Source organism: Lithobates pipiens, unplaced genomic scaffold (assembly GCF_037356315.1).
Source record: "Lithobates pipiens isolate NorthernLeopardFrog02 unplaced genomic scaffold, aLitPip1_a1.2 Scaffold_19, whole genome shotgun sequence".
NCBI classification, from domain to species: domain Eukaryota; kingdom Metazoa; phylum Chordata; class Amphibia; order Anura; family Ranidae; genus Lithobates; species Lithobates pipiens.
The window spans coordinates 205,100,160-205,676,875 of record NW_027507764.1 but is presented as its reverse complement, the minus strand read 5'-3'; the positions used below and the strand labels follow the sequence as shown (position 1 = coordinate 205,676,875).

Sequence of the window (576,716 nt, the reverse complement as noted above, 5' to 3'; positions counted from 1 at the left end):
CCTTCTCATATTAAGAGCACATTCATCCAGGGCGATTAGTGCCTCTTGGGTGGTGCATCATCAGGCCTCTATGGCTCAGATCTGTAAGACCGCAACTTGGTCTTCGGTGCAGACGTTTGTTTTTTTTTCAAATCGATATTAAAGGTCATGAGGAGATTGCCTTTGGGCACAGAATACACTGCAGGCTGCAGTATGAGTCCTCTGGCCTCCTGTTTCCTTGATTCTGTCTCCCCCCTTTAGTTGCCATTGCTATGGGACATCCCACATAGTTATTACTATGGCTCTGTGTCCCCTGATGTAAGAAAAGAAAATAGGATTTTTAAAACAGCTTACCTGTAAAATCCTTTTCTTTGATGTACATCAGGGGACACAAAGGTCCCTCCCTTCTTCTTATATACTTTGGTTGCTTGGCTACAAAACTGAGGACTCCCAGTGATGGCAGGGGTTATATGGGGGAAGTTCCTTAAGGGGTGTGCCAGTGTCCAGCACCTCATATGCCAATATAACCCACATAATTATTACTATGGCTCTGTGTCCCCTGATGCACATAAAAGAAAAGGATTTTACAGGTAAGCTGTTTTAAAAATCCTGTTTTACCCACAAAAAAACAGGGTGCTCCTCAACTGGGAGTCACTACCTCCAAACCGCATCAGAACTGCGGTAACAAATGCAACAGTGCATTTACTCAAAAGGTACTGTGTTTTTACCAAAAGAACAGGAAAAAATGTAAGGGCAATTATACGGCTGCCTGCAAAACTTTGCAGACAAAACAGGCATCACCCGATGCACTGACATCTACCTTGTAGAATTTTGTAAAGGTGTGAACAGACGACCAAGTCGCCGCTTTACACAAATCGACAGACGCTTGATGTCGGAAGGCCCAAGACGTTCCGATTGCCCTTGTGGAGTGGGCCGTAACTGGAAAGGGGGGGCTCCTGCCCCTTCAAGGCGCAGGCCTGTACTACAATCTGTCTGATCAACCTGGAAATGGTGGCTGACAAGATCACAGTGCCTTTTTTCAGACCAGCCACCGAAACAAACAAGGAGACTGACTTCCGAAAGGGAGCCATAGCAGACAAATACAGTCTAAGAGCCCGAATCATGTCCAGGGAATGAAGGGCCAACACCTTAGGATGTGTCGGCTTAGGACACAGAGATGGTAGCACAATGTCTTAGTTGATGTGGAACGCCAAAACCACCTTCGGCAGAAAAGAAGGTTGCGGATGCAACACCACCTTATCCTTATGGATAACCAAATAGGGCGACTTGCAAGACAAGGCCGTCAGTTCCGAAACCCTCCTGGCTGAAGTAATGGCCACTAGAAAGACCACTTTCTGGGAAAGAGTCAACAGAGAGATCTCTTTGATATTTTCAAATGGCGGTTTTTGAAGCACTGATAACACCAGGTTCAGATGCCACAGGGGTAATGGTGGACGCACTGGAGGAACTACTAGACATGTGCATTCGTTTTCGTCCGAACGCATTTTCGTCCGAATTTCAGCTATTTTCGTTTTCACAAACGATAACGAAAGCACAAAATCCGAAAAACGAAAGATCCGACATAAATAAATGCTTTATTTTTGTTCGTTTTCGTTGTTACAACAGTTCGATATAGAATAGGAGATTGGGTCCTGCCCCAGGGGACATGTATCAATGCAAAAAAAAGTTTTAAAAACGGCCGTTTTTTCGGGAGCAGTGATTTTAATAATGATTAAAGTGAAACAATAAAAGTGTAATATTCCTTTAAATTTCGTAGGGGGGGGTTGTCTATAGTATGCCTGTGAAGGGGCGCATGTTTCCCGTGCTTAGAATTGTCCCTGCACAAAGTGTCATTTATGCAGGAAAAAAAGTCCTTTAAAATCACTCGCAGCTATAATGAATTGTCGGCTCCGTAATACAGAGAACACTCATTGAAAGTCATTGATAAAAAAATAAATAAATAAATTAAAAAAAAAGCGTGGGGGTCCCCCAAATTCAATTACCAGGCCCTTCAGGTCTGGTATGGATATTAAGGAGAACCCTGCCTCAAATTTAAGAAAAAATTTGACGTGGGGTTCCCCCTAAATATCCATAACCAGACCCTTCAGGTCTGGTATGGATATTAAGGGGAACCCCGCATTAAATTAAAAAAAAAATTGACGTGGGGTTCCCCCTAAAAATCCATACCAGACCCTTTATCCGAGCACGCAACCTGGCAGGCCGCAGGAAAAGAGGGGGGGACGAGAGAGCGGCTCCCCTCCCTCCTGAACCGTACCAGGCCACATGCCCTCAACATTGGGAGGATGCTTTGGGGGTCTGTGACCCCTCAAAGCACCTTGTCCCCATGTTGATGAGGACAAGGGCCTCATCCCCACAACCCTGGCCGGTGGTTGTGGAGGTCTGCGGGCGGGGGGCTTATCAGAATCTGGAAGCCCCCTTTAACAAGGGGACCCCCAGATCCCGGCCCCCCCCTGTTTGAAATGGTAAGGGGGTACAAAAGTACCCCTACCATTTCACAAAGAAAGTGTAAAAAATGGTTAAATAAAACAAACACACTTTTGAAAAATTCCTTTATTAAAAATAAAAAAATAAAAAAAAGATTCCAGCGGCGGTAATCCACTCTTGCTATCCAGCGACGGACGGTCATCTCTCCAGCGATGTCTCATCTCATCCAGCGCAGCGAATACATCCTTCTTCTGTCTCCTCCACGGAGACACTGCAGGCATTCCGGCGGCTGACGTTTCTTATATACGGAGGGCGGGGCCACCCGTCACCTGACCCCGCCCCCCTCTGACGCAAGGGGAAACCCGGGGTTCCCTGTGACGTAGGGGTGACCCGCACCCCTCTGATGTAACACAGGCAGGTTTCCGTTACATCAGAGGGGGGGCGGGGTCACCCATACGTCACAGGGAACCCCGGGTTTCCCCTTGCGTCAGAGGGGGGCGGGGTCAGGTGACAGGTGGCCCCGCCCTCCGTATATAAGAAACGTCAGCCGCCGGAATGCCTGTAGTGTCTCCGTGGAGGAGACAGAAGAAGGATGGATCGCTGCGCTGGATGAGATGAGACATCGCTGGAGAGATGACCGTCTGTCGCTGGATAGCAAGAGTGGATTACCGCCGCTGGAATCTTTTTTTTATTTTTTTATTTTTAATAAAGGAATTTTTCAAAAGTGTGTTTGTTTTATTTAAGCATTTTTTACATTTTCTTTGTGAAATGGTAGGGGTACTTTTGTACCCCCTTACCATTTCAAACAGGGGGGGGGGCGGGATCTGGGGGTCCCCTTGTTAAAGGGGGCTTCCAGATTCTGATAAGCCCCCCGCCCGCAGACCTCCACAACCACCGGCCAGGGTTGTGGGGATGAGGCCCTTGTCCTCATCAACATGGGGACAAGGTGCTTTGAGGGGTCACAGACCCCCAAAGCATCCTCCCAATGTTGAGGGCATGTGGCCTGGTACGGTTCAGGAGGGAGGGGGGGCCGCTCTCTCGTCCCCCCCTCTTTTCCTGCGGCCTGCCAGGTTGCGTGCTCGGATAAAGGGTCTGGTATGGATTTTTAGGGGGAACCCCACGTCAATTTTTTTTTTAATTTGACGCGGGGTTCCCCTTAATATCCATACCAGACCTGAAGGGTCTGGTTATGGATATTTAGGGGGAACCCCACGTCAAATTTTTTCTTAAATTTGAGGCAGGGTTCCCCTTAATATCCATACCAGACCTGAAGGGCCTGGTAATTGAATTTGGGGGACCCCCACGATTTTTTTTTAATTTATTTATTTATTTTTTTATCAATGACTTTCAATGAGTGTTCTCTGTATTACGGAGCCGACAATTCATTATAGCTGCGAGTGATTTTAAAGGACTTTTTTTCCTGCATAAATGACACTTTGTGCAGGGACAATTCTAAGCACGGGAAACATGCGCCCCTTCACAGGCATACTATAGACAACCCCCCCTACGAAATTTAAAGGAATATTACACTTTTATTGTTTCACTTTAATCATTATTAAAATCACTGCTCCCGAAAAAACGGCCGTTTTTAAAACTTTTTTTTGCATTGATACATGTCCCCTGGGGCAGGACCCGGGTCCCCAAACACTTTTTAGGACAGTAACTTGCAAATTAGCCTTTAAAATTAGCACTTTAGATTTTGAACGTTGGAGTCCCATAGACTTTAATAGGGTTCTAAAGTATGCTATATAGTTAGCTCCGTCAAATCTTCTTTATACATTGACAGACACCATAAGCCTTCCAAGACAGATTCGAACGTAATTCATGTGGATTTTCAGACGAATGCAATTTTTCAACGAAAACGAAATAAATAAAAACGACTTTCGGGAGTAACTAAATAAATTAAGTTTTCGGACGAAAACGAAATTCCGAAACGAAATATTTTACTCTGCACATGTCTAGGAACTACATGTTGGACTCCTTGAACAAAAGTGCGCACCAGAGAGTGAAATGCCAGGGGTCACTGAAAAAACACAGCCAAAGCTGATATTTGTCCCTTAATGGTGCTTAAAGCCAATTTCTGGTCTACTCCTTGCTGTAGAAACAGCAGGATCCTGGATATAGAAAAAGAGCACGGACGCCAACCTTTCTCCTCACACATGGAGATGTAGGCCTTCCAGGTACGATGATATATCTTCTGAGAAGAAGATTTCCGTGCTCTCAACATAGTTGGAATCACCGAATCCGAAAGACCCCGGTTCCGCAACACCTGGCTCTCAATAGCCATGCCGTTAAAACCAGCGATGGTAAAGCAGGCTGGAGAATCGGAACTTGAGACAGAAGGTCCTCTCGTAACGGGTGCACTAGGTCTGCGTAACCGGGACGCTCGGGCCAATCTGGGGCAATCAGTATTAGTGGAATCCCCTCGGCCTCCACTCTGGTAACTCGTGGTAACAGTTTTAGCAGAGCAAAGGCATAGATCAGCTGGTACTGATCCCACGGAGCCACCAGCCCATCTGACGCATCTGCCCAAGGATCTCTTGTCCTGGATATGAATCTCAGCACCTTCTGATTGAGATGGGAGGCCAGAAGATCCACGTCTGGTGTGCCCCATCGCAGGCACAGTAGCCTGAACACCTCCGGATGCAACGCCCATTCTCCTGGGTCCAGCATCTGGTGACTTAGGTAGTCCACCTGCCAGTTCTGCACTTCCGGGAAGTAAATGGCCGATAGGGCCGGTACATGTCGCTCTGCCCACTGAAGGATGTGAGCGACCTCCCGTGTGGTGGCCGAGATTCTTGTTCCTCCTTGGTGATTGACGTATGCCACCGCTGTGGCATTGTCTGACTGGATCCTGATCGGACGCCCTCGAAGTCTTATGAACCATGTGGAGAGGCATAGCCTGTTCGCTCTCAGCTCAAGCAGATTGATCAACAATTTGGATTCCTCCACTGACCAGAGGCCCTGGGTCAGTTGGACTCCCATTACTCCACCCCAGCCAGTCAGGCTGGCGTCCGTTGTGATCACTGTCCATTTCAGAGGTAGCAACGACTTCCTGGAACGAAGTGCCGGGGACCTCAGCCACCAGAGCAGGGAATCCCTGACTAACTGGCTCACCTGAATCTGCCGATCCAGGGACAATGGAGATTTGTCCCACTTTGTCAAAATCTCTTTCTACAAGACTCTGGTGTGAAACTGGGCATATGGTACTGCCTCGAAGGAGGACAGCATGAGTCCCAGGACTCGCATGCAGAAGCGTAGCATCGACCACCTGTGGTTCATCAGCAGTTTTACCGCAGCCCTGAGAGTCAGCAGCTTGTCTGAAGGAAGTAACACTCTCGTGGGGTCCAGCAGTAAGCCTTGTTGAGTTGGTACAATCACCAACTTCTTTAGGTTCAACAGCCACCCAAATTCCTGCAGAGTCTGCATGGTGATCGCCACATCCTCCTCTAACTCTGAGGCAGAAGATGCTCACAGGAGGAGATCGTCTAGATAACCCACGATCGCGATCCCACGTTGCCGTAGCAATGCCAAAACAGGAACCAATACCTTGGTAAAGACTTGGGGGGCTAATGCCAAGCCAAAAGGGAGAGACACAAACTGGTAGTGGGCTTCCACAACTGCAAATCACAGAAACCTCTGATGCCAAAGGCATATGGGTATGTGCAGGTACGCATCCTGGATGTCCAAAGATGCCAGGGAGTCCCCTTGATGTAGTGCAGCGACTACTGAGCGAACTGATTCCATTCTGAACCTTTGTACTTTTACAAAGTAATTGAGGGCTTTTAGGTCCAAGATTGGATGTACCCCTTCTTTTTTGGGGACTACAAACAGGTTTGAGTAGAACCCCTGGAAACATTCCGATTCCGGAACAGGTACTATCACCCCGCGACGAGTATGCTGGAGGGGAAGAATCTGTTTTTCGGCCAAGAGATTAACTCTATCTTGTAGCCTGAGGAAATAAGATCGCAGACCCATTGGTCGGACAGCCAAGAGGCCCACCAGGCTGCAAACTTCCAAAGACGACACCCCTACCCGTGTTGCAGGCGGGGGCAAACTTTCATGCGGTAGCACTTTTTCTCGCAGGCTTATTAGGCTTGCGGTTCCAGGGACGCTTTTATCCTTCAGAGGTCATCCTGTTGGGCTGGGGATGCTTACCCGAAGCCCCAGGCGGACGAAAAAGCCGTTTGTGAGCGGAAAAGGAGGGCCCTTGCCTACGGAGTAGCTCCTAAGCCTTCCTGGCCTGTGGGACTAGTGTACTTACCACCTGTGGCATTTTTAATAATGTCATCTAATGAGGCTCCAAAGAGCCGGATGCCAAGGAAGGGAAGATCTGTCAGGGCTTTTTTAGATGCCTGGTCAGCTGACCAGCATTTTAGCCAAATCAGGCGCCTCAGCAACACTGCTGACACTGAAGCCCTGGATAACAGAGGGAGAGTATCCAGGGCCATATCACAAATGTACTTAACGCCTTGCACTAATTGGTCTGCTAGTTCCATGCGGACAGGAGAAGTCTGATGCTCTCCCAATTTGCGGGGCAAAAGTTTTGCCCACTCATTCAGTTCCTGAGACACAAGTAAGTATGCCAGTACTGGTCGCATAGTGGACCCCACAACTGTGAACAAGGAAAGAGCCACTGCCTCGGCCTTCCTGTCCGTGGGATCCTTAAAGACAGGAATCCTCTCTACCGGAATCGTCGCTACTTTGTTTAACCTGGATACTGGGGGGTCCATGACCGGAGGAGCCTACCACTTTTTGAGAAGGCTCTCCTCAAAGGGGTAACACACCGCCATGTATTTGGGGACCGAAAAGGTCTGTTGCAGTCGACCCGATTCCTTGAACCAAAAGGGAACGCTACATCAGCAGAGGGATCGGCTGGCTCCTGAATTTTCAGGGTATCACGCAAAGCTGTCATAAGTGCTCCAACAAGCGATTTCTCGCACACAGACCCGGACGGGACTCATCTGTACTGTCCGATCGGTCCTGGTCAGCTTCATCTGAAATGACAGAACAGGGGTCAACAGCCTCAGCAGGGCCCGAGTCTGCGTCAGAGCTCTCCCCGGAGGGCGGGGTGGCAGGGGCCATTTTTTACCAACTTTTTGCGCCCACGCACCACCTCCATCTTGGCACCGAATGAATTGAGGACCGCCGACAAAGCGTCCAGAGGCACTGCACTGTCTGCAGGCGAACCGGTTGCAATTGCCTGGATTTTTGGGGAAGAAACAACAGTTTCTGAAGCCTTGCTGACCCTACTCTGTCTGCCACCTGTTGGGGACTTAGGAGGGTGGGACCATCACTGTCCTAACTGCTGCTGGCTGAGGGGCTCTTCCCGCAGGACTCACCACCCTGACTGAGTTCTGTGCCCTCCAGCTAAGAGCACCTGTGTCAGCTCCCAGATGAATAGGAGACCACACCGCGCTGTGCAGAGCTGCTCTGAATGGCGCTGAAACTGAAAAAACATGTTCAGGCTTCAAGAAAATGGCCGCTGAGCGTCCAGTATAAAGGACATAATCACAGGGAAAATCCCCAGTCGAACTACAGGAAGATGGAGACAGAGCATGCTGCTCCCTGGTCACACCAAAAATAGCAGCCGAGCACTGTATACCATGAGGGACAGTGAAAAAACAGGCAGAGAAATGGCTGTGAAACAGCCCTACAGCGATCAACAGACACAGCCTCCAGACACCTTCAGGGAGAGACCTACACACATCCAGGGCACAGCTATCCAGCGCAGTCCCCCTCAGGTGAGAGCCCCCCGAAAAGCCCCTGTCTTTGGCACACACACCGCTTAGCAGCCCATGCAGCATCCCCCACAGGGAAGGGGGGAGGGAAGATAGGGACAGGGTGAGAAGAGAGGGAGGAGAGGTACCCCGAATTGACCTCCCAGGGAATGCCCAGCTGCTCAGCCCCACCGAGGCAGGGAGAACTGTAATTACAAGTCCTGAAGAGCTGGGAGACATTCCATCACAGACCCACTCTCTGATCAGTATGGGGTGGCTGCTGGCCCGGCACACTCTGACGGTCATATGTGTGCCCCGGAGCATTTACGCTCATCGACCACCCCTGAAGCTGGGGCATGCCGCGGCCGACCCAGCACGGAGCTCTGGTCTGCACACGCTCGCTGGCCAGGCTGGGGAGACTACAAGGATAAGAGTATCCAGCCTGTCACCCAGCCGGCTGTTAATAGCAGATCACAGGATCTTTAATCTTGCGCAAAAAGAAAAGCTTCTGCAGAAAAATCCATGGACCGATGGGCCCGCAGGGTTCCTAAGTCCTTCTTCTTCACTAGGCAGAAAAAACTGAAGCTGCAGTAGCAGACTGAGGGGTTGTTACCTAAGGGACCGCCCCTTGGGCGGAACTAGAAAGTTCTAGTTTTATTATCACATGTTAACATGTTATGCTTAGTCCTCTCCTGAAGGTGGTGTAATAACCCAATGGTCTTAGAAAGGAGCTGTGTCAGTCAGTGAATGTAAGAGAAATGTCATTTACCCACTTTCAGACCGAACCATTTTGCTGGCTTAAGACCAGACTACTTTTTGCGATTCGGCACTGTGTCGCTTTAACTGACAATTGCACGGTCGTACGACATCACTTCCAAACAAAATTGACGTTTTTTTCCCACAATTAAAGATTTATTTTGGTGATATTTTATCACACCTGCGGTTTTTATTTTTTGCGCTATAAACAAAAATAAAGCGACAATTTTGAAAAAAACGCATTATTTTTTACTTTTTGCTATAATAAATATCCCTCAAAAATATAAAAAAATATTTTTTTTCCCTCAGTTTAGGCTGATACATATTCTTCTACATATTTTTGGTAAAAAAAATCGCAATAAGCGGTTATTGATTGGTTTGCACAAAATTTATAGCGTTTACAAAATAAGGGATAGTTTTATGTCATTTTTATTAATTTTTTTATTTTTTTTTACTAGTAATGTCGGCGATCAGCGAAATTTTATTGTGACTGTGACATTATGGCAGACACATCAGACATTTTTGACACATTTTTGGGACCATTGTCATTTATACAGAAATCAGTGCTATACAAATGCACTGATTCCTGTGTAAATTACACTGGCAGTGAAGGGGTTAACCAGGGGGTGGCAGTGTAGGGGTTAAGTGTGTCCTAGGGGCTTGTTACTAACTGTGGGGGGCAGGGCTGTGTGTTAGTGAACACTGATCTCTGCTCCAATCACATGGCAGGGCCGCAAATACAAATGGACGTACCTGTACGCCAATTTGCCTGCCCGTGCCATTCTGCCGGCATACATCGTTGATGCGTCGGTCGGGAAGTGGTTAAACTGCACGCGGCTGTAATGTATTGTCGGATCCTGGCAATACAGATAAAAATCATTTAATAAATGAGTTCCTGCCCCCCAGTCCATTACCAGGCCCTTCAGGTCAGATTTATGCAGATCCTTTGCCTATTGCTTCTTTTTAAACCTATAAAAATTCAAAACATGTTGCCCATCACCAATAAAAACCTACTGGGATTGGAATTCATACAATAACTAGATGATCAGCAAGGGTGCAGGATTTATTCTTAGTTGACATCAGCCTATTTGTCAGTTAAATAGTGACTTTGTGGGGCTCTCCACTAGTGATGGACGAACTTCTGGCGGGACGTTTCGTGAACGTGGCCAAAAGTTCACGAACCGCAAAGTTCACAGCGGTTAGATAGAGAGCACTGACACCAGCACCGTGATAGAGAGCACTGACACCAGCACCGAGATAGGGAGCACTGACACCAGCACCGAGATAGAGAGCACTGACACCAGCACCATGATAGAGAGCACTGACACCAGCACCGTGATAGAGAGCACTGACACCAGCAGCGTGATAGAAAGCACTGACACCAGCACCATGATAGAGAGCACTGACACCAGCACCGTGATAGAAAGCACTGACACCAGCAGCGTGATAGAGAGCACTGACACCAGCACCGAGATAGAGAGCACTGACACCAGCACCGTGGTAGAGAGCACTGACACCAGCACCATGATAGAGGGCACTGACACCAGCACTGTGATAGAAAGCACTGACACCAGCACCATGATAGAGGGCAATGACACCAGCACCATGATAGAGAGCACTGACACCAGCACCGAGATAGAGAGCACTGACACCAGCACTGTGATAGAGAGCACTGACACCACACCAGCACCGAGATAGACAGAGAGCACTGACACCAGCACCGAGATAGAGAGAGCACTGACACCAGCACCGTGATAGAGAGCACTGACACCAGCACCATGATATAGAGCACTGACACCAGCACCAAGATAGGGAGCACTGACACTAGCATCGGGATAGAGAGCACTGACACCATCACCGTGATAGAGAGCACTGACACCAGCACCATGATAGAGGGCACTGACACCAGCACTGTGATAGAGAGCACTGACACCAGCACCATGATAGAGAGCACTGACACCAGCACCGTGATAGAGAGCACTGACACCAGCACCGAGATAGAGAGCACTGACACCAGCACTGTGATAGAGAGCACTGACACCACACCAGCGCCGAGATAGAGAGCACTGACACCACACCAGCACTGAGATAGAGAGAGAGCACTGACACCAGCACCAAGATAGAGAGAGAGCACTGACACCAGCACCGTGATAGAGAGCACTGACACCAGCACCGAGATAGAGAGCACTGACACCAGCACCGTGATAGAGAGCACTGAGACCACACCAGCACCGAGATAAAGAGCACTGACACCACACCAGCACGGAGATAGAGAGCGAGCACTCACACCAGCACCGAGATGGAGAGCACTGACAGCAGCACTGATACCAGCAACTCGCTGTGGGACCCAAAAATATGACACCGCTCAACCTCTTCAAACAGGAGGGTATGGGCATATAGTACGGTGTGTTTTTTTTGTACAAGGAAGTGAGCCAAAGGTAGAAAAAAGGTCCATGTGCTCGACTAAATAAATCGTTTATAGAGTTATGCATATACATGGTCTACTGGTCACAAATGTTGAATTCCTCCGAGATCCATGCCTCATTCATTTTTATAAATGTAAGGTAGTCACCACAGTCGTGAGCTAGGCGAGTGCGCTTATCGGTCACGATCCCACCTGCTGCGCTCAACGTCCTTTCAGACAGGACACTGGACGAGGGGCAAGCCAAAAGTTTCATTGCAAATTGGGCAAGCTCTGGCTAGAGGTCAAGCCTGCTCACCCAGTAGTCCAGGAGTTCATCACTCCTCAGAGCGTCCACATCGGCCATTAACCAGATGTAGTTGGACACCTATCGGTCTAGGCGTTCCCTGATGCTGGATCCGGATGAGACCTGTCGATGGGTCGGCTGAAAGAATGACCTCATATCAAAAGTCACCAACACAGCTTCAAACCGCCCTCTTCTTGCAGGCGCTGTTGGATTGGTACCCGCAACTCTTTCTCTGGGAGTGGGAATTCCTCCTCTGCCAGTGCAGGCAAAAGCAGAATGCAGCATTTCTCGAAGCAAGGCCTGGAAGTGCTCCATTCTAACAGCCCTCTGTGATGTTGGTAACATTTCTACCATTTTGTGTTTGTACCGGGGGTCTAAGTACATTGCGACCCAGTACTGGTCCTTGACCTTTATGCTTTTTATACGGGGGTCCCTGTTAAAACACTGGAGCATGAAGGCCCCCATTTGCACTAAATAGGGAGCGGTGTGGTGGCCTGGCTCCTGCTCATCATCCAGGATAATGTCGTCCTCCTCATTCTCCTCTCCCCATCCACGCATAACAGGGATCCCAGAAAGGTTTAAAGCATGCTCTTCATGCTCCTCCTCATCCGCCCCGGCACCATCCTCCTCTGACTCCTCTTCAGACTCCTGTTGTTGACTTGTCTCAGATAGAGTAGCCTCCCCTGGGAATTCATCCAGCATTGTTACTTCCTCATCTTCCTGCTCCTCCATGGCTTGATCAATGACACGACGCAATGCACACTCCATAAAGAAGGCATAAGGTACCATGTCACTGATGGCGCCATGGCTGTGACTGACCAATTTGGTGATCTCATCAAATGGCCGCAGAAGTCTGCATGCGTCGCGCATGAGCAGCCACTAGCGCGGTGAAAAAAAAACAAGCTCCCCAGAACCTGTAGTCGTTAACTGCACGTTTCTGCTGGAGCAGCCTATCAAATATATAGAAGGTTGAGTTCCATTGCATCGAGCAATCGCAAATAAGACGTCCGACCGGCCAATTGTGTCACCGCTGAATGTCAGTAAGGCGAGTCATGGCCGTGTAAGATCTTCTGAAATGGGCCGAGATTTTCCTTGACTGCCGCAAGATGTCATGGACCCCAGGGTATTTGACAATGAATTGCTGCACGACCAAGTTTAAGACATGTGCCATGCATGGCACGTGTGTAATTTTGCCCTGTTTCAATGCGCTAAGCAGATTGGCACCGTTGTCACACACCACTTTACCAACTGTCAAATTGAGCGGTGTTAGCCACTGATCTGCCTGTGAACGCAAAGCTGAAAGGAGTGCAGGGCCAGTGTGGCTCTTGGCTTCCAGGCACAACAGATGCAGCACAGCATGGCAACGTCTCACCTGGCATGTCAAATAGGTTCTGGGGAGCTTGGGCGGTGCAGCGGAAGAGACGCTAGCAGCGGAAAAGGAGGAGTCAGCTGAGGAGGAGAGGGAGGAATATGGAGTAGGAGGAGGTGAAGAAGAGGCAGGCATGCATGCAATCCGTGGCAGAAAAACCAAATCTACACGGGTTACATGCTTGACGCCCGTCAGAAGGTTCACCCAGTGGGCAGTAAAAGTTATATACCTTCCCTGCCCGTGTTTGCTAGACCATGTGTCTGTGGTCAGATGTATCTTGGCACCGACACTGTGTGCCAGAGATGCATTCACTTGCTGCTGAACATGGCCATATAGCTCTGGGATGCCCTTCTGTGAGAAATACTTCCTTCCTGGGACCTTCCATTGTGGTGTTCCAATGGCCACAAATTTTTGAAAGGCCTCCGAATCCACCAGTTTATATGGCAGTAGTTGGCGGGCTATCAGTTCTGACAAGCCAGCGGTCAACCGTTGGGCAAGAGGGTTATACGGCATCATCATTTTTTTACACTCGAACATTTGGCCCATGGAAGCCTGCCTTTTTCCAGAAAACCGTGAGGTTGGCATGATGGAAGGTGGAGTGAAGAATAATTGTGAGGAGAGAGGAGAAGGAGAAGTAGAAGATGAGGCTGGACAGTGAGAGCCTGGAGTGTGGCTTTGTGGGTTCCATTGCTCCCACTGGGCTCGGTAATGGCAGCTCATGTGCCTTCTTAAGGCGGTCGTCCCTAGGTGAGTGTTGGGCTTACCGCGACTTATGCGTTGACTGCAAAAGCTTAAGATGGCAACACTATTGTCAGCAGTGGACACGTTAAAAAAAGCCCACACTGCGGAGCCATGTGCCAGCATCCTGGGAGCGCCAGGTGTGACCGTACATGGTTGATGCCTCGCTCCCGATACATTAGCAGTCTGCTTTGTCCCTCCTGTGCAATGTAAGTTCGGCCTGCTTCTCCTCCCTATCTGCTGGTCCATATCTCCCTCTGAAATCCCCTCCTCTTCCTCTCTTGTGGGCACCCACGTGAAATCACTAGACACGTCATCGACGTCACCTTCCTCACCGCTATAATTAGAGATCTCGGAGTAGGCAGCAACACCGGGGACCAACCTTCTCCTTGGGCTGATCTGTGTACTGTCATCAGACTGCTGAGTGGCGGTTGTATCCCAGGGGGATATAAAAAAAAAAGAAAGTTGGCCTTTCTGACTGGATATATACAGGCTGATTTGTCCTTTCAAGAGACCTTTTAAATTCCCAGGAAAATAATACTTTAGTTTGGTTTTTCTGAGGTATTGTATTGGGTTGCTCAGGTGCACTGGATTCGACCGATTTTGCAAAATTCTATTTTACTTGAGTTCCTTATATAACATATATATATATGCTAAAGAAATACATTTTTATGCATTTTTTGTAAATCAACTTACAGTATATTTCATCAATTATTGTCTGGATGTTCACTCTGGCTTACTGCAAAAATAACTATTATCCTGCACATCCAGGGTTCTAATAAAAAATCTTTATTTAGTAAATATGCTTACCTTGATTGTACTCATTTCCTGATACAGATATATTCTTCCAGCCTTCCTTGGTTGTCCTCTGATTGTACTTGCATGTAAATGTCTTTCTCAGGTCATATTTTGGCACTTTTATTGAGCTGCTCGTTGAAAACGTGTTGTTGTCAGTATTGTGCTTAATTTCCCCTCGCTGTGATTTCACCTCTTGCTCACTGTCACCTTCACTCCAGACCACCCTGATTGCTGCAGGGAAAAAATGTTGCAGGCTGCATGTATAAATTGCAAACCCTTCTCTAGCCACCTCTATCGTGCTAGATTTAAAGATGGTCACTTCTGGTTCCTTCACAGGTTGATCTAGAAATAAAAATTACAAGTAGGATATAAATAATCGCTGGGTTATTCTGATTAGGGACCCCCAGCTTTTATTACATCTTGGATAAAAGAAGAAGAGGGTATACTTCTGTAGGAGAGGGGGACAGTAGAAATAAGAGAAAATCTCCTTTGCAGGGACATAGCAATGAAACCCTAAGCCCTTGTACACACGGTCGGACATTCCGACAACAAAATCCGTTGGATTTTGTCCGACGGATTTTGTCCGAAACTTGTGTTGCAGACACACGGTCGGACAAAGTTGTCGGAAAATCCGATCGTTCGTAACGTGATGACGTTATTTTGTTATGATGGGACTACGTACAGGCTAGTAGCCAATAGCTTTGGTCTAGGAATTTGATCTGAGCATGCGTGGTACTTTGTCTGATCGGAATTCTCTACAAACGATCGGACAAAGTCCGATCTGACCATGTTGTCAGAAAGTTTTATAGCCCAGCTCTATAACTTTGTCGGTCGGATATTCCAACGGAAACAGTCCGATGGAGCCCACACACAGTCGGATTATCTGACAACATGATCGGATCGGACATTTTCCGTCGGAATGTCCGACCGTGTGTACAAGGGCTAAAAGAGGTTCTAATCCTGAACATTCTGTCTGAACCAAAACAAGAATATACAAATAATACAAAACTAAAACATGATTTTAATGCCAATATGATCCATTTAATCAGAAATGTATTTATACATACTTTAATCTGTCACATGTAGGGCACGATTTAGGCATACATTGCTTTTACTTTTTACATTTATGTTTCAATCTATAACATTTGTGTGCATAGTAGATTTATATATGGTTAGTAAAATTAATCCAGATATAAAACATGCACTCTTTTGGGACATATAATAGTAATGACATCTGTAACCTGTGCTGTATTCACTTATAACCATGAATCTGCATTGATTATTCAAACTCCCACTTTTTGGATTTAAGTTTACCTAAATCAATTAGTGCTTACATACTAATGTATTCATATTGCATGGAAATATAAATGTTATTTCTAATTATGTTCCTCCAATCAAGAGCCATTCTGGATTCAGGAAGCTAGGATATGCATCACCTGATCTCTGGAAATTCCCAGAAGGTCACGTGATGCATTGGGAAAGTTCTGGAAGCAGGGGCTTATTATAAATAGGAGCCCGCTCTGAGGTAACCATCAGTGGGTCTGTTGAGCTCCCCAGTCCCCCTTGTCGCAAGGCACATTTTTGTGGTTCATCAGTCATCACCCTATTTATTGAATGGGTGGACTGGTATTTATGTTTTATGATATTTTTGCTCGAGTCGTGTCATGGCTGAGCAAAGTTATATTTTGCAGATTAATAAAAAAATAATTATTCATAAATAATATGTTTGTTTTTATTGCAAATATCTTTTTATTGATTTTTCAAAACATATATATATACAAAGTCAGGCATTAAAGGTTGGGCCCACATGCGGGGTTTCAGTAAGTCTGGTTACATCACCATACAGATATAGAAAATACATCTTCCCCAGGATATCACCCGCTATCAGTTCAACTGACTGGAAAACAGTGGCATGTTAATATTACTGTCTACAGACCACCGCCCGTGACCTAGCATATCGTGACACACTCATCCTCGTCTGTCCACTGCCATCCACACAGAATCAGCAGCCTGTGGGTCCGACAGAGAGGGAGAAAGCAAGAACAAGAGGAGCACGCAACAAACAAAGAAAGGTGAAAAAGGAGATAAAGATAAAAGAGAGGGAGAGCGCAAGGAAGAGGGGTGAAATGGTGGGGGGGGGGGTGTGGGATGGGATGACTGAGGGGAAAGGGGGGGGGTGGGAGACGACCAGCGACATGACACAGAAAGTTCTCAGCTATACGGTATGAGGGCATACCTTTCCCTAGTTTTTTGATATGCCTCCCGTCTGTTGTTCGCGGTCATGATCAAATCTTTCATTCTATTAATCTCCTCTACTTTTTTCAACCAGAGTGCTATGGTTGGGGGGTTTTGCTGTTTCCAGAGTAAGGGAATACAGGACTTGGCGGCATTCACTAAGTGACGTAGAATGGCTTTTTTGTATGTTTTGACCGACATGTTAGAGACATGCAGCAGGAAAAAAGCTGGGTCATCTGGGATTATAAGCTCTGTAAAGTTTTGAGATATAGTACGGACTGCCATCCAGAAGGGAGTTAATTTGGGACACGCCCAGAAAATATGTAGGATCGTTCCCGTGCTCGTTCCACATCTTCAGCATCTATCCAATGTCTCAGGGAAAATAGAGTGGAGTCAGCTGGGTGTCAGGTACCACCTTGTCAAAACCTTATAATTATTTTACTGTGTCTTGGTACAAATTGAGGTTTTAAGGGATAAGTGAATCATATTCTGTATCTGTACTGCGGTGAATGTTCGCTGCATATCTCTTGCCCATTTCCTTATGCTGGGTAGTCCTGGAGGGGTTCTACTCCAGAGCAGTAGTCCTCAAAAGTAATGAGGTGCCTAGCGTATACTCGTGGCTCTGTCAGGGTTTGAAGGAAGTGGTGTAATTGTAAGGTCGGCCAGAATGTAAGATGGAAATGTCCTAAGGGGTCTGTGAGCTCTGCTATGGTGGGCCATCACCTATCACAAACTTAGACGCGATGATATTGCCAAAGTCACCTAAAGTCTGGAAGTGTGCGGGCGCGAGACCTGGACGGAAACTAGAGTTCCCTAAGATAGGGGTTAAAGGTGATGTCCTGGTCGTTTGTTGTATCCGCAGAGTGGCTTTTGAGCAGTGTTTCAGGGTGTTTCCAATCAAGGGATGTACCTTAAGGGCGGGCGGTATTGCATCCCAGCACCAAAGCGCTTCTATTTAATTTCCCTAAAATCCGGGAATGCGATCCCACCACAGTGCTTAGGTATAGTTAATTGTGTATGCGGAATTCAAGGCTTTCTGTGTGCCCAGACAAAACCTATGAACAGAGATTGCACTCGTATGAAGAACGCTTTTGGTATATGAACTGGTAGGGCCTGAAATAGGTACAGATATTTTGGGAGTATGCACATCTTCAGTAGATTACATCTCCCAAACCAGGAGTGTAAGTTTGTTTGCCATTTAGTCAGCAATGCTTTAGTTGTTGTAAGCAAGGGCGGGAAGTTTAGTTCATATATTTGAGATAGATTGGCTGGGATTTTCGTACCCAGGTATGTCAGTGCAGTCGACGTCCACTTAAACCGAAATTCTGTTTTCATCCGCTTCCAATTTTGTGAAATTAATCTTTAGATTAGATAAATTTCCATAAATCTCAAATTGTTTGAGCAAAATGGGATGGATATGATCGGGTTCCTCAATGAGAATAAGAGGTCATCGCCGTACGCCGAAATTTTGTGTTGTGTTTTTCCCACCTGTACGCCCTGGATGTCGGAGTTCAGTCTGATCGTGGACAGAAAGGGTACCAGGGAGATGGCAAACAGTAAGGGGGATAAGGGGCATCCCTGTCTCGTTCCATTCCTAATCTGGAAGGGCTCAGATAATATCCCATTTGCCTTAGCCTGTGCTGAGGGATTCGAGTAAATACTCGCCACCCGACGCATCATGACCTCTCCCAGACCCACGTGTCTTAAAACGTAAATAATATGTTTGTATGAAGTTAATTATGGATAATTTATTTACGCCAATAAACGTGCCACGGCCATAATTTTGCCACTCAATGGTGTCAGTGTTATTTATTATAAAAATTTAAAGGGGTTGCAAAGGTTTGTGTTTTTTTTTGAAAAAACACCTGGCAATGATGGCCTCCCCAGACCCCTGTTTACTTACCGGAGCCTGTTCACCTGCTGTGTGCGTCCCCTGGCATCCTCTTCTCCACGGAGTCTGGCCATTGATTGGATAGATAGGATAGATTGATAGCAGTGCAGCCATTGGCTCCCGCTGCTGTCAATCACATCCAATGACGCAGCCCACCAGGGGGCCACCGGGGGGGCAGGACCGAGTCATACACTCTGTGTCTATTGTGGGGAAGAGCCGAGACAGCCACCGAGGGACCCCAGAACAGAAGGACCGGGGCCACTCTGTGCAAAACCAACTGCACAGTGGAGGTAAGTATAACATGTTTTTTTTTTGTTTTTTTAAATAACAAACCCATACAATCCATTTAAGATAGATCATAGGCAATGGAAAAGGTGCAATCTACATTCTCATGAGAGGTTAGCAATAGCTGCATACAGTATGTAAACTGCCATTGCTGACCTCTCTGGTAAATGTAAGTTCCCTGTCATACCGATACCTTAGCTTCTGCACCTTCTGAGTCAACTTCACTTGCATGATTTTTCCAGATCAGCGGCTCAAAGTATTTAGGTCAGAGACAGACAGGGGACTAGGATTTTATAAGAAGACCCACATTGACAACTTACATATTTCTCTCTCAGTTTAGGCATATCTCCCAACTGTCTCAAACTCCGCGGGACAGTCCCAAGACTTAAAATAAGTCTCAGGGTCCCACGGTTCTGCGCTGGAGTCCTGGAATCCCAGCTCCTCACAACTCCGACCGCCCACATCTGGCTCTAGTGAAGGACAGCTCCATCCCTCCTTCCTGTCCAGCTCCGCCACCCCACCAATGGGGAAAGACTGCTCCGCCACCCCACCAAGGGGGAAAGACTGCTCCGCCACCCCACCACCTGGGAAAGACTGCTCCGCCACCCCACCACTGGAGAAAGACTGCTCCACCACCCCACTACCGGGGAAAGACTGCGCCGCCTCTCCACCACCGGGGGGGAAAGACTGCTCCGCCCCACCACCGGGGAAAGACTGCTCCGCCCCCCATCACCGGGGAAAGACTGCACCGCCCCCCACCATTGGGGAAAGACTGCACCGCCCCCACCATCGGGGAAAGACAGCTCCATCCCCAATGCCAGGGAAAGACAGCTCCATCCCCCACCTCCGAGGAAAGACAGCTCCATCCCCCACCTCTGGGGAAAGACAGCTCCATCCCCCACCTCAGAGGAAAGACAGCTCCGCCCCCTGCCTCCAGCTTCCTACCTGTCAGTGGCTTGCACCTGGTAAGACCCTTGGTAAACAATGCAGGACAGCGATGAGGAGGCACAGTGATGGGGGCAGAGTGACAGGGGAGCAGAGTAAGCGGGGACACATTGGCAAGGGAGAGCACAATGACAGGGGTCACACTGATGGGGGGTGCAGTGACAGTGGGAACAGAGTGGGGGTGGGGGAGAGTATTTTTACTAGAAATGAGATGAGGGAATTGTGCTTTGAAGGGGGAGAGAGAAAGTAGCTTGGAAGGGGGACTGGAGGAAAGGAGGATTTGTGCTAGGGGACTTTTTTTTGGGGGGGGGGGGGGGTTACTGGAAGGGGGGTTATACTGTGGGGGCGGATTTCTGGGGTAGAAGAGGATTTGTGTGAGGGGGGAATTGGGGGGGAGGATTTGTTCTGGGAGAAATGAGGTGGGTGGGGATTTGTGCTGAGATGGGGAAGAAAGGTAAATTGTGCTTGGAGGGGGGATTTGGGGGTGGTGGCAGAAAATCTATCCTGGGTAAGGGGAAGAAGATTTGCGATGGAAGGGGGGATTTTGGGGTGGTGGAGGAAAATCTATACTGGGGAAGAGGAAGATTTGTGCTGGGGGGGTTGTGATAGAACTGGGAGAGGACTTGCGCAGGTGTGTGGGATTTGAGGTAGAGAGAATTTGTGCTAGAGAGGATGGGAGGGACCTGTGATTAAGCCTGGGTTCACACGGATGAGAAGCGGGAACCAGCACGATTCCAGTGGCAGTTCCCGCATCGCATTTCTCCCGCAGGCAATTTACACTGCCCTCTGCGAACCACTGCGGGTGTCATTACAATTGTAATGACACCCCCAGATCGTTTCACAGATCGCAGATCGCAGTGCAAACTGTGAACTCGCACAGGAATCAGATCACATAGGTGAGAACACCAATGCGATCCGATTTTCCTGCAAAACGAATGCGAGTTTAGCCATACAACTGTATGGCTGAACTCATATCTCACAGACATTACATGTGATCTGCACTGCAGGTGCGAATCACATGCGATGTTTGTGGTCGCAGTAGTGTGAACCTGGGAAAAAAAGAAAAACCTGCAAACCTGATAATTAGGGGTGCCGTCGATAAATACGGGCAGGGTGTGTAAGCACAGCATATACCATATAAAAACTAAATAATGCACACACCCAAAGGCTAATAAAAGAGGTGGTAGAGGTAATTTTAGAGGTAACTAACGTGACTCTAAACCCCATCACCAGAAAGAACAGGAATATTATTCATAATATAATTCCCCCTCTCAATGTAATGATTTTCCTACCCCCGACAATTCTCAAATGCGACCTCTGAACCACCCTTATACTACTACTCATAATAGATCTCCACCCCTACAGGATACCTACAGTATAATGATGACTATCGTCACTATATGGAGGATACCTATGAACAGCCTCCGTATAGACATAACCAATATGATCATTATTCATATGCTAATCAGGTTTTTCAACAGGACGTGCAGAGACGAAAAAGGGCTCCAGACCCAAAAAGAGGTTGCAGAGGGGGGCGGAGAGTTCAAAGAAAAAAAGAGGAGAAGAACTTAGCTGGTCAAGGAGTTTTTAATTTGAGTTCTAAGACATTATTGAAAGAGGAATTATCCATTTTGGATAAGGGCCTTAAGTTTGCCACTCCAAAACGTTTAGATAAGTTCCACACTTTTATTGATGTACATAAATTTATTAGGAAAATTAACATACAGAGATACCTTGTGTCTAATCCCTGTGAGAGATCTACAAGAGCTGCGACTTCAGGCAAGGTGCATTCGGGATTGATGAACCCCTCTTTGTTCAATCCCCTGTCCCCGTTGCCCCAGCGGTTAATATTTTCAAAGATCTCGTTCTCAGAGATTTGACCCAATTACCTATTAAGAAATCCTGTAGCCATCCAGCCTTTCAAGCTGGTATGAAATCACTTAGTGAAAAGAAATAAAGATATTGTCATACGCCCGTCGGACAAAGGTGGAGGCCTTGTGGTTTTAGATAGGATTGACTATAGATGTATAGGATTCTTGGGGACACTGAAACATACAAAGAGATTACTATTAAACCTACGAATCACTATACACCTAGATTCCTCAGACTTTGGGCAATGAAGCTGTCACACACTTTTTGAGTAAAGATGCGTCCATCACAACAGTTCAGTGTGACTATATTATTGAACTGCTTGAGTCTGCGATGGAACGTAACTATTTCTGGTTTGACCGACGATTCTATATTCAACAGAGAGGTGTGGCTATGAGGGCCAAGTTTGCCCCCAGCCTCGCTAATCTGTTTATGGCCAAGTGGGAGGAGGATGTCGTCTATCAAGAGGGTGGTCCCTCTCTGGTCCTACAGGCCAGGTACATAGACGACATCCTCCTCCTATGGGACAGCAGCCCTGATTCTCTAAGGTCCTTTCTTTCCACTCTGAATTCTAACGATCAAAGAATTTCCTTGACCTATGAATTTAGTTTTTGGACTTGAAGATCAGGATTAATTTGGGACGTTTCACGTTTCAAATGTTTTTTAAGCCAACCGACAGAAATTGATTTATTCCCATAGATAGCTGTCACCATCAATCTTGGCTTAAAGCCATCCCAAGAAGAATATTCTTAAGACTCCGCAGGAATTGTACAGACACAGATATTTAAAAAACAGGCCTCTATTTTGACCAAAAATTCTTTAGATAAGGGGTATGACCCAATATCTGTATACTCACAATATTAGGAAGTTTTAGAGACAGATAGGAGTGCTTTTTTGTTGAAGTGCCCACCAAGAGACCATTTCTCCTATTACCCAGCTGACCAGGCAGGGGATTCGTTTCCACTGGACTCCCAAAGCCCAAACCGCTTTTGACACCCTCAAAATACTTTTTAATTCCGCTTCTGTACTGAAACACCCCGATCCAGCTCTCCCGTTTGTCTTAGAGGTCGATGCATCTTAAGTCGCTGTCGGGGCAGTACTCTCACTGTTGGCTTTTCCAGCAAGTTAACTGCTCCTGAAAGTAATTACGATGTGGGAGATTGGGAATTATTAGTAATAAAGGCAGCTTTGGAGGAGTGGCGGTAGCTCCTGGAGGGAGCAACTCACCGGATTTTGATATGTATGGGCCATAAGAACCTGGAATACCTGAAGTCTGCAAGAAGGTTGAAACCGCGCCAGGCCAGGTGGGCACTGTTCTTTTCCAGGTTTGCCTTTCATGTCACCTACAGGCCAGGGTCTAAAAACACCAAACCAGACGCTTTGTCCCAGATGTTTAATCACCCCAAGGTGCCTACCTCTCCAGACACCATCCTGTCAGCAGACAACTTTTTCCTACTATAAGAAGATCTGTTAAGTCGGATTAAGCAAGCCTCCATTGAAAGCCCTCCTCGTGCAAAAGCAGGGCTGTTAGCAAAGGATGGTCTGTTCTGGTTTAATGACAAGATCTTCATTCCAGAAAATCTCCGGGTTACTATACTCGAGCTCTGCCATAATCATGTATTAGCCAGGCACTTTGGCATTTCCAAAACTTCTGATCTTGAGTAATGTACATTCTGGTGGGCGCAACTTGCAAAGGACTGCAAAAGACATGTGGTGGAGTCATGTACCATCTGGACTTGCAACAAAGGCAGTAAGACCAGGGCTTGGGGCTTGCTCAAACCTTTGCCGGCTCCAGAGAGACCTTGGAAATTAATGTCCATGGACTTTATTGTTGAACTTCCTCCCTCAGAAGGCCATAAGGCCATCTAGGTTGTAGTGAACCGGCTATCCAAAATGGCACACTTCATACCCCTGAAAGGAACACCCTCAGCACCAGAGACTGCACGAGTCTTTATCAAGGAAACTGTCAGACTTCATGGAGTACCAGCCAAAATCATTTTGAATAGGGGAGTTCAGTTCTCTTCGCGGTTCTGGAGGGCACTTTTCTGGTCCCTTGATATTGAATTATCTTTGTCTTCGGCATACCACCCTCAGACAAATGGGCAAACAGAGAGAACGAACCAGACTCTCGAGCAGTACCTGCGCTGTTTCTCATCCTTCTTTCAGCACGACTAGTTCTCTCTGTTGCCATTGGCTGAATTTGCATATAATAATTCTCCTCACTCTACCATCAAGCAGACTCAGTTTTTGCCAATTGTGGCTACCACCCATCATTCCTGCCTAACTCTGTTCCCGAATGTTCAGTACCTGCTGTTCTTGAAACTGTGGATTTTTTTCACTGTCAATAATAAACTGTTGCAGGAAACCATGACCAGGGCACAAGGACTTAACAAAGAGACCTTTGATAAAAAGAGACCGGGGGAGTTGATTCTGGAACCTGGGGACAAGGTTTGGCTGTCTACAATTAAGCTCTGACTTGCTTGCCTTTCAAGGAAACTGGGCCCTAGGTTCTTGGGTCCTTTCTCAGTTAAGAGGAGAATCAATGAGGTGGCATACGAACTGGAACTACCAGAAGCACTTCGGGTACACCCTGTTTTTCACATTTCTCTCCTGAAACCTGCTATCTTTAAACCCTTCTCAGGATGAGCTACAGGTCCCACTGCTCCTATAATGGTCAATGGCAAAGAGGAGTTCGAAGTGGAGGCAATAATGGATTGCAGGAAGAGAAATAGCCGTCTTCAATACCTCATTAAATGGAAGGTGTACGGTTCTGAGGAAAACTCATGGAAGCCTGATAATAACATACATGCCAAGCATCTGATCTAATCCTTCAAGAGAGCCCACCCTGAAAAAATGGCCCAGTTGGGCATCCAGAGGCTGCCCCTTGGGGGGAGCAATGTAAGGAAAGGCTGGCTGGGAACAGTGGTTCCTCATCGGTGCATGTGCACCTGTGTACGGGTGCGCATGCGCAGTTACGGGTGCCAGGTGGGCTTTTTAACCACTTTCAGACCGGACCATTTTGCTGGCTTAAGACCAGACCACTTTTTGCGATTCGGAACTGCGTCACTTTTTATTTTTTGCGCTATAAACAAAAATAGAGCGACAATTTTGAAAAAAACGCATTATTTTTTACTTTTTGTTATAATAAATATCCCCCAAAAATATATTAAAAAAAAAATTTTTTCCCTCAGTTTAGGCCAATACGGATTCTTCTACATATTTTTGGTAAAAAAAGAAAAAAAAAATCGCAATAAGCGATTATTGATTGGTTTGTGCAAAATTTATAGCGTTTATAAAATAGGGGATAGTTTTATGGCATTTTAATTAATAATTTTTTTTTCTTAGTAATGGCGGCGATCAGCGATTTTTATTGTGACTGCGACATTATGGCGGACACATCGGATATTTTTGACACATTTTTGAGACCATTGTCATATATACAGCAATCACTGCTATACAAATGCAGTGATTCCTGTGTAAATGACACTGGCAGTGAAGGAGTTAACCAGTGAGTGGCAGTGTAGGGGTTACGTGTTCTTAGGGGCATGTTACTAACTGTGGGGGGCTGGGCTTTGTTTTAGTGAACACTGATCTCTGCTCCAATCACATGGAGCAGAGATCAGCGTCACTTGTTGCTAGGCAGAACGGGGAGATGCTGTTTACAATGACATCTCTTCGTTCAGCCACCCCGTGAGACGATCGCGGGTATGCCCGCGGCGATCGAGTCTGCGGGACCGGCAACCGGACTCACGGGGGTCCCAACCGGCACGCGAGCTGGTCGGGCGGCATTTAAAACTGAACGTACCTGTACGCCAATATGCCTGCCCGTGCCATTCTGCTGACGTACATCGGCGTGCGCCGGTCGGGAAGTGGTTAAACATGGTTCTCCCCTCAGCTCTTGCTGCTTGATCTACAGCGTTCCCGTGATTACCTTCTGACCTGATCTGATCGTGTGTGTTTTTTACTCAGCCTTCCCTGCCCTCTGGCTGCCTCTGACCTCCGGCTTGTCCACTACTCTGCCTCTGCCTCATCCTCTGGTCCATCCGTGATTATCTGCTACCGACCCCGGCTTGCTCCATGACCCTGTCTCTGCCTCCTGCATCTGTTCCTGTAACGATCATCTGGTTTGACCCGGCTTGCCTGACTTCCCTGTGGGCCTGTTCCCGAGGGACTTATCGCTTCCTGTGTGCCTTACTACCTGCTGGTTCCTGTCTCCTGCCGCCAAGTCCTGCTGATCCTGACACAGCTTCCTAAGAGCCACCTAGATACATCCTTCAGCTGTTGATCCTGCCAGGCACTCGTGCTACCTTTTGACTCCTGCGCCTCCTGTCTCCTCTACCAGGGGCCGCGCATCTGGGATGCAAGAGAGGTCTCCTTCTGCAATCTGGACTCATCACTAGGTACGTGACAGAATTATACATCAAAGTGAGGCTTGAAGTGCAAGCCATGGGCACCATCTTTACAAACAGAAAGTGATTTATTTATGATTGTTTGGTGGTCATAGAGCTGTCCTTCATTTGGAGTGATCATTTACCTTATAAATACACAGTGGCTGCAGTGGACCAGCATGCCAGATTATGCCTTATTAGGACAAAACATCGGGACGGGCTCTGCTGATGCCACTGCGTTACTTGGTTTTATCCATATGCTTTTAATGTCTTCTCAAATGCGAGTGACCAATTTATCAATAAATGTTTTACATTTAAAATGGAATCACACTATGTGGCCCCATTTCTCCTTTTGCCATATGTCATATTGAGAGGAACGGTCTATATTGGAAGTCATGGTTGCTGTACCTTTCCTTGGGTGTGTTTGGTAAGCCTCTTTCCTTACAGTGGTAGATTATCTACAGACAGCCATTTCATCCAGATTCACAGTCACATTATTCTTTGCCACATTATATGGACTATATGCACTTTATATGCACTAACACTGTTGGTTTGCTTACATTTTTCATTATTGTTGGGCAATCTTAATTTCTTGTGTATTTATCTGCACATTTATATATTGTATCAATTTTTTGGAAATAATCTCATTGTTTATTTCATTTTTCATCAGCGCTGCACTATATTACTTTATTCGTTCACTTATTTACAGATTATCTGATGTGCTGGCAGCTATCGCTATTTGTATAAAACAGTGTGTTTTTTTCCACATATTTTTTATGCACACCCAAAGGCTACCTCCTAATGTAGTTTATTATAAAAGGGGTATAACAGCACATGACCAAATTCCCTTAACTCCTAATCCTATGGACCAACTTAACAGGACCTTCCCGAGGAGCTGAGACAGTGCGGCTGCAACCCCTACCACTTCCCCCCGAAAATGATGGATCCCCTGGTGACTGCACCTGCAAGATGAATGTTGTACAAGAATGCGGGGACTCAGAAGACCACACAAGAACCAGAGTGGGAAGCACTACACTTTAGAGCCACAGTGGGCAAATGCAGTGCAACCCATCGTCAGGTAATCCTGGGTAAAGTCCATATGAATTTGGAGCCCCGCTATTTGATCCTGTAATTTCACAATACAACATAACCAGTCCAGAGTCTCAGGTAATGGTAGGTGCCTGTGAAAAGGTGGATAATACTGAGAAAAATATATACAGTATCTCACAAATGTGAGTACACCCCTCACATTTTTGTAAATATTTTATTATATCTTTTCATGTGACAACACTGAAGAAATTACACTTTGCTAAAGTAGTGAGTGTACAGCTTGTATAACGATGGAAATTTGCTGTCCACACAAAATAACTCAACACACAGCCATTAATGTCCAAACCCCTGGCAACAAAGGTGAGCACATCCCTAAGTGAAAATGTCCAAATTGGGTCCAATTAGCCATTTTCCTTCCCCGGTGTCATGTGACTCGTTTTACAAGGTCTCAGGTGGGGATAAAGAGCAGGTGTGTTTAAATTTGGTGTTATTGCTCTCACTCTCTCATACTGGTTCTGGAATTTCAACATGGCACCTCATGGCAAAGGACTCTCTGAGGATATGAAAAAAATTATTATTGCTCTACATAAAGATGGCCTAAGCTATAAGAAGATTACCAAGACCCTGAAACTGAGCTGCAGCACGGTGGCCAAGACCATACAGCAGTTTAACAGGACAGGTTCCACTCAGAACAGGCTTCCTCATGGTCGACCAAAGAATTTGAGTGCACATGCTTAGCATCATATCCAGATGTTGTCTTTGGCAAATAGATGTATGAGCGCTGCCAGCATTGCTGCAGAGGTTGAAGGGGTGGGGGGTCATTCTGTCAGTGCTTAGACCATACGCCGCACACTGCATCAAATTGGTCTGCAGGGCTGTTGTCCCAGAAGGAAGCCTCTTAAGATGATGCACAAGAAAGCCTGCAAACAGTTTGCTGAAGACAAGCAGATTAAGGACATGGATTACTGAACTATGTCCTGTGGTCTGATGAGACGATGTCAAGTGTGTGTGGTGGCAACCAGGTGAGGAGTACAAAGACAAGTGTGTCTTGCCTACAGTCAAACATGGTGGTGGGAGTGCCATGGTCTGGGGCTGCATGAGTGCTGCCAGCACTGGGACGCTACAGTTCATTGAGGGAAGCATGAATGCCAACATGTACTGTGGCTTACTGAAGCAGAGCATAATCCCCCTCCCTTCGGTGACTGGGCCGCAGGGCAGTATTCCAACATGATAATGACCCCAAACACACCTCGAAGATGACCACTGCCTTTCTAAAGAAGCTGAGGGTAAAGGTGATGGACTGTCTCCAGACTTAAACCCTATTAAGCATCTGTGGGACATCCTCAAACGGAAGGTGGAGGAGCGCAAGGTCTCCAACATCCACCAGCTCTGTGATGTCATCATGAAGGAGTGGAAGAGGACTCCAGTGGCAACCTGTGAAGCTCTAGTGAACTCCATGCCCAAGAGGGTTAAGGCAGTGCTGAAAAATAATGGTGGCCGCACAAAATATTGATACTTTGGGCCCAATTTGGACATTTTCACTTAGGGGTGTGCTCAATTTTGTTGCCAGCGGTTTAGACATCAATGGCTGCGTGTTGAGTTATTTTGAGGGGGCAGCAAATTTACAATGTTATACAAGCTGTACACTTACTACTTTACATTGTAGCAAAGTGTAATTTCTTCAGTGTCACATGAAAATATATAATAAAATATTTACAAAAATGTGAAGGGTGTACTCACTTTTGTGAGATACTGTATGTCCAGCAATCTGCTATGATTTTGAATGTGTGTATACACTGCATAAGGGATCAAAGTTTCCATTGCTTACTCCACTAATTGTGCGGTGGTATAGTGAGAAAGGAATATGCGTGCTTCAGTCAAATCTAGACATATCCTTAAACAGTGTGAGCTGTAATATATTCAGAAAGCACACTAAACATCCGATCCGGCCGGGGTAAATTGAGTCCCATATATTCTGGGTAACCCCATGAATGCTGCCGATGTTTGCTGGGAAAAGAAATTTGGAAGGATTTGTTGTGCTGGGAAGGGGGATTGGTGGGGGAAAGAAGATTTGTGCTGGGGCATTTGGAAAGGGGGAATTTTGTGGGAAAGAATTTCTTTATTCTGAGAGGGGTACTGAGGGGGAACTTTGTGTTGTGAGAGGGGATTTTCACTGGGAGGGGGAGAAAGGATTTGTACTTGGGGGGGGGGGGTTATCATGCAAATTAGTACTTTTTTGTGTTGGAGAGGAGGGAGTGGTAAAGTGGAGGAGAGTATTGCTTCTGGGGGGGATTGTGCACTCTCCTTACCCCTACACTGTGCATTACACACCCCTGACTCCTGCACTCTGTTTTGTACACCTGACTCTTACTGTGCATTACACACTCCTGTCCCCTGCATTCTGTACATTACCCACTCCCAGTTCCCTGCATTCTGTACAATATACACTCCTGTCCCCTGCATTCTGTACATTATACACTCCTGTCCCCTGCATTCTGAACATTACACACTCCTGGACACTCTGTGTGTCATGCACCCATAATCTCATCACTGACTACAGCCCTCAGTGCGTTACATACTCCTGATCCTTAAACACATTGCATTACACACCCTGGACCCCTGCAGTTAGCATTGTGCATCTTAAACCCGACACTAGCTGCATCACTCACAACCCCTGTGCGCTGCATTACACACTCTTGTACTATATACACAGTGCTGTGCATTATATACTTCTAACCAAAGTCTTCATTGTCTCAACAGTTGCTGGTTGCTATGCAGCCTCTGACTATTTTAATGAAGTTCTTCTTTAAGGTAGGCTAAAAAAAAGGCATATTTTTAGGTACAATGAAGCCTGGGCTTTGTTTAACCACACCCCTAAAGTTCCTCCCACTGGTAAGACTTTGACAACACCTACACTTTGCCATAGCATGCGTAGCGGCAGAGGCGGCTCTTTAATTAGGCAAATTAGGCGATTGCCTTAGGCCTCGCCCACAGGAAGGGCCTCGCCATCGAGCGATTGCCTAATTTGTCTCTGAGGTGTTGTGCTGCACTGTCTGCTGCTGTGTGGAGTGTCTCTCAAACGGCGGGGTGAGCGAGCGGCGGGCGCGCTGCACACAGCTGCAGACAGAGTGAGCTCCGCGGCGGTGGATGAGGGGGGTGATAAGAGTATGTCCGACTGTCTAATATGCATGGCTTAGGCTGCCTGTGTGTCCAATAGCAGCAGCGCTGTCCTCCGAGTCCTAGCCCTTCCTTCCCCTAACGGCGGCCCCATTGCATGCCGGGAATTGTAGTTCTCCCACAGAGCACAGGCACATAGACTTTAACATGGCCGTCTGGTGCCTGTGCTCTGCAGAGACTACAACTCCCAGATTGCACTGCAGGGCAGAGCTAGAACATCATGTGTTGCTTCTCCAACTGAGTCCTGCTGCCTTTACCAATTTGTCACCAAGGCGAGGAGCAGGATCATCAGGTACAGTTTATATATAGGTTTTTCATATATATATATATATATATATATATATATATATATATATATATATATATATATATATATATATATATATATATATATATATATATATATATATGAAAAACCTAACAACAATGCACCCCCACCAAATCTAAGAGTCCAAAGGCCATATTAACTCTGCATTGACAAGACAGTTTTATTTTCACACATTCTAAAAATAACTTTTCATCTGCTTTACTGAGGATGCTTTACAGTGGCTGTGTTTGATGGCATGGTGGCTGCAATTGATGGCACAGTGGCTGGGTTTAATGGCACAGTGGCTGCAATTATTGAGCACAGTGGCTGCGTTTGATGGCACAGTGGCTGCATTTGATGGGCACGGTGGCTGTGTTTGATGGCACAGTGGCTGCGTTTGATGGCACAGTGGCTGAGTTTGATGGGCACAGTGGCTGCGTTTGATGGCACAGTGGCTGCGTTTGATGGGCACAGTGGCTGCGTTTGCTGGCACAGTGGCTGCATTTGATGGCGCAGTGACTGCATTTGATGGGCACAGTGGCTGAGTTTGATGGCACGGTGGCTGCAATTGATGGCACAGTGGCTGCATTTGATGGGCACAGTGGCTGAGTTTGATGACACGGTGGCTGCATTTGATGGGCACGGTGGCTGTGTTTGATGGCACAGTGGCTGCAATTGATGGGCACAGTGGCTGCGTTTGATGGCACAGTGGCGGCGTTTGATGGCACAGTGGCTGCGTTTGATGGCGCAATGACTGCATTTGATGGGTACAGTGGCTGAGTTTGATGGCACGGTGGCTGCAATTGATGGGCACAGTGGCTGAGTTTGATGGCACGGTGGCTGCAATTGATGGGCACAGTGGCTGAGTTTGATGGCACGGTGGCTGCAATTGATGGGCACGGTGGCTGCAATTGATGGGCACAGTGGCTGCATTTGATGGGCACGGTGGCTGTGTTTGATGGCACAGTGGCTGCGTTTGATGGCACAGTGGCTGCATTTGATGGCACAGTGGCTGCGTTTGATGGGCACAGTGGCTACGTTTGATGGCGCAGTGACTGCATTTGATGGGCACAGTGGCTGAGTTTGATGGCACGGTGGCTGCAATTGATGGCGCAGTGGCTGCATTTGATGGGCACGGTGGCTGCATTTGATGGGCACAGTGGCTGAGTTTGATGGCACAGTGGCTGCAATTGATGGGCACAGTGGCTGTGTTTGATGGCACGGTGGCTGCTTTTGTTGGCACGGTGGCTGCGTTTGATGTCGCAGTGGCTGCGTTTGATGGGCACAGTGGCTGCGTTTGATGGCACAGTGGATGCGTTTGATGGCACAGTGGCTGTGTTTGATGGCGCAGTGGCTGCATTTGATGGGCACAGTGGCTGCAATTGATGAGCACAGTGGCTGCGTTTGAGGGCACAGTCGCTGCGTTTGAGGGCACAGTGGCTGCGTTTGAGGGCACAGTGGCTGCGTTTGATGGCACAGTGGTTGCGTTTGATGGCACAGTGGCTGCGTTTGATGGCGCAGTGGCTGCATTTGATGGGCACAGTGGCTGAGTTTGATGGGCACAGTGGCTGCAATTGATGGGCACAGTGGCTGCGTTTTGGCACAGTGGCTGCGTTTGAGGGCACAGTGGCTGCGTTTGATGACACAGTGGCTGTGTTTGATGACACAGTGGCTGCGATTACTGGCACGGTGGCTGCTTTTGATGGCACAGTGGCTCCTGTATCATTGTCCGCCCACAGTCTCTGACCATTTCCTGTATCATTATCTGCGCACAGTATCTGACCATCTCCTGCATCTTTGTGGCATGATTGTCTGTCAGCACCCTGTCAGTGGCTCCAACTTTTCATACCGTGTTAGCCAGGTAAGAGTTTGCTTGTTATTACCATAATAAAACCGTCTCCTGTATCATTGTCTCTGCAAGTCTCTGACCGTCTCCTGTATCCTTGTCCACACACAGTCTCTGACCGTCTCCTGTATCCTTGTCCACACACAGTCTCTGACCGTCTCCTGTATCATTGTCCACACACAGTCTCTGACCGTCTCCTGTATCATTGTCCACACACAGTCTCTGACCGTCTCCTGTATCATTGTCCACACACAGTCTCTGACCGTCTCCTGTATCATTGTCCACACACAGTCTCTGGCCATCTCCTTATTCATTGTCCACACACAGTCTCTGACCATCTCCTGATTCATTGTCCACACACAGTCTCTGACCATCTCCTGTATAATTTTCCGCAGTCTATGACCATCTCCTGCATGATTGTCTGTCAGCACCCTGTCAGTGGCTCCAACGTTTGATACCATGTTAGCCAGGTAAGAGTTTGCTTGTCATTACCATAATAAAACCATCTCCTGTATCATTGTCCACAGTCTCTGACCCTTGCCTGTATCATTGTCTGCACAGTCTCTGACCGTCTCCTGTATAATTGTCTGCATAGACTCTGACCATCTCCTGTATCATTGTCCACACACAGTCTCTGACCATCTCCTGTATCATTGTCCACACACAGTCTCTGACCATCTCCTGTATTATTGCCCGTACACAGTCTCTGACCATCTCTTGTATCATGGATGTGAGGTCGGTGACTGTCCTTTAGCTGGATTGGACTGTCTCTTAGCTGGGCTGTCTCTTATCTGGGACTGTCCCTTAGCTGGATTGGATGGGTCGGACTATGTCTATCAGCTGGGTTGGACTATGACTATATCCCTCAGCTGGGACTGCTCCTTAGCTGGATTGGACTTGTTGCATTAAACAGGTTATGTTTTAGAATATGTTGTAAAATTACTTTTTTTTTTGTTTTATACTTTGTTGACAAATTAATTTCACATTTATGAGACAGCACAAAGGATAATGAGTAGGCAGCTGCACAATTTGATCTATATCTGTGTGCGTGTAACATATATACCCACCCACCCTATGTTTAATGATATTTGATTAAAGAATAATTGGCTAGAGAAATTTATAGAAACGGTGAATTCATAGTTCATAGGAATTAAGTTAATATATGCATTCATACAGTTAATTTTTATCATTTTTATAATATTTTTCCCATTATGGGCGTGAGTGGGGCCTCATGTCTAAGTTTTGCCTAAGGCCTCAGAAAGTCTAGAGCCGCCTCTGCGTAGCGGGTCACTCCTTCCCTCAAGTGTCCCTCATTCTGAAGTTCAAATGTTGGGAGGTATGGTTTAGGTTTCCTCTAAATCCAGTGTTACTATATTCTTGCAATTATTATGTTGCAATTTCATTTCAAGGATTCACATATACAATATGTAGATATACGCACCTTGAAGGTACTCAAATCCCGATACAACTTTATTTTTCCAGCCATCTCCATTTTTTTCATGTTTGTACTTGCATGTAAACATCTTTCCTAGGTCAGAGTTCATCACTTTTATCCAGCTGTTCAGTGAGTATGTGTTGCTATCTGTGTTGTGGTCAATCACATCTTGTTCTGACTCCACATCTTTCCCGCTGTCAACTTCATTCCAGACAACTCTGATCACACCAGGGAAAAAATTCTGCAGGCTACACATATAAATTGCAAACCCTTCTCTAATCACATCTTCAATGCTAGATTTTAAGATGGTCACTTCTGGTTCTTTCACTGGTTGGTCTAGAAAAGACAATAAGTGAAAAATTAGTAAATGCAATGGAACCAATATTATTTTTGGATAAATCGTAGAAGGATGAGAACCTTCATTTTTTTGTGGGGTCTCATTTGATTCAATTTGATTAATAGCAGTTTTAAATAAAGAGTACCAAACTGATTTTTTTTTCCACGGCTTCTTATTTGGCAACAGTAGTGTGGATTTTTAAATTAAATATGATCTCTCCATATACCAGTCTACTCTGCAACAGTAATAATGTTTTCCATTAGATTTACAGATTTTGTTTGTAGGAAAAACAAGGAGATTGTTTTAGACTTTATTTTGATTACAAATTGCTGCCCTCTCACAGTAGATTTACTGCAAGCCAGGTACCGAGACATACCCATACGGGGGTACTTCCTGGTTTAGCGGTGCGCATGCAATGATTATGGCTGTACACCTGCTAATTGGCTGTGGCCAATCACAGCACAGAGTTAAAGGAGAAAAGCAGCAAGATCTGTGAGTAAAAGCAGCACACATTACAGTGTCTATTAGCACTAGATTGCCCACAACGCTATCACAGTCACACTATAAGTCACCATTACTAGTATAGAGTCTATAGCTGCACAAATTCCAGTATTTACCATAGTTTGTAGATGCTATAACTTTCACTCAAACCAATTAATAACCACTTATTTGGATTTTTTTTTACCAAAGACATGCAGCAGAATAAATTTTGGCCTAAATTTATGAAGAAATTTGATTTTGATTTTATTGGATGTGTTTTATAACAGAGAGAAAATATTTTTTTTTTCTATTTTTTTTGTCTTTTTTCATTTATATATGTAGCACTGACCCCCGAAGGAGCTGCTTGTTTTATTTGGGCTTACCGTTACCTCACTTGTTTTGCTTCTCCATCTTGGGTTTCCCGTGGTAGATGGCCCAAAGAATGTGGAAACTGACACTGAATCCTCTTTTGGGTTATTTATTTAGAACAGAACAGAGTCTCTTAATAAAGGGTAGAGGGTTAGGAATGAGTTCAGGCACTTAGATTTCAAAATGAAAGTCTTTAGAGAAAATCCAGAGAATAGAAACCGTTTCACAACTGGATTTAACAACCCCTGGATACCTCTCTCATTAGGCCTAGCAGCCGGCGGGATGCTAGACAAAGCCTCTGCCACAGACTTGTGAGATACACTTGAGAGTTACTGAGGGTTGTAGATAAATTTAAAGAACTGACATACGGTACCAGTTTCTCTCAGCCGATCCGGCGATACCGTATGAGTGTTGATCCAGGTTGCATCCTTCAACTAAGCCTCCAGGCTCTTTCAGAGAAACCAGCCTTGCGCACTGTCTTCTCCTGAAAGAGTCCTCCCCTGGGGTTCTTCAGTTGCTGGGCCTCTCCCTTCAGATGAGACGGCACCGGACCATCTTTGGATCAGTAGGCCCCGAAATTTACTCTGTCCCTGCAGTTGTGTCGCCTCGGACCAGCTGGCCCCGAGACTCAGGATGAAGGGCCATGGGGGCTAGGTCAGGAGTACCACCAGAACCGAACAGACAGAAAAAAATAAGACCCCGCAAACGTGGCATCGGTACCTTAAATACCACCCCCCCAGAATGCACAGCAGGGAAACACTCCCACTGGGCTGGTTCCGAGAGAATAGTGGCATTCAATGCACCCAGCTAGATTGCGTTTCTACTCTTGCCAGTGGTGACATCGACACCTGCGGTCAAGGAGAAGCCAGTGAATCCCAGCTGGACTGGTACTGAGTCCAGAAATTTGGAGAAATAGTCCCGAAACCCAACTGTGGCTTGAAGCAAATTAACTTTTCAAAAATCCAACGGATTTTGTCCGAAACTTGTGTTGCATACACACGGTCGGACAAAGTTGTCGGAAAATCCGATCATACGTTATTTCATTACGACGGGACTACGTTCAGGCTAGTAGCCAATAGCTTTGGTCTAGGAGCTGCTTGTTTTATTGGGCTTACCGTTACCTTCTTGACATCATCTGTCTAGGGTTTCCCGTGGTAAATGGCCCAAAGAAATGTAGAAACTGACACTGGATCTTCTTTTGGGTTATTTATTTGAAACAGAAACAAGATCTCTCAGTTTAGGGTAGAGGGTTAGGAGGCAGTTCAGGTACTTTTGGACTGCAAAAATAGAAAGTCTCTCACAGAAGAAATCCAGATAATAACCATTTCACAGCTGGATTCTCACAACCTCCGGATAGACCTCCTCTCACTAGGCCTAGCAGCCGATATGGTGTCAAGTAAAGTAAAGTTTCTGCCACAGACTTGAATGTGAAATACTTGAGAAAAGTCTCTGCCACAGACTTGAGCATAACCAAGGGATATAGACAAATTTAGAGAACTATCATACGGCACCCTATGAATGTAGATCCATGAAATGTCCTTCAACTGAGCCTCCAGGCTCCTTCAGAGAAACCAACCTTGTGCATGGCCTTCTCCTGAAGACTCCTCCCCTGGATGCTTCTCCAGTTGCTGGGCCTCTCCTTAGATGAGATGGCACCGGACCACCCTTAAATCCTCAGGCCTCAATATCCATTCAGGCCCGTCCCTGCAGTTACTTCGCCTTGGCTATCCAGCCCCGAGACTTGGAATTGCATGGATCCGCATCCCAGGCCAGGAGGGCCATGGGGGCTGGTCAGGAGGACCAGGACCAAACAGACAGAAAATTTCGGAACCCCGAAGCACGTGATATCAGTACCTTAAATACCACCTCTCAGAGTGCACAGCAGGAGAACACTCCCACTGGGCTGGTTCAGAGAAAACATGGCACTCAATACACCACTGGTTTTTAAACCACTGGTCCCCCAAAGTCCTTCATATCTTAAGGATAGTAGAGATTTGATAATCTCTCTACAAGGATTGGTTGCTGTAAAGGACATCATTATGATAACAGTGGATATTGAGTCCCTTTATACAAATATACAACATAATGATGCATTGGATACACTTAGATGGGCATTGAATAAGGAGTCTAAATTTAAAAAAGTGCAAATAAATTTCCTAATTAAAGGTCTGAAGTTAGCTATGAACAATAACTTCTTCTGGGCGAATAATGAATATTATAACCAGATAGGAGGAGTAGCCATGGGGGCACGCTACTCTCCGAGTGCAGCAAATATTGTACTTAATAAGTGGGAATCTGAGAAAATTTTCCATAACAGGAGTGGATCGTTGGTGTGCTACAAAAGATACATCGATGATGTAATTCTGTTTTGGCAAGGTGATAAGACTAGCTTTGCTTCATTCCTGGGAACAATGAAAAGGAACAAATATGGTCTAAAGTTCACAGTGGAATTGAGCACTGAAGAAGTAAACTATTTGGACCTCACTATCATGAAAAAAGATGGGGGGTACAAAATAAAACATATTTTAAGGCCACTGACAGAAATGTACTGACATACAGTTGCCATCATCCCCAGTGGATTACAGCAGTCCCTAAAGGGCAATATATGAGACTCAAGCAAAATTGTGCCAATGAAGCCGATTTCCATACACAGGCGGGAATGTTGACAGAGAGATTTTTGGAAAAAGGCTATAGTTCAGAGACATTAAGTAGGGATCTAAATAAGGTGGACAAGATGGAGAGACAAACTTTATTTGTTTCCAAGCCCAAATCCAAATTCAAGGGTGAACTAGCCTTTGTAACAGGGTTTAATAGACAATTTAGACAAGTAGAAGATATTTTCAAAAAGTATTGGCTTATCTTACTAAAAGATAAAGACCTTGCACCCACAATTCCCCATAAACACAGATTTATCTATAGGAGGGCCCCAGGCTTGAGAAACCAAATAGCTCGGAATGTACCAGACCCCCCTGAAGAAGTTGACCACTTTCTTGGATGGATACGGTTTCCACTTTTGCACCAGATGTCGTGCTTGCAGATTGACTAGAGGAGCGGGGACACCCAAGAAAGTGAGCAATTTTCGTTCATGTGTGACAAAAGATGAATATAAGATCAAACCTCTCATCACTTGCAATTCAGATCATGTGACGTATGTGTTAGAATGTCCGTGCTCTATGCAATATGTAGGTCGTACAACTAGACAATTGAAAATTAGAATTAACGAACACTTGGCAAATACTAAAAAAGGATTTCCTAATCATAGTGTGTCGAGACATTTTAAACAATACCATGATAGTGATCCCTCACTGTGTAGGTTTTATGGGATTGATAAAGTCACGAAACATTGGAGAGGGAGACACACATGAGAAGAGAAATCTCTAAAAACGAAACAAAATGGACTCAGGTGTGGATTTATGTGGGAGGAGCAGATCTCTCAGCTCCTTGATTTCTTTGTCTATATTAGAGAATCTTTCCCTTTTCTTATCCACAAGGAAGCCTAGAAAACTGATACCCGCCTCGTTAAAATACCAAAACCATGTCTCAGTTTCCAAGTTTCCATGTTTAGAATATAAGCAAGTAAAAGCTATAGTGGCAGCAACAATCAAAATCAGACATGATAACAAAAAAAAAAAAAAAAAAAAATATATATATATATATATATATATATATATATATATATATATATATATATATATATATATATATATGGAAAAAAATTGAGCTACTAATAACACAAAGAAAAAAAAAGAAAAAAGAAAAAATCAGCAGCCAGCATCAACAATGTGACAAATTGTATGTGCAATAAATAATAAAATATACAGCGCTAAGAGGATATAGCACCCCCAAGAACCACCTTTGGGGTGGATATTTCACTGGTGAATAGTAAATGATGCTACAAATATACACAAATGAAATACAATGAAAGTGTTCGGTGCATAAAAAATGGATGAGATCACGTGTACATGGCACAAATGAGTACATATAGCACATATAGTGATTGCATAAGAATTGTCATCTGACAAAGGCTGATCAATGTTCCAATAAGCCTATAATAAACATTAAGGAGTCCATAAACACCTTTAATTAAAAAATATATAGTAAATGGTGCTACAAATATACACAAATGAAATACAATGAAAGTGTTCAGTGCGTAAAAAATGATGGGTGAGATCATGTGTACATGGCACAAAAGAGTATGTAGCACTATCCTGTGTATCCATGTCAACATTCATGTGAACAGGCACTTACCTGTGCAGGCGTTGTTTGACTTACTTTTTAATTAAAGTGGTCAAACAAATCTGGTAAGCAGATTGTATTTGCATATCACGATTGGGTGTCGTTGTGCCTCGGTGGAGGTATATGCAAGCTCTTTGGATTTGCTGTTTTATCATAGTTTACAAGACTTTCTGCACTTGGTGGATTTGGGATCACTTATCAAAGAAGTTGGAGCGACATATTTATGGGACTCTGTTTGATTGAATTTTAGTTAATTTGTGAAGAGATTTTTTATGATCACTTGATTACGAGTGGTAACTTATCATCGGTGTCACATATACTGTTTATTAATTTTGAACAATGAGGTTGTTTTTGAGATAATTTATATTAGTACATTAAATAATTAGGAGCGCCCCTAAATTATTATTATCACTATTGAGGAGGTTGTGTTTTTTCACCTCACGTATATAGGGTGCAGCTTTTTTTTTTTTTTTACATGGCGCAGAGTTTGCACAATTGAGCCTTAATTGATTTTTAACTCAATAAACCCAGCTAAACTGCGTTCTACCACTTGCTGGCGGTGAAAGCGACACCTGCAGTCAAGGAGAACTCAGTGCAATCCAGCCAAACTGGTTCTGAAAGCATAATTTACCAAAATTAGTCCTAAAACCCAACTGTGGTTTCAGGAATATTAATTTTCAAAAACATATAGTGCATGCTCGTCAGGAGCCAGCGCTACAAGTACATATAACACATATAGTGACTGCATAAGAATCGTCATCTGACAAAGGCTAATCAATGTTCCAATAAGCCTATAATAAACATAAAGGAGTCCATAAACACCTCTAACAAAAAATATATAGGGGGTTATTTACGAAAGGCAAATTCGCTTTGCACTGCAAGTGTACTTGAAAATGAACTGAAAGTGCACTTGGAAGTGCAGTCGCTCTAAATCTAAGGGGTAGATCTGAAATGAGTAGAAGCTCTGCTGATTTTATCATCCAATCATGTGCAAGCTAAAATGCTGTTTTTTATTTTCCTTGCATGTCCCCCCTCAGATCTACAGCGACATTACTTCCAAGTGCACTTTCAAGTAAATAACCGCCATAGTCTCTTATAAATAACAAACTGTAATCATTCCTGTGAAGAGAAATAGAAGGTATGCATTATAGGAAGTGACTTCCCCACATGGCAATCTGGGATGTGCATCCAACACCAGGGGAAGGGGATGGGTACTCTTACCCCAAAATGTGGACACACACGACAGCGATCAAGCATAAAAACGATCGTCTCAAACTGACTCTCCAACCAGGACTGCTGCAGTTAAGATGATGTGTACCTGCATAGACGTCCAAGGGGCGCTTTTCTTACCCAATTTCTTGTGATCACGCTATGTATGCATCTTGAATGATGTTTTGTACGTTTTTTATCTTAAAAAAATATTTACCCCGGAATCATCTGCACTATGTGGAGGCCTTTTTTTAAATCTTTTTTTCCCATGATTTATGCTGTCAGTTGGATAACAAGAAACACCTGTCGACTGGAGCCCCTACTGTGATTATCTATCACCGACCCCTTGGATGTCGATGCAGGTACACATCATCTTACAGTAACTGCAGCAGTTCTGGTTGGAGAGTCCGTTTGAGACTATCGTTTTTATGCTTGATAGACCCACCACCGTTGGTGGGTGTGTCCATGTTTTGAGGTAAGAGTAGTCACCCCCCTTCCCTGGTGTTGGATGCATATCCCAGATTGTCGTGTGTGGAAGTCACTTCCTATAATTCATACCTTCTATTTCTCTTCACAAGAATGATTACAGTTTACTGTTATTTATAAGAGACTATATCTTTTTTAATTAACCACTTGCCGACCGCCGCACGACGATGTACGTCGACAGAATGGCACGGGCAGGCATATGGGCGTACATGTACGTCCCTGCCTTCCCGCGGGTGGGGGGCCCGATCGGGCCCCCCCCCGGTGCCAGCGGCGGTTGGTATCCGTGCAGGAGCGATCCGGGATGAGGGGGCGGCCATTCATTCATGGCCACCCCCTCGCGATCGCTCCTGACGAATGGGAGTGAAGCATTGCATCACTTCCTCTCCTGTAATGTAAACACAGGAGAGGAAGTGATGTAATCTCTCCTTCGTGTCGGTATTTTTCGTTCCGGCACCGAGGAGAGAGGATCGGTGAGTTGCACCAACACGACACTTCACAGTAGAACATGCCAGGCACACTCACACCCCCCCTTTACCCCCCCCCCCCCCCGATCACCCCCCAATTACCCCTGCCCCCCCAGTCACAGTGACACCAATTGCATTTTTTTTTTTTGCATTGGTGTCATTTGTGACTGTAATAACTGTTGGGGCAGTTAGGGTTAGCCCCCTTTAGTTCTAATGTACCCCCCTAACCCCCCCAATAAAGGTTTAACCCCGTGATCACCCCCCGTCGCCAGTGTCACTAAGGCTGGGTTCACATTGCAGCGGTTTATGAGAACGGATGTGATTCGCACCGCACTGCAGTGCAAATCACATCCGATCTCTGTGCGATTCGAGTTCAGCCATTCGCCGCACCCGCCGCACCCGCCGCAAATTCGCACGGGACCCTTTTTTTGGTCCGCAGCAGAATCAGATCGCATGGGTGTTCACACCATGCGATCCGAGTTTGCAGATCGCACTGCGATATGCGAACTGATCTGGGGGTGTCATTAACATTTCACTGACACTCCCAGCAGTTCGCATAGGGCAGTGTGAACTGCCGCCGGGAGGCATGCGATGCGGGAACCCGCCGCGGATTCGTGGCGTTCCCGCATCACTCCAGTGTGAACCCAGCCTAATAAGCAATCGTTTTTCTGATCGCTGTATTAGTGTCACAGGTGACGCTAGTTAGGCAGGTAGGTATTTAGGTTCGCCGCAGCTTTTTATAGCGCCAGGGACCCCCATATACTACCGCATAAAGCCCCCTGATTGCCCCCTAGTTAACCCTTTCACCAGTGATCACCATATAACTGTTACAGGTGACGCTGGTTGGTTAGTTATTTTTTTATAGTTTCAGGGCACCCGCCATTTATTACCTAATAAAGGTTTAACCCCCTGATCACCCGGCGGGTGTCATTTGTGACTGTAATAACTGTTAGGGCAGTTAGGGTTAGCCCCCTTTAGTTCTAAGGTACCCCCCTAACCCCCCCAATAAAGGTTTAACCCCGTGATCACCCCCCGTCGCCAGTGTCACTAAGGCTGGGTTCACATTGCAGCGGTTTATGAGAACGGATGTGATTCGCACCGCACTGCAGTGCAAATCACATCCGATCTCTGTGCGATTCGAGTTCAGCCATACAGATAGTATGGCTGAATTTGCGTCGCACCCGCCGCACCCGCCGCAAACTCGCACGGGACCCTTTTTGTGGTCCGCAGCAGAATCGGATCGCATGGGTGTTCACACCATGCGATCCGAGTTTGCAGATCGCACTGCGATATGCGAACTGATCTGGGGGTGTCATTAACATTTCACTGACACTCCCAGCAGTTCGCATAGGGCAGTGTGAACTGCCGCCGGGAGGCATGCGATGCGGGAACCCGCCGCGGATTCGTGGCGTTCCTGCATCGCTCCAGTGTGAACCCAGCCTAATAAGCGATCGTTTTTCTGATCGCTGTATTAGTGTCACAGGTGACGCTAGTGAGGCAGGTAGGTATTTAGGTTTGCCGCAGCTTTTTATAGCGCCAGGGACCCCCATATACTACCGCATAAAGCCCCTTGATTGCCCCCTAGTTAACCCTTTCACCAGTGATCACCATATAACTGTTACAGGTGACGCTGGTTGGTTAGTTATTTTTTTATAGTTTCAGGGCACCGCCATTTATTACCTAGTCTCACTAGTGTACCCCTAAATTTAGGGGTGTCTACTTTCCAAAATGGGGTCATTTGGGGGGGTTTGTGCCATCTTGGCATTTTATGGCCTTCAAAACTGTAACGCCCTTAGAAAGCCTGAAGGCGGTGCTTGGTTTTCGGGGCCCCGTACGCGGCTAGGCTCCCAAAAAGTCCCACATATGTGGTATCCCCGTACTCAGGAGAAGCAGCAGAATTTATTTTGGGGTGTCATTTCACATATGCCCATAGCATGTGTGAGCAATATATCATTTAGTGACAACTTTGTGTAAAAAAAAAAAAAAAAAAAAAAGTTTGTAATTTTCCCGCAACTTGTGGCAAAATATAAAATATTCCATGGACTCAACATACCTCTCAGCAAATAGCTTGGGGTGTCTACTTTCTAAAATGGGGTCATTTGTGGGGGTTTTGTGCCATCTTGGCATTTTATGGCCTTCAAAACTGTAATAGGTAGTGAGAAGTGAAATCAAAAATTTACGCCCTTAGAAAGCCTGAAGGCGGTGCTTGGTTTTCGGGGCCCCGTACGCGGCTAGGCTCCCAAAAAGTACCACATATGTGGTATCCCCGTACTCAGGAGAAGCAGCAGAATTTATTTTGGGGTGTCATTTCACATATGCCCATAGCATGTGTGAGCAATATATCATTTAGTGACAACTTTGTGTAAAAAAAAATAAAAAAATTTTTTTTGTCATTATTCAATCGCTTGAGGCAAAAAAATAAAATATTCAATGGGCTCAACATGCCACTTATCAATTTCCTTAGGGGGTCTACTTTCCAAAATGGGGTCATTTGGGGGGGTTTTGTACTGCCCTGCCATTTTAGCACCTCAAGAAATGAGATAGGCAGTCGTAAACTAAAAGCTGCGTAAATTCCAGAAAACGTACCTTAGTTTGTAGATGTGACAACTTTTGCGCAAACCAATAAATATACAGTTATTGACTTTTTTTTTTACCAAAGACATGTGGCTGAATACATTTTGGCCTAAATGTATGACTAAAATTGAGTTTATTGGATTTTTCTAATAACAAAAAGTAGAAAATATCATTTTTTTTCAAAATTTGCGGTCTTTTTACGTTTATATCGCAAAAAATAAAAATCGCAGAGGCAATCAAATACCATCAAAAGAAAGCTCTATTTGTGGGAAGAAAAGGACGCAAATTTTGTTTGGGTACAACATTGCATGACCACGCAATTACCAGTTAAAGCAGCGCAGTGCCAAATTGTAAAAAGACCTCTGGTCATTGACCAGCAAAATGGTCCGGTCTGAAAGTGGTTAAAGGTGTTTATGGACTCCTTAATGTTTATTATAGGCTTATTGGAACATTGATCAGCCTTTGTCAGATGACAATTCTTATGCAATCACTATATGTGCTATATGTACTCATTTGTGCCATGTACACGTGATCTCATCCATTTTTTATGCGCCGAACACTTTCATTGTATTTCATTTGTGTATATTTGTAGCATCATTTACTATTCACCAGTGAAATATCCACCCCAAAGGTGATTCTTGGGGGTGCTATATTCTCTTAGCGCTGCATTTTTTTATTATTTATTGCACATACAATTTGTCACATTGTTGATGCCGGCTGCTGATTTTTTTATATATTTTTTTTGTGTTATTAGTAGCGCAACTTTTTTCATTATATATTTTATCTTGTCCTGATTTTGATTGTTGCTGCCTCTATTGCTTTTTCTTACTTATATTCTTAACATGGATGTGTTGGAATATAGAACTGCCCGTTACTTCAATACGGAAGGGGTTTTTGTCACTTTATTTTGAAAATTTTTATTTTGAAAAAATAGCACATGTTAATACAAAGAAATTGCAATATCAAATATAGAATGACATCAAATCAACAAATGAAGTGATACATACATAGGCAGGTTGTAGGTAGAGAGCCGGCGGCTGCAGAAGCCATTGGTTGTAGTTCTAGTGGATGTGAATAATAACTACCACATAAGCCATCTAGCGACATCGAGTGGATGTCTATCAAATTGCAGTTAACAAAGATGTAAGGTAATCTATGCACACAAGGAACAGGATCCATAGCAGAAACTCCATTTGATGGTCAGCTTTGTAATGATTCTTTTTCGGACTAATAAATAGGACATCTAATGGTTAAATTAGATACTGACAAGTGATAACTCGTAAGCATTAACATGTGTATATTCACAATAAGGACCTAATCTAAAATAAATGCTGCCATACCTGTCAATAAAATGCATGGTGCATCTATCCATATTTTAAAATGAATAATATAACATCTCAAGAGAATAAAAATCAATAATTAGATACAAAACGATTCAGATCGAATTCTACATTATATCTTAGCGGTACTAAAGTGAGGCGCTAATGTCGGGATTCAGCCTGACTTAATTTTATAATTTTATTGTCCCCCCTCCAATGATGTATTTTTCAATCCCCTATACTAGTAAAGAGGAGGGGTCTCTCTTGTGGTACTGGTCATAATGTCTATAAAGACTGTGCTTTGGAAATACATTTTTTATATTTTGCGTATGTTCTCTCAGTCTTTTCAAGAGCTCCCTCTTAGTTCTTCCAACATACTGGATCCTGACACGGACACTCTAGGAGATAGACCACTCTAGGAGATAGACCACCGGTGACTGCTGATTTAAAACTTGTTTTTTTCTTCTTACTCTTTCGTGTGTCTACAGGTATAACACGTTTTGCAGGGGTAGTATACTTTTCCTTCAAAAAATGTAAAATTCCTTTGGGCAGGTGGATCCAACACATTTTTCGCAATGTGCAGATCTCTGAGGGTTAAGGCCCTCCAATAAATAAATTTTGCCTTTTCGGGTAACACAGCTTCCAGACGTCTGTCAGCTTTTATTTTATTTTTTACATATTGTTTCGATCTGTTTGTGCTGGATATTATAATACATAACGAATGGTACGCCATTCATACATTCTTTATTTTTGATCGAATTTTGGATTAATTCTTCCCTATCCAAAGCAGACACATCCTCTATTTTTTCTTTGATAAAGCTTTGTTGATACCCTTTTTTGGACTAATCTTTCTCCAACAAATTCTGCTTGTTTAACCACTTAAGGACCACCGTATTGCCAATGTACATCATCGCAATGGCACAGGCAGGCACAAGCACGTACATGTACGTGCCTTCCTTCCAGCGGGTGGGGGGTCCGATCGGACCCCCTCCCGCTGGATACGGCGGTCCGGTTCGCTTCAGGAGCGATCCGAGATGAGGGGATGGCCGTTGGTTTCTGGCCACCCCCTCTCGATCGCTCCTGGCGAATGAGAAGCTTCCTCCCACTGTGTATTGTATACACAGGCAGGGAGGAAGTGATGTCATTCTCCTCGGGGCGGTCTTTTTGACCGGACTACGAGGAGAAGACAAAGTAAGTGTGCACCAACACTACACTGACATGTAGGCACACACAGGCACACAAACCCCCCCGATCCCCCCCGATCGCCCCCCGATCCCCTCCCCCCCAGTCACAGTGTCACTGATTACAGTGATCATTTATTTACTGATCACTGCATTCAGTGTCAGTTGTAACAGTAAAAAAAATTACAGGGCAGTTAGTGTTAGGTCCAGGGTAGCCCCCTACCACCCCCCAACAAAGGTTTAACCCCCTGATTGCCCCTAGAGTTAACCCTTTCAACCCTTTTTGCCAGTGTCACTAAGCGATCATTTTTCTGATTGCTGCATTAGTGTCGCTAGTGTCGCTAGGTAGCTAGTTATTTTTTTAGGTTCACCGCCAGGTTTTTATATCGCTAGGTACCCCGATATACTACCCAATAATGGTTTTAACCCCCTGATTGCCCCTAGTTAACCCTTTCACCAGCGATCACAGTATAAGTGTCACTGGTGACGCTGGTTAGCCAGTTAGTTATTTAGGTTCCCCGTCAGGTTTTTATATAGCGCCAGGGACCCCCATATACTACCTAATAAAAATTTGAACCCCCTGATTGCCCCTAGTTAACCCTTTCACCAGTGATCACCGTATAAGTGTTACGGGTGACTCTGGTTAGTTTGCTTTTTTATAGCATCAGGGCACCCACCATTTATTACCCAATAAAGGTTTAACCCCCTGATCACCCGGCGGGTGATATCAATTAGGTTTTAGCGTCAGGGTCTGCGTCGCCCCAGGCAGCGCTAGGTTAGTGCCAGTACCGCTAACACCCACACGCAAAGCATAAACCTCCCGTAGTGGTATAGAATCTGAACAGATCAATATCTGATCTGATCAGATCTATACTAGCATCCCCAGCAGTTAAGGGTTCCAAAAAAAACGCATTGTTAGCGGGATCAGCCCAGATACCTGCTAGCACCTGCGTTTTGCCCCTCTGCCCAGCCCACCCAAGTGCAGTATTGATCGATCACTGTCACTTACAAAACACTAAACACATAACTGCAGCGATCGCAGAGTCAGGCCTGATCCCTGCGATCGCTAACAGTTTTTTTGTTAGCATTTTATATTTAAATCCGGAAGGCAGTGCTTGGTTTTCGGGGTCCCGTACGTAGCTAGGCTCCCAAAAAGTCCCCCACATGTGGTATCCCCGTACTCTGGAGAAGCAGCAGAATTTATTTTGGGGTGTAATTTGACTTATGCCCATAGCATGTGTGAGCAATATATCATTTAGTGACAACTTTGTACAAAAACAAAAATTGTAAAATTCCTGCAACTATGGCAAAATATAAAATATTTCATGGACTCAACATGCCTCTCAGTAAATGGCTTGGGGTGTCTACTTTCCAAAATGGGGTCATTTGGAGGGGTTTTGTGTTACTTTGGCATTTTATGGCCTTTGAAACTGTGATAGGTAGTGAGGAGTGAAATCAAAAATTTGCACCCTTAGAAACCCTGAAGGCAGTGATTGGTTTTCGGGGTGCCGTACACAGCTAGACTCCCAAAAAGTCCCACATATGTGGTATCCCCGTACTCAAAAGAAGCAGCAGAATATATTTTGGGGTGCAATTCCACATAGAACTATGGCATGTGTGAGCAATATATCATTTAGTGACAACTTTTTGTAAACCTTTTTATTTTTTTGTGTCATTATTCAATCACTTGGGACAAAAAAAAATATTCAATTGGCTCAACATGCCTCTCCACAACTTCCTTGGGGTGTCTACTTTCCAAAATGGGGTCATTTGGGGGGGTTTTGTGTTATTTTGGCATTTTATGGCCTTCGAAACTGTGATAGGTAGTGAGGAGTGAAATCAAAAATTTGCACCCTTAGAAATCCTGAAGGCAGTGATTGGTTTTCGGGGTGCCGTACGCAGCTAGACTCCCAAAAAGTCCCACATATGTGGTATCCCCGTACTCAGGAGAAGCAGCAGAATATATTTTGGGGTGCAATTCCACATATAACTATGGCATGTGTGAGCAATATATCATTTAGTGACAACTTTTTGTAAACTTTTTTTTTTTTTGTGTCATTATTCAATCACTTGGGACAAAAAAAAATATTCAATGGGCTCAACATGCCTCTCCACAACTTCCTTGGGGTGTCTACTTTCCAAAATGGGGTCATTTGGGGGGGTTTGTACTGCCCTGCCATTTTAGCACCTCAAGAAATGAGATAGGCAGTCGTAAATTAAAAGCTGTGTAAATTCCAGAAAATGTACTCTAGTTTGTAGACGCTATAACTTTTGCGCAAACCAATAAATATATGCTTATTGACATTTTTTTTACTAAAGACATGTGGCTGAATAAATTTTGCCCTAAATGTTTGACTAAAATTGAGTTTATTCGATTTTTCTTATAACAAAAAGTAGAAAATATCATTTTTTCTCAAAATTTTCGGTCTTTTTCCATTTATATCGCAAAAAATAAAAATCGCAGATGCAATCAAATACCATCAAAAGAAAGCTCTATTTGTGGAAAGAAAAGAACGCAAATTTTGTTTGGGTACAACATTGCATGACCGCACAATTACCAGTTAAAGCAGTGCAGTGCGAAATTGTAAAAAGACCTCTGGTCCTTAGGCTGTTTATTGGTCCGGGGCTGAAGTGGTTAAGAAACACTTCCTTTTTCGTACAGTTTCTCCTTAGTGTTCAAGTGTGGCTCATTTACTCAATTTATGAGAGAGGCGGGGGGAAATTGTATCACTCGCACTGGATGGCGGAAGCTAGTTACATTGTGGCACATGCACTTTATAGTGGATGGAATATTCTGCATGTTTCAATTTAGCACCTGATTTGGAGTTGATTGCACTTTATAAAGAGACTTTGTTTACACATTGGACTTGATACATTACATTTTTTGCACAAATAACTTGTTTTGCACCATTGAAATTTCTGTACTTTATGTCATATGTTTGCACAATTATTGCATTATTGATATTTGCACATATTGTTTGCCAGATTGGAGCACCATTTTTGCACTTTATTTGTATAATTGCTATTTGTTGCATATTTTTTTTTGCACAATCACTTTTTAGTGGTTATATATTATTACACTTGTAGATTTTTATTGTTATTATTTATTTAGTTTTAGCTTAGTAAGCGCCACAGTCCTATTTATTTTATTTATGCTTAGTGTGTGAGCGCTTTTTTCTGTTGGCAGATACTGTAATTAGTTTTTGTTATCATCCCATGTGGTTTGCACATTAGTAATCCTTATAATACACATGTGCCCATCATATGTAGCCTGTGTGCCCATCAATTGCAGCGCGGGTGCCCTCATATGCAGCCTATGTGCCCATCATATCAGTGGCGTAACTAGAACCTTCAGGGCCCCGATGCAGGAAATCTTGGCGCCCCCCCCCCCCCGACCTCCAGACAGGGCTCTTTTCTCCGAGCCCGATGGTGGAACACCAGGGCCCAGTCCCAAGTGGGTGGCCACGTATAAAGGAATCGATTTAAAAAACATCAATTACAGCCGCTGTGCCCATCAAACTCCGCCGCTGTGCCCATCAAACTCCGCCGCTGTGCCCATCAAACTCCGCCGCTGTGCCCATCAAATGCCACCGCTGTGCCCATCAAATGCCGCCAGTGTACCCATCAAATGCTGCCAGTGTACCCATCAAATGCCGCCACTGTGCACATCAAATGCTGTTGGTGTGCCCATCAAATGCTGCCACTGTGAATCCCCACCACCCGCTCGCTGTCTGCCCACCACTTACCCTGTCTTGGTGGGGCAGCAGGTAACAGCCATGAGCGGGGTCCTCCATGCATCTCCTGCCATCCTCATCTCCCGTCCTCTCCTCCTGATAGGCGTCCAATAGCTGCGCCTATCGTTTCAGCCAATCAGGTGATGGGTAACAGACCCACACACCTGATTGGTGGAGAGGCGGTTCAGTGTTAGGAAAGTGAATATTAATTCACTTTTCTAACACACCTGGGTAGACTGTGAGCGTCAAGCATGGCGCTCGTAGTTCACCTATTTTGAAGCCTATTAGAGCCCATGGCTCTAATCAGGTGCTGCAAAAACACCCCCTGCCACTGTAATTCAGGCGCCTGGCACCCCAAAAGGGACCAGACACCTAAATATGGGGGTGGCAGCGGTGGCCATGGATAGATTCATGCTATGCTATGCATGAATCTATCCATTGGTCATAGAGGGTGTGGCTGGAGAGAGGGGGCGGCACCTGTGCACCCTTTTGGATGCACCGCCACTGATAAATACATGCACATTCACATACATACATATGCATACATGCACACTCACATACATGCGCACACAAACATGCATACATACACATACATATATGAACACACACACACATACATGCATACTCACACACACGCACATACAAGCATGCTCACATACACACATACAAGCATGCTCACACACGCACATACAAGCATGCTCACACACACACATGCATGCTCACACACACACATACATGCATGTTCACACACACACACACACATACATGCATGCTCACACACACACACATACATGCTCACACACACACACATACAAGCATGCTCACACACGCACACATACAAGCATGCTCACACACTCACGCACATACAAGCATGCTCACACACACACATATACATACAAGCATGCTCACACACACACACACACACATACAAGCATGCTCACACACACACATACAAGCATGCTGACACACACACACACATACAAGCATGCTCACACACACACACATATAAACACAAATGCAGTAGCTAGTCTTATAAAAAAAAAACGGCAGACATTTACAGTACCTTGGCTCTTCCTGCCGGGTACTGCACTGTAGGGGGAGACAAAGAGCGCACACTTTACTCTAATGTGAAGAGCTCTCGCACAGTGCCGATTTCAGTTTGGCTGATGATCGAGGAGCTCCTCTCAGCCTCCCCTCCTATGGAAGAGTACAGGGGGCCCTCAAGGGCCCCCTGCAGCAAGGGGCCCAGTCGCCATGGCGATCTTGGCGACCCCTATAATTCCGCCACTGCATCATATGCAGCCTGTGTGCCCATCATATGTAACCTTTCTGACCCATCATATGTAGCTTGTGTGTCCATCATATGTAGCCTGTGTGCCCATCATTTGCAGCTTCTGTGATCCCCCTGCTCACCGTCTGATTGGCACACACGTACCCCATCCTGGTGGCGGGTGATGGCGGTGAGCTGTGAGACATGCAGCAGGTGACGGCGGTGAGCTCCTGTGTCCTTCATGGCTCTCTATCCTCTACCGTTCTGTTCCTCTGCTCTCTTCCGTTCCATCAGGACGCCTGTGACTTCAGCCATTAGATCCACGCTTCCTGATTGGCTGAGAGGCAGTTCATTGTTAGCAAAGCAAATATTCATTTGCTTTGTTAACCCACCTTGCTAAATTTCACCTTTTTTGAAGCCTATTAGAGCCTATGGCTCTAATCAGGTGCATCAAAAACACACCCCGCCGCTATAATTCAGGCGCCTGGTGACTGAAAAGGGGCCAGACACCTGAATAGGGGGTGTCCAAAGCGGCCATGGATAGAGTCATGCAATGCATGACACTATCCGTTTTACACAGACCTGGTGGCTGGAGAGAGGGGGTGGCACACGTGTGCCCTTATGGATGCACCGCCACTGAGTGTACAGCTTGCATAACAGTGTAAATTTGCTGTCTTCTCAAAATAATTCAACACACAGCCATTTAATGTCTAAACCATTGGCAACAAAAGTGAGTACACCCCTAAGTGAAAATGTCCAAATTGGGCCCAAAGTGTCAATATCTTGTGTCGCCACCATTATTTTCCAGCACTCCCTTAACCCTCATGGGAATGGAGTTCACCGGAGCTTCACAGGTTGCCACTGGAGTCCTCTTCCACTCCTCCATGACGACATCACAGAGCCGGTGGATGTTAGAGACCTTGCGCTTTTCCACCAACCGTTTGAGGATGCCCCACAGATGCTCAATAGGGTTTAGGTCTGGAGACATGCTTGGTCAGTCCATCACCTTTACCCTCAGCTTCTTAAGCAGGGCAGTGGTCATCTTGGAGGTGTGTTTTGGGTCGTTGTGTTGGAATATTGCCCTGCGGCCTAGTCTCCGAAGGGAGGGGATCATATTCTGCTTCAGTATGTCACAGTACATGTTGGCATGCATGGTTCCCTCAATGAACTGTAGCTCACCAGTGCTGGCAGCACTCATGCAGCCCCAGATCATGACACTCCCACCACCATGCTTGACTGTAGGCAAGACACACTTGTCTTTGTAGAAATAGAAATAACTTGTCTCTGTACTCCTCACCTAGTTGCTGCCCCCATGCTTGACACCATCTTAACCAAATAAGTTTATCTTGGTCTCATCAGACCACAGAACATGGTTCCAGTAATCCATGCCCTTAGTCTGCTTGTCTTCAGCAAACTAACCCCTTGAAAATCTACCCGTTGGGACTTCCAGGCTTGGGCAATGGTCCGCTTGGCCGCTATAAATAAATAAGTAGCCAGCTTCTGTTGAGGGCCTCGTAAACCAGGTACCGGGCAATGTAGAAGAGCTAGCTTAGCATCCCTTCGGATCGTAAGGTGGAAGAGTGTCTGCAGCAAACCAAAAATCCTAGACCAGAACCCCACCAGCCTTGGGCAAGCCCACCATGTGTGCATAACATCACCTCGCTGTCCACAGTTGCGGAAGCATCTGTAAGTACTCCCAGGGAAAGCCCGAGCTGTGCGGGCAGGTACCCAATACCATCGGAACATTACTTTATATGCAGCCTCTAGGGTATTTGTGTTGAACGAGCATTTGGCAACCATTTTCCAGGCCCTGCTCCAGTCCTCTGGGTCTACTGGGGCCTGAAGGTCCTTTTCCATTGAGTCATATAAGAGGGGGGTGCTGATGGCGGGCGTCCATTCAGAGAGGCATAAATGGCCGAAATAAGACCTGGGGACCCTGGGGCGTGCTGGCATGCATGTGCAAAAAAAGTTTTTTGGAAGGGGTAGGTGGACATGTGGCGCAACGTTGCAATCCAGTGCTTTAATTGGATAAAGTGATAATGCTCGTTAGCCGGCGCCCCTTGTGCTTCCCAGATACTCTCCCAGGAGGGGAGTAAGCGTGAGGAAAGAAAAATTTGGACTCGTGGGTAGCCATGTGAGGACCACCAGGAGAATGCCTGGGGCTCCTCCAGACCCGGGGGGAAAAGAGGGTTATGAGTGATGGGGAGTAGGGGTAGAAAGGGGGACATCAGATTACTGGAAAAGCGAACTGAGTCCCACACCTGCAGACCATGTAGCAGCATGGGGCTTAGGGAGGGAGGGCGCAGATTCCTGGGGAGCCAGAGGAGTGCCTGAAGTGCACAAGGGTCACAGCCAGGCACCTCCAGGAGCACCCACAGAGGGACATCCGCGTTTGCATGGAGCATAGTCAACGGAGAGATCTGGGCTGCTGTGTAATATTTAGAGATATTGGGGACCCCCAAGCCTCCCCGGAGCCTATGGGTATAAAGGGTTGCTCTAGGTACCCTGGGGCATTTGCGCCCATATAAATTGGAGGATTTTATTCTGCAAGAGTCTAAGGAAAAAAGTGGGTACCCGGACAGGCAAAGTACGAAAATAATAAAGGACTTTAGGAAGAATCGTCATCTTCACCGCCGAGATCTTGCCTACCCATGAGAGAGTGGAGAATTGCCAGGCTTGCATAAGAGTGGACACCGTTAAACCGGATAAGGAGAGTGGACACCGCAACAGGTGATAATAATTGGCAGAGAAAAGGGGAGAATAAGACGACGTTAATTTGTCACCTAAATAATCAATCGAGTGAGATGCCCAACAGTATGGAAAATGGTCCTGGAGACGCTGCACCAGTTCCAGTTCAGCGCTGTGGTCTTGGAGGGGTTAATTTGAAGACCCGAGAAGGCTGAAAATCGGTCTAATACTAGTTGCAGGTTGGGCAGGGAGATAAGCGGGTTTGATATGGTCAAAAGGGCGTCGTCCGCAAAGAGGTTCACTTTGTATTGAGTGCCCGCGTAAGGGATTCCCGAGATATCGCTATTGCCCCTGATCGTCGCCGCCAGCGGCTCCAATGCCAGGATAAATAGTGCCGGGGACAGGGGGCATCCCTGTCTAGTCCCCCGGAGTATCGGGAAAGGGTCAGAAAGGAAGTCCGCATATTTTACCGACGCCGACGGTGCAGAATAGAGGGCCTGGATCCATTGCAGAAAATGTGGTCCAAATCCCCATTTGGTTAGAACAAAGTAAAGGTAGTCCCAGGAGAGCGAATCAAACGCTTTTTAAATATCTAGAGAGAGCAAAAGTCCTGGTATTTTATGCTGACAAAGTATATGAAGGAGATGGACCACCTTGCGGACATTGTCCCCCGCCTGGCGACCAGGCACAAAGCCCACCTGATCCCTGTGAATGAGGGCCTTAACATATCTGTTGACTTGTGTGCTCAGAACCTTTCCCAGAACCTTCAGGTCAACATTCAACAAGGATATGGGACGAAAGGACTGCGGGTCTGTGGCTTCCTCGAGGGTCTCGCACCTTCCCGCCAGGCGTTGAAATAAGACGTTAGATGGGGTGTGAGCAGGGACGCAAATGTCCTATAGTATAGACTGGTTAAGCCGTCCGGGCCCGGGGCTTTGGATGGCTTAAGGGACTTTAGGGCTTGGGCGACCTCCATTTCCATTATAGGAGCATTCAAATTGGCCTGCGCCGCCGAGGATAATAAAGGAAGACTAATCGATTGGAAAAATCTCTCGGCCTTGTCTCGGTCGAAGGCAGCTGGCCCACTATAGAGGGAGAAGAGGAAGGAGGCAAAGCCAACCGCTACCTTGGATGGATTTGACGTGAATCCCCCACCTGTCACCTGTTATCGAACCGGCCTGCCCGAACGTCCCGCTGAATTAAGTTTCCTAGCTAACATAGGACCAGGTTTGTTCGAGCAACTGTAGAATTTATACTTGGACCAGCTCCGCTTTCTCCGCCTGAGCAGAGGCGAGCAGGTCCAGCTCAGTGTCCAAGTTGTCACGTGTCCGCCTATGGGCTACCGTAGGACGCGCCTTCCACGTCACATCTGCCACTTCTAACAAGGAAGTCAACTCCCGTATCCGCTGCTCCCTGGCCCGCTTTGTACGGGAAGCGATCTGGATTAGATGTCCCCTGACCGTTGCCTTGTGGGCTTCCCACAAGGCAACTGGAGAATCAACTGAGCCTACATTTTCTGTGAAATAGGTTTGTATATGTGTTTCTATCTGAGAGGATGTTGCTTGCGTACTCAGGAGGGATTCATTAAGCCACCAGAGAAAGGCCGGGCGGGAGAATCTCACCAAGGAGATTCCGAGGATCAGGGGATAGCGCTGTCGCATTTTGAATGACAATTGCGCGTTCATGCTACATTGTACCCAAACTAAATTTTTATCATTTTTTTCCCACAAATAGAGCTTATTTTTGGTGGTATTTGATCACCTCTGGGATTTTTATTTTCTGCTAAACAAATAAAAAAAGACCGAAAATCTTGAAAAAAAAAAACATGTTTTTTTTTTTCAGTTACAAAACTTTGTAAATAAGTAAGTTTACTCCTTCACTGATGGGCACTGACGGGGCTGCAGTGACGGGCACTGATAAGGCGGCACTGATGGGCACCAATGAGGTGGCACCAATTAAGTGGCATTGATAGGCGGCACTGATAGGTGGCACTGATATGCGACACAGACACTAATAGGTGGCACAAATAGGCACTGATAGGTGGCACGGATTGTCATGGATAGGTGGCACGGATTGGCATGGATGGGTGGCATGGATAGGTGGCACAAATGGGCATGGATAGGCGGCACGGATTGGCATGGATAGGCAGTACGGATGGGCGGCACGGGTGGGCATGGATAGGCAGCATGGATGGGCATGGATGGGCACTGATATACGGCATGGATGGGCACTGATAGGTGGCATTGTAATTTAAAGTATTGTAGGGATGGATGCCAATCAGTGCCAAACAATAATGCATGCCAATCAGTGGTGCCCATTGTGGGCACTGATTGGCATCCATTATGGGAACTGATTGGCATTCATTATGGGCACTGGCTGGCATCCCTGGTGGTCTAGGGGGGCATACCTGGTGCTGGGCATCCCCTGGTGGTCTGGTGGCATCCCTGGTGGTCCAGTGTGGGCATCCTCGGGGGGGCTGTGCTGATAATCGATCAGCACAGACCCCCCCTGTCAGAGAAGCAGCCGTCTGACAGACGCGAGTGAGGAAAAGCCGATCACCGGCTCTTCCTATTTACACTGTGATCAGCGTGATTGGACACGGCTGATCACGTGGTAAGACTCTTTACCGAGATCGTAGTTGCAAGGTGTCAGACTGAAACCCCGCAACAACGATCGCCGCAATGTGTGCCCCCGGGGGCGCGCAGCGGCTTAATATCCTGATCATGTCATATGACGTCCGGTCAGGATATTAAAACCCCTTTGCCACCATCATTTTGCTATATGGCGGGCGGCAAGTGGTTAAATATCACCGAAAGAAAGCTCTAGTTGTGTGAACAAAATGATAACAATTTACTTTGGGTACAGTGTCGCATGACCACACAATTGTCATTCAAAGTGTGACAGCGCTAAAAGCGCTGGTCAGCTCAGTAGATTACAGTATTTAAAAAAACAACTGGATCCATTCTAAATGCACAAAATATAATTGAATACTAACATTTATAGGTAAAAACGCCAGGGATAGTTGATCTGGGTAATATCCAATTGCCTCCTGGAAGATCGGGAACAGTTTTTTTTTCCCTCACAGGATCAAATGGATCATTCTTTATTGTTTTTTTTTTCCTTCTTTTGAATCAACTGTGGGTAAAGGATTACCGGTATGTGAATTGAGGTTTTCTATTGTTTTTTTCAACCTAACTATGTAACACTGAATTAGTTGTCATTGGCAAGAAAAAAAGCAATGGATAATTAGAGGCATTGTCACCCCTTTTTGACATCTTTGCCACTATCACAGAGGGCTGCCTATAACTTCTAGGTTAATTAAAATGGCTGTGTACAGGCTATATTATGTATTAAAAAGTACCTTTCTCCCAAATATAATTAAACTCATTGGAGACATGTCTTGGTGACACACTCCCTTTATATAAGACCATATACTGTAGCTATAGGTGGCAAAAAGCTGGTGGCAAAATAATCTGCTGGCATGCGCTCAGACAAGTGTAGCTGCAGAATACTTGCATACATGAAATGTACAGCATTTTCTACACTAGCTAGTGTGCCACTGGCATCATTCCAATACTTCTGTTCAAACAGAAGTTTAGAAAACCCTAATAACACATAGTTTTGATAATTCTTGGTATAAGGTTAGAGGGTAGAAATGTGTGCAAGGGTAAAAAGGTGTAGCGGATAGGGGAAACACTGCACTGCACTGAAACCTATAATCTATAACCTATAAATCCCATAGACTTGAAATGTAAATAATAGTACTATACAAACTGGAATATCAAAGTTTTAACATTTCAGTGAGCCTGCATCAATTTGTGTGTAAAGATATGTATGGAAGTATTGAGTGACTATTACTGTATACTTTGAACACTGTATACTGTAGTTTGAAATAATGAAAACAATATTTCAAATTTTTGTGAGGGACACAGGATTTTATAATTGATATTATAGTTATGTACATTTGTATGTTTGTTGGTTAAAGAACATTTTTCTTAGCTAAATCTTTACTCTAAAAAATAGTTTGTTGTATTTAGTTCTGAAATTGTTACACCCATATTTAGAGATCTGTGAATGAATGAACTACAAGCCATCTTCCACAGTGGTAGACACGGGTGCAATATTTTGTAGACTTTTGTGTAAAAAAATAATAAATGCTAATTTTTTTACCTGCACAATCATGTGCATTTATTCTTTTTTTTTTTTTTTATAGGTAAGGTGAACTAAGCCATTAAGGAAACATTTTGCATTCAATACATTAATATAACAATACAGACATTAGCATAACAAAAATGAATACTTGACAAATCAATCCCAAAAAATTATTGTAAGCTATTCTAACTTAACATTCTGTGTTTTCCAAGTTAAAGCTATTTAGTTCTGAAAACAATAACTAAGTGACTTAATTTTTGTCATGTTAGGGAAATGTAGCCTTATTTGTTAAAGGCATTAATACAGTGCTGAAGTGCTTACACAATCCTTACATACCTTCATCTTAGTCCCTGCCCTTAGTGCCAGTTCACACCAGATGCAGTTCTGTGCAATTTTTTTTCTGCACTAAAAAAAAAACAAAAAAAACAAAGTCTTTGGAACGTGGGAAGAAACCCATGCAAGCATAAAGATAACATGGAAACTCTATATAGATAGCATTCTGGCCAGGATTCAAACTGAGGTCCCCTTTGTTGCAAGACAGAAGTACGAACCACTAAGCCTTCATTTTAGTTCTAGCACTTCTACTGTGTAATGTAATGTGGATATAGGAAAATGTTTTTTGACAGAATTGTATTGCTAAATGAAAAAAGCTATTCCTTTATTACCATATATAGTCAAATGTTACTTAACAATAAAAATGCATCACTATCAAATGTTGCTTTGCAATAGTGGAGTCCTCAATTTAATCATGGCCAGGACACTATCTGCATAGAGTTTGCATATTCCCACTATGCTTGTGGGGGGTTCCTGCCACACTGCAAAAACTTTGTTGGTAGGTTAATTGACATAGGTATGTGAACCAGGAAACGTTGCTTTTAAGTACCACGAGACACCAATGTGAAAGTATGTAGGGAGCAGCTCAAACTTTTCAGCACTATATACATATCTGTAAATAAGGCAATGGGGTTGATTTACTAAAACTGAAGAGTGCACAATCTGGTGCAGCTGTGCATGGTAGCCAATCAGCTTCTAACTTTAGCTTGTTCAATTGAGCTTCGACAAATTACCTGGAAGCTGATTGGTTTCTTTGCAGAGCTACACCAGATTTTGCACTCTCTAGTTTTAGTAAATCAACCCCAATGTGTTGCTAACACAATATGTTCTAAATTCACATGAATCACTTAATTTAAGCATTCCTAACTAAAAATCTTTCATTGGGGGAACACAGATTCTTAAATTAGAATATCTTACAATAAAGGTTGGTGTTAGTTATTTGCTAGTACTATATCTTGACTTAAAACAGAAATGTTCTAGAGTGCGCATGCGTGAGGGTTCCAATATGGCCGCGTAAGCCGGGAGCTCCGCACCACGCCGCCTCTCCAGCACTGCTAGCAGGCCACCTAGCCAAGATACCGCTTTTGCGCACCGCTCATTGGATTCCCCACACATCAGGGATCATCCGGAGACCGCCCCGACGACCCGGGACGATCGTAGGCCTCGTGGAGGTCGAGTTTCATTCCGCGGGTGTACCAAGATGGCCGTCGGACTTTAAGCACTTGTGAGGAGAAGTTTCCACCGCTCCGGAGGCCCGACCGACTGCATCTAGAGGTACCCCTCGATCCCCTACACAATAAGTATCCCTTGTATGCTCAGAACGGAGGCCAGGAGGAACTTGCAAGGGGAGTTCAACTCCACCACACCATCCGGGAGTCACAAGATGGCCACCGCAGCGGCCACAGCCACTCAGCCCTCCCCACAGCATCTAGAGCTGACTCCAGATCACAAATCGGTCATAGCTCCGGCTATCCTCCACTTCACATTAGGGCCTCACAGCCTGGGGACTCCCTCCCCCACCTCTACAGAATCACTACTCAACCAAGCATTTGGAGACCAGGCCCTATCCCCAACGGGCCCCCCTGCCTTAACCACCCCTGGTCCTCAGGGTCCAGCCACACTAATGAATCAGTGATCCATGGAAGAACTGTTTCTCAAGTTCTCAACACTCCTAGATAGGGGTCTTGCGGCTAACGCAGCAGCCATAACGGGGGAAATCAGGGCAGATCTGCAAAACATAGGATCCAGGATGGATGCTATGGAAGACAAAATTGAACAAACAGCAGCTATCTCCCATCAAAACACCGGGCTCATTCAAACTTTGCAAGATCAATTGGATACAGCGTTCTCACGCATTGACGACCTGGAAAATAGGTCCAGGAGACTGAACTTTAGAATTAGAGGCCTGACAGAATCTATTACAGATGTTTCAACGGCAACACAAGATTTAATGCGAGCTCTGGTCCCCAATATCCCAGCAGCTCGCCTGGAACTGGACAGAGTCCACAGAGCTATGGGACCCCCCAGGAAGGACGGGTCTCCCAGGGACGTCATTGCTAAACCTCTATATTACGCTGTGAAGGAGGCGGTGATGAAACAAGCCAGAACCTTACCGCAAATCTCATGCCAAGGGCACCCAGTGCAAATATTTGCGGACATCTCCCCAGCTACCAGCCAAAGGAGAAGAGCCTTGAAGCTGCTCCTGATAGCCATGGCCCAAAAAGACATCAAATATAAATGGGCCTTCCCATTTGCTGTGCGATTTACACTCAAGGACCGGTCATACTCCTTTTCCACATTTGAATCCGGAGAAAAGTTACTTCTGAAATTAAATGTTATTGCCCAAGAAATGGAAATGGAAACTGCTGCTCCAACCTCTACTTCCAACAAACGCCCTCCACCAACCGGATCCCCAAATCCACTCTGGAGTAAAACCAAATCCAGGAGATCATCCAACCACGGACCCCCCTGATCCATCTAGGCTCCTATGTGCTGTTTCTCCATAGTGATTCCACACCTGGAAGTAATTTTTCTTGGACCTTGAGGACCGAAAGGTCTCCCAGTCCTCCCTCAATGGGGGCACTGATGCCATTTTGTTCCCCATAAACTAAGGGACCACTTTTTTCCCCTACACCCAGCTATTCCCCCAACGGGACTTGTTATAACTTTATCTCCTCCCTACCCACCCCCCTCCCCCCCTTTTTTTTTTAAGCACGCTGTCGTTATATACCTGACTATAGAAATTGAGGCTTGACGCCTCTTGGGTGGCACTCTTTCTGTTATTTTTTATACACCTGTTGGCAAGCGCATGGTTATCTTGTTACTTGTTTCATTCCAGCGGGTTAAGAAGTGCTGGGGCGCGGCGTGAGCCACATGCGCCTCATCCTACCCTTTCGACTACCTAAGTTGTCGGAGGGGTCGGAAGACCAACCCCAGGGTTGGCATTATTTCTCTTTTTACCATATCTCACAATTGTCTGTGAGATGTCCTTAGTTCTTCTACCTCCCCTCCTGGTCTCATTTCTACCAGAGGGGGACACTTCCTTCTCGTCTTGCTTCTTCTCTACTCCTACTTTTCTTCCCCCGCCTGTTCTGGAGCATCACTTACTCAATTTTTCTTTTTCAGACTTGATGGAGTTCGGCTATATCACAAGGGTTCTCACAATCAACGAACGAACTCAATCTGCTAGGCTAATGCTATCTACATGGCTCCTCGGGAGGGTAAGTGATGTGTCGATAAGTAGTTCCCCCCACTTCAAGGTACATGGCTGACCAAACAAAACATACCTGGAGGGTAGCTTCACACAATGTGCAAGGCATAAACTCTCCCCTAAAACGTAAAAAAATCTTTAACTCATATAAATCTTCCAAAATAGATGTCCTGCTGATACAGGAAACACACTTTCATATTAAGTATAATCCCACTTTCTTAGGCCGCGTACACACGCGCGGACTGTTCGCCCAACTTTGTCCGTCCAACAGTTTCGGCAAACAGTCCGCTCAAACTTAGCATGGACGGACATGGCCACACATGACGGACGAACAGTTTGCTGAAACCGTGCGCGATGACGTGAACGGCACGTACGACGGGACGAAAAATACGACGTCCTATACACTGCATTATAGCTTTCGGCGTGAAAATCCTTTCTGAGCATGCGCGCAACTTTGTTTGACGAACAAGTCTACACACGGGCGGACTGTTCGCTGAAACAAGGTTTCAGCGGACAGTTTTTCGGAAATTCCGAAAAACCTTGTCCGTCCAACTGTCCGCTGAAACTGTCCGCTGAAAGCCCACACACGAGCGGACTGTCCGCCCAAACACTGTTCAGCGGACAAAGTTGGGCGAACAGTCCGCCCGTGTGTACGCGGCCTCACACTCTCACTATAATAAATTCTACCTTGCAAATGCAGTTACAAGACCAAGGAGGTAGCAATAGTGTTTTCTAAATCCTGTAACTTTCAATATGTTTGGAGAGAACTAAACCCCACCAAAAGAGATTACACCCACTTTTCACACCCCCACAATTTTTACGCCAGGATTGACCACCTGTTAGTAAAATCCTCAACTATCCCTACCATACTTCAATCAAAAATTATTGACTCCTCCCTATCTGATCACTCGTTAGTGGTCATGACCATCCGTTCACAATACGATAGATCGGGCCAGAAACAATGGAGGCTTAACGAGTCCATCCTATCAGATCCTGTTCGAGTCTCAATGCTAGCTGACTCCCTTAAGGAATATTTTAAATTAAATGACGGTGAAGAGGTTTCGGCGGAAACACTCTGGGCGGCTCATAAAGCCTTCATAAGGGGGGAACTCATCAGATTATCATCTGTCATTAAAAAAGAACGAGAGGCTTCAATTAAAAAACTAGAAAACGAATACGTGTCCCTGAAGACTCGGCATATAAACAAGACCCGACCCACGATTTACTCCCTCAACTGGACAGGATCAGGCTGGAACTGAACCTAGCCCTAACGGCTAAAGCCGAAAAACAAATACGATGGTCGCAAAACAGATTCTATACACACGGTGATAAAATGGACTCTATGTTGGCCAATAAATTGTCTCCAAGACTCAAAACACAGGCTTTACTAAAGATTCTAATCCCTGGACAGGGCCCCACAGCTAACCCTACGAAGATACTGGACTCATTCGCAGAGTTCTACAATAAACTATACTCACCAACCCCGGCCCCTACCGATCACTCCATAGACGCTTTTCTAAACGGCCTTCCTATCCCACAACTTTCTTCAGACCATAGAGACAGTCTGAAAGCTCCTTTCACAACGGCGGAAGTCTTAGCAGCAATTAAAACCTTAAAATTCTTTAACCATGCCTCGAAGGGAAACCCACTTGATCCCCAGCTAAACGCAGCGCTTATAACTGTCATCCCAAAACCTGATAAGAACCCGGAAGAGGTCGGGAATTATCGCCCGATATCTTTGATTAACTGTGACATTAAAATACTAACCAAAATCCTCGCCACCCGGTTGGCAGACTTCATTAATGCATATGTGCACAGGGATCAGGTGGGTTTCATTTCGGGCAGACAGGGCCCGGATCAGATAAGGAGAACCATAGATATTATGTCAATTCTCCAAACGAATTGGGATGGGGGACCTAAACAATCGGGCATGCTCCTCTCGCTTGACCTACAGAAGGCCTTCGATTCGGTCTCCTGGCCATATATCTTTGCTATCCTCCGCAAATGGGGCTTCGGACAACGCTTTATAGGCCTAATACAGGCTCTCTACTCTACTCCTACAGCGAGGATCCGAATCCAAGGCTTCTATTCCAAACCCATAGACATAAGACAAGGGACCAGGCAAGGATGCCCATTGTCCCCATTAATTTTTGCAATGGCGATCAAGACTCTTGCTATTGCTATAAGACAAAACCAAGACATAAAAACGGTCGAATGCGGATCCCGTGTTCACAAATGTGCCCTATTTGCGGACGATATCATGCTATACATCACTTCGCCCATAACTTCCTTGCCCAATCTAAACGCCCTGCTAGATTCCTTCTCCAAGATGTCAGGTCTCAAAGTGAACTACAGTAAATCCCAAGCTCTCAACATCTCTCTAACTTCCTCCACTGTTGAACTTTTAAAGTAGAACTTCAATTTCCAATGGAACGATTCCTCCATTAGATACCTAGGTATAAATCTCACAGCTAAGATAGAGACTTTATACAGTCATAACTATCCCCCGATGTACCGTAATCTAGAAACAGATCTTCAGACTTGGTCCCAACTTCCCATATCATGGCTAGGCAGGATACACGCTGCTAAAATGACACTATTGCCCAGATTACTTTATCTGTTTAGATCCCTACCAATCCCCATTTGTAAGGATCATCTCTCAACCTTCCAAAACAAAATCCTAAAGTTCATCTGGGGTAAGAAAGGTTATAGACTAGCTCGCAATATCCTTTTTGCCCACAGGAAGAAAGGTGGATTAGGCCTGCCACATCTGTTCCGATACTACCAAGCAGCCAGACTAACACAGTTATCCGTAATCTACTCCAAATATGGGAAGCCAGACTGGATCCATATTGAGAATCAGGCAGTCCCCACTTTTACCCTAGACTTCTTACTGTGGACCCCCCACAAAAACAGACCAGCTATCCTGTCCCCAACCCTCTCTCATTAATTTAAACTGTGGGATTCCCTGCGCTACTCTGCCTCCTTGGTCTCAACAATTAAACCTGTAACTCAAATTTTTAACAACCCTCGCTTCCCTCCAGGGTACAATGTATTAGCCTTCAAATGGTGGGTCGATAAGGGCCTTTATAGGATAGGACACTTCTTCACAGCAACAGGACCAATCACCTTACAATTTTGTATCAAGAAACTAAGCCTACCTAAGACCGAAATTTTTTGGTTTCATCAGATTCAACATTTTCTACACTCCCTTTGCAAAGGGGACTCAAACCCCCCGACCTTTACAGAATAGGAACTTTGGTGCGGTCAAGCCATGGACCAAAAGGGGGGGATCTCCTTGGTGTACACATCTCTCACCACTCCCAAAACAAAGGCGCCCTATATGGTTGCTTGGGAAACTGACTTATCTTTTCAATGGCCATTGGACAAATGGCACTCAATGGGGGCTAAATCCTTACGGGGTCTGCTCAACACAAACCTTATGGAAGCAGGGACTAAAGTACTAACCAGATGGTATTACACGCCAGCCAGAATCGCATACATGTTCTCAACAGCCAGTCCTCTCTGCTTCAGGGGCTGCCTGCTTACAGGAACAATGTCGCATATTTGGTGGGAATGTCCAAGAATTCGCCCCTTTTGGAAGAAAGTTTTCAATCTGATTGACAGGCTGATTGGTTCCAAGGTCCCCAGGTCTCCCACGGTGGCTCTTCTTAATGATCCCATTCCCCATCTTTCTAAACCCTCCAGCAGATTAGCCAAATTTGTACTTCTGGGAGCCAAAATTTCCATAGCCAGGAATTGGAAGGAACCAGGGGTTTCTTTTACAACAGCCAAGAGAAAGATTTCCTGGATTATGTCTCAGGAGAGGCTGGCCAGTCTGCTGGAGGATACATCTGATAGATTCATAGCCACCTGGGAGCCCTGGGCCCGATTAATGGGCCTAACCAACTTTCCATATGTATGAACTTCTCATATTGAACCCGGTCCGAGCAGTGACGCTCTTCCCACCCCTACCCCCTCTCTGTCTCCCCCCTCTTTCTCTTTCTTTTTCTTTTCTTGCCTTTTGTTCTCACATTTCCTCTTGGTATCTATACTTTGGACTAAGGTTAGTCCGGAAAGGTATATAAGTATCTGTAAACGTCTCTTAGGCAATGTTTGATGGTTAGCATAAAGAGTCATCCGTGACTTGCTTTAGTTTGTTCCACCCAGCAGAGGAGCTGCAGATCATCTCATGGGCTGATAAGCTGACAGATCAGAAGTGCTCTGGTACGAGATAGACAATTTCCTTTTATTTATCTCTTTCTATATTTATAATTTGTGGGCGCCAGCCTACCCCGACACAGTGTGATCCCATTTGGGGTGTCGGGGGTTCTAGGCGGTGACCCGTTTCTCTCTTTTCCATAACTCCTAATAGTCATGTCAGTCCATACCAGACATAGATGATTTTTCTTGTATTTTTTTTTAACAACACAGCTACCATACAGTCCTCGATCTGACCTCACCGGTTTATACTGTTTGCCTGTATTTTATGACATGTTTACCACGTTTTTCATGTATAAATGAGACTACATGTTGTCGCTGTCTATTGTCTGGACTTTATTCTGTAACAAATAAAAACCTTTTGAAAGTAAAACAGAAATGTCCTCAAAAACCACAGATGCAAAGATGTTGAAATATAATCTATTGGTAATACCTGATCCATCAGAAAATCCCTTTCTATTATGCCAAATTGAGGCCAATAAATGGACAACTTGCCCATCCTGGCAACTTGCTCACATGCATGCATCTGTAAAGCAACTTTAGCCTCCTATAAGATGCCAAGGAATCAGTTCCCACTTAGATTTTTTGCCAGCCTTGGGAGCAATAGTTCATCTGTCAATTTTTGGGCACATTGACAGGCCAAGCAAGCTACTCTATTTGCTGATGTGCAGACGTTTCCTGATGGCTAGGTGGCAAGCATTGAATGTGGAAACAAGACTAAGTGACTCAACTATGCATGAAAACATAGGAACTGGGGTGCAGAAAAATGGCAGCAGGTGCTCGGGACTGATGAGTCAAAATCTGAAATATTTGACTGCAGCAAAAGGTAGTTTGTTGGCGAAGGGCTGGAGAGTGGTACAATGATGAGTGTCTGCAAGCAAGAGTGAAGTGGGCACTTCCGGTTCCGGCGCCGCATGAGCTAGCTGCGCTCCCGCCTAGCTCCCGCTGCAGAGTCCCTCAAATCGGCCTAAAAGATCTGCCACAGCGGCCTCAGTGCCCCACTTTGGATCCGGGTACCCCCTCGCGATCCCCGCTCCTATGGATCGTTTCGTGGAGAAAACGGGAGCCCGTTCGTACGCGGCCACGGTGGCGCCCGCCGAACGGCCGCAAATTGAGCCCCCGGCTTCGGCCTACTCCGCTCCAGCTTTGCAGGCCTCTGCCGCGGATCATCCGGAAGCGGCTATGGAGGTAAGCGGGGTCGCCTCGTCAGCATCCCCAGTGCATTCCAGACCCCCCCCACCCCCGTGGGCACGCTATAACCGCCCCTCACAACCAGACTGGGGATATTCACCAGCCATCCCTTGGGGATGATGGACACACAGACCGCATAGCACAAGCGGTGGCAGCCCTGCTATCTCCCATGATCACAGCCTCTGTGGAGAAAGCCATACAGGCCGGGATGAAACAAATTAAGACCCAACTTACAGAGCATGCTACAAGGCTCAATGATCTGGAACACAGAGTCTCTGAGGTGGAAGATGATCTCTATCAGTCTCAAGCCACAGAGCAGTCCCAGGAAAAAATGCTTCAATATGCTCTCCAAAAGTTAGATGATTTGGAGAACAGATCCAGACGCTCCAACCTGCGATTCGTCGGTGTTAGAAAAGTTTTAAATGTTTATTGTGTGACTATTAGAAAAACAATAGTCCTGAGACTGATTTGTTAAAAAACTTACTTCTGAGCACATTATTGTATTAACTCATTGTATTGTTTTGTCCTAATTAACTCCATAGTAAGTAGGATGATTAGATTTAACTAAATATGATAGCCTAAGAATGTACGGAACATGAATAGCTAATAAAGTGCCATTCTGTGCCATGACAACGTTATTTATGTTCCCTCAGCCAATAGAAGCATAGAGATGTTATTCTTATGGGGTATGTGAAGGCGGGACACAGTCTTTTGGCAGACATTTTTCTTCAGCTTTCGTCCTGTAAGCATGTCTCTCTGTTGTGGGCCACATCAGAAATACATTTTCCTGCTTCTCAGAACACCTGAAGTTTTTACTGATCACAAGGGAAATTCCTAACATTTTTGGTCTTTCGAGCCGGAAGCAACACGCTGGTTTTCAGATCAGACGGCCCCGACAAAACTTCGGTGAGTATTGGACTTTGAAGCTCACCGAACGCTTAAAAGTCCCCCCAATCAATGTTATTTGGTGAAAAAGGGGCGGGGGCAAAAAGATCTGGATTCCACTGTCTGTTTCCGAACCTTGTGTGATCCAGTCCAGGTGTTTGAGAGGTAAGATAATTTAAATTTTCTTAATTCTTTCTAAGAGTCTTTTCTTCTCTTTCTCTTTGCTTCTGGTTTAATGTGTTGTAATTGCCGACATTGGTATTGATCCTATAATATTCTAGGTGGTCCAATGCTCGTAGAGACACTTGGGGACGTTGTCTAAGGTAAAAAATTACGTCGCCCGCTGTCCGGACAGATAACAAAAAGATTTGAGGTATACCGAATGTCAGAGGTTGAATGCCTGACTGTTTAAGCGCTGTTTAGTTAAGTGATCTAAAAAGATCGCAAGGCTAACTTTCTTCTGTGTGTGTTTACTTTATCTTTGTTCATGTTTAACCCTTTTTGATTCTCTCGATAGTGTGGGGAGTGCTGATGTTTTTTCTCTTGTATTGCTTTGTTCATTTACATGTTTTTGTGCTGCGTATTTCTAAGAAGATAAGAAGGCACTGAACTCTCTCCCCCTCCCCCTCCCCTCATGTAAGGAATGAGGATTTGCTCCTGCCAGAATTTGTAAAAGTTAACCCTTGATTAGCTGTATGACAATACAGAAGGGTTATATTGTAAATATTGAAACTTAGCATAAAAGAAAAAGAAGGTAGATTGCACTTTGGAGTAAATAGAATGTTGTAGAATTATTATCAGGTGGCTTGATGAATGTGAAAAGAAAAGAAAAAAAAAAGGCTGAGGATGTTTTCATTACTATGATGGTCAAGAAGCTGTTTCTCGGAAACAAGATAATGCAGATTGCCTGACAGAGGTCAATTTGTGCATCTGTGAAAATATTAGGACTTTTGGTGGAAAAAAAGTCTGAATAATAGTCTTAAAGTAAATATTTATATTGGATTGGAGTTATTTTTAGAATTCATAGACTTTCAACTGTGAAGTGTTAATGATGCAATGCTGTTTATATTTGGGTACATTTATAAGTCAAAAGGCTAAGTTCTGAATCAGAATACTAAAAAAAAAAAAAAAATTTAAAAAGAAAGAAAGTTCTATTTTGGGGCCCTGTGGATAAGCTTAAAATGTCAGGACCCAAAGTTCAAAAAAGGTATGGGTTGGAAATGGCGGAGTATTGGCTTCAGCATGCTAGAATTAGGGTAGAAGGAAGAACAAAGGAAAAATGCCAAGTCCAATTGCCCCTAGTGGACAAAGAGGATGATCTCATCTGCTACACCCAGAGACCACCTCCCTATAATGGTCCTCCCCCTCAGGTGCAAGTAACTGCCCAGAGTAACACCTTCCCTGTGACATCCACCCCTGTCAAAGGAACCGCCTCTGAACAAAACCCCAACTCCACTTCCTCAATCTCTCCAGACAGTAGTTCAGTCCTGGAGATGAACAGATCGATCCTTGAAACATTAACTGACGCCATAACTCATGCACTAGGTGCCCCAGCAGGAGCCAAGAGACTAAGTAAACCTCCTATTAGGTATGGTGTGGAGGACGGTGAGGAATACCCCTGCGCCCCAGAAAATGCACAGGGACGGGGGGATCCATTGCCTCCAGAAAGCCCAGACTTAGGGAACAGGTTGACTGCCTTATTGAACAGATGCCATCTTAGATGGAGTGATTGGCAAAAAATAAATATGACAGTACAAGAAGACAAAGAAAGTGTCAGTGACTACCTAAATAAATTACGAGAGATTTTTAGAGTGTTCTCCGGGCTCCCCGAAGCTGAGGATGTGTATAGTGCATATTAACAACAGCTAAAGATTGTTTTTTTTTTTAAATGGATTGAAACAGGATCATAAGGATTACATTGTTAAAAACATGGTTACTTACCGAACTGCATCAGTTTTAGATGTTTTACAATATGCTAAGCATTCTGAGAAGTGTTTGAACGCAAATGCAAAAAAGAATGTGAAAGTAAAGGTTCTTATGCAAGGTGATGAAGGAGAGGAGGATACAGAAGAGTACACTGCTGAGGCAGAACCAGAGGGGTCCCATAGAGGAAGAGGCACAGGTGGTTTTAGAGGAAGGATTACTCTACAGAAATAGACAGTGCAACGAGAGTACTTCCACCCTGTGTACAAGCACTGGTAGCATCAGCGGTGTAGTGGTTAGCACTCTCGCCTAGCAGTGAAGGGGGTCACTGGTTCGAATCCCAATCATGGCGCTGCCTGCCTGGAGTTTGCATGTACTCCCTGTGCCTGGGTAGATTTCCTCTGGGTGCTCTGGTTTCCTCCCGCACTCCGGGGACATGCAGGTGGGTTGATTGGCTTCTGTCCCGGTTTGGCCTTGGTATATGAATGGGGACGTTGGATCCTTGGGGGGGAGAACGATGTGGGTGTACAGGGGTAGGGGCTAGACACTCACTCAGGCTGAACTGGATGGACTGGTGTCTTTATTCAACTTTACTAACTGAAAAGGCACCACATGCAGTGTCTGTTATCCTGTTACAACAAAAGATATCACATTTCCTGTATGACAATACTCTTGACACAACCTCACTTAACAATACAGAGGTGTACTACATTAAACCCATCCACGCTACTACCACTTCCCACTGACGGGTATAAACATGACTGCACTGTTGCCATCGCTGAAAAGGTACTGCCACGAAGTGATCTGAAAGATGTACCATTATCTAACCCTGACATGATACTTTTTGTTGATGGTTCTAGTAAGAAAAATCCAGATGGCACAAATGCAACAGGATATGCAGTAGTGACACAGGATGAGATTTTGGAAGCGGGGCCACTACCAAAACATTATTCAGCACAAGTTGCAGAACTTGTAGCACTGACAAGAGCATGTATACTGTCAGAAGGAAAATCTGTAACCATATACACTGACAGTCAATATGCCTTTTCAACAGTACATGTTTTCGCACAACAATGGAAAAACAGGGGGATGGTCACCTCCAGTGGTAAACCAATTTCACATACGGACTTCATTTTAGAACTCCTAGATGCAATACAGTTACCAAAAAAGCTTGCAATCTGTAAATGTCAAGCACACACAAAATATACGGACCCTATCTCAAAGGGAAATAAAAGGGCAGATGAAGCTGCCAAAATAGCGGCACAAGACACACATAAAATAATGACAGAACAGGAAATCATAGTGATAGATCATACAGTCCTTACTGATATGCAGCAAAATGCCCCCCCTGGGGAAAAACAATATTGGAAAACAAAGGGTTGCACAATAATTGATGACATTTACACATCACCTGAAGGGAAACCGGTATTACCAAAATCTTTATTTAGGTATGCAGCAGTATTGACACATGGAGTAACGCATGTGTCAAACAGGGGGATGACTGAGATGTTAAATAAAGTATGTACAGCCTATGGATTCACAAACTACTCAAAAACTTTTTGCTCTCAATATTCTTATATGTGCAAGGCACAATGCTCAGGGAGGTATAAGACCACAGAAAGGGAAGTTCCCTACACCGCAATATCCATTCCAACACATTTGCATGGATTTTATTGAATTAGACAAATGTGAAGGGAAGAAATATTGTTTGGTACCCAGGCACCCTGACCAAATGGGTGGAGATATTCCCGACAGGAAGTGCAGATGCACAGACTGTAGCCAAAGCATTACTAAGAGATATTATTCCTAGATTTGGAATCCCTGAAAGGATTTACAGTGATAATGGACCCCATTTTGTAATTAACAAATATACAACATTTGACAGAAGTGATGAGAATTAAAGGGAAATACCATTGTGCCTATCATTCCCAATCAGCTGGATTGGTAGAAAGACATAATGGCATTCTAAAAAGCAAACTGAGAAAAGCTATGGAAGAAATAGGTAAAAATAATTGGATGTATTGCCTACTAGTAGCTGTGACCAGTATGTATATCACACCCCCAAAAGAAGATGAAAAAGGTGCATGTGGGAGATTGGGTCTCAATAAAAAGTAATAAGAAAAAAGCAGTGGTACTCCCCAAGGTGGGATGGTCCTTTCAAAGTCCTTTTAACTACCCCTACTGTGATAAGGATTGCAGAGAGGTCTACCTGGATTCACCAGTCCCATTGTAAAAAGGTTTTACAGGCAGAGTAGGGCCAGATGGCTACCAGAGGTTCAGAAAATCCGGTTACAAAGGGAGGTCTCACACAAGGTGGGACTTGTCTCAAACCGGTGAAGTCTCCCTCCCCTTCCAACTCCCCTATCCTATCCGCTGGAACTCTGTAGCTGGTTAGGATGAAAGGGACAGTAATTATCCTTGGGTTACTGGTGACTCTAGGAGAGGCATCCATAAGAGGGGTTATACATTATGGAAGAGTAGAGGAACCTTTGGATTGGGAAAGAACAGGAAAAGCATTAAATCTAACCTTTATAGAGGGAATAACTAGCACTATACTGGTAGACTTCTGTCAGATTGCAGATTGTGGGGATACAACTGGGGCTAGAGGACTTCTATGGGCAGATAAATATATCTGCTGGCTCTGGAATAAGGCAGGATGTCAAGCATGGGATCAGGCCCTGTGGACTACAGCGCATCAAGATTGGGGGTATAATCAACCAGGAGCTAAAAAGAGTGGTATAAAGGAGAGACTCATAATCACAAAAGCGGCCAACTCCCCCTGCACAAATAGTAAGAACTGTAACCAAATATTAATAACATTAAAGGAGCCGAGGAAGAAAGATCAGCGGTTGTATTCCATGGGAGCATGGGTGTCAGGAACTGATCCCTCAGGAACATTTTTCCTTGAGGTATTACCACCAAATAAAACTAGACAACAGGAAAAGGTAGACTCAGAAGGGAAAGAAGATGCCATAGCTTTGGAGATGGGCTACCAAGAAAAAAAAATGAGTGGTTAGAATGGTTGAGGTACACGGTTAGAACTCTGAAAAAGGAAAACTGTTTAGTTTGTGCCGGAGCCAGACCACATTTAGCAACAGTTCCTTTTCCTCTAGATCACAATACAGATCCAGAAGGTTTAAAATGTATGTTGCAATTGTATAATAAGAGCTATAAACCTGAAACCAATTCTACTTGTCACACATTGAGTTTGTTGTTTCCCCCAGTACAGAGACCTCAGATACCTCCAGCGGTTACCGCTTATCCGGGCAACTTTACTTGTTCTGCACTCCCAGGGAACCGTAGCGCGGTGGATCTTGGGTCACTACCTGATGACTACTGTGTGGAGAGGATTAACACGGACAATGGTGACTGGGTTGAACATGACATTCAGAGAGCTGATGTCTGGTTTATGTGTGGGGATGAGAAACTGCGAGCTAGACTACCGGCCAATGCCCAAGGGGATTGCGCTATGGTCCAGCTGGCTATGCCCCTGAGAATCCTGTCAGAATACCCGTGGACTAAGAGTCACCGACAGTATCGTAGGGACACCTCTCCCTTGGGGTCATTTGACTCTCAGATCTACATAGATGAGATTGGGGTTCCTTGCGGGGTGCCGGACGAGTTTAAAGCCAGGAATCAGGTGACAGCTGGGTTTGCGTCTCTTCTCTGGTGGGTGACTATAAATAAAAATGTTGACTGGATTAATTATATATATATTATAACCAACAACGATTTGTAAACTATACTAGGGATGCTGTGAAGGGCCTAGCAGAATAGTTAGCCCCCACATCTCTAATGGCCTGGCAGAACCGAATGGCTTTAGATATGGTCTTAGCTGAAAGAGGAGGGTATGCAAAATGTTTGGTAGCATGTGTTGTACCTTTATCCCCAACAATACAGCTCCTGGAGGGACAGTGACCAGAGCCTTGGAAGGACTGACTGCGCTATCGAATGAATTGGCGGAAAACTCAGGTATTAATGATCCATTCACAACTTGGCTTGAAGGATGGTTCGGTAAATGGACTGGATTTATCACATCATGTTTGATCTCAATCGCTGTGGCTTTGGCTGTTTTGGCCACTTGCGGATGCTGCTGCATTCCCTGTATTCGAGGACTTTCACAAAAACTCATTGAAACTGCAGTCTCAAGAACAATGTATCAAACCCTCTCTACCTCTGAGGATACCTATGTGGACATTGAAGCTCAACTTAATGACATACAGTCCAAAAGTGTATAACACAGGGACTTTCATCGAAATGTGTTGAGATAAAATAGTCACACAAAGAGGAGGGAATGTTAGAAAAGTTTTAAATGTTTATTGTGTGACTATTAGAAAAACAATAGTCCTGAGACTGATTTGTTAAAAAGCTTACTTCTGAGCACATTATTGTATTAACTCATTGTATTGTTTTGTCCTAATTAACTCCATAGTAAGTAGGATGATTAGATTTAACTAAATATGATAGCCTAAGAATGTACGGAACATGAATAGCTAATAAAGTGCCATTCTGTGCCATGACAACGTTATTTATGTTCCCTCAGCCAATAGAAGCATAGAGATGTTATTCTTATGGGGTATGTGAAGGCGGGACACAGTCTTTTGGCAGACATTTTTCTTCAGCTTTCGTCCTGTAAGCATGTCTCTCTGTTGTGGGCCACATCATAAATAAATTGTCCTGCTTCTCAGAACACCTGAAGTTTTTACTGATCACAAGGGAAATTCCTAACAGTCGGTGTCCCCGAATCGCTACCCAATGCTAATTTGAGTGACTTCTGCGCAAAAACGCATCCCGGAAGCCCTGGGACTCACTGGCCCCTTCACAGTGGAAAGGGCCCACCGCATAGGATTATTCAACTCAGACCGCCCCATCATTGCCAAATATCTTAACTATGCGGAAAAAGCTGCTATCCTACAAGCATTCCGGCAGTCTCCCCCTGTGCAAGTTGATGGGGTCAAGATTTTAATCTTCACGGACTACTCTATTGAGGTTTCAAAAAAACGTAAAGCCTTTCAACCGATATGCTCGGAACTGTTTAAACTACAGATCAAGTTTTCACTAGCTTTTCCCGCCGTGCTTCGTCTTAAATCCCCCAAAGGGGAACAACTCTCCTTCCAAGACCCATCTGAAGCGGAAGCATTCTTACGCTCTCTCCGATCGGACTCTTCACCGGCTACACCATCCAAATCTGCCTCTACCCTTTGAGCCCTGGATCAAAGGAGCCCTAGGAAAGACTCCCCCAAATGCTTCCGAGCTTCGGATCCAGACCACAGGCACCGTACCTTTCCTCACTGAGATCTCTACTGTCTCCTTATGACGGTTCTGTTTTTTTTCTTTTTTGCCCCCTCCTTCCACCCGGTTTGCAAGCTAGGTTGTGCCGAGTAGTGGCTCTCCGCTGCCATTACACCCTTGGTTATTCACCTCATCTCTCCCTCCCATCCATACCGGCTGCTCAGTTCGCCACCAGCTAGTACCGGGAGCTGCTACTCTACCGGACTCGGAGGTTCTGGACTACAGATGCCGTAAGCCTTCAGTATTTGTCTATCTTCTTTCAGGTTATACGCCTGTGTCCACAGACAAGTGTTCAGGTTTCTTTTTTTTATTATACTGTGTTTGTTACATAGGCTCGGCACAATGTTCTGAGTTAATGTTCACAATCTTATTGCCTTACCATGCTTTTTCTTTGTTCCTACATTTTTTGTCAGGTCTCAGCATGACTCCACTGTATACTTTACTCCCCTTCTGCTGACTAATCGTTGCGCTGTGACGCATATCCTAGCCCGGCGGGCCCTATAGGGTCTCACAGCACTACCCGCTATTTACTCCATCCCTCGCGGGGCTCTGCTGGGGAGCTCCCCCCTTTACACAGTGAACTCATGCGGAAAAAAGAGAAGTACATGCTGTTGTTTCTTTGTTTGGTTATTCTTCCTCTATTTTCATTTACCCCCCATGCCCCCCCTTTCCTTGCCCCTCCTTGGCCCCCCTCCCATGTTCCCCGGGGTTCTCCCCTTTGTAAGTCAAGGATTCCTGGACTGAACCCCATACCTTATACCTCTATTGAGCTCGGTCTAAGCTACCTAAAAACTCACGCCCTTATACGTCTCTCACCCAGTCATTTACACCCACAGATTCCGCCCCTCTTAGAGTAATCTCCTGGAATGTCAAGGGTCTTCGCTCTCCTCAAAAGAGAGTGAAGATCCTTCGCCATCTTAAAAGGCTCAAGGCTGACATTGCTCTATTGCAGGAGACCCACCTACATGCATCCGATTTTCCGCGCATGCAAAAACTGTGGGTGGGATCGGTACATGGAGCAGAATCAGTGGGTCGAAAAGCAGGGGTAATACTCCTAATTCACAAAAATCTTCCCTGTACGGTTTTATCCACCCTCTCAGATAATATGGGTCGTTTTTTCACCGCAACGGTATGGATAGGCACTAAAGAAATTTATATCTCCAACATTTATGCCCCTAATAACCCCACTAAGCAATTTTACTCTGAACTTTCATCGTGGCTGCTTTAATCCACCCACTTGCCTCACTTGGTAGGGGGGGATTTTAATGACGTTATGCATCCCTCGGTTGATAGATCCTCCCCCAACAAACATTCGCACAGCGCCACCACTCCGAGCCCTACTATATTTGCCTCCACCATGGACTCCCTGCATATGACGGATCTATGGCGTCTCGCTCATCCTTCAGACAGAGAATTCACATTCTATTCCAACCCCCATAGATCCCTGGCCAGACTTGACCATTTTTTTGGTTCGGATGATTGTATACCCATGGTCTCTGATTCTGAGATACATGATATAGCGGTCTCAGATCATGCCCCAGTAGCTATCGCCTTGGACAGACTTGATCTCCCCCCTCACCCCAACCTTTGGCGCTTTCCAGCCTTTTTGGCTAATAACTCGGATTTTATTACATACATGGAAAAAGCCTGGGCGGAGTACACCTCCACGAATGCCATCCATGCAACAGAACCTAACCTATTCTGGGATGCAGGGAAAGCGTACCTTAGAGGTCGCATTATCTGCTATGCCACATCATTTAAACGTAATGCTCTCAAGCATTACAAATCCGCTAGCGCCAGACTACATGCAGCCCAACGGCAGCTCTCACTATCCGACTCCTCCATTCATCATGATGAATGGGTTTCAGCCAAGGCAACTTTCGACACTTGGGCCGACACCCTTGAACGTACGAAAAAGGCTTACTTGGATGCTACCCTTCACAAGTACGGCAATAAAGCCGGAAAAATTCTCTCCAGACTGCGTAAAGGGGGACATCGCCCCACTCACATCACCTCCCTCTGTGATCACATGGGCCACACACACTCTTCTCCGCAAGCCATTAATGAGATTATGTTGAAGTATTACACAGATCTCTACGCACCAGACCCCATCATACGAGAAAAAGCTCGGTCCTTCTTAGACAAAGTGTCCCTTCCCACCCTTTCAGCGCAGCAATTAGAGTCCCTCAATGCACCCATTTCTCTAGCTGAAATTGAAACTGCCATTCGCCATCTGCACCCTCACAAAGCGCCGGGCCCCGACGGCTTTACTATCGATTTTTATAAAAACCTCATTCACCTCACAGCACCCACACTCCTCTCAGTCTACTCCTCTATTTGGGCGGGGGGCCCTTATCTTCCTTCTGGGAATCAAGCTGTCATTAAGCTTCTTTCTAAAAAAGGGAAAGACCCGTTACAACCCGGTTCGTATAGACCTATCTCCCTCCTTAATCTAGATGTGAAAATCCTCTCAAAGATTGTGGCCACGAGACTAGCCGATATCCTTCCCCACCTAATCCATCCAGCCCAATCGGGATTTGTCAAAGGTCGGACAGCCACACTGAACATCCGCAAAGTTCTACTAGCTCTCGAATCTGCCAAACAGAACCCCAAGGGTACCTATGCCATCATCACCTTAGACGCTGAAAAGGCTTTTGACAACGTCAGTTTCGACTGGCTGTCCATGACCCTCTCCAAGTTAGGATTCTCAGGCCCATTTAGCCACCTCGTATCCTCGATGTATGCCTCCCCCACCGCCCGTCTAATAGCGGCAGGCCTTCTCTCACCCAATTTCCCCCTACATAAAGGTACCAGACAGGGTTGTCCCCTTTCCCCCCTCCTCTTTAACATAGCCTTGGAACCCCTCTCCAGATACCTATCCCACTCGGCTCCCCTCCAGGGTATAGAAATAGGAGGCGTGGAACTCCGCACATCCCTATTCGCAGACGATATCCTTATATTCTCCTCAAACCCCCCATCTGACATTCTCACCATTAAAAATACTTTCGATGAGTTTAGGTTGTGCTCAGGGCTACGCATAAATTACTCTAAAAGTGAAATTTTACCTATTGGCTCTCACTCCTCCCCTTCATGGATTGGTGACTCCCTATTCTCTGTAGCCCCCTCATACATCACCTACCTGGGAATTAAAATTGGGAAACTGCCTTCTTCTTTGTATCAGCTGAACTATCCCCCTTTGTTGACTAAGATATCTCAAGAATTGACCAACTGGATGGATCTGCCCCTCTCGCTCCTGGGAAGGTGCCACCTTATAAAAATGGTCAGCTTTGCCAGACTTCTATATCCTATGCAAACTCTCCCACTCTTGCTCAAGCACAAAGATGTTACTTCATTAGAATCTGCTATCTCCAAATTTTTATGGCACGGCAAACGACCACATATTGCTCTTAAAAAATTGCACCTTCCTAGGGGCGACGGTGGCATCAGTCTACCTAATATTAGGTTATATAATTTAGCTTGTTTACTTAGAACCAGCCTTGACTGGATCACCCACTCGTCCAGGTACTCTAATTTTGATTTGGAATCTGCTATGGCCCACCCCTTTTCTTTGTCTGCTCTGCTGCATTCCCGCTGGAAATCGGTACCCCCCCCCCCCCCACCAACACAATCTTGTCTTCAGAGACACAGCAATAGCGTGGAGAGAGTCCAGAAAACTGGCCGGACTTACGCCCTTTTTATCCGTTCATCTACCTATCCAAGGAAATCCCTGTTTCATTCCAGGTCTTCACTGTAAAGCCTTCTCTGTTTGGTCGGCACGGGGCCTGTCCCTTTTCTCCTCCCTATGCGACCCGCTCACTGGCAAACCGCTTCCCTTTCAAAAAGTGATGGACTCATTCTCAATCCCCTCCTCTCACTTTTTTCATTACCAACAGTGCATCAGTTATATCACCCAAACTTGCAAGGAGGACTCCCGGCGATTTCAAACCAGCTTCATGGATCAGCTGATTTGCGATGAAGGCTTCAAGATCTCAGATATCTATAAACCTCTTCTGCAACGGTCAAAGACATCTGCTTCCTCTACCTCCATTGCAAACTGGTCCTCAGCCTTCCCGGACACCGATCTTGTCTATAAGATTCTGCACGGTCTCAACAAGGTTCTACGCCTGACGCCTAACGAAACTTGGAGGGAAACTCAGCTTAAGATTGCCCACAGGGCCTACATTCCTTTCCTTTCTCCTAAATCCAAGTGTGATGGAGCCTCCTGCCCTCACTGTCATCACTCAAAGCCGCCCCTCTCTCATCGATTATGGTCCTGCCCTATAATATCCACCTTCTGGGACCAAGTCTTGGCCTTCATTTTCGACATCACCTTGCTGAAATTACCTAAGGAACCTCTACTCCTCATTTTTGGTTATTGGGACCCCATTCTGTTACCATGGTCTATCTCTACAGGCGCTGGACCCTCTCCAGGGTCACCTCCAAGGCGAGCTACAGTGTACTGGATCCTGTTATGTTTACTTGTGGCCCGTCGCCTCATACTACGATTCTGGCTACAGCCGTCTGGCCCTCCAGCCTCCCAACTACACAAGGATCTTCTATCCCTTCTACACACGGAGAGACTCACGACAGATTTCTCCCATGCTAAACAAAAAGCAGCTTTCCTCGCCAGGTGGCAGATGTTCATGAACACTACCATGTCATTCCAGGATCAACGCGCTTTGGACCAACTCTCTTTCATCTACGATGATTCGCTCCACTCCTGATACCACTTCGTGACTTTTCTACATAGGCCGACTCTCCTCAACTCTCCTCCTCACCAGGATCCTTTTATGTGGACAATACCATTGAACCCCCCCCTCCCATGTCCCTCCCTGTTTTTTGCTTACCCCCCCTTCTTCTTTTTCTTTTTTTCTTTTATTATTATTATTATATTATTATACTGCTTTGTAAGTTACAGCTAGGCATTTGGCCCTTAGAGAGCCGGATTTATCGTCTGTTCTATCTGAGGTTCAAAACAGTCGCTGATCCATCCAGTCTGGTCATTATTACCCTCGGTTTCCATAATTTTACTGTCTTTGTACGTTCCTATGTCTTGCGGTTCTCATTTACCCCAGGGATTTACCTGGATATATACCTCTTCTGTACTGAATGTGCCTTATCACGAGTCTATGTATTTTTCTTTTTCCTAATAAAAATTATTTAAAAAAAAAAAGAAAAAAAAGTGAAGTGGGGTGGAGGTTCCTTGCAAGTTTGGAGTTACATATCTGCAAATGGAGTTGAGATTTGGTCAGGATCAATGGTGTCCTCAATTCTGAGAAATACAGGCAGATACTTATCCAACATGCCATACCATCAAAACCAGCCAACATCAAGGAGGCGTGTGATTGGCCCCAAATGTATTCTGCAGCAGGACAATGACCCCAAATATATCTTCAGCGTAAAGAAAAACGAGTCTTAGAAGTGATGGTTTGGTGCCCACAGAGCCCTGATTTCAATATAATCGAGTCTCTCTGGGATTACATAAAGAGACAGAATAATTTGAGGCAAGCTACAGCCACAGAAGATATGTGGTTAGTTCCCTGAGATGTTTGGAATAACCTGCCTGCTGGGATCCTTCAAAAACTGCTTTCAAGTATACCTAGAAGAATTGAAAAATTTATGCTGTTTTGAAGTCAAAGGGCGGTCACTAGAGATGGGTCCGATGTTCCAGTCAGACGCAAGTCTGACAGGAACATTGGGTGTTCATTTTTTTAATCACATGATGCTTTTCACATATTTCTTTGTAAAAAAAAATTGAAAACAATTTATCCTTTTCCTTCCACTTCACAATTATGTGCCACTTTGTGTTGGTCTATCACAAAAAATCCCAATAAAATACATTTATATTTTTGGTTGTAACTTGAAAAAATTTGGAAATTTCAAGGGGTATGAATACTTTTTCAAGGCACTGTGTGTGTATTATATATGTATATAATAGTTTTTTTTCTATAACTGTAGCATAAGAATAGTTTTTAAAAAACATTTCTACAAGGTACAAAATAAAATCTAGTGCTAGCACTCACAGCATACTCTAACTTTCAAGAGTTGACCAGTAACCATGAAAAGTACAGTTATATTAGACTGAGGTTGGGTTTACACTTTTGCGAATTGGATGCGGGTTTCTCCATATCCAATTCGCAGAGCGGGAGATTGTGACTGGCTCTCTATAGAGCCAGTTCAAACATCTCTGTAGCAGCTCTGGTGTGAATTGCACAGGAGCCCTGTGTGTCTTTTGGTCCACCTCAGGTCTGAATTCATCCCAAAATTCGGGCTGAAATTAGACCTGAAATGGTGAATGGAGATGCAATGGACTCCTGCTGTGAGCCAGTCTGCGGTGAAGTCCGGCATACATGTAAAAATATCATAAAGTAAATATACTTTCCAATTTTAGTGACAAAATGAGAGTTAGGACCACACTTTACAGAGAAGTCTTGGCGAGGCAGTGTGCCTTCCACATTTCGCCTTCCATATTTGCAAATGTGTGCAACAAAAATTTCTGTTTTCAATGTAAATGATCAAACAGTTTTATTTGTAGGCTAACCATTTGCTTTATTTGCAGGCTAATTGGTAAGTGTGCTGGGAAAGCTTTTGCTTGTTTGTGCTGTGCAGTACCCTTCAATGCACACATTACTACAAAAGTTAATTATAAATTGAAGTTATGTAAATACATTTGACAATTTAAAATTGATTAATGTAATCTATCAATACAACTATAATATATTATATTTAATATAATATACAAGGGGTCTTCAAAAAATGTCAGCACTTTTATACTTTCTTTGGAAACAGTGAGGGAGGGAGGAGGAGTTTTCCTAATGGCATTAAAAAGTTGGTATGACGCTGGAAAAAATGCATCACAAAGGAAGGTGACTATGTAGAAAAGTAATTAATTTGTTTTTTAAATTCTTAATAAAAAGAGTTTAAAAAAAGTGTGCAAACTTTTTTGAAGAACCCTTGTATAGAAGGTAAACCTAAATTATTTTGAACGGTAAAATAATAAAATATTAAATACCACAGCAAACTGATTAAATTTATCAAATGGTTTAAAACAAACTTGAATTCTATCCACAATTTCAGAATCTGAAAATATAATTGAAAAATATAAATGAAAAAAATGTAAATTGTGAAACTTACTTGAAATGATCAGTTGTGTCCCTTCCCCAAAGATTTTCCTTCTGTATGCACTATGATTCATAGCTTACTTAAAAGTAACAGTTGTGTAGATGTAGAATTTAACATAAGAGAGAACATAGGGTATCTGGCTTTTGATTTCTCTAACTATTGGAACTTGCAACATTTATTTATTCAGTTAGTTATTCAGTTAGTTAACTGAACACATCACTATATAGAAGCGATATTTCCCACTAAGTTGGTGTACAGTCCCTTTAAGGTGCTATTCATACAAATGTAGATACAACAACAATGTATTACTAATAAGGTTAGGGCAAAAATATGAAAAATTAAGAATAAAAACAATCAAAGATCAGTAAAAAGTCCATATACTGTATGTGAAAGAGAGTGCAAAAAGCCCACGTTGACGATATCAAGCTATGAGTCAATCCAAATGATAAGTGTTCTCCAAGTGCGTGACACCAGTACTCTCACACTCCTTACCAGATGGAGAGAACTTAATAAACAGAGATCAATTGTACTTTGCTGTGATACAACCACAACCACAACAGCAATTCAGGTTTGATATGGCTCCAGACATATGGAAAAACCGTAACATATAGAGATCAAATTCGCTTTGTGGTGACCCAGCCACAATATCTCCAACAGCTACTCAGGTCTACTATGGCTCCATTCATTTGGCAATTAAGGTAAAGGCAGAAAAAAGGTCAAGCTCATAGTGCAATGCTTCAATACTGAGCACTTTTACCCTCCTTCCTGCCTAGGCCAATTTTCAGCTTTCAGAGCTGTCACAATTTGAATGACAATTGCACGGCCATGCAACACTGTACCCAAATAAACTTTTTGTCATTTTTTTCACACAAGTAGAGCTTTCTTTTGGTGGTATTTAATTACCACTGGAATTTTTTATTTTTTTGCTAAAAAAAGGGAAAAAAATCCAGAAAAAAAAAAAAAGGTTTTCTTAGTTTCTGTCAGAAAATGTTGTAAATATGTAATTTTTCTCCTTTGCTGATGTGCGCTGATGAGACGGCACTGATAGGATACATTGATAGGCACTGATGAGACAGCACTGAAGGGCACTGATTAGGTGGCACTGATGAGGAGGCACTAATATGCTGAACTGATGGTCACTGATAGGTGGCACCGATATGTGGCACTGATGAGCACTGAAATGCAGTACTGACTGCTATCACTGATGGGCACAAATTTGCATCACTGATGGGCACTGATTGCGTCACTAATGGGCACAGATCTGTATCACTCATGGGCACTGCTAGGGCTGCACTGATTATCAGGGCACTGATGATCAGTGCCCTGATTACCTGTACTGTTCTCCCCTGCGAGGAGAGACGATAAAATGCACTTCTGTATTTACATGGGATTGGCTGTGATTGGACACAGATGATCACATGGGTAAAGAGCTGCGTCATCAGCTCTTTACCGAGTTCAGGGTCGCTCCATGTGTCCCCGTGGGCATACGAAAGTGGTAACACTGGGGCGACATCATATGATGTTGTCCCAGAATGAGAGAGGATCCCACCTCTGTTATTTTACTATACGGCATGCGGGAGGAGGTTAAAATCATAAAACATTATTGCAGTTATCCACTCACATGAGATAAATGGGAAAATTGCAGTATGCAGAAAAAAAGATGACATCACAGGCCTAGACTCCACCTAAAGCATTACCACTACACGGTCATCATCAGGGAAGGAGAATGGCTGGCGACATCAACAGCACTATTTAAATACTTAACAGGGTAATGAATACAGCCGTACACACTGTTAATGGTAGAAAAAAAAGACTCCTCAATTCCATGTATAAAATTATCAGTATGCAAATTATGCTAATTAAGTGTGTATTCATGTAGTTGGATGCTCAATTTACATAAGCACCTAGTGGCAACAACACCACATAAGCTTTATTATAAATACATGTACACACATATGTATATGTTTTAAAGCAAGTGGACTATCACCCACTAGTGCAGGGGTCTCCAAACGTTCTAAACAAAGGGCCAGTTTACTGTCCCTCAGACTTTGGGGGACCGGACTGTGGCCATTGGTAGTGGAAATTGTCCTGTGGCATTGGGAGAAAAAATGCATGTTCGGTATCAGTGGGAGGAATAGTGCCCCATCATTGCTATCAGTGGGAGGAATAGTACCCCATTCATTGCTATCAGTGGGAGAAGTAGTGCCCCATCATTGCTATACATGGGAGGAATAATGCACCATCATTGTTATCAGTGGGAAGAATAGTGCCCCTTCATTGTTGTCATTGGGAGAAATAGTATCCCATAAGTCTCATTGGGAGGAATAGTGCCCCATCATTGGTATCATTGGGATAAATAGTGCCCCGTCATTGGTATCAGTGGAAGGAATAGTGCTCCATCATTGGTGTCAGTGGGAGGAATAGTGCCCCCTCATTGGCGTCAGTGGGAGAAATAGTGTCTCATAATTGGTCTCAGTGGGAGGAATAGCGCTTCATCATTGGTATCAGTGGGAGAAATAGTGCCCCATCATTGCTATCCGTAGGAGGAATAATGCACCATCATTGTTATCAGTGGGAAGAATAGTGCCCCTTCATTGGTGTCAGTGGGAGAAATAGTGTCCCATAATTGGTCTCGGTGGGAGGAATAGTGCCCCATCATTGGTATCATTGGGATAAATAGTGCCCCATCATTGGGATAAATAGTGCTCCATCATTGGTGTCATTGGGAGTAATAGTGCCCCATCTTTGGTATCAGTGGGAGTAATAGTGCCCCATCATTGGTGTCAGTGGGATGAATAGTACCCCATCATTGGTGTCAATAGGAGGAATAGTGCCCCATCATTGGTATCAGTGGGAGGAATAGTGCCTGATCATTGGTATCAGTGGGAGGAATAGTGCCCCATCATTGATGTCAGGGGAGAAGTAGTGCCCCATCATTGCTATCTGTGGGAGGAATAGTGCCCCATCATTGGTATCAGTGGGAAGAATAGTGCTCCCGCATTGGTGTCAGTGGGAGAAATAGTGTCCCATAATTGGTCTCAGTGGGAGGAATAGCGCTTCATCATTGGTATCAGTGGGAGAAATAGTGCCCCATCATTGCTATCCGTGGGAGGAATAATGCACCATCATTGTTACCAGTGGGAAGAATAGTGTCCCTTCATTGGTGTCAGTGGGAGAAATAGTGTCCCATAATTGGTCTCAGTGGGAGGAATAGTGCCCCATCATTGGTATCATTGGGATAAATAGTGCCCCATCATTGGGATAAATAGTGCTCCATCATTGGTGTCAGTGGGAGTAATAGTGCCCCATCTTTGGTATCAGTGGGAGTAATAGTGCCCCATCATTGGTATCAGTGGGAGGAATAGTGCCTGATCATTGGTATCAGTGGGAGGAATAGTGCTCCATCATTGGTGTCAGGGGAAAAGTAGTGCCCCATCATTGCTATCTGTGGGAGGAATAGTGCCCCATCATTGGTATCAGTGGGAAGAATAGTGCTCCCGCATTGGTGTCAGTGGGAGAAATAGTGTCCCATAATTGGTCTCAGTGGGAGGAATAGCGCTTCATCATTGGTATCAGTGGGAGAAATAGTGCCCCATCATTGCTATCCGTGGGAGGAATAATGCACCATCATTGTTACCAGTGGGAAGAATAGTGCCCCTTCATTGGTGTCAGTGGGAAAAATAGTGTCCCATAATTGGTCTCAGTGGGAGGAATAGTTCCCCATCATTGGTATCATTGGGATAAATAGTGCCCCATCATTGGTGTCAGTGGGAGTAATAGTGCCCCATCTTTGGTATCAGTGGGAGTAATAGTGCCCCATCATTTGTTTCAGTGGGAGGAATAGTACCCGGTCATTGGTGTCAATAGGAGGAATAGTGCCTGATCATTGGTATCAGTGGGAGGAATAGTGCCCCATCATTGGTATCAGTGGGGGGGAACAGTGCCCCATCATTAGTGTCAGTGGGAGAAATTGTGTCCCATCATTGGTGTCAGTGGGAGGAATACCTCCTTATTATTGGTATCAGTTTAAGATATAGTGCCCCATCGTTGGTGTCAATGGGACAAATATTGCCCCATCGTTTGTGTCAATGGGACAAATGTTGCCCCATTGTTGATGTCAGTAGCAAGAATTGTGCCCCATTGTTGGTGTCAGTAGAAGTAACAATGTCTTGTGTCAGTGGGAGAAAAAGTGCCCCAAGGGCTGGATAACGGCAAGCAAAGGGACACATCTGGCCATCAGGCCACAGTTTGGAGACCACTGCACTAGTGGTCAAAAAATATAATAATGTGTTCTTAAAAAAGCAGACCACCACTTCAAACCTGAATTGCCAAATATTGTGGCTGAATCACAGCATAGTGCAATTGATCTCTGTTTATTTAGATCTCTCCATCTGGTAAGGAGTGTGTGAGCACTTGTGGCATTCACTTGGAGGGCACTTATCATTCGGATGGATTCACGGGTATTGCCAACTTTAGGACATTTTGCACTCTTTTTCACATACACGAACTTTTTATTGGTCTTTGATTGTTTTTACTCTTAATTTTTTCATATTTCTGCAGTTATTTTAGTAATAATAAAAAAGTAAATCTTGTAAATTTAGGGTCCTAATAAGCTTCCCGTCCTCCCATTTGGTTACTTTAAAACATGTAATATATAAGACTCACCAAAGATTACTCGTGTATGGTGTTGTTAAACAATATTTCTGGATATGAGAGCAGTCCACGCAGGTGCCTATTCTCTTTCTACTTGATAGAACTGGTTTGATAGAAGGAGTGGCCACCATATTGTGGTGAGTAAGGATGAGCCGAACACCCCCCTGTTCGGTTCGCACCAGAACCTGCGAACAGACCTAAACTTTGTGTGAACTTTAGAACCCTATTAAAGTCTATGGGACTCGAACCTTCAAAATCTAAAGTGCTAATTTTAAAGGCTAAAATCCAAGTTACTGTCCTAAAAAGTGTTTGGGGACCTGGGTCCTGCCCCAGGGGACATGGGTCAATGAAAAAAAAGTTTTAAAAACTGCAGTTTTTTCAGGAGCAGTGATTTTAATAATGATTAAAGTGAAAAAATAAAAGTGTAATATACCTTTAAATTTCGTACCGGGGGGTGTCTATAGTATGCATGTAAAGGGGCGCATGTTTCCCATGCTTAGAACTGTCCCTGCACAAAGTGTAATTTTGCAAGGAAAAAAAGTCTGCGGGCGGGGGGCTAATCAGAATCTGGAAGCCCCCTTTAACAAGGGGACCCCAAGATCCCGGCCCCCCTCTGTTTGAAATGGTAAGGGGGTACAAAAGTACCCCTACCATTTCACAAAGAAAGTGTAAAAAATAGTTAAATAAGACAAACACACTTTTGAAAAATTCCTTTATCAAAAAAAAAAAAAAAAAGAGTCCAGCGGTGGTAATCCACTCTTGCTATCCAGCGATGGATGATCATCTCTCCGGGGGGTCCAGCGATGGCTGATCTGATCCACCGACGGGTGATTTTCAGTCCATCCATGCATCCAACTTCTGTCTCCACTGAGGAGACACTGCGGGGATCCCAGGGCTGACGTTTCTTATATTAGGAGGGCAGGGACACCCGTCACCTGACCCCGCCCCGTCTGATGCTGGTGAGGGAAGCCAGAGGTTCCCAAATGACGTATGGGTGACCCCGCTCCCTCTGATGTAACGGAAACCTGCGTTACAACAGAGGGGGGCGGGGTCACCCATACATCATTAGGGAACCCCTGGCTTCCCTCACCAGCGTCAGAGGGGGCGGGGCCAGGTGACGGGTGGCCCAGGCCCTCCTAATATAAGAAACACCAGCGCTGGGATCCCCGCAGTGTCTCCTCAGTGGAGACAGAAGACGGATGCATGGATGGACTGCGCTGGACTGAAAATCACCCGTCGCTGGATCAGATCAGCCATCGCTGGACCCCCCCGGAGAGATGATCATCCATCGCTGGATAGCAAGAGTGGATTAGCACCGCTGGAATCTTTTTTTTTTTTTTTTTTTTTAATAAAGGAATTTTTCAAAAGTGTGTTTGTCTTATTTAACCATTTTTTACACTTTCTTTGTGAAATGGTAGGGGTACCCCCTTACCATTTCAAACAGGGGGGGCCGGGATCTGGGGGTCCCCTTGTTAAAGGGGGCTTCCAGATTCTGATAAGCCCCCCACCCGCAGACCCCCACAACCACCGGCCAGGGTTGTGGGGATGAGGCCCTTGTCCCCATCAACATAGGGACATGGTGCTTTGAGGGGTCACAGACCCCCAAAGCATCCTCCCAATGTTGAGGGCATGTGGCCTGGTACGGTTCAGGAGGGGGGGCGCTCTCTTGTCCCCCCTCTTTTCCTGAGGCCTGCCAGGTTGCGTGCTTGGATAAAGGGTCTGGTATGGATTTTTAGAGGGGCCCCCACATCAATTTTTTTTTTAATTTGATGCGGGGATTCCCTTAATATCTATACCAGACCTGAAGGGTCTGGTATGGATGTTTAGGGGGACCCCCACGTCAATTTTTTTAAATTTGACACGGGGCTCCCCTTAATATCCATACCAGAACTGAAGGGAACCCCACGCTTTTTAAAAAAATTTTTTATCAATGAATGAATTGTCGGCTCCGTAATACAGAGAACAATCATTGAGTGTTCTCTGTATTACGGGAGCCAAAAATTCAAAGTGATTTTAAAAGACTTTTTTTCCTTGCGAAATGAAACTTTGTGCAGGGACAGTTCTAAGCACAGGAAACATGCGCCCCTTCACAGGCATACTATAGACACCCCCCAGGTACGAAATTTAAAGGAATATTACACTTTTATTGTTTCACTCTAATCATTATTAAAATCACTGCTCCTGAAAAAACTGAGTTTTTAAAACTTTTTTTTGCATTGATCCATGTCCCCTGGGGCAGGACCCAGGTCCCCAAACACTTTTTAGGACAGTAACTTGCATATTAGCCTTTAAAATTAGCACTTTAGATTTCTCCCATAGACTTGTACAGGGTGTTCCGGCTTTTCGAATTTGCCGCGAACAGCCCAAATTGTTCACTGTTCGCTGAACAGGCGAACAGGCAATGTTCGAGTTGAACATGAGTTCGACTCAAACTCGAAGCTCATCCCTACTCCTGACTGTGGTGTGCCAACTCCTGCAGCTAGGAGGCTAGAGGGACAAATACAACCTGGAGCAGTGTATGGTTTGTTTGTAGAACACCATACACCACCATGTGCCACACAGTTAAAAACAAAACAATACATATTGTTTCTGAAGCTATATCTTTATTAAAATCTCTCCATACCTGACAATACCTACATATGGTATTTTTTCTGAAACTATATATGTATTTGTTTTCATCATGGAAATATTCATAAATTTACTACATACTTGTGGTAAAGAAAATTATATATTTGAATTCCTATCCAAACAATTATATTTGGCTAAATTAAGTGGTGATCAAATAAAAGAGATGGATGCTAAAGATGAAATGCTAGGAACCCATTGAAGCCACTAAGGCCCCTTTCACACGGATGGATAGAATGGTGCTTTTAGCTGCGGATTTTCTAGTTTTCCGCAGCTAAAAGCACACAATGCTTTCCTATGGCCCCATTCACACACAGCATTTAGCTGTGATTTCGTTACATGCGGTTCGGTGTGACTAGAAAAAATAGAATTGAATGCGTCCAGGTGCGATGTAGTGCAGCTATATGCACATAACCACAGGTAATCGCAGTCTTTTGTGTCAACTGCGAAAAGCAGCGTGAGAAGGGATTCAAGGGACCAAAAAAAGGGTTGCTATGGGAACGACTATATTAGATAACTGCAGCTGAACGCAACTGCACAGAAACACACATAAACGCAGGTAATTGCACTGTAGTCTTGAATTTCACAGAAAAAAAAAACATGCTAAACTGCGGCAGAACAGCCATCCATGTGAAAGGGGCCTAATAACTCGACTACTTCTTAATAAATGTAATGCTTCACCCTGAACTGACATCTCTTTCATTGTCTTTCACCATTCAGTCACAATATCAAACATGGGGAGAAAACGACTTCCAAAGTCCATGTCATAAGAGAATTTCTCCAAAAATAAACATGTTTAGTTGTTTACCACATCTCTACTGTAAAATCATTCATTAAACACTTCAATATCGGATACTTTCACCCCCTGCCAGCGCAAACCAATTTTCACATTTCAGCACTGTCACACTTTGATTCACAATTACTCAGTCATACAACACTGTACCCAAAATAAATTTTAATAATTTTTTGAGACAGAAAAAGCTTGAATCACCACTGTTTTTTTTTTTTTTTTTTTTACATTTTCTGTTATTACATTTTTCGAATAAATAAGAAAACATGTATAATGTGGTGCTAGCTAAAGCTGATGTTTAAAATAAAGTGCATAAACAATTGAATAATACAATTCACAAAAAGTCAGTGATCAAAAATGGGGTAACCCTGGTGGACAGTGATACCAGATCATGTGCTGCAAGAAAATTAAAATACGATTCAAGTGATGAATGAAACTTCCCTTAATTGTGAGATCCATACATTACTTGCGTGATAAAAAACATAATGAAACGTAAAGAAATGTCCGTAAATATAATGAGATATAAAAGAGTCCATCAGTAGACAACATAAAAAGTCCATTCCAATTGCTAGTGTAAACAAGTTAAATAATAATTTGATAGAAGATTGTGGAATAGAAGAAAAAATCCCTGGTGCAAATAAACGTCAGTTCTTAAAATAGTGTGGCCATACTTCTTTTCACCATCCAGAGTATTATGTCACCAACCAAACAAACACCCAGTGTGTCCTAGCAGCTCACGTCACATGAAGACCACAAGGGTCTAACAGCGCCGCTAGTAAAAAGCTCCTTGTGACAGGTCACACTCTATTCCCCTCTCTTCAGATCACAGATCAGGAATAGGATTACCTGAGGACCAACTTTTGGGCTTTTAACCACTTCAATACCAGGCACTTAGACACCTTCCTGCCCAGGCCAATTTTCAGCTTTCAGCACCATAGCAATTTGAATGACATTAGTGTGGGGATACAACACTGCACCCAAACACATTTTTTTTAAATTTTGTTCCCACAGAGGCCCCTTTCACACTGGGGCGGTACGGGCGTCGGTGTGGACATAGGTGCAGGCGTCGTTTTAGCGGCGGTCTTCAGCCGAAAAAGGGTTAAAACCTTCCGCAAAGCGCCACTGCAGCGGCGCTTTGCCGGCAGTATAGCCGCGCTGTCCCATTGATTTCAATGGGTAGGAGTGGTTTAGGAGCGGTGAATACACCGCTCCTTTCACCGCTCCAATGATGCGGCTAGCAGGACTTTTTTCACCGTCCTGCTAGCGCACCGCTTGTGGAGTGAAAGGGGCTGGTTTTAGCGCTGTAGTGCCTGAAAACCGCCCCAGTGTGAAAGGGACCAAATAGAGTTTTCTTTTGGTTGCATTTGATCAGCTCTGTGATTATTATTTTTTGTGCAACAAATAAAAAAAGACTGAAATGTTTTGTTTCTGTTAAAATTTTTGTAAATAAGTATGTTTTCTTCTTCAATGACGGGCACTGATATGGCTGCACTGATGGGCACCGATGAGGTGGCACTGATGATGGGCACTGATAGGCACTGATAGGCAGCACTGATAGGGGGCACTGATGGCCACTGATAGGTGGCACTGGAATGCAGCACTGATGGGCACTCATAGGTGGCACTGATGGGCACTCGTAGGCCGCACTGATGTGTACTTATGGGTGACACTGATGGGTACTTATGGGTGGCCCTGATAGATGGCACGAATGGGCACTGATGGACACTGATAGGTGGGCACTGATGGACATGGGTGGGCACTGATAGGTAGCACTGATGGACACTGATGGGTGGCACTGCTGGGTATCACTGATGTAATGTGTTACATAATGGTGCCAGTCAGTGCCCATTTGTGGGCACTGATTGGGCATTCATTTGCACATGTGGATAGCCATGGGGTACATACCTGGCCATCCACATGTTGCCCCCTTTCCTGGTGGTCCTGGAGGTTTCCCTGGTGATCCAGTGTGGGCATCCGGGGGAGGCTGCACTGATAAACAATCAGCGCAGACCCCCCTGTCAGGAGAGCCACCGATGGGCTCTCCTCTACTCGCATCTGTCAGACATGAGTGAGGAAAAGCCGATCAAGGGCTTTTCCTGTTTACATCGTGATCAGCCGTGATTGGACACAGCTGATCACGTGGTAAAGTGCCTCCGTCGGAAGCTCTTTACCGAGATCGGTGTAGCGGTGTGTCAGACTGACACACCGTACCACCGATCGCCGTGATGTGCCCCCCATGGCCACACCTGAAGGACGTCATATAAGTCAGTCAGGATAACTGAACCACCACCCAGCCGTCATTTTGCTATAGGCCGGGCAGTAAGTGGATAAAGAGCATTACTTACAGTGGGTATTTAAAATAATAACATTTTGCTGCTTGTTTTTTCCAGTTGTAATTACTAGTACAACTTATAACATCCAAATAAAAGATATAACACCGACATGTCAGAAAAAATATTTCAGAATCACTGAGTTGAAAAAAGACCACCCCCTTTTGTCAGTATTTTTTGGACCCACCTTTGATTAACATTTACTGTAAGCTCATAGGCTCTACATGTTTCGCACATTTTAAATAAAATATTATTGTTTATTTTTCTATGATTGGTGCCTGGAAAGTCCATTTTTTCTACTTCCTTTTTTATTCAATTTAAATTTAGGATGTGGCTCTGTGCTACCTTAGGCCGCGTACACACGGGCGGATTGTCTGTCCAACTTAGTCCGCTGAACCGTGTTTCAGCGGACAATCCGCTCGTGTGTGGGCTTCAGCGGACTTTTTCAGCGGACTGTCTGACGAACAAAGTCTTACGGAATTTCCGTAATTTTGTCCGTTCAAACTTGGTTTTGTCCGTCCAAACTTGGTTTCAGCGGACAGTCCGCTCGTGTGTAGGCAAGTTGGACGGACTAAGTATGGCGCATGCTCAGAAAGGATTTACACGGCCGAAGGTTGCATTGCAGTGTATAGGACGTCGTTTTTCTAGTCCCGTCGTACGTGCTGTACACGTCATCCCGCACGCTTTCAGCGGACTGTCTGCTCATCGTGTGTGGTCAAGTCCGTTCATTCAAATTTTGAACGGACTGTCTGTCGGATTGTCTGACGAACTTAGTTGGGCAGACAATCCGCCCATGTGTACGCGGCATTAGGCTCCCACAGTTCCATCCTGTGTTGGTGCCTTTTGCAACTTTTTAATCCACATTAGCAGTTTTGTTTAACTAACTAAACAGGGCTAATGTGCAAAATGTATAACTATCCAGGAGTTCTTCTTTAAAATCAACTTTCTCTTGTAAGAGATACAAAGTTTTTATGGACATTTGATTTTTAACCACCTCAATACCAGGCACTTAAACACTTTCCTGCCCAGACCAATTTTGAGCTTTCAGCGCTGTCGCAATTTGAATGACAATTGTGCAGTCATTCTACACTGTACCCAAATTTTTATCATTTGTTTCCCACAAATAGAGCTTTCTTTTGGTGGTATTTGATCACCTCTACTATTTTTTGCTAAACAAATAAAAAAATACCGAAAATTTTGAAAAAAAATATGTTTTTTTTTTTCAGTTTCAAAACATTGTAAATAAGTACGTTTTCTCCTTCACTGATGGGCATTGGTGGGGCGGCACTGTCGGGCACTGATAAGGCGGCACAGATGAGGTGGCAACAATGAAGTGGCACTTATGAGGTGGCATTGATGGGCACTGATATGTGGCACTGATGGGTACTGATAGGTGGCACTGATGGGCGACACGGATGGACACTGATAGGTGGCACAAATTGGCACTGATAGCTGGGACGGATTGGCATGGATAGGCGGCACGAATGGGCATGGATAGGCGGCACAGATGGGCATGGCTAGGTGGCACAGATGGGCATGGATGGGCACTGGTAGGTGGCATGGATTGGCACTGATAGTTGGCATGGATGGGCACTGATAGTTGGCACGGACGGGCACTGATAGGCGGCATTGTATTGTACTGATGGATGCCAATCAGTGCCAAACAATAATGCATGCCAATCAGTGATGCCCATTGTGGGCACTGATTGGCATCCATTGTGGGCACTGATTGGCATCCATTGTGGGCACTGACTGGCATCCCTGGTGGTCTAGGGTGGCATACCTGGTTCTGGGCATCCCTGGTGGTCTGGTGGCATCCCTGGTGGTCTAGTGTGGGCATCCTGGGGAGGGGGGCTGCATTGATAATCGATCAGCACAGACCCCCCGTCAGAGGAGCAGCCGATCGGCTCTCCTATACTCGCGTCTGACAGACGCGAGTGAGGAAAAGCCGATCACCAGCTCTTCCTATTTACACTGTGATCAGCCGTGATTGGACACGGCTGATCACGTGGTAAAGAGTTTCTGACAGAGACTCTTTACCGAGATCGTAGTTGCGGGGTGTCAGATTGACACCCCGCAACAACGATCGCCGCGATGCGCGCCCCCGGGGGTGCGCAGTGGCTCAAAATCCTGAGGACGTCCTATGACGTCCAGTCAGGATTTTGAAACCACTTTGCTGCCGTCATTTGACTACTGGCGGGCGGCAAGTGGTTAATGGATAAATAAAATTGAAGACAATTTTAAGTGCATTATAATAATTTCCCCTTTGCTGATATTTAAAAATGGTGTCTATACAGTCCCTTTTAAAACAAATACTTCAACTAGCTATTTTACCACAAAACATAATGTGGGCCCTCTATTTGGATGTTACTTGAAAATTTTCAGGCAAGGCAATAACTGCCTTTTTTTCAGAAGAAAAAAAGAATCCGCAGACATACTTTAGACAAACTGATTGTTGCATATGTTGTATGATCCTATAGAGTTACTCTAAAGTTTAATAAATATTGCAGAAAATTTATCTGAGACACTCAGCAGGTGCATGTGTTTTTATGCCGTTGTTAATTGTACATTGATGTGGTCTGTTATACATCTGGTAATCTGACTGCTTTTTTTGTATGTTCTTTGTGTTGTTTTGTATCAATGTGAATATAATAATACCATTGTGCACAGTAGTAGATCCCAGCATCTTCATCAGATATCTTTTTGATGGTCAGCTTATCTGAATTCCACGCAGTCATATATTTATCCTGAGTAGCTCCATTATCATAAACAGGGCCATCATCTTTTCTCACAAACAGAATTCTTTTTAACTCTCCATTCCTCTTCTGCACATACCAGTGAATATTCCAATAGTCGTATTCCAGGATATGGCATGTAATATCAACTGTTGACCGTCCATCTCCAGGCACAGTAACAGAAATTTGACTTTGTTCTATTGTCACAACTGCCTGTGTAACTGAACAAATGAAAACAGAAGGAATAAAGAATGATTAATACAACTCTAAGTAAAATAAATCTCAGTGGCTTTTAACCACCTCCTGTTTTCATAATAATTCTGTATTTTGTTATACAGTTGACAGCTTCACATTTCCATATTATTGTAGCTGTGAATTTATTTACAATTATTAATTATTAAATTAGAAAAAGCAGGATAATACTAAAGGAGAAATAATTCAATACATACTTGGTGCCATGAAAGTAAGGGTTAAAAAACACAGATACAGCATTGCTGTATCCTGTATTGCTGGATGATTTATACGGACTGTAAAGATTATTAGACTTCTAATGTATTTTACAAGCAGTACCATACAGTAATACCACATCCTGTTTTAAAATGTTACCCTTGAATTAGAATGAACTTCCTTGGTGCAAAGGAAATACAACAAAATGTAAACTTATACTGTTAAAATAAGTTTTTCATCTCTCTAATTAGTGTACAATCTACATTTATTTGAATATGCCCAAATAAAGCCACTTACAGGAAAAAACAAAAACAAAATTGAGCAGACATAAAGTAGCCTCAGTTACACTGTTGAATATTAAAGCCCAACTCCATTTTAAAGTGCCCACATGTTGCCAGGGGCAGGAAGTAAATAGCTGGTACCAAATCCAGAGAAAGATCAGGAGGGGGTACAGTAATCTTTCTCCTAATTACACCACATCTGGTTTACATATCTCTGATTTTCAGTGTTACATTAGAGATCAGTGGCGACTGGTGCTCAAAAATTTTTTAGGGTGCGCAAACAAACCGAAAAATATGCAGCAGAGGAGATACAGCGCGCCAGCGGAGAGGTGGGACTCGGAAACAAGCGGCACCAACTGCGATCTTCACTCACAGGCTAGCTTTGCCCCGCGGCCACACGTGACAATTTAAGCCAATCACAAGGCACTCATGTCCGCGGTCCATCCATCACAGAGCGGCTGCCAGAGTACAGTCATAGTAGAGAAAAGTCTTGCACATTCCCCACTGTAGTTTTTAGTAAATTGAGCTCTTGATGCAGTGGGTGGACAAAATTGAGCGGCCATAAAGTAGCCTCAGATACTCTGTTAAATATTAAAGCCCAACTCCACTTTAAAGTGCCCACATGTTACCTGGGGCAGGAAGTAAATAGCTGGCACCAAATCCAGAGAAATATCAGGAGAAGGTACAGTAGTCCTCCTAATTACACCACATCTGGTTTACATATCTCTGATTTTCAGTGTTACATTAGAGATTAGTGGTGGCTGGTGCCCTAATTTTTTTTTTGGGGAGGGGGGCAGCAAACAAACTGATAAACAAAAAAAAAAATCTATTGCAGCCACCGTGCCCATCAAATGCAGCCACCGTGCCATCAAATGCAGCAACTGTGCCCATCAAATGCTGCCACTGTGCCCATCAATTGCAGCCACTGTGCCCATCAAAGGCAGCCACTGTGCCCATCAAAGGCAGCCACTGTGCCATCAAATGCAGCAACTGTGCCCATCAAATGCCACCACTATACCCATCAATTACAGCCACTATGCCCATTAATTGCAGCCACTGTGCCTATTAAAGGCTGCTACTGTGCCATCAAACGCTGCCACTGTGCCCATCAAATGGCAATTACCCTGTCTCGGTGGGGCAGCGGGTGACGGCAGTGAGCGGTGTCCTCCATTAGTCTCCTCCCGTCCTCTCCTGCCAGGCGTCCAATCACAGCGCAACAAACCTGAGCACTTGATTGGTGGAGAGGCAGTTCAGTGTTAGGACAGCGAATATTCATTCACTGTTATAATACACCTGGGTGAACTTATAGGTCGCCTTTTTTTGATGCCTTGATGCCCCTTACTTAGGGCCTGTGGCTGTAATCTAGTGCTTCACAACCCCCCCCCAGCCCCCCCCCCCCCCCGCTTGGATAGATTCATGCAATGCATGAATCTATTCATTGGTCATAGAGGGAGTAGCTGCATTACCAATTCTTACCAATTCTTAGATGTGATGGCTGCATTTGTTTTCTTTTTTAGGCTTTTTTTCTTCTATTTTCATCTAGTGATCTAGCCAGTAAGTCTAAAGAAATGCAAGAAAAAATAAAAAATCCCCATGCTATCATAAAATAAATAAATCACAAATATATAAACTAATATAGAGCTGCTACCACTGAGCTGCTACCACTGAACAGTGCACTCATCACACTAATTACACCTGATTCCTACACTGACCTACCTGTCCCTACACTGACCTACCTGACCCCTATACTGACCTACCTGGTTTCTACACTGACCTACCTGACCACTACACTGACCCACCTAATTCCTACACTGACCTACCTGACACCTAGACTGAACTACCTGATTACTACACTGACCTACCTGACCACTACACTGACCTACCTGACCCTTACACAAAAACCTACACTGACCTACCTGACCACTACACTGACCTACCTGACTACTATACTGACACCCACACTGACCTACCTAACCACTACACTGACCTACCTGACCCCTACACTGACCTACCTGATGCCCATACTGACCTACCTGACCACTACACGGAGCTAACTGGTTCCTACACTAACCTACCTGACCACTACAATGACCTACCTGACAACTAAACTGACATCTACACTGACCTACCTGACACCTAGACTGAACTACCTGATTACTACACTGACCTACCTGACCACTACACTGACCTACCTGACCCCTACACAAAAACCTACACTGACCTACCTGACTACTATACTGACACCCACACTGACCTACCTAACCACTACACTGACCTACCTGACCCCTACACTGACCTATCTGACGCCCATACTGACCTTCCTGACCACTACACGGAGCTAACTGGTTCCTACACTAACCTACCTGACCACTACAATGACCTACCTGACAACTAAACTGACATCTACATTGACCTACATGATACAGAAACTGAGCTACCTAAGCACTGCACTGTTACCTACACTGACCTACCTGACCACTACACTGACCTACTCTGACCTACCTGACATCTACACTGATACCTACACTGGCCTACCTGATAACTACACTGAACGGCCGTACCAATACACTGACCTATCTCCCCCCTCCCTGGACCATGTCTACTTCCCTGGGCCCAGCAACTTATCATTCACTGACTCACTCACCTCTTTCTGTCTCCCATCTTCTATCATGTGGTGGCCTCTGTCAGACACTTCCACAATAAGGATTCAAGGAGGAGATCCGAAGCAGAGGAAATACAGCGTGCCAGTGGAGAGGTGGCCAGACATCGAGGTGGGACTCGGAAACAAGCGGCGCTGCGCATGCACCAACTGTGATCTTCGCCCACATGCTAGCTTTGCCCTGTCGCCACATGTGACAATTTCAGCCAATCACAGGGCACTAATATCACCCGCCCGTCCATCATAGAGCAGCCGCCAGAGTGCAGTCACAGTAGAGAAACTGGGCAGGCCACCAGAAGGGACGGTGTATAAATAAAGAAGGGTGGACGGAAGGCCTGGACTGGGACAAAAATAGGCCCAGATAATTTAAACTGGGGTGGGGGACATTCATGGGGTGGTTAGTAATGGAATATACGTCCAAAGAGACAGCCCCATATTGCAAAGAGACATCTCCAATCCAGCTCCAGCAGAGTGACATCCCCAGTCCAACAAAGAGACATCCCCAGTCCAACAAAGAGACATCCCCAGTCCAGTAAAGAGACATCCCCAATCCAGCAAAGAAACATCTTCAATCCAGCAAAGAGACATCTCCAATCCAGAAAAGAGACATACCCAGTCCAGCAAACAGACATCCCCAATCCAGCAAAGAGACATCCCCAATCTAGCAAAGAGACATCTCCAATACAGCAAACAGACAGCCCCAGATCAACAAATAGACAGCCCCAGATCAGCAAAGAGACAGCCACAGACCAGCAAAGAGACAGCCACAGACCAGCAAATAGACATCCTCAGACCAGCAAAGAGACTGCCACAGACCAGCAAGGAGACATCGCCAGACCAGGAAAGAGACAGCCACAGACCAGCAAGGAGACATCCCAAAAAGCGGTCGCAGCTTACCTCCCGCTATGCGGCCCAGTCATCAAGAGGCCACTCTTCCTGTAACATACAGCCTGGGAGGCCGAAGATAGAAAAGTGTGAACGATTTACTCAAACATGTAATTCCATACTGACTAAATGATGTTGAGATCAGGGCTCTGTGGGGTCCAAACCATCCCTTCCAGGATTCCTTGCTCTTCTTTAAACTGAAGATCGTTCTTAATGATCTTGGCTGTATGTCTGGGGGTCGTTGTTCTGCTGCAGAATAAATCTGGGGCCAATCACACACCTTGCTGATGATATGGCATGCTGGATAAGTACAGTATCTGCAAGTATTTATCAGCAATGAGGACACCATTGACCCTGACCAAATTTCCAACTCCATTTGCAGAAATACAGCCCTAAACTTGCAAGGAACCTCCACCATGCTTCATTGTTGCCTGCTGACACTCATTATTGTACCACTCTCCAGCTGTTAGGGTCCAGGTGTGGAAGCCCGACTTGTAGGAGGAGACCTCTCTTACAACGCTGGTTCAGGAGCCGCTGGAATGGAGACAGCGGTCTCGAGAGCACAGTGGGTAGGAGTGCCTGCTGGATAGGACCGCTGGAGCTGGTAGCAGAGCGGTGGTTCCTCTGGAAGGCTGAGCGACTGGAGGTTGCTGGAAGGCTGAGAAATGCAGACAGTAGCTTCAGAAGCCGAGGACTGAACAGGCAGCAGGCTGGAGCAGAGTCAGACGGTCCGGGTCAAGGTAAGTAGGCAGGTGGTAACAGGAGGCAAAGAGGTGTCGGTAAAACTGGCAGAGGTCGGCAACGGAATCGTAGGCAGGAGAGGTAGCGAGGTCAGGCGGGCCGGGTCGGGTTTGGAGAAGGCAGAGAAGTCAAGCAAGCCGGGTCGGTAACGGTAGCAGGTAATCAGGTTCAGAATCAGGTATTCAGGCACACAGGAGCTGAGACGAAACAGCGCCGCACCGGCGCACTTGAGGAACCTTTAAAAGTTCAGTGGCGGGAAGTAGCGCACGAACGCCAGTCACGACCACGCGAACGAGCGCGCGCACGAACGCCACTCACGAACGTGCATACTAACGTGTAAACGAACGCGCACGCGAACGCGTACACGAACGCGCAGGAAACACGCGCCGACGCCTGTGTGAACGCAGCTGTGCCTGTCCATTGCTGGTAAGTTCCTGACATTGCCCCCTCCCAAGGGGCAGCCTCCGGATGCCCAACAGGTCCCTCTTTTCTGGATGGGCAGACAAGTATGCACGAATTAACCGCCTGGCATGGATATTGCTGTCAGGCTCCCAGGAATTGTTCTCCGGACCAAACCCCTTCCATTTGATCAAAAACTGAATACGTCCCTGTCTTCTTCTGCAATCGAGGATGGCCTCCACCTCGTATTCCTCATTTCCATCCACTAGGATGGGCTCTGGAGGTCTAGTTCCTCTATCAGGAAAAGGATCAGGGACGGCAGGTTTCAGCAGTGACACGTGAAACACAGGGTGAATCCTAAGCGACTCGGGCAGGGTTAACTCATAGGAAACTTCATTAATTTTCCTCTTTACCGGAAATGGTCCCATAAATTTAGGTGCAAGTTTCCTGGAAGGACAAGCCATTTTAATGTTATTGGTAGAAAGCCATACCTGGTCGCCAGGTTGTAGGGTCAGTTCCCCTCTTCTTCTCCGGTCAAAGGCTCTCTTACTGTCTGCCTGGGCCTTAGCCACTGCCTCCTGCAACACCCGGTTATTGTGGCTGAGGAAGTCCACTGTCTCCTGGACCGCTGGAACTGAGGTTTCTGAAAAAAAGTCAGGCAAAAAGGTTAAATGGAAGCCATAATTGGCGAAAAAAGGGGACTGACCGGTGGCCGAATGACAAGCATTGTTGTAGGCAAATTCTGCCAAAGGCAGCAGGGACACCCAATCATTCTGTACGAATGATGTGAAGCACCTAATGTACTGTTCAAGAGTCTGGTTGGTCCTTTCTGTCTGCCCATTAGTTTGGGGATGATAGGCCGAGGACAGGGCCAGCTCAATTTTCAGGATTTCACACAGGGCCCTCCAGAAACGTGAGGTGAACTGCACTCCTCTGTCGGAGACTATATTTGCTGGAATTCCGTGTAACCTCACAATCTCCTTAATGAATACGTGGGCAGTCTCCACAGCAGATGGGGTCCCTTTTAGGGGTAAGAAATGGGCCATTTTGGATAGCCGGTCTACAACCACAAAGATAGTCGAGCACCCCTCAGAACATGGGAGCTCGACAATGAAGTCCATGCTAATCATTTTCCAGGGTCTGTCGGGCACAGGTAAGGGTTTTAGCAGTCCCCAAGCCTGATTCCTTGGCGTCTTGTTCTGAATACAAACGGGACAGGAGCTGACGTACTTTTCGCAAAAGTCCTTCAGATTGGGCCACCAGAACGTGCGTTGTACGAGCTCAAGGGTCTTACGGACCCCAAAGTGGCCTGCCAGCGGGTGGTCATGAAGAAGGGACAACACTTTGACTCGAACATCCTTGGGGACAAAGACTTGACTTCCCCTCCAGAACAGGCCGTCTCTGGACACTAAGGTGATTCCGGGGGGTTTTGAGGAGTCAGAGGATGCTTCCTTGATCAGAGAGAGTAGGTCTGACTGTAAAAGTAAAAAATTTCCGGCAGGCAGGATTGTATCAGGAACAGATGAGTCCTTTGGGTTGTCATACATTCGTGACAGCGCATCTGTTTTCACGTTCTCCGATCCGGGCCGGTACGTGATATGAAAGGAGAAACGTGAGAAGAACAGGGCCCAGCGGGCTTGTCGGGGTCTTAGTCGCTTGGCATACCTTAGGTACTCTAAGTTCTTATGATCTGTATATATTAGTACCGGGTGAGCACCGCCCTCCAATAGATATCTCCATTCCTCCAAGGCAGCTTTAATAGCAAGCAATTCTCGGTCGCCCACGTCGTAATTTCTCTCTGCAGAAGAGAGTTTCCTGGAGAAGAACCCCACAGGGTGCATTAGGTCCTTGTTGCCTCGACGTTGGGAGATGACCGCTCCTACAGCCACTTCAGAAGCGTCTACTTCGAGGATGAAGGGTAGAGACGGGTCCGGGTGACTGAGAATTGGGGCAGACGTGAAAAGTCTTTTAAGTTCTTCAAAGGCACTCTGGGCCTCCTGAGTCCAGCAGAAGCGAGAGTTTTGTTTGGTCAGTTGCGTGATGGGCGCAATTATAGCTGAAAAGCCTCTTATGAATTTTCTATAGAAATTTGCGAAGCCGATGAAGCGTTGTACGCCCTTCTTATCCGGAGGCGCTGGCCAGTCTAGCACAGCAGACACTTTCTGGGGATCCATCTTGATGCCCGTTGGGGAAATCACTAGTCCCAGGAATCGGATGCTCTGTAACTCGAATTCGCATTTCTCAGCCTTTGCGTAGAGTCGATGTTGGCGAAGACGGTTTAGGACCTTGCGGACATGTTCCCGATGCTGATCGAGAGAGCTGGAAAATATTAAGATGTCGTCCAGGTAGACAATCACAAATACATCAAGAAAATCCCTGAATATGTCATTAATTAGGTGTTGGAACGTGGCCGGGGCGTTGCAGAGCCCGAAGGGCATTACTAGGTATTCATAATGCCCAAATCGGGTCCGGAAGGCTGTCTTCCATTCATGCCCGGCCTGAATGCGAACTAGGTTATACGCTCCTCTTAGGTCAAGCTTGGTGAATATGATAGCGGACCTCAGTCTCTGGAAGAGTTCGGGTATCAAAGGTAAGGGGTAGCGGTTCTTAACCGTAATCTTGTTTAACTCTCTATAGTCCACACATGGTCGGAAGGTCTGATCTTTTTTAGTGACGAAAAAGATTCCAGCTCCTGCTGGGGAAGTTGAAGGACGAATGAACCCCTTCTCTAGGTTCTCGTCCAAGTAGGTCTTAAGTGCCCCCTGCTCCTTTTCTGATAGAGGGAAAATGCGTCCGAAAGGGATCTCGGCCCCAGGGAGTAGTTCAATCGGACAATCATAGGGGCGGTGAGGAGGTAGAGTGTCTGCTCCCTTCTTACTGAAAACATCAATAAAGTCGTGGTAATGCTTGGGTACAGTCTGAAGTAGATCTTGATCAGAGTCTACGCATAAAAGGGTGGCAGAAGGTTTGGTGGAGTCTGTTAGGCAGTGCTTCAAACAATAGGAAGAAGGAAACGTGACTTCTCTAGTAACCCAATTGATGTAGGGGTTATGGGCTTGGAGCCAGGGTATGCCCAGAATGATCGGGAACATTGGAGAGGAGATCACATCAAGGGTCAGGAATTCCTTGTGCAGAGAGGAGATGGTGACAGGCAGTGGAAGAGTCTCTTGGATTACCTTCCCAGAACTGATGCTAGACCCATCGGCCAGGAAAACTGAAAGTTCATGAGCCTTGCCTCGTAACAGGATGCCCTGTTGGCCAGCAAAGGTGGAATCAATAAAGCAGCTGCACGCCCCGGAGTCAATGATAGCGTTGACTGTCACCGTCCTTCCTTGGAGCTGTAGTAAAAGAGGAACAGCAAGGGGGGTTGAATTGGCAGACAATGCAGAGAGACTGGCAGAAGCAGAAGATAGACACTTACTTGTCTTGACAGGGCAGTTAAAGACATAGTGGCCCGAACCACCACAGTAGAGGCAGAGATTCTGCTGCCGACGACGTGCGCGTTCTTCTGGGAGTAAAGCAGAGCGCATTAGTCCCAATTGCATTGGCTCAGAGGTGTCAGGAGTCGTACAGGGCGGAATGGAGCTGGTCGGAGGTACATAACGGGAAGCAGGCATTGGGGCTTTCGCTGTCATCCAAACTGGGCGGCCTTGCTGGGCGGAGCGCTCTGATCTTCGCTCCCGGAGACGACGGTCAATCTGGATTGCCAAGGAGATCAGGGCCTCCAGAGTTTCTGGTATGCCGACTCGAGCAAGTTCATCCTTAAGCCCCTCGGATAACCCCATGCGAAATTGATGTCTCAAAGCCGCATCATTCCACTCCGTGTCTGCGCTCCAGCGTCGAAAGTCCATAACGTAATCCTCGGCCGGTCTGCGGCCCTGCTGGAGCGCAAACAGGGCAGACTCAGCTGTGGCAGTCCTTTGGGGGTCCTCGTAAAGCTGGGCCATGGCCTCAAAAAAGGATTGCAGAGAGAAGGTCGAGACTGAATCTCCTTCAAGTAAGCGGTGGGCCCAGGTCTGGGGTTCTCCTTGCAGGAGGGAGATTACAAATCCTACTTTAGTGATTTCTAGGGAGAAAGTCCGTGGTTGTAGGGCGAAATACAGTTGACAAGCGTTCCGAAAGGCCCGAAATTTGGTTCGATCCCCAGAGAACCTCTCTGGGATGGGTACCCTTGGTTCAGGTGGAAGCATGACAACGGATGGTGAGGCGGCAGGCTGTACTGGTGGGGAGGAAGGAGCAGGAGCCGCGTGACCAGTATCAGTAAGGTTCTGGACCTGTCCTTCAAGTCTGGCGTAGCCATCCTGCAGCGATTTTACGGCTTGGGTAAGGGCCGACAGATGCGTGCAGATCTCCTTCATGGGAGAGGTCTCTCCTGCGGGCTCAGTCATGGCTGTTTCGTACTGTTAGGGTCCAGGTGTGGAAGCCCGACTTGTAGGAGGAGACCTCTCTTACAACGCTGGTTCAGGAGCCGCTGGAATGGAGACAGCGGTCTCGAGAGCACAGTGGGTAGGAGTGCCTGCTGGATAGGACCGCTGGAGCTGGTAGCAGAGCGGAGGTTCCTCTGGAAGGCTGAGCGACTGGAGGTTGCTGGAAGGCTAAGAAATGCAGACAGTAGCTTCAGAAGCCGAGGACTGAACAGGCAGCAGGCTGGAGCAGAGTCAGACGGTCCGGGTCAAGGTAAGTAGGCAGGTGGTAACAGGAGGCAAAGAGGTGTCGGTAAAACTGGCAGAGGTCGGCAACAGAATCGTAGGCAGGAGAGGTAGGGAGGTCAGGTGGGCCGGGTCGGGTTTGGAGAAGGCAGAGAAGTCAAGCAAGCCGGGTCGGTAACGGTAGCAGGTAATCAGGTTCAGAATCAGGTATTCAGGCACACAGGAGCTGAGACGAAACAGCGCCGCACCGGCGCACTTGAGGAACCTTTAAACGTTCAGTGGCGGGAAGTAGCGCACGAATGCCAGTCACGACCACGCGAACGAGCGCGCGCACGAACGCCACTCACGAACGTGCATACTAACGTGTAAACGAACGCGCACGCGAACGCGTACACGAACGCGCAGGAAACACGCGCCGACGCCTGTGTGAACGCAGCTGTGCCTGTCCATTGCTGGTAAGTTCCTGACACCAGCCCTTCAGCAAACAAACTGCCTTCTGCTACAGCCACAAACAGTATTAAAAATTTTGACTCATTAGTCCAGAGCATCTTCTGCCATTCTTCAGACTCAGCTAGGAGTCCTGGAAGTGATTATATGGCCCCCACAGAGCCCTGATCTCAATATCATTGACTCTGTCTGTGATTACATGAAGAAATAGAAGAATTTGAGGCAGCCTACATCCACAGAAAATATGTGGTTAGTTTTCCAAGATGTTTGGCACAACCTACCTGCCAAGTTCCTTAAAAAACTGTGTGCAAGTGTACCTAGAAGAATAAATGCTGTTTTGAAGGCAAAGGGTGGTCACTAGTGTTAACTTTGTCAATGAAAACATTTTTGTCATGATTTTTGTTAGCTGCATTTTTACTAGGGATGCACCGATACCACTTTTTTTATAACGAGGACAAGTACAATACTTTTTTTAAAGTGCTCCAATTACCAATTACCAATACCTATTTCCGGCATTTAGGGAGATCAAGATGAGGAGGAGCAGGTAGGGGGTCTCCAGCATTTATCAGTGTGCTGCAGGAGCGTAACTATAGGGGGTGCAGCAGTCGCGAGCGCAACTGGGCCCTGTGCTGCAGGGGGCCCATGCAGCCCCCTCTACATATGGTCAGCAGCAGCATAGGCAGCTAGGGGTACCAGTGCACCATGCACACGGTGGCTGGAGGTGGAGGGTGACTAGATGCTCGATTATCGCACTGGCTGCTCTTTAGTTGTGCATTCCCCGCATGACCTGTGTCCTTGGCTGGCTCCTCAGAGTATCCCTCTCCTGCTCCATGCATTGCCGCTCAGTGCGATGTCTGTTCTCCCCAGCCAGAGTCCCACCCCCCCGGAGTCCGGCCCACACTGCACTGCTTACTTCTCCCAGGTAAACAAACTTTAAGCATACAGATGCAGTGCAGCCCTATGAGAGCCGGTGTTCTGGCAGATAGTGTAATGCCATCATATAGTGTCCGTTCCGCACTGCACATGTGCAGTACGGGGCAGAAGAAGCTTCAGAAAATCTCAGAAGATAAACGGCGCCTGCGCCGTGAGTGGAGGTGGTAGCCCCACCATCCAAGCGGACCTAGGGTTGGGAAAATTAGAGGGCCCCTCGCGGGCGAGATTTGCTCGCCACGCTTAGGGCTCGGCCTCGCTGTGCTCGGCTCTTTTATATTCCTACTCTATGTCCACTTGGATGGTGGGGATAGAACCTGGACTCACGGCGCAGGCGCCGTTCATCCTCGGCTATTTTCGGAATCTGTGTGTGCTGTGTACTGTGCATGCGTAGTACACAGCGGACACTATCCGATGGGGGACCATACATGATAGGACACTGGCTCCCCGGAGGACACTGCAGGCTTGTCTGTCAGCCCCCTCTTCCCCCGTCATACACAGATGATGAAAGGTCTTTCTGGGAGATATGCTGATCACCCGTCCAGCACACTGGATGGAGCCCAGGCCAACACTGATGGGTGCGCGGCCTGCAGCTTGGTCATGGTGAGTGAGAGGACCCCATCCCCCATATATATGCCCTGGGCTGCACAGCTTTAACAATTGGGTCCTGATTTTAGTACAGCTGCATTTTAGGTTAAACCAACAGGTTTGGCTCCTCCACACACACTAATAGCTAGCGGCAGCTGCATCTGGTTGTGTTTACATTCATCAGTAAGCAGGGAACCCCACTGACAGATGAATTAGTCATCAGTTGTTAAGGATATGGCAGCCCCCTCCTTAGCAACCAATAATTGCTGCATTCTTTTGAATACATTTCAGTTGTCGGCAGGATAATCCTGCTGACAACTGAGTCAGAAGGTACCGTCAAAACTAATACTGGTTTTAAGGCACCGATACTGATACTGGTATCGGTGCAACCCTAATTTTTACAGTAATGAAAACTAAATGAAAAGTACACCACATTTTTGTCCACTGGTGAAAACTATGACCAAAATCAATTCCGTTTTCGTTAACAAACGAAACCTAAACCAAAATGTAAGGCAGGGACATTTGCCCTCAGACGTTCTGGCTTCCACAGAGCTCCTGCTTCCTCTGGATGGAACCCGGCATTTGTAGATAGGAGGCTGTCTGTAGAAGACTATCAATGTCTGTTATCTGCAACCTGAAGGGGGATGTTTTATTAGGATGGTGGGGCCCTGGCTATGTAGTAATCCCTCACACACACTGTCACACACTCACACTTCACACTGATGTATAGAGGCCCCCTGAAGGAGACCTGCTCCTTGTCAATAGACTTCACAGCTTGTCTACCTTGGGAGAGCAGTACACTGTCTTATCTGTGCAGGATTGATTAACCCTTTTGCTCCCAGAGCTGTTTTTGCACCCACAAAAATCTATTTAGGCCTGAAGTTTACATAAACACCCCCCCCCCCCCACCCAAACATTATATATTTTCCTAAAGCAGACAAGTTCATTTAAATGTGCACTGCATGGTAGCATGAAGAGTTTTTATTTATTTATTTTAGTTTATGGTCATACTTCTGTCAAAAAAGCAATATTCTTGTAACGTAACATGGTTTGCCTTAACCACTTGCTGACCAGCCACCGTCATTATACTGCAGCATGTCGGCACGTTCCCACAAACCATCGTAGCTGTATGTCGGCCCTTTAAGTGGGGATAGCAGGCACATGCGCCCGCTGCACTACAGGGATGCCGATGCACGTGGCCGGCGGCCACCGGCCACATCCGATCACAGGTGCGAGAGCCAGAACAGGGATGTGTGTGTAAACACACACAGATCCCTGTTCTGTGAGGAGAGGAGAGACAGCTAGGAACAACAATCTGTCATCTCCTCTAGTCAGTCCCATCCCCCTACAGTTAGAACACACATGAGGGAACACAGTTAACCCCTTGATCACCCCCTAGTGTTAACCCCTTCCCTGTCAGTGACATTTACACAGTAATCAGTGCATTTTTATAGCACTGATCGCTGTATAATTGTCAATGGTCCCAAAAATATATCAGAAGTGTCCGATCTGTCTGCCATAATGTCTCAGACCCAATAAAAATCACTGATCACCGCCATTACTAGTAAAAAAAAATGCCATAAATCTTTCCCAGATTCTGTATAACTTTTGCGCAAACCAATCAACATATGCTTATAGCGATTTTTATTAACAAAAATATAAAAATATGTAGAAGAATACATTTTGGCTTAAACTGTGGAAAAAATTAGCTTTTTTAAAAAAAAAAAAATTGGGGATATTTATTATAGCAAAAAGTACAAAATGTGTTTTTTTCAAAATTGACGCTCTTTTTTTTTTATAGTGCAAAAAATAAAAAACGCAGAGATGATCAAATACCACCAAAAGAAAGCTCTATTTGTGTTAAAAAAGGACCTCAATTTTGTTTGGGTACAGCGTCACATGATCGTGCAATTGTCAGTTAAAGCGACGCAGTGCCGTATCGCAAAATATGGCCTGGTCATTGAGCAGCCAAATCTTCTGGGGCTGAAGTGGTTAAAGACCTTATATAATGACAAATATAATTGATGAAATGTTGAAAAGTTGCAGGAGCACTGCAAAGGCCAGAAGGCACAACCAAGGATTTGAAATGCCGATATTTGGTTATAAAGGTGGCTTTCCATTCAATTCCTTGACGAATGCGGTGAAGGTTATATGCTCCTGTAAATCTAATTTTGTAAAGACGGCAGAACAGAGTCTTTCGAACAATTCAGAAATTAAGTGTAGTGGATATTGGCTTTTATAAGTGATTTTATTCAAATAAATGCATGGATGCAAGGTGAAGTCTTTTTTTTTCAACAAAGAATAGGGCTTCCCCTGCAGGAGATGTTGAGGGTCTAATAATGCGCTCCTCTAAATGTTCATCAAGCCATTTCCTGAGCATCTTTAATTCAGTTTCAGACAAACTGAAAAGGTGGCCAAAAGGTATTTCTGTTCCTGGGATCAGTTCAATAGGACAATCATATGGATGATGAGGAGGCAATTGATCCATGTTCTTTTTCATAACAGACATCCCAGAACTCAGTGTATTATGGAGGCAGATTGTCATATGATAGTTACTACATTAACAAGATTTCTTGGTCGGTGGAGAACTTGTTCAGCAACAAGGTTCTCTACAATGTTCCTTGCAATGGGGGGGGGGGGGGGGGGGTATCTAAAATGTATAGTCCATGCTCCCCAGTTGACAGAAGGATTATGGGTAGGAAGCCAACGAATGCCTAGGATGGCATTACATTTTGGTAGCATAATCAGCTAAAAGCTGATAGGGTTACAGTGCTCAGACTCAAATTGGAGTACCAGAGGGGTCATTTCATGGGTAACAAGTCCTGACAATAAAGGTGAACCATCAACCATCTCCATATCAATAATGGCAGAATTATTTCTTGTTTGAGTATCATTGCTGTGGCTGAATTCCACACTTATAAAATTCCCCTTGGCCCCGGAGTCCAGCATTACAGGGCAAGGAATTTCATGGCCTCCTGATAAAACTGATAAGGACTAAAAAATTACAGAGAGAATCAACTTTATTTTCTATATAGATCAATGGGAGGATAGACTGGGTAATGGAGTTTATTTGTTCAGGAGCTATAACATCAGTTGCAGCAATGGTTCTTTTAACTTTGTTGGGACAATTAACTGCATAGAGCCTGGAGTCCCCACAATAGAATCATAAGTTCTCTGAATGTCTTCTTTCCTGAGTAGACATGGATCTGTTAATAGCATCAGCTTGCATAGGTTCAGGAGTGTTAGAATCTGGAGAAACTCTTGAATCCTTCTGGACAAACTGACTAGCAGAGAAATGCATTCCACCATTACTTCCAAAAAAATCCAGTCTCTCCTTTCTCCTTTCTGTAAGTCTCTGATCAATTTGGATACATATTGGATGAAAGCCTCAAGATCAATAGGATCAATATGAATCTTTACTCTGGCAAGCTCCTCTTTTACCTGATGAGAGAGCCTTTGGTGGAACTGACTCTCTTGCGCTGCTGGGTTCAAGGTGATGTCTGCGATTCAATGTCGGAATTCAGCTAATTAGCAACAGAGTGTCTTCCCTGCTGCAAACTATGTAACTTTGGGTTGGCAGTAGAGCAGCGGTTGGGATCACCAAAAATCTAATTTATCGTGGTCACAAAAGTCTCAAAATTACACAGGCAGCCCTGTCTGTGAGTACATTTTAATCCTTTATATTTTAATAAAATGTGTGAAATGGAAAGAACTATGAGGATTTCTTTTGCTTGATTGTTGAAGTCTTTGGAATATTTCCTATCGGACCATTTTGTCGGATATTCTGACTGTGTGTGGTCTGCATCGGACTGTTTCCGTCGGAATATCTGACGGACTAATTTTTCCAACTTGCCTGTAAAATTTTCCGACAAAATACTCCGATCGGACATACTCCGATCATGTGTAGCCTACTCCGATGGACAAGGTGCCACGCATGCTCACAATCAAATTCGGACACGGAAGCGCTCCCTCAGGTAAAACTACTGCTCGTAATCGATATAGCACATTCAACACGCTGCAATGTTAAAAATTATTTCATGAAGCGCATTCTCTTGTTCTTTACAATGCTGCAAGAATGAACTTCTTTTGATGCTCATATTCACACACACTTCTCCCGAACGTATTTCTTCAGTCTTTTTTACTCATTTCAGCAATACAATATTTTAAATCGTCACATCTACACATTATTTTTTATTTTTTATTTTTTTTGGTGGAATTTTGTGTTTGTTTTTTTCATAAACATCTCCTTTTTTGACAGTTTGCTCATCTTTGCAGTTTTTGGGGTGTGTTTTGTGTGTCAACTTACCACAACACCATTATTATCTTTTTTGTATTTTCTTTTTCTTTTTTAATCTACAGGAGGTTGTTTGGTGTTGGTGCCCCTTGTTATTCATGTCACTTTGTATTTTTGAAATGTACCTGCCTGCTCACAAATAAACTGGCCTTTTTGAAGTAAAACACATACACAAGTATTTCTTCAAACAAAAAAAACCTTTATTTAGGTGTCAGTAACAAATAAAGAGGGAGGCAGCGATGGAGAAACTGGGGAGATTAGCGAAGCCTTTGGCCCCCAGAGCACACATCAACTATTTAAATGCAAAAATTGGTGGCCTGAGGAGTACATGTCTGAGGGAGAGAAGCCTGGTCCTGAAGTCCAAGAAACCCGGAACAGCAGCAGATGACATCTATGTTCCCAGGCTGTGGTACTACAAGAGGCTGCATCTTCGGCCAGACCAGACTGAACCCAGGTAATCACACTCTGGTCTTCCTTCCACGGTTCCTTCCGGGCTGTGGCTATGGTGCTGGAGGTGTGGCAGAAGGAGGAGGAGGGGCATGGGCCAAATCACACAAGTGTGTTGCCTGTGTGATTTGGCCCAACAGACCCTTGTTGAGGGTGTGTATAATTATCTCCTCACACAAGAGCTGTTGCCCCTCCTCCATTTTCTCCAGTTTGCACGCAGCCAAGGCGGCAAAGGCCTCTTGACAGGTGGGGGTGGCTTGGAGGGCCGCTGAAGCCTCCCCAATCAGCCTCAGAGCCGACTCCTCCACATCCCCCCCCCCTTTCTCGCCCTTTTGCTTGGAAGGCGGAGGGGAGGGACCTGACATTCAGTCAGGCTCCTCCGCCCGCCCACCGCCTGGCTGCTGCTTACCCCTGCCTCCTCCTGGCTGCCACTTTCCACAGCCACCTCCTGGCTGCTGCATTCCACACTCTCCTCCTGGCTGATGTCTTCCTGTGTATGAAAAAGGGCATAGTTTTAGTTTTTGGTTCATCAAACACACACACGATTTTCACATCAAGACTGTTGCAAACTGTTAACCAATAGAAAAGACTATCATTCTAAACCCAGCATTTTTCATTCTTGTCGCAAAGGTTTTGGCCACTACTGTCTATTGATATGTGAAACACTTTCTAAAATCAGCAATTAGTGAGCAAAAATCAAGTTAACATCATTCATTTTTACTCCCAAAATATGTACAACAATACTATACCCGGCTCAAGCTGGGCTCCCCCAATTCTTCCTGAGTGGAAGGCCGAGGTTGGGCATCGGAAGACTCAGCAGGTGTGGAATGTAGCATAGGACATGTGGAAGGAAGAGTAGAGAGGGATTCTCTGACCTCAGCCTGGTCTGACAGAAAATGCATCCTGTTATAATACCAAAGCCTGGGTACATAACGTCATCTGCTGAAGCTCCAGATTGCATGGACTTCAGCACCTTCTTCCTCTCCTTCAGATATGTACTCCTCAGGCCACCGATTTTAACTTTTAAATAGTGGATGTCTGCCCTGGGGACCACCGGCTTCACAAACTCAACCAGTTTCTCCATTGCTGCCTGCCTCTTTAGTTTGTTACTATAATGAGGGTGCATCATTTGCCACAGGCAGGGCAGCTCCCTGTATTTATCAATGAACAGAGGGGGAAATTATGATCATTGAAACTGTCCATAATGTCTGCAAGACACAACACAAGACAAACCCTAATGGCAGGCTAAACTCCACTAATGCAGGCCTCAATCTAGAAGCATTATAGGCTAGTGATGTACCAAGTTCAAAATGTTACCTTTGTTTGCACGATCGTTGCCTCAGCTTCACAGATCGAACGTACGACACACACGTGTTGATTTTTATATACAGTGCGCATGCGTGAAACTTCACCCGCCCCTGGCGTTCTTTCTACACTATTCCCCGCCTCTTCGCTTTCGGCGCAGTGCACATGGTGGATACAACGCAGGTGCGCAATCAGAGTTCCACTAACGAGGAGGAGGATGAGGAAAGCCCGAAGCCTGAAACTTCCCGATACAGGAAGAGAAGATTTAAGGCCTCAAATATGTCTTTTGTAGAGATGTTGGAGATGGTGGACATATTGAACAGGACCGACTATGATGGGAAGTATGGACCTTACCCAAACCCAAATATCAGAAAGGCCAAGATCATAACTAAAGTTGTGAAGATTCTTCAGAAGAATTTTGGGGTACGACGATCCAAGGATCAACTGAGAAAACGCTGGTCAGACCTGAAACTGAGGGAGCACGATCAGTACAGAAGGATCAAACGTGTTCTTCAAAAAAGTAAGTAGTTGTCGTATGTTCATATGATTATTCTTGCTTGCATACTGCTCCATGTGCTTTGATTTCATGTTGTGCAGTTTAAAATGGCCACTTTCAAGTTCATGGTTTCATTTGTTCGTAAGAAACATCGTTCTGCAGGTAAGTATTCCAGCTTTAGAAAGTGTCCACAATAAAGTGTCCTCAATAATGTTCTCACCTTTGAACTCGGCCAAAAACACAATTGTACAACACTTCCAAGCAATGTTTCATATTCCTATATCTGCCCTCTGTGTGCTAAGTATTCCTTTTTTACATCTCATAGGGGAGAGAAGACTCTGGAAGTCTGAAGACACCAGGGACCCCATCCCTCACAAAGAAGGAAAAATTCCAACACCAGAAGCAGGAAAGAGAGATTGTTGAAGTTGGACAAATTGTCACCACAACAGGTGAGTGTTGGAGACCACAGTGTCAGGACCTGGACTTGAACCCGGGACCTCAGCTGTGTCTGGCAATGAATCTTCTCTCTGAGCTATCGGAGATGCTGGACAGTTCCTTGTCAGATCCTTTTGACAACCCTGCCTTGTACCTTGATTTCAGCTAAACCTTGAACTCTTTGCTCCTCCCATGAACTTCCTGATATAAGCCATGTCTCTGCACTTCCTCCTTGCCAGAATATTGTGCTATCTCCAGCCTGTATCTCGCTCCCGTCTTCTCTGCTGCTGTTTATATTTGCTACTGCTCGTTATCGACTCCTTGGCTTGTTCCACGACTACGCTTCTGCCTGATCCCAATCTGCAACAACTCCTTACCGACCTTTTGGCTTGCTTTCTGACCACGCTTCTGTTTGATCCTTACCTGCTCATCCGCTACTGAACTCCGGCTTGCTCACCTCCTGGTGGGGCGATCCTGAGGACCGCGACCTGATACTAACATGTAGCTAAATCCATCTCTACCATCTGGAGCTCTGGTGAAAACCGGTTAGTACTTAGACTCCGCACCTCAGGTGAGCCTGTGTCTTCTGCCAGGTTGACGGCCTGTGTTCCTATCCTGCTGGTTAGTGGTAATCCTGCAACTGCTATAGCAATTGGTCTTCGAGCCTGACCCCTGATCGTGACAGAATATTCTGGCCCAAAACATGGAGGCCGCTATAGCAAATGCCGTGGCTCCGTTCAGGCAGCAAATTGCAGAGCTGCAGGAGTTCGGTGTCACGTACCAAGAAAAATTATCCGTACTGGAAGGTGTGGTGAAGGAGCAGCATGAAGAGATTCGTGCTCTGACAAAACAATTGCTGGATCTACGTTTCCGAGATGATACTAACGCACATATGCCTCACCCACCCAAGTTTAATGGCGACCGCCACCATTACAGAGGTTTTCTTAACCAGTGTCGCATCTATTTCCAAATGCGACCCACTGCATTAATTTCTGAAAGACAGAAGGTAATGTTTGTTATCAACCTCCTGACTGGGGAAGCTCTAGCCTGGGCCTCCCCCTACATCGAACAAGACAGTGCCATGCTGAATAATTTCCAGACTTTCGAGGATGCAATAAATCAAGTTTTTGATGATCCCAACCGCTGCGCTACGGCTGAAGCAAAGTTGCATAGTTTACGACAGGGTAAACGCTCTGTTGCTGAATACACAGCTGAATTCAGACGCTGGATGGCAGATACCACTTGGAACCCAGCAGCGCAAAAAAGTCAGTTCCGCCAAGGCCTTTCTGAACAGGTAAAAGATGAGCTTGCCAGAGTAGAGACTCCTAATGATCTTGAAGCCTTCATCCAACTATGTATCCGAGTTGATCAGAGGCTTACAGAAAGGAGGAAGGAGAGGCTGGGAATGTTTGGAAGTAATGGTGGCATGCGTTTCCCTGCTGGTCAATTTTTTCAGAAGGATCTAAGGCCGCGTACACACGCGGGGACTGTTCGCCCAACTTTGTCCGTCAAACAGTTTCGGCAAACAGTCCGCTCAAAATTAGCATGGACGGACATGGCCACACACGACGGACGAACAGTTTGCTGAAACCGTGCGCGATGACGTGAACGGCACGTACGACGGGACGAAAAACACGACGTCCTATACACTGCATTATAACTTTCGGTGTGTAAATCCTTTCTGAGCATGCGCGGAACTTAGTTTGACGAACAAGCCTACACACGAGGGGACTGTTCGCTGAAACAAGGTTTCAGCGGACAGTTTTTCGGAATTTCCGAAAAACCTTGTTCAGCGGACTGTTCGCTGAAACTGTCCGCTGAAAGCCCACACACGAGCGGACTGTTTGCCGAAACACTGTTCAGCGGACAAAGTTGGGCGAACAGTCCCCGCGTGTGTACGCGGCCTTAGAGTTTCTCCAGATTCTGACAAAGCTGAACCTATGCAGGTTGATGCAATTAAGAGATCCATTTCTTTTCAGGAGAAAGAAAGAAGACGTTCGGAGAATCTCTATATTGTGGAGACTCTGGGCATTACGCAGTTAACTGTCCTAACAAGGTTAGAAGAACAATTGCGGCAACTGATGTGATCCTGTCTGAACAAATCAACTCTATTACCCAGTCTATCTCCCCATTAATTCTTGAAGAAAATAAAGTAAATTCTCCACTGTCTCATTTTGTCATCCCTATTAAGCTTATTTCTGAGGGCCGTGAAATCCCCTGCTCTGCTATGCTGGACTCTGGGGCTGGAGGAAACTTTATGGACATAGAGTTTGCCCACCGCAATAACATTCCAGCCAGAAATACATCTGCTCCTATTGAGATGGAGACGGTTGATGGTTCACCCTTATCCTCAGGACCTGTTACCCATAAGACAGTTCCTCTGGTAACCCAGTTTGAGGCTGATCATCGTGAGACCATCAGCTTTCAGTTGATTACATCACCCAAATTTCCCGTCATTTTGGGCATTCCTTGGTTCTCCACTCACAATCCCTCTATCAACTGGGGAACACGGACCATAGATTTCACATCTTCCCACTGCAAGGAACACTGTAGGGAATCTTACCAAACAAGTTCTCCGCTGGTCAAGGAATTGCAAGTTGGTGTGGTAACTACCCAGTCATATCACAACTTGTCTCCACAATACCATGCGTTCGGGGATGTCTGTGATAAGAAAAATGCAGATAAATTACCTCCTCACCGCCCATACGATTGCCCCATTGAGCTGCTCCCAGGGGCTGAAATACCTTTCAGCCGCCTTTTTAATCTGTCGGAACCTGAATTAAAAGTGCTCAGGGAGTGGCTTGATGAAAATTTAGAGAAGGGTTATATTAGACACTCAACATCTCCTGCAGGAGCAGCCCTATTCTTTGTTGAAAAGAAAGACTCCACTTTGCGTCCATGCATTGATTACAGGCACATAAATAAGGTCACTATTAAAAACCGTTATCCACTCCCCTTGATCTCGGAAATGTTAGAAAGACTTCGTTCTGCCAAAGTGTTTACAAAACTTGACCTATGGGGGGCATATAACCTGGTCCGTATTCGTCCAGGAGACTAATGAAAAAACCGCCTTTAGAACCAGATATGGACATTTTGAGTCCTTGGTCATGCCTTTTGGTCTCTGCAATGCCCCTGCGACCTTTCAACACTTCATAAATGATGTTTTTCGAGATCTGTTGGACCAATTTGTCATTGCTTATCTGGATGACATCCTTATCTTTTCCGATAACCTGGAAGAGCACCGCAGGCATGTTTGCACTGTCTTCGAAAGATTAAGGCAGAATCGACTTTACATCAAACTGGAGAAGTGTGAGTTTGAACAAGCTCAGATCCAGTTCTTAGGGTATAATATTTCTCCAGATGGAGTGAGCATGGACCCCGAGAAGATTAAAGCAGTGGTAGAGTGGCCTGCCCCTGGAAACATTAAGGAAATCCAACGATCTGTTGGGTTTGCCAACTTTTACAGAAAATTCATAAGGAACTTCTCTAAGGTGATAGCTCCAATTACCCAACTAACAAAGAAAGGGGTACCCTTTGTGTGGTCATCTGAGGCACAGGCTGCTTTTGTAAAGTTAAAAACTCTTTTTACTTCTTCACCAGTATTGGTACATCCCAATCCTGAATTACCGTTTATAGTGGAAGTGGATGCTTCAGACTCTGCCGTGGGAGCTATCCTCTCTCAACGACGTGGTGAAAAGATGCAGCTTCATCCTTGCGCTTACTTCTCTCGTTTAATGTCTTCAGCCGAAAGAAATGATGATATTGGGAATAAGGAGTTACTGGCAATTAAGGAAGCATTTTCTGAATAGAGGCATTTGCTGGAAGGCACTAAGCATCCTGTGACCGTTCTCACAGATCATAAGAATCTGGAATTCATTCGTTCTGCCAAGAGATTGACTTCTAGACAAGCACGTTGGTCATTGTTCTTTTCCAGGTTCAATTTTATTATCTCATATCGACCTGGGTCAAGGAATGGTAAGGCTGATGCCTTATCACCAATGTTGTCTGGACCTCTCCAGGAAAACTACTCTTAATACACCGTCCTGCCTCAAAAGAACTTTCTAGGTGCCACAAGTTCTAAAGCACTCTTGAGTCTCCTCAAGGAAGGGTATGAGAATGACCCACTCCTCCAAAATCCTCCTATGGACATCATCCTTGAGTACAAAAATGGCTTCTGGACTCAAGCACATCGCCTCTATGTACCTGAAGTTGCTCGGGTTGAAGTCCTCAAGTTGGTTCATGACTCCAAACTTGCTGGACATTTTGGAGTTTCTAAGACAGAGGAACTTTTATCCCGTTCCTTTTGGTGGCCTGGGTACAAAAGAGATGTCAAAGGTTATCGTGCCTGGTCTGTGCTCGCAATAAGACACCCCGAGCTTCTCCTTTGGGGTTGCTCCAGCCACTCCCTGTCCCATCAAGACCATGGGGATCAATTTCTATGGACTTTGTAGTCGATTTACCCCCCTCTAAAGAAATGACCACCATCTTGGTTGTTATTGATCGCTTCACGAAGATGGCTCACTTTATACCAGTCAAGGGGGTACCCTCTGCAGAACAAACTTCGGAGTTGATGGTTCGAGAAATCTTTAGACTACATGGAATTCCAGAAGATGTAGTTTCTGACAGAGGAGTACAATTCACTTCAAATTTTTGGAAAAGCTTTTGCTCAGCTCTAGGAGTAACAATTAATCTATCTTCTGCTTTTCATCCTCAGTCTAATGGTCAGACCGAGCGGACCAATCAAACGTTAGAGCAGTACCTTTGATGTTTTGTTAATTATCTTCAGGATGACTGGGTGGATTATCTTCCTACAGCGGAGTTTGCTTATAACAATTCTAAACATAGCGCCACCTATCAGACTCCTTTTTTCCTAAATACTGGGCATCATCCAGCTTTTATCCCTGATCTCCCTATCTCAACTCCGATTCCTGTTGTTACCAACAGATTAACTGCTTTACAGGAGATCCAGGATAAATTGATGGAGACTTTGAGGGAAGCTCAGGAAAGTTACAAAAAGGCTGCAGATAGACATCGCAGAGCACTTCCTACCTTTCATGTGGGTGATCAAGTTTGGTTATCTACTAAAAATCTGAAGGTTCATGTTCCATCTGCAAAGTTGGGACAAAAGTTTGTGGGACCTTTCCAGATCTTGGCCCAGATCAACCCAGTCGCCTTTCGCCTAAAACTTCCAGCCAGTATGAAGAGTCACCCTGTGTTTCACATATCGCTACTCAAACCTTTTCACGAAAATACTTTTTCGGGAAGAATTCTTCCACCCCCTCCACCTGTTAAGGTACAGGGTGAAGAAGAATATGTGGTGGAGAAAATTCTTGATTCCAGGATCTATAGGAACAAATTGCAATATCTGGTTCAATGGGAAGGATATGGGCCAGAAGAAAATTCTTGGGAACCTGAGCAGAATGTTCATGCTCCTATATTAACAAGAGAATTCCACCAGAGGTTCATTCACAAACCGGGCCCTAAGACGTCCAGTGGACGTCCTGGGAGGAGGGGAGTACTGTCAGAACCTGGACTTGAACCCGGGACCTCAGCTGTGTCTGGCAATGAATCTTCTCTCTGAGCTATCGGAGATGCTGGACAGTTCCTTGTCAGATCCTTTTGACAACCCTGCCTTGTACCTTGATTTCAGCTGAACCTTGAACTCTTTGCTCCTCCCATGAACTTCCTGATATAAGCCATGTCTCTGCACTTCCTCCTTGCCAGAATATTGTGCTATCTCCAGCCTGTATCTCGCTCCCGTCTTCTCTGCTGCTGTTTATATTTGCTACTGCTCGTTATCGACTCCTTGGCTTGTTCCACGACTACGCTTCTGCCTGATCCCAATCTGCAACAACTCGTTACCAACCTTTTGGCTTGCTTTCTGACCACGCTTCTGTTTGATCCTTACCTGCTCATCCGCTACTGAACCCCGGCTTGCTCACCTCCTGGTGGGGCGATCCTGAGGACCGCGACCTGGTACTAACACGCAGCTAAATCCATCTCTACCATCTGGAGCTCTGGTGAAAACCGGTTAGTGCTTAGACTCCGCACCTCAGGTGAGCCTGTGTCTTCTGCCAGGTTGACGGCCTGTGTTCCTATCCTGCTGGTTAGTGGTAATCCTGCAACTGCTATAGCAATTGGTCTTCGAGCCTGACCCCTGATCGTGACACACAGCTTCCAGTAAGCTCATCAATGTATGTCGGCATATTTATAATACATGGTGTGTTTTTTTTTTTGTAGGTGATGTGGAAGAAGAATCACATTTTACCAGTGAAAGTGCACAGATCCTGATTGGGGAGATAATGGTGTGCAATCGGGATTTAGAAAATATAAAGCAAAACATCAATGATGTTAAAAATAAAATGAAGAACATCATTGATGTTTTGGGGAGAGTGTGAAACACCCCAAACTAGCTAGGGTTTTATTTTTTTGTTTTTAAACAAAAACGTTTGTCTCTTAAGCCCCATACACACTATCAGATTGTCTGCTGAGTTTTTCCTTCAGATTTACCAAAACCATGTAGTAGAAGGGCCTGCCTGATTGCATACACATTGAAACTCCTAAGGTTTGACCTCATATTATATGGTTTTGGTAAATCTGAAGGAAAAACTCAGCAGACAATCAGATAGTGTGTACGGGGCTTTACAAAAAGCAAAATTTGGAAGATGCACAGAGTGTGCCAACATGTGCTATCTCCCATCATGGTGGATCAATGTACGTGTTTTGTGGAAAGTGGCTGAGTTGAAGGGTTTGCAGCCCCAAAACATGTACATTGATCCCCCATGATGGGAGATGGCACATGTTGACACACTGTGCATCTTCCAATTTTGGATTTTCCAGGGGTGACACCCCGTGTGATGAAGGCAAAATCAGCCCAGTTTGTACATACTCATGTCTAATATTGTCTTCACTTTTCAAAGTTGAACTTTGTAAGTTTCTGGGTTCTGTATGTTACGCTTTGATACATGCTTGTTTACACAAAAACACCAAGTTACCCAAAAATGACCTTAAATAATGTTTTTGATACACCCAATATGTTGGTTTGTTGCAAAACCCTTTTCTAAACGCACATGTGAATGTGCTTTGATTAAAAAGTTAAATTATCAACAATGTGTGGCTTCCTTTTTCAATGCGCAAAAGCAGTATTTGGAGTAAAATTGTTGTTTTCGGTGACAATGGGTGTTATTTACTAAAGGCAACTCCACTTTGCACTCCAAGTGCAGTTTCAGGTGCACTTTTGCAGTGCACTTGTAGTGCATAGTGGATGTGCCTTTAGTAAATAACACCCACAGTGATGTGTTCATTTTCACAATCATGCCATTTTCATGACCCCACATATTTCTGACATGGTGCTGAAAATTAGCAAGATTTTGGTCAGTAATGCACTACATACATTAGTTAACAAAAACAAGGTGCGTGTAGCAGACCCACAACATAATAAGATTATCTGAAGAAGAGACTGTCCCCTCATCTCGCTCAGAACTTGGGTTTTCACTGTTCTAGAAAAAGGCACAACAACAAAAAACAAAAATTTACCTAGGAGACACCTAAAACTAAGCCAAGCAGTAAATGAAAACAAAGATTATTGGAGTTTCAAAGGAAAATTTATTAAAAAAATGCCGCTCAGACATTGTCTGGCATATCAATGGCCCCCCTACCCACAAAGTACTCCATGTATTGGGTTTGGACCTCACGGACGCTTTGGGGGGCAAGCCAGGACGAGCAGCTTCAAGGCCCGTGAGGTTCTCATTTTCAAGCAAGTCTGCATCTTGGACAACTGAGACCGCATAGTTTGCTGAATGTCTTTTTAAAAAACTGTGCAGAACACAGCAGGCAAGCACTATGTGATTTATTTTATATTCCGCCATGTGGATAAGTATTAAAAAAAGGCGGAACCGGCTGGCTAGTATTCCAAAAGTGTTCTCCACCACTCTTCTGGCTCTGGCCAGCCGGAAATTAAAGATCCTCTGGTCCGGGGTGAGGGTCCTCATCGGGAAAGGCCGCATCAGATGGTTTGCCAGGGCAAATGCTTCATCCGCGACGAAGACGAACGGGAGTCCTTCCTGATTCTCTTCTGGGGGTGGCAAGCCCAGACTGCCACTATGGAGACACCAGTAGAACTCCGTCCGTGCAAACACTCCACCATCCGACATCCTGCCATTTTGCCCCACGTCCACATACAAGAAGTCATAGGTCGCAGACACCACCGCCAACATCACAATACTATTAAACCCCTTGTAGTTAAAATAGTACGACCCCGAGTTGGGGGGTGGGATGATGCGGACGCGTTTCCCATCAATTGCACCTCCACAATTGGGAAAGTCCCAACGGCTAGCAAAGTGGGAGGCCACAGTCTGCCATTCCTGTGGCATTGAAGGAAACTGTGGAGTGAAACAAGACCAAAAATTTGTAATTTTGCAAATCAACATTGCAAGCAGATTAGACACCAACATGTTTGGCCAAGATCAGTATAACATTTTGGGAACTGAGTATTTAAAGCCTAAAGTATAAGGTCCCCTTATCAGAGTCATCACCCCCCATCCCCCCATCTGATGGGCCCTTGCTAAAAATGAGGGGGGGGGGGGATATTTTGGACAGGTAACCATCTCCACTTGATTGAAAGATGAATGCCTAAATAATGTGTGATACTTTGGGCAGCCCCTCCTTACTTACACTATTGGCAGCCCACTGGACAGGTAAGAAGTGTCATAATACCAAAAAAAAAATGGAAGCACATTTTGACATTCTGCTATTACATACTGTATCAAGATAATAATAGGGTAAAAAAAAATGATAGCATTTTAAAGTATTGAGGCAGGCCCTTGCACTACATGCTTTGGTTAACTCGTCCATAAATGTGACCAGCAAAAAGGTAGGTATAGTGGGTATTGGGTTTGGTAAAGTCAGCAGATAGAGGATTGCTATCAGCTGAACAAGTGGTTGGGGGGGAGGGGGGTTCCTAATGAGTTTGGCACAACCAAAAAAAAAAATGTCACTCTGCGTGAATTGAAGCACACACATAACATTTGTAGACATTTTAGGGGGTGTTTAGGGGAAAGCAATACTATGGAGCTGACAAAAGACATTGGTAAGTGACTAGACTATAGTTTTATGGGCCAAGAAGAGCATTATGGGGAAGTTAGTGAGGCAAATATACATGAGGACAAAGGGGCAGAGCATATGAATTAGAGCATATTGCAATGATGGTAATTAGGGAATGAGGAAAGAAATGCAATACATTAGCAATCATTAAATACATAGAATGTGATGTTAAAGGATAAAACTTACCTTCATATAGTCCTTCTGCAGGACCTGAATGATGGCAGAACAGGTCTCTGGAATAATGATCCCCAGAGCCTGGGGGGAGATGCCTGTGGAGAACTTTAGGTCCTGAAGGCTTCTCCCTGTCGCCAAGTAGCGCAACGTGGCGATGAGCCTCTGCTCCGGAGCGATGGCTTGCCGCATGCGATAATTCCTGAAATCATCAGGATTATTCTCCTGGATCTCACGGAGTAAAGGCATGTGCGAGAACTGGTCACGCTGGCGCAACCAATTCTTGGTCCACAAACACCCCCCCTCCCTGTTCATGGACCGGGCTTGTGTCAAAGTAAGAACCCCAACATGAAGCCCCTGCACAGCACAAACTATACGACGAGTACGTAGACAAAACATGGTTTGAAAACGGTCGGCTGGTCGGGAACGGACAACAGAAAGCACTGATAAACAGCAGTGCCTGAAAGAATGACCTGAATAGAAGAAGCAAACAGACAATAAGAAATGCAAATCAAAGCATACTATACCAAGATATAGTCCACAATGAGAAACTAATGCTTACTGACTACACGTACTGATTATCAGATACGCAAAAACATGCAGAAACCTAAGAGCAGTAGCGAACTGAATCACAAATCTGAAAAGCGCGAATCGTCTCTCACCAAACTTCTACTAACACGCGATACACACGAGATCAGCAGAAGGAGCCCAAAGGGTGCCGGACATGGTGCTGAACTTCCCTTTTCTAGTGCCGCCGTACGCGACTTTCGTCACCACGTTCTTGGCAACCAGAAATTCAGACAACTTGGTCCGACCATGTGTATGCAACATCACTTCCGGACCTCTTCCGGAATTAATCCGTCGGAATAGCTCCGACGGATTTGGTTGTCGGAATCTCCGGCCGTGTGTACAAGGGCTTACATCCCTGTTCTTTTAGTCCCTCCTATTTAGCCTTCATGCCATTCTAGTTGCCTACATAAGCCTGTTTTTTCATCTGTACCAATATCAGGTACTCAGTATATAAAAACTATTTTTTAAATATATATTCAATCTACAAATATGTAACATGATATATGTGTATGTATACATTATGGACAATAATGAAAACTGTATGTGGAACAATAAATAATTATGATTGGGTCAAGTATATTTTTTATTGGTATTTGCTATATCCATTGGATATGCATTCTTTTCGTTCCTGCCTTGTCACATTTATATGGGATGGTATTTTTCTTCTTTTTTTTTTCTTAATTATCCATCCTTCAACAATTTGGTTATTTGATGCTCTAGGCAAGGACACGAGATATGCCAGTATGCGTTATAACACTTTTTATGTGCAATTATTGGCTTTATATACCTAGGCTCTATTGCTCTGTCATAGGGATGTTCTAAGCATTGCTGACACTGTTTTTCCCTATGGGATCTTTGCCCATGTATGTGGGTTAATATTTGGCCAGAATGTGTCCCCCTGGGCATGTACGGACTGCAGGGTTTTCCCCTTCTCTGTATGTGCCTGTGTGGTTGGGTGGTGCCTGGTGGGATAACGATCTACAGCTGCCTATGAGCAGGGATAGATATAAATAGTTCCCAGGCACACCTTTAGTGTGGTTTGTTTGTTCCTGGGGGAGACACTGAACCGCATGCTACTATGGGTAAGCTGCTGGACAACCTTCATCATATGCTGCATTGCTTTGATATAATTAGCTGCTTGAGCAATACCCCGATGCCTTTTTCTTCTTTGTTTTTCTTTTTACTTCTATCCTTGTAGTCTGTTTAAATATACCTATGGAGCCTATATAGTTATACTGACTGTGGGCAGGTATAGGATAGTTTGATATATCCAGTTTGGAAGGAATATATATATCTGTCCATATGGATTATTGTTGAAGCCCCTGTTACTGTGGACTGAAAACAGGTGAAAGGGTGTTGTTTGTTCTACCCTTCTCTTCTCTATTACTCTCCCCCTTTAATTATCTGGATACTTAGTGTATATCCTTCCTCCCCCAGTGAACCATATGAGATTTTATTCATATCTATATAGCTTTATGCCATCGGGTATGTCTTTTATATATGATCACCTATTTTAATGTTTAATTTGGCTGCTCTTTGGATAGTATTTTGGATGAACATGCTGATTATTGCAGCCCTATACATGGTCGCTGGTATTAGTAAGAAACTGCCTCCTGCTTTACACAGTATTTCCTGGGTGATCATCTGGGAGCTCTCCATGTGGAGATATTTCTATACTGACCAAGTAGCTATTTGTATCTGATTTGCGTATATCCTCTGAATATAGCAATGTTTGAAAGTTTTATTATATGTTATTGTAATATAATGTCTGATGGATTTATTTTATCTTTGATAGTGAGACCTGTTCCTTCCAACTACCCCCAAATGTGTCCTGACTTAGCAAAACAGCGAAACACGTTGACGCACAGTGGCTCACTGCCATTTATTTGGTGTCAACTCTCTTGTTTACTCGAGATACTCATTACTATCATTTGCCTATCATATGTTTTTAATTATTTTTTTACTTGACCTGTTTGATATGAATTATTGTTAATAAAATATATTTTTGTACTAGATCATTGTCCATCTTGCCTGTAAGGTCTGAATTAGGGCCCTGTGACCCTTTACCCCTCCTCTCTTCCAAAAGGAATAAAATAGAATAGAAAACATGGGAATAGGATAGAAAAAAAAAATCTATTTCTTTATTTTCTATTCTATTTTATAATGATTGGAAAACTATTCAAATTCAAAACTTTTCGAATTTGAAAATGATTCAAATTTGAAAAGTATTCAAAAGGTAATTTTTTTTTCAGATTAGTTTAAATTCGGTTTGATTCTAATTTGGAAATTCGGATACATCCCAATTTCCAAATAATGCGAATTCATCCGAATTTTAATTCAGAATGCAACGAACTGAACATGTCTAGTATTAATTACAAAGATCTTCCAAACAGGTGCTGTCCACTTAAAGGCTTCACCTCCACTGCTGTCCTCTCCCCAGTCAGTGGTTAGATTTCATAGCCTGCATAAAAGTAACAGAAAAAAGGATCACATAGTGTAGTATTTTAATCATCCAAATTTATTTGACGCAAGCAATCAAGGTACTCAAAAGCAGCACAGTCCAGGAAAAATTAAGCACTGTCTCTTTAAAGCAAGTTGCTTTTTCTCAGCTGCACACACAGATAGTGCTGTCTCACACAAACACAGTTCTTAAAACAGATTAACTTACTTTTTTCAGGGATCTCCAGTCCTGCCCACATTCAAGCACCACTTGTGACATTGGGGGATGTCTAACTCAGTGGTAGATGCCTTTCCAGTGAGTTCACAGTGAACAAGACCTTTAGTTTAAGGGCATGGTAGCCCACTTTTTTAAAAGGAACAAAATAAAGGAAAGTTCATACATGCACCTGGATGCCCAAACAGGGGTTCTTCTCCCAAAAACAATAACAAATGAGAAATGCCAATACACCTGGCTCTTAAGGCTCGCTCAGCCTTGGGCCCAGTACCTTGCTGCTCAGGCCTTCCACTTCAGGCTCTTATCTGTCTCCTTAGACACTGTGCACATTGAAGCTGTGTGTGTTTATCTAGAAAGTAGCCCCTCACTGCTCTGATGCTCAGACTTGGGTCTCCTCCTTCCACTAGTGCACACCTGCACTCACTGGACTCTTCGGGAGCCCAGAAACCTAATCCTGAGAGCCGGTTCACACAGGGGCAACATGACTTCCAATGCAACTTTTGTAGGCAACTTGGACACGACTTGTGAACACGACTTGGGGCAACTTACAATATGACTTTAAGTAGCCCCAGGCCAGGCGACTTTGGCCGTGGCCAATCAGAGAATGAGTTCTCAAGGGGGAACTCCATGCCAAATAAAAAAAAAAACGGCATGGGTTCCCCCTCCGGGAGCATACCAGGCCCTTAGGTCTAGTATGGATTTTAAGGGGAACGGCGTGGGGGTCCCCCCAAGGTCCATACCAGACCCTTATCTGAGCACGAAGCCTGGCCAGTCAGGAAGGGGGTGGGGGCGAGCGAGCGGCCACCCCCCTGGACCGTCCAAGGCCACGTGCCCTCAAGATGGGGGGTTGGTGCTTTGGGGAAGGGGGCACCCTGCCGCCCTCCAAAACCCAAAGCCCCTTGTCCCCATGTTGATGAGGACAAGGGCTTCTTCCCGACAACCCTGGCCGCTGGTTGTCGGGGTCTGCGGGCAGGGGGCTTATCGGAATCCGGGAGCCCCCTTTAATAAGGGGGCCCCCAGATCCCGGCCCCCACCCTATGTGAATGAGTAAGGGGTACATTGTACCCCTACCCATTCACCTGGGGAAAAAGTGTAAATAAAAAACACAACACAATTTTTAAAAGTAATTTATTAATCAGCTCCGGGGGTCTTCTTCCGACGTCGGGGGTCTTCTTCCAACTTCCAGCTCTTTTACTAGCGGAGGAGCCCCGTCTCCTCCATCCTCTGCCCTTCTTCTTTCTTCCCTCTTCTCTCTTCTTCCGATGTTGACACGGCGCTGTCTTCCGCTGTACTGGCTTGTGCGACTTATGTGGCGCCTTATATAGGTATAGGGCGTGGTCACCAAGTGATGTCACATGGTGACCCCGCCCCTTTATGACATCACGTCCCAGGGCATCAACATGGGGACAATGTGCTTTGGGGTGGGAGGGCAGCAGGGCGCCCCCCCTTCCCCAAAGCACCAACCCCCCCCCCCATGTTGAGGGCACGCGGCCTGGTACGGTCCAGGGGGGGGGGGCGCTCGCTCGTCCCCACCCCCTTCCTGACTGGCCAGGCTTCGTGCTCGGATAAGGGTCTGGTATGGACCTTGGGGGGGCCCCCACGCCGTTTTTTAGGCATGGGGGGTTCCCCTTAAAATCCATACCATACCTAAGGGCCTGGTATGCTCCCGAAGGGGGAACCCATGCAGTTTTTTTTTTTGGTGTGGAGTTTTCTCTCAAGAGCTGATTATTCTGTGAGAGTCGCCTCAATATAGATGAAGATCTGACTTGGAGGCGATTTCCATTGAAATCAATGGGTATCAGTCACCTAGAAGTCGGATAGAAGTAGTACAGCAACCTTTTCTGAAGTCAGAGCAACTTCAGTAGTGTGCATTAAGACTGCTCTCATTCACTTACATTGATTTTTACATGTAGCGCGACTTGAGGCAACTAGGGGTGACCTGAAGTTGGATCCTGAGTTGCCCCTGTGTGAACGGGCTCTGACTCTGCTATAAGCCCAGGACCCACCTGCTCAATCAACCAGCCAGACTCCTGGCTGTTCCCAAAACCCAGTCCCAGGATTGGAGATTCCATCCCACCCATAACACTATAGAATCTCCGGGCTCCAGGTCCCCAACTGGATTTTACAAACTTTGGAGGAAACTGATAAAACTGATTTCTCCACATTAAATACCCCTGGAGCCCCTCAACCTGCCTATTTGAGAACCCTGGGCGACAATTACTAGGACAGGGAACTGTATTGTCAGTGGCCTCTGTGCCCTCTATCTTCCTGGCCACTGGTCTTGTACATCCCCCCCTGTAGTTTTTAGTAAATTGAGCTCTTGATGCGGTGGGTGGACACAATTCAAACTCCCGGTCTGATCCGCCCATTGTACAACATAGGCCAGGGAACGGATTCATCCCTTACACATATCCACCCCCAAAAAATTGGGAATCTGGTCCACCCACTGCATCAAGCTTTCGCTTTACTGAGAATTATATTCTGAATGGGTGGCAATGTGGGTGGGACTGTGGGTGTGTGATGTCTTAGACTCCTGGATGGTCCATCTAACTATGCTGTACAGTGGGCGGATCAGACCGGGAGTCTGAGACTCTCAGGTCTGCCCAATGTACAGTATAGTTAGATGGAAAGCCAGGAGTCTCATTCATCCTATAGACACCCACAGCCCTGCCCACACCTATTCAGTCTCTAAATCCCAGGACATAATGGGATTTGTAGTCTTAGTATGTAGTGACAAACACTAACAGGAAGTGATGTCTCCTCTTCAGAGTTCCTCCAGGAGCCCAGGGAGAGAGAAAATTGTAGGAAGATGATGTCAATGATTGTACACGGCATGCACTTTCAATCTATATCACATTAGCAGTTTTACTTAAAGGGGAGTTCTACCCGTTTAAAAAAAAAAAGTCAGCAGCTACAAACACTGTAGCTTCTGACTTTTAATAAGGACACTTACATGTCCAGCGAGCCCACGATGTCAGCCACCCCAAGGCCGATCCGTCCATCGGATCAGTGGCTGGCACAGTCATCCTAACTTAGGGAAACAGGCAGTGGAGCCTTGCGGCTTCACTGCCCGTTTCCTAATGCGCATGCGTGAGCGGCACAGTGCTTTGTGAATGGCTGCTTTGTTTTCTGGGACACACACATGTCCCAGAAGACAACGGGGCCGCTCTCCGAGGAGGAAAAATTGAAGAAAAAGTGCCACGGAATAGGAAGAGGCAGATTAGAAAGACTGCTAGGCAGACAGGGGTTTCTGGTGAGTAAATTCTTCTTTTTTTACATTTTTCTTTTTTTCAGAATATTAATGTATTTTTATTTTTATTTTTTTTAGGGTGGCCCTCCACTTTAACTAACTAAACAGGGCTAATGTGCAAAATGTATCACTATCCAGGAGTTCTTCTTTAAAATCAACTTTCTCTTGTAAGCCCTTGTACACATGGTCAGAAATCCAGACGGAAAATGTCTGATCGGATTATATTGTCGGAAAATCCAATTGTGTGTGGGCTCTAGTGGACTTTTTCCGTCAGAATTTCCAACAGAAAAAAATTTGAGAGCAGGACCTCAAATTTTCTGACAACAAAATCCGATCAGACTTTTTTCGATCGTTTGTAGAGAATTCCGATCGGATAAAGTGCCACGTATGCTCAGATCAAATTACGAGACCAAAGCTATTGGCTACTAGCCTGAACGTAGTCCCGTGGCAATGAAATAATGTCATCACGTTCCGAACGATCGGATTTTCCGACGACTAAACTTTGTTTATGCAACACTAGTTTCGGACAAAAGATTTTGTGGTCGGAATGTCCGGCTGTGTGTACAGGGGATACGAGGTAAGTTTTTATGGACATTTGATTTTTAATGGATAAATACCGTATATACTCGAGTATAAGCCGAGATTTTCAGCCTCTTTTTTGAGGCTGAAAGTGCCCCCTCGGCTTATACTCGAGTCACCGCTGTCTGACTGCTCGATCAGCGTATCGAGCAGACAGACGGCGGACATTAAAATTCAAAAGCCGCGCCTCCTTCTCCGCCTCCGCCTGTGATAGGCGGAACACTGAATTTCCCAGCAGTCAGTGTTCCGCCTATCACGGACATCCGTTCATTCTCATACTACGGACGAGTATGAGAGGATGTCCGTGATAGGCGGAACACAGGCTGCTGGGAAATTGAGTGTTCCGCCTATCACAGGCGGAGGACGGAGGCGCAGCTTTTGAATCGTAGAATGGCCGCCGAGAAGAGCGGCGATCCATCGGCACGACACGGGACGGAGGAGGCACGGGACAGAGGAGGCACGGGACAGAGGAGGCACGGGACAGAGGAGGCACGGGACAGAGGAGGCACGGGACAGAGGAGGCACGGGACAGAGGAGGCTCGGGACGACGGCGGCTCGGGACGGAGGCTTGGGACACAGGTAGGCTGGACACACACACAAGGCTGCACGGACACACACACACACACACACACACACACACACACACACACACACACACCCCTCTCTTATTCTTTGCCCAGGTGCTGCATCTACAGGGAATTTATAAAATTTGTATAATTAAGTCTACTGCATGTTTCGGATTTTCAGAACTGCAGCCTTATGTTGAGCTGCACCCAATCATACACTAAAGGAAGCTTTGAGTGCCTAGACTCTAGTATAGCGTTCCTACATAGTGTTCTCCACAATCTTTTGTCCTTTATTTTGTTCTTCGGTCCCTGGAATTTGTTGGCTTGGTTTCCAAGGAGACCAAATTCCAACCAGCATTTTTTGGAGCCGATGTGAGCAGAGATTGTGCTAATGTTAACACTTACTTTTCCTGAAATATAATTATATTATATTTTTATTATGCAAGAGGAACTTTTTTTATATGCTTTCATGCCCTCTATAGATGTGCAAATTACCATGGATTCCTTTTAATCTCTAGAGTCTTGATTTAACAATCCTAATGGGTTAACATGTGGAAAATGTAGTAAAATGTATTGTTTCTTTTGATTTCCAAGTTGACAAACATTTAAATATGACCTTTGCATAGTACTACTACTATTATACAGGATTTATATAGCACCAGCAGTTTGTAGAATGCTTTACAAAATGAAGGCAGACATTAGTTACAATACAAGAGGAATCAGAAGGCCTTGCTCAATATTTACAGTAGATAGGTTTATTGACAAAACTAAATAATTCTGCCACAATACAAATTGACTTCTTTATGTAGCATGTTATTCTGTATATATGGACCCTGTACAGTAACATTTCTCATTGTGTATTCTGGCTTTAGTTATAATTATTTGTTCCTATTCTGTATACAGTACACACACACACACACACACACACACACACACACAGGGATGGATGGATGGATGGATGGATACACACACACACACACACACACACACACACACACACACACACACACACACACACACACACACAGGGATGGATGGATGGATGAATACACACACACACACACACACACACACACACAGGGATGGATGGATACACACACAGGGATGGATGGACGGACACACAGGGATGGATGGATGGATGGATGGATGGACACACACACACAGGGATGGATGGACGGACACACACACAGGGATGGACGGACACACAGGGATGGACAGCCATGTCTCACCCTCGGCTTATACACGAGTCAATAAGTTTTCCAGTTTTTTGGGGGTAAATTGGGGGCCTCGGCTTATATTCGGGTCGGCCTATACTCGAGTATATACGGTAAAATTGAAGACAATTTTAAGTGCATTATTATAATTTCCCCTGATATTTAAAAAGGGTGTCTATTTTTTCCATTTAAAAACAAATACTTCAACTAGCTATTGCACCACATATTTGGATGTTGCTTGAAAATGTTCAGGCAAGGCAATAACTGCCTTTTCTTCAGAAGAAAAAAAGAACCCACAGACATACATTAGACAACTAATAAATATTGCAGAAATTTTATCTGAGGCACTCAGAAGGTGCATGTGTTTTTATGCAGTATTATTTGTACATTGATGTGGTCTGTTATACATCTGGCAATCTGACTACTTTTTTTTGTATGTACTTTGTGTTGTTTTATATCAGTGTGAATATAGTCATAATCATCCCAGTGTGCACAGTAGTAGATCCCAGCATCTTCATCAGATAACTTTTTGATGGTCAGCTTATCCGACTTCTGCGCAGTCATAAATTTATCCTGAGTAGCTCCATTATCATAAATAGGGCCATAATTTTTTCTCACAAACAGAATTCTTTTGAACTCTCCATTCCTCTTCTGCACATACCAGTGAATATTCCAATAGCTGTATTCCAGGATACGGCATGTAATATCAACTGTTGACCGTCCATCTCCAGGCACAGTAACAGAAATTTGACTTTGTACTATTGTCACAGCTGCCTGTGTAACTGAACAAATGAAAACAGAAGGAATAAAGAATGATTAATACAAATCTAAGTAAAATATATCTCAGTGGCTTTTTAACCACCTCCTGTTTTCATAATAATTCTAGATTTTGCAATACAGTTGACAGCCGCACAATTCCATATTATTATAACTGTAAATTTACAATTATTAATTATTAAATTAGAAAAAGCAGGATAATACTAAAGGAGAAATAATTCAATACGTACTTGGTGCCATGAAAGTAAGGGTTAAAAAACACAAATACAGCATTGCTGTATCCTGTATTGCTGGATGATTTATACGGACTGTAAAGATTATTAGACTTCAAATGTATTTTACAAGCAGTACCATACAGTAATACCACATCCTGTTTTAAAATGTCACCCTTCAATTAGAATGAACAGCCTTAGTGTAATTGCCCAGGTGCAAAGGAAATACAACAAAATGTAAACTTATACTGTACACCTTAAAATAAGTTTTTCATCCCTCTATTTGTGCAATCTACATTGATTTGAATATGCCCAAATAAAGCCACTTACAGGAAAAAACAAAAACAAAATTGAGCAGACATAAAGTAGCCTCAGTTACACTGTTGAATATTAAAGCCCAACTCCACTTTAAAGTGCCCACATGTTGCCAGGGGCAGGAAGTAAATAGCTGGCACCAAATCCAGAGAAAGATCAGGAGGAGGTACAATAGTCCTTCTCTGAATTATACCACATCTGGTTTTCATATTTCTGATTTTCAGTGTTACATTAGAGATCAGTGGTGGCTGGTGCTTTAAATTTTTAGGGGGGCGCAAACAAACTGAAAAATACTGAAAAAAAAATCAATTGCAGCCACTGTGTCCATCAAATGCAGCTACTGTGCCCATCAAATGCCGCCACTGTGCCCATCAAATGCCGCCACTGTGCCCATCAAATGCCGCCACTGTGCCCATTAATTGCAGCTACTGTGCCCATTAATTGCAGCCACTGTGCCCATCAAAACGCTGCAACTGTGCCCATCAAAACGCTGCAACTGTGCCCATCAAAACGCTGCAACTGTGCCCATCAAACGCTGCCACTGTGCCCATCAAACGCTGCCACTGTGCCATCAAACACTGCCACTGTGCCCAACATAGGCTGCCACTGTGCCCATCAAACGCTGTCACTGTGCCCATCAAATGCTGCCACTGTGCCCATCAAACACAGCCACTGTGCCATCAAATGCTGCCATTGTGCCCATCTAATGCTGACACTGTGCCATCCAGTGCCCCCACTGTGACCCCCCTGCCTGCTCGCCGTCTGCCCAGCACTTACCCTGTTTTGGTGGGGCAGCAGGTGACGGCGGTGAGCGGTGTCCTCCATTAGTCTCCTCCTGTCTTCTGCCGTCAGTCCTGAGCACCTGATTGGTGGAGAGGCAGTTCAGTGTTAGGACAGCGAATATTAATTTACTGTTATAATACACCTGGGTGAACTTATAGGTCGCCTTTTTTTGATGCTCCTTGATGCACTTGGATAGAATCATGCAATGTATGAAACTATTTATTGGTCATAGAGGGGGTGGCTGAAGAGAGGGGGCACCATTATGGACGCACCGCCACTGTTGGAGATGCTTCATCATCACCTATAAAGAGACCATTTAAACTACTAAAGTGATATTAAACCCGAAAGCAAACATTTATTACATTGCAGCTTACCAATTCTTAATTCTTAGATGTGATGGCTGCATTTTGTTTTCTTTTTTAGGCTTTCTTTCTTCTATTTTCATCTGGTAATCTAGCCAGTAAGTCTAAAAAATGCAAAAAAAAAAAAAAATTCCTGTGCTATCATAAAATAAATAAATCACAAATATATAAAGAAATATAGAGCTGCTACCACTGAACAGTGCACTCATCACAGAATAGAGACTCACTCTATATATATATAATTGAAGTGTTCAAATAATCAAAAATCATAGATAAATCAAAAATATCTTATAAAATATATATAGGTGCAAAAAATATACCATAAATATCAAATCTAGTGAAACAAGTCCCATACGTGGTCCAATTTAAATGTAAGACCAATCTGAATCAGAAATCATGAAAGGTGCATCAATATACTGTAAATATACGTGTCCAATCCTATAACCAAGTCTCAAAAACATTCCAATTATAGCAGTGATACAAATCTAGATCTTCTCAGTATTCCAATTTAAAAAAAATCTTCACCACAAATGAGGACCACCAACATGCCCGTCACCCAGTGGCGTAGCGTGGGCTGTCAGGTAAGTAATTTGCACCCCCTAACTCATGGACCTGTAGTAGTCCCTCTCCAATAGTGAAGTAGTACTGACCTACCTGACCACTACACTGACCTACCCAACCACTACACTGACCTACCCAACCACTACACTGACCTACCTGACCACTACACTGACCTACCTGGTTCCTACACTAACCTACCTGACCACTACACTGACACCTACAGTGACCTACCCAACCACTACACTGACCTACCTGACCACTACACAGACCTACCTGACCACTACCCTGACCTACTTGATACCTACACTGACCTACCTGACTCCTACACTGACCTACCTGACCCCTATATTGACCTACTAGACCCCTACACTGGCCAAACCGACCCCTACATTGACCTACCTGCCCCCTGCACTGACCTACCTGACCACTACACTGACCTATCTGACACCTACACTGAGCTACCTGATTCCCACACTGACCTACCCGGCCCCTACACTGACCTACCCGACCCCTACACTGACCTACCCGACCCCTACACTGACCTACCCGACCCCTACACTGACCTACCCGACCCCTACACTGACCTACCCGACCCCTACACTGACCTACCTGACCCCTACACTGACCTACCTGGCCTTTATACTGACATACCTGGTTCCCACACTGACCTACCTGACCACTACACTGACCCACCTGACACCTATACTGAACTTCCTGATTACTACACTGAGCTACCTGACCTCTACACTGACCCCTACACAAACACCTACACTGACCTACCTGACCACTACACTGACTACCACACTGACCTACCTGACCCCTGCACTGACCTACCTGACCCCCATACTGATCTACCTGACCACTACACGGAGCTAACTGGTTCCTATATTGACCTACTTGACCACTACACTGACCTACGTGACAACTACACTGACATCTACACTGACCTATCTGATACCAAGACTGAGCTACCTAACCGCTACACTGACCTACCTAGCAACTACACTGTTACCTACACTGACCTACCTGACCACTACACTGACCTATCTCCCCCCTCCCTGGACCATGTCTACTTCCCTGGGCCCAGCAACTCATCATTCACTGACTCACTCACCTCTTTCTGTCTCTCCATCTTCTATCATGTGGTGACCTCTGTCAGACACTGCTACAATTAGGATTCAATGAGAAGATCCAGAGCAGAGGAGAGATACAGCGTGCCAGCGGAGAGGTGGGACTCAGAAACAAGCGCATGCACCAACTGCGATCTTCACCCACAGGCTAGCTTTACACCGTGGCCACATGTGACAATTTCAGCCAATCACAGGGCACTCATGTCCGCCGCCCGTCCATCACAGAGCGGCCGCCAGAGTGCAGTCACAGTTGAGAAATCAGACGGGCCACCGGAAGAGACAGTGTATAAATAAAGAAGGGTGGATGGCAGGCTCGGACTGGGACAAAATTAGGCCCAGGCATTTTAAACTGGGGTGGGGGGCATTCATGGGGTGGTTGGTAATGAGATATACGTCCCAAGAGGTAGCCCCATATAGCAAAGAGACATCCCCAATCCAGCTCCAGCAAAGTGCCATCCCCAGTCCAACAAAAAGACATCCCCCAATCCAGCAAAGAGACATCCCCAGTCCAGCAAAGAGACATCCCCAGTCCAGCAAAGAGACATCCCCAGTCCGGCAAAGAGACAGCCCCAGATCCGGCAAAGAGACAGCCCCAGATCCGGCAAAGAGACAGCCCCAGATCCGGCAAAGAGACAGCCCCAGATCCGGCAAAGAGACAGCCCCAGATCCGGCAAAGAGACAGCCCCAGATCCGGCAAAGAGACAGCCCCAGATCCGGCAAAGAGACAGCCCCAGATCCGGCAAAGAGACAGCCCCAGATCCGGCAAAGAGACAGCCCCAGATCCGGCAAAGAGACAGCCCCAGATCCGGCAAAGAGACAGCCCCAGATCCGGCAAAGAGACAGCCCCAGATCCGGCAAAGAGACAGCCCCAGATCCGGCAAAGAGACAGCCCCAGATCCGGCAAAGAGACAGCCCCAGATCCGGCAAAGAGACAGCCCCAGATCCGGCAAAGAGACAGCCCCAGATCCGGCAAAGAGACAGCCCCAGATCCGGCAAAGAGACAGCCCCAGATCCGGCAAACAGACATTGCCAGACCAGGAAAGAGACAGCCACAGACCAGCAAGGAGACATCCCAGAATGTGGTTGCAGCTATGCAGCCCAGTTATCAAGAGGCCACTCTTCCTGTAACATGCATCCTGGGAGGCCCTGGCCAAAGATAAAAAAAAGTGTGAATGATTTACTCCAACATTTAAATTAAATAAACAATTAAATACAGACTAAATGATGTTGAGATCAGGGCTCTGTGGGGTCCAAACCATCACTTCCAGGACTAGTTCTTAACGCTCTTGGCTGTCTGGGGGTTGTTGTTCTGCTGCAGAATAACTCTGGGGCCAATCACACACCTTGCTGATGATATGGCAATTGGGTTAGTATTTTTTAGCAATGAGGACACTATTGACCCTGACCATATTTCCAACTCCATTTGCAGAAATACAGCCCCAAACTTGCAAGGAACCTCCACCATGCTTGACTGTTGCCTGCTGACGCTCATTATTGTACCACTCTCCAGCCCTTCGGCAAACAAACTGCCTTCTGCTACAGCCACATACAGTATTTCAAACTTTGTCTCATTAGTCCAGAGCATCTCCTGCCATTTTTCAGACTCAGCTATGAGTCCTGGAAGTGATTATATGGCCCACACAGAGCCCTGATCTCAATATCATTGACTCTGTCTGTGATTACATGAAGAAATAGAAGAATTTGAGGCAGTCTACATCCACAGAAAATATGTGGTTAGTTTTCCAAGATGTTTGGCACAACCTACCTGCCAAGTTCCTTAAAAAAAACTGTGTGCAAGTTTACCTAGAAGAATAAATGCTGTTTTGAAGGCAAAGGGTGGTAACCAGTGTTAACTTTGTTAACAAAAACGTTTTTGTCATGATTTTTGTCAGCTGCATTTTTACTTGGGAGGCACCAATACCACTTTTTTATCAGCAAGTACAATACTTTTTAAAGTGCTCACGGATACCAATTACCGATACCTATTTCCGGCATTTAGGGAGATCAAGATGAGGAGGAGCAGGTAGTGGGGTCTCCAGCATTTATTAGTGTGCTGTGTAATATTACCATCTGGATGAGACCAAGTGATGAAGAAACACAGCACTCCTAACACTTAGCACTGTTGGCCCCACAGCTATGAGGACCATGCTGTCATCCTACATCCTCCTCTAGTCCCATCTCCTCCTCCCAGAGTCCATACAATATGTTTGAGTGCAGAAATAAGTAACATAAAATATAGGGTATTGAGTACAGAAGTCAGGATGAGAGTGGGGTCTGGGTGTAGGGAGAGAGAGAGAGGGAAAAAGGGAGAAAGAGTGTGGGGGAGAGAGGGGTGCAAAGATATAGAAAAAGAAACGAGAGAGAGAGAGAGAGAGCGAGAGAGAGGGAGAGAAATAGAGAGTTTATCTTAGCACTACAAATCACAGCATAGCTGATTCCCATTCCTCAGTTCACACAGCACAATAAGATGCCCACCAACGTGGTCACTACAGCCTGACAACCTTTATATATATATATATATATATATATATATATATATATATATATATATATATATATATAGGCAGCACCACATTAACAATTGAGTCCTGATTTTATTACAGCTGTATTTTAGTCCACACTACAGGGCAGCATGGAGCTCTGTCTGGCCTAATACAGGCAGCACAGGGGATCATAATTAGTCAAAGAGCTGTTAGCAGCGGGCTCCTCTCCCAACACCCAGCACAGGGAGTAATAACAGCTCCTGTGTAGAGGCTCTAGGCTTTAGCTAAAAAGTGTTTAGCCTACCTGCACACACAGCAGAGATGATTGAGCGGGGAGAAGAGCTCTGAGCGTAGAGAGAGAAGGCATGGCCAGCTGCAAACCTACCTCCGGGGTCCCAGTCAAATCTTCACCTGGAGGGCTGGGCACCTGGAGGGCTATTATAGCAAAAAAAGTATAAAATATTGTGTCTTTTTATAAAATTGTCGCTCTTTTTTGTTTATAACGCAAAAAATAAAAACCGCAGAGATGATCAAATAAGACCAAAAGAAAGCTCTATTTGTGGGAAAAAGTCAATTTTGTTTGGGTACAGCATCACACAACCATGCAATTGTCAGTTAAAGTGATGCAGTGCAGTATTGCAAAAAATGGCCTGGTCATTGAGCAGGCAAATCTTCTGGGGCTGAAGTGGTTAAAAACCTTATATAATGACAAATATAACTGATGAAATGTTGAAAAGTTGTAGAAGCGCTGCAAAGGCCAGAAGGCACAACCAAGGATTTGAAATGCCGATATTTGGTTCTAAAGGCGGCTTTCCACTTGATTCCTTGACGAATGCGAACAAGGTTCTATGCTCCTGTAAGTCTAATTTTGTAAAGACTTGGCAGAACAGAGTCTTTCAAACAACTCAGAAATTAAGGGTAGTGGATATTGGCTTTTATAAGTGATTTCTTGGTCAGTGGAGAACTTGTTTGGCAAAGTTCTCTACAATGTTCCTTGCAATGGGGAGTATCTAAAATGTATAGTCCATGCTCCCAGTTGACAGAAGGATTATGGGTAGGAAGCCAAGTATTGCCTAGGATGGCATGACATTTCGGTAGCATAATCAGCTAAAAACTGATAGTGTCACAGTGCTCAGCCTCAAATTGGAGTACCAGAGGGATCATTTCATGGGTAACAAGTCCTGACAATAAAGGTGAACCATCAACCATCTCCATATCAATAAGGGAAGAATTATTTCTTGTTTGACTATCATTGCTGTGGGCGAATTCCGTGTCCATAAAATTCCCCCTGGCCCCAGAGTCCAGCATTACAGGGCAAAGAATTTCATGGCCCTCGTAATAAAACTGATAGGGACTAATGAATGACAGAGAATCAAATTTATTTTCTATATAGATCAATGGGGGGATAGACTGGGTAATGGAGTTTATTTGTTCAGGCGCTATAACATCAGTCGCAGCAATGGTTCTTTTAACTTTGTTGAGACAATTAACTGCGTAATGCCCAGAGTCCCCACAATAGAAACATAAGTTCTCTGAATGTCTTCTCTCCTGAGTAGAAATGGATCTCTTAATAGCATCAGCTTGCATAGGTTCAGGAGTGTTAGAATCTGGAGAAACTCTTGAATCCTTCTGAACAAACTGACTAGCAGAGAAACACATTTCACCATTACTTCCAAAAATACCCAGTCTCTTCTTCTTCCTTTCTGTACGTCTCTGATCAATTTGGATACATATTGGATAAAAGCCCCAAGATCAATAGGATATGGCAAGCTCCTCTTTTACCTGCTCAGAGAGCCTTTGGTGGAACTGACTCTCTTGCGCTGCTGGGTTCTAAGTGATGTCTGTGATTCAATGTCGGAATTCAGCTAGTTAGCAACAGAGAGTCTTCCCTGCTTCAAACTATGCAACCTTGGGTTGGCAGTAGAGCAACGGTTGGGATCATCAAAAACCTGATTCATCGTGGTAACAAAAGTCTCAAAATTACACAAGTAGCCCTATCTGTGAGTACATTTTAATCCTTTACATTTTAGTAAAATGTGTGAAATGGAAAGAACTACTGTATGAGGATTTCTTTTGCTTGATTGTTGAGGTCTTCGGCTATTGTTGGATACACGGCATATGGAGATACTTTGAGCCTAAGGAGTGCATCCCTGGATATATTCAAAGTGGCAGTAGACCTATTGTTTTAGAGGACCATGCTCTGGGGTACACTACTTATGCGTGAGGGAAGGCATGCTGGTTAAACACATTGAAACATTTTTTTGTGCACGATATCAAAGGTGTCTTTTTAGAGTGTACTCTTTTTGTTGTCCTGGATTGCGGGATATATTGTAGATGAAAATGCTGTGAGTGGAAGGAAGATATCCATTATGACATATATTCAGATTAGCAGTATCTTACCTTCTATTGTTTAGAGGTCCATATAATAGGATGAGCATATTCCCATATGCGATATATAAAATAATTATTACAGCGCTGATCAAATAATATATAATATTCATTATATTATATATATTATGTAAAAATGAATGCACAATAAATCATTCAATAAATATCGTGATCAAATAAAGTCCCCCAAGAAATACATGAAAATATGTTTTTAACAAAAACTAATTTCAAATAAAATGAATTCAAATGAAGTAATCCAATTGTGTAATTACTAAAAAAAATCCCATCACCAGTAATATTCTTCCAAGTGTAGAAAAATCTTTGCTCCAAGGGGACCCCCACCACTAATACACCAAAACTCAATTACCAGAAGTGCATATCTATCTCACTACAAGATTAGGTAAATACAGCTTGTATTAATTAGACATGTGCAGAATAAAAAATTGTTTTGTTTTGTTTCGATTTGTTATTTACATAAATCTACATCGTTTAGTTAAATTCATTTTACTAATTTAATTCATTTAATTTGTTGAATTCATTTTCGGAATTAGTTTCGTTTATTAATTTTAGAATCAAATTAAAAAGTTTTTTAGTCAATTTCGAATAGTTTTTGAATTCAAAAAGTTTTCCAATTCAAAAAGTTTTCCAATTCAAAAAGTTTTCCAATTCAAAAAGTTTTCCAATTCAAATACTTTTCCAATTTCCAAAAAGAACAAACTGATAGAGAGTAGAATAGAACTGAGAGAGCTAGTAGGTTTGTGGATGGATATTTATGCCCATATGTGGTTATACTACCATCTTATATCAAGGACACCTTGGATCTCCTTAAAAACTTGGATGACCTATGTGTCCCACAAGGTTGCCTATTAGTTGTAATTGACATAGAGGCTCTCTACTCATCTATTCCCCATCAGTAGGGTTTGGAGGTTATAACCCGCTTTCTTAGAGAAAGGAGTCATACATCTGACAAACTTAATAAGTTTGTTCTACAACTACTCTCACAAGTTTTGACTAAGGCCGCGTACACACGCGCGGACTGTTCGCCCAACTTTGTCCGCTGAACAGTGTTTGGGCGGACAGTCCGCTCGTGTGTGGGCTTTCAGCGGACAGTTTCAGCGGACAGTTTGACGAACAAGGTTTTTCGGAAATTCCGTAAAACTGTCTGCTGAAACCTTGTTTCAGCGAACAGTCCGCCCGTGTGTAGGCTTGTTCGTCAAACTAAGTTCCGCGCATGCTCAGAAAGGATTTACACGCCGAAAGTTATAATGCAGTGTATAGGACGTTGTATTTTTCGTCCCGTCGTACGTGCCGTTCACGTCATCGCGCACGGTTTCAGCAAACTGTTCGTTCGTCGTGTGTGGCCATGTCCGTCCATGCTAATTTTGAGCGGACTGTTTGCCGAAACTGTTGGACGGACAAAGTTGGGCGAACAGTCCACCCGTGTGTACGCGGCCTAAAAGGGTTTTTTCTTTTGATGGCTCCCACTTCTTCCAGGTGCAGGGTGTGGCAATGTAGTGAGAGCAGCATCGCATTCCTGGATATTACCATCAGTCTTCACTCGAATGGTTCCATCAACAGTTCCTTATATTGGAAATCAATGGTGGGAAACACAATTTTGCATGCTACTAGTGCACATCCACACTCACTAGTGCAAAGTATCCCATTTAGTCAGTAGCTGCATTTGAGGAGGAACTGCTCAAGTGAGGAATCTTTTAAATATGAGGCCGATCTCCTCTATAACAGACTAATAATCAGAGGTTACAGTAAAACCTGCCACAAAAAGGCTTTTAAAAAGGCCTTAGGTAAATCCAGGGATGCGTTCTTGTTCAGACCTGAACCAAAGAGTACAGATGTGGTAAGATTCATAATGACTTTTTTCAGATCAGCATACACACATCCGTGAAATCATGCAAAAATATTTGCACTTACTTCTGGGGCATCCCACACTGTGTAAATATTTTGGTGATTGTCCGGAGATCACCTTGAAATGTGCGGGATCCATTAGGCATCGTTTAGCTCGTAGTCCGCATGCCAGATCTTCCAGACACCAGTAGAACACACCCGGTATTTTCAGACGTGGATCATGCAATTAGTGCCTTTACTTATGGCCGAGTCCATAAAATTCGTCATCATATCTCCTGCCTGACCAAGGGGATAATCTACATAATCCTGTGCCAATGTGGGGCTTTCTACATTGGAAAAACAATCAGACGCTTTTAGAAAAGAATTAAAGACCTTATGTACTATGCCATGAATGGAATTTTGAACACAGCCGTAGGTCACCATGTGGCCTTTAAACATAAGTATGACCCCCATGTATTCAAATTTGTAGCCCTCGATAGGATTTATGAGGACCCACGAGGAGGCAATTTTGATCAGTGGGTCCTACAGAGATAAACTAAATGGGCGTATGAATTACATGCCACATAATTTCTGGGACTAAATGATGTTCTAAGCTTTAGACCATTTCTCTAATAATAAGCTTATAAGGAAATATGTTGTTGCACGTTTATATGTATATATGATGCGTGTTGAATCCATTGCTCTCATGTGCCTTTTTAGTCTTACATCCTTGTTCTTTTTGTCCCTCCTATTTAGCCTTCATGCCATACTAGTTGCCTGCATAAGTCTGTTTTTTTGATCTGTACCAATATCAGGTACTCAGTATATAAAAACTATTTTTTTAATATAAATTCAATATACAAATATGTAACATGATATATGTGTATGTACATTAAGGACAATAATGAAAACTGTATGTGGAACAATACATAATTATCATTGGGTCAAGTATATTTTTTATTGGTATTTGCTATAGCCATTGGATATTCATTCTTTTCGTTACTGCCTTGTCACATTTTATATGGGATGGTATTTTTCTTAATTATCCATCCTTCAACAATTTGGTTATTTGATGCTCTAGGCAAGGACAAGAGATATGCCAGCATGCGTCTATGTGTTATAATGCTTTTTACGTGATGGGCTGCAATTGTTGGCTTTATATACCTAGGCTCTATTGCTCTGTTATAGAGATGTTCTAAGCATTGCTGACACTGTTTTCCCCTATTGGATCGTTTCCCATGTACAGTATATAGGCTCCATAGGTATATTTAAACAGGCTACAAGGACAGAAGTAAAAAGAAAAACAAAGAAGAAAAAGGCATTGGGGTATTGCTCAAGCAGCTAATTAGATCAAAGCAATGCAGCATAAGATGAAGGTTGTCCAGCAGCTTACCCATAGTAGCATGAGGTTCAGTGTCTCCCCCAGGAACAAACAAACCACACAAAAGTGTTCCTGGGAACTATTTATATCTATCCCTGCTCATAGGCAGCTGTAGATCATTACCCCATCGGTGCCGTCCAACCACGCAGGCACATACAGAGAAGGGGAGAACCCCCCAGTCCGTACATGCCCTGGGGGAGGACACATGCTGGCCAAACATTAACTCACATACAGTAGTTATACTGACTGTGGGAAGGTATAGGAAAGTTTGATATATCCAGTTTGGAAGGAATATATATCTGTCCATATGGATTATTGTTGAAGCCCCTGTTACTATGGACTGAAAACAGGTGAAAGGGTGTTGTCTGTTCTACCCTTCTCCTCTCTATTACTCTCCCCCTTTAATTATCTGGATACTTACAGTGTATCGCCTTCCTCCCCCAGTGAACCATATGAGTTTATATTCATATATATAGCTTTACGCCATCAGATATGTCTTTTATATATGATCACCTATTTTAATGTTCAATTTGGCTGCTCCTTGGATAGTAATTTGGATTAACATGCTAATTATTGCAGCCCTATACACGGTCGCTGGTATTAGTAATAAACTGCCTCCTGCTTTACACAGTGATTTCTGGGTGATCATCTGGGAGCTCTCCATGTGGAGATATTTCTATACTGTCAAGGTAGCTATTTGTATCTGATGTGCGTATGTCCTCTGGACATAGCAATGTTTGAAATTTTTTCATTATATGTTATTGTAATATAATGTCTGATGGCTTTATTTTATCTTTGTAAGTGAGTCCTGTTCCTTCCACCTACCCCGTGTCCTGACGGAGAAAAACAGCAAAACACATTGACGCACAGGGGCTCACTGCCATTTATTTGGTGTCAACTCTCTTGTTTACACTAGATACTCATTACTATCATATGCCTATCATGTGTCTTTAATTCTTTTTTACTTGACCTGTTTATTGTGACTTATTGTTAATAAAATATATTTTTGTACTATATCATTGTCCATCTTGCCTGTAAGGTCCGAATTAGGGCCCTGTGGCCCTTTACGCCTTCTCTCTTCCAAAAGGAATAAAAGAGAATAAAAAATAAAGAAATAGAGTAGAAAAAAAATATTTTAAATTTTTTTATTTTCTATTCTATTTTATTCTGTTTAGGAATTGTAAAACTATTCAAATTCAAAAACTATTAGAATTCGAAAAGTATTTTTTCATTTTTTTAGATTCGTTTAAATTCAGAATTATTCTAATTCAGCAATTCGGATACATCCAAATTTCCAAATAACAAAAATTCATCCGAATTTTAATTTTAATTCAGAACAAAACAAATGCACATGTCTAGTATTAATTATAAAGATCTTCCGGACAGGTGCTGTCCACTTAAAGGCTTCACCTCCACTGCTGTCCTCTCCCCAGTCAGTGGTTAGATTTCATAACCACCATAAAATTAAGAAACAAAAGGCTCACATAGTGTAGTATTTTAGTCATCCAAATTTATTTGATGCAAGTAATCAAGGTACTCACAAAGCTGCTTAAGCATAAGCTTAACATGAAGCATCTAAATGTGTCAGAAAACATATACAGAGAAGTTGCCAACTGCCAGCCACTCCAATTCTTCCTGCCTAACAGAAACAGCAAAAAATACAAGACACAGTTCCAACTCACTCCCAGTGTTAGGCTCCGCCCTACATGTTTCATCCATTCATCCCTTCATGAAGTGGTACGTCTGAAGAAATTTGGCACTATATCATGAGTTTTGGATGTCTGTTGATGCATGCAAAAAAAGTTCTATTGGGATAAGCACTTGGAAAATGATTTTGATTATTACATGCTATTCTGTTATTTGTTCACATTTGCAGTAACACTTCATGCAGGTTTATTAGAGAGCACTTCACTTACTAAAAGTCTGTTTGACAAACTGAACTTGTCCACAAAGTTAATTTTCACTTAGATATGTGAATGAGCTTAAGCTGTGCTGCCTTTAATTGTCCAATCGCATTTGAGCAATTATAGGCTTTTTAAATTTTCGTTGCATGTGTTTAAGTATTCCTAGCTTCACTTCTTTTACTAAGCTTGGTGAGAATTCACTTGGCAAAATGAACATGCTTAACCCCTTCAATACTGGGCACTTTTACCCCCCTCCTGCCCAAGCCAATTTTTAGCTTTCAGCGCTGTTGCACTTTGAATGACAATTGTGCGGTCATGCAACACTGTACGCAAACTACATTTTTATAATTTTGTTCACACAACTAGAGCTTTCTTGGTTGTATTTAATCTGGGTTTTTTATTTTTTGCTACTTAAACAGATAAAGGCAAAGTTTTTGAAAAAAAAAAGAATGAATTGGAATAATAAATTAATTTAAGAAACAATGGATAATAATATTAGCACAATCAGTCACATGAGGGTGCCAAGCCTACAACTGAAAAGTCAAAAAATGGTGAACATTGATAAAAATTGCAGCCTCAAAATAGTGCTATATTACAGATCTTCTAGTATGGTACCACTGTGTCTGGAAAGTCAAAATATAACCAGGCACAAAGTTATGCGCAGATGGAAAATCCCTATCAGCCAGACCTATGAATAGACGCATATTTATGAGGACAGTCATAACAGTCATAAATGTTGGCAGATAAAAATCTCCCTAAATACGCAATATTTGTGTTCCAATATGAGCTTGTTACCTTACATATAATACAGTGGTAGAACTACCGCCATAGTGACCCACGTGGGGGCGTCTGCACTACTGAGGGGGAGTCTGCACTACTGAGGGGGGGTATGCACTACTGAGGGGGGAGTATGCACTACTGAGGGGGGATCTGCACTACTGAGGGGGGATCTGCACTACTGAGGGGGGATCAGCACTACTGAGGGGGGAGTCTGCACTACGGAGGGGGTAGTCTGCACTACGGAGGGGGTAGTCTGCACTACGGAGGGGGTAGTCTGCACTACGGAGGGGGTAGTCTGCACTACTGAGGGGGGTCTGCACTACTGAGGGGGAGTCTGCACTACTGAGGGGGAGTCTGCACTACTGAGGGGGAGTCTGCACTACTGGGGAGTCTGCACTGAGGGGGAGTCTGCACTGAGGGGGGTCTTGCACTGAGGGGGCTGTCTGCAATGCTGGGGGTGTCTGCACTGGGGGGGTGTCTGTACCGCTGGGGGGTCTGCACTGAGGGGGGTGTCTGCACTGAGGGGGAGTCTGCACTGAGGGGGTTCTGCACTGCTGAGGGGTACTGCACTGAGGGGGCTGTCTGCAATGCTGGGGGACATCTGTAATGCTCGGGGTGTCTGCACTGGGGGGGTGTCTGTACTGCTGGGGGGTCCTGCACTTAGGGGGGGGTGTCTGCAATGGGGGGTGCCTGTACTAAGGGGGTTTCTGCATTGCTGGGGGGTGTCTGTACAGATGGGGGTCTGCACTGAGGTAGGGGGGTCTGTACTGATGGCGGTGTCTGCACTGAGGGGGTCTGTAATGGGTGGTATCTGTACTAAGGGGGTGTCTGCACTGCTGGGGGGGTCTGTACTGATGAGGGGTGTCTGTACTGAGGGGGGTCTGCACTGAGGGGGGGGTTTCTGTACTGCTGGGGGTCTGCACTGAGGTGGGGGTGTCTTTACTGATGGAGGGTCTGCACTGAGAGGGGGTCTGCACTGGGGGGGTCTGTACTAAGGGGGGTGTCTGAACTACTGAGGGGTCTGTACTACTAAGGGGGGTCTGCACTGAGGGGGGTGGGTCTGCACTGCTGGGGGTCTGCACTGAGGGGGTGTCTGTACTGCTGGCGGGGTCCTGCACTGAGGGGGTTGTCTGCACTGAAGGGGTCTGTAATGCTGGGGGGTCTGTACTAAGGGGGTGTCTGTACTGAGGGGTGTCTGTACTGCTGGGGGGTCTGCACTGAGGTAGGGGGTGTCTGTACTGATGGGGGTATGCATGTGTGTCCTTCAGGGGCTGCATACACTATACTGCATGCTTTGTTGATCTACAGTAAATTAATATAAGCAGTTGCCTGGGTACTGTGCTACATGAGTGTGATAATCTGTTGTTCAATGGCATTTTTTTTGTGGGGGGGGCTGTTTGCAGGGGGGGCCATAAAACATTTTGCTATATGACCCTGTGATTTCTAGTTACGCCCCTGATATAATACCTTAATTTATTAGCCAGAACTGGCACCAAAAGATTCATACAAAAACATATTTTCCAAGTTTATTACACATACTCACACCGCCCAAATTTTTTACCACCCCTTTCACACTGGGTCATTTGCAGGCCCTATAGCACCTGCAAACTCATCTGAAACAGCTACTGCTGTGTCTCCAGTGTGAAAGCCCAGAGGTCTTTCACACTGGAGCAGTGTGCTAGCAAGACGGTAAAAAAAGTCCTGCTAGCAGCATCTTTGGAGTGGTGAAGGAGCGGTGTATACACCGCTCCTTCACTGCTCCTGCCCATTGAAATCAATGGGGCAGCGCAGCTATACCGCCGGCAAAGTGCTGCTGCAGCAGTGCTTTGCGGTGGTTTTAACTCTTTCTCGGCCACTAGCAGGGGCGTAAAACCATCCCGCTAGTGGCTGAATACCACCGCTAAAACGACGCTAAAATGGCGCTAAAATTAGCGCATTTTTACCGCCGATGCCGCTCCCGTCCCAGTATGAAAGGGGCCTTAATGGGTATGAAGCACATCTATTAGCCAAAGTATGTAGGCATAGGACACACACCCCTACCATGCCCCCTTAACAGAGAATTATACAAGAAAAATGGATTAGTAAAACCCACAAGTGTTTTTTTGTTTTACCACTACTATTGCTTTTGGCTTTTGAAATTTACAAATGCAGCAATTTAGAAATTGGATGAAAGGTTCAGCACTGGGAAACACTTTTTGAAAGATAAAAAGTGCATTTTATATAAACTCTTTAGATCAGAGCAAAATAAGGGACAAATAAAGAGGAAAGAGGGACAGATGGACTTTGCTCCAAATCAGGGACAGTCCCTCAGAATCAGGGATAGTTGGGAGCTATGCATACTGTATATGATAAAGTGATGATTTTCACCAAAGACATGTATCAGAATACATGTTGGCCTAAATTTCTGAAGATAATTTGTTTGCACACATTTATAACAAACAAAAAAAAAGATTTTTTTGGTTTATTTACTGGAAAAAAAAAAACAGTGATGATTAAATACAACCAAAAGAAAGATCTATTTGTGTGATTTTTTATATATGGGTACAGTGTTGAATAACTGCACAATTGTCATTCAAAATGTGAAAGTGCTGAAAGCTTAAAATATGGCCTGGGCAGAAAGGGGGGTGAAAGTGTCTGGTATTGAAGTGGTTAACATGAATTGTTAGGGTCAATTTGGTTTGTTTGCAGAATAGCTGGTAAGTGTTAGGCCGCGTACACACGCGCGGACTGTTCGCCCAACTTTGTCCGTCCAACAGTTTCGGCAAACAGTCCGCTCAAACTTAGCATGGACGGACATGGCCACACACGACGGACGAACAGTTTGCTGAAACCGTGCGCGATGACGTGAACGGCACGTACGACGGGACGAAAAATACGACGTCCTATACACTGCATTATAGCTTTCGGCGTGAAAATCCTTTCTGAGCATGCGCGCAACTTTGTTTGACGAACAAGCCTACACACGAGCGGACTGTTCGCTGAAACAAGGTTTCAGCGGACAGTTTTACGGAATTTCCGAAAAACCTTGTCCGTCCAACTGTCCGCTGAAACTGTCCGCTGAAAGCCCACACACGAGCGGACTGTCCGCCCAAACACTGTTCAGCGGACAAAGTTGGACGAACAGTCCGCCCGTGTGTACGCGGCCTTATGGGAAATTGTGTTTGTTTTTGAGGTACATTGCTCTTCCATGTGCGCCTTACTGCAAAGGAAGTTATAAATTGGGGTGATTGCTATCTTTTTTATATAACTTATTCGCTGATTTGTTATGGGGGCACATTGGATGCCTTCAGATGCCATTGTGCTATTGCTGGGCATTCAATGTGTCCCTGAACCCTTTAGGAGCAATGGACTTTCTCCAGGCAAGCCTGCCCTTAATTTATCCACTGCTATAAATGCTTCAACTTACCAACTCTCCAAGCTATAGAGTTAGTACCTCAGTATGCAGAGGAGCTTTGACGTGGGCACTGTGGCTTCCACATATATTTACATATGTGTGTAATGAAATCCTCTGTTTTTAATGTGAATTGTTAGACAGGGTCAATTTGGTTTGTTTGCAGGCAACCTGGAAAGTGTGCTGGGAAATATTTGTTTGTAATGTACATTGCCCTTCTATGTGTACCTTACTGCAATGGCTCATTTTAAATTGGGGTGGTTGCCACCTTTTGGCATATCTTGTTGGCTGAGGGGCAGTACAAGGGGCTGGGGGCACTAAAGGGCTGGGGTATATAGAGGGAACTGCGGGGCACTTAAGGGAGCTGAGGGGCATTACAAGGGTGCTTATGGCAATTTCTAGGGTATTGTGGTGCACTGCAGGAAGCTAGGTGAGCGCTATAGGAACCACAGGGAGGTGAAGGTACGACAGGGAGACACCGCATCCTGTAGTGACATGGGAATTGGTGGGTAGAACTACTGAGTGCAGCACTTCAAGGAAAGTTGATTTTAGGGGAGACTTTACCTCTTGCATATACATTTTAGTTGATCAGTAGAGTCCCTTTAAGTTGAAATAATAAAGATATGTTTTAATTCTGGAAAGTGTAGTCTGCAGAAACTAAATGACCGAAAGACTGCCTGATATCAAATTTTTTCTTCAGCTAGCATTTTGGAAGTACAACTTTCTCTGGGTAGCTTGATGAGGGTATTTGGTTGACACGTATGCAATATTATTTGCCTGCTGTACTGTAATGTATAATTGTTACATTTATAGTCTATCATTTTATAGAAAGCCAGTGTTTGTGGTTGTAGTAGATTGCCTACTGCTGATGGGCCATCATTACTAAGATGCTTCTGTTTCCTGTTTCATATATTAGAACTCACATGTAATTCTATTAATCAACAGATGATTAAAGATTTCGTTTTAACACATTTTGTGGTCAAACTGTATTTAAGTCACCTTTCTTTTGAAAATTGTTGAGTGACAATTTACAGATTGGCTTATTATTGCTTCTCGTTGTATCTTGCATTTTATTGAATGTATTTATTTATAGAAAACTCATTCCATTCTGGAATCTTTTTTTTTTAACCTCCCTGGCGGTATGATTATTTCAGATTTTTGGTACTGAAAGCAGTACAATTATTTTGCATGGAAATTTGGCGTTTTATATATTTGGCGTTTTATATTGTAAGCCTGTAATTCTTAGGAATAACTCATTTAAATCTGTTCAAACAAGAGTCTAGTAGACAGCCCGGGTATGATAAAGTTTGAAAAAATAATCATAAATTATAATATAATAAATAACTCTAAATAATTATAACAAAAAATAATATACTAATAATTATTCAATAATGTAATCAAATCAAAAACACAGAAATTTGCTCAGTTGCAGAATTGTCGCTGTCATTACTTTCAGTGTTTGATGACGAATCTCCCCACACATCTCTATCGCTCACAACACATCATCAGTAGGGTAAAACTAATTCGGCTCGTGATTCTAATTTATTACCGCTGTTTTCTAGCTGGTCTAAAACTACTTTTGATGTAAAGGGACAGTTTTGGTTGCTATGGACAATCTCCAGTTTCCAGGCAGAAAGAACAGTTTTGATAATATAAAACTGCATGCAGGACACTGGACAGACCACTAGGAAAAAAAGGGATGTGAAATAATGTGATACAGTAATGTAATCTGTAAGATTACAGTGTATTGTAGGTATTGTGTGTGTTTCACTTTGTGAATTTGGCGCCGTTCTCCGTCCCAGTACGTCGCACCGTTCGCAGGGAACGGAGCCCGGCTCCATGATGAATCGAGCAGAGGATGAGCTGCTCACACTGCGGGGGGGACATCACAGAATCCAGGGGACAAGGTAAGTAAGCTCTTCCTGGATCCTGAAATGCGATCCCGAGTCTGGCTCGGGGTTACCGCTTTTGGTTCTGAAATTCCACCCCGAGCCAGACTCAGAAATATAGCCAGGGAGGTTAACAAAGCAGCCTTACCTGTTATTACACACGATAGTGGGGTAGCATGGGTTGTCTGCAACAATGTATATTAAGGATTTGTATCAACTGAATTGTAGTCATCATTCATTGGTTATTGTATAAATTCATTTATTCTGGTCATGTCCTTATATGGTCATTAACATTCTGTGTTGTTCATTTTCCTGTGAGGTCACAAAGTGTAGGAGGGGTTTAGCTGTTGGAGGCAAACCTTCCAGGGTGTGGCTTCCTCTTTATGTGTAAATAAAAGAACCAGGCTGACTACCCGCAGGGGAAGTGAGCCACACCCTGAAGGGTTTGCCTCCAACAGCTAAACCCCTCCTACACAGTTTGTGACCTCACAGGAAAATGAGAATGTAAGAAGGTCATGTCTGTTTATTTGGATGAGTGGGTTGAAAGGTAAAGTATTATATAATGTAGACGAAATGTTATTATTATGAGAAACAGGAGATTTGGCTGTATGCATAGCATACATCCAAGTCTCCATGACAACACCACACCACACAAACCACTACACTACACGCAGACCACTACACTACACACTGACCACTACACTACATACCACACCACACTAACCTTCCTGATTCCTATACTGACCACTGTACAATACACTACTACACAATCTACACTATCCACTGAACACTAGTGTAGTATGTAGTGTGTAGTGTAGTGGTCGATGTAGGAATCAGGGGTTAGTGTAGTTGTCAATATAGGAATCAGGTAGATTAGTGGTCAAGTAGGTCAGCTTAGGAATCAGGTAGATTAATAGTCAGGTAGGTCAGTTTAGGAATCGGGTAGGTCAGTACTATTGTAGGAAGGGAAGATACTCAGGGAGTGCGAAAAGTCTGCAGGTTAGGGAGTGCAAATGACTTGCATTGCCCCGGGCGCTGACAACCCACGCTACGCCACTGGGATTACAAAAGACATTTTGACAAAAGGAGAAGAAGTAATCTAGTATGGAAGGTTGGGGACAAGGTTTGGCTTTCCAAAACAAATCTCAAACTCACGTGTCCCCATTGGAAATTGGGCCCAAGGTTTATTGGACCTTTTGAGATTAAGAGAGAAATCAAGCCTGTAGCATTTGACCTGAACCTACCAAACTGGTACAAAATACATCCAGTCCTCCAGAACTCCTTACTCAAACCAGCAGTGTTTAGCTCATTTCCTGAAAGAGAAGAGCCATCTCCACCACTACTTACTGTAGGGGAAGACACAGAATTTGAAGTGGAGGCCACTGTGCATGGTCAAAAGAGAGGGAGACAAGTGCAATACCTCATTAAATGGAAAGGATATCAACCTGAGGAGAACTCATGGGAGCCAGCAAATAACTTGCATGCTCCTAAACCTCTTCAAGAGTTCTTCAACAGATTCCTAGAAAAACAAACAAGCATGCCTGGGCATCCAGAGGCTGCCCCTCGTGGGGGGGGGGGGCTGTCAGGTAAGAATCCAGAGAAGAACTGGCAGATATGTCAATATCCAATATGGCCACACTATTTTGTGCATGTGCATTAGCGATTGGCACGCAACGGCATATGTACGTTCCTGACGGCTAGCGTGCGTACGCTAATACGCTAATTACCAGTGTTTGCTGGCCTATATAAGGAAACCAGTGGCTCTCACAAATTGCTGGATTATAATCAGCCTTTTATCCTGTGTTCCTGTGTTTCTGTGCCTTGTGCTACTGTTTGATTACCTGTTACCAACCCAGCTTACCCCTGATCTTCTCTGGCTTCTCTCCTGGCTCTGAACCCAACTTGCTTCACGGACCTGCTTCTGGCGGTTCCAGTTTAACATCCTGTGTTTGACCCCGGCTTGATCTCGATTATGCTTCCTGCCTCTGCTTCTTATTGTCTTCCGGTGCTTAATCCTCGGCTTGGCTTCTGACGTTGCTTCTGTATACCCATCTGTCAAGAGCCGCCAGTATCTCCAGAGAATCATTGACTATGGCCACCTTCTCTACTCTAGGGTGTCCCGCATCTGGAACCATCAGACAACTTCATCTGCAGGCAACCCACGCATCTCTGGGCATAGCATCCTCTGTCAACAACTCCAGAGGTACTCTGCACTCAGCTGCAAGAGGAGCCCTCTCGTCACCTCAGCCTCCAGTCTGGTATGTGACAAACGTCATGTGACATCATGCGATGTCAGAGGTGGTGGGTTCATCCGGTTACGTGGTTATGTCAGCTGGTGGCCCTGCTCTTTCCTATATAACAGCCGTCACAGCCATTTTTCAGGTCCATCAGGCGGTGTGATTGACGATGGATGTACCTTACGGGACACTTTTTTTTTCTTTTTTAATAAAGGAATTGTCAAAAACTGTCTATTGTGGTTTTTAATTTTTGACCATATACATTCACATGGGGGGGCCGGGATCTGATTCCAGATTCCGATAAGCCCCCCACCCACAGACCCCCACAACCACTGGGCCAGAGTTGTGGGGAAGAGGCCCTTGTCCCCATCAACATGAGGACAAGGTGCTTTGGGGTCCCCTTCTTGAGGGCAAGCGGCCTGGTATTCATTCTGAACGGGGGGACTCACTCGCCCCCCCCCCTTTCCTGGCCCACCATGCTGCTTGCTCGGATAAGGATCTGGTATGGATTTTGGGAGGGACCCCGCACCAATTTTCTTTTAAATCTTGATGTGGAGTTCCCCTTTAAATCTATGCCAGACCCAAAGGGCCTGGTATGGATTTTGAGGGGAACCCACATCAATTTTTTCATAGATTTATATCTATATCGCCGGCAGCCAGCAATACATTACAGCCGTGAGCATGTTTAACCACTGGGCACTTAAACCCCCTTCCTAACCACACCAATTTTCAGCTTTCGGTGCTCTCACATTTTGAATGACAATTACTCAGTCATACAACACTGTACCTATATGACATTTTTGTCCTTTTTTCACACAAATAGAGATTTCTTTTGGTGGTATTTAATCACCACTGAGTTTTTATTTTTTGCGCGATAAAAGAAAAAAGACCTAAAATTCTGTAAAGTTTTTTATTTTTCTTTGTTTCTGTTATAAAATTTAGCAAATTAGTAATTTTTCTTCATACATTTTGGCCAAAATGTATACTGCTACATATCTTTGGTAAATATAAGTACACATTGGTGTATATTATTTGGCCTTTGTGAAAGTTCCACAAGCTATGGTGCCAATATCTGAAAATTGATCACACCTGAAGTACTGACGTTAGGGTCTTGAGACCCTAAAATGCCAGAAAAAAACAAATACCCCCAAATGACCCCTTTTTGGAAAGAAGACATTCCAAGGTATTTAGAAAGTTGCATGGTGAGGTTTTTGAAGTTGTCATTTTTTTCCCACAATTCTTTGCAATATCAAGATTTTTATTTATTTATTTTTCTCAAAATTGTCATATTAGCAGGTTATTTCTCACACACAGCATATGCATACCACAAATTACACCCCAAAACACATTCTGCTATTACTCCTGAGCATGGCAATACCACACATGTGAGACTTTTACACAGCGTGGCCACATACAGAGGTACAACAGGCAGGGAGCGCCATCAGGCATTCTGGAGCACCCAGGCCAATTCTGACATTTCTCTCCTATATGTAAAAATCATCATTTATTTGCTAAAAAATTACATAGAACCCCAAAACTTTATATATTTTTTTTAGCAAAAACCCTAGAGAATACAATGGTGGTTGTTGCAACTTTTTATCTCGCATGGTATTTGCGCAGCAATTTTTAAAACGCATTTTTTTGTAAAAAAAATGTTGTGCTTTAAAAAAAGCAAACCAGTAAAGTTAGCCCAATGTTTTTGCATAATGTGAAAGATGAAGTTACGCCAAGTAGATAGATACCTAACATTTCGCAATTCAAAATTGCACACACACGTAGAATAGCCCCAAATTTCGCTACTTAAAAATATCCATAGGTGACGCTTTAAATGTTTTTACTGGTTACATGTTTTGAGTTACAGAGGAGGTCTAGGGCCAAAATTATTGCTCTCGCTCTAAAGTTTGCGGCAATACCTCACATGTTTGGTTTGAACACTGTTTTCATATGTGGGTGGGACTTACGTATGCGTTTCCTTTCTGCACACAAGCACATGGGGACAGGGGTGCTTTAAAAAAGAAAAGAAAAGATTTTTATTGTCCATTTTACTTTATTTATTTTAGTTTGACACTTTTTCCCCCAAAAATACATTTTTTGATCACTTTTATTCCTATTGCAATGAATGTAAACATCCCTTGTAATAGGAATATGGCATGACAGGTCCTCTTTACAGTGAGATATGGGGTCAATAAGACCCCACATCTCACCTCCCCTCTCACCTACTGTAAGAATGATCAAGCAGTGGAACAGCCTCTATGGTCATTCTTATGGTGAAGGGAATCGCTGGCTGAAAAAGCTGATATTTAAATATCATTCAGTTACCCCCCTGCACAAAGTCAAGGATGTCATATGACGGCCGGCAATCGGGAAGTGGTTAAAATGCATTTTTTTAACACAAAGTTGTCCATTTATACAATATTTAGAACACAATACATACCAAAAATGACACCCCAAAATAGATTCTCCTACTCCTCCTGAGTACGGCAATACCACATGTGTGAGACTTCCATAGCCTGGCCACATACAGTGGCCGAGTACAGCCGAGCATGGCCGAGCATGGCTGAGCATGGCTGGGTATTGCAGAGTATGGCTGGGTATTGGCAGGGTATTGGCAGGTTATTGGCAGAGTATTGGCAGAGTATTGTAGAGTTTTGGCGGGGTATTGGCAGAGTATGGCAGGGTATAGCAGAGAATTGCAGATTATGGAAGGATGGCGGAGCATGGATGGATGGATCCATGGATGTGACTGCACTTTTCACAGAGCAGTGCTGTGGTTACTACAGATCCAGCCCACAGTGCTGCTGCCATCCAATCTCTCCTCTCCAATGTACAGATCAGTACACAGAGGGGAGAGAGGAACCAACGTCATGACATGACTCCGATTTGTTTACAAGTGATCACTCCGTCATTGATCACGTGGTAAATGGCCGCAATCAGCAGCCATTTACCATAATTCGGGGATGCACTGGGTCCTGTGGACCCGGCAGTCACAGACATTCTCGGGTGCGTGCCCCAGGGGGCGCACGAGAGTGGGATTCTGGCAGGACATCACTGTACGCCCTCCTAGAGTTTTACAATCGCCCTATAGCTGTCATTCGGCTATGTGCTGGTTATTAAGTGGTTAAATTAAATTTTTTCCTTTACAAATGTGATTTTGCTGATGTACTGTTCTACACATTGCACAGATGTGCCACTTTACAGGCAGACTAAGGGGACCCCTGGCACGATAATTAAAGGAATATTTCATTTTTATTGTTTCACTTTAAGCATTATTAAAATCACTGCTTCTGCATTGATACATGTCCCCTAGGGTAGTACTCGGTCCCCATACACTTTTTATGGCTATAACTTGCAAATAAGCCTTTAAAATGAGCACTTTTGATTTTTCATGTTCATGTCTCATAAACTTTAATAGGGTTTGCATTAGGGATGAGCCGAACACCCCTCGGTTCGGTTAGCAGCAGAACATGCAAACAGGCAAAAAATGAGTTCGAACACGCGAGCACTGTTAAAGTCTATGGGGCACAAACATGAAAAATCAAAAGTGCTAATTTTAAAAGCTTATATGCAAGTTATTGTCATAAAAAAAGTGTTTGGGGACCTGGGTCCAGCCCCAGGGGACATGTATCAATGCAAAAAAAAGTTTAAAAACTGCAGTTTTTTCGGGAGCAGTGATTTTTATAATGCTTAAAGTGAAACAATAAAAGTGGAATATTCCTTTAAATTTCACCCCTGGGGGATGTCTAAAGTAAGCCTGTAAAGTGGCGCATGTTTCCCGTGTTTAGAACGGTCCGAGAGCAAAATTACATTTCTAAAGGAAAATAAGTCATTTAAAAGTACTCGCTGCTATAATGAATTGTCGGTCCCGGCAATACACATAAAAGTAATTGAAAAAAACAGCATGTGATTCCCCCACAGTCCATTACCAGATCCCTTCGATGTCTGGTATGAATATTAAGGGGAACCCCGAACCAAAATTTATAAAAAAATTGCATGGGGGTCCCCCCAAATTCCATACCAGGCCCTTCAGGTCTGGTATGGATATTAAGGGGAGCCCAATGCCAAAATAAAAAAAAAATGGTGTGGGGATTCCCCTCAAAATCTGTACCAGACCTTTCATGTCTGGTATGGATATTAAGGGGAACCACGCACCAATTTTTTTTTTAAATGGCATGGGGGTCCCCCAAAAATCCATACCCTTATCCAACCACACAAGCTGGCAAGCTGCAGGAAAAGAGGGGGGAAGAGAGAGCCCCCCTCCTGATTCGTACCAGGCCACATGCCCTCAACATGGGGAGGGTGCTTTGGGATAGCGGCACCCCCAAAGCACCTTGTCCCCATGTTGATGCACATAAGCCTTTAAAATTAGCACTTTTGATTTTTCCCATAGACTTTTAAAGTGTGTTCCGCGGCTTTCGAATTTCCTGCAAACACACCAAATTGTTCACTATTCGGCGAACACCCGGATCATCCCTAGTTTGCATGTTCACTCAAACTTTTTGCCTGTATATCCCCTCTTATTACTAGTGCATAAGCAACAAGTGTATTTGCTCACTAGCTGCTGCCCCCCACCCCCACCAGCTTTTTTTGTTTCCTTTGTAATTAATTAGGGTCTTTTTTTGGATTTAAAGTTTAAATGTAATGCTAGGGTTAAAAGAAAAAAACATATATAATGGGTGTTTGTTTTGGGGGGGTTAACTATTTAGTGCTAATGGTTTTTGGGTATTATATTTTATTTTGTGTTGTCAGGGCCTTTTTTCAGTTACGGTGCACAGCATGCACATGTAGCTGAACAGTGGTTGGAGCAATCCTTTGTACTCAGCATGTACTTTCGCATTTCTGTGTGCTAACTAGTGAGAAGGACATCTTCTTGCTTTATGGTATTTTTTTGGCATTAGTACCGGTACATGCCCCCCGTGCCAATGCTTCCCATGCCTTATGTTTAACTATAGTTTACATATTAGCTCTACAACTGGCCAGAATTATATATCAAAATTATTCCTCCCAGAGATTTCAATAGGGATCTTAGCAAAATGTCAGAAACGTACCAAATTTTAAGCACTATGAAGCAGCGCTTAAATTAAAGGCCTGTTCGACTATTCCTAATTTACATTAAATTGTCATAAGTGGTTGCCAAAGCCACTATCTGGTTCCATCCATTAGGCTCTGTGCAACTACTACATTGTGGCCTTGCCAATAAAAGCTCATTTACATTATTGGCTTTAGGTGGCTTACAGGTGAAAAATGTCTCTCTGAAACAGATGGATGGGGACATATCAACCTTTTGCTGATTAAACATTGGCCCACCACTGAACTTGCCTGATCCTCTGATGGATTGAATTGGCCTAAACATGGCTCAACTTGCTTTCCTCTTTCCTTCAGGGTCCTGGGAATTTTCCAGCAAGTTGGGAAAATGGTGATAACCATTTTCACCCCTACAGTAAGTAGTAGCCATTAATAGTCAGATCCTTGCCCTGGTGTCCTATAGTTATGAGACTAGGCCTTCAGCCGTCAGTCTTGTATGAGCAGTGTGTCACAATAGCATGGCATTTGGAAGAAAGACACTTTCACAATATTACTTCCTATTGAAATGTCTCATGAGATATTTGGATTTTTTAATAATTAAAGTTACAGCACAATTAACTTAAATTCACAAGAGCAACATGCCATTCTTCTCTCGTGTGTTCTCCTAGATATTTTGGGATATACCGTATATACTCGAGTATAGGCCGACCCGAATATAAGCCGAGGCCCCCAATTTACCCCCAAAAAAACTGGCAAACTTATTGACTCGTGTATAAGCCGAGGGTGAGACATGCCTGTCCATCCCTGTGTGTGTGTCCGTCCATCCCTGTGTGTCCGTCCATCCCTGTGTGTCCGTCCATCCATCCCTGTGTGTGTGTGTGTCCATCCATCCATCCATCCCTGTGTGTGTGTGTCTCCATCCATCCATCCATCCATCCATCCCTGTGTGTGTGTGTCTCCATCCATCCATCCCTGTGTGTGTGTGTCTCCATCCATCCATCCATCCCTGTGTGTGTGTGTATCCATCCATCCCTGTGTGTGTGTGTCTCCATCCATCCGTGTGTGTGTGTGTGTGTGTGTGTGTGTGTGTGTCCAGCCTACCTGTGTCCCGAGCCTTTGTCCCGAGCCTCCGTCCCGTGCCTTGCCTCCTTGCCTCCGTCCCGTGTCGTGCCTTGCCTTGCCTCCGTCCCGTCCCGTGCCGTGCCTTGCCTTGCCTCCGTCCCGTGCCCTCTTCGTCGGCGCCTCGGCGGCCATTGTAAAATTCAAAAGCCGCGCCTCCGCCTTCGCCTGTGATAGGCGGAACACTGAATTTCCCAGCAGCCTGTGTTCCGCCTATCACGGACATCGTATCATCCTCGTCCGTAGTACGAGGATGAGACGATGTCCGTGATAGGCGGAACACAGGCTGCTGGGAAATTCAGTGTTCCGCCTATCACAGGCGAAGGCGGAGCCGGAGGCGCGGCTTTTGAATTATAGAATGGCCGCTGTCTGTCTGCTCGACACGCTGATCGAGCGGGCAGACAGCGATGACTCGAGTATAAGCCGAGGGGGGCACTTTCAGCCTCAAAAAAAGAGGCTGAAAATCTCGGCTTATACTCGAGTATATACGGTAATGTATAACTGATGGTCTCTTTTTTGCACAAGTGCCTTATTATTCTTATAACACTGTGTGTATAGATTTCCCAACTAGCACAGTAGTAAGTACCCATATCTTCATCTGTTAATTGCTTAATTGTCAATGTGTAGTCATCTGCAATTAAAATCTTTTTTTTGTTGACTCCATCTTCATAATTTATTTTTCCAGGTACTATGTAGAGAATTCTTTGTAGTCCTTTTTCTTGTTTCTGCAAATACCAATGTACATCGTAGCCTGCTGGTATGACGCCACATGTAATCTGAGCTACTGAATGTTCATCTTCAGTCTTAGTTACAGAAATCTGATTCTGTTCTACACTGACTTGCTCTTTTGTTGCTGCATGCAAGAAAAAAAAGACAAAAAAGTGAAATAGAAAACATTTTACATTTTCTGTACAGCTACACTTCTATCTTTCTACTTCATATTATATATACTTTGTAAAATATCAGTGAAGTATTTTTGAATTTTGTGAATATATATGAATAATATATAATGTAGTTCTGCCAAAGTGCACATGTGTGTAAATACTTACATGATATAAGAAAGACGAGGATTAAAACATGCAAATACATAATTGCTGCTCAAGTAAGAAGTATTCTGTGTAAGATGATGGAAATTGATTTGACTAATATCACCACTCCCTCTGGTGGTAGCCAACCTGTGATGGTAAATACAATGTAACTAGTATTTACTTCTGTTAAGAATGGAAAAAAGAACATTATGGTGACAAAATATATTTATTACTATTATTTTTATCTGAATGTCATGTTGAATTTAAAAATGAGTTATCAAAATTGTAGCATAGACGTCTAAGCCCTTGTACGCACGGTCCGACATTCTGACAACCAAATCCGTTGGATTTTGTCTGACGGATTTTGTCCGAAACTGTTGCATACACACGGTCGGACAAAGTTGTCGGAAAATCCAATTGTACATAACGTGATGACATTATTTCGTTACAACGGGACTACATTCAGGCTAGTAGCCAATAGCTTTGGTCTAGGAATTTGATCTGAGCATGCGTGGCACTTTGTCCGTCGGAGTAGGCTACACATGATCGGAGTATGTCCGATCGGAGCATGTTGTCGGAAAATTTTATAGACAAGTTGGAAAACTTGGTCCGTCGGAATATCCGACGGACCAAGTTTTCCAACTTGTCTATAAAACAGTCTGATGGAGACCACACACAGTCTGATTATCCGACAATACGGTCCGATCGGACACATTCCGTCGGAATCTCCGACCGTGTGTACAAGGGCTAAGAAGTTATGCCACTATTACAACAAAAGCAATTATTTTATTTTCCTATTCATGTTCGTTACATCCTTGTACTATGTTGCTAGTTTTTATTAGTATTTGTTGTTTATCTTCCGAGACTGAATTAATACATAAGCATTTTAAAATGCTGAATTTTAACATGTGTCTTTAATGCTCGATTACCAGATTCTCCTGTGTTTTTTTTTTTTGTTTTTGTTTTTTTATGCAGTTTAACTGTGGATTTGCCGAGTCAAAAACACACTACAATCAATTGGCATGAACAAAAATTCAGCGTTTTTATACCTGAACATATTTTTATACACAAAGTGTGTCTTTAACATTTAACCTTCCCCAAGAACCAACATTTAACTGTAAAGCAGTTCTTCACTCTTTGAAACAAATTTAAAATCCAAAGACATGCAGGTAGGTTAATTGGCTTCTGTCCAAAATTGGCCCTAGTATATGAATGGGGACCTTGGATTGTGGGCTCCTTGAGGGTAGGGACCGATGTGAGTGTGCAATGTACAGGGACAATTGTAGACACTCACTTAGGTTGAACTGGATGGACTGGTGTCTTTATTCAACCTTACTAACTATGAAACTATGAAATTCAGCCGCTACAAATATTGTAGCTGTTGACTTTAAAAAAAATAGGACACTTACCTGTCCAGGGATGCCGCACCATCCTCACCTGGGCCAGTTCTTTGCCGGTCTTCTGGTCCCCAATGATGGCATGTTTAGTATGGAAAGCCAGGTGTGACTCCTTGCAGCTTCACAGTTGGCTTCTCACTGTGCATGCGCAGGCCGCGTTACATTATGTGAATGATCCCGCTGCCTTCTGGGACCTGTGACATGTCTCAGAAGGCTGTGGCATGGAGGGGGGTGCCAGACTTCTGGGAGAATCGCCTAGGGCTAGGCAATGTGATTAGAAATGAGAGAGGTTACCTACCAAAACTATGTACCCACTCCCCCCTAAATGAAAAGTTCCAAAAGAAAAAGAGGAGGGGGGAAGGAAAACCCTTCAGGGTGAACTTACACTTTAACCTATCCATTATCAGGTAGCCCCCCTCCCCAACATTATCCCCAGAGTAAGCCATTAAAATCCCCCAATATTTAAATTGGAACTAAAGTCTAAAAAATAATTCCTAATAGGTAGATTTTTTGGTAGAAGAAACTTTGAAAGTCTCCTTTGCCAGAAAACCCCTGGGTATGGGCAGTGTACATGCAAGGTCCTTTCCCAGCAAGTTGTCAAAAAAGAAGCCAGTTGAATCATTCGTGCCATAATGCAGAAGTATGAAGATACCAAGCTAAAAAAAGTGACAAAAAATGGCGGTAGTGGCAATGGAGTTCCACTGTCACCCAGTAAGTGTACCTTAGCACTTAAAGCAGAACTTCACACTGAAAAGGGAGTTAGTTATGTTTAACACTCCTTTCCTCCCTGGTAGAATTGCTGGTGTTTTACATGTGTTTTTGCAGTGCAGGACCCAAGAGGAAAGATGGACAAATACCATGGGTAGTCAATAATTAACCACTTGCCCACCGCATAACCCCATTATACGATGGCAAAGTGTCTCTCCTGTGCTGGATCACGTACCTAGTATGTGATCAGGCATTTCAAGGTAGGGGGCGCACCACTTACACTGTGATTAGTCACAGCACAAGCCATTCAACGTATGCCAGCCAATAAATGTCCACCGACACCCGCTGATCGCGAGGAGGAAGACAGAAAAGAGCTCTCTAAACAAGACAGAGCTCTGTTCTGTCAGCAGAGATTTAACCCTTTGATCACATTCAATATTTAACTCCTTCCCAGCCAGTGTCATTAGTACAGAGACAGTGCATATTTGTTAGCACTTATCTTTGTATTAGTGTCACTGGTTCCCACAAAGTGTCAAAAGTGTGAGTTAGCATAAGATTTCCCATCACAATATCACAGTCCCAATATAATTCGCTGATCGCAACCATTACTGGCATAAAGCATAAATAAATACAAATTTCAGTATACAGTGGATATAAAAAGTCTACACACCCCTGTTAAAATGTCAGGTTTCTGTGATGTAAAATAATGAGACAAAGATAAATCATTTCAGAACTGTTTTCACCTTTATTGTGACCTATAAACTGTAAAACTCAGTTGAACAACAAACTGAAATCTTTTAGGTGGAGGGAAGTAAAAATAAAAAAATAAAATAATATGGTTGCATAAGTGTGCACACCCTTAACCACTTTCAGACCGGACCAATTTGCTGGTCAAAGACCAGACCACTTTTTGCGATTCGGCACTGCGTCGCTTTAACTGACAATTGCGCGGTCGTGCGACGTGGCTCCCAAACAAAATTGACATCCTTTTTTTCCCACAAATAGAGCTTTCTTTTGGTGGTATTTGATCATCCCTGCGGTTTTTATTTTTTGCGCTATAAACAAAAATAGAGCGATAATTTTGAAAAAAACACATTATTTTTTACTTTTTGTTATAATAAATATCCCCCAAAAATATATAAAAAAAACATTTTTTTCCCTCAATTTAGGCCGATACGTATTCTTCTACATATTTTTGGTAAAAAAAATCGCAATAAGCGATTATTGATTGGTTTGCGCAAAAGTTATAGCGTTTACAAAATAGGGATAGTTTTATAGCATTTTTATTAATAATTTTTTATTATTTTTTTTTTACTAGTAATGGCGGCGATCTGCGATTTTTATTGTGACTGTGACATTGTCGGGGACCCATCGGACATTTTTGACACATTTTTGGGACCATTGTCATTTATACAGTAATCACTGCTATATAAATGCAGTGATTCCTGTGTAAATGACACTGGCAGTGAAAGGGTTAACCAGTGGGTGGCAGTGTAGGGGTTAAGTGTTCCTAGGGGTGTGTTACTAACTGTGGGGGGGTTGGGCTTTCATTTAGTGTACACTGATCTCTGCTCCAATCACATGGAGCAGAGATCAGCGTCACTAGTTGCTAGGCAGAATGGAAAAATGTTGTTTACACAGCATTTCCTCCATTCGGCCGCTCCGTGAGACGATTGCGGGGATGCCCGCGGCGATCGAGTCCGCGGGTCCCGCGACCGGACTCACGGGGGTCCCGACCAGCGCGGGAGCGCGCCGCCGGCGGCGCGCTCCCGATGGCAGGGCGGCATCGAATATTGGACGTACCTGTACGCCAATATGCCTGCCTGTGCCATTCTGTCGACGTATATCGTCGTGCGCTGGTCGGGAAGTGGTTAAACTAATATTTTGTTGAAGCACCTTTTTATTTTATTACAGCACTCAGTCTTTTTGGGTGAGTCAGAATGGCACATCTTGACTTGCCAATATTTGTCCACTCTTCTTTGCAAAAGCACTCCAAATCTGTCAGATTGTGAGGGCATCTCCTGTGCGCAGCCCTCTTCAGATCAGCCAACAGATCGGATTCAGGTCTGGGCTCTGACTGGGCCATTCTAAAACTTTAATCTTCTTCTGGTAAAACAATTATTTTGTTGATTTGGATGTATGCTTTGGGTTGTCATTCAGAAGCCTGAAGGTTTTGTGCCTTCACAAAAATGTATCTTTCTTTTTCAGGTCCAAAGTGAACATGGCAGCAACTCCAGAAAAATTCAATGTGGAAGCATAGGACCATAATCAAGTTTCTGTTTCTCCAAGGGAAAGGTGCGAAGCAGATCCATGATGAGATGTCACCATCTTTGGGTGACAGTGGCCCTTCATATGCAACAGTTAAATGTTGGGTTGTCAATTATAAAACTGGCCATTTCATTGTTGAAAGTGAGAAACCCAGTGGAAGGCCTGTTTCTGTCATGACATGATTCATGGAAGAGGTAAATTGGGTATATGGCATTCCCGAAGGTAAAACCCTTGGATTGGAATAGTGTACATATACTTGCACAGTCATAAAAGTCACAATAGGGTTGAGTCAAGTAAAAAAAAAGGGGGGGAGGTTGTTTAAAAAAAGGTAGTTTGTCCAGCAACTCTGTAAAACAAGTAAGAGAAACAGGGGGGGGGGGGGGGGGCGCCACTCTGTGTGTAGTATTAAATTACAGACATTTATTGCACAAGATTAAAAGCACTTACAAGATATAAGTGAAAGTCATAAGTATGCAGTCCTGTCAGTTCTGATGCTTCCCAAGTGCTCCACATACTATACGGATCGCTGGGACGGAGTCAGGTTGGTTGTTGTATCATATAGCTGTGCTTCAGTGAGAACTAGGAAATGGTCAGCTCCGTGCTGACCAGCTTGAACCGGAAATTACATCAAAAGCACGGGGCAGGAGGAAGGAATCAGGACTGTCTGTGTAAACTGAGATGCTACGCTTTTGGGGCTCACAGCTCTTTCTACTGGCCTGTTATTCTCTGGAGGAGAGTACCATTAAGTACACTCTCATGAGCATGAGGTCCGTGGCTGTAGGACTAAAACAGTCAGCGAGTCGGTGGCCTGGACGGAGACCGTGATGGATGCCTAACTGTTGAGCTCCCGCGTTCCGGGGATACTTTATCTGCTCATACGGGAGCCTACCTCCTTTCCCTGCTATGCACAGGTCTACCAGGAGCTTGTCTACCTCCCGCACCCCTAAGGAGTCCAGGACCTTACAGGGGAGGCACATCCCGGAGATATTCCGGTCGCAGAGACACCAGGCCCACGAGCCTTCACAGGCCCAATCCCCGGCCTCGCCTGACGGATCCTCACCGGCCCACATGCCTGGGGCTTCTGTGCCCGGCTCTGGGGGAGCTCATCCTCCGAGCATCCTTGACCTGGAGAAAGTCGCTCAGGATATCAAATGTACGGTGACTGCGGCTATCGCAGACCACAAGGCGGACTTGTTGGTGGTTGCCCACCGCATGGACAGTGTGGAGCAGACCACCCAGACCCACGCGGCGGCCATCCGCCAGGTCCAATCTGCGTATGACTCCCAGCTCTCTCAGGTATTTGAGCTCCATAGGCACGTCGAGGATCTGGACAACCGCGGACGGAGGCACAACATCAGGGTGCGGGGTGTCCCCGAAACCATCGAGCCGGATGCCATTCAATCTACCCTGTGTACCATATTTAATGACCTCATGGAGCGCCCGGCGGACTCCCCCATTGACATGGAAAGGGCTCATCGCTCCCTCCGCCCCCCACCCAGGGACTCTGAACCACCCAGGGACATCATCTGCGCGATTGTGAACTTTCCTCTCAAGGGAGAAATCCTTCGAAAAGCGCGCATGAAGGGCCGTATTGTGTTTAATGGGGCAGAGGTGAAACTCTTCCAGGATCTATCGCAGATCACTCTCCAAAACAGGAAGGCGCTCCGTCCGTTGCTGGAGGCTCTACGCTCTAGAAATATCCAATACCGCTGGAGGTTTCCTTTCGGCCTCTCTGCCTCCACCAGAGGGCGCTCTGCCCTTCTCCGCACCCCAGAGGATCTTCCGGCCTTCTGCGACCAACTCGACCTGCCACACATCGAGCTCCCGGACTGGTACACGACCTTCTTTCCGACGGAACCCTGGCGTCCTGTCTCTCTCAACCCATCGCCGAAAGCCGCACGCCAGCGATCTCGCCATCTTCGACCTGATCCGATGTCTCCTAACGCTCGCTCTCTGCGCCGTGAACTGCGCCAACGAAGCCCCTCACCCCCGCTAATACGGGGTGGGGCCCTGGAGGACTGAGAGGAGCTGTAGCTGTTGGAGTCCCGCTGTGAGTGAGTACTTCTCCCCACTTCCCTCCTGCCCCCCCCCCCCCCGAGACTTTCCTTGCCTGTCTCGCTACCCCTCCTCTCCTGTAACGCTGGCCTCGGCTGTCCACCTTTTGCTGCCATCCACCACGCTCTTCTGTGATTTTCAAGGCCCTCATATGCTACCCCTCTTGCCCCGCGCCTCACTGTGACAGCATTCCTCACCCCCGGATTGAGGGGTTCCCGCGTTGATGGGACTCCCTCTAGCTCCACTGTCGTCCAGATGCGGACTGTCTTTGCCTGGAATTTACCGAACTTTCTCTGAGGGAATACCCTCGCACTCCGGGAGGATACCTGTTCTCATGAGACTTTCTTCATCCCATCCCTGCCCTACACCCGACTCCTTTTTTTTTTCTCCCAGTGCCTTCTCTACGGATGTTTGCTGCAAACCCCCGGTGATTGCCACCCCCTTGCCCCGAGAGGGGCTTTTTGGAACTTGACTGTTCCCACGCTTTGCGGGGGGTAAGACCTCGTCCCCCCCCTCCCCCCGCAGCCGTAATGCCCACCTGAAGGCCCCCTTGTCACTTGGGCGGGTGGGGGGTTGATACGAATTTATGATTGCACTGTTCTCTTCTATATCTGTCACTGCATGTCATTGTCTAGCTGATTGGAAATTTTTATGCTGATCACTTGCCCCGGAGGCCGCCCTTATTTGCTTCAGCTGCTCTTCCCTTCCCTTCCACGTCCCTCCCTCCCCCCTCCCTCCCACTTTTCCCCCCCCTCCACCTTCCCCCCCCTTCCATCCTTCCCCCCCTCTCACCTCCCCCCCCCCCCCTCCCCCTCTCCCTCCCCCCCTTCCCCCCCTCCCCTTTATGATTGCACTGCTCTCTTCTATATCTGTCACTGCATGTCATTGTCTAGCTGATTGGAAATTTTTATTCTGATCACTTGCCCCCGAGGCCGCCCTTATTTGCTTCAGCTGCTCTCCCCTTCCCTTCCACGTCCCTCCCTCCCCCCTCCCTCCCACTTTCCCCCCCCCCCTCCACCTTTCCCCCCCTTCCATCCTTCCCCCCCCTCTCACCTTCCCCCCCTCTCCCTCCCCCCCTCCCCTCTCCCCCCCTCTCCTCCCCCCACCAACCCCCCTCCCAGGAGGGTGAGGTACTCGACCGAGACTTCTCTCAGGCCTCCCAATCCTAGGCCAATTTACTGATGTTGACACTGCCTTTTTTTATGTTAAGTTGCAATGTTCTTTGTGCACTTTTGTTTAACGGTATAGGCTCTGTGACACATGGCTTGTTCTCTTATCCCCAGTCGCGGCTCTCTATTGTTTTATTGTTTACTGTCTAGCTATTATGACCTAACAATATGCCCTTTTTTTTCCAGGTCCCCCTTTTATTGGTAGGCTCCCCTATACGTCTGGTTCCTCCCCAGAGTGGGTGAGGCCCCTTATTTACCCACCTAGATCCCCTGGATCGCGGCCGTCATGTAGTCCTCGTCTATTCCATTGTCCCCACACAGCAGTCTCTCTGAGACCAGGCTGACACACCAGATTTCACCTCCCGTCCCCCTAGGTAGACAGCTGGTCTAGTTCTACTTCTGGCTCTCTGTCCCCCGCTTCCCTACCCTTACCCTTACCTACCCTTCCCTATTTCCTTGTCTTTTTCCTCCTCTGCTCCTCCCGCCCCGCTTTCTACCCTCTTCTTTACTCGCCCCCGGGGTCGTGGCCCCCCGCTTCACATTCCCCTGCATAGGCTTTTACACCGGTGATCCCGGTGCATGCTCTTTTCGCCTGCCCAATCCCTTACGATGCAGCCTACTTCCTCGAATAGCGCTCCCTTGCAACTGAAATGTGTTTCACTTAACGTGAAGGGGCTCAACCTGCCGGAAAAAAGATCTCAAGCCCTATCCTCGTTAACCAAGTTCAAAGCACATTTTATTTTCTTGCAGGAGACGCACTTTCGCTCCGACGCCATCCCTAAACTCTCGAACCATGTCTACAAGACGGCCTTCCATGCCACCAATCCTGCTGCAAAAACGAAGGGTGTGTCCGTCCTTGTCTCCAAGCACGCTAACTTTCATCTAACCGATTCCCTGTTAGACCCGGAGGGCAGGTATGTCTTCCTTAAGGGCACCTACGCTTCTACACCGATTACGTTGGCCAACATCTATTGCCCAAACGAACATCAGGTAACTTTCTTCCGCACAACCTGTGCCCTATTGTCCTCCTTCCAGAGCGGACTGCTTCTCCTAGCCGGGGACTTCAATGTCCCTCTGAACCCTCTGCTGGACACGTCCACTGGGACGTCCTCGCTGACTTACAAAGCCCTCCGTCAGATCAAATCACATCTCCAAGCTTTATCACTTCATGACGCTTGGCGCACTCTCTATCCCTCCTCCAAAGACTATACCTTTTTCTCAGCCCCCCACCAAAAATATTCCAGAATAGATTTTTTCTTTTTGTCCCAGAAAGACCTCCCCCTCCTTCAGCACTCATCCATTGAGCCTATGTTCCTCTCTGACCACCACCCCATCACCATCACACTCTCCTTCCCCGAATCCTGCCCCAAAACAAAAATATGGCGCTTTAACCCATCTTTGCTCAAAGACCCCCTCGCCCTGGAGCGTATTCGCTCGGGTATTCAGCTGTTCTTCCAGGAGAACTCAGGGTCCGTTGCCTCCCCGGTTTCTCTCTGGGAGGCCCACAAGTGTGTGATTAGGGGGGAACTGATGGCTCTCTCCTCACAAGCCAAAAAGCTACACCAGGAGCGCGTGTCTACCCTCTTGTCGAGGCTAAAGACGTTGGAAATGTCTCACAAACTGTCACAGGCCCAGGCTACCCTCCAAGACCTGATCCACACCCGTACTTTGCTCGCAGACGAGTTGGGCAAACGCACTAAAAGGCGCTATGTTTTAGGCCAAAGGGTCTTCTACGAACACGGCAACAAGTGTGGCCGCCTCCTGGCTCGCTCGGTTCAATCAGCTAAGCTATCTCCCACTGTTCATAACCTGCTGCGCCCTTCGGGCTCCTTACTTACCAAAAATGAAGACATCGCGCAAGAATTCGAAAACTTTTATACCAAACTATACAACCTTCAACCACCCCCCCACTCCCAAACCGCACGAGCGGCCCGCGGTGCTCTTATCGCGGACTTTCTCTCATCACACAGTCCCAAGCCCATCTCCTCCCTGTGTGCTCAATCCCTGGAGGCACGGTTTTCCCCCCTCGAGCTGGACACCGCGCTGAAGCAGATGAAGGTCGGCAAAAGCCCGGGGCCGGACGGGTTTTCCCTCCAATATTACAAATCTTTCTTGGACACCCTCTCCCCTCACCTCCTAACCACATTCAATGCTCTAGCTGATCCTCAGGTGCGACCAGACCAGATGTTAAAGGCCCACATCGCCGTGATACCCAAGGAGGGTAAGGATCCGCTCCTGGCAGCAAACTATAGGCCAATATCATTGTTGAACGTTGATATTAAAATATATGCCAAAATTTTAGCCAACAGATTGCTCCCCCTGATCCCTAGTTTAATTCCCAATGACCAGGTGGGCTTTGTCCCGGGTAGGGAGGCCCGGGACAACACCATCCGCGCCTTGAATCTTCACCATTGGCTCACTTCCTCTAAAACTCCTGGCTTCTTTCTCTCCCTAGACGCCGAGAAGGCGTTCGATAGAGTGGCCTGGGACTACATGCGCGCTGTCTTAGCAGCGGTGGGCCTAGGCGACCGCATGCTTGCCTCTATAATGGCCTTGTATGCCGGCCCTACTGCGGCGGTGAGTCAATGGCCACCTATCGGACGCCTTCCCTATTAGTAACGGCACCCGTCAGGGTTGCCCCCTCTCCCCACTGATATATATTTTCACTCTGGAGCCCCTTTTGAACAAGCTTAGAACGAACCTGGACATCAGTCGGGTCTCGGCGAAGGAGAGAGAGTTTAAGGTCTCGGCCTTTGCAGACGACATTTTGCTCTCTCTGACCGCGCGCATTTCTCTCCCATCGCTACTTCGAGACTTGGAGGCTTTTGGTAAGATTTCCAACCTCAAGATCAACTATTCCAAGTCTCAAGCCCTGAATGTCACCCTGCCCCCCCAGGAAATGGCCCATTGTCAAGAAGCGTTTCCCTTTCATTGGGAACGTACCGCTATCTCGTACCTGGGCATTAAAATCCCTCACCACCTCTCTGACCTCTTTTCCCTCAACTTCCACGCGGCTCTGGTCCACACCCAAACCTATCTTAAGGATTGGAATCACCTTAACGTGTCCTGGTTCGGACGAGCAGCCCTTCTTAAAATGATCGTCTTGCCTCGTTCCTATACCTGATCCAAACCATCCCTATGGCCTTGCCCTGCAGTTTTTTTACTTCCTATCGGAGGGTCTGCTCGGCCTTTCTATGGAGAGATTCCCCCCCGAGGATCAAATACTCCAGACTCACGCTGCCCAAACCTAAGGGGGGGATTGCCCTCCCAGACCTATACAAGTACTATGTAGCCTGCCACCTTACTAGGATAGCGGACTGGAATATCCACTCTCTTGATAAATTGTGGGTGTCTTTAGAGAACGCGTTCTCCCCTGTCCCCATTCATCTCCTTCCCTGGTTGCTCCCGAAACAATGGCCCCACTCCCTAGCCACACACCCATTTATCTACACCTCCTTGATGTTATGCAGGAAAATCTCTGCCTCTGTTCCCATTGCGCCGTCCCCAGGCCCCTTAACTACACTGCGATCCAACCCTGACTTTCCTCCTGGAAATTCGCCCACCTTTCTTCGGCAGGACTGGCCCTTTGAGGATGTCCTTGCCCTACACTTTTTCCCAGGGGGTAAGATCGCCTCCTTGGATACTCTTCGTAGCCTCTCGAATTCCTCCTCCTTCTCGTTTTGGATGTACCGTCAGGTTCGCCATTTCCTCTCTACCCGGGCCCCCTTGGAGGATTGGATAAGACCACTCACCCCGTTTGAGGACTTATGCAACCGTAAGAAGCACCAAAAGCACCTCGTTTCCCTCCTATATGCCCTTGTCTCGGACCCGGGTTTCTTGACCCTATCCCCGTCGCAATCCTCCTGGCACAGGAATCTGCCGTCTCCTCCAACACCGGCTGAATGGACTAGAGTCCATGAATACGCTCATGGTGGCTCACTGAATGTAGCCATCCAGGAGAACGGTTATAAAATTCTAACTAGATGGTATAGGACTCCATCCCGCCTTCATAAATTTTCCCCTACCATCCCGAATGTTTGCTGGAGATGCAACGCTGATGTTGGGACAATGCTTCATACTTGGTGGGCATGTCCGGGCATCCAACCTTTCTAGAGGGAAGTTCACAGACTCGTCCTAGCAGTTACCACTTTTGATCTTGACTACACACCGGCACAATTTCTCCTCCATCACACGTCCCTTTCTCGGAGAGCCTATTTCAAATCCCTGGCCATGCACATGGTTAACGCTGCAAGGTTGTGTGTTCCTAGACATTGGCGGACCACCCGCGCCCCAACTTTGGGTGAATGGTTTGCGACCATTTCCAGGATTGCTGGCATGGAAGAGCTGATCCACATCTCCCAAGAGAGATTGGAGAAATACTCCTTTACGTGGGCCTGTTGGTCTCACTTCACAACTACTCCTGAGTTTAAACAACACGTTCCCCCAGATTAAGTGCTGACCCTCACCTGGAACCCCGTCATTTATCCCTTGTACCCCCTGGGTCTCTGGGGTGGGGGGCCACGTCCCCCCTCTCTCCTTTTCTTCTTCTTCGTTTTCTTCCTCTTCCCTCTCCTTTTTCTTTTCTTTTCGCTTTCCCTCTCCCTTTCCCCTCCTTTTCCTTCTCCCTCCCATCCTTGCTCCCTCCCCCTCCTTACCCCATTACTCCTCCCCTCCCCTGCTGGCGTGTCTGTTGCCCGGTTTCTGACGCCTAGCTTTGCCCTAGCCTTTTGCCCGGTTTTCTACCCTAGGGTGTCTCGGGTGGGCGCTGGTAGCCACCCGAGCTTTCTCCCCCCCCCCGCCGCTGTGTATCCATTATAGTTAGACTTAGCGTAATTCCGATATAGTGGTTGGAACAGTCTTTTTCACCCATTTTTTAGCCTGGTACCCTTAGGAGGCCCCTTCTGGTTCCTCCTTTCAAGTGTTTCTTCTTTTGTGCTGATTGTCTCGTGCTATGTACCTGTTTATTTGTGACGACCTGTTCCTGTTAATTCTGCAATCCTTAATAAAATCTTTATGGAAAAAAAAAAACAGTCAGCGAACCCACATAATAAGATGAAGGAATTAAAAGTTTTTAGGAGTAAAGTGGGAAATGGGATTTACACGGGTTAACAACTGGTGTGTAATAGAGCACATATTGAGCTGTTGGAAAAGGCCAAATACAACAATCTAGATAATGAAATAAAAAGTAATTGTCTTAAAGAGAAATGTATATTAAAATATACGGTATATAAAAAAATTTATATAAAAAGAAAGGGTGTATAAAAAATGTTGATGATGTTGTACAGAATAGGTAAATATATGGGAGTGAAGAAAAAGGGGGGGGAAACCCTGCGCTGCCTAACGACCTTACAATATGATGATTTCAGTGAATGACACAAACCAGCAGCTGACATACAAACAAACCAAGTCCAATAACTATATATAACGAAAAATGCAGTGCTAGAAAAACATGTAAATGTGAAGTGACTAATATAAGTGACTGTCAGGTCACCTGAGACCAGGTGACAGATGCACTCCGTAGGAGTCGGAAGTGCACCGCTAGGTAGTGGACCTTAGGACTGACTGCTGCGGAATGTACCCAGGGAGATTCAGGACACAAGTCTACTGGATTACTAACACAGATCTCAGTAGGAGCTAGAGCATAGATTCCCCAGGGCACGGAGTCTAAGAGCCAGCAGGTGTTCACCAGAGCCTCCAGTGGTGAGGATGGACTTGGCTGCAGTCTGGCTCCAGGTCAAGGCCCCTAGGGTCTCACAGCTCACACTCACAGTAGACTACAGGAGAAGGAAGCAGCAGGCTGGAACAACAAGAACAGTAAGGGGATAAGGCAGAGGTCAGGGCAACTAGCAGACAGGAACAACAGAGTACACGCCAAAAGTTCAGGGTCACAGGCAGACAGGGATGGTCAGGGACATGCCAAAAGGTCAAGGTCACAAGCAGACAGGAATCGTTGAGAACATGCCAAGGTCGATAACAGAGACAAACGAAGAGCACACGGCAAACAGGAACCAGGAAGCCAAACACACAATGAATACACAATGGGTGATCAGCACTGATGGCTTGCAGTGCACAGGTAACCCTCCTGGCGAAAGAGTAACCCTCCTGGCGAAAGAGTGTTCAAAGAATATAGCCAGAAGGTCTCCTGATAACATAACCATTTAAAATGCTCTACAACAGGAAGATCTCTGGAGATGGCCTCAATCACCCAAATCTGTAGACCCACAGTGGATTTTTCGTGTTCCGTAACAAAGTGTTCTGGAACACTTGTTTATCGCAAACCCTGCTCTACAAAAAGCCTGTGTTTACCAAATCGGGAGACCACAAGGACATGCCAGGCAGTATATGACATACTCACTAGAACAATTATGGAACTCTTTAATGGCATATGTCTTTCCTTTTGTTGTAAATATTTTTTGCCCACGATGAACAAACTTACACATAAGGCATCATTTTTTCTGCCATTGGAACATGCCTATCAGTGGTATTAGGGGAGAGTGTATAGTGGGGATGGACTGGGACTTACGAATTTTACTTGGTGCCAATTGGCTTTTGTTTTTGGCCCTGCGGTAAGAGACTTTGGGTTTTTACATGAGAGACTACCCAAAAGGGGGTCTTCCAACAAAATTCGCCAAAGTTTAGTAAGAATATTTTACATTTTTCTGTAGTAGTCATGAAATTGTGTAGTAAACTGTATTGTTTGGGGTTCATTTGATGTAGTGGACTTGGTCGCAGGTGCATAATTGGATGCATAATTATTTCCCCCACTATGTGTGTGTGTGTGTGTGTGTATGAAATTGGCTTATTATAAATAGTTTTTATCATTGTGTACTAATGTTTCCATGTCTACCAGTAATTATATATTCAGAAACAGTAAAATCACCCCTAACATGCTCAAGTATTTCATTGACTATACAGTTAGGGCCATATACATTTGGACACAGGCATCATTTTCATACTTTTGGCTCTTTATTTTACCAGAATGAAATTAAAGTGACACAATCCAAATAAATTTTAAGTGCAGATTTTCAGCTTTAATTCAAGGGGTTGAACATAAATGTCAAGTACAAATTTTAGGCACTGCAACCATTTTTATTTAATATTTTGTTGAGAATCCTTTACTACCAATGACTACCTGAAGTCTGGAACCCATGGACATTACCAATGACTAGGTTTCCTCATTTCTAATGCTTTGCCAGGCTCTAACTGCAGCTGTCTTCAGTCGTTCATGGGTCTTTCTGCCTTTAGTTTTTCATGCTCAATTGGGTTGAGATCAGGTGATTGACTTGGCCATTGCAGAATGTTCCACTTCTTTTCCTTCAAATGCTCCTTTTTCAGTGTGTTTTGGATCATTGTCCATCTGTACTGTGAAGCGCCGTCCAATCAACTTTGCAGCATTTGGGTAAATCTGGGCTGATAGTATATCTGCGCTGACAGTATATCTCTAAAAACTGCAGAATTCATCCACCTGCTTCTGTCTTCTATCACATCATCAATAAACACAAATGACCAAGTGCCACTGAAAGTCATGCATGCCCATGCCATCAACTGTCTCCACCATGTTTTACAAATGACATTGTGTGGTTTGGATCATGAGCTGTTCCAAGTCTTCTCCACACTTTTTTCTGCCTGTCATTCTGGCACAGACTAATCTTAGTTTCATTCGTCCAAAAATTGCTTTTCCAGAACTGGTCTGGCTTTTTTAGATTTTTTCTGGCAAAGTCTAATCTGGCTTTTCTATTCTTCAGGCTGTGAATAGTTTGCACCTTGTGGTGAACCCTGTGTGTTTTCTCTCTTGAAGTCTTATCTTGATTGTAGACTTTGACAATGATATGCCCACCTCCTGGAGAGTGTCCTTCACTTGTCTGGATGTTGTGAATAGATTTTTCTGCACCATAAAGAGAATACTGCAATCATCCACCCCTGTTGTCTTCCATGGACGTCCAGGCCTTTTTATGTTGCTGTGCTCACCTGTGCCTTCTTCTTTCCTCAAAATGTACCAAACTGTTGATTTGGCCACTCCTAATGTTGCTGCTATTTCTCTGATAGATTTGTTTCATTTTTGAAGCCTTATGCTGCGTACACTCGATCAGACTATCCTGCGGACTTAGTCTGGTGGACAAACCGCTGTAAAGTCCACCAGACTGTCCGAACGAGCTGACCTGCCCACACACGGGACTTTTCCAGCAGACTAGGTCTCAGAGGATGCTGGGACTGTGACATCATAATGGGCGGGGACATCACCCGGCGATGTCCCTATATAAGTCGCCGCACGCCGCGTCCCTGTCATTGTGGCCAGAGACAGCGATGAGTCAACAGCTCAAGAAGAGAAGAACAGAAGGCAGCGAAGAGAGGGGGGACAGCAGCGATAGAAGACCGGGCCACCACTTGTAAAAGAGCTAGAAGGCATGGAGGCCGGCAAGAAGAACCGAAGAGGGGGACAAGACCCCTGAAGAGGGGGACAAGATCCCCGAAGTCGGAAGAAGACCCCCAGAGGGCGACTAAGAAGAAAGCCGGGCTCCTCCGCTAGTAAAAGAGCTAGCAAAAGAGCAGAAGATAGCGGAGGAGTCTGGCGAGAAGACCCCCCAAGACAGAAGAAGTCCCCCAGAGCTGTGCAATAAACTATTTTTTACATTTTTTTCACAGGTGAATGGGTAGGGGTACATTGTACCCCATACTCAATCACATGGGTTGGGGGGCCAGTATCCAGAGGCCCCCTTATTAAAGGGGGATCCCGGATTCCAATAAGCCCCCCCGCCCACAGACCCCAACAACCAACGGCCAGGGTTGTCGGGAAGAGGCCCTTGTCCTCATCAACATGGGGACAAGGTGCTTTGGGGTGGGGGGGGCCGTGCGGCCCTCCTTCCCCAAAGCACCTCCCCATGTTGAGGGCACGCAGCCTGGTACGGCTCAGGAGGGGGGGGCTCGCTCGTCCCCACACCCTTTCCTGACCGGCCGGGTAGCGTGCTCGGATAAGGGTCTGATATGGACCTGGGGGGACCCCCACGCCGTATTTTTGCCGTAGGACTTCCCCTTTAAGTCCATACCAGACTGCGAGTCCGGCGGACAAATTTTGGTACAAAACTACTTTCTAAGTCCGCCGGACTTTTGGGTAAAAAAAGTCCGCCGGAGCCCACACACAGGCGGATACTTTTCCACCGGATTGTTTGATCATGTGTATGCGGCATTACAATGACCTATTTCAATTGCATGGACAGCTCCTTTGAACGCATGATGTACAGTGGTGTGAAAAAGTGTTTGCCCCCTTCCTCATTTCCTGTTCCTTTGCATGTTTGTCACACTTAAGTGTTTCGGAACATCAAACCAATTTAAACAATAGTCAAGGACAACACAAGTAAACACAAAATGCGATTTGTAAATGAAGGTGTTTATTATTAAAGGTGAAAAAAAATCCAAACCATCATGGCCCTGTGTGAAAAAGTGATTGCCCCCCTTGTTAAAACATACTATAACTGTGGTTGTCCACACCTGAGTTCAATTTCTCTAGCCACACCCAGGCCTGATTATTGCCACACCTGTTCACAATCAAGGCATCACTTAAATAGGAGCTGCTTGACACAGTAAGGTCCACCAGAAGATCCTTAAAAGCTACACATCATGCCGAGACCCAAAGAAATTCAGGAACAATTGAGAAAGAAAGTAATTGAGATCTATCAGTCTGGAAAGGGTTATAAAGCCATTTCCAAAGCTTTGGGAATCCAGCGAACCACAGTGAGAGCCATTATCCACAAATGGCGAAGACATGGAACAGTGGTGAACCTTCCCAGGAGTGGCCGGCCGCCCAAAATTACCCCAAGAGCGCAGCGACGACTCATCCAAGAGGTCACAAAAGACCCCACAACAACGTCCAAGGAACTGCAGGCCTCACTTGCCTCAGTTAAGGTCAGCGTTCATACCTCCACCATCAGGAAAAGACTGGGCAAAAATGGCCTGCATGGCAGAGTTCCAAGGAGAAAACCACTGCTGAGCAAAAAGAACATCAAAGCTCGTCTCAATTTCTCCACAACACATCTTGATGATCCCCAAGACTTTTGGGACAACATTCTGTGGACCGATGAGACAAAAGTGGAACTCTTTGGAAGGTGTGTGTCCAAGTATATCTGGCGTAGAAGGAACACTGCATTTCATAAAAAGAACATTATACCAACAGTAAAATATGGTGGTGGTAGTGTGATGGTCTGGGGCTGTTTTGCTGCTTCAGGACCTGGAAGACTTGCCGCGATAAAAGGAACTATGAATTCTGCTGTCTACCAAGAGATCCTGAAGGAGAATGTCCGACCATCTGTTCGTGTACTCAAGCTGAAACGAACTTGGGTTCTGCAGCAGGACAATGATCCTAAACACACCAGCAAGTCCACCACCGAATGGCTGAAGAAAAACAAAATGAAGACTTTGGAGTGGCCTAGCCAAAGTCCTGACCTGAATCCTATTGAGATGTTGTGGTATGACCTTAAAAAGGCCGTTCATGCTCGAAAACCCTCTAATGTAACTGAATTAGGACAATTCTGCAAAGATGAGTGGGCCAAAATTCCTCCAGGACGCTGTAAAAGCCTCATTGCACGTTATCGCAAACGCTTGGTTGCAGTTGTTGCTGCTAAGGGTGGCCCAACCAGTTATTAGGTTTAGGGGGCAATCACTTTTTCACACAGGGCCATGATGGTTTGGATTTTTTTTCACCTTTAATAATAAACACCTTCATTTACAAATTGCATTTTGTGTTTACTTGTGTTGTCCTTGACTATTGTTTAAATTGGTTTGATGTTCCGAAACACTTAAGTGTGACAAACATGCAAAGGAACAGGAAATGAGGAAGGGGGCAAACACTTTTTCACACCACTGTAGGTTCACTGAAATAGATTCCAAATGCAAATTACCACACTTATAATCAACTCCAGACCTTTTACCTCTTTAATTGATGAAGAAATTATGAAGAAGTAGTTCACATATGGCCATGACATGGCTTTTAATTCAATTGTCCAATTACTCATAGTCCCTTGAAAAATGGTTAGGGGTGGCTATTCTTAAGAGCTGTAATTTCTAAACCCTTTCTCCAGTTTGGATGTACATACCCTCAAATTAAACCTAAGAGCGTGCACTTTCTGCCCCTTATCCATTATATAACTATAGCTTGAATATATTTTGGTAAATACCTGAAAAATCTAAAATTGTGCCTTTGTCCAAATATATATGGACCTAACTGTAGTATAATTTTTTTATCTGTCATATTGTATTATTTTTATATGGTTGTTTCATGTTATTCATTTTTAGGTTTGCTCTCTACCTTTAAATGGTATTGTTGAGTCAGTAGACTAGTATAATCATGATTGTGGTCACACTGGTGGTTGTTAGGTGTTCTGGCTACTGGTATTATTTCCTGTTATTTGTTGCTGTTCTTCTACCACTTCTTTACTGCTTCTTGTTAGAGGTGAGAATAGATATTTGTGGTAAAGCATTCAGCACCATGTTATATTGTTTTAATTATGTTTTGTATGGGGGGGGGGGGCTCTTCTGTCAGAGGGCCCGGGGCAGTTTCTCCTTTTGCCTCCCAGGTGTCCAAAGGTGCCCCTGTGCTCATTCATTCAGAGTGAGGGCACTTTAATACATGTGTGTTACTGACCTCATCACCAGGTGGAAGAAGAGCAGAAAAGCATACCTACCAAGTCACATGCTTTTTCAATCCTGAGAAGTAAGGTGTGTGCTGGAGTGTACATCTCACTTATAGCACAGATTAGTAGCATACACTTTAAACTGAGACAAATTCATTGTATGCTTGTACATACTTGCCCAATAAAGCTGATTCTGATCCTTCCTTCTGTTTTTGTCCGTTCTGACAGCTACTACTGTCATACCATGCTTTAACATGTCCCTAATTTACATAAAATATACTGTGTTTGCAAAACATTAGATTTCTTTCTAGCTAAAAAGTACATAAATGATTGCCCATGTGCAGTTTATTTTTCATGTCAAAATTGGACAGTTAAAGCAAAGGGGGTGGGTAAGGACCCAGTATGGCCTAGTAGGTGGTATTCTCATCCTACATCATGTGTTAGCAGTGGAGAGATAGTTGCCCAAAGGTAACCTGAAAATATGCTGAGAGGACAATGAATGTCACTGTTGGAAAAAATGGTGATGCGAACAGTGATGCTGGCTGCTAAATGGCTAGCAGGCCTGGCTAGCATGAACAGTAGCAGTGAATGAATGAGTTGTAGTGTATAGTGGTATAGTGCAGGAGGTAACTGTGCTTTGGCTGTGTTGAAGTTGCAGTGTAAACTAGGATATCTCCAAAAACACAGACACAGGATATGGCGGTATCTTGCCGTCATTAACCATCTCTAGGTCAGCAGTCGAAAAACATCTGTGAGGTCATCTGAGAACAATGTATAAGGGCATCTATGACCTCAGTAAAATACTGAAGTCTGAACGTTTGGTGTGCTGAATTATGTTGTTACAAGTTTTCCATGGTATCACGGCTTGCCAAGCACCCCCCTAACAAAGCATTAAAGGTACAGAGGCAGGATTAATTTTTTTCAACTATGATTAGGTATCCAATATGATACACAAATTCAGTTCACCTAACATTTTGCTTTGGTACATCAGGATCAATTTCACTTCACTCACTGCATTTTACATTACTTCACTGTACTTCACTCTTTAATTAATCATACATGCTGCCTTTCACCTTGTGAGCCACCAGAAAGTTACCATGAACAGCCCAAGTGAGTGATCACATGAGGACATGAAACTAGGGAAATACTTTCCTCTGCTGATGTCAGACCACTGACATCATACTCAGATGAAGGCACGGTCACTTGATTATCACTCAGTTACTTCTTTTTAGTGATAAAAAGTACAGTTTTTGAAAAATTAAAATTATGTTTTATCTTCTAAAATGTCAGAAAATGTATTCATGTAGACTTTTGAATCATCCAAAAGGTCAATTATCTTTACTTTGACAGATAGATATAATTTAAAATCAGAAATGCAGTTTCCTTCAAATATCTAGTTAAGAGCATCTGGCTGACACTTCTACCTTTTGAGGCTTTTAATTTCCAGGAAAACTACTGTTTGTGGTTGGAGTAAATTACTATGTGCGGATGAGAAAATGTTGCCATTGGGTTGTTGTTTCCTGTTTTTTGATAAACATCAACTTTTAATGTCACATCTAGATATACGGTTTAACATATAATATTAGCAGCACAATTTTGTGGTCTAAAGGTCTTTGAATTTATATTTCCAGTAAAGACACTTTGTGTTTTCATTTAACAAATATCTATGTACCATGTGTATTTTTAAATATTTTGTACAATGCTTTTATTAAATGATAAGGTATTGGGGCACAGAAACCAGCGCTAGGGAAAATGGCTGTAATAAAATGCCAATAATTATTCTCTTACTAAATCATAATTATCAGGGAACACAATTTTGAGACACCTGTGAACTAGCCATATTCCATGCTGCAACACGTGAAGACGTTTGATTGTGTGTTAAATATTTGCCAAGTTATCAGTGTGCCGTAGCTAGTTTGTTCAAGATCCAACCTACCACAAAATGTAAACATGTGATCATCTTACTTAAAGTGGTTTTAAACCCTCCCATATAACCAGTGAAGTGAATAGCTTTGGGTGATACACAGAGATTAAACAAATCCTCTTACATAAGATTTACTAGTTTGTCTGCAGTCTTCTCTTCTCTACAGCCATTCAAAGTGCAGAATTGTGATAAAATCCTTCTTCGTCTGTCAGTATCACAGAGGAAGGGGTGGAGAGCTACAGTTAAAGTGTGTGAGAGCTGATTGGAGGAAAGGGATACACCCCTCTTCAGATGGAGCAGGACTGAGGGAAGGATACAGAGCTGTGTCCTGAATAGACAAGCTGCGTGCTGAGCTCCCTCCCTCGTCACAAATTTATCTCATGTGTCTGGATAACTTGGTTTAAGTGACACATGCTGATAACTGAGGATTGAAGTACCAGAAATAAACAACATTTAGTGCTTTGGACATAGACAAGCAAAACACTACAGATATATGTGCTTTGTTCAGATTTTATTACTGAGGTTTACAACCCCTTTAACCGCTTCCTGGCTGCCTTACGCTGATAGACATCAGCAGAAGGGCATGTACAGGCAGAATCACATACCTGTAAGTTGCCCTTTAAGAGGCGGTAGCGGTGCACGCGCCACCGGCGGCGTGCTCGCGTGCCCGCGGGGCGCTCTGTGAGTCGGGTCGCGGGTCCCATGGACTCATTCACCGTGGGGATACCCGCGATCACCTCACGGAGAGGAAGAAGTGGGGAGATGCTAAGGTAAACAAGCATCTCCCTGTTCTGCCTAGCAACAGTGACACTGATCTCTGCTCCATGTGATTGGAGCAGAGATCAGTGATGTGTAAAACACAGCCACGCCCCCCACAGTTAGCAACACGCCCCTAGGACACACTTTACCCCTACACTGCCACCTAGTGGTTAACCCCTTCACTAACAGTGTCATTTACACAGGAATCAGTGCATTTGTATAGCACTGATTGCTGTATAAATGACAATGGTCCCAAAAATGTGTCAGAAATGTCCGATGTGTCCGCCATAATGTTGCAGTCAAGATAAAAATCGCTGATCGCTGCCATTTAAATATTTATATATATATATTAATAAAAATGGCATAAAACTATCCCTTATTTTGTAAACTCTATAACTTTTGCAGAAACCAATAAATAATCGCTCATTGTGATTTTATTTTTATTTTTTTTACCAAAAATATGTAGAAGAATATGTATCGGCATAAACTGAGGAAAACATTGTTTTATATATATATTTTTGGGGGTTATTTATTATAGCAAAATGTTAAAAAATAATGCCTTTTTTTCAAAAGTGTTTTTTTGTTTATATCGCAAAAAATAAAAACCGCAGGGGTGATCAAATACCACCAAAAGAAAGCTCTATTTATGGGAAAAAAAGGACATCAGTTTTGTTTGGAAGCCATGTCGCATGACCGCTCAATTGTCAGTTAAAGCGATGCAGTGCCGAAAAAGTGCTCTGGTCAGGAAAGGGGTAAATTCTTTATGGACATTAAAATATTTACATTTTCTTAACAAGCAGAAAATGAACTTTATAACAAGCGGTCATGCCCCTGACGCCCCCTGATGTCACTTCCAGGTCCACGTCCGAGCTGTCACTGGAGTGTCAGCATTTGGCTGTCTACTGAGTAAGGGAGCGCTGGGAACCATCAGCACAGCTCTTTGCCGGCTTGCCTGAGGCTTACCCAAGGACACATCAGGACTGATCAGGGACACAGCGGCATTATGATATGCTATGTACAAGATCCTTGAAGTAGTTCTAAAGTCAGGTGCAATAAGATAAAACATCTTCTGTGTGCAGTAGCCCTAATACTTACCTGAGCCCCATTTCAATCCAGCAATGTTGCAGGAGAGTCTTGACTGGCCGTGACTCTCTCTTGTCATTGGCTGAGACAGCAGTGGGGGGCCAATGGCTCCCGCTGCTGTCAATCAAAGTCAGTAAGCCAATGAGGTGAGACAGGGGGCAGGGCCAATCTGTGGCTCCATGTCTGAATGGACACTCAAAACAGCGGCTCAGCTCGGGTTTTGCAATAGCAAACAGCTTGCTGTGGGGGCACTCTGCAGGAGGGAGGGAAGAGGAGGGTTAGGGCTGCTCTGTGCAAAACCACTGCATAGAGCATGTAAGTATAACATGTTTGTTATTTTTAAACAACAAAAACAAGACTTTATTATTACTTTAACGTGTGAGTTGTTTACCTTCAGAATAAACGTATTTGTGCTTACATACTACATTTAGAAGGAGCTGCTTTGTGCCCCTTGATTTTCTACAGAGTTGCTTTTATCCTCACTAGGTGCCAGCCACGGTGTAGGCCCAGGATGAGTTCTGCAAGGACTGTGCCCCCTTGATATCAAAGACTGAATGTTATTGGAGTTATCATAGCCTTTTGCTTTGCTTTTCTTCCTCCAGTTTAGTGAGCCACTTTGTTCCCATTTTTTTCTCAGTTTTTTACCTCACTCTGTTATGTCGCTGCTTGCACTGTGAAGTAATTAATTCTCAAATATTCCAAAACATCACAGCAAAGACTCTAGATTTATGTTTAATTCTGTTTCTAACAGCTCTTTTCTAGCAGTTTATACATAAGGCACACTATCGAAGATTCTGCTCTCCATAAAAAAATAAAAGGTAAATGATTTCAATGCCCGTATTATGAAATGTAAAATTAATTTCTCCAAAATGCTTATAGGTCAATGCTTATAGGTCAATCAGAACTTTTTGTTTTTACTGCTTGTTTAGAATGTATAAATGCTTTAACAGGCTCCATTTAAATCAGGCATGTCCAAAGTCCGGCCCGCGGGCCAATTGCGGCCCGCGGTCCGGTTTTGAACGGCCCGCCTGGTCTTTCTCAATTTAGTGTGCCGTGGGATCAGGGCTGTCAGATGAGCCCGATCCCTGGCACTGTGAGAAGCTCCGTGAGCTTCAAAAGTGAAAGTAAAGTGCAGAGGAGTGTGCTGTGCTCTCTGCTTCCCCCTACAGTGCAGTACCCGGCTGAATTAGGAAGCTACAAAGGTACTGTACTATGCTAAAAGCTAAATTGGTGTTAAAAAGACTTTATTCATGTGTGTGTGTGTATGAATGTATGTCTGTATGTGTGTGTGTGTGCACATGTGTCTGTATGTGTGTCTGTGTGTGTGCACTTGTGTCTGTATGTGTGTGTGTGCACTTGTGTCTGTATGTGTGTGTGTACACTTGTGTCTGTATGTGTGTGTGTGTGTACACTTGTGTCTGTATGTGTGTGTGTGTACACTTGTGTCTGTATGTGTGTGTGTGCACGTGTGTGTGTGTACACATGTGTCTGTATGTGTGTGTGTGTGCACATGTGTCTGTATGTGTGTGTGTGTGCACATGTGTCTGTATGTGTGTGTGTGTGCACATGTGCCTGTATATGTGTGTGTGCACATGTGCCTGTATATGTGTGTGTGCACATGTGCCTGTATATGTGTGTGTGCACATGTGCCTGTATATGTGTGTGTGCACATGTGCCTGTATATGTGTGTGTGCACATGTGTCTGTATGTGTGTGTATGTGTGTGTGCGCACATGTGTCTGTGTGTGTGTGTGTGTGTGTGTGTGTGTGTACACACATGTGTCTGTATGTGTGTGTGTGCACATGTGTCTGTGTGTGTGTGTGTGTGTGCACATGTGTCTGTGTGTGTGTGCACATGTGTGTGTGTGTGTGTGCGCACATGTGTCTGTGTGTGTGTGTGTGTGTGTGTATGTATATGTGTATGTGTGTGCACATGTGTCTGTATGTGTATGTGTGTGTGCGCACATGTGTCTGTATGTGTGTGTGTGTGTGTGTGCACATGTGTCTGTATGTGTGTCTGTGTGTGTGCGTGTGCACATGTGTCTGTATGTGTGCGTGTGCACATGTGTCTGTATGTCTGTGTGTGTGCATGCATGTGTATGCATATGTCTGTGTGCATGTATGCGCGTGTCTGTGTGTGTGCATGTATGTGTATGCGTGTGTCTGTATGTATGTGTGTGTGCACATGTGTCTGTATCTGTGCGCATGTATGTCTGTATCTCTGTGTGCACATGTCTGTATGTATGTCTGTATGCATGTGTCTGTATGTGTGTGTGTGTGCGCGCATGTGTCTGTATGTCTGTATGTATGTATGTATGTATGTGTATGCATGTGTCTGTATGTATGTGTGTGCATGTATGTCTGTATGTATGTGTGTGCGGCGTACATTTATCTGCATGTGTGTCTGCATGTGTGTACATGTGTCTGTGTGTATGTTACTTTTAATCCGGACCCCCCCCCCCCCATTCTTGTACCATCAAAAATGCTTTTGTAGGGCTTGTGTGTGATATTAGCCAGTACTGCTGCTCCTCTGAAAAGCAATCCATACACAGATCTCTTTTCAGAGGCATTTGAATGGTGGTAAATGGGCATTATGTTGCCTCCTCACCACCTGTTTTAAGCCCGTAAATTCAGCATCACTATACCGCAACTGTGTGTACTTGAAGTGCAGGCCCATTCACCCTGGGTATACCTCCAGCTGCAGCCACATCAGGTGTACACCCCCAGCTGCTCCCTCTGCAGCTAAAGGGGGAGAAGTTGGGGGTGGTAAAAACAGCTTAACCATGTGGTTTTACTGCCCCTCCAACCTGACATGTGAACAAGCCCTTGGTTCACATCTGTGTGGCTGCGTACTGTGTGCAGGGCAGGCCAATAATTTCAAGGGACTTCCCTACTCACAAAAATGCAGGGAAAGAAGCCCCCAAGCTTTTTTTTTTTTTTTTTTTTTTTTAAATTGGACTGCACCAAAAGCACCCTACATTTTCCAATGTGTGGGGTACCATTAAAAATGAACGGTACCCCCTAAAGTGCAGAGCATTCGTCTGTGTGTTGGGAACAAGCGCGACAAAGGCAAGAGAATTCTTGTTGGGCTGTGTATTAGAGCTCGGATGGACAAACTTAGACCGAATTTTCAATGGTTCAAAGAATGTCAGGCAAAATGGTCGGCCCTCGTACATGTTCACTTCATCAAATCCGGCCCTCTTTGAAAAAAGTTTGGACACCCCTGATTTAAATTGTTTGTCAAACCAAATTTTTTTCATAGTTTTGAATAAAGTAGAGAAAATTAAAAGCTCTGTCAACTTTTCTGTTATATGCGATCCTGTTAGAGCAATTTCCTCCCACTTCCTGTCCTCTCGACAATATTTTACTGAATAAAAGATGAGGGAAACTCTCCAAAAGCAACAGACACATTTTTTTTAGGAAAGTAGGGGAATGCTAGAACTTCTCTTAGATTTGTTATAATGTTGGTGCAACATTTCCGAATTTCACTCACTCTGTCTGGCAAAACTGTTGTCACTGGGACAGGAAGTAAGGATAAATCTTGCTAACATAGCTTTAAAAACAGAAAGGGGTTCTAGTCCTTCCCTACTCTAACACTAAAAAATTTTTTTTGTCTTACATACAAATTGACTTTGCTGTGTGCCGTAAGTGTAAATAAGTGTTGTAGCAACATAGGATGTTATTGTAGAAAGCTGTCTTTAAGGGCTTGTTCACACTTGCTAAATTACTGACGCTCAACAAACGCTACTATGGCCTTTGTAAAGTGTTACTAAGGGTGTCAGACTGGCGTCAATGAGCTTTAGAATGGGGCATTTTACAAGTGTTAAAATGCTCCCTAAATGCCCTATGCGTGGTTTCGTAGTGTTTGATGAGCGTGGAAAGTGACAGATTTTAACGCTCTGCAACCACCCCGAAAACCGCACAGAAAACACCTGCCAAGCATTTGCAGAGCGTTACCATAGACTTGAATGGGACGCTTTAAAAAACTTCAACACCTCCTGACACAACATGAAGCTTACATTTTGAAGCAAATCGATGCTAACGCTTCATGTTTTTGTAATGTGAACAGCACAATGTGCTGTCTATTGAATCTTGTAAATAGGAGTTTAAGGGACGTTTTTAACGCCTGTCAAACGCCTGTTCTAAAGCCAGTGTGAACTCAGCCTAAATCATAGTGGAAAAAATGTTGCTATATAAATAAATAAACTTGATACTAGAGTGATTTAGCAATTATTTTCTTCTAAATATTACAGATACAATATTACAGATATCATTCTTTTAATGCAGACATTTAATAATCAAGTACAAAAAAACTAAATTAACTAAAATATCCCATATACAAATGCAGTGCAAGATTATTTGTATGAATATTTAGCAAAGCAAAAAGTTAATGAATAACTAAAATACATAAGGTATATAAAAAACACTCAAATAAAAACATTCACTTGTGTATTTAAATGATATTAATTTCTGACCATCCAATTGCCCTTGTCAACCCTATATAGGTATTCCCAAACAATATGTCCTTTTTCAGTTTGATGCCGAAAATGGCAACCCATGTTCAAGATGTGGCCTTTCCAATGATATATATAACAATGACAATAAACTGCTGTTTGGCATCTATGCCATTTTGTTTTTTTCCATTTTATGGCAGATAAATTAGGCTTTGTTTAGGCAAAAATTGGGTTTAAACAGGTGGTAAGGAGGCATTGCATCACTACCTCACCAACTGTTAGTAGTCTCTGGAGCACAATCCAAATGTGGATTGGGCTTCAGAGGCAAGAGAATTTGAGAGAGTGTTTTTGTATAAATCTACCCTTAGTAGCATAATGTTGCCTTGATCTATTAATATTTTTTTTAACTATTATGACTATTACATTTACCAGCAAATAAGCATACATTTTAATTGATCTAAAATAAAGTAAAGTAATACAGTCTAAGCAATGCTGATTCAGTGGGGTTGATAAACTGAAAGAAGTAAATGTCTACAAGCTCTGATATCGTAGTGACTAAATTGAAGTTCGGCTCACTTCAATAATCAAGCACTAAACTAAGATAGCTTCCCTTTTGCTTAATTGGTGCTCTTTTTGCTAAGTGAATGTTCTTTACTGCTTTAGTAAGTAACTCTGAATAATCTAGATTTGGAAATTTTAAAGTAAATCCAAACTTCCACTGTGACTTATACCACTATAATTTATACCATTGATTTAAAAAAAGGATTATCACATTGTAATAGTTTTTTAATGTGTAAAAGTATATGCAAACTATGACAATTACCTTCTCTTATTTGCTAATTTTTGGTCTGTTAAATATGACATTAATAGCATTGTGTTTAACTGTGCAAAATAGTTGTTGATCTTGCCAGAAATATAATAAGACAATGGGATTGATTTACTAAAACTGGAGAGTGCAAAATCGGGTGCAGCTCTGCATAGAAACCAATCAGCTTCCAAGTTTTTTGTGAAAGCTTAATTGAACAAGCTAAAGTTAGAACAAGCTAAAGTTAGAAGTTAGAAACCCCAGTTTTACTAAATTAACCCCAATATCTTTTTGTGCTCTCTGCTGCACTTTTACCAGTTATCATTGTTCCAAGCCTTCTCTGTTGATTATAAAACTTTTCCCTATAGAGTTAGGGTGGTGAAGCGGCGTTCTATAATCCTAACATATTTCCTCTCCCGAGGTGACAAATTCTCTGGAGACACAGTATAGTGAGTGTACATTGTTACCTTAGGACAGGGAGTGTGTTATGGATAGGATCACCAGTTGTAAAAAAAATAAAAAAAAATAAACTAATGCAACCAATACATTTAAGGACTGGTCATCTGCAATACATTACATTTCATATTTTGGGGGTTTGAATACATGTTCAATTTATGTTACAAATTAAAATACACACAGAAATAGTACTGTTTTAGTAAATGTGTCAGTTAAAAAAGTACATCATAATAAACTTAAAAGAAAAAACAAATTAAGCATGTTTTCTACATAACTGTTTCCCAAAAACCTTTGTCTGCTTTGAGAAATTTATGGGTTGGTTTTGTACTTAATAAAAATCAAAATTGGTGAATAAATTAAGCTCTTCAAGATTAGCATAGCATAGGTAAGTTGTGCTGCTCGGTACATCATACGATTAAAATTCGGCAAACCTGGAGGAATTAAGCAAAAATTAGAACTTTGAAATTAAAGTTAAAATGGTTATATGTGCATGTCATATTGCAAGGAGGGTTACTTTGCAAAGCAAATCTGTTACATATGATAGCAGAGAACAGTTTCATAGTGTGGCCTTTACCAGAAATTTGTTTTTAAATCCATTTTGCTATTGCAGAATAAGCTGCAATGGAAAATTAGAAATTATGACACATTTTAAAGAGGATTGATAGAAGAACTAGTATGTTATCTAATGAAAAATAAGATGAAAATTGTATTATGCAAAATCATGTGCAGAGGAAACTGTGCACATGCTTGCACATAAATTGAAATATTTACTCTTTTAAATGTAAAAAAGAAAACTGGAATTTAATTGAATTTAATTATTTTGACTTATTTTGACATCTGTTAGGATGTGCTGTATAATAAATGTGTGTATTTGCGTGTTTTAGCTTGTACACGCACATTATAATTATTTTAGCTTTTCTTGGGTTTTGTTACGCATATGAAGTGTTAACATTGGTTTCAGACCGCATAATATATGTCTTTTTTTTTTTTGCCGATTGTTCACAAGTGGTTTTCTCATGCTGATCTCCTACTAATGAAGAAATGCTTGTCAGATCACCCATCTGATATTGTTTTGATAATCTGCCAGCACACTTATATACATACAGATACATCTACAAAAATAATGAATTGCATTCATACATAAAGGGAAAACAATATAAGGCACAAACTACAGGACATTTCAGCAGACTACTGTGTTATAAGGATTATCCAAAATAAAAGTAAAATAAATACCTTGATTGCATGCTTTGTAAATGGGCTCTTCCTTAGCAATCCCTGTAAAATAGTTTAAGTTATTAGTAATATCTGCTACATTTTTTAAGCTGAAAGCAAATTTAATTGCACAAAAATCACATTGAGTGCCACCTGTATTTATTGGGCTGTGTTTTTTAATAATAATTTCACATATATGGTCAATTAGCAGGCACTTCATAAACATATGGTACATATTTCTTTATTTGGTACCATCTAAAATTATATGACTGGGCATGCTAATGATGTGCAAATACTGACTTTCAGTATTTTCATGGCATAATGAGGATTTAAAATTTTAAAACAGTTTGCTGTTTTGTTTTGTTTTTCTTACCACTTGCACTGTATTACTGTAAGTACATAAGTACATTAGCAGTTGGGGTCCACTCAGTGAGTGTGTGATTGTGTGTGAGTGTGTTTTTTTTGGGGGGGGGAGGGGTGGCGTGGGAAGGTATGTGGAAGGTTTTTAAAAAGCAGCTTCACTAAAGGTGAATTTGTGCTTTAAAATATATCTAAAGCCCAAACTTTTCTGTTTTGAATATAGTAAAAAAAGTTAAACCACTCTTAGGTTTTTTTTTTTGCCTATTTTATTTTTTGGCACTTTCTGTCTGGTAGATAGAAAAGGAATTGAGAAGAAATCTCTTCATAGTGAGGAGAATTTCCCTTTTAAACACTTGTCACTAAAACTAGTGTCCTCGTTGCAAGATTACCCCTTTATTCCAGTCAGTGACAACTAAACATTTTAGATTTCCCTTCCTTTCATTTCTCAGTGACAATGATCACTAGGACAAATAGAAAGGTCAAATCTTCTCAGGGCACAGACAGCAATAAAAAAGCCTGACAATGGTTGTAATCATTCCCTGGTCTATCCAAAACTAAAACAAAGTTTTTAATTTAAATACATATGTATGTACAGTGTAATATTAATGTGGAACTAAATGTAGTGTGTCCCCTGACTATTTTTCATAATGTGAAATATGCACAGGCTTACCCATTTGTCTGCGCTCCTGCAGCTTTATGAGGTCTGTGCCCCTGTTGGCTATGCCCACCATTGTCATCTTTTTTTGTCTACTACATCTAGTAGTGGTAGTAGTACATCCAGCTTCTTCTCCCTCTGCCCCTTGGGGGGCCTCTGATGATGTAACTTCTGGAATGCTTGCTGGAGATACATTGTCCAGCAGATTCTATTTTCACCATATTCTGGCCAGGAGTGAGCTGGAGGTGTACACTGCACTGCAGGCAGTGAAAACTAAAAAATGGGCTAGCAAAGAGGCAAAGCAGTATTTTTTGGCAAAATAAACTTATAAAGTCTCATCTACCAAAAGGTAATTGCTAGGAAATGTTTCTTTTATAGTTTCATTTCACTTTAAGGAGCTGTAGAATTGCTTATACTGAAGATTAAAGTGGTTGTTAATGCTGAACATATTTTACCTTAATGTATTCCCTGCATTTATGCATACCTAGGTTATAATAATCTCCTGAGACATATTCCATTTTCCAGTCTTCTTTGGTTGTGTCATGTTTGTACTTGCATGTAAACTTCTTTCCCAGGTCATATTTTGGCACTTTTATCCAGCTGCTCATCGAATATGTGTTTGTGATGTTATTGTGTTCAATTTCACCTTGCTCTGACTGTACCTCTTTTTCGCCATTACCTTCATACCAGGCCACTTTGATGAGACCAGGGAAGAAATTTTGCAAGTTGCACATATAAATTGCGAACCCTTTTTTTGCCACTTGTTCGGGGCTAGACTTTAGGATGGCTACTTCTGGTTCCTTCAAAGGTTCATCTAGAAGAACATTGAAATCATTAATGGAAAAGTAAACTCCAACTCCAGTCAATTTTTTTTTCTCTTTTTTTTTTTGTTAGAGTAGGCATGTTTTTTTTTTTTTTTTTTGGTCTGTTATGAGATTTCTCTTCAATAACTGTTTCTGTGACACCAAAAAAATGAAGAGAAAAAAAGGGAGCAAGAAGTTAGTAGAATGCTCCCCAACGGGGACACAGACAACAACATGAACCTGACTAACCCTTAACATTGTTCAACAAAGAGTAGATTCAATTACATTTAGCAGAGATATGTTATCTTCTAATCATGCTATTTCTTGCTGCATGTCTAAGGACATCTTTGTGACAGGTTTCTTGTAACAATTTTCACTACATACCTAGTTTCAACAACCAGTCAATTCCATGCCATATATTTTTTTATAGACTTTATAGTAACATTCTATGTACAAGTTTTCAAAAAAGTTTAAAAAGCATCTTCACGTAAGCTCCAATTTTTGTTGATCCCAATGTATGCCAAAAAATACAGTTTTTTTTCCTTGCACGTGATTTGATATTTTTTGCAAAGTGATTTGTATTTTTTTTTATTCACTAAGCTAAATGAAAATTATCTTTGCAAAATGAACAGCTTATTAATAAATCAACCCTAAAAACTCCATGCTGGTAATAGGACTGATTTATGAAAATAAATTAAAATCTTCACTCAATCAATTGTAGCTATGTTCACTTTTAATACCCAGTTATGTGTAGATGAAAAATAAACAATGATTCTTCGCTTAATTATTGAGTGAATATTCTCAACTATTTTAGTAAATTAGCCTTAATTCAGATGATGAGAAAAGAACTTAGGATACACAAATATTAGCAGTAAGGTAAGAATAAATAAAATTTGTCTCTTAAAAAATGTACACATTTAATTAATAAAAGTTTGTTACTAAAGTCTAGTTCAGTCTACACCTGTATTACTTTGTATTCTTGATATACTACCATTTAATCAAGACTGAAGCAAACTATTATATCTTTTGATATCTTTAATAGCATTATTCTGCATATATATTTAGTTAAATAGTGTTTCTTGCTACATCATCTCTTTTTCAATAATTATTTCCTTGGATAAAATATTTTTTTTACATTTTTTACTGGCATAAAAACCATTTTTTTTAAATTAGAGTAGTCCCAGGATTACCGGTCAGTCAAAAAAATCTCTTTATAAGCACCTTTTTATTTTAGCGATGTAAATGTTTAATATTAACTTTTACCAGTTGTAGGAAAATTACTGGTTGTAGAGCAGCCTGGAATACTGGACTTGTTTTTTTATTTATTTTTTAACCACCCAAGTTTATATTGCCCATGCTAAAAAAAAAACAATGGAATTTGCCAAATCGGTGCATCAGTAGCTCTCTTTTGTTTGTGGCACATTCCCTTTAAGTAATGATACAGGTGTGTTTAAAGTGGTCATCTTTTATTGACATGTTTGTAATTGTCTAAAACTGTTATACTGCTATAACAGCTCCAGCATCCCTGGCAAAGTTTAATTTTGTCCCTACCCCTGTCAATGTCACATTTTCTCAATTTAAGCAAACAACTTTGCAGAGGGGAGCTCAATGGTGGATCAGGAAGATGTGTTCTGTGTAAAAGACTGTATATGATGTCACAATCTTCTCTCACTATAGGATACAATGAGAGGGACATCTAAACAATTCACTCATTAATTAGCAATAGATTTAGTACCTGAATGGACAGTGCGCACTGTGTAGAACACTGCAGCTAGTAGCACATGTTTATTTAAAAATGCAAATATGTGTCTGTAGGGACTAGTGTTCTGCTACAACAAACCATAGACAGTAAGGACTCTCCAGAAAAAAAGGAGCTCAAACAAGTCTTTTTTACTCACTGGGTGTTTTACTGGGTGTTTTTTGCTGAGGAGACCTTATGCCTGTGGTTCATTGTAGCCAGGCCTTAGAGACATGGAGCTCAGAAAACAATGGCAACCTTAGCTAGCATGTTATATTAATAGGTGCTACTTGCTGCAGTGCACTATACCATGTAAGTCATCCATCTCAGTAGGCATGCAGTGGCCATTCATTCACTGTCACTTATGCAGGACAACTTGGTTAATATGTAAATGTGGAGAAAAGTATGAACATACGTATGTGAATTAGGAAAAGGGTATTATTATACTGAATACTATTATCACATTTGTTAACTGCATACATTCATAATAAAACAATATTTTTCGGAATAGTAGTCCTTCAAAATTTGACAAATATGATAACCTGCTGACGTGCTATCAGAGAAGTGTGGGAGTTGATTACTGGTTGAACTACATGCTACATGCCTGCAGTTTTATCATCATGACCCACTAGAACAGTTATGACACTGAGGTTGTGTATTAGGTCACAAAAGCATAAATACATTTTAGATGTTCACAAATATATGTTTGGGTCTAGATCATATTGAAAGTCACCTTATTTTCCATTAAGCAAAAAAAAAAACTGATCATCATTTTCTTTTTTACAAAAACATAAACGCTAAAAAAAATTTATATCTAAATATCTAAGTGGTATATTTGATACTGATTAGAAGAAATGAAAAATAGCTGTAACTTGCATGTCATGGTTTCTGTAATTACCTTGATGATATCCCTCATATGCCAATATACATTATTTTTCTTCCCAACAAGCTCTATACTTACCAATAACCAAAAGTTTTTTGCCTGTACCAAATTTTTTTATGCTGCCATCCTTGCACAGTGCTGACTTTCTTAGCAAAAACCCTTTGTTGCAGGTTAAAACTCCTTATTAGTGGGTTGGATAGAAACAATGAGCTTAAACATGTAATTAAGGTGTATTAGTTGAAACTAGTATGCTTTCAGATTTTTTAAAATTTCAAAATGATGACATTCCAACTGTTATATATATTTAAATATATAAAAAAAAAAACAGAAAGGTTATAGGCAAACTTTAGGTATTTTCACACACTTACATAGCTTTCTTAATGGGTCTTTAAAAAAAGATTTGCCAGCCTTCCAAATAAACATCTGCTCGTAGTCTATTCCAACCAGTAGGAGTCTCTCTTGCCCACAGCTCAAATTGGTATCTAATATGAATACTGTAGTTGTACAATTTTGAGAATACGTAGGAGTCTATTTACAAGTGCTTTTACTGAAGATTCACACAACTCTTACTCTAGAGTCAACAGCTTTCTAATTAAATAGTATGTGAAAATGTGTAAATCTTTAGTGAAAGTTGTGATAAACAAACACTTATGCCCCATACACATGGTCAGACATTCCGACGACAAACTCACATTTTTTTCCAAGGATTTTGGCCCAAACTTGTCTTGCATACACACGGTCCCACAAAGTTGATGGAAAATCTGATCGTTCAGAATGCGGTGACATACAACACCTACAACGGGACTATAAAGAGGGCAGTAGCCAATAGCTTTTGTCTTGTAACTTATTCTGAGCATGCGTGGCACTTTGTCCGTCGGAATTGTCTACACACACGATCGGAATTTAAACGATTGGATGTTGGAAAATTTCAGATCCTGCTCTAAAACTTTGTGTGTCGGAAAATTCTGACGGAAAAAGTCAGATGGAGCCCACACATGATCAGATTTTCCGACAACATGATCCGATCGCACATTTTCTGTCTGAAAATCCGACTGTGTGTACGGGGCATTAAAGTGGACCTAAACCCTTTCTTTTTATCTTTCTCAGGTGTGCCCAAACAGTACAAAAGCATTATCTACTATGTGTTCATGTATGAATCTAAACCAAATGTTTTTTATAATAGAGGATCACTACTACAGACATACATTTAAATGCAGACTAAGCAAAATATACATTGGTGGGGAATGAGACAAACGATAGGGTTGATCTACTAAAGGTAATTCGATTGTGCACTTTGCAAGTGCAGTTGATCCAAATCTTAGTAAATGAGGGGAAATTCTGCTAACTTTCATGATTTTACTTTTCTTTATTTTCCTTGCTTATGGTTGGGTATATTTTGCAATATGAATCTTTACCTTATTTAGTAAGCTCTGGAGCATCTGCACTTGTGAAGTGCACTGTCTATTTTCCTTTAGTAAATCAACCCCTATCTGTGCCAAGAATGCAAGAGCTTAAACTGGAAGCAGAGACAATACTTTTTTTTCTGAAGAATTTTAACCATGCAAATTAAAAGTGGCTATTGTAAGCACTTCTGGGCATGGGGCAAATTTATTAGAATTGGTTAAACTCAAGCATCTTCAGTTTGCCTACAGACTCCTTAATCTATTGTTAATTTCCCCTCTTATTTTTTTACACAGCTGAAAATTCCTATGATTTGTGATATTATAGAATCGTGTAAAAACAGGAAATCCATAGCTGCTAGATTAAAAAGTTCTGAAAAAAAAACAAGTGTATTCATGAGGCTCTTTAGAACTGATCTTCTATAATTGTTGCTCCAATATAAAAATATAGAGGCATGAAGAATAAATAAAAATGTATATGCTTAATAGTGTTAATATATGCAATAAATATATACTGTATAGATATTAGAATACAACATTAAGGCCGGGTATAAAACTAGCTGTTGGCATGTCTCTGTTCTCCGTTTCAGGGGTGAATCCAGTCTTTTTGCCTGAATTTGGAACTGAAACTGAGCCAAAGATGCACAGGACCCTTTTCCAGTGCAGTCCATGGCCACCCCAGAGATGTGAGAGCCAGTCACAGTCTCCTGTCATGCAAATTGGATGCGGGGAAATCTGCATCCAATTCACATAAGTGTGAACACAGCCTTAGTGGTCCTTTAGAAAGAGTTGCTTGTTCCAGTACTAAGACTGAGGAATAATTATAAAGTGGTGAATGATCAGTTCAGTAAATGTAGATTTGCAGTCAGGTTGCTCGGCACAATTCATTATAATGTAGTTGGATAATCAAGAAATCACTGGAAGGTCTTCTACTTATTCCTATGAAGTACCTGTCATGTTCACTGTAACTCAGTCCCATACTCTTACCACACATGTTTACAGGAGATCATTGCATTGTAAATGAGGATTTTAGATTTTAAATCTCTACTTGCTTATTCACCTGCAGTTGAGGAGATTTATATGTTCCCAATATGTGAGGATGAATGGATGTCCTATGTCTAAAATGGCTGGCATTTTAAAGACAATGCATTTATTCTACATTTCCTACATATACAAATCTAATAAGGAGGACCTTTATGTAAATTAGAAATGCACATATTTTGGAAGCTGGAGTACATGTGATTTCTGGTTAGGGTTTACCAGTACTCCACTACTTAAATTTTTTTTAGGTTAATTCATTTTTAGACTCTTGTTTTATATTTTTGAGGGTTAATAAGTTTGGAAATTCTTAGTAGTTTTACTGAATATTAGTTTTCAACATGTTCTTGCAAGTATTGGGGGAACTGATATTGTATGCTACTCCAAACTGTTATTTAGGAAGGTATATGGTGTCACTCCCCCATATGTATACGTTTGTTCATTTGTTTCATTGTTTTAAAATTTACAACAAAAACATAATTTATAAAAAAGAAATAATAAACAGTGGTAACATATAGAAATATATGCATTAACTGAATAAAGACTAAATAAAATATTGGTTCTTACCTGTTACAAAAAGTCTTGTACCTGAACCAAAAACTTTCCATGTACACCATGCTTTGTGCCTTACACAAAAAGGTCTGGTGATTCATTAGAACTTAATTGCTAGCTATAAATAGAAGATCTAGCATACATACGTTTTGGATGCATACTAGTCCAGCTCACAAGATTTGACCAATATCTATAAATGGCACAACTATATTAGGCAGTTCTGTGATTAATTAAAAAATAAATCAGTAGGATTATTGCATCCATCCTTTGCCCCAATTTTAGTTTAGTGTTTCTTAGTCTAATGAGTGCAAGACACCTGCATTTGTATGGATAGTCTTCATGGAAATTACATTTTCAAGAACACCAAGATCAGCAACCATAAACAACCTAAACTTTCCAGGAGAACATTATACAAAATTTGCACGTTTCTGTGGAACTCTCAAAATTGAGTACAATAAATAAATAGTTAAACATTTTAGGAAGGTGTTTCTAATTTTAATATGTTTTTGTTTCTGTGTACTTATAGTGTCAGCTTTGTATATATAGATCCTCTTCTTACACACAGTGTGAAACTTACTGGGATACAGAACTGCTGTCTGTAGTATTTTTTTCTCTTAAATTATAATAAAAATAATGTAACTAATAACTATGTTTCAATCTATGAGAACTGTGCAGGCTACTGCTGTGATCACTGAAGCGATAGCTATATTTGTACATACCAGGCAGTTCATAATTGGTAGTGGGTACTGATGGAGCATGGGAATGTGCAGGGGAGCATAGTAGGGTGGACTCAATATGGTCTGTAAACTTAACTTAAGCCCAGTCTGGCACTTACTTTGTCCAGAATTGGTTAATTGCCCTTCTCAAAAATGTTTCTATTCTATGGCAACTTTTTGATAAAGAGGGAATAAAATTGAATTTCGGATTCAAAATGAGGCTATACATAAATCATTTTATTATGGGAGCACATTGATGGCATTTATTTTTTAAAGAAGTAAAGGATGTTTGCTTAGAATAATAAATATGGTTCACTTTGAATACTGCAAGGATATCGAAAAAAAGAACATGAAATTTCTTGTACTTAATTGGATGACTGAAGTGAAAAAGCCTACCTTATTCCCTAAGCTAAGTGTAAAAACCAATACAAAAACAATGGGGTGAAATAGAAGCTAAACATTATTATTATATTAGTATTATAAATTTATTAAATAATTAGTAATTCAATAATTGTTTTTAAAACCAATTATAAAGAGTCCTTAAAAAAAAAGGTCAACAATGGACTATTGTAAATTGCACTATGCATGCATACCTTCACAACTTTCCTCCATATCAATCCCAATTTCAAGAAGACTAGCATATCATCCACAATTGGACCAAATGCCTTGCAGGAGGCTATATGGATTAAAGAGGAGAAAAAACTCAAACAGGTATCTTTTCCAAACTGCATGAAGACAACAAGTGTACAATAGCCACACAACAGAGGGTCCAACAGTTGCGGATGCAATATACAAAAAACGACTTCCATTTCAGTTTCATAAAATATGGGATGTTGGTACTATATGTAAGAAATAAGCACACCTTTACTTTTTACACAAGTTTCCTATTATAGTTTACCTTGTGAACTGGAGTCATTTTCTACAATCCTTTACATTACAAAGTATTGTCTCATTCTACAACAATGAAAAAGCACATTCATTCTCAAGCAATGTGTTCCACTGGCCATAAGTTGGCAAGATACATTGTAACAGAAGAAGAAAATACAGCAGTGTGAGCACAATGATGATTGATTCAAGGTTACTGTTTTGCCTTCACTGACTCTTCCCACAGGAAGGTAACCAAGGTAAACACCTTCAAATCAGCTTAGAAAGATCAAGTTACCAACCTGTACTGTCCAGTAGGGACATATATATCGCCACACCGAATGGACAGACATACAATTCATTTTGCAGTAAAGACAGATCTCATCTATGCAATTTCTCTCTCTCTCTCTCTCTCTCTCTCTCTCTCTCTCTCTCTCTCTATCTCTCTATCTCTCTATCTCTCTATCTCTCTATCTCTCTATCTCTATCTCTCTATCTCTATCTCTATCTCTCTCTCTATCTATCTATCTATCTATCTATCTATCTATCTATCTATATATATATATATATATTACCCCATTTGCCCTGAAGTGGTAGACTTCACCAGCAGTTGGCTAATGAAAACTTGTTAAGCCGCGTACACACGGGCGGACTGTCTGTCCAACTTAGTCCGCCGAAACACATTTCAGCGGACAGTCCGCTCGTGTGTGGGCTTCAGCGGACTTTTTCAGCGTGCAGTCTGGCGGACTAAGTATTTCGGAATTTCCGTAATATTGTCCGTCGGACTCGCATTTCGGCGGACAATCCGCCCGTGTGTGTGCCAGTCCGCCATACTTTTTAAATGAGCGGACTTTTCCCGCCCGGAGAAAAGTCCGCTCATTTCGAGCGGGTATCCAGGTAGGCGGGGCCCGCGAAGGAGACGTCGCTGGCCCCGCCGCCTGGTATGGACTTAAAGGGGAACCCCAACGCTGAAAAAAATCGGCGTGGGGGTCCCCCCCAAGTCCACAACAGACCCTTGTCCGAGCACGCTACCCGGCCGGCCAGGAAAGGGGGGCGAGCAAGCGCCCCCCCTCCTGAGCCGTACCAGGCCGCGTGCCCTCAACATGGGGGGATGCCTTGGGGAAGGGGGGACCGCGCGGCCCCCCCACCCCAAAGCACCTTGTCCCCATGTTGATGAGGACAAGGGCCTCTTCCCGACAACCCTGGCCGTTGGTTGTCGGGGTCTGCGGGCGGGGGGCTTATCGGAATCCGGGAGCCCCCGGATACCGGCCCCCCACCCTATGTGAATGAGTATGGGGTACAATGTACCCCTACCCATTAACCTGTAAAATAAAAGTACCAAAAAAAACACAACACACGAGATAAAATACTTTATTGCACAACTCCGGGGGTCTTCCATCTTCGGGGGTCTTCTCGCCGGACTCCTCCGCTATCTTCTTGTAGCTCTTTTGCTAGCGGAGGAGTCCGGCTTTCTTTCTCGCCGCCGGCCTCTTCTCCCGACTTTGGGGGTCTTGTCCCCCTCTTCGGTTCTTCTGCCGGGCCACCGCGCCTTCTTATAGCTCTTTTACAGGCGGTGGCCCGGTCTTCTGTCGCCGCCGTCGCCGCCGCCTTCCGTTCTTCTTCTTCTTCTTCTTCTTCTTCTTCTTCAGGAGATGTTGCCTCGACGATCTCTCCGGCCGGAATGCCAGGGCTGCGCGGCCACTTATATAGGGACAATGGGGCGGTGTCACATGGCTTTATGTCACATGGGTTGGTCACATGGGTTGATGTCACATGGGGACTATGACATCTTAAGGGGGCGGGGTCACCATGTGATACCAACCCATGTGACATAAAGCCATGTGACACCGCCCCATTGTCCCTATATAAGTGGCCGCGCAGCGCGGCCCTGGCATTCCGGCCGGAGAGATCGTCGAGGCAACATCTCCTGGAGAAGAAGAATAAGAAGAAGAAGAACGGAAGGCGGCGGCGACGGCGGCGACAGAAGACCGGGCCACCGCCTGTAAAAGAGCTATAAGAAGGCGCGGTGGCCCGGCAGAAGAACCGAAGAGGGGGACAAGACCCCCAAAGTCGGGAGAAGAGGCCGGCGGCGAGGAAGAAAGCCGGACTCCTCCGCTAGCAAAAGAGCTACAAGAAGATAGCGGAGGAGTCCGGCGAGAAGACCCCCGAAGACAGAAGACCCCGGAGCTGTGCAATAAAGTATTTTATCTCGTGTGTTGTGTTTTTTTTGGTACTTTTATTTTACAGGTGAATAGGTAGGGGTACATTGTACCCCATACTCATTCACATAGGGTGGGGGGCCGGTATCCGGGGGCCCCCTTATTAAAGGGCGCTCCCGGATTCCGATAAGCCCCCCGCCAGCAGACCGCGACAACCAACGGCCAGGGTTGTCGGGAAGAGGCCCTTGTCCTCATCAACATGGGGACAAGGTGCTTTGGGGTGGGGGGGCCGCGCGGCCCCCCCTTCCCCAAGGCACCCCCCATGTTGAGGGCACGCGGCCTGGTACGGCTCAGGAGGGGGGGCGCTCGCTCGCCCCCCTTTCCTGGCCGGCCGGGTAGCGTGCTCGGACAAGGGTCTGTTGTGGACTTGGGGGGGGCCCCCACGCCAATTTTTTTCGGCGTTGGGGTTCCCCTTTAAGTCCATTCCAGGCGGCGGGGTCAGCGACGTCTCCTTCGCGGGCCCCGCCTACCTGGAGACGCGCTCGAAATGAGCGGACTTTCCTCCGCGTGTGTGGGCGAGTCTGTTCATTTCAAAAGTAGGTCGGATAGTATGGCGGACTTAGTACGCCCTATTAGTCCGCTCAAAAAGTGCCGTGTGTGGGCAAGTCCGTTCATTCGAAAGTATGACGGACTGTCCGTCGGATTGTCTGACGGACTAAGTTGGCCAGACAGTCCGCCCCGTGTGTACACGGCTTAATGGTTTCCACAAATGCCAACATTCTATTCTCACTTGAGCAAGTAATGCTTAATGCTGAATTTCAAATAACCGCATACAAGAGCTTTTCATGTTCTTTCTACACCTGCTTCTCTATAACTCTCCACTTTTAAACCTCGCTGTATTTGTCTCTTCCCTTCTATATATTTCTCCATGGATTATCGTGAATCAGCCTCCAGGACTAGTTTTATGCTTCTTTAATGACTTCTCTTCCTGGCTACTTTATTTTCTTTCCTCTGAAATACCCACTATAATCCTTGGCCCCTTTAACATCCCTGATAATGTTAACAGCCCAACTGCCTCTACACTCCTCAATCTAACCTCGTCTTTTGGCCTAACACAATGGATACACACTTCAACTCACTTTGATGGAAACACCCTTGACCTTCTATTGTCCCAACTCTGTACTAGGGATGAGCCGAACACCCCCCGGTTCAGTTCGCACCAGAACTTTCGAACGGACCCCAAATTCGAACGAACTTTAGAACCCCATTGACGTCTATGGGACTCGAACGTTCGAAATTAAAAGTGCTAATTTTAACGGCTAATATGCAAGATACTGTCCTAAAAAGGGTTTGGGGACCTGGCTCTTGCCCCAGGGGACATGGGTCAATGCCTAAAATGTTTTTAAAAATGGCCGTTTTGGCGGGAGCACTGATTTTAATGATGATTAAAGTGAAAAAAAAAGTGAAATATTCCTTTAAATATGGTGCCTGGGGGATGTCTGTAGTATGCCTGTGAAGTGCCACGTGTTTCCCATGTTTAGAACAGTCCCTGCACAAAATGACATTAAACAGAAATAACATCATTGAAAACTGCTTGCGGTTTTAATGTTATATCTGGTTCCTGCAATATGGTTGAAAACCATTGAGAAAAATGGCATGGGTAGCCCTCCCTGCCCATTACCAGTCCCTTTGGGTCTTGTACGCATATCAAGGGGAACCCTGCACCCATATTAAAAAAAGGAAATGCGTATGGCCCCCAGGCCCTATATACTCAGAACAGCAGTATAAAGGCGATGCAAACAAGACAGGGACTGTGTAGGTTTGTTGTGTTAAGTTGAATCTGTTTGTAATTTTCAACTGGTACATTTTTAAAGTGTAGCTCCAGTCAAAAAAACTATTTTTAAGCTTTTTGGAAAACATAGGGAAGGGTTATCACCCCTGTATAATTTGTTTTGTCGTTCATCTTTTTTCATCTCACTTGCTGTTGTCTCCTTCCGTTTGCAAGTAGGAGATGTTTGTAAGTTGGATGTTTGAAAGTAGGGGCCTGCCCTATATGCTCTGCAGAAATGGCGGAACAAGGTGTTGGTTTTGCCACAACATTGCAAGCCCTCAAAGTGACTCTTGGTGGGCGCTGGAGCGCCCTGCTGTGAACGATTATATCAAGAATTGTAATTACATGCCATTGTTGAACAGTGGTAGAAAAATTGACCTTTGGTGGTTGTGGTGCTGGTGCCACAACACTATAAGTCCTCACAGTTACTCTGGGTGGGCACAGAAACGGGCCCTCCTCTGAAATATTATATCAAGAATTGTAATTACATGTCCCTGTTAAACAGGGGCAGAAAAATTGGGCCTTAGGCACTGGTGCTGGTGCCACGACACTGCAACCTCTCCCATATACTCTAGTTTTATTGCAGGAATTAGCCCTGCTGCAAAGCATTGCATCAAAAATTGTACTTAAAAGCCCCTGTTAAACAGGGGCAGAAAAATTGGGCCTTAGGCACTGGTGCTGGTGCCACGACACTGCAACCCCTCCCATATACTCTAGTTTTATTGCAGGAATTAGCCCTGCTGCAAAGCATTGCATCAAAAATTGTATTTAAACGCCCCTGTTAAACAGGGGCAGAAAAATTGGGCCTTAGGCACTTGTGCTGGTGCCACGACACTGCAACCTCTCCCATATACTCTAGTTTTATTGCAGGAATTAGCCCTGCTGCAAAGCATTGCATCAAAAATTGTACTTAAACGCCCCTGTTAAACAGGGGCAGATAAATTGGGCTAATGGCATCACCCAGAACCAGAAATGTTTTTCCAACATATCAGCGGAGGAGGAAGAGGATAGACAATCAACATAACAGGACAGTCACTCAGCATCAGCATAGGCAGTCTTGAAGGGATGTGATATTTCAAAAAAAATTATTCGGTTACATCAGCTTCAGGTGCTTGGTAGCTGTGGGTGATCCAAGACTGATTCATCTTGATGAAGGTCAGTCGATCAACTGATTCGGTGGACAGGCGCACCCTGTGATCGATAACAAAGCCTCCAGCAGCACTGAAGGTGCGTTCCGAAAGAACGCTGGATGCAGGACAGGCCAGTAGCTCAATTGCATACTGTGCAAGCTCTGGCCAGTGATCCATCCTCAAGACCCAGTAAGCCAGAGGATTTTCGGTGGGAAAGGTGTCCAAGTCTGACCTTGCCCCTAGGTATTCCTGAACCATGTAAATCAGACGCTGGCGATGGTTGCTGGAACCGATCATACCTTGGGGCTGCGGACTAAAAAATTGTCTGAAAGCATCAGTCAGACGGCCACCTTCTCCACCGCTCCTTCTGACCGATGCCTCAGCAACACGTTGTCCAGGACCAGGCCTTTGTAACCTCCCAGTCTCTGGGAACGCGTTGCACAGACCTTTCTGCAAGGCCTCCCGGAGATGTCTCATCCTCTGCTCCCTCTGCGATGGCAAGATAAGGTCGGCAACCTTACCCTTGTACCGTGGATCAAGGAGAGTGGCCAGCCAGTAATGGTCCCTCTCCTTGATCCGAAGAATACGAGGATCCTTCCGCAGGCTTTGCAGGATCAGGGAGGCCATGCAGCGTAGGTTAGCTGAGGCATTCGGTCCGGAGTCCTCTGGGTCACTAAGGGCAACATGATCCGCAGCTACCTCCTCCCAGCCACGTACATGTCCACGTGTTTCTTGGGACTGTAAATCATCCCTACAAGACTGCTGCTGCTGATGCTGAGTGCCAGCCTCCACCTCCATGCTGACACAATCATCCTCCTCCTCCTCTTCCTCCTCCTCATCCTCTTCCTGTGTGATGGGTGGCACAGCAGGAACACTGTCTGGATAAAGGGGGCCTTGAGAGGCAAGGAAGTCCTCCTCTTCCTGCCTCTGTTCTGCCTCAAGTGCCCTGTCCATTATTCCACGCAGCGTATGCTCCAAGAGGTGGACAAGAGGTACAGTGTCACTGATGCATGCACTGTCACTGCTCACCATCCTTGTGGCCTCCTCAAACGGTGACAGGACAGTGCATGCATCCCTGATCATGCCCCACTGGCGTGGTGAGAAAAAACCGAGCTCCCCTGACCCTGTCCTGGTGCCGTAGTCGCACAGGTACTCATTGATGGCCCTCTGCTGCGTGTGCAGCCGCTGCAGCATGTTCCACCTGGTGGGCATGTCACATATAAGGCGGTTCTTGGGCAGGTTCAACTCCTTTTGGAGCTCAGCCAGCCAAGCACAGGCATTAAATGATCGGCGGAAATGCACACAGACTTTCCTGGCCTGCTTCAGTACATCCTGTAAGCCGGGGTACCTGCCCAAGAACCGCTGCACCCCCAGGTTAAGGACGTGAGCTACACAGGGCACATGGGTCAGTTGTCCCTGTCGGAGGGCGGAGAGGAGGTTGGTGCCATTGTCACAAACCACCATTCCTGGCTTAAGCTGGCGTGGCGTCAACCACCTCTCAGCCTGCCCCTGCAGAGCTGACAAAACATCCGCCACAGTGTGGCTCCTGTCCCCCAAACAAACCAGCGCAAGCACGGCATGGCATCGTTTTGCCTGCGTACTTGCGTAGCCCCTGGAACGCCTACGGAGCACCGCTGGTTCTGAGGACAGAGCACCGGAAGAGGCCATGGAGGAAGAAGAAGAAGAGGGGGTGGAGGAGAGAGGTGTGTCACAACCAATAGTAGCATTTTGGAGGCGTGGTGGCGGAACAACCTCCAACACTACTGCACCTTGTCCTGCATCCTTCCCAGCTGCCAGAAGAGTGACCCAATGGGCCGTGAAAGACAGGTAACGTCCCTGTCCATGCCTGCTGGACCATGAGTCAGCAGTAATATGCACCTTACCACTGACCGCCCTGTCCAGCGAGGCAAGGACATTGCCTTCCACATGCCGGTAGAGAGCCGGAATCGCCTTCCGTGAGAAAAAGTGGCGTTTGGGGACCTGCCACTGAGGAACCGCACATTGTACAAACTCACGGAAGGGGGCAGAGTCTACCAACTGAAAAGGCAGCAGTTGAAGTGCTAGCAATTTAGCCAAGCTAGCATTCAACCGCTGGGCATGTGGATGGCTGGGAGTGAACTTCTTTCGCCAGGTCCTGCAGCTGGGGCAGGGACATTTGCCGGCTATAATCGGACGTGGGTGTACCACTAGCAGAGTTCCCGGAAGCACTTGGCTGAGACACACCTAATTCTACACCTTCATTCCTCTCAGAGCAGGTTTCAGAGAGGACTGAAGGTCTAGTGGGGTTGGAGATGCCAGCTGATGAGGAGCAAGGAGAGGTCCGCTTTGTTCTTTGGTGTGGGTCTTTGAGGTACGCTTGCCAACGAGCTGCATGGCAGGTCAACATATGTCTGGTCAAGCATGTGGTGCCCAAGCGGCTGATGTTTTGGCCACGCGAGATACACTTGAGACATATGTTGCAAATAGCAGCGGTGCGATCTGATGCACTCGTCTCAAAAAAGGCCCAACCCAAAGAACTTTTAGAATACTGCGCAGAGTCAGCGCCCTGCACAGGCGGAGCTCTGCGGTGTGATTCAGTCGGTGTGCTGCCCCTAAGCTGGCCCCCGGAGGGCATCCTGCCTCGTTGGACATGTGCCTCCTCCTCCTCCTCCTCCTCTCTCCTACCAGGCACCCACGTGGAGTCAGTGCCCTCATCATCCCCTCCCTCTTCATCGCTGTAGCAAACCTGGCAGTATGCTGCAGCTTGTGGAACATGACTGCCAGATTGCTGTCCTTCTTGAGCATCCCCTCTCTCTGCGCTCACGCTACTGCCTTCCTCTAGCTGAGTGTCATCATCAGAGCCCACAAAACACTGGGCATCCTCCTGGAGCATGTACCCAACACTGTGCTCAAAGAGTTCAGGAGACTCCTCAGGAGGACGTGGTGGGTCTAGGGAAGGAGTCACTGATGATGACATTGAGAGGAGGGGAGACGATGCGTTGGCATCTGCTTTGCAAGTACCCTGAGACTGGGTGAGAGAGGATAAGGAGGATGAAGAGGGCTTGGTCATCCACTCTACCAAGTCATTGGCATGTTGCGGTTCAACAAGCGTGTCCCATGGCCACGTGCTGATGACAATGCACCGCGTCCACGACCAGCACTGTTGTCTCTAGACACAGAGCCTGCTTGCCCTCTTTTATCGGCTCGCGCCTGTCTGCCTCTCCTTGCTGGCCTTCCAGACATGGTAATGGCCTGAAGGGAGTTGGGTAAAACAGCAGTGTAATGGAGTCACACAACACCCACTAAGCCCTGCAGATGGCTCTATTAGAGAACAGCAATGAACGGTAGATACAGGTGTATATTGTGCTGGAGTCACACAACACCCACTAACTCCTGCAGATGCCTTTATTATAGAACACCAGAGATAAAGGGGTATACTGTAATTGAGTCACACAACACCCACTAAGCCCTGCAGATGGCTCTATTAGAGAACAGCAATAAAGGGTAGATACAGGTGTATATTGTGCTGGAGGCACAAAAGACCCACTAACTCCTGCAGATGCCTTTTTTATAGAACACCAGAGATAAAGGGGTATATACAGATGTATACTGTGCTTTGCTGGAGGCACACACAACTTCCAATAACTCCTGCAGATGGCAAGTGGGCTCAAATAGAGAAGAGCTATGTAGGTGGATATAGCGGTGTGTACTGGGTACAGAGCATGCAGACAGCACGCACAAGCTCCTAACACTACTGACTGCAAGCTCTATTATAAAAGATAGATCACTAGCTATATAGGTGAGGTGAATATAGCGGTGTATACTGCGGTCAGGGCACACAGACAACAACCACTACACAACAGCAAGATCGAAAATCGTCCGAAAACGATCGGTGTGTACTGTGTTGAAGGTACACAGAACACCCACTAACTGCTTCAGACGCCAACACACTACACTAGGCCGCCGCGCTGGTGGCCTTATATAGTGTGGGGAGTGTACTACACAGCCTGAGCTATGATTGGCCACAGGCATCCTGCCTGTGGCCAATCATGGCTCTCCTCGCTGCTGGCGCTGTGATTGGCCAAGCATGCGGGGTCACAGTGCATGCTTGGCCAATCATGAGCCAGCAATGCACTGCGATGACGCAGTGCATTGTGGGCCGTGAGCGCCACACGAATTTGGCGTGAACGGCCCATAACGTTCGGAATTCGCCAAACGGGCGAACAGCCGATGTTCGAGTCGAACGTATGTTCGACTCGAACACGAAGCTCATCCCTACTCTGTACTCCTTGTAACTTCCCAAACACCTACTCTTTTTTTTTTTTCCCCGTAAATTTTATTAAAGTTTTACCAAGTATATACATACAGTGGTTACAGAAGTAAATACACAGCAATCGTGTGTTTATGTACTCTTTTCTTATCTCTGACCATAACTTTATCTGTTTCTTACTCTCCCTAACCTAATTCCCCATCCCTTCAACCAGCAAACTATTACCCATAGAAACCTCTGCACTTAAACCATTATTTTCTCTATTTTTGTAACAGAAAGCCTTTTCTTATCATAACCTTTCAATTTCTGTCTACAACAGTTTACTCTCATCCTCCCTGGAAACACTGGCACAGCTTTGGCAAACATATGATACTATAAATCTCAAAGGACATTGTTGTGTTCTTGAGCAACTGTGGCATAAAGCTAAATCACTGCAAAATTTTAGCCAATATAAATCTGCCCTCCAAAAATACAGTTACTGCCTCCATGCCGCCAAACAGACCTGTTTCATCACTCTTATCAACAACCTCCCATTTAGTCCTCACCACCTCTTTTCTACCCTTAACTCTCTACTTGCTCTTCCCAGCCCCCCCCCCCCCCCCCCCAAGGTTGATGCAATTTTTCATGAGATCACCACTGTTCGGTCATTCCTCACCACCTAACATTCACACATTCCTTCCTTATACCCTTCAACTCACATCTTCAGGCTCTACCTCTCTGATGGTGTCTTCCCTACCCCTCTAAAACATGCACTGGTCACGCCTGTATAACAAAAACACACTTAACTTCTCCTGTCTGAACAGCCTAATATTCATTTGTAATCAGAGTCTTCAAGTGGGAAATGCAATATTCCTAAGAAACAAGGGCTGAGGTATGCCACGGCCTAGCTGGTCAGTATGCCTGAAAAGAGGGCATACCCTGGATGTAAGAATACGAAGAATACTATGAGTATCAAAAAATAGTTTATACTCTCGCGCCCTATATCAACAATCTGTATAAACACAAGCGCTTGTTACACCAATATGTGTGTCTCTTGGAGGCTGTAGAATTTCAAATGCAGCAGCTACTTGTATTCATCATTCCTAAGAATGCATTCATGAAATAAAACAACAAAATATTCAGTTAACAGATAAGATGTCGTGAGACAACACGATCTCCTAACATCCACTGTCACACTGAAAAGCAGCGCTCATTTAACATAACCGTTTTTCTTATGTGTAGGTAGATACTTGCTGATACTCAATTACCAGATTCAAATGATGCACAAATATACTGCAAGCACCATTTAATAAAAATAAATAGATCAATCACAAAGCATCTCTCTAACTCTGTGTGCAAAGTAGTCCCAAAAAGAAATTCTACAATATAGGCTCTTTATACTGAAGGTATTTCACTACCTCTCTGTATACAAATAGTCCAAAAGAAAATTCTCCAATGTGGGCTCTTTGTGCTGGAAATCTTTCACCACCACCGTATTCTCCACGACACCTTCACATGTGAATTTCCACACTAGGGGGGTTGTGTCAAGTGAAGCCCCCCTTTTTTTGGTAATACTCTTACTCAGCACGTCATACACACATTGAGCTCATCAATACTGGTTTGTTGATTATTCATCATCTTCCCTTAAACATTGTTGTCATATTTGCTTCCATAATCCCAAAACAAAAAAAAAATTGAACCATATATAGTGTAATTCCATAAAATACCAATTCAATTTATTCAAATTAAAACAGCAAATTATCAACTCACAAACATAAATTTCCAATAAGCATAAAATCATAAATTTCCAATAGGCATAAAATCATGATGAGCATGCTGTGTCTATGATTTTATGCATATTGGAAATTTATGTTTGTGAGTTGATAATTTGCTGAAGATGGCAAGAAGATGGCCGAGGAGACTGAAATACCTCAATGGACACCAGTGAAGTAGCACAGTGAAAAGCCCCCCAACCCCTGGCCTACCCATACCTGGCATGAGGAAGTGAGAGGGTGAGTGCAAAAAAGACCACTGGCAGGAGTGAAAAATGCTGGCTGCCTGATGGATGTGATGGAGTAGGCGCCATGGCAATGAGCATCGTCAACATGGAGACACCATGCCAGACACAGGACACTGGTCCCACCGGATATGAACAGGTCGTGCTTCAGCCTGAGACCTACCAACCAAGACTGAATCCTGAACCGAGGAAGGAGAGTCAGACTCCGACCCAGGGAAATAAGTCCCATGGCATGATACAGCCATGCCCAAGTGACTGAAGCCCCCCACCTGGAACAGACCGGGGATCAGCAAAGATGACTGGACCGACGTCCCTGAGCAGTACTCCAGGCAACCTCCTAGACAAGAGATCGGAGCTGAGTGTGGAATCTAGAATCATGACGATGTCACCCAAACCTACCACCTAAGGACCCTGGCTTAGGAGACACACCCTGAGAGAGTATAAATCCCAGGGCGGTAACCAGGGCCTCTAAGCAACAGGATGTCAACTGAAGAAAAAAATAATTGACGACTGCTTCTGACCCGAGGGTGAGCCCAGTGACGAAACAACATCTGCACCAATCAATTAGCCCCAACAATGGGCAGGGCTAATCGAAGTGAGTGCAGGCATGGTTGATATCGGTATGGATGCCAAGACGGCCCAACCTGAGAACACAACTAGAGGAAAGACAGACAACCAGACATGAGAACAACAACTTCCCTCTGCCTACCTAAGAATGAGAACATGAGCAGAAATGTCAGGACCACAGCACGTAAATGAACCTGATGACGAACCCCCGTGTAAGTAGTGAGTGAGCCTGAGTAACGCTGGCAGAACGCTATGACAGAAATGCTGGGCAGAACGCTATGACAGAACGCTGGCAGAACACTATTACTAAAACGCTGGGCAGAATGCTATGACAGAAATGCTGGGCAGAACGCTATGACAGAAATGCTGGACAGAACGCTAAGTCAGAAATGCTGGACAGAACGCTAAGTCAGAAATGCTGGGCCGAACGCTATGACAGAAATGCTGGGCAGAACGCTATGACAGAAATGCTGAACAGAACGCTATGACAGAGATGCTGGGCAGAACGCTATGACAGAAATGCTGAACAGAACGCTATGACAGAAATGCTGGACAGAATGCTATGACAGAAATGCTGGGCAGAACGCTATGACAGAAATGCTGGGCAGAATGCTATGACAGAAATGCTGGGCAGAACGCTGTGACAGAAATGCTGGGCAGAACGCTATGACAGAAATGCTGGAGAGAATGCTGTGTCAGAAATGCTGGACCGAACGCTGTAACAGAAATGCTGGACCGAGCGCTGTGACAGAACGCTTGCAGAACGCTATGACAGAAATGCTGGCAGAATGCTATGACAGAACGCTGTCAGAACACTATTACTAAAACGCTGGCAGAATGCTATGACAGAACGCTTGGCAGAACGCTATGACAGAAACGCTGGCAGAACGTTATGACAGAACGCTGGCAGAACGCTATGACAGAAAAGCTGGACAGAACGCTAAGACAGAAAAATGCTGGCAGAATGTTATAACAGAAAATGCTGGACAGAACGAAATGACAGAAACGCTGGCAGAATGCTAAGACAGAAACCGGGTGAAAACGCTATGACAAACGCTGGCAAAATGCTACTACCGAAATGCTGCCGCAATAGAACCACTGACCAAAGAATATGAAGAACAAGTAAAAGCAGCAACCTGGTGGATTGAGATCCTCTGTCACTGCTGCAGAGATGAGAGTTAGCGAGGAGGTAAAAAGGAGCAACGGGGGAGAGGGGATCTGGCGTGCGGCCAAACAACCAGGCAGGCGGCCCCCCCTTTGCAAGAGATGTGTGTGGGGAGCAGAGCTGGCGGCGGCAAATCGCCCCCCCCACACACACCAGAGAATTGCCGGGGCCACCACATGGAGCGAACAAGAGCCTGGGGTGAGAGGAGACGGGTGGCCAGCTCCCTCAAGGAGCTAGAAGCATGAGCGCCGGAAGAAGCGGGCAGGCGACATGCTATCCAAGGGAGCCGTGGGTGGTGGAGGATGGATTGACTGCCCCCCCACCCCTGGCATAAACGTCGGCAACCCCCCCGCTGGAACCTGGGCCATGAGGGTGGACAACAGGGCGGCCTCCATGCCACGGCCAATCGCCACCCAAAAAACGCCAACCCTAGCCCTGACAGAGGAGGAGGGTCTCAGACTCCTCCCACAAATACAGGCTGGACTTCAGCCAGCCTTCCCACATATACCCTTTGCCCTGAAACTTCTAGAAGAACTATTCTTCTCAATCCCTTTAATCTGGCATTGCCCACATCAGTCCACAGGAACTACCCTCCTAAAACTCATCGATCAAAACCAATGGCCATTATTTTGTACTCATATTCTTAGACCTTTTTGCTGCTTTTGATACAGTTGACTACTTGCTCCTCCTCCGGTTCTTTCTTGGTTCTCCTCCTACCTATATCAGCAAACTTTTAATATCACCTATAATCCTTTCTGCTCCTCTCCTCATCATTTTTCCATAGGAGTCCTTCGAGATTCTGTCTTCAGACTCCTTCTATTCTCTATCTACACCTCCTCTCTGGGTCAGTTGATAACCTGCATAACCTCCCATGGTTTCCAATGCAACCTCTATGCTGGCAAAACCAAAATGTATCTCTCCACTTCTCAGCTCACCCCTCCATTTCCTTACATGTCACTAACTTGTTAACTAACTAATTGACATATGTGCATGGACGTCACACCACTTGTTCAAACTCATTCTTTCCAAAATGGAGCTTTTCATATGTTCTCCTGCCCCCTATCCCCATATCCTAGTTTCTCTAAGATCAATAGCACTAAAATCAACCACTCTCCTGAGGCTGGAGTGTTTCACTTTCTAAATCTTGCTGCTTTTATCTCCAAAATTCCAAAGTTCATTCCTTAACAACTATACCAAAATGCTCTGACCTCATGTGGACTATCCCCTCTTTAGTCTATCATAGATGCTGCTCATGGACTCATCCATCTATCCCTTTGCTCAGTGCCCACCAACCCTCTCTGCCAATCCCTCCACTGGCTTCTGCTCACTCAAAGCAAAATATATTTTACAATTCAGAATAGAAAATTACAATACACATAGCCATCTACAAATCCATTCCAAGCTACATCATCAGTAGGGAGGAGCTCGGTGTTCGACTCGAACATCGGCCGTTCGTCTGTTCAGCGAATTCAAAACTTTGTGGACCGTTCACACCAAATTCGTGTGGCACGAACAGCCCACAATGCACTACACCATCGCAGTGCATTGCTGGCTCATGATTGGCCAAGCATGCACTGTGACCCCGCATGCTCGGCCAATCACAGCGCCAGCAGCGAGGAGAGCCATAATTGACCACAGGCAGGATGCCTGTGGCCAATTATAGCTCAGGGGGTTTAGTACATGCCCCACACTATATAAGGCTGCCAGAGCTAGATAGGCAGGGACAGTGTGTTCTTTTCTCAGGCATCTTAAAGTTAAAGTGGTGTTGTGTGCCTCCAGCACAGTATACACCTGTATCTAACCTTTATTGCTGGTGTTCTATAATAAAGGAATCGGCAGGAGTTAGTGGGTGTTGTGTGCCTCCTGCACAATATACACCTGTATCTACCCTTTATTGCTGGTGTTCTCCAATACAGGCATCTGCAGGAATTAGTGGGTGTTGTGTGCCTCCAACACAGTATACACCTGAAGACACCCCTTATTGCTGGTGTTGTCTGTTGCATATCTTGCATATTAGCCTCTAAAATTAGCACTTTTGATTTCAAACATCCCATAGACTTTAATAGGGTTCTAAAGTTCGTATGAATTTTAGGTCCGTTCGAAGGTTCTGGTGCAAACTGAACTGGTGCAAGATATCACCCAAACTATCCACCCAAGACCTATCACACCTATACCTAGCAGCAGGAATTTTACATTTTCCATCAACACAATATTACCTTTTGTACCAGTGTTTTTTTTTTTTTTTTCATTTACATTTAATCTTTCCTGAATAGGATCCTCCTATCCCCCTTGTATTGAATTGTATTGTAACATTACTGTCTCCCTTGATTTTGTAAGGAACTGCACAAACCATTGGTGCTACATAAATCCTGAATAATAATAATAATATTATTATTATTATTATTATTATTATTATTATTAATAATAATAATAATAATAATAATAATAATAATAATAATAATATAATAATAATAATCACATAGATTAAATACATATTAGAGCAGTTTTGCCTGCCAAAAAATGTATTGTTGTCCATCCTGTACTTATATTTACACTCTGCTCTATAGTACAGCCCTATCTAGCAAGGGTATGGATCTTTTTTTATGCTGCCTTCACTTACAAGTTGCCCCCCACTCCACACTGTGATTGGACAGTGAAAGGAAAAGCAGTAAATGGATTAGCTCATCACTATTACTCTGATCTCGCTTCCTAGTAGCATTATGCATTATAACACACCTGGATGGCGCCTTGTACTGCTTCTTCCTCCTTCTCTCTGAGCTGTGCTGTACAGACTATATTGTAGATTGTATGAGATCTTGAAAGAAGTCAGTAAAAACAAAACACATCAGGTACGGATAGTGAGAAAAACAGGAAGTGATGTAGCAAAAGTGATGTGACCAGTAGTGATGTCAGACTAGTGACGGAGTATGGTGGTGAGATCCCAGCGGCTATCAGTTTACTGATTCATTGTACAGCGATCATGTGAATTATGTCATATGTGATACGCTACATTTCAAGAATAAGTCTGGTGAGCCTCATTTTACAGTATATGGGATAAAATGTAGAGTTTTGGTTTTATTACACTATTAGACACGTTTTTACCTTACATGTCATGAGCCTATTATAACACTGAAAGCTCAGCGTTCAGAAGGGAAAGTGTTTGTTGAGCAGAAGCAAAACTGGTCCAGAAGCTGTTCTAAAGTGCTTTTGCCTATCTGAAATATGAGCGGCAATATGATCTGGTGAGTTACACTGGATTGGGGTGATTGGTGGTAGTCACTGAAGGGACAATTGGTGATATATGTTTAAAGTGGAACAAAGACACAGGAGGGGACTTTGTGTTTATCAGATTACTTTTCTTGGGGCTGAATGCTCTGGACCCTTATGCTTTGTTTAAAACATTTTTTTCACTTGAGCACAGTGGACTTTATTTTATATATATTTTTTCACATATATATTTTATTTGTTTATATGCTTTTCACAGCACTACTAGTGATTTGAGCATTATATTGTTTGAGTACTTTATGAAAGGGGTGTCCAACCTGTAGCTCAAGGGCCACATGCGGCCCCAGATAGCTTTATTTGTTCTATGTAGAGTTGGGTGAACAGTTTGAGCCAAGCAAAAGTTGGGCCAGAACAGCTCCTGTTTGCCCTTCCAGGAAACACCGGAATTTGCAGAGTGTTCGGCAGGTGTTTGCCCCGCTGAATGCCCTGTAATGCACTGCGCGCTGCACAGTGCATTCTAAGCCCAATCAGGGTGCAGTGAATAGCTCGTTTGTCAAGGAGGGGGGGCCGGGAAGCTGGCTGCGGCATCCTTAAAGCGGAGTTCCACCCAAAGTTCCGCTCATTGTACTCCTTCACCTCTCTGGTGCCACATTTGGCACCTTTCACAGGTATGCTTTCTCCACTTCCAAGAGCCTTAGCCATGGATATTGACATCACGGCTGGGACTCGCCGGGCCAGTAGGAGAGACCCCTCACACCAAAATTTAAAAATAAACGTTGTGGGGTCCCCCTAAAATCCATACCTGACCCTTATCCAAGCATGCAGCCCCACAGGCAAGGAAAGGGGGAATGAGTGAGCACACCCCTCCTGAATCATACCAGGTCACATGCCCTGGTCTGCCCCCACTCTAAAGCATGTTGATGGGGACAATGTCCTCCGGTGTAGATCCATTGCCAATCACGATGCCGCCTCCACCACGGACCTGGGAAAAAGGCAATGAAGGCAAACCGCCAAATGCTTGGCTTATACAGGTAAGGGGCTGAGCCACCTGGCAACATCACCTGGTGTCACCGCCCCTTATGACATCACCAACCAGTGCATGCTGAGTCGGTGATGTCACAAGGGGGTGGTTCCACCAGGTGATGTCGCCAGGTGGCCACGCCCTTACCTATATAAGAACTGTCAAACGGCATGCCAGGCATGTGCCCTAGTTGAAGGGGGAATGTTTTTTTTTTCTTTTTCGGGTCCGGCGGTTGTGGTGTTTTGTGATTACCAATGGAACTACATTGGGGACACTGTTTTTTTATTTTTAATAAAGGAATGGTCAAAAACTACCCTAAAGCACCCCCCCCCCCCCATGTTGAGGGCATGTTGCCTGGTATGGTTTGGGGGGGGGGGGTGAACAAGCTGAGCTCACCTGCCAGGCTGTACCTATATTTGTGAGCAACTATTTTCAAGGATAAAGCACATGAAGGGCAAAATCTAAATCAAAATATCTGATGAGCACTTGAGGAATTCATTGAAAATTGTTACTACATCCATCAAACCAGATACTGATGTATTAGTTTATCAAAAAAGTGTCAAATCTCGCATTAGTTTTATGTTGCCATCATTTACTTTTATAATAAAAAATATTACAAAAAAATACGTTTTATTACTCAGATAGCTACATTATCTATGTAGCACTCTCTAGTGTGCTAAATTAGATGTACATACCGTATATACTCGAGTATAGGCCGACCCGAATATAAGCCGAGGCCCCCAATTTACCCCCAAAAAAACTGGCAAACTTATTGACTCGTGTATAAGCCGAGGGTGAGACATGCCTGTCCATCCCTGTGTGTGTGTCCGTCCATCCCTGTGTGTCCGTCCATCCCTGTGTGTCCGTCCATCCCTGTGTGTCCGTCCATCCCTGTGTGTCCGTCCATCCATCCCTGTGTGTGTGTGTGTCCATCCATCCATCCATCCCTGTGTGTGTGTGTCTCCATCCATCCATCCATCCATCCCTGTGTGTGTGTGTCTCCATCCATCCATCCATCCATCCCTGTGTGTGTGTGTCTCCATCCATCCATCCATCCATCCCTGTGTGTGTCTCCATCCGTGTGTGTGTGTGTGTGTGTGTGTGTGTGTGTGTGTGTGTGTGTGTGTGTGTGTGTGTGTGTGTGTGTGTGTGTGTGTCCAGCCTACCTTTGTCCCGAGCCTCCGTCCCGTGCCTTGCCTCCTTGCCTCCGTCCCGTGCCGTGCCTTGCCTTGCATCCGTCCCGTGTCGTGCCTTGCCTTGCCCCCGTCCCGTCCCGTGCCGTGCCGTGCCTTGCCTTGCCTCCGTCCCGTGCCCTCTTCGTCGGCGGCCATTGTAAAATTCAAAAGCTGCGCCGCCGCCTTCGCCTGTGATAGGCGGAACACTGAATTTCCCAGCAGCCTGTGTTCCGCCTATCACAGACGTCGTATCATCCTCGTCCGTAGTACGAGGATGATACGATGTCCGTGATAGGCGGAACACAGGCTGCTGGGAAATTCAGTGTTCCGCCTATCACAGGCGAAGGCGGAGCCGGAGGCGCGGCTTTTGAATAGAATGGCCGCTGTCTGTCTGCTCGACACGCTGATCGAGCGGGCAGACAGCGATGACTCGAGTATAAGCCGAGGGGGGCACTTTCAGCCTCAAAAAAGAGGCTGAAAATCTCGGCTTATACTCGAGTATATACGGTAGTTTGTAGTGTAGGAAAATTTGGCCTGGCTGAGAACTAGGCCCGGGTTGAATCTGGGTCAGGTCAGAGTGATTTAGGGAGGCTGGATGACTCAGCAAGCAGCATCTATAGTCACTACTCCTGCTTTCTGGAACCTTGGAGAAGCAGAGTATAGGAGGAGCTGGTTGGCCACCTTATAAATACTCATGGGTCAGACCAGAAGGAGCAGTTGGGTGGAAGATGGAAAAGGAGTGCTCAGGAGGCTGTCGGTGTCCCTTAAGGGTCCCTTCTGGTCTGAGGGGGGTGACCTCAGGCCTGGGGGAATCCTTCCTAGAGGCACAGGAACAAGGAGAGGACAGCAGGAGGTCTGTCCAGGAGTTCCCCAGAGAAGTTAGCGGGGTGGGCTGGTGAGTGAGAAGTCTGAGAGGGCTGTGGAGAGAGAGAGAGTGTCAGTCTGAGAAGGACTGTGGAGAAGTAGCCAGCAGGGAGAGTGATAGGGGCAGCTGTAGCCAGGCGGGCTGGCAGCACCTGAAGAGGTGGTGCTGGTGTCAGCAGCCTCAGGGATGAAAGCTGGACACTGACTTCTTCTTTGCTATACTTTTAAAGAGGGTTGGGTTCCTGCCTACAACAGGTGGTTGCTATAATCTGACTGAGTGCTTTGTCAGATTCATAAACAGTGTGCCAGTTTGAGTTCTGCAAGCAAATGTGCTAGGAGAAGGTATCCCTGAAGTTGTTAAAGTCAAGTGGGCACCCCATAATACACATAGTCCCCATCCAAGTTTAATGCCCTCAGTAAAATAACAAAACAAAATACTGGACCCTGTGAGACTGTGAAATTCGGTGTGCCTGGCTGTGTAGGGTGGGGGATCCCATTTCACCTGCAGCTCCCTAAGGGGTGTGCTACATCTATAACAGTGATCATTAACTTTCGATTTGCCTGACTTTTTCTGCTCATCAACTTTTCTTATTATTAGTGCATTTTATGTGTAGCCCAAGACCAGGGCAGGACTTAGGGTGGTGGGGCCCCTGGGCTTGAGTCACTTTCGGGCCCTACCTTCTATGCATTACCGTATTTATTGGCGTATAACAGGCGCCAGCATGTAACACGCACCCCAAGTTTAGGAAGGAGTTTTAAGGAAAAAAACGTTTAGTTGGGAAGTTTAAGGAAAAAGATTAAATGCCCATCAATGCAGCCTTATCAGTGTCCATCTGCAGCCTTGTCCAGTGTCATTGCAGCCTTGTCAGTGTCATTTGCAGCCTTGTCATTGCAGCCTTGATATTTGCAGCCTTACCTCAGTGTCATTTTCAGCCTTGTCATTTGCAGCCTTGTCATTGCAGTCTTGAAGTTTAAAAATGGAGCAGCCGAGATACAGAGTCCTGTATATCTCAGCAGCTCTTGGGTACCTCTCAGCGGTTCTCGGGTCCTCTCGGCGGCTCTCGGTCCTCTTGCAGTCCTGAGCAGAGCAGAGAGTAGCTGAGTGTACTCAGCTCGGCTCACAGTCACGCCCAGTCCCTGTGTTATGTCCATCATAGGGCGGGACTGGGCATGACTGTGAGCGGAGCCGAGCCCAGTATACTCAGCTATGTATCTCAATGGGGCCCCCTATTGGACGGGGCCCATGGGTTTGAGCTCAGTCAAGCCCAATGGTAAGTCCAGCCCTGCCCAAGACAATTCCTCTTTTTCCAATGTAGCCCAGGAAATTCAAAAGGTTGGACACCCCTGCTTTATGATATTTGTTTAACCACTTTCAGACCGGACCATTTTGCTGGTAAATGACCAGAGGTCTTTTTACAATTTGGCACTGCGCTGCTTTAACTGGTAATTGCGCGGTCATGCAATGTTGTATCCAAACAAAATTTGCGTCCTTTTCTTCCCATAAATAGAGCTTTCTTTTGATGGTATTTGATTGCCTCTACGATTTTTATTTTTTGCGATATAAACGTAAAAAGACCGCAAATTTTGAAAAAAAATGATATTTTCTACTTTTTGTTATTAGAAAAATCCAATAAACTCAATTTTAGTCATACATTTAGGCCAAAATGTATTCAGCCACATGTCTTTGGTAAAAAAAAAGTCAATAATTGTATATTTATTGGTTTGCGCAAAAGTTGTCACATCTACAAACTAAGGTACGTTTTCTGGAATTTACGCAGCTTTTAGTTTACGACTGCCTATCTCATTTCTTGAGGTGCTAAAATGGCAGGGCAGTACAAAACCCCCCCAAATGACCCCATTTTGGAAAGTAGACCCCCTAAGGAAATTGATAAGTGGCATGTTGAGCCCATTGAATATTTTATTTTTTTGCCTCAAGCGATTGAATAATGACAAAAAAATTTTTTTTTTTTTTTACACAAAGTTGTCACTAAATGATATATTGCTCACACATGCTATGGGCATATGTGAAATGACACCCCAAAATAAATTCTGCTGCTTCTCCTGAGTACGGGGATACCACATATGTGGGACTTTTTGGGAGCCTAGCCGCGTACGGGGCCCGAAAACCAAGCACCGCCTTCAGGCTTTCTAAGGGCGTAAATTTTTGACTTCACTCCTCACTACCTATTACAGTTTTGAAGGCCATAAAATGCCAAGATGGCACAAAACCCCCACAAATGACCCCATTTTAGAAAGTAGACACCCCCAAGCTATTTGCTGAGAGGCATGTTGAGTCCATGGAATATTTTATATTTTGCCACAAGTTGCGGGAAAATTACAAACTTTTATTTTTTATTTTTTTTTCACAAAGTTGTCACTAAATGATATATTGCTCACGCATGCCATGGGCATATGTGAAATGACACCCCAAAATAAATTCTGCTGCTTCTCCTGAGTACGGGGAATACCACATATGTGGGACTTTTTGGGAGCCTAGCCGCGTACGGGGCCCCGAAAACCAAGCACCGCCTTCAGGCTTTCTAAGGGCGTTACAGTTTTGAAGGCCATAAAATGCCAAGATGGCACAAACCCCCCCCAAATGACCCCATTTTGGAAAGTAGACACCCCTAAATTTAGGGGTACACTAGTGAGACTAGGTAATAAATGGCGGGTGCCCTGAAACTATAAAAAAATAACTAACCAACCAGCGTCACCTGTAACAGTTATATGGTGATCACTGGTGAAAGGGTTAACTAGGGGGCAATCAGGGGGCTTTATGCGGTAGTATATGGGGGTCCCTGGCGCTATAAAAAGCTGCGGCGAACCTAAATACCTACCTGCCTAACTAGCGTCACCTGTGACACTAATACAGCGATCAGAAAAACGATCGCTTATTAGGCTGGGTTCTCACTGGAGTGATGCGGGAACGCCACGAATGCGCAGCGGGTTCCCGCATCGCATGCCTCCCGGCGGCAGTTCACACTGCCCTATGCGAACTGCTGGGAGTGTCAGTGAAATGTTAATGACACCCCCAGATCAGTTCGCATATCGCAGTGCGATCTGCAAACTCGGATCGCATGGTGTGAACACCCATGCGATCCGATTCTGCTGCGGACCAAAAAAAGGGTCCCGTGCGAATTTGCGGCGGGTGTGGCAGGTGCGGTGAATGGCTGAACTCGAATCGCACAGAGATTGGATGTGATTTGCACTGCAGTGCGGTGCGAATCACATTCGTTCTCATAAACCGCTGCAATGTGAACCCAGCCTTGGTGACACTGGCGACGGGGGGTGATCACGGGGTTAAACCTTTATTGGGGGGGTTAGGGGGGTACATTAGAACTAAAGGGGGCTAACCCTAACTGCCCTAACAGTTATTACAGTCACAAATGACACCAATGCAAAAAAAAAATAAAAATGACATTGGTGTCACTGTGACTGGGGGGCAGGGGTAATTGGGGGGGTGATCGGGGTGGTGTGAGTGTGCCTGGCATGTTCTACTGTGTAGTGTCGTGTTGGTGCAACTCACCGTTCCTCTCTCCTCGGTGTCGGAACGAAAAATACCGACACGGAGGAGAGATTACATCACTTCCTCTCCTGTGTTTACATTACAGGAGAGGAAGTGATGTCACGGAGCATTTTCATTCGTCGGGAGCGATCGCGAGGGGGTGGCCATGAATGAATGGCCGTCCCCTCGTCCGGGATCGCTCCCGAACGAATACCGACCGCCGCGGGCACCGGGCGGGGGCCCGATCGGGCCCCCGACCCGTGGGAAGGCAGGGACGTACATGTACGCCAATATGCCTGCCCGTGCCATTCTGTCGACGTACATCGTCGTGCGGCGGTCGGGAAGTGGTTAAAGAGGGGTTAAAGTAGCAGCAATGATTTTTCACATTTTATTTTACTTTGAATTTTATTAGCTATCTGAAGCGTAGAGAAGGGTTATACATAATAATACAAATAGCAAAAATAAAATAATAATATTAACTTCCCTGGGGGTATTCCCGAGTCTGGCTTGGGGTGGAATTCCAGTACCATTAGCCAGACTCTGGGGTGCATCGCAGGATACAGGGAAAGTTACTTACCTTGTGACCTGGATCCTGTGATGTCCCCCCGCTGTGTGTGCGAGCTGTCTCCTCGCTCGATTCACACAGTTGAGTTCAGCCGAGCTCCGTTCCCTACGAGCGTTGCGATGCACGGGGACGAAGAGCGGCACCAAATTCAAAAAAGTAAAAACACAGTACATATACAGTACACTGCAATCTTACAGATTACAGTACTGTATAAAAAAATGACACATCCCCTTTGTCCCTAGTGGTCTGCCCAGTGCCCTGCATGCACTTTTATATTATAAATACTGTTTTTTCTGCCTGGAATTTGGAGATTGTCCATAGCAACCAAAAAGTGTCCGTTTATGTCAAAAGTGGTTTTAGACCAGCTAGAAAACAGCGATAATAAATTAGAATCACTTGCAGAATTGAGCGATAATGATTTGTGGGGAAATTTATCAAACACTAAATCTAATGACAGAGACAATTCTGCAACTGAGCAACTTTCTGTGTTTTTGATTTAATTACATTATTGAATCATTTTTATCATTATTATACTATTATATGTTATAATCAATTTATAGTTATTTATTATATTATAATTTATGATTAATTTTTCTAACTTTATTAAACCCGGGATGTCTACCAGACTCTGGTTTGGGCAGATTTAAGTGAGGTATTCCTAATGCTGCGTACACACGTAGCGGACTATCCGACGGACTTAGTCTGGCGGACTTCCCGCCAAACTGTCCGTCCGACTTTCCGAACGGGCTACTTGCCCACATACGGCACTTTTTCAGTGGACTAATACGGCGTACTAAGTCCGCCGTGCTATCCGCCGTACTTTTGAAATGAACGGACTCGCCCACACACGCGGAGGAAAGTCCGCTCATTTCGTCTCCAGGTAGGCGGGGCCAGCGACGTCACCTGGTATGGACTTAAAGGGGAACCCCAACGCCGAAAAAAATTGGCGTGGGGGTCCCCCCAGGTCCACATCAGGCCCTTGTCCGAGCACGCTACCTGGCCGGCCAGGAAAGGGGGGCGAGCGAGCGGCCCCCCTCCTGAGCCGTACCAGGCCGCGTGCCCTCAACATGGGGGGTGCCTTGGGGAATGGTTGGCCGCGCGGCCCCCCCACCCCAAAGCACCTTGTCCCCATGTTGATGAGGACAAGGGCCTCTTCCCGACAACCCTGGCCGTTGGTTGTCGGGGTCTGTGGGCGAGGGGCTTATCGGAATCCGGGAGCCTCCTTAATAATACCGGCCCCCCACCCTATGTGAATGAGTATGGGGTACAATGTACCCCTACCCGTTCACCTGTGAAAAAAGTACAAAAAAAAACACAACACAGGGTAAAAATAGTTTATTGCACAGCTCCGGGGGTCTTCTCGCCGGACTCCTCCGCTATCTTCTTCTAGCTCTTTTGCTAGCCGAGGAGCCCGGCTTTCTTCCTCGCCGCCACCCTTCTTCCGACTTCGGGGGTCTTGTCCCCCTCTTCGGTTCTTCTGCCGGGCTACCGCGCCTTCTTATAGTCTTCTGTCGCCGCTGTCGTCGCCGCCTTCTGTTCTTCTCTTCTTCTCTTCCAGATGTTGACTTGTCGCGTCCTCCGCTCACAGAGGATGGGACTGTGACATCATAATAGGCGGGGACATCATCCGGTGATGTCCCTATATAAGTCGCCATGCGCCCGGTCCCCGTCATTGTGAGCGGAGGACGCAACGAATCAACATCTGAAGAGAAGAACAGAAGAACAGAAGGCGGCGGCGACAGTGGCGACAGAAGACCGGGCCACCTCCTGTAAAAGAGCTATAAGAAGGCGCGGTGGCCCGGCAGAAGAACCGAAGAGGGGGACAAGACCCCCGAAGAGAGGGGGACAAGACCCCTGAAGTCGGAAGAAGAGGCCGGCGGCGAGGAAGAAAGCCGGGCTCCACCGCTAGCAAAAGAGCTAGCAGAAGATAGCGAGGAGTCCGGCGAGAAGACCCCCGAAGACGGAAGACCCCCAGAGCTGTGCAATAAACTATTTTTACCCTGTGTTGTGTTTTTTTTGTACTTTTTTTCACAGGTGAACGGGTAGGGGTACATTGTACCCCATACTCATTCACATAGTGTGGGGGGCCGGTATCCGGGGGCCCCCTTATTAAAGGGGCTCCCGGATTCGATAAGCCCCCCACCCGCAGACCCCGACAACCAACGACCAGGGTTGTCGGGAAGTGGCACTTGTCCTCATCAACATGGGGACAATGTGCTTTGGGGTGGGGGGCCGCTCGCTCGTCCCCCCTTTCCTGGCCGGCCAGGTAGCATGCTTAGACAAGGGTCTGATGTGGACCTAGGGGGGACCCCCACGCCAATTTTTTTCGCCGTTGGGGTCCCCTTTAAGTCCATACCAGGTGGTGGGGTCAGCGACGTCTCCTTTGCGGGCCCCGCCTACCTGGAAACCCGCTCGAATTGAGCGGACTTTCCTCCGGGCGGGAAAAGTCCGTTCATTTCAAAAGTACGATGGACTGGCATATACGCATGGCCGGATTGTCCGCGGAAATGCGAGTCCGGTGGAAAGATTGGAGTGCAAAAACTACTTTCTAAGTCCGCCGTACTTTCGGGACAAAAAAGTCTGCCGGAGGCTACACACGGGGGGATTGTCCGGCGGACTTGAGATTGGCGGACTTTTCCACCCGATTGTTTGATCGTGTGTACACGGCATAAGAATTACAGGCCTACAATATAAAACACAAAATTTCCATGCAAAATAATTGTACCGCTTTCAGCACCAAAAATCGGAAATAATCATACCGCCAGGGAGGTTAATATACCATATACTGTATAATATAGACACAAGGCATTTTGTAATTTAATGCTATTAAAAATGTTATTAACATATTAAAGTTATTAACAATTACCTTTCCTTTTCAGTCTATTGTACTGTAATTTTCTGTAAAAATTTTCTGTAAAAATTCAATGCACTATCTGGAGGTGTTTCATCCAGAAATTTAATTTTCTGATTGGGTCATTGGCTCACTGATTTTCTCAGAGGTCTGCACTAAGATTTTAAGCAACATTTTTTGGTTAATTGCTCCTAAAGGGCTAAACACTTCTAAAGGCATGCAGGCAGTACAGCTTTCCTCATGAGAGCACTGCAAGTGCACCAGCTGATTAATAATGGAAAAGTCACCCCCTTTCAGAATCAGTATCCGAATGACAGAGAAGAAAAATCACACAAGTAATGAACTGCTTGCCGCCCACTCACAGTATATATACTGTAAGGAGGCGGCAGAGCCAGGCACCGTGACATACCCCGTACATCGCAGTGTATTTCCTGGTGGTGTGCATGTGCGCCCCCCTGCTTACCAGTGCTGTGATTGGACAGAGCACAAGGTTGGCAAAAGATTTCATCCAATGATGTATGGCTAAAACCTGCTAATTATCTGTAGCCAATCACAACACAAAGTTCTGTGCTGAAAAATATACAGAACTCTGTACACAGGCAGCAATTTGTCTGTTTCTTTCCATTGAAATCAACTCTGAGTTCAGAGAGAAAAAGCAGACAGATCCGTTAGTAAATGCAGCACACATTATTCACATTACACTTGTTAGGCACACAGTGAATCCCTAGATTGCCGCATGATGTTAACCCCTTCCCAGCCAGTGAGGTTAGTACAGTGTACAGTTTTATCACTGATTGCTTTATTAGTGTCACTAGCGACGTCAGTGTCATTTAGTCAGTTAGTGTCCCTCCTAACCAGTGTAGGTTAGCACTAGATTGCCTGCCACACTATCACAGTCACACTATAAATCGCTGATTTTGTTTGTTTCTTACTTATATTTATATAATTATCAAATACCACTAAAAGAAAGCTCTAATTGTGTAAAAAAAGTTATATAAATTTAATTTGCATACAGAGTTGCAAAGGACAGTTAAAGTGGGGGAATCTCCTTTGGTTGATTTTTACCTATAGGTAAACCTATAGGTAAGCATAGCATACTAGCTCATTATGAATTACTTGCCTGCGATTGAAGCGTCCTCCGCCACCGCCATGATACCCGGAGTGTATCTCGGCTCCGGCGCTGTGACTGGCTGGAGCCACGATGACATCACTCCTGCACATGTGCGCAGGAGCTGTCAGTGATGGCACAATCCCATTCATTAAACGGCACGCTCAGTGCGCCTGCACTGCTGTCTACGGCACACATGCGCCGTAGACATCGATGCCGTCTTTCTTGCAAATATCTCCTTAACCACTTGCCGACCGCCGCACGACGATGTACGTTGACAGAATGGCACGGGCAGGCATAAGGGCTTACATGTACGTCCTTGCCTGCCCGCCGGTCGGGGGCCCGATCGGGCCCCCGCCCGGTGCCTGCGGCGGTCGGTATTCGTTCGGGAGCGATCCCGGATGAGGGGACGGCCATTCATTCATGGCCACCCCCTCGCGATCGCTCCCGACGAATGAAAATGTCCCGTGACATCACTTCCTCTCCTGTAATGTAAACACAGGAGAGGAAGTGATGTATTCTCTCCTCCGTGTCGGTATTTTTCGTTCCGGCACCGAGGAGAGAGCATCGGTGAGTTGCACAAGCACTACACAGTAGAACATGCCAGGCACACTCACACCCCCCCTTTACCCCCCGATCACCCCCCAATTACCCCTGCCCCCCCAGTCACAGTGACACCAATTGCTTTTTTTTTTGCATTGGTGTCATTTGTGACTGTAATAACTGTTAGGGCAGTTAGGGTTAGCCCCCTTTAGTTCTAATGTGCCCCCCTAACCCCCCAATAAAGGTTTAACCCCGTGATCACCCCCCCTCGCCAGTGTCACTAAGGCTGGGTTCACATTGCAGCGGTTTATGAGAACGAATGTGATTCTCACCGCACTGCAGTGCAAATCACATCCGATCTCTGTGTGATTCGAGTTCAGCCATACAGATAGTATGGCTGAATTCGTGTCACACCCGCCGCACCCGCCGCAAATTCGCACGGGACCCTTTTTTTGGCCCGCAGCAGAATCGGATCGCATGGGTGTTCACACCATGCGATCCGAGTTTGCAGATCGCACTGCGATATGCGAACTGATCTGGGGGTGTCATTAACATTTCACTGACACTCCCAGCAGTTCGCATAGGGCAGTGTGAACTGCCGCCGGGAGGCATGCGATGCGGGAACCCGCCGCGGATTCATGGCGTTCCCGCATCGCTCCAGTGTGAACCCAGCCTAATAAGCGATCATTTTTCTGATCGCTGTATTAGTGTCACAGGTGACGCTAGTTAGGCAGGTAGGTATTTAGGTTCGCCGCAGCTTTTTATAGCGCCAGGGACCCCCATATACTACCGCATAAAGCCCCCTGATTGCCCCCTAGTTAACCCTTTCACCAGTGATCACCATATAACTGTTACAGGTGACGCTGGTTGGTTAGTTATTTTTTTATAGTTTCAGGGCACCCGCCATTTATTACCTAATAAAGGTTTAACCCCCTGATCACCCGGCGGGTGTCATTTGTGACTGTAATAACTGTTAGGGCAGTTAGGGTTAGCCCCCTTTAGTTCTAAGGTACCCCCCTAACCCCCCCCAATAAAGGTTTAACCCCGTGATCACCCCCTGTCACCAGTGTCACTAAGGCTGGGTTCACATTGCAGCGGTTTATGAGAACGGATGTGATTCGCACCGCACTGCAGTGCAAATCACATCCGATCTCTGTGCGATTCGAGTTCAGCCATACAGATAGTATGGCTGAATTCGTGTCGCACCCGCCGCACCCGCCGCAAACTCGCACGGGACCCTTTTTTTGGTCCGCAGCAGAATCGGATCGCATGGGTGTTCACACCATGCGATCCGAGTTTGCAGATCGCACTGCGATATGCGAACTGATCTGGGGGTGTCATTAACATTTCACTGACACTCCCAGCAGTTCGCATAGGGCAGTGTGAACTGCCGCCGGGAGGCATGTGATGCGGGAACCCGCCGCGCATTCGTGGCGTTCCCACATCGCTCCAGTGTGAACCCAGCCTAATAAGCGATCGTTTTTCTGATCACTGTATTAGTGTCACAGGTGACGCTAGTTAGGCAGGTAGGTATTTAGGTTCGCCGCAGCTTTTTATAGCGCCAGGGACCCCCATATACTACCGCATAAAGCCCCCTGATTGCCCCCTAGTTAACCCTTTCACCAGTGATCACCATATAACTGTTACAGGTGACGCTGGTTGGTTAGTTATTTTTTTTATAGTTTCAGGGCACCCGCCATTTATTACCTAGTCTCACTAGTGTACCCCTAAATTTAGGGGTGTCTACTTTCCAAAATGGGGTAATTTGGGGGGGGGTTTGTGCCATCTTGGCATTTTATGGTCTTCAAAACTGTAACGCCCTTAGAAAGCCTGAAGGCGGTGCTTGGTTTTCGGGGCCCCGTACGCGGCTAGGCTCCCAAAAAGTCCCACATATGTGGTATCCCCGTACTCAGGAGAAGCAGCAGAATTTATTTTGGGGTGTCATTTCACATATGCCCATGGCATGCGTGAGCAATATATCATTTAGTGACAACTTTGTGAAAAAAAAAAAAAAAAAAAGTTTGTAAATTTCCCGCAACTTGTGGCAAAATATAAAATATTCCATGGACTCAACATGCCTCTCAGCAAATAGCTTGGGGTGTCTACTTTCTAAAATGGGGTCATTTGTGGGGGTTTTGTGCCATCTTGGCATTTTATGGCCTTCAAAACTGTAATAGGTAGTGAGGAGTGAAGTCAAATATTTACGCCCTTAGAAAACCTGAAGGCGGTTCTTGGTTTTCGGGGCCCCGTACGTGGCTAGGCTCCCAAAAAGTCCCACATATGTGGTATCCCCGTACTCAGGAGAAGCAGCAGAGTTTATTTTGGGGTGTCATTTCACATATACCCATAGCATGTGTGAGCAATATATCATTTAGTGACAACTTTGTGAAAAAAAAATAAAAAAAAATTAAAGTTTGTAATTTTCCCGCAACTTGTGGCAAAATATAAAATATTCCATGGACTCAAAATGCCTCTCAGCAAATAGCTTGGGGTGTCTACTTTCTAAAATGGGGTCATTTGTGGGGGTTTTGTGCCATCTTGGCATTTTATGGCCTTCAAAACTGTAATAGGTAGTGAGAAGTGAAATCAAAAATTTACGCCCTTAGAAAGCCTGAAGGCGGTGCTTGGTTTTCGGGGCCCCGTACGCGGCTAGGCTCCCAAAAAGTCCCACATATGTGGTATCCCCGTACTCAGGAGAAGCAGCAGAATTTATTTTGGGGTGTCATTTCACATATGCCCATAGCATGTGTGAGCAATATATCATTTAGTGACAACTTTGTGTAAAAAAAAAAAAAAATTATTTTTTGTCATTATTCAATCGCTTGAGGCAAAAAAATAAAATATTCAATGGGCTCAACATGCCACTTATCAATTTCCTTAGGGGGTCTACTTTCCAAAATGGGGTCATTTGGGGGGGTTTTGTACTGCCCTGGCATTTTAGCACCTCAAGAAATGAGATAGGCAGTCGTAAACTAAAAGCTGCGTAAATTCCAGAAAACGTACCTTAGTTTGTAGATGTGACAACTTTTGCGCAAACCAATAAATATACAATTATTGACTTTTTTTTTTACCAAAGACATGTGGCTGAATACATTTTGGCCTAAATGTATGACTAAAATTGAGTTTATTGGATTTTTCTAATAACAAAAAGTAGAAAATATCATTTTTTTTCAAAATTTGCGGTCTTTTTACGTTTATATCGCAAAAAATAAAAATCGCAGAGGCAATCAAATACCATCAAAAGAAAGCTCTATTTGTGGGAAGAAAAGGACGCAAATTTTGTTTGGGTACAACATTGCATGACCGCGCAATTACCAGTTAAAGCAGCGCAGTGCCAAATTGTAAAAAGACCTCTGGTCATTTACCAGCAAAATGGTCCGGTCTGAAGGTGGTTAACCGTGTAGGTTAAGCAGATATTTCTTGCACCTACAGGTAAGCCTTAGTCTAGGCTTACCTGTAGGTCAAAGTGGTTTGTAAGGGTTTACAACCACTTTAAGTAAATGACAGTAATGACAGCTATTCAACTTGCATTTTCAAAGGTAGATCTGCAATGGCCACCTCTGCATTTTTCACAGGACAGTTTACTTTTGAAATAAATTATTTTATTAATAACATGTGTATGTATTATTTATACAAATACATTTATTCCCCACGTGACCATCTATTAATAGTGATGTAGGGGGTATAATTATACACCATACACATTGCTACACATAATGTCTTAGTAGACTATTTTGAACTGGGTAAATATTTAGTAATCCCAGCTGCCCGCTTTTAAACTTATGCTATATATTTTAGCATATTGAGGTTTCATTTGGGATGCATGCTGCAAAGCCTTACCTTCTGTATGGTAAAATTTGTATGAAGTATCTCCTAAGTTGTGTTACTGTGACTTGTATCCCAGCAGGCACAGTAATACACAGCGCTGTCATCTTCATTTATATTTGCTATTGTCAAACTTGAAATAAGACCAGCCTTATACTTGCCAGCGCTAAACCCTTGCCTGTAACTGGCTCTTCCTTCAAATATGTAAAGGATATTCTCCAATCCTTCATTTAATTTCTGTCGATACCAGTGAAGTGGTCTTTTTTCCAGGTCAACGCCTACAGTATTGCATGTCAACGTAGTAGATTTTCCTTTAGTTTCAGTTATTGAAATGAATGGTTGGTCAATTAAGAGAGCTGCGTATGCATCTGAAAAATGTAAATAGTGTTGGCAACCATTAGTAATATATGACAAAGAATCTGAATTTTAAATATCTTAAAACACCGCTAAGAATTAAACTTGTGTTTGGCTATAATGTATGGTGTTTCTATGAATTGGGTTTGTTGCAGGTACGTTTTTTGGATTTATCCAGATATGAAGAAAGATATTACAACTAATAAGAAAAAAGGAATTCACAAAGTAGCCAATAGTGACTCATCAGCAATCACTTGTCATTGTTTGGACTGCTCTTTACAAATGAAAGCTGAAATTATAAAATTGAATGTGGGTTATTGCACTGGGATCATAATCCTTTACTCAACATATTATTTAAATATTCCTGTGCATTCAAAATAAACTTTATGGGCATTTTTTTTTATATTACCCTACTTATACTGAGGTAGTGGTATTTACATGTATAATTGCATATCATAAACCCTAAAAAAAAAAATGTAAAACTAATTTTAGAAATGTATGCTACATCAGAATTAGAAGAACAACAAGTATTACACCTGCCAAGTAATGTCAGGAAAAAAATCTTCATTAAGAAAAAAATAGGAACTTTCTATTGATGACCTCCTGAAAATACTAATTGCCTAGTTGTCATAGTTATAGCATTTATTTGACCCAAAACACAAATGTAAAGTCTGAAAAAAGCCTGAAGTTATATGTATATTTGTCCTGAGCAGTTACATGGCACGTAGCCCCCTCAACCCTAACATTTACACTAAACCCTTTTAAAGCAATGGGTCACTTTTCCAGCCAGGTAACAAGGTCAGCAATGGAAGGCTTTATAGTTTGCAGCATGATAGGTCATCAGATTTGTTCATTCTCAAATACCTTTTTTTTTTATGGAGAGCCTGTCTAGGAACTAAATTGAAAAAAATAAGAAACGCAAAACCCTATATTATATACTTACATGTAAAGAAAAGGCTTATGAGCTGTGCATTAAAGAATGCCATTGTACAGTTTTGAAATAGGTTTGATGATTACACTGTTGCCATAAAATGTGATGCTGTACAGACTGTGATGCTGTGGTTAGAGAGGTGGTTTCATTGTAGTTAAAATATGAAAAGATGAAAGGTTACACTGCAGAGGAAACTGCTTTGCAGATGCACCATGCTTTCTATTATGTAGAAGTCAATGAAAAGCCCCATACACACTATCAGTTTTTCTGCTGAGTTTTTCCTTCAGATTTACCAAAACCATATAATATGAGGTCAAACCTTAGGAATTTCAATTTGTATGCAATCAGGCAGGCCCTTGCACTACATGGTTTTGGTAAATCTGAAGGCAAAAATCAGCAGAAAATCTGATAGTGTGTATGGGGCTTAATACAACCCACAAAATATGTTAAAAAAAATATCAATTAAAAAGAAACGCAATACGGGCTGTAGAAATAATAATCTATTTGCATAGATATTTTAACAGACCATTTTAAAGTGTACACAAGGCTGTATGCAATCTTTTAAATCAGTTCATATAATAAAACACCAATTCATTAAATTGCAGGGCTCTGTTATCCATTTTCATATGCAGGCGCTACTCACATATGCGTTCGCTTCTGCACACAAGCTCGACAGGATGGTGCGCGTTTAAAAAAAAAAAATTCTTATGTATTTTACCTTTTATTATTTATTTTTACACTGTTTTAAAAAAAAAATTGTCATTTCAATTTTTTATTTTTTTTTAAATTGCCCTTTAAGAGCTTTTGGGCAGAAGTGACGTTTTGACATCACTTCTGCCCTTCAGTGTCATAGAGATGAGTGGGGGCCATCTTCCCCTCACTCGTCTCCATGCACAGCCACCGAGAGAGGACCGGATCGCCTCCGCCGCTGCCAACGGCTCTGGTAAGCCGGGGAGCGCGGCTGGAGGGGGGGCCCCTCTCACACTGCCGGTAAAAGTGATGTTTCGGCAAATCCGCCACAGAGACCACTTTTATCTTGTAGCCGACCGCCGGCCGAACACGAGGATACCGGAGTTATGGTAGCTAGCTGCTGCCATAACAAAATCCATCCTCAAAGTGAGGACGTATATCAGTGTTCGGTGGTTGGCAAGTGGTGAAATAATGGTATGAAGTTTTTATCACTACATGTAGCAAAACTGCTGTGCTGCTGTGGTCAATTGCTAACAGGGAGCATGCTCATAGAAAGAGGGAGTGCAATGACAGAGGGATGAGGTAGCCAGTTTTCTTCTTCTCCTTTGCTGCACAGTCATGGTCTAAGGAAAAGAAAATCTGCATTAGTTCACTTCAAAAGAGCAAAATCAGGCCTCCTGTCCTGCCAGGCAGCCATGTGTCATGTAGAATATCTTTTTAACCACTTAAAGCGGTGTTTCAGCCCTAAAAAAAAAAAAAAAATTTAAAGTCAGTAGCTGAAACAAATGTAGCTGCTGACTTTTAATTAGGAGACTTACCTTTCCAGGGCACCCGCGATGTCGGCCGTCGAGGCTGAAATGTCCCTCGGATCTCGGGTCCCAGCGCTGCCATCCTCCCTAAGGGAAACAGGCAGTGGAGCCTTGCGGCTTCACTGCCTGTTTCCTACTGCGCATGCGCGAGTCACGCTGCGCTCTGTGAATGTGACGCGCTGTGTTAGGGAACACACACCAACCCCATTACCCAGATGACAACGCGGAGGAGGGGAGAAGACGAAGATCACCGAGGAGCAGGAACAAGGCAGATTAGGAAGACTGCCTAGCAACAGGGATTTCTGGCCAGGTAAAAAAAATTTTGTTTTTCAAATGTTTTTTTTTTTTTTAAGAATATTAATGCTTTTTTTTTTTTCTAGGGTGGCCCTCCACTTTAAGGACCGAAAAGATTTACCCCCTTAATGACCAGGCCATTTGTTGTGATAGGGCACTGTGTTGCTTTAACTGGCAAATGCTGTACCCAAACAAAATTGATGTTCTTATTTTCCCACAAATAGAGCTTTCTTTTGGTGGTATTTGATCACCTCTGCACTTTTTTTTTTTTGTGCTATAAACAAAAAAAAAAAGCGAGAATTTTGAAAAAAAAAAGCAATATATTTTCTTTTTGCTATAATAAATATCCCCAAAAAACTAATTTCTTCTTCAGTTTAGGCCAATATATACTCTTCTACATATTTGTAGTAAAAAAAAAAATCACAATAAGCGTATATCGATTGGTTTGTGCAAAAGTTATAGCGTCTACAAAATAGGGAATACATTTATGGCATTTTTATTATTTATTTTTTTACTAGTAATGACAGTGATCTGCGATTTTTAGCGGAACTGCGACATTGTGGCGGACAGATTGGACATCTAATTGACATTTTTGACACTTTTTGGGAACCAGTGAATTTATTACAGTAATCAGTGCTAAAAAATATGCACCATTATTGTACTAATGACACTGGCAGGGCAGGGGTTAACATCAGGGGCGATTGAGGGATTAAAATGTGTTTCCTAAAGTTGTTTTCGAACTCTATGGGGGGGGGGGGCTGCCTGGGGTAACATACAGATCTGTCTCCCTGTGTAGTTTAAAAAAGATGGGTTCTGTGTGATCTCCCCTGTCAGAATGGAGATCTGCCTTGTTTACACTTTGTTTACTTGTCACTGTGGGGAACGATCGTCGATGGCTGGCGGACATTGAATCCGGCCCACCCGCTGATTGGCTCACCCGCTGACCAAAAAATAGAGTTCCAGAGCCGACCTGCCACGGTACAATGATGGTGGCTGGTCAGCTAGTGGTTAAAGAATATTTAAAGTTAAAATTTGAAATCATTATATTAGGGCTGTTACTGATTAAAATTTTTGTGTTCGATTAATCGATTTTTTTATTTATTGATTAATCGACTAATTTTGATTAATTATAACGCACATACAGATCCAACTACTTTTAGCTGATCTCCTTGCATTGCAACTCTGCATTAGTCAGTGGTAAATGTGGTATACACTACATACAATCACCCGACACTAGTTACTTTCCACAATCCATGACTTAACTTCACAGTTCACACAAATACGTTTTAAATTCAAACTGTAGTACTGACGTAAGTCTTTTTTTTTTTCCACAGTAGCGTGACAATTCCTCCACCTCCGGTCTAACTAATCACTCTCAACTTATGGCATGGGCCCCTGGGAAAACAGGTGGTCATGCAAGTGGGTATCAAAAGGTTTAAAATGGACCATAAACTTCTCTCACGTCTCCTTAGATCTCAGCAAGGACGCCAGGTCATGGGTAGAAAGAAAAATATCTAAGTGCTTTTTTTGATTGATCAAAAGAATTTTGATCGATCAAAAAAATTTACGATTAATCGAGGAATTAATCTTTAATTTCCACAGCCCTACATTATATTAATTTCCACATTATATTTCAATTATTTTAAGACTACTACTAGACGTTATAGCGTCTACAAAATAGGGGATAGTTTTATGGCATTTTTATTATTAATTTTATTTTATTAGTAATGGAGGTGATCTGCGATTTTTATCATAACTGCGACATTATGGCTGACACATCAGACACTTTTGACATTATTTTGGGACCATTGTAATTTATACAGCTATCAGTGCTATAAAAATGCACTGATTACTGTGTAAATGACACTGGCAGGGAAGGGGTTAAACACGCGGGGGCGATGAATGGGTTAAGTGTGTCCTAGGGAGTGATTCTAATGGTGGGGGGGTGGGCTACAACTCACAGGACAGAGATCACTGCTCCCGATGACAGGGAGCAGTGATCTCTGTCATGTCACTAGGCAGAATGGGGAAATGCCTTGTTTACATAGACACTTCCCCATTCTGCGTCTCCGTGACGCGATTGCCGGGAGACCGTCGGACATCAAGTTCAAGGGTCCCGCAGGCACAGTCACGCCGTACGCGGCGTTTGCACATGCTAACCCCGTAAATTAAAGGGGATGTACAGGTACATCTGTTTGCCCACCGCTGCCATTGTGCCGACGTATATCGGCGTGCAACGGTCGGCAAGTGGTTAAACACGTACATGTACTTTAATGCAGATCTAATCCAAACATTAAAAGATTTGGTCCTTCCAAAACATACAGTGGATTTAAGTTTTTGGTGCTGAGAAGTTACATCAACCAGCAATTCCTTTATATTTACAGTGGCAAGAAAAGTATGTAAACCCCTTGGAATTACCGTATATACTCGAGTATAAGCCGAGATTTTCAGCCTCTTTTTTGAGGCTGAAAGTGCCCCCCTCGGCTTATACTCGAGTCATCGCTGTCTGCCCGCTCGATCAGCGTGTCGAGCAGACAGACAGCGGCCATTCTATTCAAAAGCCGCGCCTCCGGCTCCGCCTTCGCCTGTGATAGGCGGAACACTGAATTTCCCAGCAGCCTGTGTTCCGCCTATCACGGACATCGTATCATCCTCGTACTACGGACGAGGATGATACGACGTCTGTGATAGGCGGAACACAGGCTGCTGGGAAATTCAGTGTTCCGCCTATCACAGGCGAAGGCGGCGGCGCAGCTTTTGAACTTTACAATGGCCGCCGACGAAGAGGGCACGGGACGGAGGCAAGGGAAGGCACGGCACGGGACGGGACGGCGGCGGCAAGGCACGGCACGACACGGGACGGATGCAAGGAGGCAAGTCACGGCACGGGACGGAGGCAAGGAGGCAAGGCACGGGACGGAGGCTCGGGACAAAGGTAGGCTGGACACACACACACACACACACACACACACACACACACACACACACACACACACACACACGGATGGAGACACACACAGGGATGGATGGATGGATGGAGACACACACAGGGATGGATGGATGGATGGATGGAGACACACACACACACAGGGATGGATGGATGGATGGATGGAGACACACACACACAGGGATGGATGGATGGATGGATGGAGACACACACACACAGGGATGGATGGATGGATGGACACACACACACACAGGGATGGATGGACGGACACACAGGGATGGACGGACACACAGGGATGGACGGACACACAGGGATGGACGGACACACACACAGGGATGGACAGGCATGTCTCACCCTCGGCTTATACACGAGTCAATAAGTTTGCCAGTTTTTTTGGGGGTAAATTGGGGGCCTCGGCTTATATTCGGGTCGGCCTATACTCGAGTATATACGGTAATTGGTTTTCTGCAGTAATTTAGCACTGCAGAATGTTTAATGGGTGTGTTCAATAAAGACATGAGAAATTAGAAATTGTTTGTGCTTTATCAGTTTAAGCACATTGTGTTTGTCTATTGCTCAGACTTAGTAAAGGATCAGATCACATTTTATGGCAATTTAATGCAGAAAAACAGTTAATTCCAAGGGATTCACATACTTTTTATTGCCACGGTATATATGAATATTAGTTCTTAGTGGTGGTGCAGGCACACCACACACCATAAAAATAAGATCAACTCTCTTTACTGAGTTGTGGTTTGAAATGTCTCTGTTTGGTGCCCCAATGTGTGCAGATACATTCACAATTTAAAGGTAAGAGGAACTACAGCAAGAATCTATGGTAGGAAAATGTCAAACTGGACCCACCCTCCCCCAGCAGTGAGCCGCTCTGCCCACCAATATTCTACTTCAATGTGTGGCTATAGCACTTCATTTTTCATTTTTTAGTTTTAAATTAAGGAATGATTAAAACCCATTAGCTTATTTTTTTCTCTTTGTGTCCCTGAAATATTTTGCTTCAGATAGTTGTCAATGTAACATGTGTCACCATTGAAAATACTCCTTTCACCTTTTGTTTAGCAACAACAGTAACATTTTAGATTTGCCATCTCTTTCTGTCTTGATGATAATGGTCATCAAGACAGAAAAAGGTGGAGAGAAAAAAAAAAAACTTTTTCCTGTGGAGACATTGGATCACTCAGAGTAGAGAAATAAGTTAAGAAGTGTTAAAATCCCCGTATAGATTTATTGCTGTCTGTATTAACAGTGGGGAGAAATATATCTATCTATCTATCTATCTATCTATCTATCTATCTATCTATCTATCTATCTATCTATCTATCTATCTATCTCTCTCTCTCTCTATATATATATATATATATATATATATATATATATATATATATATATAGATGTAGCACTAACCCCCGAAGGAGCTTCTATTTTGATTGGACTTACCGTTACCTTCTCCTTCTCAACTACCGTCTAGGGGTTTCCCGAGGTAGATGACCCAGTAACTTGAGAGATTGACAACAGATCCGCACAAAGGGATTTTATTTGCAAAACGTAGACAACGAACAGTCTCTTAAATTAGGATCAGAGGGTCAGGAATACAGTTCAGGTACTCTTCGTGTCAAAGTCAATAATGAAGGACTTGCTTACTTTGACTAAATCCAGAGAATATATAATTGTTTTCCTTTGGGATACAGGTTTAACATGATAAAAATAAAATATGATCATTGTAGGCACCCCTGTCGGTGCTAAATGGTTTCAAGACTCTAATTCAGGACAGCTTGTTCTGTTGAAAAACAACAGTCTTACTGGCTGGATCACCAGATTAGAATAAAGCAAAAAGAGCCAAAGAAAACAAATGCTGCAATATAATATAATAATAATATATAATGTTTGCTTTTGGGTTTAATACCACTTTAACTTGGTGACAACTGTCAACTGTCAAATTGACTTATAAATCCAAAACTTTGAGTTTTCACTGTAACAGCAATATAATATAAATCATCCACTTTCTATTGTGTCTACAGGACAGGAAGGTAACTCCACTTTCGTGGGAGAAAAGCAGATAAAGAATGATATGCATTTATAATTGCTACACAAGCCATATTGTAATTGAATATTATTAAAAATTACCTTTTTCTTTTCAGTCTGCAGTGCTGTAATTTTCTGTTATATTCAATTCAATATGGCAACATGGAGGCGTCCCGTACACCAATGGTGCAACTAACAAATGTACTACACGGCACAATGATAATTGGCTTATATAAATGAGAACAGGGTAATTTCACACTAAATTTCACACCTTTTGTCATTTGCTTGGACAATCAATAACTGTGTTAATACAATACATCACACCATGGTGATTGGGTTGAGGTGACTAAGTGACCCATGTGGCTACAAAAGGTGAGGTATTTGTCCTAGCCCTGGTCTTCACAGTTTTACACAAGTTTCCAACCCCAGCCAAGGATCCTGTTGACTAAGTCAAGTTTGCACTGGGAACAGGATTGCATTACAGCTCCTACAATCTTGACATTTAACCACTTGCCGACCAGCCGCCGTCATTATACTGGGACAGGTCGGCTTGTTCCCGCAAATCACTGTATCTATATGTCCGCCTTTTAAACAGCTATAGCAGTCAAGGGACCCGATGTGCATGGCCGCTGGCTGTGATAAAACGTCGGCCACCAACGTTCGTGGGCACAAGAGCCAGAGCGGGGATGTGTGTGTGTGTGTAAACACACAAATCCTCATTCTGACAGGAGAGGAGAGACAGATCGTCTGTTCCTATTAGTTAAGAACCTATTAGTTAAGAACAGCAATATGTCTCCTCCTCTAGTCCTTCCTATCCCTCCACAGTTAGAAACACACAGGAGGGAACACATTTAACCCCTTGATTGCCCCTTAGTGTTAATCTCTTCCCTTGGGTGAAATTTAGGCATTAATTAGTGCATTTTTATAGCACTGATCGCTGTATACATGTCCGTGATCCCAAAAATGTGTCAAAAGTGTCCGTTGTGTCTGCCGCAATGTCTCACAAAAAATCACAGTTCGCCGCCATTACTAGTAAAAAAAAAATATATATTTAAAATGGATACACACAATTCAATCCGCCTACTTAGTGTATCATCACTGCGCTAACATCAAATACTCTAAATCTTTAGCTGCTACTTAAATATATAATCATACAAAAATTGTAGGTGCATAAAAATCTGTTAATTGGAATTTCCAAATAAATAGTACCTCGTAGCGCTAGTGCTGTGAGAAAAATTAATTCACTCAATCTATCTAATAAATCTTATTTGTGCTAGTTGCATAGATCAATATACCAAACACACAAAACAAAATTACAAATATCCACTCCTCACAGTGAACATAAACATAACATATACAATTTCTTATACATGAAATATTGTGAGCAAAACAAAGTGACCTGCAATTCTCTCAAAAAATTATATATATAAAAATATAGTCCGTCACCCAGAGGTGATTGCAAATCTTCCAGCAATAATCCCTCTATCCGTGTGAAAAACTATTCAGTGTCCAAACTGTTTTCTTAAATCCTTCACCACACCATCAGTGATTGTGACCCCCCTCGTAGGAGCACTCACCAGCTGCTGAGCCTTTGAGATTGAGTGAATTAATTTTTCTCACAGCACTAGCGCTACAAGGTACTATTTATTTGGAAATTACAATTAACAGATTTTTATGCACCTACAATTTTTGTAAAAAAAATAATAATAATAAAAATGCCATAAAAATGCCATAAATCTATTAATTATATTGTAGACACTATGGGGGTTATTTACTAAAGAAAAATCCACTTTGCACTGAAAGTGCACTTGAAAGTAAAGTCACTGTAGATCCAAGGGGGACATGCAAGGAAAATAAAAAACAGCCTTTTAGCTTGCACATGATTGGATGATAAAATCAGCAGAGCTTCCACTCATTTCAGATCTACCCCTTAGATTTAGAGCGACTGCACTTCCAAGTGCACTTGCAGTGCAAACTGGATTTGGCTTAAATAACCCCCTATAACTTTTGCGCAAACCAATCAATATACTCTTATCACATTTTTTTTTTTTTTACCAAAAATATGTAGAAGAATATAAACTGTGAAGAAATGTCTTTTTTTTACATCTTTTTAGGGATATTTATTACAGCAAAATGTATAAAATATTTCTGTTTTTTTTTTCAAAATTGTTGCTCTTCTTTTGTTTATAGCGCAAAAAATAAAAATCACAGATATGATCAAATACCACCAAAAGGAAACTCTGTTGGAAAAACAGGATGTCAATTTTGTTTGGGTACATTGTCGCACAACCGTCCAACTGTCAGTTAAAGCGGCACAGTGCCATATTGCAAAAAATTATCTGGTCATTAAGGGGGGGGAAATCTTCCACTCCTTAAGTGGTTAATATAGTGGGCTGGAATAAAATGCATTGTCAACTACACCATCAACTAGTATAGCTGTGTACATCTTTCTGCTTTACTCTGTGTAGTATAATGTACAAGGTGCCCTAAATATGTTTTTGAGGTCTATACAAAGCAGGATTGATTTCTGTTTTATTGTTTTTGTTTCTAAATTAATAGATTGTGCAACAAGTTTTTAATTAAAGGAAATGATATCACAAGTTGCTTCCTGTTCCGCATAGGCAAAATCCTCTGCAAAAACATTGTGCCACATATTGTAAACAGATGGTACTATTCGATTGTAGAAGAGCTGCATATTTTTCTGATCTACCAAAACTGTGCAATGCCAGGGCATGACTAGACAATCCAGTCAGTTTGTTTCCAATCTGATAGGCCCTCACCCTACATAGTTGTTGACTGAGCAAAAGGATATTGTCAAATCTGATTGTTTTGTGTATGATCAGTTTTAATCAATGGCTGAGGTGTCCTACAACCATTTCGTATTTCTGGGAGGGTTTCAGAGAGCTGGCTTCCCACCACTCACTGCCAACAACAAATGGAACCTGATTGGCTGATGGTGAAGGGAATTTTGGGGTGATGAGTAATTCGAAAATTACTTTCTAATCCTCAGTATATAGGCCCCTTAAAATAATCCAGAAATCACTTTTTGTCCTTTTCTAACTAGGTGGTTTTCACTTAACATATCCCATATCTATACAGTCATGGCCAAAAATATTGACACCCCTGCATTTCTGTCAGATAATGCACCACTTCACAAAGAAAATTGTTGCAATTACAAATGTTTACTTATTCTAGTGTTTATTTATTTTATTTGTATTGGTATGACACAAAAAAGTGGATAAACAAAAAGCCAAATCTGGCACGTTCCACGCAAAACTTAAAAAATGTACTGGACAAAATTATTGGAACCCTTCATTTAATATTTGGTAACACACCCCTTGGGAAAATTAACTGAAATAAATCGCTTCCTGTAACCATCAATGAGTTTCTTACACCGCTTCACTGGAATTTTGGACTATTCTTTCACCAACTGCTCCAGGTCTCTCAGATTGGAAGGGTTCCTTTTACTAAATGCTGTTTTGAGATCTCTCCACGGGTGCTCTATGGGATTTTGATCTGGACTCATTGCTGGCCAGTTCAGTACTCTCCAGGACTTTGTCATAAACCATTTCTGGGTCCTTTTTGATATGTGCTTTTAATTTTGACATATTTTATGCAATTTAAATTGTTTCTGTAAAGATTAATTATTATAGTCATAGCTGAACTCCATGCAGATGGTAAAAACACCAGTGCAGCTGTACATTGTTAAAAGTATAGTTAAATCTATTGTAAATGCAACTAGTAGAAATACCTGAATTTGACAAAATTTTAACCTCTTGTAATCTGCTGTACAGCAGCTTGGAAAGTGAGGCGCGGGACTGGAGACCAATCAGGTGTGCTGACAAGGAACATGCAGAGCGATGACCTCATCAGTCTGTTACTTATCCACTGTCTAGTTATAGGTTGAGGACAGGGTGGTGACGTAGCTGTGCTAAGTGACTGCGTGAACAGTTTTGAGACTGTATTTTGTTATGTACCAATTTCTCTTCAAATTATTTTCCTTCTGCATATACCAGTGAAGAGGACAACTTGCCTGGTAACTATACCTAATATCTGAACTGCGCATATCTAGGTTTAGGAAAATGGTCATAACTGCATATGTATCTGTACAAAGATAAAAGGAATGATTAACATAAAGTTGGCGGGGCGTGGCTTGGTGCCTGAGGAAGATGGACGCTCGCTTCTAAGCTCTCTCTCCCAGAGGTCCAGCTATCTATTCATCGGGTATCTATCTCACCGAAAAACATGGGGAGCACACCGCAAAACCCTTCTGGTTTACCCTCCCGTTCGTCCAGGAGCCAAGACGCCCTTATAAATCAACACATACCGGAGATATTCCGTGCGCGGCCTAGAGGAGCGGCGTCTGACTCGCACGCAGCACCGCACGACGATTCACCTCATGGCAGAGGGCCTAACAGATCCAGAAGCCGGAGCCCACAATCTCAACCCACGGATCCACCGTCGTCTCAATCGCTCAGTCTTGCAGATTTGAAAGCTATGACGGCGGATATCAAAGGAGCACTCGCGGCTGCGGTCTCCGAACTACGCGCGGACTTTCAGTCGATGATCCTGAGAGTGGAAGACATAGAAGACACACAAGCCCGCCATGACACTACTCTTTGCAGATTGCAACAAGTCTCGGAATCCCACGAGGTCCACTTCAGGGACATTAATCGCCACCTGGAAGACCTTGACAACTGTGGAAGAAGACACAACGTTCGAGTACGAGGTCTTCCAGAGTCCGTGGAACCTACACAGCTTGCCCGCTCTGTCACGGCCATTTTCAATGGCCTCTTAGAGAGGCCTCCCGATACGCCTATTGTCCTAGAGCGCATTCATCGAGCCCTACGACCCAGGGGAAGGGATGCTGATCCCCCTAGGGATGTCATATGCTGCATAGCTGATTATATCCTTAAGGAAGAAATTATGCGGAGGGCGAGGAATGGAGGGCGGATGCTTCATCAAGGCGCTGAAATTAAACTTTTCCAGGACCTGTCGGCCATTACTCTACAGAGAAGACGAGAGCTAAAACCGGTCCTAGATCTCTTGAGAGCCCGCGCTATTCCATACAGATGGAAATTCCCTCTTTGTCTCTCAGTCAACTATAATGGTCACTCGGTTAATCTCAGAGTTCCTGAAGATCTTGATCATTTTTGTAGTACTCTCAATTTGCCCCACGTTGAAGTGCCTGACTGGTACAGTGATTTTCGTCTCCCCGTGTTACGGAGAGCTGACTCTATGGAAGGCATTGCAGAGGCAGGCAACTTTAACATCGGCAGACGCAGGAGGAGCCATCCCCCTGCCTCATCACCGAGAGCTCGAGGCAACGCGCGCAATCTCAGCCCTACAGCCTCACCGGACCACCGAAAGCCCAGGAGATTGTAAAGTCTCTTCTTCCTGGAAATCCGTCTCGTTGACACACAACCCCACGAACCTTGTTCTCTGTTTTCCCGGTTACCTGAGTTAAGTGCAGTCCCACATGAAACCTAGAACCAATACTGCTCTGAGGATTTCTACTTCTTTTTTCATTCGACGACCACTATAGATGTATGAGAAATTTTGCGGTTTACTGACCTAGAATGTACCCCGGATACACTCGATTGGAGTCTTTTACCACGAATGTTCTCCTGCATCCTCAACGCACCACCTACAGACTCTACTGCACTGCATTGGATTTCGTACGTCAAACCTGTAGGTAAGCTGTCTGGCTGGACAATATCTATATCCACGATGCGATCCCTAATAGTTGGTGAACTTACACTTGGACTTTGTCATCATCTCCTGCTTAATTTTTTCCTTTTTCTTTTTTCTTTTTGGTGGTGCAGTGCTATCTTGCTTTTCCTTTTCTAATTATTGGTATATTATTTTTCTGTTTTTCCCCAAGTTTTCTTGGATCTCTGTATACCTGATAAACCAGCTGCATGATGAGTGTATCCATTCAGTTTGACATGCTTTATAGATTTTCGTTTACTGTTGTTTGCTTAATAACCTTCTCGTTCGATTTATGCATGAATACCGCATAACACTGTATATTCACTGAATATCTGGCTACGAACACTTGTTCTCTCTGAGGCAACCCTCGCGAGGAGAATCGATCCCACTTCATTCATTGAATATACAGTTAACTTGCACCTCAGTATGTATGCTCCCAGACCCTGATTACTCGCTCCAAGAGTTGTTATAAAGACTGCCTTCGGTTTTCATGCTTATGTTCTAGTTTGGATTTGTAGAGTACGGTATTAAGAACTCACATCCGATCCCTCATAGTTGTATCGTGCATCTTCCTGATCAGAAGTGCCTCTCTTCATGATCTCTTTGTAGAATCTACCCACTCCCCGTACCTTTACATAACAATATCTCCATTTTCTTCCATGTTTGTGTATTTCCTCTCATGATATCTTTGTCGCCACAAACGAACTGATACCCCTCCTTCTCCCTTCTCGACCTCAAGGGACATGGAGCATATCCCATCTTTGTCGGGTTACCGAACACTCTCCACCACAGGAATCTCTATGAGATCCACCTGACCTTTACTGGTATTAATTACTGTCGGGAAGTTTCTAATAATACTTCCGGACCCCAGTTGTATTTACACCCCAAAAACCCACCTTTTCTGTCACATACTATCTACAATACACTTACCTTTGATCAGTCCTTCTACTGTCGTATCTGATCCCTCACCTCCCCCCTTCTTCTTTTTTTCTTTCTTTTTTCTTTCTTTTTCTTTCCTGTAGTTTATTATCCTGCCCTTCGCATTCCCTTTCCCAACCCCTTAGGTTTTCTGCTACTCGCCGTCTATTTCTCTGCTGTTCACTTACGATTTCGTTCATCATGCCCTCCCAGCACTCGATACGCACACCACAATTTAGATCTCTCAAGATAGTATCTCTAAATGCGAAAGGTCTTAACACGCCCGAAAAAAGATCTCAACTTCTGCCCCATATGAAATCTATGAAAGCTGATATCATTTTTATTCAGGAAACCCATTTTAGCTCTCAGGCCACGCCTAAATTCTCCAACTTACACTACCCTCAGGGTTATCACTCCACCACTCCGAATTCTAAAACGAAGGGTGTATCCATTCTCATATCCAAGCGGACTCCCTTACAAATTACTGATACCAAGATCGATGATCATGGTAGGTACATTTTTCTTAAGGGCTCTGTACACGACAAACCGATTACATTAGCAAATATATATAGCCCTAATTCGGCACAAGTCCCCTTCTTTAGGTTAATCTCGAATCAACTGGCTACTTTTCAATCAGGTATGATGATTCTAGGGGGCGACTTTAATGTCCCCCTAGATCCTCTGATTGACACCTCGACCGGTTCCTCTACTCTCCCTTACAGGGCCCTAAAACAAATTAGACTGACGCTACAAGATCTACTTCTCCACGATACTTGGAGAACCCTTCATCCGACCGAAAAAGACTTCACCTTCTATTCTAACCCTCACGACAAATACTCTAGACTTGACTACCTTTTCTTAACCCAGACTGATCTATCCTATCTCAAACATGCGACTATAGAACCTATGGTCCTGTCGGATCATCACCCTATTTCGATCACTCTGACATTCCCTGAGACTCATGACCGCACATATATCTGGAAATTGGATCCAAGTATCCTGACTGACACTATTCACACTTCTCAACTCCGACAATGTCTCACAGATTATTTCACTGAAAACACTACCCCAGATACCTCTTCTGTCACTCAATGGGCAGCTCACAAAACTGTTATCAGAGGGAAACTCATATCCATTTCTGCTGAGATCAATAGAGAACGAAAACGTTGCCTAGCCGATCTTTTCATGCGTCTTAGAAAGTTAGAGACAGCACAAAAATGTACGCTGGCTGAGCAGACCCTCCACGATTTACAAGCAATTCGTTCCTCCATTCGTGAGGAATTGGGGAAATCTATCCGGAAAAAATATATGCTCTCTCAGAAACTCTTTTACCAGTTCGGCAATAAAAGTGGTCATCTTCTAGCCCAAGCCTTGAAAGCCAAACGGTCGAAGACGATTGTACATTCCTTACATACTTCCACAGGTAAAAAACTCACATCGAACGAAGAGATAGCCAAAGAATTCGAATGCTTCTACTCTAATTTATACAATCTTAAAAACTCTGATGTACCCCCCTTAGCTAAACTTCACAGACAACGAACGATGGAGGGATTTTTACACCAAATCTGTCCCAAAATTCAAAACCCAGACATCATATCCTCTCTAGAGGACCCGATTACCCCTCTAGAATGGAAGACCGCCCTTAAGCAGACCAAAACTGGAAAGAGCCCAGGCCCAGATGGACTGCCCACGGTTTATTACAAAACCTTTTCGGACGTTCTCTTAGATCCCTTCTGTAGAGCGTTCAACTCCATTTCAGACACTACCCCCCTTCATCAGGATATGCTAGAAGCCCATATAGTGGTAATTCCGAAGGGTGACAAAGATCCAACCAAAGCTGAAAATTATAGACCTATCTCACTACTTAATGTTGATTTGAAACTTTTCTCTAAAATTCTTGCTAACAGAATTCTTCCTCTTGTCCCTAAATTGATCTCTTGTGACCAAGTCGGATTCGTCCCTGGCCGTGAGGCCCGGGACAATACGATTAAAGCCATTAACTTGCATCACTTAATCAAAACCTCTGGACAAAAAGGTTTTTTCCTTTCCCTTGACGCGGAGAAGGCATTCGATAGGGTAGCATGGGATTACATGCACTGTGTTTTGAAAACCATCGGATTAGGACCTCGCTTTCTCCGCTTTATTGATGCCCTATACATTAACCCGAAAGCGAAAATCAGAGTGAATAATACCTTATCGAATGCCTTCTCCATACGAAACGGGACCAGACAGGGATGTCCCCTGTCCCCTATTCTATATATTCTCACCTTGGAACCTTTCTTAAATAGCTTAAGATGTAACCCAGATATCACTGGAATTAAATCTAAAATAAAAGAATACAAAATCGCAGCGTACGCTGACGACATCTTACTATTTCTCACCAATCCCCTTATAACGATTCCATCCCTTTTAAAAGCATTTGGCTCATTTAATACCTTGTCCAACCTAAAAATTAACTTTAGTAAATCCTATGCCCTCAATATCTCTCTACCCCACGAATTGGCCGAACAATGTAAACTTAACTTCCCATTTCAATGGACAAATGAGACTATTACCTATCTGGGCATACAACTCCCAAAAAATTTAGACAACCTATACGCTAAAAACTACCTACCCATCCTACATAAGATATTGTTGGACTTAAAACTATGGAACAAACCAATCTTTTCGTGTTTCGGTAGGGCTGCTATTCTCAAAATGAACATCCTCCCTCGCATCCTGTATCTTTTACAAGCCGTCCCGATTAAACTCCCCATAGCTTTTTTTAAATCGTACAAACGAGCGTGTACGAATTACTTGTGGAATACGCACAGACCCAGAATTAGCTATCACCAACTCTCCCTACCCAAAGCCAAAGGTGGCATAGGTCTCCCTGACATCGCTAACTACTACAAAGCCACTCATATGACGAGGATAATTGACTGGAACATCCACTCACCTTACAAAGATTGGATTGCTCTAGAAGCTTCGTTCGTGGACTCCCCTCTTCGACATCTTCCATGGGTACAGCGCTCACACATGTTCGCTTCGACTAAATCCCATCCATTAATAGCCCCAACTTTACAATGCTTCTCTACTATATGCGCTCAAAAGGAAATTTCATCTAATCCTGGACCAATGACTCCACTGAAACAGAACCCACTCTTCCCGCCAGGCATGCACGAATCCTTCCTTGTTAAACATTGGACTAACGATCCGATTCTCATTAAAGAGGAGCTGCACAAAAAAAAAAATATTAAAAGCCAGCAGCTACTAATATTGCAGCTGCTGACTTTTAATAATATCACACTTACCTGTCCCAGGTTCCAGCGATGTCGGCGGCAGATGACGAGCGATCGCTCGTCTCGCTGCAGCCACCGCCGCCATCCTCTGTCAGGGAATCGGGAAGTGAAGCAAGAGGGCTTCACTGCCCGGTTCCCTACTGCGCATGCGCGAGTCGCGCTGCGCTGGTTCCCCGCTGTGTCTCTGGGAACTGTGTGTTTCCCAGAACACAACGGGGGGCGGAGCCATGCGGCGGTGGGCGGAGCCATGCTGCGGTCTGGCCGGAAGTGGGTGCAGTTACCTGGATTATCCAGGTAACTGCACCCCCCTCCCCCCGAAAGGTGCCGATTGTGGCACCGGAGGGGGGGAGGGATAATACTAGCGGAACTTCCCCTTTAGGGTGAAGAACCGCTTTAACTCCTTTTACAACAAAGGAAGACTGCTCACGGCACAACAAATCGCAGAAAACTTACAAATGCCCCCAATCCCCATGTGGACCTACCAACAAATTAGACATTACCTGCAATTCACGAATAAACAAAGTGACTGCACTAGATCCCTGACTCCCTTCGAGAAACTCTGCTCCTCACAGACCCCCCTGACTCACCTCGTTTTTCGACTCATTCACTTCTATTTCAAAATTACAATCCTGCCACTTCGTTGGCTTGCAAGGCTTGGGAGAAAGACCTGGAATCTTCCTTTTCACAGGAAGAATGGGAACGTATCTTTCTACATATTCATAAAGGTTCGCTGAACGTATCAACGCAGGAAAATGGATATAAACTACAATGCCGCTGGTACCGTACTCCTGCTCTGATCCACTCCTGGGATGCAAAGACTCCGGATACATGCTGGAGATGTCACAATCCGGGTGGCACCCTCCTACACTTGTGGTGGCTTTGCTCAGCCATACGTCCTTTCTGGCATATAATACATAGGAAAATTGAAAAAATTACGAGCTCGACAATACCCTTCTCTCCAGCACTTTTCTTGCTACATCACGATGCCCACTCTAGCACGTCTTACCGAAAATCTCTCACACTCCACTTAATCAGTGGAGCAAAGCAATGCATCCCGATCTATTGGAAGTCTCCTACCATCCCTTCCATTGCAGAATGGCTTCGTAGAGTTGATAAGATAGCAAACATAGAAGAACTGATCCACATTCATGCTGACACTCCGACGAAGTTTAGCTCCAAATGGGCACCTTGGATCCGCTTTCGGACTACTGCTGACTTTCACGACCTGATTCAAAATCCCTCCTGACTAACCATCGCATATTTAGATACCCGTAATTAGCACCGAGTACCCCCTGGGTTTCCTACCACACGACACCACAGCCGTCCACCCTAAAAGGGTGTTAGTTCGTAGATGGCGAGTAGCAGATCTCCTGAACCACTGTCTGATTCTTTTACCTAAAGACACAACCTCCCCTCTCTCTGCCCTTTCTCACTCGTTCTTTATCCCGTCTCTCTTTTACATAGTTCCCTCTCCCCACCCTTCTCCCTACAAGGATACGCATCTCCAGAATAGAAGGTGTAAACCTATAACATCCCCCCTTACCTCCTTCTCGATCTTTCCTTACCTCGACACGTTCTTTGTTTTCACGGTCGGGCAATCCAACTTTAGACCTGTTGATCATAGTACAACTCTACACCTACGCAATCAAACGCTCTGATTTTATCTGCATTTGGAATCTCTTCCATAGATTTCTACATGTTGTTAACTGTTTACTTAGACCTAAGGTTCCATTCTACATCTACTGTATAACCATATCCAATTTGTTTGTATTATTCTTGCTCAACATGGATTGCCTGTTATATATATATATATATATATATATATATATATATATATATATATATATATATATATATGTATATATGTGTTATTATTCTTCTGTATGATGTATTTTGAAAACCAATAAAAACCTTTGGAAAAAAAAAAAAAAAAACATAAAGTTGAACTGATATTTCCTCCTTTTGAGGAGAATGCTCTTTTTCTCTTTTTTTTGTTAACACTAAATTTATTAGGTTTCACTTTTTAAATTTACAATAGCGGTTAGCGTAAGTACAATTATAGTTATTTGACTAGTGATGCAGGATAATAATGCCACAGACATTTCTATGCTTACTTTGTTTTATAAAAGTAAAGTTTCAAAATTACACCATTGCTTTCTCTAATAAAAAAGGTTTCTAATATGTACAATAATGGAGGCACATCCTGCTTAATATGATATGATACTATTTGCATTTAGATTTACTACAAGTACTTAGGTGGCAAGATCCTAAAGTGCACTGTAACCCTAAAACATAAGTATAATATATTGCAGCTTACAATCCTTTAATTGAGTATATGGTGGCTGCATTTGTTTTCACTTTTCAGGCTAAGAATATTTGTGCCAAGTACAGAAAATACCTTCTGATTTTACCAGAAATGCGGTGTTCTTGTCACTTCCTGTGAGCTCTAAAGGAGGCACAAAGAACCTTATTTTTATTATGCAAAATACTAGTCCCGTTAATTTGCCATGCAATGGAGATGAACAAGGGCAGACATATTTGAAATAGAGCCTGTGTGACAACCATGGCTATCTCCATAGATTCAATGTAGAAATTAGTGTAGACATGACAGGATGGGAAGTGTATTATTTTCAGGATCAAAAATAGAATGCAGCTACTTTATTTAAGGACGAGTAAGGTGAAATAATTTACATTTTTATTTCTGGGTTTTGATACGCTTTGTAGTGTAAATTTAACAGTAAATTACATACTAAGAGCAGTTTTATGTTTGTATAATTTATTATAAGAGGTTATATTAGATGGGTAGCCATTATTTGAGCTTGTTTGCCCAAATTGAGAATCGCACTGGTACAAGCCAATGGTGGAATATTAGATGTGGACCTGTCCAGCTAAAATTAACCTTGCATTTCTGAACTGGTAAATTAGCCCTCTCACCACTAAGCAGTTCACTATGTAGTGCAATATCCTGGGATGTCCACTCTACAACCCAACAAAAATACAGGCTACTGAGACGTCACACTTAACCTTCTGTTAAAATTAAACAAGACCTAGTGGAATGTATTGCCAATCAACTCTTTGTCTTAAATGATACAGTAGTAACCAGTTTAAGAAAATTGTTTGATTTCCTAAAGGAATAGATCATGTTCACTTTGCAAAGTGAAAGTTCACGTATTTTAGTGAATGAGGTGAAGCTATGCTGACTTCAATCAACCAATCATGTGCAGGTAAAAATCCTGTTTTTTTTTGTTTTTGTTTTATTTTCCTTGCACATGATTGGGTAGTTTTTGCAAAGTGAGCTTTCACTTAGTTTCCCCTAATTCATTAAGTAATAGTTCAGTTTCCAAAGTGAACATTCTCAGCACTTTTAGTAAATCAACTTCTTATGCCCTGTACACATGAGAGGATTTTCCATCTGAAACAAACGTGGGTGTTTTGAATGCAATAGAGAACCTGCTCTCAATCTTTTGTTGGCTAGAATTCTGCCAGCGAAAGTCAGATGGAGCATACACACGGTCGGAATTTCTGACCAAAAGCTCACATCCGACTTTTGCTGGCAGAATTTCTGATCGTGTGTATGGTGCTTAAGTATTTCTACAAATATGAGAAAACTATATATAATACTACAATTTTTTTTTTAAATATATTGATTGAAAAACCTAGACACAACTTACAAATGAATATGCCCTGAGCTGGAAATCTACTTACTCAAAGAAAGATTACAGGCATAACCCACTTTTAACTACACAATGGGGTTTATTTACTAAAGCTGAAAAGTGAAAAATCAGGCTCACTTCTGCATAGAACCCAATCAGCTTCTAACCCCAGCTTGTTCAATTAAGCTTTGGTAATAAAACCTGGAAGCTGATTGGTTTCTGTGCAGAAGTGAGCCTGATTTTTCACTTTTCAGCTTTAGTAAATAAACCCCATTGTGTACTTAAAAGTGGGGTATGCCTGTACTTTATCAGAAGGAAGGAATATCATGAATTCTTTAGCATACTTTACCACTTTACCACTCTGGAAGGTTTTACCCTCTTCATGATCGGACCATTTTTTTCCTATTCAGCACTGTGCTGGCTTAACTGGCAATTGCCCGGTCATGCAAAATTGTATGCAAATTAAATTTATATAATTTGTTTCACATGAATAGAGGGTTTCCTTTTTGTAGTATTTTATCACCACTGGGTTTTTTATTTTTTGCTATATAAAAAAACGAACTTCCCTTTGCTGCTCTCCTTTGCAATGAATTAACTTACTTTATAAGCACCTAGCTCTGAGCCAGCCTGATATTTCTTTATAGAGAAACTCTTACCTGTACTAGACTATTACAACAGGGTCTTGACCATTGACATCCATTAGGCACATTTCCTCAGTCAATGAAAAGTCTCTTGCTTGTTTTTTGTTGTTTTTATTAAGGGATTAACTTGGTTGGGGAAAAGGGGACATGGGATGCCCATAAGATGAATAGTTCTTTATAGAATTTAAATATGGTCTAAACTTGACAGTCGTTTCCTCAGCCCACTTCCTCCAGCATAATACTTTGGGGTACTAACTTCACCTCTCCTCCAGCACACTACTTTGGAGCACTTGCTTCACTGTCCAAATCTGATTTGATTGAGAAGAATAAATGTACTTGATGAACTACTAATCCCAGCAAGTCTGATTGCAATGTCTGCAAATCATGCCCTGCCCTCCTGGCTGCAGCAACTTGACACATAAAACCCACAGTCTCTCCCTCTGGCTCTACATCCAACTCCTGGCATGTCTCTTCCAGAGTTTACCACTGTGATTTCCACTCACTGACACCCAGCCTGTATCCCTCCTTAATGACTTTCTCCGGACATGCTCCCAACTCTCTATTCCAGCTCCTGTTCCAGGACACCTCTCTATCACTGTGTAACAGAGGCTCCCTCCCAGCTCCCAAGCATCCAGTTCATCCAGTTCACAAAGCCAACAACTCCTCCCCCAGCAGGCTGGCCATGGGTATATATGGGAGGCCTGCCTCCTGCCAATCCTAGTTGGAGATTGGTTAGGGCTAGCACATGCACCCCATGTCACTCCAGCTCTCTGTCCTGCCTCCTTTCCAGAACCTTCTCCCTGGAAACAAAGGAGGCACCTAAGAGCTGAATCACATGTCAGTCACCTACTGCTATACTAAACCACTCCCCTGCCCCCAGATCAAAACAAACAGACCTAGCTCACAGCATATGCCTGCCTAAATTTATCTGCACTGGCAGCTTACACAAAATCTAACCTAGCACCTACCTACCTAAGGTAGAGGGTGCTGCACTCACCCCCCACCAGAATACAGCTGGTCCCCACCTGTAAAAAATAAATTGAAAAATGGCTTCTGGGCCCAGGAGCAAGGGCAAATTATGTACAAAAATAGATGTATACATTCTTGTCACGTATATACACTGTACACGCCAATATATAACCCTAACTATAGGTCCCTGCAGATAGACACATGAGCACTTTGGAGCCTAATCATTGCTTATGCAGGAGGAATACTCTGACTCACAACATTTCTTGTCCTCTGGAGCGGTGGGGATGGACAGCCATCCCATCTCTGGAGTTCCTAAAAGAAGACAAAAAGGCACAACATCCTACTCTTACATACTAACTGTACACTTTAAATCTACTGAAAGGGGGTTATGATCCTTCCAGCAGAGAAAATCAGATCAACATTACCACATATTTTCCCATTTGTCCTTTTTCCTTTCAGAAGGGAACTACTTAACCCTAAAACAGAACAATAACCAAGCATTTATGTATAAAACTTGTGACAGTCCTTTTTTTGCTCCTGATAGAAGGGGCCCCTTCTCGGACAACAGGCAGCAAAGAGGTGGGCAGGGACAGTACACCCAAATGTCCTTGATCACAGTCCTCCCATAATTGTCATGGCAGCATCCTCTTCCTCACGTATGTTCAGGATCTTTGCGGAAGAGTCGCCAGGCCGCAACACCTCTCCGCCTCTGGCTGGTGATCCCTGGCCCTCTCCAGCCCTCTAAGTCTCCCGCGGCTGTGGCGTACAAAGTCCTGATTGCAGGTTGACAGAGTAGTATCTTGACTCCTGCTGAAGAGGTCCCAACCGGGTTACTGGCTCTCGCACCGAGCCCAAGCATTCACTCCCACTGTCGGGATTCGGCACTGGGGACAAAGTAGACACAACAGTTCCACTCCTTCAATCACCCCCAAAGTGAGACCTCCACAAATCTCCAGCCAAATGCCAGTGTCTACTAGTGCTCGTTCCTGCATGTCAGGCATCCACTGTAAAGCGGGTATCATCTGACTACCCTCTGCCACCTTCAACTGCCTCATGGTGTCTGCTGCTGGCTGCAACCTGTCAGCTTCCTCCAGGGTGTGGCTCCGCGCTCCAAATCTCCGTCTGCTCAGTGGCTGAGGAACTGAGAAGCAACTGCCACCCTGCACATGCTGTGTTAAACTGTCACGTACCTGAAGGCCAACTGAATTGACGAGGTTGAACTCTCTTGTATCTCCAGCCCAGGTCCCGCTGAGGGTGGAACAGAAGGAGCCAAGGGCCAGGAGGAACACGAGTGCCCATAGGAGAAGACCCAGAGACCTGTTGCAAGAATTCGCAGCTAGTCGCAGGACTATAGTTGCAGAAGTGCTGAGCCCAACACTGGAGCGAGGTACAAAGACATCAGGCAAAGGCAAGGTCAGATGAGAAGCTGGGATCAGGAGCCAGGGATCAGGTAAACACAGTCCAGAAGCAAGGTCAGTGGAGTTCCGGGGTTCAAAAGCAAGAGATCAGATAAACAGGATCCAGAAGCAGGGTCAAACAGGAGCCAAGGTCAGCAACGGGTATTCAGACAGGAAATCACAAGTTCAGAGTATCAGAAACACAGCTCTTAGACCAGTCAGCACCGTTCAGGAGTCAGGACACCCTTTAAATAGGCCGTCTGGCGCCAACTGGGTTTAGGGGCACGCTCCTGCACGTGCACACATGTGCAAGGATCTGCTGTTGTCCGTAAGTGTGCACCATGTTTCACGTAAGTGTCCGCATGCGCACGTGTGCGCACAGAATGTATTCTGACAGTTCTCTTACATAAACCCTTTTGGAACAAGCTGAAGTTAACAGGCATGTTGGTGCTAGCTGGTGCTAGCTGGTTCTGTCCAGACATGTAGCTCCACACAAACTGTGCCACAGTAGCTGAATACTGATAGCAGGCAAACTGTTCAGTGGTTGCCCAAGTCAAAGTCCAATGCCTCACTGTATAGGTCTAGCTTAAAAGAGTGTCCTCCTGTCGCCCCCCCTCACACCCTTCGACCTCCTGTCCCCCCCGCAGCCTCCGACCTCCTGTCCCCCCCGCAGCCTCTGACCTCCTGTCCCCCCCCCCCCCCGCAGCCTCTGACCTCCTGTCCCCCCGGCAGCCTCTGACCTCCTGTCCCCCTGCAGCCTCTGACCTCCTGTCCCCCCTCGCAGCCTCTCACCTCCTGTTCCCCCCCAGCCTCTGACCTCCTGTCCCACCCACAGCCTCTGACCTCCTGTCCCATCCGCAGCCTCTGACCTCCTGTCCCCTCCCCGCAGCCTCTAACCTCCTGCCCTCCCGCAGCCTCTGACCTCCCCTGTACCATCCGCAGCCTCTGACCTCCCCGTACCATCTGCACCCTCTGACCTCCCCTGTACCATCCGCAGCCTCTGACCTCCCCTGCACCATCTGCAGCCTCTGACCTCCCCTGTACCATCCGAAGGCTCTGACCTCTCTTGTACCATTCGCAGCCTCTGACCTCTCCTGTACCATCTGCAGCCTCTGACCTCTCCTGTACCATCCGCAGCCTCTGACCTCCCCTGTACCATCCGCAGCCTCTGACCTCCCCTGTACCATCCGCAGCTGACCTCTCCTGTACCAACGCAGCCTCTGACCTCCCCTGTACCATCTGCAGACTCTGACCCCGTGGCGTGACTAGAACCTTCAGGGCCCCCATGCAAGAAACCATGGAGGGCCCCCCCCCCCGACCTCCGGACAGGGCTCTTTTCTCCGAGCCCGATGGTGGAACACCAGGGCCCGGTCCCAAGTGGGTGGCCGTATATAAAGGAACCAATTTCTCCAATCTTTTTCCAGTCAGGGCACCCTTGAAGTACACCCCTAGGTGAATGGGGCGGCACTCCAACCCCCATGCAACTGTGTGCATTGCATGCAGTTGCAGCATAGTGATGATGCATTTAAGGGGTTAAAACAGGAGGTCAGTAGGCAACATATTGCCTCTCTACCGGCTGTCAAATGCCTCTGAAAAGCGATCCGAGCATGGATCGCTTTTCAGAGAAACTGCATTTTACATAAAATGTGCATACATACATGTAAACACACACACACATATATAAAAACACACACATATATATAAATGCACATATGCACACACATATAAACCAGTGGCAGCTGGTGCTCAAAATTTTTAGGGGGGCGCAAGCAAACTGAAAAATTCAGAAAAAAACATAAATTACAGCCACTGTGCCCATCAATTGCAGCCACTGTACCATCAAACGCCACCATTGTGCCATCAAATGTCACCCATGTGCCCATCAAACTCTGCCACTGTGCCATCAAACTGCCGCTGTGCCCATCAAATGCCACCAGTGTGCCCATCAAATGCTGCCAGTGTACCCATCAAATGCTGCTACTGTGTCCATCAAGCTCTGCCACTGTGCCCATCAAGCTCTGCCACTATGCCCATCAAGCTCTGCCACTGTGGCCATCAAATGGCGCCACTGTGCACATCAAATGCTGTTGGTGTGCCCATCAAATGCTGCCACTGTGAATCCCCACCGCTTGCTCGCTGTCTGCCTGCCACTTACCCTGTCTTGGTGGGGCAGCGGGTAACGGCTATGAGTGGGGTCCTCCATGCATCTCCTGCCATCCTCATCTCCCGTCCTCTCCTCCTAGTAGGCGTCCAATAGCTGCGCCTATCGTTTCAGCCAATCAGGTGATGGGTAACAGACCCACACACCTGATTGGTGGAGAGGCGGTTCAGTGTTAGGAAAGTGAATATCAATTCACTTTTCTAACACACCTGGGTGGGCTGTGAGCGTCAAGCATGGCGCTCGCAGTTCTCCTATTTTGAAGCCTATTAGAGCCTTTGGCTCTAATCAGGTGCTGCAAAACACCCCCCGCTGCTGTAATTCCGGCATCCGGCACCCCAAAAGGGACCAGACACCTAAATATGGGGGTGGCAGCGGTGACCATGGATAGATTCATGCTATGCTATGCATGAATCTATCCATTGGTCATAGAGGGGGTGGCTGGAGAGAGGGGGCGGTACTTGTGCACCCTTTTGGATGCACCGCCACTGATAAACACATGCACATTCACATACATACATATGCATACAGGCACACTCACATACATGCACACACACATGCATACATACACATACATATATGAATACACACACACACATAAAAGCATGCTCATACACACACACACACACACATACAAGCATGCTCACACACACACACACACACACACACACACACACATACAAGCATGCTCACACACACGCACACACACACATACATGCATGCTCACACACACACACATACATGCATGCTCACACGCGCACACACACACACATACATGCATGCTTACACACACACACACACACATGCATGCTCACACACACACACACACACACATGCATGCTCACACACACACACACACGCATACATGCATGCTCACACGCACACATACATGCATGCTCACACACACACACATACATGCATGCTCACACACACATACAAGCATGCTCACACACACACACACACACACACATACAAGCATGCTCACACACACACATACATGCATGCTCACACACACACACACACACACACACACACACACGCATGCACACACATATAAAGACAAATACAATAGCTAGTCTTATAGAAATAAAACGGCAGACATTTACCTTTGCTTTTCCTGCCAGGTACTGCACTGTGGGGGGAGACAAAGAGCACACACTGTGCTTTCACTTTAGCCTAATGTGAGGAGCTCCCTGCATAGTGCCGATTTCAGTTTGGCTGATGATCGGGGGGCTCCTCTCAGCTTCTCTCCCTAACAATGGCCCCCTGCAGCAAGGGGCCCGGTCGCCATTGCTCTGACCATCTCTTGTCTTGTATCATGTCTGGAGAGGAGTCAAGAGTGGCAATGGCGGTCATGGGAGAAGTCAGACATGTATGGACTATGGAGAGGAAACTATGGGATAAGACCAGAGCCATCAAGCTGGAGCCGACTGACTGAGCCCTGCACGATGCACCTGAGCGGAGGTCAGTGGCAGTGCCGTCAGGCCAGTCTGAGGGGGATTCAATACAATATTGTAAGGGGGCCCCCTTATATCAGTAAACCCCCTTAACTCAGTGTTTTCTTTCTGCGGAAGGTGGTCTATGGTCACCAGAGTCCTCCCCACATTCCCAGAGTTCCCCTTTACATCATAATCTGCAGGATTCCACCTTACAGTGCAAGGGGGAACTCTGATGTAAAGGGCAATGCTGCAGACCATGATGTAAGTGAGAACTCTGATGTAAAAGGGAATGCAGTGGGGTCTCTGGTCACCAGTGCCCCCTTTATATCAGAGTTCCCGCTTAGATCATGATCTGCAATGTTACACGTTATGTTGCACTGTAAAGGGGGAATCCTGCAGACTCTTGATGTAAGGGGTTTTATTAATCTGCCCTTCATGTAAATGGAGAAATATGGTTTGTAACTTAACTTAAACACATTGCTAATAGCTTTAGCTACATGTTTATAGCTTAAATATTGATATTTGCACTGAAAACTGTTAGTAACAAATGTGTCTGTGCCAGTAAATGACATGATTTTTTCCAGTAAAAAAAATGGTGCTGTTTGTAAATTCCATGTCTCTCATATCTATATATAATACACTCTTCAAAAGTGCTTTAAAATGCATGGTTTTCCCTATTGTGAACAAGAAAATAATGACGCTATGATGTTGGGCTGGCAAAAATAATGCTATGGGGCTGGTATGGTATGGTATTTCCAGGGCTGGTTTTTATCCCCAGTCCGGCCCTGTTTCTGGGGACCCTAATGTAGGGGAAGACACTCTGGGGACCCTGATGTAAGTAATGAGGCTCTCTGGGGACCCTGATGTAAGGAGGGGCTCTCTGTGGACACTGATGAAAGGGGGGCTCTCTGGGGACCCTGATGTAAGAAGGGTCTCTCTGGGAGCCCTAATGTAGGGGGAGGCTCTCTGGGGACCCTGATGTAAGGGGAGGCTCTCTGGGGACCTTGATGTAAGTGGGGGATCCGCACTCAGATATATAACGAGATATATATATATATATATATATATATATATATATATATATTGTATTTATATATACACACACACGTATATTATATACATGTCTGTTCTATATTGTTGTACTTATTCTTTGACTGTTTTGGTTAAAGGAGGGAGGATTGTATTGGGAGCACTGAAGTGTCAGGTGTGCCTGTGTGGCAACGGCAAATGGTTTACATAGCTCACGGTATCATGGGTCAGGTAGAGGGCCCCTTAGCAGAATTTTGCTTAGGGCCCCAGGGAGGTCAGGATCGGCACTGGTTGTGCCAAACCACTTTTTCAACCAAATCATTCATGTATTTCCAGTTTATGCATGACTTTCAACTGAGAATTTCAATACCAGAGACTGCTACATACCCATGATCAGGCTTGTGCCTCTTCATTTATATATTTTCCACCACACAATTTCTCTGTAGAAGCATATACATATGCATTGACTATGAGATTTGTATTACATATGACTATTATAGTGTATAGTGCATAATACTCATTCACAATGGACATTCAAAAAAACCAAGAGCAGTAAAAATGTATACATTTGGCAAATCCAGGGGAAAACTATGGACAATGTGAGACCCACAAAGATGTGCTCTCATAAGGCTCCTCTATTAATTGACAGAACATATATTTACAAGTATTTTATTGATTAAAAAGACATTCTGGTGTAATATTCTTAAAAGAGAAATTAGAGAAACTTGCTAGGAGGATATTGTATGAATTTCCTATCTAGTTGCAGGAAAGTGCTGCTGTGCCATGCTGCACAGAAGTATGTGCCGTCATCTGTAGGCTTAATATTTGTGATGCTTAAGATGCAAGAGCTGCCTGAGGATATTTCCAAGGAAATTCGTGTCTTATAGTCATCCAATGCTTCGGTCTTCCTAGGCTTGTAGAACAGTAACCATTTTATATTCTTGCTGTTGTCCTGAAGATACCAGTGGAGACCTTGATTTATTATATTAACCCCATCAATTTCACATTTGAACTTCGCTGTCCTTCCTGATTGCCGTATAAGAGGCTTAAAATCCTGGCAAGAAACTAAACATACACAATTTAATAACCTATTGTGACAAAAAACATTATTAATTATTATGGAGTGGAGTACTTACCTATAGAGACAATACAAAGAAGTATGGTATAAACCAGCATGTTGGACACCTTCTGAAAAATATGACCCAATTCAATGACTGATTGTGTGTTGCTCTTTGTTAGTACAAATGACTGCTCTAGCCCTTGTTTGCAGCTGTGTGTTTCTAATGAACTGCAAAGTGTTTCATATGCAGCAAAACCACAAATAATAACCACACGACATTCGGCAGAACGCCTGACATATAAATATTAGAAAGCCACAACCTTTATAGCAGTTAAAGTCACACGGGAACTTACATTTAAAAGTAACTAGAACAATTACTTTTTGATGATTTTTTTTTTTTTAAAGCTTATGTTAACAGTGTGTTTACGGTGTAATATTTCCATGTAATTAAGGTACATAGGTAGGTGTGTATGTATGAGTCTTTGTGTTGCCATAAAAAAATGAACAAAAAATACCACTGCAAGCACAAAGAGATGTACATGGCAGCTGCCATATTTAACTAGAAGTTGCAAATATGGATTTTGCCTGCAGCATTTGCAAGAAATTTGTGCAGGGGCATAATTGGATTTAAGGTGAGTATCTTAGCAAGAGTTGCTTTTTTATTCGCTGGGCAAAGTTTTTTTTTTTTTTTAATACTTCTGGCTTAACAGATTATTATGAACCTATTGCCCCTGTAGGGGTTGATTTATTAACAATTTGCACAGTCATTTGTCCAGCGAATTTGCATATACATTTATTCTGTAGATAGGCAAAACAAATGTTTTGTCTTCTGAACAAATTGATTTATTTCAGGTACTTATATAGTGGCGTCAATTTACGCATACTTCTAGCTTAACAGATTATTATGAACCTATTGCCCCTGTAGGGGTTGATTTATTAACAATTTACACAGCCATTTGTCCAGCGAATTTGCATATACATTTATTCTGTAGATAGGCAAAACAAATGTTTTGTCTTCTGAACAAATTGATTTATTTCAGGTACTTATATAGCGGCGTCAATTTACGCAGCGCTTTACATATACATTGTACATTCACATCAGTCCCTACCCTCAAGGATTACAACCTAAGGTCCCTACACACATTCATACATATACTAGAGCCAATTTAGACAGGATCCCATTAACCTACCAGCATGTCTTTAGAGTGTCGGAGGAAACCCACGCAAGCACAGGGAGAACATGCAAACTCCAAGAAGATGGTGTCATGGTTGGGATTCAAATCAAGTACCCTTTTTGCTGCTGGGTGAAAGTGCTCACCACTACACCACTGTGCTGCCCTGATGTTCTTTTATTATAGGAAGTAGTAAAATGCTACATTATGGCCACTAGGTGCAGCTGAGGAGTTTAGGAAATACACGTATCTGTGTAACAAAAGATACAACGTAAAAATTCTAGTGAACGTTAGCGGGAAGTAGTAACTAAATGTAACCATTAGCATTCTCTATTATTGTTACATTGTATCTTTTTTTACCAAGGCGTATGCATTTTCTATGTTCCTCATCGCCATCCAGTGGCCTAATGTGATATTTTCCTCCTACCTATAATAACAGAACATACATTCAGACGAGGAATAGTCCTAAAGAACGTTCATTTTTGCCCAATTTACACAGAATGAATGCACATGAAAATAAATTGAACAAATGGCTACGTAATTAGACCCCTTGACCTATCCCTTAACTTCAACTTAACTTTTGACGTTACCTTAAACTTAAAGCCCAATTGTACTCTCCAGAAAGAAATAAATGTGTACTTCAGGGTTCTGAAAGTAATTAGACCGTAAAAGCTGACTTGTTTTAGATCTTTAAATAATCTATTCCAGCTTTCACAAATTCCTGTTACAGGGCAGCAGTTAAAGCGGTAGTAAACTCCTGTAAGGAAAAAAAAAGTTTCCACCTACAAGGCAATATCATAATGTGCTGGTATGCACAACCCCTTGAAACTTTCCCCATTTTGTCATGTTACAACCAAAAACATAAATTTATTTTATTGGGATTATATGTGATAGACCAACACAAAGTGGCACATTTGTGAAGTGGAAGAAAAATGATAAATGGTTTTGCAAATTTTTTACAAATAATACCGTATATGAAAAGTATGACTTACATAGTTACATAGTTACATAGTTACATAGTTAGTCAGGTTGAAAAAAGACACAAGTCCATCCAGTTCAACCACAAAAAAAGACTAGAGACTTTTTTTAGTTAGAGACTTGCATTTGTATTCAGCGCCCTGAGTCAATACTTTGTAGAACCACTTTTTGCTGCAATTACAGCTGTAAGTCTTTTTGGGGATATCTCTTCCAGCTTTGTACATCTAGAGAGTGACATTTTTAGCCATTCTTCTTTGCAAAAAGTTCAAGCTCTGTCAGATTGGATGGAGAGCATCTGTGAACAGCAATTTTCAAGTCTTGCCATATATTCTCATTTGGATTTAGGTCTGGACTTTGACTGGGCCATTCTAACACATGAATATGCTTTGATTGAAACCATTCCATTGTAGCTCTGACTGTATATTTAGGGTTGTTGTCTTGTTGGAAGGTGAAGGTCTGCCTCAGTCTCAAGTCTTTTGCAGACTCTAACAGGTTTTCTTCTAATGCCGTGTACACATGACTGGACTTTCTGGCAGACTAGGTCCGACGCTCTTCCCGACGAACTTCCTGCAGACTTCCGACGGACTTTCCGTACGAATGGATATAGCCACACACGAACGGACTAAGTCCGGTTGAAAGTCCATTTGTTTTGAACATGATGACGTAAGACGGGACTAAAAAAGGAAGTTCAATAGCCAGTAGCCAATAACTTCCCTTGCGTTGTATTTGGTCCTTTGGAGCAGCATACAAACAGTTTTCCCAATAGGAATTGAGTCCATCGGACAGATTTGAAACATGTTCTATTTCTAGGTCCGTCTGGTTTTTAAAAGAAAAACGATTGGATTAGCCCACACACGATCAGACTGTCCAACAGACTGATTCCGTCAGACCTACTCTGCCGGAAAGTCCGGTCGTGTGTACGTGGCATTAGAATGACCTATTTGGCTCCATTCATCTTCCCATCAACCCTGACCAGCTTCCCTGTCCCTACTGAAGAAAAGCATCCCCACAACGTGATGCTGCCACAGCCATGTTTCACGGTGAGGATGGGGTGTTCAGAGCGATGTGCAGTGTTAGTTTTCCACCATACATAGCGTTTTGCTTTTAGGCCAAAAAGTTCAATTTTGGTCTCATCTGACCTGAACACCTTCTTCCACATGCTTGCTGTGTTCCCCTCATGGCTTCTCACAAACTGCAAACGGGACTTCTTATGGATTTCTTTCAACAATGTCTTTCTTCTTGCCACTTTCCATAAAGGCCAGATTTGTGGAGTGCACGACTAATAGTTGTCGTGTGGACAGGTTCTCCCACCTGAGCTGTGGATCTCTGCAGCTCCTCCAGAATTATCATGGGCCTCTTGGCTGCTTCTCGGATTAATGCTCTCAGTTTGGTAGATGGCCATGTATTGGTAGGCTTGCAGTTGTGCCATACTCTTTCCATTTTCAGATGATGGATTGAACAGTGCTCCATGAGATGTTCAAAGTTTGGGATTTTTTTTATAACCTAACCCTGACATAAACCTCTCCACAACGTTATCTCTAACCTGTCTGGTGTGTTCCTTGGCCTTCATGATGCTGTTCTCTAACAAACCTCTGAGGGCTTCACAGACCAGCTGTATTTATACTGAGATTAAATTACTCCATTTACTAATTAGGTGACTTCTGAAGGCAATTGGTTCCTTTAGATTTTTGTTAGGGGTATCAAAGTAAAGGTGGCTGAACCTTGGTGGCCCGTGCATTAAGGACACACAGGCGCCACGTCCTCTCTGCCCCGCTGCCACCCCCTATTTAGACATCCGGACCATTTTCAGATGCTGGGCACCTTTATTACAATGGCGAGGTGTTTTTATGAAGCACCTGATTAGAGCCATATGCTCCAATAGGCTTCAAAAAAGATGGACTTGGAGCGCAGAGCATTGCGCTCTCAGCCCATCCAGATGTGTTAGAGAAGCAAATTAATATTTGCCTTTCTAACACTGAATCACCTCTCTGCCAATCGGGAAGCATGGGTATGTTACTGTATGCAGTTATCTCAGAGGAAGACGCCATCCTGGTGCAACCTCTCTCCCCCTGCCCGATGATCCCCGCTGATCAGGTAAGTGTCGGTGGACCAGTGGGGGGTGAGGTGCTGGGGGAGGTGTGAGGTGCCGCAGGGGGGTTGTTTGCCGCCCCCACACAAAAAAACAGCAGCCGCTACTGAGGCTGAATACAAATGCACAGCACACTTTTCAGATATTTACTTGTAAAAAAAATTTAAAACCATTTATCATTTTCCTTACACTTCACAATTATATGCCACTTTGCGTTGGTCTATCACAAAAAAATTCCAATTAAATACACATGTTTTTGGAAGTAACATGACAAAATGTGGAGAATTTGAAGGGGTATGAATATTTTTTCAAAGCGCTGTATACAATTGATAGGAAGCATAGGCTTTGTTGATTTGAGAGCTCAAGCTCTGGCAGTGTAGTACAGGAAAGAACAAACCAGTCCAGTGCACAAGTTCCAGCCCTCAAGGGCTTCAATCGAGATATCCATGGGATGCAGATGAAAACCAATTTCTGTGAGCTGCAGCTCCCAACAAAGGAGCTGGGAAGATCCAAAGAGCTCAAACAATAAAATAGGAAAAGCAACGAAGGATCCCCGTTAGTAAGTTGAAAGTAATTTATTGTACAATCAAAATAGAACACCTACACTTAGGTTCTTCACAATAAGTATGGGATTAGGTGGAAGCCCATAGGATAGCTTGTTGGTGTCAGCAGCTATGGTATCCGAGCCGGCATGAAGGAAGCCGGATTTGACAGCTGTGTCTGGCATTCTCCACTACTATTCCCTGCTTCATGGAAACCCCTATGGGCAGTAGGAGGAACAGGGGTGATGAAGGGGGGTGGTAACACATTTCAAAGGTACACACCTTCTTTGTCATAACTTGCCCCTGTGATGGACAAGCATGCTTAACCAGTTCCCGACCGACGCACGACGATGTACGTCGGCTGAATGGCACGGGCAGGCAAACTGGTGTACGTCCAGTTGAAATTGCCACCCTGCCATCGCGTTCACGCCGCTAGTGGAGTGCGCACATGCTGGTCGGGACCCCCGTGAGTCCGGTCGCAGGTCCCGTGGACTCAATCGCTGTGGGGATACCCGCGATCGTCTCACGGGGAGGCTGAACGGAGAGATACTGATGTAAACAGCATCTCCCCATTCTGCCTAGCAACAAGTGACACTGATCTCTGCTCCCTGTGATTGGAGCAAAGATCAGTGTTCACTAACACACAGCCCAGCCCCCCACAGTTAGTAACACGCCCCTAGGACACACTTAACCCCTACACTGTCACCCTCGGTTAACCCTTTCACTGCCAGTTTCATTTACACAGGCCTTTGTATAGCACTGATTGCTGTATAAATGACAATGGTCCTAAAAATGTGTCAAAAATGTCTGATGTGTCCGCCATAATGTCGCAGTCACAATACTAGTAAAAAAAAAATGATTAACCTCCCTGGCGGTATGATTCAGTCTGGAATTAGGTGCTGAAAGCGGTACAATTATTTTGCACGGAAATCTGGCTTTTATTTTGTAGTGCTGTAATTCTTAGGAATAACACTCTTAAATCTGTTCAAACCAGAGTCTAGCAGACATCCCGGGTATGATAAAGTTTATAATATAATAAAGAATAATAAATATTATTCAATAATGTAATCAAATCCAAAAACACTGAAAAATTGACACTTTTTGGTTGCTATGGACAATCTCCAAATTCCAGGCAGTAAAAAACAGTATTTATAATATAAAAGTGCATGCAGGGCACTGCACAAACCACTAGGGACAACGGGGGTGTGTATTTTTTAATACAGCACTGTAATCTGTAAGGCCGCGTACACACGCGCGGACTGTTGGCCCAACCTTGTCCGCTGAACAGTGTTTGGGCGGACAGTCCGCTCGTGTGTGGGGCTTCAGCGGACAGTTTCAGCGGACAGTTGGCCGAACAAGGTCTTACGGAAATTCCGAAAAACTGTCCGCTGAAACAAGGTTTCAGCGGACTGTTCGCTCGTGTGTAGGCTTGTTCGGCCAACTAAGTCTCGCGCATGCTCAGAAAGGATTTCCACGTCGGAAGGTTGCATTGCAGTGTATAGGACGTCGTATTTTGCGTCCCGTCGTACGTGCCGTTCACGTCATCGCGCACGGTTTCAGCAAACTGTTCGTTCGTCGTGTGTGGCCATGTCCGTCCATGCTAAGTTTGAGCGGACTGTTCGCTCAAACTGTTGGACGGACAAAGTTGGGCCAACAGTCCGCGCGTGTGTACGCGGCCTAAGATTACAGTGCTGTGTGTGTTTTGTGTGTTTTTATTTTTTTGAATTTGCCGCCGTTCTCCGCTCCCGTGCGCCGTAACGCCGCAGGGAACGGAGCTCGGCGGCATTCGGTACTGTGAATCGAGCGGAGGATGGCTCGATCACACAGCGCGGCGGACATCGCTGGATCCAGGGGACAAGGTGAGTAACTCTCCCTGTGTCCTCCCCTGCATCGAGCGAAGCCATCCCGAGTCTGGCTCGGGGTTACCGCTCCTATCAGTATATTCCTAACCCGAGCCAGACTCGGGATTACCGCTTAGGGGGGTTAATAAAGAATGCCATAAAATATCCACTATTTTGTAAACGCTATACATTTTGCGCAAACCAATGAATAATCACTTATTATGATTTTTTTTACCAAAAATATGTAAAATAATATGTATCAGCCTAAACTGAAGAAAAAAACGTTTTTTATATATTTTTGGGGGGTATTTATTAAGCAAAAAAGTAAAAAATACTGCGTTTTTTTCAAATTTGGCGCTCTTTTTTTGTTTATAGCGCAAAAAATAAAAACCACAGGGGTGATCAAATACCACCAAAAGAAAGCTCTATTTGTGGGGAAAAAAAGGACATCAATTTTGTTCAATTGTCAGTTAAAGCAACGTAGTGCCGAATCGCAAAATGTGGTCTGGTCTTAAGCCAGCAAAATGGTCCAGTCTGAAAGTGCTTAAAAAGGTTCAAGTTGGCTGGGAGTTGATTGGCACTGTGTATGGTTAACAGCATCCACATGACAGCGGTCCGTGCTCCCACTTTGTGTGTACACTAAGGCTGGAAGCACAGAAAGCTGCCAAGAAGATAAACCCTGAGGTGGAATCAGATCGGTTGGGGATTCTTTTTATATATACTGTAGGATAACAGAATCTATGAGATATCCGTGCATATCCCCACTTCATGCACACACCAAGGCTGGAAGCACAGAGCCCTAAAGGAAATCAACACTAAGGTGCAATTGGATCAGTCAGGGATTTTTTTATTGAAAACACTATGGGGGTTATTTACTAAAGGAAAATCCACTTTGCACTGCAAGTGCACTTGGAAGTAAAGTCGCTGTAGATCCAAGGGGGACATGCAAGGAAAATAAAAAACAGCATTTTAGCTTGCACATGATCGGATGATAAAATCAGCAGAGCTTCCACTCATTTCAGATCTACCCCTTAGATTTAGAGTGACTGCACTTTCAAGTGCACTTGCAGTGCAGAGTGGATATGCCTTTTGTAAATAACCCCCTATGAGTAGCCAACAGCATTGTTATAGCGGCACTCTGTATTCCCACTCCATTAGTGCACTGAAGCCTGATGCCAGGGGCCCTGCCAAATGACTAGTGCCACTGGTTGCCAGGCCCCGTGGCTAAGCAGCCTCACTTGTTGCTAGGGTGCTGACAGCAAATAAGAACTGCTTGACTAAAATGCACATGTCTGAACGTTTAACAAAAGCATTGCAAGGTCCCCACAGTAAATTTTTATTTTCTGCTATGCATACCCATTCTCTATTTTTTCTAAAGTTTCATAGAGATTAGTAGTTTTGCTTCCAGGTAAGCTAATCTTAGATCCCCACAACACAATGATTTGCATAAGGTTGCTTTTACATTCATAACAATCACTATAGATTACTGTGATCTGCACTTTGCTTTCTGTGTTACTGGGTAATCCAGATGGAAATTTTGATCAACATCAAATATAATGAACTATAATACAAATCATATTCATGATTTAACAAAAAGTTTATTAGGGATGACACAACATTGAAAAACAGAATAGATATGATGGCATTTCATACAGAATACACCAGTTATTTGAAATCAATATGTCCAGGTAAAATAGATTTTCTCTTTGCCAGGATAAATAATGGTAAGTTACATTTTGTTAACTAAAAGGACCACCAGTTGTGTATTTATGTTGCTTTTACTTTCAGTACTATATGAAAATTCCACATTATTTACGAAGACGTATTTTTGAATGCTCTGGCAAAGGAAACTAGTTGTGCTTTCAAGCAACAAACTAGCTGAACATCACAATGCCAAACAAAAGAGAAAAAGAAGCAAACCACTTTTCAATGATACTAGAGACTCAATAATCTACAATAAAGGACAACATACATGATACATAACTGCATTAGATAGGTTTGTAAAGAACACTGAAAATTTTGCAGCAGTTTCTCAGTTTAAGACGTACAATTCTGTGGGTATTGTTCAGTCTGCTCAATTTACTATACAGTTACTAGTAAAATCTTCTGCAGTGCAGCAATTCAGTACAATATAGACTTAGTGCACAGGAATTACATTGTTAATGTTGCAAAAAGATAAAGGTTTAGTCCCACTGAACAACTCACAATATACTGTACCTCTATGTATGTAATGTGGTAAAGTGAATGCTTTACTTCTAATATGCAAAATTCATGACAAGTGTTTTATTAGTGAATATATGTTGTGGATCAGTCATTCCGATAAAGGAATAAAGTAAGCCTGAGGCGAGCAGGTATCGTAAGTGACAATGAAATGTTTTTGTCCTAAATGAAGTCACTGAGCATCACACCACCGTGACAAATAATAAGCACTTATTATGGTGTGCAAAGATGACATAGTATATTCACTAAGAGGCCATTTTAGCATTCCTTTTGTGCTTTTTAGCCAGTGTTAAATGCTTTTGCAGCTTGATGAATCAGGGTATATGTGTGGTGAGGGCCCAGCGAAAAGATTGGATAAAGGATCGAGACTCTTCACAAGAAATCTACATTGCCTGGAACCTGTAAAGTCGCATCAGATATTTGCCATTGATGCAACACTTTTCCATGCTTTATGTGCAAAACCACTTTTGGGCCAACCTGTTAAACCTCAATAGGCAATGCTGAAGATAAAATCATGTTATTCCATTAAGACTTGTAAACTATAAGTTGAAGGCATATGTCTCCTCTTACATTTCAGTGGGAATTAATGTTGGACAAGAATGATATCACTTTGTCTGTAGGACATATGGCTCAGTGATATGAAATATAGTAAGTAGGACAGTAGCAGCATAATTAAAATAAAGAAAATCCTCAGGGGTTTCTGCTTTGGAATCTTGGGTATTTTCCTTTTTTTTTTTCATAAAGCACACTTTCATATGTGAAATAAATCTGAAATTTCAATTTACTTTGATATATTTTAAGCAAATTAATCAGATGCTTTAAGAAGGATCTTTTTAGTATAAATCCACCAAATCACTGTTCTGACAAAGCACAAACAAACCAGTGATTGCATACAAGTGAACAACATGGATTCTGTTCCATTTACAATTCAGTACAATATAGCTTACTTCTTGCTTTCATGCTTGTTTTGTTTTTCATATGATTTGCCAAGCTTTAGGACAGGCATCAGTCTTTAACAGTTAACAATATAGCCCCAAGTTTGCCCGTTGTTTCAGGAGCCCAAAAATGAAATGTTCATCAGCATCCACATGTCTTTGCATAAGTTATTCTAGTTTTCGAGCAAAGTTCTCTGGGAATAGTCCCTTGTATGGGTCACAAACTCTGTACTGCTGCCAGTCTGATTCTTTAATGCCAGTAAGCCAACCAGCCTCCTGCAAAAGAAAGCAGCTCTCATTATAAGCATAATAGAGAATAATAGTTACTGGCACGCAGACGTTATATATAGTCCAGCCAGCAATAAATGTCTAAACTATCAATAATCAGGGGAGAGAATAATCCATAAAATGTCATTGATCCATGGTTGTGGGGGTATGATAGAGAGAGGCACAGGACCACCTGCGGTTGCTATCCTCAGAGTTGTGAATGGCTCTGTGTAAGTCAAGAAGAAAGAAAACAAAAGGTTAAGGAAACACTAGCTAAGTGTAGTATCCTGGTTAAAACTTTTAATGGCAAAGAATTAAAAACACTTACAAGCTGTAAAATAAAAATATGCTCATCTGGTGTCAGAGTCTGTGGATCCTCCTAAAACTGTCCTGAGGACTTCTGGCATCTGTTTCGGCTGTTGGGAGGAGAAATGGATGGCTCAGGAGCCTGGCACCTTCTAGAGGCCTCTAGAAACAGCCAGGTGCTCTGAGCATATAGACGTGTTTCTCCTCTCATCTGGTACCTCCTATCCTTTCGGTGACACCCCTTCCGTCGTGCATTACACGCTGGTCAGTGTGGATTCCTGGGGCTCCTCCAGGCTCTCGAGCCAGCCATCTCTCCTCCCAGTAGTTGAAACAGATGCCAGCAGTCCTGTGGGATGGTTTCAGGAGAATCCACAGACTCTGATACCAGATGAGCACATTTATATTTTACCTCTTGTGAGTGTTTTAAATTATTTGCCATTTAAAACTTTTAACTGGTACTACACTTAGCTAGTGTTTCCTTAACCTTTTGTTTCCTTTCCTCATTATAAGAGTAAACTTTTTCCTATGCAAAAAAATCCTACCAAACAGTGTAGAATGAGCGGCGCTAAATACTCAATGAATATGCCAATAGCACACACTCTAAACTTAAATGTATCCAATAAAAGTATACACATAACATTGGTAACAGTGATTAATGCCACTTTAAACTATAATGACAACACCCTGTGAAGTGAGTGATTGCAACAAATTATATAAATAAATAAGTAAATAAAGTGTTCAGTTTTTAAACACAAAAAGTCCAACACTCATTAGATGGTGACCAGTGAATCAATTATAATTTTAATGCATAAAGACCATGAACACTTCTCCACCACACAGCACAGTGCTGAATCACAAAAAGTGGTCTGGTCTTTGGCCAGCAAAATGGTCCAGGGCTTAAGTGGTTAATGACTAACTGTAAGCAGCTTTTTTACCCTCACTAAAAATTTTATATACAGATTTACTGACTCATTTGCACACAGTTGATATAGTGTTAAAGACCTGTACTTCTACTTGAAATATATATTGTTACATAGTTACATAGTTGATAGGATTGAATAAAGACACTAGTCTATCCAGTTCAATTTGTGTGGGTGGGGGAGTTTTTGAATGTATGTGTTTATCTCAGAAACATTTCCTACATCCTTGTATATTACATTCGCTAAGATGCCCATCTAGGAGTTTTTTTAAACTATCTATAATTCCCACTGACACCACCGATTGTGGAAGGGAGTTCCACATCCTTTCAGTAAAGAATCCCCTATGCAGTTTAAGGTTAAACGACTTCTCCTCCAATTTCATTGAGTGGCCCCATGTCTTCTAAAGCTCCCTGAAACTGAATTGTTTTTTCCTATGCTAGAATCATTGCTAAGGTGTTTGTATATACTACTATCATATCTCCTCTCAAGTGTCTCCGTTTCAGGGAGAATACATTTTTTTTGTAGTCATCCCTTGTAACTACAGTCCTCTAATTAGCTTTGTTGCCCTTCTATGGAATCTCTTCAGTTCCAGCACATCCTTCTTGAAGATTGGTGACTAGAACTGGATGTGACTCAATAAACCTAATTTGTAATGTAGTTACCCACCCTATTATTTATATATATAGGTCTTCTTGTAAAGTTTCTATATCGCTTTGTAACATGTGTAAACACTGGAATTGAGCTATTTATATTAACCTCTATATCATTAATAAATAAATTAAACAGAATATGGTCCCAGAACAGAGGCCTGGGGTACCCCACTTACCACTCCAGACCATTCTGAGTGCATGCTATTTATCGCCACCCTTTGGACGTTCCCCAGAACCAGTTTCCTATCTAGGTATATACCTTAGGTCCATGTCAACAGACCTCAATTTGTAATTTAAGCATTTATAGGGATTTGTATTCAATGCTTTTTTTAAATCCAGATACACCACATCCACAGGCCTTTCTTTATATAGATGGCAGCTCACTTCCTCGAAGAATGTTAACAGATTGGTTTGGCAAGAATGATCTTTCATGAATCCATGCTGATTACTACTAATGGTACTGTTGTCATCAGCAAATTCTTGGATATAGTCCCTTATAGCCCCTGCAATAGTTTATATACTATTGATTTTGGATTTACTAGCCTGTAATTTCCAGGAATGTATCTGTTCCCTTTTTTAAATATTGGTACCACGTTATCTTTTTGCCAATCAGCTGGTACCATTCCTTTCAGTGAGCTAAATAAAGAACACCAGTCTGATTATTACCTGGCTAAGTTTTTTAGGCACATATCCTTCTATAGAACCCCCCCCCCCCCACACACACACACACACACCATCCTTTTTCTAATAACTTATAATTACCTTGAAAAGGTAAGTGTGGTGCTGATATGTCCCACAGCAATTACATTTTGGCAATAAAACCTGGAAGCTAATTGTTTTCTTTGCAACCAGATTTTGCATGCTCCAGTTTTAGTAAATAACTCCCAATGCTCATATAGTTTCTTTCATTTCCTTGCAAAACATTTCAATACAACTTTCAATCATTCAATACAACTGTATTAGGTAAGTTTATATTACCATATCAGCTGTTGTAGCAGAATCGATTACTAAAACAATGTCTCCTCTCTTAAGGTTGAGTTCATCCTCGTTTGCTGCTTCAAAATCATGTAGTAATTCAACCTGCATGTGAGTAGATTAAATGAACTAGTAAAACATCCTCCAAAAATGTTCTCATGTTTAATATCTGTTGTTGTCCCCCTTCCCTTGGTGGATCCACTATAGAAATAAAAGTTAAAGGATAAATAACAAACATGTCATACTTACCTTCACTGTGCAGTTCATTTTGCACAGAGTGGCCCCAATCCTTGTCTTCTGGGGTTCCTCGGTGGCTGTCTTGGCCCCTCCCTGCAAGAGCTAACCCCCTCTGGGAAGCACTGTCCCAAGGGGGATAGCTTGTGGGCGTGATACACTCGGTGGCCATAGCCGGCGAGTGTATCACTCGGCCCCTCCCAATGTGCCACGTCATTAATTTGATTGAAAGCAGCGGGAGCCAATGGCTGTGCTGCTATCAATAATCCAATGATGAGCCCACGGGAGCTGGGGGAAAGCAACGCAGGATTGTGCCCATGGAGATTCGGGGCACAGGTAATTAAAACGGGGCTCGGGGGGGCCGGAGAGTGCAAGGTGTTTTTTTAACCTTAATGCATAGGATGAATTAAGTTGAAAAAACACAAAGCTTTACAACCCCTTTAAACTGAGCATAGCATAGTGACAATGCTGTATATACATAAATTCTGGGGAAAACTTTCCCTCTGCTCTCTGCAAAGCCTGTGAGATCATGGAGAAGGGAGAGTAGACCTGCAGCTGGGCACAGCGCTAGATCGATAGAGGAGTCAGGTAAGTGTTAAGGAGGAAAGGGAGAACAGACAGTTAAAGGTTTTTTACTTGCAGAGAATGCATTGAAGGAGTTGTAAAGGCAGAAGGTTTTTTTTTATCTTAATGCATTTTATGCATTAAGATAAAAATGCCTTCTGTGTGCAGCAGCCTCCCCAGCACCCCCTAATACTTACCTGTGGTCCCTCTCTGTCCAGCGAGGTCCACAGGTGTCTAAGCTATCCAAGATTCTCCTTCCTGATTGACTGAGATACAGCAGTGGTGCCATTGGCTCCCACTGCTGTCAATAAACATCAGCTAACCAATCAGGGGAGAGAGGGGGCAGAGCCAGGTCAGGAGCAGGTAAGTACATTATATTATGTTTGTTATTTTTATAGGAAAAAAAACAAGCCTAGACTCCACGCTAACATTTTTGGGGAAGGACCTTATCTCTAAATTGGTAATTTCAAGTTAATATGTCTTGGAAAAATTTGTAATGCCACAGAATACAGAAAAGCATATTTTAATTTGTCTTTTGGCTTTATAAAACCTTTTGATTAGTATTGTAATTTGCAGAAAGAAGAATTTTCAAAATTAGATCCTAGAATCTATAATAAAGTATGTCTAATTAAAATTATTAAGCATAACATTACAACACCTTAAATAAGAACTCAGTTGGAATATCTTGGGATGTGCTGCTCCCTGATGAAGCAGGTTGATCAGTTCCATCCATGCTCTGAGCTTGCACAACAGATGTATCAGGGATGGCATCAATTTCATCTTTATCTCCTACAGCATTTTTTACATAGGTATTCTCCACATTTTCATATTCGCCTTCATCTTCATGGTTAGATGCTGGTTCTATTACAACTGACGGTATGCAGGTAATCTCCTGGAATTTGTGGCAAAACAAAAATGAGCACAATATACTGTTATTAATATAGAGTCACTCTTATATTTGCAGTGTTAGAGAGGTAAATTAAAAATTAGGACCTTTACAGGAATATAGAGTACCTGCGTACACACAATGTTAGGCAAGTGCTGTATGTTAACATAAAACAATGACAGATACTTTAACAAGTAAATAATACTTTGCACACTCAGACTATCTTTACCCTGAGAAGATGCTATTCAGCCATTGCTGAAGTGAGTGCGTGTAGACAGGAAGTGAATGCAAAGAGACCTCTGGGGGCCTTCTGCACTGAATGCAGCAAAGCCAAAAAAAAAAAAGACAAATACAAGGAGTGTATATATTTTTTTCTTGTAAAGTCAATACTCTATGATACAGTTATTTTTTTTTTAGCATACTAAATGTAGCACTGACCCCCGAAGGAGCTGCTGGTTTTATTGGGCTTACCGTTACCTTCTTGACTGCTTCTCTGTCTAGGGTTTCCCATGGTAGATGGCCCAAAGAAATGTGAAAACTGACAATGAATCTTCTTTTGGGTTATTTATTTGAAGTAGAAACAGAGTCTCTCAGTTTAGAGTAGAGGGTTAGGAGAAAGTTCAGGTACTTTGGACTGCAATATTATAAAATGGGTGGCCTCACAAGAAGGTTAGGAGTTATAAAGTTTTAATGTGCACCCTCATCCCAATTGTATATAAACTGAGTATATTGAGATCTCTGGTCTCCAATCAGAGATATCAGAAAGTTATGAGCGAGGGGACTATTAAGGTGCATGTAGATTTATTGCATCAAAGTGAGAAAAGACAAATATTACATAAAAATAGTACAATTTATTAGAATAAAAAACATAAATTCAAGTTGTATCACAATTTCATAGGGGAAGGTGAGGTATATCGACTAGTTTCGCTTCTCAGCTTCTTCAGGAATTACCTACATCTAAAAATACATCAATTACTCATAGATATAAAAATACAGAGATCATCCATGCAAAAATGGAAAGCCTCTTATAAGAAAATCCAGAGAATAACCGTTTCACAGCTGGATTTTACAACCCCTGGAGAGACCTCCTCTCACTAGGCCTAGCAGCCGGTAGGGTGTTAAGTAAAGAAAGTCTCTGCCACAGACTTGAGAGTAGAATACTTGAGAAAGTCACTGCCACAGACTTGAGTGTAACTGAGGGGCATAGACAAATTTAAAAGCTATCATACAGTACCAGTATCTTTCAGCCAGGTTCGGTGATACCATATGAGTGTAGATCCATCAAGTGTCCTTCAACTGAGCCTCCAGGCTCCTTCAGAGAAGCCAGCCTTGCACACGGCCTTCTCCTGAAGAGTCCTCCCCTGGGGCTTCTCCAGTTGCTGGGCCTCTCCTTTAGATGAGACTGCACCGGACCACCTTTGAATCAATAGGCCCCGATATCCATTGAGGCCTGTCCCTGCAGTTGCCTCGCCTCGGGCTAGCCAGCCCTGAGACTTTGAAATGCATGGATCCGCACCCTACGCCAGGAGGGCCATGGGGGCTGGTCAGGAGGACCAGAACCAAACCCAGTGCAACCCAGCTGGACTGGTACTGAAATCATAATTTAGTAAAATAAGCCCCAAAACCCAACTGTGGTTTCAGGAGATTTAACTTTGAAAAACATATAGTGCATGCTCGTCAGGAGCCAGCGCTACATACATATCACTGAGTTATCTTTATTTCAATCTAACTTGTTTGCCTTTTTTTTGCTTCTAGAGAACACTTTGTTTCTGTCAGTTTAATGCACAATAAGCAATGCAATTTGCCAATGCAGTTCTTTATACCTTGCACTTTTTTGACCTTAGTGGATATTAACGTTAAGGTTTACTTTTTTATTGCGCAAGACATATCCCCATTCATAATTACTGCTAATGATCAATTGTTCTTTATCACATAATATACATATATTACATGGATTCTGTAGTTAATGGTACTTGGTTGTTATATTTTTGGAACTATTGTTCATCATCATGTTCAACCTGTGCATTCCATGTTGTGCTGATTGAACAAGAAAAAAAAAAAAAAACTTTTCCTACAAACCATTTTGTTTTTGGTATTGAACATTTCTTTACAAAAATGTATTTAAACATACAAAGATATAATTCAATGAATAAAATGGATATAGTTTTACAAAAATGTCATACCTGAGTAGCTTCAGCATCTTTAGCACCATCCAATTCTACTTCTTTTGTTTCTTCTGTATTCTGGACAGGTTCATCAGTTACTTCTTGACATTCAGGTTCTATCTAAAAGAGTGTAATTATTACTAATATGTATTTAGTGTATAACTCCATAATCTTCTAGAAGTTTTTTCAAAATAATTCTACCCACTTAAATGTGTTAAATATACTTTAAATATAAAGTGTCATAAGACTTTGAATAAATGAATGAATGTGAAGTAGAATGCACATAAAAACTGAAGGGCTTTTTTCTAACTTTTCGGATCTGCACACATTTTCTGGGTCAATGACTCAAAGCACTAATTCTAAAGAGCAAACATAAGAACGCTAGTGAAATAGCATTTTCAGAAGTAGGTCAAAGATGATGGCCTCCTATTTCTCTCATAATAAAGTTCACTTAAATAAAGTACTTTCCCTTGTTTAGCTCTGAATTTAAGTTAAAAAGTATCAACAACCTCTACATGTGTTAGTTATAAGAAAGTTCCAAGACAAAGAAGGGTCTTGCATTGTCAAGAAAAGGTAAAAAGAGAATGCAGGTTAGGGTTACTGCAGAACTCCCAGGAAGCAATAGCTATACAGTTGCTCACAAAAGTGAGTACACCCTTTACATTTTTGTAAATATTTTATTATATCTTTTGATGTGACAACACTGAATAAAATGACACTTTGCCACAATGTAGTGAGTGTACAGCTTGTATAACAGTTTAAATTTGCTGCCCCCTCAAAATAACTCAACACACAGCCATTATTGTCGAAACCACTGGCAACAAAAGTGAGTACACCCCAAAGTTAAATGTTCACATTGGGCCCAGAGTGTCAATATTTTGTGCGGCCACTATTATTTTCCAGCACTGTCTTAACCCTCTTGGGCATGGAGTTCACCAGAGCTAAACAGGTTGCCACTGGAGTACTCTTTCACTCCTCCATGAGAATATCACAGAGCTGGTGGATGTTAGAGACATTGCGCTTCTCCACTTTCTGTTTGAGGATGCTCCACAGGTGCTCAATAGTGTTTAGGTCTGGAGATATGCTTGGCAAGTCCATCACCTTTACCCTCAACTTCTTTAGCAAGGCAGTGGTCCTCTTGGAGGTGTGTTTGGGGTCGTTATCATGTAGGAATACTGCCCTGCAGCCCAGTCTCAGAAAGGAGGGGATCATGCTCTGCTTCAGTATGTCACAGTACATGTTGGCATTCATGGTTCCTTCAATGAACTGTAGCTCCCCAGTGCTGGCAGCATTCATGCAGCCCCAGACCATGACACTACCACCATAATGCTTGACTGTAGGCAAGACACACTTGCCTTTGTACTCCTCACCTGGTTGCAGCCACACACACTTGGCACCATCTGAACCAAATAAGTTGATCTTGGTCTCATCAGACCACAAGATATGGTTCCAGTAATCCATGTCCTTAGTCTCCTTGTCTTTAGAAAACTGTGTTGCGGGCTTTCTTGTGTATCATCTTTAGAAGAGGCTTCCTTCTGGGTGACAGCCATGCAGACCAATGTGATGCAGTGTGCGGCGTATGGTCTGAGCACTAACAGGCTGACCCCCCACCCCTTCAACCTCTGCAGAAATGCTGACAGCACTCATATGTCTATTTCCCAAAGACAACCTCTGGATATGATGCTTTGCACATGCACTCAACTTCTTTGGCTGACCATGGTAAGGCCTGTTCTGAGTGGAACCTGTACTGTTAAACCGCTGTATGGTCTTGGCCACTGTGCTGCAACTCATGGTCTTGGCAATCTTCTTATAGCCCAGGCCATCTTTATGTAGAGCAATAATTCTTTTTTTTTCAGATCCCCTGAGAGTTCTTTGTAATGAGATGCCATGTTGAACTTCCAGTGACCAGTATGAGAGAGTGAGATTGATAAAACCAAATTTAACACACCTGATCCCCATTCACACCTGAGACCCATTGACCCGGGGGTTACTAATTTGGCCAAATTTGGACATTTTCACTTAGGGTTGTACTCATTTTTGTTGCCAGTGGTTTTTAGACATTAATGGCTGTGTGTTGAGTTATTTTGAGGGGGCAGCAAATGTACACTGTTATTCAAGCTGTACACTCACTACTTTACATTGCAGCAAAGTGTAATTTCTTCAGTGTTGTCACATGAAAAGATATAATACAATATTTACAAAAATGTGATGGGGTGAACTTACTTTTGTGAGATACTGTATATACAGAGATACAATCTTTGACTTGCCTGCTCTTCCAACTCTAAGATATATTTTTCATATCAGGTGGATTAGTTACATTACACTGAGACTTCTCACCAATCAGATTGCAGATTCTTCTTGTTAAGAGATCTATATGCTGTTTCCCCGGCTTACTTAATTCAATTAAATATCATTGCATAAGTTTCCACATACACTGATCATCATGCCTTACTGCTGGTACATTCGGCCTCCTAAATTTTCTTGTTTTTCAGTTGCAGCAACTTCAAATTAAACTTTAAGTTTACTTAGGGCAGAATGACAGAGTTGCTTTAATCTTCCTTCTATCTACAGCGTATATATAACCTCTCTTTACCTTTCTGCCACACTAATTACGGTAATACCAAGAGCCGTAGCCATACTTCAGGCACATAGGAGTGTGTGGCTTGCCACATGTGACTCTACTTGGTCAATAAGTGCTGTTTCACTGGAAGTCCTCACCCAATGTAAGCTAAGACTTTGGTGACTTGTAGCTTACATCGATTTTTCCTTTGTCATATCAGTTAAAGGGAGTGGCAGGGGAGTTAGAGGAAGGTGAGTATATGTGTGGGCAAAGCACAGGTTCCCTTTAAGTTTTTCCTTAAAATGATCTCTTTGAGAACAGAAGCCCTCCTTTTCCTCCACGGCTCCTTCGTTTCCCCAGGACAAGGTGATATACATAAAAAAAAATATTTTCAGTTCTACTAACTCTGATATTATGTTGCTCCCCAAAACTACATTGATTTACATTTAAGAACTCACAATGATATCACACAATATAATACAAATAAAGTAAATTTGCAACTTTGCAAAAAAAATAAAATATGTATATATTACAGCCATTACATTTCCTTTACTAGACCATTTCAAATTACGATCCCTGACTCATAGCTATAGAGTCCAATCCCTAATAAAGAAATAGATTAATACATTCCCTTGATCTCTACACTACTAAGAGTTATCTCTACCTAAACTGAAAAAGATGTTTAAAAAAAAAAACTTTCTTGTAAATACATTCTTACATTTATTTGGTTATGACATCTAGAAGTAGTAAGTTGAACAACAGATCAATATGCACAGAAAAGGGGAATTAAAAGTATTAAAATAGATGTTGTATTTAACTCAAAATAGTGGACAAAAAAAACTTATATGCAAACTAAATATGAGAGAATATGAATCCATCTGGATTCTCAATAAACAGGGCAGTCACCTACCTTGCTGCCCTCTTTCTCAGCTTCTTCAGCTGTCTTGGTTTCTTCAGGTTCAATATTTTCCTTTACAGGTAGGATACAGTGTAATAACTATGTCAGATAATATCATTATACTCATATAATTAGACTTGTATGAAAATGATTATGAGATGAAGGATGGATTTATTGATGATATATTTATTGAAACAGTTTGGCACCTACTTGAACTTTCAGTTTAAATTAAATGCTGATGCCTCAAAATAAGATGCTCTTACAGGTTGTTTTTTTTGCCTATTTGCCACCTTCTAACAGTAGATATACTACGAGCAGGTGGCACAGCCAGGTACGCCCCCTACTGACCTGTGTCTGTTTCTTCTCCCTGAAATCATCTCTGAGTTTTGGGAGAAAAAACAGCCATATTTGTTAGAAAAAGCAGCACACATTACACTTGTCAGGCACACAGTTAACCCCTTGATTGCCCCTTGATGTTAACCCCTTCCCAGCCAGTGTCATTAGTACAGTGTATAGAATTATCACTAATCACTGTATTAGTGTCACTAGCGACAACAGTAGTTACTAGTTAGTCAGTTAGTGACCTTCCCAGCCAGTTTCTGGTAGTGGCAGATTTCCCACCACACTATCACAGTCACATTATAAATTGCTGGTCACTGCCATTACTAGTATAGTGTCTGTATGGATCAGTATCTTGACGTATAATGTTTCCAAAAACACAGTTTGGGCTTTACCAAAAATATAGAGTACATTTCTGCCTAAATGTACTGTATAAAGACATTTGATTTTATTGGATATGTTTCATAACAGAAATTAGAAATTGTAGGGTATTTTTTTCAAAATTCTGGGTATTTTTTTCGTTTATGGAATAAAAAAAAAGTGGTGATCAGATACCACCATAAGGAAGCTCTATTAGTGTGAAAAAATTATATACATTTAATTTGCCAGTTAACCACCTGCCAACCGTGTCACGCAGATATACTGTGGCACAATGGCTCTCCTGGGCAAAATCCCATACGGATACGTCCTACCCATTTTTGGCCACCAGAGGGTGCGTGCGCTGCATGGTGGGGACCCGATGTGCGTGGCCGGCTGGCATGAGCACCAGCACGGAAATTTGTGTGTGTAAACACACAAATTCCTGTGCTGTCAGAGGAGAGAAGCAATATAGTTTCTTTCTTCTAAGTAGGAAAAACATTATGGCTCCTCTCCTCATCACTCCCATCCCCACACAGTTAGAACTTGCTGAGGAAACACACATTTAACCCCTTAATTTCCCCTAGTGTTAACCCCTTCTTTGCCAGTGACATTTACGCAGTAATCAGTGCATTTTTATAGCATTGATCGCTGTATAAATGCTAATGGTCCCAAAAAAGTGTCAAAAGTCTCCGATTTGTCCGTCACAATGTTGCAGTACTGCTAAAAAGCACAGATCACTGCCATTACTAGTAAAAAAAATATATAAAAATGCCATAAATATTTCCCATAGTTTGCAGATGCTATAACTTTTGCGCAAACCAATCAATATGCACTTACTGCGATTTGTCTTTTTACCAAAAATATGTAGAAGAATATATATTGGCCTAAACTGATAAAGAAATTTGTTTTAAAAAAACTTTGGGAATATTTATTATAGCAAAAAAATACTGTTTTCAAAATTGTTGTTCTTTTTTTTTTACTAGCGCAAAAAATAAAAACCACAGAGATGATCAAATACCACCAAAAGAAAGCTCTATTTGTGGGGAAAAAGGGCGCACATTTAATTTGGGTTTAGCATTGAACAACCGTACAGTTGTCAGTTAAAGTGACGTATTGCCAAATTGTAAAAAGTGCTCTGGTCAGGAAGGGAGAAAAATCTTCCAGGGCTGAAGTAGTTAAAGTAGCACAATGCTGAATAGCAAAAAATACCCTGGTCATGAAGGGGTAAAACCCGCCAGAAGTCAAGTGGTTAACAATCTGCCACAGCCTAAGTAGAAAATCGTGCCTCCTGACAGCATGCTGTAGCTAGGGACTGGGATGGGGAAGCAGTGTTCTCTTTGCAGAGATCAGATGCACACTTAGCTGAGTCAAAGCCAAAGCTTTCCAATCAGCATAGAGCATGAGGTTTGCTGAAGTCTGGGTGAGTTATCTAGCTTTTCACTATTGTTTCATGAATGTTCATAAAGTATGAATTGTTTCACATTTTCATTTAAAATTGCAAGCTTTTGAGAAATGAAAATGCATAGCCAAAACCCTATTTGGTAAAGGTTTAAAATCTTTGTCAGTTGATTTTTGACTGCATTTGCCTTGTTAGAGAGATTTCCCTGAACTTCCTGTCATAAAGCTGAAACAGGAAGTAGATAAAAATCTCTATATGTGAGGGGATAGTACACCTATTTTCTAGTAACGACTGTACAATATGGAATTTCCCATCACTTTCTGTCTTCGTGACATTGATTGATTGGTAAATCTGCCCAGGGAAGGCACAGGCAGCAATACAAACATTATAGGGGCTCATACTTTTCTAAAAAAAAAAAAAAAAAAATCATGCTGCCTGTAAAACCAATTGTCCCTGGAATCCTTAAGTGACTGGGTTGGGTGGATTCCCAATCACATGAACCATGTTTTGAGGTTTCCCTGATGACTTACTGAGGTGTAAGGCTGGAGGCTGCAGTGCAAATGTCAATCCTATAGAAACCTGTTACTACAGTATATGTAGCTGCTCCTAGAGGAAAGGGAACAATATCTAGAGAAAGTAACTTTATTCAAATTATGGATTATGTATGGATCAGTAGAACATAATTTGTTTTATTCATCATAGATTTATGTTTGCAGCTGGTTGCCTGTATGTCTTCCATGCTTACAATGGAATAGACAGCCTGTTTTTTGTTTTTTTGCCTAGGCAAACTAAGTTCAGAGGACCCCCCCCCCCCCAGCCCAAATCACAAGTCCCTGTAGGCTGTGGGACTATTCACAAAAAGTGTGGCTCATGCATGTGCAGTAGGCAGATGGCTGTGAAGCCACATGCAGTCACTGCCTATAGTTAACATTCAGGTGCCGAGGACCGAACACCAGAGAAGAAACCAGGCTTGGTGCTGCATCCCTGAACAGGTGAGTGTCTGTCTATTAAAAGTCATCAGTTTTTTGTAGCTGCTGATTTTTTGTTCTTTAATATATTTTCCTCTTTAAGAATGTGGACTTTGCACTTCTGTCTTTAGCCTAAACCCTACATGATACATACACTTTAAAACCAAATTGTGTTAACCAGTAATGGTTAGCAGTATAGGGTATTGTTTCTCCCAAGAAAAATGATAAAGCTAAATAGCCCACTCCAGCTTCTGAATGTTACCAAGTTGTTTTTATTATTAAAAATTTAAATTACAGTCCATACCAGCTGATTTAATGTTTTCTTAAGACCTTGATGATGGGGGCTATGTGTGGCCCCCAAAATGCAAAATCATGTTGGACTTCCTATGTTCAAAAAAGGCAGTCAGGAAGGTCTTATGCCCTATACACACGATCAGAAATTCGGTCACAAAAAACTGTTTTTCCGCTCAAGCTTGCCTTGCATACACACGGTCACACAAGTTCTCTGAACTTTCGACCGTCAAGAATGCTGTGATGTACAACATTACGACGAGCCGAGAAAATTAAGTCCAATGCTTCCAAAGCATGCGTCGAATTGTTTCCGAGCATGCGTGATTTTTTACGCGACCGAATTGCATACAGACGAACGCATTTTTGGATAGGAACTTTTCCCAACCAAGAAATAGTGAACCTGCTCTCAATCTTTTGCTGGCTGGAATTCCGCCAGCAAAAGTCTGATGGAGCATACACACAGTCGGGATTTCTGACCAAAAGCTCACATCTGACTTTTTCTGGAAGAATTTCTGATCGTATGTATGGGCCATACGTTTTTCATATAGATGTCTTCATTAGAAGTGGGAAAACAAAGAGTAAAGTTTTAAATCCAAAGAGGAACGGTCTATAGATATTACATTACTATACAAATTAAGGAATTGCCTTTTTTGGTTAGTTTTAAAGATACCTCAGGATTTTGTTCCCACATTATTGCTCACTTTATTTTTTGCTTTCCGTGAGATGTTAAAGAAGAATTCCAGATATGGGTATTTTTTACATTGGTCCAGCTCCACCAAAGAATGCTCCACCTCCACCTCAATAACAGAACATTTTGCATTCATTGAGAAAATGCAAAGCAATCTCTGAATGGCACCCATGCTGAGCAAGCAGGCAACTTCCTGTGTTCACAAGGCAGCAAGGCAGCCACCTGACATGGGACCCATACGTTAGTGGAGATCATTGTAATAGCAGTGCCTGCTTCATTGATTTCCAGCATCTAGAGGGATCACCCAGATATAGTATATACATAGTTAACATTGATCCAAGAACTGTAATTATGTAAAAATATCCATGCCTGAAACTCTTCTTTAACTGTAGCAGTTATAACCGCTGGTTTGCTTCAGTATTGTATTGCTTTAATAAGATTCTAGCATCTTTAATAGCTGTCTCTGCCTGCGTTATACAGATCTCACTATTTAGTACTTAACATGCATGTAAATTCTAACTAAAAATGTCTCCTCTCTAGTCCCTTTTGGCATGTTAAAATGTATGTTACACTAACATTGTATATTCCCAATATGTGTCTGTTGTACCATGCACTTGTATTAAAAAGTATCCTGTTTTCTTTGTACTGCCTTTGCCTGAAATACCTGTGATCCTGCCAGTCTCCCTGTTTTCCTATTTCAAACTGACTACTCAAGGGCATGGAAGCAGATCCATTCCAGTGTGGTCAGTTTGTTTTTTTGCATTGTGCGTACAGCCAGCCTGTACTCCAGTAATCAGACTTCTGCTGACATACCCACTGCATTGGTTAGCTGCATTACAATCTTGTTCTGCTTTGGATACACTTTAAAGTGGTTCTAAAGCCTCAAGTTTTTTTTTTTTTTAACCTTAATGCATTATATGGAGGATCCCCCCAGTCCTCCCCCTTATTCTTACCTGAGCCCAATCCAATTCAGTGATGTGCAGATTGATAGCAGCTGTCAATAAAATTCTGTGATGAGGGATTGGGGCGGGGCAACTGACTCAGGAGCGAGCTCGCCCAGTTGCCCTAATGAAATGTGTATTTCCACGGCGGCGCGTGCCAAAGAGGGGCCTGAAGTGCCTGGGAAGACCCCAGAAGAAGAGAATTGGGGACTTCTCTGTGCAAAACCATTGCACAGAGCAGGGAAGTATACCATGTTTATTATTTTAATAAATCAAATAATAAAATTAAGATTTAATGATACTTTATAATAGAAAATATTTATTAACATTCAGTTTCATGCAAAGGTAAATAAATTGTAAGAAATCCTGTTCAACACCTAATGACATTGGTCTAAGTAGATGCAGTCAGGAGATATAAGCATGATGGCATATGATAGAATGGAGTACATGAGTTGATGGAGCATATGAGCTGATGTTTCTTCAAACTCACCACTGTCTTCTCTGCTAGCTCATTTTGCTCCTCAACTTTAGCGCTTTGATCAGGAACATCAGGGACAGGCTGTGTCTCCTCAGCAATGGTTTCACTGGGGGCAGCTACATCAGACTCCACCTTGATTTGCCGCAATGCAAAATATTTACTAACTAAGTTAGTTTTTATTAATAAAATAACTTTTTTATTTGCAATATATGCTGTAAACAATCCCTGAATGTAGATGGTGATTCCGGCTTAAAATGACTCTGACTCTGATGCTGCTTTTCAAAGATTTTCTACAATTGTTAAGTTATTGAAAAAATCACTTCAGCTACTGTTATATCTTACTGCAAGGTCATGCACAATAAATATAAATGACAAGTAAGTAAAGAAGCATTAGGATTAGGGATAAGCCGGATGTTCGAGTCGAACGTAAGCTCGAACCAAACATCGGGTATTCGCCAAAAACCAAACATTTTCGAGCGTTCGTGGGAAATTCGAGCGCCTGTGGAATGCGCCATAATGAGCGGCGAGACCGTCAATGCACTGCGATCTCGCAGTTGACCTGCGTGCTTTGGCCAATCACAGCGCACTCTTGCTGTGAGAGGGTGCCTTTGGCCAATCATGGCTTAGGGGGCTGAGTCCATGCCCCACACTATGTAAGGCTGCTTACATTGCAACTGTGCATAGGGGGAGATTTACTAAAACTGGTGCACTCAGAATCGAGTGCAGCTGTGAATGGTAGCTAATCAGCTTCCAACTTCAGCTTGTTAATTTAAGCTTTGGCAATAAAACCTGGAAGCTGATTGGTTTCTTTGCAGAGCTGGACCAGATTTTGCAGTTATAGTAAATAAACCCTATCGCTTTATAAATGGCAGCAGAAAAATTACACTTGTAAAGGAAAAAAATGTAATTTAAAACGTCTCGTGGCCGTAATGTATTGTGGGATCCCGGCATTATACATACAAATCATTGAAAAAATGACACCCCCAGTCCATTACCAGGCCCTTTCGGTCTGGTATGAATATTAAGGGGAACCCCGCACCAAAATTAAAAAAAAATGCATGGGAGGCCCCCAAAATCCATAACAGGCCCTTATCTGAGCATGCAACCTGGCAGGCCGCAGGAAATGGGGGGGGGGAGAGCCCCCCCCAACTGAATCATACCAGACCACATGCCTTCAACATGGGAAGTGTGTTTCGGGGTTTGATGGGGACAAGGTCCTCATCCCCACAACCTTTGTTCAGTGGTTGTGGGGGTCTGCAGGCAGGAGTCTTTTTTATCAGAATCTGGAAGCCCCCTTTAGCAAGGGTACCCCCAGATTCTGCCTGCCCCTATGTGAATGGATATCGGTTACATTGTACCCCTACACATTCACCAACAAAAAGTGTCAAAATTGTAAAAATGACAGTTTGGGACAAGTCCATTATTAAAAAAAAAAAGGAAAAACTCTGCCTCCATGAGATGGCATCCCACCAACTGCACAGCTGTCAAAGCAAAAGACCTGCAGTCGGCGGGAGCCTCCCATCGAGGCAGAGTTTTTCTGTTTTTTTTTTCACAGGCCATCGGATGCTGTGATCAAAGATGAATGGACATCGTGGGACAGGTTTTTTTTCATATTTTAATGAAGGACTTGTCCCAAACTGTCTACTGTAATTTTTACCATTTTGACACTTTTGACACTTTTTTAGTGAATGGGTAGGGGTACAATGTACCCAATACCCATTCACATGGGGGGTGGGATCTGGGTGTCCCCTTGTTAACCGGGCAAGGGTTTTGGGGATGAGGCCCTTGTGGGGGTACCTTGGGGGACCCCATAACACCCTCCCGATGTTGAGGGCATGTGGCCTGGTATGGTTTCAGGAGGGGGGCGCTCTCTCATAACCCCCTTTTCCTGGTGCCTGCCAGGTTGCATGCTCGGATAAGGGTCTGGTATGGATTTTGGGGGGACCCCACACCATTTTGGCTCTGGGTTTCCCCCTAAAATCCATACCAGACCTGAAGGGCCTGGTATGGATTTTTGGGGACCTCTATGCCATTTTTTATTTTAGTGCAGGGTTCCCCTAAATATCCGTACCAGACCTGAAGAGCCTGGTATGGCTTTTGGGGGGACCATCACACAAATTTTTTTTTCTTATTTTGATGCGGGGTTCCTCTTAATATTCATACCAGACCCAAAGGGCTGAGGGGGGGGCATACAATTTTTTTCAATGATTTGTATGTATATTGCCGGGATCCGACAATACATTACATTGCATTTTAAATTACATTTGTTCCTTTAGAAATGTCATTTTGCTGTGGTAATGTAATAAACACTGGAAACACTGGCAGCCCCAGGCACGATATTTAAAAGAATATTTCATTTTTATTGTTTCACTTTAAGCATTATTAAAATCACTGCTCCTGAAAAAACATTTGTTCTTAAAACTTTTTTCGCATTGATACATGAGCATTTTTCATTTTTCATGTTCGTAGCCCATAGACTTTAACGGTATCGTTAAAGTCTTTTTTTGCCTGTTCGCAAGTTTGGTGTGAATCATATCGGGGGGGGGGGGGGGGGGTATTCGGCTCATCCATAATTAAGATCAGTGTTACTAAAATACATATGTTAACCATACCTCACAAAATGTAAAATGTTACCCAAAGCACAGGAATCATTTCGATATTTGGTAAACAAACCAATCTGTGGACATGAACTCAATGAAATAGAGAAATGTGCTGTAAAAACCATGAAAAGAAGGGGGGAAAAATGAAAAGGTATGAGATACATTTTCCTCTTTTTTCCCCTTATTTTTATGGTTTTTGTATTACACATTTTGTTCCTAGTGTGTGCTGCAGTACACCAGGTATCTGGTATACCTTTGCGTCTGTTTGCCCCCCATGTCTGCCATGAGGGAGATGTACTGGTGCTCTGGGCCTTGGCCCCTCGTAGACACTAGCTCTTGGTAAGTGTGCTTGTGGCTTCCCCTGCAATATGATGTTTGTATCATGTGTGCAGCACGTTAGTACCATGCTTTTTATTATATATCATAATTAGTAGTTGGCTTGGCTCATTGCTGTCTTTCGTTACAGACGATGTTTGAAAAATTTCCTCCTGAAGGATAGCAGACACTACACGAGGACTAATATGCTATAAACCATGGATTCTACACTGAGCAAAATTATAAACGCAACACTTTTGTTTTTTGCTCTTATTTTTCGAGCTGAACTTATATATCAACGACTTTTTTAATGTACACAAAAGGCCTATTTCTCTGAAATATTGTTCACAGATCTGTCTAAATCTGTGTTAGTGAGCACTTCTTCTTTGCCGAGATAATCCATCCACCTCACAGGTGTGGCATATCAAGATGCTGATTAGACAGCATATTTATTGCACAGGTGTGCCTAATGCTGCGTACACGCGTAGCCAACTATCCGGCGGACTTAGTCTGACGGACTTCCCGCCGGACTGTCTGAACAAGCTACTTGCCCACACACGGCACTTTTTCAGTGGACTAATACGGCGTACTAAGTCCACCCGACTATCCGCCGTACTTTTGAAATGAACTGACTCGCCCACACACGCGGTGGAAAGTCTGCTCATTTTGAGATTGTCTCCTGGTAGCCGGGGCCAGCGAAGGAGGCGTCGCTGGCCCCGTCACCTGGTATGGACTTAAAGGGGAACCCCTACGCCGAAAAATCGGCATGGGGGTCCCCCCTAGGTCCACATCAGACCCTTGTCCGAGCATGCTACCTGGCCGGCCAGGAAAGGGGGTGGGGACGAGCAAGCGTCCCCCCTCCTGAGCCGTGCCAGGCCGCCTGCCCTCAACATGGGGGGTGCCTTGGGGAAGGGGGGCCGCGCGGCCCCCCACCCCAAAGCACATTGTCCCCATGTTGATGAGGACAAGGGCCTCTTCCCGACAACCCTGGCCGTTGGTTGTCGGGGTCTGCGGGCGAGGGCTTATCGGAATCCGGGAGCCCCCTTTAATAAGGGGGCCCCCGGATACCGGCTCCCCACCCTATGTGAATGAGTATGGGGTACAATGTACCCCTACCCATTCACCTGTAAAAAAAAGTTAAAAAAAACACAACACACAAGGGTTAAAATAGTTTATTGCACAGCTCCGGGGGTCTTCCGTCTTCGGGGGTCTTCTCGCCGGACTCCTCCGCTATCTTCTGCTAGCTCTTTTACTAGCGGAGGCGCCTGGCTTTCTTCTTCGCTGCTGCCCTCTTCTTCCGACTTCGGGGGTCTTGTCCCCCTCTTCGGGGGTCCTGTCTCCCTCTTCAGTTCTTCTTGCCGGGCCACCGCGCCTTCTTTTAGCTCTTCTACAGGCGGTGGCCCGGTCTTCTGTCGCCGTCTTCTGTTCTTCTGTTCTCTTCTTCTCTTCTTTTCTTCTCTTCAGATGTTGCCTCGTCGATGCCTCCGCTCACAATGACAGGGACGCGGCGCGCAGCAATTTATATAGGGACATCACCGGATGATGTCCCCGCCTATTATGATGTCACAGTCCCAGCATCCTCTGGGACTGTGACACCATAATTGGCGGGGACATCATCCGGCGACAGCGGCGACAGAAGACCGGGCCACCGCCTGTAAAAGAGCTAGAAGAAGGCACGGTGGCCCGGCAAGAAGAACCGAAAAGGGGGACAAGACCCCCGAAGTCAGAAGAAGAGGGCGGCAGCGAAGAAGAAAGCCGGGCTCCTCTGTTAGTAAAAGAGCTAGCAGAAGATAGCGGAGGAGTCCGGCGAGAAGACCCCCAAAGACGGAAGACCCCCGGAGCTGTGCAATAAACTATTTTAACCCTTGTGTGTTGTGTTTTTTTTACTTTTTTTTACAGGTGAATGGGTAGGGGTACATTGTACCCCGTACTCATTCACATAGGGTGGGGGGGCCGGTATCCGGGGGCCCCCTTATTAAAGGGGGCTCCCGGATTCCGATAAGCCCCCCGCCCGCAGACCCCAACAACCAACGGCCAGAGTTGTCGGGAAGAGGCCCTTGTCCTCATCAACATGGGGACAAGGTGCTTTGGGGTGGGGGGCCGCGCGGCTTCGCCCCCTTCCCCAAGGCACCCCCCATGTTGAGGGCACGCGGCCTGGCATGACTCAGGAGGGGGGGGGCGCTCGCTCGTCCCCACCCCCTTTCCTGGCCGGCGGGTAGCGTGTTCGGACAAGGGTCTGATGTGGACCTAGGGGGGGCCCCCACGCCGATTTTTCGGCGTAGGGGTTCCCCTTTAAGTCCATACCAGGTGACGGGGCCAGCGACGCCTCCTTCGCTGGCCCCAGCTACCTGGAGACACGCTCAAAATGAGCGGACTTTTCTCTGCGTGGGAAAAGTCCGCTCATTTCAAAAGTACGGCGGACTAGCACACACACGGCCGTACTGTCTGCCGAAAAGCGAATCCGGCGGACAGATTGGAGTGCAAAAATACTTTCTTAGTCCGTCGTACTTTTGGGTAAAAAAAGTGCGCCGGAGGCTACACACGGGCGGATTGTCCGGTAGACTTGAGTTTGCCGGACTTTTCCACCGGATTGTTTGATCCTGTGTTAGGCTGGCCAAAATAAAAGGCCACTCTAAAATGTGCAATTTTACTTTATTGGAGGGGGGGGGGGGGGGGGGGGGTCCGGGAGGTCCGAAAACCAGTCAGTATCTGGTGTGATCATAATTTGCCTAATTTGCCTCATGCAGTGTAGCACATCTCCTTTGCATAGAGTTGATCAGGTTGTTGATTGTGGCCTGTGAAATGTTGGTCCATTCCTCTTCAATGTGCAAACTTGCTTGATATTGGCAGGGACTAGAACATGCTGTCGTTTTCGCAGATCCAGAGCATCCCAAACATGCTCAATGGGTGACATGCCAATGAGTATGCTGGCCATGCAAGAACTGGGATGTTTTCAGCTTCCAGGAATTGTGTACAGATACTTGCAACTTGGGGCCATGCATTATCATGCTGCAACATGAGGTGATGGTTGTGTATGAATGGCACCACAATGGGCCTCAGGATCTCATCACGGTATCTCTGTGCATTCATAATGCCATCAATAAAATGCACCTGTGTTCGTTATCCATAACATACGCCTGCCCATACCATAACCCCACTGGCACCATGGGCCACTCGATCCACAGTGTTGACATCAGCAAACTGCTCACGCACAGGATGCCATACATGCTGTCTGCCATCTGCCCTGTACAGTGAAAACTGGGATTCATCCATGAAGAGAACACCTCTCCAAAGTGCCAGAAGCCATTGAATGTCAGCATTTGCCCACTCAAGTAGGTTACGGCGACAAACTGCAGTCAGGTTGAGACCCCGATGGGGGCGACGAGCATGAAGATGAGCTTCCTTGAGACGGTTTCTGACAGTTTGTGCAGAAATTCTTCGGTTATGCAAACCGATTATTGCAGCAGCTGTCTGGGTGGCTGGTCTCAGACGATCTTGGAGGTGAAGATGCTGGATGTGGAGGTCCTAGGCTGGTGTGGTTACACGTGGTCAGCGGTTGTGCGGCTGGTTGGATGTACTGCCAAATTCTCTGAAATGCCCTACTGGGTTGAACGAAAAACAGTTAGGCCGCGTACACACGGGCGGACTGTTCGCCCAACTTTGTCCGCTGAACAGTGTTTCAGCGGACAGTCCGCTCGTGTGTGGGCTTCAGCGGACAGTTTCAGCGGACAGTCTGACGAACAAAGTTTTTCGGAAATTCCGTAAAACTGTCCGCTGAAACTTGGTTTGAGCGGACAGTCCGCCCGTGTGTAGGCTTGTTCGTCAAACTAAGTTCCGCGCATGCTCAGAAAGGATTTACACGCCGAAGGTTGCATTGCAGTGTACAGGACGTCGTATTTCTAGTCCCGTCGTACGTGCCGTTCACGTCATCGCGCAAGTTTCAGCGGACTGTTCGTTCGTCGTGTGTGGCCAAGTCCGTCCATGCTAATTTTGAGCGGACTGTCCGCTCAAACTGTTTGACTAACAAAGTTGGGCGAACAGTCCCCGCGTGTGTACGCGGCCTAACTTGTGTGTGCGAAGTTTAACTGAGTGATTCTGTGCCAACATTGATCTAGGGAGTTTCTTTTTAGAGTTTAGATTTATCTACAATATATATATATCAGCAATGCGTTATAAGTCCTGTTGAGTGTACTTACTGCCTGCTTCATATTCTACATACTTTCTTCATATTATACATACTAAGGATATTTGTTTTGTTTTTTTTCCTTTTATTGTTGAACTAGATGGACTTATGTTTTTTTTTCAACCAGACTAACTATGTAACTTTTTCAAGGATTGCACCTGAGTAACATTTTGCATGTTAATGATATAAGCACCATATGTTTTTCTAAATATTTTTTTTTTATGTAACAAAAGACTTACCATCACTTCACGAGTTGGTTCAGTCTGTACGTCAAAGACAGATGTGGAAGCATCAGGCTAAAAATATAAAGTATGTGAGTAATGAAAAATCTAGGTGGTTCAATAGCAGTAGATTATAAAGCAATTTAGGTTGCAGAATTTGCAGCAGAATTAAAAATAAAAATCTGTATACATTTTATGCTGCCTTTTTTTCCAGAATTTTTTTCAATGATTTGTATGTATATTGCCGGGATCCGACAATACATTACATTGCATTTTAAATTACATTTGTTCCTTTAGAAATGTCATTTTGCTGTGGTAATGTAATAAACACTGGAAACACTGGCAGCCCCAGGCACGATATTTAAAAGAATATTTCATTTTTATTGTTTCACTTTAAGCATTATTAAAATCACTGCTCCTGAAAAAACATTTGTTCTTAAAACTTTTTTCGCATTGATACATGAGCATTTTTCATTTTTCATGTTCGTAGCCCATAGACTTTAACGGTATCGTTAAAGTCTTTTTTTGCCTGTTCGCAAGTTTGGTGTGAATCATATCGGGGGGGGGGGGGGGGTATTCGGCTCATCCATAATTAAGATCAGTGTTACTAAAATACATATGTTAACCATACCTCACAAAATGTAAAATGTTACCCAAAGCACAGGAATCATTTCGATATTTGGTAAACAAACCAATCTGTGGACATGAACTCAATGAAATAGAGAAATGTGCTGTAAAAACCATGAAAAGAAGGGGGGAAAAATGAAAAGGTATGAGATACATTTTCCTCTTTTTTCCCCTTATTTTTATGGTTTTTGTATTACACATTTTGTTCCTAGTGTGTGCTGCAGTACACCAGGTATCTGGTATACCTTTGCGTCTGTTTGCCCCCCATGTCTGCCATGAGGGAGATGTACTGGTGCTCTGGGCCTTGGCCCCTCGTAGACACTAGCTCTTGGTAAGTGTGCTTGTGGCTTCCCCTGCAATATGATGTTTGTATCATGTGTGCAGCACGTTAGTACCATGCTTTTTATTATATATCATAATTAGTAGTTGGCTTGGCTCATTGCTGTCTTTCGTTACAGACGATGTTTGAAAAATTTCCTCCTGAAGGATAGCAGACACTACACGAGGACTAATATGCTATAAACCATGGATTCTACACTGAGCAAAATTATAAACGCAACACTTTTGTTTTTTGCTCTTATTTTTCGAGCTGAACTTATATATCAACGACTTTTTTAATGTACACAAAAGGCCTATTTCTCTGAAATATTGTTCACAGATCTGTCTAAATCTGTGTTAGTGAGCACTTCTTCTTTGCCGAGATAATCCATCCACCTCACAGGTGTGGCATATCAAGATGCTGATTAGACAGCATATTTATTGCACAGGTGTGCCTAATGCTGCGTACACGCGTAGCCAACTATCCGGCGGACTTAGTCTGACGGACTTCCCGCCGGACTGTCTGAACAAGCTACTTGCCCACACACGGCACTTTTTCAGTGGACTAATACGGCGTACTAAGTCCACCCGACTATCCGCCGTACTTTTGAAATGAACTGACTCGCCCACACACGCGGTGGAAAGTCTGCTCATTTTGAGATTGTCTCCTGGTAGCCGGGGCCAGCGAAGGAGGCGTCGCTGGCCCCGTCACCTGGTATGGACTTAAAGGGGAACCCCTACGCCGAAAAATCGGCATGGGGGTCCCCCCTAGGTCCACATCAGACCCTTGTCCGAGCATGCTACCTGGCCGGCCAGGAAAGGGGGTGGGGACGAGCAAGCGTCCCCCCTCCTGAGCCGTGCCAGGCCGCCTGCCCTCAACATGGGGGGTGCCTTGGGGAAGGGGGGCCGCGCGGCCCCCCACCCCAAAGCACATTGTCCCCATGTTGATGAGGACAAGGGCCTCTTCCCGACAACCCTGGCCGTTGGTTGTCGGGGTCTGCGGGCGAGGGCTTATCGGAATCCGGGAGCCCCCTTTAATAAGGGGGCCCCCGGATACCGGCTCCCCACCCTATGTGAATGAGTATGGGGTACAATGTACCCCTACCCATTCACCTGTAAAAAAAAGTTAAAAAAAACACAACACACAAGGGTTAAAATAGTTTATTGCACAGCTCCGGGGGTCTTCCGTCTTCGGGGGTCTTCTCGCCGGACTCCTCCGCTATCTTCTGCTAGCTCTTTTACTAGCGGAGGCGCCTGGCTTTCTTCTTCGCTGCTGCCCTCTTCTTCCGACTTCGGGGGTCTTGTCCCCCTCTTCGGGGGTCCTGTCTCCCTCTTCAGTTCTTCTTGCCGGGCCACCGCGCCTTCTTTTAGCTCTTCTACAGGCGGTGGCCCGGTCTTCTGTCGCCGTCTTCTGTTCTTCTGTTCTCTTCTTCTCTTCTTTTCTTCTCTTCAGATGTTGCCTCGTCGATGCCTCCGCTCACAATGACAGGGACGCGGCGCGCAGCAATTTATATAGGGACATCACCGGATGATGTCCCCGCCTATTATGATGTCACAGTCCCAGCATCCTCTGGGACTGTGACACCATAATTGGCGGGGACATCATCCGGCGACAGCGGCGACAGAAGACCGGGCCACCGCCTGTAAAAGAGCTAGAAGAAGGCACGGTGGCCCGGCAAGAAGAACCGAAAAGGGGGACAAGACCCCCGAAGTCAGAAGAAGAGGGCGGCAGCGAAGAAGAAAGCCGGGCTCCTCTGTTAGTAAAAGAGCTAGCAGAAGATAGCGGAGGAGTCCGGCGAGAAGACCCCCAAAGACGGAAGACCCCCGGAGCTGTGCAATAAACTATTTTAACCCTTGTGTGTTGTGTTTTTTTTACTTTTTTTTACAGGTGAATGGGTAGGGGTACATTGTACCCCGTACTCATTCACATAGGGTGGGGGGGCCGGTATCCGGGGGCCCCCTTATTAAAGGGGGCTCCCGGATTCCGATAAGCCCCCCGCCCGCAGACCCCAACAACCAACGGCCAGGGTTGTCGGGAAGAGGCCCTTGTCCTCATCAACATGGGGACAAGGTGCTTTGGGGTGGGGGGCCGCGCGGCTTCGCCCCCTTCCCCAAGGCACCCCCCATGTTGAGGGCACGCGGCCTGGCATGACTCAGGAGGGGGGGGGCGCTCGCTCGTCCCCACCCCCTTTCCTGGCCGGCCGGGTAGCGTGTTCGGACAAGGGTCTGATGTGGACCTAGGGGGGGCCCCCACGCCGATTTTTTGGCGTAGGGGTTCCCCTTTAAGTCCATACCAGGTGACGGGGCCAGCGACGCCTCCTTCGCTGGCCCCAGCTACCTGGAGACACGCTCAAAATGAGCGGACTTTTCTCTGCGTGGGAAAAGTCCGCTCATTTCAAAAGTACGGCGGACTAGCACACACACGGCCGTACTGTCTGCCGAAAAGCGAATCCGGCGGACAGATTGGAGTGCAAAAATACTTTCTTAGTCCGTCGTACTTTTGGGTAAAAAAAGTGCGCCGGAGGCTACACACGGGCGGATTGTCCGGTAGACTTGAGTTTGCCGGACTTTTCCACCGGATTGTTTGATCCTGTGTTAGGCTGGCCAAAATAAAAGGCCACTCTAAAATGTGCAATTTTACTTTATTGGAGGGGGGGGGGGTCCGGGAGGTCCGAAAACCAGTCAGTATCTGGTGTGATCATAATTTGCCTAATTTGCCTCATGCAGTGTAGCACATCTCCTTTGCATAGAGTTGATCAGGTTGTTGATTGTGGCCTGTGAAATGTTGGTCCATTCCTCTTCAATGTGCAAACTTGCTTGATATTGGCAGGGACTAGAACATGCTGTCGTTTTCGCAGATCCAGAGCATCCCAAACATGCTCAATGGGTGACATGCCAGTGAGTATGCTGGCCATGCAAGAACTGGGATGTTTTCAGCTTCCAGGAATTGTGTACAGATACTTGCAACTTGGGGCCATGCATTATCATGCTGCAACATGAGGTGATGGTTGTGTATGAATGGCACCACAATGGGCCTCAGGATCTCATCACGGTATCTCTGTGCATTCATAATGCCATCAATAAAATGCACCTGTGTTCGTTATCCATAACATACGCCTGCCCATACCATAACCCCACTGGCACCATGGGCCACTCGATCCACAGTGTTGACATCAGCAAACTGCTCACGCACAGGATGCCATACATGCTGTCTGCCATCTGCCCTGTACAGTGAAAACTGGGATTCATCCATGAAGAGAACACCTCTCCAAAGTGCCAGAAGCCATTGAATGTCAGCATTTGCCCACTCAAGTAGGTTACGGCGACAAACTGCAGTCAGGTTGAGACCCCGATGGGGGCGACGAGCATGAAGATGAGCTTCCTTGAGACGGTTTCTGACAGTTTGTGCAGAAATTCTTCGGTTATGCAAACCGATTATTGCAGCAGCTGTCTGGGTGGCTGGTCTCAGACGATCTTGGAGGTGAAGATGCTGGATGTGGAGGTCCTAGGCTGGTGTGGTTACACGTGGTCAGCGGTTGTGCGGCTGGTTGGATGTACTGCCAAATTCTCTGAAATGCCCTACTGGGTTGAACGAAAAACAGTTAGGCCGCGTACACACGGGCGGACTGTTCGCCCAACTTTGTCCGCTGAACAGTGTTTCAGCGGACAGTCCGCTCGTGTGTGGGCTTCAGCGGACAGTTTCAGCGGACAGTCTGACGAACAAAGTTTTTCGGAAATTCCGTAAAACTGTCCGCTGAAACTTGGTTTGAGCGGACAGTCCGCCCGTGTGTAGGCTTGTTCGTCAAACTAAGTTCCGCGCATGCTCAGAAAGGATTTACACGCCGAAGGTTGCATTGCAGTGTACAGGACGTCGTATTTCTAGTCCCGTCGTACGTGCCGTTCACGTCATCGCGCAAGTTTCAGCGGACTGTTCGTTCGTCGTGTGTGGCCAAGTCCGTCCATGCTAATTTTGAGCGGACTGTCCGCTCAAACTGTTTGACTAACAAAGTTGGGCGAACAGTCCCCGCGTGTGTACGCGGCCTAACTTGTGTGTGCGAAGTTTAACTGAGTGATTCTGTGCCAACATTGATCTAGGGAGTTTCTTTTTAGAGTTTAGATTTATCTACAATATATATATATCAGCAATGCGTTATAAGTCCTGTTGAGTGTACTTACTGCCTGCTTCATATTCTACATACTTTCTTCATATTATACATACTAAGGATATTTGTTTTGTTTTTTTTCCTTTTATTGTTGAACTAGATGGACTTATGTTTTTTTTTCAACCAGACTAACTATGTAACTTTTTCAAGGATTGCACCTGAGTAACATTTTGCATGTTAATGATATAAGCACCATATGTTTTTCTAAATATTTTTTTTTTATGTAACAAAAGACTTACCATCACTTCACGAGTTGGTTCAGTCTGTACGTCAAAGACAGATGTGGAAGCATCAGGCTAAAAATATAAAGTATGTGAGTAATGAAAAATCTAGGTGGTTCAATAGCAGTAGATTATAAAGCAATTTAGGTTGCAGAATTTGCAGCAGAATTAAAAATAAAAATCTGTATACATTTTATGCTGCCTTTTTATCATATTTGTTCCTCCAGTTGATGAGATTTGGATAGAATAATAAACCAACATCTATAATGAGAATTCAGGTGCCTATTGTGCGTACCATAAAATCTAACTTTGTGAGAAAAAAAATATTTAACTACCCTTTTCTTGTAGGTTTGGATTAGTGTAATTCCACACAAACAAATTGGAAAATGGTTTATAATCAGCAATAGTTCAGCTGTTTTTAAACATCATTTAGAGATAAAAGTATTTTTAGAATCCTATACTTTTTAAATGTATACAGTATGTAAATAAGCTGTATGGCATAATAGGCTCAACTAATAAGCTGCTATGTGCCATAATGGTGGAAAAGTTTAACAAGGACAGCCAATGAGAACTGAAAATAACAGTCAAATCGCTGAATAGGATGCCAAGTAAGGATGTTATATTTGGATCTTTAGTCAGCTGTGCAATTTGTTTTGGTATGAATATACATTGGGACACATTTGTGGTTAATGAAATAGTAACAAATTTTGTTGAAATTTGTTTAATCTTGTTTTGTATATTTGTTTTCTAACTAATTCAAATTTTTGACACATTTGAATTTGGATCGGTGGAAAAATGATCGCCCGATTCAAATTCTGTGTGAAGAAAAGCTGGTTGTTAAGAAGCGGCCCGGAAAGCTTACCGCCGCATCTTTAACCAGTTCCCGACCAGCGCACGCCGATGTACGTTGGCAGAATGGCACGGGCAGGCAAATGGGCATACCTGTGCGTCCCTTTAAATGCCACCGGTGGCGCGCTCCCGTGCTGGTCGGGACCCCCGTGAGTCCGGTCACGGGTCCCGTGGACTCGATCGCCGCGGGCATACCCGCGATCATCTCACGGGGTGGCTGAATGGAGAAATGCCATTGTAACTAGTGACGCTGATCTCTGCTCCATGTGATTGGAGCAGAGATCAGTGTTCACTAAATGAAAGACCAGCCCCCAACAGTTAGTAACACACCCCTAGGAACACTTAACCCCTACACTGCCCCCCACTGGTTAACCCCTTCACTGCCAGTGTCATTTACACAGGAATCACTGCATTTATATAGCAGTGATTGCTGTATAAATGACAATGGTCCCAAAAATGTGTCAAAAATGTCTGATGTGTCCGCCATAATGTCACAGTCACAATAAAAATCGCAGATAACCGCCATTACTAGTGAAAAAAAAAATATTAATAAAAATGCCATAAAACTATCCCCTATTTTGTAAACGGTATAACTTTTGCGCAAAGCAATCAATAATCGCGTATTGCGATTTTTTGCCCAAAAATATGTAGAAGAATACGTATCGGTCTAAACTGAGGGAAAAAATGTTTTTTTATATATTTTTGGGGGATATTTATTATAACAAAAAGTAAAAAATAATGAGTTTTTTTTTTCAAAATCGGCGCTCTATTTTTGTTTATAGCGCAAAAAATATAGCGCAAAAAATAAAAACCGCAGAGGTGATAAAATACCACCAAAAGAAAGCTCTATTTGTGGGAAAAAAAGGACGTCAATTTTGTTTGGGAACCACGTCGCACGACCGCGCAATTGTCAGTTAAAGCGACGCAGTGCCGAATCGCAAAAAGTGGTCTGGTCTTTGACCAGCAAAATGGTCCGGTCTGTAAGTGGTTAACCACTATTTAACCCCCTTTCTGCCTAGGACAATTTTCAGCTTTCAGCACTGTCGCACTTTGAGTGACAATTGCGCGGTCATGCAACACTGCACCCAAACCAAATTTTTATAATTTTTTTTGAGACGAACACAGCTTTCTTTTGGTGGTATTTAATTGACACTGGGTTTTTTATTTTCTTCTAAACAAAAGAAAAATGCCAAAAATGTTGAGTCGATGACGTCACCCAGGCATGGGGCCTCACCCCTTAACTTTTTTAGAACTATCAAATGGCAGGAGCCTTAGGCTTTGTGGTTTTATTTACTTTTGACACTTTTTTGATGAATGAGTAGGGGTTCTATGTAACCCTACTCATTCACATTGGGTTTGAGTTAAAGAGGGCTTCAAAACTCCGATAAGCCCCTTACCTGCAGACCACAACTACCAGCCAGGGTTGTGGGGAAGAAGCCTTTGTTCCCATTAACATGGGGAAAAGGTGCTTTAGGGAGGCAGAGCTCCCCTGCCCCATAGCACCCCCCCCCCCCATGTAGAGGGCATGTGGCCTGGTATGGTTCAGGAGGGGGGCCTGCTAGGGTGTATGCTCTGATAAGAAACTGGTATGGATTGGGGGGACCGCCACACTGTTTCTTTTTTTTTAAACCATTTTTAATTACATTCTGCTGTCAGCAAGGAATCCCGCTGACAGCAGAGGAGTCATGGTTGTTAAGGACTCCAGTGGCTGCCCACTTCTTAATACATGCCGCGGAGCCCAATCCAACTCTCAGCCCCCAGCTAGCCAAGATGGCCGATGTTTCCTCCATGAACCCTGCCTCACATGCAATCCCCACTGTTCAACTGACCCCAGCCACCACAGAGGAATAGTACAGTGCGATGGACCAAGCAGTGGCGGTCCTGCTCTCCCCCGCGATCACTGCTGCTGTGGACAGGGCAGTGACTTCTGGGATTTATCAGCTCGAGGGGGAGCTCAGAGAGTAAGCAAGCAGGCTCAATGATATGAAAAAATGCATATCAGATCTGGAGGAGGAAGCACAGGGCTCTCAAGCAGCTTTACATCAGGCATCCCAAAACCAGCAATATATAATGGAGAAGCTAGATGACCTGGAAAACCCCCCAAGACGCAACAGCATAAGGATCATAGGCCTCCCAAAGGCCTACAACTCGGGGTCACTAACAGAGTTATGTTCCACTCGTATCCCTGAGGCTCTTGGCATCGCCACAACTTGCAAAGTGGAGAGAGCCCACCGCGTAGGAGCACCATCAAATGACTGACGATCCCTACACCCGATAATTGTAAGATACCTAAATTACTCAGACAGAGTTGCCATTCTAAAATCATTCTGTGACGCCAACTCCTTGCAGCTGGAAGGGCACAAGCTCCTCATCTTTCCCGAAGAAGTATCGTGCAAGAGGAAAGCTTTCCAACCCATCTGCTCAGCCCTCCACCTCAAGGGGTTAAAATTCAGCTTAGTGATCCATAGCATTTAGCTCATCCAGAAGGCATGTAATATTCTTTTTACTCTCCTCCCTAACTCCTAATTTATTTTTTTCACATATAGTTTATGAGTCAATACCATCACCTGAGTTCTTGCCTGCTGATTTCCATCTTTGCAATTGTGACGTCTAAGTTTCCCATTTTTGTTTTCTCCAAAATCCACTCTCAAGTAATAAAGTATATGGTTACTGTATGTCAATATAGAACTTATACCTTTAACCTTACCTGATGTTTACATTTTTTGCAGCCAATAAAAAAATTCAAAGACACAAGGTAGTAGGACTAAAGCCTTACCTGAACTAGATTTTTTCTATGTACAGTCGAGGAGGGGAGCATAAATACATATAAAGATTTAAAATACAGTCATCCCCTGTTGTATGTGTATTGTGGACTATACCTTAAGCCTAATACATATGGGCCAGTGAGTGGCATCGGCAGGTGTTGGGTGGTTCAATAGAAACCCGCCGACTTTCAGCTGTGTTTATTGGAGTCAGTCTGACAGAAGCCGGCCGTTTGGCCAGCTTCTGTCAAAGGGGCATGACAGATCAGTGCTCTCAGCCATTAGCTTGAGTGTTCTGGTGGGGTGGGGGGGCAATGTCAGAAAACAATAGAACAGCAGGGAAGATCACTGTACTAAAGTTGGAATGTTAGTACAGAGGCTCTTCCCAAGCTGTAAGTTTATTTTTTGTTCAGCCCTACTGGGTTGAACGAAAAATAATTACTAGTGTGTGTGAAGTTTAACTGAGTGATTCTGTGCCAACATTGATCTAGGGAGTTCCTTGTGCAGAGTTTATTTTTATCTACAATATATATATATATATATATATATATATATATATATATATATATATATATATATATATATATAATCTCGGTATTGCATTGGAAAATTCCTCCCGTTGTATGTCTTGTTGAGTGTATTTACTGCTTGCTTCATATGCTACATACTTTCTTCATATTATACATACTAAGGATATTTGTTTTGTTTTTACTAACTATGTAACTTTTTCATTGCACCTGACTAATATTTTGCATGTTAATGATATAAGCACCATATGTTTTTCTAAATATTTTTTTTTTATGTAAAAAAAAGGCTTACCATCACTTCACGAGTTGGTTCAGTCTGTACGTCAAAGACAGATGTGGAAGCATCAGGCTAAAAATGTAAAATATGTGAGTAATAAAAAACCTAGGTGGTTCAATGTAATAAAATTGCACTATATCTGATAATAGCAGTAGACTGATTATAAAGCAACTTAGGTGGCAGAATTTACAGGAGATTTAGAAAAAAAAAATCTATATGCATTTGATGCTGCCTTTTTTATCATTTTTGTTCCTCTAGTTGATGAGATTTGGATAGAATAATAAACCAACATCTATAATGAGAATTCAGGTGCCTATTATGTTTACCATAAAATCTAACTTTGTGAGAAAAAAATTATCAAACTACCCTTTTCCTGTAGGCTTGTATTTATTGATTAGTGTAATTCCACACAAACAAACTGGAAATGGTTAAAAACAGCAATAGTTTAGCTGTTGTTAAACATAATTTAGAGATAAAAGTATTTTTAGTATCCTACACTTTTTAAATGTATACAGTAAGTAAATAAGCTGTATGGCATAATAGGCTCAACTAATAAGCTGTTATGTGCCAAATTTTCAGAACAATTCAAATTTGGATCGGTGGAAAAATGATTGCCCGATTCAAATTCTGTGTAAAGAATAGTCACTGGGCACTTTCACCCCCTTCCTGCACAGGACAATTTTCAGCTTTCAGCACTGTCTCACTTAGGCCGCGTACACACGGGCGGACTGTTCGCCCAACTTTGTCCGCTGAACAGTGTTTCAGCGGACAGTCCGCTCGTGTGTGGGCTTCAGCGGACAGTTTCAGCGGACAGTCTGACGAACAAAGTTTTTCGGAATTTCCGTAAGACAGTCCGCTGAAACTTGGTTTCAGCGGACAGTCCGCTCGTGTGTAGGCTTGTTCGACAAACTAAGTTTCGCGCATGCTCAGAAAGGATTTACACGGCGAAGGTTGCATTGCAGTGTATTGGAGTCGTATTTCTTGTCCCGTCGTACGTGCCGTTCACGTCATCGCGCACGCTTTCAGCGGACTGTTCGTTCATCGTGTGTGGTCAAGTCCGTTCATGCAAATTTTGAGCGGACTGTTTGTTGGATTGTTTGACGAACAAAGTTGGGCGAACAGTCCGCCCGTGTGTACGTGGCCTTAGAATGACAATTGCGCGATCATGCAACACTGCACCCAAACCAAAATGTTTATCATTTTTTTGAGACAGATAGAGCTTTCTTTTGGTGGTATTTAATTGACACTGTTTTTAATTTTTTTGCTAAACAAAAGAAAAAAGACCAAAAATGTTGAAAAAAAATTTTTTTTCTTAGTTTCTGTTATATTGTAAATACGTAATTTTTCTCCTTTACTGATGTGCGCTGATGAGGTTGCACTGATGGGGACTATAGGCTGCACTGATGAATAATGATGAGGCAGCACTGATGAGGCAGGACTGATATGCAGCACTGATGGGCACTGATCAGCAGCACTGATCAGTGGAACTGATGGGGGGCACTGCTCAGTGGTGCTGATAGGCAGCACTGCTCAGTGGTGCTGATAGGCAGCACTGATGGGCACTGATAGGCAGCACTGAGGGGTGGCACTGATGGGCACTGACAGGCAGCACTGGTGGGCACTGACTGGCAGCACTGGTGGGCACTATTGGGGCTGCACTAAAAATCAGGACACTGATGATCCGTGCCCTGATTATCAGTGTAGATATTCCCTGTGTGGATTTGCCAGTTATTGCCTCTCCACTCCTCATACTCTGTCAGTATGAGTAGAATCTTTCCAACAACTGGCAAATCCTATTCATACTGTGATCAGCTGTGATTGGACACAGCTCATCATGTGGTAAACAGCCACTGTGATTGGCTCTTTACCCCAATCACAGATCACTGCCATGCACGCCACAGGGGGGGCGCATGGGAAGGGAGAGCATGGGAGGACATTATATGATGGCCTCCCAGCAAACTGCGACTGCACCATAGCTGCCATTCGGCTATAGCGCAGTCATGAAGTGGTTAACAACCTATGACTCTTCAGTTGTCAGTGGGTTCCCCACTGACAGCTAAATGTACACAAAAGAATACCTGCAAAGAAATATGCAGAAAAAAACAACGTCCTCTCCCCAATCCCTACCAGGCCCTTTATTTTTAAAAGGTGTGCCCCCCCCCATGATCCATACAGTACCAGACCCTTATCTGAACATGCAACTTGGCAGGCCAGGGGAGGGGGGCTCGGCCCCCCAAAGCACCTTGTCCCCATGTTGATATGGACAAAGGCCTCTTCCAGACAACCCTGGCCGGTGGTTGTGGGGGTCTGTGGGCAGGGGGCTTATCAGAATCGGAAACCCTCTTTAACAAGGGGACCCCCAGATCCCTACCCCCCCCCCCCCCATGTGAATGAGTATGGCCTACTCATTCACTAAAACGTGTAAAATATAAATAAAAACACAACACAAGTTTTTGACAATTCCTTTATTAAAAAAAATCTAAATAAATGTCCCCCAGTATAGATCCATCGTTAATCACAATGCACGCCGCTACTGCTGACCCCAAAAAAATTCCAATCCTGAGGAAAGCTCATGCCGTGTGCCAGCTCCTCCCCCAGTTCTTAAATAGCGAAGGGGTGGGGTCATCCAATGACATCATTGAGTGACCGACCCCATGAAACGTCATAGACGGGAGCATGCTGGGTCGATGGCGTCATCCAGGCATGGGGCCAATCAGTGACGTTGCTGGGTGGCCCCATCCCTTAGCTTTTTAAGAACTGTCAGACGTAAGAGCCTTCGTCTTTGTGTTTTTATTTACTTTTGATACTTTTTTGGTGAATGAGTACACTTTTTTGGTGAATGAGTAAGGGTTCTGTGTAACCCCTACTCATTCACATTGGTTGGAGGGCTGAGGGCCCCCTTGGTAAAGAGGGCTTCCAAACTCCGATAAGCCCACTGCCTGCAGACCCACAACCACTGGCCAGGGTTGTGGGGAGGAAGTCTTTGTTCCCATCAACATGGGAACAAGGTGCTTTAGGTGGGCAGAGCTCCCCTGCCTCATAGCACCACCCTCCTATGTTGAGGGCATGTGGCCTGGTATGGTTCAGGAGGGGGCCTGCCTGGGTGTATGCTCTGATAAGGAACTGGTATGGATTGGGGGGGCCGCCACACTGTTTTATTTATTTATTTATTTTTTAAACCAGCATTTGTTTAGTTTACATTCTGCTGTCAGCAAGGAATCCCACAGACAGCAGATGAGTCATGGCTATTAACACATGTCGCGGAGCCCCGATCCAACTCTCAGCCCCTAGCTAGCCAAGATGGCCAATGTTTTCCTCCATGAACCCTGCCTCACACGCATCCAGACCAACACAGAGGAACAGTACAACAGGATGACCCAAGCCATGCTGCTGTGGACAGGGCAGTGACTGTAGGGATAAATCAGCTCTGGAGGGAGCTCAGAGAGCAGACAAGCAGGCTCAATGAAGTAGAACAACGCATATCAGATCTGAAGGAGGGGGCACAGGGCTCCCAAGTGGCTGCACACCAGACATCTCAGACCCAGCAATATAAAATGTAGAAGCTAGGTGACCTGGAAAACTGCTCACGACGCAACAGCCTAAGGATCATATGTCTCCCAGAGGCCTAAAACTTGGGATCACTAACAGAGTTATGTTCCAATCACATCCCTGAGGCCCTCGGCATCGCCACAACTTGCATAGTGGAGAGAGCCCACCACGTAGGAGCACCATGAAATGACCAACGCTCCTCATGCCCGATAATTGTAAGATACGTAAACTACTCAGACAGAGTTGCCATTCTACAATCATTCTGGAACGTCGACTCCTTTCAGCTGGAAGTATCATGCAATAGGAAAGCTTTCCCTCCCATCTGCTCTGCCCTCCACCTCAAGGGGTTAAAATTCACCCTGGCATCACCGACCAGGCAGGGGAGACAAAGTCATTCAGCCACCTAGAAGAAGCTCCCTCATATCTACAAACATACTTTCACATCCCCAGTATCTATTCCCCATGGAAACCAATCAATGCCCCGAAAATCAGAGTAGCCCCTGCAAGGATCCACCAAAAAGGTTTCACTACTTAAACACTCCAGGATCCCCAAAACACTGCTGAAAAGCCCAGGGGTTCAAGCGCCCTCCTTCTGCTGGCCTCCCAGGTTCTTTATGCTTAAAACCTCTGTCTGACTGTTCAGACTAACTGTTCTACTTTGTTACTGTTCTTTAACTGTTTTTGTTCTAATATCCTCTGTTACAGCCTCCAGGAGACGTTTCAATATGCACTGACGCAAACCTTTTGGCGACCCTCATATACCTGCCATCCTACATGACACAGCTACCTGGTGGATGCAAACCAGCATATTGACCAAGTCCCCCTCTCCGGTAACGCTGTCTATTGGTGATTTTTTCACGTGAAAGAAAGTGAAGTCAAGGCTTCCCCTAAACTGTGAGTTGATTTTGACTTTACTTACACTCCAACCCACCACTATATTTTCACATCTACTCTATCCTATACCCCCCCCCATTCTCCCCCACTCCATCCCTGACCACCGACCTAGCAAATACTCCACAGGTCCATTGTCTGACAACAAACACCTCACTTTGACATAATCTCAAACCCTTTTGATACAATGAAAATCATTTCATGGAATGTCAAAGGGCTCCAATCCCCCCCACAAATGCATGGTGATAATCCGCCACTTAAAGAGATTGAAAACAGACATTGCACTTCACCAGAAGACTCATCTCCCCTGACTTCTGGCAGATGCGTACATTTTGGGTAGGTCAAACTCTTGGTTCAGCCTCTGTAAAAGGCAAAGTGGGTGTCCTTATGAATGAATGAATGAATGAAATACTTGTATAGCGCACAATGCGAACTGAATCGCCTCTAGGAGCTGATCCTCATACACAAAAACCTCCTTTGTGACATTTTGTCCTCACGACGAGGAAGGGTGTCTTTTGACCAATCACCTTCCTGTTTCTAACAAAGACCTTATAGTGACTAATGTCTATGCCCCAAATTTCTCTACCAAATCCTTTTTCCAGGTAGTCACCATACACCTAGCTCCCTACCTGCAGTTTCCCCTCCTAATAGGAGGCAATTTCAACACAGTAATGGATACTCAGGAAGATAAGTGTAGGGAAAAACCTATTCTTTAACCACATAATCAAACCACAGAAACTTTACTCCTCCCCACCTCCTAATTTATTTATTTTTTTCACATATAATTTATGATTCAGTACCATCACCTGAGTTCTTGTCTGTTTATTTCCATCTTTGCAATTGTGACATCTGAGATTCCCATTTTTGTTTTCCCCAAAATCCAATCTCAAGTAGTGAAGTACATGGTTATGTCAATATGGTACTTATACCTTTTACCTTACCTGTTCAATAGAAACCGGCCGACATTCAGCCTTGTGTACTGGAGTTAGTCCAACAGAAGCCGGGCTCAGGCCAGCTTCTGTCGAAGGGGCATGACTAAAAAAGGTCTGCCGATCGGCTCCCATTGCCTTGAGTGTTCTGGCGGGGGCAGTGTCAGAACACAATAAAACAGCAGGGGAGATCACTGTACTAAAGTTGGCATGTTAGTGCAGCGGCTCCTCCTAAGCTGTCAGTTTTCTTTTTGTTCAGCCCTACTGGGTTAAATGAAAAACAATTACTAGTGTGTGCGAGGTTTAACTGAGTGATTCTGTGCCAACATTTATCTAGGGAGTTCCTTGTGCAGAGTTTAGTTTTATCTACATTATATATATTGCATTGGAAAATTCCTCTTGTTGTAAGTCCTGTTGAGTGTACTTACTGCCTGCTTCATATTCTACATACTTTCTTCATATTATACCTACTAAGGCAATTTGTTTGGTTGAACTAGATTGATTTGTGTCTTTTTTCAACCAGACTATGTAACTATGCAACTTTTTCAAGGATTGCACCTGAGTGACATTTTGCATGTTAATGATATAAGCACCATATGTTTTTCTAAATATTTTTTTTAATATAACAAAAGGCTTACCATCATTTCACGAGTTGGTTCAGTCTGTACATCGAAGACAGATGTGGAAGCATCAGGCTAAAAATGTAAAGAATGTGAGTAATAAAAAAACCTAGGTGGTTCAATGTAATAAAATTGCAATATATCTGATAATAGCAGTAGATTATAAAGCAACTTAGGTGGCAGAATTTACAGCAGATTTATAAAAACAAAATCTATATGCATTTGATGCCTTTTTATATTTGTTCCTCTAGTTCAGGGGTCTCCAAACTTTTTAGCGCGATGGCCACATTGTAGATTTTGAAAATATTCGCGGGCCGAAAAAATTTATTTATAAATAAATTAATAAAAATGTAAATAATCTTGTCACAGCCTTTCCGTACTTTTGTGTCCCGTCACAGCTTTTACGCATTTCTGTGTCTCGTCACAGTCTTTTCGCACTTCTGTGTCCCCATCACAGCCTTTCCGCTCTTGTGTGTCCCCATCACAGCCTTTCCAAACTTGTGTGTCCCCGTCACAGCCTTTCTACACTTCTGTGTCCCGTCACAGCTTTTGCACACTTCTGTGTCCACGTCACAGGCTTTCCACACTTCTGTGTCCACGTCATAGCCTTTCCACACTTCTGTGTCCCCATCACAGCCTTTCTGCCCTTCTGTGTTCCCGTCACAGCCTTTCTGCACTTCTGTGTTCCCGTCACAGCCTTTGCACACTTCTGTGTCCACGTCACAGCCTTTCCACACTTCTGTGTCCCTGTCACATCCTTTCCACACTTCCGTGTCCCTGTCACATCCTTTCCGCACTTCTGTGTCCCTGTCACATCCTTTCCGCACTTCTGTGTCCCCGTTACAGCCTTTCTGCACTTCTGTGTCCCAGTCACAGCCTTTCCACCCTTCTGTGTCCCCCACCCTGATTACACCCCCAGATACCCCCCATTCTGATAACACCACCACTCCCCCCCAGCCTGATTACCACCACCCCAGATACCCTCAGTCTGATCACACCTCCCCCTCCTCACACCTCTCCCCTAATACACCCCTCCACCATCACACACACCTTTGGGTTTTGCAGTCTTGCAGACAGTTTCTCCTAGTCCTGCGGCTCCTCCTCCAGATGATGTTAGTGGAGGAATCTGCAGCACACCAGGGTGGGTTAGCTGTCCCTGATGCAAGCACAATACCTCCATACAAATCTGGCGGTGGCAGCTACACAGAGTGGGAGCCTCCTCCACTCCAACTTTGTCCTCTGCCGCCACTTCCCCAGCCCAACTTCGTCCTCTGTCGCCACTCCCCCAGCCCAACTTTGTCCTCTGCCACCACTCCCCCAGCCCAACCTCCTCCTCTGCCACCACTCCCCCAGCCCAACCTCCTCCTCTGCCGCCACCCCCCAGCCCAACCTCCTCCTCTGCCGCCACTCCCCCAGCCTGACTCCTGCAAGCATGGGAATCCACCCTACTACTCCGTCTACTTCTGCCTCATTGGATCCGCTCTGACAGCGGCACACATACATCACCCCGCCTACCTTCTGCTCTGTCCCACTGCCTAAAGCGCACAGGGGAATTGAAGCAGGCAGTCTCTGAATGAGCTGCGGTCCTGATAAAACATCCAAGCGGGCCCTATGTGGCCTACGGGCTGGGGTTTGGAGACTTCTGCTCTAGTTGATGAGATTTGGATAGAATAATAAATCAACATCTATAATGGGAATTCAGGTGCCTATTATGCTTACCATAAAATCTAACTTTGTGAAAAAAAAATTATTAAACTACCCTTTTCCTGTAGTTTTAGATTTACGGATTAGTGTAATCCCACACAAACTGGAAAATGGTTAACAACAGCAATAATTTAGCTGTTAAACATCATTTAAAGATAAAATAATTTTTAGCATCCTACACTTTTTAAATGTATACAGTATGTAAATAAGCTGTATGGCATAATAGGCTCAACTAATAAACTGTTATGTGCCATAATGGTGGCAAATTTTAACAAGGACAGCCAATGAAAACTGAAAATAACAGTCATATCGCTGAATAGGATGTTATATTTGGATCTTTAGTCAGCTGTGCAATTAGTTTCGGTCTGAATATACATTGGGACACATTTTTGGTTAATGAAATAGCATCAAATTTTGTTGAAATTTGTTTAATTTTGTATAATCGTTTTTTAAATAATTCCAAATTTTCAGAACGATTCGAATTTGGATCGGTGGAAAGGGGATTGCCTGATTCAAATTCTGTGTAAAGAATAGCCACTGGACACTTCCATCCCCTTCCTGCCCAGGACAATTTTCAGCTTTCAGCACTGTTGCATTTTGAATGAGAATTGCGCGATCATGCAATACTGCACCCAAACCAAATGTTTATAATTTTTTTGAGACATATAGAGCTTTCTTTTGGTGGTATTTAATTGACACTGTGTTTTTTAGTTTTTGCTAAACAAAAGAAAAATACCAAAAATTTTGAAAAAATAAAGTTTTTCTTAGTTTCTGTTATAAAATATTGTAAATAAGTAATTTTTCTCCTTTATTGATGTGCACTTATGAGGCTGCACTGATAGGCACTGATATGCTGCACTGATGGGTACTGATAGGCTGCACTGGTGGGCGCTAATTGGCTGCACTGATGGATACTGATGAGGTGGCACTGAAGAGGAGATACTGATGAGTCTGCACTGATATGCAGCACTGATGGGCATGAATAGGTGGCACTGATGGGCACTGATATGCAGCACTGATGGGCACTGATAGGCAGCACTGATGGGTACTGAGAGGTGACACTGACAGGCAGCACTAGTGGACACTGATTGGCAGCACAGGTGGGTACTGTTGGGACTTCACTAAAAATCAGGACACTGATGATCCGTGCCCTGATTATCAGTGTAGATGTTCCCTGCGTTGATTTTCTGGTTATTGACTCTCCTCTCCTCATACTCTGTCAGCTTGAAGAGAGGATTGCCAACAACTGGCAAATCCTATTTACACTGTGATCAGTTGTTATTGGACACAGCTGATCATGTGGTAAAGAGCCACTTTGATAGGCTCTTTACCACAATCAAAGATCACTGCCGTTGCACGCCACAGGGGGCACATGGGAAGCAAGAGCATGGGAGGACACTGACAGCTGAATGTACACAAAAGAATGCCAGCAAAGAAATATGCAGAAAAAAACAACGTCCCCTCCCCAATACATACCAGGCCCTTTTTATTTTTAAACGGTATGGGGCCCCCCATCATCCGTACAATACCAGGCCCTTATCTGAGCATGCAACTTGGCAGGCCAGGAGAGGGGGACTCGGTCCCTCCCAAAGCACCGTGTCCCCATGTTGATAGGGACAAGGGCTTCTTCCCCACAACCCTGGCCGGTGGTTGTGGGGGTCTGTGGGCAGGGGGCTTTTTAGAATCTGAAAGCCCTCTTTCCAGATCCTGACCCCCATGTGAATAAGTATGGCCTACTCATTTACTAAAAAGTGTAAAAAGTAAATAAAAACACAAGTTTTTGACAATTCCTTTATTAAAAAATCAAAATAAATGTCCCCCGGTGTAGATCCATCATTAATCACGACACCCGCCGCTACTGCCGACCCCCCCCAAAAAAAAAAAACTTCCAATCCTGGCAAAAGCTCATGTCATCTGCCAGCTCAACCATCTAACAGTTCTTAAATAGCACATTGGGTTGACCACAACCCTTTGAAATGTCATAGACAGGAGCATGCTGGGTCAATGATGTCACCCAGGTGGCAGAAGCCTTCATCTTTGTGTTTTTATTTACTTTGACACTTTTTGCTGAATGAACAAGGGTTATGACTGTAGGCATATATCAGCTCCGGAGGGAGCTCAGAGAGCAGACAGAGAGGCTCAGTGAAGTAGAACAAGTAGAACAACGCATATCAGATCTGGAGGAGGAAGCACAGGGCTCCCAAGTGGCTGCACACCAGGCATCTCAGGCCTAGCAATATATAATGGAGAAGATGGATCACCTGGAAAACTGCTCACAACGCAACAACCTAAGAAGCATAGGCCTCCCAGAGTTATGTTCCACTCGCATCCCTAAGGCCCTCGGCATCACCACAACTTGCATAGTGGAGAGAGCCCACCACGTAGGAGCACCATCAAATGACAACTCTCTCAATGCACGATAATTGTAAGATACCTAAACTAAGTTGCCATTCTACAATCATTCCGTAATGTCAACTACTTTCAGCTGGAAGGGCACAAGCTCCTCATCTTTGCCAACTATTCGCAAGAAGTATTGTGCAAGAGGAAAGCTTTCCATCCCATCTGCTCAGCCCTCCACCTCAAGGGGTTAAAACTCACCCTGGCATACCCGGCTACTCTATGCCTCACCGACCAGGCATGGGAGACAAAGTCTTTCAGCCACCTGGAAGAAGCTGCCTTATATCTACAAACATACTTCCACATCCCCAGAATCTATCCCCCATGAAGACCAATCAATGCCCCGAAGGCCCCAGAGATCAGTGTAGCCCCTGCAAGGATCCACCAAAAAGGTTTCGTTACTTAAACACTCCAGGATCCCCAAAACACTGCTGAAAAGGGTCTTTACTAAGCCCGCGGGTTCAAGCTCCCTCCTTCTTCTGGCCTCCCAAGATCTCAATGCTTACAACCTCGGTTGTTGTTCTAATGTCCTCTATTACAGCCTAGAGACATATGGTCCCAGTTTCAAAATGCACTGACCCAAACCTTTCGGTGATCCTCATATACCTGCCACCCTACATGACACGGCTACCTGGCGGAAGCAAAATAGCATATTGAACAAGTCCCCCTCTCTAGTAATGCTGTGCATTGGTGATTGTTACGTGTGGAAAAAAGCAAAGTCAAGGCTTCCCCTAAACTGTGAGTTGATTTTGACTTACACTCCATCCCACCACTGTCTTTTCACACCTACTCTATCCTATACCCCCCCCCCCTACTCTCCCCACCTCCATCTTTCACCACCGACCTAGCAAATACTCCACAGGTCCTTTGTCTCACAACAAGCACCTCACTTTGACATAATCTTGAACCCCTTTGACACAATGAAAATCATTTCATGGAATGCCAAAGGGCTCCAATCCACCCACAAATGCATGGCGATAATCCGCCACTTAAAGAGATTGAAAACAGACATTGCACTTCTCCAGGAGACTCTTCTCCCATCGGATGACTTCTGGCATATGCACAAGCTCTGGGTAGGCCAAACTCTTGGTTCAGCCTCTTGGTTCAGCCTCTGCAAAGCGGGTGTCCTTATTCTCATACACAAAAACCTCCTTTGTGACCTTGTGTCCTCACGATGAGGAAGGGCGTCTTTTGACCATTCGTCTTCCTATCTCTAAAAAAGACCTTATAGTGACTCAAAAGCCCCAAATTCCCCTACTAAATCCTTTTTCTGGGCAGTCACAGAACACCTAGCACCCTACCTGTAGTTCCCCTCCTAATAGGAGGTGATTTCAACACAGTAATGTTCACTCAGGGAGATAAATGTAGGGAAAAACATATTCTTCAACCACATCCTCAAACCACAGCAACTTTAATATCCTCCTTTGCAGCAGCCCTCCAGCTTAGTGATCCATGGCATTTAGCTCATCCAAAAGGCAGGGAAAATTCTTTTTACTCTCCTCCCCACCACACCTTGTCCAGAATTGACTACCCATTATGCAACTCCACTCTGCTAACAAACACCTCAGAAACACTCATCCACGAAATCAGTATTTCAGACCATGCCCCTATTTCATTGCTTATACGAGACTTCGGCCCTCCACCCCCCTCAAGGGCTTTCCCCAATTCCTCGCCCAAAACCCAGATCTCCAGAAAACTTTACATGAGACATGATCGGTTTATGAATCAACTAATGCCCCCCACCCACTGCTCTTAGCCCAACCTGTTCTGGGATGCGGGCAAAGCTCTCCTGTGTAGTAGGATAATAGCCTTTGCCACCGCGCATAAAAAACAGGTCCTTGAAAACTTTTGTGAAGCCAGCGACCGTTTGTGATTCACCCAGGCACTGCTATCGCGAAACAATACCCCAATGCACCGCAACTCTTGATGGCAAATGCCCAGGAACACATCTATAAGTCTCACTCTGATTTACAGTACCACAAATTTGGCAATAAGTCAAAGAAATTGCTAGCAAGGCTGTGCAAGGGTGCCCACGTTCCCACCCACATAACTTCAGTATAGACACTTAAGGAAACACATGTTCCTCCCCCACCAATATTAGTACTGTACCATCCTTGAACAATTTTACATCTCTCTGTACAGCCCAGATCCCACTTATACACATGCTGTACAGGACTTCTTAAAGGAGGTCAACCTTCCTCAAATCGACCCCACTCTCCTCTCTCAACTAAACTCTCCGATCACTGAGATAGAAATCCACAAGACAATCTCCTCCCTTGTGAATGAGAAACCCCTGTTTTCTACAAGCTAACGGCATAAACAGTGGTCCCAACTCTGGTGAAAGTCTGTCAGGCAATTCTACAGGAAGGAGCCTGCATCCGGATACCAGGCCCATATTAAGCTGATTTCCAAGAAAGGGAAAGACCCTTCAGAACCTAATTCCTACAGGCCAATCTCCCTCCTAAACAGACTCTAAAATCTTATCAAAGATCATTGACAACAGGCTGGCCAAAATGATGCCCACCCTAATTCACCCAGCTCAGGCAGGCTTCACTCAAGGTCAATAGTCCTCTAATATCTGAAAAGTTTTTACTGTTCTCCAACACGCCAGGACAAACATCAGCAAGGACGTAGCCATAATTTCTGTTGACGTAGAAAAAGCCTTTGACAATGTTGGCTTTCCTTGGTTTTCATCAGTTCTACAACATTTTGGCCTCTCTTGACCCATCCTTCACCCAAGTGCCTCTATGTATGCTTCACCTACAGCTATCATTGTAGCAGTCTGCCTTATCTCAAAAACTCAAATATCAAACATCACAAAGGCACCAGGCAGGGTGTCCCCTCTCCCCACTTCTCTTTAATCTAGCCCTATAACCATTATACATATTTATTATACATTATACATATATATTTACAAACCTTTGAACACAGGCCTCAGCAAACCCCTACAGGTAACATCTGTTGCTTCTTGGAACTCGGATCTCAACTACCCAGAAGCGGTAAACCGCATCATAACTGGATACAGTGACCAGGAAAAATCAACATTGCTCCACAGACTCAGGATCTGCCCTCACATCTCCTATTTCTGGAACCAAGTTGAGAATTTTGCTTTCAAGGTCACCGGTCGTATACCAACTAAAGACATTTTCCCTCTGCTCTTTGGATACCTGGAAACCCCTATCTCAAATCTATTGACCACCCAGCCAAAATCCCCTCAGCGCAACAAACCATGGCTGTCAGCCTGCTTCATGTCAGCTAGATGTACTATACTCAAAAAGTGGCCCTCCTCTTTCCCACCGACAGTTCATGAAATTAGACCTTACATCTCTACTTGACAAAAAAGAGCTTGTTGCAAGCTTATCCAGACATAGCATGGCCCCCAGATTTTGACTCAAATGAACACCATTCATCGCTACAGCACTACCATCAACAGATCAGCCTGGACACCTTCCCCCTCCTTCTATAACCAATGGAGCCCTACCAGCACCTTGGGGACTTTTCTCTCCATAAGATCACACTACGTATCAAACTAACTAATATTTGAGCTTGGTGACTAGGGATGAGCTTCGTGTTCGAGTCGAACGTACGTTCGATTCGAACATTGGCTGTTCGTCCGTTCGGCGAAATCCGAACTCTTGGTCCGTTCGCGTCAAAATTCGTGTGGCGTGCACGGCCCACAATGCACTGCGATGGCGCAGTGCATTGCTGGCTCATGATTGGCCAAGCATGCACTGTGACCCCGCATGCTTGGCCAATCGCAGCGCCAGCAGCGAGGAGAGCCATGATTGGCCACAGGCAGGATGCCTGTGGCCAATCATAGCTCAGGCTGTGTAGTGCACGCCCCACACTATATAAGGCCGCCTTTGAGGCGGCCTCGTGTAGTGTGTTGGCATCTGAAGCAGTGGGTGTTCTGTGTACCTTCAACACAGTTACACACCGATCGTTTTTGGCTGATTTCCTATCTTGCTCTTGTGTAGTGGTTATTGTCTGTGCCCTGACCGCAGTATACACCACTATATTCACCTCACCTATATAGCTAGTGATCTATCTTTAATAATAGAGCTTGCAGTCAGTAGTGTTAGGAGATAGTGCGTGCTGTCTGCGTGCTCTGTACCCAGTACATACCGCTATAATCCACCTACATAGCTGTTCTCTATTTGAGCCCAATTGCCATCTGCAGGAGTTATTGGAAGTTGTGTGTGCCTCCAGCACAGCACAGTATACATCTGTATATACCCCTTTATCTCTGCTGTTTTCTGGCTATTGTCTGCGTGCCCTGACCGCAGTATACACCGTGATATTCACCTCACCTATATAGCTAGTGATCCAGCTTTAATAATAGAGCTTGCAGTCAGTAGTGTTAGGAGATAGTGCGTGCTGTTTGCGTGCTCTGTACCTAGTACATACCGCTATAATCCACCTACATAGCTGTTCTCTATTTGAGCCCAATTGCCATCTGCAGGAGTTATTGGAAGTTGTGTGTGCCTCCAGCACAGCACAGTATACATCTGTATATACCCCTTTATCTCTGCTGTTTTCTGGTTATTGTCTCCGTGCCCTGACCGCAGTATACACCGCGATATTCACCTCAGCCTAAGGCCCAATTTTTCTGCCCCTGTTTAACAGGGGCGTTTAAGTACAATTTTTGATGCAATGCTTTGCAGCAGGGCTAATTCCAGCAAAAAAACTAGAGTATATGGAAGAGGTTGCAGTGTGGTGGCACCAGCACCAGTGCCTAAGGCCAAATTTTTCTGCCCCTGTTTAACAGGGACATGTAATTACAATTCTTGATATAATATTTCACAGGAGGGCCCCTTCCTGTGCCCACCCAGAGTAACGGTGAGGACTTATAGTGTTGTGGCACCAGCACCACAACCACCAAAGGTCGATTTTTCTACCACTGTTCAACAATGGCATGTAATTACAATTCTTGATATAATCGTTCACAGCAGGGCGCTCCAGCGCCCACCAAGAGTCACTTTGAGGGCTTACAATGTTGTGGCAAAACCAACACCTTGTTCCGCCATTTCTGCAGAGCATATAGGGCAGGCCCCTACTTTCAAACATCCAACTTACAAACATCAGACAGCAGCAAGTGAGATGAAAAAAGATGGACGACAAAACAAATTATACAGGGGTGATAACACTTCCCTATGTTTTCCAAAAAGCTTAAAAATAGTTTTTTTGACTGGAGCTACACTTTAAAAATGTACCAGTTTAAAATTACAAACAGATTCAACTTAACACAACAAACCTACACAGTCCCTGTCTTGTTTGCACCGCCTGTATACTGCTGTTCTGAGTATATAGGGCCTGGGGACCACACGCATTTTCCTTTTTTTAATATGGGTACAGGGTTCCCCTTAATATGCGTACAAGACCCAAATAGGCTGGTAATGGGCAGGGAGGGCTACCCATGCCATTTTTCTCAATGATTTTCAACCATATTGCAGGAACCAGATATAACATTAAAACCGCAAGCAGTTTTAAATGGTGTTATTTCCGTTTAATGTCATTTTGTGCAGGGACTGTTCTAAACACGGGAAACACGTGGCACTTCACAGGCATACTACAGACACCCCCCCCAGGCACCATATTTAAAGGAATATTTCACTTTTTTTTTTCACTTGAATCGTCATTAAAATCAGTGCTCCCGCCAAAACGGCCGTTTTTAAAACTTTTTTTTGCATTGACCCATGTCCCCTGAGGCAGGAGTCAGGTCCCCAAACCCTTTTTAGGACAGTATCTTGCATATTAGCCGTTAAAATTAGCACTTTCCATTTCGAACGTTCGAGTCCCATAGACTTCAATGGGGTTCTAACGTTCGTAACGAACGTGGGGTCCGTTCGAAAGTTCTGGTGCGAACCGAACCGGGGGGTGTTCGGCTCATCCCTATTGGTGACGCCCCCAGCCTCTTCCTCTGTTATCAGCTTATAACATCGAGTACCATCCCCCCCACATAATGCAATGATTCCCCCAGCTCACCCCTACCCCCCTTTCCTGGTGAACATTGGTCTATACGCATCTACCACTAGGAGGTGGGCGAGCTCTATCCACATAATGGGGAGAGGGTCTGGTGCAGTTTTCCATCTTTGCCCTGGGCACCGATTGACCTTGTCCCAGCATTGAGTATATGTATGCTATTTATTTGAGGTGAAGCATGTATATTTATTGCAGTTTCAATGGATACAGCTCACCATTAAAGATTTTCAATTCCAAAAATAGTAAACAAATAATAGTAGTGTATGTAACATATAATTTTATATATGAACAGAAGTGATGCTAACCCTAACATTTTGGGCTCTTGTGTCACATGACTTTGTCATGATGTTATTTGCTGATGTTCATGTAATGACCCAGAAAAACACCTTCAGAGTTTGACAACTATTTGCACAGCATTGCAACCTCCATTCACCCCAGTGGGGACTTGAGGCTCTAATCTATCGGTACAATCTGTGCATGGAGGTTTCCATGTTTACTTACATGTGTTGAAGCTCTGATTAGACATGCGTGTGTACTCTACTATAGTCTGCATTAACAATAAAGTACATATACAGTATCATAGCTAAATATGTTTTTTTTTTTTTTCAGGGTGCAGGCACTAAGGTTATATCTATAAACATACAAGCAATTGTCTTTGTTTTAAGTTGTGTGTATAAATTAAAAAAATCTCCCCTGATTTTATGCAACTGCTGATCTCCTCATCTCTCTTAAATATGCTTTTAGTTTACATTAGGGGTTGTATTCTTCCCTTTATAACCCTTAACCAGCTTAACATCATGTCTTACAGTACAACTGATCACAAAGAACAATTATTACATTATTTATTCATCACTTTCTTTGTACCTGTTACATTAGTTCACCCTGTTGCTAAGTAACACCAAATGTAATATTTAGTGCAACGACTAATGCTTCAGTAGGTGCTTTCTACTTTCCATTTATAGCTTAAAAAAAATACATGCAGGCAACAACAACAAAAAACTGTATTTTAAAAATGGAGTTCTGCTTTAAAGCATATCTAGGGGAATATTTATAGATTATAAATGTGATGTTCACCACAGTAAATGGGTGTTTGAGATACAGTACCTCTAAACCAGAACCAGGCATGAATCTGAAATTTTCTAAAACCCAAATGGAAACTTTTAGGTCCTTTTTGTAGTTGCATATTAAAAAAAATCAAAACTGGGGTGTGCTTTCTATCCTTGCTGATACATTATTCTTGCTATTCTGAATAGTGATTGATAAAAAAAAAATATATATATATATATATATATATATATATATATATATATATATATATATATATATATATATATATATTTTACATTTTCTGGAAATGGGTTTTACCTGTGTGAATCCATTGAAAGCACCACTGGATGCCTGAAAGAAATAGAAAAGCACAATGTTACCATTTACAATTGTCACTGATGATGAAGTACCATGATGAGGTTCAAGGAAAGAGGATGTGATTTATGTATGGTCACAAGCAGGTTCTATATCTAAAGGTTCTAACAGGAAATGCATTGGGAATTATGAATGTTAAAGTCTGCATGAAGACTCATCGAAGAACTGCGGGTAATCTGTATAGATTCACATTTTCTTTTTCAAAATAAAATGTAACTTCTTTCTAAAAGTGGACACATGTCCTAAATAAAAAGAATATTTTTTCTCCAATGCTATAATTTGGAACATGTAATTCCACTGCTTTTTGTTTTTCATTTGTTAGGTCTAGAACTCACAGGTAAAACTATGACTCGTTTGTCAAAATGTATGACCTTTCTAGCTAAAGCTGAAATAAAAATTTTAGAGAGGAGCTCCAGACTCCCAAAAAATTTAAAGTCAGCAGCTACAAATACTGTAGCTGCTGACTTTTATTATATGGACCCTTACCTGTCCAGGACTCCAGCGATGTCAGCATCCGAGCTGATTCTTCAATCGCGCCAACATCATAGGTAAGGGAAATCAGCAGTGAAGCCTTCTGTGCATTCTTTTGTGCATGTACCAGAAGGCTATGTGGGGAAGGAGGAGGGGATGAATATGCTCCTAGATTTAAGCTGGAAGTAGGAGCGAGTACCTGTCAAAACCAGGTACCCACTCCTCCCACAAAGTGCCAAATGTGTTAGTGGAGGGGGGGAGGCTGGAAAAAAGTGGATCTCCACCCACACAAATGTAAAAATCAAACTGTTTAAGGTTGAAAGAAAAGTGAAGGAATTACAGAACATATTTACAAGTAACTTGATGGCCCTATGGCTACTGATGTGAGACTTGATATGACTCATTGCTAAAAAGAGCAGACGGTGGCTTTTCATGGTTCTGTTTACTGACACAACCTTTACAACCCCTGTTCCTACGTCATCAGAATAATGCTTTGGAAACAGTGTTTAACAAACACTTAGGAATATGGCATATTGCTCATCTACAGAGACTTAGGCCCTATAATAATTTACACATTTCCTTTCAGAATATTTACTGAATGTAGTGTTTTGTACATAGCTAAATCAAATCTCCCATGTGATATATTTGTGTGCAGTGAATACTGAAACAAAGTTCTATGATGTGCATAATCTATTAGTAGTCCAGATAGGCCAGGATAATCAAAGCTAATTTGTCATTGGTTGGAGTGACTGCACATCATCTTGTACCTTTATGAAATAAGCCCACTTGTGTTAGGTTTACTCAATATATATTTTTATTTTACTAAAAGGAAAAACTGCAATATGCTACAAAGGTGGTAAAAAGGGTATAAAGCATAGGGACCAGTACCATGAAGGATCTTTATCTCTAGTAATCTACACACTGGGGAAAGCAGAGATACCTCTTCTTTATCATGGTCTAGATCCTGGTAGAGAAATCCATATCTTCGGTTAGCAATTTCATCTTCTGATAAATCTGAGCTGTTGGTCTCATTGTCCCTGGGACTAGAAGGACGCTCAATGCTAACATTTCTGTAGCTTCTTATGCAAAACATGGATTGGGGACTGGTATGGATTGTTTCATGATAATTGGCGCAAGGCTCATTCACAGACATATTTTGTGTCTTGTTTTCATTTTCAGCCAATGTCTGTTCATTTTTATCTAAATTATCAGTGGCTTGTGAAAACCAGACCTCATTCATGCATGCCAAATTTATATCTGGGACCGAGAATTCATGTGTTTGGCAGTCTCTTAGATAAGACTCACCCCATGAATCTGTAGTATAGCTTGGATCCCAGTTTTCTGGCCATATCTTGTCACTGTCTATGTCAAGACAACCCTTAAATCCAGTGTCTGATATAATTACATCTCCTTTAGCTAGTGCATCTCCTTCCTGATCTATAAGATGAGTATTTGTGTTATTGCAAGAAAGGTCACTTTTGTGTATATTTATTTTGTCACCTGATTCTTGAAACATGTTGTTGCAGGCTTCAGTGGGTTCTGCTCTAGCTTGCTTAGTATACACCTCCTTTTTTTCAACAGAGTACCTTAAGCTTTCTGTTTCACCATTATACTCTTCAACAAAAGTGTCATCATCCACCAAATATTCTGTTTTATTTGTTTCTGTATGTGTTAGATCATGTCTTTTGTGCACATCAACCAATGTATCTATTTGTCTGTCACATTCCAATAAACCTACATCAGTTACATCTTTTGTACTGGTGTCTGATGATGTAAATCCCATTTGCCCCTCATCATCTTCGACATCTGCATCTGTGTTCTCAATGTCGCTGGTGGTTTCGCTGTAGGATATAAAATAATCTAGATGTTCCGCCTCCTCTGTTTGGACTGTATCTGCAATATCTTCTAGATCCACTTTAGAAATATTCATGTCTTCTGTCGGTTCATTTTCACATACATCAAGATGTGTTATTGTCATATTTTCATTTTCAGTGTCCTCGTTTTCTTTTTTGTACTGGATATCTTCGAATACACTATCATCACTCATCAATACCATGTCACAATTTGACATTTCTTTTATAGCTTGTTCCTCTTCCACATCCTCCACATTCTCCTCACTTATCTCTGATGGGAAGACTTCCTGATGACAAACAAAGTCTATCTGCCTTTCCCAGGAAACATCTGAATTTTCATTTTCATACTGCCTGTCTCTATTACTCTCAAGGCCTAATCTACCAAGATCTACATAATTTTCTGATATATTCAATTCTTCAGACTCACAAACTTGAGTCTCAGTTAAGGCCAGATTATATATTGACAGACTGTTTGAGGAGTCGGGCTTTATGCAGACAAAAAAGGAAATGAGAAAAAATGAGAACATTATGGCAATAACGAAAAAGGTATAGAAATGCATGTTTAATTAACATAAAATGATAGGACTTGAATGTATGGGAAAAAACAGGGTAACATACATAATATTTTTGATTACCACTCATGTTGTGCAAAATACTTACTGGCTGGACTAGTTCATTGCTTGTCTGCAGATACAAAAAGCAACAACATTAATGCTTTATTGTTACATATACAGTCAGGTCCATAAATATTGGGACATCGACACAATTCTAATATTTTTGGCTCTTTACACCACCACAATGGGTTTGAAATGAAACAAAAAAGATGTGCTTTAACTGCAGACTTTCAGCTTTAATTTGAGGGTATTTACATCCGATTCAGGTGAACAGTGTAGGAATTACAACAGTTTGTATATGTGCCTCACACTTTTTAAGGGACCAAAGGTAATGGGACAATTGGCTGCTCCATGGCCAGGCATGTGTTATTCCCTCATTATCCCATTTACAAGGAGCAGATAAAAGGTCCAGAGTTAATTTCAAGTGTGCTATTTTCATTTGGAATCTGTTGCTGTCAACTCTCAATATGAGATCCAAAGAGCTGTCACTATCAGTGAAGCAAGCCATCATTAGTCTGAAAAAGCAAACAAACCCATCAAAGAGATAGCAAAAACATTAGGTGTGGCCAAATCAACTGTTTGGAACATTCTTAAAAATAAAGAATGCACAGTGAGCTCAGCAACACCAAAAGACCCAGAAGACCACGGAAAACCACTCTGGTGGATGACCGAAGAATTATTTCCCTGGTGAAGAAAACACCCTTCACAATAGTTGGCCAGATCAAGAACACTCTCCAGGAGGTAGGTGTATGTGTGTAAAAGTCAACAATCAAGAGAAAACTTCACCAGAGTGAATACAGAGGGTTCACCACAAGATGTAAACCATTGGTGAGCTTCAAAAACAGGAAGGCTAGATTAGAGTTTGCCAAACAACATCTAAAAAAGCCTTCACAGTTCTGGAACAACATCCTATGGACAGATGAGTCCAAGATCAACTTGTATCAGAGTGATGGGAAGAGAAGCGTATGGAGAAGGAAAGGAACTGCTCATGATCCAAAGCATACCACCTCATCGGTGAAGCATGGTGATGGTAGTGTCATGTGTTTATTGATGATGTGACTGCTGACAAAAGCAGCAGGATGATTTCTGAAGTGTTTCGGGCACTATTATCTGCTAATTTTTACAGAAAAATGCTTCAGAACTCATTGGACGGCACTTCACAGAGCTGATGGACAATGAGCCGAAGCATACTGTGAAAGCAACCAAAGAGTTTTTTGAAGGGAAAGAAGTGGAATGTTATGCAATGACCAAGTCAATCACCTGACCTGAATCCGATTGAGCATGCATTTCACTTGCTAAAGAAAAAACTGAAGGGAAAATGCCCCAAGAACAAGCAGGAACGGAAGACAGTTGCAGTAGAGGCCTGGCAGAGCATCACCAGGGATGAAACCCAGCGTCTGGTGATGTCTATGCATTTCAGATTTCAGGCTGTAATTGACTGCAAAGGATTTGCAACCAAGTATTAAAAAGTGAAAGTTTGATGGATGTCCCATTACCTTTGGTTCCTTAAAAAGTGGGAGGCAAATATACAAACTGTTGTAATTCCTACACTGTTCACCTGATTTGGATGTACATACCCTCAAATTAAAGCTGAAAGTCTGCAGTTAACCTAAAAAAAGTATATATTATAACACACCACTATTTAGATGTGGTGGCTGCATTTGTTTTCTTTTTCCTCAGGTTTCTTTTACTTTATTTTCACTTGGTGACCCAGCCAATAATACATTTCCTATTCTAGGGTGACAACTGCACACTCACTGCACTGTATATATGAAGGAGCAGCATTGTCACCATGAGCTGCTCTCCTTATTTGGACTATAAATGCCTTCCCCATCTCCTCATCTTCAATACAAAGACAGGCATTGCTTTGTAGTTCACAGAAGAGCTGAGAAAGTTGTTTGTGATGTTAGCTAAGTACGTAGGAAGGTTTAAAGATACTGAATTTGACAGAATTAATGTTTTTTTTCTGTACATGCAGAACATGTTAGCCTGAAAAAAGAAAACCAATGCAACCGTCACATTTTAAAGGATAAGTTCACCTTATTTTGCAAAGTGAATGGTCTATTTTGCTTTAGTACTGTAAGGATGACAGAGACAGCACCAAAGCTAAGGGGTTGTAGACTATTTTCACAGTCTTTTCAAAACAAAACAAAAAAAAACTATTCTGCTGCATTCTCATCTCATCCTGTTCAATGAGCCTCTGTGCCATGAACATGCAGCTACTGGGCCAAAATGATTCTTTGCTGATGGAAGAGCGAAGTTGTGTTTTTAGACTGATAGGCAAGAAGTTTGCCCCTACATTAGTTAAAATGCAAAATATGAGTATTTAAATGATGTGTACCTTTAATTACACACACAACATTACATTTTAAAGCATAAAGGGAAATCTTACCGTCCATAGGTCCCATGGCAATGTCTGAAAATGAAAGGAGAAACAATATAATAAAATAATGACATGTTATGCATAAATATGTTAGGAATGTATTACAATAGAAGCAATACAATAACAGTGAAATAGTTGCAGAGCAATGCTAAAGTAATTTGGCAAGCTTTAATTAAAAACACAGAATATGCACAATATATATATATATATATATATATATACAGTGGGGACGGAAAGTAATCAGACCCCCTTAAATTTTTCACTCTTTGTTATATTGCAGCCATTTGCTAAAATCATTTAAGTTATTTTTTTCCTCATTAATGTAAACACAGCATCCCATATTGACAGAAAAACACAGAAGTGTTGACATTTTTGCAGATTTATTAAAAAAGAAAAACTGAAATATCACATGGTCCTAAGTATTCAGGCCCTTTGCTCAGTATTTAGTAGAGGCTCCCTATTTGCCTGGAGCTTACTTTTAATAAAGTAGACTATTCCTTTTTATTATTTATGTTTGCAATTTCCCCTTATATCATAATTTGTTTTCCTTTTTTACTTTTTTAAATGAAGCAGGAATGTTAGTGAAAATAGATACTGAGTGCATTTTTTATATACTCGCATGTCACATTAAAGGCTGAACTTGAAATCACCACTTGCAAGCAAAAGAACACTTTAATATAACATATAATATTATGAGCTGAGAAAGACGGACACATTCGGTGCAAACATATTAAAGCCAAAAAAAACTGCACATTAGGCCTTGCAGACCCTGAATAGCTTAGACATAATTATCATTTTGTACAGTTCCAAAAACACAATAAATGGTTTACTAGTCCCTCCTTTGACTTTATTAGTACTATACACATAACGCTATATAAAATAGCCTTGCAGACCCTGAATAGCTTAGACATAATTATCATTTTGTACAGTTCCAAAAACAAAATAAATGGTTTACTAGTCCCTCCTTTGACTTTATTAGTAGTATACACATAACGATATATAAAATAATTTTAGACCTGTAATGCCATCTTGTGGACTTTTTGGGTTTTAAATATTATGTAGAACCGAATAGCTGTAAAATATGTTTTTATTATATTACACTCACATAACATACACGATATTATATTGTGTTGACTTTGTATACTGATCACTATTTATCCCTCTAAATAAAATACATTGTATTAGTTATTTATTTTATAAATATGTTTTCATCTATTATTTTATGACTCGTTTCTTCTTTTTTTGCTACATTAGTCATGCAGATTATTCACAAATCAGTTCTATGTCCTGTCTCATGCATTTAAAAAGGTCACTCCACCACAAATAGGAGATTGTGTTCAACTGTAATAAACTAAACATCAGCCTGGATAGCAAGTTTGGAAACCCGTTGTGTGTGTTGTAAATTCTCCTACCACCCAACTAGTCTCACTGATGTTTTGCTACAGTTATATACTGTATATTTTCAATCTATGGTTATGAGTAAATAAAATATTGTAGTCCTCCCAGAAACAAACCCATCAGAAGACATTAGAGCATTTCTCCAGCACTGACGTGATAACAGGAAAGAAGCCATGAATTTATTCAGCAGGAATGTGGGCCAAAATTGGGAAGATTAAGGAGGAAAAGTGTCATGTTGGCCCTCCAGCATCCTCATACAGTATATACTAGTTCTAGCTTTATTTATTCTGTTGTCTGTGCAGGGATGTCTCCAGCTTGTTAAGTACCTGAGAGGTCAGGTACGTGCCTATTATTTTCTTGTAACATTTCAATGTGTAGTTTAAAGCATACTTTTTGCAAAATTCATCATTGTGCCATGGCAGTAAATTCTTGTTATGTTTTATCTAGAAGCCTTGATAATGTTGGGGACTACCATTTGTATCTTCTGGGCATCTAAACATGACCAGATCCATCAAAGTAATAGAAAGCGTCATATTGAGTAAAGTCCAGCTGCCCAAAACTGATGTTTTCTAATCTGACATTCTATTTAGCAAAACCATAAAAAGTAAAACGACCGAACGAAAAAACTGTGTCCATACAATAATGCTTGTTCACACTTCATCAAGGAGAGTCATTTTGCATGGATTAATATTTACAGATTTTTTTTTTACTATGCACTTGCAGTGTTGCAGCACTCTATGGTTTTGTCCTGCTGTAGCTGCGAGGTGTTAATTACTGATTTCACCTCCCATGTGTCCACTGGCATTCGTCGTCTTACATTCTGCAATTCATCATTACCAAAAAAACACTGGAGCCTGACATTTTCAATTGTGCAACAAAATATTGTAATGAAACTTGTAGCTTGACACTTAAAATGTAAATAACAGAGCAATACTACATACCTGGGACATGGGTGAATGGGACTGTGTTATTCCTGGTGTTGCAACCTCTGGTTTGAAAGGATCAAAGTCCAGGTCTAGTAATGATTCTACATTCTTTTCTTCTGTTCCTTCATTCTATTGAAAAAAAATCCTAAGATTTATATTGTGAACACCTTTGTATTAATACAGAAATCTTTAACAAAGTTTCTTTTGTCAGAATTTAAAGAAATAATCTTCTGCCAGCATTCGACTCCCTCCCCATCAACAGAGCAGCACAGGGATGTGTCGGTGAGACACTAATGCATTCCAATTTCAATGAGCTCCCACACATTGAAAAAGATGGGAAACAATGTTTGGTTCTCTAACTTTGCTGTAGCTGCAATTGTCAGCTTTTGTGAGGGAGAAGAGATTGGGTGCAGTTCTGCTGGGGGGCGGTTCCTGTTTCCAGGAAGAGGAGGACTGTCTTGGCATCTGCTAAAGCCAATCACAGTCCTGCTAGGGGGTTCAGTGTTGGCCCAAATGAGCAGGGGGGTTCAGTGTTGAGCCAAATGAGCAGGGGGGTTCAGTGTTGGGGCAGAAAAGCAGGGGGTAGAGCAGTGCGGCAGATGTGAAAGGAGGTGTATAGGTGGGGCAGATGAGCAGGGAGTTACAGTGGTGGGGCAGGAGAGCAGGGGGAACAGTGGTGGGGCAGGAGAGCAGGGGGAACACTGGTGGGCAGGAGAGCAGGGCCATACAGAGGTGCGACAGATGTGCAGGAGGTACATTGGTGGGGTAGATGAGAAAGCAGGTTATAGTGGTGCAGCAAATGAGCAGATGGATTCAGTGTTAGGACAGATGAGAAGATGATTCAGTAGTGAGACAGAAGAGCATGGGAAAACAGTGGTGGAGGAGATGTGCAGGGAAGTACAGTGGTGAAGCAGATGGGATCAGGGGTACATTGATGGGGCACATGAGCAGGAGGGTTACAGTGGTGGGACAGAAGGGCAGGGGGTACAGTTTTGGGGCAGATGTGCAGGAGGTACAGTGGTGGGAGGGAAGAGAAGGGGGTTCAGTAGTGGGACAGAAAAGCAGGGAGGTACAGTGATGGGGCAGATGAGCAGGGGTTCAGTGGTGGGACAGATGAGCGGGGGGCATTCAGTGGTGGGCCAGATGAGAAGGGGGATACAGTGGTGGGGTAGAAGAGCAGGGGGGAACAGAGGTGGGACAAATGTGCAGGAGGTACAGTTGTGTGGCAGAAGAGATAAGGGAGTACAGTGGTGGGGCAGATGAGAAGATAAGTTCAGTGTTAGAACAGATGAGAAGATGGTTCAGTTGTAGAGCAGATGTGCATGGAGGTACATTGTGGGGGGGGGGGGAGGGGCAAATAAGAAAGGGGGAACATTGGTGGAGCAGATGTACAGGGAGTTACAGTGGTGGGACAGATGAGCAGTGGCGTACAGTGGTGGGGCAGATGTACAGTGGTGGGGCAGATGTGCAGGGGGCTACAGTGGTGGGGCAGTGATCTAAAGGTGTGAAGGTGCATGAATTGGGGCTGATCTGAGGCGGGAGAGTGCTTGATGTTAATTTCTCACTACTAAAGTAGTTTATAACATTTACTTTATACAAAATCATTTTCGTGATTGAGAGTGTGAAGTTTACATTGTTTTGTTATAAAATCCGCACGCTCAATCTCTTTGAAAAACTTTTTCGGCACACTGTGCTCAAAAGGTTGCCTACCCCGTTATAGACTGAGAAATAGTGTCTATAATGAAATGAAGAGCCTTCACAACAGAAAATGGATAAATGGAATCACACATTTTAAATAGTAAAGCTCCACTTCATATATACAAAAGGAAATCCTATTAAGAAAAAGAGTGTTATATATCATAAGATTATTTTTAGAACAATAAATTTAAACTAAAAGTGTGCATCCAAAATTCAAACCAATTCAGACCAATAATGCTCACACAAGAAACATAAAAAGAAAAAAATTATTTATCTTTAGAGTTGGACAGACAAAAAACAGCAACTCAGCATTTTGCTACAGGAATGCTGATAGGCTGCACGCATTGGCAGCTCTGCAGTAAAATAATTGTTTTCTTGTCTTATAAGACTCAACAAGCGAAAGTCACTCAGAATGTAGAATAGGTGCAGTGTGCAATGTTTAGAGACAGTGGGTTCGATTGACTAAAGGCAAATGTACTGTTTACTTAGCAAGGGAAGTCTTTGCAAGAGAATTTGTCCTAGGGCTTAGTGAATAAGGTGAAATTTTGCTGACTTCCAACATCTAATCATGAGTCATAAAACAAAATCCTTCAGAAACTTTTCAGATAAAAGCCAACCCGTAGGCCCCATACTAGTTTTATGATGATGAAACGTATCTATTCAGCTTTAGTGCAAGTGACCCCACTGCTCTGCACCTAGTATTAAGAAAACTCAATTTCTTAGATAAGGATTTTTATCCCAGATTTATTTTTTTCCAAAATATACTTTCATAGATTTCTCACCAACTAGTCTATTTTGTTCTATATATTCACCCAGCCTAATGGCACCCATCATTGCTTGTTACAGAACTGAAGCATAAATCTAATTTGATATTCACTGTAAAGGACAGGGCAGACCTCTAAACATTATTTCATACATGCCGTATACATGTGTGTATAAATAAATATACATTACTAACCTGTGATGGGGTTGTCACATTGATCTCAGGGACAAAATTATCTTCAAAGAAGCTAATAATGTTTTCCTGTTGCAGTTCTTTTGATGGCGTGAGCTTCGGTAATGGAGGAACAGGAGGGCCTTTTCTCAGCTGCCATTAAAACATTCATTATTTCATTTGTGAGACTCTTATGTCCATAATTTACCTTACAGATAATGTATAATCTAATAACTGTATATTCTACCAACAAAGGATGGCCTAGAAAACATTCCCTTTGGAAAATGCTCCTGTGAGATATTATATCTGATAGCTTTCTGAACCTAAATCAAACAGGGAAGTTTGTGCCACCTAAAGTACATGGTTTTACTCTATCTATAAATATTTGCACTTCAGAGTTCTAGTACTTGCCTCAGTATGACTAATAAACGGTACACCTAAGATCTATGATTTGTATTTAAATGGTGGCACATTTGGATGCTTATAAAGCATGTTTAACTGTGAGGATGGTAAGAGTATCTATCACTGTGCAAAACAGAGAATATTATGACTATAGTAAAGCAAAGCATTATGGGTGCTGAGGTATAACTAGCATACTGATATCAGATATTCTAAAGCAGTGATGGCGAACCTTGGCCCCCCAGATGTTTTGGAACTACATTTCCCATAATGCTCTTGCACTCTGCAGTGTAGTTGAGCATCATGGGAAATGTAGTTCCAAAACATCTGGGGTGCCAAGGTTTGCCATCACTGTTCTAAAGCCTTTCAGTGCAACAGATCATATATACCATCATAATTCATTGGCACAACCCATATTAGGTACTGTATACATGTCAAACACAAATGAATACATGAAATGTGTATATCAATATAATCAGCATCGTGTATCAATAATTTTACTTAAAGTGTATGTATAGCCATTTTTTTTTTTGGTTTGAGTAGGGCAGGGAGGAGTTTGATCTCTTGCCAAGTCTCTGTTGCGTTTTGTATCCTCTAAAACAGCCTTGCCTCTGGTGAGTTTTCCCCAGCTATATGGTCACTAATGTGTTGAAAAGGTGATATTAACCTAAGTGAGATAAATCACTCTTATGCCCTGTACACACGGTTGGACATTTAGACGGAAAAAACATTTCCGACGGATTTTGGCTCAAACTTGTCTTCCATGCATTATCGTTGAGAACGAAGTGATGTACAATACGTACTACGGGACTATAAAGAGGCCAGTAGCCAATAGCATTTGTCCCGTAATTTATTCTGAGCATGCATGGCCCTTTGTGCGTCAGAATTGTCTACACACGATCAGAATTTAAACAATTGGATTTTGTTGTCGGAAAAGATTGCCCTGTACACACAGTCGAACTTTCCGTTGGAAAATGTGCAATCGGAATTTCTGACAACACAATAGAATCGCACATTTTCTGTGGGCTCAATTGGACTTTTTCTGTTGGAATTTCCGACACACAAAGTTTGAGATCTGCCCTGTGCACACGGTCAGACATTCCGACGACAAACTCCATCTGATTTTTTTCAACAGATTTTGGTCCAAACTTGTTTTGCATACACACGGTTGCACAGGCTATTGAACTTCCTTTTTCTCAGCTTGTTGTACGTCTTGTAGGTCCCCATGTTCCCACGTTCGTAATTGTTGGCCAACATTTGTATAACCGAGTGCATGGAAGACAAGTTGGAACCAACAACCTTTGAACAAAAATCCATGTTTTTTTTGTCGGAAAGTCCGATCGTGTGTACGGGGCATAATAGAGCCCTGGAAGGCAGTAAAAAACAGAGATTCTAATTCCTCTCTACTTTTAGTTTTCAGCTTGACACACACATTCTAAGTTTATATTTATTTCAAGGATTAGTCTTGGTGCAGTCAGTGTGTCCTGGAGCACGCAGTAAAACAACAGATTTTTTTGCTTTTGCATTTGTTTTCTAGTTTTAATTGCATCTAAAGGGCAAATTGAAGTGTAAATGTTAACAGACATTGAACATATCGGAAAAAAAAGAAAGAAGCGCTATAGTTCTAGCCAGTTACAAGTGAAAAATAATTAACATTCATCAACTGAAATATAACTCACCAAATCTAATAACTCTGTAATCTTTGTTAGAGAAAAAAGGCAATATTATTAATATCACTAAGGAATCCAGTAATGGTTCAAAAACGTCTTGTACCCAAAAGTACACAATTAAGTGCAGTAACATTATATTTTTAAATTTACAAGTATGCCTTTTCTCATGCACACATTCCAGTTAGATTTATGTAAGCCTCTCAATGGCTGTTTTATTTAAGTAGGCGCTTATTCGCTTTGTAGTATCATTGGGAACCGTATTGGGGTAGATGTAAATATCAAAATCAATGTAGGTCAGTGGGGTTGATTTACCTAAAGACAAATAGACTGCTCACCTTGCAATTGAAGTTGTTCTTTGCAGGGGAAATTTCCCCAGCAATTTGTAAATTACCTTAAGCTCTGCTAAAGTCCATCATCTAATCATGTGCAAGCAAAAAAAAAAAAAATGTTTTGTTTTACTTGCATGTGATTGAGTCTTCTTTGCAAAGTGAAATGTCTCCACATTCAGTAAGCTTAAGAGAAAATTCCCTTGCAAAGTGAATAGTCAATTTGCCTTTATTAAATCAATTCCAATGTCTTGGATCAAATTCACACAGTGATTAAGGGAGAATTATATATAAAGAAAGTCATCATGTGTATTCTGTTTTACCTCAGCTGGATATTAGGGATGTCCTTGTATATACACTGAGCAAAATTCTAAATGAGACACTTCTGTTTGCCCTATTTATCATGAGCTGAACGCAAAGATCATGGATAGTGCCATGCATTTTCATGCTGCAACATGAGGCAATGCTCGAGGATGAATGGCACAACAATGGGACTCATCACAGCATCTCTGTGCATTCAAAATGCCATCAATAAAATGCACCTGTGTTCATTGTCCATAGTATATGCCTGCCCATATCATAACACCACCGCCACCATGAGCCACTGGATCCACAATGTTGACATCAGCAAACCACTCACCCATATGACACCAACACCTCAAGTTGCAGCATGATAATGCATGGCCCCATGATGCAAGGATCTGTACACAATTTCTGGAAGCTGAAAACATCCCAGTTCTTGCATGGCCAGCATAATCACCGCACATGTCACCCATTAAAAAAAAAAAAAAGAAACAAATCAGCCCAATACAATCTCACAATTAAAAAGCAGCTGAACACCAAGGGTCAAAATTTCAAATCCCTAAGGTAAAATCATAAAACAGGCAATGCAGCGCTAAATAAGTCCAAAATAAAAATGAAGAAACAATCCATGCAGACTTCTATGATAGTACTAGCATGCAGGTGACTTTGTGGGAAAAAACCTCCACCAGAGTAGTAGATGGCCGCTCACCTCAACAAATGGACCCTTTGGTTATAGAGGGTCTCATATGCCTTCCCACTAGGGTTATATATGATGGAACATTCCACAGGCCCAGGCCACAGTCAACAACCTGATCAACTCTATGCAAAGAAGATGTGCTGCACTGTGTGAGGGAAATGGTGGTCACACCAGATACTGACTGGTTTTCGGACCCCCCAATACAGTAAAACTTCACATTTTAGAGTGGCCTTTTATTGTGGCCAGCCTAAGGCACACCTGTGCAATAATCATGCTGTCTAATCAGCATCTTGATATGCCACACCTGTGAGGTGGATGGATTATCTCGGCAAAGGAGAAGTGCCCACTAACACAGATTTATGAATGATATTTGAGAGAAATAGGCCTTTTGTGTGCATAGAAAAAGTCATAGATCTTTGCGTTCAGCTCATGATAAATAGGACAAACACAAAAGAGCTGCGTTTATAATTTTTCTCAGTGTATTTAGGCAATATGACTTTATACTAAAATGAGGGTTGTTTTAGAAAAGGGAAGACTCATTATTTTAACATTAGAATTGATTATTTAATGAATTAAATTGATTGATGAAAATTGATTTAATTGATGAAAAGTTTAGATAAAAACAAATGTCTATTAGAATTATCAGCACTTCGGGCGGCACAGTGGTGTAGTGGTTAGCATTCTCACCTAGCAGTAAAAGAGGTCACTGGTTTGAATCCCAACCCCGACACTACCTGCCTGGAGTTTGCATGTTCTCCCTGTGTCTGCATGGGTTTCCTCCAGGTACTCCAGTTTCCTCCCACACTCCAAAGACATGCAGGTAGGTTAATTGGCTTCTGTCCCAAATTGGCCCTAGTATATGAATCAGGACCTTGGATTGTGGGCTCCTTGAGGGTAGGGACTGATGTGAGTGTGCAATGTACAGGGATAGGGACAATTGTAGACACTCACTCAGGATGGACTGGTGTCTTTATTCAACCTTACTAACTATGTAACTTTTGGTAATTAGGTTCAGAGTTGGTGGATGTTTACAGTGCAGAGCTCCTGACACAAAGAAGGATGCCCTAACCTAGGGCCTCCTTTACATTAACAAACCCTGTCATCCTCAAATTAACCTTCCCTGTAAACCTAACACTAACCTTATGTGCATAACCTGTTGTTTGACTACTTCCTCTGCACCAAGCACCATTCTATACTGTATCAAAAGACATCAGAAACAAAGTCCTGGCACTGAAATCTACTGCTTCAAGAAATGAAACTCTCTTTTTCAAATAAACGATTCACTTATCATGTGAAAACATTGTCTATTTCTTTAGTAAATAGACCTCAAGAATATAGAAACGTGTTCAAGAGCCCAGATCCTTTAATACCTAAAACAAAGTCTGCCTATGAAGAAGAAGCATATCTTGCTTTAACTATGAAAACAACCTTGCAGGTAATCAAATGCCCAGCCATCCAGATATTTCAGTTTGTACAGTGTACAATTATGAAGATCTCCTAATGATCTCCCCAATTCCTCCCATTGCTCATTTATTCTGTGTTGGCTTACTTGAAACCTGTAATAATATAATACCTTCATTGGGTTGCTGAAATATAGCAAATATTGGATGTAAAGAAGTAAAAATGTGCCTAGCTGTATGTGACTGCTTATATGAATCTACATAATGCTGTGTTTTAAGTAGTTTTTGAATTTTCTATAAATTAAAGATTTATTATCTAGCCTGCAGTTAGCTCTTCCATATGCTGAAGTATAGCATCTGACAGCTGTCAAAAATGATAAATGAGCTGCTTCACAAATAATAGAATCCTACACATCAATGATCACTACCTATTTCCCATGCAGATAGAACCTATAAATAATAAATATTGGACTCCACTTAAAGTGGAACTAAACTCTCTCGAGCAACATTGACTGTTTTAATACTTATATTATATTCTAATATGCTAATATTCTTAAATAGATAGGAAGGTAAATTATATTTACTTGCTTTAAACTTTATTTTTATTTATTTGTAACATTTCTTCAGTTGCTTTCTGGTTTCTTGCCTAGGCCAAAACTAAGTCTTACAACTTGAGCCTTCACGAGCATCTTATTTCATCTGGAGGAGGGGCTTACTCAGCTAGGCACACCATGCCTACCTGAGCTAAGGGCAGGTGGATTTCAGGAAGTAAATACTACATGAATCATCTGCCTTTACTTAAGATGGCTAGAAATGCTAGGGAGTGTTTATCAAAGTGATTTTTCAACAAAATAAAGAATGGAAACATGGATGGATGGGTAAATGTGCAATGTGAAAACTTATTACGCTAACCTGTAAACCAACAAAAAACAGCTGCTACACACGAATGTGACAAAATTTGAATGTTACTCTCCCGGTTTATATGGATGGATGGGTGCCTTTGTTTTGAATATTAAAAATAGATAGCTTTATCAGCTTGTGGTGCTCAGATACAGTTATGTTCACCTTTAACATACCTGTGATGGAGATTTAGGCCTTGCAGGTGCAGGAGATGCAGGGGCTAATGTATGGTTTGGACTTGCTAATGGACTGGGGATCTGTGAAACTTCTTCAGGTGGCGATGGAGTCTTTGCAATGCGAAGGGGTCCAGAATCACTAAAACATAAAAAGTAGGTAAAAAGTAGGATTGGTCAGAAGTGTATCAGCTTGGTTATAACACCATATTTTTAAAACAAACAAACAAACAAACGTTGTGATAGGCCAGTGCACCATTTATGATGTTAATGTTGCACATTCTTCCCATTGAAAAGCTTTATAAAACACATATCAACATTTTATAGATTAGCGCGTAAAATTCATACTTTGCATTACATGGTTATTCTATTCACTACTTCAGTTTTATATTACTCTCTCAGCAGAAATTATAAATTCTATTAGCAGGCATGTTGTAGTAGCATATTAAAAGGGCAGCAAAACCTGGAGGCTAGCAACAATGTTTTTTTTCCTAAATTACTAAGGGTCCACTGGCTGTCGAATTTACAATATACTAGGAGCTACATTTATTTTACCCAAGGAAAAATAGCACACTGACACTTCAAGTCCCAGCTACTACCGAGCACTAAACTAGACTACATGTTTTAAATTGCATGATTGAGAATTTGACATTCAATCATACAGAAAAAGCACAGCTAAACAATGCTTTTACTCAGGTATGGCAGTCCACTCACCATCGTTTTCTGTTGCAACATTAAAGAAACAAAATTATTTTATGTTAACCAGCAACTCCAGGCAAGAAGTGAAACCAATCAGTGAATTGCCATTGCTATCCAGAAAACTCTGCATCAAAGCAATTTATCTGAAAGTGACACTATCACAAGACTGTTACACGCCTCCTGAAGAAAATGCTATTTGCCTGGCTATGTTTGACCAAACAGATCCAGTATAAGCATGCTGTAAGTAAGTGTTGGAAAAGATTCAGAGTTCCTCATTCTGGGTCACCAATTCAGAAACTATTGAAGTGAGAGCATGACAGCCAGGGAGCTAGCATTCTTCAAAGGAGAGTTCAGCAACGTCAGCCTCCATGATTCTTATATGAAAACATGGTTTATGGTTATTATTTGAGGAACTGTGGTTCTGAACAAGCCCCAAAACAGTGGCAGTAATAGTCCAAAATATTCCATCTGGTTATATTTCAATTTGCTTGAAGTTGTTTAGTAAGAGGTTGACCTTTTTGGCATTCATGTTCATCTGTTCATATTTTTACAATAACCATAACCCATGTAAGGATTTGATAAAATTATCCTAAATATTATAATGTCAGAAAGTAAACCAATGAAATCAACATTGGGTAGAATTCTATGCTTCTGATTGGTTTTATGTGCTGTGTGAGGGGTCCAGGAACTCAAGAAACTGAACTTACTATTGTAGTCAAATAAAAACATGTATTATACAGCAAAAAGTTATGTACATTTAAGTAACTACTTGTAAATCTTTTATTTTTGTTTTTAATAAATTAACCAGACTGGAATTTGAATCCCATTTGAGGACTTCAATTGGATGTAAAATGAATGAATTTTATACAACACTGTATCTTTTTAGTATTGCAATACAAACTGTAACCATATTTTTAAAACTGTACCTACCTTGGTGCTCCTTGAATAGTAAAAGCTTTATCAGCATGCTGCTCTCCTAATGTGTTCATAACTTCAAATAGTTTGTGACACAGCTGCCAACAAAGAGAGAAAATAAACCTTCAATCAACCTTTAACTGTATACTGAGAATGAGAGCTTCTATTTTGCTGAAAATTGGAAATGTTATTTTTTCAAAATTTTTAGGTTATGAGGATATATAGAGATGGTTTCAATCTCCCCAATGGGGACACAGACATCAATAAAAACCCAAGAGACATTCTAACCCTTACCAACGCTATATAAAAAAATGCTTTAAAGCTGTAGTAAGCATTGCTGGAACACTTGTACCTACAGGTAAGCTTATAATAAAGTTTACTTGTAGATACAAGGAATATCTCCTAAATGTGCACCGTTCAGGAGATATTCTCTATCTCTTCAGCCAGTGATGTCACCTACACTTGCTCCCTGAAGGGACGGCATACTCACTCCATCCCTTTAGAGCTCCATGCTGTGGCTGTGACTTTAGTGCAGTGATGTCATCACGGCTTGGCCATTTATATGATCGCAGCCCACAAACCCAGAAGAAAGACCAGGTGAAGACGGAAGTCCTGTCAATGGCGACAGCACGCTGCTGGAGGGCTTTCCTTTTTCAGGTGTTTCATAATGTAATATGCAATGCAGTATAGGACAGTATAGCAGTTCCTTTGATCATTTTCAAGACCCACCCAAAGGTTGTCCTAGATACTTCCCTCTGGCAATTTACCTTTTTAGTTTCATACTCTTACTATTGTTTGGTCCTAAAGACTTGCCCCTATCCTGTCTTCCTCTTTACATCTTCTCCTTTAGTCCCGCGTTATACCCTACTACGCCACCTCACTATTCCTATAATTATAAGTCCTGACACTCCATATTTTACCACTTTTATGACCTATATGTGCAATAATCGCCATTACCGTTTATTTTCTTTTTTTCTATGCCTTTTATATATATTTATTTTATATGTATTTATTTTTTTTCCCTTTGGATAGAGTAATGGAGGATTAAAATCCCTGCGAGATTTTTTGTTTCCATCTGTATCACATTGGAGAGATTCATCTTCACTTCCTGTTCCATAGCCAAACAGGAAGTGAGAAGAAATCCCTGCAAATTAATTGAATTCCTTGGGGAACCCCTGGTCAAAAGAATTTGTTTCCCCATTGAAGGAGTTCCCCTCTATTACTTTTCTGGGGACAACCAAAATTTGGGGTTTTCTTTTGCTTTCATTTTAAGACCCCTTTCACACTGCCAGTGTTTTTCAGGTGCTACAGCGCTAAAAATAGCGCCTGTATAGCGCCTGAAAAAAGCGGCTCTTTTCACTCCAGTGTGAAAGCCCAAGGGCTTTCACACTGGAGCGGTGTGCTGGCAGAGCGTCACAAAAAGTCCTGCCAGCAGCTTCTTTGGAGCGGTGAAGGAGCGGTGAACTCACCGCTCCTCCACCATTCCTCCACCGCTGCTCCCCATTGAAATCAATGGGGCAGCGCTGCAATACCGTTGGCAAAACACCGGTCTGGCACCCCACTAGCTGTGGAATAGCACCACTAAAATGAAGGTAAAGCGGCGCTAAAAATGGCGGCGCTTTACCGCCGACACCCAGGGTGGCTCAGTGTGAAAGCGTCTTAAAGATAATGGTAAACAGGACAAAGAGAGAGGGTAAATCTCCCTCTCCACTCTATCCAAAACGTAAAAAAAAGTTTTGCATTTAGTTATACTTACATTTTTTATGCATCTATTGCACCCTTAGAAGTATTTTACATCCTGTATAATCTTTACAAGGATTTTCCTACCAAAATAATGGTCTAGTATCGCTTTCCTGTTTATATGATGATGTTGAGTAGGGAAAAAAAGGCAAAAACATGGCCTTTTGGCGCAGTCAGTGAGAAAAGAAATGCGGTCTTGCCCACTCTCAAGGTCTTTTTTATACCCCTACAGAAAAATGTGTGGTTTGAGCAGTTCTGTTGATTTAAGGCTGATGTTTTTTCATTTATCATTCAGCGTGCGTGTTTTTATTTTCTTGTCCTTGCATCATCATAATTCTCTACAAAAGATGTGTAGCCAATATTTTTTTCTAGAAAGCTCAGCTGAGTAAAGCAATAAAAATAATACAGCATTTAAATTTCTTATACATGCACTGTTTACATATGGCACAACTGGGAGGCTTGAATTAAGTTAAGCAATAAATATGCAATGTTTCTGCTCACTTTAATGCATGCGCTCAAATAAGGAACAGATTTTAAAGCAATGCCAAAATGCCAGCTCCTCAATAAATAAGCAAGGAACACAGGCAGCTATTTTACAATGGTACAAATCGCTCTCCAGGGAGAAATAGTTTTTCTATTGTTTTCATAAACATTCAGAGCCTACAGGGATAGAAGATGTTAAACTTGGCAGTTTACAAATAAATCTGAACAGTCCTGCAATGACTTTCATGCTTGTAGACAGAGTTACAAAGGCAGAAGAAATTCAATTGTTTCCAAGCTAAACACTATAAATTTATAGAGAGAGTGCTTTGCGATAAATGAAAACAAAGTTACAAATGATAAATATAATGAATACTGCTGCAAAGAACATTGATTAGAAACAGTCCTATTTTTATAAAGTGCCGATACATACACCAGTTGTTGAACAGATAAGGCAGTTTTAGTGTATTTTTTAAAGCTTTCTTCATTGTATTTGTGAACGATACTTAGCTAAGCAGGACAATAACTTTTCCGCAGGATGTGGAAACCTTGCAAAAAGATCTGAACAAATTAATGGGGTGGGCAACTACATGGCATATGAGGTTCAATGTATAAAAATTTAAAATAATGCATTTGGGTGGCAAAAATATGAATGCAATCTATACACTGGGGGGAGAACCTCTGGGGGAATCTAGGATGGAAAAGGACCTGGGGGTCCTAGTAGATGATAGGCTCAGCAATGGCATGCAATGCCAAGCTGCTGCTAACAAAGCAAACAGAATATTGGCATGCATTGAAAGGGGGATTAATTCCAGAGATAAAATGATAATTCTCTCGCTCTACAAGACCCTGGTCCGCCCGCACCTAGAGTATGCTGTCCAGTTCTGGGCACCAGTTCTCAGGAAGTATGTACTGGAAATGGAGCGAGTACAGAGATGGGCAACAAAGCTAATAAAGGGTCTGGAGGATATTAGTTATGAGGGAAAGTTGCGAGCATTGAACTTATTCTCTCTGGAAAAGAGACGCTTAAGAGGCAAAAAAAGATTTCAATTTACAAATACCATATTACCACTATACGGATAAAACTTTTTTGCGGAATGGAATTTAACAAGACACGTGACCACTCATTAAAATGAGAAGAAAAGAGGTTTAACCTTAAACTATGTAGAGGGTTCTTTACTGTAAGGATGTGGCCTCAGCGGGGAGCATTGATAGTTTCATGAAACTATTAGATATGCACCTGAACGACCACAACATACAGGGATATACAATGTAATACTCATATATAATCACACACATAGGTAGGACTTGATGGACTTGTGTATTTTTTCGACCTCACCTACTATGTAACCTACTATGTAACTATGTATACTATTACTATGTGCTGAAGCATGCCATACAAAACTGAAATCCTATTTTTTTTTCTGTGCACAACAGCACATTATGTGGGTGTGAACTGAAACTATAGGACATAACGCAAATTGCCTTATTTTTACATTGGGGCCATGTATGGAAACGATGCTGGTGTGAACAAACCCTAGATGTGCTGCTGCAAGATAAATCCAGGTACTGAATAGCCGGTACAAAAATGCGATCCTTACTGGTGAGTGCATGCAGCTTTCACATGACCACTTCTTTTGTCATCCCCATAATATGCAGGTTTAGTAAGGATGAGCCAAACACTCCCCGGTTCGGTTCGCACCAGAACCTGCGAACAGACCTAAACTTCGTGTGAACTTTAGAACCCTATTAAAGTCTATGGGACTTATACGTTCTAAATCAAAAGTGCTCATTTTAAAGGCTTATATGGAAGTTATTGTCCTAAAAAGTGTTTGAGGACCTGGGTCCTGCCCCATGGGACACGTATCAATGCAAAAAAAAGGCAGTTTTAAAGTGAAACAATAAAAGTGTAATATTCCTTTAAATTTCGTACCTGGGGGTGTCTATAGTATGTAAAGGGGCGCATGTTTCCCATGCTTAGAACTGTCCCTGCACAAAGTGTCATTTCTGCAGGAAAAAAGTAATTTAAAAGCACTCGCAGCTATCATGAATTGTCGGCCCTCCATAATACAGAGGACAGTCATTGAAAGTCATTGATAAAAAAAAAAAGTGTGGGGTTCCCCCCAAATTCAATTACCAGGCCCTTCAGGTCTGGTATGGATATTAAGGGGAACCCTGCGTCAAATTAAAAAAAAAATGATGTGGAGTTCCCCCCAAAAATCCATACCAGACCCTTTATCTGAGCAAGCAACCTGGCAGGCCGCTGGAAAGGAGGGGGGGGGCGAGAGAGTGCCCCCTCCTGAACCATACCAGGCCACATGCCCTCAACATTGGGAGGATGCTTTGGGGGTCTGTGACCCCTCAAAGCACCATGTCCCCATGTTGATGGGGACAAGGGCCTCATCCCCATAACCCTGGCCAGTGGTTGTGGGGGTCTGCGGACGGGGGGCTTATCAGAATCTGGAAGCCCCCTTTTACAAGGGGACCCTCAGTTCCCAGCCCCCCGTTTGAAATGGTAAGGGGGTACAAAAGTACCCCTACCATTTCACAAAGAAAGTGTAAACAATTGTTAAAAAACACACACACACACTGTTGGGAAAAGTCCTTTATTAAAAATAAAAAAATTAAAAAAAGATTCCAGCGGTGGTAATCCACTCTTGCTATCCAGCGATGGCTGATCGCTTCTCTGGGGTCCAGCGATGGGTGATCTGATCTTTTCTCTTCTCCGGGGTCCAGCGATGGGTGATCTGATTTCTTCTCCAGGGTCCAGCGATGGGTGATCTCTCCCAATGGTCCAGCGTAGCGCATACATCCTGTCTCCACCGGAGACACTGCGGGAATCCCGGCAGCCTGACACGTCTTAGCCGAGTAGGACGGGGCCACCCGTCACCTGACCCCGCCCCCTCTGACGCAAATTGTAAAATTCCTCCGGTCATTGAGCTGTCAAATCCTCTGGGGCTGAAGTGGTTAAAAAAAATCGTATTTATTTATTTTTTAACATTGTCCCTTTAAAAAAATTTTTATCTCATCACTTTTATTGCTGTCACAAGGAATGTAAACATCCCTTGTGACAGTAAGAGGTGGCAATAGGTACTCTTTATGGGGTGATCTGGGGTCTAAAAGACCCCAAATCCCTCCTTTGCACTTAAAAGTATTCAGATTGCCAAAATCAGCGATTCTGAACGCTGTCTTTTTTTTTTAAATGGCGCCATTTTATATTGGAGACCCAATCAAAGCCGAATCCAGTTTTGTCTCAGCCTAGTGGACATGCCATGGAGGCTCAGGTTCGGGAGGCCCGGGAACAGCAGTGGAAGACGGTGTGGGGGTGGAGGGATGTCCTCCCCCACTCCTTAAGGATCACAGCTAAACAGCTTTTAGCCGTATCGGTTGTTATCACTAAAAAGCCAATCGCTGGCTCTGAAAAACAGTACCCATTCAAGCCATAAACGCATATTTGAGTGCGGTCAGTGTGAAGGGTTTTAACATATTTACAGGCCATCTTTTTTTATGCAATTTACATTTTATTTGTATAATACGTTTTGTTATCTGCTATCTGTTTAAGTGTTTCAAAAGCTTGTAATTTTTTTTATATATTTGTTTGGCTGATAAAAATGTATAGCTTTGAGCAATTTTAATGCCCTCTCTGGCTGTGTGCATCAAATTTGAAGAAATAAACCTTTTTCAATAATACCTTTTTATTATTTTCAAAAAGTAAAAAACATGCAATGCAAGATTACTTTATTTTCCAGCATAAAATCTTTACACAGGCTCTTCAACATATTGGTATATTGGTGCTTTTATTTCTCATGTATTCTAAAACCAATAAAACCAATTCACAAGCTACTATAACAGATCAAATTATTAGATGGGTTTTAGTTATTATGACAAGGATTTACACTTTATATAGATATATTTAATCTTTGGATATTTTCAACAAAATACTACTTACCCCTGTGATTTCCTTATGAAACTTTGCCTCCAATCCAGATATGTTTTTAAATGTGTTCACATAGAAACCAATTCGTCTGGTTATCAGTAAACATAAAACAGAGAAAAAAAGGTTACTATATTTTGTGAGACTGTCATATCATATATAATATTGATCTCATTTCTCATAATGTATATATTCTGTGTATTAGTTGGTGTATGGTTAGGAAGAGTTCATCTTTGCAGTAGGGGTGAAGGCAGACCCCTAGGGTTCAGACTGAAAATGGCACCCCCAAAGAGATAAATAGCTATTGGTGTATCAATCTATCAAGGTACTCAGACTCCAGGAATGCCTGGCTATGTAAACTATGGGGCTAGGGACAGTTTTAAAAAAAAAACAGACTGGGCAGCTTGCCTGGCTGCCTTGCCCTCCTGAACCATTCCATGCCACATGCCCTCAACATAGGGGGATACAATGCCATGGAGCACCATCCTGGCAAAGCACTTTGTCCCCATGTTGACGAGGGCAATCCTCTTCCCAACAATACTGGCCTAGTAGTTGTGGGAATCTGCAAGTGGCAGGTTTAGCAGAATCAGGAATAAGGAGGCACCCAAATACCAGCTCCCTCTATGTGAATAATTAAGGGGTACATAGTGGGAGGCAGTGCGATTCATTTATGTGTGTTCATTTAAATTGGTTGCCTAATGCACAAGAATGCACAAGGAAAAATGCACTCACCATTATTAGCTACTGTGTGTGTAGTAGTGTGTAGTCTGTAGTGTGTTAGTGCATTGCAATGTAGGTTTTTTGGGGTGCCACACAGAATGAATGTGTTGTGCACATACACAATAGTGTAAATATAGCAGTCACTTGATTTTAGCAAACAGAAATAGGATTGGATGCATAATAGACATAATGATATAACTATCACCTGCTCATTAGATGGTAGGTGTTTTGTAGTACATGCATTATGTAAATATTCACAACAGAGACATTTGCTAAAACATTTGCAAGTCACATTTGCCATGTTTATACTATGATAAATGTGTATCAAGCAAATGTATCAGCTGGTGAAGGTTGTCAAAGTCAAGTGTACAGTAAGATGCAAAAACAGTCATCAGACAGCAGCTTTCCGTTATTCTGACACCATGTTTTAAATTTTTTCAGAACAGTGGCTCCTGTCACCCTACGACTACACCAGCCCAGGATACCAGACATGTTTAATATACAAATGGCAAGAGGACATTGAGGCTTTTTTCACAACTAGGCGTTTTGTTTTCAGGCAGAAAGTCACGCGATTTTTGCTGCGATTTTGCCGTGATTTTGTACAGGTCAAAAGGTCACCAGTATAAAAAGCAGAAAACGCCTTCAGATGACAAAATGCTCAGATGTAAACAGGGGGCATTGAAATGAATGGGACTTGTCTTGTTGGGCGTTTTAGAGCTGAGGCTTACAGCAGAAAAACGCCCAAAAATGCCTAGGTGTGAACAGAGCCTTCAAGTATAGCCAGTTATCATAATGATTATTAGCCCTCCAACCTTTCAGAATCACAGATGCTTCTAAAAGGGTTCTCAAAAAAGGGGCACACTCCCAAAGCACTGGCCCTAATGCTTATAGACCAAGGCACTTTGGCATCCTCAGTTCCCAGGAAAGGACAGCAAGAAGAGATTTATGTGCCACTTCACCCTCCCCCTCCCCCCACACACACAAGAGGCAAGAAGGTTCCCACCCACTCCCCTTTGAATTGATTTTATGGGTCCCATGCAACCCTAACCAGATCACTTTGAGAATGCAAGGAAAAGGGGGGCGGGGGCAGTTGTATGCTCCCCTTGCCTCATGGGATTGCGGCAGCAGAGGTTTCTAGTCTCCCCTCTAAATTGAGGGAAGTGTTCCCATTGGCTCCCTGACCTCTGTAAATAGGTCTAGTTGTATCAAGGTAGTGACAGGTTCTCATACGCTATTATTGGGTAACCCCCTCAGGTCTGGAAAAGTGTGGGAAGCATTCCCATTGGACCTGGCTACCCAGGCTAGTCAGGTGACCTCTGTATCTGGGCAGCTGAGGAGTTTTTGTTATGAGTATTATCAAATAAAAGGGTGATTCAGAGCCCTGGAGGCTTAATCACCTCAGTAACATCAGCTGTGGTGTTCCCCGCCACCCTCCCTTTGTCGCAGGCTTTCGATTTATTATGTGGCTAGTGTCACCTTGTAAGGGGGACAGCTAGTTACATTTATAAAGTTAAACGAAGTTATATATGTTTTAAGTGGGGAGATTCCCCTTTATCTTGATTATACAGCTTGAGCTGTAGTGGCTGAGCTGTTTTTTTTTTTTTTTTACTTTTAAACAGGTAATGTTTATTGAACATTATTGCAGAGATTACAATCACAGTGGCATACACCGAACATTCAAAAGGCGTTGCGTCATAACCATAACAGTAGATAAAAGACATTTTTCCATTACAGTAGCGATTATGTATCACAGTCAAGGAAAGTCCTAACATTGACATGTTATTTACTGTAACAGTACATCAAATTCCCTCATCACACGTGGCAGCCTCCTGCAGCCATTTATCCCATATTCTATGATATTTAGCTGGGCAACCCCTACTTTTATATAAGAATTTTTTGTATGGGAGCGTAAGATTAACTTCCCGTTTCCAGTCCTCAACCCGGGGTGGAAGGGGCCTCATCCACTGTCTAGCTATCACTTTTCGAACAGAAAACAAGGTTTCCTGCAGGAAAGTGCCAGTAGTTTTATCTAATACGTCAGGAAATATCCCTAGTAGACAAGGTTTGGGGTCTAGAGCCAAGGGCGAGCCCATAACATCATGTAGAAATTATACTACTTGTTTCCAAAGTTCCTGCAGTTTGGGGCAGGACCAGATAAGATGGAAGAACGTCCCAGTCTCAAGAGTACACATCGAGTAGAGCACAGATTGATTCATATTATATTTGGCGGTCCTGAGTGGGGTGAGGTATGCTTTATGCACTATGTAAATCTGAGAAAGCCTGTCCTGGAGCCTAGGGGACACCAACTTGCACGTCTCCAGAGCCTCCTCCCATTCCTCGTCTGTCAGTTCACCCACATCACCCTCCCAGCGGGACTTCAGAGCATACGCTAGTCTCGCCGAGACGGGGGCCGTAAGCATACCATAAAAGCACGAGATAAGCTTTTTGGGATCAGTGTCCTTCACTATGGCGACAATAGGATTGGGAGCAGGCCGAGGCAATGACTGCGGGAATTGTGTTCTAAGTGCATGTTGAACCTGTAGGTACTGAAATAGCATAGTGTTTGGTATACCATATTCCTCCTGCAGCGCCTGTTGTAAAAATGTTTTAATAGTACCATGGTGAATCAGGTGATGCAGGTAGTATATTCCCCTCGATACCCATAACTGAACACTCTGGATCTTTTGAAGTTCCGGCAATTGTTTGTTATGCCAAAGTGGGGTATAGTCATTTGGTGATGCAACATTCAGTTTAGTGGATGCCAGATCCCAAATCTTTCTGTAATGAAAAAGCATGGAGTGTTTACCTGGCTCCACGACTGAGCTCCCCGCCCCCGTCGAGATAGCAGCTATTGGATCATCTGCCATTTGTGCCCAAGTAGGGGAGAGAAGGGTAAGAAAACGTTGTTTATCAGTCTTGTCTACATGGAAAAGCTGAGACAGTTGTGAGGCAACATAGTAATGATTTAGATCTGGAAGAGCCATGCCCCCCATATCAGTCGGGCTTTTCAAAGCCTGCCAAGCAAGCTTGTGTCTATTATTCCCCCATACAAAGGGTCTAAGGAGACTTTCAAGGGATTTAAAGTATTTCAGCGGCAAATATACCGGGGCATGCCACAACACATACAGTATTTTAGGTAATAGAACCATTTTAATCAGATTAACGCGCCCCCAAACCCCAAGGGGGAGACGAGACCAGGCCTGAATCTTAGTACGCACCAGGGAGAATAATGGTTCTACATTCAGCGCAATGTAATCTGCTGGATTCCTAGAGACATATACTCCCAGATACTTAATAGTGCCGACTCGCTGAAGAGGCAGACTGGCCTGAGATTCTGACTGTGGAAAACTGTCAATAGGCAAAATTTGGGATTTTTCCCAATTTATACGAAGACCGGAAAAGCTACCGAACCACTCTATCTTTTGTAGGGCCTTTGCGAGGGAAGGGCCCGAGTCCGCCAGGTATAACAGCGTGTCGTCAGCATATTGACTGATTTTTTCGGTTAGTCGACCCATCGTCAGTCCCCTGATCGCAGGGTCCTCACGAATCGACACCGCTAAAGGTTCAGCAGCCAAGGCATATAGTAGCGGGGACAGTGGGCACCCCTGTCTGGTACCTCTACTAAGGCCAAACTCCCGGGAGGACCACCCATTCGCCACCACCTTAGCCGCTGGGTGATGATACAGCAGCTTCACCCACCGGATAAAGTTCGGGCCAAAGCCGTATCCCGCTAGACACTTCCACAGATACTCCCATTCCACTGAGTCAAATGCCTTAGCTGTGTCAAGTGTCACCACCACACGCTCACCTACTGCCTCATGCGTTGCCTGTAGATTTATATAGAGCCTGCATAGATTGAACGATGTATTCCGCCCCGGCATAAAGCCCGCCTGGTCAGCCTGAATCAGGCTAAGGATCACTCCGTTTAATCTAGTAGCAAGTATTTTAGCTAAAATCTTAATATCTACCTGCAATAGGGAGATTGGGCGGTATGATTCCGGGAAACCCGGATCTTTGCCAGGTTTGGGAATCAAAACTATCGTTGCCTCCCTCATGGACGGAGGCAATGTCAGTGTATCAAAAAGACTCCCGTAGAGGGCAAGAAGCTTAGGCGCCAGCACGTCTTGGTAACGGGAATAAAATTCAATGGGAAGACCATCTGACCCCGGCGACTTGGATTTTGCAAATTCCGCAATAGCACCCACTATTTCATCGGTGGTCAGAGGGGCCTCCAGAGCCTGCACCTGTTCCTCCGTAACCTGGGGGAGGGAAACCTGAGCCAAAAAGCCGTCTATCTGAGTGGTGTCGTCGGAGACTGTAGTGGTGTATAGGTCCGCGAAAAAGTCCCAAAATCTAGCTGTCACTTCAGAAGGGTCCGTGATCATTGTATCACCCTGACCCCGCAAAGAAATAACAACCGGGGGCCTGTCTTCCCTGTGTACCAAATATGCTAGCAACTTACCAGCTCTTTCCCCGGATTCAAAGTATTTTTGTTTGGTAAAAAAAAGTTTCTGTCGGGCCTTGTCTTGGTGTAGCTGAGAAACCACCCTCGACTGTAGTCTAAGTGCATCTGCGTTTGCCGTAGACGGGTCATCTATGTAGGTGCATTCCCTGGAGCTCAAATCAGCCTCAGCCTCAATAATGACAGTGGCCGAGTCAGCTTTGAGCCTATTAATGTGGGTAGTCAGCACCGATCGAGCGTGTAATTTAAATGTATCCCACACTGCTGGAACTGAGGCCGTGTGGTCATTATCCTCAAAAATTTTTATCCACTCCGCTTTAATAGTGTCATCTTCGGGTAACAATGTCAGCCAGAACGGATTTAGTCACCACGCCCGCGGAGGCCTACCCAGGGGCACGTCAAGCACTACAGAGTAGGGGCTGTGGTCCGAAAGTAGTCTGGGGCAGAACAATACTTCCCTGAGTCTGGGAGTGAGTTGTTTAGATATTAGTATAAAGTCAATACGGGAGAGAGAACCATGTGCGGGTGAGAAGCATGAATACTCCTTCTTTTGAGGGAATTTGTGCCTCCAAGTGTCCACAAGGTGAATGGTGGTTATAAGCCTGGACAACCTAGTGGTCCCAGCTTGCCCCACCATCAACTCGGGGGGTTTGAGCCTATCCAGGGAAGGGTTAAGCGTAGTGTTGAAATCCCCCAGCCAGATAACAGGAACCGCCGGATGTCTGGACATAAAAGACAGACCCTCAACAACCAACGTCATGGTAAATGGAGGGGGGATATAGAAGGCCATAATAAGGTAGGGTTCCCCATACAATTTAGCATGTAGAAAAACAAACCTGCCCTGTGGGTCAGTAAGAATTTCGCAAAGTTCAAATTGGACAGACTTAGCTACAAGTACCGAAACCCCCCTTGAATGAGACGTGTAGGTGGAATGAAATGCCCACCCTATCCAAGGGCGTTTAAGGGCCATCTGCAGTCCACCCTCCACATGCGTCTCAACTAGCACCATCACTTCCGCCCTTTGCTTTTTGAGGAACGTGAAGGCTGCCGCGAGCTTAATTTTATCGCGCAGGCCCCTCACGTTCCAGTTAAGAAACCGTATAGATGCCATAAAGATTCATATAAAGCAATAGGTGCAGTCGGCTTACCCCCTAACAGCCCTCCTATAAACACACCCCAATACAGTCGTGTTTGATCAAGCCCAAACAGGGGCTGTATAGGCAGTAGTGGTAAAAAACATTCAGTAAAAGTAACACTTAGTTCAGATACATATTTCAATATATTTATAGTAATCTTCTGCATAGAAACCCTAACCAAACCATCCCCCTCCCCCCACCCTACCCTGCACCAACCCCAACTTGTGCGGGTATGTTCCCTGAAAAACCAAACATGTCTGGCTGGGAAAACCAGTTTCATTAAATCAATAAAAAGGTTTAGAACAATAAGTCTGGAAGAGGGTCGCGGCCATCGGCACCAGATGGCAAGGCAAAGCAAAGCCCCCTGTATAACAGTACACAGTGGTGACCCGGGTAAATAGGCAAAAGTGCCGGTTGCCATCCAGTTCCAGTGATCAGCTCCCTCTTGACAAGAAGAAGTCCCAGCAGACAATGGAGCAGTGTTCCGCTGCACCGTGCAATTAGCCCGTAGGCCTAACATGTCTCCCCTTGCTCCGGGAGAAAAAAAAAGGGAAAACCAAAATTGTTGAAATAAAGCAAACAGGTATGTATTGCAGAAAAGGTCCCCCAACAGGGACACTAAGAAAAAAGGAAAAAAGTTAATCCATGAACGTTGACACCATCAGCCGGCGCAAATGTCCCAGAATCGGAAAGTTCAGCCGATCTCAAAGTAGAAAAGGGCATAAAGGTAACATACACCGCAGATGCAAGCACCCTGGCAATAATAGAGCAGCAAGTAGAGATCAGGCGACCTGCCACAGTTCCAGAACACCAGGGGAGAGACGAAAAAAATTGTTAGCTCACACGTCCCAATGGGTCTCAGGCAGCTCCATCTTGAGGCCCTCTGCGTTCCAACCATGCTATGACCTCTCTGGGTTGTTCAAAGAAGATCGCCCGGTCTCCTGCCTCCACCCTGAGGCGTGCTGGGAATAGCATAGAGTATTTCACTTGCTGTGCACGCAGTAATCGTTTGGCCTCCATGAAACTCTGTCGGCGTTTCTGGACGTCCGCGGAAAAATCAGGGAAGATTGCAACTTTAATATTGCCCACAGGAATATTACCCTTTTCCCGAGCCATGCGGAGGGCCGCGTCTCTGTCCTTATAGTTCAGGAGTTTTGCAATAAAGGTGCGTGGAGGTGCACCCTGAGGTGGAGGCCTGGCAGGCATACGATGCGCGCGTTCAACCGCCAGCATGGGGGAAAAAGACTCTCGGCCATAGGTACTTATCAGCAATTGTTCCAGAAAAGTTGTGGGGTCCTTACCTTCAGCCCCCTCCGGGAGACCAATCAATCGGATGTTGCATCTGCGTATACGATTTTCCATTTCGTCCTGTTTAGCAATCAGGAGATCTATTTGCTTCTGCATGTGGTCAGCATCACTTTGCAGTGGTGGGAGAGCGTCTTCCATATTACTGATACGGGTCTCAGTCTCCCTCACCCGGTCGCGCAGTTTCTAAAAGTCTTGCCTCAATAAAGAGATGTCCGTTTGCACTTCCTCAATTTGGGATGTAAGGGACGTGCGGCACAATGTAATGGCTTCAAGAAGCCTGTCCGTGTCTCCCGCCACACGCGGCCCTCCCGGCTCCTCCGCACCGCCATTTTCCTCCCCCTCCTCACTCACATGTCGGCGGTATTTTGACAATCGCGCGGCCGCCGAATGTCGGGATTTCGAGGGAGACATACGTGCCGGAATGGAGGGACGCCTGCCAGACGTGGTTAGGTGAGTATCGGTGCTGTGGTGTCACAGGATCAGCGTGGGAGACAGGATTCCTCGGCGGAGCTCCGGAGACACGCGTCCTACTCCATGCAAGGTCAGGCCACGCCCCCCCTGGCTGAGCTGTTTTTACGTGTTTATTAAAGTTTAATTTTTGAAGATTTATTTATTTAAAGCCAATAATAAAGGCCGCAGCCAAAATATTTTCCAATTAAAAAAGGTACTTGTGTTTTCTATTTATTGTGTTAAAAAATTCTGCTGACTGCTATCCCATGGGTGTGAAGAAGTTAATGCATTTAACGTTTTATATATTTATTGAAACTAATATTTATCCTTGGTTGATTTACACAATCATTGGTATCCAAAAACAGGTAGGAAAAGTTTACATTTTGTGTATACCGGGTAAAGCAGCATAACAGTTTTAGGGCACAGTGCACGCTGGTGGCGTACACCTCCTTTAACCACTTCGGCCCCGAGGTCCTGGGACACTGTACACAAACAAAATGTACGTCCTTTTTTTCAAAAAATATAGATTTCTTTTGGTGGTGTTTGATCACCTCTGCAGTTTTTATTTTTTGCACCATAAACAAAAAACGCAACAATTTAGAAAAAAAACAATATTTTTTACTTTTTGCTATAATAAATCCCCCCCCCCAAATAAATCTTCATCAGTATTGGCCATGTATTCTTCTACATATGTTTGGTAAAAAAAATCACAATAAGCCCTTTTTGATTGGCTTGCACAAAAATTATAGCTTCTACAATATAGGGAATATATTTATACAATTTTTATTATTATTATTATTTTAACTTGTAATGGTGGTGATCTGCGATTTTTATCAGACATGCTGGACACTTTTTTGGCACCACTGACATTTATACAGCGATCAAAACTAACAATAGCCACTGATTACTAAATGTCACTGGCAGGGAAGGGGTTAACACGGGGGCGATTAAGGGGTTAACTGTGTTCCCTATGATTGTTTATAACTGTGGGGGGGGGGGGGGCTTACTGCGACATGACAGGGATCACAGTTCCTGACCACTGGGAACAGTAGATCCCTGTCATGTCACCTGTCAGAATGAGGAAATGCCTTGTTTACATAGGCATTTCCCCATTCTGCCTGTGTACAAGGCAATTGCGGGCCGCTGGAAGACGTTGAGACCTCTTGACCCACAGGCTCACTCCAAACATCACGCAGCGGGAGTAAGCGCACACCGGCGGCGGCGCGCGCCCACAACTACACCTGCGGTACAGCTACGGCAATTTATGCAGGAGAGCCATTGTGCCACCATCAAACAACGGCGGATGACCTTAAGGCGGTCAATATTGGTATTAGTTGAAATATAGGGAGCAAGATGGTAGTATGCAATCTTCCCTTATTTGAAACACCTCTTGGCACTAGGGACGCAGAAAAACCTAAAACATATCAGCATTAAATACCAGTGCTTTGGTAGAGGTACCTTTTTTTGAACACCAACACACTGGGACAGAGTCCCATAGAGTGTACAAAGTAAAATAACTGAATCATAAAGAAATTAACCATATAAGAACACAGGTCCAACACTCCCCATGAGTAATTAGTACATTTTCATTAAAAGTTTCTGAATCAGCAAATCATTAAATATGGTCCATTGTCAGTGCATTTTTTCACTTCAGCTTTTCTCATTTTACTGTGTTACCATGTTGTGGTAGTAGCCTATTGAACAATGCCTCACTGGCAGCTGGCATAGGCAAGTCACCGCTGTCAGTATTATATCCTTCACTCATTAAATTCTATGAGCAGCAAACGATTTGAAAAAAAAAATCATGCGTAATTCAGTAATTTTTCTTGAAAGTTGCACCTCAGTTCACATTAAACAATGTAATCACATATACTGTATCATGCTATTGCATGGTATATTGCCTTGACCAAGTAGGTTTATTCCAGTAAAGTTGTCCAGTACCTGGACCATAGTGAAGGCAGCTCCTCTTGTAAGTCTGTATTGAAATCTTCAAATACTTTTTGTGCCTTTTGAAATTCTTCTTCTGCCTGAAATAAGTATAAAATAGAATTACATGCAATCACATGCAAACAACACCCAAATAAACTGAGGGGAAATCACCCGATCGTCTCCCCCGCTATGACAGCTCCTGTAAGCGGTGGAGATGACCAGAGCGTGGTGGGAGGGGGTACCCTCTCTGGCCCGCCGTGCTCCGGTCGTCTCCGCTGTGGGCGACCCCCTCCCGCCCCTGATAAAAGTGATCTCACGACGAATCCACCACTGAAACCACTTTTATCTGAAAGAGGACTGTCCGCTCTTGAAGAGGATAGCTAGCTGCTGCCATAACAATGGTATTTTTCTTCAAACAGCCGACATACAACGACGGCAGGCGGGCCTTAAGTAGTTAAAGAATATTATCTAATTATTGGGTTTTGGAAGTCTTATTATTGGGTTTTAAAAACAGGGCAGATTATATATCTCCACATGGGGAAATCAAGTGGAGGTTATCTACATTTGCGCTGGAGTGTGAGTACAACTGTTGCATTTTTTGGGAGAGGAGAAACAAGTCAGGATCTGTTTGACATTTAGGTCTCTGCATATAGGTGTAAGCAAATTGCTGCTTCTACTGCTAACCTAAACTACTTTGCATGGCTAATGCTGCCTTCTTTATACTTGCATAACCTATAAACAAAACCAAGACCTTAACCGCATAGAGATGTTGTAGAATGACCTTAAGAGAGCTGTTCACACCAGACATCCTCCAAATGAGTCTGAGCTGAAGCAGTTTTGTAAAGAATGGTCAAAAATTCCTCCTAAACATTGTGCAGATGTAAACCAGAGCTACCAAAAGGAGGTTTGACCAGCCACTTGCCGACCCCTTAACTGTAAATGTACGTCATTACTTTACAGTTAAATGCCAGGGTTATGGGTGCAGGTAGCGGTTTGCTATTTGATAAAAGTGATCCCAGAGGTGGATTCGCCACGGAATCATTTTTATAGGCAGCGGGAGAGATGCCCCCCATTTATTCTCTAGGGTCTCTGCTAAATAATATATTCATATGATGTTTGAGGGTTCTAAGGAATTTTCTAGAAAAAAATATAGATTTTTTTACTTGCAAACAACAAATATCAGAAAAGGTCTGGTCAGCAAGTGGTTAACTTACTTTTTCCTACAGAACTGTAATGGGTGTGTTAAATAAAGACATAAGAAATTTGAATGTCTTGTGTGTTGTCAGCTTAAGCACATTAGGGTTGATTTTCTAAAACTGGAGAGTGCAAAATCTGGTGCAGCAACTCATGGTGGCCGATCAGCTTCTAACTTCAACTTGAACTGGGTTCAATTAAAAAAACTTGAAGCTGATTGGGTTTTATGCAAAACTGCACCAGATTTTGCACTCAAAATTTTTAGTAAATCAACCCTTTTCTGTTTGCCTATTATTGTGACTTAGAGCCGGTTCACACAGGGGCGACTCAGATCCGACTTCAAGTCGCCCCAAGTCACCTCAGGTCGCACAACATGTAGAAATCAATGTAAGTGAATGAGAGCTGTCTTAATGCACACTACTGAAGTCGCTCCGACTTCAGAAAAGGTTCCTGTACTACTTCAATCCAACTTGTAGGCGACTTGTACCCATTGATTTCAATGGAGGTCGCCTACAAGTCGGATCTCCGTCTATACGGAGGCGACTCTCAGAGAATTATCAGCTCTCAAAAGGAGTTCCCCCCCTGAGAGCTCATTCTCTGATTGGCCACGGCAAGTCGCCTGGCCTGGGGCGACTTAAAGTAGTGCTGTCCAAAAGTCATGTTGAAAGTTGTGTTGCCCCTGTGTGAACCGAGCCTTAGATGAGGATCAAATCACATCTTGTTTTTTTTTTTTTTTCAACCATTGCGTTATACTGTAATTTTTTTTTTCTTTTTTTTTTACTTTTGTTTTTAACTCTTTAACAAAATTCTTTAGCAATTAAGTTACTATACTATCTAGGTTTTTAATAGATTTTATTGATATTTGGAGTGATGTGGAATAACTGAGAATGAATGAATGAGATATGACAAGCTGTGATTAAGGCTGCGGATCCCTGAAGGATAAAAGGATGCAGAATATTAATAAAAAAAAGCAATGGTTGACCTTGTGAAAAGTCACAATTTATAGTGTGTTACATTTCTGATGGGTAGAAAAGTTCAAGGTGGTGATTCTGGATATACCAGGGGCGGACTGACCATTCGGCCACTAGGGCACTGCCTGAGGGCCCCTGCCCACTAGGGGGCCCCATCAGGGTTACCAGCCTCAGTGAAACCAGGGACAGTATGTAAAAATCTGTGTTTTATTTACATCTGTCTCTGAAATGTCCCTTACCGACATCCTTTTTGTCTAAAAATCCCGAGATTATAGCTGCCGCACCTCTCCAGTACCTTCTCAGCCAATAGAAACATGTCTGTGTGTATACTGTGTGATTGTATACTGTGTGTGTGTGTGTGTGTGTGTGTGTGTGTGTGTGTGTGTGTGTGTTTGTGTATACTGTGTGACCCCATAATCTCTAATTGCCTGGGGGCCCCATAATCTTCTATTGCCCGGGGGGGCCCCATGAGTTGTAAGTCCGCCCCTGGGATATACGGTATATTGTTTGGATCAGGATGGGTTAATGAAATTGCTTTACCAAATAGACAAAGGGACAATTTTAATAAATGGACATTTGTATTATGTATATTGGATTTTTTGCATTCCTTTATGTTTGTGTTAGAAATAAACTGTTGTGTATTGGGTGGGAGTGTATTGTCATTTGTCATGCTATATAACTGTTATAATCACATTGATAAAGATCTAGTTCAGAATTGTCTTGTTTGTTGAATATGGGTGGGAATAATGCAGACTTCTTTTATTTGTTTGTTTTTTTCAACATTCTAGCATATATTCACTTCCAAAAACCAAGTTCAAAGGAATTTCAGCAAACATAAATTTCCCCTGAGCCTGACTGAATATTTGCAATGAACTAAGGCTACTGTTAAAATCAGCTCCTAACTAAATAAGCTTCTCTAGTTATTAACGCCTTTCATGCCAATGTTTGGGCACTGGAATGCAAGTTCTAAAAAAAATCAGTTTGGGCTTTTTGCCCTTTATGTATAATACTACACAACTTTTAAACCAACAGTACAGTAATAACGATCAAAGAGCAGATCTGTACTAAGCTGCCAAGAAGGATAGATGACATTCCTGTATGCTTTATATATGAAATTATATATATGAGAATTGGATTTTGTATATGCATGGTTCACATCTACAGCTGCCATACATAATGTTTTTATTTAACATTTCAGATCTGTTTAACCTGGGGGGAAAACAATCGTTCCCTCCAGGGTTTCTGGATGTAATTTCATGAGATTGTTTTTTTTTTATTATTATTATTATTCTTTATTTAATTAAGCAATAGGTTATGGCATTACATACGGTAACTAATGACATCCAGAATACACATTAAAGCCATCACTTCAAGGCAGAGGATATCAGCGAGAAAACCAACAAAGTTCCCTCACAGCCATATGGAAAAAATTGTCAACAGTAGGTTGACTCTACAACAAATATTACCTGTTTTTGAACCAGAACTGTGATGGCAACCTCAAATTATAAAAGAAAAAGAGTTTTTAATAGGTCATACACATACCTTTAAGAAAAAAAGAAATAGGGTAAAACGAATGTGATCCTAACTAGCAAGTACCAAGCCATTGTGGGGTAGGGAGCATAACGTATATATCTTAAACTGTACCAGATACGGCTCTCTTCCCCAGTATTGTAGGGGCAGAACCTATTGATCATCGCATACCGGTAGATTTTTTCTGGGTAATATAGAAAATGGGTGACAGCTTGGGTGTCAGGAAGGGAGAGAAAATATGGGAAATGGGATGAGAAGGAAATAAAAGGGAGGGAATTAAGGCGACAGAAGGAGGGAAGTAAGAGGGAAAGGAGGGTAGAGAGTTTTGACAGGGTCAACGGCTCCAGGCTTCCGATTCTCATGAAAGAAATTGCTCAAGTGTATGTCCCATAGTTGTTTGAGAACCGGAACAAATACCAGTGTATCTAGCGTGTATTGTGTTCCTCCTTTCCTTCCCCAAGGGCTGCCATCAGGCGTTCCATCTGCAGTATGTTGTTCACCCTGGCAAACCACTGCGTCACCAAAGGTGGAGACTGTCTACATGCTGGGGATGCAGGCCCTTGATGCATTTAAAAGGTGTTTCAGTAAAGATTTGTGATATCGCTTACAGGACATAGGGATCAAATTCAGGAGTACATGTGTCAGATTGTCTTGAAGGGAGATATCACTAAGCTTGTGGATGATCTTCAGGACCTGTTGCCAAAAGGGTGCCATCATCGGACATTCCCATAACATATTTTCTGATATGAATAAGGGATTTTGTTTAGGGCTTTTAAATTATTACATTATTTAAATCCCTGTATTGTGATATTTTTGGGTGTTAATGTCAAATAAAAATATTTTACCTTTACTTTGGTGTTTTTCTGATTACGTAAATATATTATGTTGCTTACCTTAGTAATTCTCCCTTCATCTCTTCTCTTGGCGTTCTGTAATGCTTCCAAGTGATGTCTTGCACTATCATAATCAACCAATTTTCGGCTTCTTTTGGCTATTCGATTCTAAAAAAACAAGATGAACATTTCAGTTCATTTACACATTTAAATGCATAGACTATTTATATAGCCAGTATCATGTCAATCAAAACTACACACAGAAAAAAAACACATCAAAATAATGTCATATTTAAAATTGATTTAAACCAGGTTTATTGGCATATATTTAATGGAAAGTAAGTGTTTATTGCAAATGTCATGACAATGAACATGCTGATAAGTGGAGAGACCAGAGTGAACAGAAAGATGACCTCATCAGTCTTCTGATGTTTCCTCACTGTCAGATAAACAGGCTGGGGGCAACAATATATTCCTTAATTTTAGTGTCGTCTGCCTGACTACATTGCGTAAATCTCAGGATTTCATGGATAGAAATACAAATAGAAAGATGATCTGATGGGGGCATGCTCCCTCCTTCCTGCTCTTTCTCCACTGAGAAAAGTTCTTGCATTGGTTACACTGCTTGTAACATAGTCTGTGAATGGGAAAGAGTCTGATCAGTGACAGGATTATCTCCTCCATTCACAGATCATGTTCTAAGCAGTGAAAGAACTTTTCTCAAAGGAGGAGGAGGGGGCATGTCCACATTGGACCATTTGTACTGCTTTTCTGCCTGAAGAGCTGAAGCTGTTAACCATTGCAGCCTTGGAAGCTCAGGGACAGGAAGAGGACAGGCATCCATGCAGTGAAGATTTCTTCAAGATCCAGCTGCCTGCACAACTTGATACATACTTTATTACATGTGAGTGATATGACTAAAGCTATAGGATTTTTTTTTAATTAGTTAAACTTCTGCTTTACATTTAATAGACATGAGATGACATGTACAAGCTCCAAAAATACACTGTAATTCAATAGTGAGGTCACAGTATTGAAGAACAGAAGGTGGAGCTGCATAAATGACTATTATTATTTAAATGTATGTGTCTGTTCCTCAGCAGTCAAAAAAAATCTGCAGTGTTGGTAATCTACACTTATAGATTAGAATTCAGCCAAAATGTAATGGGAGATTTGAAATCACTCAGCAGTGTAAAAATAAGTCCTTGTTAAATGTTTCAACAGCACAGTGAAATCAGTCTGTAGAAAAAAAAGGTGACTGCCAAGGTTAACCTTAGGCTACTGAGAAATTTAGGATCTGCTAAGTTTGGGTTTTATTCAGCATGCCAGTATACAAAAAGAATATTCTATTTTATTGTTATTTTGTATCATATTGTTATATTACAGACACTAGAATATATTTATAGAGCAGTAGGTTTGATTTACTAATGGCAAGTAGACTGCTCACTTTACAAGGGAAGTTGCAAATTGATCAGAATAGTCTTTTGAGCTAACGGCTCTGTGTAAAGGGAAAAAAAACAGTCCACGGTATAAGGGCCAGCCTTGTAAGGGAAGTGGAAGCAGACTCCAAAAATGCAGAAAAGAAGCGAAAAACAGGTTCCTCTGAGCATAGACTGAAAGCATTTAATAGAGTATAAGTACAATAGAAACTCACATAGAGGTATCGGTAAACAGGCATATGTTGGTCCAGTTTAAGACGCTGGCATCTGTCCGTGCTGTATGCTATTCCTGTGGCTCACATAACCTTTCGAGATGGCTGTCCTGGCCAGCAGGATGCTATGATGATCAAAAGAGATCGAAACCAAGGGTTGGCGCGCAGCTGGAGCTCGGTGGAGGGAGCCTGAATGCAGCATTGGACTTGATGGCATCACTGGTGTGCTCACAATGCATTTCAGAGCATGCGCACTAGGGAGATGTACACAGTGTGTGCTCCTTTTTTAAGCTAATGCAACTTAGGCCTCCTTGTATTGGTTGTATTTTTTGGATAGTATCATATGCCGCCACCTGGTACAATGTTGTGGAGGCCTGACATTCACACTATAGGACTCTACCCTTTGCGATTTGCACAAATGTGCATCTTCAGAGGTTTCTCTGAAGATACACATTTGTGATACACATTTGTGCAAATCACGAAGGGTAGGGACCTAGAGTGTGAACATCAGGCCACCACAACATTGTACCAGGTGGTGGCATATGATAGTATCCAACCGAGACAAGGGGGCCTAAGTTGCATTAGCTTTGAAAAGGAGCGCGCACTGTGTACATCCCCTTAGTGCGTATGCTCTGAAACACATCGCGGGCATGCCAGTTTTGCCATCGCATCCAACACTGCTTTCCAGCTCCCTCCACCGAGCTCCAGTTGCGCTCCAACCCCTCAGTTTCGATCTCACTTGATCGCTGCAGCATCCTGCTGGCCAGGACAGCCATCACAAAAGGTTATGTGAGCCACGGAAACATCATACAGCACAGACCGATGCCAGTGTCTTTAACTGGACCAACATATGCTTGTTTACGATACCTCTATGTGAGTTTCTATTGTACTTATACTCTATTAAATGCTTACAGTCTACGCTCAGAGGAGCCTGTTTTTATCTTCTTTTCTGCATGTTTGGCGTCTGCTTCCACTTCCCTTACTTATACTCTATTAAATTCTTACAGTCTACACTCAGAGGCACCTGTTTTTCTCTTCTTTTACTAATGCAACCCATGAAACTTAGCAAAATTATTATTCAAATAAATTAGGAAACTGTTGCATCACTCTTTTCTTGGTGACAGTTCTTAAGGGTAATTTCTATTATTATAATTTTTTTGTATATATACAGGACCTCTGTTTCTTTGTATGTTCAAGAATCATGATTAATGTACAGAGCCATGTGGGCAGTCCTCTATTCAGAGCTGCTTGGTTACTGTACTAAATAATATTACTTACAGTGTGATGTAGCATACTAATTACATTATCCTTCTGCACAAAAGAGGATAAAAAGCTGATTCGTCAAGACATTCAAAGGTTACAGTGTTGCTATTTTTAACATCCATTTAAGACAGAGCATAATTTGGTGAATCAGACAAGAATGCTAAATATTCAGCTGGTCATTTCACAATAGGGGGTCTGATAACTGCACATTTGGGCTATAAATGTGATGGTGTATTTTACTATTTATACTCATGCACTGTTATTATTATAACCACTACCCCTTTTGACAGATTTCCTATGTTCATTAATAAAATGTACCACAAATGTTATATTCTTAATCAAAGTGAGGTAAGACATCTGAGTCGTAGGAATTTTTCAATGTTTGTTAATTAAATGAACCACAGATGGAATAATCTTGATCAAGGTGAAGATAATATACCTTGTTGGATAGGATCTGTTCCCTAAGTTTTCTTTTGTTGTCAAAGTCTGCGGCAAGACATTTGACTTAAAAGAATCTTCAAGGAAGCTTCCATTCCTTGAGTCAGACTGCCATTTGTTGTGTCTTCTTTTTCAGGGAGACTGGGTTCAACCAGACAGCAAAAGAGAAACGCCACAGCAGAGTAGCCCTTTGCCTAATAAATTAGTGAAGTCCCTATTGGGGATTGGAAAGATAAACTACTGCAAAGCAGATACAGTGCTTTGAAAAAGTATTGATAGCCCTTGAAATTTTCCACATTTTGTCATGTGACAACCAAAAACGTAAATGTACTTTTTTGGGATTTTATGTGATAGACCAACACAAAGTGGCACATAATTGTGAAGTGGAAGGAAAATTATAAATGATTTTCTAATTTTTTTGTAAATAAATATGTGAAAAGTGTGGCATGCATTTTTATTCAGACCCCCTGGATCAATACTTTCTAGAACTACCTTTCACTGCAAAAACAGCTGCAAGTCTTTTTGCTCATCCAGAGAGTGCCATTTTTGCCCATTTTTCTTTGAAAAATAGCGCAAGCTATGTCAGATTGGATGGAGAGCCTCTGTGAACCGAAATTTTCAAGTCTTGCCACAGATTCTCAATTGGATTTAGGTCTGGACTTTGACTGGGTAATTCTAACACATGAATATGCTTTAATATAGACCATTCCATTATAGCTCTAGCTGTATATTTAGGGTTGTTGTCCTGCTGGAAGGTGAACCTCTGCCCAAGTCTCAAGTCTTTTGCAGACTCTAACAGGCTTTCTTCTAAGATTGCCCGTATTTGGCTCCATCCATCTTCCCATCAACTTTGACCAGCTTCCCTGTCCCTGCTGAAGAAAGGCATCCTCACAACATTATAGTTGCCTTTGCCATGTTTCATGGTGGGTATGGTGTGTTCAGGGTGATGTGCAGTGTTAGTTTTTTGCCACACATAGCATTTTGCTTTAGGCCAAAAAGTTACATTTTGGTCTCATCGGACCAGAGCACCTTCTTCTTATGTTTTCTGTGTCTCCCACATGGCTTTTCGTAAATTGAAAACAGGACTTCTTCTGGCTTTCTTTCAACAATGGCTTTCTTCTTGCCACTGTTCCAACAAGGCCAGATTTGTGGCATGCACGACTAATAGTTGTCCTATGAATAGATTCTCCAACCTCAGCTGTGGATCTCTGCAGCTCCTCCAGAGTTACCATGGGTCTCTTAGCTGCTTCTATACATAATGCTTTCCTTGCCTGGCCTGCCAATTTAGGTTGACGGCCATGTCTTCGTAGGTTTGCTGTTGTGCCACCCTCTTTCCATTTTCAGATGATGGATTGAACAGAGCTTTGTGAGATGTTACAAGCTTGGGATATTTTTTTATAATATAACCCTGCTTAAAAATGTTTCTGCAACTTTATTCCTGACCTGTCTGGTTTGTTCCTTGGCCTTCATGATGTTGTTTGTTCACTAAGGCCCTCTAACACTCAGGGAGTTAACACTCAGCGACTCCAGGTATCCATGACATTTTATCTACTCTGAAATCTATCCCTGCATACAGGCCTTCGGTAGGTCTTAGTTATGATGTTCTTTCTAGGTGGTCCCAAGTGCCAGAGATCAGACTAGACACAAGGAAATAATAGGAATATACAATTTTCCAATGTGTTTTCCAATCTTTATAGCAAAGGGTTCCTCTCTTTACTTTGGAGATAGGCAGATGCAGCAAGGGAAGTTTGTATTATTAATCTACTTACGAAACCTAAACAGTATTTGAATTCTAAAACCTAATAGGGTTTGGCAGATCTATTTAATCTTCTTGATGAAGTTTACTCTATCACTTGAGGGCATGCACTTGGATGAAAACAGAACAGTCTAATTTCATTTCAGGGATTAGACTAATTATCTTGCATAATAAATAGTACATAGCCTTGTTCAGTTAATAGATGTTAGATGTTATATATTTACACTGCATATAAAAGGCTCAACTTTACATTTTGTTTTTGTTTCAGGCCTGGATAAAATGGGTATTATCTTTGAAACTGTAATCTGAAAAAATATCAAGTTTACAAATCACTTCAATCAGTTTTCTCGAAGCCGTCAAACCAAACGTCAGCTCCAATAGTCTGTTGAGCACAGATCTTGTCAACAGAACAGAAGTTATACTTTTTTCAAACCAACTATTTTGCACACTGTCATCCCCCTAATTACAAAGACAGGCAGAGCCATGCCTGAACAAACAGAATACTGTATCGATGTAACCAGAAACACATTTGTAGAGACAACCTACTGTATTGACGCAACCGGAAGCATATCTGCAGGAAAGGACTACTGTAAAGATACAACCATGAACATGTCTGCCTGCAGAGAATTGATACCTAATGTAGCTATGACTGGCCAGAACATTTCAGTATGTAGACAGAGCAGGGGACTAAAAGCTGGTGCTGGTATGTGCGAGCACTGCAATTTATTACTGTCAGTAGCAAATTGTAGCTGCAAGTTGTCTGTAAAAGATCTATGCTTGACTTGCCAGACCTAAAAAGACCATCCACAGCAGTACAGCTTTCAGGGAGAAATATATTGTATTTAGACTCCTCAGGGAGAAAGGCTGTTGCCATGGAAGTTGTTTTATTATAGCATGTGAACAACAGTCAAAAAATGCCAACGCATCAGGCCTTAATCATGGCTGTCTCATATTTAGACTCCTTCTCCAGTACCCACTTTCCTGGTGCAGCTTGCACTGAAATACACATCAGGGGTGGAAGGGAACAAGCCAAGGAAGATAGGACAGCAGCAATGTATTTTTTTTCATTCCATTAGGAATGCAAAAATTAAAGTACAACACCTTTAACCACTTCCCGACCGACGCACGCCAATGTACGTCGGCAGAATGCACCGGCAGGCATATTCGCTTACAGGTACGTCCATTCTTATATGCCGCCCTGAAATCGCTTGCGTGCCGCCGGTGGCGTGCTCGCGAGCCGGTTGGACCCCCGTGAGTCCGGTCGCGATTGTCTCACAGGGCGGCTGAATGGGGAGATGCCGTTGTAAGCAGCATCTCTGTTCTGCCTAGCAACACGTGATGCTGATCTCTGCTCCATGTGATTGGAGCAGAGATCAGTGTTCACTACCACAAAGCCCAGCCCCCCACAGTTAGTAACACGCCCCTAGGAACACTTAACCCCTACACTGCCACCACCTGGTTAACCCCTTCACTGCCAGTGCCATTTACACAGGAATCACTGCATTTGTATAGCACTGATTGCTGTATAAATGACAATGGTCCCAAAAATGTGTCAAAAATGTCTGATGTGTCTGCCATAATGTCACAGTCACAATAAAAATCGCAGATAACCGCCATTACTAGTGAAAAATAAATTATTAATAAACATGCCATAAAACTATCCCCTATTTTGTAAATGCTATAACTTTTGCGCAAACCAATCAATAATCGCTTATTGCATTTTTTTTTACCAAAAATATGTAGAAGAATACGTATCAGCCTAAACTGAGGGGAAAACATTTTTTTTTATATATTTTGGGGGGATATTTATTATAACAAAAAGAAAAAAAGAATGCATTTTTTTCAAAATTGTCACTCTATTTTTGTTTATAGCGCAAAAAATAAAAACCGCAGAGGTGATCAAATACCATCAAAAGAAAGCTCTATTTGTGGGAAAAAAGGAAGTCAATTTTTTTTGGGAGCCACGTCACATGACCATGCAATTGTCAGTTAAAGCGACGCAGTGCCGAATCGCAAAAAGTAGTCTGGTCTTAAGCCAGCAAAATGGTCCAGTCTGAAAGTGATTAATGAAGTTGTGATTTAATAGATCTCCCCACCCTCCTAAGTGCAGTCCACCTGGAATTATATTACCTACAGCCTCTGTTCCTATCATTTGCTTACTGCCTCTTCCAGAAGTCTGCACAGAGCAAATAACAGACAGACTAATATGCTGATAAAAATAAAATACATACTGAAAAGCTGAAATGCTGATAAAGGAATACATAATTTGATGAATTTTGAAAACCACTGGTCTATGGAGTACTTTCTAGTAAGAAGGAGCACCTTTATAGGCAGAGGCTGTCCATCAGGAAATGTTCCAGTTTTAGTTTGTTCTTACCCCTAAAATAGTGTAGCACAGGTCTTTGCTATACACAGGGCTTTTTTTTCAGCTGGAACTTTCTGGCTCAGGGCTCTTGTTCCCTTCTCACCAGTCACCACTATCACTTGTAAAAAAAGAAGTCCAACTTTTTATCATTGACAGCTTATTTCCCAGCAGCTCCCACTGAGTGCAGGATGAGGACAAGGGGGATGAAGGTGCTCGGGGTGCAGTGCAGATTCCAAAACCCCTACTGGATGATCACCCTGCAAGTGATAGAGGCAGAGCCGCTTACAGTGTGTGGAGAGGTACTAGAGCCACCTGAGTGCATCAACTTAATACAGCAACACAAGTAAGGCATGTGGAAGATAATGGAGCTTCTAAGGAGGGAAGGAGAAGGTGGGGGCAGTGGTAGGGGGTTGCATGCAGAGGCCAGAGCTAAAGAGGGGTGAAAGTAAGATGTGGATGGGGGGTGCAGAAGTAAGCAGCCTTGGACGAAGGCGAAGTGCACCCCTGAACTCTGCACTTCGTATGCAGAGCACCCCTTAACTCTACACAATGTACGTAGCACACCCTTGAACTCTGCACTCTGTGTGTAACCCCCCCCCCCCAACTCAGCACTCTGTACGTAATGCGCTCCTGGTATTTAATGCCCCATTTAAGACCCTTCCACTATAAATGAAATTTGACCACACCATTTTATGGAGGTTAGATGGATGGTTTGGAGGGTGTGTGTGTGGGGAGGGGGGCTTGGAGGGTCATGGTTGAGTTCCTGCACTTATTTTCTGAGAAAAAAAGTCATACAAATAAATGTACATTCAGGTCATTTCCTACTATATGATCTGTACGTTTTTCAAAGGATCTTACACCTCTTGCTAAAACAAGGCACTTAAAGCGGGAGTAAACCCAGTTAAAAAAAACACTTATGCCGCGTACACACGACCGGACTTTTCAACATCAAAGGTCCGATGGAACGATTCCGGCAGACCATTCAATCGTGTGTGGGCTGCAGCGGACTTTTGATTTGCAAAAATCCGACAGACTTTAGAAATGGAACATGTTTCAATTTTTTCTGCCGGAACTCCGCCGGACCCAGTTCCTACCGAGAAATCCGCTCGTGTGTATGCTAGTCCGACGGACAAAACTCGACGTGAGGGCAGCTATTGGCTACTGGCTATGAACTTCCTTATTCTAGTCCGGTCGTACGTCATCACGTTCAAATCCGTCAGACTTTGGTGTGATTGTGTGTGGCCAAGTCCGTTCATTCGGAAAGTCCATCAGAACTCTGTCAGAACTCCGTCGAAAGTCTGTCGGACCTAGTCCCTCGAAAAGTCCGGTCGTGTGTACACGGCATTACATTCCCGGCATGCCGAAAATGCTAACTTTCACATTGGTTGTGATCTCAACCAAACTTTCAAACCATCCAATGTCTGGTTTCATAACTGATCACATGTGCAGCATTATAGCAGTTGAAGAATCATTAGAGGCCAAGATGGAGGCTTCCTTGACTGAAAACAATAGAAGGGTTTACTTCCACTTTAATGATGAACCCTTTGATGATTCTGTCTTCATACCAAATCCTTGTCAGATTGAAGATGAGGACAATGTATTGAACATTTAATTGGTGTGTATGATCCTGTTTATTTATCCAAAACCTACCAGACTTATACAGTATAATACGTTCTTGAATCCAACAAAAGCTACGATGTAGTGTGAGAGGATGGAATCCCCTCTTTGTCTCTCACTACAGAGCCTATGCAAGAATGGTTAAAAACTTTGTTGTTTGGTTTCCATATATTGAAGCCAATGTAAAGAAGAAAAAAGCGGGATTTGTTTTTTTGGGTTTTTTTTCATTTTACAGCTGGTTTTAATGTATGTTTCTACTTTTCTGCAATGCAGCAAAAAATACAAAATGCTCTGAACACTGAATGAAGTCTTAATGAAGGATAATTCAAAAGAGGAATTTAGACGAATTTAAACCGGTAAAAAAATTATCATCTTTTTCTCTTCTTTCTTTTAGGCTTTGTTCAGATGTGCAGCGTTCAAAAACACTGAATGGCTTCATTCATATCTCTAAGCTAAACTGAACATAGTATGCCCCAAGCAGACCATTACTGCCTCTTGGGTTCCATTGCTGGAATGGCAGGCCCATAGGAGAAGATAATTGGGGGAACACCTACCTGCATTCAACACCCTTATGAGCAAGACTTTAGTTCTTGTTAGTTTGTGAAGTAATAGCATTGCCTATATCTTATACCCTTGGTACAGTTTGAATGGGATAGTAGGTGAAGAAAAATTCAAGAGTGAGAATCAGGGTGCCTTTGTTGACCTTCTGCAGGAAAACTTTTAGTTGCCTGACAGTCACTCTGATCTTTTACATTCAGGAATTAGTATGGAAAGCAAAAGTCCTGTCAATTATTTAATTTTTAGTCTGTTACTTACATTCATTTAAAATATGTCTGGAATTCATGTCTAATCTGTAAGGCAAGCAATAAATGTAATTACCTATATAATTGACAATTTATGAGTCATTTGACCTCATGAAATTAAATCATGGTGCTGAGGGTTAGTAAAATCACATTTTATCTTCACTGTATTGTGGTTTTTATGCTAGCTGTCATTAGCCCATGATGTTACTAAACAACCACTGACACTGCAGGTATAGTGGCAGTTTCCTGAATGTGTAAAGCAGACGTTGAATGCTTCATATAAAGACCTTTAGCTTGTGTTACATTGGCATGTTAGAACAGCCTAACATCTGCAAATTACATATTATTAAAAACAATTTATCTTATCACATATGTAACATATGTAGCATACCTTTATGTCTGGAAACTGTCCTAGATATGTATCAAGTGTTAACAAGGCTCCATCCACTAACTTTTGATGAAAATCTTCCCAAAGTTCATCACATTTCTGCAAAAATTATATATTTAAAATGAAAAAGTAGAATATAAAAATACAACACAATAAATAACTAAACTGATTTAAATAAGCAGGTTTTACGTTATGAAAGTTATCGTTAGTTTCATAGGGTACTATTTTGTTGTAAAGGAACAAAGAACGACCACAACATACAGGGATATAAAATGTAATACTGACATATAATCGCACACATAGGTTGGACTTGATGGACTTGTGTCTTTTTTCGACCTCATCTACTATGTAAACTACTATGTAACTATGTAAGATGTAGAAGTGCAGTAAAGGTATAGAAAAGAGATAAAGTAGGGCATTCTTGCACTTCCAGGCAGTAAAAACCCCTGCTTTGAAGGATAAATATAATTTTGATTTTGGAAGAGTAGATACTTAGTACACCTTTTGCAAAACTGAAATTGATCTAACCACATGCATAAATTATAAAATAAAATAAAAATATATGAGAGGAAAGAAAGAAGAAAGAAGAAGAAAGAAAGAAAGAAAGAAAGAAGGAAGGAAGGAAAGAAAGAAAGAAAGAAAGAAAGAAAGAAAGAAAGAAAGAAAGAAAGAAAGAAAGAAAGAAAGAAAGAAAAGAAAGAAATAAAGAACGAAAGAAAAAAGAAAGAAAGAAAGAAAGTGTAGCCCCCTGTTCCTAAAAATGGGGCCATAATGTAAATTTAGTTTTTGACTGAGCTGTGATCAGCTCAGATTGGTTGTACATAGTTTATTTGGTTCTGTTCTAATCTTGAATGTGTTGTGCATTTCCCACTGTTGCCAGTAGGTGTCACTGGTACCACAGTACAGTGTGAGAATTACAACTAGGTTGAGCTGTAATGAATATTCTTTTTCCAGAAACAGCCCAGTACGAGGTTCCTAGCCACTGTGCATGCTGGGAAGGGGTATTTATTGAACAGATGCCATGTACTCTAGTCAGTTCTCATCTTATGGCCCTCCAGGCCTGATGCTATGTTGCTGCAAGCTCGGCAAGTAGGCACAGAAGCCTGTCTGGGGCCTACTAGTCCGGAGGTGGTCCTTAGGCTGTCTTGCCTGTTTGGAAGAAGCTGAGCCAAGCTGAGGAGATCCAGGGGAGGACCCTTGCTGGAGAGAGCCAGGCTGAAGGCTGGTCTCTCAGAAGGGCCTGATGACTCGTTTGGAGGACGCACCTGCATCTAACTACCCTCACAGTACTGCCGGGTCAGCTTAAAGGTTCTGGTACTGTGAAGCTGCTCTACAATCTAATCAAGGTAACACACTCCTGGCTGCTAAGTTTGTGAGAAAGACTTATCCAGGCATCTACTGGCTGCTGAGTCTGTGAGAGAGGCTTATCCAGACATCTTATTGGTTGCTAGGTCTGTGTGAGAGACCTATCTGGGTATTCAAGATTTGCTAGAAGAAAAGTTGTTTTGTCCTTTGATTCAAGGAGTCTGTAAATGATCTGCTAAAAAGGTATCTGAAACCTCCCCTCAACTACTCTTTCCTACAACCTTTCTCGAGTTCTAATTAAAGCATTGAAAAATATCTAAAGTGACTGGCACCCACATTTGTTCTAGCTTCCCATTATAGGCATGGACTCAGCCCTAGGGTGAATGTTATGCCCGTACAAACGATGGGACATTGATCGGACATTCCGACAACTAAATCCATGGATTTTTTCCAACGCATGTTGGCTCTTGCATACACACGGTCACACAAAGTTGGTCGGAAATTGCGAAAGAAAGAAAGGAAGAACAAAAGAAAAAAAGAAAAAGAAAGAAAGAAAGATTTTTTTTTTATAAAGGTCGTAGGAAGCACTTACCTCTCCCACCGTTTTTACATCCTCTCTCCCATACCAGTCAGGCTCATAAACTTCGTGAAGAGATTCTGTGAGCTTAAGAGAGGCCTCTTGCATTCCTAAATAAATATATCAATACCTGAATAAAAAGTGTTCAAAATACTTATATTTATTCATACAAATACAAAAATATTTATATTCCAAGGATACAGTAAATCCAAGGTCCTTTTAGGTGTTGTGTGATAAAAAGGCATAAACATCACCCCTTGATGACTTGACTTGGCAAATCATTTTAATGTAAGTTTTTTACTTTCCCTAGATCTGATGAGAGCATTGTTTTAAAAAGTGCAATTTGCAGATACTGTGTGCCTGTTCTTTTCACAAATGCGTGAAATGAGATATACACCAATCAGCCATATCTTTATGAACACTGACAGGTTAAGTGATTGTTACAATGGCATCTGAAAGTCAGTGGAATATACAATGGATTATGCAACAAGTAAACATGTTGTCCCTGAAGTTGATGAGTTTAAAGTTTGTCTGGTTGCACATTCTGACCCATGTCAACAGCCAAATACGCATGCAATGGGTACATGGGCATCAGAACTGGACCAGGTAGTAATGGAAGAAGATGGACTTGTCTGATAAATCACATTTTCTTTTACATCAAGTGGAAGGCCGAGTGCGTTTGTGTTACTTACCTGGGCAAGAGAGAAGGGAAGAGATGGGAAGAAGGCAAGCAAGCGGAGGCAATGCAATGTGTCGGGCAATGTTCTGCTGGGAAACCTTGATCCTGACATTCATGTGGATTTCATATGGATGTTACTTTGACACAAACCACCTACCTTAACACTGTTGCTGACCAAGTACACCCCTTCATGGAAATGGTATTCCCTGTAACCTCTTTCAGCAGAACAATTTTCCGTGCCACACTGCAAAAATGGTTCAAAAATGGTTTGAGGAACACAACAATGAATTCAAATTGTTGACTTGGCCTCTAAATTCTCCAGATCTCAATCCAATAAAGCATCTGTGGGATGTGCTGGAAAAATAAGGCCAATCCAATGGGGGGCCACCTTGTAACAGGACTTAAAGGATCCACTACTGACGGCTTGGTGCCAGATACCACAGCGTACCTTCAGAGGTTTAGTGGTGTCCATGCCTGAATAGGTCAGGGCTGACTTGATGGCAAAAGGGGGACCTACATAAAATTAGATGGGTGGTCATAAAGTTATAGCTGATTGGTGTATTCTCATGATAGAACTATGTTTTATAAACACTACATTGTTAATGGATCATGGTCTCCTAAAAAAATAAAAAGAATATAGTGAAAAAATAAGCAGCATTGAAGCCCAGTGATGTCACTGGCACTTACAGTAAGTGGCCAGAAGCTGGTGTCTGAGATACTTTTTACTCTTTTTTATTAGCAAAATGGCTCTATAATATTGGCAACATCTGTACTATATTCTAGCAGTTCTGTGACCATTGTGGTGTTAAGTAATTAATTACTCAGCTCCTAGTGCCAAGACAAGGTCTTCTTGAGCCCAGGGTGAAAATGGGAAGCTGTGCCCCTCTCCCCCGTTTATTTTGAATGAGGTGGGGGTCAGGGCTAGTATAAGACATTGTGCTGCCTGGGTCCAAGAATGAAATGCTGCTATCCAGCCATCATGAACACTTCCGTGTGAGAAGCGGGAGCATGGGAGGCCATCATATGAACTAGCCGGTTGCGCTGTAGCCATCAATCGAATATGGTGCAGTCGGCAAGTCTTTACATGGGACACCTGGGTAGGCAGCAAGGGGTTAAAAATTCCGCTAGCTCCACATCTGTATGGATGTGGGAGTGCGTGTACATTGCACATGTTCCCACATCCACATGCAACTGAATAAAAAATGTAATGTTTTAAGAAAACACACTATGGGTGCCATTAAATCTTAATGGCACTCCCACATACTGAACAACGTGATGTGGTTTCCCAGACATGCAAATGCAAGGTGACAAAGCACATGTGGTTTTCATGCAGTTGCATCTTAAAAAAAGTTTAAGGGATCTTTTTTCTGCAGGAAATGCAGATACAGTAGCCCATTCACATGAATGGGCTCCTGTACCCCTGCAAACGCAGCATGCAGAACCGTGGAGATGTGAACCTAGCCTTGGACCTTGTGCTGTTGCTGTGGGCAACAGCTTAACTTATACCCCAATTTTTACACATCTGCCACATTAGTTTGAACGGGATGGATGGGGCAGTCCTTTCTAGCCAATGCTCAGCACTTGATGAGGGACTTGCCCTGAGCTGAGTAAACATACATAGAGCAACCAATTAAACCAGCCAGCTAAATCACATTATCTAGATCCACTTCGACCCTTGAAAACTTTGTTCCAGTAGAAGTTTAGAACTTACCAGTAGGTAAAGTGGTGCCTGAGCCTCTTATTTCATCTTGCAGCACTGGTGATGGTAATTGTGCTGTGCTATGCAGCTGTGTGTGCCTCACCACAGGGAGTCCTGCTCCGCTCAGTTCCCTAACTAATGCCCCACTCTGGCTCTGCCTCACAAGCCATGCCCACCCCACACTGCTCCACAACCAATGCCTAGTCTTGCTTGACCATTCCCCAGGCAGTTAAACAATTTATTCAGGAGGTGACAGTACTAGAGACAGTGCCGGTGGTATTTTGTATGCGGCTGCTCTCGCCCAGCCGGCAGCTGCAACACTGAGCCGGCAATTTAGCGAATAACAAGTCTTCTTACACACTGCATTTCCAGGACATAGAGGTGGCGGGGGGCACCAGACCGCAGCTGCCTTGCTCAAACTGCTGCCTGGGTCCAATGGATCCAGCGAGACCCATGGTGAGACTGGCCCTGGTGTGGGTGCATAATACACTGTAAAATTATGTAAAATCCTGCTATTTTTTACTGCAAAGCAGGAGTGAGTAGGAGCAAAGTAGGAGTAAAAAAGGCCCAAACTGCAGTAATAGTAACCCAAAGCAACGATGTGATTTGGTGTAATAGAAACTCCCGGTATTGGCCCTAGTCTACAAAGTTATAAGCCCAGCTTTGGTGTCAATTTCTGCATTTTTTCCCCCAGAATCAGTGCCAGTTTCTGTAATATTAACCCCTAGCATCAGCACCAGCCTCTTCAATATTAACCCCCAGCTTCGGTGCCAGTTTCCACAGCAATAATCCTCAGCGTTAGTGCCAGTTTTCGTAATTAAATCCCTCAGCATTAGTGCCAATTTCTGAAATATTAACCCCCAGCATTGGTGTCAGTTTCCACATTTAAAACCCCCAACACTGGTGCTAGCTTCCGCAATCATAACCTTCTAGCATCAGTGCCAGTTTCTGCAATAATAACCCCCCTAGCATCTGTACCAGTTTCTGCAATAATAACCTTCTAGCATTGGTGTCAGTTTGTGCAATAATAACCCCCAGCATTAAAGCCAGTAGCAACAATAATAACCCCTAGCAGTATCAGTGCAAGTTTCTGCAATAAAAATCTTTTGCACTAGTGCCAGTTTATGCAAAAATAACACCCACATTGGTGGTCGTTGGTATTGTGCTATCAAGAACATCCCTTTCCATTGGTAGTCAGTGGCAATGTTTTTTAACCCTTCATAATGCAGCATGAATCATTAATTACCTTTGCACTGATCACTAATGCAGTATGACAGGGTTACTAAACACTGACATCAGCCACCAATGCAGCACAAATGGGTAGACTTTCCCTGGCCACTAATGCATTAGTGGTCAGTGGAAGTGTTAATTAACTCCTTCATGCTGCATTAGTGGTCAGTGGCAAAGTTAATTAATGTCTTCATGCTGTATTAGTGGTCAGTGGAAGTGTTAATTAACTCCTGCATAATGCAGCATGTAGGCATTAATAAACATTGCCACTGGCCACTAAACGAAAGAGTTAATTGCCACTGCTACTGAACACTAATGCACTAGTGACTAGTACCAGTGAGTTAATTAATCCTTTGTGCTGCATTACTGGCCAGTGGCAGTGTTAAATTATCCTTTCTCCCCCCTTTGCACTCTTGAACACTTCCTCCAAGTAGTTCACTGTAAGCCCCTGTACACACGGTCGGAGATTTCCACAACCAAATCCGTCGGATTTTGCCTGTCTGATTTTGTCCGTCGGATCTTGTCCGAAACTGTTGCATACACACGGTCGGACAAAGTTGGCGAAAAATCCGATCTTTCAGAACGTGATGACGTAATTTCGTTACGATGGGACTACATTCAGGCTAGTAGCCAATAGCTTTGATGTAGGAATTTGATCTGAGCATGCGTGGCACTTGGTCCGATCAAAACTCTCTACACATGATCGGAGTATGTCCGATCGGCCCAGTTGGTCAGGAAATATTAACAACATGTTGGAAAATTGGGTCCGACGGATATTTCGACGGAATCAGTCCGATGCATACCACACACAGTCGGATTATCCGACGACATGGTCCGATAGGACACATTCCGATGGATTCTCCGACCGTGTGTACAAGGGCTCAGATAAGCATTGATGGTTGAATTAATTCTTATCCTCAGCCTGCTGCCTTAAACTAGTCTTATTTTTATGTTAATCTACCTACCTTACTTCCAACACATTAAGATGGCAACTCTCTCTCTTCCGGCTTGAATGACATTACTGGATTTCAGAGGCCAAGAGTTAAGCCTTGTACACACAATGAGAATATTTGATGAATGATTGTCTGTTTTTTTGCATATCTCATATAGAAAGCTAACAGGTTACTAAACTTACAAAAATTTGGAAGTGATTTAATGTGTTGTATTGTATTGTAATATATTATTTTATTTCTGAGCATACGTGGCCTTGGTTTTCCGTTTTTTGTTTTTTTTCCGACAAATACTGTACTGATTAAAGGAAAATAGTTTGTTCTGGTATTGTACAAGAAAAATTTTAATGTTTGTCCCATCAGATAATTTCACATGATCGGCTCTGGAAAGCTGTGTACTAACGATCAGATTATTGTACGATCACTTCAAAAAGGGGTATTTTTCCTCTGATTTTCTCATTGCGTGTTCTAGGTATAACAGTGATCTCTTGGGCGAAGATCACTTCACCTGACAGAAGTGTGACTTTTTCTATAGCTGGGAGCAGGACCAAAGAGAGCACTCTAGCTCTCAGGACCCGACTGCCACTCTGCAAGGATCGCTGTTGCTCTCTCTCCCCATTGAATTGCTGTGCACAGAGCTCCTACCCCTTCAAACTCCTCTTTCCTCATACTTGTCCTGGTCCTGTTGACTCCACCTGTTGTCCTTAAATGAGGAATGGTGCTTTTATTTTTGGAATATTTGATAAGTCATGTGAACATGTTCTGTTCCAAGACAGCTGTTCTTTATTACACGATAGTTCAGTTGGAGGGCTTTTTGATATAATTAAACGCTTCTCACCATAATCTTCACGGTAATATTTTCTCATTGGTTTTCAAGCCCTATTGCAGTGCACTAAGGGCCAATGAGCCTCAAATAGCTGTATGCAGTTTGCTATTATTGGTTCTATACTATTATTCTATATCTGTACTTTAAGCCAGCAGGTCTGAAAGTGCAGTTGGCCATTGGTGAGGTAAAGTTGGCCTTTATGGTTATATATTCCATAGTTTAAAAGTGGATGAGCAGTGATGAGACAAACACCTGATAATCATATACAGGAGCACTTTCTACTACTTCTATATACAGTATGACAGCTTCCCGGCTTTCAATGGTCTCTATGAAAGCTACGGGCGCTGGCACCCACTGCAGCCACTGCTGTTACTGACACATTGATTACACATTGCTTACAAGCAACAGAGATAACAGTGACATCACTCCCCAAATATGGTCACTAACATGATATCACTACTATCCCCACCCATTGCATTTATACAGTATTGATTAGCTGATGACAGAAGGTGTGTGCACTGGGTTCGTTAGGATTTCCATGTTGATGAGTTGGCAGGCATTATGATTTATTATGGATTTACAATGAAGAACTTTTTTGTGAATTAAATTTTTTTTTAATAAAAGACTATTTGGGTGTCTTTATTTCTGTGTTCCATTTTTAATAAATAAGTATGGGTACTATGAACCCCATAGTCATTTATGTAGAAAGACAGCACCTGGGGCCCCCTTATAGTTAACCACTTAAGGACCGCCGTATTGCCAATGTACGTCATTGCAATGGCACGTACAGGCACAAGCACGTACATGTACGTGCTTGTCTTCCAGCGGGTTGGGGGTCCGATCGGACCCCCTCCCGCTGGATACGGCGGTCCGTTTCGCTTCAGGAGCGATCCGGGATGAGGGGATGGCCGTTGGTTTCTGGCCACCCCCTCTCGATCGCTCCTGGCGAATGAGAAGCTTCCTCCCACTGTGTATTGTATACACAGGCAGGGAGGAAGTGATGTCATTCTCCTCGGGGCGGTCTTTTTGACCGGACTACGAGGAGAAGACTAAAAGTAAGTGCACCAAACACTACTCTAACACATAGGTACACATAGGTACACAAACCCCCCCCCCCCCCGATCACCCCCCCGATCGCCCCCCGATCCCTCCGCCCCCCCCCCAGTCACAGTGTCACTGATTGCAGTGATCATTTATTTACTGATCACTGCATTCAGTGTCAGTTGTAAAAGTAAAAACTGTCAGGGCAGTTAGTGTTAGGTCCAGGGTAGCCCCCTACCACTCCCCAATAAAGATTTAACCCCCTGATTGCCCCTAGAGTTAACCCTTTCACCCCCTTTTGCCAGTGTCCCACCATTTATTACCCAATAAAGGTTTAACCCCCTGATCACCCGGGGGGTGATATCAATTAGGTTTTAGGGTCAGGGTCTGCGTCGCCCCAGGCAGCGCTAGGTTAGTGCCAGTACCGCTAACACCCACGTGCAAAGCATAAACCTCCCGTAGTGGTATAGAATCTGAACAGATCAATATCTGATCTGATCAGATCTATACTAGCATCTCCAGCAGTTTAGGGTTCCAAAAAAACGCATTGTTAGCGGGATCAGCCCAGATACCTGCTGGCACCTGCGTTTTGCCCCTCTGCCCAGCCCACCCAAGTGCAGTATCGATCGATCACTGTCACTTACAAAACACTAAACACATAACTGCAGCGATCGCAGAGTCAGGCCTGATCCCTGCGATCGCTAACAGTTTTTTTTGGTAGCGTTTTATATTTAAATCCGGAAGGCAGTGCTTGGTTTTTGGGGTCCCGTACATGGCTAGGCTCCCAAAAAGTCCCCCACATGTTGTATCCCCGTACTCGGAAGAAGCAGCAGAATTTATTTTGGGGTGTAATTTGACTTATGCCCATAGTATGTGTGAGCAATATATCATTTAGTGACAACTTTGTGCAAAAAAAAAAAAAAAATTGTAATATTCCTGCAACTTGTGGCAAAATATAAAATATTTCATGGACTCAACATGCCTCTCAGTAAATAGCTTGGGGTGTCTACTTTCCAAAATGGGGTCATTTGGGGGGGGGGTTTGTGCTATTTTGGCATTTTATGGCCTTCGAAACTGTGATAGGTAGTGAGGAGTGAAATCAAAAATTTGCACCCTTATGCTGCGTTCACACGAGCTGATTGTATGGCGTACTTAGTCCGTCATACAATCCGACGGACAGTCCGTCGTACTTTCCACTGAACGGACTTGACCACACACGGATACACAAACAGTCCGTCGAAAGCTTGCGCGATGACGTGTACAGCACGTATGACGGGACTAGAAATAGGAAGTCCAAGACACAGCAAAGCACCCTTCCGCCGTGTAAATCCTTTCTGGGCATGCGCCATTCTTAGTCCGTCGAACTAGCATACTGACGACCGTATTGTCCGCTGAAACCAAAGTACGACGGACAGAATTTCGAAAAAACCGAAATACTTAGTACTCCGGACTGCACGCTGAAAAAGTCCGCTGAAGCCCACACACGAGCGGATTGTCCGCTGAAATGTGTTTCGACGGACTAAGTACACCATACAATCCGCCCGTGTGTACGCGGCATTAGAAACCCTGAAGGCAGTGATTGGTTTTCGGGGTGCCGTACGCAGCTAGACTCCCAAAAAGTCCCACATATGTGGTATCCCCGTACTCAGGAGAAGCAGCAGAATATATTTTGGGGTGCAATTCCACATATAACTATGGCATGTGTGAGCAATATATCATTTAGTGACAACTTTTTGTAAACTTTTTTTTTTTTTTTTGTGTCATTATTCAATCACTTGGGACAAAAAAAAAAAATATTCAATGGGCTCAACATGCCTCTCCACAACTTCCTTGGGGTGTCTACTTTCCAAAATGGGGTCATTTGGGGGGGGGGGTTTGTACTGCCCTGCCATTTTAGCACCTCAAGAAATGAGATAGGCAGTCGTAAATTAAAAGCTGTGTAAATTCCAGAAAATGTACTCTAGTTTGTAGACGCTATAACTTTTGCGCAAACCAATAAATATATACGCTTATTGACATTTTTTTTACTAAAGACATGTGGCTGAATAAATTTTGCCCTAAATGTATGACTAAAATTGAGTTTATTCGATTTTCTTATAACAAAAAGTAGAAAATATAATTTTTTCTCAAAATTTTTGGTCTTTTTCCATTTATATCGCAAAAAATAAAAATCGCAGAGGCAATCAAATAGCATCAAAAGAAAGCTCTATTTGTGGGAAGAAAAGGACACAAATTTTGTTTGGGTACAACATTGCAAGTGGTTAAAGAGGGCTGCCAGATTCCCACAAGCAGATCCCCGCCACCATCTGCCAGGATTGTACGGAAGAGGCCCTTGTCCTCATCAGGGTCGGACTGGCCTACTGGGATACCAGGAGATTTCCCGGTAGGCCGTCTGCCCTGTGGCCGCTTTACAACTGCACTGCTCCCCTCTCTCCTGCTCCTGTGTGTCACGGAGCTGGCTGGGTCTGTGTTCAGTGGCCGAACTGTAAGACGGTCCTGCCCCCCCTTCTTAACCCCTGTTCTTTCTGCCCCCCACTCTACAGCTCTCCCCTATGGCTATCCTTCTCTAGCCACCATCCCAATGCTCTCCACTCCCCCCAGTGCTGGTACAGTTAAGGAGGGGGTCACTCTCTTGCCCCCCTCATTTTCCTGCAGCCTGCCAGGTTGCATGCTCAGATAAGGGTCTGGTATGCCATTTTTTTTCATTTTGGCTCAGGGTTCCCCTTAAAATCCATACCAGATCTGAGGGTTCTCCACCTTTAAAGATCCTCAACCAGCAGCAGAGAAGTATTGATTTCACCAAGATTAGCCTTGACTAAAACGAATGTTCATTGGCTCTACCATCCCTTGATCATCAGACCTCTGATCACCTGGTGAACAGTACACACACACACTACTTTCCCTTTACCCTTACAAGAACAACCAAAGAAGTTACCAGTGAGGAGAGTGGTGTGTGAGTACTAGTGTGCTGGGTGCTGGTTCATTATACCAAACTTCTCTCCTGTCATCTCTTTGGCATTTCCCGTAAGAGCAAGAAAGTGCTGTTACAATGTCAAAACTACAAATGATGAGAGTAATGGCCACTGTGCTGGTGGTGGGTCCTACCATGCCCAAATAATTGACTGCATGAGTATAAGGTTAATTTAATACGACAAACCTAAATCTTCACAGATGCAGCCAATGCAATAACAAAGCTATATAAATAAGAAGATGGAGATCACCTATGCATAGTCAAGAGTCAGAGTCAGTATTGTGGAATAACATACACCATGAAGAAAAATGAACACTCAAAGTGACTCCATAAAAAAAAAAAACACAAGTCAGGTTATTGATACAATCTGATCAGTTTTGTAAGAGAAGTGGGGACAGACAGCAATTGTCAGATAAGAAAAGCTAAGAAAGATCCATCCACACAGGCTTAAGGTTGTAATGCCGTAGGCGACAGCTAAAAGAAATATTTTGTTAGGCATAAGTTTAACAAAATTCACAATCCCCAAACAACCAAAAATGAAACCACAAGTTTGCTTTACTGATGTGACAGTAATCCATTCAGTACAGTAGCAACATGCTTCTGTGTTTTCCAAATCTGTCCAGCCATCTGCAAGAAACAGAAGCAAGAGGATCCCTGTCAACTGACCCAGGGTCAGCTGCCAGGTCTGATGTCACATCTAATGCAATATTTACACACAGACAGAATGAAGGCCAATCCTTGGCAGCTGGCACTTTGTTGGTCACAGAGGCCTAGACCGTGTTAAAGCACAACTCAGTGCAAACATGTATTTAACCACTTTCAGACCAGACCATTTTGCTGGCTTAAGACCAGACCACTTTTTGCGATTAACTGACAATTGCACGGTCATGCGACATGGCTCCCAAACAAAATTGATGTCCTTTTTTTCCCACAAATAGAGCTTTCTTTTGGTGGTATTTGATAACCTCTGTGGTTTTTATTTTTTGCGCTATAAACAAAAATAGAGCGACAATTTAAAAAAAAAATGCATTTTTTTACTTTTTGTTATAATAAATATCCCCCAAAAATATATAAAAAAAACATTTTTTCCCTCAGTTTAGACCGATACGTATTCTTCTACATATTTTTGCAATAAGCAATTATTGATTGGTTTGCACAAAAGTTATAGCGTTTACAAAATAGGGGATAGTTTTATGGCATTTTTATTAAGATATTTTTTTTTACTAGTAATGGCGGCGATCAGCAATTTTTACTGTGACTGCGACATTATGGCGGACACATCGGACATTTTTGACACATTTTTGGGACCATTGTCATTTATACAGCAATCAGTGCTATACAAATGCAGTGATTCCTGTGTAAATGACACTGGCAGTGAAGGGGTTAACCAGGGGGTGGCAGTGTAGGGGTTAAGTGTTCCTAGGGGTGTGTTACTAACCGTGGGGGGCTGGGCTTTGTGTTAGTAAACACTGATCTTTGCTCCAATCACATGGAGCAGAGATCAGCGTCACTTGTTGTTTACAACAGCATCCCCCTGTTCAGCCTCCCCGTGAGACGATCGTGGGTATCCCCATGGCGATCGTGTCTGCGGGACCCGCGACCAGACTCACGGTGGTCCCGAATGGCATGCAAGCGCGCTAGCGGCGGCACGCATGCGATGGCAGAACGGCATATAAAAATGGACGTACCTGTATGCCAATATGCCGGCCCGTGCCATTCTGCTGACGTACATCGGCGTGCGCCCGTCGGGAAGTGGTTAAACAAGTTAACCAAAAAAAAAAAAAAAATGGCCTAACGTATTAACAATCTACCATTACTTTACCTGAAGCTAATTACAATACAGTGGACATATTTAAGTATGGGATAAAAGCTGTATCTGCATAGAATATTTTTTAACTCAAAATGCAATATATGTATATATTTAAAGATGTTAATCCATTTATGTTTTACATTTTTAATTATTAAGCATACCTCGATTAAAAGATGCTAGCAGATAACTTGCAGCATTCTTCCAAATGATCCTGTCACAGGCGAATCTGATAGGCAAAGCTTCAAAGGTTCTAGGTAGAGTCAAAGAATCCGCTAAGCTCAGCCATTCTAAATTCTATTCGTCCATCCCTAAACCGGATATTCTCACTGGCCAGTGGAAATGTGCAGGAGACAGGAAGGGACAGGCAAGTTTTGGCACACTCATGAGGCCTAATATAAAAACAGGTAGCCCACCATCACTAATGGCATCTACAAAGAGGAGCATCCTTTCCATATTACTCAGACTCTTACCAAGATGGCATCCGATTAAACAATGAAAAATAACATTGCATATACAATTTCTAAACAAGGGATTTTGTAATTTATTGTTAATAAAAAAAAAATAGCTTTCGATTTGAATCTGAAGCAATTTTAATTTTCTGAATCTGTCAGAAAAATGAGTGCAAAATGAAAAAAAATGGAGATACTCTTTAAGCCATTGGCGTACCAAATACTCCCAGAAATTTCATTTTCTGCGTGACTGGCTCACTGGTTTACAAGTAAAACTTTTAAGCATCCCCTGCAAAGGGAATTTAATTTTAGTGAAATACTAACTAAGAATAAATTACTTCTAAAGGAATGCAACTTTTCTCATTCAAATTTTTAGTGCACCAGGTGGGTATATTGAGTGCAGGCCCTGTCTCTTTCAGAAATCTGTATTGCAAGGACAACATGGAACAAACAGCTTTTTTCTTGAGAACACAAAAATGTAGGACTCTGCTACAAAGTTTGTTTAAAATCCTTTCAATGTACCCAGATCATCTACAGGAGATTTTTTTCTTCTCAACAAAAGTGGAGTTACACTTTAAGAGATTTTCCAATAGTGAAAATTCCATATGACTAATTGTATAATTACTTTAAACTTACTTTAAATTGTATTATTACTTTAAACTTTACATTGGCTTCACAAAATAATTGCAGCAAGAACAACTGAGTATGGTGCATGATCATTTATTTTATTTACACTGACATCCAAAATTTCAGGAAAAGCTTTTGGGGTGTGTTCCCTTTTTCAAGGTCAGTACTGCTTGGACCTTGAAGAAGGGGACACATCCTGAAAGCTTGTCCCGAGAATTTGAATTCTAGTACAAATAGTTTGCGGGCCCCATTGACTTCAATTGACTTCAATGGGAGGCGAACTTTAAAAACCTACAGGCCAAATTTGCAGCCACAAAATAATTACTAGCTGTGCACACATAGTCCCACCACATGGCCAATGACATAACACATGTATGAGGTGAATCTGGGATCGACAACTACAAGCATTCTTTTTTTATATGTGAAATTGTGACAATTCAGGACTGTGGAGTGCATGAAGGCAATGGAGGAGAGGTGATAGAGTGATCTGACACCAGCACCGTGATAGAGAGCACTGACATCAGCAGCGTGACATACAGCACTGACACCAGCACCGTGATATACAGCACTGACACCAGCACCGTGATATACAGCACTGACACCTGCACCGTAAGCAGCCCCAGGAGTAAGTCAGCATAGCACAGGGATGGTGGGAGCCCCTCATAATGAGCATAGCACAGGGATGGTGGGTGCCCCTCATAATATGCACAGCAGAGGTACAGCCCCAGGAGGAAGTCAGCACAACACATGGATGGTGGGAGCCCCTCATAATAAGCAGCCCCAGGAGGAAGTCAAGTATGTGCAAGTATTTTATACATGTATTACACAACTATATACTGCACACCAAATAGTACACCTATACCAGTCCTTAAGGACCTTTGTGGAACTAGTAGCTAGGGATTAGCAGACTGTACCTCACTCAACCCTATATACTGTAGTAGTCTATACCTTACCAGTCCTTAGAAGGACCTTTGTGGAACTAGTAGGTTGTGATTAGCAGACTGTACCTCAGTCCCTATACTGATAAAGGACTGCTGCAGAATAGGGCAGCAGTCAGCAGTAGTGCACCTCAACCCTATATATTGTGGACCTATACCAGTCCTTAAGGATTAGCAGACTGTACCTCACTCAACCCTATATACTCTAGTACGCTATACCTTACCAGTCCTTAGAAGGACCTTTGTGGAACTAGTAGGTTGTGATTTGCAGACTGTACCTCACTCAACCCTATATACTGTAGTACACTATACCTTACCAGTCCTTAGAAGGACCTTTGTGGAACTAGTAGGTTGTGATTAGCAGACTGTACCTCAGTCCCTATACTCATAAAGGACTACTGCAGCAGAAGGGCAGAAGTCAGCAGTAGTGCACCTCAACCCTATATATTGTGGACCTATACCAGTCCTTAAGGATTAGCAGACTGTACCTCACTCAACCCTATATATTGTTGTACAATATACCTTACCAGTCCTTAGAAGGACCTTTGTGGAACTAGTAGGTTGTGATTAGCAGACTGTACCTCAGTCCCTATACTCATAAAGGACTACTGCAGCAGAAGAGCAGAAGTCAGCAGTAGTGCACCTCAACCCTATATATTGTTGACCTATACCAGTCCTTAAGGATTAGCAGACTGTACCTCACTCAACCCTATATACTGTAGTACACTATACCTTAACAATCCTTAGAAGGACCTTTGTGGAACTAGTAGGTTGTGATTAGCAGACTGTACCTCAGTCCCTATACTCATAAAGGACTACTGCAGCAGAAGGGCAGAAGTCAGCAGTAGTGCACCTCAACCCTATATATTGTGGACCTATACCAGTCCTTAAGGATTAGCAGACTGTACATCACTCAACCCTATATACTGTAGTACACTATACCTTACCGGTCCTTATAAGGACCTTTGTGGAACTAGTAGGTTGTGATTAGCAGACTGTACCTCAGTCCCTATACTCATAAAGGACTACTGCAACAGAAGGGCAGAAGTCAGCAGTAGTGCACCTCAACCCTATATATTGTGGACCTATACCAGTCCTTAAGGATTAGCAGACTGTACCTCACTCAACCCTATATACTGTAGTACACTATACCTTACCAGTCCTTAGAAGGACCTTTGTGGAACTAGTAGGTTGTGATTAGCAGACTGTACCTCACTCAACCCTATATACTCCAGTGCGCTATACCTTACCAGTCCTTAGAAGGACCTTTTTGGAACTAGTAGGTTGTGATTAGCAGACTGTACCTCACTCAACCCTATATACTGTAATACACTATACCTTACCAGTCCTTAGAAGGACCTTTGTGGAACTAGTAGGTTGTGATTAGCAGACTGTACCTCAGTCCCTATACTGATAAAGGACTACTGCAGAATAGGGCAACAGTCAGCAGTAGTGCACCTCAACCCTATATATTATGGACCTATACCAGTCCTTAAGGATTAGCAGACTGTACCTCACTCAACCCTATATACTCTAGTACGCTATACCTTACCAGTCCTTAGAAGGACCTTTGTGGAACTAGTAGGTTGTGATTAGCAGACTGTACCTCAGTCCCTATACCCATAAAGGACTACTGCAGCAGAAGGGCAGCAGTCAAGTATAATATTCTTTCTATAGTTGGAAGAAAGAATATTATACGTGTACAACCCTATTACCATACCAGTCCTAAAAAAGAACCTTTGTGGACCTAATAGTAACAGTTACTGATTAAAATGACCGTCCCTCACTGCCACACACAGCTTCCTGTCTGTCCCTATTTAAACTGACAAAACATAGGCTGCTGCAACAATAACTTGAATAGCACTCAATACTATATCCTGTACTACTACACCATACCAGTCCTGAAAAGGACTTTTGTGGACCTAATAGTAACAGCTAATGATTAAACTGACTGTCCCTCTCTGCAACACACAGCGTCCTATCTGTCCCTCTCTCAGCACTGACAAAAGACAATCTGCTGCAACAATGACTTGAATAGCAGTGCCTCAAACCTATATCCTGAACTACACCTATACCATACCAGTCCTTAAAAAAACTTTTGTGGACCTAATAGCTAGCGATTTGGGTCACTGCAGTCTCTCCCTGCTCCACACAGCAACCTCTCCCTATAGTGACAGTAGAAAGAATGTAACATGGCCGCCAGATCAGGTCTATTTATAAGTTAGGGAGAATGTCCAAATGTCCATGTGCTGTAATGTCTCAATTGGCTGTCCTGTACCACATGATGGATGTGTCATCATAGGTCAAAGTTTTTTTACACAGTAAACACGTAAGTCCGCCGGGCGAACAGCGGCAATAGTTCGCCGATCGGGCGGACCGCGAACAGCCGAAATTCGCCGGAAACCGACCGCCGGGCGAACCGTTCGGCCGTTATGATGTGTCTTGTATAAGTGTTCAACATCACCCACCAGTTTCATCATGTTCTCCATATATTTTACATGACTAGAATCATGGCACAGTCTAATAACACGTACCAATGTGTTTAGCTGATGGAAAATATATGATACATGTATGGCAGATATCTTTTGATGAATAGATATATAGATAGATAGATAGATCGATAGATCGATAGATAGATAGATAGATAGATAGATAGATAGATAGATAGATAGATAGATAGATAGAAAGATAGATAGAATGAGCAAGTCTCCTCAGGTTTGATTCACTAAGGGTTTGGAATTGGCAAACCCGGTTTAAAATGTGGAGAACCTGAACTTAGCGGCAAAATCCACTGAAGTCTGAGGGGGAGGCAAATGATATTAATAACTGTCTAATAGGCAACCAACTGCCAAAAAAGGCATGGGCAGTGAAAAACTGTCACAGAGGGTATGTACCAATGAAAAAAAAAACATACAGTGGGTTGAGGGTATTTTCATACCTCTTTGAAGGAAGCATTGAAAATACACAAATGTTGTTGGCATAAGTTATATGACCAGCTGGTCCTGATGGCTGGGTCAAGGTTCAGATATAGCACATCAGTCTAATCACAATAAGACACTACAGAAAACACATCTCATTTCTTCTACAAGCAGGCCTTATAACCATTTTTTTGGTCCCTAGGTGGTTCTGTACAACCAGTGAAGAAGGAGAAGTCCCAGGCGCCGCACATAAAAACAAAACCTTCATGTAAAGAGTGGAAGCCGCCTCAGCCTAGAATCCATTCAGGCCACACCCCTGACATGTTTTGCCCCTCCCACGGTGGGCTTAGTCATGTGAATTCCTATTACTTAGCCCTCTGGGCAGGGCAAAACATGTGAGGGGTGTGGCCTGGATGGAGTCTAGGCTGAGGCTGCTTCCACTCTTTACATGAGGGTTTTGGGTGATGTGCGACTCCTAGGACTTTTTCTCCTTCTTCATTGATTTATATGGAGCTGAGACAAGCTCATTCTCTGCCTCCACTCCCAGCGGTTGTCGGCACATAAAGAGCCTAAAGCTGCACCCTCAATTTCTTTGTATTGGGTCACAGTCTGTACAACCAGGTCATACTATTTTGTATCTGTTTATATTCCATAATACATCATAAGAAATTGGTTTAATTTCCTTGCAACTAATATTTTGGGCTTTATTAGATAAAAACATACTACTACTAATCTTAAGAAAGTAAGTGTTTGCAGCAGACAGTTTGGGACAACCTTTCCACCCTGTGGCATCCTGGTAAGGTCTGGTAAGATGACAGCTGTCCACTCCTTATGGGAGAGTGTTAATTCTACTGATTTCCAGGCCCCAGCCATCTGTTCAAATTCATTTTCTGGACATCTGTCTACTCTGTTAACTACTGAATTAACACAATATATGTAATATCACTGAATCAAGATAATATCTGAGATAGCTTAACATTTTTAATATGCTTTCATTGATTTGATGATTGATTAGATGTCTGGGTGTCCAATGTGGTGGTTATCCTTTAGAAGTGTAATGTGGTTACCTGTAAGTATGGTTAATAGTAATCTTTTTATTTTGTCTAGCAGTAGTCACTGTCCCTGAGTCCAGTGTTGACCACAAGTGTCAGGGGCTTGTGTGTCCACTGTAAATTCATGTGCTCCTTGGTGGTCACTATTTCTGAATCCAATGATGGACACCAACTTTCATATTTAGCGATATAACCTATGGTTCCTCTATCCATGCATGTTTTTGTGCCCATTGGGGCTCCAGGTACATTTTGAGTAGTCATAGCGATTTGCCAACATACAAAATAATTTATTGAATGACTCACAACTTACCCTTAATGGCAGCCAAGTAAGCACGCATTTCCCTCTGTAGCCTGGAACCTTCTGTCTGTAAAAATATAATATTTTTAGACTGCTGTAATATGCTGTTTTAGATTCAGATTTCATCTGTCAAAATAAATATACATATTTGAAAACTCTATTCAAATTGCTACACAGTTGAAAAATGTTGTTGATCTGACAAATAAAAATCCGAAAGTGTGTGATCAACATCAACTTAACATTCCTCAACACAACCATATAATGTGAAAAATATATAAAATACTTCCTTAGCCCACAGCCTGAGTAAAATCCAAAAATTCAATATATGGATATAGTTTTGCATATGGCATAAAAAAATGTTCACAATGTGTCTCTGTGACAGGTAGTGAAGTGAAATCTTTCCAATGGAACAGAAAAAGGAAAAAATAAACAAACGGGATTTAAACTTCCGCACCTACTGCATTCTACTCAAGAGAAATGTTTGCCTTTTTATACACTTTTAACCAGCAGGTGTTTTTCAAAAGCAGTCATGAGTTATTGAGTTATTATGTTAGTAAGCTTATAGAATCATTATGGAAAACATACTGCACATGTTGCACATCGGCAAATTTGTCTGTTTACAATTTTGCTATTGTGTGCATATCCCTTCCAAAAATCATAGGGAACTCATACAGACATGGAAAAATATAAATATACAGTCGTTACAAAAGGGGAAGTCTTCAAAAGACTATTTTGTGTAAGGTGAAAATCATAACATGCCATACAATCCATCAACACAGAGATGCCCCTGAAATCTGAGAATGTGAGCAGTTTACTACTTCTAGGTCTTTGCTGAGGCAAGTCCCAGAATGCTCCTCATTAGCTATCTGAGGCATTGCATTGTGAGTTGTAGTCAGGACATTCTATAGCATAGACATGGAAAGTCAAAATTTAGATACTGCAAGTTCCCATTGTTTAGGACAGTGATTCTCAACCAGGGTTCCGTGGGACCCTAGGGTTCCTCCAGTGGTTGCTAGGGGTTCCTTCAGCATTGGGCAATTTCTGCCTCTCAGTCAAATTCCCACTGACACCATTGATCTTTTTAGCTATCTGTAAGGAGGTAATTCTTCCCAAAGACCACAAGTGTAAGGACCATTCTTCCCACTGACCATCACACTAATATATCATGAGTTGTAGATTACAATTTTTTAGCAGGGGTTCCCTGAGACTGAAGAACTATTTCAAGGGTTCCTCTGTGTTGAAAAGGTTGAGAAAGGCTGGTTTAGGTGCAGCCAAAGAATATTGTAATGAGGGATTTCTTAAAATTTTATATGGACTGGCACCTGGCAGTGCCTATTATGCAGGTATATGCTTATTACAACCTGGTGTTGACAGATTTACTTTTGTTAAACAATTTATTTTACAATATCAAGATAATTTAAAATCATTTTTATTGTGTAGGGTATTCAAGCAATGAGACCTTCCCTTTGAAGAAGATAAGAAGAAGATGTCCCCTTGGAAAACGAACAAACACTGTCCACCCATATCTTTAAATATATGATAGGCAATAAAATGTATTATCATTTTCCAAACACATATTAATCAGTTTTGAATGGATTAGATGTTTAAATATTTATGATATATTTAACAATATTAAAAAATGGTAACACATTTTGCAACCAAACAAAAGTCCCTCTGAGAATTTTAGCTGTAATTATTTCACCAGTTTAAACAATTACATTTAATTAAATATGGGTATAAAGAGGAAAAATGCAATGAATGTTTTAGTATGAAAACCTTGTTACAGCTCTTTAAACATGCACCATCTGCAAGATAGCTTCCTATATGATTCTGGCCAAATAATATTTTCAAAGTGATTAGGACAAAGCACAGATTCTCCATCCACAGACAGTCGCAACAACATTGGATGAAAGGGACTCTAATTTAGAAAATAATCTTTAAGGAAAGCTGTTGGATTTTTCCTGAAATAAAACAGGTGCAGATTTCACACCGTGGGTGTGATCCAAGCGTGTAACCAAGAGACCTAAATAATGAGAACATATGCAGCAGCTCCTTTGATGTAAGCAAATTCATTTATCACTCTTTTACTAAGAATTGAATATTGCAACAAAAAAAAAGCTTACTCACAAAACAATGTGTTCTGTTTGCTATAATGTTTAAATTAAACCTACAGGGAAACATATTACTAAACTCATAAAACAATCCTTTAGCTGACTCCATGAGCTGTCAACACATACCTTTCACTGGTACTCATCTGAAGCATTGTCACCTTTGTTTTACTTAAGGTATCCCCCATCCATGTCCACAGAATGCCACAGGCCAGAATGAACAGTGGGCACAATAAGGCACCCGCATCATGGGATGTGGTCGCCACAAAAGAAATGGTTTTTTTTTAAGTTTTAATATTTAAAAAAAAAGTATAAAAAAAAAAGAGAGAGAGCCAGCTAGTCACGAGGCAAGGAGCGTGAAAACGTTCGGAGTCAAGAGGCTATATAAGCCTCCTGCGTGACAGACCCTTTTACATTTGCAGTGAGGTGGCTTGAACTAGAGCCCCCCTTCCCTCCCACCCTTGTCGCTGGCACCATTATGTGGTTATGTCACCCTTGGATCAAGGGGGGACTTGGTTATATGAATTGATTTATTTATAGCGAGTTTAGAATTGTTTGTTAAGTTTGAAATTAAATTTATTCTTTTGTTGATATTTTGAATAAAGTTATTTCATTTATTTTAATACCAATAAAGGTGCCGCGGCCATTTAAACACCAATCTGCTTTACTGAGTTTATTTAATAAGTATATAGTGCGACCTACAATCCCATGACTTTTATAAAGTCTGTCTAACGGGAGCTTGATCCACTGGAAGAATTATGTACATGTCTTAATTTAATAAGCAAGCTTTTTTTTTTTGGCTGTTCTAAATTCTGAATATTTTCTGACCAAAGTCACATAGATCTAGATATGAACTTAAGAAATCAAGGAAAGAGTAGAACAAAAAGCAAAACAAACAAACAAACAAAAAAACACAGTTTATGTATTTGTAATTTTCACTTTATGTCTTTTAAAAGATAGAGACAAAACATTTTGTTTGTTTTTTGAGGTCCTAAATAACCCCCTTCTTCAATAAAGTTGGGGAATTTTTGAGTCCCCCTAAATTACTTTGGCACATTTGTATTTTTTTTTTCAATTCACCTAAACAATAGACCCAAAACTTGAGCCAACACATTTTTCAGGACCTCCAAAACCCCCCATCTTCAATTTGAGGCTCCTGAAATGTTTTGGCTCTATTTTTTGGTCAAAATAAAACAAAAATATAAATACATCATCGATAGTGTTTTTCTTTGGCTCTCCACTCCTTCCATGATTCCACTATCAGCTAGTTTGGAGATAGACACATTGATGAGGTTTTGTTTGTAGCTATGCATTACAATCAATTTCAATTATTCTATATATTATTGTGCAGTCGATCAATCAGACTGGCTAACACAATTCACAACCATGAATTATCCTTTTGTTTTCTTTCTGCCTTTGCCCTGTAGCCCATTATGCCAAGGGTGTATCTTTGTTGTGCTGTTATATACACACACACACACACACTGCAATTTTGGTTGATGCCCATTAATACGACCATTACTGCCTTTTCCTGGTTGGGGCGGCTTGCTCCTCCCAGTATCCCCTTTGATTGGCCTTTGGGTTCTCCAGCCTAAATTTTACCCTCCATAGGGGGGCGGGTTAGCCTGACGAAGGAGGTGGGGCCTCAGAAATGCATTGCAGACCGCCCCCTCTCTAGCTTGTGTGCTGGCTTGTTTTCCAGCGGTCCTCCATCCGATAGTGATGGATGCTTGCCTGCATGGCAATCCCCACCGCCCATGTATGCTGCTCACAAGACACCTTGATGTATTTTATTGTATTTTAACTGTATTGTCTCCTTTTATATTGTAAAGTGCTGCGTAAACTGTTGGAGGTCTATAAATCCTGTATAATAATAATAATAATAATAATAATAATAATGTAAGTGTTTTTAAATAAAGCGTTACTGCTTTTTAAACTCACACTGGCGCTCTCCCTTTAGTGGTTTTTGTCGCTATGCAAACAGTGACTATCAGAAAGTTTGTCTTTTATGTAGCCACTTCAGTTAGGTAGCAGTAAAAAAAAAATGTATGCTGAGGTAATGCCATACATTATACAATTTTCTTTCCATTAACAAGTTGAAGGAAAGAAAGCTGTTCAAAAGTCAGTGTTGACGGGCTATCCCTCCCTGCTATTGTATTCTGACAGCGGGAGGCTTCCCAGCTGTCAAAATACTATGATCACTGTTGGCTGCTATAGACACTGGCAGTGATCACACAGGGAAAATCCGACAGGCTGGTTGTAATGAGCTTGATCGCTGGACTTCAGTACAACAAGCCTGCCCATGCATGGATCGAAATGCGCCTGGTTCCTGCTGAACCAGCTGAATTTCGATTGATCTATGGCTGACCTAAGGGGTTTGCTAAAAGCTATTTGGTCTTGCTGATAGTTTATTATTTTTCATTTCTATGCATGCACACGTTATATAAATTTAGAAGAGAAAAAGTAAGACACTAAGTAGTAAGTTTATGTAAGTAATTATGGTTTGTTTTCAGAAAAGTCCTACAGCCTGTGTGAAAAAAATCAGCTGCAGTGAAGGGGAAAGTCACAAGCTCAGAGACAGGCTTTAAAAGCTCCAGCTCTCCCACCAGTATACCCTTGTGGATCATAACAATTTCCACACATTCTCTCAGAACTCTGTGCTTATTGATTTAGCAATAGCTTTGCCAAGTGGTAGTAAACTCCACTTTGTGGCTTTTACCAAGAGGTAAGCTAATAATAATGTTTACCTCTAGGTAAAATGAAAAAATCTCCTAAATGTGCACCGTTTAGGAGATATTAGCTTTTTTGGCAGCTGGTGATGTCATACTCATGGGGTTCCTTCACAGGTCTGTACCACGCCGTGAGTCCTGCACATATGTGCGGGACTGTCGTCATCACAGCTTGGACATTTAAACAGTTGGGTCCCGCAAACCCATAAGAAAGACTGTGTGAAGATGGAAGATGGCAGGTGTATTAGGAGCACCTGTTCAATTACTTGGTAACACAAATTGCTAATTAGCTAATCACGTGGCAGCAACTCAATGCAATTGGGCATCTAGATGTGGTGAAGACAATTTGCTGGCATTTGCGAGCATCAGAATGGGGAAGATAGGGGGTTTAAGTGACTTTGAACAAGGCATTTTTGTTGGTGCCAGACGGGCTGAGTATTTCAAAAGCTGTTCATCTATTGGGATATTGACGACCAACCGTCTCTAGGGTTTACAGAGAATGGTCCGAAAAAGAAGAAATATCCAGCGAGCCGCAGTGTGTGGATGGAAATTCCTTGTTGATGTCAGAGGAGCATGGGCAGACTGGTTCAAGATGATAGAAAGACAACAACTGAGATAACTCAAATAAGCACTCGTTATAATACCATCTCTAAACGCACAATACATTGAACCTTAAAGAAGATTGGCTACAGCAGCAGAAGACGCAAAACGACGCAAGGGCAGCTATTGGCTACTGGCTATTGAACTTCCTTTTTCAAGTCCCGTCGTACGTCATCACATTCTAAATGAACAAACTTTGATGTGATCATGTGTAGGCAAGTCCATTTCAGCGGAACTACCGTCAGAGTTTATTCTGATGAAAAAACGGTCGTGTGTTCGCGGCATTAGGGATCAGTTGCCACTTTTCTATAGTTTATACATAGTTACATAGTTACATCGTTTATAAGATTGAAAAAACATACAGGTCCATTCAGTTCAACCTACATAAGTGTATGTGTGTGTGATTTTCATTCTCACAAAATTCCCATAGCCCTGTATATTCTGCTTCCCGAGGAAAACATATCAACGTTTTTTGGAGCTGTTGACACTCTCATCTAATACCACTTTCTTGGGAGGGAGTTCCACATTGTTACTGCCCCTGCCTAACCTCATATTGTGGTCACATTTCCTCTTCAAGGACCATAGAGTAAACCGTTTATTACAGTTACTGAAGTCACTTTTTATTAATTTGCACAATGTAGTCTCTTCTCCAGAGTGAATAACTAATCTATGCAATCAATCCTCATATATGAGGTCCTTCACCCCCTTATTCATTTTGTTTCACTTGGCTGGGCTCTTTCTAATACAGCAAAGTCTTTCCTGAGTATTGGTGATCAAAACAGAACTGCATATTCAAAATGAAGCAGAACCAGTGTTTTGGAAAGTGGTGGAATTACTGATTTATCACTTAAATATATGGCCGATATAAAGAGCCGCTATAACAGCAGTAAAGCGCCACTAACTAGTGGTGCTTTACCACTAATGCCCCCTGCCCCAGTGTGAAAGTTACCTTAACCACTTGCCGACCGCCGCACGCCGATGTACGTCGGCAGAATGGCACGGGCAGGCATAAGGGCTTACATGTACGTCCTTGCCTGCCCGCCCGGTGCCTGCGGCGGTCGGTATTCGTTCGGGAGCGATCGCGGACGAGGGGACGGCCATTCATTCATGGCCACCCCCTCGCGATCGCTCCCGGCGAATGAAAATGTCCGGTGACATCACTTCCTCTCCTGTAATGTAAACACAGGAGAGGAAGTGATGTATTTTCTCCTCCGTGTCGGTAGTTTTCGTTCCGGCACCGAGGAGAGAGGTTCGGTGAGTTGCACCAACACACCCCACATACAGTAGAACATGCCAGGCACACTCACACCCCCCCTTTACCCCCCGATCACCCCCCAATTACCCCTGCCCCCCCAGTCACAGTGACACCAATTGCTTTTTTTTTTTTTTGCATTGGTGTCATTTGTGACTGTAGTAACTGTTAGGGCAGTTAGGGTTAGCCCCCTTTAGTTCTAATGTGCCCCCCTAACCCCCCCAATAAAGGTTTAACCCCGTGATCACCCCCCGTCGCCAGTGTCACTAAGGCTGGGTTCACATTGCAGCGGTTTATGAGAACGAATGTGATTCGCACCGCACTGCAGTGCAAATCACATCCGATCTCTGTGCGATTCGAGTTCAGCCATACAGATAGTATGGCTGAATTCGTGTCGCACCCGCCGCACATTCGCACGGGACCCTTTTTTTGGCCCGCAGCAGAATCGGATCGCATGGGTGTTCACACCATGCGATCCGAGTTTGCAGATCGCACTGCGATATGCGAACTGATCTGGGGGTGTCATTAACATTTCACTGACACTCCCAGCAGTTCGCATAGGGCAGTGTGAACTGCCGCCGGGAGGCATGCGATGCGGGAACCCGCCGCGGATTCATGGCGTTCCCGCATCGCTCCAGTGTGAACCCAGCCTAATAAGCGATAGTTTTTCTGATCGCTGTATTAGTGTCACAGGTGACGCTAGTTAGGCAGGTAGGTATTTAGGTTCGCCGCAGCTTTTTATAGCGCCAGGGACCCCCATATACTACCGCATAAAGCCCCCTGATTGCCCCCTAGTTAACCCTTTCACCAGTGATCACCATATAACTGTTACAGGTGACGCTGGTTGGTTAGTTATTTTTTTATAGTTTCAGGGCACCCGCCATTTATTACCTAATAAAGGTTTAACCCCCTGATCACCCGGCGGGTGTCATTTGTGACTGTAATAACTGTTAGGGCAGTTAGGGTTAGCCCCCTTTAGTTCTAAGGTACCCCCCTAACCCCCCCAATAAAGGTTTAACCCCGTGATCACCCCCCGTCGCCAGTGTCACTAAGGCTGGGTTCACATTGCAGCGGTTTATTAGAACGGATGTGATTCGCACCGCACTGCAGTGCAAATCACATCCGATCTCTGTGCGATTCGAGTTCAGCCATACAGATAGTATGGCTGAATTCGTGTCGCACCCGCCGCACCCGCCGCAAACTCGCACGGGACCCTTTTTTTGGTCCGCAGCAGAATCGGATCGCATGGGTGTTCACACCATGCGATCCGAGTTTGCAGATCGCACTGCGATATGCGAACTGATCTGGGGGTGTCATTAACATTTCACTGACACTCCCAGCAGTTCGCATAGGGCAGTGTGAACTGCCGCCGGGAGGCATGTGATGCGGGAACCCGCCGCGGATTCGTGGCGTTCCCGCATCGCTCCAGTGTGAACCCAGCCTAATAAGCGATCGTTTTTCTGATCACTGTATTAGTGTCACAGGTGACGCTAGTTAGGCAGGTAGGTATTTAGGTTCGCCGCAGCTTTTTATAGCGCCAGGGACCCCCATATACTACCGCATAAAGCCCCCTGATTGCCCCCTAGTTAACCCTTTCACCAGTGATCACCATATAACTGTTACAGGTGACGCTGGTTGGTTAGTTATTTTTTTTATAGTTTCAGGGCACCCGCCATTTATTACCTAGTCTCACTAGTGTACCCCTAAATTTAGGGGTGTCTACTTTCCAAAATGGGGTCATTTGGGGGGGGGTTTGTGCCATCTTGGCATTTTATGGCCTTCAAAACTGTAACGCCCTTAGAAAGCCTGAAGGCGGTGCTTGGTTTTCGGGGCCCCGTACGCGGCTAGGCTCCCAAAAAGTCCCACATATGTGGTATCCCCGTACTCAGGAGAAGCAGCAGAATTTATTTTGGGGTGTCATTTCACATATGCCCATGGCATGCGTGAGCAATATATCATTTAGTGACAACTTTGTGAAAAAAAAAAAAAAAGTTTGTAATTTTCCCGCAACTTGTGGCAAAATATAAAATATTCCATGGACTCAACATGCCTCTCAGCAAATAGCTTGGGGTGTCTACTTTCTAAAATGGGGTCATTTGTGGGGGTTTTGTGCCATCTTGGCATTTTATGGCCTTCAAAACTGTAATAGGTAGTGAGGAGTGAAGTCAAATATTTACGCCCTTAGAAAACCTGAAGGCGGTTCTTGGCTTTCGGGGCCCCGTACGCGGCTAGGCTCCCAAAAAGTCCCACATATGTGGTATCCCCGTACTCAGGAGAAGTAGCAGAATTTATTTTGGGGTGTCATTTCACATATGCCCATGGCATGCGTGAGCAATATATCATTTAGTGACAACTTTGTGAAAAAAAAAAAAAAAGTTTGTAATTTTCCCGCAACTTGTGGCAAAATATAAAATATTCCATGGACTCAACATGCCTCTCAGCAAATAGCTTGGGGTGTCTACTTTCTAAAATGGGGTCATTTGTGGGGGTTTTGTGCCATCTTGGCATTTTATGGCCTTCAAAACTGTAATAGGTAGTGAGGAGTGAAGTCAAATATTTACGCCCTTAGAAAACCTGAAGGCGGTTCTTGGCTTTCGGGGCCCCGTACGCGGCTAGGCTCCCAAAAAGTCCCACATATGTGGTATCCCCGTACTCAGGAGAAGTAGCAGAATTTATTTTGGGGTGTCATTTCACATATGCCCATAGCATGTGTGAGCAATATATCATTTAGTGACAACTTTGTGAAAAAAAAAAAAAAATTAAAGTTTGTAATTTTCCCGCAACTTGTGGCAAAATATAAAATATTCCATGGACTCAAAATGCCTCTCAGCAAATAGCTTGGGGTGTCTACTTTCTAAAATGGGGTCATTTGTGGGGGTTTTGTGCCATCTTGGCATTTTATGGCCTTCAAAACTGTAATAGGTAGTGAGAAGTGAAATCAAAAATTTACGCCCTTAGAAAGCCTGAAGGCGGTGCTTGGTTTTCGGGGCCCCGTACGCGGCTAGGCTCCCAAAAAGTCCCACATATGTGGTATCCCCGTACTCAGGAGAAGCAGCAGAATTTATTTTGGGGTGTCATTTTACATATGCCCATAGCATGTGTGAGCAATATATCATTTAGTGACAACTTTGTGTAAAAAAAAAAAAAAAAAAAAATTTTTTTTGTCATTATTCAATCGCTTGAGGCAAAAAAATAAAATATTCAATGGGCTCAACATGCCACTTATCAATTTCCTTAGGGTGTCTACTTTCCAAAATGGGGTCATTTGGGGGGGTTTTGTACTGCCCTGCCATTTTAGCACCTCAAGAAATGAGATAGGCAGTCGTAAACTAAAAGCTGCGTAAATTCCAGAAAACGTACCTTAGTTTGTAGATGTGACAACTTTTGCGCAAACCAATAAATATACAATTATTGACTTTTTTTTTACCAAAGACATGTGGCTAAATACATTTTGGCCTAAATGTATGACTAAAATTGAGCTTATTGGATTTTTCTAATAACAAAAAGTAGAAAATATCATTTTTTTTTCAAAATTTGCGGTCTTTTTACGTTTATATCGCAAAAAATAAAAATCGCAGAGGCAATCAAATACCATCAAAAGAAAGCTCTATTTGTGGGAAGAAAAGGACGCAAATTTTGTTTGGGTACAACATTGCATGACCGCGCAATTACCAGTTAAAGCAGCGCAGTGCCAAATTGTAAAAAGACCTCTGGTCATTTACCAGCAAAATGGTCCGGTCTGAAGGTGGTTAATGTTTTAAAGATATGTTTTTGTTTTTAGAAGGTCAGTCTACCCACACCCAATATTTCAGTTTTTGTAGATGCTGGAGAGTTAAAGCATGTGACAATTTCCTATATATCTTGGGGTTCTGTTGGTGCAAATGTTGGGTCTGCTTTGGACATTATGAGGGGTTGTTTTTTTTTGATTGCCATTTGCAACAAGAGGTACCAGACAAAACCAAGGTGGATTATGACATTTAAAATTCTCCTGACAAGAACACAATCAGGTATTACGGCAGGGAGATCTTGCTGTTGAAGTATCCAAGATATATCTAAGATATATGAGACCAAGGGCAGACTCATCTCACAAAGATCCACTCATTACTAAAATATATGTATATTTTTTGTGGACTACCCATTAATGATACAGTTTATGTCAGGGACGGCCCATCCATTAAAGGCACAAGTTTACCCCCCCGTCCATCGCAACCTCCCCTATCCATCTGTCTGGCCCCTTTCAGGACACCAGCACATTCTGTTTTTTTGAAGCACTGATTAGAGCCAGATCCTCTAATATGCTTAAATATAGGGTTGGCTCAAGTCACAGTGTGCTCCGATCCCACCTAGGTGTGTTACAACAGCGAATAAACATTTGCTGTTGTGAAACTGATCCTCCTCCCAGCCAATCAGGAAGCAGGTTTTGACATTGGTCCCCTGATTGGGTGAAAGGACAGGCGATCCTATTGGATGCCTAGGAGGAGGAGGGGAGGAGCTGGAAACCAATGGGGTAAGTGCCGGACCGGAAAACAGCGGGGGGGGTGGGTGGTTGTTTGCGCGGGGCAGTGTTCAGTGTGTAAGTGGCTAAGGCCACTTAGTTCTGGCACAGAGGCAAAGCGTTATGCTGAATTACTACATTGATCAAGAATAAATAAACAAAGAACACCAAGATTCGAGTTATGCAGCATACACATCTTGGATGTTTTTTCCGGAAGTTTTTCTTAGTTTCTGTTCGAAAATTTCGCAAGTAAGTAATTATTTTCCTTCACTGATGTGCGCTGATGAGGCTGCACTGATGGGAAGTGATGAGGCAGCACTGATGGACACTGATGAGATGGCACTGATGAGGAGCCACTAATATGCAGCACTGATGGGCACTGATAAGCAGCACTGATAGGAGGCACTGATGGGCACTGACAGGAGGCACTGATGGGTACTGATATGCAGCATTTATGGGCAATGATAGGTGGCTCGGATAGGCATCACTGATTGGCACAGAGGGATGGCACTGATGAGCAGACACTGATGGGCACTGAAAGGCAGCACTGACTGGCATCACTGATGGGCACTGTTGGGGCTGCACTGATTTCCAATCAGGAAATGCCAGTGATCTTCTCTCCTCTTCTTACACGCTGTCCGTGTGAGGAGGGGAGAGCCGATCACCGGCATTTCCTTGTTTACATGTGATCAGCTCTAATTGGACACAGCACTGTGAGATTGGGACAACGTCATATGACATCCTATATGGCGGGTGTGAAGTGGTTACAGTAGAATAACAGTTAAAGTCAAATTATTCTTAAAAATGCTTCAGCCTACACTGGTCATGGGATCCTTTGTGTCAGCCAGCAGCGGCAGCTGCAGGTGGATGGAGAGAGTCCCAGAAAATGGCTAGGAGGGTCAGGAGTGATGACGTCACCTATAATCTCCCATGGTGCAAGCATTGCTGATGGTGCCTCCCCTCTCCTGCAGCCGTCGTTGGCTGGCACAAGGAAACTGGATCACATCATATGCATCTTTTTTTTTTACTGAGTAGTATAGGAGGTAGAAGGGGGAGGGAGCATGATTAAGACACATAATTCCACATACACACGATCAGACTATTCGGCAGACTTGGTCCGGCGGACCGGAATCCGTTGGACAATTTTATCGCGTGTGGGCTCCAGCTGTCTTTTTTTCCCCAAAAGACCTAGAAATAAAACATGTTTCAAATCTATCTGCCGGACTAAAAATCGGGAAAACCGTTTGTCTGTGTGCTAGTCCGATGGACCAAATACGACACAAGGGCAGCTATTGACTACTGGCTATTGAACTTCCTTGTTTAGTCCCATTTATGTCATCACGTTCAAAATGAACGTACATTCGAACGGATTTAGTCCGGTCGTGTGTGGCCAAGTCCATTCAGAAAATCCGTCGGACCTCCACCGAAAGTCCGTCGGGAAGACCGTCGGACCTAGTCCGTCAAAAAGTCCAGTCGTGTGTACGCGGCATTAGGCTTTATATGGAATTCTACTCTAATGTAAGATCACATGAGTAAAAACAGCATCTCTTTTGTAGGAATCACGGCATGTTAAACGCACTTTACCCACTTATTCACACCAGCAGCTGTGCATTCAGCACTGGGAAGAATAAAATAGATGTTTACTCTGAAACGCACCTGGTTTGTAGGGCCCTTCAGTGAGGATAGCTTTTTCGTTCACTTTGTTATAGGCATCAGTGCCAGGTAACAGTACACAGATTTTAACAGCATCCTATAAGCAAAATACATTCCCTAGAATTCAAATCATAAAGACTGGCTCAGACTGATTTTGCCAAAGTATTTCTGTTGTATTCTAAAAGTGTTACAGTATGTGACAAATTAATGTACCTGTCTAGAACTTGTACTTGAATTTGGCACATGCAGCTACACTTTGAGTTTTTCCTTCAGATTTACCAAAACCATATAATATGAGGTCAAACCTTAGGAGTTTAATTTTGTATGCAATCAGGCAGGCCCTTGCACTACATGGTTTTGGTAAATCAGAAGGAAAAAATCAGTAGAAAATCTGATAGTGTGTATGGGGCATTAGAGTGTACGCAAGACATATTTATAAATATTTCTGCGCCAGTCTCCCAGTTGGTCTTAATTAGCCCGCTTTCATAAGATATGAACTATAGGTATTTTATTTTGAATTAGGAGTATTGAATGCACCAGGATGTAAAAGTGACACATTAAATGCCCCACAATATGAAAGTGGTGCATTTGAGAACTACTTGAATTTAGTGCACGAGTTGCTGTCAGAGCCAAAAGTGTCGCAGATGCTTTGTGAATTTGGTGCAATACATTAACAAGAAGGATTAATGGCAGAAACGTGGTGCAGCAGCTTTATTTTATTTTCACCCATTGTAGCTAACCCCCCCTTATTATTCACATATATTTGGAAGCCATGTTTTTTCACCAAGGGCAGTTTTTGGAAAATTGTTCTGAATTTAGAACCCATCTTATGTCTACATTTATCAACAACCTCTGCATATCATTGGGCCATTGACAGCCAGGACATGCAAGACATTAGTAGTACACCTGAGGTGTATTACAACAAGTATAGCTTACATGGTCATAAAAATTAACTTAAAGTTGAAACATTTTAATGTTAAAAAACGAACATATTTTTTATTTCAGAATCTTATAAAACTGCACATTGTAGTTCAACCTTGAATCAAATATTGTCTGCCAACTAGTTACAGCTTCTTCAGTGAGAAATTTGGCAGAATGTTACAAGTGGCAGCAACAGATGCATTTCAAATTTGAAATCTGTTTCAGTCAAGATTCAGACAGGACAGAAATGATTTTCAAATATCAAAACAACAATATGGCAAGAAAACACATGCCTTGGTTGTTAGCGGCATTCAATCATTAACTGCAGAACAATTGATCTTATTCAGTAAGCTCTAAAGCATTGTGTCAAGTTCTGTAAATCCCATAATTTCCCATCAGAATTCAGCTTAAAGAAGAACTGCAGTCTGCTCACATAATTTGTAATAAAAACATCTTTGCTGGGCTGCCCCTTATCCCCCCTAATATTCGTACTTTCGCTGGAACCCTTTCTTAATCAAATTCGTAGTAACCCCAATATCAAAGGCCTTATCGTCCGGGATAGAGAATACAAGGTTGCCGCCTTTGCGGACGACATACTTCTCTCCCTGTCTGCCCCACGTATTTCGCTACCCAACCTTTTACAGAATCTGGAAGACTTTGGGAAAATATCCAATTTGAAAATTAATTATACTAAATCAAACGCGTTGAATGTCTCCCTGCCACGACATGAGGTAGAGGGATGTGAAGCCTCATTTCCATTCGCTTGGAACAAAAAAGCTATCACGTATCTGGGTATTCAAATTACGGCCAACCTAGACGAGTTGTACAATGCGAATTTTCTGGTAGCTCTTAAAAGAGCCCAACAGGATCTAAGAGATTGGGAAAACCTTAATGTATCTTGGTTTGGACGCTCGGCCATACTGAAGATGATAACTCTGCCGCGCCTTCTCTGTCTTCTGCAGGGCGTCCCGATCAAAATACCGGCTTCATTTTTTGCTGCTTTTAAGAGTGCAGCTTCCCTGTTCCTTTGGAGGAACGCCCCCCCACGCATTAGCTACCAGCGCCTTACCCGTCCGAAATCAAGAGGAGGCATTGGTCTGCCGGACCTCTATAAATATTACTTAGCGACCCATCTTACACGTTTGGTCGATTGGAATGTACATGGGATGGGGAAAATCTGGGTGTCCCTGGAGAAATCGCTTATTCGCGACCTGCTTGAATCTTTACCTTGGATAATGCCACGACATTGGCCAATGGAGGTCTTCACGCACCCCCCTTATTGGCCCTTCTCTGGCAGCTTTCAGACAGGCAACTAAAAATGGCACCTTATCTTCAGCTCCCGGTCCCCTTACCTCGTTAAGGAACAATCCCGATTTTACGCCCGGAATGTCCAATGACTTTTTAGGATGAGTTTGGCCGCACGCTAAGGTTCTAGCGAGCCAATTCTTTGCACAGGGGTCCCTTCATACCTACGAGGACTTGGTAGCTGTATCCCGCTCCAACTCCTTTCCATTCTGGAAAATAAGACATTTCTTATGCTCCCAAGCCCCGACGGGGACCTGGACAAGACAGTTGACCCCTTTCGAACTACTCTGCTCAAAACCTCCCCCGCAAAGACACTTGATCGCGTCTATCTATGCTATACTCGCTGAGGACAGGCCGACAACATCAGATGCGGCGCACACGGCTTGGGAAAGGGAGTTGGGAATTTCCCTTACGGACGGTGACTGGTCACTTGTCAACGAATATATTCACAGAGGCTCTCTCAATGTAGCTATTCAAGAGAACTGCTATAAAATCGCGACGCGGTGGTATAGGACCCCTACGCTCTTGCACAGAATCTCCCCGGCAATCCCGGATAGGTGCTGGAGATATGACAGGGCGGAGGGAACGATGCTCCACATTTGGTGGACCTGTGAGGCTTTACAACCTTTACATCACCACATATACGCTGGATTACTCCCCAGCTCAATACTTGCTACACCACTCTAGTCTACCCAAACACACTTACTTTAAGTCACTAGCTATGCACCTAGTAAATGCGGCTCGATTATGCATTCCGGTACATTGGCGATCGACACACACTCCCACAGTGGGAGAATGGTTCCGGCGGATCTCTAAAATAGAAGAGCTAGAGGAACTAGTCCACATTTCCCAGGAACGAATTACAAAATTCACGAACACGTGGGCATGTTGGATTCACTTTAAAACGACACCACGTTTCCGAACATATAGCCCTTGAATAGTGGAATCTGTGGCAATTGGACTGAAGGCCTTTTGACCCTCATGAGCAGACCGTACTGGAGAACGACTATTGATAACAGAAGAGATTCAACATCATGTCATCCCCCCCTACCTCCCTGTCCTTCAATAGGCCCACCTTTTTTTTACCCTTCCCTTCTCCCTCTAAGTTTTCCCCGCCTCCCCCCCCCCCCCCCTGGGGATTTTCCCCCTTTTTTTCTTTTTTTTCTTTTTTTTCTCTTTCTTCCCCCCTCTCTCTTCTCTTCTCTTTCTTTTCTCTCTTGCTCTTGCGTCCCCTTTTTGAAGTTTGAACCCTCCCCTGACTTGGCACCCTACTACATAAGGCTCTACGGTGAATGTAAGGTTTATACCCTTTCTTTAGATAACTCCCTCACCTGCAGGGTTACCATCAGGGAGTTGATTCTTGTCTAGCTAAGGGAACTCCTTAACTTTAATATTGTACTTTCTTATCTGACTATTTTCTGCTAAAAGTGTTGCACATGTCTGTGATTATTGTACACTTATATTTTTGTATTTCAATAAATTTAATATGGAAAAAAAAAACATCTTTGCTATTCTGAAGCTTCCCTCCAACCACTTTGCATATTATTTTATATATACTGAGATTCTGTACTTGCCAAATATGCTGCCGAAATCTCCCTCCACTTCCTACTGAACCACCTAAAGTTCTTAATAGCTCCTATCCTGATCATAGATCAGTCTTCATTAATATCCAGTTTCATGCCAATCTCCTGCCTCCTTACATGAACTTTCTTTTTAAAGTATATTGTAGAATTCCAGCATTTTTATAACTTTAAAGAGTAAGTAAACCCTGATGGGTTTACTTCCTCTTTGATTCCCTACAAAGGTAAAGCATAATGGACTACTATGCATCGCATAGTAGTCCATTATGTGTCACTTACCTGACACAGGATGTCACCGCTGTCCCTGTAGCACAGAGCATCCATCTTCTCGGTGGGTCTCCGTGGGTCTCGCTGCTCCGTCGCTGTCATTCGACGAAGCCGCGATGATGTTACTCCCGCGCATGCGCACGGGAGCCGCCACTCGCGGCATATCGCCGTTGACAGCGGCGCGCTCAGTGCGCCTACGCGCCGCTGTCTACGGCGCCTGCGCCGTAGACAGCGGTGCCTGTATTTTGGCAAATATCTCCTAAACCGTGTAAGTTTAGGAGATATTTCTTGGACCTACAGGTAAGCCTTAATCTAGGCTTACCTGTAGGTCAAAGTGGTTTGTAAGGGTTTACAACCACTTTGAGTGGTTTGTTTGGGCTAAGCTGGCCCACAAAAACAATTTCCTTTTGCCTAACTATGTAGCCTCTGTGTGAGCTGTAATATATAGCAGTATCTTTAGCTACCTACAGTAAGAGGAGCTTTGTTTTGTCTGCTGCCAAAACTTAAGAGTTGGTTTGAATGCACCTCCACCATTCAGAAGAAGCCTTGTATTTTTAGCTATGAATATAAAGCTTATTCTGATTGGCCTTTGTGGAAATCATGATGTCACCCGCCCACCTCTCCACCTCACAACCTCAGAAACCTTTAATTCATCAATAAAAATACAAGGCTATTTCTGAATGGGCAAAATACATTCAGGCCATCTCTATTAACTTGTGGCACCAGACGGGAAGTTGCTGTACTGATGCCAGAACACAACGCTGCATACTGTATGTAGCTAATGCTATTACAGTATATCACAGTATATTAATAAAATGATGTGGCGCTACCTACCCAACCGAAATCTGGAAAAAATATATGAAACAAACTACCGTGTAATAAAAATCTATAAATAATTCCAATATGTATCCAATTCCCCAATCTTCTAAAGTGCAATGTGAAAATAAATAAAAATGCAATAATCAAAGTATTAATCAAAATACATCATGGTATATGCAACATTGCTCTAAAATATATCTGAATGTGAATATTAAAGTGCTTTAGTGATAACTGAATCAATGTGCAAACAAATAAGCAGAAAATCAATCAATCAAAATTAGTGCAAAACATTCATTAAAAATGCTGTATCTTCTAAAGTGTAACCCGTGACATAAAATAAGAATAAAATAGTGCAAATAATGTTCTGAATCCAAAAAGAAGTCCAAACCACTGTAAACAAAGTCCCAATAGTTTCAAATGATAATTTGAAATAATATTTTCAAATAAAAGGATCAGATCTTCTTCTAATGGTTCATCACCAAATAGGTAAAGTGCAAATCTATGTGCAGTGGACGATCAATTAGTGCAAATCCAGTAAGATCCGTGCAATCCAAGGTGCGCCCCCTGTTTCCCCCAGCCTCTCACCTCTATTATTGGCCCCTACAGGCCTAGTTGTACTGTATATCGGTGACCGATATTCCAAATCGGTCAATCGATCTCCCACGATCTTAGCGTCCAATGCTGTCCACAGCGATATACACTTCTCCAAACACGCAAATAATCCAAATCATATGGTGAGAAAAAAAAAGAGGGATAGGGGCTCCAATGTGTAGTAAATATAAAATAAAATTTTATTGCCACACATATCCACTTACATTTTGTCACGTCCGGGAGATGAGGCCGAGATGCTGAGAGGGCTCCCCTTGCGGCCGAGTGCAGCACAACCCTGAAGGTGATACAGGGATGCAATGCCCACAGTAGCACAGGTTGCCAGGTAGCAGCAGCAGAGGACAAGGGCCTGGTGAACAGGAGTCCGGGGCAACCGTGCTAGGAAGTTCAGTAGAGAGGTCAAACCAAGCTGAGGTTCAAACACGGGAGGTCAGTCCTCGGAGATTTAGATGAGACCGGAAGCAGGAGTCTGAGCCAAGCCGAGATCGGGTGCAGGAAGCAGACAAGGAACGTCGGGTACAAGCCAAGGGTAGAAGCCAGGAGAACAACAGGAACAGGTTAAACAAGCCGGGTCGGTACACAGGAGGTCAAGTCAACAAGGATCACAGGCACAGGTACACAGGAGAGCTGACGATAATCCAGCGATGCGGCTCTGTCAGGTGAACGTTTAAATAGACGAGATGACCGGGTCACGTCGTGGGCGCGTCGGGGCGATCGTACGGCTACGTAGAGTACTCGTAACATCCCTGCGCATGCCCGCCCGGTTAGGCGTAGCGTCGGTCGTTCGTTTAGAAACTACTATGCGTTTACGTGGGCGCCGACGCGCGCTAACACGAACGTGCCTCGCGAGATTGCGGCTATTTCCCTGACAGTGCCCCCCCCCAAGGGGCAGCCTCCGGATGCCCAACCGAGCCCATTTTTCAGGGTACCAGCTGCGGAAACTGTGTATAAGTTTAGGAGCATGTACGTGATTAGCAGGCTCCCAAGAGTTCTCCTCAGCAGAATACCCCCTCCACTTGATCAAAAACTGAACAGTCCTACCTCTCCGGCGACAGTCAAGGATAGACTCAACTTCGTACTCAGTTTCTTCACCAACTTGAACTGGAGGCGGGGGCACTTCTTCTCTTCCTGAAAAAGGGCTGAAGGTAACACGTTTAAGCAGAGAAACATGGAATACAGGGTGGATTTTAAAAGATTCAGGTAAAACGAGCTCAAATGCTACAGGATTGATCTCCCGTTTAATCTCAAAAGGACCCAGAAATTTAGGTCCCAATTTCCGGGATGGACATGGCAGCTTAAGATTTATCGCTGAGAGCCACACCTTGTCCCCTGTCTTGAAGGCGGGATTAACCCTTTTCCCCTTGTCGTACTGTCTCTTGTACTGTTCCTGAGCCTTCTTCATGGTGTCTTGGAGCATTTGGTAGTTTGCCTGAATAAGGTTTACCCTATCTTGAACTGCCGGGACAGAGGATTCAGGAATGACATTAGGCAGAAATGAAGGATGGAATCCGTAATTCGCCCAGAAAGGCGATTGATTGGTAGAAGCGTGTACTGAGTTGTTATAGGCAAATTCTGCACAAGGTAACAAGGAAACCCAATTATCCTGGGAAAAGGAACAGAAGCATCGTAGATATTGCTCTAATGTCTGGTTGGTCCTCTCAGTTTGACCGTTGCTCTGTGGGTGATAGGCTGAGGACAGGCATATTCCAATCGAGAGCAGTTTACAAAGTTCCTTCCAAAACTTAGAGGTGAATTGTACCCCTCTATCTGATACGATGCTATCAGGTACCCCGTGTAATCGAACAATTTCCTTTATAAAGGTCTTCGCTGTATCCAAGGCAGAGGGAGTTCCTTTCAATGGCAAAAAGTGCGCCATCTTGGACAGGCGGTCTACCACTACCAAGATAGTCGTAAACCCTTCAGAGGGAGGTAACTCTACGATGAAATCCATGGAAATTTCTTTCCATGGTTTCTCCGGGACTGGCAGTGGTCTTAACAGACCCCAGGGTCTGGCGTTACATCCCTTGTTACGTTGACAGGTGGTACAGGAGTTAACGTAGTCTTTACAATCCGTCTTTAGGGTAGGCCACCATAGGGACCGCTGTACAAGGTCAATTGTTTTTCGAACTCCAAAGTGGCCTGCTAGTTGGTGGTCGTGGAAAGTTTTTAATACCAGTAACCTGGCTTGCCGGGGAACAAAGATCTTGTCTCGATGCCATAAAAGCCCTCCTTGGCTTCTTAGAGAAGAAACTTCAGACTCCGTACACTGGCTAGAGGCCTGCTCTATTGAAGACCTCAGATCCGGTTGTATTAGTAGAAAATTTTGGGGAGACAAGATTGTACTGGGTGGAGCATCCTCCGGAGTATCAGGAAACATCCGGGACAAAGCGTCTGCTTTGCCATTCTTAGATCCTGGGCGATAGGTTAGGTGAAAATTAAACCTTGAAAAGAATAAAGCCCATCGGGCCTGTCGGGGTCTCAGGCGTTTGGCCGTACGGAGGTATTCTAGGTTCTTATGATCCGTGAAAATGAGGACGGGGTGAGCAGCACCTTCCAAGAGATATCTCCATTCTTCTAAAGCGGTTTTAATCGCCAGAAGTTCCCGATCCCCCACATCGTAGTTCCTCTCTGGGGAACTCATCTTCCGAGAGAAAAAGGCTACGGGGTGAAGTAAAGCCTTGGAACCCTGACGCTGAGATAGAATCGCCCCTGTGGCCACCTCCGAGGCGTCAACTTCTAGCACGTACGGCAAGGCGGGGTCTGGATGCTGCAGGATTGGTGCGGTAGTGAAGAGGGTCTTGAGCTGGTCAAAGGCGGACTGCGCTGCTGGGGACCAATGGAATTTGGTGTGTAGACGAGTAGTTTGAGTGATGGGTGCCACAATGGTGGAGAAGTTCCTTATGAATCTTCGGTAGAAGTTGGCAAACCCAATAAATCTCTGAACCCCCTTCTTGTCGGAGGGAGCGGGCCAGTCCAGGATAGATTTCACCTTTTGGGGATCCATGGCAATTCCACCTGTGGTAATAATAAGTCCCAGAAATTGAATAGATTCTTTCTCGAAATCGCACTTCTCGGCCTTGACATATAACCCATGCGTTCTAAGGATGTATAGTACCTTTTTAACATGCACTCTGTGAAGTTCCAGAGAGGTTGAGAAGATAAGGATGTCATCAAGATAAGCGACCACAAAGTGGTCTAGATGTTCCCGGAGGATATCATTGATGAAATGCTGGAAGGTTGCTGGAGCATTACATAGTCCGAATGGCATGACTAGGTACTCGAAATGCCCGAATCTCGTTCTGAACCCCGTCTTCCACTCGTCCCCCTCCCGGATACGGACAAGGTTGTAAGCCCCACGTAGGTCAAGTTTGGTGAAAATACGTGAGGTGTGGAATCTTTGGAAGAGTTCGGGGATGAGCGGGAGTGGATAACGGTTTTTTAGGGTGATATTGTTCAATTCCCTATAGTCCACACACGGTCTTAAGGTCTTGTCTTTTTTTTCCACGAAAAAGATGCCTGCACCGGCGGGGGATGAAGAGGGACGAATGAATCCCTTGGCCAAGTTCTCATCAATATATTGTCTCAGGGCCTCAAGTTCAGTTTCTGAAAGGGGAAATATCCGGCCAAATGGAATGGGGGCCCCCGGAAGTAACTCGATGGGGCAATCGTAGGGACGGTGTGGCGGTAGAATATCGGCTTTCTTCTTGTCGAAGACATCTTTGAATTCCTGGTACGCTGCTGGAATGTCAGGATGTGGACTGGGTACGGGTTGGATGGTCAGACAACGGGACAAGTCACCTGATTCGGGATCCAGGCAATGTTGTTGGCAATAGGCAGACGTGAAGGACACCTCCTTCTTGATCCAATCAATCCTGGGGTTGTGTGCCTGCAGCCAGGGGGTCCCCAGGATAACGGGAAACATTGGAGAACTCAGGACATCGAACTTTAGGAATTCCCGATGACCTGAATCAGTGATCGTTAGGATGGGTATGGTTTCTTTGGTAACATGGCCAGAGCTAGGTAAGGAGCCATCGGCCAGGTGCACGGTCAATCTCTGCTTCTTGAGGTTGAGTGGAAGGGCCAGACTTTTAGCCAGGGCTAGATCCAGAAAACAGCTACAGGCGCCAGAGTCAAGTATTGCCTGTAGCGGGACCCTCTTGCCTGCTACCATCAAAGTGACCGGAAGGGTGGCGTGGGTGGAGGCCAACCTTGTCACCTGTAGGTGAAATGGGGTACAGAGGACAGGTCTACTTGGTCTTGTAGGGCAATTGTCTATGAAATGTCCTGATTCCCCACAATAGAAACAAAGGCGTGCCTGTCGGCGATACAGTCTTTCTTCAGAGGTTAAGGCGGGACGGGGCATGTTATACGGGACAGCAGTCATTGCTGGGTGAACCGAAGGTGGAGCCTGGGAAGAACAGGGAATCCGAGCACGTTCGGACTGACGTTCCCGAAGACGCCTGTCTAGCTGGATGGTGAGTTGGATAAGATCCTCGAGGGTAGAGGGAACCTCTAATCTGGCTAGCTCGTCTTTAAGAGCTTCGGACAACCCCATCCGATATTGATATCTGAGTGCTGCTTCATTCCAACCGGAGTCAGTACTCCATATGCGGAATTCTGCTGTATAGTCCTCTGCGGGTAGCTCGCCCTGGCGAAGGGCGTACAAGTTTGCCTCAGCTGTTGCCGTCCGAAAAGGATCGTCGTATAGGCGTGCCATGGCTTCGAAGAACAGATCCAGAGTTTCTACCGAAGGGCTGCGGTGTTCCAGCAGGCCATGGGCCCATGTCTGGGGATCGTCTCTTAACAGTGAAATGGTGAACCCCACCTTGGTTACTTCAGAGGAAAAGGTCTGAGGTTGCAGGGAGAAGTATAGGAAACATGAGTTTCTGAAGGATCGGAATTTCTTTCGGTCCCCATAAAAACGCTCTGGGGCTGGAACTCGTGGTTCTGGAGCGGTTGAGACTACTGGAGCAGGTACTTGACCAGGAGAGGTGGGCAATTCGAGACAGTGCTGTAGACGTTCCTTCAGCCAAAGATAACTTTCCTGGAGTTCCTGAATAGCTGGCGTAAGAGCCATAACTTCTTGTAGAATGGCTTCTTCTGGGGAGTTGCCTCTGTCGGCCTCTGACAGGCTGGATTATACTGTCACGTCCGGGAGATGAGGCCGAGATGCTGAGAGGGCTCCCCTTGCGGCCGAGTGCAGCACAACCCTGAAGGTGATACAGGGATGCAATGCCCACAGTAGCACAGGTTGCCAGGTAGCAGCAGCAGAGGACAAGGGCCTGGTGAACAGGAGTCCGGGGCAACCGTGCTAGGAAGTTCAGTAGAGAGGTCAAACCAAGCTGAGGTTCAAACACGGGAGGTCAGTCCTCGGAGATTTAGATGAGACCGGAAGCAGGAGTCTGAGCCAAGCCGAGATCGGGTGCAGGAAGCAGACAAGGAACGTCGGGTACAAGCCAAGGGTAGAAGCCAGGAGAACAACAGGAACAGGTTAAACAAGCCGGGTCGGTACACAGGAGGTCAAGTCAACAAGGATCACAGGCACAGGTACACAGGAGAGCTGACGATAATCCAGCGATGCGGCTCTGTCAGGTGAACGTTTAAATAGACGAGATGACCGGGTCACGTCGTGGGCGCGTCGGGGCGATCGTACGGCTACGTAGAGTACTCGTAACATCCCTGCGCATGCCCGCCCGGTTAGGCGTAGCGTCGGTCGTTCGTTTAGAAACTACTATGCGTTTACGTGGGCGCCGACGCGCGCTAACACGAACGTGCCTCGCGAGATTGCGGCTATTTCCCTGACACATTTAAATTCAAGGAAAACAATGAAGTATGGAGTACTTCCGATCTCGGCCATGACCGGAAGTGACGACGACACATGGCTCCTCCCTGATGTGTTGTGTCACTGCTCACGTGACTTTCTCAAAGGGTCCCACAGTATATTACAACCAGTCTACTTATTCTGCGTTCCCAAAGGTCCAGATAGGCACTGGAACCCACCTCCAGATCAGAAATTTGACCAACCTCCCTGGAGCAAACACTAGGGCCTTGCTTTCACAGTGGCATCTGCTCATGTGTTCTCAATCTCAGCACAGCACACAAACCACCCTTTCTAAGGTGGTCTTACACCTTGGTCTAGTTCCATGACTCTCCTACCATCAATTAGATTGCAATGCATTCTAAAGTATAGGAGAAATATTAGAGAAAAGTGATACATTTTAGCCTAAGATGAGTGTAGAGGCCCCTCATGCCTAGATACGAGACTCCTTAACCACTTGATCACTGGGCACTTAAACACCCTTAATAACCAGACCAATTTTCAGCTTTCGGTGCTCTCACATTTTGAATGACAATTACTCATGCAACACTGTACCCATATGAAATTTTTGTCATTTTTTTCACATAAATAGAGTTTTATTTTGGTGTTATTTAATCACCGCTGGGTTTTTAATTTTTTGTGCTATAAAAGAAAAAAGACCGAAAATTCTGTAAAAAAATGAATTTTTCTTTGTTTCTGTTATAAAATTTTGCAGATTAGTAATTTTTCTTCATAAATTTTGGCCAAAATGTATACTACTACATATCTTTGGTAAAAATAAGTACAAATTGGTGGATATTATTTGGTCTTTGTGAAAGTTATAGAGTCCACAAGCTATGGTGCCAATATCTGAAAATTGATCACACCTGAAATACTGATGGCCTATTTCAATTCTTGAGACCCTAACATGCCAGAAAAGTACAAATACCCCCCAAAAGAAGACATTCCAAGGTATTTAGTAAGAGGCATGATGAGGTTTTTGAAGTTGTCATTTTTTCCCACAGTTCTTTGCAACATCAAGATTTTTTTTCCTTTTTTTTTCACAAAATTGTCATATTATCAGTTTATTTCTCACACACAGCATATGCATAGCACAAATTACACCCCAAAACACATTCTGCAATTACTCGCGAGTATGGCGATACTACATGTGTGAGATATTTACACAGCGTGGCCACATACAGAGGCCCAACATGCAGGGAGCACCATCAATAGGAATATGTCATGACAGGTCCTCTTTACAGTGAGATATGGGGTCAATAAGACCCCACATGTCACCTCTAGGCTGTGAAGCCTGAAATAAAAAAAAAAAGATTCTGGCTTTGATCGTATTGGCGAGTCGGTAGAAGCGCCGGAGGGCGGGGGGGAATGTCTATGGCTGGGTATTGCAGGGTATCACCGAGTATGGCTGAGTATTGCAGAGTATCTCCAAGTATGGCTGGGTATCTCCGAGTATGGCTGGGTATGGTGATTTATGGCAGAGTATTGGCAGGGTATTGCAGAGTATTGGTGGGTATTGCAGAGTATTGGCTGGTATTGCAGAGTATTGGCTGGTATTGCAGAGTATTGGCTGGTATTGCAGAGTATTGGCTGGTATTGCAGCGTATTGGGGAGTATTGCAGAGTATTGGCTGGTATTGCAGAGTATTGGGGGGTATTGCAGAGTACTGGCGGGCATTGCAGAGTACTGGGGGTATTGCAGAGTATTGGCGGGCATTGCAGAGTATTGGGGGCATTGCAGAGTATTGGCGGGTATTTCAGAGTATTGGGGGGTATTGCAGAGCATTGGGGGGTATTGCAGAGCATTGGCTGGTATTGCAGAGTATTGGCTGGTATTGCAGAGTATTGGGGGGCATTGCAGAGTACTGGGGGTATTGCAGAGTATTGGCGGGCATTGCAGAGTATTTGGGGCATTACAGAGTATTGGCGGGTATTTCAGAGTATTGGGGGGTATTGCAGAGCATTGGCTGGTATTGCAGAGTATTGGCTGGTATTGCAGAGTATTGGGGGGTATTGCAGAGTATTGGCTGGTATTTCAGAGTTTGGCTGGTATTGCAGAGTATTGGCAGGGAATTGAGGGGTTAAATTTCGGTGAGCAGTGATGTGGGCACTGCAGATGCAGCCCACAGCGCTGCTGACACCGATCTCTTCACCCTCCGCTGTACCGATCAGTACAGTGAGGGGAGGGAGGAACTGGCGTCATAACATGACGCCGGTTTGTTTACAAGTGATCACTCCGTCATCCTGTGGACCCGGCGGTCACGGATGCTCTCAAGTGCGTGCCCCAGGGGGCGCACGAGAGCGGAATTCTGGGAGGACGTCATATGACGGCCTCCCAGAGTTAAGAAACCGCCCTGTAGCCGTCATTCGGCTATGGGGCGGTTGTTAAGTGGTTAAAGGACAACACAAGCCCAGATTACATCTGCTTTTGTGTTGTCAGAAAATCCCCAAACCTGCCATATGTGTACATCTCAAAACATCCCATAGATTCACTGAAATACATAGCAACTGCTCAGTCATCTTTAACAGGAATCTGCACATATACTGTATAACTGTACACGTAATCATTAAAGCGGTTCTAAAAACAAGATACTGTTACATTAATGCATTCCCTGCATTAAAGAGTTCCACCCACCCCTTTAAAAATTAAAAGTCAGCAGCTATACATACTATAGCTACTGACTTTTGACATTAGAACACTTAGCTGTCCTGGAATCCAGCCATGTCGGCACTGCAGCCAATGTTTACATTGGGTAGTCTGGTGTTGCCACTGCCATTGCTGGTAAGGGAACCTGGCTGTGTAGCCTTTTGGCTTCATGGTCGGGTCCCTACTGCGAATGCGCAAAGCGTGCTGCGCTCTCTTACCGGCCTTGCAGAAGTGGAGGGAGGAGGAGGGGGACCGAGCTGCTGGTGTACTTTGCCATGGCCCAGTCTCCTGGAAGTGGGGACAGGGTACCTGTAAAAAACAGGTACCCGCTCCCCCTCCCCCTCTGAAAGGTGCCACATGTGGCACCGGAGAGGGGCAGGAATCAGATAAGTGGAAGTTCCACTTTTGGGGGAACTCCGCTTTAAGGTAAAAAATGTCCCACTAGTAGTATCATCCCCTCACAGCCCTAAATACTTATCTGTCTTCACTCAATCTAGCACTGTGTCCATCTGTGCCCATCTCTCCCTGATCACACAGGCTTTGCTGAGGCATTTGGAGCCATTGGCTCCTGTTGTTGTCGATCAAATTTTGTGAGGAAGGAGCAGGGGTGGGGCTGAGCCACACTGTGCGTGTCAATGGATGCACACAGCCAAGGCTCAGGAGTGAGTCCACCTTGTTGGCCACCACAGAAAGTGTCTTCCTATAGGGGTGCACTGAGAAGAAGAAGAGCATTGGCACTGGACCACTGAAGAGGAGTTCTAGGGCTGTTCTGTGCAATACCATTGCACATGTTTGCTTGTTTGCTATTAAAAGAAATATATATAAAAAAAACTGATTCTTTACAACTGCTTTATTAATCGGTAGTAATAAATAACATATTAAATATATTCACATAATTATACCGTTTAGATGTTTCATTCTCTAGCGATAAGATAAACAAATGCTTAAAAAATAACGCCACTTTTGTTATTAAAAAAAATATATTTCCCTCTGGATGATCGATGTACATTGCAAGAATTTTAACAAACTTTTTTGCAGATTCCTACTTTTTGTTATTCTGAAGGAATTGCTGTTTGTCTCTTCTGTGTACTGATTCTGAATAAGAGCAACTTTCTCATTATTGATTTAATGTTGAAAGCTGCAAGCAAGGTCTGCATCCCTTTAGAAGTGATTAATCCTTTAGGAGCATCTAACCAAAAAATTTAAATTTTCTTGCAGAGGAAGCTTAAAATCTGACTTGTATCTTAGTGCAGACTTCTGGGAAAATCAGTCAGCCAATCACACAAGCAGGAAATTACATTTCTGGAGTTGTTCTGTATACCAACTGTGTACGGAGTGCCTCCAGGTTACCAAATTGCATTGAGTTTTACAGAAAATGATAGCACAGAAAATTGAAAAGGAAATGTTTTTAATAACATTGAATTACAGTATGGCTTGTATTGCAGTTATTTAAACTATTATTTTTATTTTTTTAATTTGCTATATTTTTTTCCAACTAAAGTAGAGTATAATAATAATAATAATAAGACCCAGACTCAAGACCCTTACTTTACTGGAAAGTGTAAAATAATATCATTCAAAGCATTAAATGCCTAGGGCGAGAGAAAAATAACTTTCTGGCATATAAATAGATTATCCATATGCCGCTATATACATTTTTGCAGCTTATTTGCATTTCTTGAAAACAAAATAAGTCTGAATCCTGGTGAAGAGAAACATTTACAACAGCATGCTGTTCTGAAGACTAATCTGCTTACAACAAGTAATCTTTCACAATACATCTATTGAACATTTGGAAAATGCACATTTCTACAGTGGCGTACCTAGCATGTCAGGCACCCAGGGACGATTATTGTAAGCTCCTTGAGGGTAGGGACTGATGTGAGTGTACAATGTATATTTAAAGCGCTGTGTAAATTGACGGTGCTATATAAGTACCTTAAATAATAATAATATAATGCAATAATATTTTGCGCTATGAATAACAACCTATTAATGGGTATCCTGACTACTGGTATATAAATTCTTTGTCTAAGTAACCCAAAAGACATACTTTTGGGTCCAGTTGTATCTGGATTTTATATGCACGGTTAATGGTTTCTACTAGATTTTGCCAATACATGAACAATTTGGGGCATTTCCAAAGCATATGCATTAAGTCTGCAGATGCTCTTCGACATTTCAGGCATTCTGATGTGTCCTGTCTCCCCCATTGATACAGTTTAAATGGGGTCCTATAAGCTCTATGGACTTTAAATATTTGAGTTAAACATTGCTGAGGTGATATACTGTAGATACAGACAGTACATTTTCCGAAATACCGTATTTATCGGCGTATAACATGCGTCGGCATATAACATGCACCCCAAGTTTAGGAGGGGATTTTAAAAGAATTTTTTTTTAGGAGGGAAGTTTAAGGAAAAAAACTTAAATTTAAATGCCCATCAATGCAGCCTTATCAATGTCATTTTCAACCTGGCATTGCAGCCTTGTCAGTCATTTGCAGCCTTATCAGTCATTTGCAGCCTTCCATTGCAGCCTTGACAGTCATTTGCAGCCTTGTCAGTCATTTGCAGTCTTGTTAGTGTGTTTGCCGTTTAAAAATGGCGCCGCCGAGATACAGAGCGGATGTCCTGTGTATCTCGGCGGTGCTCGGTAGTTCTCGGCCATTCTCGGCGGCCTTCGGGTATTTTCAGCTGCACTCGGCCATTCTCGGCGGCTTTCGGCTTTCCGAAAGCCACCGAGAGCGGCCGAGTGCAGCTGAAAATAGCCGAGACTGGCCGAAAATAGCCAAGAGCGGCCGAAGATAGCCGAGAATGTCCGAAAATACCCGGAAGCCGAAGAGATCGGCAGAAAGGGATAGAAACTGCGGGGGATCGGCGCATAACATGCACCCCCCGATTTCCCCCTGATTTTAGGGGGAACAAAGTTTGTGTTATACGCCGATAAATACGGTATTCCACCATGTTTCATCTGTCATTGTTCCAAGATCTTTTGCCCATTCCCTTCTAGCTAAGCAGCTGTGTGCCTTCAGAGATTTTTCAATCAGACGGCCATGTATATGGGGACAAGGGCCTCTTCCCAACAAGAGGAAGTTGTGGGGGTCTGCAGGCAGGGGGCTTATTGGAATCTGACCCAGATCCCAGCCCCCTCCCTATGTGAATGAGTATGGAGTATATTGTACTCCTGCTCGTTCACCAAAAAAAGTGTCCAAAACAAATAAAGACAGGAGGCAGTTTTTGACAATTCCTTTATTTAAAAAAAAAATAATAATAATGTCCCTAGATGTAGAGCCATCATCAATCTGCCTGGTGGCATCGCTCTTCTTGTGACATCACCGACTGGTGCATGCTGGGTCTGTGATCTCTCAAGAAGGTGATACCACCAGGTGACCCAGCCCCTTACCTATTTAACCACTTCAGCAATGGAAGATTTGGCTGCTCAATAACCAGGCCATTTTTTGCGATACGGCACTGCGCCGCTTTAACTGACAATTTTAAAACCCAAATAAAATTGAAGTCCTTTTTTCCCACAAATAGAGCTTTCTTTTTGTGGTATTTGATCATCTCTGAGTTTTTTATTTGTTGTGCTATAACCAAAAAAGAGCAACAATTTAAAAAAAAAACACAATATTTTGTACTTTGTGCTATAATAAATATCCCCATTTTTTTTTTTTTAAAGCAAATTTTTTCCTCAGTTTAGGCAATATGTATTCTTCTACATATTTTTGGTAATAAAAATCGCAATAAGCATATATTGATTGGTTTGCACAAAAGTTTTAGTGTCTTCAAAATAGGGGAAAGATTTATAGCATTTTTATTATTATTATTATTATATATATTATTTTTTTTACTAGTAATAGCAGTGATCAGTGTTTTTTTCGGGACTGCGACATTATGGCGGAACAGATCGGACACTTTTGACACATATTTGGACCATTGACAATTATACAGCGATCAGTGCTATAAAAATGCACTGATTACTGTGTAAATGTCACTGGCAGGTAAGGGGTCTGGTATGGATTGGGTGGATCTCCGCACTTTTTTTTCACATTTTTCTATTTCCAGCAATGGTTTCTTTTCATTCAGCTGTCAGCGGGGAAGCCTGTTTACACTGTTGAGAGCTGATAACTCATCAGTTGTTAAGGACACAGCAGCCTGTTTCTCTGCCTACCACTTGACAGCATGCATTGCATTGTGGGGCACTCTAGGGGAACCTAGAACCCTGCTACCCAGCCTGCAGCCCAGGGGCCTCATGCAGCCCATTGGCACTTTTTGTGCAGCCCTTGGGGCCCTTGCAGGCACCCATCTGTTCATAGTCTATGACCAGGGGCGGACTGACCATTCGAGCACTCGGGCACTGCCCGAGGGCCCCATGCCACTAAGGGGCCCCATCAGAGTTGCCAGCCTCAATAAAACCAGGAACAGTATGTGAAAAGCTGTGTTTTTTAAAAAATCCCAAGATTATAGCTGCCCCGCCTCTCCAGTACCTTTTCAGTGTGTGCATGTGTATACTGTGTGTGTATATTGTGTGTCTGTGTGTGTATACTGTATGTGTGTGTGCGTATACTGTGTGGCCCCATAATCTATTGCCTGGGGGCCCCATAATATCCTATTGCCTGGGGGCCCCATAATCTTCTATTGCCGGGGGCCCCATAATCTTCTCCTATTGCCCAGGGGCCCCATCATCTCCTATTGCCCGGGGGCCCCATGAGTTGTCAGTCCTCCCCTGTCTATGACAGTTTCCTGCAGCATGTCTACAGTCTCTAATTATTTCTTGCAACATGGCTACAGTCCCTGATCTCTTGTATCATGTCTGTTGTCTCTGGCCATCTTTTTGTATCATGCCTCAGTCTTTGCACACAGAGATTTCTTCAGATTCTCTGAATCTTTGGTTGATATTATGTACTGAAGTTGATGATATATTTAAAGTCTTTGCAGTTCTATGTTAAGGGACATTATATTCTGCCCTTTGGTATTGTCAGGGGCCACATTTGGGCCCCCCCATATCAAAAAAGTTGACCACCACTTACCTACTGTATAACCATACGTCAAGAGGTGTTGTATATTACTACTAATCAGGAACCTTAGTTGCACATGTAATGACCAATATGGCAGTCCCTGTGCACATACTGTATATATTTAAAGTATAACGAAAGGCAATACTGTTCTGGACAGAATAGAAATCGATTAAAACATCCGTTGTATAGTAATAATAATACTTTATATAGGTAAGATGCAGCGCTTATATAATAAGTCCACAGGAAGTAAATTCAACAAACTTCACAAGATGATTAACGGGAGGTTAAAAAAGAAAGAAACCATCACCGATACCCGATCACACAGCCGCTTACCCTCCTCAGTGGACCCTAATTACAAAGGCCACATGCGCATTTGGATAGTAAAGGATACCCTTCAATCTCCATACATCTAGATCAGGGACAACAAGCCAAAATACGGAAGTAACAACCCCCAATTTCAGCCTTCCCTTTCAAAACGCTCCATTAATGATAACCACAAATTATTCCATCCCATGCAGATATAAAGTGATAGACCTCATGGTGCAGTATATCAAATATCGTTTAATAGAGATAAAAAGGAGATAAACTCACATGCTCCAAAAATAAAACATGTTTGTTTGTCAAAGCATCCAGCAGTCCCCACCAGCGAGATGGCTGCCCCATCCCAGCATACAACAGCGCCAACATCGCCAACTCCTCCCTATGTCGTTTCGTCATGTGTTATATGATTACATCTACATTTGTATATGCTGTTCCCAGCGGCAGATCTGGGTGTGGCTAATGGAGTGATGCCAGCAATAAGGAAGGTAACATAATTAGTTGATAATAAGTTAATAGTCAGTTGACTAATAGACTAGTTGGTAAAGTTTAAAGGAGCATCCCAACACCTACAGTACATAATATCATAAAAAAAAGATTCAGATAATCTAGAGTAATCTCTGTGTGAAAGGGACACGACTATAACATCATTTTGGATGCTTATGATCTTCCAACCCTCAGATGCACTGCATTAAAAGCAGGCATGATTCTTTGATGGACATTACTGCATGGGCTCAGTCATACTTCCAAAAATCAGTCTGTGAATACAGTTTTACTCATAAAAGGGGCGCTAGACCAAATATCAAACAATAAAAAATGTGAGACTAGTGATCATAAAATATCTAAAATGGTACATAACATATCACAAAAAACTGCAATATACCAAAAAAAAGTTGCAAACAAAATAAAGTGAACAACAATAGTAAGTGAAGTCCCAATTAGGTGCTAACACCAAACAAAGGAAATACAGATAAATAAATAAGTATAAATCCAAAAGTCCAAAGCAGTGGTTTTTTTTCCGTGAAAACCTTCTTCTGAATCCATAAACAGAAACAACTGCTGGGATCTTCTATAACGTGATAAAACAATGTCCCTTCACCAAGAATTTATGGACATAAAAAAGACACCCCACTTGTGAAGAAAATAGATGTCTTCTTACCAGATGCTGTTGACTACTTTAATTAAAAAGATAGTCAAATAGGCTTATGCAGGGTAAAATCCCTGCTCACATGGAATCAGGTGGACCTCCTATGGACAGAAGCTTCTCCTCATAGACTCAGATGGGTCATAAAAAAAGCCAAACAAAAATCCATAGCGTAATACCGTTTAATAAAACATAAATTATAAAACATAAGGCCAAATGGCTGCTTACATAAGTTGGTGCCCAACCTGGCACTGGGGCTGCTTGCTTAAAACAAAAGGTTTTCGTAATGGATACGTAGTTCCTGAAGGGCAGCCGATGACCAAGGACGACCGGAACTAAACGTAAACGAACGTGACTGGATACCGCCTCGACGTACGTTTCGTTTGACACGTCACCAGACGCTTCCTGATGACGTGTCAAACGAAACGTACGTCGAGGCGGTATCCAGTCACGTTCGTTTACGTTTAGTTCCGGTCATCCTTGGTCATCGGCTGCCCTTCAGTGGAACGCACGCCTTATACCACGAGGAACTACGTATCCATTACGAAAACCTTTTGTTTTAAGCAAGCAGCCCCAGTGCCAGGTTGGGCACCAACTTATGTAAGCAGCCATTTGGCCTTATGTTTTATAATTTATGTTTTATTAAACGGTATTACGCTATGGATTTTTGTTTGGCTTTTTTTTATGACCCATCTGAGTCTATGAGGAGAAGCTTCTGTCCATAGGAGGTCCACCTGATTCCATGTGAGCAGGGATTTTACCCTGCATAAGCCTATTTGACTATCTTTTTAATTAAAGTAGTCAACAGCATCTGGTAAGAAGACATCTATTTTCTTCACAAGTGGGGTGTCTTTTTTATGTCCATAAATTCTTGGTGAAGGGACATTGTTTTATCACGTTATAGAAGATCCCAGCAGTTGTTTCTGTTTATGGATTCAGAAGAAGGTTTTCACGGAAAAAAAAACACTGCTTTGGACTTTTGGATTTATACTTATTTATTTATCTGTATTTCCTTTGTTTGGTGTTAGCACCTAATTAGGACTTCACTTACTATTGTTGTTCACTTTATTTTGTTTGCAACTTTTTTTGGTATATTGCAGTTTTTTGTGATATGTTATGTACCATTTTAGATATTTTATGATCACTAGTCTCACATTTTTTATTGTTTGATATTTGGTCTAGCGCCCCTTTTATGAGTATATCTATAGCACTACAGATTTTTTTCTTGTTTTTCTAGGGAGCAGCTATTATTGTTTCATGTAGCACATATTTTGATTCAGTGATTATTTGATTGTTTAATTTTTCATACATTTTTTATTACTAATTTTAGTGGCGCGGGGTTTAATAGTTGCTGTTTTGTCAGCCACTCTTTTTCACATGTGAATACAGTTTGCCATGCCATCCAAAAATGCAAGTTAAAGCTATATCGTGTAAAGAAGAAGCCATATCTGAACATGATCCAGAAACAACACAGGCCAAAGCTCATTTAAAATGGCTTGCTGCAAAAACTGTTCTGTGGTCAGACAAATCAAAATTTGACATTCTTATTGGCAACCATGGGTTCCGCATCCTCTAGACTAAAAAGGAGAGGGGCCTTCTGGCTTGCTATCAGCCCTCAGTTCAAAAGCATGCATCTCTGATGGTATGGGGGTACACTGGTGTGTATGGAATAGGCAGCTTGCATATCTGGAAAGGCATCATCAAATCTGAAAGATATACTGTATCTAGGTTTTAGACTAGTATAGGCTCATGCAAAGATATGGCAACATTCCTCTCCCTAAAATCCAGACACTGGTCTCCTCAGTTCCCAAAAGTTTACAGAGTTTTGCTAGAAAAAGAGGGGATGCTAAACATGGACCTGTCCTAACTTTTTTGAGATTTGTTGCTGCCATCAATTTCAAAATGAACGTATTTTTTTCTTGAAATTGTATGTTTTCTTAATTTAAAGTGATTGTTTTTTTTTTTTTTTTTTAAATAACAAACGTGTCATACTTACCTCCACTGGGATGCATTAAGGTGAAAAAACACGAGGGTTTACAACCCCTTTAAGCATTCAAAATTCTTTTTTTTATTGTGAATACAATATGGGTTTATGATATATGCAGATCATTGAATTCTGTTTTATGTAGATTTTATACAAAATTTTAGGTATTCAAATTTGTCGCCATTTTACTGGCACATGCCATTTCGAGTCTTAATATGGTTGGTATCTACCTACTTAACGCAACATCATTATTTATATTTTACCCAAAAAATTGGGTATTATGTTGTGATTGTGTGAACTAAAACTAATTTTTGTGTACTTCTTTCCTGAAAATTTGCGTTTGATAAAGGGCTGCATATATATTGTGTGACCAAAAAAATTAAAACAGCCACCATTTTATTCTCCCGTGCCTCTAGTAAATTATATAACGTTTGGGGGTTCCAAAAAAATGCAGATTTTACCATGTGTGAAAATTTTTAAAAACGTCCCGGACCACAAGAGATTAAAAACATACAAGACAATAGCTCTAAACCAGTTATACCAATTAAAATTATTATTTGCATTAGACTGGTAAAGGTCCCAATTAAATCTATCAAAATTGGAAAAGACAGTAGTTCTCCTATAAGCTTAAGCTTTAAAGTTCCATGCTGCCATTATTGACTTCTCTCTTGAAATACAGTTTGCTAGGTGCATGTTGACCCACTTGAGTTAAAATTACAACCAGGTAACAAGCACTTTCAGAAGGAGGTTAGAAAACACAGCCTCCATATTTATCTCATGACATATTTCCATTTTTTTTTTTTTATTAGAGGCAGGCTTTTTTCTAGCAGGAACTCAGAGGAACGCAGTTCTGGCACCTCCAGCACTGAATGCACGGAAAATCAAGGTGTACTGAGGTGTGGTGGAGGGTCTATTGATGTTGGCTGCTGGGGGTACATTTTTACTGGGAGGGATCTACTTTTGGAGGAGAGGTTTATTGTTGTTGGCTGCTGGAGGATGTATTGATGCCGGCCTCTGGGAGATCTATTGTTGCTGGTTGCGGACTATGGTTGCTGAGGTAGATCTATTGTTCAGGGGGGTAGTTTGTTTCAGGGGACTATTGTTGCTTGGGGGAACTGATGTTGAAAGGGGGGTGTAGGAGATATACTTTACAGCTTATCATTAACAAATGTCATAGAAATTACTTAGCACCACAAAATAATACTTGATTCTGTATTCTGGGGGGTGGGTAGGGGAGGAACCAAGGGACGGTGCTCAGAGGTGGGTAATGGGTGGAGATGATGGGTGACTTGAAAAAGGGAGTTCCTTCACCTATTATCTGAAAAAAAAAGCCCAGATTATTAGTATTAGTATTTTTGTACTAACTATACCAACTATTTATAACATATGATATAAACTTAAAAGGCTGTATAAAGCAGGTTTATTATATTATTTAATCAAATAATTATAGTCAAATTCCTTTCATCTGTTACTGATATAATAATATCTATTTCATCAGTTTTTTTTAAACATGCTCTCTATTTTATATTAGCAATGTCAGAGAGAATATTTCAGTTTTCTGGTAGAAGAATGTAAAATAATGCAAGGTATGCCTGAAATAGAATAATTTTCTTCAGATGTAATATTTTCTCTGTTAAAGGTCATGTATCATATAGAGCAGGTAAACACAGCACAAACCAGAGAAATCAGAGCATAATCCAACCCAATATTACAAAGCTGATTGATGCTACAAATCATCTTACTAAAAGAAAAAAGAATAATGATTCAAAAATGACATTCTCTGAGAACAACAAACTCTTGACTTGAGACAAGAAATAATGGAACTATTTTGTGCTGCCTATTTATTTCCTTAAAATGTTTTTTCTGAAAGTATAGCAATTGAAAAATTAGCAAATTACCATGAAATTGTGGATAGTATGGTTGTTTAATGCTGAATCACTTACCCTATCCTCCTAATTGTTCTATTTATTACTGTAATAAACATGTAAAGAGATTCACAGGCAAATATTATTTTAGGAAACTATTATTTAATTAAAGCCCAACTGAACTTTTAGTTTAAATCAGCTAAACATACATCAAAGCTAAAGTTGTGCAAAGCTTAAACAGTTTTCTTTGGAAAATAGCTACAGCATGAGCTAAAAAACCTGTCTGTCAGCATGCTGTAGAGATGCGTTCTTGCTCTTTGTTTGGAAGCAGAGGCCTCTCTGTAGAGGTCTGATGTACCCCCTGCTGAGTCAGCAAACCTCATGTTCCCCATTGATTGGAAAGCTTTAGCTCTTACTTTGAGCAGGGGTATTGGACCTCTGCAGAATGACCACTGCTTCAACACGGAGAGCAAGGGTCCTTCTCTGGAACATGCTACCAGGGAACAGGTTGTGATTGCTTTCTGAACAAAATAAACTTTAAGACTGTGCACACCTTCTGGGTTTTTTTTTGCATCTGGAATGGGTTTAGCTGAATGAACTAAACGTTCCACGGTGGCAAACTGGCTAATTGCTACCTATTTTCTTACTGAGTAGAGTCATTATCTACTCCCTAGCTACCTGATCTACACTCCTAAGATCTTGTACACTATAATCATGCATAATCACCCCCATGTGCTCTTTCAGTGGAACATGATAAAACGAAAAGATGGTAAAGTGCATCTCTGTATTAGTCAGGTTGTGTCAGGGTGCTATGCGGAATAAACATGAGCATGTACTGAAAAAGAGACAGAAGAATTAAAATGTGCATGTGTTGAGGAAAAGACCTGGCATAGTTGCCAATGCTTTACTCATTTTTGTAGAAATGCACACATGCGCACAAATGTGCTTGTGAGTACGAACATTCACACTGGTGCACATTTACGCACATCTTTTGCCAGAACTGGTGCCAACCACCCTACACAATTTCAGTAGCTGCATTTATACTTGATGGATGATCTTCAGCTACCGGTACTCCTTGTTCCTGTGTTCCTGTATTCTTTGGAGTACCTGTTACATACCCAGCTTGCCTTTGGACTTCTCTGCTGCCTGATCCCTGGTTTTAACCCTGGCTTGCTCTAAGGAATAAGCTTCACGTGTTCTACTGTGCATGACCCTGGCTTGCTCTTGATTACCCTTCTGCTTTCTCCACTTGATCTATGGAAATGGCGTTGGCTCTGTTCTTGACCACACTCCTGCCTACTCCCTGGCTTGCCTTCCTGTGTAAGACTTTGGTTCCATCCTGATTACACTTCTTCAGTCTGGTCCTGCCAGACTAATCCTGCTTCTTCCTTGGGTGCCACCTTGCCTGTGGTCGCTGCCCTGTTTCCACTACATCTCCAGAGGCTATGGAGGTTCTGTCATCTGCCCTGACAGACCAGCTGACAGCTATCCAGTTCTGCTGTGCTGCAAGCAGCTTCCAGCAGATCTACCTAAAGGGCACCCGTGCTTCTTTGAGCCTAGCACTGCCTGTTCTCACCTTCAGGGGTGCTTGGCACTTAGCTGCAAGGGAAGCCCTCTCGGCAAATTGGCCTCAGACCAGGTACGTGAAAGGTGTGAGTACTAAAAGTGTAAACCAAAGGGTGCCCTCATAATCTGCTTCATTAGCTATTTCAAGTTGACTATATAATAACATTGTTAATATGCAAATTTTAACTTTTTTGGCATAAGTCAGTAAATCCTAAATTGGCAATGGGCAATGAAATGTGTCCATCAAAGGGAAGATAAAGGTAGGTCTCATGTGAGGTCTGTGATATATGGTTTTATATTCTCTATGCTGTGCTAGATGCAAGATGACAGTGACAACTGTAGGTATAACTGGGTCCTGGGGGATAAACTTGAGCACTTGACAAATGACTTCTCACATTAAGTTATTTAGAAGTGGAATAGTTAACATATTGTTGTGGCTTCTTTATTGGAAATGGTTACTTTACTGTGGCTAAGACTCCGCTTAAACAGCTGAAACATGAGATATAGGTTGGGACAGTGATAATAATGTGGGCTTTTAACTATCATGAATCTGATTGGTAAAAAGTAACTGCAGGCACTTCAAAAAGCCTAACATGTATTAATCTATCACAGCATAATGTTATGGGTCAGTTTATGTATACCTCAAGTTGGAATGTTAATATTATAGTTGAAGCCAAGGCACCAGAAAGAAACTAACATCAAGTAGAGCTTTAAATGCAATAAAAACATGAATTACCGTATTTTCCGGCGTATAAGACAACCTTTTGCATGTAAAAAAATTGGCCAAAAAGCAGGGGTCGTCTTATACGCCGGGTCAGCCCCTCGGATGCCGGCTGGGTGTTCGGTAATACTGTATGTAGCTTCGGCTACATACAGTATATACCGCTGAGCCAATCCTGGTGAGCGATGTATTCAAATGAATACAAAGCCTGCTCGGATTGGAGTAACGACCTCTGCCAATCCGAGCAGGCTACTCTGGAGCCTGCTCTGATTGGCTTGGAGAGTCAGAGCGGCGCGGGCTGATGATGTTACAGCCTCTGCCAATCCAAGCAGGCTTTGTATTCATTAATAGAATACATCGCTCGCCGTGATTGGCTCCAGCAAATGCAGGAAGAAGGAAGAAATATGAAGCCTCGGAAGCCTCGAAAGCCGGGTCGTCTTATACAGTAAGTACAGTTTTAAAAGCGTTTTTGTCCTGTAAGATTAGGGGGTCGTCTTATATGCCGGGTCGCCTTATACACCGGCAAATACGGTAATGATAGTACCATCAAATCATCTTCTAAAAGACGAACAGAAAATCCCGCCCTACTGCTTCCTTTCCCTAATAGTTGCAACGGGTTGCTGCAAAGGTTCAGTTGTGATATAATCACATTACAATAGGAGGAGACCCGGTCTGCAGTAGACATGTTTATTTTGAATTTAAACAGTATGTAATCCCAAAATGTCATATTCCCTATATGTGTCTGTAGTACTATGTATTTATGTTACAAAGTTTCCTGTTGTCTTTGCATTGCATCCTTTGTGTGGAATATCTGGTGTTCCTGCCAGTCCCTCTGCTTTCCTATTAAAAACTGGCCACACTAAACAGGAGAGTCAGTTCTCTATCTATGCTGGGAAGTCAGCCTGCTCTCCTCCAATGATGAAATTTGTCATGACACCCTACCTATTCACACACACTGCACAGTCATTTTGTAGGACGATCAGTGTGCGGCTGCTGCTGCTGCTTCTCCTCCCTTAGCTCCTATGAGAACAGAGGGAATGTGATCACTTATAAAAAAGAGAAACATTTATTTACTTATTATAATTTTTTTTGTATATATCTATACACAAATGTTTTGCCTTTCATTTTTAATTTAAGCAAATAGAGAATAATGCTAGGTGTTATTATCTATTGTGCTAGGTGATTTTCTTGTCTTTATGGACTTATCCATTTTACTGCTGCTTTATAAATAATTTGGAAAGGAGCATTTCTTGTTTGCCTCAGTACAGAGTCAACTATTAGAAGAGAAGAACAGAAGAACAGAAGGCCAGAAGACAGCGGCGACAGAAGACCGGGCCACCGCCTGTAAAAGAGCTATAAGAAGGCGCGGTGGCCCGGCAGAAGAACCAAAGAGGGGGACAAGACCCCCGAAGTCGGAAGAAGAGGCCGGCGGCGAGGAAGAAAGCCGGGCTCCTCTGCTAGTAAAAGAGCTAGCAGAAGATAGCGGAGGAGTCCGACCCCCAAAGACGGAAGACCCCCGGAGCTGTGCAATAAACAATTTTTACCCTGTGTTGTGTTTTTTTTGTACTTTTTTTCACAGGTGAATGGGTAGGGGTACATTGTACCCCATACTCATTCACATAGGGTGGGGGGCCGGTATCCGGGGGCCCCCTTATTAAAGGGGGCTTCCGGATTCCGATAAGCCCCCCGCCCGCAGACCCCGACAACCAACGGCCAGGGTTGTCGGGAAGAGGCCCTTGTCCTCATCAACATGGGGACAAGGTGCTTTGGGGTGGGGGGGGCCACGCGGGTAGCGTGCTCGGACAAAGGTCTGATGTGGACCTTGGGGGGACCCCCACGCCATTTTTTTTCGGCGTTCGGGTTTCCCTTTCAGTCCATACCAGGTGGCGGGGCCAGCGACGTCTCCTTCGCGGGCCCCGCCTACCTGGAGAAGCGCTCGAAATGAGCGGACTTTCCTCCGCGTATGTGGGCAAGTCCGTTCATTTCAAAAGTACGGCGGATAGTACGGCAGACTTAGTACGCCTTATTAGTCCACTGAAAAAGTGCCATGTGTGGGCAAGTAGCCCGTTCGGAAAGTCGGACGGACAGTCCGACGGGAAGTCCGCCAGACTAAGTCCGCCGGACAGTCAGCTACGTGTGTACGTGGCATTACATTTCCCTGGTCCTTTAATGTGAGAGGCAGCCTCACTGACCAATAGGGAGCTGGGAGGGGTGAAGACACGATTTTGATAAAATATTAGCTACCTATATGTACTGATAATTTGGACATGCAGTTTCCATTTTAGATAACATCTTGTAGATAACATCTGCTTTTTTATTTGTTTTAAATCATGTTTGCTTTGAATCGCTCAGACTTGTGGCAGGTTGATTAATTATGAATGTTGTACTTCCACAGTGTGGGGCTTTCAGGCAAGTTTCTGTAATCTTGAAAATTAATAGGAGCCTTTGGTCCTGATTAATCAAGCCACAATAACACTTAAGGTCTGTTAAAGTAGCCCCTCTAGCAATATTACCGCATGTGATAATATTGCTTGAGGGGCCATTTAGCATGACTGAAGTCCTATCTCATCTGGATGTACCAGGCTTTTCATTCCTCTTTTGCTTGCTCTATCTTTTAAGCCTCAAGTCTGCGGAAGAATGTTCTTCTAATCTTTATGAGAGTCACATGTAAAATGAAAAGGAAAAATGGTACAGCACGTATCAGGTAATCCAAAACCCTGTAAAAATGTTTTGCTACAATATAAAACTGAAACATAAATTAATAAATATCACAAGAATTTGACTGTTCTAAAAAGTGTACAAAATTCAACGTGTTCTTTTTCTTTTTACTGTATATTCCCTATGTTACAAGAGAGGAATGATAAACAGTTTCATGCTGTTTCCACAAAGTTCAAATGTTCTAGAACAATCTCAAGTGGTGCTGTAGCGTCACAGTGTGTCATCAAGCTCTTGCTCTCTCTTTATATCCTGCATTTAGGTCTGATCTGTCTCTTTCTTTTACTGCTTTTTTTTCTGCTCTTTGCATTTTCCCTTTCTGACTTCTCTAGCCTTCTGAGCCATGTTGGGTATATATTTACTTGGCACAACCTCCTCTTTTATATTTTACCAAGGAAATTGGTAAACTATTGTGTTTTTGTGCACTAAAATTAACGTTAGTGTATTTGTTACTGAAAACGTACACTAATAGCATGTGAAAAAAACTGTAACTACCACTATTTTACTTTCTAGGGCACATATGTCGAACATAAGGCCAGTGGGCTGAATCTGGCCTGCCAGGCCATTTCATGTGGCCCTCACACCTACAGCTATGGCATCCCCCTCGTCTCCACCCGCTCCTTGTCCCAGAAATCGGCAGCAGAGAGGACGACAGAACTCCCCTGTCAGATCGCACACTTCGTGCAGCTGCTAAAATGCTTGTATCTGACCCCCCCCACCGCTATATCAGTACTCAGCAGCAGAGAGGAGGACAGAACTCCTAGAGATCCTGAGCCTCTCTGTGCAGCCCCTCATCTCTGCCTCCCCTGGTCTCAGCATTTAGCAAACTCCAGTAGATGGCGCCATTCTTAAATTATTTCTAAAACCAGTAATAATTGAATGTACAGGCATTAATATGATAAAGAATAGCTACATTTAAATAGTCTTAAAGATACAACTGACCTTTAAGACAACCATAATGCTGATTCGGCCCACAATGAAATCGAGTTTGACACCCCTGCTCTAGGGTCTCGGCCTTCTGAAAATATATATATTGTTTGGGGAATTACCTAATCTTTAGGCTTAACATTACTATTGTAACATGTGTGTGTAGCCAGGCCCCCATAGGGGTTGTTAAATATAGTAGTTCACCTGTCACCCTGCCCAACCAGACATCCATCTCTCAATCACTAGATAGAACAGTCCATAAGCTTTGTTTTTTTGTTTTGTTTTTATTGAGGGAATTGAGCTTGGATGGGAAATGGGGAATTATGGGATGCCCCAGAATATTTAGTGCAAACTTGCTTGGGACTTCTATATACACTCCAGTATATACATTCCAGTCTTCGCTCCAGCACAAACTCTTGCTTAAGACCACTTATCCTTCACTTCCTCCAGCACTTCACTTGCTGCATACTGTTACTCCTCCAGCACTTCACTTGCTGCAGACTGTTACTCTACCAGCACTTCCCTTGCTGCAGACTGTCACTCCTTCAGTCTAGTTAACACTGCATGGTTAAGCCTGACACTACTTCAGCCAGGCCTCAGTAAACTGCCTTATTATGGCAGGGACCCCGGCCCCTGTGGTGTAGAAGAGTTCAGGTGCTAGCTGTCCTTTATTCAGCTACCACTCCCAGATAGCTCTCTTCAGGGAGTGGTAGCTGGATAACCAGCCTGGCTGCAAAGACCTCCTTCCACTGTCCTTCCCATAGTCTTTTCTTCTGGTTCTGCACCCATCTCAAACTGCAATCTCCCAGTTCTCTCAGGCGTGCCTCCCCAGTCCTCCTGACTGTGCTCACCCACCAGCCCTCCTGGCTGTGACCAGTTGTCCTCCCTGGAGACTCTTAGAAGTGTTCTCTCCTGCTGTCCTCTCACTTGCTCTCTCATGTGTCTCTCTTTCCAGGATCTCTTCACTCCTTCTCGATGCACCGGAGCCCCGACTAGGGTCACCCCCCCCAGACCGGGGAGCTCCCCATGGGCCCGACAGCCTCCACACTCTATCACTCCAGCTCTTCCACCCGACAACTCCTCCTCAGCTGGGCTGACCCCAGGTATTTAAGGAGGCCTGCCCCCTACCAATCTAAGCTGGGGATTGGTCGAGAGTCCTTAAGATACCCCAGGCAGCCCCACCTCTCCTCTCCTCCTCTTCCAGCACTTTCTAGAAGGAAGAGGAAGGTGATAATGATGCTATCTGTGAGTCCCCCAACCCAGCTCTGAGTCACTCCCAGCCCTGAGTGAAAACAAACAGGCCTAGCCACCAGCTAGGCCTGCCTAAATTCTCCTACTCTCAGAAAAATCCTTACTTTAGCACCTACTTACTGTAGCTAGAGGGTGCTACATTTGAAAAAAAATGCAAAAAACAACTCTTGATAGCAAAAGGGTTAAAGTACACAAAAATACCTATTGATCTGCCAGAAATGCACTCAGATGCTAGGTCGTATTTTGCACTGACAACACAGAATTTTTGTGGACTGAGTGTTGTCAGCCTTGCCCAGTTGTCATATGCTACACTTCTCAGCCACTCCCACTCAGATCTCTACAGCATAAAGGCCAATCACTTTAACTTGCAATTAAACAGATACAACAAAATGTTGTCAGTGGTATATTTACCTAACCAAACTGGAGCAAATAAGAGTTTATTGTCAGGACTTTCATATGTGTTAACACAGAAGACAGACTATAAAAAATCACAACTGCACTTTACGAAATTGATGACAGCTTAATTGGTTTAATAAATAACTGAAGATTTGTGTCATCAGGCAGCATAACATGGGATAAGGGACATTTATTTTCTAAATCAAAGCATTTCACCATACATAATAATTAATAAAGGTTGAAGTAATGAAAACATCACTTTAATCTCTGACAAACAAACACTGTAGATACCGCAATTAATATGCATTTTTGTGCCAGACAAATTACAATGCCAAAGTAGAGCACAGAATAATTGTAGCACGGCAATGTCTGGAGCTTACTGTTCAAACAGTATGAAAGGAGTAAGGGCTTAATTGAAATGTTAAACACATCTGCAATTAACTTTTTATGTGTGCAGAAAGCCTATAGGAATTGCTTTTTTTAAGTTATTATCATTGTTACATTACAGCTGACATAGATCGCTGAATTGTAGTTTTAATTTTACTGTATAATATACTAACATTACTAAGTATAGCAATGAAATCATTGAAATTCAATGTATTGTAATATAAAAAAAAATTCTAACTCTACATAAATACATTAAACCATTATTATTACTTAACGTTAGAAAAAATGAATATAGGAGGTTGTGCCAACTGCAACCAACCAAATTCAACCTTACATTTTGTAATGTGCTTATAAAACTTTACAGTGAAAATTAAACTTTTTCGCTTTATTCTTTTATGAGCAGAACTTTCATTTGTTCATAATCCTCAAAATTTAGGTTATAACAGCATATATAAAAATTTGGCATCTCTGGTTCCAAGCAGCTGATAACATTTTTTTAAAGGATAATTTCTTAGGGCAAGGATGACATCAAGCAAGAAACTTCTCCTGACAACCGCTGTGGCTATTTCTAAATAATCTGAATGACTTAGCCCTTGTACACACGGTCGGACATTCCGACAACAAAATCCGTTCTATTTTCTCCGACAGATTTTGTCCGAAACTGGTGTTGCATACACACGGTCGGACAAAGTTGTTGAAAAATCTGATCGTTCAAAATGTGATGACGTTATTTCGTTACGACGGGACTACGTTCAGGCTAGTAGCCAATAGCTTTGGTCTAGGAATTTGATCTGAGCATGCGTGGCACTTTGTCCGATCGTAATTATCTACACACAATCGGACAAAGCCCGATCGGATCATGTTGTTGGAAAGTTTTATAGCCCAGCTCTAAAACTTTGTCGGTCGGATATTCCCATGGAAACAGTTCGATGGAGCCCACACACAGTCGGATTATCCGACAACACAGTCCAATCGGACATTTTCCGTCGGAATGTCCGACCATGTGTACAAGGGCTAAAACTGTTGGACTTTGCAGCTGACTACTTGTAGTTTTGAATGGACTGCTAATGCTGCGTACAGACTAGGTCCAACAGAATCAGTCCGTTGGACATTCCGATCATGTGTGGGCTAATCCGATCGTTTTTCATTAAAAAAATCAGACGGACCTAGAAATAGAACATGTTTCAAATCTATCCGACGGACTCAATTCCTATCGGGAAAACCGTTCGTCTGTATGCTGGTCCGACAGACCAAATATGACACAAGGGAAGCTATTGGCTACTGGCTATTGAACTTCCTTTTTTAGTCCCTTCTTACGTCATCACATTCACAACGAACAGACTTTCAAACAGACTTAGTCCGTTCGTGTGTGGGCAAGTCCGTTCATTCGGAAGTCCATCGGAACGCCGTTGAAAGTACGTCGGGAAGACCGTGTGGCTTTTTCTGCCAGAAAGTCCGGTTGTGTTTACGCGGCATTAGTCACTGATGAGTGGCCTCATAGTTCATTCACAAGCCCTGTAGCTTGTAAAAAATCAGCCTGTATGCAGGTACAGGCTGAAAAAGGTTATTTAACTACTTCAGCCCTGGAAGGTTTTACCCCCTTCCTGACCAGAGCACTTTCTACAATTTGACCCTGCGTCGCTTTAACTGGTAATTGTGCGCTCACGCAATGCTGTACCCTAAAAACATTTGCGTCCTTTTTTTCCCATAAATAAAGCTTTCTTTTGGTGCTATTTGATCACCTCTGTGATTTTTATTTTTTGCGTTATAAACAAAAAAGTAGCGACAATTTTGGAAAAAAAAAACAATATTTTTAACTTTTTTCTATAATAAATATCCCCAAAAATGTTTTTAAAAAACACATTTCTTCATCGGTTTAGGCCAATATATATTCTTCTACATATTTTTGAAAAAAAAAAGGCAATAAGCATATATTGATTGGTTTGTGCAAAAGTTATAGCGTCTACAAACTATGGGAAAGATTAATGGCATTTTTATTATTTTACTAGTAATGGTGGTGATCTGCGATTATTATCAATATTGCGACAGACAGAGCGGACACTTTTGACTAATTTTTGGGACCATTGGCATTTACACAGCGATCAGTGCTATAAAAATGCACTGATTGCTGTGTAAATGTCACTGGTAGGGAAGGGGTTAACATTAGGGGGCGATCAAAGGTTTAACTGTGTATTCCCTCAGTGTGTTCTAACTGTGTGGGGATAGGACTGAATAGGAGAGGAGACCTTATCGCTGTTCCTACTTAGTAGGAACAAACGACATGTCTCCTCTCCTCTAACAGCACAGGGATTTGTGTGTTTACACACACAAATCCCCTTGCTGGCTCTCGTGCACGTGATCAAGCGTGGCTGGCAGTTATTGTGACCGCCGGCCACGCGCATCAGTTCCACCGTTGCTCCTCCTGTGGCACGTGCACCTTGTCTGGTGGTTCCTAAAGGAAACCCTGTATGGGTACGGGTTTTGCACAGGGGTGCCATTCTGCCCCCGTAAAATAGATGTGAGCCGGTCGGGAACCGGTTAAAGTAGTCTGCCATTTCACTCCTGATACACCGATCACAGGTGTAATGTTTACCAAGCTCCTGCAAAAATATGTGCAGCACATATAAACAGTTATGGCACCAGCTATTAAATGGCTTGACAGTTTGATATTTTGAGAGCACAAGCAACTGTGAGGCCGCGTACACACGCGGGGACTGTTCGCCCAACTTTGTCCGTCAAACAGTTTCGGCAAACAGTCCGCTCAAAATTAGCATGGACGGACATGGCCACACACGACGAACGAACAGTTTGCTGAAACCGTGCGCGATGACGTGAACGGCACGTACGACGGGACGAAAAATACGACGTCCTATACACTGCATTATAACTTTCGGCGTGTAAATCCTTTCTGAGCATGCGCGGAACTTAGTTTGACGAACAAGCCTACACACGAGGGAACTGTTCGCTGAAACAAGGTTTCAGCGGACAGTTTTTCGGAAATTCCGAAAAACCTTGTTCAGCGGACTGTTCGCTGAAACTGTCCGCTGAAAGCCCACACACGAGCGGACTGTTTGCCGAAACACTGTTCAGCGGACAAAGTTGGGCGAACAGTCCCCGCGTGTGTACGCGGCCTCACAGTTAGACCCACACATTGAAACATTTTTCAGGCGCTTTTGGGCTAAAAATAGCGCCTGTAAAGCGCCTGAAAAATGCCTCCCCTGTTAAAAAAAGTCCTGCAAGCAGCATCTTTGGGATGGGGAAGGAGCAGTGTATACACCACTCCTTCATAGCTCCTGCCCATTGAAATGAATGGGCACCACTGCTGAAGCAATTGCAAAGCGCTTTGTCAGCGGCGCTACACGGGCACATTTAACCCTTTAATCAGCCGCTAGCGGGAAGCTTTTAACTAGGGTTGTCACCTCATTCCTTTAAACCCGAGCACATATGAATTACACAGGTTCTGAGGCTAATTAAATGCAGATAAGGCACCAAGTGAGTTTAATTACCACATTAATCAGCCACAGAACCTGTGTAATTAATATGTGTTTGGGTTTAAAGGGATGAGGTGGCAACCCTTCTTTTAACCCCCGCTAGCGGTGCACTTTTAACCCCCGCTATCGCCGCTAAGACAATGGTAAAGTGCCGCTAAAACTAGTAGCGTTTTACTGTCAACTCCCGCCCCAGTGTGAAAGCAACCTTATCATTCACAACATGGTTAATGGAAAACCTCCACTATATGATCCCACCACTAATCACAATAATACGTATGAATAGACGAGTATACATACATCACAAAAACCTGTAAATCAAATAAGCAAGTGAGCATAAACAATGTTGGAAACACATATACTTAGAAGGACATTGTCCATGTAAACAAAATCCACACTCTTCACAGAAAGTTCTCCACTGTGCTCCATGAGAGATGACAGACAGGTGAAGAAAATCTGTGATGCTGGACCAAATTGGTAGCCAGAAAAGATCATGCTTCACAACTATGAGCTCCGGCGTGTTCGTACAGCCCACGTGCAGAGTCCGCCAGGAAGTGTGCACTGCGCGGCGCTATTCACAGGCAGTGAGACATTTCCCAATCTCTGCACCCGCGCATTGGGACAATGTCTCACTGCCTGTGATTAGCGCAGCGCAGTGCCGCCTTCCTGGCGGGCTCTGCATGTGGGCTGTGCAAACACGCCTGCGCTCATCCCTATTCACAACCAAAGTGAATAATTCAAGCTGCTTACCAGATACAAATGACCAGTTACATGTGGTCAGACAAGGCATGTGGAAATAGGTCTCCCTCAAACCATATGTGGCTCACTCTGCTCATACTGCTCCAGCAATACTCAAAAATAGAAACAAGAGAGGCACTTCCATAATGCAGCATGATAAATCCATTTAATGGGCAAAGATAAAAGATTGCACTTACACTTACTGCACTATGGAAGTGCCTCTCTCATTTCTATTTTTGAGCATTGCTGGAGCAATATGAGCAGATTGAGCCACATATGGCTTGAGGGAGACCTATTTCCTTGTGCCTTGTCTGACCACCTGTAACTCAGTGGTCATTTGTATGTGGTAAGCAGCTTGAATTATTCACCTTGGTTGTGAAGCATGATCTTTTCTGGCTACCAATTTGGTCCAGCATCACAGATTTTCTTCACCTGTCTGTCATCTATCATGGAGCACAGAGGAGAGCTTTCTTTTGGTGGCATTTAATCATCTCTGCGGCTTTTATTTTTTGCACTATAAACCAAAAAAGAGCATCAATTTTGGAAAAAAACACAATATTTTGTACTTTTTGCTATAATAAATATCAATTTTTTTTTTTTTAAAAGGTAATTTTTTCCCCAGTTTAGGCTGATATGTATTCTTCTACATATTTTTGGTAATAAAAATCGCAATAAGCGTATATTGATTGGTTTGTGCAAAAGTTATAGCATCTACAAAATAGGGGAAAGATTTATGGCATTTTATTATTATATATTTTTTTATTACTAGTAATGGCGGCGAGTTGCAATTTTTTTCAGGACTGCGATATTGCGGCGGACAAATTGGACACTTTTGACCCATTTTTGGGACCATTGACAATTATACAGCGATCAGTGCTGTAACAATGCACTAATTACTGTATAAATTTCACTGGTGGGGAAGGCGTTAACACTAGGGGGCGATCAAGGGAGTAAACTGTGTCACATCACTGTGTTTTAACTGTCGGGGGGATGGGACTGTCTAGGAGGAGAGAGAGAGAGAGAGAGATTGTGTTCGTACTTAGTAGAAACACACGATCTGTCTTTAGTTCTGCTATTTGTGCTGCTATTTGTGTGTTTACACACGCAGATCTCGGTTCTCACTTTGTCATGAGCGATCTTGGGTGCCCGGCAGTCATAGCGCCCTCCGGGCACTCGCATCGGCTCCGGGCACATGCTGCGGGTGTGCGCTCGCCCCTAGTGGTCAAAAGGCGAAGCGACGTAAGGTAACGTTGTTTCGCCCAGCCGTGCCATTCTGCCGCAGCAAAACTGCGGCGGCTGGTCGGCAAGCAGTTAATCATTTAATCTGCTGTCACTATAGTGTTGCACTTTCTGTAGAATTACCTGTTTTGAGTGTGCATCTTGACGCTTAGCGCTGGCAGCTATTCTTTTTCTCAAGTGCAGTGTCGTCCCCCCCCCCCCCCCCATTTCTTTTGGTTGTATATCATCATTCACAGCATGCCTTGAATGTAAGTTCCTTTTTAAGAAGAGCCCAGGTTGCCAAACATGCAGTGCAGCATTTAAACAAAAAGATCTTACTGAAAACTGAAATATAATGAGAATGCAACATACCTCTTGCTTTTTGAAGTTCTGCACATACTCTTCAAACTGTTCATCTTTTGTTTCATCTGCCTTTCCAAGTTTCTGAAGCACCTGAATGGCACAAAATAAGAAAGAACATTAATACCAAACGAATATGTGCATTGTGTAGGTTATTATCTCAGAATTAGACACTTTAATTCCAGTATGTACTATAAATAGAACTTTATCATTCTATTCATTTTGTTATACATAACGAGCTCTTGTATGATGGCCAGGCAGGATGCAAGCTGCTTATTTAGATTGACTGTTAATAATAATTACAATGATGATGATGTTGACGATTGTTATTTCTATTTTTTCTTTTTACACAACACATACCAATATCTTCTTTGGTTCTATACAGTATGAGCAAGATATGATACGGTAAATGAGTATCATTATTTACGTGGGTTCAAGCAAAGGGGATGATGCAATGAAATGTATAAAATAAAAGGCATTAAAAAAAACTGAAGTTGTTGCAAGTAGAACCCAATCAGGCTTTTTTTTTTTTTTTTAGGGAAAGTTTTATAGCTGGTCTCTGGGCGTTAAAAGAGAAGTGAGGGAATCCCCAAAAAATAAACATACATACTCACACAGATGGCTGCAGCATGGATCCAATGCTGTCCCCTGCTGGCTGTACCCTGAGAACTGGATGATCAAAGACCACTGATCACTCAGTTCTTGGGTCTGCTTTGAGCACAGAATGATGCAGTGTCAGTTACTGACACTGTGCTCTGCCCCTCTAGAGTTCAAAGAAGTGCCAGACTGCGAAGGGGGCAGAAGTAGCTTGCTCAGGCTTTCAGCAATGTACTGAGAGGCTGAGCAAGCTGCCAGTCAGGCATCTTTGAGGATGCCTTCATTATTGTCAGGATCCCTGCAGAACTCTGTGACGTTGGTAGACAGCAGGCTTATGCTCGCTGACGGCTGAATCTAGGTCACAGGAGTGCAAAATGAAGTAATACTTCTCCTTTAAAAAAAATAAAAATTCTAGAACTTTAAAGTTAGGGGATTTCTTCATGCAGCCACCAATTTTTCATCAGGAAATGCTGTCCACTATGCACACCCCTCTTCCCTGTGTAGCACTCTCCTCTAGTTAGGTTCTTAGGCTAAATTTAGTTTCTCACTTCACTATAGTCAGTGGAGTGATTATCTATTGTTCTAACTAGTCAGGGCTTCCTAAGCTGTGTGTTTGATTTCTCCTACCTGCTTCTGGGAGAAGCTTCCAGAATATAGGGAGAGAGAAAGGGGGAGTCCAATATACAGTTATGAATATTTATTATGTCTTAGCCAATCTCTGGAAAGAGGTGTCAAACAGATGGCTTGGGATGTGATAAATATTTGGGAGGCCTGGGGTGTTGTTCCTTTGCTAGGAGGGTTCCAGTTCACAAAGGATTGCTGCCCCCGGGAGGCAGTTAGAGCGTGACAAGAATTGCAGTTTGGGCCTGAAGAAGATTGCTAAAAGGATTTTTGCTGGAGGGCACTGTTCTGAAATCCTTGTCTGAAGAAGGATCTTTTATTTCCCTCACTGAGGAACTACCTGTGGAAGCAGGGTGGCAGTCAGCTCCTTAGACATTGGGAGTAAGACCTACTGTGGGACTTTCATGTGTGTCTGCAGCTACTGTATAAGGTTTAAGGAATTGTGCTCTAAGTTTGTTCTCATATTGATTGTTGTGGGGTATCCTGAACCCCTGAACCACTCTCCTGTTTCAAGTTACTCAGCAATAAATTCCAAAAAAAGACATCCTCTAGACTGAGCCTGTTTTGTCAGTGTGCATGTCCCTCTGTACTAGGAAGTAGGGATGAGCTTCGTGTTCGAGTCGAACGTACGTTCGACTCGAACATTGGCTGTTCGGCGAATTCCGAACGTTTGGGCCGTTCGCGTCAAAATTCGAGTGACGCGCACGCGGACCACAATGCACTGCGGTGGCGCAGTGCATTGCTGCCGCATGATTGGCCAAGCATGCACTGTGACCCCGCATGCTTGGCCAATCGCAGCGCCGGCAGCGAGGAGAGCCATGATTGGCCACAGGCATCCTGCCTGTGGCCAATCATAGCTCAGGCTGTGTAGTGCACGCCCCACACTATATAAGGCCGCCTTGGCCGCCTTGGATTAGATAGAGTGTAGTTCAGGCACGGAAGGTCTAACAATGCCGATCTCTGTTCAATTGAATAGTGTGTGGTCATAAAGTTTTGGGTGCTCCTCCGCCCGTTCAGCAGCTCCCCACGTCAGCCTCCATCACTAGTGATGGAGGCTGACGTGGGGAGCTGCTGAACGGGCGGAGGAGCACCCAAAACTTTATGACCACACACTATTCAATTGAACAGAGATCGGCATTGTTAGACCTTCCGTGCCTGAACTACACTCTATCTAATCCATGTCTGACAATACACGGTGATTGTTGATATCGGGCTAGTTGAACTGGTTCTACTTTATTTATTAATATCATCAGGGTTCTATCAGATCCCCAAGGGGGTGGATTGGGAGATCCCTAATGGTGCCCTCACCGCGACCCGCTCATTTGATGACAGAATAAAATAAGATAATTGGTCTTTACCCTAATAATCAATACATAATTTAGACAAACTACCACGACTCCAAAGCACTTTAATCTATTAGACCCATGGGAATATTATGCGCTGTAATTGTCCTGAGGAAGCTCTATCTGAGCGAAACATGTAGAAAAAAACAATGCAGTTTGAATTATACACTGATGTGGTAACTTATGTAGTCTTCGAGGCTCATATACCTATTTCTGTATACCCGTATCTTGTACTGTATATGTAAAATAGATGAAAATCACTTGTTTCAAATAATGTTTTTTGTACATTGAATAAAATTTATAACTGATTTTAAAAATTGATTGATTATACCTAGTGCCGTTGATAAAATTCCGGGGGTTGGTTACCCTCCAGTCCCCATTGTTCATAACTTTTCCCCTTTCTTCTGCAATGCTAACAATAGTAGTTACTATACCTGTTCTCTCCATGCACAAAAAATAACTTTCTTAAGTGGGGCTAAAAAAGGTAAAATGATTCTAAAGATAGTTTTTTTTAATAACAAACATCTTATACTTACCTGCTCTGTGCAATGATTGCACAAAGGTGCCCCAATCCTCTTGGCTCCCCCTGCTGAATGTCCCCATAAGAAGCCACTTACTATTTGGGCACTTGTGCTCTACTCCGCCCCAGCTCTCTGCTCACTAGCTGTGATTGACAGCTGTGAGTGACTGCTATCTCTAAGCCAATGAGAAATGAGAGAGCTGAGTGGACCTCAACTCTTCTACACATTGCTGGATTAACAACAGACTGAGGTGAGTATAAGAGGGGGCTGGGGGTTGGGGGTGGGGGTGGTTGCACTCAGAAGTTTTTTTTTACCTCCATGCATAGAAAAGAAAACCTTCAGCACTTAAAAAAATGTAGGGTGCATACACAGACAAGCCTAAGGCCTCTTTCACACGGCCAATCTATTCAGGTCCGCCTGTTAGTTTTTCAGGCGGACCTGAACGGATGCTCTATAGAGGTCTAGACATCCATCCTGCTCTGATCTAAAAAATTGTGACGGAGGAAAAACCTACTTTTCCATCCGTCATCGGATCGGATCGGGTGATGACAGACTGTGCAGTCCGTCATCATCCGATCTCCCATAGGGGAGAGCGGCGCTCTGACAGGTCCATCCCTGCACAGTGTGCAGAGACAGACCTGTCATCTTCCTGCAAGGCGGATATCCATGGGGCAGATCAGTGATAAAAGAGCCCTTATTATATCCAAAACATTATATTTTATTGCTGAGAAAGGAGAAGATGTTACTAATCTCTTTTTTGGTTTTTATTGTGGGCTGTGTCTGTATTAAGGTGATTTTCCATCAATTCCTGTCAGGACAGGAACTGTAGGGAAATTTACCCATAAAAACAGAAAAATATTAGGGGGGAGCCTAAGAATTCAAGCTGGCAGTATTTTTTAGTGCCTTCCTGTCATGGTGACAGCCATAGCCAGCCCCTATTTCCTGTATAGGCATTACGGGGACAGGAAATTATAAAAAGGCTTGCCAATAGGGACAGAAGTGAAACATTTACTGGAATTAGACTTCACAATTTATTGTAATTTTCCACAAGTTGGTGACGGCGAATGTGTTTTGTAGTTGGATTTACATATACTTATGCAAACAAAAGCTGAAAGTAGGTTTTAAAAGCTATACCATTCCTCGGGGAGCTGTCAAGTACTGGAACAAATGCAAAGAATACACAAAAGCATGACAGATAGAATCCATGCCAGATTCACCAGAAAACTGGAAAACCACTTAACTACAAGTATCATGCTGTAGTTCTGTCTGAAACTCGTGCTCTCTCAGAGAAAGGTTCCCCACCAAGCTACTGGTTGGTAACTACATCGATACCCCTCCTTTCTTTTCTTTTTTTTTACCCTTCATCCTCGCCTCTTCCCTTCTCTCATATCTGAGATCTAATATCTCCCGAACCTTCACATTTGCAATAATCCTTTATGAGTTTAGCTAAGCTATACCTAGTTTGTGAGGTCCACTGATTACATATTACATTTATGTACTGCAACATAAAAACATCACTTATGGCTCGTGGAACTAAAAATTCCTGGTCTGCAGCAGTTGTAGTGCATATAAGAGGGGGTTACTGCCAGCGCTGCCATCAGGGGGGGTATAGCCGTTACAACTGTAAGGGGCCCGCTCGGGCCAGAAGAAGGCAGGATGGGTGAAGGGGAGCCGTGCTGTGCATTACAGAATCGATCTTGCCTCATTTTGCTCTCTGTGGCATTGAGCTCAGATGTCAACTCTTTACTGCCCCCTTTGCCTACTATGTGCATGTGCAGCCCTTGTGTACTGTGCTTCTCTGTGCCTGCAACATGTCAACTTTGTGAAATGAGCTGGATCAGGTAGAAAGATCTTCTTTACAATTAGGGGCTGTGAAGGAAATGGAGGGGGGGGGGCATTTTGTGTACAGGGAGGGGCTGGAACCTTGTGTGTTTACAGGTTTGTATATATGTGGGGTTTTCATATATACATGTGGTTTAAGGGGGGGGGGCTTTTGTATATGTGGGGCTGCAATATATACATGTGGTTGGGCTTTCATATATACAGGTGTGTGGGGGGGGGGCTGACACATATACAGGTGTGTGAGGGGGAGGCTGATATATATACAGGTGTGTGTGTGGGGGCTGGCATATATACTGGTGTGTGGGGGGGCTTACTCATAAACAGGTGTGTGTGTGTGTGTGTGTTTGTGGGGGGGGGGGGGGGCATATATACAGGTGTGAGGGAGGCTCACATATATACAGGTGTGCGGGAGGCTCACATATATACAGGTGTGAGAGAGGCTGATATATATACAAGTTTGAGTGCCTACAGCTGAGGTGGCCGGTGTGCGGATTCAGTAGGATGGCCCGTGGCCAAGCCCTGGGGAATGTTGGTAGTCAAGCCTGAATAGTCACTGAAAAAGGATCATCCCTCTCCTAAAAATTACTTGCAAACTCAATCAGGGGTAGCTAATCAGCTTTTTTACTTTCAACTGTGATCAACTGTGCTCAATTTGAATAGCTCAGCATGAAAAGAGCTTTCCTCAAGCATTTCAGTCCCAGCTAGTGCAACTGAAGCAAACAATCAACTATGAGTGGCAAGGCACTGTCAAAAGATCTCCAGGATAAAGTTGTGGACAGGCACATGTTAGGACATTCAAAGGCTTTATCAATGTCTAGAAGCACGAAGAAGTATATTATTAAGAAGTGAAAGGTATTTAGTATAACACAGACCATCCCTGGATCAGGACATCTCTCCAGACTGGATGAAAGAGCCAGGAGGAAATTGGTCAGAGCTACCAAGAAGCCTTCAGCAAATCTGAAGCAGTTGCAGGAATTTATGACAAAGAGTGGTCATTGTGTGCATGTGACAAAAATATCACAACTTCTCCACAAACGTGGCTTGTACGCCTCAAGAAAGGCCACATGCAGTCACAACCGAGCTTTACCAAAACGCACCTGAAGATTATGAGGTCACATGCAAAAAAGGTGTCAGATGGGACTAAAATTGGACTATTTGGCCTCAACACCGAACGATATGTCTGGCAGAAATCCAATAGAGCTTGCCGTTGAAATAACACCATTCCTACAGTTAAGCACGGAGGTGGTAATATCTTGTTATGGCGGTGTTTCTCTGCAGCAGAGACTGGAGCACTTGTCAGGATAGAAGGAAAAATGGATGGAGCAAAATACCGTCAAATTCTTGAGCAAAATCTGCTGCCCTCTGCCAGAAAGTTGTTGATGGGAAGAAGGTTTATCTTCCAACATGACAATGACCCAAAGCACACAGCAAAAAGAAAAAGGTGAATATCCTTGCATGGTCTCCCTGCAGCAACCTTCAAAACACTAACCCTATAGCTACTTAAAGCCCCTACCCACTAATTATGGCTACCTATGGTTACTTAAAGCTTCCTTTTATAATAGGGGGCTGGCTTAAACAAATGTCACCTTATTGACCCTTATATACCCTCTGCCCATGGTTTAAAGTTCATGCTAAAGATTCTGCCAAATTTTGAAAAAAATCAATGAAGCCCAAGAATTTTGAACCAACAGGCTTAACTGCAAAACCAAGGCCACAGCAACCTTACTACATAAGTCCTTTAAATAATATTTTACTTTGTTGCAGGAACTAGAAGAACCAAGAAACATTCCACAGAAATCAACCAGAGAACTTCTATCCATTTGCTATACTAATTCAAATGAGATCATGCCAAATGCTGTATAGAAAATGTGATGTGTGTATACACCATTCTGTTTTTCTGCCAATTGGCAGCATTCAGAGGATATGTAGAAGAAAAGCAGCTCATTGAATGTGTTAGAGCATTTCTTGCCAATTGCCTCTCAACAGCTAGCAACAGAATGCTATGTTTCAATTAACAAAGATATATAAGGGTAATATACGGCTAAAATGGTACATATACTTTCAGTTGCTCTCACTAAAAAAGCTCAGCTAATGAGTACAATTGTGAAAGCAGAAAAACAATGTGTATTACAAATAACAATCAAGCAGACCTGCACAGGTTAGATGCCAGAGAAGGAAATTCTGTTCAATCAAATATTTCAAGAGGTTGTAGTTGTAGAGGTAGTTGAAGAGCATTGTGTGCAAATAGAAAATCTTGGAACGAAGATCTTTAATAATTTATAACATAAAACATACAACACATTTCTGTGGATTGGGGCTCCAACTTCCTAAAGGCTGTGTTATATGTCATTCATTATAAAGTGACCATTGTTCTCACCTACCTCCACAATGTCCACATGCTTGAAGGGTCCCACTCCAAGGACCGTGCATGAGTTGAGACGCTACAGGCCTTCCTACCATGGGTTAGATCTATGGCTACCTATAAAGCTCCCGTATACTCAATATTGTTGGCATTGTTCAATTTTTGTTACAATACAAATGTTACAAAATAATGATTTTTATGAATTAAAAGGGGATATTGCAGTGATGAGACAGGAGAACCAAAAAAATATGTGAACAAACTACTGCAATAGACATGAGAGTAGGAGAGATGGAGGACTCTATGCCCTTGATAAAAAAAGTATCTTCACGTGTTAAAGACACAGATAAAAAACCAAACTCAGAGAATGGAAGGACTGGAAACTAGACAAAGACGTAACAATGCTAGGCCTACCCAAGCATGAAGAAGGCCATTGTTTTTTTTGAGAAATGGTTAATGGATATTTTAGGGGGAGGTTTTCAAAATCTTTTGCAAAATCTTTTGCAATTGAACAAGCTCATCATATACCACATCAATCTCCGCCACCTGGGGGTAGGCCCAGGCCAATCATTATTAGGATATAAAATTGCAGAGATAGAGATATCATACTATCTAAGGCATGTCAATGGGGTAACATTGAGCACAATGGAAATAAAGTGTCCTTCTTCCCGGACTTTAAAGATGAAGTACAGAAACAGAGGGTGACATTTGTTGAGGTTAAACGCAGGTTACAGGCATTGAAAATTACATACTCAATGCTGTTTCCTGCTAAATTACAGATGGAGTTCAATCTATTGATACTCCAGGTGCAGTGAATATATGGTTGGATAAAAGGCGGCAGTGGAATGGGGGCAGTAATTGGTTGGCGGGTTGTAAAGGTTCTAACTTAGCTAGGACAAAGAGACTGGGCCCTTTTTTGTCTCTCTTTTTTCCTATCTCTGGGGGGGGCTGGTTGGACACTTGTTGTACTCCCCTACCCCACCTTTCCTTCCCTAGATAATTTATGGTACTGACGTGACTCTGGATTAGGCCACAATGGACCCCCTGTATGAGTCCCGTGTGGACAAGAGGTGTGCAGCTGGTGCCTTCCCGTAAGGGAGGGATATTCAGCTGGATTTGGATGCTTCCAGATACAGGTTGGAGTGCGGAGGGTGGGTGGGAGGGAGGATGGTTGGTGTCTGTTGGGGGGGGGCGTGTTTTTTTTCCCTTTCTCTCTTCGCTCTCTCAAAAAGAGGATTATTATGCTATGAAGGGTACTATAACAATTAGCGCCTCAATGGGTATACTCTGTTTTCATAGGTTATTGGGTATTAATGACAAGTAAAATAAAGGTGATGTCCTGAAATGTGAGAGGTCTGGGGGACAGGAGAAAAAGACAAGCAGTAATTTAATCAATTGAATTACATAATCCAGCAATAGTACGTCTGCAGGAGACACACATGGGGAATGAGGATGATATATTGTTTGTTACATCTAGATATAGGCATCGATATCATGCCACCTATTCTACATACTCTTGAGGAGTGAGCATTTTGAACTCTAGTTCCCTTAGTTTTTTTATGCAAACAGTGTATTAAGGACTCTGTTGGTTGTTATTTAATGCTCTTATGTACCTTGAATGATAAAATGTTCTTTTTGGTGAATATTTATATTCCTCATCCATATAAGGATGAGGTACTAAAAAAAGTTTTTGAAAAATTTAATAATGGGGGACTTCAATAACTTATTAAGTGAAGAGGTAGACAGACAAAGTAATATAAATACTATGGGGAGAAGAGATATAACAAGGTTGGCTAGCCAATTACAGGAGATGGGTTTAATAGATGTGTGAAGATTCAGACACCCAGTAAGCAGAAAATACTCATGTTGTTCAAATACTTATGGGTCACTATCAAGCATTGACCTTGCCTTGGGAAATGGGAGTTTCCTCCCGTGGCTAAGGTCAATTCAGTACGAACCAAGGGGACTTTCCTATCATCCTCATTTGACTCTGACTCTGAAAATGGAGGAACAACTGGCTTGTCCACCATGGAAAGTTAATCCTCGGTGGTTGACCCTATTCCAGAGGAGAATCGAATCCAATTACTATTGTCAGGATTTTTTTAAGACAATAAGAACTCAGCCTCCATGGTAGTAGTTTGGGCCACTATGAAAGCCTACTTACGTGGCCTGATAATTAAAGAATTTTCCAAAATTAAAAGGTCGACAAGACAATGAGAGGAAGAAATAATGCAAAGAGTCAAGCAAGTAGAACAGGAGTTTATATGAGACCCTATGGAAGATCTACGTTTAGCCTGGCAGGAAGCTCAGAAGATATATAGAAACCTATCCTTAGTAAAAATGGAAAATAGCAGATTTTTTCAGAGTCAAAAGCACTATGAAATGGGGGAGCAGGTAGGGCATATATTGGCTATTATAGCACTAAAATCAAGAAGGCCCGCCCAGTATAGCTGCTATTAAAGATAGAAAAGGTGCAGTGGTATATGACACAGATAGTATTTAGAATACATTTGTGGATTTCTATACCCTACTTTATGAATCTGGGATCTTAAATAAAATAAATCAAAGTAAACAATTTTTAGATAAGGTAAATATGCCTAAATTGATATTAAAAGAAAGAGAACTCCTGGATAATTCCATAACCCTAGTAGAGCTGGAAGAAGCAGTGACACAAATTCAAATGAATAAGGCCCCAGGGATGGACAGAATACCTGCTGAGATATAGGAAAACTATGGGCATATTCTACTCCGATAACTTAACTCAAAGTATTAAATGAAGCGTATATCACACAGGAACTCCCTAAATCAATGAAGGAAACACTGATAATAGTAATCTATTATCAGTGTACCACCTAATATCTCTTCTCACTTCAGACATCAAGATCTTAGCTAGGGTACTGGCTAATAGGTTATCAAGATATATTAACAATCTGATCCATAAGGATCAAACAGGGTTTATCCCCTCAAGATCAACGTCAACAACCTTTCGAAGACTTTTCTTAAACATGCAGCTACCTATGGATAATGAAGGAACTGCTGCGATACTGTCCCTGGATGCCCAGCAGGCTTTTGATAGGGTGGAATGGGAATGTTTGTGGGCGGTATTAACTGCTTTTGTTATAGGTCCAGGATTCTTATCTTGGATAAAACTATTATACAAAGACCTAAAGGCAAGCTTGAGAATTAATAACACTATGTCACCTTTTTTTCTACTATCCAGAGGGACCAGACAAGGCTGCCCACTGTCCCCATTATCATTTCCATAAGACAGTTAGATGGGATAGTTGAGTTTCACCGCTCAGGAAGGGAGGAAAATATTACGTTATATGTGGACCATGCGGTTATTTTTTTGGGGAGATACTGCAGAGTCCTTGGAGGAACTCATGACACTTGCATCTATGTCTGGACAGTTCTCGGGATTCTGTATTAATTGGGAGAAATCAACATTGATGCCATTACAAGATGCGGATATCTCCTTACCAGATAAAGTCACGCAAATTCAAATAAAACATAAATTTAAGTATCTGGGGTTTGAGGTGACACGACAAGTGGGGGATTATGTGAATCTCACGCCACTATTGCTTAAATTTAGGGATAAGTGTCGGAGTTGGTGCAAACTTCCAATAACAGTGATTGGTAGAGCAAATCTCATTAAAATTATCTGGACTCCACAGTTACTGTATATTCTCCATATCTCTCCTATTTGGGTAACATTATTTTAGTTTGGGAAGGTTAAATCTCTCTTCCGAGAACTTATATGGCAGAAAAAACAATCACATATAAAATTAACAAGCTTAATGTTAGCCAAAGATGAAGGGGGACTTGCTAATCCACACATCAAAAGTTACTTTTTAGCCACACAAATACAGCAATTTTTTTGTCTGGATGGAGGTTGTAGAGTCTGAACCTATACAGGGCCTGCTATTACCACTATGCAGGGGATATGCATTGATCTCCTTGTTCAGAGACAACAAATCTGCAAAGGGATAAAAAGTTTATGACAGGCAAACTCTTTGATAAATTTGGCAAGAAATTAAAAATATTACTAATGTCACGGGTTATATCTGCCATACCCCAATTTGGAATAATGCAACTTGTGAGGAATTGCAGAAACTATAAGGGTTTGAACTATGGCAAAAACATGGTCTGAGATATTTGGAGCAACTGTTTTGGAATGACAGTTTAAAATCCTTCATTCAAATAGCAGATGAATTTGGAATTCCAAAACAGAGGTTTTTCCATTATTTGCAGATCAGACATGCCTTACAGGCTCAGGCATGCACTTTTAAACTTAATCATTCTAAAATAATTTCATTATTGAAGTATAGAGGGCAAAAGCAAGGTCTTATATCAAGACTTTATGGGTTACTGCATAATAAATTGTGTGCAAATAGAAAATCTTGGAACGATGAGCTTTAATAATGTATGACCTAAAACATATCCAACACATTTCTGGGGATTGGGGCTCCAACTTCCTAAAGGCTTTGGCGATATTGGATCTGTTAGCTGTGGGTAGGGATGAGCTTCGTGTTCGAGTTGAACGTACGTTCGACTCGAACATTGGCTGTTCAGCCGTTCGGCGAATTCCGAACGTTTGGGCCGTTCGCGTCAAAATTCGAGTGGCGCGCGCGGACCACAATGCACTGCGGTGGCGCAGTGCATTGCTGGCTCATGATTGGCCAAGCATGCACTGTGACCCCGCATGCTTGGCCAATCGCAGCGCCAGCCGCGAGGAGAGCCATGATTGGCCACAGGCATCCTGCCTGTGGCCAATCATAGCTCAGGCTGTGTAGTGCACGCCCCACACTATATAAGGCCGCCTTTGAGGCGGTCTCGTGTAGTGTGTTAGCATCTGAAGCAGTGGGTGTTCTGTGTACCTTCAACACAGTACACACTGATCGTTTTTGGCTGATTTCCTATCTTGCTGCTGTGTAGTGGTTGTTGTCTGTGCCCTGACCGCAGTATACACCACTATATTCACCTCACCTATATAGCTAGTGATCTAGCTTTAACCACTTAACAACCGCCCATTGCCGATTAACGGCTTCAGGGCGGTTGTTTAACTCTGAGAGGCCGTTAATTAACGGCCTCCCAGAATTCTGCTCTCGCGCGCCCCCTGGGGCGCGCACTCGAGAGCATCCATGACCGCCGGGTCCACAGGACCCGGCGCATCACGGATCACGGTAAACGGCCGCTCGTCGCGGCCGTTTACCACGTGATCGCTCCGTCAAATGACGGAGTGATCACTTGTAAACAAACCGGCGTCATAACATTCCTCCCTCCCCTCTCTGTACCGATCGGTACAGCGGAGGGGAAAGAGATCGGTGTCAGCAGCGATGTGGGCTGCATCTGCAGTGCCCACATCGCTGCTCACCGAACTAACCCCTCAATTCCCTGCCAATACTCTGCAATACCAGTGCATACTCTGCAGTACCCTGCCATTACTCTGCAGTACCCCGCCATTACTCTGCAGTACCCCGCCATTACTCTGCAGTGCAGTAGCCTGCCATTACTCTGCAGTACCCTGCCATTACTCTGCAGTACCCCCCAATACTCTGCAGTACCCTGCTATTACTCTGTAGTACCCCGCCAATACTCTGCAATACCCTGCCATAAATTGCCATACCCAGCCATACTCGGAGATACCCAGCCATACTCGGTGATACCCTGAAATACCCAGCCATAGACGCCCCCCCACCCCTCACCGCCCTCCGGTGCTTCTACCAACTCGCCAGTACGATCAAAGCCAGAATCTTTTTTTTATTTTTTATTTCAGGCTTCCCAGCCTAGAGGTGAGATGTGGGGTCATATTGACCCCCAGATTTCACTGTAAAGAGGACCTGTCACCCCATATTCCTATTACAAGGGATGTTTACATTCCTTGTAATAGGAATAAAAGTGATCAAAAATATATTTTTGGGGAAAAAAATGTCAAACTAAAATAAATAAAGTAAAATGAACAATAAAAAAAAAAAATTTTTTTTAAAGCGCCCATGTCCCCATGTGCTTGCATGCAGAAGCGAACGCATGCGTAAGCCCCGCCCACATATGAAAACGGTGTTCAAACCACACATGTGAGGTATCGCCGAGAACGTTAGAGCGAGAGCAATAATTCTAGTCCTAGACCTCCTCTGCAACTCAAAACATGTAACCAGTAAAAAAAAAATTAAAGCGTCGCCTATGGGGATTTTTTAAGTAGCGACGTTTGGCGCCATTCCACGGGCATGTGCAATTTTGAAGAGTGACATGTTTGATATCTATTTACTCAGCATAACTTCATCTTTCACTTTATGCAAACATTGGGCTAACTTTACTGTTTTTTTTGTTTGTTTTTTAAGCACAAAACTGTTTTTTCCCCCAAAAAAACGCGTTTGAAAAATTGCTGTGCAAATACCGTGTGAGATAAAAATTTGCAACGACCACCATTGTATTCTCCAGGGTCTTTGCTAAAAAAAAAAATATATATAATGTTTTGGGGTTCTCTGTAATTTTCTAGCAAATAAATGATGATTTTTACATGTAGGAGAGAAATGTCAGAATTGGCCTGGGTGCTCCAGAACGCCTGATGGCGCTCCCTGCATGTTGGGCCTCTGTATGTGGCCACGCTGTGTAAAAGTCTCACACATGTGGTATCGCCGTACTCGGGAGTAATAGCAGAATGTGTTTTGGGGTGTAATTTGTGGTATGCATATGCTGTGTGTGTGAAATAACCTGATAATATGACAATTTTGTGGAAAAAAAAATGAAATAGGCCGTCAGTACTTCAGGTGTGATCAATTTTCAGATATTGGCACCATAGCTTGTGGACTCTATAACTTTCACAAAGACCAAATAATATCCACCAATTTGTACTTATTTTTACCAAAGATATGTAGTAGTATGAATTTTGGCCAAAATTTATGAAGAAAAAATTACTAATCTGCTAAATTTTATAACAGAAACGAAGAAAAATTCATTTTTTCGCAGAATTTTCGGTCTTTTTTCTTTTATAGCACAAAAAATTAAAAACTGAGAGGTGATTAAATACCACCAAAAGAAAGCTCTATTTGTGTGAAAAAAAGGACAAACATTTCCTATAGGTCCAGTGTTGCATGACTGAGTAATTGTCATTCAAAATGTGAGGGCACCGAAAGCTGAAAATTGGTCTGGTTATTAAGGGTGTTTAAGTGCCCAGTGGTCAAGTGGTTAATAATAGAGCTTGCAGTCAGTAGTGTTAGGAGATAGTGCGTGCTGTCTGCGTGCTCTGTACCCAGTACATACCGCTATAATATAGGGCAGGCCCCTACTTTCAAACATCCAACTTACAAACATCTCCTACTTGCAAACGCAAGGAGACAGCAGCAAGTGAGATGAAAAAAGATGGACGACAAAACAAATTATACAGGGGTGATAACCCTTCCCTATGTTTTCCAAAAAGCTTAAAAATAGTTTTTTTGACTGGAGCTACACTTTAAAAATGTACCGGTTGAAAATTACAAACAGATTCAACTTAACACAACAAACATACACAGTCCCTGTCTTGTTTGCACCGCCTGTATACTGCTGTTCTGAGTATATAGGGCCTGGGGGCCACACGCATTTCCTTTTTTTAATATGGGTACGGGGTTCCCCTTAATATGCGTACAAGACCCAAATAGGCTGGTAATGGGCAGGGAGGGCTACCCATGCCATTTTTCTCAATGATTTTCAACCATATTGCAGGAACCAGATATAACATTAAAACCGCAAGCAGTTTTAAATGGTGTTATTTCCGTTTAATGTCATTTTGTGCAGGGACTGTTCTAAACACGGGAAACACGTGGCACTTCACAGGCATACTACAGACACCCCCAGGCACCATATTTAAAGGAATATTTCACCTTTTTTTTCACTTTAATCGTCATTAAAATCAGTGCTCCCGCCAAAACTGCAGTTTTTAAAACTTTTTTTTGCAGTGACCCATGTCCCCTGAGGCAGGAGGCAGGTCCCCAAACCCTTTTTAGGACACTATCTTGCATATTAGCCGTTAAAATTAGCACTTTCCATTTCGAACGTTCGAGTCCCATAGACTTCAATGGGGTTCTAACATTCGCAACGAACGCGGGGGTCGTTCGCAAGTTCTGGTGCGAACCGAACCGGGGGTTGTTCGGCTCATCCCTAGCTGTGGGCACGGTAACTGCAGGCACAATGGCCAATCTGGAATGCCGTTATCATATTAGGATACAGACTGCAGTCCCACGACCAACTCATCTAACAATTTAAAAGCCTTGAAGAAGGCTGTGTTATATGTCATTCGTTATGAAGTGAACATTGTTCTCACCTACCTCCACAATGTTCACATACTTGAAGCGTCCCACTCCAAGGGCCGTGCATGAGTTGAGACGCTACAGACCTTCCCACCATGGGTCAGATCTATGGCTACCTTACATGTATACTATAAAGCTCCCGTATACTCGATGTTGTTGGCATTGTTCGATTTTTACAATACAAATGTTACAAAATAATGAATTGTAATCATTATTCTGCCAAATTATTAACACATAAGAATGATAAGGGGCGTGGCTGGACAGCGCAGCAGGGAGGACGTGTGGAAACAGAGCTCCGCATGGACTTATCTAATCCACCGTCATCTCTGCTCTAATTGCCGTGAGCGTCGACAGCCAGGACCGGGGGAAGCTTTAGAGACACCCACTCTGCCATCCTGAACATTTACCGCTGCTCGGAGCTCTCCCTCGCCACCACAGCGATCCCCGGAGGGGCCAGCCATAGGAAACGACCGGCGCCATCTTGCGGCCTATACTCCGGCCGGGCGCGCACAACACCCGTGGATCTCCGATACAGGGACCACATTTTGCCGCCCATCCTACACTAAAGGGCGACGACGGACCTCCGATAGACACCGCCGGCAGGCGCTGCGGGCCCGCAGACCGGAGCTGCTCCGCAGGCCTACGGACCAGGCCTTCTCCCCAGGACACAGTGAGTAGAAGCCCTAACTCACCCCCCGTGATGGGAAACTCCTAGACAGATAGCGGTGGAGCCCGCTTCTGTCCCCTGTCAGGAATACCGTACTTGACCAAGGGCAGGGAACCCCTGAGTGGCTATAACCCCCAGGAAAGTCCGAGGCTTCGGCCTACCTCCCTATAGCCGGCGGCCATCTTGGTACTCCTCCTACACCCAACCCTAGCAGCACCTAATTAGCCTCTCAGCAGCATAATTTTGACTCAAAACACCCTGGAAACAACTGACTACCACGCCACTACAAAGAAGGTGCAGAGTCCTCTAGGGAGACCACCTTACCCAGCCCCAAGGTGCTTCACAGACGACGGTCCCCTTACAGGACCCAGGGCATTTCGCTCACCCCCATTCTGCTCTGAGGATAGTGTACACCCTCTATCTATCTAACCACTACCAAGGGGGCCAATTACATGGCACAATTAAAAACGTTTTGGAGGCCGTGGCTTGACACGCAGTGTACATGGCTATGATGTAACAACACCCCGGTGTTCCGAGGAGCCCGAGAACTGAAAACAGACCGACAAAGGAGAATATGTCCACACACTTGAGGAGTAGCACGCACAATCATATCCTCCGCTCCCTAGGGACTCCTAAAAGAAAACCTTCGCCTGGAAACCTAAACAAATTTAGATATAGTGGCAGCAACAAAACCCATAAGATGGCCCCACCACAGAGGAACAATATTGAAGATGACTTAGATGATGACGAAGTCTCACTACCAGCATCTGAGGATTCGGTCGCCGGTAACAAACTCGACCAACCGCTAACGTATGCCGCTATGACAGATATTGCAGCTGACATTAAAAACTCTCTTTCTGCTGCAATCACGGACATTAAAACTGAATTGCTGAAAATAACAGAACAGATGGCAATTTCGGAACGTGCAGGGAAAAGAAGGGACAGAGCCTTGACCAGATTGGACGACATCACAAACTCACATTCCCAACATCTGATCGATATGAACAGACAAATCGAGGATCTAGACAACCGCGGCAGACGAAACAACATCAGAGTCAGGGGTGTGCCTGAATCGGTCCCCCCTGACCAGATCAGACCAGCTCTTACCGCCATCTTCAACAGCCTCATTGAGAGGCCTGAACAGTCCCCTATCGACTTTGATAGAGCACATAGGGCTCTCAAACCTAGAGCGCAAGACGGGAATCCCCCAAGAGATATCATTTGTTGCCTGCCCAATTACGGCCTGAAGGAAGATATTCTTCATAAGCAAGATCTAAAGAACGAATCCTGTATGCAGACACTTCAATACAACTTTTTCAAGACCTCTCACCTATCACACTCAAAAATAGAAGAGCTTTAAAACCCCTACTGGAAGTGCTAAGACTAAAAGGCATCAAGCATACTACTTGGGGAAACAACACCTGCTGAGAGTCCCTGACGATCTGCTAAAATTCTGTGAAGATCTGCAGGTAGCACCGATAGACCTACTGGATTGGTACGTTGAATTCCGTACTCCACCTGAAATCAACAATCCCCAGTTTTCTCCAGGCCCACCCCACGCGTATTCTCCTTACCAGCGAGGAAAACATGCCAGACATACAGAACGAAGCAGCTTTGTCTCTCCAACCTCCTCTAAATCCACTAAGGCCCCGAGAGCGAGGGAATCCTTAGGATATTGAAATACTTTGCGATTCAACCAGTGACAACCTTATTTATCAAATATCTACATTGAGCAGTTAAACCCACTTGTGATCTTTGGCCTACTTCAAGATTGGATCAACCCACAGGCTGAAATGTCAGCGAGGCTGGTTTAAGGCAACACTCGACATGATCACTCTGCTTTACACTAAAAAGTTCCCCCTTTTTTCCTTTCCCCCCTTTTATTTTATTTTTTTATTTTTTCCTCACCCCCAAAGCAATGGCCTCAAGATAACTTACAGTTGGTTTTGAACGTTGCTCCCCGGGATAGTCATCGGCTTGCACAGACTCTGGTCAGTCTTCCGTTTGGAACCCTCAAAGTGTAAGCAACTTGGCCTGACCACAATGCAATACTCAACATATAATGAGACACCTTTTTTTTTTTTCCTCTCGACCACTAGACATGCTCAGGTTATGGGTTCAAGGTCAAAGTTGGCCACTTTGGCAACTAATGTAAAGTTAAATGTTTAAGTTTAGCGTTTTTTTATTTTTATGACAAGTTATAGAACGGTTGAAATGTTTATGCATTTTGTGAACTACTTAGTAATATCCTCTGAGACATACTTCCCTCCAACACAGTGACAATCATATATGCCCAACAGATGACATAACGGCATAAACGGTCTCAGACATATTCGTCACAATTGATATTACTTAACTGTACACTTGGGCTCCCTGGGCCTGACGAACACCTTCCACAAAAGTATTTTCTACTGTTACAAAACTTATGACGACATTGTATATTTTTTTTATCGCCGAGCCACCTACGTGTCTCCCACTACCTCCCCAAAAGGAAGGCAAAAACAAGGAAAAAGATAGGAAATATTACCTCTACCTTTCATACTCTATATCCTAACATCATTCATTACTTATACGCAGACAGCGGACAACTACCCTACTCACCACACTGACGAATACCTAATACCTTTTATCACTCCCCTTCCAAATCCCCTCTATCGCCCCTCCCCCATAATTTCCCCCTGCACCTCCCACTGACTATAACATCGCCCTCGGTTATAAACCCCCCCCCATCCCCGCAGACTGTAACTGGTTTCAAGGACCTCTATCTGATATAGAACTTCAAGTCCCCGACCTCACCAATCCCCAGTCTCAAACATGGCGTACGCCTTTTTGGGGACAGCACCATCAATTATTTCCCATAATATAAATGGCCTGAACATACCAGAGAAGCGAACCAAGCTTTTGAGAGAACTTAAAAAAATCCGCCCTTATGTCGTATTTCTTCAAGAAACCCATTTTAAAGACAAAAACATCCCCAGAATCACTGATAATGTATACACGACAGCCTACCATGCTACCAACCCCCTTGCCAAAACCAAAGGTGTGTCCCTATTAATCAATAAAGATGCTCCCTTTGAACTTAAACAGCAGCTTATTGACCCAGAAGGTCGATACATATTCCTCAAAGGCTTATGGGAAGGGGCACCCGCCACATTTGCAAATGTGTACTTCCCGAACACCGCCCATATCAAATTTTGCAACAAAATAATAGATGAGCTTAAATGGTTCGCAGAAGGCTGCATCATCCTAGGAGGAGATTTTAACATCCCTCTCTCCCCACTTAAAGATACTTCCACAGGACACACATTCGTCACTTATAAGGTCCTCAAACGAATAAAATCCCTACTACAATCTCTAACACTGATCGATACATGGAGATCCACACATCCCACAGAGAAAGATTTCACATTTTACTCTTCGCCACATAAAAGATACTCAAGAATTGACCTTATCTTTATCTCACAAAGAGACCTGGACAAACTAACCTCAGCTGAGATTGGCATTGTAGCCCTCTCTGACCACGCCCCCACTGCCATCTCATTGAAACTAGAAGCACCCCACCCCACCTCCTTTAATTGGAGACTCAATGCAGCGCTTCTCACAGACCAAGCAATAAAAGATGAAATACACAGTGCTATAAATACCTACTTCAGCAACAACCCCGACTCCGACACAAATCCACTAAACACCTGGGAAGCACACAAAGCAGTTATAAGAGGCGAACTTATAAAGTGGGAAGCCAGGAAAAAGAGAGAAAGGGACAGAGAAATTGAAACACTATCCCAGCAAATTGCCACTCTGGAACTACAACACAAACAATCTCAATCAATCATACTGGAGGAAAAATTGACACAAAGCAGATTATCCCTGAGACATATTCTAGATTTAAAAATCAAAAGATCCCTTTTCTTTAAAAAAAACATATTTTATGAACATGGAGACAAAAGTGGGAAACAATTGGCCAAAGCTTTGAAAGACACAACTGTATCGGGTCACATCCATGCCATTAAAAACAAGGAAGGAACACCAAAACATAAATCCCAAGAAATCGCAGACATCTTCCATAAATTTTACTCCAAATTGTATAACCTCCCATCCCAACATAAACCACCCCACCTAACGCATTCTAAAAGGGACATAATCCAATCCTTCTTGGAGGACAGCAAAATCCCCTCCTTATCAGCAAGGACTCGAATAAACTAGAAGAACCCATATCCATAATTGAGATTACCGAAGCAATATCAGATTTGAAAACAGGGAAGAGTCCAGGCCCCGATGGCTTTACCTCACAATACTACAAAACTGATACTCATCTACTTGCAAAACCCCTTCAATCCACCTTTAATTATCTCGCAAAGAACAAAACCAAGTCTAACTCCTTCCTCCTGGCACACATAGCTGTAATCCCCAAACCCGACAAGGATCATACAGATTGCGCAAATTTTAGGCCTATCTCACTCCTAAATACTGACCTCAAACTCCTTGCCAAAATACTGGCCAATAGACTAAAACCCCTTCTAACAAAGATTATTGGCCCTGAACAGGTTGGGTTTATGCCTGGTAGAGAAGCCCGCAATAACATTACGAAAGCCCTAAACTTGATTCACTTTGCCCAAAACTCTAAAACCCAAGGAATACTACTCTCCACAGACGCCGAAAAGGCTTTTGACAGAGTCTCTTGGGACTACATGTTTTCCACTTGTACCCACATTGGCTTAAATGAAAACATGATAACCTGGATCTCTGCCCTCTACCACAATCCCCAAGCAAAAATTAAAGGGAATAATACTCTCTCCGAACCCCTAAGAATCTACAACGGCACCCGCCAAGGCTGCCCCCTTTCCCCCCTACTCTTTATTATAGCACTGGAACCCCTAATAAGGACAATTAACTTAAATAATGACATAAAAGGATTCACAGTAAACAAAAGGGAGTACAAAATAGCCGCATACGCGGACGACCTGCTATTCTTTGTATCTAACCCCCATATCTCCATACCTAATCTCCATAAAATCTTTAAGACTTTTGGGTACATCTCTAACTTTAAAGTAAACCAATCGAAATCTGAAGCACTTAATCTCACCCTGCCCCAAGAACAACTAACGAAGTTAAAAGATAACTACCCTTATAAGTGGGAACAAAACACACTTAAATATCTAGGGATATATTTAACAAATAGCCTTGACTCATTATATAACACTAATTATAAGCCTTTGCTAGTCGCAATAACGAAAGACCTGTGTAGATGGACCCCAAAGATGTTCTCGTGGTTTGGTAGACTCTCAATCCTAAAAATGACAATACTCCCCAGACTCCTCTACCTGTTTAACGCCCTACCCATTAGAATTCCAGGAACCTTCTTCACAAAACTCCTCACGGTACAAAGAAACTTTCTCTGGGCAGACAAAAAACCAAGAATTAACTTCCGTCTCCTAACATTACCCAAAAACAAAGGGGGTATAGGTCTACCAGATTTCAAAAAATATCATCAGGCTTCGCATATCACCAGATTGATAGACTGGCATTGCCATGGTCAAAATAAAGACTGGGTCCAATTGGAAAACAATCTATCCCCACACCAACTCCTCTTCTACCCATGGACACTTCACTCTAAGACAAACAAACACATAAACCACCCACTAATTGCAAATACAATCTATATTTGGCACAAAATAGTAGGCCTATATAAAATTGCCTCCGTACCGGGGCCATTGACACCCGTCGCTAACAATCCTGATTTTACACCAGGTCTGCATCATAACATACCATGGGACCTTCTCACCTCACACTGCATGAATGGTCCGAACATTAAGTCATTTGCAGCGCTTCGCTTCGAGGTGGGTGAATCATTTCCCGGCTTTTGGTTCTATACACAATTGAAGGACTTCCTGATGAACGGCAAACACAAATCTCAATACCGCCTTCCATTGACACACTAAGGCCGCGTACACACGCGCGGACTGTTCGCCCAACCTTGTTCGTCAAACAGTTTCGGCAAACAGTCCGCTCAAAATTTGCATGAGCGGACTTGCCCACACACGAGCGGACTGTTTCAGCGAACTGTTTGCCAAACAGTTCGCTCAACTTTTGAAATGAACGGACTCGCCCACGTAAGGCGGAGCCAAGTCCGCCCATTTCGAGCGCGTGTACAGGTAGGCGGGGCCCGCGAAGGAGACGTCGCGGGCTCCGCCGCCTGGAATGGGCTTAAAGGGGAACCCCAACGCCGAAAAAAATTGGCGTGGGGGTTCCCCCAAAGTCCACACCAGACCCTTGTCCGAGCACGCTACCCGGCCGGCCAGGAAAGGGGGGCGAGCGAGCGCGCCCCCCCTCCTGAGCCGTACCAGGCCGCGTGCCCTCAACATGGGGGGTGCCTTGGGGAAGGGGGGGCCGCGCGGCCCCCCCACCCCAAAGCACCTTGTCCCCATGTTGATGAGGACAAGGGCCTCTTCCCGACAACCCTGGCCGTTGGTTGTCGGGGTCTGCGGGCGGGGGGCTTATCGGAATCCGGGAGCCCCCTTTAATAAGGGGGCCCCCGGATACCGGCCCCCCACCCTATGTGAATGAGTATGGGGTACAATGTACCCCTACCCATTCACCTGTGAAATAAAGTACAAAAAAAAAACACAACACAGGGAAAAAATATTTTATTGCACAGCTCCGGGGGTCTTCTGTCTTCGGGGGTCTTGTCCCCCTCTTCGGTTCTTCTGCCGGGCCACTGCGCCTTCTTATAGCTCTTTTACAGGCGGTGGCCCGGTCTTCTGTCGCCGCTGCCTTCCGTTCTTCTGTCGCCGCCTTCGGTTCTTCTGCCGGGCCACCGCGCCTTCTTGTCGCTCTTTTACAGGCGGTGGCCCGGTCTTCTGTCGCCGCTGCCTTCCGTTCTTCTGTCGCCGCCTTCGGTTCTTCTGCCGGGCCACCGCGCCTTCTTGTAGCTCTTTTACAGGCGGTGGCCCGGTCTTCTGTCGCCGCTGTCGCCGCCGCCGCCGCCGCCTTCCGTTCTTGTTCTTCTTGTTCTTCTTCTTCTTCTTCTCCTGGAGATGTTGACTCGACGAGCTCTCCGGCCGGAATGCCAGGGACACGCTCCGCTGCCACTTATATAGTGACAATGGGGCGGTGTCACATGGTATATGTCACATGGGTTGGTCACATGGTGACCCCGCCCCCTTACGATGTCATAGTCCCCATGTGACATCAACCCATGTGACCAACCCATGTGACATATACCATGTGACACCGCCCCATTGTCACTATATAAGTGGCAGCGGAGCGTGTCCCTGGCATTCCGGCCGGAGAGCTCGTCGAGTCAACATCTCCAGGAGAAGAAGAAGAAGAAGAAGAAGAAGAACAAGAACGGAAGGCGGCGGCGGCGACAGCGGCGACAGAAGACCGGGCCACCACCTGTAAAAGAGCTACAAGAAGGCGCGGTGGCCCGGCAGAAGAACCGAAGGCGGCGACAGAAGAACGGAAGGCAGCGGCGACAGAAGACCGGGCCACCGCCTGTAAAAGAGCTATAAGAAGGCGCGGTGGCCCGGCAGAAGAACCGAAGAGGGGGACAAGACCCCCGAAGACGGAAGACCCCCGGAGCTGTGCAATAAAATATTTTTTCCCTGTGTTGTGTTTTTTTTTTGTACTTTATTTCACAGGTGAATGGGTAGGGGTACATTGTACCCCATACTCATTCACATAGGGTGGGGGGCCGGTATCCGGGGGCCCCCTTATTAAAGGGGGCTCCCGGATTCCGATAAGCCCCCCGCCCGCAGACCCCGACAACCAACGGCCAGGGTTGTCGGGAAGAGGCCCTTGTCCTCATCAACATGGGGACAAGGTGCTTTGGGGTGGGGGGGCCGCGGGGCCCCCCCTTCCCCAAGGCACCCCCCATGTTGAGGGCACGCGGCCTGGTACGGCTCAGGAGGGGGGGCGCGCTCGCTCGCCCCCCTTTCCTGGCCGGCCGGGTAGCGTGCTCGGACAAGGGTCTGGTGTGGACTTTGGGGGAACCCCCACGCCGATTTTTTTCGGCGTTGGGGTTCCCCTTTAAGCCCATTCCAGGCGGCGGAGCCCGCGACGTCTCCTTCGCGGGCCCCGCCTACCTGTACACGCGCTCGAAATGGGCGGACTTTCCGAGCGGGAACAGTTTGCTCATTTCGAAAGTGGCCTACACACGGGCGGACTGTTCGCTCAAACACAGTTTCAGCGGACAGTTTTTCGGAATTTCCGAAAGACTTTGTCCGTCCAACTGTCCGCTGAAACTGTCCGCTGAAAGCCCACACACGGGCGGACTGTCCGCCCAAACACTGTTCAGCGGACAAGGTTGGGCGAACAGTCCGCCCGTGTGTACGCGGCCTTAGAGTCCCTATGCCTCAAAGGATCACAGATATCGAATACCCCATCTCTTGCATATGCTTGGCTGAATCAGATACCACATGCAGATAACTATAAACATAAGAGGAAATGGGAACGAGATCTCAAAATTAAGATCTCCGAGAAGCAATGGGAAAAGACGTGTATTATGACACACAAATGCTCTTTGAGCTCTAGATATCAGGAAATATCCTACAAAATCCTTACGCAGTGGTACATAACGCCACAGAAGGCCGGGGGATGGTTCCGCTCATCCTCGGACACATGCTGGCGTTGCGGGTCTCACACCGGATCCTTCTTGCACATTTGGTGGGAATGCCCATCCATTCGAGCTTACTGGGACGAAATTAAATTCTGGATAAAACATGTCACGGATACCAAACTAGAACTAACTGCAGCCGCATGTTTGATTAACTTAGTACCCACTACTTTAAGCAGATATAAAAAATCACTCTAACGACACCTACTTACTGCTGCCAAAACTCTCATACCCATTTACTGGAAATCCACGAAAGTCCCAGGAATCAAGGACTGGTTAAATAGAGTAAATATATCTTTAAAATTGAAGAAATTGTGGCCATGAAGAGAGAAAACAGCTTAAACTTCAATAAAACATGGCAACCTTGGTTGTTATTCACTCTATCTTCTGATTACCAATTACTTACCCAATGAATTTCCTGCTCCTATCAATTTCCAAGTTTACTATAAGGTCATAAATGAATGAGGAATGAACAAGTTACCATAACTAAAAACTTTTGGTGCAACACAGTCCCCCCCCCATCCCATAAACCCCCAATCCGATAAACGCTAACCCTGGCAATCTTGTCAAGAATATCACTCCATATTTAGTCTTATTGACTCTGATGTTAACTGTATACATTGCAATCTAACATTTACTTTGTCGTTGTCCAGACTCTATATGACATTTGCAAGAAATTTACTTTTACCAATGTTATTACTTTCTTTGTTATTAAGGACGTATATTTTTATATTCTTTATGCTGAATTTGCTTCAATAAAACCTTTGATTGTGAAAAAAAAAAGAATGATAAAATAAGGGAGCCCTAGAGAAACAACAGAAGCAATGATGCATAAAACTCCTTTCTACGAAACTGTGAAGGAACCAAATGTGTTACTCATATCAGGGCTGTATCTACAGTAATGGTAGTCCAGAACCAATGCACAGATCCATGAGAGACTTGTATTTTTTTTTCCCATTTTATTATCTACTCCATCACAACAAACTTTATAATCAGAATGAGGTGTTCATCCTGGTGACTCCTCTGCCAGCATAATTAGCACAAATCTATTGTTACTGTATATATTATAAAGATTTGAATGCTTCTACTCATTAGAAGATTTTACTGATCAACCTATAATAAGGCAAGGGAATGAATGGTATTAAATAGGTGCTGATCAAGCATGCATTCTACAAGCTATGCACAGTTGTCACTATATCTAAACTCTTTCACCACATACCAGTTTGAGGTTTAATAAGACATGTGTAGCCTTCTAGAAAACAATGCCTGTACATGTAGCAGTTCATGGATAAGGCCAAATAGCATGTTTCTGCTAAGTTTGTTATTGTCCAGAATACCGCTATAATGTAAGCATAACTCACTCTGAGTATTGCTGTGCTGAATAAAACCATGCTATGTTCTCCTGACTCCGTTAAGCTTTTCTGCAGTTACTAATCAGCTTTCTTTAAAGGTGTCAGATGAAAATAAAAGGTGCCAAAACTGCTGAATTTCCACTCTTGACTACTTGGCAGCAGTAGTGTGAATTTAACAGGTAAAATATATTTCTTCATTACCTTATTCCGCTTTAGAACACCATAATCTTCCTTTATACGCTACTGGTCTACTTTTAATAAATGATGACACATCACACAGTGATTATCTCGGATCACTTCAGATGGTAGGGAGTAGACACTGGGCTTGGAATGAAAGATGGAATTGTAAGGCCTTTTTTCATCTCCTCTTTACCCACTGCCACAGTAGGGGGGATTTACTAAAGGAGTTGGAAATCTTCACTTATTTTCACTAATGTGTAGCTGTGTTCATTTTAAATACCCAATCATGTGTAGATGCATAGTGCACACATCACATACACTGTAAGCTCATTTATACTGTTACAATTAGGGATGAGTTGAACACCCCCCAGTTTGGTTTGCAACAGAACATGCTAACAAACAAAAAATGTGTGTGAACATGCGAACGGCATTAACGTCTATGGGACACGAACATGAAAAATCAAAAGTGCTAATTTTAAAGGCTTATAAGAAAGTTATTGCCATAAAAAGTGTATGGGGACTCGGGTACTGCCCCAGGGGACATGTATCAATGCAAAAAAAAAGAAATGCCTGTCATGTGTTCCAATAGGGGCAACTGATCACCATCACTTTTAGTCCTGTTTTCAGCAAGCTTAAATGTTTAGTTTGCTGTATAAACCCAACCACACACAAAATTATCAACATGCTTTTAGTACAAGGCCACACATGGAGGTGTAAATATTATGGGGTCAAAATCTGACAGAGTATGTGCTTCATACAGTACAGCATAAATACAAAAAGTCAAGTGCAATAAAAGCATTTGCAGATCTGAAGCTGATTTATGACGGGATATGCCTGAACCTGAAAAAAATGTGCACTCACAGACTTGCACATGGCCTGGGGAATAAAACAAGCTAAAATCTGGGAAGGCAGTATACTCATTAATGCCTATGAGCAGCGTTTCACCCACCTTTTCCTATCCAATGCACCAGAACTCCCTTTACAGCTCCCCTACCAATAAGCTCCAGATTATAGCTGTGCAATTTCCTGCCAAGCAGCCAGACCCAATAAACAAGCACCAACAGCAACATCTCCACCCATCAGCTGTAGCCAATAGTACAGACAAGTCTGACCACTTATGCAAATGCGAGGGGAGGTCAATAAGTTCTTACCCTCACCATGATCTAGATGTGCTAGGGATCTGAAATTATGCAGGTTTATAGGTAGATAGCTTCGTAATATGCATGCCATTTTTTTTTTTAATAAGTCGTGGTGAATTATGATTAGAGCCAAGAGAAATTGAGTATGTGTTATGCTGAACAAAGTTGAAAAGGCTAAGATGCAACACTCATCCATTAATCACGGCTCGGTATTCAACTTTGTCCGGTATGACACCTACTCCTATTCTCTTGGTTCTAACTATTTTTCACCATGACCTACAAAAATTGGCATGCATATTATAAGATATACACCTATAAACCTGCAAAATTACAGATCCCTAGCACATCTACTGTAGATCATAGTGAGGGTAAGAACTCATTGGCCTCCCCTCATAATAAAGCAGGAAACCAGATAGCACTCAAGAACTATCACGGACTGAGCAATAACCAATATAGAAGTAACAATAGTAATAATAATAATAAAGGTATTATCTTATGTATCCAAACTTGGGTTCTGTACCATCGAGTATGAGGTTTTGTAATTACACCCTTGTATTCTGGTGCCTATAGGAAATTGCATGACAGAAGATATAGCTTTTGGGGTGGTTCTGTTATGAAGGAAGTCAACAAGTCCTGTTCCCAGGCAATGATGAAGGATGGAAGGTGGCCTTCTAAATTGGATGTCTTTAGGTAAAAATAGGAACCTCTTTCATTACACAGGAGTTTATTTACCAAAGCTAGAGAGTGCAAAATATGGTGCACTTGTGCATGGTAGCCAATCGACTTTTTCAATTACATTTTGACAAAAAAATCTGGAAGCTGATTTCTATAGAGAGCTGCACCAGATTTTGCACTCTCAATTTTTAACAAATCAACCCCACAGTCTCAAAAAGCCTGTAAATGAGCATTAAAGTCCACTGCAGATTGTAGTATAGTAAGGTAATGATGCAGTTGAAGTGCGTTCCAAAAGGGAAGGGGCCAGTGTAAGATGTCAGGTACATAAATGATGGCTAATCTAATCCTGCACAGATATGGAAAGCATTACACTGTATATGTTAGCTTTTATTAAATTCTGGAAGTGTGCATCTGTGAAGCTGGGGAGAAGGGGGCAAAATGGGTTCCCTATAATGGGGAACTAGGGATGGAGAGAAATTGTGTTGAATTATTGTCTTTGGGCTATGCTATGGGCTAGGGCGATTCCAATGGTGAGGTGAGATTTAAAATGTATTGCAATGGGAGTTGAGCACCAAAGGAGGCTTTGCAATGGTATTTTAGAATATGATTGTTCCAGGGTGATCCAAGCTTTATTAGGATCATGTTTGCACCAATCTTTTATACGCACTAGGTGGCATGATGGGTGGTATACTGTTAGGTCTGGTAAAGCAGTCCCCCTGTGGGAATGGTAAAAATATGGTGCTTATTTTCCCAAATTAATTTGAGGATAATTGTGGATGACCAAAAAAACTTGAGGTAATGGAAATGGATGTAGAACTGAGTAAATACAAGAATTTCATGAGAATTGTCATTTTGATTATGTTACAATGACCAACTATGAAAATAGCCCTGCATTCCATTTGTAAAGTAAAACTTGAATCTTTCCTGGCAAGAAAGGGAAATGCCGTCTTTTGGAGGTTCCTGGAAAAACAATGCCTAGGTATTTGAATGCTGTAGGAGGCCATGTGAATTTAAAGTTTGATTTTAATGTTAAGCCTCTGACTTGTTAATTAATTATTATTTTTGTATTTGCCAGCACAATCATCTCTTTCTATTTTACTTGCACTTAATTGATAATTCTGCCACTAATAACCTTGCTTTTGCTTAAATATTTTTTTTTTTTATGCTACAATCACTAAAAAAAGCTGTTCCCACAGATTTTTTTTTTCTCTCGTCAAGTGCCTGACCTAGTTAGTGCGATCCTTGTAATTTAAAACTATATATTTATTCATGAAAACAATCAATGCAACCATTACTGGGTATCTTTATTTATAAAGTATTATATACTCCACTGCACAACACAGTGGGAGTTTAATATAATCAGAACTCTACAGGTGGAACATGTTATAACAACAGGATATCCTGGCTGCTGTATATACACTAATTAATTATGTACACTCCTCAAGTAAGAGTGTTCAGGAAAACAGAAAAAATGGCTTTATTACAGCAATAATAACTTAATATCACAGCATTCACACTTATAACTCATGTGAAGAAATAATGAAAAAAATATGAAGCTTTGCCTTTACTAAAGTTAAAAATATGTATTTACTAATGGAAAAACACAGGCACAACATTTTGGATGATATTACCTCCAGGAAAATCAGGGTTGGACTGGGGCCTACCAGAGGAAATGAGAGTGAGGACCCACCTTATAGTGGCTAATTGTGAATAGTGGGTGTGTATTACTGCAAGTGAGTATGAAAATAGTGCTTTTTTTAGGGTCATGTTTTAATGGTGACAGACCTACACATCATTATACAATTCCTCCATAGTACATTATATAAATAAACTATAGCATACTCCACAAGGCCAAATGATATAAGGCTACAACAACAGTATCATTACCCAGCAAGAGGATGTTATGCAACAACTTATACTATATCTGCCAGTTAGAAGTTAGCAAACTGAAATAACATTTTATATAATATTGCCATAGTTGTGTTAAATCTCAACATTACATTATACATACCTACTAACTTTATTATTTAAGAAAGAGAGACACACAAGAGCAAACACAAAATGCAGCCTGTGTAGCATAAATTGAGTGGGGTGTGTTGCACTGAATATTGAGCATGGCTTAAAGTAGTGTGGTTAAGTAGAGTCTGACTCTACTCCCATACATTGCATGCATATCATGGTCTATGTACCCAGATGGCGCAGAGCAGCTCAAGCATGTGCAGTGATCATCCAGGTTGTGAAGCTGCAAGCGGTCACAGCCCACTGCACACAGTTAGTTGTGCCAGCAGCCAAAGTCTGTTGAAGAAACTGGCCAGGTGAGAACACTGCTGGATGCCGAGGTAGGTGAGTGTCTATTTACTAAAAGTCAGCAGCTACTGTTTATGTAACTGCTGAATTTTCATTTTTACAAAATATGACTGAAGCACCTCTTTAACCATGCTATAGCTGAACGATGGCTATGGTGTGGCCTGGTTAGTTCTGGGACACATATGATGCTGTCCCATGATCGCGCTCCCCACGTGCCCGCTGAAAGGCACAGGTGGTGTGCTTTATGATAGCAGTGCATGGAGGATGCTGCTGATCATAGATTGAGGTAAATAGCCAATAAGCGGCTCTTTACCATGTGATCAGCTGTGTCCAATCACAGCTGATCACGGATGTAAACAGAAGCTGGTTATTGCCACTCCTTTTCTCAAAAGTAACCAGCTTCTCTAAAAGGGACTGATTATCAGTACAGTCCCAACAATGCCCACAATGCTGCCTATCTGTGCCCACCAGTGCTGTCAATCTGTGCCCATCAGGGCTGCCAATCAGTGCCTCCTCATCAGTGCCACCTATCAGAGTCCATCAGTGCCACCTATCAGTGGCCCATCAGAGTTGACTATCACTGCATCCTTATCAGTGCCTCCTCACCAGTGCTGCCTCATCAGTGCCTATCAGTGCAGGCTATCAGTAGCCATCAGTGCAGCCTCATCAGTGCCCATCAGTGCAGACTATCAGTGGCCATCAGTGCAGCCTCATCAGCGCACATCAGTGAAGGAGAAAAATTACTGGTTTACAAAATGTTATAACAAACTATGAAAAAGTTTTTTGTTTTTTTTTCAAAAATTTCGGTCTTTATTAATTCATTTAGCAAAAATGTTAAAACTCAGTGGTGATTAAATACCACCAAACAAAAGCTCTATTTGTGTGAAAAAAAAAAAAATTTAGTTACAGTGTTGCATGACCACGCAATTGTCATTCAAATTGTGACAGCACTGAAAGCTGAAAAGTGGTCTGGGCAGGGAGGGGGTAAAAGTGCCCAGTAGACAAGTGGTTAAGGAGTAGGAAAAGTTCACTTAGCAAAGTGCATGGTCACTTATTTAGAGAATAAGGTGAAGGTGTTCTCACTTTTAATACTGAATGTTTGCAAGGGAAATTAAAAAGAGAAATTTAGCTTACACATCAGTGGATGTTGGATGTGAACACATCATATTACCTTATTCACTAAACTAAGTGAGTCTTTACTTTTGCAGAGTGCACATTTTCTACTCCCTTAGTAAATTAATCCCAGTAACACTATGATCCATGTCCAGTTTTCTTACTTATTACAATGATATATTTTTTGCTGAAACAGAATAGGGTATGCAAAGTGAACATAGTTTCACCTTATTCTAAAATTTAGTCATTTTAACACCCATTTCCCCTTTAATAAATCAACCCCAATGATTTGGGGTTAACATGGCTTTTGCTTGCACATGACGGGATGATTAATATGAACACATCTTTAATTTATTCACAAGACTAAGTAACAAGTACACTGTCTCTACTTCCTAAATAAATCATCCCCATTGCCTTACCCAATAATATAGGACATATACCGGTAGTATTAAAATAAGCAAAATGTATGTATATACCAAAGTAAAGGCTTATCCGAAAATGACTATAAATTCATCAAAAATGCATGTACAGGCACATTAAATTACCTTAAATGCATTAAAAGCATACACATATACAAAGGGCATCAAAACACTTCTATTTAAAAAAAAATAATTGTGCATAAGGCCAAATCCATTACAAAACAGTCTGCAAAATATAATTAATATCTCAAAGATTTTTATTGTATTGTTTATAAAAGATGATTAAAAATATGAATTGAAAGGAATTATATGCTTTACCCTTAAGATAATTAAAACTATCTCTACTGCAACAGTCTTCTCTGACCCAAGTAGATTTTTAGCAAGATAATTTTCTTTCATCTACAACTGCTGAGGTTTCATTTATTTTCTATAAAATCCACATGGTAGCATGAGATAAGAATAATGCCTAGTCAAATAATTGACTTCTTGCTACCACCTATAAACAGTCTAAAAAATATTTACTTGACAAAGCATATTACCTTGTCTATAGCTATGTAAAATTACCAAAATTAACTTTATAAAATGCCCAAAAAATGACCCATTAAGAATTAAATCATATATCCACTGCAAAGCAAATGGCTTCTTGCTTCATAGTTAACTTTCCTGCGTGTATTATATTTTTTAAGCACAAACCCTTTTTTTGTATTTTAAAATGATACTAAACACAGAAGTGTTACCATATTTATTGGTGTATAACATGCATAGCCGTATAACACGCGCATTCATTTTAACCCTTTCATGACTAAGCCTATTTTTGGAATTTGGTGTTTACAAGTTAAAATCCATATTTTTTGCTAGAAAATTACTTGGAACCCCCAAACATTATATATATTTTTTTAGCAGAGACTCTAGAGAATAAAACGGCGATTATTGCAATATTTTATGTCACACGGTATTTGCGCAGCTGTGTTTTAAACGCAACTTTTTGGGAAAAGGGACACTTTCATGAATTAAAAAAAAACAGAACAGTAAAATTAGCCCAATTTTTTTGCATAATGTGAAAGATAATGTTACGCCGAGTAAATAGATACCAAACATGTCACACTTTATAATAGCACGCACTTGTGGATTGATGACAAAGTATGGTACCTAAAAATCTCAATTGGCGACGCTTTAATTTTTTTTTTACGGTTACCAGGTTAGCGTTGCAGAGGAGGTCTAGTGATAGAATTATTGCTCTCGCTCTGACGATCGCGGGGATACCTCACATGTGTGATTTGAACACCGTTTACATTCGCGGGAGCACTTCCGTATGAGTTTTCTTTGCTTCACAAGCTCGCGGGGACGGCGGGCGCTTTAAAAAATGTTTTTACATTTTTTTATTTATTTAATTTAATTTAAAATGACTAAATTGTTTTTAAAAATAAAATAAAAATTTGATCACTTTTATTGCTGTCACAAGGAATGTAAACATCCCTTGTGACGGTAATAGGTGGTGACAGGTACTCTTTATGGAGGGATCAGGGGTCTAAAAGACCCCCCACCCCTCCTTTACACTTCAATGTATTCAGATCGCCGAAAACTGCGATTCTGAATACTGTATATATTTTTAAAACCGGCGCCATTGGCAGCCGAACAAACGGGAAGTGACGTCTTGACGTCGCTTCCGTGTTTACTATGAGGAGACTGGAATGAAGCCGATTACGGCTTCGTTCCAGTTTCTCCCCAGCAGCCGGAGGCAGCGGACATGGAATTGGTGCTCCCGATCGAGCGGGAGCACCGGTAACAGTGGCGGGAGGCGGCGGGAGGGGGGACGTCCCCTCCCGCTCCTCCGGCATAACAGCCGAGCGGCTTTTAGCCGCATCGGTTGTTATGGCTGGATAGCTAATCGCCTGCTGAAAAAAATGGTACCGGGTGATGCCTGCTGGTGTGGGCATCATCCCGGTATACCCCCCGGAAGCCGAGTACGCACATCTGTGTACGCTCGGCGGGAAGGGGTTAAGAGGGAAGTTTCAGGGAAAAAACTTAAATTTTAAATAAGGAACTTTGAAGCAAAATAAGGGTCAGTGCACATCTGCAGCCTCACCATTGCCATCAATAAAGCCTGATCAAGTAAACAGGAGATTCCCACTGTATGTAATCTGACGGCGCTTCCCCGCCCCCCCCCCCCTTCCAAGGCAACAAAAATAGAAGTTTTAATGAATATTGAATACGCTATTTGCAACTGATTTTCATGGTGAAAAAGTGAGTGTTATACGCCAATAAATACAGTAATTGCCATCATTCAATCACATAAACCAAGTGTCCAAAGTCCAATCGTGGTTCGCGTTCTGATTTCAAACAGCCCACCTGGTTATTTGGACATGTATATCTTTTGTGGCTCCCAACAAATCCCCAAGTGCCGAGGGCCACAAAAGATATACATGCTGACAGGGAAGGGGTGGGATGAGTGCCGTACATACAGGTGTATTTACCTTTGCCTATAAAAATACATAATCTAAGAAGTTAAATTGCATGGGCAGTTAGTGAATGCAGTGGGGGATCAAAACAAAACTGGTGGTACATAAAGGCACTGAATGACCATTTTGATCTAGAGATCAACATGCATCTCAATATTCATAGCCAGAGGTTGACTTTAAACAAGAAGAAGAAAAAACTTTTACACTGACAGCAGATATGCATTTGGAATAGATCACAGTTTTGGGCCTATTTGGAAAACACATAACTTTCTGACTAGTGCAGGAAAGCCAGAGGGACAAGCTACTTGAGGCCTTTCAGAAACCAGCAGAAGTTGCCATTTGAAGGTAAAAGGACATGCAAGGGGAAATGATATGACAGCCAGAGGAAATGCTTTAGCGGACCAAGTGGCAAAAAATGCTGCCCTTACGGCATTTGGAGTCACACCCACTGTAGGGGTCACCCAGGTAGCGGGGACAGATTCCCTTCATCAGGAGAAGTGGGATAAAGAAACTTTTATTAAGTTGCAGGGCTTCTGACGAAGAAAAGGATAAGTGGATCAATTGTAATGCTACCCAAAATGAGCATAACCTGTGCAGCGCTGATAACAGGTGGTGTCTACCCAGGAGTTTGTACCCAGTTTTAGCACAACTGGCACATGGCATGAGTCATCTTGCTAAGGGTGCGATGGTGGAATGTACTGACTGCTATTGGATAGCACCTGGATTTAGTGCACTTACAGCCAGGTTTTGTGCTTCATGTCTCACTTGTGCTCTGTACAATGCAGGGAGGCCTGTCCATGTTCCCCAAAAGCATTATCCTAAGCCAGATTTCCCTTTCCAAAGGATTCAAATAGACTACATTCAGATGCCCAGAATAGGCACCTATGAGTACGCTCTAGTTTGTGTTGACATATTTTCAGGCTGGCCAGTAGCTAAAGCAAATGCAAAAACATCAGCAAAGAAAATGTGGAATTAAATAGTTTGTAGATATGGAGTTCCTGAAACTACTGAGGGTGACAAAGGAATCAATTTTACTAGGGAAGTAATGAAAGAGGTCATGGAAGCCCTTCATATACAGCAAGCCTTCCATACACCTTATCAGCCATAAAGTAGTGGTAAAGTTGAGAGACTTAATGGAATCCTGCAGCTTTGTATAAGGGAGTGCTTGACAACAGCTGTGAATTTCAGGAGCTGTGCGATCACCCACATGGGAGCATATAGGTGATGTCACAGCTCCTGTAATTCACATGGCCCTCTTCTCCCTTGCAGCCGACACTCACCGGCACAAGGAACTTGTAGATGTAGGATCACGTGAGAGTGGCTTAAAAATAGGTGCCTTGAACACTAATCCATCGGGTCATATTGGCTGCAGTTTGCTTTTCGGCAGTGGGACATCCCTGACCGCCTCCACCCCCTGCCCTCCTCCCCGTTCGGGTCTCTTTTATTCTTTTCCTCTCCTATATCAACCTTCCTCTGTCTTTTACTTCTCCATTATCTTTTGATAGCCTGCCTCACTTCTGTGCACACATTGGGCCCTCACCCCCAGCCCTGGCTAAGGCCAGCCATACACAGTTCGAATCGAACCATTAATGGGCAGGCTGAATGAACCAAGTTGATGAATCAATCAACCTGGGTACGATCTTTGATGAATCGATCAACATGGGTACAACCGGCCTGCTGGATTCTCTTACGATTATCGATAGGCTACCCGTGGTTGCCGGAAATAAATTTTCACTGTGTATGGTTAGCCTTAATGTCATTGTTGTGAGTTATTGCCATTACATTTGAGATAACTTGCCTAATATGATTTTTTTCAAATATGTAATAAAAACATTGAACTAAAAAAACAGGTAATTGTACACATATTTTTTATACAGGTTAGGCAAGACAGGCAGGAGAAGGGGTATGGGAGCATTTTTAGGACAGTTATAGTTAGGGTTTTCTTCCATTTTAAAATGAACTCAGTTCCACCTTATTTATCAAGCTCAGTAAACATTAACTTTGCTAAGTCTACAGTCTCTTCTCTTTCAAGAAATCAACCTCTCTGAGTCACTGACTTGGAACAAGTATGCAGATCAAGAGTTCTGACATCTGTGACTTCCCTTGCTCTGTGTTTGTTCCACTTCCGTGACTCAGAAAGCATTGAAGCCAGAGAAAAGCAGACAACTGTTTACTTTTTTTAAATAGAGGTCAAAATTTTCAGCCTACATATTTTTTTCTCTGCAAAAGACTCAATCATACCATATGTGGAGATTTCATTTTGCTTCTCCTGATCAATGCAGATCTCAGAAAGAACACATTTCTTTCTATGTGCCCCATCCACACCACAACGGAGCAGAGATGTGTGGGAAAATGCAGCATCATCAGTGCTATTGTAACTGTTGCATTTCATCTGACCGATCACCAAAAAATACCTGATTAAAATAAAGTGTAAACAACAATGGACAAGATAAGCAGAACTAAACTAGAAGGATATGATGCTTGTTGTTCATTCCAGATAACACCTTGAACTGGGCTTTTTTCTGCTACTATAGAGACAAGTGGAATTCCTAAACCATGCTGCAATGGAGCAAAATAGAGCATTTTGATGTGAAACTGGGAAACCACTTAAAGTGGGCCTTGCAACAAAATGCAAGGTCCACTGAATTAATACAGTTGCCTCTCTATGTAAACTTGTCACATGAAATCTATAGAAAAAAAACATTTTAGAAAATATACTGCTTTACATCTGACTTCTGGCCATAGGGGGTTATTTACGAAAGGCAAATCCACTTTGCACTGAAAGGGCACTTGGAAATGCAGTCACTCTAAATCAAAGGGGTAGATCTGAAATGAGTAGAAGCTCTGCTGTTTTTATCAACCAATCATGTGCAAGCTAAAATGCTGTTTTTTATTTTCCTTGCATGTCTCCCTTGGATCTACAGTGACTTTACTTCGAAGTGGACTTGCAGGGCAAAGTGGATTTGCCTTTAGTAAATAACCCCCATAGTGTCTAGATGAGGATGACAACATGATTCCTCCAGGGAAATCCTACAAATTCTGAAGTTCTCCAATCTCAAGAGAAAACACTTTAGAACAAAGCAGAGATTTGAGATACTGAGCGTTCCCAGGAAATATCCGGAAGGATTGTGAGTAGTGATGGACGAACTTCCAACGGGACGTTTCGCGAACGCGGTCGATAGTTCGCGAACCGGAACGTTCGCGGCGGGCCCCATTGACTTTAATGGGAGGCGAACTTTGCAAACCTACAGGTCAAATTTGCAGCCACAAAATAATTAATAGCTGTGCAAACATAGTCCCACCACATGGCCAATGACATAACACATGTATGAGGTGAATCTGGGATCGACAACTACAAGCATTCTCTTTTTATATGGGAAATTGTTGTGACAATTCAGGACTGTGGAGAGCATGAAGGCAATGGAGGAGAGGGAAGGTCAGGGTAGGCAAAGAAGAGGGTGCAGGAGATGATCACCAGCAGCGTGACATACAGCAATGACACCTGCACCGTGATAGAGTCATCTGACACCAGCACCGTGATAGAGAGCACTGACATCAGCAGCGTGACATAAAGCACTAACACCAGCACCGTGATATACAGGACTGACAGCAGCACCATGATAGAGAGCACTGACATCAGCAGCGTGACATACAGCAATGACACCTGCACCGTGATAGTCATCTGACACCAGCACCATGATAGAGAGCACTGACATCAGCAGCGTGACATAAAGCACTAACACCAGCACCGTGATATACAGCACTGACAGCAGCACCGTGATAGAGAGCACTGACATCAGCAGCGTGACATACAGCAATTACACCTGCACCGTGATAGAGTCATCTGACACCAGCACCGTGATAGAGACCACTGACATCAGCAGCGTGACATAAAGCACTAACACCAGCACCGTGATATACAGAACTGACAGCAGCACCGTGATAGAGAGTACTGACATCAGCACCGTGATATACAGCACTGACACCTGCACCGTAAGCAGCCCCAGGAGGAAGTCAGCATAGCACAGGGATGGTGGGAGCCCCTCATAATGAGCATAGCACAGGGATGGTGGGAGCCCCTCATAATGAGCATAGCACAGGGATGGTGGGAGCCTCTCATAATATGCACAGCAGAGGTACAGCCCCAGGAGGAAGTCAGCACAGCACAGGGATGGTGGGAGCTCCTCGTAATAAGCAGCCCCAGGAGGAAGTCAGCATAGCACAGGGATGGTGGGAGCCCCTCATAATAAGCAGCCCCAGGAGGATGTCAGCATAGCACAGGGATGGTGGGAGCCCCTCATAATAAGCAGCCCCAGGAGAAAGTCAGCACAGCACAGGGATGGTGGGAGCCCCTCATAATAAGCAGCCCCAGGAGGAAGTCAGCACAGCACAGGGATGGTGGGAGCCCCTCATAATGAGCATAGCACAGGGATGGTGGGAGCCCCTCATAATGAGCATAGCACAGGGATGGTGGGAGCCCCTCATAATGAGCATAGCACAGGGATGGTGGGAGCCCCTCATAATATGCACAGCAGAGGTACAGCCCCAGGAGGAAGTCAGCACAGCACAGGGATGGTGGGAGACCCTCATAATAAGCAGCCCCAGGAGGAAGTCAAGTATGTGTCAAGTATTTTATACGTGTATTACACAACTATATACTGCACACCAAATAGTACACCTATACCAGTCCTTAAGGACCTTTGTGGAACTAGTAGTAGTAGCTAGGGATTAGCAGACTGTACCTAAGTCCCTATACTGATAAAGGACTGCTGCAGCAGTCAGCAGTAGTGCACCTCAACCCTATATATTGTGGACCTATACCAGTCCTTAAGGAATAGCAGACTGTACCTCACTCAACCATATGTACTGTAGTACCATATACCTTACCAGTCCTTATAAGGACCTTTGTGGAACTAGTAGGTTGTGAATGATTAGCAGACTGTACCTCAGTGCCTATACTGATAAAGGACTGCTGCAGTATAGGGCAGCAGTCAGCAGTAGTGCACCTCAACCCTATATATTGTGGACCTATACCAGTTCTTAAGGAATAGCAGACTGTACCTCATTCAACCCTATGTACTGTAGTACCCTATACCTTACCAGTCCTTATAAGGACCTTTGTGGAACAAGGAGGTTGTGTGTGACTGATTAGCAGACTGTACGTCAGTCCCTATACTGATGAAGGACTGCTGCAGTATAGGGCAGCGGTCAGCAGTAGTGCACCTCAACCCTATGTATTGTGGACCTATACCAGTCCTTACGGAATAACAGACTGTACCTCACTCAACCCTATGTACTGTAGCACCCTACACCAGGTTACCAGTCCTTATAAGGACCTTTGTGGAACAAGTAGGTTGTGTGTGACTGATTAGCAGACTGTACGTCAGTCCCTATACTGATGAGGGACTGCTGCAGTATAGGGCAGCGGTCAGCAGTAGTGCACCTCAACCCTATGTATTGTGGACCTATACCAGTCCTTACGGAATAGCAGACTGTACCTCACTCAACCCTATGTACTATAGCACCCTACACCAGGTTACCAGTCCTTATAAGGACCTTTGTGGAACAAGTAGGTTGTGTGTGACTGATTAGCAGACTGTACGTCAGTCCCTATACTGATGAAGGACTGCTGCAGTATAGGGCAGCGGTCAGCAGTAGTGCACCTCAACCCTATGTATTGTGGACCTATACCAGTCCTTACAGAATAGCAGACTGTACCTCACTCAACCCTATGTACTGTAGCACCCTACACCAGGTTACCAGTCCTTATAAGGACCTTTGTGGAACAAGTAGGTTGTGTGTGACTGATTAGCAGACTGTACGTCAGTCCCTATACTGATGAAGGACTGCTGCAGTATAGGGCAGCGGTCAGCAGTAGTGCACCTCAACCCTATGTATTGTGGACCTATACCAGTCCTTACGGAATAGCAGACTGTACCTCACTCAACCCTATGTACTGTAGCACCCTACACCAGGTTACCAGTCCTTATAAGGACCTTTATGGAACAAGTAGGTTGTGTGTGACTGATTAGCAGACTGTACGTCAGTCCCTGTACTGATGAAGGACTGCTGCAGTATAGGGCAGCGGTCAGCAGTAGTGCACCTCAACCCTATGTATTGTGGACCTATACCAGTCCTTACAGAATAGCAGACTTTACCTCACTCAACCCTATGTACTTTAGCACCCTACACAGGTTACCAGTCCTTATAAGGACCTTTGTGGAACAAGTAGGTTGTGTGTGACTGATTAGCAGACTGTACGTCAGTCCCTATACTGATGAGGGACTGCTGCAGTATAGGGCAGCGGTCAGCAGTAGTGCACCTCAACCCTATGTATTGTGGACCTATACCAGTCCTTACGGAATAGCAGACTGTACCTCACTCAACCCTATGTACTGTAGCACCCTACACCAGGTTACCAGTCCTTATAAGGACCTTTGTGGAACAAGTAGGTTGTGTGTGACTGATTAGCAGACTGTACGTCAGTCCCTATACTGATGAAGGACTGCTGCAGTATAGGGCAGCGGTCAGCAGTAGTGCACCTCAACCCTATGTATTGTGGACCTATACCAGTCCTTACGGAATAGCAGACTGTACCTCACTCAACCCTATGTACTGTAGCACCCTACACCAGGTTACCAGTCCTTATAAGGACCTTTGTGGAACAAGTAGGTTGTGTGTGACTGATTAGCAGACTGTACGTCAGTCCCTATACTGATGAAGGACTGCTGCAGTATAGGGCAGCGGTCAGCAGTAGTGCACCTCAACCCTATGTATTGTGGACCTATACCAGTCCTTAAGGAATAGCAGACTGTACCTCACTCAACCCTATGTACTGTAGCACCCTACACCAGGTTACCAGTCCTTATAAGGACCTTTGTGGAACAAGTAGGTTGTGTGTGACTGATTAGCAGACTGTACGTCAGTCCCTATACTGATGAAGGACTGCTGCAGTATAGGGCAGCGGTCAGCAGTAGTGCACCTCAACCCTATGTATTGTGGACCTATACCAGTCCTTACAGAATAGCAGACTGTACCTCACTCAACCCTATGTACTGTAGCACCCTACACCAGGTTACCAGTCCTTATAAGGACCTTTGTGGAACAAGTAGGTTGTGTGTGACTGATTAGCAGACTGTACGTCAGTCCCTATACTGATGAGGGACTGCTGCAGTATAGGGCAGCGGTCAGCAGTAGTGCACCTCAACCCTATGTATTGTGGACCTATATCAGTCCTTACGGAATAGCAGACTGTACCTCACTCAACCCTATGTACTGTAGCACCCTACACCAGGTTACCAGTCCTTATTAGGACCTTTGTGGAACAAGTAGGTTGTGTGTGACTGATTAGCAGACTGTACGTCAGTCCCTATACTGATGAAGGACTGCTGCAGTATAGGGCAGCGGTCAGCAGTAGTGCACCTCAACCCTATGTATTGTGGACCTATACCAGTCCTTACAGAATAGCAAACTGTACCTCACTCAACCCTATGTACTGTAGCACCCTACACCAGGTTACCAGTCCTTATAAGGACCTTTGTGGAACAAGTAGGTTGTGTGTGACTGATTAGCAGACTGTACGTCAGTCCCTATACTGATGAGGGACTGCTGCAATATAGGGCAGCGGTCAGCAGTAGTGCACCTCAACCCTATGTATTGTGGACCTATATCAGTCCTTACGGAATAGCAGACTGTACCTCACTCAACCCTATGTACTGTAGCACCCTACACCAGGTTACCAGCCCTTATAAGGACCTTCGTGGAACAAGTAGGTTGTGTGTGACTGATTAGCAGACTGTACGTCAGTCCCTATACTGATGAAGGACTGCTGCAGTATAGGGCAGCGGTCAGCAGTAGTGCACCTCAACCCTATGTATTGTGGACCTATACCAGTCCTTACGGAATAGCAGACTGCACCTCACTCAACCCTATGTACTGTAGCACCCTACACCAGGTTACCAGTCCTTATAAGGACCTTTGTGGAACAAGTAGGTTGTGACTGATTAGCAGACTGCAGCAGAAGGGCAGCAGTTAAGTATAATATTCTTTCTATATTTGGAAGAAAGATTATTATACGTGTACAAGCCTATTACCATACCACTGATACCAGTCCTGAAAAGAACCTTTGTGGACCTAATATAGTAACAGCTACTGATTAAACTAACCCTCACTGCCTCACACACAGCTTCCTGCCTGTCCCTATATAAACTGACAAAACAGAGGCTGCTGAAACAATAACTGGAATAGCACTTTTGTGGTCCTGATAGTAACAGCTAATGATTAAACTGACTGTCCCTGCAGCACACACCGTCCTGTCCCTTTCTCTACACTGACAAAAGACACTCAGGCTGCTGCAACAATCAGTAGCACAGCAGTGCCTCAAACCTATTTCCTGAACTACACCTAACACCTATACCAGTCCTGAAAAGAACTTTTGTGTACCAAATAGCTAGCGATTTGGGTCACTGCAATCTCTCCCTGCTCCGCACAGCAACCTCTCCCTATAGTGACAGAAGAAAGAATGTAAAATGGCCGCCGGATCGGGTGTATTTATAAGTTAGGGGGAATGTCCAAGTGTCCATTTGCTGTAATGTCTCAATTGGCTGTCCTGTACCCCATGATGGATGTGTCATCATAGGTCAAAGTTCTTTTACACAGTAAACACGGAAGTCCGCCGGGCGAACGGCGGCAATAGTCCACCGATCGGGCGGACCGCGAACAGCCGAAATTCGCCGCGAAACGAACGCCGGGCGAACCGTTCGGCCATCACTAATTGTGAGGTCATCCTCTCCTGTGCGGTAGCCAGGTGTAAGGTAGGTATATTTTTTTACTTTTCTCCATATGTTTCTTTTTAATTCTGCAGCTTTTGTGTGTCAATCCAGTTGGTGGTTATGGGAAGCATGATGCATTAGATGCCTGTACTAACAAACATGAAGCAATTTATCATAGGCTTAGCATACACGTAAACCCAAAACACCAAACTCTTTCACAAACTTTAACATGCTAAAGTTATTAATAATAACAAATATAAATAGTTTGAAATCTGTAGCTTTGGCTAAAATAATATCTAGTGATCCTACCATAAAGGGCCATGTTCACTCACTTCCCATTATAGGATGATAACGCTCTGTCACTGTCTTCCAATTATGCTCTTGCTATGTCCCTTTGCCACATGGCCTTCTGATGGACACTACAAGTAACAGATTTAGCATGCATTTTATAGACATGGACACTGTTGCTGGCATCAGTAAACCAACCCTATATATATACAATCTCTGAGCAAAGTAGGAAGAAAAACAGGTGAAAATAAGTATTGTATTAAAACAAACACTGCAGTTTTTTTTTTACAATACACGGTGCTTTAGAAAATGAAATGTAATTTAGACAGTCCCCATTCACACCTGAGCGATTTTCTGCTTAAAGCTTGTAGCTCTAAAACGTTTAACAAGCCAAATCCCATGCATTGCAATGGCCCCTGTTCACATATGAGCATTCTGTTGCCTGGAGCAAAAAGCCTGTCTCTCAAAAAAATACATGAGCATCTTTTTGCCAGATTACAAGCATTTTTGGCCCCCGTAGACTTCAATAGGAATACCTGACTTGAGCATATTACGATCATTTTGTCACTCGTTTTCTGCTCAAACAGCAGCTCCCCACCCCTAATTTTCTCTCCCTCTCCTCCCCCTAGTGCTTTCTATTGGCTAAACAAAAATGCCCGAAGCTGTAAAACGCTTGTAATATGTTTCTGTAAAAAGCTGCAAAAACATTTACGAAAATCTTAAATTGCTACGCTCAGGTATGAATGGAGTCTTGGGATTACATCTGCAGCTATGAATTGCTAAGAAAATGTCATCCTAAATATAATGCTAAGTGGTCTATATTAATTGTTTTTGCACAAAACTCAAACCACATTTACTGAGGCCGCGTACACACGCGCGGACTGTTCGCCCAACCTTGTTCGTCAAACAGTTTGACAAACAGTCAGCTCAAAATTAGCATGAACGGACTTGACCACACACGATGAACGAACAGTCTGCTGAAACCGTGCGCGATGACGTGAACGGCACATACGACGGGACTAGAAAACGACGTCCTATACACTGCAATGCAACCTTCGGCGTGTAAATCCTTTCTGAGTATGCGCGGAACTTAGTTTGACGAACAAGCCTACACACGAGCGGACTGTCCGCTCAAACCAAGTTTCAGCGGACAGTTTTACGGAAATTCCGAAAAACTTTGTTCGTCAGACTGTCCGCTGAAACTGTCCGCTGAAGCCCACACACGAGCGGACTGTCCGCTGAAACACTGTTCAGCGGACAAAGTTGGGCGAACAGTCCGCCCGTGTGTACGCGGCCTTAGGCTTCACACATTATATTCAATTTAATTAAATAAAATAAAAAATTTGAATCTTGGGAAAAGTTGTGTGAATCTTGTGTAAAAACATTTATTAATAGGCCTCTTACTGTTAAAAAGAGATTTCTAATTAAATTGCAAAGTTGCACTTTTTCAGATTTTTTTTTTTTACTACATAGTCAAATGTAACTTGATATCTGCCTAAAGCCTAAGGGCCTAAATATAATTTGACACATTTCTGCTAATCACATTTCCTCCACCAGACTGCGTAGGAAAGTTCAGATCATGGAACAGTAAAACTGTGTATCTTGAATAAAAGTAAACTAGGATTGATGCTACGTATAGTCCAGTCAATCCTCATTTAAAGAAGTAGCCTTTGTTGTCCATCTACTTAGTGTTAAAGCCTTTAATTGGCTTAGTCTAAAGGGTTATTTAAGTTGAAGACTATACTATTTGTATCCTTAGTTAGTTAACTTTTAACCCTAGTTGTATTTTTAAATCACAAATTATATATCAGTTACAAAGATACACGTATATGGTGAAAAATGGGTGGGTGCCCATATATAGGCACATTTGTCCGGAAAAACAATAGATGGTGAGACACCAGCCTTTTTTTGACCCTTCCAGAATCCAGAAAGTTCTTCTGTGCTATTCATCTCATGGATAAATAAAAAGTATACAAGTAAACAGGTGCTTGGAAAAAAGTAGGACAATTTCTCTTGGTCATAAGGTTACTGCCGCCTAGAGAAGACCTGCATTGCCTGAAAGTCCCAGACAGTGCTCCCAATGGGCTGTGTATGACCAAATAAAAGCTAGGTTGGCCTTTTGGAAAATGTTGCCTGTTCCAGCTGTTTTTAGGTTGTAACATGTAACATGTTGGGCGGCACAGTGGTGTAGTGGTTAGCACTCTCACCTAACAGTAAGAAAGGTCACTGGTTAAAAACCCAACCACAGACGCTACCTGCCTGGAGTTTGCATGTTCTCCTTGTGCCTGCGTGGGTTTCCTCCGGGTACTCTGGTTTCCGCCCACACTCCAAAGACATGCAGGTAGGTTAATTGGTTTCTGTCCAAAATTGGCCCTGGTATATAAATGGGGACCTTGGATTGTGGGTTCCTTAAGGGTAGGGACTGATGTGAGTGTGCAATGTACAGGGATAGGGACAATTATAGACACTCAGGTTGAACTGGATTGATTGGTGAGTTTTTTCAACCTTACTAACTATGTAATTATGTTCCAGCACCTCAGGGTGCAATGCTTTCCAGGCTCCTCGGGGAAAAAATAATAATTATTTTTTTCCCCAAAGGTAAACTTATCCTTTAAGCTGGCTGTACATTCAACCATTTTCAGACAGTTTCAACTACTTTTGATCAGCCTGGAGTTGAAGTTATGATAAAAGAGGTTGCTTTAAACTAAGCAATCTACCACCCATTTAAAAGAGAAGTGTGGGTTGTGAAAAAAATAAACATATGTATTCACCTAGTTGGATGTAGGATTGTTTTTATCCTGCATCTGTCCCCCGCCACCTCTACTACTGAGAACTGAGCGATCAATGACCACTGATCACTAATTTCTCGGCCTTCACTGAGCAGAGAGTGGTGACTATCAGTGACCAGCTCTCTGCTTTGGAGGGCTGGGCTGTGCAGGGGGTGGGAGCAGCCGTCCCAGGCTCTCAGCATTGGCTGAGGGCCTGAGCCAGCTGTCCTTCAGGCATCTGGGTGAATCCTGACATTAAAGTCTGGGATCCTTTCAGAGCCTGAACCGGCTGAGTGACATCAGCCATCCAACAGTGTGCTTTAGCACTCCTGTGACCTACAGTAGAAAAAAAAAAAAAAGTTTTAGCCCTACTTCCCCTTTAAATTCAATCGATTGAACTAGGCTATAAATTGTCAGCTTCAACTAGGAAAAATCTATTGAAACCATTAAAAAAAAAACAATGGCAATGGCAAGTACACTAAAAGTGATCACAATTTACCACTGGCTAGGACCAAGACAATTGTAATCCCATGTCATTGCAGTTGATCAATTCCACATTCATTTATGTAGCATTTCAATTCCAGTTCAATCAAAGGTGGTTGAAAGTGCTGGGAAGTTTCCACATGTATGGCCAACTTTATGCTAGGAAGAACATGCATACCTACCTCTTCCGCTGCCTGAGTTTATGCTGATCTGATGAAGAGAAATTAACACCTACAGTCTCTTCAGAGACAAACACCTTTGAGAGTCGTGATCACTTGTTCCCCCTGCTGTCTTCCTGCCGCACCCCACATCACCATAATGGTCATATATTTTTCCCTTGCATGGACATCTTTAATTGCCACCTCAATTTTAGACTTGAAACCTAAATCCTTCTATCCAGTAAGCTCAGTATATTAGATACCACTGGAAAAAATAATTACCATGACTTAACTTCCCTTTCACATTTGACTTTTACATCATCATCATCACAGTGTGGTGTGCACAAAATCCCTGACCCGCTTTACAGCAGTGCTCTCATGAAGAGGAGCTTATCTTAGTCTCCCACAGCTTCTTAATAGCCTCTACTCCTTAATAGGCACCTGACATATCTCAGTCTTTGCCAGTCACTTTATCTTAATAAAATATTGCTGTGGATGTCCTAAATCTAATCCACAACAGATACCAGCACATATATCTACTCCAGCGCAGTCAGCAATATGTTGTATAGAGAGACTAGCTAGCAGTAATTGCGTGAAATCATGATATAAAGACTTAAGTAACAAGAAATGCAGCTAGCACAGTATCAAGGAAAGGTACTGTACCTAATGCTGCTACATACATTAAAAATCCTTGTACTCAATTTCTTGCAGCATTTAAAATGACTGATGCATAATGCTGTATCAATAAAAGACACAAACAAAACATTATGTGCATTATTATTAGTTAATACTGCTTAATTCACCCATCAAAGAGGGAAATGTACCCAGCAATAAAGAATTTTTGCATCTAATCCTGCCATGTTACTGTCCTGTTGAGAGCACTGTGTAAATGTAACTTTCATTTTTTTTGTTTTAACAAAAAATATACTAGTACTATACTTCACACTAATGAGCAAGCATGGAGCCTTCCTTCACAATGATAGCATGTTGCATGCTCTTCAAAATAAGGCTTCATTTACACTTGCGTATTGGCCTGACAGCATGTAAATGTGAAAAACTCAGTGGAAGGTCCCAGTGTTTAGCTGCGGGAGGCTTCCAGCTCCTGCAACTAATTGCAGCCACTCGCATGTCACTCGCATGTAATCGGATCCCACAGATAATTGTAGCCACTTGCGTATAATTGCTATACAATGATCACCTGTGAGTTATTGACCCTGGATGCAGAAAGTCTTCTCCCAGGGTCGATTATTCGCAGGTGATCACTGCATAGTAATTACACGGCTGGTACCCCCTGCTGGGGTCCTCGCATCTATAAGCTGTTCTACCAATCTGCATGCATGATTGTGGCCTTGAGACTGCTTTGAGATAATACCCCCAACAAAAATGATTCCTTTTTAAAAGCACCAGTATCTAATGCTGGTAGGCACTGAGAGCTTCTGCATCTCTGTATAACAGGTTGGAGGTTCCTGATCTAGCTTCTGCCCCTTTTGCAGAATAGGTAATTGGCCAAATGATCAGAAACTTACAGTCACAGTTAAGCAGAGAAGCACTGCTTCAGTAATACAGTCTAAAAAACTGTTACTTGGGATCAATTTCATAGGCGGAGTGCCATGCAGTGAAAGCCAGAGTAGCTCTGGTAATGAAAGTTAAAAGCTGGAGGGAGCCAAGCCCCAAAGAAGAAGGACCAGCCCAATGGATTTATATTACTTTGGTAGCAATCAAGGAAGGGGCCCCTCTCTGTAGGTATGTTTTCTGGAAAAACTGCCTATTAGGCTCAGGCCCAGTGACCTATATATTGGTTTTGACAGTAGAAGGCCTCTCACCTGGATGCAGATCTCTTGCTCAGCTACATCTATTTCATAAGGTGTGGTCTCTCTGAACTGCTCAGTAAGGGAAGCGGAGAAACGTATCTTTTCTGGGTTCAGACAGAATGTAAGTTTGGAGAAAACCCAAGCTCATTCCTACTGCTAAGATTCCCTAAGCCCTTGTACACACGGTCGGAGAATCCGTCGAAATGTGTCCTATCGGACCGTGTCGTCGGATAATCCGGCTGTGTGTGGTATGCATCGGACTGATTCCGTCGGAATATCCGTCGGACCCAATTTTCCAACATGTTGGAAATATTTCCCGACCAACTGGGCCGATCGGACATACTCCGATCATGTGTAGAGAATTTTGATCGGACCAAGTGCCACGCATGTTCAGATCAAATTCCTACATCAAAGCTATTGGCTACTAGCCTGAATGTAGTCCCATCGTAACTTTGTCCGACCGTGTGTATGCAACAGTTTAGGGCAAGATCCGACGGACAAAATCCGACGGGCAAAATCCGACGAATTTGGTTGTGGAAATCTCCGACCGTGTGTACAGGGGCTAAGATTGCCGCAATGTTATTTATAAAATCGGAATCATCATTGCGGAAGTTTCTCCCCAACGTTAACTGTGGAGTACTTTAACACTATACTTATAAAATGGTCACACCAGGTTTGTATTTCATAATAAACGTAACTTAAATAATAATTGTTGGATGCCATTTTTGAAACTTTGAGCTATAGCCCAATGCAAGGAGTCTCCTTTACCTGGACATTTGGTAGGAGGCAGCAATTTATATCTATTGTCGCTTTTCCAATTGTGTGGAGTAGCCTAGTGTCCATGTGCATTCAGTACTGATGCTTTGAATGGAGATAAACTTCTACTGGAAGCACTACTTTGAATCGCTTTCAAACCACCACTCCATGCTAGGGCATATTAATTGGTATCAGTATGACAAGGGGCTAAATAGTAACTGGCCCCATATGTATTGGGTAGCCAAACTGCATGCTTAACCAGTTGCCGACCGCCGCACGACGATGTACGTCGATAGCATGGCACGGGCAGGCATATTGGCGTACATGTACGTCCCTTGCCTCCCGCGGGTCGGGGGCCCGATCGGGCCCCCGCCCGGTGCCTGCGGCGGTCGGTATTCGTGCGGGAGCGATCCCGGACGAGGGGACGGCCATTCGTTCATGGCCACCCCCTCGCGATCGCTCCCGACGAATAGGAATCCCCCGTGACATCACTTCCTCTCCTGTAATGTAAACACAGGAGAGGAAGTGATGTATTCTCTCCTCCGTGTCGGTATTTTTCGTTCCGACACGGAGGAGAGCGGATCGGTGAGTTGCACCAACACTCTACACACACAGTAGAACATGCCAGGCACACTCACACCCCCCCTTTACCCCCCGATCACCCCCCCAATTACCCCTGCCCCCCAGTCACAGTGACACCAATGTCATTTTTTTTTTTTTGCATTGGTGTCATTTGTGACTGTAATAACTGTTAGGGCAGTTAGAGTTAGCCCCCTTTAGTTCTAATGTACCCCCCTAACCCCCCCAATAAAGGTTTAACCCCATGATCACCCCCCGTCGCCAGTGTCACTAAGGCTGGGTTCACATTGCAGCGGTTTATGAGAACGAATGTGATTCGCACCGCACTGCAGTGCAAATCACATCCGATCTCTGTGCGATTCGAGTTCAGCCATTCGCCGCACCCGCCACACCCGCCGCACCCACCGCAAATTCGCACGGGACCCTTTTTTTGGCCCGCAGCAGAATCGGATCGCATGGGTGTTCACACCATGCGATCCGAGTTTGCAGATCGCACTGCGATATGCGAACTGATCTGGGGGTGTCAGTAACATTTCACTGACACTCCCAGCAGTTCGCATAGGGCAGTGTGAACTGCCGCCGGGAGGCATGCAATGCGGGAACCCGCCGCGGATTTGCGGCGTTTCCGCATCGCTCCAGTGTGAACCCAGCCTAATAAGCGATCATTTTTCTGATCGCCGTATTAGTGTCACAGGTGACGCTAGTTAGGCAGGTAGGTATTTAGGTTCGCCGCAGCTTTTTATAGCGCCAGGGACCCCCATATACTACCGCATAAAGCCCCCTGATTGCCCCCTAGTTAACCCTTTCACCAGTGATCACCATATAACTGTTACAGGTGACGCTGGTTGGTTAGTTATTTTTTATAGTTTCAGGGCACCCGCCATTTATTACCTAATAAAGGTTTAACCCCCTGATCACCCGGCGGGTGTCATTTGTGACTAATAACTGTTAGGGCAGTTAGGGTTAGCCCCCTTTAGTTCTAAGGTACCCCCCTAACCCCCCCAATAAAGGTTTAACCCCGTGATCACCCCCCGTCGCCAGTGTCACTAAGGCTGGGTTCACATTGCAGCGGTTTATGAGAACGGATGTGATTCGCACCGCACTGCAGTGCAAATCACATCCGATCTCTGTGCGATTCGAGTTCAGCCATTCGCCGCACCCGCCACACCCGCCGCACCCGCCGCAAATTCGCACGGGACCCTTTTTTTGGCCCGCAGCAGAATCGGATCGCATGGGTGTTCACACCATGCGATCCGAGTTTGCAGATCGCACTGCGATATGCGAACTGATCTGGGGGTGTCAGTAACATTTCACTGACACTCCCAGCAGTTCGCATAGGGCAGTGTGAACTGCCGCCGGGAGGCATGCGGTGCGGGAACCCGCCGCGCATTCGTGGCGTTCCCGCATCGCTCCAGTGTGAACCCAGCCTAATAAGCGATCGTTTTTCTGATCGCTGTATTAGTGTCACAGGTGACGCTAGTTAGGCAGGTAGGTATTTAGGTTCGCCGCAGCTTTTTATAGCGCCAGGGACCCCCATATACTACCGCATAAAGCCCCCTGATTGCCCCCTAGTTAACCCTTTCACCAGTGATCACCATATAACTGTTACAGGTGACGCTGGTTGGTTAGTTATTTTTTTATAGTTTCAGGGCACCCGCCATTTATTACCTAGTCTCACTAGTGTACCCCTAAATTTAGGGGTGTCTACTTTCCAAAATGGGGTCATTTGGGGGGGGTTTGTGCCATCTTGGCATTTTATGGCCTTCAAAACTGTAACGCCCTTAGAAAGCCTGAAGGCGGTGCTTGGTTTTCGGGGCCCCGTACGCGGCTAGGCTCCCAAAAAGTCCCACATATGTGGTATCCCCGTACTCAGGAGAAGCAGCAGAATTTATTTTGGGGTGTCATTTCACATATGCCCATGGCATGCGTGAGCAATATATCATTTAGTGACAACTTTGTGAAAAAAAAAAAAAAAAAAAAAAAGTTTGTAATTTTCCCGCAACTTGTGGCAAAATATAAAATATTCCATGGACTCAACATGCCTCTCAGCAAATAGCTTGGGGTGTCTACTTTCTAAAATGGGGTCATTTGTGGGGGTTTTGTGCCATCTTGGCATTTTATGGCCTTCAAAACTGTAATAGGTAGTGAGAAGTGAACTCAAAAATTTACGCCCTTAGAAAGCCTGAAGGCGGTGCTTGGTTTTCGGGGCCCCGTACGCGGCTAGGCTCCCAAAAAGTCCCACATATGTGGTATCCCCGTACTCAGGAGAAGCAGCAGAATTTATTTTGGGGTGTCATTTCACATATGCCCATGGCATGCATGAGCAATATATCATTTAGTGACAACTTTGTGAAAAAAATAAAATAAAAAAAAAGTTTGTAATTTTCCCGCAACTTGTGGCAAAATATAAAATATTCCATGAACTCAACATGCCTCTCAGCAAATAGCTTGGGGTGTCTACTTTCTAAAATGGGGTCATTTGTGGGGGTTTTGTGCCATCTTGGCATTTTATGGCCTTCAAAACTGTAATAGGTAGTGAGAAGTGAACTCAAAAATTTACGCCCTTAGAAAGCCTGAAGGCGGTGCTTGGTTTTCGGGGCCCCGTACGCGGCTAGGCTCCCAAAAAGTCCCACATATGTGGTATCCCCGTACTCAGGAGAAGCAGCAGAATTTATTTTGGGGTGTTATTTCACATACGCCCATAGCATGTGTGAGCAATATATCATTTAGTGACAACTTTGTGTTAAAAAAAAAAAAAAAATTTTTTTTTTGTCATTATTCAATCGCTTGAGGCAAAAAAATAAAATATTCAATGGGCTCAACATGCCTCTTATCAATTTCCTTAGGGGGTCTACTTTCCAAAATGGGGTCATTTGGGGGGGTTTTGTACTGCCCTGCCATTTTAGCACCTCAAGAAATGAGATAGGCAGTCGTAAACTAAAAGCTGCGTAAATTGCAGAAAACGTACCTTAGTTTGTAGATGTGACAACTTTTGCGCAAACCAATAAATATACAATTATTGACTTTTTTTTTACCAAAGACATGTGGCTGAATACATTTTGGCCTAAATGTATGACTAAAATTGAGTTTATTGGATTTTTCTAATAACAAAAAGTAGAAAATATCATTTTTTTTCAAAATTTGCGGTCTTTTTACGTTTATATCGCAAAAAATAAAAATCGCAGAGGCAATCAAATACCATCAAAAGAAAGCTCTATTTGTGGGAAGAAAAGGACGCAAATTTTGTTTGGGTACAACATTGCATGACCGCGCAATTACCAGTTAAAGCAGCGCAGTGCCAAAGTGTAAAAAGACCTCTGGTCATTTACCAGCAAAATGGTCCGGTCTGAAAGTGGTTAAAGGGAAAGTGGCCACTATTTTTATTTGTTTTGCAAAACATATTTGGAAAAAATAATCAGTTTTTTCAATTATGATTCTGTAACACTGGACCATCATTGAAAATGCCACATCAAATACTGGTGCATGTCATTTATTTCAAGACCGGTACTAACTTAAAGCCAAACTAAAGTCACAAAATACAGCTTTGTGGGTCTATATGTATAGGCCAGTGTGGTTCAAAGGCACCAGAACTAGACCCAATACACTTTGTAATGTAGTATGATTGGTCAAACATGCCCCTTCCCTTCTTTGCAATACAAGCCTGTGTGAGGAAGTTTTGTGATGAGGGATATGGCTGTTACCCAACGCTGCTAGCATAGAGCATTACAATGTGAAGGCTGGAACCAGAATTTTCACTGATAGAAAAAATATATTTTACATTTTTCTAGCAAAACTTAGTAATACATTACAACATGGTGTGAGACTTCAGGTCACCACTTGCAATTAATCCTCAGCATTGGCAGAAGAAATTCTGTCACTTTAAAAAAAAAAAAACACTGCTCTCTAAATGAAGCCATCCAATTAAATGTTTCTTAATATATACCACTAGACCCAGCACTGTTAAGTCTCTCTGAAACTGACATACAGTATATTGTCTTTTTTTATTTGACTCGTTGGCTAAATGTTGCGGGCCGTTGTTCTTGTTAATTGCATTCTCACACTAAGCCCCTCATTCACATTAAATGCGGCTCTGAAATTGTGCGATTTCAGATGAAATAGCACAATTTCAAGACCGCGTGTCAGTGCGACTTCAGGTGCGACTTTGAAGACATCTGTGCGGCTTCATGCACAGATGTCTATTCAAGTCGCACCTGAAATTGCCAAAATGAGTGCATGCACTACTTTTTCAAATCATTGCGGCACCGCAAAGTTAGCATCATATTGATTTGAACATGGCCATTGCTCACAATAGGGTGCGACTTGTCGTGCGATTTGATGCATGACAAGTCGTTCCAATGTGAACGAGGGCTTAAAAAAAACCCAGAAAACAAAAAGTGCTCTCTCGAGTGATATTACATGTTTGAATACTAATATTTAATTCATCTTGCCTGTATGAAATTAGGTGGTGAAAGTGACCTGATTTAACACACATTGTCATTGATTTCTATGCCCTTTTTTTTAGTTAGCTTAGGACTAGCCAATAATGAAAAAACACCCTGGAGTGGCTGGAGGAACAAAGCGTCCAAGTGTCCCTTTTTTAACATGGGCCACCTTGATTATATTTTACAGCTTTGAAGTTGCTGCACCGCACTGCAAGGATTAATTGCTTGGTTTATCTAGAGGAGCAATAACATTTTTACTTACCTGATCCTCTACTCTGCCCTCAAATGGTGCTTCCCCATGTTCCATGGGGTGGACTGTCCTTCAGAGTCAATGCATCCAATGCAGTGCTGTGAACCCCTGCTTTGGTCTTGATGACATCAGAATCTAAGACCACTAGTGTGTGTGGGAAAAGAGGCTACGGGGACCAGTCTAGCTGTGGGGAGGTGTGGAGGATTGGTAAGTAAATCTTTTTTTGTTCCCCTAGACCAGTGATGGCGAACCTTAGCGCCCCAGGAACTACATTTCCCATGATGCTCAAATACACGGCAGAGTGCATGAGCATCATGGAAAATGTAGTTCCAAAACATCTGGGGTGCCAAGATTTGCCATTAGTGCCCTAGACCTAAACAAGCAATTAAGCCTTACAATGTGGCCACAACCCTTCTGCAAGAGATACTTTTTTAGTTGCCTGGGCTTTAAATATACATTCATTAAAATGTGCAATTACAGAACCCTAACATTATCTGTTATTGTAATACCTATTACTTACATGAATAAGCAGCACCAAAAGCCATGCAGTTAAGCAATAAACCTTGTAACAGAATGCATTACAGTGTCAGTAAGAGAAAATAAATCACCATCAAGGGAAACAAAAGCAATAATTAATGGAACATATTTGTTACTGTGCGCTGTTAATTGAGATATTCTGCAGGGAGCAATATTCAGACTATTTGTGCGGTGCATTTAAATAAATCCCAATAAATAATGAGAAGATTTAATTGTGGACTCCTTCCATTACATAGCAGTCGTCATTTCTGCAGACCCCCCCGGGACTACATTAAAATGTATCTACTCTATTTAGGTCCTTGGCATACTGGCCGTCTATTTTCTGTATATCCAATCCTTGCAAAATAGCATGCCCAGGAGGCACTGCTGCTTGCAGCCTTTCGAAGTCTATGATGGGTCTGAAATAGGCTGCAGCCAAGTGGTACTTGTGTTTAGCCCGGATGTCCACAAAGCAGAATAGCCGTCTTAACTATTATAAATGTAAACTTTATACAGTAGTCCAAATGCAGCAATCCTTATATTTATGCTGGCTGCTCTCTTCACAGTTTTTGTTTATCATCCTAGTGCAGATATTGCTCCCTGTTTATAAACCTTATACAGTGTCTTGAAAAAGTCTGCATACCCCTTGAAATTTTCCACATTTTGTCATGTTAAAACCAAAAACGTAAATGTATTTTATTGGGATTTTATGTGATAGAACAACACAAAGTGGCACATAATTGTAAAGTGGAAGGAAAATGATAAATGGTTTTCAGATTTTTTTTACAAATAAATATGTTAAAAGTGTGGCGTGCATTTGTATTCAGCCCCCCTGAGTCAATACTTTGTAGAACCACCTTTTGCTGCAATTAGAGAGTGAAACTGTTGCCCATTCTTCTTTGCAAAATAGCTCAAGCTCTATCAGATTGGATGGAGAGTGTCTGTGAACAGCAATATTCAAGTCTTGTAACAGATTCTCAATGGGATTTAAGTCTGGACTTTAACTGGGCCATTCTAACATATGAATGAATATACTTTGATCTAGACCATTCCAGTGTAGCTCTGGCTGTATGTTTAGGGTCATTGTCCTGCTGGTGAACCTCCACCCCAGTGTCAATTCTTTTGCAGACTATAACAGGTTTTCTTCTAAGATTGCCATGTATTTGGATCCATCCAACTTCCCATCAACTCTGACCAGCTTCCCTGTCCCTGCTGAAGAAAAACATCCCCACAACATGATGCTGCCACCACCATGTTTAACGGTGGGGATGGTGTGTTCAGGGTGATGGGCAGTGTTAACTTTCTACCACACATAGCATTTTGCTTTTATGCCAAAACATTCAATTTTGTTCTCATCTGAGCAAAGCACCTTCTTCCCCATGTTTGCCGTGTCCCCCACATGGCATCCTCTATCCCAAGATCTATGTTTTAGGTATCCTAATCTTCACCATGCCCTTAATTTCTAATACGTAGGGTGATTCTCCCCTAAGAATGTACCACCACTCCTTTTTATGCCCTGGGTGTACCATGTGACAAGAGGAATTTTGTCCACATGTTTTGAGATGCTCAAAACTGGTCCAATAGCGGTATGATGTGTTTGATGTAATGAACTCTGCTATTAATCTTTATTTCTCTCATTAACCAACGATAGGTGTTCTGGGATAACTGGAACTCCATTTTGATAATTACACATAAAACTAGTGTAGCGGATGACATTTGTGATCAAATGTCACACGCATTGTAATTTTAGTTTTTGCCTCAGGACCCTACAGTACTGAGAGTTAATTGTATAGGTAGCCTTAACACCAGTCTGGCCAGGCCGTGATTGAAGTTCTGCTTGGTCATGTGAGCGGTGAGGTGCACATGACAGGCTAGAAACAGGCCTGGTTGGATGTTTGGGTATGGCCCTCTCTAAACCATTCAGTGGGAGTGCCGGGCCCACTGAGGAATCTGGGAGGGGGTACTTAAGCAGGTATGGGTCACGTGTTCGGGGTTCTGGAGTTGTTCGTGAGACCCATGTGGTCTGTTCTGGTTCCAGGACCGGGGTAGCCCCATCAGGGGTCCCGGTCATGGGTGTCTGACATCACACAACATGTTCCTGTCAGTGGCCCCTGTTAGACCCGACTGGTCTGGGGTAGGGATCTGTCTTTTTCCGAGTCTCAGAATCTGCTGGTCCGAGGCGCTGTAACTGAGGGAGGACTTAAAGTGTCCGGGTGCGCTCTCGGCTTGGAGGGGCACCACAGCTTGTGCAAGTGACCGGGGGAGGACTCTTTGGAGGAGGGCCGGCAAGTGGCATCCTGAGAAGTGCCTGGTTACTGAGTTGGGAAGGACATTGACGAGTCCACACTTTTCCAGTACCTCAAAGGAATCGGGAAACGTTCCAGGTACGGTTGTAAAAATGTTCCTGTTCATCTTCAGTTGATTGTTCAAGTTTTGAGTTAACGTGCTGACTGCCATGATCTCTGGCTAGAGGTCTGTCCAGCCTTGAAGAACCCAGCTGCGAGTGGCTATTCTCTGGGTGGAAGTAGAGACTTGTTAAACCTGCAGTTCAAGGTACCTGAGTTCTTCACCCGTGCCCTCTGTTCCCTAAGAGACTGTGTTTTGTGAAAGTTCTACTGCAAAATAAAACCTTTTGAAAGGACTTTATCTGTGTCAGTGTACAAGTCGTTGGGTATCAACCCTGGGAACCCCTAGACGCGGAGGAGCAGGCCAGGAGAAGGTAACCGGTAAGCCCATTCAGTCAAGGCCGCCCTGCAACGGGTTATGCCCGCTACACTAGCATTCACTATAACCCTATACCTATCAAGGAAAACCATAGCACAACATTGGATATTTCCCCAACCTCCTACAACTCACCTCTGGATAGATTAAAAAAAAAAAAGTCCAGCACATACCCATAGAGGCAGTTCTCAAAAATATAAGAAAATCTGGCATGGTTTGCTTAACAACTTTGCTCCGGGAAAAACCTCATTTAGTCATGCACAGACTCTTAGGAGATTATAACACTCTGGGCGAAACATGGGTAATTCCACTATCAGATATTACTGCTAAGGCAAGCTGGGTTGTAAGAAATACATTTGCTTGGTTCCTCCATCAACACAGAGGATTGACAGGGGAATCCCTCCCACTGAACCACTGTGTTCTCCCGGCAGAGGGAGGGGGCAGGGGAAGCCGTCCCCACCGGGGATGGCAATAATCACATGTCAAATCCAACGGGCTGGTTGTACCCAAGTTAATCGATCAGCTTTTCAACTTGGGTACATTCAACCTGCCCAGACATGGTTCAAACTGCTGAACCGGCCGAGATTTAAACCATCTATGGCCAGCTTAAGTATGCTCGGTGATACAATAAGAACTCATGTATGAGACTAAGTTTGCTTTATTCTTTAAACCAGAGGTCTCCAAACTTCCTAAAAAAAAGGGCAGATTACGGTCCTTCAGAATTTAGGGCGGGTGGACTTTGGCCAGATAGAGTAGAAAATGCCCTGGCATCAGTGGAAGTAAACAATGCTTTAGGCTTGGTTGTCAGTAGTAGTAAGAAGATTACACAGTGTCTGTGGTCAGTAGGAGGGGGAATAGTGCCCTATCATTGAAATTGGTGGAAGAAATTGTGCGACATCAGGGGCGTTGCTAGGTCTGCAAAAAATCTGGGGCTAGAGCCCATAGCAGATGCAGCGTGTCACTTCCCACATCACCCTTCACCAGATGCAGCATGTCACTTGCCATGTCGTCTGTCACCAGATGCAGCGTGTCACCTGCCACCGTCGCCTGTCAGCAGATACAGAGTGTCACTTGCCACCGTCGCCTGTCACCAGATGCAGCGTGTCACTTGCCACGTCGCCTGTCACCAGATGCAGCATGTCACTTGCCACCATCGCCTGTCACCAGATACAGAGTGTCACTTGCCACCGTCGCCTATCACCAGATGCAGCGTGTAACTTGCCACCATCGCCTGTCACCAGATGCAGCTTGCTACTTGCCACCGTCACCTGCCACTAGACGTAGATTGTCACTTGTCATGTTGCCTGCCACCAGATTAGGATTGTCACCTGCCACCAGATGTGGATTGTCACTTGCCATGTCACCTGCCACCTGATGTGGATTGTCACTTGCCACATCACCTGCCATCAGATGTGGATTGTCACTTGCCACATCAGCTTCCACCATTTGCAAATTGCCACGTCACCTGCTACCATTTGTAGATTGTCACTTGCCACGTCACCTGCCACCATTTGTAGATTTCCACGTCACCTGCCACCATTTGCAGATTGTCAATTGGCATGTCACCTGCCACCAGATGTGGGTCGTCAGTTGTCATGTCCCCTGGCACCAGATGTGAATTGTCACTTGCCAACTGATGTGGATTGTCACTTGCCATGCCAGGCAGTGCCACCAAATGTGCATTGTCGCTGCATTGGTGGCAGGTTGGAAGCACTGGTCCATTTAGTGAGGGCAGGAGAGCGGTGATGCCGGGTGGGCAGTAAGAGATGATGTCATTTCTCTTCTCCCTGCTGTACCTCACTCCCACATTGAAGAGGGCTGGCTGTGAGGGCAGAAGAGCAGTGATGTGGAGCGGGCAGAGAGAGAGGATGTCATCTCTGCTTGTCTGCTCGCTCATTTCTCTCCTCTCACCCGCCTCTCTCATGCAGCCACCTGCCTCTGGTTAGGCAGGGTTCCTGCAGCAAGAGACTCAGGGCTATGGCCCCCAGATTCGGGGCTAAAGCCCCAATAGCTGCTCCCTAGCGACGCCACTGTGCCACATCATTGGTATTGATGGGAACATTGTGCCACTTTATTGATGTCAGTGGAAGTAATACTGCCCCATTCCTGGTGTCAGTGGGAGGATTAGTAATTGGAGCACAAGAAATTGTGCCCCAATGTTGGTGTCAAGGGAAGAAATGGTGCCTCATCATTAGTATCCATGGAAGGAATAGTGACTTATCTATAGCGACTTAGTATCTGTAGGAGGGAGAGTGCCCCAGGGGCTGAAAAATGGCAACTAAAGGGCCACAGTTTGGAGACCAGTGCTCTAATCTGTAATTGTATATTAAATGTATCTCATATACACATACTCAGTTCACACTCAAGTATCTTAACTCAATAGTACGTTGCTTTACAAGCTTCTATGACACAAAATGTGAAAAATTGAAGGACTAATTTCTTCTGAATAAAAAATAAGTTGATGAAAATAAATAATGAGAAGATGGAATTATAGTATTATAGTATCAGCTAAAAGCATACTGCAAACTAGGAAATACTTTTAGAAGCAATCAAAGCCAATCCATATGGTTCCATGCACACTGTGGAAATATCACTGCCTGAGAGCTTATTTGATCTAACAGACACAAGCCAAAATACAAAATCAACAGTAAAAGACCACTAAAAGATATCGTCATTTACTATTGCTAGGAATTTATTAAATCCCCCCATTTAATAAGTAGGTGTGAATGCTAGGTGGGAAAGGAGAAAATAATTGTTTCTCAGTCACATATACATGATACCCTTACTTGCCGAAAAAGTTTGTGTGTATTCTACAAAGAAGTACATCTTGATCTCAGACTCTCCTTCAACACTGGCAATGTATTATGCTTATTGTAGAAGAAGTGACACAGCTGCAAGTCACTGTAATGTGACTGCAGTTTCGTCAGCAGCGATACCATCTGCAATTACCCAAGACAACAATTAAAGCAGGAATACGCGCAAACCAAAAAAAAAAAAAAAGAAAAGAAAAGAAGCTAATCTACATTGTAAAGCGTTGCGCAAACTGTTGGCTTTATATAAATCGTGTATAATAATAATATCAATAATAATAATAATTTAAACGACAAATTATGAGCCAAAATATGAATCAAAAACATGACTAATAAACAATTTATAGCTGTTTTGTGAAAGCCAGTGAAAAGAAAATGAGCAGTTGTGGAGCTGTTGCCCTTTGCAAACATCCTAATTTTGTTGCTTGATGTTAATATAGAATGAAAGATTAAATCCAATTAGTTGCTATTAGTGACAACTCTAGTTATGGGCTTGTTTTCTTTTTACTAGTTTTCCTGAATCAGCCTCTCAACACAATGGAAAATCAAATACACAGCTAAGGATGGATTCACACCTATGCAGTTTTAGTGCTTTGTGCACTTTGCAGATTTGCACTACAGTCCATTTAATATGGTTTCCTATGGAACACGTTCTGTAGTGCAAATCTGCAAAATGCAAAAAACACTAAAAATGCATAGGTGTGAATCCAACCTAAAGCTGGTTTATGATTAAAATCCACATGTATCAGACATCAATATAGCAAACCAGGTTATATTGATTTAGCTCAAAGCATATTTTTTCTGGTTATCATTGAAAAAAAAAATCTTTGCTCCCAAAATCCGTTATGACCTAAAGGTTAAGATCACATGTTCTTAGCTGGCAGGTACACTGTGCGCATTTCAGATTAATAGAAGCTGGTCAGATTCTATTTCTTTCAAACAGATTATGCCAAGATGACATGCAGGAAGATACGATAATCACCAAGGTACAGTCACTGAGCAGCATAATAGGTAGGAAGCAGACCCTGCTTATGTACAGGCATACCCCACTTTTAAGTACACAATGGGGTTTATTTACTAAAGCTGGGAAGTGCAAAATCAGGCTCACTTCTTCATAGAAACCAATGAGCTTCTAACCCCATTGTGTACTTAAAAGTGGGGTATGCCTGTAATGAGCAAATGTGGATTTCCAGATTTACATATACGAAAGTATGAAGGATAAGAGCAACACAAGTCTATAAATGACCCAGCAAAAAATCGATTCATCTTGATAAAAAGTCAATAGGTACAGCCAACGCATTGTAGGGGTTCATAAAGCTCCTTTCATCAGGGTTTGTATTGGAGGTTATAAGAAATAGTGGACAGTAAGCACAAAGGTTGTGGATTGTAATGACAGTATGGCTGTCGCACTTTCTTTATGAAAACATTTTTTTTTGTTCCTATTGTTTAGCTTTCCCTCTTACCGCCTCCAGTACAAACCCTGATGAACGGGGGCTTGTGAGCCTCGAAATGCGTTAACCTACTGACTTTTCAACAAAATGAATAAATTTTTACTGGACAATATATAGACTTGTAGTGCTCTCATCCTTCACACTTGCGTTTGATAGTTTGAGGGACCATTGGCTTGTTAAATAGCTGCCTCTCAAGACAAGTAAATGCACCAGATTACACCTATCTTTGAGTCCAGCACCTGATTTACATTTACATTATAGTTACTATGCATACAAATCAGAGTTTAAAAACATTGAGAGATCATTCAGATGGTTGCCATGAGTTAATGCACTCGCTTTAATGAATGTTATTTTGGTGTTAATGCGTATTGTGTTAGAGCACCTCATTCATTTTGAATGGGATGTCCAAAGTCATTAAAATGCACCTGCGCCATTTTTTCCAATGTACAGTTAGTACACACAAACATGAGTGTGTTGTGCTGCACTGTGTAAGGGGGTTGGGGTGCCATTTAAAAAGTGTTTGCAGGACTGTGGATAAGGGGGTACCACCAGTTCACCTGTACAGGGTCCAGGCCAGCAGGGGGGCCCAGGCAGCTGGATAAATCGGATGTGGGTTGGGAGGGTGATCGCTGTGGCGAGGGGGCAATTAATGGAACCGATCCCCTGTATGGCTCTCTCTGCAGCAGCTGAGAGCTGGCTTTTACTGCTCTCCCTCCTGCCAGCTTTCAGCTGCTTCACAGGGATCCATACAGGGGATCGGTTCCAGTAATTGACCCCCCACTGCACCGATCGCCCTCCCTTTGCCCTCCCCCCCCCATCCCTGACGTGCTGCCAGCTTTCCTCCTCTCCCTCCCATCAGCAGCTGCAAGCACAGTATAGGATCCTTCAGAATGGAGAGTGGGGGAAGCATCCAGTAAATATGTCACAGCCCCTTCCTTTCTTGAATGAACACAATAAGTGATCAGTACCGATCACTAACTGTGTTCATTCATAACTAAAGCATAGTGAACTGTGTTTATTGGGGGGGCTGTCAGGTTGGCTATATTGGGCCCTGGTTTCATGAGTGTTTGCTTGGTGACTTATAGCGCTGCAGTATTGTGGTGTTGTCCATATGTGTCTTGAGGTGCTATTAAAAATGAACAGCAGAATGTGCTGCGGTAATGCGGTAAAATGCCTGTTTGATTTTCTTTTTTTTTTTTTACACCAAGAAATTTTATAAAACATAGTTACAATCAGTAATGAAAACAATAACACAAGAACGCCTCCTTTGATTCCCTTATGGTTCCGTTTTACGTGTTTTCTGTTGTAATCAAGCTATTATGCTTAGGCGGTGGGATGTATGAGGCGCTAATGACCAAAACAGTTCTTTTATCAGTTCTGACATTAAATTATGCTGTTTCTCAGCTCATCTCAGCTCTCTGCTAAGTGACAAAATTATGCAAATATATATGCTTCCCTCTTCACAGATAAAATAAAGGATATTTTAGCTTTATCGCTTCTGGTTTAGTTGGTAAGAATTAACATCTCCAGTGAATTAACCAGAGGGATAGCTCAAAGATAAAGACGAACTATACTGGTTTTAGGTCAGTTGTATAAGTTGTATTTATTATTTATTATTTACAGCTTGATTAAAATCTTTATTTCTCAAATAAACATATAGCCTTGAGAATGGTGTCACAGAGTCACCTGACATTTGCGCTATGGCCTAATGATGACAACAGCGCGGATGTGAATTCCCGGGAGGCCGTCATATGACGCCTCACCTGTGCACGCTCCCTGCGTGCTCCCTACATGCTCCCTCCCACGCTTCTTGCGCACACTGTGATCACTGAGTCACTGAGACTCGGGTGATCACTGATCCGAGTAAGGGGCCGGTCCAGGCCACTTACCATGTGATCAGCTGTCAGCCAATGACAGCTGGTCACATGATGTAAACAAAAGCTCGGTGATCGTTTTTTCTTCTCCTCACGCTGATAGCGGAGGAGAAAAGAAAAGCCGATCACTGGCTTATCTTAAAGGGACATCGTTCCCGAAAAGGAAGCGGCAATTATGCCTCAATTATAGAGTAACAGTGTCCACAAGTGCCACCTATCGATGCCCACCAGTGGTGCCAATCAGTGCCACCTAGAAGTGCTGCCTATCAATGTAACTGATCAGTGCACATCACTGCCACCCATCAGTACCCATCACTGCCACCTATCGGTACCCATCAGTGCTGCCTCATCATGTAGATAGATATGTAAAGATATACTGTATATGCTTTCTACAATTTTTAATTGGCAGGTTTTTTTATTCTGGCAGTGGGGGGTTAAAAAATACTATTTAGTCAACAATTATTTTAAGAAAGTCATCGGTGATTGATGATACCCAACATTCTATATCATTATAAGCTTGATATTACAACATCATAAAATATTCAACATTCCAAGAAAGAATATACTGCTTTTGTGTGAGCAAGCTTAATAAGTTTTCTTTATTAAATATGTATCTAAACCAGTAAAAAGAAAATGCACTGTAGTAAAGCAAATAATCTATGTTACATAGTAGATGAGGATGAAAAAAGATACAAGTCCATCAAGTCCAACCCATGTGTGTTATTTTATGTCAGTATTACATTGTATATCCCTGTATGTTGTGGTCTTTCAGGTGCTTAGCTAATAGTTTTTTGAAACGATTGATGCCCCCAGCTGAAACCACCGCCTGTGGAAGGGAATTCCACATCCTTGCCGCTCTTACAGTAAATAACCCTCTATGTAGTGTAAGGTTAAACCTCTTTTCTTCGAATTTTAATGAGTGGCCACGTGTCATGTTAAACTCCCTTCCGTGAAAACGTTTTATCCCTATCGTGGGGTCACCAATACAATATTTGTAAATTTAAATCATATCCCCTCTCAAACGTCTCTTCTACAGAGAGAATAAGTTCAGTGCTCGCAACCTTTCTTCACTAATATCCTCCAGACCCTTTATTAGCTTTGTTGCCCTTCTTTGTACATCCTTCCTAAGGACTGGTGCCCAAACTGGATAGCATACTCCAGGTGCGATCAGACCAGAGTCTTGTAGAGCGGGAGAATTATCACTTTATCACTGAAGTTAATCCATTTTTTAATGCATTCCAATATTCTGTTTGCTTTGTTAGCAGCAGCTTGGTATTGCATGCCAATGCTGAACCTATCATCTACTGGGATTCCCTGGTCCTTTTCCATCCTAGATTCAGAGGTTCTCCCCCTAGTGTATAGATTGCATTAATATTTTGTGCCACCCAAATGCATTATTTTACATTTTTCTACATTAAACCTCATTTACCATGTAGTTAACCACCCCATTAATTTGTTCAGATCTTCCTGCAAGGTTTCCACATCCTGTGGAGAAGTTATTGCCCTGCTTAGCTTAGTATTGTCTGCAAATACAGAGATTGAACTGAACTGTACCCCATCCACCAGGTCGTTTATGAACAAATTAAATAGGATTGGTCCCAGCACAGAAGCCTGTGGGACCCCACTATCCATCTCTGACCATTCTGAGTATTCCCCATTTATCACTACCCTCTGAACTCGCACTTGTAGCCAATTTTCAATCCATGTACTCACCTTATTTTGTACAGTAACAGTGTCAAATGCTTTTGAAAAATCCAGATACACCATGTCTACTGGCCTTCCTTTATCTAGATGGCAGCTCACCTCCTCATAGAAGGTTAATAGATTGATTTGGCAAGAACGTTTCTTCATGAATCCATGCTGATTACTACTAATGATACCGTTTTCATTACTAAAATCTTGTATATATTCCCTAATCATCCCCTCCAAGAGCTTTCATACTATTGATGTTAGGCTAACTGGTCTGTAATTCCCAGGGATGTATTCTGGACCCTTTTTTAAATATTGGTGCTACATTGGCTTTTCTCCAATTCGCTGATAGCATTCCAGTCCTTAGACTGTCAGTAAAAATTAGGAACAATGGTCTGGCAATTACTTGACTGCGTTCCTTAAGCACCCTCGGGTGCAAGCCATCCGGTCCCAGTGGTTTATCAATGTTAAGTTTCCCAAGTCTAATTCTAATTCTGTCTTCTGTTAGCCATGAGGGTGATTCCTGTGATGTGTCACGAGGATAAACACTGCAGTTTTGGTTACTGAAGCCCCGCGATTCCCTCGTAAAGACTGAGAAGAAGAATAAATTCAATACCTTCACCATTTCCCCATCCTTTGTAACCAGATGTCCTTCCTCATTCATTATGGGCCCAATATGGTCTGCCCTCACTTTTTTGCTGTTTACATACTTAAATAATTTCTTGTGATTTTTTTTTTGCTCTCCTCCGCTATGTGTCTTTCGTGTTCTATCTTAACCGCCCTAATTGAACCCTTACATTTCTTGTTGCATTCTTTATAAAGTCTGAATGCTGATGATGATCCCTCAACCTTGTATTTTTTTGAAGGACTTCTCTTTTGCTTTTATATGCATGTTGTCTGGCTCGGGGTGGACGTTTTGTACCAAAAGCGGTAACCCCAAGCCAGACTCGGGACCGCATCGCTGAAAGCAGGAAGAGATTACTTACCTTCTCCCCTGGATCCAGCGTTGCGATGCACGGGGACGGAGATCGGCGCCAAATTCAAAAACTAAAACACACAGTATACAAACAGTATAATGTAATCTTACAGATTACATTGCTGTATAGGGATGAGCCGAACACCCCCCGGTTCGGTTCGCACCAGAACTTTCGAACGGACCCCACCTTCGTTACGAACGTTAGAACCCCATTGAAGTCTATGGGACTCGAACGTTCGAAATGGAAAGTGCTAATTTTAACGGCTAATATGCAAGATACTGTCCTAAAAAGGGTTTGGGGACCTGACTCCTGCCTCAGGGGACATGGGTCAATGCAAAAAAAAGTTTTAAAAACGGCCGTTTTGGCGGGAGCACTGATTTTAATGACGATTAAAGTGAAAAAAAAAGTGAAATATTCCTTTAAATATGGTGCCTGGGGGGTGTCTGTAGTATGCCTGTGAAGTGTTTCCCGTGTTTAGAACAGTCCCTGCACAAAATGACATTAAACGGGAATAACACCAATTAAAACTGCTTGCGGTTTTAATGTTATATCTGGTTCCTGCAATATGGTTGAAAATCATTGAGAAAAATGGCATGGGTAGCCCTCCCTGCCCATTACCAGCCTATCTGGTTCTTGTACGCATATTAAGGGGAACCCTGTACCCATATTAAAAAAAGGAAATGCATGTGGCCCCCAGGCCCTATATACTCAAAACAGCAGTATACAGGCGGTGCAAACAAGACAGGGACTGTGTAGGTTTGTTGTGTTAAGTTGAATCTGTTTGTAATTTTCAACTGGTACATTTTTAAAGTGTAGCTCCAGTCAAAAAAACTATTTTTAAGCTTTTTGGAAAACATAGGGAAGGGTTATCACCCCTGTATAATTTGTTTTGTCGTCCATCTTTTTTCATCTCACTTGCTGCTGTCTGATGTTTGTAAGTTGGATGTTTGAAAGTAGGGGCCTGCCCTATATGCTCTGCAGAAATGGCGGAACAAGGTGTTGGTTTTGCCACAACATTGTAAGCCCTCAAAGTGACTCTTGGTGGGCGCTGGAGCGCCCTGCTGTGAACGATTATATCAAGAATTGTAATTACATGCCATTGTTGAACAGTGGTAGAAAAATTGACCTTTGGTGGTTGTGGTGCTGGTGCCACAACACTATAAGTCCTCACCGTTACTCTGGGTGGGCACAGGAAGGGGCCCTCCTGTGAAATATTATATCAAGAATTGTAATTACATGTTCCTGTTAAACAGGGGCAGAAAAATTTGGCCTTAGGCACTGCTGCTGGTGCCACCACACTGCAACCTCTTCCATATACTCTAGTTTTTTTGCTGGAATTAGCCCTGCTGCAAAGCATTGCATCAAAAATTGTACTTAAACGCCCCTGTTAAACAGGGGCAGAAAAATTGGGCCTTAGGCTGAGGTGAATATCGCGGTGTATACTGCGGTCAGGGTACGCAGACAATAACCAGAAAACAGCAGAGATAAAGGGGTATATACAGATGTATACTGTGCTGTGCTGGAGGCACACACAACTTCCAATAACTCCTGCAGATGGCAATTGGGCTCAAATAGAGAACAGCTATGTAGGTGGATTATAGCGGTGTGTACTGGGTACAGAGCACGCAGACAGCACGCACTATCTCCTAACACTACTGACTGCAAGCTCTATTATTAAAGATAGATCACTAGCTATATAGGTGAGGTGAATATAGGGGTGTATACTGCGGTCAGGGCACGCAGACAATAACCACTACACAAGAGCAAGATAGGAAATCAGCCAAAATTGGCCAAGCATGCGGGGTCACAGTGCATGCTTGGCCAATCATGAGCCAGCAATGCACTGCGCCATCGCAGTGCATTGTGGGCCGTGCGCGCCACACGAATTTTGACGCGAACGGACCAAGAGTTCGGATTTCGCCGAACGGACGAACAGCCAATGTTCGAGTCGAACGTACGTTCGACTCGAACACGAAGCTCATCCCTATTGCTGTATGTAATTATTTCACATCCCCTTTGTCCCTAGTGGTCTGCCCAGTGTCCTGCATGCAGTTTTATATTATAAAAACTGTTCTTTATGCCTGGAAACTGGAGATTGTCCATAGCAACTGTCACTTTACATCAAAAATGATTTTAGACCAGCTAGAAAATAGCGATAATAAATTGGAATCACTCGCAGAATTAAGGGATAGTGATTTGTGCGGAGATCCGTCATCAAATATTGAAAAGTAATGACAGTGACAATTCTGCAACTGAGCAAATTTCAGTGTTTTTGATTTGATTACATTATTGAATAATTTTTATTATTGTTATATTATTATTTGGTATAATTATGTATAGTTATTTATTATATTATAATTTATGATTTAATTTTTCAAACTTTATCATACCCGGGATGTCTGCTAGACTCTGGTTTTAACAGATTTAAGAGAGTTATTCCTAAGAATTACAGGACTACAATATAAAACGCCAAATTTTCATGCAAAATAATTGTACCGCTTTTAGCACCTAAAATCCGAAATAATCATACCGCCAGGGAGGTTAAATGTATTACCCAAAAAGATGCACTGGCTAATGCCCTTATTTAATATGCTCTTAAAACAAACCCATCTCTCCTCCGTGTTCTTTGTTCCTAAGATTTTATCCCAATTTATGCCTTCTAGCAAGGTTCGTAGTTTAGAGAAGTTGGCTCTTTTGAAATTCAGTGTCTTTGTAATTCCCTTTTGTTTCCTATTTGTGTGATTTTTACTAATGCCAATTGATCTGTGATCGCTGTTTCCTAAATTGCCCTGTTTTTTCACATCCGTGATCAGGTCTGTATTGTTGGTAATCAGTAGATCTAGTAACGCGTTATTTCTAGTTAGTGTATCTACCATCTGAGCCATGAAATTGTCCTGCGAGACATTTAGGAGCTGGTGACCCTTAGACGAATGCGTGGCTCCCTCCGTCCAGTCTATGTCTGGAAATACCCCATTATGATAACACTTCCCATCCTTGCTGCTAATCCAAATTGTGATTGGAGGTCCGTCGTCCCCTCCTCCCGTTAGGGGGCCTATAGCATACTCCCAGTATTATTTTGCCCTTAGTTTCATCCCTCTACACATAAGGATTCCGCCTTCTCCTTAGCTCCCTTAGTGATGTCATCTCTCACATTCACTGGTAACATTATTCTTGATATATAGACATACCCCTCCCCCTTTTTTTACCCTCTCTATCCCTGCGATAAAGGATATACCCTTGAATGGTTGCCAGCCAATCGTGAGAGCTGATGAACCAGGTCTCTGAAATTCCCACAAAATCCAATCCTCCTTGTACAACAGTATCTCTAGTTCACCCATCTTGTCCTTCAGGCTCCTGGCATTGGTGAACATGCCATGCCATGTAGTTTAGACTGGTCGCATACTATCCTCTTATTGGGTGTTCCGAGATTGCAACTGTATGTGTATATAAATAAACTGTAAAATCATGAATATTCATTTTATTATAACACCATTGTTGTGGTAACAGTGTAAATTAAAACATCACTAAAGATAGACAAGTACACAATGGGGAAAAAAAAGAGAACAGTTCAAGCAGATGGAAATATTACAACACAATAACATACTGTACATATATATATATATATGTATATAAAATCAATACTTTTAACATATACATTTTAGAAAACCATTCAAAATGTATAAATGCAAGCAAAACTGACTTTAATTTTTTCATACTATACATGGGTAGCACTGATTTATTGTTTGTTAAATATGTCCATTTTTCATGACAAGCCTATTGGATTCACCAATATTATAAAACTACAATCTGTTTTATAAATTGACACGACCAGTGATTCTAGTGAAATGATTTACAGTGGTGTGAAAAAGTGTTTGCCCCCTTCCTCATTTCCTGTTCCTTTGCATGTTTGTCACACTTAAGTGTTTCGGAACATCAAACCAATTTAAACAATAGTCAAGGACAACACAAGTAAACACAAAATGCAATTTGTAAATGAAGGTGTTTATTATTAAAGGTGAAAAAAAATCCAAACCATCATGGCCCTGTGTGAAAAAGTGATTGCCCCCCTTGTTAAAACATACTATAACTGTGGTTGTCCACACCTGAGTTCAATTTCTCTAGCCACACCCAGGCCTGATTATTGCCACACCTGTTCACAATCAAGGCATCACTTAAATAGGAGCTGCTTGACACAGTAAGATCCACCAGAAGATCCTTAAAAGCTACACATCATGCCGAGACCCAAAGAAATTCAGGAACAATTGAGAAAGAAAGTAATTGAGAACTATCAGTCTGGAAAGGGTTATAAAGCCATTTCCAAAGCTTTGGGAATCCAGCGAACCACAGCGAGAGCCATTATCCACAAATGGCGAAGACATGGAACAGTGGTGAACCTTCCCAGGAGTGGCCAGCCGCCCAAAATTACCCCAAGAGCGCAGCGATGACTCATTCAAGAGGTCACAAAAGACCCCACAACAACGTCCAAGGAACTGCAGGCCTCACTTGCCTCAGTTAAGGTCAGCGTTCATGCCTCCACCATCAGGAAAAGACTGGGCAAAAATGGCCTGCATGGCAGAGTTCCAAGGAGAAAACCACTGCTGAGCAAAAAGAACATCAAAGCTCGTCTCAATTTCTCCACAACACATCTTGATGATCCCCCAGACTTTTGGGACAACATTCTGTGGACCGATGAGAAAAAAGTGGAACTCTTTGGAAGGTGTGTGTCCAAGTATATCTGGCGTATAAGGAACACTGCATTTCATAAAAAGAACATTATACCAACAGTAAAATATGGTGGTGGTAGTGTGATGGTCTGGGGCTGTTTTGCTGCTTCGGGACCTGGAAGACTTGCCGTGATAAAAGGAACTATGAATTCTGCTGTCTACCAAGAGATCCTGAAGGAGAATGTCGGACCATCTGTTTGTGTACTCAAGCTGAAACGAACTTGGGTTCTGCAGCAGGACAATGATCCTAAACACACCAGCAAGTCCACCACCGAATGGCTGAAGAAAAACAAAATGAAGACTTTGGAGTGGCCTAGCCAAAGTCCTGACCTGAATCCTATTGAGATGTTGTGGTATGACCTTAAAAAGGCCGTTCATGCTCGAAAACCCTCTAATGTAACTGAATTAGGACAATTCTGCAAAGATGAGTGGGCCAAAATTCCTCCAGGACGCTGTAAAAGCCTCATTGCACGTTATCGCAAACGCTTGGTTGCAGTTGTTGCTGCTAAGGGTGGCCCAACCAGTTATTAGGTTTAGGGGGCAATCACTTTTTCACACAGGGCCATGATGGTTTGGATTTTTTTTCACCTTTAATAATAAACACCTTCGGGGGGCGTGGCCGGACGTGAAGGAGGACGGACGCTTCGAGCCTGAGCTCCGCTGACCTCCGCCGAATCGAGCTCCATCCTACTCCGGGGCATCGGATATCTACCCCAAGACCCCGCTACCAGCGCCCGGATCATCAGCGGCTCCCCTTCGGGCCGTTTTGGATCACAGCGGCAGCCGGCATCTCTTGCTTTGCGACCCGAAGCCGGCGCCATCCGCGAGGCTACGGCCGCCATCTTGCGGCCTACACAAGCCAGGGATCCTCCGGACTGAATTACCGCCGTGGGCGGCGAGCGTGTCTGCTCCTACGCACCCCACCTAGCTGTCGGAGCGCAGGCGGCGACATCCCCGGCCGCTGCGGGGACCCGAAGCTACCTCCGAAGCCAGGCCTGAAGTCGGTGTCACCCACGAGGCCCTGCCGCCATCTTGCGGCCTACGAGGCCCTAGGATCCTCCACACCCGAGTGCCGCCGCGGACAGCGGAAACGGAGGCCCTCCCAGCCCCAGCAGAGATCCTCAAGACCGCTGGGCAGAAGACAGAGGGTGCCTGGAGGCATCCGGCCTCACCCACGCAACATCCAAGCTCCAGGAGTGGAGGTAGGAGGCGGCCATATTGGTACACCCTAACCCCCCAGTAGGCCCCGCGTTCCTCCAGAGCCAGAGTCTACCCCCTCCAGACCACGCTGACATCCCAAGAGGGGAAGTGACCCTGGGGGGCCCCACAATGGTCATGTAAAGGGCCAGCTCCAGCATCCGGAGGGCGAACAGACGCACATCAGGGGACTTCAGTAAATCCTCACTAACATGGGCAGATCCACCAAGAGCTCCTCCACACCCCGCACCCACAGAGACCCGGGTACCCAAGCCTCTGGCAATATCCCGGAGCTGTTTCGCACACGCCAAACAACGCATCACGAAGTGGCGCAGGCGTCCCAAGCTTCACGAGCCGCATCCCCGGCCTCACTCAGTGGCCCCCTAAACCCGACCATGGACGGGGATGACTTTGGACCCGGTACCCCACACCCCAGTCTCCTGGACATCCAAAGAGACCTCCAAAAGGTGGCCCTAGACCTGAAGCGCACTTTCACAGAGGCGATCTCCGACCTGAAAGCGGATTTTCACGAAATGACCAACCGGCTTTCTGAGGTGGAGGAGACCTCCCGGATGCAGGCCACAGCGATCAAGCAGGTTCAGAAAACCTATGACTTGCACCTGCCACACATGTTCGAGCTACACAGACAAGTAGAAGACCTCGACAACAGGGGACGCAGGCACAACGTACGGGTGAGGGGAGTCCCGGAGGGGATAGACCAGAACGATCTACCTCAAACGGTCTGCTCTATTTTTAATGATCTACTTGACCGGCCCGCAGACTCTCCCATTGAAATGGAACGACTACATCGGGCATTAAGACCCCCTCCTCGGGATTCGGAACCTCCCAGAGACATTGTTTGCTGCATTGTGAATTTCCCCCTCAAGGAAGAAATTCTCAGAAAAGCTAGAGACAGAGGGCGCATACTATTCAACGGCGCTGAGATAAAACTCTTTCAGGACCTGTCACAGATTACCTTACAGAACAGGCGCAGCCTGCGCCCCCTGCTGGAAGTGCTCCGCACTCGCAACATCCCATATCGCTGGAAATTCCCTTTCTGTCTCTCAGCGTCGACTAGAGGTCGCACCGCACTACTTCGGACGCCTGAGGACCTGCCCTCCTTCTGTGAGCAGCTGGACCTGCCTCCAGTGGATCTGCCTGAATGGTACTCCTTCTACTTTCCTACAGAGCCTTGGAAGCCAGTCTCGCACGACGCATCGCCTAAGGCGCAAAGACACCGCTCCAGGCGCCGCAGACTCGAACCCATGTCACCTGGAGAGAGGCCCTCTCGCAGAGACTCGTCACTCCGCAGCCCGGGTCCGGCGGCCACCCCGCGACGGAACCATCCTCTGTCTTAAGACGGTGCAGAGGCAGATCGCTCTGCGCACACACAGACTAGCCTAACTCGGTCATCTTTGATATACTTTTGGTTTTCTTTTTTCTTTTTTTTTTCTGCCTCTTTTCTTGTCCGTTCTCTAGTTTCCCCTCACAGGAATTCAGCCTTCATCGCCGCCAAGAGGCCGCAGGGACCTGGTGTACTTCTGGAACTCTCTCAAGGTACTACAAACCCATTGTCAACGTGGAGTCAGGTACTTTTCTCACCCCTACTACATCTTGGCCAGGACACTCATACCCTTTGGAGCCCCCCCTTTTTTTTTTCTCCCACCCACGGACACTTGCTATGACATTTTCTAAGGATCCTCCGGGGGGAAGGGGAGCCTGGACTCTGTCCTCCCCCCATGCCCCCCCCTTTTTTTTTTTTTTTTTTTTTTTTTTTTTGTGTGACTTCTGATGTTTTTGGTTCCATATTTCTGCCTGAATGGGGATATGCACTGCACATGGAGGGCTGACAGGTGGGGGGGACCGGGGCTCCGGCCGTCGGGGGGTGGCCTCCCTGGGGTTTTTTTTTTTTTTTTTTTTTTTTTTTTTTTTTTTTTTCTCCCTTCTTCGCGCTCCATGCGCCATTTGGGGAGGCCGAGCGTAACCGCCCCCCCCCCCCCCCGGTGGGGGCCCCGGCCCCCTCCAAGCAGCTCAGGGGTATGATGTATCATATATAGTGGATGCTAGGCTCTGCAGAACAGCATACCGTTTGTTCCTATAGCAGCAGATTACTAGTTGACCTTACGTCTTGGCTTTTTCAAGCACATGAGTCCGGAGCGCTCACCAGGTCCCTTAGCACCCCTGACTATTCGTTTTGATACACTAATGATGTACTAAATTGCTAATCCGTAGTATCGATGCTATAAGCAGAATTTACTGTATGCTGTCTGTGTGTCGCAGAACACTGTGTCTGGCTTTCCCTTTGGTTTTTCGATTATGTTATCTTATGCAAGGGTTTATACTGTTCAGTTGTTCTACCCAGTTCATTGTTTTAACAGCTTATTGGTTCCTCGGGGAGGTTGTACCCGACACATTAAGGCCGCCTTTCGGTCAGCCCCATACCCTCACCAGGAAACCGATTTGGATTTTTGTGCCCCCACTCAGTACTGGCTCATGATCACAGATCGCCCTCTCCGATGTTGGAGCGTTCGCTCCCCCTAGGGTTTACGTCCACCCTACAGCTGCCCCCACGGGCCCTAGCTGACATCCCGGCCCAGTTTTCTTTCTAGGTGGACAGGAAACCTCCACGTCCACCTCCGGTAGTTCTGTCCACAGACTTTGTCTGTGCCCTATTGGACCTGTCATACACTATTTATTCCCACCCCACCCAGCCCCCCCCCACCCCCCCTCTTTTTTCTCTTCAACCTCCCCTACGCCCCCCCTTCTGTCTGCCCGCCTCTCACCCCTCTTCTTCTTTCGGGGCGGGGGTGCCCCCCCCTGCCGATCTGCCGGCTGTTCCGCCGACCACCCGTGCGCCATACGAGCCTGCTGCTAGGTCGGTCGGACCTGTAGGTGGTCTGCCGGCTGGCTGGCTCCTTGACGTTGTTAACTCATAGGCTTTTATTCCCTGGTTTAGCATACTATCCTCTCTGACAATGCAAAAGCAACTAACTCTAAAATGCCTATCGCTAAATGTTAAAGGTTTAAACCTCCCAGAGAAGAGGTCTCAGGTTCTAACTGCTTTGACAAAACATAGGGCTCACTTTCTATTCTTGCAGGAAACCCACTTCCGTACTGATGCTGTACCCAAACTAGCTAATCACATTTACAACAGGTCGCTGCACTCCACCAACTCCGATGCCAAAACAAAAGGGGTTTCGATCCTTATTGCCAAACACGCTGATTTTCAACTTAAAGAGTCCAAAGTGGATCCGGGGGGGAGATTTCTCTTTATTAAGGGTATATATGCATCTAAGCCAATTACGCTGGCTAATATTTACTGCCCCAACGAACGTCAGCTATCCTTCCTCAGAACGATCTGCGACGAGTTAGCGTCCTTTCAGGAGGGCGTAGTTATACTGGGGGGGGACTTTAACACCCCAATGAATCCCCTTCTAGACTCCTCCACTGGGACGTCATCCCTACCCTACCGTGCGCTACGCCAAATTAAATTGCAACTCCAATCCCTGACCTTACACGATTCCTGGCGAACCTTATTCCCCACTGTTAAGGACTATACTTTTTTCTCCGCACCGCACCAAAAGTACTCCAGGCTGGATTACTTTTTCTTATCTCAACGTGACCTGACCTACCTCTCCCAAGCATCTATAGAACCGATGTTTCTATCGGATCACCATCCCATTACGATGACTCTCACTTTCGCGGACACGACTCCCAAGTCCAAGATGTGGAGACTGAACCCCTCCCTCTTGAAAGACCCGGCGACTCTCCAACAAATACGTTCCCGAATTCAACTCTACTTTAAAGAAAACCTATCCCCTGACATATCGCCTCTTACCCTCTGGGAAGCCCACAAATGTGTCCTCAGGGGGGTACTTATATCGCTTGCAACCGCCTCGAAAAGGAGGAGTCAGGAACGGATTAACTCCCTTATTGCACAAGTCCAAAAACTTGAGAGAGCGCACAAGCGGACCACCTCCCTACTGACACTCCAGGACCTCATCCAAACCCGCTCCACGCTTCTAGATGAGTTAGGGAAACGCACCAGGAGACGATACGTCCTAGGTCAAAAAATTTTCTACGAACATGGAAATAAAAGCGGGAGACTACTGGCCCGCACGGTCCAGGCAGCCAAATCCCAGACAACTATACACCAGATACGGGACAGCAAGGGCAATGTGTTCGCTAAAAGCACGGACATTGCCAAACAATTTGAACTCTTTTACTCTAAATTGTACAATTTGCAGAGAGACAGGACAGAGACGCATACTATAGGGGACCGTAGTGACAAAATCGCAGACTTCCTTTCCCAATACTGCCCGAAATCGATCACGCCTCAACAGGCGCAAGCCTTAGAACTCCCTCTCTCTTCAGAGGAACTTTTATTAGCAATTAAACAAATGAAAGTGGGTAAAAGCCCGGGCCCGGATGGCTTACCTCTTATATACTACAAAACCTTCACAGACGAACTGACGCCCCCCCTCTTGCGGGCACTTAACACTCTAGCAGACCCCAACACCCCTCCAGGCCGTATGCTGGAGGCACACATAACAGTCATTCCCAAATCCGGCAAGGACCCAACGCAGGTATCCAACTACAGGCCCATTTCGCTACTTAATGTAGACATTAAACTCTATGCAAAGATGCTCACCAATAGACTACTCCCCCTCATTCCTGGCCTCATTTCTACGGACCAGGTAGGCTTCATCCCTGGCAGGGAGGCTAGGGATAATACCATCCGTACACTGAACCTACACCACTGGTTTACCTCCACCCTATCCCACGGGTTCTTTTTGTCCCTTGATGCGGAGAAGGCGTTCGACAGGGTGGCTTGGGACTATATGCGGGCAGTACTGAAGGGAGTTGGACTCCTACCACGTATGTGCACTCATATTGATGCCTTGTATGCGAATCCTTCTGCCAAAGTGAAAGTCAACGGCCTCCTGTCGGGCTCCTTCTCCATCAGCAACGGGACGCGACAGGGCTGCCCCCTGTCGCCCTTAATCTTTGTCCTGACACTTGAACCTCTACTCAACAGACTGAGAGCCAACCCTGATATAAAAGGTTGTGTGGTGGGCGATAGAGAGTTCAAGGTAGCAGCTTATGCGGATGATATTTTACTGTCACTGCAGTCCCCACGCACATCCTTGCCTAATCTCCTCAGTGATTTGAAACAGTTCGGTGAATTGTCAAACTTAAAGATTAATTACTCAAAATCATACGCCCTAAATGTCTCACTTCCCCCGCAAGAAGCTATTCACTGTCAAGACTCCTTCCCTTTTAGATGGCAGATGGATAGCATCCCTTATCTGGGTATCCACATCACAAAGAAAACTTCTGACCTATATAAACAAAATTTTCTACCCGCGCTTTCCAAAATCCAAACGGAACTAGCAGATTGGGCCAATTTAAATGTCTCCTGGTTCGGCAGGGCGGCACTGATAAAGATGATGATCCTCCCCCGGCTCTTATACCTGATGCAAACCATCCCGATTCACCTCCCTCCTTCCTTTTTTGCAATGTATAAAAAGTCCTGTACGCAGTTTATCTGGAAGAACTCGATCCCGCGTATCAAGTACTCCCGCCTAACTCGGGTTAAAACAGGGGGGGGGATTGGCCTCCCTGACCTTTCCAAATATTATTTAGCCTGCCACCTAACCCGAGTGGTTGACTGGCGGATCCACAAGGACAGAAAGGCATGGCTTGCTCTGGAACAGTATTTTACTGACAGAGTGCTCCACTCCCTCCCCTGGATTGCCCCGACCCATTGGAACCAGGCTATTAAGATACACCCCTTTATCTTTCCTACTCTGGTGGCCTTCAACCTAGCTTTACGTGTATACAAAATCTCCTCGCGACCAGGACCCATGACACCCTTACGCAACAACCCGGAGTTCAGCCCGGGAGAAGGCACTACATTTTTAAGCAGAGAGTGGCCTCACGCGGAGGTTTTAGCACACCACTGCTTTCACAAAAATAGACCACGCTCCTATGAAAACCTAGTGGCACTCTCCCCGACCCAAAGCTTCCCATTCTGGACGTACAGACAACTGAGTCACTTCCTCGCCTCAGTGCACCCATCGACCACGTGGTCCAGACAACTTCTCCCATTTGAGCGCCTTTGCACGAGTACCACCCCTTTGCGACACTTAATATCGAGCATATATGTACTTCTGCATGATGAGTCAGACCAGGCACTAAGGACTCCCTCGCGCAGCTCTTGGGAAAAGGATCTGCAGGTCCACCTTACCAACGAACAATGGGAGGACATATTTACTTACGTCCATAAAGGCTCGATGAACGTGGCTATCCAAGAAAATGGGTACAAGATCGCCACCAAATGGTACAGGACCCCTGCTAGACTACACAAATTTTCCCCTACGACTCCCAACACATGCTGGAGATGCCAGACAGCGATAGGTTCAATGATTCATATATGGTGGGAATGCCCCTTGATACAACCCTTCTGGCAGGAAGTCCACTCCATTATCGCACAAGTTACCACCTACACCTTAGACTATAACCCCGCGCAATATCTCCTCCACCTTACGACTCTACCCAAACGGACCTATCTTAAATCGTTAGCCATGCATATGGTTAACGCGGCCAGGCTGTGTATTCCAACACACTGGCGATCTACCGACATTCCCTCCATTAGGGAATGGCTGACCAGAGTCGCTAAGATAGAGGAGATGGAAGAGCTGATATACACCACTCAAGATCGACTACAGAAATTCTCGATCATCTGGGCATGTTGGAAACATTTCCAAACCACAGACCAATACAAGACATTCTTCCCACTACATGTATAAACCAGGGAGGCGCTTGGTCGGCGGGGGCTGGGGGGGACACCTACCCGCCCCTTTTTCCTCTGCCTTCCCTTATACCCTTACTCTCTCTGTCCCTTTACCCCCCTCCCCTCAATCCTTTACCCCCTCACATTCTCCCAGTCAGACATTGAACATTCTATTCTATAGGACTGCAACATAGCAGTCGTTTGCTCTCCCACTCGGTCACGAGTGCCGGGATCTACGTTACCCCACACATCCTAGCGGGACCGGAGGATGCCAGTCCTGCGGGCTAGGTACTCAGGCCCAACACTACCTGGCACGACTTGAGTACGCCTCTTTAAATGATTGGTTCCCATTAGTTATGTGTCTGCTAACAAGTTGTGCCTCTGTATAGCACTGTCCTATTAGTCACGACCAATGTAAAAGTGTAATAGCGCTATCTGTATTACGAGTAGATAGGATCGTGACAGCACTTTGTGTTTATGATGTTTTTCTGACTTGCACAGTTGTATGTCTTGCATTTTTTTTCAATAAAATCTTTTATGGGAAAAAAAAAAAATAATAAACACCTTCATTTACAAATTGCATTTTGTGTTTACTTGTGTTGTCCTTGACTATTGTTTAAATTGCTTTGATGTTCCGAAACACTTAAGTGTGACAAACATGCAAAGGAACAGGAAATGAGGAAGGGGGCAAACACTTTTTCACACCACTGTATGTGTAGTCATAGCAGTCCAATGGCTGCATTTGTCAACAGGAGACAGTCCGATATGTTGCTACATGATCTGAACTTGAAGTATTTGTAATTGATGGAAATAGGAAACACAAAGCCTGTGGTTAACAGATAGTGGTGTGCAGATAAAAATGCAAAATGGATAAACCAGGACTACAAATACCATTGCTGCCTTTAGGCAGCACCCAGTGGTCCACATAGGGAAATATTCCAATGATTAGGGGCAGGTGCCCTGGGTGCATCTCCTTTACATAAGGCAGGGAGCACTGTTTAGCTGTGTAGTGAGCACCCCACTGTATGCATGCTCCAGATCACTGGAGGTATCTAATGAACTGTGGCCTCCCTTTTACCAGGGCATGGATTCCTGTCTGCTCTTACACACTGTGCTCTAACATGCCCACCTGCCCACAGTTGGCATGAAAAACACATTGTGCATGAGAAACTGCCCACGCCCAGCATCTAGACAGCAACATTAAACTAGTAACATGTAAAGGCTTTTAAACAGTCATCTATAGAGATTTTTAGGTACCATAGTTTGTCGTTGTTCCACAGGCATACACAATTTTAAAGAGTGACATGTTAGGTATATCTATTTCCATGGCATGACATCATCTTTTATATTTTACCAAAAATATGGGCATTGTATTGTGTTTGTGTGCACTAAAATGCATTGAAGAGTTTTGTTCCTAAAAATTAGTGTTTGATAAATCGCTGCGCAAATATCGTTCGTCTTAAAAAAATTGTAACACCAACTATTTTATTCTCGAGGGCCTCTGCTTAAAACATGTATAATATTTTGGGGGTTCTAAATAATTTTCTAGCAAAAAAATGCTGATTTTTACATGTATGAGAGAAATGTCAGAATTGGCCCAGAATGGAGGTGGTTAATAGACTAAGCGGAATAGTGTAGTTCATGCTTTTTTTTAGTCATTCCAGGAGGGTCAAGAAAACAGAGATTACTGGGAAAGGTCTTCCACCTTTTTAGTTTTTCATTAGACTGCAAAGAAGGACCATATGCCTGCATTTTGCCTCCTTGTGCAAGTGTCGCACCATTATTACTGCTATTGAATCTGGAAACTATCATAGACCCTCTTGTGGAGTTTCTGTTATTCTAGCCAGCTGCAGATAGATATTTCCTGTCCAGTTTGGTCAAATCTTATAATAGCCCATATAGTTGTGCATTTGCATTTGTACTATACTCCTTATTTCACATGTCCATGATATCATATACTTATTGTATATACAATACTTCTTTGTCTGTAGTTTTGCATCATCCCTTGCATGTTTAACCGGTTCCCAACTGACGCATACATCCACAGAATGGCACGGCTGCGCAAATGGGCGTACCTGTACGTCCATTTGAATTTCCCGATATGCCATCGCAAGCGCGCCACCAGCAGTGTGCGCAGGGATACCCGCGATCGTCTCGCAGAGGGGAAGAATGGGGAAATGCTAATGTAAACAAGCATTTCCCCGTTCTGCCTAGTGACACTGTAACTGATCACAGCTCCCTCTAATCGGGAGCGGTGATCAGTGATGTGTCGCATGTAGCCCCTCCCCCCACAGTTAGAATCACTCCCTAGAACACACTTAACCCCTACAGCTCCACCTAGTGTTAACCCCTTCACTGCCAGTCACATTGACACAGTAATCAATGCCTTTTTAATCACACTGATTGCTGTATAAATGTGAATGGTCCCAGAAATATGTCAAAATTGTCCGATGTGTCCGCCATAATATCGCAGTCACGATAAAAAACGCTGATCGCCGCCATTACTCGTAAGAAAAAATTATTCATAAAAATGCCATAAAACTATCCCCTATTTTGTAGACGCTATAACTTTTGTGCAAACCAATCAATAAACGCTTATTGCAATTTTTTTACCAAAAATATGTAGACGAATACGTATTGGCCTAAACTGAGGAATAAACATTTTTTGAAAGATATTTTTTGGGGATATTTATTATAGCAAAAAGTAAAGAATATTTTTTTTTTTCAAAATTGTCACTTTTTTTTGTTTATAGCGCAAAAAATAAATACTGCAGAGGTGATCAAATACCACCAAAAGAAAGCTCTATTTGTGGGAAAAAAGGACGTCAGTTTTGATTGGGAGCCACGTCGCATGACAATTGTCTGTTGCACAGTGCCGAATAGCAAAAAGTGCTCTGGTCTTTGGCCAGCCAAATTGTCCAGGGCTGAAGTGGTTAATAAATCTTCAGACTGCTTCACAATCTCAGGTATTGATTATAGGGGCAGAATTTACATGGTCTCTGGGATTGCAAGATCTGGGATACAGTAAGCCAGTAGCGGAACATCCTCCTAAAGGAAAATCCTCACAAATGAAAGTCCAAGCTGACCAATGCAGCCCTACGGAACTGTATAGTAGGTAATCTCTGAAAAGGCTGCATGATATTTTGTAACCCAGTGGAAAAAATTAATCGTACACAAACTGTTAATGTAACATTTGCATTTAATCTGATGTCCTTTCTCCCTCAGGAAAAACTTAAATTTGTTTGAATCGTGATGTCTCAAAAGATATCACCTATTCTTCTGCTTCCTATAATCTAATATGCTAGAACATGTACTGTACGCTAAAATATGGGTACATGCTAAAGCAAAAATGATGCAAATGAAAGAGGCACGCATATTATTACTTGAATCTTTGTGTGTGCTTTGTGTATTTCTTCCAGATATGTACAGTAATCCAATATGCGTTAAACCCCAAAGGTATTCATAGATTTGAAGAAATACACAACATTACCATAGAAGGACTCCAGACTAAGCATGAGGTATGGGTTTGACATTAAATTGGGTATGAGGTGAATTATGCTCGATAGCCACTCAAAAGATATGGGCTGATTTACCGAGAGGAATTTTTATTTAAACCATAATGCACTCTGTGTCCAGTATGCTTAGAAGGGCCAATAATGCTGCGTACACATGATCAGACTTTTCGACAGACTAGGTCTGACGGTCTTCCCGTCTGACTTTTGGCGGAGTTCTGATGGACTTTCCAAATGAACGGACTTGGCCACACACAATCACGCCAAAGTCTGACAGATTCAAACATGATGACGTACAACTGGACTAGAATAAGGAAGTTCATAGCCAGTAGCCAATAGCTGCCCTAGCGCCGGTTTTTGTGTGTCGGACTAGAATACACACGAACTGATTTTTTGACCGGACTCGAGTCCTTCAGAAAGATTTGAAACATGTTCTATTTCTAAAGTCTGTCAGATTTTTGGACAGCAAAGGTCCGATGGAGCCCACACACGACTGAATTGACTGCCGGATTCGTTCCGTCTGACCTACAGTAGGTGACCGCGATATTGTGTCAATCTCGCCGCTTCTAGCGGCGAGATTGACACCCTACGAGCTCCGTCGCGGGAGCCAGCGCAGAGCTGGCTCACTTCGGGAAAGGAAAAATGTTTCTTTTCATTTCCCGATAAGGGAAAAGCATCGCTGGCCGGGTTGACACTGGTGCGGGGATCCGAATTGGATTCCCGCCAATACCAGGCACTGTTTGGTATGAATCCTAAGGGAGAACTCCACGCCAAATATAAAAAAAACGGCATGGGTTCCCCCTTGGGAGGCATATCAGGCCCTTAGGTCCGGCAGGAATTTTAAGGGGAATCCCCTTCGCCGAAAAAAACGGCATGGGGTCCCCCCAAAATCCATACCAGACCCCTATCCGAGCACGCAGCCCGGCCGGTCAGGAAAGAGGGTGGGGACGAGTAAGCGCCCCCCCCCCCCCTCCTGAGCCATACCAGGCCCCCCACCCCAAAGCACCTTGTCCCCATGTTGATGAGGACAAGGGCCTCTTCCCGACAACCCTGGCCGTTGGTTGTCGGGGTCTGCGGGTGGGGGGCTTATCGAAATCCGGGAGCCCCCTTTAATAAGCCCATTGTCCTTGGAGGCTTTTTGTCAGTCACAGCTCAGAGCTCTGTGCAGCCATTTCAAGGCACAACGGCTATATGGATTCTAATGCACATGCCAGCGTTTACATTCATACAGGGATGGATGCATATTTCTGGACGTAGATTATCTGCTTCCAGAGCTTAGCATCCATCTCTGTATGGATATAAACACTAGCTCGTTAATTAAAATCCATACAACCTCTGTGTCTCTCAGCATGTCACTGATTTTGATGGGCTAGTTGCACGTGTCATCCTTAGAATGTACAAACAAAGATTTGGGGGGGCACACCCTTAAAGATACATTAAAGATGATGCAGCCATAAGACCATACAGACAAAGCAAAAGATTACAGCACACACCTCCATCATTGCCTCTTATTAAGCCCCATACACACTATCAGATTGTCTGCTGATTTTTTCCATCAGATTTACCAAAACCATATAATATGAAGTCAAACCTTAGGGGTTTCAATTTGTATGCAATCAGGCAGGCCCTTGTACTACATGGTTTTGGTAAACCTGAAGGAAAAAATCAGCAGACAATCTGATAGTGTGTATGGGGCTTAAGTGTCCACCTGTGTTATAGGAGAAGCCCTTTAGTTCTCCCATAGACCCCTTTCACACAGAGGGCGTTTTTTGCAGGCGCTATAGCGTTAGATATAGTGCCTGTAATCCACCCTCAAACTGCTGCACCATTGTCTCCAGTGTGAAAGCCCGAGGGCTTTCACACTGGAGCGGTGTGCTGGCAGGACGTCAGGAAAAGTCCTGCCAGCAGCTTCTTTGGAGCGGTGAAGGAGTGGTGTGTTTACCGCTCCTCCACCGCTGCTCCCCATTGAAATCAATGGGGCAGCGATGCAATAACGCCGGCAAAACACCACTATTGCGACGTATTGCGGGCGTGTTTAACCCTTTCTCAGACACTAGCGGAGGTAAAAGCGCCCCGCTAGTAGCCGAAATGCGCCGCAAATCCACTACGCTATGGGCAGCGCAGCGTGAAAGCCCTCATATAGAGGAGTGTATTTCTCCCATGGTTCAGAGAAGCAGGATCTCCCATTCTACGGATAGCGTAGGACCCACTTATAATGGGGTACTTTGACGTAGTAGTGGGCTTAGCTTTATATGGTCACATAGTGTAACTAAATCCCCATATTTTTGGAATATGTTCAGGTGTTTTAAATAGCCTTGCAGGGCTTAAATGTCATTTTTGTATCTGTGCGCTGTAATCTTTTGTTCTATCCTTAGAATGTAGACTGACCTGAACATTCACAGCTCACTTTACATTCTGGCACTGTGTCTGTGTGCCCGAATGACTGAATGTCTGCACATGCATTGTAGTTATGTCTTGTGGCGCCAAACAATCGAGATGGCCGAAGACCCGCACCCAGAGGAAGCCGGTGAGAAGATACCAGCGCTAGTGAAGGACCTTGAGGGCATTGGACCGTTGGAGCTAAGATGAGTATTTCGGAGTTTAGTTCCATTTCAAACCCCCAATATATGTATGTTATGTGTTTCTATTCACACAACATGCTTAAAAAAGTGTAAAAATATATTTAGCTCTGAACAACTTCAAAATGCAATTAGAGGACAAACTGATGTTAATAACATACAATATACCACCCAGTCCTTGATTTTTAATAATCATTAGGACAGGCAGTGTTCATTCAAGTTGACAACTGATAAATACATCTGACAGCACAGTGCAGATAGGGTTAATTTTGGTAAACATAACTACACAGCCTCCTCCTTTACATTACATGAAAATCTGGATTTTTAACTGCTTCCCGACTGCCTCATGCAGATATACTGCGGCCGAAGGGCACGTACAGGCAGATTGCCTGTACGTTGCCCTTTAAGAGGCGGCTTGCGGGCGCGCCCCCCCCGGGAGCTCTGTGAGCGTGATCGTGGGTCCTGCAAACTTGATGCCTGTGGGGATACCCGCAATCGTCTCACGGAGAGGAAGAACGGGGAAATGCTAATGTAAACAAGCATCTCCCTGTTCTGCCTAATAACATTGTCACTGATCAGCTCTCCCTGTAATCAGGAGCAGTGATCAGTGTCATGTCACACACATCCCCCCCCACAGTTAGAATCACTCCCTAGGACACACTTAACCCCTACAACGCCACCTTGTGTTTAACCCCTTCACTGCCAGTCACATTTACACAGTAATCAATACATTTTTAATCGCACTGATCACTGTATGAATGTTAATGGTCCCAAAATAGCACCAAAAATGTCCAATCTGTCCGCCATAATGTCGCAGTCATGATAAAAATCCCTGATCACACCATTATTATTAAAAATTAATTATTAATAAAAATGCCATAAAGCTATCCGCTATTTTGTAGACTCTATAACTTTTGCGCAAACTAATCAATAAACGCTTATTGTGATTTTTTTTACCAAAAATATGTAGAAGAATACGTTTTGGCCTAACCTGAGGAAAAAAACTTTTTTTTATATATTTTTTGGGGATATTTATTATAGCAAAAAGTAAAAAAAAATTTGTTTTTTTTTTCAAAATTCTCACTATTTTTTGTTTAAAGCGCAAAAAATAAAAACCACAGAGGTGATCAAATACCACCAAAAGAAAGCTCTATTTGTGGGGAAAAAAGGACTTCAATTTTTTGGGGAGCCACATTGCATGACCGTGCAATTGTCAGTTATATTGACGCAGTGTTGAATTACAAAAAGTGCTCTGGTCTTTGGCCAGCCAAATGGTCCGGGGCTTAAGTGGTTAAGCAATTAAAATGTAGGCAGCAATTTTACGTTTTTCAAGTTTTTCATAGTTATGCATGCATGTTATGAATGAAACATGTAAAAAATATAAAGTAGGTGTTTTCCCAATTTGGCTGCAAAATGGAAATATGCTCTTAGGCTGGATTCACACCTATGCAGTTTTAGTGCTTTTTGCATTTTGCAGATTTGCACTACAGTCCATTTAACATGGTTTCCTATGGAACACGCTCTGTAGTGCAAATCTGCAAAATGCAAAAAGCACAAAAAAAGCATAGGTGTGAATCAGGCCTTAGACTGCATTTACATGGGCCCACTTTGGTGTAATGCATTATGCATATCCATTAACATTCATTATGTCATACAATAACATGGGTTGCAATAAGGCAGGACATTCAAATGACTGGGCTAACAAAGCACCAAAACAGACAAAAAAAAAAACAGGCATGCACCATTTTCTCAGTGTAACATACCACAATGCATAGAAGCATGTTACCACAAGTTGTGCACTGCAACAAGTGTGTTAGAGGTGCATTGGGTTAATGCGTGGAATGCCATTGACAATAATTGGCCGTATAATGTGCAAAAACACATAATGTATATTACTGTGAATCATGGTAACACAAGCATAAATGTGTGTGTTACTTCATCGCACTGCAGGTGAGAGGTGTGAATGGGCCCTATGTATTTTGTTATATCTCTTATAAGTGGGACGTATTTCCTATCAGAGGCTTCAGCTCATTCTGTCCTGCAGCCATTGTGAACTCAAGCTAGCAGAACCTCCCTCTATCTGTTAAACTACCTATCATGAAAATCTGAAATTCAGCAGTTAGAGTAATACCCCTTGAACAGAAGTCTTAGCCCTTGTACACACGGTCGGACATTCCAACGGAAAATGTCCGATCGGACCGCATTGTCGGATAATCCAACCATGTGTGGGCTTCATCTGACTTTTTCCATCGGAATGTCCAACCAACAAAATTTGAGAGCTGGATATAAAAAATTTCCGACACCATGATCCGATCGGACTTTGTCCAATCGTTTGTAGAGAATTCTGATTGGACAAAGTGCCACACATGCTCAGATCAAATTCCTAGACCAAAGCTATTGGCTACTAGTCTGAACGTAGTCCCGTCGTAATAAAATGACGTCATCACGTTACGAACGATCGGATTTTCCGACAACTTTGTCCGACCGCGTGTATGCAACACCAGTTTCGGACAAAATCCGTCGGACAAAATCCGACGGATTTTGTTGTCAGAATGTCCGACCGTGTGTACAAGGGCTTGCAGCTGGGATCCTTGGGGGATGTAAGAAACCAACAGGTTAAAATTACCTCCCCCAATGACAAGATTAAATAATACATTTTAATATATGAACCATTTTAGGGGTGGTGTGTTTTGTTTATTTCTAATATGTTAGCTAATTTCTTTTATTTCCATAGTAAACTGTTTTGTAAGAAAATGCTCCAGAACCAGGTCTTTTCCTCTGTGTGCAGCCACCAGCTCCCTGCTTTCTTGGGTTGTGCAGTTAATCACTGAAGAGCCCAGTATTAAAGGGCTAGAGTGGGGATTGCTTAGTGTTTGAGCAACGTGTCCACACACTATCAGCTGGACCCCCTGTGTTCCTTAGTGCCTTCTTGCTTTGTATCAGTGACCACCAGCATTGTCAGTTATTCCTGTTGATTGAGTCCTGTGTATTCCAGCCTTCATCCCACCTTGTGATTCCTGTGTTCTCCAGCCTGTGACCATGAGCTTGCGCCTCAGGCTCCCTAGTCTGTATCCTACTCCAATGATCCCCATGAACTCCTGCCAGCATCCAGTCTTCCTCCACTACGTGTTTCCCTCTGCACCATTGTGATTTCTTGTTAGTTTCAGCCAGCCTCTTGCTACCAGAAATTGAGCACTCCTACATTTCTCCTCTGTGTGCTTCCATGCACTTATATCAATTGGGCCCGTGTTACCAACAGCTTTGTAAATCCAGTGCTCCATCATTGCAAGGGACTTTCGCTTGCTATTAGTTGCTGCCTGTTCAGGTGAGTCAGAGGACCACAACCTTGGAATCGCCTGCAGTGTACCATCTCCACTTTTAGGATCTCCAGTGCAGACAGGATGGTTCCTGAGATCAGTGTTTCTCAACCTTTTGTCAGTCAAGGCACCCTTTAAAATGCGGCACATTCTTGAGGCACCCCATTCTAAAATGTAAAAAACTAAACTAATAGTTTTACATAACACAGCAACATCCACACACACAGGACACCCGACTTTAGAGGTAATTTATTCTTCCAAAGTAAACCTATCTATACTAGTGCTGACTATTATTCAGATTTTTCTCTTCTCCCTTACTCAGCTAATGTGACCTCAGTGCTGACGAGGAGGGGCAAAGAAGGATGCTGTGCAGGCCCCAGACATCGTCCTTATCAGCCAATGACATCATTCATTCATTAGTGTGTCGGCTGCTAAAACATTGTAATGGTACATAATGAAAACCTGTGGCTTTGTGTAACTAAAAGGCAGGCTTGATCCACATGCTGGCTTGTGTACAATTTTTGGCCAATTTTTAGGAGTTTTGCCAAGGCACCCCTGAAGAAACCTGAAGGCACCCTGGTTGAAAAAGACTGCCTTAGACTTTGCACATCAGTCATTTTTAGGGCTTTCATTATCACTGGACAACAAAAGGAATATGTTCAACCCCAAATTACTTGAGAGACTGACAATCCTCTAATACAAAATGATACATCCCTTTATTTAATCCCTTTTATTTTTAGCTGTAACTGCCTAGTTTGCCAAATACAATTACTGATTTCTTTTTTTTTTTTTTTTAACAAAACAAAGGTGCTTTATGGTTGCTAAAATGAATGAGACAGAGCATACAGATTAGCTTGAAACAAAACCTTACAAAGTGCCTGGATACCATACAGAAGGTAAGGACAGATACAACCGTTATTAGCAGAGTAATTGATTAAGTACACATTTACAATCAGAGATAAACAGTTATAGGATTGAACAGGAGAAGAGACTTATAGCTAGTAAACATATACATACCCATACCCCATCCTTCTAGTCTCTACGTGCTTGCCCAGGGTGGCCCACACCTTGTCAAATTTCCATTGGCATCCTCTATTAATGTAGGTTAATCTATACATGGGAAGGGCTGCATCTATCAAGGCTTCCCAGGAAGAGAGTGAAGGGAGGCGATAAAGATCCACTTCAGGAGAATCTCCTTCTTTGAATAGAACAGGAGGTAGGATATCAGAAGTTTTAAGTGGTGGGAACACTGTGCATCGTCATGGACCCTCAGCAGAGCCAACTCAGGTGTAAATGAAAGGGACAACTGTAGCCTAAGATTCATTTCACTAAAGACCTCTGACCAAAAAGATGTTATAATCGAGCATTCCCAGAACATATGCAGGAAAGACCCCATCTGTGTCCTGCATTTGAGGCATATCTGGTCTCGGTCCAGGAAAATGCTATGTAGTTTCTGAGGAGTGTAGTATACCCTGTGTAGAAACTTAGCCTGCATAAGTTTGTCCCTAGAGGAGATTACTTACTTACCCTGCTCCGGGCAGTCATTCCAGTCCTCCCGGTCCAGTGATGGCAGATCACTCTGCCACACCTTCCACAACACCTCCATCTTAGAGAAGTTAGTGCCCAAAAGCGCAGTATACAAGGTTAATAGGGGTTTATCTAGGTCACCAGGAGAGACTAAGTCTTCAATAGGGTCAGCCTGGAGGAGCGGCGGCTGGGGAAACTGTGCTCTAGCGGCTTGCTGCAGTTGAAGATATCTAAACCACATTCACTGGGGCAGTTGAAATTTGTGAATTAAGTCATCCATGGGGAGTAAAGCTCCTTGATGCATGACATCTCCCAGTGTTATAACTCCTCGCCTGGCCCAGGGTAAGGAAAGCGGGTGGGCCGGCGACAGCTGATTGGGTTGTACAAGTCTATGTCTAGCAGCCAACCACACTTTCCATAAGGCTCTTGTTGGTCCAGGAACCTGTGTGTACACCTTGGGGCATCTATATGCAAAATTGCTCAAATCAGCTAGGGAATCCAGACTAACTGCCTCCAAACAAGTGGCTGCCTTTGATCTCAAGCCCATGAACCACCACTGGACTGTTACCAACATTGCAGCCCAATACTAGACCTTGAAGTTGGGCAAGGCCAGGCCCCCAGGTGAGCCAGAAGCCAGCGGGTAGAGTGTGCCAGTCTGGGGATGCCTCCACACCAGAGGAAGAACCCTACACATTGTTCAATTTCTCTAAAAAAAAAGAAACCGGACCCATATTGGACAGTTCCTAAAAAAAATTGAATTTGGGCAGGAAGATCATTTTAAGGAGATTTATCTGTCCCAGTAAATTGAGTGTGAAGTGGGCCCAGGAGTTACATTTAGCTTTCAGAGTTGTCAACAGGGGGAGAAGGTTCTTATCCATATAGTCAGCGGGGCGTTGTGTCACTATTACCCCCAAATAACTCTACTCACCGGAAGGGGGAGCTCGCAGCAGTCTTTACAGCATCTGCATCTATGGGGAATAAGACCAACTTGGACCAATTTATCCTAATACCCGACAAGGCACCAAACTCGTCAAAAATACAAAGGGCAGCTAATAATGCGGGGCCGGCATTATTAAGATACAGCAATGCGTCATCCGCATACAAGAACAGCTGCTCTTCCAACTTTCCCGGCCCAGCCAAAGACCCATAACGTCTGGAGCAGGCCTGATCAAAATGGCCAGGAGCTCCAGTCCCAGGGCAAACAGACTCCGGGAGAGCGGGCATCCCTACCGTGTACCACAAAATAAAAGGGGTGGAAAGCCAGTTGTTAGTACGGACCCTCGCTCTAGGGGCATTGTACAGTAGTTTGATTCAATTCCCGATCTCTAACTTCTCGTGTAGATAATTATAAACAGTTATACACAGCAGTGCATTTCATAAATTATTCCCTATAACGCGTAGACACGTTGCCTAGATTGACTCCCTACTCAGCATAGCAGTTGTTTTCCCAGCCTGGCATGCCCTCTGTTTTATCATTACTGAATGCTGAGTACGTAATTCGACGTGCACACTGTGTGAAAAATACTTTGACTCATTTTGTGCAGGTGGATCATGATGTTAATATATCCTGACTAACCACAACAATTGAAAAGATACGTTCACTGCTTTTGTGCCTAGCTCTTACACAACATTGCTTGAAAACACAGATTTATTATGTGCAACATTTCTATAGATGGCTATTTTTAAAATGTCATTCAAAACATTTTTCTGTGATATAAAAAAAAAAAAAAAGAGTAATAGTAAGAAGGAATCTGGAATCTCTCTCATTAAACTGGAAATATATGATTTTACAAAGAGCCAATCCTTTTCAAGAAACAATATTAAAAATAAACAAATCCAATGCATATATGTAGATTTAATAATTTTTATAGAGTGCAGATAGTTGTGATGTTGTCAATTATGATTTAAAGCCCAACAACAATTAAAACCCTCTGCAGTGAGCCCCCCCCCCCCCACACACACACTGAAAGGGTTAAATGCTCACTATGTCTAGGGGTGCTTTAACAAGGAGAAGTACTTACCTTTTTCATACATTGCAGGGTTGATAGGCTTGCATTGTATGTGATGACACTAAGGGACTACCCACAGACCCAATCTCGGGGGAGAAGATAACAGCGCAGAAGCATGGATTAGGGTATGTATTAATGCCTTTCTTTCTACCTCCTAAAAATGAGCCTATAACCCTTGCAGTTTGTTGGGGGGGGGGGGGGGGGCACTGCAAGGGTAAACATTGACTAATCCCAGGAGCTGGGCTTTAAAATACTCCAGAATACTCCATTTAGAAGCTAATGTATACATTCGTATTTTATGTATTGCACAGATAAAGTTGCTGTGTAATTTAATTTAAAGTAGAATTCCAGCCAAAAATAACAATATAAAAATGAATAGCTCATTAAAAGATAAAATAACAAAACCAGCTTTTCCTGCAAGATTCACATTTAGTTTAGAGATTTTCCCCTGCAGTACTTTTTTTCTGCCTTTAGATGGCTTCTGTCTGGTGGCCAGCATCATACAACCCACTTCTTTTGAGCCACAACCTGTTAAGCCCCATACATACTATCAGATTTTCTGCTGATTTTTTTTACTTCAGATTTACCAAAACCTTGTAGTGCAAGGGCCTGCATGATTGCATACACATTAAACCTCCTAAGGTTTGACCTCATATTATATGGTTTTGGTAAATCCGAAGGAAAAAATCTGCAGAAAATCTGATAGTGTATATGGGGGCTTTACTGGACAGTGAAAGGGGAAGCAGAAGAGTGCAAGCTCATCTGTCACTCTGTCCTCTTATCAGAATGTCTTTTGTCAGCGCATGAACTGATTGGCTCCTTGTACTGCTTCTTCCTGTAATACTCCGGCTTTGCTGTACAGGGACTACAACCATGTTAAATTTACGTACTTGCATATTTACTGCTTGCATTTAAATAAATTAAATTAACAACGCATTCATGATTACGGATCTTAATTCATTTGTGTCTTGTATATCTGCCTAGAGTGCTTTGGGCGAATCAGCACATGTTCATTTTCTTTGTTGTTAGAAACAAAAAAACAGAAACGAGGATTAATTGCGCAGCCCATTGCTCATGGCACTAAATGGGGTCCCAAAATAATTTTTTGGTGGTTTTCACGTTTCGGAAATGATATCACCTATAGGTTTGTTTTAAGGGATACAGGTTTTTTTATTGCATAACAGTTGTAAACTCCGACATGAAGATAGCTAGAGAATTTCTGCTCCACTATTAGGGCCGAACACCTCCCAGTTCGGTTCGCAAAAAAGGTTTGATGAGTGAACATGCGAACTCTATTAACCTCCCTGGCGGTATGATTCAGTCTGGAATTAGGTGCTGAAAGCGGTACAATTATTTTGCACGGAAATCTGGCTTTTATTTTGTAGTCCTGTAATTCTTAGGAATAACGCTCTTAAATCTGTTCAAACCAGAGTCTAGCAGACATCCCGGGTATGATAAAGTTTATAATATAATAAAGAATAATAAAAATTATTCAATAATGTAATCAAATCCTAAAACACAGAAAAATTTACACTTTTTGGTTGCTATGGACAATCTCCAAATTCCAGGCAGTAAAAAACAGTATTTATAATATAAAAGTGCATGCAGGGCACTGCACAGACCACTAGGGACAAAGGGGGTGTGTATTTTTTAATACAGCACTGTAATCTGTAAGATTACAGTGCTGTGTGTGTTTTGTGTGTTTTTACTTTTTTGAATTTGCCGCCGTTCTCCGCTCCCGTGCGCCGTAACGCCGCAGGGAACGGAGCTCGGCGGCATTCGGCACTGTGAATCGAGCGGAGGACGGCTCGATCACACAGCGCGGCGGACATCGCTGGATCCAGGGGACAAGGTAAGTAACTCTCCCTGTGTCCTCCCCTGCATCGAGCGAAGCCATCCCGAGTCTGGCTCGGGGTTACCGCTCCTATCAGTATATTCCTACCCCGAGCCAGACTCGGGATTACCGCTAGGGGGGTTAAAGTCTATGGGACACAAACATGAAATTTATCATCTCTGCAGCTTTTATTTTTTGCGCTATAAACAAAAAAAGAGCGTCAATTTTGAAAAAAACACAATATTTTGTACTTTTTGCTATAATAAATACCCCCTTTTTTTAAAAAAAAAAAGCTAATTTTTATCCTCAGTTTAGGCCAGTGATGGTGAACCTTGGCACTCCAGATGTTTTGGAACTACAATTCCCAGGATACTCATCTACACTGCAGAGTGCATGAGCATCATGGGAAATGTAGTTCCAAAACATCTGGGGTGCCAAGGTTAGCCATCACTGGTTTAGGCCGATATGTATTCTACATATTTGTGGTAATAAAAATCACAATAAACGTATATAGATTGGTTTGCGCAAAAGTTACAATTATAGGGGAAAGATCGTTTACAAATATAGGGGAAAGATTTATGCCATTTTATTATTATTTATTTTATTTTTTTACTAGTAATGGCAGTGATCTGAGATTTTTATCTGGACTGTGACATTATGTAGGACAGATTGGACACTTTTGACACATTTTTGGACCACTGACAATTATACAGCTACCAGTGCTGTAAAAATGCACTGATTACTGTTTAAATGTCACTGGCAGGGAAGGGGTTAACACTAGGGGGTGATCAAGGGATTAACTGTGTTCCCTTGTGTGTGTTCTAACTGTAGGGGTGGGACTGACTAGAGGAGATGACAGATCGTTGTTCCTAGCAAATAGGAACTCACAATCTGCATCTCCTCTCCTCACAGAACAGGGATTTGTTTGTTACACACACACGTCCCTGTTCTGGCTCTGGTCAGCAAGTGGTGAAAGGCTTATATGCAAGTTATTGCCATAAAGTGTATAAGGACCAGGGTACTGCCCTAGGGGACATGTATGTTTTTTTCAGGAGCAGTGATTTTAATAATACTCAAAGTGAAACAATAAAAATGAAAGATTCCTTTAACCACTTGCTGCCCAAAATATAGCAGAATGACGGCGGCAAAGTGGTTGTGATATCCTGACCGGACGTCATATGACGTGATCAGGATAACACAGCCGGCGCGATCCCATCCCCCTATGTGAATGGGTATCGGGTACATTGTACCCCTACCCATTCACCAAAAAGTGTCAAAAACGAAAAACCACAATAGACAGTTTTTAACAATTCCTTTATTGACATCCATCTTCAATCACGCAGCCCACCAGACCTGAAAAATAGAAAAAAAAATGAAAAGACTCCATGGAAGGGCTTCCTGCGACTGCTGTCTTTTGGCTTTGGCAGCCGTTATATAGGCAAGGGCGGGGTCACCCGCTGACATAACCAGATGACCCTCGCCCCCTCACATGACGTCAGAAGGGGGCAGGTCACTCAGTTATGTCACCGGGTGGCCCCGCCCTTGCCTATATAACAGCTGTCACAGCCAAGAGACAGCAGTCACTGGTAGGCCTCCTAACGAGGCAGAGCTTTTTTTGTTTTTCATTTTTCAGGTCCGCCGGGTGGGGTGATTGAAGATGGATGTACATCACGGGACACTTTTTTTAAATAAAGGAATTGTCAAAAACTGTCTGTTGTGGTTTCTACTTTTTTTGGTGAATGGGTACACTGTGCCTTTGGCCAATCATGGCTCTGACAGCAGATCGTGCTGTGATTGGCCAAAGCATGCAGGTCAGGTGCATGCATTGGCCTATCAGCATCCGTCAATGCACTGCAATCTCGAAATGCATTATGGGGCTCTCCGTGGCTCACAAATGTTCCGCAAATGCCCCATATGTTCGATTAGTTTGCCAACAAACAAACACTCGATGATTTGAACATCTGGACCATCCCTACCCACTATTTATTAGTGCCAGTGATTATTTAACCAGCAATGTTTATAATTATCTAACTGTGACAAATGCTTATTTAGTTGACAGCGCTATATAAGTACCAGTAATTAAAAATTTTGACAAAACTGACTTAAATTTTGTTGGGGTTCAGTTCATGTGAACAACACTATCTTGTCCAGAAAGAGAAAGCTATCAGTTCAGAATTATCTTTATTAAATGATATATAGCTTGCATTATTAGCCAGTATGTTATTTTCTCCTATTAATTATCCCATCAATTATATTGATTCACTTATACATCACATGTGCTTTTTGCCCATCCTCAGTGCTAGTGCTATCTTATATCAGGTTTGTATTAATCAGAAAGACTCTATTTTGTTACAGAAGAAAACCTGACAGATGTTCTTCTCAAGTCATTGTGAGACCATATGTAACAAAAAAAAAAGAACAATGGCATTTGTTTCAGACAGCAATTCTGTCTGAAAAAAAAGAGGATCAGCTAATGCTATACAGGCAATAATAACAGTTTTTCTACATTTTTGTGCAAGAGGTCAGCATTCACAGCTTTCCATGACAGTAGCCATAAAACTATAAATTTTCTGCTGAGCAATAAGTATCAATACAGTTTTTTTTATCTTAATTCAAGCCAATAAACTGACATGTTTCCATGCAAGAAATCAATATAAATAAGCATTGCTCAAGAAAAGGAACATAAAGAGATTTCAGAAAGGAGAAAATAAAAATGGGGTAATCAATAGTTTTCTGCCAGGGTGAAGGTATAATTGTACTCACAGTGTTTGGTTGTCATTTTCCATTGAAACTGCTTTTGACTGCCTTTGGCCCACTTGGTATGCAGTAAAGGAGGATGGCAACAATCTCCCCCTATAAACACCCCACAGTAACAGCAATCACAATATGTTTAACCTCCCTGGCGGTATGATTATTTCAGATTTTAGGTGCTGAAAGCGGTACAATTATTTTGCATGAAAATTTGGCGTTTTATATTGTAGTCCTGTAATTCTTAGGAATAACTCACTTAAATCTGTCCAAACCAGAGTCTAGCAGACATCCCGGGTATGATAAAGTTTGAAAAATTAAATCATAAATTATAATATAATAAATAATTATAAGTAATTGTACCAAATAATAATATAACAATAATAAAAATTATTCAATAATGTAATCAAATCAAAAACACGGAAATTTGCTCAGTTGCAGAATTGTCACTGTCATTACTTTTCAGTATTTGATGACGGATCTCCCCACAAATCATTATTGCTCAATTCTGCAAGTGATTCCAATTTATTATCGCTGTTTTCTAGCTGGTCTAAAATACTTTTTGATGTAAAGGGACAGTTTTGGTTGCTATGGACAATCTCCAGTTACCAGGCATAAAGAACAGTTTTTATTATATAAAACTGCATGCAGGACACTGGGCAGGCCACTAGGGACAAATGGGATGTGAAATTATTACATACAGCAATATAATCTGTAAGATTACATTATACTGTATGTATACTGTATGTTTCACTTTTTGAATTTGGCGCCGATCTCCATCCCCGTGTGTCGCAACGCTCGGGAACAGAGATCGGCTCCGTGATGAATCGAGCGGAGGACGAGCCGCTCATACAGCGGGGGGGACATCGCTGGATCCAAGGGAGAAGTTAATAACCTCCTCCTGCATACAGCGATGCGGTCCCGAGTCTGGCTCAGGGTTACCGCTTTTGGTATAAAACTTCCACCCCGAGCCAGACTCGGGAATACCGCCAGGGGGGTTAAAAACTGGTCATGGAGTCTCATCTAGAAACTCATTAAAAACCCAAACTGTTTTTCCCCAACCCATGGGTAACTATGATGCATCGCCAAGATTTTCAGCGGAAGATGGTCAACGGCCTGCAATTCTAGGAGAATCAACATTTAGTGAGGATGATTTTTGCTTCAAAATTACCGCTGTAGCCTACTAAACCATTTGTTTGCGTATAATTAATGTCACGCTTACCCCTAGCGCAGGTGGTCAGACTCTATAGCTGGATACTGTGTTCTTCACCTATAGCAGCCCCCATCCCATAAGGCAAGCAGGCCTACTGGTACTCGGTTGCCCCCCATGACTTACACACAATGCTATAGTGCCTGGCTACCATGTGGGGGCAAACTGAGCACAGCAAACAGTTGACATACAGGCCAATGACAGTCCAGATACAAGACGGGCATTGTTCAGAATAGTCAGGGTAAAATCTGTAGTCAAAAGGCAGGCAGAGATAAAAGAGCGGTCGATATCCAATCCGAGGTCACAAACAGGGAAATCCAATCAGCAGTAGACAGAGAGCTTGGAGCACGTGTTACAAACACAATATCACAAGCATGAGACTGCAGGATTGGTTGACTTAAATCAGGTTTGGTCTCTATCCAAAGACTGGCCTCAGAATCACCTTGCAGGTGGACAGATAGACAAGGAGAATGCTACAGCCAAAACCGGGATGCTGGAATGAGGAGCAGGAGTGCTACACATTCCTGACAATTAAATGCTGGAAACTAAATTCAGATATTGTCGCTTACAAGTTCTTAGATTTGGTGGCTGCATTCATTTTCTTTTTTTTCAAGCCAAGTACATTATATATAGGTACAGAACAATGCGGTGACAGTAGCCAACATCTTGCATCATTGTAACTTCTTGTGCACCAAACTGAAATGGATGAGCGCCCCGGTTCAGTTCGCACCAGAACTTGTGAACATGCGCTAAAGTCTATAGGAACATGAAAAAAAGTACTAATTATAAAGTCTTATATGCATGTTATTGCCCTATAAAGTGTTTGGGGCCCCGGATACTGCCCCGGGGGACATGTATCAATGCAAAAAAACGTTTTTAAAACAGCTGCTTTTTTTTTGGGAGCAGTGATTTTAAGAATGCTTAAAGTGAAACAATAAAAATTAAGTATTTGTTTAAATATTGTGCCTGGGTTGGTCCCCTTAGTCTGCCTGTAAAGTAGTTATTTTTTCCCAGGTTTAGATAAGTACCGCAGCAAAATTAATTTAAAATTTAATTTCGAAAGGAAAATATGCTCCCGGCTGTAATGTATGCCAGATCCCGGCAATATACATAAAAAATCATTTAAAAAAACAGCGTGGGTTTCTTCTCCAATCCATACCAGGCCCTTTGGGTCTAGTATGGATATTAAGGTGAATTTCACGTCAATTATTTTTTTTTAATGGCCCAAAGGGTCTGGTATGGAAAAAGGGGAACCCATGCCATTTTTTTTTCTTAATTCTGTCATAGGGCTCCCCTTATCCACTTCAATACACTAGATTATATATTTTACACTGCACTATATACCCTGCACTGTATTATATATACTACACTGAGTGCACTATATACTCTGAACTGCGGTATATATACTATACGGACTGCACTATATACTCTGCTGAAAAATTGGGCCTTAGGTAAGGTGGTGGTAGAACACGGTAACCCCTCACAGTTACTCTTGTTGGACACAGGAACGGTCCTTGCTGTTAAATATTACTTACAAAAATTTTAATTATCTGCCCCTGTTAAACAGGTGCAGAAACATTGGGCCTTAGGTGTTGGTGGTGCCAGAATACTGTAACCCCTCACAGGTACTCTAGTTGGGCGCAGGAATGGTCCCTGCTGTTAAATATTATTTCAGAGGCTGCTTGCCCTCTTCCGGACATGATTCTGCAATACACTGTATTATATACTGTGTACACCGCCTGCACTGTATTAGAAACTGTACACCGTTGCATGCATTGTATATATATATATATATATATATAGGCTACACTAAATGCAGAATATATATATATATATATATATATATATATATATATATATATATATATATTAGTAGACTGTATGTATATATATATATATATATATATATATATATAGAGAGAGAGAGAGAGAGAGAGAGAGAGAGAGAGAGAGTTTACACTGTTTATATAGGCAATGCTGAATTCAGAGTATATATATATATATATATATATATATATATATATATATATATATATATATATATATATATATATTGGTCTGACTGTATATATATATATATATATATATATATATATATATATATATATATCATTATACAGAAATGCACTGCAGTCTCAAATTTGCAACAAACACCCCATAAAATTTTCTGTTTGGCGAACGGGTGAACACACGATGATCGAGTTGACCTTAAGCTCATCCCTATTTACTGGCAAGATCACCAGATGACTATACTGTAAGCGGAAAAAAGTCTGAAAAATGAAACTAATGCAGTCACCATATCTAAAGACTGGTAAGCTGCAATATATTATTATTATTACTTTTTTATAATATGCTTTAAGTACATGTGCTTTCTTTAGTTTTATTAAAAAACAACCAACACCGGGGTAAATATATTAGCCCATATACTACTTTATCTATATTACTTATACTACTATTCCTTTTCTCTGTGAAACACGACACTTAACATAGTTTGAATACATTAGTACATTTTGGGTAAATACTGCAGATAATATATAATCATTTCCCAGCCTACAAAAATGATTACAATAAATCAGGTCTCCAATGTCATTTCCATGCTTTTATGATCTTATTGAGTAACTACACAACCTAAAGCATACCTATATATTATAATAATACTTCTAAACACTGAACAATGCAGTCCTTTTATGCAGAAGAAAGCAAACTTTAAAACTACCAATCAAGCAAGCACAATAGCATCTTTTTTATTGCACTTGTTATGTTCACTGTTCCATTCAAACAAGCATGACAAAGATATATCTGTGGCAATGTGTAACTATGCTTATCTCTAATTAGAAAAGAAAACATATGTCTGTATGTGAAGCAGATGTAATTTCAGGTTCAGCAGAGAGCAGGGCTCAGTCTGTTTCCTTTATACACAATGTACGGCGTTTTTTTTAGGTCCGCGATACACCTTGAATTGAACCCGTGAAGACAGGAATATTGGTGCTTCCTTTGTCCACTTATTTATAATCCTGTTAAAACTACCTAGCAGGCTAACCTGGAACAAGCAAGCAGCCACCAAGTCTAAACGTTGTTCATGTAGTTATATTAAAGACAGAAATTCCATTAAAATAATAATAAAAAAAAAATATTCACCATTGTAGTGGGCATCCCATTCCCCCTACTGAAGGATTAAATGCTTGTTAAGTCTAGGGGATTTCATAACAGGCATCAGGCACCAGGTTAAAATAACCCTGCTCCAGCATGCTTCTTTTCCACTTGAAACTCCAGTCTGTAGGTATAGTATTGGCATAATCACATACAATACAGGGATATTACATTTTGGAGGCTGGAGTGTGACCAGAGCCAGTTGCAGCCTACAGAGGATCTGTGAGGGATCATTCACAGTGCTGGAGGGACGATGCTGAAGCAAGTAATAAGGTAAGTATTTACTCTATAAGGGTGGATTTTTTTTTATCTTCATGGGGGACTTTAAATAGACCTTCAGACCATTCATTTTACTAACAATACTTTTTCCATAAGAATGTACAGTTAACCTATTTATGCATGTCATTTACTTGCAAAAGCCTCCCTTGTGCAGACAATAAAAGCCCTGAAACTGCTGCTGGGCACTACCATCTTGAATGTGATTATGAACAATGAGGTGACCCCTAAAGCTGCACATCTAAATGCCCTGGAGTGGTGAATAGAGTGGCAACCGCAGCCTGGACTTCAACCAGGCCGCACCCCCAACATGTTTCACTCCACCCACCGGGGCTTACTCAAGCAATTGGATCCTGAATGTGATGTCAGCAGCTGCAGCAGACTTAGAACCGTCACTTAAGTGTAACCATCCCTCCTCCCCTAGCAGCCACATAAAAGGTTATGTGAGGAAATAAAAGGAGGGGTGGAGGAGATGGGCCAGAACAGATAGTATTAAGAAGAGGAGGGGGGTGTGCTTGGGGAACTAAGTCTTCCTGGAGTAGTCACATTTTTAAGCAAGTTCAAAGGCACTTTGAAAGTAAAGTAAACATAATTTATAGAAAAGAAAAGCAATGCAGTAGGCATACATATATTTTATTTCTCTGGGATTTAAACTGTAGCTTTTCCTTTATTTTCACCTATTAATACAGCAAAAGATACACTTCCCGTGTCTGAGTGGCTACACTTACCACTCCACTGTATCTATGGAGGGAACCATGGTTGTCACACAGGCTGGACTTCAAATATATCTTCCTTTTTTTTATTTCCATTACATGGAAGTTGAAAGGACATGTTTTATGACATGTTATATGTTATGTTTCCAGATCAGCTCACAGGAATTGCCAAAGAAACAGCATTTCTTGCAAAAAAAACAAATGCAGCCTCCACATCTAAGAACTGGTGAGTATATATTCTTTGGTTTAGAAATTCTAAATAACCAGAAAGGCAGCCTGTTCTAGTTCCTTACCTTGCAGGAGTCAGGGTTGTTGATACCACATATACAGTATAAACAGGAGCAGACATAAATAATGTATCATGTAAATAATTTAATAAAAAACATATGGGGGTCATAGACAACCTTTAGAATTTCATAGGGCAACCACACTGAAATTGTCAGTGCTTGTGCCCATATTATGTACTTGTCAGGGACAGGTACATGAATCTATCAGAGACTGGCATTGGGTAGTGTCCATACTGCACTCTCTCCTTCCCCAACCACCGCACCCATCACACAAACACACATATAGCCAAGCAGTTTTGTAGTAGGGGTGGGTGTAGTCTGAGGGGGAACTAAGAGACTAGTCACCAGGTCCCTCTTGCTATTGAAAAGCTATGGCAGTGAGCGAATCTGTACTGGCTATTTAGTCCAACGGCAGCTTTAGAATCTGTCTACTGCCATTACCATATGTGGTCAATAAAAACTAAGGTGGACCTAATAGGGAAGTATTTTATCTATTTTTTCTAGTTCCCCTATCAGGTTTCATCCACCCAACGGTCATTGGGGATAGTTCCCCATCAGGTCCGTCTCCCCTGTGACAAGTAATTTCTCAAATATGGGCATTGTCATATTTTTGTAAAGCTATCACCCCTACCCCTAGCCTCTCTGTGTACATTTAGCTAAAAGTTGGAGAATCAAGCCAACAAATTAATGGAGCTGGGGATAAAGCCATATCCCTACATTCCAAAAGATTCCCAGCGCAAACATGCCCCACTATGAGCACTGGCATAGCTCTGTACACAGCTCAGAACCAAATAATTATCACCAAATAATTGCTGCTAGTTTCTTTATCTGCAACCACCATCTTTAGATTACATATTGACTATATCATGCACAGTTAGAAAGCACATTTGTTTGCAAAGTATTACAGTACTGTGTATTGAGGTCTGGGTTAATAATTCAAACCCAGTTGCAAGCAATAAAAGGTTGTACTCTCGATTGAATTTAAGCTTCCAACAGAGCTCATAAATTACATTATTTGACATTATGACCTTAGGGCACTGAACATGAGCAGAGAGATATTTGTGATTACATGGTCAGAAGTGCAGTGTCAAATTATAATGATAAAATTGAGTATATAGCTTCAAAATATAGGGCTGTTACAAGGTTTGTCCAGTTACAAAATGTGCATGTTCAATTGTTTTTAACTATTACATACAATACATGTTTGTTAAAAGATACAGTATATAGATATATGTGTTTATCAATTATTTTGGTAGAAGTCAATAAGCAAATCATTTTCAAATTTCTGCATACAAAAATGACCAATGTTTTAATCTTCCTGAGTATACAAATAATATACTATAAGGGATGTTTCATATTTAAATCAATACTAAAATAGGCAAATAAATATAAATGAAAGCAGACTATTTCTTGTACCTTTTGTAATTTAAATAAAATGTAACCCCCTATGCTAGCATTTTAACACCCTTCAATGACTACGACTACACTCCTGCACTTCTCCACTGACCACTGCCAATGTAATGCTCCATACACAAGGTCGGATTTTCCAATGGAAAATGTTCTATGGGAGCTTTTTGTTGGAAATTCTGACCATGTGTAGACTCCCTCAGACATTTTCCACCGGAATTTCCATCAGACAAAATTTGAGATCTGGATCTCAAATCTTCCAACAACAAAACCCGTTGTCGGAAATTCCGATCATGTGTACACAATTCCGACGCACAAAGTTCCACGCAATGCTCAGACTCAAGCAGAAGAGCTGCACTGGCTATTGAACTTAATTTTTCTCAGCTTGTCATATGCGTTGTACGTTCTTGATGTTCGCAATTTCCGACCAACTTTGTGTGACCGTGTGTATGCAAGAAAAGTTTGAGCCAACATCCTTAGAAAAAAATCCCATGAATTTTGTCGTCGGAATGTCCGATCAATGTCCGATCATATGCACAATGCATTAGAGTATATCACATACCACAAACCGCTGCACCATGTACACTGTGCTATACATTACATTCTCTAGATCGTTGGACTCTGTACACTGTACTGTACTTCTGCAGTCTACTTCTAGGAAAATGTACACGAAAATGAGTACTTTGTACTAATCCCCCTCAAATAACACAATTTTTCATATGTAAAGCAAAATTTCACCTTATAAAGGTGTTTAACAGTTTAAGTATTTTAAGGATACACCTTGCATTTTACACCTTGTACATCCCTTAGATTATTAGAGATACTAACAGGTAAAGCATTTTTTATTATTTCCTTCCTAAGTCCTTGTATCCTATTAAAAAAAGGAATCATTAAAAAGTATAACTACTATATGTAGAACACTGCGGCCCTTATCCTTCAAATTCTTACCAGATTTGCAGATGACCAAAACATAAGGTGATAGCTTTAGCTCTAAGATGGACACTATTGCATAAAAAACAACATCATTCAAACATTTGCCAAAGGGGATGTGGGAAACTGGGTTGCTTTAGCCACATGCAAAGTGATCCAGACATATTGCCGCCATACATTAGAATTAATGAAAGATATAACAAGCTATGTTCTGGGACAAGATCCCTGGCCACTGCTTGTCCACTGGACATGGGAGTCTGTTACTAACTATCAAAAGTCCCCAAAGCCATTTTTTTAACTGTAGCTAAAAGTCTCCTTCCTGTATACTAAAGACTAAATCTCCTATGCTGACAATAAGGGAATGGCTATTATTACGAGAAGATCAATATTGCACTGTGGAGGATATAACATATTATAAATCTGACACATATTCCAAATTCTGTTAGTCAAGCTGGTTGTAGTACCAGTCTACGGATTTTGGAAGTTTCTATGTATGGTATCTTAATTTTTTAAATTAGATTTGATTAGATCTTTAGGATTAACCTATTCTTTAATGTAATTGGTGGTAGAGTGTAGTGATAGAGTGTCTTTTTTTTTTCTCATTTGTTCTTTTTTTGAGAAGTCATGAGTCCCAACTCTACTATGCCTGTCCACCTCTCAGTGTTTTTCTTTTATTATCGTCTTTTAAAAAGTTCAAGACAATAAGCAGTCTGTTAGTTAAGATGTACATGCACTACAAGCTGACTAGCGGCTCAATGTGGTGAACGCCCAGACCTACAGCGTGAAACCCATTTGGGTTAGGCTGGATTGGGCCATCAAGATTGGAACGAAGCCTATTTTTTATGCCTTTACAATATTTTTTCATTACAATGATATGTACCATTTGCAACAATCTTAATTGTTATGTTCTCTTTTGATAAAATAAAAAAATGTATTGATAAATAAGATGTACACGCACTTAACACAGTACCTGTAATTTTGTAACTCTACAGTTTGAATCATAATTGTTTTTGTTTATATGCTAACTAAATACTTTTAATACTAAAATGGTAGAGTTAACATACCCTCACAACAAGGGCTGGACTGATTGGATGTGAGTGAGATTTTTTTTTTTTAATTAACCAATAATATTTATGAACACCTCAAAACATTAAGGGGTCTCTTGACATCAATAAGCACCAGATTATGGAGATGTGGTTCACTTATAGCGTCAAAAATGAAGCTCCATTACTTGAACATCTTTCAATAGGTGCCTGTCCTGGTTGCTAGGGGCATATTCTTCTTTTTGTTCTTTTATTAAATTAACTCAAATTTGATATTTGGTAATAAGAACAACCAAAGTGTGAGAATGCATTGCTGAATAGTCCTCACACAAAATCTGTAGAAACACATTTTTGATTTATGCTAATAATAATGTTATTGGCAGTATACAGAGTGCTGTATGTTTGTATTACATTTTTCTTTTTTTTATTAAATTGGTATAAAAGTATTCAATCAATAAGATTTCACTCAGTACAACTTTTAAAGGGCTGCTAATGAGCCTTTATCATGTGCAACATTCATAATTTCTTCTCTAAACTGTTTCACATAGACAAACAAGGATGGCCCAGAAGCTCATCAAACCATTCTTAATTGAATTCAACAGACACATCTAAATTCCTGTTCACTTACTTCATTGTCAGCCTTTCAGCAAAGAGTTCTCACAGTGAAATCATTATATTTTGCTGTACTTGCAGTGCTTTTCATAAGTATTCACCCCCTCAGTCTCTTACGCATTTTGCACTTATGGAATCAGATTTTTACCAGTTGATCTATACAAAATGTTTAACCACTTCAGCCCCGGAAGATTTCCCCCCTTAATGTTCAGGCCATTTTTTGAGATACGGCACTGATAATTGCATGGTCATGTGACGCTGTACCCAAACAAAATTGAGATCTTTTTTTTCCCACAAATAGAGGTTAATTTTGGTGGTATTTGATCACCTCTGCAGTATTTTCTTTTTTTGCTATAAAAAAAAAAGAGCGACAATTTTGAAAAAACAAAACAATATTGTTTATTTTTTGCTATAATAAATATCCCCCAAAAAAGTTAAAAAACATATTTTTTCATCAGTTTAGGCCAATATGTAGTCTTCTATATTCATATTTTTGCTATAATAAATAATCCCCCAAAAAAGTTAAAAAACATATTTTTTCATCAGTTTAGGCCAATATGTATTCTTCTACATTCATACTTTTTTTAAAAATAGCAATAAACGTATTTTGATTGGTTTGTGCAAAAGTTATAGCATTTACAAAATAGGGGATAGATTTATGGCATTTTTTTTTTAACTGGCAATGGTGGCGATCTGTGAATTTTTTTAGTGGGACTGTGACATTAGGCAGACAGATTCGACACTTTTGACACTTCTTTGGGACCATTGACATTTATACAGAGATCAGAGCTATAAAAATGCACTGATTACTGTAAAAATGTCACTGGCAGGCATGGGGCTAACACTAGGGGGCGATCAAGGGGTTAAATGTGTTCCCTCGTGTGTGTTTCTAACTGTGGGGGGGATGTGACTGACTGGAGGAGGAGACAGATCGCTGTTCCTAATTACTAGGATCTGTCTCTTCTCCCTTGTCAGAACAGGGATTTGTGTGTTTACACGTACAAATCCCCATTCTGGCTCTTGTGCCTGCGAACATCCCGGCCGCTGGCTACATGCATCAGGTCCCCCACCATGCAGCGGGTGTGTGTGCACCTCCTATGGCTCTTAAAGGAGCCGACCTACCAGTACGGCGATTCGCAGAGTGGGGGATGGTTAGAAACCCTTATCAGTGGTCACTTTCTGTACCAGAGACACAGGAGTAAGTGAAAGGAAATAAGGCTTTAATTCGGTAGTAAACCGCCTGCAAGGCAAAGTTATAATGTGCTAGTATGAGCTTCCATCTTCACCCAGTCTTCCTTCCAGGTTGGCAGGCTCCAGTTCTTTAATTGGATGAGCTGCAATGACATCACGCATGCACGCGGGAGCCGTTGTTCACAGCACATACTGCATGCCAGAGTACATTCGCCGGTGAAGTCACCGGCAACTTCACGTAAATATCTCTTAAACGGTGCACATTTAGGAGATATTTAGTGTACCTATAGGTAAGCCTTAGCTTACCTATAGGTAAACATCAACAAACTGAGTTTTTCTCCCACTGTAAGTAAAGGGTTATTAAGGCTTTACAAAAGCTAGAAATTAAGGGAAGTGGATTTATGAAACTAAAGTGGATATCAAATTGTACGAACAAGTAGTAGTATTGTATGCATGTACTGCAAGAACAGCAGTCTTGCTTCAACTGGCCTGTGCTTCTTTCACAGTGCTGCACATATACACAATCAGTGGAATGTATAGCAATAATTATACAGACTTATTTACATGGTATGCCCTATCTATTAACTTAGAAGTGTATAAAGTCTTTGTGATAGCATGTTACATGCTCAGGGGAATTCATACAGGGTGTTGTAGACAACCTTTAAAACTCTGTTGGGTGTAGCACATTGAAGTGGTGTATCCGTCATCACAGGCAAACGGTCTACCTGAAATATCCATAAGTGGATATATTAAAACACCCAGAGAAGATGTCCCCATAAGAAGGTATAGGCCAGTAGAAGAGAGAACACTCAGCACAGAAGCAGAATGGCAGACGTGGTATACTCTGCTCCCAGTGCAATACAATATATAGTAAAGCTAAGTGGCGTTTGAATGTCCTACATAATATCATAAGGAATCCAAATGGAAATGCTCAGGGGCATGGAAATAAATAAGTTTCATAGTAAAACAACAAAAAAGAGGGAGAATCATATATAAGCCAATAACCTTTGTACATCATAAAAGGAGGACTGCATAAGTAAAACTGCTATTATGGGATTCATATAGTAAATCTCTGCATTGCATAAATCCTTTTTAGCAAATGAATAGGATAATGAATATTGCAAAATAACCCCCATTGTGTCCTATACAGTTTTATAAAAAGTAAGCCAATTAAAAATAAAGGGTTGTTAGGCCACTGTAACTTGTATACACCATCAGCACTGCTTCCTATTGTAGTGTCCCCCTCTGTGTGTGATTTATAAATATAAATGCTGCAAATACCTCATTTCACAGCCGAGGTCGTGGCAATCACATGACCAGCCAGCTTTCTCCTTTCCTCCTCTGACAGGTGCAGAAAGAGGGGCTAAGATTCCCCTGCAGATACCAGTCTGGAGGGGAGTAGGAGAGGAGGAGAGAGCTAGCTGGTCATGTGATCACAATCTTGGATCTTAAATTAGGTATTTACAGCATTTATATTTATAAATCATTCACAGAGGGGCACACTACAGTGGGAGGCAGTGCAGAGGGTGTATACAGGTTAGTGTTATGAGAGCAGCAGGAGGGGGAGGGGCAGCACTGTCACGAGCAGACAGACAGAGAGGGGGGGAGGAGGACACAGGAGCAGAGAGGAGAGCAGATAGCAGATGACGGAGACATGTAAACTGACCACGCTGTCAGGCTCAGCAGCCATGATAAACCGTGGTCAGTTTAAATAGGGGAGGGTAGAAACTGGCAGGATCAACCAGGTTTTTTAGGTGTTACAGGGGACCAAATGACACAGGACAAGCACTGTGTCATATAACATGCTTTAACCATCTGACATCCGTGCTATGGCCGAATGATGGCCACAGCGCAGATGTGAATTCCCGGGAGGCCGTCATATAACGGCCTCCCCTGTGCACGCTCCTTTTGCATTTAATATTTAATTTAATATTTGCATTTACATTTTTACCATAGATACTCTATAAGTAAATGTAGCTGTTTAAAAGCTTTGGGAGCCAGTTTGCACTCCCACCATCGTGAATATTGCAGTGTAGTTTGTATTTTCTTCTCTCGAGTGGCTTTTACCTTCCACCGCTATTGTTCTCCTCTCACTGGCCCTTCTCACCTTCTATCCCTGCTCTAAAAAGTGCTACATTACACTTCTCTGTGGTGGGCCAAATGTTTTCAGAATGCCTCTTAGTTATTCTATTTGATCATTACTGTAGAAATGTCAGTGGAGGAAGGAGAAACTCATGTTCTGCCCTAGAGGAATTTACAGGAATACAAAATAATGGCCAACTGTTTCTTTTGTCACTACCTTGGTCTGGTTGTGTCCAGACTGACCATTTTCATCCATGATATTTTTAATGTTTTAATGATGCCATATGTAGGGATGAGCTTCGAGTTCGAGTCGAACTCATGTTCTACTCGAACATTGCCTGTTCGCCTGTTCAGCGAACAGTAAACAATTTGGGCTCTTCGCAGCAAATTCGAAAAGCCGGAACACCCTATACAAGTCTATGGGAGAAATCTAAAGTGCTAATTTTAAAGGGTAATATGCAGGTTACTGTCCTAAAAAGTGTTTGGGGACCCGGGTCCTGCCCCAGGGGACATGGATCAATGCAAAAAAAAGTTTTAAAAACGTCCGTTTTTTCAGGAGCAGTGATTTTAATAATGATTAAAGTGAAACAATAAAAGTGTAATATTCCTTTAAATTTTGTAGCTGGGGGGTATCTATAGTATGCCTGTGAAGGGGCGCATGTTTCTGGTGCTTAGAACTGTCCCTGCACAAAGTGTCATTTGTGCAGGAAAAAAAGTATTTTAAAATCACTTGCGGCTATTGTCGGGTCCCGTAATACAGAGAACACTCAATGAGTGTTCTCTGCATTAGCCGACAATTCATTCATTCATTCATTCATTCGGAAACCTGCGTTACATCAGAGGGGGCGGGGTCACCCACACGTCACTGGGGAACCCCTGGCTTCCCTCTCCAGCGTCAGAGGGGCGGGGTCAGGTGACGGGTGTCCCCGCCCTCCTAATATAAGAAACGTCAGCGCTGGGATCTCTGCAGTGTCTCCGGAGTGGAGACAGAAGAAGGATGTATGGACAGCGCTGGACTGAGAGATCCCTCGTCGCTGGATATGATCATCCATCGCTGGACCCCGGAGACCCGTCGCTGGATAGCAAGAGTGGATTAGCACCGCTGGAATCTTTTTTTTATTTTTTTTATTTTTAATAAAGGAATTTTTCAAAAGTGTGTTTGTCTTATTTAACCATTTTGACACTTTCTTTGTGAAATGGTAGGGGTACTTTTGTACCCCCTTACCATTTCAAACAGGGGGGGGGCCGGGATCTGGGGTCCCCTTGTTAAAGAGGGCTTCCAGATTCTGATAAGCCCCCCGCCCGCAGACCCTCACAACCAGGGTTGTGAGGATGAGGCCCTTGTCCTCATCAACATGGGGACAAGGTGCTTTGAGGGGTCACAGACCCCCAAAGCATCCTCCCAATGTTGAGGGTATGTGGCCTGGTACGGTTCAGGAGGGAGGGGGGGCCGCTCTCTCATCCCCCCCTCTTTTCCTGCGGCCTGCCAGGTTGCATGCTCGGATAAAGGGTCTGGTATGGATTTTTAGGGGGACCCCCACGTCAATTTTTTTTTTTAATTTGACACGGGGTTCCCCTTAATATCCATGTCAGACCTGACCTTGTTCTCATGAGACCACAGGACATGGTTCCAGTAATCCATGTCCTTAGTCTGCTTGTCTTCAGCAAACTGTTTGCAGGCTTTCTTGTGCATCATCTTTACAAAAGAGGCTCCCTTCTGAGACGACAGCCATGCAGACCAATTTGATGCAGTGTGTGGCATATGGTCTGAGCACTGACAGGTTGACCCCCCACCCCTTCAACCTCTGCAGCAATACTAGCAGCACTCATATATCTATTTCCCAAAGACAACCTCTGGATATGACACTGAGCACATGCACTCAACTTCTTTGGTTGACCATGGCGGGGCCTGTTCTGAGTGGAACCTGTCCTGTTAAACTGCTGTATGGTCTTGGCCACCGTGCTGCAGCTCAGTTTCAGGGTCTTCTTATAGTCTAAGCCATCTTTATGTAGAGCAACAATTGTATTTTTCAGATGCCCACAGAGTTCTTTACCATGAGGTGCCAAGTTGAACTTGCAGTGACCATTATGAGAGAGTGAGAGCGATAACACCAAATTTAACACACCTGCTCCCCATTTACATCTGAGACCTGGTAACACTAATGAATCACATGACGCCAGGGAAGGAAAATGGCTAATTGGGCCCAATTTGGATATTTTCACTTAGGGGTGTACTCACTTTTGTTGCCAGTGGTTTAGACATTAATGGCTGTGTGTTGAGTTATTTTGAGGGGACAACAAATGTACACTATTATACAAGCTGTACACTCGCTACTTTACATTGTAGCAAAGTGTAATTTCTTCAGTGTTGTCACATGAAAAGATATCATAAAATATTTACAAAAATGTGAGGGGTGTACTCACTTTTGTGAGATACTTTATTTCAAAATTTCTAGCAAAATGTGGCACAAAATCATCAACAACATAAAATTACCAAACTTTGCTTGACACATCAAAACCAAAATAGACCAAATAAGAGAAGATCATTGTAAGGAAGCTGGCCATAAATCAATAGATTTTCGTAAAAATGTTTGTAACTTTGACACTGGCATCAGAGACTTTTTAAATGTAGTTGAAACATTTTTCAAACTGTTGTTTGCTTTTAAGTTTTGGAATGAATAAAATTTCATAAATAACCCCCCCCCCCCGAAAAAAACCCTTATGCCGCGTACACACGATCGGAATTTTCATCGGAAAAAGCTCTGATGGTTTTCCCGTCGGAATTCTGATGGAATTTCGCTCAAACTGCCTACACATGGTCACGCCAAATTCCGACGATCAATAACACGTGACATACAACACGTTCGACGGCACTATAAAAGGGAAGTTTAATACTTCCGAGCATTCGTCAAATTGTTTCCGAGCATGCGTCGGAATTTTGCGTGTCGAAATTGCATACACATGATCGAAAAATCTGATAGAAAGGTTTTCCGTCTGAAAAATTAAGAACAGGCTCTCAATCTAAAGACCATCGGAAATGCCGACAGAAAAAAGACCAATGGGCATACACATGGTCGGAAAATGAAAAGCTCCCATCAGACTGTTTCTATCAGAAATTCCTGCCGTGTGTATGCGGCATTAGAACTAAGAGGAAATATTTCTAACTTGTTGCTTCAAATTTTTATATCTGTCTGATCAGGTCCGCCTGTCAGTTTTTCAGGTGGACCTGATTTGACCCTGCAGTCTCCTCTATAGAGAGGCAGATGTCAGCGGACACTGTCATCTGATCTGATCCCCCCCCCCCCACAAAACCCAGATGGATGGTGCTCCTATTTTCCATCTGTCCAGCGGATCTGATCAGATAGGATCAGATGGAAATGGACAGGCGGTTCCCTTTCCATCTGATTTCCCCATAGAAGAGAGTAGGACTGTGTCTGTGTCCTGTCATCCACCTGCTCAGTGGGGATCAGCGGAGCGATCCCCTGCTGAGCAAGTGGAATCCGTTAACACGGAGGTGGCCGCATGAATGAGGCCTTACCCTTAACCTCCTTAGTGGTATTTCCAAGTGTGGCTCGGGGGGAATTTTCACAAGTGGTAACCCCAAGCCACACTCAGGATTGCATCACAGGATCCAGGTAATTGTAACTTACCTTGTCCTCAGGACCTGTGATGTCTCCCCGCTGTGTCCACAGGCTATGTCCTCCACTCGATGTATCACAGTGCCCTGCTCCGTTCCCTGCAAGCGTCGCAGCGCACAGGGACGGAGCCCGGTGCCAAATTCAAAAAGTTAAAAACACATAATACATACAGTACACTGTAATCTTACAGATTACATTACTGTATCAAATTATTTCACCTCCCTTTTGTCCCTAATGCTTTGTCCAGGGCCCTGCATGCAGTTTTATATTATATTATATATATATATATATATATATATATATATATATATATATATATATATATATATATATATATATATATACTGTTATTTCTGCCTGGAAACTTGAGAATGTCCATGGCAACCAAAGAATGTCCCTTTATGTCAAAAGTGGTTTTAAACTAGCTAGAAAACAGTGATAATAAATTAGAATCACTTACAGAATTGAGTGATAATGATTTGTGGGGACATTAATCATCAAACACTGAAAGTAATGACAGCTACAATCTTGCAACTGAGCAAATTTCTGTATTTTTGATTTGATTACATTATTGAATACATGTTATTATTATTATTATTATTATTATTATTATTATTATTATTATTATTATTATATTATTATTTGTTATAATTATTTATAGTTATTTATTATATTATAATTGATGATTTCATGTTTCAAACTTTATCATACCCGGGATGTCTACTAGACTCTTGTTTGGACAGATTTAAGTGTGTTATTCCTAATGTCCTGTACACACAGTCTGACTTTTTGACGGAAAATGTGCGGAAAATCCAACCGTGTGTGGGCTCCATTGGACTTTTTCCGTCGGAATTTCCGACACACAAAGTTTGAGAGCTGGATCTAAAATTTTCCGACAACAAAATCTGATCGTTTCAATTCCAATCACGTGTATAAAATTCCGACAGACAAAGCGTCACGCATGCTCAGAATGAATTACCAAGCAAAAGCTATTGGCTACTGCTCTCTTTATAGTCCCATCGTACATGTTCTACGTCACCGCGTTCTGAACGATCGGATTATCCAACAACTTTGTGCAACAGTGTGTATGCAAGACAAGTTTGGGCCAAAATCGTTCGGAAAAAGTCTGACGGATTTTGTCGTCGGAATGTCCGACCGTGTGTACAGGGCATAAGAATTACAGACTTATAATATAAAACACTAAATTTCCATACAAAACAATGTATCGCTTTGAGCATAAAAAATCTGACATAATTATACCGGGAGGGAGGTTAAAGTAGTTGTAAAGTCAGAAGTTTTTTTTTACCTTACTGTAACTAATTACTGTATTAAATTCTGTAGCTTTCCCCGCAGCCCCTCCTAAAAACATACCTGAGACCGATCTTGATCCAGCGATGTGCACACGAGCCTAGGCTCTCTCAGCTTAATGCCTCCTCATTGGCTCAGATACAGCAGTGGGAGCCATCTGGAGTTGATCACAGCCAGTAATGAGGGAGTGGGGGGCAAGGCTCAAAAGCAAGCAGGAGTGCCCCCATAGAAAGCCAGCAATCGGCGGGGGGGGGCCGAGAAGAGGAGGATAAGGGCTACTCTGTGCAAAACCATTACACAAAGCAGGTAAGTATAACTTTTTTTTTTTTTAACAAAATACAAAATAAATCTTTATTATTACTTTAAAACATACATAACATTAACGGGATAGGTAATGTAACTGTTAAAAACGAACACAGCCAAGTCAAGCGTATAGCGCAGCCCTGATTATAAACTCGCTGTAACAGCATCAATCAGAGATAACTGCTGTATTTGCTACATACTAAACATGTATATTCTTTATGCTGCACATGGAATCTGTCAGAATTATATATTTCAACCATTTAAAGTGTGACCTATATCATTTTAGCACATTTACAGCTATTGTGAAGTGATGAATGTGCATCAACATAGGTGATCACAGCTCAAGTAAATATGAAAACACTGTTGGAAGCGATCACAGAAATCGGATACACCTTAAGGACTGAAGGAAAAGATTATACGGCACGCTTACATTACACTGAGTGCAGATGGTCCATTTACTAGGGCACAGTATAATAATTACCAGTGAGGTCTTTTTGCTTCACTTCATCAAGTGTATTCAGTGCAACAGCAGAGAGTGCAGCATTGTGTGGCAGCAACACAAAGCAACCAGCCACATTTCACATTTTAACCGCTTAAGGACTGGGCCTCTTTTTCAGATTCTGTGTTTTAAAGTTTTTTTGCTAGAAAATTACTTAGAACCCTTAAATATTATACATTTTTTTTTCTAGCACCCTAGAGAATAAAATGGCGGTCACTGCAATACTTTTTGTCACACCGTATTTGCGCAGCGGTCTTACAACTGCACTTTTTTTGGAAAAAATGCACTTTTTTGAATAAAAAAATAAGACAACAGTAAAGTTATCCCAATTTTGTTTATATTGTGAAAGATAATGTTACGCAGAGTAAATTGATACCCAACATGTCAAAATTGCGCCCGGAATGGCGACAAACTTTTACCTTTAAATATCTCCATAGGAGACGTTTAACACATTTTACAGGTTGCATGTTTTGAGTTACAGAGGAGGTCTAGGGCTAGAATTATTGCTCTCACTCTAACAATCGCGGTCACATGTGTGGTTTTCATATGCGAGCGCTACTCACGTATGTGTTTGCTTCTGCGCACAAGCTCGTCGGGACGGGGTGCTTTAAAATGTATTTATTTTTCTTATTTATTTCATTTTATTTAATTTATTTTTACACTATTTAAAAAAAAAATAATATTTGGGCCACTTTTATTCCTATTACAAGGAATGTAAACATCCCTTGTGAAAAAAGAATGTCAGGTCCTCTTAAATATAAGATATGGGGTCAAAAAGACCTCAGATCTCATATTTGGACTTAAATGCAATAAAAATAAAAAATAAAAAATGTCATTTGAAAAAATGACATTGAAAAAATGTGCCTTTAAGACGTATGGGCGGAAGTGACGTTTTGTTGGAATAAGGATCATCCCCTTCCTAAAAATGACCTAGAAACTCAATCAGGTGTTGCTAATCTCCTTCTTAATGGCACACAAAACCATTTAACTTTCACCTGTGATCCGCTGTGGTCATTTTGATTAGCTCAGAATGAAAAGTGCTTTCCTGGAGCATTTCAGTCCCTTATAGTGCGACTCACGCAAATAATCAAATATGGGTGGCAAGACACTAATGACAATAATGAAAGCATAGAGAAAAAATCCAAAGAGGGTTAGAGATATGATCTCAGCAAACAATCGATTTCTTTTTACATTAAGATATTAATAAATGTCCCGTTTAACAACCTATTGTGTGCCGACAGTCTGGAGGGCGGCAGCGTCATGACGTAGGGGGCGTGGCCGTGGAGCTCGTTCCTCCGTGCCCCCCCTGCTCTCCCTCGCTACCCTTCACCTCACGCCGCATGGAGCGCGGCGTACTCTTCAGCCTCTCAGACCGCACGAACGGACCGGACCGCTGACATCGGCGATACGGTCTCTGGAAGGGATCCCATCTGGACGGAGAAAACGAGCGGACCGGACCGGGAAGCAGGCACAGATGCTGGGGCCATACCAAGATGACCGGGTAGGATCCCACCGCTCACCGTCCGCTGCTAACTCTGCATAGGCTGGCTGATTCTCCGTGCTTTAACATCCTCGCTGACCCTCGCTACACCAAGCTGCTCTGGGATGAAAGAGAGCCTTAGGAGGTCAATGCTGATGCCGGGACGCCGGGACTAACTCCTCAGGGCTGCACCAGGGAGGTGGTAAGCGTATCAGCCTGTGAGGGCTAAGACAGCTGTACAATATCTTTGCTTGGTGATATTGAGGAACTTGTTATATTGGTGAAGCTCTGAGATCGTATATGTGCTGCGGGCCCCCTCATAGTAAACAGTGGGGAGATTATGGACCGTTCTACACCTATTCAGTGTTGAAGTAATAGCAATAATCCCTGAATGAAAATCAACAGTGACTGGTATTATGCTCCGCAATTTCTGCTGGAGCTGTGGAGTAGCGGTTTAAAAAACATATGAGATATATGGACAGCATACCAGACAGGGAGATACCCCCCTGGTTATAGCTTTGGCTTATTTTGTTTCTACCCCCCCCCCCCCTCCTCTATGGAACAAGAAGGCTGTTTTTGAACGTGGACCCCCGAAGGACAGTATTCCCCTGCACACTCCAAACCTGCATTAATTAGGCTCTAAGAGTACTTGGAGAGGGGGAAGAGATAAGAGATAAGAAGAGGAAAAGTTATAATTTGCTTGCTGCTGAACCTGCTTTATCTGCTAAAACCCCCCCCCTTTTTTTCTTCCTGAAACATAAAGAATAGCTGAACAGATACGTACATAACCAAAAGGGGGAAGATTGTACTGAACAGTAGCCATTGGATGCATCTTGAGGGTTAATATCTGATGTTAGAATCTTTCTGGCGGGAAAAGCTGGAAAAGGCATTTAAAATCATTTACTGTAGTGGGTCGGTTTTGTACCTTCCCAGTCAACAGTTAAAGGTCTGAAGTTATTCGATACCATTCCCTGCTTTTCGATTCTTGGGTGGGATAACTTACTACCAGTATAGATGTACTCATTATAACAGCTATAATAATATTAATGTTAATATCTCTCCACTGCCTAGTTTGGGTCGCTTTGGGTAACTCAAGGAGATATACGGTATGAACTTGGACAGATGACCTACCTGCGAGGTGGAAAGCATTTGAACTAGCTTCCATCCGTTCTGTTTTTTTTTTCTTTTTCTTTTTTTTTTTTTTCTTCTCTTTTTTTTCTGCTCTTGATATCTTTGATTTAATTGTTCATCATTGAGGGTGATATTAGCCCCCTGGGATATCTCTCAAGGCCTGGGAGAGAGGTATATTAGGTATATTAGATCAGTGTGGAGATAGGGGGGAAGGAAAGAAAAGGGAGGGGGAAAACAGTAAAGAGAATAACTTGGCGATCGATAGATAGTGAGAGGTGGACCTGGGTCTGGCCAAAATGAAGGGAAAGGCAGGTAAGGCAAATAAGACGATCACCCCGGCGGCAAGCCCGGTTGGAATCCAAAAATACATGGCTGCAAATTCTAGTATCAGAGAGGATGAAGAGATCGGTAGCCCTAGAATAGAAAAACCATCCCGCTCGGGCCCAAATAGACAGAAGGGGGAAGAGGGTAGGGGGGTAAAAAACCCTACCATAAAGTTAAGTGAGGTTAAAAAAAAAAGCGGAGTAAACCCACAAAATGAAGGAGTAGTCCAAAATAATCCCCAGGGAGCGGTGGGGATGGGTAACAGAGAGGCAGAAGAAATGGTCTCGGATAGTCATAAAGAAATCCCCCAGTCCCCACAAATTAGGGAGATGCTCTCTGAGATGTTCTCGAGAATGGAGGTCTCTCTAAGGGCGGATATCGCAACAATAAGAAGTGATATAGGCTTGGTTTTAGGGAGAGTGGAGGAGATAGAAAATAGAGTTGAGAACCAAGAGTGTAAGATAGACGGAATTGTAGAACAGATAACAGCCCTCCGTAGGTCAAATAGATCAATTAGATATAAGTTGGAGGATCAAGAAAATAGAAGTAGGAGGAAGAACATACGGATAAAGGGTCTCCCGGAGTCACATAGCGGTTCCGCCCTGGGAGAGATAGCTCAACAGATTTTTGGCCCTCTAGTGGATAAGGAAGTTACAGCCCCATTGAAAATTGATAGAATACATAGAATGACACGCCCCCGGGGGATCAGATCAGAAGCACCGCGAGACGTTATAGTGCGATTTCACAATGTAGCAGAAAAAATGCAGGTAATGAGAAGAGTGAGAATGCAGTCTGGGGTGGTCCATGAGGGCACGGAACTGCAGATCTATTCTGACTTAGCGGGGGAGACATTGGGAAGAAGAAGATGTTTAAAACCACTCACGGAATTATTGAGAGCGGCGGATATCCCATTTCAATGGGGATTCCCAGCATGTCTCATAGGGAAGAAAGAGGGACGATCTGCAGTTCTACGCTTCCCAGAAGACCTCCCAGATTTTTGTGACCAGTTAGGTATACACCCTGCCCCAAAGATTGAATGGGGCTGGGAGGATGTATTAGGGGGTCAGGGGAATAGCATCCAGGGGAGGAAATGGCAGGATGGGCCGAGCAGTAGGAGATGAAAGTAGAATACTGGAAATGAGCTGAGGGAATGGGCAGCGCTGAGAGCTGAGGAGTGCGGGAGGAGGGGGAGGGAAGGTGGGGGGTGGGACGGGCGGATAAGGGTACGAGCCCTAGGGATACTATGGGGGTGCGGCGAACACAAATATCGGCCCACCAGTGCCATGGGCTTAACGGGAAGGGGGGTGTCCTACCCAGTCTCATAAGACGTTCCGTTATAGGACAAGGGGGAGGTAGGGAAGGGATAGGGGGGGAGGGAGGGAGAGGGTGGGAGGGGGGTTTTGGTGGCTTTTTGGGGCTCTCACTCGGTCCTCCCATGGGGTTAAGGGGGACAGGTACCACTGGATCCACTAGGCGCTTCAAGAAGGAAAGGAAAATGGAAAGCGAAGTAGAAGGGAAAGAAGGAAAAAAAAAAAAAAAAAGGGAGAAGAAAGAGGGGGTATTACCCCGTGTAGAGAGCTATGGTAGTCCTTAATGTTATCACTTATAATGTAAGGGGGTTAAATTCAAAAAGGAAAAGATATAGGATAAATGACGAACTGCAGTACATGGAAGCTAATATAGTATGCCTTCAAGAGACGCATATAACATGCACTTCTGGGGTTAGATTGAATTCGGCTAATTTTCCGGTGTGGTTTTATGGGGATTCCCCATCCCCTTACGCGAGAGGGGTTGCGATAGGGTTTAGTAGCACAATGAGGTTTAACCTAGAAGAACGTCTAGTGGATCCGGAGGGTCGTTACCTGTGCCTAAAAGGCAGGCTGTTGAATGTTAAATGTACAATTGTCAATATCTATGCCCCAAACAAGAATACGGATAGATTCCTGAAGAAAGTATTAAATAAAATAGAAGATTTTAAAGAAGGGAAATTAATCCTGGCGGGGGATTTCAACTGGAGTATGAACCCTAAAATAGATACTACAGGGGCAGGCCCTAGGATATCTGAGCACAAACAGAAAATGCTCTTAAGGGCGTTAACGGCATGTCAACTATACGATACCTGGAGAACACTGCATCCAAAAGATAGGGATTATACATGTTTTTCCTCAGTCCATGGTTCTTTCTCCCGAATAGATTATATTTTTCTGGAACATTCACTTTTAAGGGTACTTAAGAAGGCTGAAATAAAGATAAGAACAGTTTCAGATCATGCACCTGTGCTGATCCAGCTGGAGATCGGGGGGGATCTGGGACCGAGGATAAATTGGAGATTGAATGAATCCCTATTACAGGATAAAGATACAGTAGACAGGATCGAGCATGAGATTACACAATTTTTTAATCTGAACGACACACCGGAAACCTCTAGCCCTGTATTATGGGAAGCGCATAAGGCAGTTATAAGAGGGGTACTAATAGGGATTGGCGCAGGGAAAAAGAGAGAGAGGGAGAGGAGGAAAACCCTATTATATGAGGAAATTCAGAGATTGGAACAGATGGGGAGACCATGGGGGCTTCGGGACACCCAAGATTTAATAACTAAAAAGCGAGAGTTAGATGAGTGCTTGGAGCAGGATAGAAGAACGGCCTACCATATTCTGGGAAGAGAAAGGTACCAATGGGGGAATAAATCAGGTAAATGGTTGGCGAGGAGAGTGAAGGAAAAGAAAAATAGAACTTTTATCCCAAAAGTAAGAAACGCTGAGGGGGACATACAAAATATGCCAGATGATATTATGAATACATTTTTTTCATATTATAGGGGCCTTTATAACATCGGGCGACAGGATAAGGTAGAGAATCGAGTAGGGGAGGAAATAAAAGATTATTTAAATCAGATAGATATCCCCAGGGCCAAGCAAATAGAAATGGATGCACTAGAAGCCCCAATATCAAGAGGGGAAGTTGAGAGGGCGATTAAAAATACAGCTAAGGGAGGCTGCCCGGGGCCCGATGGTTTCCCGATCTCATACTATAAGCAATTCCAAAAACAGCTAGTCCCAAAACTATGCGATTATTTTAACGCAGTAGGGAAGGGCGGAGAATTCCGCGAGGAAACACTTTTGACGCATGTGGTCCTGATCCTCAAAGAGGGAAAGGACCCAACGGCAGTGGAGAGCTATAGGCCAATTTCCTTGCTAAACTCAGACATCAAACTGTTTGCAAAAATTATTGCTGAAAGATTAGGACCGCACGTGTCGGAGTGGATCCTGCGGGATCAAGTTGGATTTATTGAAGGGAGGGAGGGTCGGGATAACACACTAAAGACCATCATGTTATGCCAAGAAGCGGTAAGACGGGGGGCCCCCACGGTACTCATGTCAATAGATGCGGAAAAGGCATTTGACAGAGTGGGGTGGGGGTTCCTGTTTGAAGTGCTGGAAAGGTATGGATTAGGGGAGAGGATGAGGGGCTGGATAGAAGCCCTATACACCCACCCGAAAGCTAAAATAAGAATAAACGGAGCCCTGTCTCGCCCCCTTGAGTTGCTCAATGGGACAAGACAGGGCTGCCCACTATCCCCATTATTATTTATATTGTCGCTTGAACCCCTGCTGATGGCCATTAGAAAAAATCGGAACATTCATGGGATATTGGCGGCCGAGAGGGAGTTCAAGGTCGCTGCGTTTGCGGACGATCTTTTGCTCTATGTTTCTAACCCTGGGGCTTCTATACCAGCAATAATGGAAGAATTATTAAAATATGGGAAGGTCTCTAATTTCAAGGTTAATATATCTAAATCGGAAATTTTGAATTTAAATACGCCAATAATAGAGCAAAACATCCTCCAATCTAAATTTCCCTTTAGATGGTGTGGGAGGGAATTGGCCTATTTGGGAATAAGGTTGACAGCAAAGATGAGTGATCTGTTTGAGGCCAACTATATGCCCATACTAAATAAAATTAAACAACATTTGGAAAGGTGTCAATATAAAGCTCTATCATGGACAGGTAGAATAAACGTAGTCAAAATCTTTATTTTACCAATCTTCACCTATACGTGCCAAATGATCCCAATAGTGTTACCACAGGCTTATTTAAATAAACTAAAAACTTTGATTAATAGGTTTATATGGAAAAAAAAAGCGGCGAGGGTGGCACTGAATACCCTGATAAGAAGTAAAGACAGGGGAGGGTTGGCAATGCCGGATTTTAAAAAGTATTATGAGGCCATAGCAATTTCACGAATCCCGGATTGGATACACAATAAAAAGGGAAAGGATTGGGTTGAATTAGAAATTAAGTTAAGCAGTAGGGAATTAGGGGAAATAGTATGGATACCTGCAAAACATAGAGAATTAGGCCATAGCACAAACACACTGACAAAAAATTTACTTCAGATATGGGACACAATAAATAAGAGACATAACTGGGGACATAACTCACCACTAATGCCACTATTGGACACTAAATTTTTTATCCCAGGGCAAGAGGAATACTTATATTATAGTAGATGGGTTAAGAAAAATAACATTAAATTACAGGAGGTGATGGAAGGAAATAGGATGTGCACATACGAGGAAATTATAGGGAAATGGGGCCACAAACCATTAGATAAATGGAGATATCATCAATTATATTATTTTATTCAGTCTCTACCACAGCCACTACGGGGTAAGGAACAACTTAGACCACTGGAGAAGCTATTAGTGAACCGTCAGTGCCTCGAAAAAAGGATCTCAAAACTTTATAAAATCCTAATAGAAAGAATAGAGCAAAATTACCCCCCCTGTCTAGAAAAATGGGAAAGTGAAATCGGGTCCTTAAGTAACGATTATCATAGAAATAAGATAATTAGACGTACCTACTCGGTTGCCGTAGACTCACAAACACGAGAGATGTCATATAAACTTTTTACAAGATGGTACATAACCCCACAACAAGGAAACAAAATATGTAGTGCGACCCCCCGGGCATGCTGGAGAGGCTGCTTGGGGGAGGGGGTCATTTGCTCATATATGGTGGCTTTGCCCTAAGATACAGACATTCTGGGGTAAAGTAATTGAAACTATTTTTGAAATAACTGGGGAAAGGATCAGGAGGGATCCATGGGTATGTTTATTTCATGATATAGAAAAAGGGGAGAGGGAGTATGGGAATTCCTTGATCCCCTGTTTATTAAATGCTGCTAAATCACTGATACCGCTAAGATGGAAAAGATCGGATCCCCCCTCAATGAGGGAATGGGCAGAAAGACTAGAAAGGATACGAATTATTGAAGAGTCAATGTATAAACTGGATAATATGGAGGAGAGGTACCAGAATAAATGGCATCTCTGGGTATTATTTGGTAAAACTGAAAATTATTTGAAGATGGTGGAAGGTTAATCAAAAGAAATCCCATGGAGCAGGATCGAGTGAGAGAGGGGAGGGGGGGGGGGGAGGGAGGGTAAAGGAGGATAACCTTTATAAGCACTGATGCTGTATGTATTATTATGTGGAATGGTTTATATATGTTTTATAGCTGTTTGTAAATTTTGGATAACCTCAAAAATAAAGAATTTAAAAAAAAAGATATTAATAAATGTATCTTGCTGCAAATTTCTAAATGTTTACTTTATTTATTTAAAGTATATGTAAACCCAGTGACTAAAATCTCATATAAGCTTGTCACTGAAATTTCAATAGACAATAGATACACACAGCACAGCTAGCCCCCCCCCCCCCTCTCCACTTCCTCCTCACAGAATTTGATTGACAGCAGCAGAAGTCAATGGCTTCCCCTGTTGCCTCTGTGACCTATTAGAAGGGAGAGAGAGAGACCAATGCCGATGCAGATGTGCACAGTACCGGATCGCGATACAATTTATGTATAAGATGGGTAATTTGGCGATATTATTTTTTTTTAACTTAATACTGTAAGGTAAGAAATTATACTGCATTTAGAACCACTTTAATTGTTACTTATTATTTAACCACTTGCCGGCCATCTGTACTGCGGGCGAGCTGCGGCTGTAGGCAAAGTGACGTATCTGTATGTCGCTGCCTACTTCCAAATTTAGGGTGAGCGCATTCACACCCCCCACCCAGCTCCCGCTGTGATTGTGCGCCGTAAGAGCCTGTCAGCAAGTCCCGGCCAATGATTCATGGCCAGGACCTGCTGATCGGCTGTGTGCAATCACAACCCAGAGCTCTGTGTTGGTAAACAATACAGAGCTCTGTGCAGAGGGAACGATCTGTCAGTTCTCATCCCTGCAAAGCAGGGATGAAAAAAGGAGAGAGCATTAGAGAAAAGAAGCACATTTTACACACATTACACATGGTTAGGCACATGTTTAACCCCTTGGTCACCCTTCCCAGCCAGTGTCATTAGTACAATGATAGTGTATAGTAATATCACTGATCACTGTATTAATGCCAGTGGAAGTTAGTCAGTCCTCCCCAGTGTCAGATTGACCACTACAGTATCGCAGTCCCGTTATAAGTCGCTGATCACCACCATTAGTAGTATAAACAATGAATAAAAAGATAAAAAATGCCAATACATGAAACAAACGCTGGCGAAAGCGTGGAGATCCTCGACTTTGGAAATCAATGAGACTGTGAATAGAATGTATAATACTATGATATAAGTGAAAATTTTAGCTCTTGAAACGGACCAAATCCCCGAATATGAAAAAAATATGGCAACCTTGGATAGAATTTTTTTTGCCATCAACATTTGATAACAGAGTACTATTACCATGGTAGTACATTTGATAGGTTTCATTTCAAATATGGTTGTTCAAGGACGTTGTGGTGGCTCCCGACCGAACCCTGTGGAACTCATTACCCTCTCTCTATACATCCCTCTCTTTCCTTCTACCCTTCTTCCCTTCTTATTTTTATTTATATCCATATTTACTTCTTGACTTTGGAAGCTCCCACATATGCTACCTATGATCATATAGAATTTTTACAGTTATAATTGTAACTGTATAAATTAAGATATTTCATTCAAATACAGATCAACAGTTGCTTATAACTTTATTACTTTTATTTAATAATATATAATTAGCAATCTATACTATTCTTTGCATTTATATAACTGAGCTTCATTAATTTGATTGGTAACAGATTATATTGTACCCTTGTATAATTTACCTTTGAAGGCATAATAAAATATTTTGGCAAGGAAACAATTCCAATATATACCATAGTTTGTAAAACTTTCCCACAAACCAATCAATAAACACTTATTGGAATTTTTTTGTTATCAAAAACATGTAGCAGAATACATTTTGGTCAAAATTTATAAAGAAATGTGATTTTTAAGATTTTTTTTTATTGGATACAATTTATGGCAGAAAGTAAAAAATATTGTTTTTTTTTTTCCGCAAGAAATAAAAAACTCAGTGGTGATCAAATACCAGCCAAAGAAACCTTTATTTGTGTAAAAAAATTATATACGTTTTATTTGGGTACAGCGTTGCATGACTGCGCAATTACCAGTTAAAGTAGCGCAGTGCAGAATAGCAAAAAATGGCCTGGTCAGGAAGGGGGTTAATGATCCCACTTAAAGTAGCAATAATAAATACCACATTAGTTTTCAGGGTACATATAACTATGAATAAATTGGGGCTCTTTTGGTGTATATAATATATATGTGTGTGTGTGTGTATGTATATATATATATATATATATATATATATATATATATATATATATATATGTGTGTGTGTATATATATATATATATATATATATATATATATTCATTTTCTATTTTGTCATAATAAAAAAGTTTGAGGAGTTGCCAGCTGTTTTTTCCATAGACCATAACTATGAATATATCAGAGACAAATATGTTGTTTTAAGAGATTTTGGAGTAAATTACATATGCGTAACATAAAAGGGTTTCACAGCACATATTTGTTTTTAACAGTATTTAATATTTAAAATGTTTCATAGAAATAGCTTAAGCTCAACCCGAAATATTTCCTGAACGAAAAAAAATATGCCTGAAACATCCAACAAGCATTTCAGCCTGACAAAGGGGTTGATTTACTAAAAGTAAATAGACTGTGCATTTTGCAAAGGTCAGTTGCTCCAAAACTTAGTAAATGAGGTAAGGCTTCACCTTGCAAAGAGTACCCAATCACGTGCAAGGAAAATAAAAAAAAACATAATTTTTGCTTGCACGTGATTGGATGATGGAAATCAGAAGAGCTTCTGCTCATTTACTAAGCTCTGGAGCAACTGCACTTTGCAAAGTAAACAGTCTATTTTCCTTTAGTAAATCAACCCCAATGTGTTTGTCTAATGCAGAATACAAGCCTGAGGCTGTAATGGGGGTCCTGGATGCCATGCATGGCCAAAGTTGCTAAGTGCCTGCAGCAGCCAGGGTGGCAGTAAAGGGATAAGATGACGTGTGTAAGTGCAAGCACTAATAATAAAGTCAGTGGTGGAGTGCTGATCCCTGAAAAGGTTAACTGGAATGCAATCCTCTTACTGCATTGAAAATGTGCATGTGTGGGGGCGGGGACAAGTGACAGCAGATTGTTTATCTGCCTCAACAAATCACAATGACAGATGTAATCTTTCTACAGCTCTACTCAGCCCATTGTGCTGCCATTTGGCCTAAATTTCTTTCTAGTCAACACTTCCGAGGACAAAAAGGGGGATTTCAATACAGCGATGCCACTATAATAAAGGATTATATTTACTTACATCGATTAGTTACAGTAGATCTTCAGAGTACTGCTAGATATTATGTGATGGGCTTCAGTAGATTTAGCTGGATGACACTTGCATAAATAAATTCAGTATCACATCAAACTGCTCCATTTAAAACTAGATATCCACGTGTGAACCTTAATTTGTACCTTACAGCGGAATGTATCAAATCCAGTTACTAACATTGTCAACATATTATAAAAAGTTGTCTAGAATTTTAACGTAATATGAATCACTTGCTGCAGTACAAATATATTTCATATTTTTGCAGTTTAAAGCATTTCCTGCCTGGACATACATGGATATATATAAAAAAAAATACATGTAAAACTAAAGGCATTAAATAATAATTATATTATAAAGCATGCAATGGGGTTAATTTACAAAACGCAAATAGGATGGTTCAGTGTGCAAGGGCATTTTCCCTTAGCTAAAGCAGCCCATACACAAAGTGAATTTCTTTCCTGCCACCACACTGTTGTCAAGGGAATCCCTCCCGGCAAACATTGTATTTTCCTGGCGGGGGCAGCTCCCCCTGCCAGGAGAAGACAGTGATTATTGCTAGCGGCTATACTAGTCTCTAGTGATAATACCATGCAAAATCCGGCAGGCTGGTTGTACCCAAGTTGACCAATCAATCAACCTGGGTACATTCAGCTGGCCCATACACGGTTAGACTCTGAGCCTGTTCCTGCTGAACCGGCCAAGATTTGAACCGTCTATGGCCGGCCTTAGTAAAATGTTTCTCAACTTTTTAACCCTTAAAATAATTATTAGGTCCAAGGGGAACCCCGCTATGATAACATCATTGGGAGGCAGTGGGGAAAATGTGGATAACGATAGGAGTGCAGCACTGCATAATATGCTAATAAATAATTACAATAAAAATGATTTATGATTAATAATCCAAAATATGTGTAAATAAAAGAACATACAATATAAAGAATAGTCCACATATAATTACTACAATGGCAGCAAAACCGTATGTTCTTTTATTTGCACATATTTTGGATTATTAATGACACAGCGTAATCACATACATTTTTATTGTATATTAGCACATTATCCAGCGATGCACTCCTATCCTTATCTATACTTTTTGTGTCCTGTATCAAGGTTATAGTGCTTAGCTGCAGGATATCTTTCATAGTTTCTTTTACATATTTTCTCACATTTATCGCACACTTAGCACAATTCTATTCTTTATAATTAGTGGGAAAAATGTACCTTAAATTGGTGGTCAGTAGGAAAAATGCCACCCTTACAGTGGTGGTCAGAATGCCACTCTTAGAGACAGTTAAAAAGATCACTGATGGCACACTGCTGGGTTTTCCAAGTGGTGCTGTCCCCAGGACCATGCAGCTACCATCAAATGGGGGGGGGGGGGGGGTTAACCCACAGCTCAAGGAACCCCAAGCAACCTCTGAAGGAACCCTAGAGTTCCACTTAACTAAGGCTTACTTGTAGGTACAAAGAATATCTCTTAAACATGCACTGTTTAGGAGATATTCACCCTGCATGCAGCCAGTAACATCACTGGTGCATGCGCTCTGAAGGTCCGGCATAACTTGCAGGGCCATGCGCATGGGAGTGACGTCATCCCGGCTCCGGCAAATCACTCGCGAGCTTGCTAACCCGGAAGAAAGACAGGGGGAACATGTCAGCCCTCTCAGCAGTGACTTTACAGAGCAGGAGGGCTTCATTCCAAGGTGAGTATTTCATAATGTGCTAGTATGCGATGCATACTAGCACATTATGCCATTGCCTTGCAGCTTTTTTGTTTTTTATTTTTGAATATCTGTATTTTACAACTGCTTTAAACTTTGTTGAGAATAGCTGGTTCAGTGAATGAGGTGATGCTGAATCCCATCATCCAATCATGTGCAAACATTTTTTTTTTCTTGCACGTGATTGGATATGCTTCGTAAAATGAATTTTCACATTTGCAAACTAAGGAAACATTTCTCGGCGAAGTGAATGTTCTATTTGCCTTTAGTAAATCAACTCTATTAAATATAATATATTATCATATCATATCATTGTTGAATGCTGTATTAAACTATATATGACCTTGACAAATAACATTATATTTAAATATTTAAATATAGGATGTTAATTCTATTACTGAAAAATTCTAGATAATAAATGATATTTTTAAGTGTAAGATACACATTACAAAAGGTAATAAAGTAACAAAAATATCCAAAGAAACTGTTAGCAAAAAACTAAATGACCTAATTTAACACTGTTGTATCCCACTCCTCTCTTGGTATAATAATATTAAAAAATGACGTGCTGAACATTTGCAGCCAGCGATGATAATAACGGTTGTAGTAAGTGGGTGTAACAGCCAGTCCATCACTGGGCACCCATGCCACTGCACTGGATGTACAGCTATGCAGACTTGCAGCATCTCGACCTTGCGAAAGTGCTGCTGTTCCTCCACCATGCACTCCCTCCCACCATTCCTAGTAGTTTCTATTTGTGCAGCCTTGCAATATGCTCCCCCAGCCCCTACTGCATTGAATGTAACCCTTGAGCTCCAAGACAGCTCTTCACACACTCCCTCCCCTACAACATGACTCCACATTGACACCAGCTGTCGACTGTAACCATGATCATCAATGCATTTATTAGCTCGTGCTCTGTCCTCGGTGTCAACTTAGAAAAATGCACACAATACATGTGAATGTGAATGAATGCAATCATCCATACTGACTACAATTAATCATTTAAACAGAGAGGGCCTTTCAAAGCACTACACAGTAGTAGCATCCTGCATTGCCTTTCTGTAAGGGTAGTGCAGGCTTCTGTGTTAATCCAATGCATCTCTTCTGCAGATCACTGATACAGCTATATAAGCACAGATGTTTTGGGTATCTCTTACCTTTTCCTGAGCCCTGCTAAGCCTTTTCTGGACGTTCTTTGCAAAGACGCCTGTTTTCATATCAGCCATGGCTGCTGGTCCAGGGAGCCAAGTGAGAGGAATCAGATGGAGCCTGGAGGCTGAGAGAGAGAATGAGAAGGGAGGGGATGGGAAGAGGAGGAGTTCCAGCACCAGGAGAGAAAAAGACACTGATGGGGGATAATATAATGAGAGCAACAAGACAATTAAGAGGAAGTGAGAGATGCAACAATGCGCATAAGGACATCATGGATTATAAGGTTTCCTGGATTAAAATGCTGTGACGTTATGGCTTTAGCTGCATCTATAGGGACACCCTGCTAGAATGTTTCTATAACGAAAAAATTATATATATATATATATATATATATATATATATATATATATATATATAAAGTCTTATACTACTGTACAGGTAAGGAATGTTCTACCTGTGAAGGGTCATCTAGGTACATCACTATGTATTGAATGGGGATGTGCTGCTGTCCATGGTGCTGAACTTGCTCATTGAGAGTGTGTATGTGCCTTGGAGTTAACACCCCGATCAGTATTCAGGATGAAGAGTCCTATTTGCTAGGCTGCCTCCAGATTCCTAATGAGATTTACTAATGTAAATGAAAATGAAATCACTGGTATAGATCCACCACTCTGCAATGTGGACTACTGGGATTTAACACATCAAGAGTGTTTTTTTTGTTTTTTTTGTTAAAGCATGGTGTATGAATAGGCATTTATAATGGTTTGTGTGGATACTAATGGGAGAGGTAAAGAGCGACTCCAAGCAACAGGTAAAACCACTGAACATTTACTGCTATCCAGGGAAATTGTAATCAGGGCACAGCTGCTAACGCTTCTGTGGATTTTATATTTTGGTGGTTCAGTGTGTATCAAGAGCCATCACTTAGCAGAGCTTACATGCTTTCAACAAAGTCCTGAAGCCACACACTACTTCCAAAAGATAAAATCAACTTTTTTGTTCAGCAGGTGCACAGAGACACAGGATTCTAATATGTTTCATCCTCTACTGGGGCTTAAATTGACTAAACTCTGGTTTTAAAAAAATAAAAATAAATTCATATATATATATATATATATATATATATATATATATATACAGTATCTCACAAAAGTGAGTACACCCCTCAGATTTTTGTAAATATTTTATTATATCTTTTCATGTGACAACACTGAAGAAATGGCTGTGTGTTGAGTTATTTTGAGGGGACATGAAATTTACACTGTTATACAAGCTGTACACTCACCACTTTACATTTTAGCAAAGTGTAATTTATTCAGTGTTGTCACATGAAAAGATATAATAAAATATTTATGAATTTATATATATTTATTTATAAAATGTGAGGGGTTTGTGAGATACTGTATATATACTGTATACACACACATTATATAGATAGATAGATAGATAGATAGATAGATAGATAGATAGATAGATAGATAGATAGATAGATAGATAGAAATATATATATATATATATATACAGTTGTGCTCTCCTGGCAGAATTTATGATTTCTTGGCCATTTTGCAGAGAATATGAATGATAACACAAAAACATTTCTTTCACTCATGGTTAGTGTTTGGCTGAAGCCATTTATTATCAATCAACTGTGTTTACTCTTTTTAAATCATAATCACAATAGAAACTACCCAAATGGCCCTGATCAAAAGTTTACATACCCTGGTGATTTGGTCCTGATAACATGCACAGAAGTTGGCACAAAGGGGTGTGAATGGCTATTAAAGGTAACCATCCTCATCTGTAATCTGTTTGCTTGTAATTAGTGTGTGTGTATAAACGGTCAATGAGTTTCTGGACTCCTGACAGACCCTTGCATCTTTCATCCAGTGCTGCACTGACGTTTCTGGACTCTGAGTCATAGGGAAAGCAAAAGAATTGTCAAAGGATCTGCGGGAATAGGTAGAACTGTATAAAACAGGTAAGGGATAAAAAAAAAGATATCCAAGGAATTCAGAATGCCAATCAGTGTTCAAACTCTAATCAAGAAGTGGAAAATGAGGGGTTCTGTTGAAACCAAACCACGGTCAGGTAGATCAACTAAAATTTCAGCCACAACTGCCAGGAAAATTGTTCGGGATGCAAAGAAAACCACACAAATAACTTCAGGAGAAATACAGGACTCTCCGAAAACATGTGATGTGGCTTTTTCAAGATGCACAATAAGGAGGCACTTGAAGAAAGATGAGCTGCATGGTTGGGTCGCCAAAAGAAAGCCATTACTACATAAATGCCACAAAGTATCCCGCTTACAATACGCCAAACCGCACAGAGACAAGCCTCAAACCTTTTGGCACAAAGTCATTTGGAGTGATGAGACCAAATTTGAGCTTTTTTGGCCACAATCATAAATACTACATTTGGAGAGTCAACAAGGCCTATAATGAAAGGTACACCATTCCTACTGTGAAACACAGAGGTGGATCGCTGATGTTTTGGGGATGTGTGAGCTACAAAGGCACAGGAAATTTGGTCAAAATTGATGGCAAGATGAATGCAGTATGTTATCAAAAAATACTGGAGGAACATTGCCATTCATCAGCCAGGAATCTGTGCATGGGACGTACTTGGACATTCCAACATGACAATGATCCAAAACACAAGGCCAAGTCGACCTGTCATTGGCTACAGCAGAATAAAGTGAAGGTTCTGGAGTAGCCATCTCAGTCTCCTGACCTCAATATCATTGAGCCACTCTGGGGAGATCTCAAACGTGCAGTTCATGCAAGACAGCCCAAGAATTTACAGGAACTGGGGGCTTTTTGCCAAGAGGAATGGGCAGCCTTTCCTTAAAAAAGGCTATTCCTTGAAAACGTCACGTGACATGTGACGCAACGAGTAGGAGGAGCCAGTGACGAGGATCAGTGAGGCTGGTGTCAGCAATAGATGAGCGGTGTGTGTTTGTAATACGTTCTAGCCGGCTGATTATTTTTTACCTGTAAGTGCAAATTACCCTGAGGTTTTGTGAGTGGAATCTTTGCTTTTACATATTCGTTGGTGCATATTATACATATTGCGCTATGATATGTGTCGCTGCTTTATTGTATGAGTCCACATACAGGGAAGGCGGCCAGTGTTAACACTTAACCCCTACACTGCCACCCACTGGTTAACCCCTTCACTGCCAGTGTCATTTACACATGAATCACTGCATTTACAGTGGTGTGAAAAAGTGTTTGCCCCCTTCCTCATTTCCTGTTCCTTTGCATGTTTGTCACACTTAAGTGTTTCGGAACATCAAACCAATTTAAACAATAGTCAAGGACAACACAAGTAAACACAAAATGCAATTTGTAAATGAAGGTGTTTATTATTAAAGGTGAAAAAAAATCCAAACCATCATGGCCCTGTGTGAAAAAGTGATTGCCCCCCTTGTTAAAACATACTATAACTGTGGTTGTCCACACCTGAGTTAAATTTCTCTAGCCACACCCAGGCCTGATTATTGCCACACCTGTTCACAATCAAGGCATCACTTAAATAGGAGCTGCTTGACACAGTAAGGTCCACCAGAAGATCTTTAAAAGCTACACATCATGCCGAGACCCAAAGAAATTCAGGAACAATTGAGAAAGAAAGTAATTGAGATCTATCAGTCTGGAAAGGGTTATAAAGCCATTTCCAAAGCTTTGGGAATCCAGAGAACCACAGTGAGAGCCATTATCCACAAAT

The 576,716-nt window shown here is 43.3% G+C and overlaps 2 protein-coding genes across 15 annotated transcripts; both read right to left on the bottom strand.

The window, feature by feature from the left end:
• Window positions 1-189,731: 189,731 nt before the first annotated feature.
• Window positions 189,732-263,730, bottom strand: LOC143998038 (uncharacterized). Its single transcript, XM_077493817.1, has 10 exons — window positions 263,584-263,730; window positions 263,177-263,512; window positions 256,850-256,900; window positions 256,680-256,736; window positions 201,136-201,218; window positions 199,842-199,923; window positions 193,868-194,226; window positions 193,428-193,620; window positions 192,419-192,460; window positions 189,732-191,616 (listed from the first exon to the last, which is right to left on the bottom strand). Exons 1-10 carry the CDS (start codon window positions 263,621-263,623, stop codon window positions 191,495-191,497), a joined length of 1,365 nt encoding a protein of 454 aa, XP_077349943.1. The 5' UTR covers window positions 263,624-263,730; the 3' UTR covers window positions 189,732-191,494.
• A 7,977-nt stretch (window positions 263,731-271,707) lies between these two features.
• AMPH (amphiphysin) lies at window positions 271,708-573,171 on the bottom strand. 14 transcript variants are annotated; one of them, XM_077491634.1, is made up of 27 exons: window positions 572,993-573,154; window positions 442,740-442,820; window positions 391,840-391,894; window positions 374,355-374,449; window positions 372,461-372,556; window positions 362,237-362,344; window positions 361,280-361,309; window positions 357,661-357,746; window positions 347,659-347,734; window positions 341,505-341,587; window positions 339,879-340,017; window positions 336,086-336,106; window positions 334,032-334,160; window positions 331,391-331,504; window positions 329,061-329,084; window positions 326,715-326,738; window positions 323,674-323,706; window positions 312,244-312,300; window positions 306,252-306,308; window positions 301,840-301,896; window positions 296,511-296,567; window positions 289,186-289,305; window positions 283,722-283,781; window positions 280,270-280,371; window positions 277,859-278,092; window positions 276,406-276,507; window positions 271,708-273,560 (listed from the first exon to the last, which is right to left on the bottom strand). In XM_077491634.1, the coding sequence occupies exons 1-27, from the start codon at window positions 573,059-573,061 to the stop codon at window positions 273,453-273,455; spliced, it is 2,217 nt and encodes a 738-aa protein (XP_077347760.1). In that variant the 5' UTR covers window positions 573,062-573,154; the 3' UTR covers window positions 271,708-273,452. The 14 variants fall into 14 exon arrangements, with proteins under 14 accessions (XP_077347760.1, XP_077347765.1, XP_077347763.1 ...); XM_077491639.1 differs by lacking the exon at window positions 296,511-296,567; XM_077491637.1 differs by lacking the exon at window positions 301,840-301,896.
• Window positions 573,172-576,716: the final 3,545 nt, after the last annotated feature.

Bases quoted from the DNA above. Each gene is read 5' to 3' on its own strand.
- LOC143998038 (XM_077493817.1), bottom strand. From the start codon at position 263,623: ATGCTGGTTTATACCATACTTCTTTGTATTGTCTCTATAG. The intron at 192,461-193,427 runs GTAAGCCTGTGC...ACTATTTTACAG, and splicing joins GCAGGAGCGCAGACAAATGG to GGATTGCTAAGGAAGAGCCC. The intron at 191,617-192,418 runs GTATTTATTTTA...TAATTCCTCCAG, and splicing joins TTACAAAGCATGCAATCAAG to GTTTGCCGAATTTTAATCGT.
- AMPH (XM_077491630.1), bottom strand. From the start codon at position 573,061: ATGGCTGATATGAAAACAGGCGTCTTTGCAAAGAACGTCCAGAAAAGG. The intron at 347,735-357,660 runs GTACTGGACAAC...ACTGATAACCAG, and splicing joins CTGCCTTCACTATGGTCCAG to ACGAATTGGTTTCTATGTGA. The intron at 336,107-339,878 runs GTATGTTAAAGG...TCTCTAACAAAG, and splicing joins GGCCTAAATCTCCATCACAG to ATTACAGAGTTATTAGATTT.